Here is a 542,998-nt window from a genome sequence, read left to right as displayed (position 1 = left end):
GTGTGTGCCTGGGATGAGCCCAACTCCCTTGTGAGAGAGAAGGGTGACATCAGCTGATAATGCCCCTGGGTGCTAGTCTGGGGAAGGGAGATGAATCAGGCCAGGCACCTGCTGGGGCCTTGGGGCTTGGTCTCCCCTGTGCTGGGAGGCTGGTGCATTGGGCTGGCTCTGTCTGCTGCCTCCCTTGTGTGAGTTGCCCAGTGTTCACAGGCCAAATGTCGGAAAAGCCTTTTCTGAAAAAGCTACTCAAGTTGGCTAAGTCTACACTGGCATGATTTTCTGGAAATGTTTTTAATGGAAAATTTTTCCATTAAAAGCATTTTCGGAAAAGCGCATCTAGATTGGCAGGATGCTTTTCTGCAAAAGCACTTTTTGCGGAAAAGCATCTGTGGGCAATCTAGACGCGCTTTTCTGCAAAAAAGCCCCGATCGCCGTTTTTGCGATTGGGGCTTTTTTGCGGAAAACAAATCTGAGCTGCCTACACTGGCCCTTTTGTGCAAAAGTTTTTTGGAAAAAGACTTTTGCCCGAATGGGAGCAGCATAGTATTTCGCAAAAACACTGACAATCTTACATGAAATCATCAGTGCTTTTGCGGAAATTCAAGCGGCCATTGTAGCCAGCTGGTAAGTTTTTTCCGGAAAAGCGGCTGCTTTTCTGGAAAAAGTGGCCAGTCTAGACACAGCCATTGAGTTTCAAAATTTGTGTAGCTTTTTCCCGAAGAGCAGTGCAGTGTAGACACAGCCTGAGTGTTGCTCAGCAAGAGTAGAAGACAGGGAGGGACAAAATGGTCTAACGGCACCTGCAGCCTTTCAGAACAATCCCTAGCCACTCCGGCCATCCTCACTGGGGTCTGCTGGGAAGTGTCTGGACTCAAGTCCACCCCAGTGTCAGCCTAAGGATTGCCTGGTCTGTAAGAGCTGCAGCCTGGAAATGAGAAAGCCGCTAAAGTGACTTTGGTGAAACAAACCCACAACCTCTGAATGTCAAGCTGGGCTCACACTAGCCACGGCAGCTTAGAAATCCAACCGGCTTTCCATTGTGCCTGATGTACTGCTGAACTTGATATCTCCACTCTCTGCTTTGCAGCATGGCAATTGCTGGGGGAAAAGAAAGGGGAGCCAGGTCTGTCTCTTTTGGGAGAGCAGGTAGGAAGAGGGAAGGGACCACTGACAGTAAAAGTAAGGGATGAGAACTGAGCTGCAGTTGGAGAATGTGGGCATTGATCCCACTGCCTCTTGCATGCTAAGCAAGCACTCTACCACTTGAGCTAATTCCCCTGCATGTGAATGCCTCACCTACCTTGTTCCAGAGCCCACAACGTCCCTGTGGCTGCCCAAGGCGCTGTTCTAAAAGGGCCACTTGTGAGACTGACACCCGTGGGCCGGCTAGCTCGGAGGTTTAGGACGTGGTGCTCGTATCACACAGACGCGTCTTAAGAGCAAGCCCCTTGTTTCAAGCCGTAACGTGCTTGCTATTCTGACATCCCTGCAAACCTCATGGCATGAGGAGTGAGGGGCGTTTTGGAATTGTGATTTATTTTGAAAAAAGTGCTGTGTAGGCAGCACCAAATTACAAAATTAGCCCTCTTACGCAGGAACTCGTCCACAAGGAGGCAGTGTGGACAGGCAACAGGGGTTTCTTGCCCAAGAAATCCCTATGGCTAAAATGGTCATCAGAGGTTTCTTGACAGGAGAGCGTCCACACTGCCATGAGCACTCTTGCAGAAAAGCACTTTTCTTGTGCAAAAGCACATGGCGGTGTGGACACACTGTTGTGCAAGACCTGCGCGCAAGAACTGTTGCACAAAACAGTTCTTGTGCAAGAAGCCTGCAGGGTAGATGTAGCCTGGGGGTGTTTGGGTTTGTTTGCAAAAGATCTGGGGGCCACATAGTCGCTCCCTTCAGTGGGGGGCCCTTTTAGTCTGTAGCTGTGACAGATTAAAAACCAACAAATGGTCCTAGAACCAGAGAACCCTGCCTTATGTCTGGCACAGACCACCTTGGTGCTGCTCAGAGACTTGGAGTCCTGTGGCATCTTATAGACTAACTGAAGTGTAGGAGCATAAGCTTTTGTGGGCAAAGACCCACTTCATCACATGCATCTGACGAAGTGGGTCTTTGCCCACAAAAGCTTATGCTCCAACACCAGTCTATAAGGTGCCACAGGACTCCTCGCTGCTTTTGCAGATTCAGACTAACATGGCTACCCCTCTGATACTCAGAGACTTGTTGCTCCAGGGAGCAGCCCTGTGTCTTTTCCCTTGTCCTGGGCCCCTTTGGCCACTTTCAAGGGGTGGCCTGTTCTGTAAAAGCTGCCCTGCCAATTACAAAGCAGTTCAAGGATTTGAACCCACAAGCTTTCAACAACTGGGCTGGCTCACACAGAGCACCACAGTTTAGACGTGCAACCGACTTCCCACTGCACAATAGAGCCCTGGGGGTAGCCCCCTCCCACATCTCCTCTCTCCGCTTTGCAGCGTGGCCACTGCTGGGGTAGAAGGGAGGGCAGAGCTGGGCCAGCGCCTGGGTTGGCTGGGCCAAGTCAAAGAGGGTTTTGTTTTGTTTTTCCACTTGTCCCCTGATTTCCACCCAGCTGAGAAAAGGTTCCCACCCCAGAGCTGGACCCCAGGGCTGCAGGGAAGCCAGGAGCGCAGAGTGTCAGCCGCAAGCCCAGAGTCCCGGGTGCCCTGAGAGCAGCCTCCCTGCAGGTCCCATGGTGCGTGCTCTGTGGCAGCATCACAAGCTGCCAGACAACCAGGGCCAATCCCCCGGTGGGGTCTCTGCCCATCGGCACACGAGTGCTCCTTTGGGGGGTGAGGCAGCACAATCTACCCCCTGGGGAGCCGAGGCTGGCGTGAGAGGGTTGCGATAAAACAGCATCTGTAAGAAAGCTACGTGTGGGGGCGCAGGATGGGAGGCTAAGGGCAGTGTGTGGGGCTGACAGAGGAGGGCCGGGGACGCAGAACTGGGGGGTGGTGTGTGGATACGTGTCTGTTTTGGGCAGGTTCCTCACTCCCACGTCCCAGACACATAATGTGGCACAAAGACCAGCAACGGTCCCTGCACAAAGTGTGTCCCAGGGATAAGTGTTAGCCCCGGGAACAAGCATCGCCCTGCAGAGGAGACACCCTTGGTGTGGAGCCAACAAGCCCAGGAGCCGCCCAGCTCTGGATCCCCAAGGGCACTGACACAGACTCCCTGGCACAGGAGAATCCCAAGCCTCAGTTCTGCCGGCCAGCAGTTTCCCCTCTTCCGCTTCTTGTCAGCTCCCTGCAAAACACCCCACAAGGGTGAGTGGGGATAAACCCAGCTGTGCTGTAGAGCGGCTGTTAGATGGGGAAAGAGAGGTGCCCCCTTGGCCTCCCTGAGCAACTCACACATGTATGAAAACTTCACTTGAAGGTCTCAACATGGGTGTCAGGATGGCCGAGTGGTCTAAGGCACCAGATGCAAGGTCCTACCTTTCCCTCAGTTGGGTGTTTGGGTTTCTGAATGGAGATGTGGGTTCAAATCCAACTCCTGACATGTCCCATTTTTGATAGCTAGAGAAGTGACCTCATTTCCCTGTCTCCCCTGCCATTGTAGAAGCACTTGCTCAGCATTTCTCTTAGGCTGCATCTACACAGCAGTGTTCCTTGGGCATAACGGCCATTACACTGCAATAACAATGGGAGCGTCTACACAGCGATTCCATTATTCCGACTTCTGTAACGCTCCATCCAGACCAGTGGTCTGAGGAGCCAGGAGGTTTCCAGGCTGCAGACAGACAAGCCCACAGGCATAAATGAAGTGAAATCCCAGCCACTTCCTGCTCAGCCCAGCGGGGTCTCTGTGTGGCCCCCAGACCTTTTGTTTGCCGTTACCCAGGTGCAGAGGCCCAGATTCTGTAACACTCACAGGCCCCACAGGAGGGGGCTGGTTTGATGCTTCACCCCACGGCCCAGCAACGAGCCCCCAAACTCCCCCTGTGTTCTGAGAGCCCCGTTTTCTGTGTGAATTCTGTGGGGCAGGTTATGTCAGGCCTGGGCACAAGCAGGGTTCAGAACCAACCCACAAGTAAGTCCCTGCTGAAGGGGATTGAGCAATGTCCTTTGCCAGCAATGCAAGTCCAGCCATGTAAGTGTCCCATTCACATGCCCAAACTATCTCCATACCCCACTCACAGTTGCTGCCCTTGCTCAGGACAGATAAGAGCTCACAGGTCGTTTTCAGAGGTCACCTCCCACTCTTGGGGGGGTGGGGATAGGAGGCATCTCACCCACTCCGTTGGCCACTTGCCACTGCTCCTACCAGCCGCCCACCAGCCACTCCCTCCAGCCACCCCATCCATGCCGCTGTGGGTGCCAGTGTCTCACCACACGGTAAAATCAGACCAGAGACAGACACTGTCAGTAAAAGCTTCTCTTGGAAACGCTCCTCTGGATGCTGGGCCTCCCTCCCCAGCCCACCAGAGCCGTGTGCTGCTGTCATACGCCTGCTCCATGGACATCTTCCCATTCCAGAGAGTGCTCCGAGCCAGACTGTGACTAGCCAGCCCCTCTCTGGGCACCCAGGGGCTATGTCTACACTGCAGGCTTCTTACACAAAACTTGAGGAGCATCTATAATGCGTGCGCATTCTTGTTGCAAGTAAATTTATGGCAAAATGTAGGAAAAGAGGGCTTCTTGCGCAAGAGTTATTCCTCTTCCCATGAGGAATAAGCCCTCTTGTGCAAGAGCTGTTGCACAAGAAGTCAATATGGATGGGCAACAGGAGTTTCTTGCAAGAGAGAGCGTTTACACTGCCATGGACGTTCTTGCGCAAAAGCACATGGCAGTGTGGATGCACTGTTGCACCTAACAGTTCTTGCGCAAAAAGCCTGCAGGGTAGATGTAGACAGGGGGTGTTTGGGTTTGTTACCAGCACTGAGCATTGTACAACAGCACAGGGAACACTGTGAAAAGCCAAAACCTTCCAGCCCTGGGTATCCCTGGCCAGCCAGAAAGAAAGGGAATTTTGGTTTCTCTATCATCACTCACGTGCCCCAGTGGCCTAATGGACAAGGCATTGGCTTCCGAAGCCAGGGATTGTGGGTTCAAGTCCCATCTGGGGTGACACTTGTCATGTTTCCTAGTGGAGTCTCTTTGGTTTCCTCTTTACCATGTTAGCTGTGCGGGTCCCCCTGGAATTGCCATTTTCCCCCAGACAGGACCCCTCAGGAGCAGACAGTGACACTGGTGTTAGGTGCAGACAGGAGGAGAGTGTTTGTTAAAAGCTGAGCTGTGCATAGTGAGGTCTCTTGCAGAGATGCAGGCGCTGGCGTCTCTGTATGCGCCTTGGCACCTGTTACCCATCGGTACCTGCCACCTCTCACCCCCCTGCCAGCACCCAGACAGAAGGCCAGTGCACATGGAGCCAGCGACCGTAGCGAGGGAGGTGGCTGCAGCACAATTCCAGGCTTGGGGCACATTGAACAACTCTTTGAAATATTAAAACAAAAAAATATGAAAAACTTTAGGCTCCATCTGCACTGCAGGCTTCTTGCCCAAGAACTGTTTTGGGCAAGAGTTCGTCCACACGGCCATGTGCTTTGGCACAACAGGGAGGGAGAGCTGAGTGGTTTGAGTATTAACTTGCTAAACCCAGGATTCTGAATTCAATCCTTGAGGGGGCCATTTAGAGATCTGGGGCAAATCTGTCAGGGAGGGTTCCTGTGCTTGCTATGACGGTAGGGGGCTGGACTATCTGACCTCTCAAAGTCCCTTCCAGCTCTATGAGGTGGTTTATCTCCTCCTAAGGAGCATCTACAGCAGCATAGATGCTCTCTTGTGCAAGAAAGCTCTAATGGCTATTTTAGCCTTAGGGGTTTCTGGTGCAAGAAATCCCTCTTGCCTGTGCACACTGCCTTCTTGTGCAAGAGGGCTTATTCGTTATGGGGAGAGGAATAACTCTTGCACAAGAAGCCCTCTTTCTTAACGGTTTACTGTACATTTTCTTGCACAAGAATGCACATGCAGGGTAGACATTGTGCTAGTTTTTGCACAAGAACTGCCATTCTTGTGCAAGAAGCCTGCAGCATAGCCAGGCAGTGTGAAAAACCTCACAACAATAAGCCCCAGCCCAGGAAGTCCTACTAAGATTTGAACTCAGATTGCAAGATTCAAAGTCCTGCCCCTTACACCATGGGACCAAAGGTGTGTCTAGACTACATGCCTCCGTCGACGGAGGCATGTAGATTAGCCAGATCAGAAGAGGGAAATGAAGCCGCGATTAAAATAATCGTGGCTTTATTTAAATTTAAATGGCTGCCCCGATCTGCCGATCAGCTGTTTGTCGGCAGATCGGGGCAGTCTGGACGCGATGCGCGGACAAAGAAGCCTTTCTTGATCGACACAGGTATGCCTCGTGAAACCAGTAGAGGGCTCTGAAGACACGGACCCAAGGCAACCACCATGGTTATCTTCTGTTAAGGCCAGGCCGGAGGGAAAACAATCGCTCCTTCGAGCCGGAGTTGAACCAGCAACCTAAGGATCACTTGCCAAGCACACACTACAGTCCTCCGCTCTGCCAGCTGAGCTATCGAAGGGAGCCTGATTGATGCTGGCTTGTCTAGGTTGTCATTTCTACAAGTCTCGGGGCACGTGCTCCCCCAAGTAGGTGGCATTGTTGATGAGGGGCAGAGGAGCACAGGGGCTGTCACAGGTACTTCACATGCAGACAGACCCCCTGAGTGAAACCTGAGCTAGATCCATCCATGTCACAGGAAAAGGAAGAAAGTTGGGTTCTTCTCATGTGTCTTCTTTGTTCCAGAGTCTCTAGGGCTGCGGTCGGGGCAGGTCCACAAAAAAACAAACCACTTCTCACGTGTCTCCTCACGTGTCTTCAGCAGGGGAGGCGGGAGCAGAAAGTGGGAAGGGCGGGCAGGGGAAGCGTGTGTGTGGGTGGTGGGGGAGGCACAGAGGGGAAATACAGAAGGCCCTTGTGGGGGCACCCAGGGGAGAGTCTCACAGGTGTCCTTGTCTGGAACTCTCCCTCAGGGCCTCTCAGATGCACAAGCCCCCGGAAGGGCCTGCTGGATGGCAGCCGTGTGCTGCTGCTGAAGGGCCTTTTGCGGAAAAGGGATGCAGATTAGACACAGCGCAATTGCAAATGAAGCGGGGATTTAAATCTCCCCCGCTTCCTTTGCATGAACATGGCTGCTGCTTTTTTCCGGCTCGGGGCTTTGCCAGGAAAAAGCACCAGTCTAGACGGGATCCTTTGGAAAATAAAACATTGTCCAAAAGATCCCTTATTCCTAGCAATGTGGCCCCCTGAGCAGCCCCTGATGTTCCCTGTGTGAGCCCCAGAACCAGCCCTGAGTGACGGGGGCAGAGAGAGCAGATCACACATGCCAAGGGGCTGGCCAAGGACAGGACATGAGCCTGCAAGGCAGCAGTGACATCACAAGGAACTTTTGCAGAACCTCAGCTCATTGGCTGGGAGGCAGTGACCTCACAGAGGGGCCATGGCAACAGCCAGGTGGGACAGGCTGCAGGGCTGGGGCATCTCAGAGACCCCCATGGCCTGGCTGCCTGGAATCTCCTTTGTGAGGTTTCCCCTTGAGGGCAGAAGGGATTGAGGGTCCCATATCGGGGTGTGTCGGTGGAGATTTCCCCTGGCTGCAGTGGGAGGGGGGTGGGGCAGGCAGGGCTGCCACTGAACCTCTGGGAGAGGCAAGAGAGAAGTCTACTAACACCCGATGAGGATGGGATTTCAAAGTAGGAATAAGAGCCTCCGGAAAAGGGCACTTTTTCCGGAGGATCGGGGCCAGTCTAGACGCTCTTTTCCGGCTTTTTTAAAAGCCGGAAAAAAGCGGCGGACATTTTTATTTAAATGCCGCGGGGGATATTTCCCTACGACGACTAGTGAAATTTACATGCCCCTTCCGGAAAAGGGGCCAGTGTAGACGTAGCCCCAGGGCGGGAAGGTTTTGGCTTTTCACAATGTTCCCTGGGCTGTTGTACAAAGCTCAGTGCTGGTAACAAACCCAAACACCCCCTGGCTACATCTGCCCTGCAGACTTCTTGCTCAAGAACTGTTTTGTGCAAAATGTCTTGCCCAACAGTGTGTCCACACTGCCATGTGCTGTTGCACAAGAGAAGTGCTTTTCTGCAAGCGCGCCTATGGCAGTGTGGACGCTCTCCTGCTCAGGAAAGCTCTGATGGCCATTTTAGATACATGGCTTTCTTGAGCAAGAAACCCCTGTTGCCCATCCACACTGCCACCTTGTTGACGAGTTCTTGCACAAGAGGACTTATAAGTGGGGAGAGCAATAACTTCTGTGCAAGAAGCCCTGTTGTCTGATGCTGCACTATAAATTTACTTACACAAGAACGTGCCTGCACTGTAGACGCTCTGCAAGCTTTTACACAAGAGCAGTTGCTCTTGTGCAAAAAGCCTGCAGTGTAGACGTAGCCCTGCAGTGTAGACACACCCTGAGAGAGACAAGGAAAGGAAGTGGCCAGAGCCTCCCCCCAGCAAGCTGCCCCTCAACAGGACGGGCACGTCTATACAGCACCCTCACCTCGAAGTGAGCTGTGCAGTGTGAGCGGCTGCCCGGGACCCCAGGGGAAGGTCTGTGGGGAGTTTCCAAGGCAACAACAACTACAAAGTTTCATAATCTACACTCATGTGACTGATTTATTCCTCCACTAGTTTGGGGCTGGCTACACAGCACTTATTCCAAATAAATCGCTATTGCGAAACATCCCTCCCTCCTCCTGCCATGCAGGGACATCAGAACAGCGAGCCCGTTATAGCTTGAAATAAGGGGCTTGCTCTTAAAACGCGTCAGTGTGATATGAGCACCACGTCCCCTAAACCTCCGAGCTAGCCGGCCCACAGGTGTCAGTCTCACAAGTGGCCCTTTCAGAAAGGAGCTTTGGGCAGCCGCAGGGACGTTGTGGGCTCTGGAACAAGGTGGGTGAGGCAGCAGCTCTTTTTGCTGGCAGGGGAATTAGCTCAAGTGGTAGAGCGGTTGCTTAGCATGTGAGAGGCAGTGGGATCAATATCTCCATCTGCAGCTCAGCTCTTATCCTTTAATTTCAGTGGCTGCCTCCCTCTTCCTACCTCCTCTCCCAAAAGCGACAGACCCCCAGCAATTGCCATGCTGCAAAGCAGAGAGTAGAGATATCAAAGTCAGTAGTCGATCAGGCTCTGTGGTGCAATGGAAAGCATGTTGGACTTCTAAGCTGTAGTGGTTAATGTGAGCCCAGCTAGACATTCAAAGGCTGTGGGTTCAAGTCCCACCAGAGTCACTTTAGCTGCTTCCTCATTTCCAGGATGTGGCTTTTACAGACCAGTCAATCCTTAGGCTGACACTGGGGTATGCTGGCATCCGGGCAATTCCCAGCAGACCCCAGTGAGGGTGGAGAAAAGGGCTGGTCCTTGGGGCTGGGGCTGGCAGTTGTTCTGAAAGGCTGCAGGTGCTTTTAGACTGTTTTGTCCCTCCCTGTCTCCTACGAGTGCTGAGCAACACTCAGGCTGTGTCTACACTGCAATGTCCTTCTGGAAAAACCTACGCAAATTTCGAAACCCAATGGCTGTGTCTACATTGGCACTCTTTTCCGGAAAAGGGATGCTAATGAGACAATTCGGAGTTGCAAATACCATGGGGATTTAAATTTTCCCCGCGGCATTTGCATGAATATGGATGCCGCTTTTTTCCAGCTTGGGGCTTTGCCCGAAAAAAGCGCCAGTGTAGACAGGGATCTTTCAGAAAATAAACCTTTTCCGGAAGATCCCTTATTCCTCTTAACATCAGGACCTTATTGCTGCTCCCCTGGGTGCCCAGGTATGTGCAGGTGCTGCTGACCAGCCTGTACCTGGGATGAGCCCAACTCCCATGTGACAAAGGGAGTGTGACATCAGCTGATAATGCCCCTGGGTGCCAGCCTGGGGAAGCCATGACTTGGAGCCAGGTACAGATACCCATGGAAAGCTGATTTTCAGAGGGGTATGATCAGCCCTTTCTGTGTATCTGGCTTCTTCAAAGGGGCTTCATTAGGAGCTAAAAGCCAAGGAAGGGACATTTAGAAGGGTGAATCCCTGGCCCTATTTTCTGTGTTCCCCACTGGCCTAATGGACAAGGTATTAGTCTTTTAAGCCAGGGATTGTGGGTTCAAGTCCCACCTGGGGTGACAGTTTCCTCTCATTAACAAATTATTTGCCTTCCTTGGCTCTCTGAGACAGTTGGCAAGGATGATCCATGGTGGCTGTCTCTCTCTCTATAAAAACTGTTCAGACCCCTCCCTAGCAAATACAGGTGTATTTCCTAAAAGCCCATGTATTCACAGGCAGAACAAAGGGGCATTTTTTGCACTTGAAGGCCCATGAGTGACAGCGAGAGAGAGGTGCCTGTAGCAGAGCAGGGTCTGTCTGGAGACAAAGCGGTGCCTGAGGATGAGAAGGCCAATGAGAGGCAGAGACTCCAGAGCAGTGGGGGTGGCTAGTGATCTGGTCTGGCAAAGTGACAGAAAATCCCCAGGCCCTGAGCATGGTGCGGGCGAGGCCCATGGGGCAGTTTGCCTGGCGAAGTTCGGGGCGTGGAGAAGCTCTGTGAGTGGATAAAGTCCCTGGATGAGCTGCGCCACCTGCCGTGTGTGCGACTCAAACTGTCTTACGTCCCCTTTTGTGTGTCTGTTGCGCTTCCAGCTTCTTTCCTCAGGCATGTTCATCCGGCAAAGACCCCCCCCCCCCCAGGGATCTTGTATCTTCCTTTGTGCAGCTCAGCCACAGACACAGCAGAAGGGTTTTCCTGCAGCCACCGGCCCCAGCCCCTCTCTCCAAGGAACTGCAGCCCCTCAGGCCAGGCAGCTGCTCCCAGCATTCAGGAGGCACCAGGCCAAGAAGAAACCGTCTGACACGGTGCTGCCAGGGAGGGGCCTCACTGCTAGTCGCTGTTCCTGTTCCAGGAGCGGAACGAGTTTTTCCCTGGGCACCGATATTGAGGGCGTGTGCACCTGTTTGTGTGTGAGCCCCCATGGCACCCATTGGCTCTTTCTGGGGGGTGGAGGGTCCTCTGGCTCCATAGCTCCTCCTGGAGACGGGTGGAGGGACCCCGTCCAGTATTTCCTGCTGTGGAAAAGTAGAGGTAGCCTATTCCCTATAGCTCCTGCTGGGGGGGACCCTGGCCCCTTATCTCCTGATACAGTTTCAGTTTTTCCCTGGCGGATGCTCCAGACATGAGGGATGCCAGCGCACTGCCCCAGGCCGGGCCGGCAGTGATGGTTTTTACACATGCAGGGAAATTCCCTGGCTTCTCCCCCTCACAGAGCTACCTCCTCTCCGGGAGGCAGATGAACTGCGGGTGCGGGACAGCTCCCTGCCAGCAGGGACAGCAGCCAAGGCACCAAATATCTCTGGGTCTGCAGCCAGTGTTGGGAACTGGGCAGGGAACAGGAGGCTTTTGTGTCACACACGTCTCAGGTAGGACGGACCCTCACTGACCCCAGATTGTGACTGGTCCTAACATGGAGTTTGTCCAGAAAGCATCAGAACTGGGGCAGGACAGAGGTTCTGTCCACACAGAAAAGTTATTTTGAAACAATGGCCGTTATTCCAAAATAACAAGGCAAGAGTCTAGACAGCAATTCTGTTGTTTTGAAGTAATTCTGAAATAACGGACGGCTAATTCCAACTTCTGTAGACCTCACTGTACGCAGAAAAATGCCTATTCTGAAATAGCTATTTCAAAATGAGGCGCGTGTACATGCTCCACTTCTGCTATTTCAAAATATCCCCTTCCCAGGGCCATTCTAAGTTATTCCTCCTGGGGCTCTAAATCAAGGTAACACGTCTACATTAGGGAAGCCTCCTCAGACTCATTTTGAGGTTTCCCTGCAGTGTAGACGTGCTATTTTCAAATAAACTGTTCCAGAATAGCTTATTCCAAAATAAAAGTGCCGTGCAGACATAGCCAGAGAGTCCTGAGAGATGAAGCAGCCGGAGGGAAGCCAGGAGAGCAGAGGCCAGTCTGAGAGGTGAGTGTCCCAGGTGTCTACCCCAGGCCTTCTGTCTAGGTCCCAGGTGTAAGGGGCAGCACTAATGACTCTGAATCCTCCAATCTGAGTTTAAATCTCAGTGGGACGGGCTGGGGTGGTTGCTGGGAGGTCCTTGTGCTCCAGGCTTTTTGGCTTCCTTGCCTTGAGGTTCACTAAGGGGGGTTTTGCTTGTCTGAGGCCCATTAGAGCTTCGTGAGCAGACTTGTGCTCAGGTGCCTGATGCCATCACAGCGTCAGGGCAGGTCGCCCATCTGACCCCTGAGCTCAGCCCATGCTGGAGGCAGCCAGAGAGTGTGAGCAGAACGGGGGTGGGGGAGTTGTATACTTTGGGAAGGTTTCTGGCTCCCAGCCACATGCCTTGTCCATGACCATCGGTCCCTGCACAAAGTGCATTGTGGGAATGAGAGTTGGGGCAGCAGGAAAGGGGCCAACCCCTGAGCACCAGCGAGCAGGTGGGAGAAGATGGGAGTGAATCCTGCTACCTCTCACGTGCAAAGGGAGCACTAACCCACGTGCAACTCATCTCTAGTGCTCTGGCCTCCAGCAGCTTTGTGCCCCACTAGGGTGGGTTATTTCAGAGACCAGGGAGGAAGAGGGAGGGGTCTCTGGATGTGCGGAGCCCCCCTGGCTCTGCCTGTGAAAAGAAAGAACAAGGGCTCAGCAGAAACTTCAATTCCACGTTGTACGTCTTCATTTTTTCAATCTAAGGACTTTGAAGAAACACTTCAAATATCTGCTCCAGTGGCGCAATGGGTCAGTGCACAGTACTTATAAGGCAGTACTTGTAGGAGACATGCTGAGGTTGTGAGTTCAAACCTCACCTGGAGCACTCCTTTTGAGTCCCTGCTGGGTTGTCCCCTTGCAGTAGTTCCAAAACTTTTCAGCATCACGCCCCCCCTTTTTGATTTTTGAAAAACCCTCATGTCCCCCCCCAAAATAGAAGTAAAACTTGTTTTAGCAAAAAAGAAAAAAAATTTATGGGGGGAGGACTGGGTCACCTCTTCCCCCTCCCCTGGAATTTCTTCACACCCCCTCTCCCTCCCGCCCCGGGCTGGCCCCAGAGCTCAGGCCCTGGGAGTCTGATCAGCAAGTGAGACTCGCCCGTCAGTCCAAGCTTCTTTCTTCCCGGCCACGTAGGAAGGGGCCACTGCAGGTGTACAACCCCCTGGCCTGCTGTGTCTGTGGAAAGGGGGGAGAGGACACACACTTGTCACTGGGGAACAGGGCGCATGGATCCCACTCGTTCCTGCAGAAAATGAAACAGGCTGAGCATTTTGCAGAGAACAGGCCAGAGCCCTTCTTCTGTCCCTGGAGAGATGGAAATGGGGCCGTTCCTCGTGGGGAAAGAAGTGGGTGTGTTGGGAGTGGGGTTAGAGTTCAAACCTCTCCACAGACCAGAACCCCACATTAGGGGCAAGAAAGAGTCTTAAGTCAGGCAGTGGAGAACACTTGGCTCCTGTTATGCTGTGATGGGATATTAGGACACTTTTCGCACACAGACTGGCTAACTCAGTTGGAAGAACATGAGACTCTTAATCTCAGGGTCATGGGTTCAAGCCCCATGCTGGGCGATGCTCTTCTCTAACTCACATTCTCAGTCTGCAAGCAATTGGCTCAGCTTTCATTAGGGCTTTGGAAAGACAAAGTCTAGTCCTGGGGTCCAGCTTTAGTAGAACCAGAAAGAGAACCAACTGCAATTTCCATCTTCTGAGGAGAAGGGAAGAGGATTTTCTTCTCCTCAGTTCTAGCCACATCAGCCCAGGGAGGAGAAAAAATAACCCTCCGCCTGCTGATTGTCCCCTGTCAGCTTCTGTAGCTTCACCTCCTTCCACAGCAGCTCCAGCTTTGAGCTACAAATCTCAAGGGGCTGGTGAGGAAATGAGGAGCTGGCAGCTGGGGTTAGTGGCTTCCATGAGAACAAGAGGTGGAGTGTTCACAAGGTGCATCCCCTCCCCTGCAGAGCAGGGTGTTGGAAAGAGCTAGAGCTAGGAACAGAACAGTCAGACAAGTGCCATTCTCTGAAGAACAGTTGTGTGTTGTGTGTTTTTGTGGTGTAGTGCTTATCACATTTGCCTGACGTGCGAAAGGTTCCTGGTTCAAAACCAGGCACAAACACAGGGTCTTCTCTTATTGCTGCTCTCCTGGGTGCCCGGGTAAGTGCAGCTCCTCCTGCCTGGGATAAGCCCAACTCACATGCGACGGGGGGGGGGGGGGGGGTGACATCAGCTGAGAATGCCCCTTGGTGCCAGCCTGGGGAAGCCAGAGGGGTCAGGCCAGGCACCTGATGGACACTTGTGTCTCAGCCTCCCCTGCCCTCGGAAGCAGGTGTATGGGGCCAGCTCCTCCTGCTGCTTCCCTTGTGTGACTTGCCCAAGGAGAAGTGAGGCAGGAATGGGGCAGAGGAGGGAGGCCAAGCTGAGTGGGGCAGGACAAAAGCTCAACATCTCAGTGGGACTCAGTAGGGTGAGCAGAGCCTCCCCCCCCTTGTTCTGCCAAAGCCTGTGGGGTGGGGCTGGCTGTGGGGAGGCAGAGCCCTGTGCCTGTCTCAGGGCATCCCAGTGAGGCTCCTTTCAGCCCAGGAGAAGAAGGGGGCTCTGGGTGGAAGGAAAACAAGCAAAGCTGGTCCCAGTGGGCCTAGGCCAGGGCTCCAGTTTGGCCCAGCTGAGTCACAGGTGCCTTGTGTAGGTCCCATGGTCTAAGAGGCAGCACTAAGGACTCTGAGTCAACCCTCTATCTATGCTGCACCTACACTTGAAATAAGATGTTACATCAGGGCTCAGTCTACACTACAGAGACAACGGTTTAGTCCAGAGAACACATCTGCCGAATTTTTTTCAGAAGAGCAGACCATGCGTTTTTGGTGCCTCTGTGAACCTCATTTTATGAAGAAGAAGAAATGTTACAAAAAAAAAAAGTTTTTTTCCCCACATTTGGCCCAGTGTAAACAGGCCAAATGTTGGAAAACCTTCTTCCAGAAAAAGCTATGCAAACTAGGCTTCACGATTTACCTAGCTTCTTCAGAAGAACAGTGTAGTGTAGACATAGCTTGAGTGATGCACAGCACTGGTAGGTGACATGGAGGGACAAAAGGGTCTGTGGCCACCTGCAGCCTTTCAGAGCAGCCCTTGCCTCCCCACTCGCTGGGGTCTCCTGGGAACTCTCTGGACTAAAGCCCATCCTGGTGTCAGCCTAAAGATTGCCTATTCTGTAAAAGCTGCTCTGGAAATGAGGAAGCAGCTAAAGTGACTCTGGCAGGATTTGAACCCACAACCTTTGAATGACCCACCTAGGTCACAGTGAGCACCACAACTTAGAAGTCCAACACGCTTTCCATTGCACCACAGAGCCTTATGAATTGAGACCTTTGCTGTCTCTTGTAACCCTTCTTCCGGGTAGGCCTGGCAGTAACCAGGGCTGGGATCAATATCTTGGGGCCATCACACATAGAACCAGCTCGAGCCCCACCCAGTAATCTGGGAAATTCATGCACCCCTGGGCGCCTCTGAGAGGCAATGCTTCCCCACTCGCAAGCACCGAGTCTGAGGTAGGAAAGAAACATTTAATGAAACAGAAAGGCTGTGTCTACACTGGGCCACTTATTCCGGAAAATCAGCCGCTTTTCCAGAATAAGCTGCGAGCTGTCTACACTGGCCCTTGAATTTCCGGAAAAGCAAAGACGTTGAACTGTACAAAATCAGCCGCTATTCCAGAAAAACTATTCTGCTCCCACTCGGGCATAAGTCCTTATTCCGGAACACTGTTTCGGAAAAGGGCGAGTGTAGACAGCCCAGTAGTCTTTTCCAGAAAAAAGCCCCGATTGCGGAACTGACGATCGGGGCTCTTTTCCGGAAAAGCACGTCTACATTGGCCACGGACGCTTTTCCGGAAAAAGGGCTTTGTGTAAGAAGTTCTTGTGTAAGAAGCCTGCAGGGTAGATGTAGCCAAGGGGTGTTTGTGTTTGTTACAAGCACTGAGCTTTGTACAACAGCCCAGGGGACATTGTGAAAAGCCCAAACCTTCCAGCCCTGGGTGTCCTTGGCCAACCAGGAAGTGGCACAAAGGTTCCTGGCAGTGCTGGGTTTGGGTAGTTTGAAACAAACTTTGCAGGCCAAATGAGGTGGCTGCGTGATTAAGGCGATGGACTACTAATCCATTGTGCTGTGCATGCAGGGGTTCAAATCCCATCCTTGTTGGGTGTTTGCAGCCCTTCCTCTTGCTTCTCCCAGATCTCTCTTCAGTTCAGTGCCAGCCCCTCTCACTGCAGCCTGGGGAAAGGGGAAATCTCCACAGAGACACTCCCAGATGGGACCCTCAATCCCTTCTGCCCTCAAGGGGAAACCTCACAAAGGAGATTCCAGGCAGCCAGGCCATGGGGGTCTCTGAGATGCCCCAGCCCTGCAGCCTGTCCCACCTGGCTGTTGCCATGGTCCCTCTGTGAGGTCACTGCCTCCCAGCCAATGAGCTGAGGTGCTGAAAAAGTTCCTTGTGATGTCACTGCTGCCTGGCAGGCTCATGTCCAGCCCCTTGGCATGTGTGAGCTGCTCTCCCTCTGCCCCCGTCACTCAGGGCTGGTTCTGGGGCTCACACAGGGAACATCAGCTGCTGCTCAGGGGGCCACATGCCCCCAAGGTCACCTATTAAATGTCAGGGCAAGCCAGGAACTATCCTGTCCCTTCCGCAAGACCCCACCCCTTTGCTGAGCCCCTGCCCTCCCCAAACCTTTCCAGGGACTCTTGGTTACTAATGGACACTCGCCACTAATGACATAATCACACCCCAGCCATTTTGCTAGGGCTGCAGCTGGGGAGAAAAGTTTAATTTAAATCATTAAACGATTAAGCGTTTGAACTGTCTCATGTTAGTTGATCAAACTTCATTTTAAATAAAGGAAAAACATTACGGCCAGCACAATAGGTTTCGGTGCCGCACCCCTAGAGACTCTGGAACAAAGAAGACACATGCGAAGAACCCAACTTCCTTCCTTTTGCTGAGACATGGGTGGATCTAGCTCAGGTTTCACTCAGGGGGTCTGTCTGCATGTGAAGTACCTGTGACAGCCCCTGTGCTCCTCTGCCCCTCATCAGCAATGCCATATATTTGGGGAAGCAGTTGCCCTGAGACTTTTAGAAGGGACAACCTGGACAAATTAATGCTGCTCAGGCTCCTTCGATAGCTCAGCTGGCAGAGCAGAGGACTGTAGTGTGTGTTTGGCAAGTGATCCTTAGGTTGCTGGTTTAACTCTGGCTCGAAGGAGCCATTCTTTTCCCGTCAGCGTGGCCTTAGTAGAAAGCAAGCAAGGTGTTTACCTTGGGTCCATGTCTTCAGAACCCTGCACTTCAATTGACAAAAGGATTGTGGGGAGGAGCTGCCAATCACATTTCTTGGGCTGCGCAGGTTCTGTCCACACACAAAAGTTCTTTTGGAACTATGGCCGTTATTCCACAACAACAATGCAAGAGTCTGCACCGGAACCAGCAGTTTCCCACCACGTCTCACTTGAGAAGATGCAACTTGTTCCCCTTCCTCTCACCTCACGTCTCCCTTGTCTCCATTCCCTTCAAAGGTCTCTGCTGCTCAGGACCCGCCTCCTCAGGGCGCTGCCCCTCTGCCACTGGGCTGGGAGTGGGGGACTCCACAGTGTCTGCACTTGGGCTGAGAAGTCTCACTGGGACTCGTCTGTTGATGGGTTAGTCAGCCCGATGGCCAGCCGGATCCATTCCGTAGCGCTGCCCGAGAGGGAACTTTCCCAATCTCCATTGGTATTTCCTGGGCCTTTGTGTAGGGGATTGGGCTTGGCCATCTTCTATTTTGGAAATGCCTCTTCCTTGGAAAGCAGCTCCCAGGAGCTCATGGAACTTCTTCTTCTCAGCGTGGGAAGGGGCAAGCAAGGGGCGACGGGACAGGGGTTTATGTGATGATGACAGGGGTGCAGAAAGCAAATAAGAAATTATTTTTTCGCCTACTTAAGAACCAGGGTGACAGAATGAAACTGGTAAGTAACCGAGTTAAAAAGGAAGCATTTTTGCGCCCAGTGGAACTCCTTGCCAGAGGATGTTGCAAAGGGAAAATCTACAAGGTGTAAGATCCACGCCCCCAAACCTCACCAGGCAAACTGCCCCATGGGCTTTGCCCGCACCATGCTCAGGGCCTGGGGATTTTCTGTCACTTTGCCAGACCAAATAACTAGCCCCCCGTGCTCTGGAGTCTCTGCCTGTCATGGGTCTTCTCATCTTCAGGCTCCGCTTTGTCTCCAGACAGACCCTGCTCTGCTACAGCCACCTCCCTCTGTCTGTCACTCCTGGGCCTTCTGGAGGAAAATGTGCCCCTTCACTCTTACTTTGGATACCTGGGCTTTTAGCACCCAGATCTGCACCTAACACCAGCATTGGCAAATGAGGGGGTCTGAACAGGTTCTGTGGAGTAAGAGAGAGACCCACTTGGGAGCATCCTTGCCAACTGTCGCAGAAAGGAGAGGAAGGTAAGCTCTTTGGCAGTGAAAGGAAACTGTCACCCCAGGTGGGACTTGAACCCACAACACCTGGTTTAGGAGGCCAGTGCCTTATCCATTAGGCCACTGGGGCACACAGAAAACAATGCTAGAGATATTCACCCTCCTAAATGGCCCTTTTCCATTTTTCACTCCTGATTAAGCCCCTTTGAAGAAGCCAGATACACAGGAAGGGCTGATCACACCCCTCTGAAAATCAGCTTTCCATGGGTATCGGTAGCTGGTTCCGAGTCATGGGCCCTGACGTCTTGTCTCCCTCCCAAAGCCAGGGAAGTGTCTCATCAGGGAGCCGCGCTGGTGCTCACACTGCTCCTGGGGAAGGGAGCGGGTCCCACGGTGGCTGGGGCTGGTTGGGGAATGGCTGGTTGTTACTGAAGGGGAAGGATAAAATGCAGCCACATTACCGAGGGCGCAGGAGGCCGGCCTGGTGACACCCTGGGATGGCCCTGGGGGAGCTCTGCAATGTGACCCTGGCTCGCAAGTGAAGACTCCCCCTTGATAAGCGCGAGAGGCTCCGAGCGGCCTGGTCTGAATCGGGATGGACGGCCCCACTGCTGGAGTGTCAGAGCCAGACACTAGAGTTACTGGCACGTCTCTCACACCCACAGAAGTCCTGTCACAAGCTCCCTGTCACTCCCATCATGAGCTAAAAGTGACTGGGGTGGGATTTGTAACCACAACCTTCGAATGATTAGCCTGGCTCACACCAAACACCACTGCTTAGACAGCCAACATGGCTACAGTTGTAGTACAGTGCACAAAATCTCAGCTAGCTCCTCATCCTCTCCTTCTGCTTTGCAACAGGGCAATTGCTGGGGTAGAAGAAAGGGAAAAGCTGAGCCAGAGGAACACACGCTCCCTCTCCCACACTCAGACCCCCCATACCCAGCCCCCTGCCCAGAGCCTCAGCTGTGGCTTAAACCTGGTTCCAGAGAGAAGAGGCCAATTCAAACAGCCCCCTCTCAGCGAGGGAGTCAGTACGTCGGTGGGTGGGGCAGGGAGCTGGGGGCAGATCTTGGCTCTAACTCACTGAGTGACCTTGGCCTGTTCAGTGAATCTCTCCCTGGCTCTAAGGCCCTGTCTGTACAGCAGGGACAGCAACACTCACAGCCCCACAGGAGGGCCCCTGGCCTAACAACGTGGCCCCCTGAGCAGCCTCTGATGTTCCCTGCTTGAGCCCCAGAACCAGCCCTGAGTGACGGGGGCAGGGAGAGCAGCTCACACATGCCAAGGGGCTGGCCAGGGACAGGACATGAGCCTGCCAGGCAGCAGTGGGTGGGTGGAACAGGGAGGGAGCTGGGGACAGAGGTGGGCTCTAGCTCACTAGGGGTGTGTCCCATAGCTCAGAATAAGTTATACCATTGTGTAGCTTATTTCGAGTCAATTTTGAAATAGCTTATTTTGTAATTTGGTGCTGGCTACACAGCACTTAGTTCCAAATAAATCGCTGTTCCGAAATGCCCCTCACTCCTCGCGCCATGAGGTTTGCAGGGACATCGGAATAGTGAGCCCGTTATGGTTTGAAACAAGGGGCTTGCTCTTAAGATGAGTCTGTGTGATATGAGCATCACGTCCTAAACCTCCGAGCTAGCCGACCCAGGGGTGCCAGTCTCACAAGTGGCCCTTTTAGAACGGAGCCCTGGGAAGCCGCAGGGACGTTGTGGGCTCTGGAACAAGGTGGGTGGGGCAGGAGAGACTTTTATCAGTAGGGGAATTAGCTCAAGTGGTAGAGCCCTTGCTTTGCATGCAAGAGGCAGTGGGATCAATGCCCACATTCTCTATCTACTGCTCTGCTCTTATTCCTTATTTCCACTGTTAGGGGCTCCATGGCCCTCTTCCTACCTGCTGTCCCAAAAGAGGTGGACCTGGCTCCCCTTACTTTTCCCCCAGGCATTGACATGCTGCAAAGCAGAGAGTGGAGATATCAAGCTCTGTAGCCCATCAGGCTCTGTGGTGCAATGGAAAGCATGTTGGACTTCTAAGCTACAATGGTTAGTGTAAGCCCCACTAGACATTTAAAGGCTGTGGGTTCAAGTCCCACCAGAGTCACTTTAGCTGGTTCCTCATTTCCTGGACACCTTTTACAGACCAGGCAATTCTTAGGCTGACAGTGGGGTGGGCTTGAGTCCAGACAGTTCCCAGCAGACCCCAGTGAGGATGGAGGGAAGGGCTGGTTCTTGGGGTTGGAGCTGGGGGTTGTTCTGAAAGGCTGCAGGTGCCATTAGATCGTTTTGTCCCTCCCTGTCTCCTACCAGTGCTGAGCAACACTCAGGCTGTGTCTACACTGCTCTTCTGGAAAAAGCTACGCAAATTTCAAAACCCAATTTGTGTAGCTTTTTCTTCTGCTTTTTTTGGAAGAGGCTTTTCCAACATTTGGCCTGTTACACTGGGCAAGTCACACAAGGGAGGCAGCAGGCAGAGCCGGCCCAATGCACCAGCCTCCCAGGGCAGGGGAGGGCAAGCCACAAGCCTCCAGCAGCAGCTGCCTGGCCTGTTTCATCTCCCTTCTCCAGGCTGGCACCCAGGGGCATTATCAGGTGAGGTCACCCCCCTCTATCACATGGTAGTTGGGCTCATCCAGGGCACAGGCTGGTTAGCAGCAGCTGCACTTACCTAGGCACCCAGGGGAGCAGCAATAAGAGATGGGGCTCTGTTTTCACCTGGCTTTGAACCACAGCCCTTTAATTTGTTACACAACTTTGATAACCACCACACCACAGAAACACACTTTGGCAGAGACGGCACTTGGTTCGCTGTTCTGTTCCCAGCTCTTTCTAACACCCTGCTCTGCGGGGGAGGCAAATGCACCTTGTGAACACTCCACCTCTTGTTCTCATGGAAGCGACTAACCCGAGCTGCCAGCTCCTCATTTCCTCACCAGCCCCTTGAGATTTGTAGCTCAAAGCTGGAGCTGCTGTGGCAGGAGGTGAAGTTACAGAAGCTGACGGGGGACAATCAGCGGGCGGAGGGTTATTTTTTCTCCTCCCTGGGCTGATGTGGCTAGAACTGAGGAGAAGAAAATCCTCTTCCCTTCTCCTCAGAAGATGGAAATTGCAGTTGGTTCTCTCTCTGGTTCTACTAAAGCTGGACCTCAGGACTAGACTTTTTCTTTCTAAAACCCTGGTGAAAGCTGAGAGCAAATTACTTGTAAGCTGAGAATGTGAGTTAAAGAAGGGCACCGCCCAGCATGGGGCTTGAACCCTGAGATTAAGGGGTGTGTCTAGACTACTGAGTTTTGTCGACAAAAGTGGACTTTTGTCAACAAAACTATACCAGTGTCTACACTACCGCTGAATTCTGTCAACATAATGTCGACAGAACTCAGCAGTTTTGTCGTCGCTGGTATACCTCATTTTACGAGGCATAACACCTTCTGTCGACAGAGTTCTGTTGACAGAAGGTGTTATTGCCTGTAGGGTTGCGTCTAGACTACAGGGTTCTGTCGACAAAGCAGTTTGCTTTGTCGACAGAACTCTATATGTCTGGATGCTCTTTGTCAACAGAAGTTTTGTCGACAGAAACTTCTGTCGACAAAACCCGGTAGTCTAGACGTACTCTAAGAGTCTCCTGCTCTAGCAACTGAGCTAACCAGGCTGTGTGCAAAAAGTTTCCTAATATCCCAACACAGGATAACAGGAGCCAAGTGTTCTCCACTGCCTGACTCAAGGCTCTTTCTTGCTCCTAATGTGGGGTTCTGGTCTGTGGGGAGGTTTGAACTCGAACCCCACTCCCCACACACCCACTTCTTTCCCCACAAGGAACGGACCCATTTCCATCTCTCCAGGGACAGGAGAAGGGCTCTGGCCTGTTCTCTGCAAAATGCTCAGCCTGTTTCATTTTCTGCAGGAACGAGTGGGATCCATGCGCCCTGTTCCCCAGTGACAAGTGTGTGTCCTCTCCCCCCTTTCCACAGACACAGCAGGCCAGGAGGCTATGAGCCTCCAGAGGCCTCTTCCTACTTGGCCTCCCACAAAGCTGGGGTGAAAAGCTGCTAGATCCCAGTCCTCCTGGGCCAAGCCATGGCAGAGGTAGCAGGATTCACTCCCATCTTCTCCTGCCTGTGGCCTGGTGTTGAGGGGCCGGCCCCTTTCCTGCTGCCCCAACTCTTATTCCCACAATGCACTTTGTGCCAGGGCCATTGGTCTTTCTGCCAAGGTGCGTGTCTGGGAGCGAAGACTCAGGGCCCTTCCCCAAATACACAAATCCCCCCTCTTACCTGCTCACACTGTCTGGCTGCCTCTAGCACCAGCTGAGCTAAGGGGCCAGGTTGGCTACTGAGCCCCCAACAGTGAAAATAAGGGATAAGAACTGAGCTGCAGTTGGAGCATCCATTGTGCTCTGCATGCATGGGTTCAAATCCCATCCTCATTGGGTGTTTGCAGCCTCTCTCTTCAGTTCAGTGCCAGCCCCTCCTGTAACCCTGCCTGCCCCAGCCCCTCTCACTGCAGCCTGGGGAAAGGGGAAATCTCCACAGAGACACTCCCAGCTGGGACCCTCCATCCCTTCTGCCCTCAAGGGGAAACCTCACAAAGGAGATTCCAGGCAGCCAGGCCATGGGGGTCTCTGAGATGCCCCGACCCTGCAGCCTGTCCCACCTGGCTGTTGCCATGGGTCCTCTGTGAGGTCACTGCCTCCCAGCCAATGAGCTGAGGTGCTACACAAGGCCCTTGTGATGTCACTGCTGCCTGGCAGGCTCATGTCCTGCCCCTGGCAGCCCCTTGTTGTGTTTGAGTGAGCTGCTCTCCCACTCTTGGGCTCTCAGTGCGGCTTCTTGCTATGTCCATTGTCACAGAAAAATGAGTCGTCCTGTAGCACCTTAGGGACTAACAAGTAGGTGTATTGGGAGCTTTCGTGGGCCCAACTCACTTCGTCTGATGAGCAGGGCGATGGAGTTTATTTCCCTCTGCTCAACTGATAGGAGGCTTCAGCAGTTTCATTTTGTCACTTTGTGACAGATCTCCACCCCTTTAATTTAAGTTTCATGAAATTGATTTATGGGTACACATATGCAGAACTCGAAGATGCTTTGGGCAAATTACCTCATGTGACCGATCAAACTGAATGGCACAATCTGCTGGATCTTTCTCTTTTTGGTGCACGTATCGCTCGTGTGTGTCAAGTTAGAAATATGGGGCAGGGAATGCTTTATGATTTTAAAAGTACAAATGAAAGACAAATGAGGGCGTTTCCCTCAGGCTACGTTTACACTGCAGGCTTTTTGCACAGGAACTGTTTTGCGCAAGAGTTCTTGTGCAAAAGGTCTTCCACAAGAGAGTGTCCACACTGCCATGTGCTTTTGTGCAAGAGATGTGCTTTCGCACAAGAGTGTCCATGGCAGTCTGGATGCTCTTGCACAAGAAAGCTGATAGACATTTTAGCCATAGTGCTTTCTTGGGCAAGAAACCCTTGTTGCCTGTTTACACTGCCTTCTTGCTGAAGAGCTCTTGTGCAAGAGGACTTATTCCTTGTGGAGAGAGGAATAACTGTTGTGCAAGAAGCCCTGTTGTCTGATGCTTTACTGTAAATTTACTTGCGCAAGAACACACATGCAGTGTAGATACCCTGCAAGCTTTTGCTCAAGAACAGCTGTTCTTGCGCAGAAAGCCTGCAGTGTAGACGTAGCCTCAGTGTCTGGGTGATCACTTGTAAACAGCCTCTTTTGTCCATTATGTCTTAGCACCGTGGTCACCAACCAGTAGATCGTGAGCTACCGGTAGATCTCAGGGGCTCTAAGAGTAGCTCTTGAGCCCTCTCTGAACTGTGCACCTGCGCAGTACATTTACATTAGATTTCCTCATTTGAGGAGCAGCTGCTCACCGAGCAACAACACAGGTGAGTAGTTGCGAGGAATGGTGGGAGCTGGGAGGTCGGGAGGGCTGAAACTCCCCACCCAGCTGACTGTGGCTTTCACAGCTGGAGCTAGGCGCAGCCTCCCTGGGCTGAGCGCAGGGCAGCCAGGCTGGAGGGAGAGAAGCAGCTGCCCAGCCAGCTGGCCATGGTGCTCAGCCAGGGAGCACCACGCTCCACGTGGGCTGGCATAGAGGAGAAGCTGCCTGGCCTGCTGGCTGTGGCGTTCAGCCCAGAGGAGGCTGAACTGCGCTCCAGCTGATTGGGCGGCTTCCCCTCTGCGCCTGCCCACGTGGAGCGTGGTGCTCCCTGGCTGAGCGCCATGGCCAGCTGGCCCGGCAGCCGCTTTTCTTCGCTCCAGCCCGGCTGCCCTGCGGTCAGTCCGGAGGGAGCACAGGTCGGAGGCTTCCCTCCGTGGCTGGTGTAGGGAACTCCCTGCCCCCCACCTTGTTTCCTCTCCTCTGCCCCAAACTTGTCCCCCGCCCTCCTGACCCCCTGTTCCTTCTCCCTTGCCCCCCCGACGCCGCTCCAGAAACCTTCCCCCCCTGCAGAAACCAGTTCCTTCTGGCACCCTGTCTCCTACTACAGAAACCTGTCCCCCTGCTCCCCTCTGCAGAAACCTGGCCCCCCCAGCACCCTGTCCCCTGCTGCAGAAACCTGTCCTGGCACCCTGCCCCCTCTCCCCTGCCCTCACTGGCACCCTGTTCCCTGCTCCAGAACCCACTAGCACCCCTCCCCAGTACTATGTCCCCTGCTCCCAAATGACTTTTCTATGGGTCAGTGACACCTGACTCAAGGCAGGTTCCCTGCCATTCTCATAAATAAAGACAATGCAGAAACGTTTTGTGTTTAACATAGTATTCTATTTAAAAATGAAGCCTGGCCAACAAACCCACAATTGGGGCCAAGCCCCCATCTGGCCACAGCCACTCCTGCCCTCCCCCTTCCCCAGACCCTAGATCTGAGCCTATCAAACACTGGAACCCCCTGCCCTGAGCCCCTCCCATACCCCAACCCAAATTCCTGCACTCTCACATCCGCAAGCCTGTGGCTTGCTTAGAATCCCAACACTGCCCAGCCTGGAGCCCCCTCCCCGAGCCAGTGTCCCCTTCTCCACCTCCTCCTGCATCCAGATTTCCTCCCGGAGCTTGCACCTCTCACCCCTTCCCACACCCAAATCCCTCATTCCCACCCCAGAGACTATACAGCCTGTCTCAATACAGGGGAGGGGAGGGGAGGGGAGGGGAAGGGAAGGGAAGGCGTTAGCCAAAAAGGGCACCATGGCTTAGCTGGCTAAAGTGCCTGTCTTGTAAGCAGGAGATGCTGGGTTCAAATCCCAGTGGTGCCTTGTTGTAGCCTTTGCTCATGTTTTCCTGTGTGCTTCTGAGACAGAGAAGAGGCCTCCCCTGGCCACCCATGGAACTGCTGGTTCAGGAAAAGGCTGATTGGGGAGGAGTGTTGGGAAGAAGGAAACCACAAGCCTGGAGCAGGTGCAGAGGCTGCTGTGACTGGCACTGGCAAGGCAGGGCTCTTGCTGCAATTGCTGGGACAGGAAAGCCAGCACAACATGCCCTTGTGATTCCCTTGGGGTATCACTGCCCAGAGAGCCTGTGAGGGATGCAAATGTAGACACTCAACATTGGAAATGAAGCTGGGATTTAAATATCCTGCACTTCATTTGCATATTCACAGACTGGTGCTATTTGAAAATACTTTATTTTGAAATACAAAACGCTGTTGAGATTCGCTTATTGCGGGAGAAAACCCTTCATCAGAACTAACCCTTAAACCTCATTTCACAAGGAGTAAGGGGGATTTTGAAAGAAGGGTTTTCTTTCCAAAGAGCTGTGTCTAGACAGCGCCTGGTAGTTCAAAATAGCAGATTTCGAAATAGCAGCCAGACATGATTATGCAAATCTCCACTTCATTTGCAATGTCACTCAGCTGAATTTGCATTTCTCTCTGGAAAGAGGAATGACGTGTAGACAAACCCTCACATAGGGGAGATGCAGAGATCAGAATTTCCCCGCCTCCCTCAGCTTGTCTGGCTCCTTTGCCCCATTTCCTGCCTCCCTCCCTGAGCTGACCCAATGGCCGAAAGGGACAGCAGCTGCTAACTGGTAAGGGCTGGGGGGAGAAGAGCAGTAACAAGACCCTGGAAGCAAGAAGGACCTTCCCTGGCCACCCACCATTCAGTCTGACAAGTCTGAAGGGGGAATTTGACTGACAGTCTCCTCTGGGCTAGAATTCCAGCTCCCACAGCGATCACTGGAAAGGGGCAGCCCAGTAGGGACTGAAAACCACTGCTCCAGGTGAGGTTTGAATTCACACCCTCAGCATGTCTCCTATGCACACTGCTTTATCAATACTGCGCACTGACCCATGGCACCACTGGAGCAGACATTTCAGAGTTTTCTCCAAAGTCCTTACATTGAGAAAGTGAAGAAGCACAAAGTAGAATTGAGCCAGAGGGCCAAGAAGATCAATTCTCAAGGACTTACACAAACCAACATTTCCCCAGCACATCCCCATCAGCCCACAGCCCTGTTCCATATCTAGGGCCAGCACTGGGTGGGCAGTCGTCAAAGAGGCAGCGAGTAACAGGAAGAAGTCGGGGGCGGGGCTAATGAGATGATCTTGATTTGTCAATACCAAGCTGTGACCAAAAACAGCAAGGTAAGGATTGAACACCAGGGAAGTTCCTGCCACATGCCAGCACCTGCCAAAGCCTGGGATTGAATCAGGGACCTTTAGATCTTCAGTTAAATGCTCTCCCCACTGAGCTACTTTGGCTGTTGATGATAGATCTCTCGAGCCTGTAATTCTCTGTCTGGGATGTTTGGCAGCCGGGATGCACAAAGTGCACGTCGTCATGCCCAGCCCAGGAAGGGGAGACTGGCCTGTCCACAGCGCCCCTCCCCCACAGCCCAGAGCCAAGGTTCCCTCTCAGCCAGGCCTGGGCAATACAGGCCAGCGGGCTGGATCCAGCCCATGAAGCCACCCAACATGGCAGCAAGAAGCCTCAGGCAGATTCCCTGCTCGCCCTGCCCCCACGCACAGCTGAGAGAAGGGGCTGCTGGGCCCTTTGTGTCTCTCAGCTGCAGAGGAAAAGGCTTCATGCCTGGGCCCTGCTCCCAGCTTGTGTGTGGCCAATGGGAGCTGCCTGCTTGAAGCCCTGGCCAGTCCCCACAAGCTCTTATTCACCCAGGGGTATGACCTGTGCCCCCTGCGCAGGGAAGTAGCTTCCTCAGAAATGTGCTTGGCTGCTGGGAGTGTCTCCCAGCCACCGCCTGCCTCTGGCACCCCAGCGCCTCCCTTCCCTCAACCTGCTGGGCCTCCCTGTGATGGAAAAGGGCAGAGACTTGGCAGATTTCATTAATACAGATGAGGTTGGCTTCCCTGACTGGGAATCGAACCCAGGCCACAGCAGTGAAAGTGCTGGATCCTAGCCACTAGACCACCAGGGAGATGCCTCTGAGCCCCTCAAAGGGAGGTTCCTCTGTCTCCTCACCTGGCTGGACCTTGGCGAGTCGAACGTCCCCCAAGTGTCCCCCAGAATAGTTGTGAGCACAAGGCGGAGACGATCCTGCCAGGATGAGGGCCAGAGGCTGAGCAGCTCACAAGGGTCATTCAGCAGCAGCACACGGCTGCCATCCCCCAGCCCATCGTGGGCTTGTGCGTCTCCCCCTCCCACCGCCCTGCTGGGAACACAAACAGGACTTTTCCCTGGGGAAAGAACAAACTCTCTGGTTTCTCTGTGGGGAATGTAGAACTGGGGAGGGGCTGAGGGAAGAGCCTGGGAGGGGGGAGGAGGTGGGCGAAAAGGGGAGGAAGGAGGAGGGGGGGGTCGGGGATGGGGCTGGGACTGGCGCCTGCCTCGGATGATCCCACTGCCGCATGCGCAGGGACCTCGGCAGCCGTGGGGTGCGTCAGGGAGAGAAGCTGGAGGAGCAGGAGCAAGTTTGGGTTCAGGGGGTGGCTGCTGGGCCTCTGAAGCAGGCGACTAGCAGTTGGCAGCAGCTCTCTGTGCTGGGCACGTGCTCCAGGCCTCCTGGAGATATTGAGCCTCCCTCTGTGGCTGGGCTGGGGAGCCAGGCCCCTGCAGGCAGTCTGGGGGCAGCGGGAATTTGGGCATCAGGTCACCCCATTAGGATGAACAAACATTTTGTTACTAACTCTTTGGCCAACTCAGCTTGCTGCGGGGGAAGGAATTCTCTCTTGTTAACTCTGTGCCCTCAGGAAGGGACCAAACCAAATAGGGGCCAGGCTCCACCTGGGGACTCCAACCTCAATCCTGAGACCAAGGGGTTTACAAGCCAAATAATCAAAGTTTGCTTCACTTCTCCTTCCCACAACGCTGCAGAACCTCAAAGGCCACAGACCCAGCGACTGGGGGAGCCGTGCACTCCTCTCCAATCAGCCTTTTCCTGAACCAGCAGTTCCATGGGTGGCCAGGGGAGGCCTCTTCTGTGTCCCAGAAGGACCTACGAAAATGTGAGCAAAGGCAGCAATAAGGCACCACTGGGAGTTGAACCCAGGATCTCCTGTTTACTAGACAGGTGCTTTAGCCAGCTAAACCATGGTGCCCTCAGGATGCTGTTTGGTAAAACTGTTCTATTCTATGGTCCCAGACAACACCTTTGACTCCCAAAGTGCAGCCATTCCCCATTTCCCTCCCGCCCTGGCACTGTCTGGCACGCTGGGCACAGAAACCTACAGCTCAGTGGGCAGAGGCTCTAACGTGCACATCTCCCCCAGCTGCTGGGACTCTAGAGTTGGCCTTGAGGTTTGGCACAGTTGGGAGAGGGAGAAGTGCAGCAAACATTGATCATCTGGCTTGTAAACCCCTGTGTCTCAGGGTTTGGGTTGGAGTTGTGGAAACCATTTCATATTTAGCTAGAAGCCATCTTGTATAACAGAAACCATTTCAGCTTCTTGCTTCTGCACATAGACCAGAGTGAACTTTCTGTCACCCGGTGTGAGAGGCCTACAGGATGGGCTACTGGAATGTGTTAATTGAGCTGGTTGAGAGAGACGCTTCACTCCCTCGCACCTGCCCTCTATCTTGCTGAGAACGGTTTCACTTTTCTAAGTTTCATTGATGATTTCTGTAATTGGATGCCCTGACGCCAGACTGTTTGGTTAAGGGTATTAAGATACTAGGGTTGATTGTATTAGCAGCCTTACTGGGCCCGGCTCTGCTGGGAACACGTTTGGCACTTTGTGCCTTATTGAGCAATAAAGCTGTTTATTAGCCGCCAAACCAGAGAGAAGCTTTTGCTTTAACAGAGACCCCGGGGAGGCCGGCCTCCTTTGGTTTGGTCCCGTCCAGAGGGCACAGAATGAACAAGAGAGAATTCCTTAACCCCACAGCAATCTGAGCTGGCCAAAGGGTTAGTAACAGAATAGTTTCCCAAGTTTAATCTCAGGCAAAAAAAAACCCTCTGTGGTATTGTGGTTTTTGTGTTTTCTTAACACGCAGCAAGTCCTTAGTTCAAAGGCAGGTAGAAACACGGGCTCTTGAGCTATCGTTTCTGATGGGACAGGCATGTTCTACTCTGAGCTGGGGGTCTTAGGGCTTGGGTAGCTTTCCTTCTTCTTGCTGGTCTCCTTCTTGGACCCCAGTTTATATAGTGAAAATTGAGTCCTGCTAAGCAATATCTTAATCAATTATTTTAGCATAATTTTACGAACCAGTCATAAGATACTATTGTGATTTACCGAACCAATCGTACTCCACCACCTTAGTTGATTTACATCCAGCAAAATTAATTATACAGCAGACAGAAACAGATCCAAACCAGACAGCGACCGCACAGACAAACAATAGGAAAGGGAGGACAAGAATCATAGAATGCCCATTGCACAACCACAACTATTGATAAGCAGTTTCTTGCCAGTCAAAACGGTGTTTAACTAAGTTTTCTCTACCCATCTTGAGGTCTGTTTCTTATCTGGTACCAGTGGGTGCCATTAGGACAGGATCCCCTTCTCACAGCCTAGTGTGACACTATTTCAGTGTCATTTAGCTGGAATATGAGCATGTGACTCCAGGCTTTACAGCTAATTGCTGCTGCTCTTCAGTCTGGCTGCAGAAGAAGGCTTTAGTTTACACCTGCTGAATAGCGACAGGCCTTCCAATAGGGTTACAGCAGAACCATATTGTTACAGAAGACCTTTCCAGGCCAAAGATAGAAGGAAACCCTCAAAGGTGTTTCTAGACCAAGGTTCATTCAAGTGATTTGTTTTTTTGTGGACCTGCCCCGACCGCACCCCTAGAGACTCTGGAACAAAGAAGACACACGAGAAGAACCCAACTTTCTTCCTTTTGCTGTGACATGGATGGATCTAGCTCAGGTTTCACTCAGGGGGTCCGTCTGCATGTGAAATACCTGTGACAGCCCCTGTGCTCCTCTGCCCCTCATCAGCAATGCCACCTGCTTGGGGGAGCAGTTGCCTTGAGACTTGCAGAAGGGACAACCTGGACAAAGGAGTATTCTTCAGGTACCCTTCAATAGCTCAGCTGGCAGAGCGGAGGCCTGTAGTGTGTGCTTGGCAAGTGATCCTTAGGTTGCTGGTTCAATTGTGGCTTGAAGGAGTGATTCTTTTTCCTCCAGCCTGGCCTTAGCAGAAAGCAACCAAGGTGGTTGCCTTGGGTCTATGTCTTCAGAACCCTACACTGCAATTGACAAAACAATGGTGGGGATGAGCTACCAATCACATTTCTTGGGCTGTGCAGGTTCTGTCCACACACAAAAGTTCTTTTGGAACAATGGCCGTTATTCCACAATAACAATGCAAGAGTCTACACAGCAATTCCGTTATTTTGAAATAATTCTGAAGTAACAGACAGCTTATTCTGACTTCTGCAAACCTCATTCTACGAAGAATAACACCTGTTCCAAATTAGCTATTTCAAAATAAGGTCTGCGTAGCTGCGCCACTGCTGCTAGTTTGAACTAGCCTCTTCCTGGGGACATTCTAACTTATTCTTCTGAGACAGCTCGTCTACACGAGTGACAGATGGCAGAACAAGGAGCAATGGTCTCAAGTTGTGGTGGGAGAGGTCCAGGTTGGATATTAGGAAAAACTATTTCACTAGGAGGGTGGTGAAGCACTGGAATGGGTTACCTAGGGAAGTAGTGGAGTCTCCATCCCTAGAAGTGTTTTAGTCTCGGCTTGACAAAGCCCTGGCCGGGTTGATTTAGATGGGATTGGTCCTGCCTGGAGCGAGGGGCTGGACTTGATGACCTTCTAAGGTCTCTTCCAGTTCTATGATTCTATGATAAGGGGATGGGTTGATGAGATGATATGATCTTGGTAACTAATTGACCATTCATTATCAGTGGGAAATAGGTCAATGGAGGGCTGATAGGAGTTACTACAGAGAATTTCTGGGTGTCTGGCTGGTGAGTCTTGCCCACATGCTCAGGGTTTAGCTGAGCGCCATATTTGGGGTCGGGAAGGAATTTTCCTCCAGGGTAGATTTGCAGAGACCCTGGAGGTTTTTCGCCTTCCTCTGTAGCATGGGGCGCAGATCACAGCTGGAGGATTCTCTGCATTTTGAGGCCTTAAAAGTATTTGAAGGCTTCAATATCTGAGATATAGGTGAGAGGATTATTCTGGGAGGGGTGGGTGAGATTCTGTGGCCTGCACTGTGCAGGGGGTCAGACTAGATGATCATAATGGTCCCTTCTGACCTGAAAGTCTATGAGTCAATGAGTACACTGGGGAGCCTGCCTCGGACTATTCTGAGGTTTCCCTGTAGTGTAGACATGCTAGTTCGAAATAAGCTATTTTGGAATCACTATTCGATACCAGCTTATTCCAAAATAAATGTGCCGTGTAGTCGTAGCCAGAGGGGTGAAGCAGCAGGATGGAAGCCAGAAGTGCAGCGGCCAGATGGAAAACTGAGTATCCCAAGTACCCACACACACTGTACCATAGTGGTCCCATGGTGTAAGGGGCAGCACTCAGGACTTTGAATCCTGCAGTCTGAGTTCAAATCTCAGTGGGACCTGCTGGTTTGAGCTTGTTAATGTGATGTTTTTCACACTGCTATGTCTATGCTGCAGGCTTTTTGCACAAGAACAGGAGATCAGTCTCCCAAAGTAGTGATGGCCAATTGGTTAAGGAGTTTGATTAGAAACCCCTTGTAACCTCACTCCTGTAACAAGTCTGTCTCTTGTGTCCCTCTCCACCTCAGTCCCAGTGTGTGCGTGATTTCATATCTGAAGAAAGTCCTCCTCCCTTTTCCCCTGCCAATCCTTCCCTAGCAAGCTGTACCCTTCTGTGCCAATATTCTAGTTGTGTATTATCCCACTAAGTCCCTGTGATACCAACTTTTTCCTGCTTATTACCCATAGTCCTGTGTGTCTGTACCAGCATCTAAGACACAGATTAGATTTTGCTTCCCAGTGTTCCCGCGTCCCTCCTTTATCTCTGCTGTTACAGCCCCTGCTCTCTCCCATTTCTGGCCTATCTCCCAGGTGTCCATGTGATTCACTTACCTGTGGGCTTTGCCCCCATCAGACCTACTCTAAAGTGTCCCCACTAGGTTAGCCAGTCTGCATCCAAATACTCTTCCCTTCCTCCACAGGTGAACCCCACCCCTGCTGAGCAGCCCTTCCTGCGACAGCATCCCATGGGCAAGGAAGCCAAAGTCCCCTGCCCACGGAGCTGTAGCTTTCTGTGCCCAGGGGGCCAGACGCTGCCAGGGCGGGAAGGCTGAAGGGAAATGACTGCAAATTGATGGGCTCCTTTGGCCTCCCAGAGCAACTCACACATGTAAGAAAACTGCAGTTGAAGGTGTTTGCATGGGAGCCAGGATGGCTGAGCTGTCTAAGGTACCCGACTCAAGGTTCTGTTTTTCCCTCAGTGGTGTGTTCTGGTCTCTGAATGGAGATGTGGGTTCAAATCCCACTCCTGACACATCCTCCATTTTGTATCTAGAGAAGTGACCTCATTTCTCTCTCTCCCCTGCTATTGTAGGATCCCTTGCTCAGCATTTCTCTTAGGCTGCATCTACACAGCAGCGTTCCTTGGGCATAACGGCCATTAAACTGCAATAACAATGGGAGCGTCTACACAGCAATTCCATTATTTCGACGTCTGTAACGCTCCATCCAGACCAGTGGTCTGAGGAGCCAGGAGGTTTCCAGGCTGCAGACAGACAAGCCCACAGGCAAAGACAAAGCAAAGTCCCAGCCACTTCCTGCTCAGCCCAGCGGGGTCTCTGTGTGGCCCCCAGACCTTTTATTTGCTGTTGCCAAGTCACAGGGGCCCAGATTCTGCAACACTCACAGGCCCCATAGGAGGGGGCTGGTTTAATGCTTCACCCCACGGCCCAGCAACAAGCCCCCAAACTCCCTCTGTGCTCTGAGAACCCAGTTTGATGAGAGTCCTGCTGCCTGAAACTCTGTTTGGTTGAGACCCCAGAGCCCTCCCTTGGGCTGCCTGGCATGTGGGGACTCAGGTCTAGTGGTGGATTTGCAGAGTCCCACAACAGCTGCTGCCAGCGTGCGGATGTGCACGTCTGTCTGGGGTTACTGGGCACCAGCCTGATTGGGTGAGTCCCGGATTCTGTTCCTGCCAGGATGGACAAAGCAGCAGGGAGAGAGGAGCTTCACTAGCTCAGCAAGGGCAGGTGTTCTGAGGGGGCTGGCTTGATGCTGCTCTAAGGAGATCTCCTTTTTCTGTCTCCAGTAGAGGAGAGGCAGGACTTGCTGGCTCCAAGGTGGAGCAGCAGGGCAGACAAGGCCCTTCTACGATGCACACCTGGGCTCTTCACAGAGGAGCCAAAGAAGGGACAAGACTCAAGAACAAAGGCTTTTGCCAAAGCCTGGGGTTGAACCAGGGACCTTTAGATCTTCAGTCAAACGCTCTCCCCACTGAGCTACTTTGGCACCTCAGCTAGCTCCCTTCCCGCCCACCTGTCAGCTCACCTGCCCCCCCCGGTATGTCTCCACTGCAAATTTTGCTTGCACAAAAAACTCCCCCCGTGCGTGTGGCTGGCAGTGGTTGCTAGATGGATCCATTTACATGTAGCTTTACTGAAACCCCCCTCGTTTCTGCCTTCAGCCTCCCCCAGCCCAAGGGATGGTGCCCAATGGAACAGGCCCTGTAAGAAATGTGTCACTTTCACCCCTGGGAGCAGCTCAGCCATGCGAAGGGGCTGCCTGGGGCAGGACATTAGCCCTGGAGGGCAGGGGTGGGTGTGGCAGTGACATCACAAGGGCCCTTTGCAGCCTCTCAGCTTATTGGCTAATGGAGGTTGGGAGGTGGTGACCTCACAGAGAGTCCATGACAATGGCTAGGCGGGACAGGCTGCAGGGCAGGGGCCATCTCAGAGACACGCCCCCCCCCCCCCATGGCTTTGCTGCAGGGAGTCTCCTTGAGATCTGCTCCTGAGGCCAGAGAGAGAATGGTTGTCACAAGAATGAGTGTGAGGAAGAGGCTTGTTGGAACCCTCTCCTCCCCCATCAACTAACTGACCTAGAAGACAGACGTCCCTGTGGAGAAGGGAAGAGTCACTAAAATGTCTAAAAGCTTGACAGTAGGGGCATTAGCTCAAGTAGTGGAAAGCTTGCTTAGTATGTGAGAGATAGTGGGCTTGATACCCCCAGTGATTAGCAGGTTCCTTTTTGTTTTTGCAAGCAGAGGGCCAAATGGATGCAATGACCCCTCCCTCTTCCTACTCACTCACCCCAAAAGCCACCACGGCTTAGCTCCGAATCTGTAAACCTCATTGCCTGAGGGATAACGCCTCTTCCGAAATAGCTATTTTGCTATAGCCGGAGTGTGGCTGCTCCACTGCTGCTATTTCAAAATAGCTCCTCCCCAGGGCCATTCAAAGTCATTACTCTCTAGGGCCTCTTGGGGCTCTAAGTTGAGGCTTCCCTGCAGTGTGGACGTGCTACTTTTGAAACAAGCTATTGAAAAACAAGCACACTGTGTAGACGAACCCTGAGAGCTGAGTGAAGCTGTTAGTGTCCCTGCTCCTAGCACAATCCCATTGGCTGGTTTCTGGCCATGTGAAGCACCATTCCCCCTCCATTCAGGCTCTTATTCACCGACCCACATAGCCCCTGAAGCCTGTGTGGGAGCAGGGCAGGCTGCCTGAGAAATGTGCTGGGCTGCTGGCGAGGAGTCAGCCAGGTAAGTCTCCCAGCCAAAGCCTGCCTCTGGCACCCCATCCCCTCCCTTCCCTCAACCCTGTGGTACCCCACATAAACCAAACCCTCTGCCCCCCTCCTGAACCCACACCCCTCCCAGATCCTGCAGCCCAGTCCTCTGCCCCAGGTCACAACCCAACCCTCTGCAACCATTCCTGCAGCCCAGTACTCTGCCCCAAACTCCTGTCTGCAGCCAGCCTCCATCCCAGACCCACACCTCCTCTGTTAATAGCATGGAAAAGTGCAGCCCTGGGAGTGGTTCCCAATTCTTGCCCACCCCTGCTCTAAGCTGTGCAGCAGCCCAGCCCTACAACTGCTTAATGAGCCCTGCCCAGCCAGGGGCTCAGGACTCTGCCCACGGAGCTGCCATGTCATCTCCACACACCAGGGAGACCTGAGTCAAGATAGTGCCCAGCAGAGCCCAAGGGAAGGGCTGGTATTTGGGGGTGGGACTCACAGCTGTTCTGAAAGGCTGCAGGCGCCGTTAGACCCTTTTTCCTTCCCTGTCTCACCCCAGCGCTGAGCAACACTCAGCGTCGGTCTGAGCATCCGTCCTGCTCTGGGACGTGTCTCTGTGGCAGGAACCTGCCCAGGCGGCTCTCGCAGTGAGGCCCCTCCCTGGCAGCACCGAGCAGTGAGAGCTGAGTGAAGGGGGAGGCAGAACCAGGGGGAGAAGGCTCCATGACTGTGTCAGAGGGAGGCTCTGTCCTGGCCAGTGGGGAATTGTTGCCTCTTCAAGGGGCCCAGACCTGATGGGTCATTTCCCCAGGTTACCAGTTCTGTGTTTTCTCCTTCAACAACAAAACTCAGCAAGTCACCAAACCAAACAACCCATGGCCAGCACGGGGCTTGAACCGACTAGCTTGGCATTATAAGCACCATGCTCTAATCAACTGAGCTAGCCTACCCATGCAAATGCACTTCACCCATGGCCCTTTCAGCAGCTAAAGTGTATGTTTGGCAGGGGTGGAAGTAGTCATCCCAGCAAACGTTTCTGTGGCTAACATGAGGCTTAAACTCATGACCTTGGCGTTATTAGCACCATGCGCTAACCAACTGAGCTAGCCGGCCTATGCAAGTGCAGTTCACCAGTGGCCCTTTCAAGAAAGGTGCCTCAGACCACTGCAGCAATGTCTCTGCAGCTGCCAATGGCTCTTCTCTGACAGGGCCACTAGCGACTCTCTGTGATGTTGGCTGACTAGTCCAGCTGGTTTGAGGTTTGGTCAAGGTGGCTGGCGGCCGGCATGGCACATGGAGACCCAGGACAAAGAGGCAGCCGGAATCTCTTGCTGCCAGCACCTTGCCTCCCAGCTTCTTCCCTGCCAGCAGCAGCCACAGCCCCTTTTGACCCCTGGATCAGATGCACTTTTCCAGTTGAGCTAATTCTGCTCCACCTCCAACCTGTCTCCAGTCAGTGCTCCTGCCATGGCCAGGCACAGGAGGGCTGGGGCCTAACAGCTTTTCACCCCAGTTTTGTTGGAGGCCATGTAGGAAGGGGCCACTGCAGGTGCACAACCCCCTGGCCTGCTGTGTCTGTGGAAATGGGGAAGAGGACACACACTTGTCACTGGGGAACAGGGCGCATGGATCCCACTCGTTCCTGCAGAAAATGAAACAGGCTGAGCATTTTGCAGAGAACAGGCCAGAATGCTGCTGGGACAGGCTCCATCATGCACAGACTCTGCGCAGGGCCAGACTGCTGGGAGGAGGCTCTGGCCATGGACTTTCCTTCCCTCTCTGTTACCTCCTGCACCTGGGGCTGAAAGGGACGTGGGCTGCAGGCTGGTCCTGCCCAGCTGCCTTCCCCAGTTGGAGGATAAAATGCTCATGGAAGGGCTCACAGGTTGTTCCCAATGCACTGGCCCGAGGGCCTGAATTCTTGCTGCCCCTGGGTGCACCCAAACGCCCCTTCTGGGGGGCAGGCTCCCCAGATCACACCCCTCTTGTCACATTTGGTGCCATGATAACAAAGCCTGCAAAGGAGTTTGAATTCCCTCCATCTCCCCTTGCTGCTTCACTAAAGAAATCGTGATATCGGCCCCTTCTCCTGTCCCTGGAGAGATGGAAATGGGGCTGTTCCTTGTGGGGAAAGAAGTGGGTGTGTCAGGAGGGGGATTTGAGCTCAACTCTCCCAACAGACCTGAACCCCTCATTAGGGGCAAGAAAGAGCCTTGAGTCAGGAACTTGAGAACACTTGGCTTGTTCTATGCTGTGATGGGGTGTGAACAGACTTATTGCACAGAGTCTGGCTCAGTTGGTAGAGCATGAGACTCTTTGGCTGTGTCTACACTGGCCACTTATTCCGGAAAATCAGCTGCTTTTCCGGAATAACTTGCCAGCTGTCTACACTGGCCCCTTGAATTTATGGAAAAGCACTAGACAATCTACTGTAAGAAATCAGCCGCTTTTCCGGAAATACTATGCTGCTCCCGTTCGGGCAAAAGTCCTTTTTCCGGAAAACTGTTCCGGAAAAGGGCCAGTGTAGACAGCACAGTAGTGTTTTCTGCAAAAAAGCCCTGATCGTGAAAATTGGCCACGGACGCTTTTCCGGAAAAAGTGTTTTTCCGGAAAAGCATCCTGCCAATGTAGACGCACTTTTTCCGGAAATACTTATAACAGAAAACTGTTCCGTTTTAAGCATTTCCGGAAAAGGGTGCCAGTTTAGATGTAGCTTTAATCTCAAGATCATGGGTTCAAGCCCTATGCTGGCCTGTACCCTTCCTTAACCTACATTCTCAGTCTACTAGCAAATTCCCTCTCAGCTTTCATGAGGGTTTTAGGGGGAAAAAAGTCTTATCCTGGGTTCCAGCTTTAGGAGAACCAACTGCAATTTCCATCTTCTGAGGAGAAGGGAAGAGGATTTTCTTCTCCTCAGTTCTAGCCACATCAGCCCTGGGAGGAGAAAAAATAACGCTCCGTCCGCTGATTGTCCCCTGTCAGCTTCTGTAGCTTCACCTCCTTCCACAGCAGCTCAGGCTTTGAGCTACAAATCTCAAGGTGTGGGGGCCTGAAAGTTTATTCTTTTGATATTTGTATTTTAGGTTTAGTAATGTAGCCATTTAGGTATCTATCTCCTCTATTTCCTTGTTTAAAAGTGTAGTGATGAAAATAGTAGAGTTTTGCTATTGCGTCTGTGTTAATGAGACTAGAGCAGGGGTGTCCAAACTTTTTTCAAAGAGGGCCAGATTTTGATGAAGTGAACATGTGTGAGGGCCAACCATTTTGCTTGACATTCTTTGAACCATTAAAATTAAATGCAAATTAACTATTTTATGCAAAGTTTATTGCAAACGGCATACTTTTCATTTCGTCACATGGATGACAAATCTAAACAGGTGTTAAATCACTCTGCCTTTCATATCTGAAGGCCAGATGAAAAAAAAAATCCAGGAAGCTGAAATATATGTCAGGAACATTGTAAAGTACATTACATATTATTGGTAATAAAGGTTGTCTGTCAACTTTTAAGTTCAAAAAATATGAACAGGAACATAACACCAAGTATACATGTTGTGTCCAAATATATTTATAACTGATTTAGACCAACTGACATTAACTGAGATTTTACAATGTGTTCATCTCAATACATATGGATTCGTTGGGGGCCATAAAAGATAGATATTGCCAAATTACCTGGGGGGCCGTATTAAACCGGAACACGGGCCGCAATTGGCCAGCGGGCCGGACTTTGGACATGCCTGGACTAAAGGAATAGCAGGTTATTTCAATATTTCGTTCTGTATAGACACCAAAGCATTTTCGAAATAAGCTCAAAATGACAACTTCTGTAGCTCAAATTGTGTATCATATTGCAACCCTCTGTCTACGCTGCACCCTAATCTTGAAAAAAGATGCCACATCAGGGCTCTCTCTACACTACAGAGACAAGATTTTACTCCAGAGAACACAGCTTCTCTTCCGACGTGCTTTTTGGGCATCCTTTTGTAGCTCATTTTATGAGGAAGAAGGGATGTTCCAAAAAAGGGTTTTTCCCCCCAACATTTGGCTCAGTGTAGACAGGCCAAATGTTGGAAAAGCCTCTTCTGAAAAAAGAAGCAGAAAAAGACACGCAAATTGGGGTTCACAATTTGAGTAGCTTTTTCCAGAAGAACAGTGTAGTGTAGACATAGCCTGAGTGTTGCATAATATTGGTACAAGACAGGGAGGAACAAAAGGGTGCCAATGGTACCTGCAGCCTTTCAGAGCAACCCCCACCCTCATCAGGGTCTGCAGGGAACAGTCTGGACTCAGGCCCACCCCAGTGTTAGCCTAAGGAGTCCTTGTTCTGTAAAAGCTGCCCTGGAAATCAGTGAGCAGCTGAAGTGACTGCAGGGGGATTTGAACCCACAATTTTTAAACAACTGGCTTGGCTCATGCAGAGCACCCAAGCTTAGATAGCCAACACACTGGCTATTATACAATAGAGCAGGATGGGCTGCTAGTTTGGCTATCTCTGGTCTCTTCTTTGCAGCATGGCAATTGCTGGGGGGAAAGAAAGGGGAAACTGGTATGTCTTTTTCAGGAGAGCAGGTAGGAAGAGGAAGGAGCCACTGAGCCCCCTCACAGTGAAAATGACTCATCTGCAGTTGGAGAATGTGGGCATTGATCCCACTGCCTCTCGCATGCTAAGCGAGCGCTCTACCACTTGAGCTAATTCCCCTGCCTGTGAGGACTTCTCCTGCCTCACCTCCCTCAGCCCAGAGCCCACAATGTCCCCACTGCAGCCGCCCAAGGCTCCTTTGTGAAAAGGGCCACTCTGAGGGCTAGACTGAGGGCTAGCTCTGAGGCTTGGAACGTGGTGCTCGTATCACACAGACGCGTCTTAAGAGCAAGCCTCTTGTGTCAAACCATAACGGGCTCACTAAGCCATGGTCCCCTCCTCACCAGTGGGCTGTAAAACTGTTCTACTCTATGGTCCCAGAAAACACCTTTGACTCCCAAAGAGCGACCATTCCCCATTTCCCTCCAGCCCTGGCAGTGTCTGGCTCCCTGGGCACAGAAGGCTACAGCTCAGCGGGCAGAGGCTCTACCAGCACATCTCCACCAGCCACTGGGATTGTGAAGTTGGCCTTGAGGTTTGGTACAGTTGAGTGGAGGGAAAAGTGCAGCAAACATTGATCATCTGGATTGTCAACCCCCTTGGTCTCAGGGTTTGAGTTGGAGTCCCCAGGTGGGGGCCCGGCCTCCTCGGATTTGGTCCCTTCCTGAGGGCACAGAATTAACAAGAGAGAATTCCTTAACCCCACAGCAATCGGAGTTGGCCAAGGCGTTAGTAACAGAATTTTTCTCCACATTTACATACAGGAGACAAGCTTCTCAAAGCTGTGGTGGCCGAGCGGTTAAGGCGTTGGGTTTCCCTGAGCAGATTCAAATCCTGATCACAGCAATGTCTGTATCTTAGTCACCCTCCTTCCTAGGGCAAAAAGCTACCCAAGTCCTGAGACACTCTCCCCTTCTGCTCCTGTCAGAGAGAGGCCTGGGATGGTCCCTCATGCTGGATTCCTGAGGTCTCAGGTAAACTCTTGGCTCCTGCCACCCTACTCCTGGGGGCTGCTCTGCTCTGGAGTGTGAGAGGTGGGGGAGTCTGGGTCTGTCCCCAAAAGTCCATCCCTGCAGGGGGGCAATGCTGGGGATGTGACATGGGTCACCCCTCCTGCATCACAAAGCCTCTGCCACCTTCCCAGTATTGGGAGCAAAGGTCTAGAGAAGTAGCGGGGGGAGACGGGTGTCTTATTCCCTGCTCTTGCTCGGCCTTTTCCCCCGAAGCATTGGCCAAGAGTTAGTAGCAGAATATTTGTCCAAGTTTAAGTCCAGCAGAATTTAAGTTCTTTGCAGGTGTTTCTGTGGTGTAGTGATTATCACATTTGTCTAACGCACAAAAGGTCCCTGGTTCAAAGCCAGACAGAAACACTGGCTCTCCTCTTATTGCACCTCCCCTTGGTGCCCAGGTAAGCGGAGCTCCTTCTGCCAGACCTGTGCCTGAGATGAGCCCAACTCCCACGTGACAGAGGGGGGTGACATCAGCTGAGAATGCCCCTGGGTGCCAGCCTGGGGAAGCCAGATGAGTCAGGCCAGGCACCTGTTGGAGGCTTTTCAGGACTCAGGCCAGAGATCTGGTAGGAGGAGGCTCCAGCTTGCACAGACCCAGTGGCTAAAAGGGTCTTGTCCTGGCCTTCCTCCCCTGACCTGTTGGCAGCAGCTCAGGGGCAAGTGTCTTAGATTAAACAGCTGAAAATCCCTGGTTCTATCCAGGCTGTGGCATGTCTGGAAGAGCAGCAGGGCCTCTCTATACCTCTTGATGTGCTAGTGTCTGTGACGTCCCCTCGTCCATTTCTGCCCAGCCTTGGACACTCATGTTCATCTGATTAGCCCCCAACCCTTCCTCAGAGTCACTGCTGCCTTGGCTAAAGGCCCTGTGGCTGCTAGATGGATCTAGTCACATGTAGATTTACTGAACACACACACCCCCTTGGTTGCTTGGAACCAGATCAGTCCATGTCACTGGCTCAGGGGTTTCTCTCCACAGTGCACTGCAGAGAAATCCCTTGTTTGATAACAGGCCTCAGGGAGCCCAGAGCAGAGGGAGCTGGGATTCTAGTCCCATTGATCCTGAATCCTGACTTCTGTATTCTGAGCCCTACCTCACCCATATGCCCCCCAAATCCCTTCCCTGAGCCTCCCACTCTGCTCTGTAATTTCTTACAGGCACTGTCCTATCACAACCCCTCCTGCCACTTCCTGCCTTGAGCCTCCCTATGCCCAAGGAGTGGTGCCCAATAGAACAGTCCCTGTAAGAAATGTGTCACTTTCACCCCTGGGAGCAGCTCAGCCATGCAAAGGGGCTGCCTGGGGCAGGACATTAGCCCTGGAGGGCAGGGGTGGGTGTGGCAGTGACATCACAAGGGCCTTTTGCAGCCCCTCAGCTTATTGGCTAAAGGAGGTTGGGAGGTGGTGACCTCACAGAGGGTCCATGACAATGGCCAGATGGGACAGGCTGCAGGGCAGGGGCCATCTCAGAGCCCCCCCCCCCCCCATGGCTTTGCTGCAGGGAGTCTCCTTGAGATCTGCTCCTGAGGCCAGAGAGAGAATGAGGGTCACAAGCACGAGTGTGAGGAGGAGCCTCATTGGAGCCTTCTCCTTTCCCACAACTAACTGACCTAGAAGACAGACGTCCCTGTGGAGAAGGGAAGAGTCACCAAAAGACTTAGCCCTGAGCAAGTGGAAGAATTAGCTTGAGTGGTAGAGCACTTGCTTAACATGCGAGAAGCAGTTGGATCAATAGCTGCATTCTCCATTGATGGGGGGGTACCTGTTTTTCTTTTCCCAGGCAGAGCCACCCAGAGAGCCAAGTGACTCCAGTGGCCCCTCCCTCTTCCTACTTGCTCCCCTCAAAAGCCAGTCACGGCTTAGTTCCAAATCTGTAAACCTCATTGCAGGAAGAATAACGCCTCTTCCAAAATAGCTATTTCAAAACACCCGGAGTGTGGATGCTCCACTATTTTGAAATAGCTCCTGCCCAGGGCCATTCAAAGTAATTACTCCCTGGTGCTTCCTGAGGCTCTAAATCAAGGTAGCGCATCCACCTTAGGGGAACATTCCTTGGACTAATTTTGAGGCTTCCCCCTAGTGTGCATATGCTGTTTCGAAACAAGCTATTTAATTTTTTTTCAAAATAGCGGTTTTTGAAATAAACGTGCTTTGCAGATGTACCCAGAGGCTACGTCTGGACTGCAGGCTTCTTTCGGAAGAAGCTTTTTTTGGAAGGGATCTTCAAAAAAAAACTTCTTCCAGAAGAGAGCGTCCACACTGCAAAAGTGCATTAAAAAAGTGATCTGCTTTTCCGAAAGAGAGAGTCCAGACTGAATGGACGCTCTCTCGCATGTAAGCTGGGATTGCTATGGACGGAATGGCCACCAGGGCACCTGGGCTTTTCTCCCTTTCCTCTTCTTCCGAAAGAACTTTCTTCTCCAACCACACATGCGTTTTTCCAAAAGAGCTCTTCTGCAAAAAGGCTTCTTCCCTGTAGAATGAGGATCACCAATGCCAGAGAAACCCCTCTGTTCTTTCCATTTTCTTGCAGAAGAAGGGAAAACTCTGTCATGTCGACATACCCGGAGAGCTTAGAGAAGGGGAGGGAGGCAGGAGCAGGGGGAGAAGGCTCCATGACTGTGTCAGAGGGAGGCTCGGCCATGGCCAGTGGGGAATCGTTGCCTCTGTCAGGGACTCTAGCCCAGACGGCTCGGTTCATTGTCTGTCTGCAGAGACAGGCAACACCAGCAAAGTCCAGTCACAAGCTCTTTACTGAAGAGTGCGCACAGCAATAGAGAGCGGCCCGTCTCCAAAGAGAACAGAGCTGCAGGGAAGCCAGGAGCGCAGAGTGTCGGCCGCCAGCCCAGAGTCCCAGGTGCCCTGAGAGCAGCCTCCCTGCAGGTCCCATGGTGAGTGCTCTGTGGCAGCATCACAAGCTGCCTGACAACCAGGGCCAATCCCCCGGTGGGGTCTCTGCGCATGGCCACACAAGGGCTCTTTTGGGGGTGGGGCAGCACAATCTACCCCCTGCGGGTCCAAGGCTGGCGTGAGAGGGCTGCGATAAAACAGCTTCTGTAAGAAAGCTACGTGTGGGGGTGCAGGCTGGGAGGCTCAGGGCAGTGTGTGGGGCTGACAGAGGAGGGCCGGAGTCCGGGGACGCAGAACCGGGGGGTGCTGTGTGGATACGTGTCTGTTTTGGGCAGGTTCCTCACTCCCACGTCCCAGACACGTACTGTGGCACAAAGACCAGCAACGGTCCCTGCACAAAGTGTGTCCCAGGGATAAGCATTAGCCCCAGGAACAAGCATCGCCCTGCAGAGGAGACACCCCTGGTATGGAGCCAACAAGCCCAGGAGCCACCCAGCTCAGGATCCCCAGGCACTGACACAGACTCCCTGGCACAGGAGAATCCCAAGTCTCTGTTCTGCTGGCCAGCGGTTTCCCCTCTTCCGCTTCTTGTCAGCTCCTTGCAAAACACCCCACAAGGGTAAGTGAGGGTGAGTGGAGATAAACCCAGCTGTGCTGTAGAGCGGCTGTTAGGTGGGGAAAGAGAGGGGCCCCCTCGGCCTCCCCAAGCAACTCAAACATGTACGAAAACTGCACTTGAAAATACTAACACAAGTGTCAGGATGGCCGAGTGGTCTAAGATGCCAGAGTCAAGGTCCTGCCTTTCTCTCAGTGGGGTGTTCTGGTCTCTGAATGGAGATGTGGGTTCAAATCCCACTCCTGACATGTCTTCTTTTTGATAGCTAGAGAAGTGACCTCATTTCCCTGTCTCTCCTGACATTGCAGGAGCACTTGCTCAGCATTTCTCTTAGGCTGCATCGACACTGCAGCGTTCCTTGGGAATAACAGACCTTACACTGCAATAACAATGGGAGCATCTACACAGCAATTCCATTATTCCGACTTCTGTAACGCTCCATCCAGACCAGTGGCCTGAGGAGCCAGGAGGTTTCCAGGCTGAAGACAGACAAGCCCACAGGCACAAACGAAGTGAAATCCCAGCCACTTTCTCCTCAGCCCAGCGGGGTCTCCATGTGGCCCCCAGACCTTTTGTTTGCCAATGCCCAGGTGCAGAGGCCCAGAGTCAGCAACACTCACAGGCCCCACAGGAGGGGGCTGGTTTGATGATTCACCCCATGGCCCAGCAACGAGCCCCCAAACTCCCCCTGTGCTCTGAGAGCCCCATTTGCTGTGTGAATTCTGTGGGGCAGGTTATGTCAGGCCTGGGCACAAGCAGGGTTCAGAACCAACCCACAAGTAAGTCCCCGCTCAAGAGGATTGAGCAGTGTCCTTTGCCAGCAATGCAAGTCCAGCCATGTAAGTGTCCCATTCACATGCCCAAACTTTCTCCATACCCCAGTTGATGCCCTTGCTCAGGACAGATAAGAGCTCACAGGTGGTTTTCAGAGCTCACCTCCCACTCTTGGGGGTGGGTTGGGGATAGGAGGCATCTCACCCACTTTGTTGGCCACTTGCCACTGCTCCTACCAGCCGCCCGCCAGCCACTCCCTCCAGCCACCCCATCCATGCCGCTGTGGGTGCCAGTGTCTCACCACACGGTAAAATCAGACCAGAGACAGACACTGTCAGTAAAAGCTTCTCTTGGAAACGCTCCTCTGGATGCTGGGCCTCCCTCCCCAGCCCACCAGAGCCGTGTGCTGCTGTCATACGCCTGCTCCATGGACATCTTCCCATTGCAGAGCCCGCACCGAGCCAGACTGTGACTAGACAGCCCCTCTCTGGGCACCCAGGGGCTATGTCTACACTGCAGGCTTCTTATACAAAACTTGAGGAGCATCTATAATGCACGCGCATTCTTGCTCAAGTAAATTTATGGCAAAACGTAGGAAAAGAGGGCTTCTTGCACAAGAGTTATTCCTCTCCCCATGAGGAATAAGCTCTTTTGTGCAAGAGCTCTTGCACAAGAAGGCAATATGGATGGGCAACAGGGGTTTCTTGCACAAGAGAGCGTTCACACTGCCATGGACGTTCTTGCACAAAAGCACATGGCAGTGTGGACGCGCTGTTGCACCTAACAGTTCTTGTGTAAGAAGCCTGCAGGGCAGATGTAGCCAGGGGGTGTTTGGGTTTGTTACCAGCACTGAGCTTTCTACAACAGCCCAGGGAACATTGTGAAAAGCCAAAACTTTTCCGCCCTGGGTGTCCCTGGCCAGCCAGAAAGAAAGGGAATTTCGGTTTCTGTGTCATCACTCATGTGCCCCAGTGGCCTAATGGACAAGGCATTGGCTTCTGAAGCCAGGGATTGTGGGTTCAAGTCCCCTCTGGGGTGACACTTGTGATGATTCCTAGTGGAGTCTCTTTCTCTTTACCATGTTAGCTGTGCGGGTCCCCTGGAATTGCCATTTTCCCCCAGACAGGACCCCTCCGGAGCAGACACTGACACTGGTGTTAGGCGCAGAGAGGAGGAGAGTGTTTGTTAAAACCTGAGGTGTGCACAGTGAGGTCAGATGCAGGCGCTGGCTTCTCTGTATGCACCTTGGCACCTGTTACCCATCAGTACCTGCCACCTCTCACCCCCCTGCCAGCACCCAGACAGAAGGCCAGTGCACATGGAGCCAGAGACCGTAGCGAGGGAGGCGGCTGCAGCACAATTCCAGGCTTGGGGCACATTGAACAACTTTTTGAAATATTTTTAAAACAAAAAATATGAAAAACTTTAGGCTCCATCTACACTGCAGGCTTCTTGCCCAAGAACTGTTTTGTGCAAGAGTTCTTGTGCAAGAGCAAGTCCACACGGCCATGTGTTTTGGCACAACAGGGAGGGAGAGCTGAGTGGTTTGAGTATTAACTTGCTAAACCCAGGATTCTGAATTCAATCCTTGAGGGGGCCATTTAGAGATCTGGGGCAAATCTGTCAGGGAGGGTTCTTGTGCTTGCTATGAGTGTAGGGGGCTGGACTATCTGACCTCTCAAAGTCCCTTCCAGCTCTATGAGGTGGTTTATCTCCTCCTAAGGAGCATCTACAGCAGCATAGATGCTCTCTTGTGCAAGAAAGCTCTAATGGCTATTTTAGCCATAGGGGTTTCTGGTGCAAGAAATCCCTCTTGCCTGTGCACACTGCCTTCTTGTGCAAGAGGGCTTATCCGTTATGGGGAGAGGACTAACTCTTGCACAAGAAGCCCTCTTTTCCAATGGTTTACTGTTTTTCTTGCACATGAATGCACATGCAGGGTAGACACTGTGCTAGTTTTTGCACAAGAACTGCCATTCTTGTGCAAGAAGCCTGCAGCATAGCCAGGCAGTGTGAAAAACCTCACAACAATAAGCCCCAACCCAGGAGGTCCTACTAAGATTTGAACTCAGATTGCAAGATTCAAAGTCCTGCCCCTTACACCATGGGACCAAGACAGGTGACTGTGTGTAGCCATATGACTGTGTGTAGCCATACTGAGCTTTCAGACTGGCCTCTGGACTCCGGGCTTTCCTCCTGCTGCTTCACCCCTCTGGCTACGACTACACGGCACATTTATTTAGGAATAAGCTGGTCTGGAATAGTGATTCCAAAATAGCTTATTTCGAACTAGCACATCTACACTGCAGGGAAACCTCAGAATAGTCCGAGGCAGGCTCCCCAGTGTAGACGAGCTACCTCGATTTAGAGCCCCAGGAAGAATAACTTAGAATGGCCCTGGGGAGGGGCTAGTTCAAACTAGCTACAGACACATTATTTTGAAATAGCTAATTTGGATTACGTGTTATTCTTCGTAGAATGAGGTTTGCAGAAGTCGGAATAAGCCACCTGTTACTTCAGAATTATTTCAAAATAATGGAATTGCTGTGTAGACTCTTGCATTGTTATTTTGGAATAACGGCCATTGTTCTGAAAGAACTTTTGTGTTTGTGGATATAACCTGCGCAGCCCAAGAAATGTGATTGGCAGCTCCTCCCCACAATCTTTCTGTCAATTGCAGTAGAGGGCTCTGAAGACACGGACCCAAGGCAACCACCTTGGTTACCTTCTGCTAAGGCCAGGCTGGAGGGAACAACAATCGCTCCTTCGAGCTGGAGTTGAACCAGCAACCTAAGGATCACTTGCCAAGCACACGCTACAGTCCTCTGCTCTGCCAGCTGAGCTATCAAAGGGTGCCTGATTGATGCTGGCTTGTCTAGGTTGTCATTTCTATAAGTCTCGGGGCACGTGCTCCCCCAAGCAGGTGGCATTGCTGATGAGGGGCAGAGAAGCACAGGGGCTGTCACAGGTACTTCACATGCAGACGGACCCCTTGAGTGAAACCTGAGCTAGATCCATCCATGTCACAGCAAAAGGAAGAAAGTTGGGTTCTTCTCATGTGTCTTCTTTGTTCCAGAGTCTCTAGGGCTGCGGTCGGGGCAGGTCCACAAAAAAACAAACCACTTCTCACGTGTCTCCTCACGTGTCTTCAGCAGGGGAAGCAGGAGCAGAAAGTGGGAAGGGCGGGCAGGGGAAGGGTGTGTGTGGGTGGTGGGGGAGGCACAGAGGGGAAATACAGAAGGCCCTTGTGGAGGCACCCAGGGGAGAGTCTCACAGGTGTCCTTGTCTGGAACTCTCCCTCAGGGCCTCTCAGATGCACAAGCCCCCGGAAGGGCCTGCTGGATGGCAGCCGTGTGCTGCTGCTGAAGGGCCTTTTGCGGAAAAGGGATGCAGATTAGACACAGCGCAATTGCAAATGAAGCGGGGATTTAAATCTCCCCCGCTTCCTTTGCATGAACATGGCTGCTGCTTTTTTCCGGCTCGGGGCTTTGCCAGGAAAAAGCGCCAGTCTAGACGGGATCTTTTGAAAAATAAAACCTTGTCCAAAAGATCCCTTATTCCTAGCAATGTGGCCCCCTGAGCAGCCTCTGATGTTCCCTGCTTGAGCCCCAGAACCAGCCCTGAGTGACGGGGAAGAGGGGAAGCAGCTCACACATGCCAAGGGGCTGGCCAGGGGCAGGACATGAGCCTGCCAGGCAGCAGTGACATCACAAGAAACTTTTTCAGCACCTCAGCTCATTGGCTGGGAGGCAGTGACCTCACAGAGCATCCATGGCAACAGCCAGGTGGGACAGGCTGCAGGGCTGGGGCATCTCAGAGACCCCCATGGCCTGGCTGCCTGGAATCTCCTTTGTGAGGTTTCCCCCTGAGGAGATTTCCCCTGGCTGCAGTGGGAGGGGTGTGGGGCAGGCAGGGCTGCCACTAAACCTCTGGGAGAGGCAAGAGAGAAGTCTACTAACACCCAATGAGGATGGGATTTGAACCCATGCGTGCAGAGCACACTGGATTAGCAGTCCATCGCCTTAACCATTCGGCCACCTCATCTGAGCTGTTACAATTTGCTTCAAATCACCTGAAGTCAGCACTTCAGGGAACCTTTCTGCGACTTGCTGACTGGCCAAGGACACCCAGGGTGGGAAGGTTTTGGCTTTTCACAATGTTCCCTGGGCTGTTGTACAAAGCTCAGTGCTGGTAACAAACCCAAACACCCCCTGGCTACATCTACCCTGCATACTTCTTGCGCAAAATCTGTTTTGTGCAAAATGTCTTGCGCAACAGTGTGTCCACACTGCCATGTGCTGTTGCACAAGAGAAGTGCTTTTCTGCAAGCGCGCCTATGGCAGTGTGGACGCTCTCCTGCTCAGGAAAGCTCTGATGGCCATTTTAGATACATGGCTTTCTTGAGCAAGAAACCCCTGTTGCCCATCCACACTGCCACCTTGTTGACGAGTTCTTGCACAAGAGGGCTTATTCCTTGTGGGGAGAGCAATAACTTCTGTGCAAGAAGCCCTGTTGTCTGATGCTGCACTATAAATTTACTTGCGCAAGAACGTCCCTGCAGTGTAGACTCTCTGCAAGTTTTTACCCAAGAGCAGTTGCTCTTACACAAAAAGCCTGCAGTGTAGACGTAGCCCTGCTGTGTAGACACAGCCTGAGAGAGACAAGTAAAGGAAGTGGCCAGAGCCTCCCCCCAGCAGCCTGGCCCTCAACAGGACGGGCACGTCTACACAGCACCCTCACCTCGAAGTGAGCTGTGCAGTGTGAGTGGGCTGCCCGGGACCCCAGGGGAAGGTCTGTGGGGAGTTTCCAAGGCAACAACACCTATAAAGTTTCATAATCTACACTCATGTGACTCTGATTTATTCCTCCACTAACAAGTGTCTCTGAAGGGATGAGAAATGCAGGGCCCAGGTGCAGGGAGCCGGGTCACATTCTGCTGCCTGAGTCTCAGTCCTGGCTGAAGCCTGGCGACAGAGAGAAGAGGCCAATGCAAACAGCCCCATGGCAGTGAGGGAGTCAGTACGTGGGTGGGTGGAGCAGGGAGCGGGGGGCAGAGTTCAGCTCTAACTCACTAGGGGTGCATCCCATAGTTCAAAATAATCAATGCGCCTATTTTGAAATAGCGTATTTTGTAATTTAGGGCTGTCTACACAGCCCTTATTTCCAAATAAATCGCTATTCCGAAACATCCCTCCCTCCTCCTGCCATGAAGGGACATCAGAATAGCGAGCCCGTTATAGCTTGAAATAAGGGGCTTGCTCTTAAAACACGTCAGTGTGATATGAGCACCACGTCCCCTAAACCTCCGAGCTAGCCGGCCCACGGGTGTCAGTCTCACAAGTGGCCCTTTCAGAAAGGAGCTTTGGGCAGCCGCAGGGATGTTGTGGGCTCTGGAACAAGGTGGGTGAGGCAGCAGGCTTTGTTGCAGGAAGAGGAATTAGTTCAAGTGGTAGAGCGCTTGCTTAGCATACAAGAGGTAGTGGGATCAATCTCTCCGTGCTCAGCTCTTATCCTTTAATTTCAGTGGCTGCCTCACTCTTCCTACCTCCTCTCCCAAAAGCGACAGACCCCCAGCAATTGCCATGCTGAAAAGCAGAGAGTGGAGATATCAAACTCAGTAGTCGATCAGGCTCTGTCATGCAATGGAAAGCACGTTGGACTTCTAAGCTGTAATGGTTAATGTGAGCACAGCTAGACATTCATGCAGCTTTTACAGACCAGTCAATCCTTAGGCTGACACTGGGGTGGGCTGGCATCCAGGCAATTCCCAGCAGACCCCAGTGAGGGTGGAGGGAAGGGCTGGTCCTAGGGGTTGGGGCTGGGGGTTGTTCTGAAAGGCTGCAGGTGCTGTTAGACTGTTTTGTCCCTCCCAGTCTCCTACCAGTGCTGAGCAACACTCAGGCTGTGTCTACACTGCACTGTCCTTCTGGAAAAACCTACGCAAATTTCGAAACCCAATGTCTGTGTCTACATTGGCACCCTTTTCCAGAAAAGGGATGCTAATGAGACACTTTGGAATTGCAAATGCCGTGGGGATTTAAATTTTCCCCATGGCATTTGCATGAACATGGCCTCCGCTTTTTTCCGGCTTGGGGCTTTGCCGGAAAAAAGCGCCAGTCTAGACAGGGATCTTTCAGAAAATAAACCTTTTCCGGAAGATCCCTTATTCCTTATTCCTCTTAAAATCAGGACCTTATTGCTGCTCCCCTGGGTGCCCAGGTACGTGCAGGTGCTGCTGCTGACCAGCCTGTACCTGGGATGAGCCCAACTCCCACGTGACAAAGCTGATAATGCCCCTCGGTGCCAGCCTGGGGAAGCCATGACTTGGAGCCGGCTACTGATACCCATGGAAAGCTGATTTCAGAGGGGTGTGATCAGCCCTTCCTGTGTATCTGGCTTCTTCAAAGGGGCTTAATAAGGAGCTAAAAGCCAAGGAAGGGACATTTAGAAGGGTGAATTTCTGTCCCTGGCACTGTTTTCTGTGTACCCCAGTGGCCTAATGGACAAGGTACTGGCCTTCTAAGCCAGGGATTGTGGGTTCAAATCCCACTTGGGGTGACAGTTTCCTCTCATTTACAAATAATTGGCTTTCTTTGGCTCTCTGAGACAGTTATCAAGGCTGATCCATGGTGGCTGGTGTGCTCTCTCTCTGCAAAAACTGTTCAGACCCCTCCCTAGAAAATGCAGGTGTGTTTGCTAAAAGCCTGTGTATTCAAAGTCACAATGAAGAGGCACATTTTGCTCTAGAAGGCCCAGGAGTGACAGCCAGATGGGAGGTGACTGTAGCAGAGCAGGGTCTGTCTGGAGACAAAACAGAGCCTGAGGATGAGAAGGCCCATGAGAGGCAAAGACTCCAGAGCGGTGGTGGTGGTGGGGGGCTAGTTATTTGGTCTGGCAAAGGGACAGAAAATCCCCAGGCCCTGAGCATGGTGCAGGCGAAGGCCATGGGGCAGTTTGCCTGGTGGGGTTTGGGGGGTGGAGAAGCTGTGAAGCTCTTTGAGTGGATAAGGTCCCTGGCTGAGCTGCGCCACCTGCCGTGTGTGTGACTCAAACTGTCTCTCGTCCCCTTTTGTGTGTCTGTTGCGCTTCCGGCGTCTTTCCTCAGGCACGTTCATCCGGCAAAGACCCCCCGCATGGAACTTCTATCTTCCGAGAAGAAACCGTCTGACACGGTGCTGCCAGGGAGGGGCCTCACTGCTAGTCACTGTTCCTGTTCCAGGAGTGGAGTGAGTTTTGTCCTGGGCACCAATATTGAGGGCTCCAGACATGAGGGATGCCAGCGCACTGGCCCAGGCCGGGCCGGCAGTGATGGTTTTTACACATGCAGGGAAATTCCCCGGCTTCTCCCCCTCACAGAGCTGCTGCCTCTCCGGGAGGCGGATGAACTGCAGGTGCGGGACAGCTCCCTGCCAGCAGGGACAGCAGCCAAGGCACCAAATATCACTGGGTCTGCAGCCAGTGCTGGGAACTGGGCAGGGAACAGGAGGCTTTTGTGTCACACACGTCTCAGGTAGGACGGACCCTCACTGAGCCCAGACTGTGACTGGTCCTAGCCAGGAATGTGTCTGGGGCTGGTTTGTGACACTCTCAGGCCCTGTCTACACTGGGCGTAAGAGCGACGCTGCCGCGGTCGATGTTCCGGGCTCTAGGGAAGACCGGCTGATTGGAACTGAGCTGTGCAGAGTCTTGTAAAGGGAACCGCAACTTCTCTGGAGATTTGCCGAGTTTTACATGAGGGTTTATCAGAAAGGATGTTGTGGGCTCTGGAACAAGAGGGGTGGGGCAGGAAAACTCTTCACAGGGAAGGGTATTAGCTCGAGTGGTAGAGCGCTCGCTTTGCATGTGAAAGACAGTGCCATCAATACCCATTTTCTCCAGTGATAGATGTTTGCTGCTTCCTCTTTTCCACAGGCAGAGCCAGCCAGGAGCTAAGTGCTTCCTCAGGCCTCCTTCCCTCTTCCATAAGGCAACGGGCTGGTTTCCGCAGTGCTGGGGGTGTCCCTTTTGCCTCACAGGGAGCAGTTTAGAGTTTACTTCCCTGTGGTCCCGCATCCCTCCTTTAGCTCTGCTGTTACAGCCCCTGCTCTCTCCCATTTCTATCCCGGGTGTCCATGTTGTTCACTTACCTGGGGGCTTTGGGCACCTGACCCCCTCACACCTACTTGAAAGCCTCCTCACCAGCCTGCATCCAAATACTCTTCCCTTCCTCGACAGGTGAACCCCGTCCCTGCTGAACAGCCCTTCCTGCAACAGCATCAAGGAGGCCAAAGGCCCCTGCCCACGGAGCTGTAGCTTTCTGTGCCCAGGGGGCCAGACCCCACCAGGGCGGGAAGGCAGGAGAGAATTGGGGAATGGCTGCACTTTGGGAGTCAAAGGTATTGTCTGGAAATATAAAGAACCGTTGTAAATAGGTTTTGGAGGAAGGTACCATGGCTTAGTTGGCTAAAGCCTTATAATAGAAGATCCTGGGTTCAACTCCCAGTGGTGCTTTATTGCAGCCTGTGCTGGCATTTTCCTATGTCCTTCTGGGGCACAGAAGAGGCCTCCCCTGGCCACCCATGGAACTGCTGGTTCAGGAAAAGGCTCATTGGGGAGGAGTGTTGGGAAGAAGGAAACCACAAGCCTGGAGTGGGTGCAGAGGCTGCTGTGAGTGGCACTGGCAAGTCAGGGCTCTGACTGCAATTGCTGGAACAGAAGAGCCAGCACCACACGCCCTTGTGATTCCCTGGGGGTGTCAGTGCCTAGAGAGTCTGAAGGTGCAACCTCTTCAGCTCCTGCAGCCATGGAGAGTCAGGGTCTGTGGGCATCAGGTGCTTCTCACTTGTGGTTTCCTTCTTCCAAACACTCCTCTCCAATCAGCCTTTTCCTGAACCAGCAGTTCCATGGGTGGCCAGGGGAGGCCTCTTCTGTGTTCCAGAAGCACATAGGAAAATGTGAGCAAAGACTACAACAAAGCATCCAGGGGAGTTGAATCCGGGATTTCCCATATACGAGGAAGGTGTTTTAGCCAGTTGAGCCATGGTACCCTACTTAGCTGGGTTTATATTACTGAGTTTTTCCAGGGTACCTCTCGTGTCCTTGAAAAACTCTGCCGCATCCAGGAGATCGGTCCCCTTTTTCAGGTCACTTTCCAAAAAAAATGGGCATTTTTTTGGAAGGCCTGTATTCCTCATTTTATTAGGAATAAGGCTCTTCCCAAAGATAAGTTTTTCCCCACATTTGGGCCCGTGTAGATGGGCCAAATGTCAGAAAAGCCTCTTCTGAAAAAAGAAAAGTGTCTCTAAAACTGTTCGAATTTATGGTTGCAGATAACATCTTTAAATTCCAAAGTGCAGCCATTCCCCATTTCCCTCCAGCCTTCCAGGGTCTCAAGGCCTGTGCAGCCCAAGAAACGTGATTGGCAACTGGTACCCACAATCTTATTGTCAATTGAGCGCAGGGCTCTGAAAACATGGACTCAAGGGAACCAGCTTGTGCTAAGGGTGGGCTCTAGAGAAAAGGCTCTTCTTCAAACCAGAGTCAAAGCAGCAGCCTAACAATGACTTACCAAGCACACACTACAGCCTTCCACACTACCAGCTAAGCTATCAGAAGGGGGCTGAGAAATGTTGTTTGTCCAGACCGGTCCTTCTACAAGTGTCAGGGGACCTGCTACCCCAAGTGGGCGGCATCGTAGATGAGGGTCAGAGTAACCCAGCAGTACAGAGGCTGTCACAGGTACTTCTCATGCAGAAAGAACCCAGAGTGAAATCTGAGCTAGATCACAAGGAAAGAAAGTTGAATTCTTCTCATGTGTCTTTTTTGTTCCAGAGTCTCTAGGGGAGCAGATGGGGCAGAGCCATGAAAAACAAACCACTTGAGTGAACCTTGGTCTAGCCTCTCACTTGTGCTGCTCGCTCTCCCAGACAGTTCCTACGCCCAAGGCAATAGATCCACAACCAAGGTGTGTTGAGTCGATTTCCCTCAGCCTAGAGCCAGCGCAGGGAGTAGAACAGGTTTCTTCACCTTTCTCAGAAGCAAGGGAAAAGGCCCACATTCTCTGAGGCCCAGGCTTGAGACTCCCTCCCTTTAGCGCCAGGGAGCACTAGGCAGAGTCTGGCAGCTGCTGGGAACAGACATGAGAACATCAGCGAGAAACACAAACTCAGCCCCCTGCATCTCTAGTCTGGCTAGTGGGTTTCATGGCTTCAGCTCTTGTGAGCCAGCCAGATGAGAGACCGAGCGCCAGTGGGCACCAGACACCCAGCAGAAGGCACAAAAATCTCTTCTCACCAGCCTAAGAACAAAAAATCTAAAGCAGGAGGGTTTTGCAACAACCAGCCCAGGAAAATCCCACTGACAGTACAACTCAAGTTGCAAAGTTCAGAGCCCTGAGCGCTGCCCCTTGCACCATGGGACAAACAGCTGATGTCATTGGTGGGCACCTGGGACTCTCTGCTTTCAGGCTACCTGTGCTCTCTGGGCTCCCTCCAGCTGCCCCATCCCAGCTGCTTGTTTATTTTTTGTTTTTATTTAAATACCAGCTCTAGTAGAAGCCGTGTGACACTCTCCCCTCCCCCATCACGGCATGGACAGGTCGCCGCCCCCAACCAGACTCTGAAATGGCCCCCTGCATTTCCCTGGCCCCATGGGGCTGGCAGGAAAGAGGCCCAGGGCCAGGCTAGAGAAGCAGGAGGCAGGGAGATCCCCAGTCTACACAGCTCCTTTTTGTGCAAAAGCCTCTTGTGTAAAAACGGACCCCAATTAATTATGCAAATGAGCATGGCAATATGCCAATCTGTGCTACATTTGCATGAGCTTTTGCGGAGGAGAGGTGCAGTATGGAGATAGCCTAGGAGGTAGAGAGTCGTGAAGTAAAAAATCCCTGGGCTGCAATCCTTAGTTACACACAATAAGAATAATTCACCAGCTCAGACGTGATTTCTAAACCCCCAAACAAGGAAAATAATAAAACCTGATGGACTAGGGCAATGGTCCCCAACGCGATGCCCACGGGCGCCATGGCGCCCCCTGGGCCATTTATGTGTGCCTGCGGAGCAATCTGCGCTGGCCCCGCCCCCGGGCTCATGGGCGGCCCCTGCCCCGGGGTCACAGCACATGCCGGTGCCGGCCCCAGGCTCACGGCGCCTGGAAAGCCCCTGCCTGGGGTTGCGGCACAGTCCGGTGCCGGCCCCGGGCGCGTGGTGCATGCTTGGCCCCGCCCCCAGGCATATGGCCCATGAGCGACCCCACCCCTGGATGTGTGGTGCATGAGCGGCCCCGCCCCCAGGCGTCCGGCAGCCTCAAAACGTTGGGGACCACTGGACTAGGCAGACTTTTCCATAACCACACATTGCAAGAAGTCCAATCATTAGCAAGTCAAGACTGTGTGGCCTAATGGATAAGGCGTCTGACTTCGGATCAGAAAATTGAGGGTTCGAGTCCCTTCACAGTTGCATTTACCTTCCTTTGTCTGTGCTCATGGATCCTGATGTTGTTTCCCTGTAAAGGTCCAATATGACAATGTGGTTTTTCTATAACCCCATTGGAAGGCCTGTAGCTGTTCAGTAGGTCTAAACTATGGGGCTGTGTCTACACTGGCATGAACTTCTGGAAATGCTTAAAATGGAATACTATTCCGTTTTCAGTTATTCTGGAAAAGGAGCGTCTACATTGGCAGGCTGCTTTTCCGGAAAAGCATCTGTGGCCAATGTAGATGCGCTTTTCCGGAAAAGAGCCCTGATCGTCATTTTCGCGATCGGGGCTTTTTTCCAGAAAAGACTACTGGGCTGTCTACACTGGCCCTTTTCCAGAACAGTGTTCCGGAATAAGGACTTATGCCAGAGCGGGAGCAGAATAGTTTTTCCGGAATAGTGGCTGATTTTGTACAGTAGAGCGTCGTTGCTTTTCCGGAAATTCAAGGGCCAGTGTAGACAGCTCGCAGCTTATTCCGGAAAAGCGGCTGATTTTCTGGAATAAGTGGCCCAGTGTAGACACAGCCTGGGGGTATTGCAGGGAAGGGGGGTTACTGGCTGGTGAAAGCAGGTCTGGTGGTGCCAGGAGAGAAGTGGCAGCCTGGCCTGGTGGGGGGAGAGAATCAGCCAGCAGGGCAGGGGACTGATCAAGGTGCACACAGATCCTGAATGCAAATGTAAAAGCCTTTAAAATATCCCCGCTGCTGCCAGTGCCAGTGAGGTTTAAGGCACTGCCATGTGTCGGAATGGAGAGAGCCTGGTGCATTCACCATCCAGAATGAGAATATGGAGAAAAAACTCCAAAGATGGTGTCGGCTTTCTGAAAATATACCAGCCCCTTTCCAGCACACGATGTGGTGGTGCAGGGTTTATTGGATTACTCTGGTGCTGCTGGTGGAAGCAGGGCTGGCTGGCCAGGAAAGATGGATGCAATTGTGTAGCTTATTTCAAGTCAATTTTGAAATAGCTTATTTTGTAAAAACCTCCAAGCTAGCCGGCCCCCGAGTGTCAGTCCCACAAGTGGCTCTTTCAGAAAGGAGCCTCAGGCCGCCACAGAGACCTTGTGGGGTCTAGAACAAGGTGGGTGGAGCAGGGGTGGTGTTCACATGTGGGGGAGTTAGCTCAAATGAGAAACCCCTTGCTTTGTATGCAAAAAGTAGTGGGATTGATGTCCATGTTCTCCAACTGCAGCTTTGTCCTGGTTCCTAGTTTTCACTGTTGGGGGCTCAGTGGCTCCTCCCTCTTCCTACCTCCTCTCCCAAAAGAGACAGACCTGGCTTCCCTTTCGTTTCCCCCAGCAATTGCCATGCTGCAAAGCAGAGAGTGGAGATATCAAACTTAATCCAAGCAGTCCATCTGGCTCTGTGGTGCAATGGAAAGCATGTTGGACTTCTAAGCTGTAATGGTTAATGTGAGCCCAGCTAGACATTCAAAGGTTGTGGGTTCAAGTCCCACAAGAATCACTTTAGCTGCTTCCTCATTTCCAGGATGCAGCTTTTACAGACCAGTCAGTCCTTAGGCTGACACTGGGGTGGGCTGGCATCCAGGCAATTCCCAGCAGACCCCAGTGAGGGTGGAGGGAAGGGATAGGACTTGGGGGTCGGGACGGGGGTTGTTCTGAGAGGCTGCAGGTGCCAATAGACCCTCCATGTCTCCTACCAGTGCTGTGCAACACGCAGGCTCGAAGCTTTTCTGGAAAAAAGCACCAGTCTAGACGCGGATCTTTCAGAAAATAAAACCTTTTCCAAAAGATCCCTTATTCCTTATTTTAAGGGTTTATTTTCGGAAAGATCCGGCAAAGCTCCGAGCCGGAAAAAAGCGGAAGCCATTTTTATGCAAATGAAGTGGGGGGGATTTAAATCCCCGCATCATTAGCAATTGCGATGTGTCTAATTTGCATCCCTTTTATGGAAAAGGGATGCAGTCTAGACACAGCCTTAGTGTAGATGTAGCCTCTGTGAGTTACCAGCAGTGGGGCTGTTAGTGTCGGCATCTAACTAATTGCACCATTAGGCCATGTCTTCACTCAGGTGCAATCCATCTTCCAGAGCTTGATTTAGCAAGTCTAGATAAGCCTCACTAAATCAAACATCTAAGGTACCTCCTGCTCTTTGCTCCTATCCTAATCCCACTGTGAGGGCACCACCAAGCTCAACTGAAGGTAAAACCAACTCCAGATACATGTTGAAGAATGGTGGGAAGAAAAGACCCATTGACCTGGCAACAAGGCACCACAGGGAGTTGAACCCAGGCTCTCCTGCTTACTAGGCAGGTGTTTTAGCCAACTAAGCCACAATGCCCTGCCTGGAAGCAGCCCTAAAACTGTTCTACTTTATGGTGCCAGACACCCCCTTCCCATTCCAAAGTGCAGCCGTTCCCCATTCCCCTCCAGCTCCAGCCATGACTCAAGGTCTGCGCAGCCCAAGACATTAGATTGGCAGCTGGAACCCAAAACCTTTTTGTCAATTGTAGCACCAGGCCCCAAAAGGCACAGACCCAAGGCAGCCGCCTGGTCCTAAGGCCGGGCCTGCAGCCAGGGGGAGGGAGAAGAATCTCTCCTTTCAGCTGGAGTCAAATCAGCCACCTAAGGGCCCTTGCCGATCCCCAGCCACAGTCCTCCGCTCTGCCAGCTGAGTTATGGAAGGTGCCTGGGGCTTTTGATGAGTATCAGGGCAAGAGCCCCCCGAAGGGGCCGGCCTCCCAGGGGAGGGGCAGAGGAACCCAGCAGCACAGGGGTGTCACTGGCGCTTCACCCGCAGAAGGACCCTTGAGTGATCCAGGCAGAAACGCCGCGTCTCGCTCCCTGCAGCTCCCCTTGCTGCCCTGGCAGGCGCTGCCCCTTCTCCCACCGGCCTGGGCCTGGCCTCCCTCCCCGCCCGGCACCACAGAAAGCCCCTTGGTGTCAGCCTGGGCAAGCCAGAGGCCTCAGGCCTGTCCCCTCTGAGGGGCTTGTGCCTCGGCCTCCTCTGCCCTTGGTGCCGGCTCTCCCGGCTGCCCCTGAGCGCTGCTGGACAAAGGAGGCAGCAAGGCAGGAGAGGGGGGAGGAGCAAGTCCCGCTGAGGCCGACAGCTCGGGCTCAAGCCTCCAGCCCCAGCACAAAACCTTCAGCCGGGCCCGTGTGGCTCCCTCCTGCCCCCGCACACGCTCACAGGGGGAAACGTGCCCCATGTTCCATCCCCGCGCCAGGCCTGGGCGACAGGCTCAGCCCTCGAGCAGCCCACAGGGCCTGTGAGGGACAGACTGAGAGCAGGGCCCCACGGACACCCCCCGTCCTGCCCCACTGGCCTGCGTGCGGCGCTGGCACGGGACAGGCAGGAACGGCAGCCGGGGGGAAAGCAGCTTGGACTGACGGGCGAGTCTCACTTGCTGACCAGACTCCCAGGCCCTGGGCTCTGGGGCCAGCCCCCCTGTGGGTCAGAGCCCCCCGGCCACAATGCTACTCCAGGGGGCCTGGTTCCAGGGCCTCCTAATCCCAGGGACTGGAGTCTCAGGGCTCCCCCTGTGTCGGCTGCCGCTGGCCTGAATGGTGCTGGATGCTCCTGCTCCCCTCCCAGCAGGCTGGCCCTGCGCAGGCTCTGTGCTCGCTGGAGCCTCCTCCTGCCAGGTCCCCGGCCTGCTCCCTGCAAAGCCTCAGCCTGGCTCCTTTCCTGCCCTCTGCTTGCAGGGCCCCTGGAAATGGCTCTGGGTGGATCCCTGAGCCCCAGCATTAGGTGCAGCACTGCTGGGCCCCCGGAGCCCGGGCTGCAGCCAGGAGGGGGAATCTCCCGCAGGGCGGGTGGGATGTAGAACGCTGCTCCCTGGGAACCTTTCCCACGGCAGCACCCCCAGCCTGGCCAGCCCCTGCCCGGCCCAGCCCCCGCCCCAGGATGGGCAGCGCTTAGGGGGGCAGGTAAGAGAGACCCCCCTCCCCTTCCCAGAGAGCAGCCCCCCCCAGGGCTGCAGTGGGAGGATCTGGCCCAGGGCTGCTCTCAGCAGAGGGGGCTGTGATCCCAGCCTGGGGCCAGGGAAGCTGCTACCAGCTCGTGCGGGGCAGGGGGAGCCATCCCAGAGAGGGTGGAGAGGGGGATCAAGAGGGGTGGGGCAGATAAGATGGTTGAAGGGGAACAGGGACGTGTGAGGTGGGTTAGGAAGGGGAGGCAGGAGGTGCTGAAGGGAGGTTGGGGGGATCATGCCAGACGTGGGGTGGCTGGGAGTAGGGGTGCAATGGAGGGAAACTTGGAGGGGTCACAGGAAGGGAAAGGGGGCAGGGGAGGTTGGGAGGAGACTGGGGGAGCAAGAGCAGCCTGGCTGGGGAAGGGGGAGACACAGGGCAGGGCTTGTACAGAAGGAAGGGGGGAGATACCATGGCAGCTCCCCCACCCCCATCGGGCAGGAGGGGGGGCAGAGGTGCCTGGTGGTGGCACTTGGGGGCACCAACTCCTCTGCTCCTGACAAAATTTCTGAAGTTTATAACCAGGGCGTCCCAAATGCCCCCTGCCTCTGTGGGTGCCTCTCCCTGCGCCCCTCCCTCTGCAGGCACCAGTCCCCCCGGGGGAGGAGCTGCCCCCTCCAGCAGCCTGAGGGGAATTTCTTCTGTGAATTTTTTTAAGTGTAGATACCTGCAAACACTGATCTGTAGGGACCGGCAACAGTTTATTTCCTTTTGCAGATTTGTTATTTGCATAATGGATATGCAGATATGTAAATATAATGTTACCGGTCGTTCAAAAATTTGTGAATGGGTTTGGCCATCCATGGTATAAAAAAAAAGATTTGGAAACACTGGCCTGATCCATGGGGGTGGCCAAATGCAAGGCAGGGAAAACACTAGGGCTCTGTCTACACTCTCAGATTCTTGCATGAGAAAAATGCAAATGAGGCTAAGCGTCGAATATCGCCGAGCCTCATTTGCATACCTAATGAGCGACCTTTTTTGCAGAAGATGCTCTTGCTCCAGAGGGAGCTGTCTACACTGCCCCTTCTTGCCCAAGAAAAACCCTCTCGTGCAATGCCGCTATGACGATTATTTTCAGGAATAGCGGCATTGCAAACGAGGGGATTTCTTGCACAAGAATGGGCAGTGTAGACAGCTCTCTCTGGTGCAAGAACCTCTTCTACAAAAACGGCAGCTCATTAGGTATGCAAATGAGGCTCCATTATATTCTAAACTTAGGCTCATTTGCATGGGAGTGTAGACATAGCCTAGGTGAAGGTGGGGGGGTATTTTCCCCACCAGGCCTTTGTCCCTCGGAATCCCTGGGGACGTTGGGTTTTCTCTTGTTTGGTTTCCCTTTTCCCTGCTTCCCTCCTCACTGGGGGGGAGGGGACGGCTCTTTCACCCTTTCGGTGGGAAGCCCTGGCACAGAGATGGGGCGGGAAGATGCTCTGAGAGTGAGCCCCTGGGGTATTTGGGGAGAGAACTAGCACACGTCTAGCCTTTCTTTTATCACCAGGATGGCCGAGTGGTTAAGGTGTTGGACTTAAGATCCAATAGATGTTTGTCTGCGTGGGTTCAAACCCCACTCCTCGTAGCTCCCTGTTTTGGACAGACATCCATCTGGACGGTGATTTGCCCTGCTATGGACTGGACTTCATCTCTGAAGGTCCCTTTGGCTATGTCTGGTGGCATGTGTGAGATGTGCTTTTGTGCAAGAGGATCTATACTCTCCTGTGCAAGAAAGCTCTGATGGCCATTTTAGCTATAGGGCTTTCTTGCACAAGAAACCCTTGTCCCGCATCCACACTGCCCTCTTGCACAAGAGGACTTACACCTGTTAGAAAAGAGCGTAGCTCTTGCGCAAGAAGCCCTCTCTTACCACACTTTACTGTAAAACTTCTTGCACAAGAGCGAGTGGGCAGTGTGGATGCTCTGCGGAAGAACGGCCCTTCTTGAACAATAACCCGCCAGTGTAGACACAGCCCATCAGTGTGGACACAGCCTTCCAGTTCTAGTCTGTTCTGATTGGCTGAGCTGGGAGGAAGTCACAGGGAGGTGACTCAGGACTTCCTTGTTCTCCTTAATTCCCAGCAAATGAGCCAGAACCAATCGTCTGCTCGGGGAATTGTTCTGCTTCTCGACAGTGCTTGTCTCTGAGCAGCTCCTGAGTCTCTCTGTGTCCCGGTGCTTCTAACCCACTGGCTGAGCCATCCCTAGGCCGGGCTGTGGGGCTGTATCTCACTGGAGGTCACGTTATTCTGATCAGTCAGGGTGGGAAACTCCAAACTGAGGGGGACTTTCAGCATCTAGGTCCTGTGCCCAGCGCTGCCCCAGACTGGCTGTGTGAGGTCAGACAAGGCCCTTTGCCTTTCTCAGCCTTTGTCCCTCCCTCTGTCAGTTGGGGGGAACAATCCCCTCCTGCCTGCCCCATGGCGGAGGAGTGTGTGAGGGTGTTGCTAGCAGCAGTGAGTAGTAGGAGGTGTCCTGTCACCTGGGCTCCATGTAGGGTTGCCAGATGGTTTCTACAAAAATACCAGAGACACTTGACATGACATCACAATCGACATTATTGTTATTTAGAAAATACCGATCATTTCTATTTCTATTTTCTCAGTTTGTTTCCTGATCACGAAGCTCAAATACTGGACTGTCTGGTTCAAAACCAGACACCTGGCAACCCAGCTCCATGTCAGCAGGGAAACGCAGTCGAACACCTCCCCCCATATGCTGGCCCAGCCTTCTGCCTGCTGGTGGGGCTGCCCCCCCCACATCAGTGGGGCTTCCTGCCCCTGTGCTGCTGCAGCAACTGCCAGTCTGCCCGCACCCAGGCCTGGCAGCCATGTCGTCTGGGGGCAAGAGCAGGGAGAATGGCACCATCCTAGCCCAGCCCGGCCCCCCCATCCCATCGCTGAGGGAACTTTCCCCCAATGCCAGCCTGTCACGTTGCTGAATTGGAGGGAAGCAGCCAGATCGCTGCTGCACCCCTGGGTGGGGGTGTTGGCCCCAGAAATTGGTATGGGGGGATTGAATGGGGATTGAATTGTTTGCTGATCTTATGTACGCTATTTATGTGAATGTATAATGTCTATGTGTGTAGGTAGGAATCTGTAATCTGTGTGGAAGCTGAATATTTCTGTGAATGTGGTTAAGCATTGCTATGGACAGGCTGGGTAGCAAAGCCCTGTGGAACAATGGCCCTTGATGGCCCAAAGACACACCTAAAGAGGAGGGCGGAGACCCAAGAGCTGCCAGCAGAGAGAGGCTGAGGACCAGGTGACCAGCTGAGACCAGAAGAGGCCAGGAAGGAGTATAAAGAGGCCATGTGGTCGAGGCCATTTTGTTCTCAGCTCAGCACTTCATCCCGGAGGCAGCACTGCAGGGATTGAAGAGCCAGGAAGACCTGGGAACCCATCCTGACCTTAGGATGTGCAATAAGGACGCTTAACCAGCAGCTGTAACATCTCTGCTAGAGCCTGCATCGAGGACTGGGAGATTCGGTGCATGTAACGTACTGTACTTTAGTAACCTTACTCTCAGGCTTTTCTTTCTTGTAATAATAAACCTTTAGATATAGATTCTAAAGGATTGGCCCAGCGTGATTTGTGGTAAGGTCCAGAGGGTAAATTGACCAGGGATCTGTGGCTGGTTTCTTGGAACCGGACAGAACTTGTTCGGGGTAGGTGGGATTGGGTGCTAGGACCCCCCACCTGTGTATGAGGCCCGGGGCCATCTGGGGCACGGATATTGCTGGGGTGTCGGAGGGGTTTTGCTCGGGAGGCTTCAGGCAGGCTGCTGAAGCGCTCTGTGAGACTGGTTTGTGGCCTGTTTGGAGAGGTCGCCAGTCAGGGGGACTGTAAAGAGCCCCGGATTTGAGCAATTTGCCCTGAGCGGACGCCCTAAGCTGTGCCCAGACATGGCCTGGTCTGTCACAGTGGCGTAGTCGGCAGGATCCACAGATCTTGGTTAATTGGGCTTTGGGATCAAGACCCCACGCTGTCTAAATTTGATTTTTAGTACTGAGAGTGCGGTTGGTTAAAGGGCAGCCGAAATGAGTCAGCAGCGCCCATATGAGAGCCTGAGCAGAGAGGCTCTGAAGGATTTGTGCTCACAGAGGGGCATTGGCTTCCTACAGAAGACTACTAAGCAGCAGCTGACAATTTTGCTGCTGCAGGACGACCTGCGGGCCAAGGGGCAGCCCCCACCCGAGGCTACAGATGCGGTTACGGAGGAAATCAAGAGGCAGCAGGCAGCGAGAGAAAGGGAGCTAGAACACGAGAGGGCCCTGGCAGAGATACGTGCCCAGGACCACGCACGGCGCATGGAGGAGAGGGCGGCGGAGGAGAGTTCCCAGCGGCGCCAACTCCAGATACTGGAGGCACAACAAAGGGTCCAGCAACCTGCGAGCCCAGCCCCACTTGCCAACAAGAGCTGGGAGAGGATCTGTCCCGTCTACAGCGATAATGACGATATCGAGGAGTTTTTGGCCACCTTCGAGCGCATCTGCAACGTGAACCGGATCCCAGACGAGCAGCGCATGCCTGTCCTGATGACCAAACTGACTGGCAAGGCCAGGGAGGTATTCAATGACATGGGGGAGGAGGAAGCATTGGACTACGGGCGGTTTAAAGACTATGCACTGAGGCGGTTCAGGGTTACCCCTGAATCCCACCGGGTTAAGTTCAGGAGTTTTAGGATGTCCAATGATTGTTCTTATGTGGAATGTGCCCATAAGCTGATGGGCTTTGTTAAAAGGTGGGTGATGGGGGCAAAAGTAAACGGGGATTATGAGAAACTGCTGGATTTGGTCACCCTGGAGCAGTTTCTGAATGTGGTGCCTGACGAGGTCAGGGCGGCTGTGTGTGATCGAGAGCCCGAATCGGTCCTACGGGCTGCAGAGATTGCAGATGCCCACACCCAGAACAGGGCGCGGGATGAGCACAGACCCGGGGGGAAGACTCGGCTCCTATCCCCCCAGTCTAAACGGAGGGAGGGGTTCAGGAGCAGACCCGGCCCAGAATCCATCGAGGGGATGCGGAGGAGCCCCGAGAGCAGGGGTGCCCCCCTCAGGGATAGGCAAGCCAAGTGCTATCACTGTGGCCGATCTGGCCATATAAGGCCTGACTGTCCAGACCTAAGGAGCGGCCCCAGGCCGGGGGCTCCCAGCCGTTCTATAAGCACCAATTCAATTCCAGTGTGCACGCAGGCTGGGCTCTTGGACCCCAGCGAGGCCCCTGACACCGCCCTGAGTCCAGATGTGAGTGATGCAGTAGCTAATGTTAACAATGTAATCTACGGAGGAGTGAGGGGGGGCAGTGAGCTCACCCGGTATGGCAGGACGGAGGCGTGGAAGGGCAGTGAGAAGTTTATGGGGGAGGCGAAGGTCAATGGAGTTAGATGCAGTGGCTGGCGAGACACTGGCTCGGACATCACAATAGTCAAGGGGCACCTGGTGAGACCGGAGGACATGGTGCCCGGGGACAGTATAACCATAGTGGCCTTGTCGGAGTACTCGGTGAGCCTGCCTGTAGCTAGAGTCCATCTTGAGTGGGGGGACTTCAGGGGGCAGGTGTTGGTGGCTGTCCGGGACTTGATTCCCGCGGATGTCTTGGTGGGGAACGACCTAGCGGATATGCCCAGCCAGGTTAACATGGTGACCAGGTCACAGAAGGAATATGGGGGTGAAGCCGATGCCCCGGCAGGTAGCAGCGGGGCGGAGGGAGATCAGGCCCAGAGTGTGCCCCAGGCGGGGGAGGTTGAGAGGGCGCCCGAGGGGGCGGATGCTGCTCCAGCGCTGAGGGGCACACAGCAGGAGTTCCAGGAGGCCCAGCAGAGCGATGAGTCCCTGGAGAGAGCCAGGGAGGAGGCCCAGAACCAGACCCCGGCTACGGAGGAGAGGGGCAGATTTCTCATACAAGAGGGGCTGCTATACAGGGAGCCCCCCCTGGGGAAGAAGGGTTCCCAGGCAGCGACGCGCAGGCAGCTGATGGTGCCGGAGGCGTACAGGGAGGAATTATTGAGGGTGGCCCATGACGGTCCGTTCGCAGGGCATCTGGGAGTGGGCAAGACTTGTGACAGGCTGGAGCAGAACTTCTACTGGCCGCGCATGTTCGGGTCGGTGAGGGAATATTGCCGAAGCTGCGAGTTGTGCCAGAAGCGGAAGGGATCCAGGGGGCCCCGCAAGGCGCCCCTGCAGCCTCTGCCCATTATTGGGGAAGCCTTTGCCCGAGTGTCAATGGATATTGTGGGCCCGCTTCCGAGGCCCTCCAGGAATGGGAAGAAGTACATTCTGGTAGTGGTAGACTTTGCTACGAGGTACCCAGAGGCCGTGGCTCTGTCCAACGTGGAGGCAGAGACGGTGGCAACAGCCTTGTTCACTGTGTTCAGCAGGGTGGGTTTCCCCAGGGAGGTCCTGTCTGACCGCGGGTCGAACTTCATGTCTGTGGTGTTCAGGCAGTTGTGGGAATTGTGTGGGGTCAAGCACCTGAAGGCTGCCCCCTATCATCCACAGACGAATGGGCTAGTAGAGAGGTTCAATGGGACTCTGAAGTCCATGCTGAAAATGTATGTGGACAGGCGCCAGAACGACTGGGATGTGCTGCTGCCTTACCTGTTATATGCCTACAGGAGTGTGGCCCAGGACTCCACGGGGTTTGCTCCCTTCGAGCTGCTCTATGGGAGGCAGGTCCGGGGGCCCCTGGACTTGATCCGGGATGCCTGGGAGGGCAATGTAGAAGTGGCAGAGCAGCCGGTGACTGAGTATGTGACACAGTTCAAGGACAGGCTGAAGGAAATGATGGAGTTGGTTCGGGAGAATTTGAGTGACAGCCAAGGGGCCCAGAAGGCCTGGTATGACAGAGATGCCGTGGAGAGGGCATTCGAAATAGGGGACTTGGTGTTGGTGCTGGACCCGGTGAGGAGGAATAAGATGCAGGATGTTTGGGGCGGGCCCTATGAGGTAGTAGAGAGGGTGAACGAAGTGACCTATGACGTGAGGAAGGCCAGTGGCCGGGGTGGGGTGCAAACAGTGCACGTGAACCGGATGAAGGCGTACATGGAGAGGGGGGTGAATGTGAACATGATCTGTTGTGCTGAGGAGGAAGCCATGTCCATCCCTTTGGTGGATATGGTGGCGGAGAGTCAGGAAGAGACGCCCCTCGAGAGCATAGAGATGGGGGAGGGTTTGACCTCCCTGCAGAGGGGGGAGTTGCTGGCGCTACTGAAGCACCACCGGCGAACGTTCTCCAACAGGCCGGGGCTCACAGACAGGATATCACATTCTATCCACACGACAGGGCCCCGGCCAGCACCCAGCAGAGCTTACAGGGCCAAGGGGGAGATGCAGAGGCAGATTCAGGAGGAGGTGGAGAGCATGCTGGCCATGGGCATAATCACCAGGTCCCGGAGCCCCTGGGCATCCCCTATTGTGATGGTACCTAAAAAGGACAGGACCATGAGGTTTTGCGTAGACTACAGGAAGTTAAATGCTATCACGCAGCCTGACCCCTTCCCCACCCCCAGGATAGAGGATCTGTTAGATACACTGGGGGGGGCAAGGTTTATAAGTACTCTGGACCTGACTAGGGGGTACTGGCAGATCCCCCTGGATGCGGATGCGCAGGAGAAATCTGCATTCATAGTGGAGTCTGGCCTGTATGAGTTCAAGGTGCTGCCCTTCGGCATGCGGAATTCCGGGGCCACCTTTATGAGGCTGATCAACGAGATCCTGCAAGGGCTGGGGGGTTTCGCCATGGCCTATATTGACGACCTGGCCATTTTCAGTGACTCCTGGCGGGACCACCTCAATCACGTGGGGGCAGTGCTGCGGCGACTCGGGGAGGCCAACCTGACTGTCAAGGTGTCCAAATGCAGGATGGGGGCTGCCGAAGTGACCTATCTGGGGCACAGGGTCGGCAGTGGGGCGGTGCGCCCCGAGCCCCTGAAGGTGGAGGCCATTAAGAATTGGCCGGTTCCCCAAACAAAGAAGCAGGTCCAGGCGTTTGTGGGCCTGGCCAACTACTACAGGAGGTTTGTGAAGGGGTTCAGTGAGGTTGTAGCCCCGATCACGGACCTCACCAAGAAGGAGAGGCCGGACCGGGTGGTGTGGTCAGCGGCCTGTGAGGAGGGGTTCCAGAGCATAAAGAATGCCTTGGCCCAGGAACCCGTGCTGGCCAGCCCGGATTTCAACAAGCCCTTTTGGTTGTGCACCGACGCCTCTAACATTGGGTTGGGGGCAGTGCTGATGCAGGACGGGGCGGGGGACAGGAGACACCCTGTGGCGTACCTCAGCAAAAAGCTGTCCCCCGCGGAGCAGAATTACGCTACAATTGAGAAGGAGTGTTATGCCATCGTGTGGGCTGTCAAGCAGCTCAAACCCTATCTGTACAACAGGAGGTTCACTGTGCTGAGTGACCATGCCCCTCTGGTCTGGTTGCACAAGGCCAAGGGGACCAACTCCAGGTTGCTGCGCTGGAGCCTGGCCCTGCAGGAATACGACATGGACATAGTCCACATAAGGGGGAAGGAGAACATTGTGGCAGACGCCTTGTCCAGGGCGGGGGAACCCATGTGATGCCCTCAGTGCTGTTACTGGCACCACTTCCTGCATCAATTTTGCGTTGGGGGTGTCACGTTGCTGAATTGGAGGGAAGCAGCCAGATCGCTGCTGCACCCCTGGGTGGGGGTGTTGGCCCCAGAAATTGGTATGGGGGGATTGAATGGGGATTGAATTGTTTGCTGATCTTATGTACGCTATTTATGTGAGTGTATAATGTCTATGTGTGTAGGTAGGAATCTGTAATCTGTGTGGAAGCTGAATATTTCTGTGAATGTGGTTAAGCATGGCTATGGACAGGCTGGGTAGCAAAGCCCTGTGGAACAATGGCCCTTGATGGCCCAAAGACACACCTAAAGAGGAGGGCGGAGACCCAAGAGCTGCCAGCAGAGAGAGGCTGAGGACCAGGTGACCAGCTGAGACCAGAAGAGGCCAGGAAGGAGTATAAAGAGGCCATGTGGTCGAGGCCATTTTGGTTCTCAGCTCAGCACTTCATCCCGGAGGCAGCACTGCAGGGATTGAAGAGCCCGGAAGACCTGGGAACCCATCCTGACCTTAGGATGTGCAATAAGGACGCTTAACCAGCAGCTGTAACATCTCTGCTAGAGCCTGCATCGAGGACTGGGAGATTCGGTGCATGTAACGTACTGTACTTTAGTAACCTTACTCTCAGGCTTTTCTTTCCTGTAATAATAAACCTTTAGATATAGATTCTAAAGGATTGGCCCAGCGTGATTTGTGGTAAGGTCCAGAGGGTAAATTGACCAGGGATCTGTGGCTGGTTTCTTGGAACCGGACAGGACTTGTTCGGGGTAGGTGGGATTGGGTGCTAGGACCCCCCACCTGTGTATGAGGCCCGGGGCCATCTGGGGCACGGATATTGCTGGGGTGTCGGAGGGGTTTTGCTCGGGAGGCTTCAGGCAGGCTGCTGAAGCGCTCTGAGACTGGTTTGTGGCCTGTTTGGAGAGGTCGCCAGTCAGGGGGACTGTAAAGAGCCCCGGATTTGAGCAATTCGCCCTGAGCGGACGCCCTAAGCTGTGCCCAGACACGGCCTGGTCTGTCACACAGCCCCATGCTCAAGGGCTTTGGAAAAGGGCCAGGCCAAAGTAGCTCCCCCCTGGCTCCTACTGAGCCTCTGCCAGAGCTGCCCCCCCCCTCAGGCTCTGCCTTGTCACCAGACAGACCCTGCTCTGCTCCAGCCCCCTAGTTCTGAGTCACTCCTGGAGCTGGTGGGACTAGACAGCTGCTATCCTATGGGATGTGGCATTTCTTGGGAAACCATCTCTCAGTTCCCATGGGGGAAAAACAAGCCTGTACTTCCCAATCAACACTCAGAAGGTCACAGTTTTATACCCCAGGTGGGACTTGAATCCACAACCCCTGGCTCTAGGGGCCAGTGCCTTGTCCATTAGGCCACTGGGGCCAGACAAGAAGCAAGGAGAAGGGACAGAAATTCTCTGTCCCAAAGGCTCACCCCTCACATTGGCTGGGCAGACACGTCCCTCCCCTCTAACCCAGCAGACACGTCTGCAGCCCCTGGCAGGGAGGCACCTGGGCAGGTCGCTGCAGAGCTGAGCCCGGGCTGGCAGCAGTGCAGGCTGGTCGGCCACAGCCCTGGGAGAGCAGCTGGGGGGCTCAGCTGGGGGGCGTTGGGCCCGTGTGCTCTGCTGCTCACTGACGAGCTGGCTGCCCAAGTGCCCACACAGACGCTTCTTCAATCCCCACCGCCCTCAGCCGCCCACCCCCAGCCTCTTCCAGCACAGCCTGCCCCACCTCCCCCCACAGGGCTTCTACAGGGGCCTCTGTCCCAGGGGGAATGGGGAGCCCCTGCCCCCGGCAGCCACCCACCCTGCTGCTGCTCCCCCCAGAGCAGAGGATTCACCCGACACAAGTAAGTGCCTCTGTCCCCCCTGGCCCCGGCTGCTGGGTTCCCTCCTGCTTAGCTGCCTGGCCCCAGGTAAGGTCACATGAGACTGCTCATATCACCCCCTCAGCACGGAGCCCTGGGCAGCCGCCCTGCTCGCTCAGGTCTCAGGCTGGCAGGGCCTGCAGGGATACTGGGTTTGAATGACAAGGTGTTGGAGCAGCTATTAAAAGGCTTCTTCCTTGGCAGGGGCTTTGTGCTTGTGGTTTGGCTGTTTCTTGGATGACTGGTGCTTGCACATGCAGCTGGGCTTTAGCAAATCAGAATGATGCGAGTCGTGAGTAACCCAGCACCTCTGGAAATGGGAGTTTAGTAAAAAGTACAATATTGTCTAAAAAAAATAAAATAACTTGAATAAAAATCAAAGTGTGACAAAAATAAATGACTTGAGTAAAGTACAAATACCCAAAAAAGGTCTTGAGCAGTGTGATCAAGTATTTCTACTTTAGTACTTTCCACCTCTGCCCGGCAGGCAGGGGTTCTTGGCCCCTTGCTGGTCTGTGGTCTGGCAGCTTGTTACCACTGACTTAGAGGAGCCCCAGGAACTGCAGTTTCAGGAAGAAACAGCAGGGCTGTGTTTACTCTGTCACCCTTTTCCGGAAAAGAGATGCAGATTAGCCAGGTCAGAATTGCAAATGCAGCGGGGATTTAAATTTTCCTGATTTTAAGAGGAATAAGGGATCTTCTGGAAAAGGCTTTATTTTCCGAAAGATCCCGTCTAGACTGGCGCTTTTTTCCGGCAAAGCCCCGAGCCAGAAAAAAGCAGCAGCCATGTTCATGCAAATGCAGCGGGGAAAATTTAAATCCCCGCTGCATTTGCAATTCTGACTTGGCTCATCTGCATCCCTTTTCCGGAAAAGGGTGCCAGTGTAGATGTAGCCCAGGAGATTTTGATTGGCTGCCAGGTGCTCCACATGCTAATCAGGAGGCGTGTTTCTGTAAACAGGGACATGGAGCATATTCTAATATGCAGATTTCTAAACCTGGTGGAGTGTGTTTGAATGGGACAAGCACTTTGCTGAGATTATTTCTGTTTTTTAGTTTTCTAAGTGTTGTGAGAAAACATTACTCATGAGGAGAAAGTGAATGCACACAAGTGTGGGTGTGTAGGGACATGGGTGCTAGTAGGACTGTACTTTCAGGGATCATTTCTATAGTTGGTAACTAGAGAAATGCAGCTGAAAGTGGTTGGTCTCGCTAGCCATGAGGATGAAGCAAGCAGACAGTGTTGCTTTAATGTAATTGCTGTCTGTTGTTGATGATTGTTCTTTCTTTCCTGTTGGGAAGCTGGAGGAAGAGAGCACAGGCTGAGTGGTTAGCTACTATCAAAAAATTTAAAATTAGTTTTGCATTTGAGAGGAATGGGGATTTCACTTTATTCTTTTGTCTTGGTTTTTGTTTAATTCCTGGATTTACTTGTAGGCTACATCTACACTGGTATGACTTTGTACAAATACTTTTAATGCAAGAGTTTTTGCATTAAAGCATTTGTACAGGAGAGCACCTACACTGGCATGTGCTTTTGTGCAAAAGCATTCGTGCCAGTGTAGATGCTCTCTTGTTTAAGAAAGCTCCGATGGTTCAATGGCCATTTTAGCCATTGGGCTTTGTTGAGCAAGAAATTAACGTTGCTGTCTACACTGGCCCTCTTGCGCAAGAATACTTGACAAGAGGGCTTATCCATGAGTGGGCGCGTCAGAGTATTTGCGCAAGAACCACTGATATTGTACGTTACAAACTCAGTGTTCTTGCGCAAATACTCACGGCCAGTGTAGACAGGCGGCAAGATTTTGCGCAAAATCTTGCCAATGTAGACATAGCCGAACTGCTCTGGTCCTGATCCTGATGTTTTCATGCTTTTCTCTCACCTGCTGCTGGGTCTTTTTCATGTGCTTCTCACACTGGATTTAGCCAGCCCCTTGGATCTGCCTCATGCCTTGTCCCCCATCTGTTCCCTAGTGGCCCTGCGGGAGCCAGAGACTAGCCGCAGCCCAGTGTTAATTATCCCTTGGGTTAGTGTCTTTCTCCCATAACGTGTAGCTAAGATATTTGTTAGTAACTGGCAGGTGCCGCGGGGGCTCACCCCCGAACAGAGACACACGACCTCAATATTGGTGCACAAGACAAAACTCACCTGCTCCTGGAACAGGAACACTGACGAGCAGTGAGACCCCTCCCTGGCAGCACCGAGCAGTGAGAGCTGAGTGAACAGGGAGGCAGGGCCAGGGGGAGAAGGCTCCATGACTGCGTGAGAGGGAGGCTCTGCCCTGGCCAGTGGGGAATCGTTGCCTCTCCGAGGGGCCCAGGCCTGGTGGGTCATTTCCCCAGGTTACTGAGTGGGGGCTGGAGCCAGTTCTGGGTTGTCTCCTTCAACAACCAAACTGAACCAATGGATCTTGTGCCGACCTGACACTGCGCTGGGCTAGTGCTGTGTGTGCCACAGAGCTTCCTGCAGGGCTGCCCACACAGCAGAGGGGAGGGGCAGTTTGAGTGACCCAGCTCTGCCCCTTCTGAAAATGGCAACTGTTGTCTTAGCAGTGCCAGGGAGGTGGGAAGGAGCCTGATGTAACCTCTTGGGTCACAGCTGCTGTCTCATAGGTGAGAAAAGAGACTAGGCAGCTGTCACATGACACTGCAGGCTGGTTTCCCTGACTGGGAATCGAACCCAGGCCACAGCAGTGAGAGTGCTGGATCCTAACCACTAGACCATCAGGGACACATGAAACATGACTTTTTGCTCACCTACACTAGCCTTTCACAGGCCATTTTCTGTCCACTTCAGGATGGGGGGCAGGTCCATTTTCCCTTGCCCAGAGGCGACAAGAACAGAAACCAAACAGAACATCAAAACATACAGACTGAGTCATGTGAGTTGTCCAACTAGCCCAGGATCCTGTCTCATGACAGCAGCCAATTTCATTGCCCAGTGGGAATCCTCAGGACAGACAGTTATTAAGTGATCCCTCCTGTCGCCCATTCCCAGCTTCTAGAATACACCAGCTAGGGACACCTGTCCTGTCCATCCTGGTTAAATGCCAGTGATTGACCTTTCCTGCATTAAATATTCCAGTTCTGTTTTGGACCTTCTTGTAGATTTCACCTTCACAACATCCTCTGGCAAGGAGTTCCAGTGGGTGCAAAAATGTTTCCTTTTAGTTTATTTTTAACTTGGTTTCTGGGCTCCCTGAGGCCCTTTCACACACAAGGGCTTTCTCTGCAGCATGCTGGGGGGAGAAACCCCTGAGCCAGTGACACGGACTGACCTGGGCGCAGGCCAACAAGGGGGGTTTCAGTGAAGCTACATGTAAATGGATCCATCTAGTAACCACTGCCAGCCACCCCGGGATACGGTCCAGTTCCTCACAGTATGCACAGTGCTGCGGTGCTTCCCCAGAGCGGGACCTGCCCTCACAGGCCCTCACATACCCCTCTGTGGAAGAAAACAAGCCTTCACTCTCCGTTGTGTTTAAGCAACAAGTTGCCAGAGGCAGTTTATTCGAGCAATATTGCAAGGGAAGATATCCATAAGCGGATCTTCAAATACAAAACAATTAAAAGCCAATATATCTACCTTTCTATTACATATAAAATTAAACAATTACTTCCCTGCCCACTCAGTTCCCATAGGACACTGTCTTATCTCAAGGCTCTCACTGAGGTAAGCATTCCACTCTTATCAATATGGGAGAGACAGAAAAGCGAACACAGCGCGTTAGCAGGAGTCAGAGTGACCCAGACTCTTGCTCTGCTACTGACAAACCCTGAATGGTCACCCAAATCCCCTTTCCCTTAGTCCTGCTTCCACACCTCCCACAATTCATTGACCTTGGGTCTGACTTGGTCTAGGATGCAGGAGGGGGGAGGTGGCCTTTCTCTGCAAGGCCATCAGCCATTGGGCCATATGTTAGATAATTTCATGGAGGTTAGGTCCATAAAAGGCTAGTAGCCAGGGGATAAAATGGTGTCCCTGGCCTCTGTTTGTCAGAGGCTGCAGACTGATGGCAGGAGACAAATCACTTGATCATTGTCTTCGGTCCACCCCCTCCGGGGCACCTGGTGCTGGCCACTGTCGGCAGACAGGACACTGGGCTAGACGGACCTTAGATCTGACCCAGTACGGCCGTTCTTATGTTTTTATGTTCATAAATGTTGCATTCGTCCACCTGGACTGCCGGGCCTGCAGAGACTCCCCCTCGGATCACAGCTCCAAGAGGGTCTTTATCTCTGGCCCAGACACTGACAGTGCCCAGTGTTTCTGCCCCTTGCTTGGTCCTGTGATGTGTCCCTGAAGGGGTCTCTGGGGGTTGTGCCTGTGACATGGCTCTCCGGAAGGCAGACGTGCTCGATCTTAGGCAAAGGACCCAGAAACAACACTTTACAGCAACAAACACACGGACGGCTCTTGATCCGCATCCCCAGGCCACACAGAGTATCCAGAAGTCACTTCCCCACCTCTCCCTTGGCTGCTCTAGAGCTTAGCCCAAAGTCTGATAAACTCTACTCTCCCACCCAACAACCTCTGGGACTCCTCTCCTGCCCGGCTCCTCACACCACGGAGAGCGCAGGGCAGCCACTGCCCCAGCGTCACCACTTCTGGTCTTTGCCTAATAGCCAAGAAGTTCTGCTTTACCCAAACCACACAGGCACCCTCTCGCCTCTAGCCTCTGGCTAGCCTCATGGCAGATGTGGAATTTCCTCATTAATTTTCCCAGCAGCTTTGCAAGCAGGCTTTGGTGGTATAGTGGTGAGCATAGCTGCCTTCCAAGCAGTTGACCTGGGTTGAATTCCCAGCCAATGCAATGTAAAGAGGGGGCATCAAAAAGGAATAACTCTTGCACAAGAAGCCCTGTTGTCTGATGCTGAACTATAAATTTACTTGAGCAAAAACGTGCCTGCAGTGTAGACACACTGCAACATTTTGGGCAAGAACAACTGCTCTTGCACAAAAAGCCTGCAGTGTAGACGTAGCCTTGCAGTGTAGACGCAGTCTGAGAGAGACACGGAAAGGAAGAGGCCAGAGCCTCCCCCCAGCAGGCTGGTCCTCAACAGGCTGGGTGTGTCTACACAGCACCCTCACCTCGAAGTGAGCTGTGCAATGTGAGCGGGCTGCCAGGGCCCCCAGGGGAAAGTCTGTGGGGAGTTTCCAAGGCAACAACAACAACAACATTTCATAATCTGAGAGTCATCTGTCTCTGAAGGGATGAGAAATGCAGGGCCCAGTCTTGGCTGAAGCCTGGTTACAGAGAGAAGAGGCCAATGCAAACAGCCCCATGGCAGCGAGGGAGTCAGTACGTGGGTGGGTGGAGCAGGGAGCTGGGGGCAGAGCTGGGCTCTAACTCACTACGGTTGCGTCCCATAGCTCAGAATAAGCAATGCAATTGTGAAGCTTATTTCGAGTCAATTTTGAAATAGCTTATTTTGTAATTTGGCGCTGGCTGCACAGCACTTAGTTCCAAATAAATTGCTCTTCTGAAATGCCCCTCATTCCTCACGCCATGAGGTTTGCAGGGACGTCGGAATAGCAAGCCCGTTATGGCTTGAAACAAGGGGCTTTCTCTTAAGATGCATCTGTGTGATACGAGCACCACGTTCTAAACCTCCCAGCTAGCCAGCCCACGGGTGTCAGTCCCACAAGTGGCCCTTTCAGAAAGGAGCCTCGGGCAGCTCTGGAACAAGGTAGGTGAGGCAGATAGATCTTTCACAGGCAGGGGAATTAGCTCAGCAGGTAGAGTGCTTGCTTGGCATGCAAGATGCAGTGGGATCAATACGCACATTCTCCAGGTGCAGGTCAGTTCTTCTCTCTTATTTTCTCTGGTGGGGGCTCAGTGGCCCCCTCCCTCTGTCTACCTGCTCTCCTAAAAGAGACAGACCTGCTTCCCCTTTCTTTTCCCCAGCAATTTACATGCTACAAAGCAGAGTGGAGATATCAATCCCAGTAGCCCACCAAGCTCTGTAGTGCTACAGAAAGCATGTTGGACTTTGAAACTGCAGCGAGCTGGTGTAAGCATACCTAGGTACTCAAAGGTTGTGGGTTCAAGTCCCATCAGAGTCACTTTAACTGCTTCCTCATTTCCAAGGCAGCTTTTATAGACCAGCAATCCTTAGGCTGACACTGGGGTGGGCTGGAATCCAGACAGTTCCCAGCAGCAGGCCTGGCCTGTGTGGGGCCTGCGTCTGTGGGGGGAGAGCATTGCTGGCCTGCACCACAGGGATGCTGGTAAGAAGGTGCTGTGGGAGCTGGGCACACGATGCCTGATGGCAGCTGTAAGGGATGCATCTGCCATCAGGCACCCCACATTGATTGGCACCCTAGGCAGCTACCGGGCTCGCCCATGCCTGCATCTGGACCTGTCCAGCAGATCCCAGTGAGGGTGGAGGGAAGGGCTGGTTCTTGGGGTTGGGGCTGGGGGTTGTTCTGAAAGTCTGCAGGTGCCCTCCCTGTCTCCTACTAGTGCTGAGCAACACTCAGGCTGTGTCTACACTCGCCTGAGGGACTGAATTCTTGCTGCCGCTGGGTGCAACTACACGCACCTTCTGCAGGGCAGGCTCCCCAGCTCACACCCCTCCTGTCACACAAAGCTTGCAAATGGGGTTGATTTTCCTGCATCTCCTCTTACTTGCTGCTGCGCTAAAAGAAATCCTGAAACCAGCCCCAACTACTGTCACTGGAGAGATGGCCCTGTGCTGGGATATGAGAGAGGATCCCAGTGATGCTCGTCGCAGCCCAGGAGAAGAAGGGGGCTCTGGGTGGAAGGAAACCAAGTAAAACAGGTCCCAGTGGGCATGAACTGGAGCACCAATTTGGCCCAGTTGAGTGAGGGGTGGTTGGTGTTAAGAGCAGCGCTCAGGACTCAGAACCCTGCAATCTGAGGCTCAATTCCTGCCTCCCTTCCCGGGCTGACCCAGGGGCCGAAAGGGGCTGCAGCTGCTGCTGGCAGGGAAGAAGCTGGGAGGCAAGATGCTGGCAGCAAGAGATTCCGGCTGCCTCTTTGCCCTGGGTCTGCCGGCCGCCAGCCACCTTGGCCAACCCTCAAACCAGCTGGACTAGCCAGCCCATGTCACAGCGAGTCACTAGTGACCCTGTCAGAGAAGAGCCATTGGCAGCTGCAGAGAAGGCCCAGCAGCGGTCTCAGGTGCCTTTCTTGAAAGTGCTACTGGTGAGCTGCATTTCTGTAGGCCGGCTAGCTCAGTTGGTTAGAGTGTGGTGCTAATAACACCAAGGTCATGGGTTCAAGCCCCATGCTGGCCACAGGGGTGTTTGGTTTGGTGACTTCCCTTCCTTTAGCTGCCTGCTATGGACAGGGAAGCAGAAACAAGCAAAAGACTGAAAGCTTTGCAGGAAGCAGGGCAGAGATTGGGTACGGCCCAGCCTTAGCCACTGCACAGCCCCAGTGGCTGAAAGGGCCTGAGCCTGGCTTCCTGTCCCCAAAAGCAGGGGAACTGATGCCCAAATTCCTGCTGCTGCAGTGGCTGCCTCAAGGCACCAGCTAGGGGGCAGGCTCTGGAGCCCAAGCCACACAGGGAGACTCAATATGACTGGGAGGCCTGGAGCGTGTGAGCCCTGCACAGAGGCTGCTGCTGGGGGCCTGCTTCAGTGGCCCAGCAGCTCAACTTCCTCTGAACCAGCTTCTCCCCCTGGAGCCACCCCCCAGCGCTGCTGAGGCCCCTGACATGAGGCAGTGGGACCACCAGAGGAAGGTGGCAGCCTTAGCCCTTACTTATTCCTACTTGAAAGTAGTAATAAGGGATCTTCCGGAAAAGGGTTTATTTTCCACAAGATCCCGTCTAGACTGGCGCTTTTCTCTGGCTAAACCCCGAGCCGGAAAAAAGCAGCAGCCATGTTCATGTAAATGCCGCGGGGGATATTTAAATCCCCCGCGGTATTTGCAATTCCGAAGTGTCTCATTAGCATCCCTTTTACGGAAAAGGGTGCCAATGTAGACACAGCCAGAGAGTTTGTTCTTTCAACAGGGCAAAGTCCTGTTTGAGTTACCAGCAGGGGAACGGAGAGAAGAAAGTGGGAAGGGAGTGTGTTGGGTGTGTTCGGGGGGGGGGGGGGGGGGAGGCACAGAGGGCAAAAAATGAGGAGTAATGTTAGTTCAAACCAAGGGGCTGGTTTTGAACTACTGCAGAAAAAAGGACTCTGCCCCTGGAGCTGCCCTGTTCTCTCCGGAGCCCTTAGGCTGGCACCGAGGAGGCCTGAGTCCACACAGTGCCCAGCCGAGGAGGAGGGAAGGGCTGGTACTTGGGGGTAGGGGTGGGGGGGTTCTTCTGAAAGGCTGCTGGTGCCATTAGACCCATTTTTAGCAGTGAGGGAGAGGTGGCAAAGGGGCCCTGAGTTAACCTCTTGGGTCTCAGGTGCTGTAATGTGGCAAGAAAATTGACTAGGGACGTGTTTTGCAAAAGTTGCAGCTGGTTTCCTTGACTGGGAATTGAAACCAGGCCACAGCAGTGACAGTGCTAGAGTCTAACCACTAGACCCTCAGGGACACATAATGCAAAGCTCTTTGCTCACCTACACTAGCCTTTCACAGGCCCTTTTCTGTCCACTTCAGGATGGCGGGTGGGGGGGGGGGGGAAGGGTCCATTCTCCCTTGCCCAGAGGGGGACACTAACAGCCAAATAGAACATCAAAGCAGCCAGACTAGGCCATGCCAGTTGTCCAACTAGCCCAGGATCCTGTCTCACAACAGCAGCCAATTTCACTGTCCCGAGGGAATCCTCAGGACAGACAGTTATTGAGTGATCCCTCCATTCCCAGATTCTGCACCCCTGTCATCATCACATAAACCCCTGTCCCGTCACCCCTTGCTTGTCCCTTTCCCAAGCTGAGAAGAAGAAGTTCCATGAACTCCTGGGAGCTGCTTTCCCAAGAAGAGGCATTTCCAGCAGAGAAGATGACAAGCCCAATCCCCCTACACAAAGCCCCAGGAAATACCAATGGAGATTGGGAAAGCTCCCTCTCGGGCAGCGCTACGGAATGGATCCGGCTGGCCATCGGGCTGACTAACGCCATTAACTTCTCAGCCCAAGTGCAGAGACTGTGGAGTCTCCCGCTCCCAGCCCAGTGGCAGAGGGGCAGCGCCCTGAGGAGGCGGGTCCTGAGGCAGTGGAGACCTTTGAAGGGAACAGAGACAAGGGAGACGTGAGGTGAGAAGAAGGGGAACAAGTCGCCTCTTCTCAAGCGAGACGTGGTGGGAAACTGCCGGTTCCGGTGCAAGCCGAGCTCCAAGGGCTGGCTCCTGCCCCGGTGGCTCCTTGCAGGGCCTGGCTTGAGATGCACCAAGAAGTGCCATGTGTGACCAGGAGAGAGGGTGGGGAGAACGGAAGGTGTTGGAGCAAGCTGGGGCTGCTGGGTCTGCTGGGGGATTTGAGCATCAGGGGGAACCTTACCTGGTTTTGTGTCCTCTTGCAGCAAAGGCTACAGACGTCCCAGAGGCTGGAGGTGCTGCCATTGGCCTTGTCATATGTGGTTGCAATGCCCTGGTCCCTGCCAAGGCACCACTGAGGAGCCTCAACCCCAGCGGTGCCTCCTCCCATCTCAGCCTAACCTGCCTAGTGCTATGTCTACACTCGCGGCTTCTTGTGCGAGTAATATGCAAATGAGGCTAAGCGTGGAATATCGCTGAGCCTCATTTGCATACCTAATGAGCCACCATTTTTTTCAGAAGAGTCTCTTGTGCCAGAAGGAGCATCTACACGGCCCCTTCTGGCACAAGAAAAACCCTCTTGTTCAATGCCGTTCTTCCTGAAAAGTAATAGATGTAACGGCATTGCACAAAAGCGTTTTTCTTGCGCAAGAAGGGGCAACGTAGACAGCTCCTTCTTGCGCAAGAGCCTCTTCTGCAATTTCTGCTGAGATGTGTTTTAGTAGTTAAATTCCTGGATTGCCCTTGCTCATTAAAACTGCTGTCATATGGTTGGAAATGGGGAAAATATTGCATTTTATTAACATCAGCAGAACTGACTTACATAGGGCCTGTGTGTTGTGTAGTCTTGCCTTAATCTTTGTATTCATGCCCATTAGTGTGAAAGAAGATATTTGCATATATATTTGCATATACAGACAACTATGGATAATTCCCTGTAATATTATCACTCTCATATAACTTTGTATTAACATCTCCTTTTAGATATATCTCTAAGGCTATGTCTACACTCGTGGCTTCTTGTGCAAGTACATCTTGCGCAAGGGTTCTTGTGCAACAAAGTCGTGCGCAAGAAAACATCCACACTTCCACGTGCGCACTGTGCTTGTGCGCAAAAGCTCTCATGGTAGTGTGGACGCTCTCTTGTGCAAGACAGGGTGAGGATGTGGAAGGTAGAGAAGTCAGGGCACAGGATTCGGGATTGGGGGAGTCTTGGGGCTGGGACTGTGTTTGTGTGTCGAGGGGATCCCTCTGCTCTGGGCTCCCCGACGCCCTTTAACACTCAAGGGCTTTCTCTGCAGCGCACTTAGTGCCATGAGAACAAAGCTTGGAAAGAGGGTCGATTTTCCTCCATCTCCCCTTGCTGCTGCGCTAAAAGAAATCCTGAAACGGGCCTCTTTACCTGTCACTGGAGAGATGGTCCTGTGATGGGGGAACACTGCATCATAAAGTCTGACTAGCTCTGTTGGCCGAACGTGCGACTTTTAATCTCAGGTTCATGTGTTCAAGCCCCATTCTTTAACTCACATTCTAAGTCTACAAGCAATTCACTCTCAGCTTTCATCAGGGTTTTAGAAAGAAAAAGTCTAGTCCTGGGGTCCAGCTTTAGTAGAACCAGTGAGGGGGAAGAAGCTGCATTTTCTATCTTCTGAGGAGAAGGGAAGAGGATTTTCTTCTCTTCAGTTCTTGCCACATCAGCCCAGGGAGGAGAAAAAATAACCCTCCGCCCGCTGATTGTCCCCCGTCAGCTTCTGCAGCTCCACCTCCTTCCACAGCAGCTCCAGCTTTGAGCAACAAATCTGTGTGTGTAGCCATATGGAATACTGAGTTTTCAGGCTGGCCTCTGGACTCCTGGCTTCCCTCCTGCTGCTTCATCACTCTGGCTACGACTACACGGCACATTTATTTTGGAATAAACTGGTCTCGAATAGTGATTCCAAAATAGTTTATTTCAAACTAGCAGGTCTACACTGCAGGGAAACCTCAGAATAGTCCGAGGCAGGCTCCCCAGTGTAGATGAGCTACCTCGATTTACAGCCCCAGGAAGAATAACTCAGAATGCCATGGGGAGGGGCTAGTTCAAACTAGCAGCGGTGGTGCAGCTACACAGGCCTTTTTTTAAAATAGCTAATTTGGAACAGGAGTTATTCTTCATAGAATGAGGTTTGCAGAAGTTGGAATAAGCCGTCTGTTTCTTTAGAATTATTTCATAATAACGGAATTGCTGTGTAGACTCTTGCATTGTTGTTGTGGAATAACGGCCATTGTTCCAAAAGAACTTTTGTGTGTGGACAGAACCTGCGCAGCCCAAGAAATGTGATTGGCAGCTCATACCCACAAGCTTTCTGTCAATTGCAGTGGAGAGCTCTGAAGACATAGACCCAAGGTGACCACCTTGATTGCCTTCTGCTAAGGCCAGGCTGGAGGGAAAACAATCACTCCTTTGAGCCGGAGTTGAACCAGCAACCTAAGGATCACTTGCCAAGCACACACTACAGTCCTCCGCTCTGCCAGCTGAGCTATCAAAGGGAGCCTGACTAAGGGTGGCTAGTCCAGGTTGTCCCTTCTATAAGTCTCGGGGCACGTGCTCCCCCAAGTATATGGCATTGCTGATGAGGGGCAGAGGCGCACAGGTGCTGTCACAGGTGTTGTACCAATAAAAGCAAGCAGGATCTTATGAGGGGGATAAGGCAAAAAGCCACATTTATTGTAAAGATAATAATAAAGAATAAAGAAAAGATAGAAGCAAACAACGTTGTTTAACTACTTATTCCTATCACTACTTAACCCTTATATATATATATATATATATATAAACATTCATTCAATCATTCATCCAGGTTCTGTGTAGTTGTTATAGTTACCAGCCTGGAAGTTGCTTGTGACAGAATACTGGCCAGGTATTCTGTACACAAGTGAGGGTAGTGGGGAGCGAAGTCCTGATCAGATGCACATCTGAAGCTCCTGGTGGGCTGGCAGCAGAACGTTGGACTCTGACTCCATAGTCTTTTAGTCCAGTTCTTATAGGAATTTCTTCCTATGCCAGTCTATGGGAATTGCTGCATCACGTTCAGGGTGGCTGTCAGGTGCTCATCAGTGATCTCATATGGTGGGCCTCCAGTACTTGGTTTTCTCCACTTGACACCTTTTGGTTGCCCTGGCACCTGACGCCTTCTTCAGCCCTTTGTTGCTGCATTCTCAGGCTGGCACCTCTCAAAACCATTCATTCATCGTCCAAGCAATCTCTCTCTCTCTTACATACATTCCCTAATTAATGTTTCCCATACAGTATTTTGTATAATAATAACTTTACATATACAAGAGTTGTAGTTACAAAAAGTCACAGGTTTCTGGGTGGCATTTCTTAAAACATTCTCTCTCTGAGTGCTGAGTTAGTTACTGTTATAGTTACAATGTTTCACTTTGCGATTAGGGTTAATTGCTTCACAATGCTTTGAAGAGAATGGGCGTCAATTGTGTAACAATAAGTTTGAGTGTGCCCTGGGACACAGAGAGAAGAGCTGTTTCTGGCTACATGGTATTATATTTTTAACAGTTTTAAGTTACATGACCTAATATTACATTCCTAACAAATTATATTCTAGAGGGGCAATAATTATAAATCTAAACATTTAACAATCTTAACAAATAATAATAATAATAATAAATCTAAACACTTTAAGTTGTGGGGAACAAATTATGGGGCGTCACTTCCACTTGGGGGAATCATTTTTAATACATTTATATGTTATCCCTACACAGGTACTTCACATGCAGGCGGACCCCTTGAGTGAAACCTGAGCTAGATCCATCCATGTCACAGCAAAAGGAAGAAAGTTGGGTTCTTCTCATGTGTCTTCTTTGTTCCAGAGTCTCTAGGGGTGCGGTCGGGGCAGGTCCACAAAAAAAAAAAAACCACTTGAATGAACCTCGGTCTACAAACACACAGAAACACCCATGAGGGTTTCCTTGCCTCTACTTAAATGTTGACAAACAATTTGTTGCTAACTCCTTGGCCAACTCTGATTGCTGTGGGGTTAAGAAATCTTCTCTTGTTAATTCTGTGCCCTCAGAAAGGGAGCAACTTGAAGAAGGCCAGGCCTCCTCCTTGGGGCTCTAACCCAAACCCTAGGACCAAGGGATTTATAAGCCAGCTGATTAATGTTTGTTGTACTTTTCCCTCCCCACATCTGGGCCAAACCGCAAAGGCCACTCTACAGCCCCAGCGGCTGGGGGAGAGGAGCATGTTAGAGCCTCTGCCGACTGAGCTGTAGCTTTCTGTGCCTAGGGAGCCAGACACCCCCAGGGCTGGAGGGAAATGGGGATTGGCTGCACTTTGGGAGTCAAAAGGTGTTGTCTGGGACCATGGAATAGAACAGTTTCACCAGACTTCCTGAGGAGGGCACCATGGCTTAGTTGGCTAAAACACCTGTCTAGTAAACAGGAGATCCTGGGTTCAACTCCCCCTGGTGCCTTTTGACACCCTTTAATCACATTTTCCTATGTGTTTCTGGGACACAGAAGAGGCCTTCCCTGGCCACCCATGGAACTGCTGATTCAGAAAAAGGCTGATTGGAGAGGAGTTTTAGAAAGAAGGAAACCACAAGTGAGAAGCACCTGCTGCCCACAGACCCTCACTCTCCATGGCCGCAGGAGCTGCAGAGGTTGCACCCTCAGGCTCTCTAGGTCCTGACCCCCCTCAGGGAATCACAAGGGCATGTGGTGCTGGCTCTTCTGTTCCAGCAATTGCAGCAAGAGCCCTGCCTTGTCAGTGCCAGTCACAACAGCCTCTGCACCCACTCCAGGCTTGTGGTTTCCTTCTTCCCAATGTTCCTCCCCAATCAGCCTTTTCCTGAACCAGCAGCTCCATGGGTGGCCAGGGAAGGCCTCTTCTGTGTCCCAGGAGGACCTAGGAAAATGTGAGCTGTCACCTGGGATACGTTCCTGGCTTTAGGCAACGTGTCCTGTCTAGGGCTTCATCAGCCCGGGAGCAAAGGGCAGGCAGCATCCCCCATGATGCAGAGGGGCAGGTCCACATCTCCGGACCTGAGGGTGCAGCCAGGGGAGAAGTGCTGGGGAGCATCTATGCTGGCATCACGCACCTTCTCCGAGAACAGACCCACGTCCTGAAAGGGAGAGAAAGTGACCTGGGATGACTAGTGTAGCTGAGCCAACACTGCAGGTTTGTGTCTGTCAAGTGGCTAGGATTGAGCACTTCCACTGCTGCGGCCGGGGTTGGGCTCCCAGTCAGGGGAAATAGCCTCCTCTATATTCAGGAATTCTGCCAAGTCTTTGCTCTTTCAGCATGGGAAGGGAGGGGCTGGGGTGCCAGAGGCAGGCTCTGGCTGGGAGACTCACCTGGCTGAGCCCTGGCCAACACCCCAGCACATTTCCCAGGTAGCTGCTTTTCTGCACAGGCTGCAGATGTCAGGTGCCTGGGGAAATAAGAGCCTGAGTGGAGGAGGGGGGAGGGCTTCATGCAGGCAGCTGCCATTGGCATTGGAAACAGTCCAGAAAAGCATGACAAAAATTATGAAAGTTTGAATCAGCTGCCATAGTTAGTATAAACAATTAGTAACACACATACTAAATGAAAGCGAATATGCTACAACAAGTCACAGCTGGAGACATCTCTGAAAACATCCACTCCATGTGCAGCCACAAATGGGATGTTAGAAATTATTTTAAAAGGCCTTGACAAGAAGACAGTGACTATCATATTACATCTCTATAAATCCAGGCGGTGCCCACAACTTGAGCACTGACTGGAAATGTGGTTGCCTTATCCCCTGCCCCCCAAAAAACCATACCTTGGCATTGGAAACTTCAGAAAAGCACAAGAAAAATGATGAAAGGTTTGGATCAGCTGCCACATGAGGAGAGACTGGGACTTTTCACCTTAGAAAAGTGGAGACAAGGGGAGATAAGATAGAGGTCTATACATCATGGCTGTTGTTGAGACTGTAAATAAGGAAAGGTATTTTTCTTGTTCCCATAATAGAAGAACTAAGGGTGCGCCATGATATTAGCAGGTTGAAAACAAACAAAAGGAAGAATTTCTTCACACAAGCGCAGTCAACCTGTGGAACTCCTTGCCAGCGGATGTTGTGAAGACCAGGACTATAAGGGCATGTCTATACTTGGAAACTATTTTGAAATTGCTTAAATCAACTTAATAACTTACAGTCTAAGAAAACAGAAATAGTGTGTCCTCCGTATCTGGAAGCCTCAGAATTAGTCCTAGGCAGGCTCTGTTACTGTTCCTTTCTGGGGGCATGGAATTAAAAACAGAGTTGCAAGGCTGGGAGCAGCTGAAACCAAGAGCTCTGTTCTCCTGTGTCAACAACCTCTGAGGTGTCATGAAATCCCCTTTCTAGTTTCTATCCCTGAAATACGATCATCTTTATGATGTAATTCCTGCCTCTTGGTTCAGCTTTGAACTCTGACTGCAGATGTTTGCTTACCAGAGATGGAGAGATGCCAAAACAGACTATGCCATATTGGCAAAGGTTTCTACCAAAGCCCGGGATTGAACCAGGGACCTTTAGATCTTCAGTCTAATGCTCTCCCAACTGAGCTACTTTGGCAACTGCCTCAAAGGATCTGAGCAAATATCCATAATAGCAGCAAAACTTGAGGAACAAAAGAAAAAAAACAGCTGGGTCACCTCATTCCCCCCCCTGAAATTTCTTCATGCCTACTCGGGGGAGCATCCCCCGCCCCAGTTTGGGAACCCAGGCCTTGCAGTGAACACTGGGGGAGCTGGGATTCCACCCCAGAGGATGGGATAAGTGAAAATTCCCACTGCACATATTATGGCTTCATCAGAGTGAATGCTGGGTGGCCAGGGTCTTGTTGCACATCTTCCCCACCCCGTCAGCAGCCGCAGCCCCTTTCAGCCACTGGGTCAGCCCAGGAAAAGAAGTGGGAAATGGGACAAAGTAGCTTGTCTCTGTTCATGAGCTTCTCCAATGGCTGAAGGCAAGAGGAGAAAATGGGCAACAAAGACCCTCCACTGAACTGGAATCACAGCATTCACTGGAAGGGGCCAGAGCAGCAGGGAGTAGAAACCATTACTCCAGGGGAGGTTTGAACTCACAACCTCAGCACTTCTCCCACAAGTACTGCCTGATAAGTACTGTGCCCAGGCCTTTTGCCCCACTGGAGCAGCTACTATAGCTGTAGGAGCTTTGCACTTGCAGGATCTCTGGGTGCTGGCCCCCACCCACCCAAGGGAATCACAAGGGCAGGTGCTGCTGGCTTTTCTGTCCCAGCAATTGCAGCAAGAGCCCTGCCTTGCCAGTACCAGTCACAGTAGCCTCTGTACCCGCTCCAGGCTTTGGGTTTCCTTCTTCCCAATGTTCCTCCCCAATCAGCCTTTTCCTGAACCAGCAGTTCCATGGGTGGCCAGGGGAGGACTCCTCTGTGTCCCAGGAAGACATAAGAAAATGTGAGCAAAGGCTACACCAAGGTACCACTGGGAGTTGAACCAAAGAACTCCTGTTTACTAGACAAACACTTGTCTCCCATGCTAGACAATGTCCTCCCTTTAGTTACATGGCATTCAGTCTTAGCTTTCTCCAGCTCTCAGGTAGGAAAAGTCTCTGATTTCTCTAGTAGGAGGGAGGACACTAACTGACATCTCCAGCCTCATAGGAGAACAGAAGCAAATTTCCCCCAACAAAGAAAGGGGAGGGAAAAAAATACTTCAGTATCTGATTAGTCCCCTTCAGCACTCTGTAGCTTCCTGTCCTTCAGCATCAGCTCTGTGATGGGACAATAAGAGCATGTCTACACTGGAGTGTTATTTGGAAATAAAGTGCCTGTCTACACAGCAAGCTGCTATTTCAAATTAAGTACAAATTGGCAGACTTCCTACTCTGACTCCAGTAACCCCCATTTCATGAAGAGTAGGGAAAGGTCTCTTCCTGCCAAAAGCCAAGTTAAGCTACTTCAGCTACACAAATAAGTAGCTGAAGTTGTGTATTTCAGTTTGACTTTTGCCCTGCTGTGTAAACATGCCCTAAATGTGCTACTAGTTAAGAAGCTGGCAAAGGATCCCTTCCCATGGTATTATAGTGCCAGGGAAGGGTACACACCTGGGCAGAAAGCAAAGCAGCTGGGGCGGAGAGAGAGAGACAGGAGTGGGCCTGAGGGAGCAGAGAAGGAATTGAATGGAGAAAGAGGGGGGCTCTTTCCGCCTGGGTTTGACACAGACCTTTTGCATGGAGACAAATGGGATAACACCACGGAGCAGAAACAACAGAACAGAGGAAATTTTTAAATGAAAGCTTCAACCCCCCCACTTGCAGAAACAGTTTACATCCATCGACATTTACAAAATGCTTCCCCACAAACATCTCTCCAGCCTGTGTGTCTCTGGGAAAGATTTCTGCCAAGCCTGGTCCCAGTCCTGTGGTCAGAGCTCCCTGAGAAACAGGACACCCTCACTCCCAGCCATGTCCCCTCCCAGGTGAGAAAGAGGAAATGAGCCACAGGCTGCTGTCCCCTGGGTCAACAGATGAGTGGGTTGACTGTTCTCAGGGACACCACAGCAATATCCCTGCTTCCCCCTCGGAGAGGGTTTCCTCAGGGCCAGAACAAGCCATTCCGGTGCCCTGGGCAGACAGCTTAATTGCACCCTGGGTTGGGGAAAGGCACATGCATGGCCCAGCCCCCACCTGGAACGTGGGAGAAGGCGCATGGAGCTGGCAGCAAGGCACATGCCTCCTGCTGCCCGGCCACCGCCACTGGTGCTCAGCCTGGTGCCGCCGGGAGCAGGCCAAGCAGGGTCCCGCAGCCGCAAGGGGAAGGGTGCTTCTGGCCAGCGCTGCGGGGGTTAACGCAGCCCCTGCCTTGGGTGGTCACTGCAGGGTGGCTGGTGGGAGCTGCTGCAGCTTGCGATACAGACACGTGGTGCCTGATGGCAGTTATCAGCTGTAAGGGGCACACAGCACCCCTTATATCAGGCGCCCCGGGCAGCTGCCCGGCTAGCCCATGCCTTAATGCAGCCCTGGGTTTCCTGCATAGAACGACCGAAGCCCCACAGATCAGGAGAAGGGTTCCCAGCTGGGGATCTCCGGCATCAGCCATGAGAAGGGTTCCCAGCTGGTGGGAGCCAGTTATTGCAGGACAAAGGACACCAGGGCTATGTCTACATTCGCGGATTCTTAGCAAGTACAGCTGTTCTTGGCAAGAATCCATAGAGCGCCCACACTGGCCACCAGCTCTTGCTCAAGGAAATTTACAGTATGGCGTGGTAAGAGAGGGCTTCTTGCACAAGAGCTACGCTCTTTTTTAACAGGTGTAAGCCCTCTTGCGCAGGAGCTCTTACGCAAGAGGGCAGTGTGGATGCTCGGCAGGGATTTCTTGCGCAAGAAAGCCCTATGGCTAAAATGGCCATCAGAGCTTTCTTGCGCAAGAGAGCGCCTACGCTGCCATGGGCGCTCTTGCACAAAAGCACAGAGCGCACATGGCAGTGTGGACGTTTTCTTGCGCAAGACTTCTTGCACAAGAACCCTTGAGCAAGAAGGCATGAGTGTAGACATAGCTCACGAGTGGGACAAACTAACCACCTGCTTTATGGGCAAAGGAGAAACAAAGACAAACCCCATCCCGCTCTGCCTGGCACTTTGCACCCCCAGCCAGGGCTAGATTAAGGCATGGGTGCCAACCTATGGAAGCACCTGATTGAAGTGGTAAGGGATGCTGCATCAGGTGCCCCCATAGGTTGCTTTCTTGGGGCAGAGGCGTGCATGCAACATGCGCCCGCTGCCCAGGGTGCAAGAATGGCTCGGGCCGGCCCTGCCCCCAGCCCAACTCTTCCAAGCACCCCTAGAAAGCAGCACTCACACATGGGGGGCTGGAAAGTGGAGAGACTACCACTCAAAAGGAATCACTCTGGGTAGGTCTGCACTGAGATAGCAGCCCGGTGGCCAGGCTGTAGCTGGTCCAGCTCAGCTGTACCTGGCCTGGAGGGCTTTGGTTGGGAGTTTAGAAACCCGCAGTCAGGGGCATCTCTGGAGGGCGGGGGAGGATGTCACAGTGTCAGGGCAAGTGTCATGCCCCCCCATCTTCCTTTGCTCCAGCCCCACTGCTGAGAGATACTGACCATTGTCATTGCTTAAACTGCACACAGAACTTGTGGAAAAGGCTAGCATATGGTTAAAATACAATGAACATTCTGGTAAATTATCAGAGGGGTGGCCATGTTAGTCTGAATCTGCAAAAGCGGCGACGAGTCCTGTGGCACCTAATAGACTAACTGAAGTGCATCTGACCAAGTGGGTCTTTGCCCACGAAAGCTTATTCTCCAACACTTCAGTTAGCCTATAAGGTGCCACAGGACTCCTTGCCGCTTTTATTCTGGTAAGTTCTCATTTGTGTTGTGCTGTCTGCACATCTAACTCACCAGAGATCAAAGTGCATGACCCGAAGGCCTTCACAGAGAGAGAAAACCCACAACACAGGGTAGGTTATTCAACACGTTCACATTTATAAGAGTGAAACATAAGGAAATCTTTTAAGCTTCAGAATATAGGAAATAAATAAACTTACTCGTTTTCTTCTGCAGTGGCTAAACCTGCTTTATTTCTTGCCTCATTACATGTCTGTGTTATAGAACTTTTTAACTATGTCATTGTACTAAAACAAAAACACAAGTTCACCTGAACAAATGATCTGGAGTAGTCCAGAAAAGCCCAGCAAGAACTATACCCAGAGACGGAACCAGTGCTCTGAGATGGGACCAGTCACGCTCTGCCAGGAGGTTCATCGGGATTTTCCTGTCCACACCAGGTCTTTCTCCTGCAGCCCTCAGAAGCCGGACTTAGGACCACAGAAACCACACTGGGATTCCTGAGTATGGGGAGCCCAGGCCACTGGTCAGTGACCCTTGGGGTGCATCTACACAGCAGCCTTATTTCGGAATTACAGTGCATGTCTACACCGCAAGCCGTTATTTGGAAATAACATCCACCTGGAGGACTTGGTCTTTTGGCTAGGCTGCATCTGAAGGAAGGAGCCAAAGACCCCAGGGTCGGGGAGAGCCCTGGTTTGGAGGGGCAGCTGGAAAAGAGGTTTTAGGGGGAGTTTGTAAAAGTTTGTACTGAAGTTTCAGTGGAGCATTAACAAAGCATTTTTTGTTACCTTTGAGTTTGTAATCTGCTTTGCTCTGCCTGTTCTCACTTATCACCACTTACATCCTACAGCTTGTACTTAATAAAACCACTTTTACTTACTATCAAGCCCAGTGTAAACAATTACTATCTATGGGGCTTACTACTACAATTACTACCAATTACTACCTTTCATTGCTAAATGGGGCTTACCCCATTCTTTGGGGTTTGATCCCATTTGGGGAGTGCTATCCCAGGAAGCTGGGCCCTAAACTGCTCTCTCCTCAGATCTGAAGAGGTTCAGCATCTGTACCACTGCTCAGAGGCGGGGGTGGGGGCGGGAATCTCAGCTCGGGGCCTTGGTCAGGGGAGACTAAGGAGCTGCCCCAGCAGGACTGGATAGTGAGAAGCCCCAGAGAGCAGAAGGGTGAGTGGCAGTGGCCAGGTCAGTACCCCAGGAGGCCCTCCCCAAGGGGTCTTCTGGGACTACAGCCACCTGGCCAGGCAGCTTTAACAAAGTCTGACCTGTGTTTGAAGCCTTTTCTGCAATCAGAGCTTTTATAAGGTGACTCTTCTATGTATTCTTACGGCTAGTAATGCAGGAGCACTGACTGAAGCTTTTCCCGCAGTCAGAGCAATTGTAAGGTTTCTCTCCTGTGTGGATCCTGCTATGGGTAACAAGGTTTGAGTTTGTTTTGAAGCTTTTCCCGCAGTCAGAGCAATAGAAAGGTTTCTCTCCTGTGTGGGTCCTCTTATGGTTAAGAAGGTGTGAGCTTCTACAGAAGCTTTTCCCACAGTCAGAGCAGCTGAAGGGTTTCTCCCCTGTGTGGGTCATCCTATGTCTAACAAGGTTTGTGCTGAAACTGAAGCTTTGTCCACAGTCAGAGCAATTGAAAGGTTTCTCTCCTGTGTGGCTCCTCCTATGGGTAATAAGTTCTGCGTTGCTACTGAAGCTTTTTCTGCAGTCAGAGCAGTAGAAGGGCTTTTCCCCTGTGTGGGTCCTCCTATGTCTAACAAGGTTTGACTTCTGACTGAAGTTTTTCTCGCAGTCAGAGCAATTGAAAGGTTTCTCTCCTGTGTGGCTCCTCCAATGGGTAATAAGGTCTGTGTTGCTTCTGAAGCTTTTTCCGCAGTCAGAGCAGTAGAAGGGCTTTTCCCCTGTGTGGGTCCTCCTATGTCTAACAAGGTGTGAAATCTGACTGAAGCTTTTCTCACAGTCAGAGCAACTGAAAGGTTTCTCCCCTGTGTGGCTCCTCTTATGGGTAAGAAGGTATGAGCTACTACTGAAGTTTTTCCCGCAGTCAGAGCAATCGAAAGGTTTCTCTCCTGTGTGGGTCCTCCTATGGTTAAAAAGGTGTGAGCTTCTACTGAAGCTTTTCCCGCAGTCAGAGCAATTGAAGGGTTTCTCTCCTGTGTGGCTCTTCCAATGGGTAACAAGGTTTGACTTCTGACTGAACCTTTTCCCACACGCAGAGCAATTGAAAGGCTTCTCTCCTGTGTGAGCCATCCTATGGATAACAAAGTGTGAGTTTGCACTGAAGTTTTTCCCACAGTCAGAGCAGTTATGGGGTGCGTCTCTTGTATGTATTTTCTGATGGTTTGTAAAGTGTGAGTGCTCACTGAAGCTTTTCCCAGAGTCAGAGCACTTGAAGGGCTTCTCTCCCGTATGGACCCTTTGATGTTCAGGAAGAGTTTCACAGTCACTAGACGTGCAGGGTGACTGTTGATGGGGGATTTCCTGTTGAACGGTTTCTGTGTTTCTTTTCTCCCCTGTGCTCCTACTACTGGAGTTCCCTTGTCCCTCTCCTAGATGGTTTCCCTGCTGCTTTTTAGAGCTATGCTGACTCTCACAGCTCTCTCCTTGCTCACGTATCTGGAAAACATGTCCTTCAGTTTGTCTCAATAATAGTCCACATGGAGACACTTGCTCCAGTCCTTCATGCTGAAGACTCTTTTCATGGTTCTCAGTCAGTGTCCCGTCACCTGTTGGAATAGAGGAATGATCCAGACAGGAGTTATTCTCCACGATGAACTGCAAGGAAACTCTAAAAGAGGAATAGAAAAGGGGACACACGCTCAAATAATGGTCAAATTATCATGAGCTGAGTTGGTTGTCCTCCTTCACAACCCTTCCACAGAGAAGAGAAACCACCACATTCTGACTAGAGTTGAAGACAAGCTGAACAGTCAGTCAGACTTCATGAAAACACACAAGTTACATCTGCTATAAGGAGACAGACACTGGTTTCTGAGTCAGTTTAACTGATTGCTCACCTGTCTGGGTGTTGCTGATGATCTCCCCTTCCTCACAGCTCAGAGGATCTGGGACCCGCAACTCCTCCTCTCGCTCCACCCAGGAGATCACATCAGTTTCAGAGACTGGAAACCCTGTTTGGAGAGCAATGAACCAAGTGCTAATCTTGTTCATTAAGGTCTTTGCCATTATTGCTTCCAGAGCCAGGATCCGAGTCACCCACCCACAGAGGCTCCTTTCCCCACCTTGCAGAGACTGGGCTCTGGCTGGTACAAGATCCCAGGACACACTCCCCTGCAGTAAAGATGCATCACTCCCCCACGTTGGGAATGCCTCAGCTCATTCCCCAGAGCAGCTAAGTGCTCTGCTGCACTCTCTAGGGTACAACTCAGCCCCCCTCACAGCCCGGACTCCCACAGCTGGACAGGAACACACTGCTCAGAAGGGGAGCTCTAGTGAGCGCATGAAGGTGTGACACCAAGGTCCCCAGGTAGGGCTCAGACAGCAGCTGCCACATGGCAGGTCACTAGGACTTGGAGATGAAGGACCCAGCAGATCTCTAGCTTCCCACACCTGTCCACAAAACCTCTGGCTGGTGGGCTGGGCTTGCCCTGCTCTTTGGCTCAGATGTTCTACTTGGGCCAGGAGGAGGCAGAGGAAGTTGCCTGAGCATCTAAGTGAATGCTTGGTTGGTTGCTTCACGTCCTGCCTATGTGCCACACTCCTGATCCCAACTGCCTGTCTCTGGGTGGGCCCTGCCAGCTGCCCACAATAGTTGCCATTCCCATGGCTGCCCAGGGTGGCGCTGGGCTTCTGTTGGAGCAAGCCAGGGCGGAGCCGGGCAGTGCTGCTTCTCTCGTGCTTGAGGCAGTTGCACAGCTCCCCCTTTGCAGCCTCCGTTCTACTCTGCCAGTTGCAGCCTTTGTGTGGTTTCCCAGTCCAGTTCTGGTAGCCAGCGTGGCCTTTGATTTGGTGCCCCTCCAGGGCTGCACAGAATCTATCACCTTTCCACCTTGTGAGCGTGTTTCCCTCAGCTTTGGCCCCACCCCTTCTTGGAACTGCATTTTCTGTTCAGAAGATCCACCTGTGACATGACCATGGAGATCACTGTGCTACTGCTGTTAAATAAAATAATCATAGTCATCACATCAGAACATTCCCATTGACGTGGCACCCAGCACACTTCGCAAAAGGTTTATTGCAGCTGTGTATGTCCATTCTTTTTGAACTAGAACAGGCTGGGCTTTGGCAGAATGGTGGAGCACTGGTACCAACTAACCAGGAAAGCACATTCCTGAGCAGGAAGAGGCCAATCAACACACATCTCCGCAGTAGCTGCAAACACGGTCCTAAGAGATGGCTCAGAAAGACACTGGCCCTTGTACACAAGAGTGGGATGAGGGGATAATAGATACGGATGTTTTGTTCAAAATAAACAGGCAGGAGGCTAAGGGGGTAGAACACATGGAACATGCATCTTGTTTGTGTCAACATATGAGAGAAGCCACAGGAGGGGCATGTTGATGCTGGCTGAGGGGCAGCATTCTCACTGCTGACTGACTGGTACCGTTATTGGGTTGGAACAAGTCTCACTATACCTGTGCCTAAGGAGCTGGGACACTAGCACCGTGCTCCTTTTCACAATAAATTTGGCCGAGTGCCTTAGCCTCCAAATGTAGCCTGGATCTTTCTTAGCAGCAACCCTGAGCTGTGCTGCATGGATAAACCGCAGGCTCTGACAGTGCTGCTGGCATCAGAGCTCTAGAAAGAGCTACCCTGAAAAGCCATAACACCACTCTGTGGCCCTAGCAGCAATTCTAATGGCACTGCAGTCGCTGTGGGAAGCAAAATTATCAATCACAGCAGCACCTGGGAACTCTGGTATAAATCAGGACCCCACCATGCTATTGGGGTGCACATATGGAGCTAAGCATTATCCCTCTTTAATGTAGGTATCTTTCCCAGCCCTGAGAAACAGGGACACTCTATAATAGCAATTGAAGAGAGAGGTGACTGCACACAGAGGCTGCGTCTAGACTGGCATGATTTTCCGCAAATGCTTTTAACGGAAAAGTTTTTCCGTTAAAAGCATTTGCGGAAAAGAGCGTCTAGATTGCGCAAAGCATCTGTGTCAAAAGCATCCGTGCCAATCTAGACGCGGTTTGGTGCAAGAAAGCTCCGGTGGCCATTTTTGCCATCAGGGCTTTTTTGCGCAAAACAGTTTTTACCTATCTACACTGGCCCTCTGGCGCAAAAGCATTTGTGCAAGAGGGCTTTTTCCCGAGCAGGAGCGTCGGTATATTTGCGCAAGAACGCTGAAAATCATACATTAGATAGTCAGTGTTCTTGTACAAATTCAAGCGGCCAGTGTAGACAGCAGGCAAGTTTTTGTACAAAAGCAGTTGCTTTTGTGCAAAATCTTGCCAGTCTAGACACAGCCAGAGAGTCTTAGGTCACACAGGAAGATTGTGATGGGCAGAGAACTGAACACAGGTCTCCTGAGCACGAAGCCAGACATTCACACAGGAAGAAAGAGTCCCTACTCGAAGATATTTCACTTTAAAAACACAACACAGATGATGTGACTTATCTCCACTGCACACAGAGGCAAGTGAGCCCCAGAGAGAATGAAGCTGAACTTTTGAAAGGAAACCCAGCCTGTGCCTGAAATGCAAGGAGAGCTCTGCTCACGTTTCTCTACTACAAAGCTACCTCGGACAAAATACTCACAGAGCGTGAACTGCCTCATCCATCCTCCCTCAGCCCCAGCATCCAGCCCCTCTCACTGGCAAGAACAGCATGTCACAGAGATTAGCTACAGGCAGGAAAGACTTCGGGAACTGCACCCACCTTCCACTGGCTCAGCCCACTGCCACAAGGGGAACCTGCAGGCACAAAGATCAGACAGACAAAGAGCCAGACCTCTAGTACCTGCTGTTCCTGCCTGAGCCCTTCTACTCACACCTCCAGTCAAGGCACAAGATGGACAAGATGGGGGGAAGGGCACTAAGACCTTAGCTGTGGGAAGAGCAGCTTCACTGTTAAGTCCCTCAACCTGCTTTCCCTGGGAAGGGACACGGAGGGGACAGTCTTTCACAGAAGAGCCAGGATTATTGGGGCAGATACTTGTGACATTGAGGGCAAAGACAATGAATGATATTGAACCAAACCCAACCCAGCTGCTCCAGAGCCCACCTAGGGGAGCTTTTATTACCCAAGGTGACAAGAATCTTCAGCCAGTTCACAGCCTCATAATTCTCCTGCATCACATCCCTGTAGAGGGCTCTCTGGCCCGGGTCCAGCAGAGCACATTCCTCCTCGGAGAAATGCACAGCCACCTCCTCGAAGCTCACCGGCACCGCCATGGCCATTTCCTGTCCCTGTCCCTGGCTCTGAGGGCTGGGGGCTGAGCTAGAGACAGACATCGGTGTTCTGCAGCCTGGCAGGGGGAGAAGGTGAAGTGGAGACATTTCAGAAGGGGCTTTAAGATCTTAAGATTCCTGGGATCAGAAGATATCCTCAGGCATGCAGTCTGACCCCCTCAGTGGCACAAGCCATTACACTTAGTCCGGTTACCCAGGCACAAAGCTCTGTTTCCCCAACGGTGTATTTTCTAGAAAGTCCCCCAGTGATTTGAAGACATCAAGAGATGGGAGAATCCACCAGTTCTTTGTTCGTTTCAGCAGCTAATCCTCTTCCCTATCAAACATTTGTGCCTCTTTTCTTGTCTGAAATAGTCTGGCTTCAGCTTTCAATTACTGGCTCTCATTGGCCGTGTCCAGACTCAGGGGTTTTTTCGGGAAAAGTAGCCTTTTCCCGAAAAAAACTTCCCCTGCGTCCAGACTCAAGCCGCGTTCTTTCGAAATTATTTCGAAAGAACGCGGCTTTTCTTTCGATGGCGGTAAACCTCGTTTCACGAGGAAGAACGCCTTCTTTCGAAAGTTCCTCATTCGAAAGAAGGCGTTCTTCAATGTAAAGAGGCCGTCTTCGAAAGAGAGCATCCAGACTCGCTGGGTGCTCTCTTTCGAAAAAGCGGATTTCTCTTTCGAAAGATCCGCCTGTAGTCTAGACGCGATCTTTCGAAAGAGCCTCTTTCGAAAGAAGCCTGCAGTCTAGACATAGCCATTGAGCCGTATCCACTCGACAGGGTGGGTAATTCTTTTTCATGGGGGGGGGGGGGCAAATGGAAAGTGGCTGAGAGCTGCACTCTTCCATGACATAAATACAGGAAATGGAGGATCCGGGACGGGCATTGGGAAGAGGAGTATGTTTGGGGTAACGGTTTGGGATACAGGACAGATAGAGGGTTCTAGGAGGGAATTTGGGTGAAGGAGCCTTTCAGCCTATTTATTGTTTGAAACCAGCCCCATATTGAAAGTGACTGAGCAGTGAAATCTGAGCCTGAATGTGCCGTCCGTTTTGTGCTTTAACTTCACCCCTTTAGCATCACAAACCTCTAGACCAGTGTTTCTCCAAATGTCCACAGGTCCCCATGCAGCACCCCTGGGACTCCTCACTGATCACTGGGTGATTTAGGGCTCTGTGCACCATGGTCGCTGGGTTTGGTTAGTAACTTCAATGACAATCCCATGAAGATGTTTTCACAGGAATTCTCACATGACTTAAAGAATTTCCACCAGCAAACTCACCTTGTCTGAAAGCTCCAAGGGATTTTCCTCTTGCTCTCTCCAGTGCAGAGGGCAGAGTGTCTGGTGGGGGAAGGGATAAGAGAGGAGAGATTCCAGGCTCTCCTATTCACAACAATGTCCCACCCTGAACTCTGCATTTCAATTCTATCAGACACACACTCAGGTATTTAGTATGAAAGAGTCTGAAACTTGCATTTCCTCTCTCACACGGGCACCTCCCAGCAATGGAGCCAATATCTCTGCAGCCTCACACCTGTCCCAGGAGAGACACGCCGTAAATGAGATTTACTCTTCCCTCCTCATCCCCTTCCACTTGGGTTTCTCACTCACTTACTGCCTCTTATCATAACCTGGACATATGGTGGTGGAACACGTGGCCATCACAATAACGTTAGCCATTTTGATCTCTGAACGAGAGGTTCAGAGTTTGCAAACCCCTGGCTCTATCTGCAAGCAGGTGGGTCTGTTCACTCAGTGTCTCTAAGGAGAGCAGACTGATGGGGCCGTCATTCTCCACATGGGAATTGAGGCAGGGGAAGGTTGGCTTCTGAGGCCAGATTCAATAGTCTCAGATAATTGAACCACTTTCCCCTCATCCATCCCTTCCAGGTACCTTTGAACTTCCTCAGAGTCTCCGACAGAGCAATCGTTTTCTGGGAGAACCCTCTGACTTGTTCTTCCAGTTCAGGGGAAATCTCTTCCAGCAGCTGGAATTGCCCCATCTCACACCTGGACAGAAACAATTCAATGTGATTGTATGTCGTTTACTGCTGATAAGTTCTGGCTAGTAAGTCTCAGCTCTAACAGGCCTGGAGTTAGAATTCCTCCAATTCTCCCAGCCTGAGAGCAGGGACAACACATCTCATGGCCATGCAACCTTCCCCACAAAGATCCCATTTCAGTTCTTCACTTCTGGCCTGGGGAGACTGGCTGGGGGAGCAAAGGAGAATAGAGTCTCCATGGTCAACTCACTCCTTGGCCTCCAGATGCTGAGGGACAGGAGGTTCCCATAAGAAGGGCTGAAGGAATCTGTCCAATAGGGATTAGACTGAGACACCAGCTCCCCTCAACCCAGCTCCTTCCACACAGGTCTCCAAACAACCCTCGAGTGGGACAGACTCTTGATCCCTGCTGTCCTGGGCTGAATGAGCACAGTGCCCAGCAGTGACAGCCCATGTTCCACCCCACAGTCTTGCGGCAACCAATCCCCAAGGAGGTGACAGCTCTAAGCTCCAGGAAACACTTGAGGTCAGACTGTGCCCTGAATGGGGAAATCCAGAGTCTCAAGTGCGAGGATGAGACCCTCAGAATTAAATGCATCAGAGATATTCATGTCTAACATCTGGCTGTAGAGCTCTGGGGAGATGTGGTGCTAACATCTGCTCCAAGCCTTTTCCCTGCTCTGTGCAGTGTGAGGGGAGTGAGAGCCACGTACCTACTCAGGGTGCTTCTGACGTCCTAGAAAAAAAGACACAGAAAAGAATCTCAGCCCCATTGGACACACACAGGGGACCTCTGAGAAGGGATTTTGCAAACCTGGGAAGAGAGGCCCTGCCCTGGCCCCAGGAACATGGATCCCCTGAGTTAATGGGGCTTTGCCATCTCTAATAGATCTGTGCCTGTAACTCTACAAAGCACAAGAGTCATTCACATGGCAGCAATGCACAAGGTGTTACACTGAGATCTGACAACGGGGACCAAGCACTTGTGATTCAGGAGCCCCCCTTCGCTGTGTGAGGAGCTGGGATGTTTGTCCCTCATTCTCACCTGCAGGAATTCACTCACTGGCTTCTGACAGGTCTCCTCCAGCTCCCCGATCCCCTCGCTGATACGGGAAATCTGCACGGAGAGGTTCCTGACAGTGTCAATCTGGAACCTCCCAATCTCCTCATCTAATTTCTCCAGCTGGGCTAGGAGTCGCTGCTTTTGTTCCTCCAGAAACTGCAGCAGCTGCTGAAACTCAGCCACAATCATCTGCCTCTTGGCTTGGGTCCATTTCTGTGTGAAAACAGGGAAAGGGCTGGTCAGGGGCATGGATGGAGCCCACAGCCCTTTCACGGGGAGCAGAGTGCGCAGTAGGGAGAATTTCTTGGAAAACTCTAAAGTTTGCCTCTTTGTGATTACTAGGCAGATGCTTCTCTCCCAGCATCTCCTTTGCCCCGTGTCCCTCTGAATGGGATGTTCCCATGTCTGTCATGGGCAGCATCTTTTGTTATTCATGGGCTCTGGGAATTCATATCCAGAGCACCAGGAGGCAGGACTCAGCACCAGCCTGACAGATACCCAGGGAGGAAAAAGAAGCAAACATATAAATGCACCAAGTGAGCAGACAGTCCTTCAGGGACACATGCAGCTCACTTGGGGAGGATGTCTGGGAAAACCACAAAGGCTGGACATTAACTCATGCACTGACACGGATGCTCAAGGCCTTTCCACACATGGATCTCAGCCAGCAATTCATGATCCAGGGGAAACACAAACAAGCCCAACCTCACCAAGGCCACACAGGAGTCTGCCTCCTAACACAGCCCTCCCACTGCCAGTCCCTGCTGGTCCATAGCCACAAGCACTTACCAGATACTCCTGGCTTTTCCCTTCTGCTGTTGCTTTCCTTCTCAGCAGCTTTTCTCTCTCCTCCCTCAGAGTCTTCAAATGAGTCTCCAATTTTTCCTGAAGAAACAGATATAAGCACGAGGGCAAATCACATTAGATGTTGGGAGCCCATTTATCTGCCTTTAAGAGAGTCCCAGTTTTGTGGAACTCTGCCCTTGTCCAGCAGGGACTCAGCCCTGGACATGGCTTTGTCCATAGAAAAATACACAGGAGGAGACTGCAGACGCAGTAGGACACCTACGAGCATGGGGGACAGATCGGTGGTGGCACCTTCATAAAGAATGATGCAGGTAGTTAATAATACTAATCACGTAACAGATTATAATTTTATCAGTGACAGTATTTTTTAACCTGCTGACCGGCAGGGTTGGTAGCGGAAATGGGCTCTCCTGGGACCAGGGATCTCTTGCGAGGTCTGCCAGGGTGGCCACAAGAACTGCTGGCCAATGGGAATGCCCAGCAGCTGCAGACTGACTTTAGCTGCCAGAGGCAAGTGAGCACTTCAGAGGCAGTGGGGAGTTTAACCGGTAATTGGCACTGATAAACATTAGCTCATCAGTTAACCAGTTTGAACTCTTGCTACAAAGCAGTTGAATCCCAGTTCTGTCGGGCATGGACCAGTTCTTCCTGAAACCCTGCTATGGGTGGAGTGAAGGCGCTCGGGGCCCCACACAGCATCCAGCCCAGCAACCTTATCTAGTGCCAGCTGCTGCATCAGAGTTCAACCCCTCATGGAGCAGCCCAGAACTTCAGCATCCCAGTGGGAAACCTCTTCTCCCTGCCGAGCCTAGGGCTTTATCAAGGCATCTTTCTCTCCTAAGAGCCACACTTCAGCACTGTTCAGTGATGCTGAGGGACAGGGAGCAGCGTAGTCTAACAATTGGACCAGGGTTCAGGACCGAACTCTATCCCTGATGTGTCTGGCGACTATGAGCAACTTGCTGCCCCACCTTCCCTTCCCACAGTTTGTCTAACTGGACTGTGACCTGCTCAGAGCAGGGACGTTCCCGTGCTGGGTATTGTGCAGGTCACTGCAGATCTATAAGGCAAATGACAGCTATTATTCCAGTTCATCCAATCAGTAACAGCTTGTAACCTCCTCTTCTCTAGTCCCAAGGCAGCTCACTGACAGAGTGGCCTGTAGCTCCTGTAATCTAAACCTTTCTGATTATTAACACCTTCCCTTGTGCAAACACCCCTCCTCCCACCAGTGAGGGCTGGGTTTCAGGATTTAGAGCCTCAGAGAAACATTTCCCACATCAGGTATCTGTAAAGACTTGACATAAGTTGCCACAAAGCCAGAACATTTACTTTTTACTGCATCTCTTGGATCATGAAGGCTTTACAGAAGTGGTCACCAACCAATAGATCGGGATCTACAGGTAGATCTTGGAGCCTCTGACAGGTGATCTTGACTGGTTTGGCTAAGAGGCTATCAAGTGCAGCACTTCAGCTAACCCCTCTCCCTGCTGCTGCACATCTCCTGCCCTTTGCCTTGGAGCTGTTTCCTTCTCCCACCCTGCATTCTATCTCCACAAACAGAGGGAGTCTGTAGGCTGCTTTTGAGAGTGGTGCAGGTGTGAGCCTTCCTTAGCCCCACTGCACCACCAAGAGGAGCCACCTGTGGTGAGCAGTGTGCAGCTGGAGCCTGTATCCCTGTCCTAGTCATATACTTCTCCCGTACCCCAAGTCCCTTCTCTAACTCTGAGCCCCCTGAACTCAAACTCCCGTAGGGTGCGTCTACACTACAGCGCTAGTTCGAACTAACTTAGTTCGAATTAGTTAATTCGAACTAAGCTAGTTCGAACTAACGCATCTAGAACTAAAAACTAGTTCGAACTAGCGTTTTGCTAGTTCGAACTAGCAAGTCCACATTGAGTGGACTCTGAACAGGGCTTAAGGATGGCCGGAAGCAGTGCCGGCAGGGCATAAAAGGAGGACTTAGAGCGTGGAGATGCTGTCTCAGGCTAGCCGAGGGCTGCGCTTAAAGGGTCCCGACCCCCACCCCGGACACACAGTTCTAAGGGGTGCCCCGCTTGCAAAGAAGTTCTGGCTTGGAGTGCCCTGAGTGCCCACACTGAGCACATCACACCACTCGGCCATCAGCCCGGCTGCACTTGCCACAGGCTGCCATCTGGGGAGAGGGAGTAATTGGGGGGCTGCAGGAGAGCTTCCACACCCAGAAGCCCGCAGAGCCAGCCCAGTCGTCCCCATCGGGGGCTCGTACCCCATTCCTCCCTCACCTCCTTCCACTTACCCTTCCCTAGCCCCCCTTCTTATTGATGTACAAAATAAAGATAACGTTTCTTCCAACATTGACTCTGTCTTTATTGAAAAAAACTGGGGGAGACTGGGAAAAAGAGGTGGGAGAGGGGAAGAGAAAGGCTGGGAGAAGGGAGGACAACTAACATGATCAGGGGTTGGGAACAGGTCCCAGATGAAGAAAGGCTAAAGAGACCGGGACTGTTCAGCTTAGAAAAAGAGGAGACGGAGGGGGGACAGGATAGAGGTCTCTAAAAGCAGGGGTTGGGTGGAGAGGGTGCATTCAGAAAAGTTCTTCCTGAGTTCCCCTAAAGAAGGACTAGAGGACACCAAAGGAAAGGAATGGGTAGCAGGCTTGAAACTAGTAAGAGAAAGTTGTTGTTCTTGACAAAGCAAATAGTTAACCTGCGGAACTCCTTGCTGCAGGAGGCTGTGAAGGCTACAACTAGAACACAGTTTAAAGGGAAGTGAGATCAAGTCATGGAGGTTGGGTCCATGGAGTGCTATTAGCCAGGGGGTAGGAGTGGTGTCCCTGCCCAAAGTTTGTGGAAGGCTGGAGAGGGATGGCACGAGACAAATGGCTTGGTCACTGTCTTCGGTCCATCCCCTCCAGGGTTCCTAGGGTTGGCCGCTGGGTATTTGGGTTTGAGGTAGATCCTGGATTGCACTTAAATTCAAAGAGTGATACTTTCAAAGGCTGGAGACCACTGCTTTACACTGGTTGGTTCACATCTGTGGCCGGTAACAGTCAGTGAAATTAGCCTGTAATTAAAACCCTATGTTATTTCCCATCATACTGGACAGCCGCTCTGTACCTTGTACTCCTGGGCAGCTTCCTGTTTGGGCACCACCATGTGAGCCTGGGATCTGTCAGACACCACACAGATGGGAGTTTGATCCTCTTCACAGAACAGCGTCAGAGCCTCCTGGTGCTCCCCACACACCCCGTCCCATCTTGCTCTCTCTGCTGCCTGGAAACTCAGCGGCTTGGCTAGTTCCACCACGTTTGCCAGCTGCCGGTTGGGCCGGAGGGGTCCCTGCTGCTCAGTGTCTCTGCCCTGAGGGCTGAGGGGGGCCTGGCAGGAATTGTGCCCACACTCCAGAGTGACAGGGGCTGTGAAATCCTCCAGGCAGACGGGACGCGGCGCTTCCTCCCGGACACTTTCCACGGGGCTCTCTGCAGCCATGGCTGCCGCTGGGCTGGGGGACTGGGGCCGTGTCACTGTCCTGAGCTCAGCAGTGGGGGGGCAGGTCCGGGGGGGGGAGGGACAGGTCCGGGGGGGGGGGAGGGGTAGGTCGGGGGGGGGAGCAGGTCCGGGGGGGGGGCGGGGTTGAGGCACCAGCACTGAGGACAAAAAACCCATCAAAATTAAAAACCAAACCAGCCCCAAAAGCTTCGCTCCCCCTGCAGGGTCCATTGGGCCTCCCCCGCTAACTGCCCCGGCCAGAACCGCCCCCCATCGCTGCGCCCCTCAGGCCAGGGCCCCTCCCCACAGCTCTGGTTCCTGCCCCCCACTCTGCAGCCCCCTCACAGCCCCGCTCTGCCCCCGCCCCCGCCAGGCCAGCGCGAGCATCAGGGGCGACCGCAGCAGCGGGGGGGCGGCCCGATACCCAGCGCCGGACCCACCAGCAGCGAGTAACGGCCCCAACGGCCCCTCACAACGGCTCCCGGCTCAGGGAGCGCGGCGCATGCGCAGTAACCGCGGCGCAGTCTGGTCCCTTTCCCTGCCCGCGCGCGGAGCGATGGGCGGGACCCGCCGAAAACCCGACCGCGGCGGAGTAGAACGGGGCGGCCCGTCAGACCGCGCATGCGCAGCAGCTCCGTGACTCCCAGCAGACTCCAGCGCCAGGGCTTAGCTCAGACCGGGCGCTGCTTGGCCCCGCCCCCCCGGCCAGAGGCTACTTTCGCTTCTCGGAGCCCGGGCCGGCTCGCAGGTGGGGCGGGGCTTTTGCAGCGCGTGGAGCGACCCGGGGGATTCCCTCCCTGCCGGGCTGGGAGCGGGGGCGTGTCCCGAGGTGGGCGGGGCCGGCGCGCGCTGCTGGGGTTGAAGGGTTCGCTCTGGTCCCCACGTGGCTGCGCTGGCGCGCGGGCGGGGGGAGGGGGGGGGAAGGCTGCGGCGGGTGCGTGCGCAGGGCGCTGGGACCGGCCCTTTGTTGCGGGGGCGGGGCCGAGAGATGCCCACGTGGGCCAGTCCCGGCTTCTGCCCAGCGCGTCTGGTTGGTCGGTCCCGGGGCGGCGCGCGGAGGGGGGCGGGGGATGCTCACCTGAGAGGCGGTGCTGCTGCGGGCTCCTTCCCGGGCACTGCGCATGCGCAGCGGCTCTGGCGAAGCCTTTGGCCGTCTCTGCCCGCGCGCTGTGAGTGTCCCGTGGACTGGGCGGGGGGCGGGGCGGATGCAGGGGGCGGGGCCTGGCCAGACTCAGGTCTGGTGGGGGGCGGGGCGCCAGGTAAACTGCAGGTAAACCCCGAGAGCAAATCCCCAGCGCGCGGGGGGGGGGGGGGTTAAAGCAGCTTCCCCAGGGGATGAGGCGCGAGTCAGAGAGTGGCCCTGGCCAGGGGCCTGTTTATTTGCTTCAACATTTATTTTAATCCCTTATTCACCTGGGAGGCGCCGGGCAGGCTCAGGAGGCTGCAGCCCCCCCCCCCCCCCCGCACTGCGCCCGGCCCACTCGAGTGTGTGTTTGTGCAGCTGCATCTGAAAGGTGTTTGCAATGTAACAAGGGAGCTAACGACAGGACGGAGTCTCCTCGCTTTTCTCTTGTCTCATTCCCGGGACTCGCAGAATTGCTCTCCTGTCTCTGCAGCCCATTTTCATTGGTTTCTGCTGTGCAAATGCAATGCCTTGTACTGTCACTGCTCTGTGCAATGCAACTCACAGTCCTGCTACTTTGAAACAAATGTCAGTAAAAATCAAAGTCATCTTCTGTAAAACTACTTCAGTGAAAGTACAAAAGTATCCTAAAAGTGAAAGTATGCAAAAGTAAAAATTAGTGTTCCTATGGAACCCTATGCTTAATCACCCGAGTTCTTGCAGGTCACCACTAACACACACACAATCACATGTCCTATATAAACACTTATAATATAATTCTATATTATATGTACACCTATACTATACATTTTTCAATGATGGAATTTAACAGTAGTCACTGCCTTCATTTATAGAGATGAAGAGGGAAAAATTAAATACAAGTCAGATTACAGAAATGTATTTATTTTGTCCACATTCACGGTGTTTTTTTTTTTCCATTGTAATGATTAATTTCCAAAATGTTTGTTCAGCCATAGGAGCATTTTTTTTTTCAGAATTACCTATCCTTGCTCTTCTATGAAAATATATGAGTCCATCACACAAAAGAATCTCTCACAGGCAGCTGATGGAGATAGAGGTCTGTTTGCCCTGGCACACAGCTCCTTAATTCTAGAAAAAGAATGCAGAATCTCCATGGTCTCTCCTGAAGACGCCAAATACCCATCAAGCTTCTTTGTAGTTTCATTTGTCTAAAATGACAGTCTTACCTTTTCTAATCCCAGTTTCATGCGTGTTCCAAGTGCTCCTTATATTTGGCATCAAGATGTCAGTTGCTATTAGCTCCAGGTCCTCAATTATTTCACCAAAACATTTCTGAATGGTGCACTGAAGCCCATCTACCAGTGGCCTCAAGAGGGCATCTTGTTCCTTTGCAGTTTTGAAACCATCAAGTATAATTTAAACTTAAAAAACAACAAATGGCCTGGTAGCATTTTATAGACGACAAAACATGGATGGTATCATGAGTTTTCGTGGGCACAGCCCACTGCTTCAGATGACCGGAGTTTTGAGTTTAGGCTGTACAGACGTATTTATTTTGGCTCTGCACAGCCTAAACTCAAAACTCCAGTCATCTGAAGAAGTGGGCTGTGCCCACGAAAGCTCGTGATACCACATATGTTTTGTTAATCTATAAAGTGCTACCGGACTGTTAGTCTGTACAGGATAAACTGAAAAAAAAAATCTCTGCTACCCCCTGAATCTGGTATAATTTACGCAGCTGCACTCCTTTCCATTAGTGTACTTATCTGTGCTTGGATAATATTTAGTGCTTTCACCAATGGGCCCATAACCATGGCATATTCTGCCAATAAAACCAGCTCTGCTCGATTCAGCCTTTTGACCAGCCAATACGTAATGTTAATAAAAATACAGAATGATCATCGGTGGGGGGGGGGGGGGGGGGGAGAGTTTTTTAACAAAAAGAAATGCATAAAGCGAAGAATTGCTTCTTGCATACTAATTTGGAGACCTGGGAACACATTTCTCATGGACCTTTCTTGTTCATTCAGTATGCATCGAATTCTCTCCACAGCCGTGAACACAGAGTTCCATCCTTTCTGGCATGGCCGAATGAACTGTGGCTTGTATTCTGCTTCCACCATTTTTGCTCCAATTGCTGTGTTCAATTTTAACGTATAGTGCTTAGCATCTGGCAAAAGTGGGCCTGGCCATCTTTTGTTAGGGGTCATTTGATTCTTCTTGTACCACATCTATAAATGAAACTAGATTCTGCAAGTGGCAGGCTTAATGTTGGTGTTTTGGTTCAATTTATTCACGATTGTTATCGCTGTCAGGGACATCTTCAGTTTTGTGAAATTCAGCTTATCAACATGAAACCCTGTTGTTGAAAACACAGTTGAAAGACACCTCCTTCTCCCCCCCCCCCAAAAAAAACCCAAGCCATATTAATATGTCCCGCAATTGATATACCATGCTGGTAACAATACATTGAGGGGACCCTGGGAGAAGCTGTGTCTCCACCCCCAAGCCAGACATCCTCTGGTCCATCCCTCTCTCCTGCCCCCTGCACTCCAGGTCCCCCATCCAGCCCCCATCTGTTCTCCACAACTGAGGATTCCCCTGCTCTTGGCCCGATGACTGCACCATGCCAAGCAGCAGGGCTGGCAGTGGGGCAGCCGTTCCAGCCAGGCACTGGAGGAACTGGGTACCAGGGGGGGCAGAAGGGAAGGGGCTTGGGTTAAAGTTAGGGAGCCTGGTCAGTGGCCAGCCCTGTTCACCGTGCTGCCCAAGAGTGGTTCTTGCTCTGCCCTGGCCCAGCTGATCTCCCCCCCCCGCCCCACCCCAGTTGCTCCAATGCTAAGAGCCGGATATGCTGACTCAGGGACTTCCCCACGGGCTGCACAGGGCTGGTAGGGAGCCTTCCCTGTGTGTGTCCAGTGCAAAATGCCTTCCCTGTGTATGTCCAGTGCAGCTGAGATTCTTTTCTGTCTCTTTTCTCTAGGACGTAAGAAACACCTTGAGCAGGTAGGTGGCTTGCACTTCTATCATACTGCACAGTGCAGGGAAAGAGCTTAGAGCTGATGTTGGCACCACATCTCCCCAGAGCCCTACAGCCAGATGTTGGATAGAAATGTCTCTGACTCACTTAATTCTGAGGGTCTCACCCTTGCACAGCAGACTCTGGAATTCCCCATTCAGGGGCACAGTCTGACTTCAGATATTTCCTAGAACTGTCACCTCCCTGGGGACTGGCTGCCTCAGGACTGTGGGGCTGGAATATGGGTTTGTCACTGCTGGGCACTAGGCACATTTAGACCAGGGCAGCAGGGACCCAGAGTCTGTCCCACCTGAGGGCTGTTTGGAGACCTGTGTGGAAGGAGCAGGGGAGGGAGGAGCTGGTGTCTCAGTCTGGTTCCTAGTGGGCAGATTCCTGCAGCCCTTCACCTGGGAACATCCTGTCCCTCATCACCTGGAGGCCAAAGAGTGAATTGGCCATTGAAACTCAATTCCACTTTTGTCCCCAGCTGGTCTCTCTTGGCCAGAGGTGAGGAACAGCAGTGGGACCTTTCAGGGGAAGGTTGCATGGCCATGGACTGTGTTGCCCCTGTTCTCAGGCTGGGGGAATTCAAGGAATTCTAACTCCAGGCCTGTTAGAGCTGAGACTCACTAGCTAAATCTTATTATCTGTAAATGAAATAGAATCACATGGAATTGTTTCTGTCCAGGTGTGAGACGGGGCAGTTCCAGCTGCCAGAGGAGATTTCCCCTGAACTGGAAGAACAAGTCAATGCTTTCTCCCAGAAAACGATTGCGCTGTCAGAGACTCTGAGGGAATTCAAAGGTACTTAGAAGGGATGGAGGAGGGGAAAGTTGTTTAACTATTAGAAGCTATTGAATCTGGCCTCTGAAGCCACCTTCCCCTGTCTCAGTTCCCACATGGAGAGTGACGGCCCCATTATGCTGCTCTCCTTAGAGGCACTGAGCAAACAGTCAACTGCTTGCAAATAGAGCCAGGGGTTTGCAATCTCTGAGCCTCCTGTTTCTGTCAAGGTATCAAAATAGGTAAAGTTAATGTCATGGCAACGTCTTCGCACCAGCACAGCTCTAGGTTATGACAAGAGGTGGTTAGTGACTGAGAGAAACCAGGTGAGAGGGGATGAGGAGGGAAAAGTAAATTTCACTTTCAGTTTGTGTCTCCTGGGGCAGGGATGAGGCTGCAGAGATGTTGGCTCCATTGTTGGGAGGTGCCCAAGCGAGATAGGACACAGAAGGTTTCAGACCTTTTCATACTAAACACTTGAGTGTGTGTCTGTCTGGTCTCTGATACAAGTGAAATGTAGTGTTCAGCATGGGGACATTATTGTAAATAAAAGAGCCTGGAATCTCACCTCTCTTATCCCTTCCCCACCAGACACTCTGCCCTCTGCACTGGAACGAACAAGAGGAAAATCTCTGGGAGCTTTCAGACAAGGTGAGTTTGCTGGTGGAAATTCTTTAAATGATGAGAAAATTTCTGTGAAAACATCTTCATGTGATTGTCATTGAAGTTACCAACCAGACCCAGCGACCACGGTGCACACTGTCCTAAATCTCACCCACCGATCAGTGAGGAGCCCCAGGGGCACTGCATGAGTACCTGCAGACACTTTGAGAATCACTGATCTACAGGGTGTGATGCTATAGGGGTGAAGTTAAGCACACAACGGACGGCACCTTCAGGCTCAGATTTCACTGCTCAGTCAGTTTCAATATGGGGTTTGTTTCAAACAATAAATTGGCTGAAAGGCTGAGAGCTGACTGGCTTCCACGGTATCAGTTTGTTTATGGCGAGAATCTTCTGGATACGCAAGGCCTCTTCAGTGTAGTGCAGGCCTGGGCAAAATACAGCCCATGGGTCAGATCTAGCTCGCCAGGCTATCGGATGCGGCCCACTGATGCTTGGCGAGCCAGGGACTAGTTCCATGCTTGCAACTTCCCACCTGCAAGCCACTCAGAAAGCGAAGGTGAGCCTGGAGGTGAAGGGGAAAGGCTTCAGGCACTGCTTCCACCCCCAGGACAATCTCATTGGCTGGTTTCTGGCCAGAAAGGAAGCACTGTGCCCCCTCCGCTCCGGCTCATAGTTATTCACACACCCACATGGCTCCGTAGCCGGTGTGAGGGTTGAGCAGGCTCCCTGCCTGCCTCAGAGAGGTGCTTGGCTGCTGATCGGGAGTCACTCAGGTAAGTCTCCTGGCCAAAGCTTGCCTCTGGCACCCCAACCTCTTTCTTCCCCATCTAGTTCTCTGCCTCCCACTCCACATACCCTAACTCTCTGTTCTTTTCCTGCATCCAAGTAACCCTCATCCCCTTATTTGTCCACTTAGCTGCTTCTCTAAATTAACTTTATTTTAAATATCTCATGAGTAGTTGGCTAATCCAGTGCCCCAGATCACACCTGCCTCCTTCACTCAGACTCCTTCCCAGAACCCTCTTTCACTCCTGCATTCCAACCCCTCACCCAAAGCTCCCTTCTTCTCCCAATGTCCATCCCATACACTGTATTTCCTACTTAATGTCTTGGAAGAGTGCAGCTCTCAACCACTTTCCAAAATCTTGGAGTCTCTCTCCCTCCTCCCCAAACAAAATGAATTGCCCACCCCTGGTCTAGTGGATACAGTTCAGTGAGAGTCAATAACTGAAAGCTGCAGTCAGAGAATTTCAGGCTAGAGAAGAGGCACAAATATTTGATGGGTAAGAGGATTAGCTGCTGAAACAAATGAGCGAAGAACTGATGGGTTCTCCATCTCTTGATGTCTTCATATCAACACTGGGCGACTTTCTACAAAATATGCTATGAGGAAACAGAGCTTTGTGCATGGGTAGCTGGGGTACGTGTAATGGCTTGTGCCATAGAGGGGACAGACTGCATGACTAAGGATATCTTCTGATGCCATGAATCCATGAATTTTAAGGTCTTATCCTGTAAACATTCAGCACACGTGTTTAATAATATGTATCTGAATGCTCATATTAACTTCACTTCCTCTCTGTTGTGGAGAGAGTTTATAAAGTCTGTGTCAGATGAGAGAACCAGGGCTGCAAATCAATGTAGGAAGATGAAGGATTATAAATACTGCAGCCCAAATTAAATTAAATCTATGTCCATGTCCAGGCAGATGAATATGTGGCTTGTTTAGTAGAAACACTGGGTGCTGAGAACTGAATCCCATTGTTGCAGGCAAAGTAATGTAACTCAAGCCAGGTATTGAGAGAAATAAATACGGCTTTCGGATCTCACTTGTGTGTGGTGTATATGGAATATCTAGACTCATCGTAGAGTCCAGCATGTTTTCCACCAGGGACAGAGTCTGGGCAGAATTGAGGTATGGAAAGTATTAAAACCCTTTTTGAAATGTCTTCAGTTCCCCTTCTTCCCCTGACAGGCTGCTGAACACCCATGTCTGACTCCAGCTCAGCCCCTGGTCTGCGGAACCAGAGACAGGAAATGGCCGTGGTGGAGCCAGTGAGCTTCGAGGAGGTGGCTGTGTATTTCTCTGAGGAGGAATGGACTCTGGTAGACCCGGGCCAGAGAGCCCTCTACAGGGATGTGATGCAGGAGAATTACGAAGCTGTGAGCTGGCTGGGTGAGGATTCCTGTCCCCTCGTGTAACAAAAGGTGGGTGGGATCTGGAGCAGCTGGGTTGGGTTTGGTTCAGAGTCCTTTATTGCCCGAACCCCCAATATAAGCAGTATATGCCCCAGTAATCCTGGCTTCTGCGTGAGAGGTGGCTCAGAGACATAATAGTGGTGCTGCTCTTCCCACAGCCAAGGTCTCATTGTGGTTCCAACCATCTTGCCCATGTTGTGCCTTGGCCGGAGGTGTTAGTGGAAGGGCCCAGGCAGGTACCAGAGTTGTGGGGCTGGGTTCAGCTGCTCTTAGCATCTGCAGGGTCCCCTTGTGCTATTGTGCTGAGCCCCTGGAAGGAAGGTACCAACTCAGAGTCCTTCCCTGCCTCTGGTAGGTTCTGTGCAAGCCAGAGAGGCACCAAACGGCACGCTCAACTGGCCACAAGAAGAGGGCTGCTGCTGCTGGCAGAGTAGAGCCAAGGCTGCAGAAGGGGAGCTGAGCTGCAGGAGCATCTACAAGCAGCAGAGAAGCAGCCCATCCTGTCTCCACCTTGGCTGGCCACAGGAACAGGCGGGCACTGCCCTGGCTGCCTGCAGGACTGACACTCCTGATCCTGTCTGACTGTGCCATGGTGGGCCCTATCAGCGTTCTGGGCCGCTGATAGGGCCCACCATGGCACAGTCAGACAGGATCAGGAGTGTGGGCCATAGGCAGGGCTTGAAGTGGCCAGCCAAGGATTCATTTTCCTGATCAGACAATTCCCCTGCCTCCTTCTGGCTCAAGTAGAGCACCCGTGCCCAAGAGCAGGGCAATTCCATCCCCCAGCCAAGAGCTTTGTGAGCAGAGCCCATAGGGCTCTAGAGCTCTGCTAGATCCTCTCCCTCCCAGCCCTAGAGACCTGACGTGTCAGCTGAAATACGAGTCCTGGCTAGTGGCGTCTGTCAGTCCTGAAAGTCCTAGAGCTCTCCCCTTATAAGCAGTGTGTTCCTGTCCTGCCCAAGTATGGAACAGGCCCTAAAGGAGATTGAGTTGTATCCTGTAAGAGTGCAGCAGAGCGCTCAGTTCCCCATAGGAGTCAGCTGGGCTATTCCCAACATGGTAATTGTACAGGGGGAGTATGGAATTAGTGTGTCCTGGGATCTTGTTCGAGCTAGAGACCAGTCTCTGGAAGATGGGGAAGGAGCCTCTCTGGGTAGGAGACTCAGATCCTGGCTTTGGAAGCAGGAATGGCACAGACCTTAGTGAACAAGGTCAGCACTTGGTTAATTGCTCCCTGAATAGGATTTCCAGTCTCCAAAGCTCATGTGCTCTCCTGGGTGGAGCGAGGGGAAGAGCTGCCGATCCCGGCTCTCCAAGGCTGTGAGGAAGGGGAGATCATCAGTGACACCCACACAGGTGAGAAATCAGCTAAACTGACTCAAACCAATTTCTGTGTTCTCATAGCAGATGTTGGTTGTGTGTTTTCATCAAGTCTGACTGGCCCTTCAGCCTGTCTTCAACTCCAGTCTGAGAGTGCCTGATGGGGAAAGAGTTATGGGTTGTCCCCCATTTTCTGTTCACCATTCAGAATTTTTTCTTTCAGCTCAGCAGAGAGAATGACTTTTGTGTGGTTTCTCTCTCTATCCCAGCAGGTGATGGGATGCTGAATGAGAACAGTGAAAGGAGTCTTCAGGAGGAAGGACCTGACCAAATGTCTACATGTGGGGTGTTAGTGGAAAGATCTGAAGGGCATGTTTCTCGGAGTCCTAAGCAAGGGGAGACTCGTGAGAGTCAGCGTAGTCTACAAAGGAAGCAGGGAAACCGTCCAGGAGCGGGACAGGATAAATCCAGTCACAGGAGCAGAAGGTTGAAAACAAACACAGAAACTGCTCAAAAGAAAATCCCCCCTCACCATTCACCTTGTGCTTCCAGTGACTGTACAACTCCTATTAAACATGAAAGAGCCCAAACAGGAGAAAAACCCTTCAGCTGCTCTGACTGTGGGAAAAGCTTCAGAAAGACCTCAACCCTTGTTATCCATAGGAGAGCTCACACAGGGGAGAAACCCTTCAGCTGCTCTGACTGTGGGAAAAGCTTCAGTCACAGGTCAAACCTTTTTAGACATAGGAGAGCCCACACGGGAGAGAAACCCTTCAGCTGCTCTGACTGTGGGAAAAGCTACAGTCAGAAGTCACGCCTTGTTAACCATAGGAGAGCCCACACAGGAGAGAAACCCTTCAGCTGCTCTGACTGTGGGAAAAGCTTCAGTTACAGGTCATACCTTGTTACCATAGGAGAGCCCACACAGGGGAGAAACCCTTCAGCTGCTCTGACTGTGGGAAAAGCTTCAGTCACAGGTCAAACCTTGTTAGGCATAGGAGAGCCCACATAGGAGAGAAACCCTTCAGCTGCTCTGAATGTGGGAAAAGCTACAGTCAGAAGTCACACCTTGTTAACCATAGGAGAGCCCACACAGGAGAGAAACCCTTCAGTTGCTCTGACTGTGGGAAAAGCTTCAGTTACAGGTCCTACCTTGTTAACCATAGGAGAGCCCACACAGGGGAGAAACCCTTCAGCTGCTCTGACTGTGGGAAAAGCTTCAGTCACAGGACAACCCTTGTTAGGCATAGGAGAGCCCACACAGGAGAGAAACCCTTCAGCTGCTCTGAATGTGGGAAAAGCTTCAGTGACACCTCAACCCTTTTTATCCATAGGAGAGCCCACACAGGGGAGAAACCTTTCAGCTGCTCTGACTGTGGGAAAAGCTTCAGCCAGAGGTCACACCTTGTTATCCATAGGAGAGTTCACACGGCAGAGAAACCCTTCAGCTGCTCTGACTGTGGGAAAAGCTTCAGTCGGCGGTCATACCTTGTTACCCATAGGAGAGCCCACACAGGAGAGAAACCCTTTAGCTGCTCTGACTGTGGGAAAAGATTCAATGACCGGTCACAGCTTGTTATCCATAGGAGATTTCACACGGGAGAGAAACCCTTCAGCTGCTCTGAATGTGGGAAAAGCTTCAGTCACAGTTCACACCTTGTTATCCATAGGAGAGTTCACACGGGAGAGAAACCCTTCAGCTGCTCTGACTGTGGGAAAAGCTTCAGTCACAGTTCACCCCTTGTTAGACATAGGAGAGTCCACACAGGAGAGAAACCCTTCAGCTGCTCTGACTGTGGGAAAAGCTTTAGTCACAGTTCACACCTTGTTAGACATAGGAGAGTTCACACGGGAGAGAAACCCTTCAGCTGCTCTGACTGTGGGAAAAGCTTCAGTCAGACCAAAACCCTTGTTAGACATAGGAAAACCCATATGGAACAAGCTATTCAGCTACTCTCACTGTAGGAAATGCTGCAGTCAGAGGTCACACCTTGTTATCCATGAGAACTCTCATAGGAGTGAAATCCTTTAACTGCTCTGACTTTGGGAAATGCTATAGCGAGAGTTCAAGCCTTGTTGTATATAGTTGAACCCACATAGGTGAGAAACCCTATAGTAGTGGTGAGCAAAATGTTCTCAGTTGGCAGAATCCAGCCTTCCTAAAACTTTGATCCTATCCACAAGGCAGTGCCAGGCCCCACCTCCAAATGAGCATGTGCTTAGGGGGAAGGAGCTTAGCCCCACCCCTCTTCGTGCTTTGTAGGCATGAGAGAGGAGGCAGCGCTTGGCTGAGTCTTTGCCAAACAACCTGAGGCCAGCACTAGAGGCACTGCTGCCACTGCACTGCTGGCCTCCAGGGCCACATGGCCATGTCTGGGCTGCCTTTGGGGCTGGTCCTGGGCTGCATGGCTGCAGCAGTAACACCTCCAGCCCTGGACTGAATGGGAGCAGTAGTGGTGCCTCTGATGTCTGGGGCTGGTCCTAGTCTGTGTGGCTGCTGCTGCAGCAGTAGAGCCTCCCTCCGGGGTGACCAGGACAGTGTGACTGGAGATGTTGCTTCAGGGGGGCCCAAAGCCAGGTAATATTTGCTGTCCTTCACAGACACTCCCTCCCAATCTCCTCAATTCCCTTTCCCCCCAGCAGCCTTTCACTGACACACTCCTTTTTTCTTGCACCATCTCTCCTGGCCACACATTGCTTCTTCCCCCAGGGCAGACACCTGCCTGCTTCTGCATCCTAGATCCTTCTTCAAGACCCCAACCCTATCTTGAGGCCCCTGTCACATTATTGGATTTTAAGGTGAGCATACAGATAACTGCTGTGATGATGGGAACTGTTTGCCCCAAATTTGGTACAAAGTGGGCCGTGTGAGGTGTCAAACAAAAGCTGATATTGTGCTGACTCTATGTATGGTACTTATGTACTTGTTTCGAGTTTGTATGTGGAGTTATGACTATGGGCTCTGCTGATGCTGTGTATGGACTGCCTGTCATGAGGACGGAATGTCTTATGAGTGACTATGCTAATCAGTATAGCTCTAAGGACAATGGTTCTCAGAGTGGCCAATACACACCTGAAGAATGCGTGTGGAAAGCTGCAAAGCAGCCAGAGCACAATGTCTGCTGGCATATGAAACAGGTCACTTGACCATGTAACTAGCTCCAGCTTGGGAGACACCAGAAATGAATATCAAATGCCATGAGGGGGGCTCCATCTTGTCTTCAGTCTTGTTACTTATCCCAGATGCAGCGTTGCTAAGGACAGGGACACGGGAAGGACTGCTGACCCATACTGACATACGATGTACCCCAAAGGCTTTTATGCTAGCAGTTTGTGACATCTCCGCTAAGATCCTGCATCAAGAACTTGCTGATTGATGTATATAATGTATTCTCCTTAACTGCCTTACTCTCAACCTTTTCTTTCTTTTATTAATAAACATTGAGATTCTAAAGGATTGGTCCAATGTGATTTTGTGGGTAAGATCTAAAGCAGTGGTCCCTTTTCAGGTTGGCGGGCGCCAGGGGGTGTGGCCGTTCACCCACTGGGCGCCAGGGGGCGGAGACACTTTCCTGCCCGGGGGCGGCCCCCTCCAGCCGCATGCCCGGGGGCGGGGCCACCCCATAGCCACGCGCCCGGGGCCGGGGCCCCCCCCATAGCCACGTGCCCGGGAAAGGCGCCCCCCGGCAAGCGCCGCATGCCTGGGGCCGGTGCTCCCCCCGTAAGAGCCACAGGGCCAAGGCCGGGGCCGTGGCCAGGGCATGCGCGGCACCCCCGGTGCCGGAGCCGGCAAGGGCATGCGCAGCGCCCCCGGGGACGGGGCCAAGGCCGGCGCCGGAGCCGGCAAGGGTACGTGCGGCGCTGTTACCAGATTTGCCCAATACTCTGGGGTATGCTCATTTATCAGGGTTACCCTTATGGGACTGGGGGAAGGTTGACAGTTCTATCAGTGTGCTGTTGGTGCTTACTTGGGCTCTCATATGGAGCTGAATTCTCCCTGCTGCCAATTCCCCCTCCCACTGGAGCTCTCCTGCAGGAACTAGGTTCCTCAGGATGGGGTTCTTCCCACCTTAGCAACACACACAGACACTCACACACACTAGTCAGAGCACGTCTGAGAGGACTGGGTACTCAGCACTCACAAGCTGACCCCCTCATATGTCCCTGGACTCAGCTGGCTGGGTTTCACAGCAATGCCACACTGCACCCTCATGTGCCTTTGGACTCCGTGGGCTGGATTAAACAGCACTTTAAGCTGCCATCCTCATAAGCCCCCAGGTTCAGCACCCCTTATCCCCACTTTCACACCACAGTCATTCACAGGTAAACCACACGATGAGCAAACCCCACAGGATTTTGGGCACTACAGGGATCTTTTGCTTGGGTACAAGAAGCGTTGTTGCAGAGCGAATGGGGAAGCCAAAACAACACCCCTTAAGGAAGAGTGAGCAAAAGAGAAAGAAAGAGAGAGAAGCAACCAGTTTAACAATGAAAGTGATTTATTTCTGAGTAGTGAATAGATATCAAACAGTTACAATATTAAATCTAACAATTACAATATTAAATCTAAATTGAAGCTGCTTACAAATGTTAGGTAACCATATAACAGTTTACACAGGGCAGGGTCAGGAGGCTATGCTTAGAGAGATAGTTGAGAGAGAGAAAGAAAGAGAGAGAGAGAGAGAGAGAGAGAGACCTCACCACTCCACGGAGCTTGCACTGATCGGGGTTCCCAGATGATGATGGTAGCCGGGGGTCCAGAGGGCAGGAGAAAAGCAGGACAGAGCCCCCAGCACGATCAGACAGGAGATGAAGAAGTCTCAATGGAACTGATGCAGTTTAAGTCCAGGTATCAGAACAGTTTTCTTGGGGCAAGGATAGGAGTTTTATAGAGATAGTTCAAAGAGAAAGAGGAGAGACAATAGAGACTGATCACCCCTGGTTATGGGTGATGTTCCTTGAACGAGCTCACAATGCAACTTGGCAGTTTCAGTATTTTAGATGTCAATAGGATCGTTACTAGAATTGGTCTGATAATGACTAATTTGGGTGTGAGCAGGACTAGGTTCATTAGCATCTGGAGCAGGGATTTCCCATCAGGCAGTGCTTCTCTGCTTTCGGTGTCCCATAGTTCAGTGCAGTTCCTGCCTTGGAAGAGCTGCTCTCCATTCTGTATGCTAATGAGATGTCCCTCTGTTCCATCTTTAATGTAAATGAGGTTGGGGTGTTTCCTTAATTGTATCACCCTTGTCTGAAGCAGCTAGGTGTGTCTTCCCCGGCCTTTTCATTGCTTTGTCTTTGATTCTAGCAGAGGCCTGAGGGAAGGGAATGGTTTTCCATGAATGTCACTCCCTGACTCCCCAAGAGCACAAGGCTGACAGGTGACCATGTTCTGGTTCCCCAATAATCACAGAGCTGGTGGGTAACAAGTCCCCCCGTTGATGGGGTGCTTGCGCTGAGCAAGTATCCCCATCACATCCTTAGTCCATGGTAGTGAGTCTGGTCTTCAATCCATTGTAGTTGTCGCATCAGTCGTTGGATCCAATGTCCATTAATTAATACAATAGTACAATACTTACAAATGTAATTAGTACAATCTTGTTTTTACACGCACACATGCTTTAACAATAGAACCCATCTTTCTAGATAACTTCAAAGGAACAGTGAGATTTTATTTCCCAGTTGTGGGAAGAAACAATCATGTTCCTCCAATGCTTGGTCTCCACAATCCCGTTTGGGGGACCTTGCTGAATCAGGTCATGCCCCGCTACAGTCCAGTTCAGTGGTTCCCAGTTTACAAGGGACCGTGTGATATTCTTGCTAGTGGGTGTGATTAGAGACAACTGCAGCTCTGCTGCGGGTAATGGAGGTGTCTGGGTGCCAGTTACCATGATGACATGCAAGGGCATGGCTGGTACCCAAACTTCTGAAGAAACCAGGATTATTCAGTACCTTTCACCACCTGGAAGGCTGTCATTAGTGGCATCAGATGGCAGGTGTCTCTTTCGAGACCACAACGGCTTACAGAATAAGGGGATGGAGTCTGGCGTGGTCTTATTTTCATAGCAAAACTTGAGTGACTCTCCGGTGGCAACCTGTGTACAATTGGCCACTTTCCCAGGAGTACTCTGAGGAGTTGCCAATAGCATGGAATTGATAGTGACACTGCAGGGCCAGGGGGTTGCTCCCATTTCAGCAGGCAGGCACCTTCATAGGTTCAGGGGGATCACAGGTCCAGCATAGAGCTTGTGTAGCATCAGACTCCAGATACTTAGGGCCAGGAGAGTGCTGGGGCAACAGTGGGCTGTCATGGCTTTTGTTCAGGATCTGTGAAAGGGCAGAAAAGAGAAAACAAACTCCACACTCCCCCCGTATATACGGGGAGAATCAGGAATTATTATTACAGAGTGAACATGAAATAGTGGCCTATATAAGAATGGCCATAATAAGTCCAGTACTTCTTTGGCCTGTTCCTGCTTCAGCATCAGGGTAGGCACTGACAAGCCTAGCTGACATGTATTTTTTTTTTTTTAACAGCCCCAAGCTGTTCCTTCTTGCTAGTCAAGAAGGGTGGCTGGCAGGATGGAGAAGTCAGTTATGCTATTCCTTGCAGGTCAGGTGGTTTATCTTTCCACTCTTTGATTTGTGAAGAATGAAACCATTTCTGCCAGAGTTTCCCATTTTTCCTATTCAGGATTTCTACCTGGTCAACACTGGGACTAGCCCAATTCACAATCATGCAGAGGGTGTGTGTCAGAGAATGCTGTTTTGCTGAAAACTTTCTGTACATTACTGGTTGGCCTAATTCCCATACTACCAGAGGTTTTCCCCAGTGCACTTTTTTGTCTTGTTTCCCTTTATGTCCCTGATCAAGCACAAATTGAATCAGGTCCCCCTGTATCTGGTTGGGGACTATCCAGTGCCTTTCACTGCCTGCACCCTCTGCCCACCAGACATCTTCAACCTGCTCCATCCTGGATTTTCCTGTGTGATCTTTCCTTTTCCTGGCTAAGGACTGAATTTCTGTATCCCCATCTTGAAAAGTACCTAACTCTAAGGCATCTATTCCGTGGCCTAAAGGTTTTCCCTGAGTAGTTACGGCCTCTGTTTGTTCCACCTGGTCTGTGTCTTTGGTATGGTCACTGATAGCAGCAGCTTTGGCTAAGGCATCAGCTCTGTTGTTCCAGTGTGCTTCCTCTGAGGGATTTTTCTGCTGCCCCTTGGTGTGAATCACCCAAGTGTCTCCAGTTCTTTCCATGTCATTTCCCTCCTGAGCACAGCATTCTACTTGTCCCTGTAGTCTGTCTACTAGCAAGGGACCATCCTGCTAAACAGGTGCTTCCTGGATTTCTCCCCCACACCCACTGAGCTGAGCCTGTTTAGTGGTGGGTCTCCCTCCCGAGATCCACCGAGGACTCAGAATGTTTACTGAGGCTCCTGTGTCCACTAGCAGCTGGGCTAACGTCCCTGGATTCCCCACTGTAGCCCTTACAGTTGGTCTCCCCCACCTGTCACAATGAAGTCTTGCAATCAGCTGGGGAGGCCCACGGGGAACAGGGCACCCCTATTGATCAGCTGACTCCCTTGAAAGCCTGCACTCAGAAGAGGAGGCAGGATTCTGGTTTTGACCGGGAGTGAGTGTTGGGGACTCACTCCTCACTGGAGCAGTGGGCCGAGGTGGGGCTCCCTCCATCAACTCTGTTCTTCTTGTAACCTGAGACAAAGCATTAATTAGAGTGCTGAGGGGCTGGCGATCATATTTCCTCATGTCTTCCCCTAACTTTACTAGCTCCATCCAGATCACATTCCTAAGGGTCTCCTTGGGTCGGCGCTGCCCAATACGGTGGGAAGTAGGGGGACTACCACTGGGAGTGCGACTGGCAGAATGGGGACCATTATTTGCAAAAGTAATAGCCTGTACAGGCTCACAGTTAGTCTTTTTGCTGATCTGTTTTTTTAAAACACCAGTCTCTCTTAACAAATCTCCCACCTGTTTAATTTTTGCCACTAGCTCATTCCATGTAAGGTGTTCCAAATCCACAGCCCCCATGGTCATTTTTGTCTGGGAATTCAGACCTGCATATGTGCTCTGTACCAATTCATGTCCCTGATACTGATAAGTGATAATTTCGTTCTCTTCTGTCTGGGGCAATGAATCAGAGAGAGCTGCCAGCATCTTTTTGCGAATTAGGTAAGCTTCAGGGGCCTCTCCATGTTTCTGCTCTTCCAGAATATAGAGTTTTTTAAGGGAAGAAGCCGGCAGTAATATTTTGAGAGCACTTATCATCCATTCCCGGGGCCCAGGGGCAGTCCGCTCCCACGAACCTATGCCTATGTCCAGAGCATCTGCATCACCAGGAGAAGCACATAACTGAGCCAACTGGGTAAGGTCCATGCCATCAGCAGAGGGGTACATTTGCCAAATGCGAGCCAACCATGCCACAGCTGTGTCACGGTTCAGTGGTCCCAGCCTCTCAGCAATAGCCTTGGCCTGGCTAGGAGACCACCTTGTTACATCGGTGACCAGCTCTGTTGTGGGAAGGTCAGCTCCTGCAACTATGTGTTTAACTTCCCTTGTGGAAACAGGGGCAACATTGTGCCTGTGAGACCACTGGGGGTTAAATGGGGCTTGGGGTTCAGTATCAGGGAGTATTTCTATTTTTGTAGGGGGTTCCCAATCACAGTCCTCTCTTAACCTTACAGCTGCTACCACCCCCTTATGGGCACTAAGTTGGGCATGCAGTTTACTGATCTCTGCCTCACACTTCTGATGGCTGGCTGCTGCCTTAGCTGCCTTGTTTTCATCTGCTAGAAAGCGAGTTGCTGCTCGTGCTTCCTCTAACAACATTTTAGTGTGAGACAACTCTTTTTTGTACTGTTCTGCAGCCATATTGGCCTTGTCCCTTTCCTCTTGCATATTTCTAAGTAAAGTCACCTTTTAAGCTTTTCTGCTATAAATTCACATCCATCCATCTCACATTTGTCCAAACACTGTTGTAACTGCTTTTTCTCCAGCTCCAATTCCTGCCTTCCCTTTACCATTTCAGCCATGTCCAGACATGCATAAAACAATGCCCATGCAGCAGCTGCATCTTTTGCACTACCTCGTGGTTTAATGGTTGTGCAGTATTGTTCAAAGCTCAAACTTGCTTCAAGCAGGGGATCCTCACCCTTAAAGCACCCTCTTTCCCAGGGACATTTCCCCTTCTTCATTACCCATCTCTCTAACCTATTGGTTTTCTCCTGTCTCAAGCGAGCAGCCAAAGGGGTTCTCTCAGACATCTCTACTTTCCTTATTTCACTAGTTACCTTTTACCTGCAGTCAATATAACTCTAAAACATTTACTTTCAAGCCCAATATTTAACTTACCCACAATAATTCCAAGAACAATTCAGAACTTTACCACATTAATGCCTATTCGCACAGTTCTACAAAAATTCCAAGCACAATTCAGAACTGTTACCACATTAATTCCTAGTTCCAGTTCTACAATAATTCCTAAATGCACAGTACTACAATAATTCCAAGCATAGTTCAGCTACAATAATTCCAAGCACAATTCAGAAACTTTACCACATTAAGTCCTATTTGCACAACTCTGCAATAATTCTACAATAATTCCAAGCACAATTCTGACTAGTTACCACATTAATTCCAAGCACAGTTCAGCTACAATAATTCCAAGCATAGTTCAGAACTTTTTCAAGTATTCTATGTGAATAATAGAAGGAGCTCAATAAAAGGCTTAAAAAAAAACCTGACTCAGGCCGCTGCCTCAGTTTCCCCACTCTGGAGCAACTACTCAGAACTTTACCAAGTAGTCTATAGAAATGATAGAAGCAGCTCACTAAAAGACAACAACAACAACAAAAAGGAAAGAGAAAAGAGGAAACAAAAAAAAACCTGTGCCTCAGTTTCCCCACTCTGCAGCAACTACTCAACAAGTACCCCGTGATCAGGATCACGTGCTGCCCACGTTCCTCCACCAATTTGTTACCAGATTTGCCCAATACTCTGGGGTATGCTCATTTATCAGGGTTACCCTTATGGGACTGGGGGAAGGTTGACAGTTATATCAGTGTGCTGTTGGTGCTTACTTGGGCTCTCATATGGAGCTGAATTCTCCCTGCTGCCAATTCCCCCTCCCACTGGAGCTCTCCTGCAGGAACTAGGTTCCTCAGGATGGGGTTCTTCCCACCTTAGCAACACACACAGACACTCACACACACTAGTCAGAGCACGTCTGAGAGGACTGGGTACTCAGCACTCACAAGCTGACCCCCTCATATGTCCCTGGACTCAGCTGGCTGGGTTTCACAGCAATGCCACACTGCACCCTCATGTGCCTTTGGACTCCGTGGGCTGGATTAAACAGCACTTTAAGCTGCCATCCTCATAAGCCCCCAGGTTCAGCACCCCTTATCCCCACTTTCACACCACAGTCATTCACAGGTAAACCACACGATGAGCAAACCCCACAGGATTTTGGGCACTACAGGGATCTTTTGCTTGGGTACAAGAAGCGTTGTTGCAGAGCGAATGGGGAAGCCAAAACAACACCCCTTAAGGAAGAGTGAGCAAAAGAGAAAGAAAGAGAGAGAAGCAACCAGTTTAACAATGAAAGTGATTTATTTCTGAGTAGTGAATAGATATCAAACAGTTACAATATTAAATCTAACAATTACAATATTAAATCTAAATTGAAGCTGCTTACAAATGTTAGGTAACCATATAACAGTTTACACAGGGCAGGGTCAGGAGGCTATGCTTAGAGAGATAGTTGAGAGAGAGAAAGAAAGAGAGAGAGAGAGAGAGAGAGAGAGACCTCACCACTCCACGGAGCTTGCACTGATCGGGGTTCCCAGATGATGATGGTAGCCGGGGGTCCAGAGGGCAGGAGAAAAGCAGGACAGAGCCCCCAGCACGATCAGACAGGAGATGAAGAAGTCTCAATGGAACTGATGCAGTTTAAGTCCAGGTATCAGAACAGTTTTCTTGGGGCAAGGATAGGAGTTTTATAGAGATAGTTCAAAGAGAAAGAGGAGAGACAATAGAGACTGATCACCCCTGGTTATGGGTGATGTTCCTTGAACGAGCTCACAATGCAACTTGGCAGTTTCAGTATTTTAGATGTCAATAGGATCGTTACTAGAATTGGTCTGATAATGACTAATTTGGGTGTGAGCAGGACTAGGTTCATTAGCATCTGGAGCAGGGATTTCCCATCAGGCAGTGCTTCTCTGCTTTCGGTGTCCCATAGTTCAGTGCAGTTCCTGCCTTGGAAGAGCTGCTCTCCATTCTGTATGCTAATGAGATGTCCCTCTGTTCCATCTTTAATGTAAATGAGGTTGGGGTGTTTCCTTAATTGTATCACCCTTGTCTGAAGCAGCTAGGTGTGTCTTCCCCGGCCTTTTCATTGCTTTGTCTTTGATTCTAGCAGAGGCCTGAGGGAAGGGAATGGTTTTCCATGAATGTCACTCCCTGACTCCCCAAGAGCACAAGGCTGACAGGTGACCATGTTCTGGTTCCCCAATAATCACAGAGCTGGTGGGTAACAGCGCCCCCGGGGCCGGGACCGGCCATGCGCCCGAGGCTGGCACCTGCCAGCCCAGATTGCTCCACGGGCGCATGTAAAGAGCCCAGCGGGCGCCATGGCGCCCGTGGGCACCGGGTTGGGGACCACGGATCTAAAGTATAAATTGACCAGGGATTCATGGCTGGTTGTTTGGAACTGGGTGCGTCTGCTCAGGGTTGGAGAGATTGGAGCCTCATCTGTGTGTAAGCCCAGGGCTGATTGTGGCATAGAAAAACTAAAATTGCAGCAACCCTCCCCCTCCCCACTGTGGGGACCCTTTGTGAATTTACAAATGGATTTTGTACAAATGCCTACATCTTGTGGATATGAGTACATTCTTGTAATCATTAATATGTTTTCGGGATGGGTAGAAGCTTATCCTTATAAACATGCTGATACCTTATAAACATATGGTTGCCAAGAAACTCCTCAGAGAATTAATTCCCCCGGTTCGGAGTGCCTCTTTCTTTAGACAGTAACTGGGCAACTCGTTTCACAAGACAAGTAGTTCAACTGGACTGTGGATGGTACACACAGTGTAAATGCTGTTGTCTTGTTAAATGAGTTACCCAGTTGTAAATTCACAAAGGGTCCCCACAGTGTGGGGTGGAGGGTGCTGCAATTTTAGTTTTTACCCTTTGTCCAATGTTATGAGCTAAACAGATAGAGCAAGTACTGTGCTGCCACAGCAGGAAAATGTGGGGCGAACCAAACCTGTTGCACCACTGCAATCATCCCCCCTGTGCTCGTGTGGGCCACCGATTGGGGCATCATGAGCAAGGGTAGAGCAGGAGGGCTTGAGGCACAACCAGGCAGCCGGAGCGAGTTGGGGTGTGATTTCTGTCGCCAAGGTGAGCCTGACCCATCACTACCCAGGCATCATCTCACGATTTCTGTCGCCGAGGTAATCCTGACCTCCCCCCCCCTTCCCCCCCCGCCGGTAACAGGATGTAGCTAGAGACAGGGATGGGTAAATGGGTTAGTCACCACTGAGACCTCATACCATCCGAGACTTTAACTGCTAGAGCTGGTTGCTCATTCGCAGCGGGCAGCCAGGGTGGCTGACGGATGCCCCAGGAGTCTCTCCCAGGGAGGTGACAAGACTCAATCCTCCCTCACATCCTTAATCCTGTGCCCTGACTTGTCTACCCTTCCACATCCTTACCCCTGCCCTGATCCCCCCACCACACTCACATGCTCCCCAAATCCCTGAGCCTCCAACACTCCAATCCACATTTTCTTACAGGTACTGTCCTATTACAACCCCTCCCCCAACTTCTTGCCTTGAGCCTTCCCCCACCTGAAGGGTGGTGCTCAATAGAACAGTCCCTGTAAGAAATGTGTCACTTTCACCCCTGGGAGCAGCTCAGCCATGCAAAGGGGCTGCCTGGGGCAGGACATTAGCCCTGGAGGGCAGGGGTGGGTGTGGCAGTGACATCACAAGGGTCTTTTGCATCACCTCAGCTTATTGGCTAAAGGAGGTTGGGAGATGATGACCTCACAGAGAGTCCATGACAATGGCCAGGTGGGACAGGCTGCAGAGCAGGGGCCATCTCAGAGACCCCCATGGCTTTGCTGCAGGGAGTCTCCTTGAGAGTTGCCCTTGTGGCCTTTTCGGAGCCTTCCCCTTTCCCACAACTAACTAACCTAGAAGGCAGATGTCCCTGTGGAGAAGGAAAGAGTCTCCAAGAAGGCCCCTACTAATGCAGCAGGGGTATTAGCTCAAATGGTAGTGTGCTCTGTTAGCATGTAAGAGGTAGTGGGATCAATGCTAGGGGAAATCCTTGTGTGTCTTTCTCTGGCAGAGCCAGCCAGGGGGCTAAGTGGGTCCAGTAGCCCCACTTCCTACTTGCTGTCCCCAAAAGCCAGCCACGCTGGGGCAGAGAGCTGCTGGACACCAGCCCTCCTGGGCCAGGCAGTGGCAGGAGCACTGGAGACAGGTTGCAGGTGGGGCAGAATTAGCTGCATTGGAAAAGTGCTGCCTTTGCAAGTGAGAGGTAGCAGGATTCACTCCCATCTTCTCCCACTGACTTGCTGGTGCTGAGGGGTTGGCTCTTTTCCTGCTGCCCCAACTCTTATTCCCACAATGCGCTTTGTGCAGGGGCCATTGGTCTTTGTGCCAAGACGCGTGGCTGGGAGCCAGGACTCAGGATCCTTCCCCAAATATACAACCCCCCTTCCAGCCCAAACCCTCTGTTCCACTCACACTGTCTGGCTGTCGCCCACATGGGCTGAGCTCAGGGGCCAGGTGGGTGACCTGCCTTGCAGCTGTGACGGCATCAGACCCCTCCCACCCACCTGCTCAGTCTGGAGACCAAGCTCCAGTGGCCTCAGACACCCAGCAGGAGGAACAAAATTGTCTCCATTGTCCCTAAAGCAAGGAAACCAAAGCACATAAAACGCGAGGACCTTGTAGTAACCAGCCCAGCCAGTCCCACTGAGACTTGAATTCATCTTGGAGGATTCAGAGTCCCGAGTGCTGCCCCTTGCACCATGGCACCTACAGCTGACAGCCCACGGGGGCACCTGGGCCTCTCAACTCTCAGGCTGGCCTCTTCTCCTGGCTTCCCTCCAGCCCCTTCATCTCTCAGAAGTCTCTGTCCTGCCCCAGCTGTGCTGCTTTCAGGGCAAATCCCTTGTTAGCACCAGTCACAATCCTGGGTCAGTGAGGGTCCCTCCCACCTGAGAGGTGTGTTGCAAAAAAGCCTCTTGTTCCCTACCCAATTCCCAACACTGGCTGCAGCTCTCTACTTTTGCAAGGGTGTAGCTCAGTGGTAGAGTGTTTGATGGCAGATCAAGTAGTCTTTGGTCCAACTCCAAGTACCCCCTTGGAAAAAGTTCCTTCTACTAGCAATATTTTCCTTTCCAGTTCCATCACACTCTGGCTTTACATTGCTTGAGGTTCTTGACATTAATAAGAACCCTTAATGCAGAGCTGCTCAACTTTGGAAGCCCGAGGGGCCACAATGAATGGCATTTCACCAGGATGGACAGGGCAGGTGTCCCTAGCTGGTGTATTCCAGGAGCTGGGAATGGGTGACAGGAGGGATCATTTAATAACTGTCTGTCCTGAGGATTCCCTCGGGACAATGAACTTGGCTGCTGTCCTGAGACAGGATCCTGGGCTAGTTGGGTAACTGGCATGGCCCAGTCTGGCTGCTTTGATGTTCTATGTGGTTGTTCTTGTCCCCACTGGGCAAGGGAGAATGGACGCCCCTCCCCCCACCACCCATCCTGAAGTGGACAGAAAATGGCCTGTGAAAGGCTAGTGGAGGTGAGCAAAGAAGCACACTTCATGTGTCCCTGGTGGTTTAGTGGTTAGGATACAGCACTCTCACTGCTGTGGCCTGGGTTAGGAAACCAGCCTCAACTTCCACGTGACAACTACCTAGTCATTTTTCTTGCCTCACTGCCACGTTACAGCAGCTGTGACCCAAGAGGTTACTTCAGACTCCTTCCCACCCCTCCCTCACTGCTAAGACAACACTTGCCATTTTCAGAAGGGGCAGATCTGGGTGACTCAAACTGCCCCTCCCCTCTCCCATGCAGACAGCCCTGCAGGAAGCTCTGTGGCACACACAGCACTAGCCCAGCGCAGAGTCAGCTCAGCACAAGATCCATTGGTTCGCTTTGGTTGTTGAAGGAGACAACCCAGAACTGGCTCCAGCCCCCACTCAGTAACCTGGGGAAATGACCCACCAGGCCTGGGCCCCTCAGAGAGGCAACGATTCCCCACTGGCCAGGGCAGAGCCTCCCTCTGACACAGTCATGGAGCCTTCTCCCCCTGGGCCTGCCTTCCCCTTCACTCAGCTCTCACTGCTCGGTGCTGCCAGGGAGGGGCCTCACTGCGAGAGCCGCCTGGGCAGGTTCCTGCCACAGAGACACGTCTCAGAGCAGGACGGATGCTCAGACTGACACTGAATGTTGCTCAGCGCTGGGGTGAGACAGGGAAGGACAAAAGGGTCTAACGGCGCCTGCAGCCTTTTAGAATGGCCCCCGGCCCCACCCCCATGTCCCAGCTCTTCCTTCTGCCTCTGCTGGGTACTACCTGGACTCAGGCCTCCCTGGTGCCAGCCTAAGGGCTCTGGGGAGACATGGCCGCTGTGGGGCTGGGCTGCTGCACAGTTTAGAGCAGGGCTGGGCAATGACTTTTGATGGGGAAGCGCTCCCAGGGCTGCACTTTTCCATGCTATTAATGGAGGAAGTGAGGGTCTGGGATGCAGGTTGGTGCAGACAAGAGCTTGGGGCAGAGGACTGGGCTGCATGAATGGTTGCAGGGGGTTGGGTTGTGACCTGGGGCAGGAGGTTGGGGTGCAGGATCTGGGAGGGGTGTGGGTTCAAGAGAAGGGCAGAGGGTTTGGTTTATGTGGGGTACCAGTGGGCTGAGGGAAGGGAGGGGCTGGGGTGCCAGAGACAGGCTCTGGGTGGGAGACTCACCTGGCTCACTCCCGGCCAGCAGCCCAGCACATTTCTCAGGCAGCCTGCCCTGCCCCCACACAGGCGGCAGGGGCCATGTGGGTCGGTGAATAGGAGCCTGAGTGGAGGGGGGATGGTGCTTCCCATAGCCAGAAACCAGCCAATGGGATTGTGCAGGGAGCAGGGACACTAATTTCCCAGCAGCCCCTTTTCTCAGCAAACACATCAGCTCCTTGTGGTCTAGTGTTTAGGATTCAACACTTTCACTGCTGTGGCCTGGGTTCAATTCCCAGTCACGGAAACCACCCTCATCTCTACTCATGAAATCTTCCTGGTCTTTGCACTCTTACATCACAGGGAGGGCCAGTGGGCTGAGGGAAGGGAGGGGCTGGGGTGCCAGAGGCAGGCTCTGAGTGGGAGACACTCCCAGCAGCCAAGCACATTTCTCAGGCAGCCACTTCCCTGCACAGGGGGTACAGGTCACACGTCTGGGTGAATAAGAGCTTGTGGGGACTGGCCAGGGCTTCAAGCAGGCAGTTCCCATTGGCCACAAACAAGCCTGGAGCAGGGCCCAGGCATGAAGCCTTTTCCTCTACAGCTGAGAGACACAAAGGGCCCAGCAGCCCCTTCTCTCAGCTGTGCGTGGGGGCAGGGCGAGCAGGGAATCTGCCTGAGGCTTCTTGCTGCCATGTTGGGTGGCTTCATGGGCTGGATCCAGCCCGCTGGCCTGTATTGCCCAGGCCTGGCTTAGAGGGAACCTTGGCTCTGGGTTGTGGGGGAGGGGCGCTGTGGAAAGGCCAGTCTGGCCTTCCTGGGCAGGGCATGACGACATGCGGCCAAACATCCTGGACAGAGAATTACAGGCCAGACAGGCCTTTTACCACAGCCAAAGTAACTCAATTGGGAGAGCGTTTGACTGAAGATCTAAAGGTCCCTGGTTCAATCCCAGGCTTTAGCATGTGTTAGTAGGGGCTAATAATTTCAAGTTAATGGGTTTGTTTAGAGCTGCCCTCACAAACTGCCTGGTAGAATGAAAGCTGAGCTACAGCCTGGGGCTCTATTCTTCCAGGGGGCAGGTACAAGGGCTGCACTTGCAGGAAATCAGGTGACACCACAAGAAACACTCTGTGTGGGCCTGGCTGGAATGTGGCATCACATGAGCATGTTGTTAGCACCAATGTGCCCTCCTGGGGGCTGAGGAGCACTAGAGCTGTTGGGCAGCTCTGCTCTCCCAGCCTGGGGCTGTCTGTCTGGGCCATACACACACTGGTCCGTACCTCTCTTTCTAGGACAGGGCTCCTGCTGTTCCTTGGTTTACTCAGCCTGGGAGTTGGGCTTATCCCAAGCAGCAGGAGCTGTGTTTACCTGGGTTTACCTGGGGAGACACAAATCAGACCAGAACCTCCCTGTCCCCCATTTCTGCTTGGCTTTGAACTAGGAGCCTTTTGGACATTAAGCAAACATGATAATCACTACCCCACAGAAAAATGCTTAAGTTAGTTTTTGTCTGTACATAAACTTGGACAAATATTCTGTTACTAATTCTTTGGCCAAGGCAGAGAAAGAGCAGAGAACAAGACCCCCCCCCCCCAATACTTCTCTAGACCCTTTGCTCCCAACACAGGGCGGGGGGGGGGGGCTGTGTGCCTCGGGAGGAGTGACCCACATCATATCCCCAACATTTCTGCCCTTCATGGATGGACCTTTGGGGGCAGGCCCAGATGTTTCATCCTCTCACTCAACTCCTATCACACTCTAGAGCAGGGCAGCCCCCGGGGTAGGACTGAGCCATGGGGTGCTGAGCAAGGGGCAGAGGCTGCAGGAGCTGAGAGTTTCCCTAGAGCTCAGGAACCCATAATGAGGCACATGGCCCCTGTCTCTCTTGGAAGGCGCAGAAAGGGATTGACTGGGGACAGGGAGAGTGGCTCAGGGGTTGTGCAGCTTGTTGCCCTGGGTAGGAGTGTGGCCAAAACGCAGGCCTCGCTGTGAGCAGGATTTGAACCTGCACAGGGAAACCCTATTGGATTTCTAGTCCAACGCCTTAACCACTCGGCCACCACAGCTGTGAGCTTAGCAATGCCCCCAAGGCCAGAGAAACTGGTAACTAATCCCAGTGCCTAGGCCTCACCTCACCTGCCCCACAGAATTCACACAGCAAACCTGGCTCCCAGAACACAGGGGGAGCCTGGGGGCTCCTTGCTGGGCCATGGGGTGAAGCATCAAACCAGCCTCCTCCTGTGGGCCTGTGAGTGTTGCTGTCCCTGCTGTACAGACAGGGCCATAGAGCCAGGGAGATATTCACTGAATGGGCCAAGGGCACCCAGTGAGTTAGAGCCTAGCTCTGCCCCCCAGCTCCCTGCCCCACCCACCGACGTGCTGACTCCCTCGCTGCCAGGGGGCTGTTTGCATTGGCCTCTTTTGCTGTCTTTTCTGCTGTGAGACACTGGGACAGTTGGCCAGGGCGTCCCGCAGTTGCCATCTCCCTCTGTGCAGGTGCTGGGCAGAGCCCCGACTAGCAAACGCTGACACTGCTGTTAGGTCCAGACCAGAGGGGAGTGTTTAAGGGTTATTTCGGAAGAAGGGTTTTCTCCCAAAATAACTGCATCTAAACGTTGTTTTTTATTTCATAATAAAGTATTTCGAAATAGCGCCCAGATACGATTATGCAAATATAGCGCGGGATATTTAAATCCTGGTTCCATTTAGAATTTCGAATGTCTCCATTTGCATCCCTCTCTGGAAAGAGGATGCAAGTGTTGACATGTCCTGTGTGTTGCAACCTCCCAGCACTCACCTGATGTTCCCTCCCCGCTGCCTGAAGACGTTTGGGAGTCCTCCTGCGTCTCCTGGAGTGGCAGCCCATCAGCGTTGTCATCCTGAAGCTGCAGCTGCTGCTGCCCAGGTATCTCCATCCCAGACTCCACAACTCTCCCTGGAGACAGGGGCTCCCACACTGGATTCGGTCCAGTTCCTCACAGTATGCACAGCGCTGCGGTGCTTCCCCAGAGCGGGACCTGCCCTCACAGGCCCTCACATACCCCTCCTGCAATTCATTGACCTTGGCTCTGACTTGGTCTAGGATGCAGGAGGGGGGAGGTGGCCTTTCTCTGCAAGGCCATCAGCCATTGGGCCATATGTTAGATAATTTCATGGAGGTTAGGTCCATAAAAGGCTATTAGCCAGGGGATAGAAATGGTGTCCCTGGCTTCTGTCTGTCAGAGGCTGCAGACGGATGGCAGGAGACAGATCGCTTGATCATTGTCTTCAGTCCACCCCCTCCGGGGCACCTGGTGCTGGCCACTGTCGGCAGACAGGACACTGGGCTAGACGGACCTTTGATCTGACCCAGTATGACCGTTCTTATGTTTTTATGTTTATAAATGTCTGCATTCGTCCTCCTGGACTGCCGGGCCTGCAGAGACTCCCCCTCGGATCACAGCTCCAAGAGGGTCTTTATCTCTGGCCCAGACACTGACAGTGCCCAGTGTTTCTGCCCCTTGCTTGGTCCTGTGATGTGTCCCTGAAGGGGTCTCTGGGGGCATGTGCCTGTGACATGGCTCTCCAAAAGGCAGACATGCTCGATCTTAGGCAAAGGACCCAGAAACAACACTTTACGGCAAAAAACACAAGGACGGCTCTTGGTCCGCATCCCCAGGCCACACAGAGTATCCAGAAGTCACTTCCCCACCTCTCCCTTGGCTGCTCTAGAGCTTAGCCCAAAGTCTGATAAACTCTACTCTCCCACCCAACAACCTCTGGGACTCCTCTCCCACCCGGCTCCTCACACCACGGAGAGTGCAGGGCAGCCACTAGCCCAGCATCACCACTTCTGGTCTTTGCCTAATGGCCCCTTTCAGGCCCTGGGTCAGCCCAGCAGTTCCATGGGTGGCCAGGGGAGGCCTCTTCTGTGTCCCAGAAGGACTTGGGAAAATGTGAGCAAAGGAAGCAACAAGGCACCACTGGGAGTTGAACCCAGGCTCTTCTGTTTAGAAGGAGCAAGCTAAGCCATGGTGCCCCCCTCAAGCTGTTGGGTGAAACTGCTCTGTGGTCCCAGACAACACCTTTGACTCCCAAAGTGCAGCAATTTCCTTCCAGCCCTGGCTGTGTCTGCGGCTGAGTTGCACAAAGGAAGATACAAGATCGCTGGGGGGGTCTTTGCCGGATGAACGTGCCTGAGGAAAGACGCTGGAAGCGCAACAGACACATAAAAGGGGATGAGGGACAGTTTGAGTCACACACACGGCAGGTGGCGCAGCTCAGCGCAGCCAGGGACCTTATCCACTCACAGAGCTTCACAGCTTCTCCACACGCCAAACCCCACCAGGCAAACTGCCCCATGGGCCTTGCCCGCACCATGCTCAGGGCCTGGGGATTTTCTGTCAGTTTGCCAGACCAAATAACTACCCCATGCTCCTCTGGAGTCTCTGCCTTTCATGGGCCTTCTCATCCTCAGGCTCCGCTTTGTCTCCAGGCAGACCCTGCTCTGCTACAGCCACCTCTTGCTGTCTGTCACTCCTGGGCCTTCTAGAGTAAAATGTGCCCCTTCATTCTGACTTTGAATACCTGGGGTTTTAGCAACCAGATCTGCACCTAACACAAGCTAGTGAGGAGTCTGGACAGCTTCTGCCGCGAGGGAGACAGTAACTGCAGGGCATCCTTGCCAACTATTCAGAGAGCAAAGGAATGCAAACTATTTGTCAGTGAACAACAAGGAAAATGTCACCCCAGGTGGGACTTGAACCCACAATCCCTAGCTTAGGAGCTCAGTGCCTTGTCCATTAAGCCACTGGGGCACACAGAAAAGCCTCCCAGGGAAAGAGATTCAGCTTTCTAAATGGCCCTTCTTCAACTTTTAGCTCCTAATGAATCCCCTTTGAAGAAGCCAGATACACAGGAAGGGCTGATCACACCCCTCTGAAAATCAGCTTTCCATGGGTATCTGTAGCTGGCTCCAAGTCATGGGCCTTGACATCTCCTCTCCCTCCCGAATCCAGGGAAGTGTCTCCTGCCCCTGCAGTTTCCTGATGCTCTATGGCCCTGTCTGTACAGCAGGGGGAGCAACACTCACAGCCCCACAGGAGGGCCCCTGGCAGCCTCTGATGTTCCGTGTGTGAGCCCCAGAACCAGCCCTGAGTGAGGGGGGCAGGGGGAGCAGCTCACACATGCCAAGGGGCTGGCCAGGGGCACGACATGAGCCTGCCAGGCAGCAGTGACATCACAAGGAACTTTTACAGCACCTCAGCTTATTGGCTGGGAGACAGTGACCCAAAGTAGGAATAAGAGGGCTTTTTTCCGGAGGATCGGGGCCAGTGTAGACGCTCTTTTCCGGCTTTTCTAAAAGCCGGAAAAAAGCGGTGGACATTTTTATTTAAATCCCCCGCGGATTTCCCTATTACGACCTGTGAAATTAACATGCCCCTTTCGGAAAAGGGGCCAGTGTAGACGTAGCCCTGCAGAAGGCAACAGAGGCTAGAAAAGCAGAAGAGAACATGGATTGCAGGGTCCTGCCTAACAATAGGAAAACCAGTCTGGCTTTGAGCATAGCCACCTCCCCATGGACACAGCCAGGGGACCAAGCAGCTCCAGTGGCCCCTCCCTCTCTCCACTTGCTCTCCCCAAAAGCCAGCCCTGGTTGGGGATAAAGATGCTGGGCCCAGCGGCCTCCCTTCACCTGGCAGAGGCGGAAGTGATGGAGACAGGCCCAGGGGTGTGTGGGCTACAAAAGCCTCTTGTTCCCTTCTCAACTCCGAACAGTGCAAACATCAGGGAGAGTAGCTCAGTGATAGACTACAAATTATATGAGCGTTACTTCAAATCCAACTGACCATTCAATGGAAACATTTATTTCTCCAATTCCATTGCATTCTAGGTTTCTATTTTTTGGATTCTATAAATGAATACGAACCCTTACTGCTGCCCTGTGCCAATGCACATAAACCAGGCAAACCCGTCCCTCGGCTGGAGCCAGCTCAAACCCGCTGTGTGTCTGGTTTCTGTTTCCATCCATTTAACAAGGGTGAGATTTGGAAGCCCAATGGCAGGTCCCTGGTCTCCACGGACTGTGCTGTGCAGAAGAACAAGAACCACACCCAGCTGGGGAGGAATGGCCTAGTGTGTATTGCAATTGGTGGAGGAGGTGCCCAAATCTACCGGAGATGGGCAGGAGCCTGTTACAAACACACACTAAACACCATTATCAGACTGCCTGGCGCACATTCCTACCTTCCCTTGTGCACACAACATACCTGGGGCTCTGATTACTGGCCACCTGCCTTTCACACAGATCCTTGTGACTTTCAGGTATATTCATATGGCAGGTGTTTAAACATAATGGCTGTGTCTACACTGGCCACTTATTCCGGAAAATCGGCCGCTTTTCCAGAATAACTTGCCAGCTGTCTACACTGGCCCCTTGAATTTCCGGAAAAGCACTGAGGATCTACTGTAAGAAATCAGCCACTTTTCCGGAAATACTATGCTGCTCTTGTTCGGGCAAAAGTCCTTTTTCCGGAAAACTGTAGACGCGCTTTTCCACAAAAAAGCCCCGATCGTCATTTTCACGATCGGGGCTTTTTTGCAGAAAAGACTACTGGGATGTCTACACAGGCCCTTTTCCAGAACAGTTTTTCCGGAAAAGGACTTTTGCCCGAATGGGAGCAGCATAGTTTTTCCGGAAAAACACTAACGATTTTCCATTAGATCGTCATTGCTTTTCCGGAAAAGCAAGTGGCCAGTGTAGACAGCTGGCAAGTTATTATGGAAAAGTGGCCGCTTTTCCGGAATAAGTGGCCAGTGTAGACACAGCCTGGGGCTGTGTCTAGACTCGCCAGTTTTTCCAGAAAATCAGCCAGCTGTTTACACTGGCCGCTTGAAATTCCGCAAAAGCACTGACGATCTCATGTAAGATTGTCAGTGTTTTTGCGGAAATACTATGCTGCTCCCTTTCGGGCAAAACTCTTTTTCCTAAAAACTTTTGCGCAAAAGAGCCAGTGTAGACAGCAGAGATTTGTTTTCCGCAAAAAAGCCCCGATCGCGAAAATGGCGATCGGGGCTTTTTTGCGGAAAAGCGCGTCTAGATTGGCCACAGACGCTTTTCCGCAAAAAGGGCTTTTGCGGAAAAGCGTCCTGCCAATCTAGACACGCTTTTCTGAAAATGCTTTTAACAGAAAACTTTTCCGTTAAAAGCATTTCCAGAAAATCATGCCTGTCTAGACGTAGCCTGGGGCTGTGTCTACACTGGCCACTTATTCTGGAAAATCAGCCGCTTTTCTGGAATTACTTGCCAGCTGTCTACACTGGCCCCTTGAATTTCCGGAAAAGAAACTGACGATCTACTGTAAAATCATCAGTGCTTTTCCGGAAAAACTATGCTGCTCCCGTTTGGGCAAAAGTCCTTTTCCGGAAAATTATTCCAGAAAAGGGCCAGTGTAGACAGCATAGATTTCTTTTCTGCAAAAAAGCCCCGATCGCAAAAATGATGATCGGGGCTTTTTTGCAGAAAATTGCGTCTACATTGGCATGGACGCTTTTTTGGAAAAGTGCTTTTCCAGAAAAGCATCCTGCCAATGTAGACACGCTTTTTCCAGAAATACTTATAACGGAAAACTGTTCCGTTTTAAGCATTTCCGGAAAAGGGTGCCAATGTAGACGTAGCCCCAGTAATCTGTTTCCCGGCAGCTGTTGAGTTGGGGCCTAAGCCGGAGGATGTTGCGAAGGCCGAGATACTGAGGCAGTGTGATGAAATGCATCCCTCCCCCCCCCCCCCGTACTCAAGGAGCTGACTGGGGTGATATCTGAGACATGGAGGATTATTTCAGAAAATTCACGGCAGGCGGGAGAGATTCCTGAAGAGGGGGAAGGGGCAACCTATCAAAAGGGTATATCTGCTGTCTTCAGGAAAGCTGTGGGTACCGTCTCACGTGACTTGCGCACGAACGCGCTCGCTAGCCAAACGCAAACTAGACGGAGCTACCGTCAGGGGGCTGCTAAAGGGTCAGAGATACCGTTCCCGGGGAATAGTTATCGCCGTAGTGCCCAGCCTCGCTGGAAGAGTGTAATGAGCGGGGGTCCGGCAGGGATTCCTTGTGGGCCCGGTTCCCTTCCTCGGCCATTTGGATGGGCGGCGTAGAGAGTACGCTTATCAAGACTGCGGAGGACCCCGAGCTGGGAGGGGTTGCAGGTGCTGTGGAGGACGGGTTCCTCACAATTCGGAATGATCTGGACAAAGCAGAGAAATGGTTTGGAGAGACTACGATGAAGTTCAATAAGGCCAAATGCAAAGTACTCCGCTTACGAACGATCGATCCGTTGCTTGCGCCCACGTGCGCGATGGCAGAGAGAGAGAGACAGAGAGAGAGAGAGAGAGAGAATGGGAAATGGCTGTCTAGGAAGGAATACTGTGGACAAGAATCTGCGCAGCAGGGGAGAGGGCCAGAGAGAGGCTGGCTGTCACAGCGGACCACGAGATAAACGGGAGTCGAGAGCGGTAAACGGGTTGCCAGAGCAGCGAACATGGTTCTGGGGCGCGTTAGCGGAAGCAGCAGCGTCGTGCGCAAGACAGGAAAAGTAATTCTTCCACTCTCCACGGTGAGGATTAGGCCTAGCTGGAGCATTGTACCCTGTGGGCGGGAAGGGAGGCAGACTCATACAAATCGGAGACAGGGAATGCAGAAAAGTGCAAGAGAAACTGACTGTGCGGGGCGTAGAAGATTGGAAGGGAGTCTGCTAGAGGGGAGCTGCTAAGAGTTTTCAGGGCCATAAAAGACTGCTAGGCAGAGAAGAGAGAACTTCTGGTTCTTCTGAAGCTCGGGGAGGAGGGGGGGAAGGAGGCCAGGACGAGAAGCAAGGGGCTGGGGCTGCAGCAAGGGCCAGCAGGCCATTAGGGGAAACTTCCTGTAAGGCAAGCAGGGTGGCTGAAGAGGGGCATCAATGGCCTAGGAAAGCAATGTGCTTTCCAGGAGATGGCAGAAGAAGCAGAAAAAAGAGCCCCCCCCAGGGACCAGCCAAGCCTTAGCACAGAACAGGGACCGAGCAGAGAAAAATGCAAAAAACTAGCAATGAGAGAAAAAAGAGCGAGAACAGAAGCAGCAACATTTCTTCTCCGTTTGCCTTGGTCATCTGTCAGTCTATTGTTCACAGCGAGCGCCAGGGGAAAGCGCGAACACAGTCCCCCACTACCACAAATTATGCAGTCGAGTTTCCCACATTTGGGGAAATCGCAGGGGTCAGCCCACCCGCAGTGCAATGGATGAGCCTCACCCTGGGAAAACCACCTTCATGATCATGGTATCTCCCCTTCCAGGTAAGTATGAGTTCCACCCGCACAACCACCACCTGCCCCCCACCGCCCAAACCCTCTCACATCACAGGGGACGCCGCCTCGCGCACCCACACTGCTGCGCCCCAAACGCTCCCCTACTGCCCGCACCCGCCCCCAAGCCGCCCCCGACACCCACACCGAGCCCCGCTTGCCCAAGGCGGGTCCCACTCGCCAGCCCGCTCCCGCTCCCACAAATCTCCGCTCGCGCCCACATCTGCATACGTACTCACGCCGCTCCACCTCTCCGCCCGGGACACGCCCCTGCCTGCCTGTCTTCCCTGGGCCCGGAGCTCTCTCTCCTCTCCGGCCTGAGCCCCACTTTGGCGGCACTGCTGCACCCCGACTCCCGACCCCACCGGCACTCTCCCCGGCTGCGGCCCGCACACCCAGCAGGAGCTGGCTCGGACAGGAGCCGCCACTCAGGAGGCACCGGGTCCGTGCGGCTTCCGCTCTCGCCCCGATACCCCCGGTCCAGCTGGGCCCGTCGCCCTCCGTAGCTGGGCGCATCCGGGCTGTGTCTACACTGGCCACTTATTCCGGAAAATCAGCCGCTTTTCCGGAATAACTTGCCAGCTGTCTACACTGGCCCCTTGAATTTCCGGAAAAGCACTGACGATCTACTATAAGAAATCAGCCGCTTTACGGGAAATACTATGCTGCTCCCGTTCGGGCAAAAGTCCTTTTTCCAGAAAACTGTTCCGGAAAAGGGCCAGTGTAGACAGCACAGTAGTGTTTTCTGCAAAAAAGCCCCGATCGCGAAAATGACGATCGGGGCTTTTTTGCGGAAAAGCGCATCTACATTGGCACGGACGCTTTTCCGGAAAAAGTGCTTTTTCGGGAAAAGCATCCTGCCAATGTAGACGCGCTTTTTCCGGAAATACTTATAATGGAAAACTGTTCCGTTTTAAGCATTTCTGGAAAATCATGCCAGTGTAGACGTAGCCCCAGAGCACACTAGGGGGGCAAGAAGGAAGCGGGTGTGGGGTGGGGGGGAGAATGCAGGAGCCTTCCGGGGAGGCACAGGAATCTTTCCCCCTCCCACTAGGAGCAGCATCCACCCTTTCTGCTCCCCCTCCCCTCCCCCTCCCGCACACACACACGCCCCACTCCTCCAGCCCTCCTGGCTAACCCCGGGCACGTCACCCCGGCTCTTCTGGGCCTCTCTTCTCCCTTTGGCAAAACGGGGCTGATCAGGTTCCCTCCCTGGCAGCAGGGGCGGATGAGAGTTTTGCGGGGCCCAGGGCAGCACGATATCGCGGGGCCCCCTCTTGGGAGAAAAATAGAAAAAAGGGGTCGTCCCACCCCCGTGGCCACTCCTCCAGTAGCCCCACACTGATCATGTGAGCTACCCCTCCTCATCCCCTCTCCTAACACCTCCCTCTACACACCTGCCCTGCCTCTCTCCTCTGGTGCTGGTCCCTCCCCTGCAGAGCTGTGTCTAGACTGGCCAGTTTTTCTGGAAAATCAGTCGCTTTTTTGGAAAAACTTGCCAGCTGTCTATACTGACCGCTTGAAATTACGCAAAAGCACTGACTTCCTATTGTAAGAAATCAGTGCTTTTGCAGGTATGCAGGTAATCAAGTCGTTGAGACAATGCCATTTCTGGTTGAAAAACACTGTTTTTCTTTGTGATACTTTCTGATATCCCTTTTGTGTGCATTGATTCTTTGGCGAAGCATCTGAGACATTTGTCCAGTTATATACATTATCTTACCCATTGCAAAGATAGCTTCCCCAATTATCACCTCTAATATCATTAGCTCTCAGACATTTACTTCCCCCTTCCCATCTCTCCTCTGTTCTGAAATTTGATTTGTCTTTTTTATAGGTGTTCACTTTTTTTGATTGTATCCCTTGGCTACGTCTAGACTGGCATGATTTTCCACAAATGCTTTTAATGGAAGGCTGTGACTAGACTGGCCAGTTTTTCTGGAAAATCAGCCACTTTTCCAGAAAAACTTGCCAGCTGTCTACACTGGCAGCTTAAATTTAGGCAAAAGCACTGACGATCTCGCATAAGATTGTCAGTGTTCTGGCGGAGATACTATGCTGCGCCGGTTCGGGCAAAAGTCCTTTTGCGCAAAACTTTTGAGCAAAAGGGCCAGTGTAGACAGCTCAGATTTGTTTTCCCCAAAAAGCCCCAATCGCGAAAATGGCGATCAGGGCTTTTTTGCAGAAAAGCGCGTCTAGATTGGCATGAACGATTTTCCACCAAAAGTTCTTTTCCACCAAAAGCATTCTGGAAAATCATGCCAGTCTAGACATAGCCCCTCTTGTTAGCACTGCATAGTTCTATTTTTTGTTTTAGCTGGACTAGACTAACACAACAACTACTATTATAAAAGGTAGCACACCATAAGGTACAACAACATTTTCAAATAAACACAGGCACCTACAGGCCTCACTACAAAAACTAATAGTTCAGTTCTGTTTTTTTACACCATTGGGTAGCTTCACTGGAGTGAAGCCTCAAAAAATTGAGTACAAACTCATAAATGTTCCACTCCACAGAAATCTTTAGTAAAAGGCGAAAGATTTATACAATCTGAAGAGAAACCAGAGTGTACTGCAGTTGCTGCAGAGGCGCTGCCAGAAAAACGGCGTCTGTTTCTCAACTCACGGTGGCTACACCGGACTGTCTGCAAATCCCCACCCCTTCTGCAGCCTGTTGCTCTGCCCGCTGATACCCCGAGTTTTGTGTGGGAGCCAAGGGCTTTAGGAGCAAACTCTGCCCCATGGACGTGGGTGGCGAATCACTGTGCACAATGCATCGTGGGTATGTAAATGAGCACCCCTGGGTACACCCGAGTGCAAGGAGGAGCCCAGATCTCCGAGCTGCCACTGCATCCCCTAGCTCACTGCCGCGGGCTGGGCTGGGCAGCTGCTGCCGGTCCCACCGCTGTTCCGGGCGCAGGCCGTGTGCTGGTTCCCCGCGGGCCCTCGGGCTGGTAGCTTGGGGGTGCCGGGCTCCGCGCTTCCCTCGGGAGGGGCAGGCGGGCTTGGGGCTCTGGTTGCTGCCGCGTGTAAGGGCCGGGGCACGAGCCGCTGAACTGCCCCGGGGGAGGGTGGGTCAGCCACGGAGCCTTCAGAGGATCCAGCCCACCCCGCGACAGCAAAGTCGGTGGCTTGTCCCCAGCCTCCAACGCTGCAGCTTGCACCTGCGGCCCTTCTCGGTAGCCCACCCGCTGTGATCGAGCCAGACCCCGGGACACCCGAGTGCGATTCTCCCGTCTGGGCTGGCTGGTGCTGCTCCCGGTTTGCTCGCGCTGTTTAAACACCTCAGTCTCCGCCCCTAGGAGCTTCCGCTCCCTAAAGGAGCCGGGTTGGTTCCAACCTTCTCAGGAACGTTCACAGCGCGGAACAGAACAGGAACAGCCATGCAGGTGACGAAACCCTGGCACGGGGTCTAGCGCGGGGTTTGTAACCCCCTCGTCTGGGAGCGTCACTGGAACAATTCTCTGACACGCTGTGCTTCTATTGCATTATCTACACAACGAGTTTTCTCAGCAAAAAAAGGTGCTAATTAGGGTCTCATTTGCATGAGTCATGATCTTATTTGCATATTTTCTGGCAAACTGATTTTGCGCTGGGGTTGTTGTGCAAAAACAAGCAGTATGGAAGTTTTCTTTTTGCACAAAACCCCCTTTTTCTGAAAGATCAATATACCTCTTTTGGGGGGGCATAAGAATCTTTTGGGAAAAGGGGGTTTTGTGCCAAAAAAGTGTTCACACTGCTTGTTTTTGCACAAAAATCCCATTGGCAGAAAATATGCAAATGAGATGGTGACTCATGCAATTGAGTCCCTCATTAACATATTTTTTAAGGAGAAAACTTTAAGTGTAGATGTCGCCTCTGTGGCTACGTCTAGACTGGCATGATTTTCCACAAGTGATTTTAAGGAAAAGTTTTTCCGTTAAAAGCATTTGCGGAAAAGAGCATCTAGATTGGCACGGACGCTTTTGTGCAAAGGCACCTTTTGCAGAAAGGCGTCCGTGCCAATCTAGATGCGGTTTTCCACAAGAAAGACCCGATCGCCATTTTCGCCATCGGGGCTCTTTTGCACAAAACAGTCCTGAGCTGTCTACACTGGCCCTCTTGTGCAAATACATTTGTGCAAGAGGGCTTTTTCCCCAACGGAAACAGCATAGTATTTGCGCAAGAACACTGACAATCTTACATTAGATCGTCAGTGTTCTTGCGGAAATTCAAGTGGCCAGTGTAGACAGCTGGCAAGTTTTTCCGCAAAACTGGCCGCTTTTGCGGAAAAACTTGCCAGTCTAGACATAGCCAGTGAGTTACCAGCAGTGGGGCTATTAGTGTTGGCATCTAACTAATTGCACCATTAGGCCATGTCTTCACTCTGGTGGAGATCGCTGCTGCAATCCATCTTCCAGAGCTTGATTTAGCAAGTCTAGCTAAGCCTCACTAAATCAAACCCCTAGGCCACCTCCTGCTCTTTGCTATTATCCTACTCCCACTGTGAGGGCACCACCAAGCTCAGCTGAAGGTAAAACCAACTCCAGATACATGTTGAAGAATGGTGGGAAGAAAAGACCCATTGACCTGGCAACAAGGCACCACTGGGAGTTGAACCCAGGATCTCCTACTTACTAGGCAGGTGCTTTAGCCAATTAAGCCATGGTGCCCTCTTTGAAGCAACCTTAAAACTGTTCTACTTTATGGTGCCAGACACCCCCTTCCCATTCCAAAGTGCAGCCGTTCCCCATTCCCCTCCAGCTCTTGCCATGACTCAAGGCCTGCGCAGCCCAAGACATTTCATCATCAGCTGGAACCCAAAACCTTTTTGTCAATTGTAGCACCAGGCCCCAAAGGGACAGACCCAAGGCAGCCGCCTGCTCCTAAGGCCGGGCCTGCAGCCAGGGGGAGGGAGAAGAATCTCTCCTTTCAGCTGGAGTTGAATCAGCAACCTAAGGGCACTTGCCCAGCACCCGCTACAGGCCTCCGCTCTGCCAGCTGAGCTATGGAAGGTGCCTGGGGCAGGCTGCTTTGCCCAGGTGGCCCTTGGACGAGTGCCAGGGCAAGAGCCCCCCCCCCCCCCGAAGGGGCCGGCCTCCCAGGGGAGGGGCAGAGGAACCCAGCAGCACAGGGGTGTCACAGGCGCTTCACCCGCAGAAGGACCCTTGAGTGATCCCGGCAGAAACGCCGCGTCTCGCTCCCTGCAGCTCCCCTTGCTGCCCTGGCAGGCGCTGCCCCTTCTCCCACCGGCCTGGGCCTGGCCTCCCTCCCCCGCCCGGCACCACAGAAACCCCCTTGGCATGAGCCTGGGCAAGCCAGAGGCCTCAGGCCTGTCCCCTCTGAGGGGCTTGTGCCTCGGCCTCCTCTGCCCTTGGTGCCGGCTCTCCCAGCTGCCCCTGAGCGCTGCTGGCCAAAGGAGGCAGAAAGGCAGGAGAGGGGGGAGGAGCAAGTCCCGCTGAGGCCGACAGCTCGGGCTCAAGCCTCCAGCCCCAGCACAAAACCTTCAGCCGGGCCCATGTGGCTCCCTCCTGCCCCCGCACACGCTCACAGGGGGAAACGTGCCCCATGTTCCATCCCCACGCCAGGCCTGGGCGACGGGCTCAGCCCTCGAGCAGCCCACAGGGCCTGTGAGGGACGGACTGAGAGCAGGGCCCCACTGACACCCCCCGTCCTGCCCCACTGGCCTGCGTGCGGCGCTGGCACGGGACAGGTAGGAACGGCAGCCGGGGAGAAAGCAGCTTGGACTGACGGGCGAGTCTCACTTGCTGACCAGACTCCCAGGCCCTGGGCTCTGGGGCAAGCCCGGAGGAGGTGGGAGAGGGGGTGTGAAGAAATTCCAGGGGAGGGGGAAGAGGTGACCCGCCCTCCCCTCGTCAATCTGCAGGGCTCGGCACTTAGGGCAATCTACCTGGCCATGGTGAGTAGACTTTAGCCCGGTGCGGTGCTCAGTGCAGTCTGCGCATGCGCAGTGTGCGATTCTGCGCGGCTGGCGAGCGGGGTTCGCAGCCCCTTGGCAAGCCCTGCAGACATGGAACTGTAATGCTACTGGTCTGGCAAAAGTTTGTGAATGGGTTTGGCTGTCCATGCTGTAAAAACAAAGGCTGGAAATATTGGCTTGATCCATGTGGGGCTGGCCCAATGCAAGGTGGGGAAAATACTGGGTGAAGGTCTGTGTGTGGGGGGGGGGGGGATTTTTCCCACCAGGACTTTGTCCCTCGGAATCCCCGCAGAGGTTGGGTTTTGTCTTGTTTGGTTTCCCTTTTCCCTGCTTCCCTCCTCACTGGCACGGAGGGGGCGGCTCTCTCAGCCTCTCAGTGGGAAGCCCTGGCACAGAGATGGGATGGGCAGATGCTCTGAGAGGCAGTCCTGGGCTGTTTGGAGAGAGAACTTTCCCCCTTCTGGATTACTTCATTCCACTAGGATGGCCGAGTGGTTAAGGTGTTGGACTTAAAATCCAATAGATGTTTGTCTGGGTGGGTTCAAACCCTGCTCCTGGTAGATACTTGATTTGGAGAAACAGTAATGTGGGTGGGGTTTTGTCCTGCTGTTAGGAGGGGGACTGGATTTCAGCTCCAAAGGTCCCTTTGGCTATGTCTGCAGGGGCAGCTTCTTGTGCAAGAAACATCCATGCTGCCATGTGTGAGCTGTGCTTCTGAGCAAGAGCATCCATGGCAGTGCTGATACTCTCTTGTGCAAGAAACCCCTGTCCTGTGTCCACACTGCGTCCATACTGCCTTGGGGCACAGCTGCTGTAACAATAAGGTAACATGAATTAATAGACACACGTCAGGTGAAAGCCAAGGTGTCCGTGACTGGGAATTGAACCCAAGTCTCAGCAGTGAAAGTGCTGAATTATAGCCACTAGACCATCAGGAACACATGAATAAGCCTTCAAAGTAGGAATAAGAGATTAGGGCTTTATTCCGGAGGATCGCACCAGTCTAGACGCTTTTTTCCAGCTTTTCCCCAAGCCGGAAAAAAGCGGCGGCCATGTTTATTTAAATCCCGCGGGGGATATTTAAATCCCCCACGGATTTCCCTATTCTGAAGTTGAAAATTAGCATGCCCCTTTCGGAAAAGGGGCCAGTGTAGACGTAGCCAAGGTGTTGGAGCAGCTATTAAAAGGCTTCTTCCTTGGCAGGGGCATTGTGCTTGTGGATTGGCTGTTTTTTGGATGACTGGTGCTTGCACATGCAGCTGGGCTTTAGTAAATCAGAAGGATGCAAATCGTGAGCAACCCAGCGCCTCTGGAAATGGGAGTGGAGTAAAAAGTACAATATTGTCTAAAAAACCCAACTTGATTAAAAGTCAAAGTGTGACAAAAATAAATAACTTGAGTAAAGTACAAATACCCAAAAAAGGTCTTGAGTAGCGTAATCAAGTATTTCTACTTAGTCACTTTCCACCTCAGCCCGGCAGGCAAAGCTTCCTGGACCCAGCTGGTCCACAGACTTACCCCTGACTTAAAGGAGCCCCAGGAACTGCAGTTTCAGGAAGAAACAGCAAGAGATTTTGATTGGGTGCCAGGTGCTCCACATGCTAATCAAGAGGCATATTTCTGTAAAATGGGACACGGAGCATATTCTAACATGCAGATTTCTAAATCTGGTGGAGCGTGTTTGAATGGGACAAGCACTTTGCTGAGATTATTTCTGTTTTTTAGTTTTCTAAGTGTTGTGTGAAAACATTCCCCATGAGGAGAAAGTGAATGCACATGAGGGTGGGTGTGTAGCGAACAGGGCTCGCCTAAGACTATACTTTCAGGGATCGTTTCTATAGTCGGTAACTAGAAAAATGCAGCTGAAAGTGGTTGGTCTCGCTAACCATGAGGATGAGTGATAGTGTTTTCTTCTGAACATGAAACAAGCAGACAGTGTTGCTTTAATGTTATTGCTGTCTGCTATTGATGATTGCTCCTTTTTTCCTGTTGGAAAGCTGGAGGAAGAGAGCACAGGCTGAGTGGTTGGCTGGTTACTGTCAAAAAGTTCAAAATTAGTTTTGAAGTAGAGAGAAGGAGGGATTTCCCTTTATCATCCTGTCCTGGCTTTTCTTGAGTTCCTGGTTTTACTTCTACTACTCTGGTCCTGATCCTGGGCTATGTGGACATTGGCACGATCTTGCACAAAAGTGGCCGCTTTTTTTGTGCAAAAGTGCATCTAGAGTGGCACGGACACTTTTCCGCAAATGCTTTTAACGGAAAACTTTTCTGTTAAAAGCATTTGCGGAAAATCATGCCAGTCTAGACGAGGCCTAGGGGTGCGTCCTGCAGCTCAAAATAAGTGATGCAAATTATGTAGCTTATTTTGAGTCAATTTTGAAATAACTTATTTTGTAATTCGGTGCTGACTACACAGCGCTTATTTCAAAATAAATCGCAATTCCAAAACGCCCCTCCCTCCTTGGGCCATGAGGTTTACAGGGATGTCGGAATAGCGAGCCCGTTATGGTTTGAAATAAGGGGCTTGCTCTTAAGACGCATCTGTGTGATATGAGCACCACGTCCTAAATCTCCGAGCTAGCCGGCCCACGGGTGTCAGTCTCACAAGTGGCCCTTTCAGAAAGGAGCCTTGGGCAGCCACAGGGATGTTGTGGGCTCTGGAACAAAGTAGGTGGCAGGAGAAGCTTTTGCAAGCAGAGGAATTAGCTCAAGTGGTAGAGCGCTTTCTTAGCATGCGAGAGGTAGTGGGATCAATGCCCACATTCTCCAACTGCAGCTTCGTTCTCACCCCTTGCTTTCAGTGGCCCTGTTCTCCTGAAAAAGAAAGACTTGGGTCTCCTTTCTTTCCACCCAGCAATTGCCATGCTGCAGAGATAGCAAGACTACCACTCTGTGGTGCAATGGAAAGCCTGTTGGACTTTTAAGCTACAGTGATTAATATAAACCAAGCTGATCATTCAAAAGTTATAGGTTCAAATCCCACCAGAGTCATTTTAGGTGCTCACTGATTCCCAGGGTTCAGCTTTTACAGAACAGGCAATCCTTAGGCTCACACCAGAGTGGGCTTGAGTCCAGACAGTTCCCAGTAGATCCCAACGGGGGTGGAGGGAAGGGCTTGTACTTGGGGTTGGGCTGGGGGTTGTTCTGAAAGGCTGCAGGTGCCTTTAGATACTTTTGTCCCTCCCTGTCTCCTACGAGCACTGACCAACACTCAGGCTATGTCTACACCTCACTGTTCTTCTGAAAAAAAACTACCCCAATTTGCGTAGCTTTTTCTGCTTCTTTTTTCAGAAGAGGCTTTTCCAACATTTGGCCTGTCTACACTGGGCCAAATGTCAGAAAAAAACCAACCTTTTTTTTTTGGAACATCTCTTCATAAAATTCAGAAGAGCAGATGTGTTCTCTGGACTAAAGGGTTGTGTTTCCGGAAAAGGGTGCCAGTGTAGACGAAGCCCAGGAGATTTTGATTGGCTGCCAGGTGCTCCACATGCTAATCAGGAGGCGTGTTTCTGTAAACAGGGACATGGAGCATATTCTAATATGCAGATTTCTAAACCTGGTGGAGCGTGTTTGAATGGGACAAGCACTTTGCTGAGATTATTTCTGTTCTTTAGTTTTCTAAGTGTTGTGTGAAAACATTCCTCATGAGGAGAAAGTGAATGCACACAAGTGTGGGTGTGTGGGGCAGCAGGTGTTAATAAGACTGTACTTTCAGGGATCATTTTTATAGTTGGTAACTAGAGAAATGTAGCTGAAAGTGGTTGGTTTCGCTATCCATGAGGATGAGTGACAGTGTTCTCTTCTGAGCATGAGACAAGCAGACAGTGTTGCTTTAGTGTAATTGCTGTCTGCTGTTGATGATTGTTCTTTCTTTCCTGTTGGGAAGCTGGAGGAAGAGAGCACAGGCTGAGTGGTTAGCTACTGTCAAAAAGTTCAAAATTAGTTTTGCAGTAGAGAGGAATGGGGATTTCACTTTCTTTTGTCTTGCTTTTTGTTTAATTCCTGGATTTATTTGTAGGCTACATCTACACTGGTATGACTTTGTGCAAATATTTTTAATGCAAGAATTTTTGCGTTAAAGCATTTGTACAGGAGAGCACCTCTACTGGCATATGCTTTTGTGCAAAATCATTTGTGCCAATGCAGATGCTCTCTTGTTTAAGAAAGCTCTGATGGTTCGATGGCCATTTTAGCCATTGGGCTTTGCTGCGCAAGAAATTCACGTTGCTGTCTACACTGGCCCTCTTGCGCAAGAATACTTGACAAGAGGGCTTATCCGTGAGTGGGCGCGTCAGAGTGTTTGCGCAAGAACCACTGATATTGTACGTTACAAACTCAGTGTTCTTGCGTAAATACTCGCAGCCAGTGTAGACAGGCGGCAAGATTTTGCGCAAAATCTTGCCAATGTAGACATAGCCGAACTGCTCTGGTCGTGATCCTGATGTTTTCATGCTTTTCTCTCACCTGCTGCTGGGTCTTTTTCATGTGCTTCTCACACTGGATTTAGCCAGCCCCTTGGATCTGCCTCATGCCTTGTCCCCCATCTGTTCCCTAGTGGCCCAGCGGGAGGCAGAGACTAGCCGCAGCCCAGTGTTAATTATCCCTTGGGTTAGTGTCTTTCTCCCATAACGTGTAGCTAAGATATTTGTTAGTAACTGGCAGGCGCCGCGGGGGGCTCACCCCCGAACAGAGACACACGACCTCAATATTGGTGCACAAGACAAAACTCACCTGCTCCTGGAACAGGAACACTGATTAGCAGTGAGGCCCCTCCCTGGCAGCACCGAGCAGTGAGAGCTGAGTGAAGGGGGAGGCAGGACCAGGGGTTAGAAGGCTCCATGACTGCATCAGAGGGAAGCTCTGCCCTGGCCAGTGGGGAATCGTTGCCTCTCTGAGGGGCCCAGGCCTGGTGGGTCATTTCCCCAGGTTACTGAGTGGGGGCTGGAGCCAGTTCTGGGTTGTCTCCTCCAACAACCAAACTGAACCAATGGATCTTGTGCCGACCTGACTGCGCTGGGCTAGTGCTGTGTGTGCCACAGAGCTTCCTGCAGGGCTGCCCACATGGGAGAGGGGAGGGGCAGTTTGAGTCACCCAGCTCCACCCCTTCTGAAAATGGCAACTGTTGTCTTAGCAGTGCCAGGGAGGTGGTGGGAAGGAGCCTGAAGTAACTTCTTGGGTCACAGCTGCTGTCACATAGGTGAGAAAAGAGACAAGGCAGTTGTCACATGAAACTATAGGCTGGTTTTCCTGAATGGGAATCGAACCCAGGCCACAGTAGTGAGAGTGCTGGATCCTAACCACTAGACCATCAGGGACACATGAAACCTGCCTTTTTGCTCACCTACACTAGCCTTTCACAGGCCATTTTCTGTCCACTTCAGGATGGGGGGGCAGGTCCATTCTCCCTTGCCCAGAGGCGACAAGAACAGAAACCAAACAGAACATCAAAACATACAGACTGAGTCATGTGAGTTGTCCAACTAGCCCAGGATCCTGTCTCATGACAGCAGCCGATTTCATTGTCCCGAGGGAATCCTCAGGACAGACAGTTATTAAGTGATCCCTCCTGGTGCCCATTTCCAGCTTCTAGAATACACCAGCTAGGGACACCTGCCCTGTCCACCCTGGTTCAATGCCATTGATTGACCTTTCCTGCATTAAATTATCCAGTTCTGTTTTGGACCTTCTTGTAGATTTCACCTCCACAACATCCTCTGGCAAGGAGTTCCACTGGGTGCAAAAATGTTTCCTTTTGGTTCATTTTTAACTTCGTTTCTGGGCTCTCTGAGGCCCTTTCACACACAAGGGCTTTCTCTGCAGCATGCTGGGGGGAGAAATCCCTGAGCCAGTGACATGGACTGACCTAGGCGCAGGCCAACAAGGGGGGTTTCAGTGAAGCTACATGTAAATGGATCCATCTAGTAACCACTGCCAGCCACACGCACAAGGGAGGGGACTTTAGCCAAGAAAGCAAGGACTCTGAGGAAGGGTTGGAAGTGAAGGGGGTTAATCAGATGGACGGGAGTTTCCAATGCTGGGCTGTGGCTAAGATGGATGCAGGGATGTCACAGGGCACTAGCACAGCAAGGGGACCAGAGAGGGCCCTGCTGCACCGAGAGACATGGCAAAGCCTGGGATTGAACCAGGGACCCTTTAATATTTCATCTTAGGCTCCCCACACTGAGCTACCCATAAACCCCTCTAGCTGGTTATTAACTGTCCGGGATGTCTGGCAGCCGTGTCACTAACATGATGCCGTCGTGCATAGAAGCAGCTGGAATCTCTTGCTGCCAGCACCTTGCCTCCCAGCTTCTTCCCTGTCGGCAGCAGCCGCAGCCCCTTTCAGCCACTGGGAAGAGAGGCAGGAATGGGGCCAAGTAGCGAGTCAGGCTGAGGGGGGCAGGCAAAGCTCATCTTGTATCGCAGGGCCACTGGCAACAGCTTCTCTCTTGTGCGCTGCTGCCGAGGAGAAAAGCACCCTGAGAGGGACCAGAAAGACCAATTTAAAAGATTGTTTGGGGGGGCACCTGCTAGCGCCAGGGGGGCAAGAGTCAGAGCCTGGCAGCTCCTGGGGACCACAAAAGAGACCACAAGGGTAAGCAGCAAGCTCCAGGCAGGTTACGTTTTAGGGCCCAGCCCATCTCAGCCAGGCAGACCATAGCATCAGACTGAGCTCCAGGGGGCATCACACACCCAGCAGGAGGCACAGAACTCTTTTTCTGGGGAGCCTGCAGATGAGGAGCCCAAAGCTCATAAAGTTGGAGGGTTTTGCAGCAACCAGCCCAACCCCAGCAAGTCCCACAGAGATTTGAACTCGGATCACATGATTCAGAGTTCTGAGTGCTGCCTCTTACACCATGGCTACATCTAGACTGGCATATTTTTCCGGAAATGCTTTTAACAGAAAAGTTTTCCATTAAAAGCATTTTCAGAAAAGAGCATCTAGATTGGCAGGACACTTTTCCGCAAAAGCACTTTTTGTGGAAAAGTGTCCATGGCCAATCTAGATGCGCTTTTCTGCAAAAAAGCCCCGATCGCCATTTTCTCAACGCTCATGTGACGGAGGGGGGGGGGGTAACTTCAGCTGATAATGCCCCTGGGTGCCAACCTGGGGAAGCCAGTTCAATTAGGCCAGGCAGCTGCTTGTGCCTTGGCCTCCCCTGCCCTGGGAGGCTGGTGCATTGGGCTGGCTCTGCCTGCTGCCTCCCTTGTGTGACTTGCCCAGTGTAACAGGCCAAATATCGGAAAAGCCTCTTCCCCCCCCCCAAAAAAAAGCAGAAGGAAAAAGCTGCACAAATTGGGTTTTGAAATTTGCGTAGCTTTTCCCAGAAGAGCAGTGTAGGGCAGACATAGCCTGAGTGTTGCTCAGCACTGGTAGGAGACAGGGAGGGATAAAACGATCTAATGGCACCTGAAGCCTTTCAGAACAACGCCCAGCCCCAACCGCAAGAACCAGCCCTTCCCTCCATCCTCACTGGGGTCAGCTGGGAACTGTCTGGACTCAAGCCCACCCCAGTTTCACCCTAAGGGTTGCCTGTTCTGTAAAAGCTGCGCCCTGGAAATGAGAAAGCAGCTAAAGTGACACTCGTGGGACTTCAACCCACAAACTTTGAATGTCTAGCTGGGCTTACGTGAATCACTGCAGCTTAAAATAGTGATAGAAAAGTAGCCATGTTAGTCTAGGGTAGCTGAAACAAAATACAGAAAAAAACCAGTTTCTTGCCATTTTAACTCAGAAAGGACATTATCTCAATGACTTAATTACCTGCATCCTGCTTCAAAAGCCTTTTAAAACTGCACTTTCAAGGGAATCCTCTGAACTGTTATTCATGCTAAAATTCGACACTTTACGGCGGGGTCCTAACAAAGACTCTAGTTATCTTACCCATTACAAAGATTACCCATTACCCCCGCATCCCCGTTCTGTTCTGAAATGTGATTTGTCCTTTTCATATATGTTTGGTTTTTTTAATTGTATCTGTTGATATATATGGTTGTGACAATTTTCTTCCACTATTTGATCTGAGGCAGTGGGTCTGGCCCACGAAAGCTCATCATCTAATAAACCATCGTGTTAGTCTTTAAAGTGCTACACAGTCCTGTATTTTGTTGCAGCTTAAAAGTCCAACATGCTTTCCATTGCACCACAGAGCCTGATATCTCCACTCTCTGCTTTGCAGCATGGCAATTGCTGGTGGCAAAGAAAGGGGAGCAGGTCTGTCTCTTTTGGGAGAGCAGGTAGGAAGTGGGAGGGGGCCACTGAGCCCCTGACAGTGAAAATAAGGGATAAGAGCTGAGCCACAGTTGGAGAATGTGCCTCTCGCATGCTAAGCGAGCACTCTACCACTTGAGCTAATTCCCCTGCTGCATTTACAGAGGCCTTCTTGGAGGCACTTCCCTTCTCCACGGCGACGTCTGTCATCTAGGTCAGTTAGTCGTGGGAAAGGAGAAGGCTCCGAAAAGGCCTCAAGGGCAACTCTCAAGGAGACTCCCTGCAGCAAAGCCATGGGGGGGGGGGGGGGGCTCTGAGATGGCCCCTGCCCTGCAGCCTGTCCCACCTGGCCACTGTCATGGACTCTCTGTGAGGTCACCACCTCCCAACCTCCTTTAGCCAATAAGCTGAGGGGCTGCAAAAGGCCCTTGTGATGTCACTGCCACACCCACCCCTGCCCTCCAGGGCTAATGTCCTGCCCCAGGCAGCCCCTTTGCATGGCTGAGCTGCTCCCAGGGGTGAAAGTGACACATTTCTTACAGGGAGTCCTGGGAGATGAAGCAGCTGGAGGGAAGCCAGGAGAGCAGAGGCCAGCCTGAGAGCTGAGAGTCAGAGGTGCCCACTGCACTTTGTCAGCACAGGTCCTATGGTGTAAGGGACAGCGCTCCGGACTCTGAATCCTGCAATTTGAGTTCAAATCTCAGTGGGACCTACTAAGACTCAGGTGGTTGTTACAAGGTTCAGGCGCTTCAGCTTCCATGGCCTGAGGTTCAACGGAGAGAGTTTTTGTTCCTCTTGCTGGGTGTCTGAGGCCACTGGAGCTCCATCTCCAGACTGAGCAGGCCAGCGGGAAGGGCCTGATGCCATCACAGGTGCAGGGCAGGTCACCCACCTGACCCCTGAGCTCAGCCCATGCTGGAGGCAGCCAGACAGTGTGAGCGGGTCAGAGGGGGGATTGGGGGAAGGGTCCTGAGTCCTGGCTGCCAGCCACGCACCTTGGCACAAAGACTAATGGCCCCTGAACAAAGTGCATTGTGGGAATAAGAGTTGGGGCAGCAGGAAAGGGGCCGGCCCCTCAGCACCAGGGCACAGGCAGGAGAAGATGGGAGTGAATCCTGCTACCTCTGCCATGGCTATAACGTCCCTGCAGCTGCCTAAGGCTTCTTTCTGAAAGGGCCACTTGTGAGACTGATACCTGTGGGCCGGCAAGGTCGGAGGTTTAGGACATAGTGCTCATATCACACAGACACATCTTAAGAGCAAGGCCCTTATTTCAAACCATAACGGGCTCGCTGTTCCGACATCCCTGCAAACCTCATGTTGCGAGGAGTGAGGAGTGAGGGATCGGAATTGTGATTTATTTGGAACTAAGTGCTGTGTAGCCAGCGCCAAAATACAAAATAAGCTATTTCAAAATTGACTTGCAATAAGCTACCCAATTGCATCGCTTATTCTGAGCTATGGGATGCACCCTAGTGAGTTAGAGCCCAGCTCTGCCCACCCACAATGAGCTGAGGTGCTGCAAAAGTTCCTTGTAAGGGGGATTTTTCCCATCAGTGGAGAGTGTGGGTATTGATCCCACTGCCTCTCACATGCTAAGCAAGCACTCTACCACTTGAGCTAATTCCCCCACGGTAGCAACAAAGCCCCTCTTGGAGGCTCTTCCCTTCTCCACAGGGACGTCTGTCTTCTAGGTCAGTTAGTCAAGGGAAAGGGGAAAACTCCAAGGAGGCTCCTCCTCACACTCGTGCTTGTGACCTTCGTTCTCTCTCTGGCCTCAAGGGCAGATCTCCAGAAGGAGACTCCCTGCAGCAAAGCCATGGGGGGCTCTGAGACTCATTGCAGCAAAGTCTCTGAGGTTTCCTCTGCCCTGCAGCCTGTCCCACCTGGCCATTGTCATGGACTCTCTGTGAGGTCATCACCTCCCAACCTCCTTTAGCCAATAAGCTGAGGGGCTGCAAAAGGCCCTTGTGATGTCACTGCCACACCCACCCCTGCCCTCCAGGGCTAATGTCCTGCCCCAGGCAGCCCCTTTGCCTGGCTGAGCTGCTCCCAGGGGTGAAAGTGACACATTTCTTACAGGGACTGTTCTATTGGGCACCACCCCTTGGGCAGGGGTGAGGGTTAAGGCAGGAAGTCTGAGGAGGGGTTGTGATAGGACAGTACCTGTCAGAAATTAAAGTGTGGAGTGGAGTGTGAGAGGCTCAAGGCAGGGATCTGGGGATTGTGTGTTGGGGGTGGGGCTCAGGACAGGGGTGAGGATGTGGAAGGGTAGAGAAGTCAGGGCACAGAATGAGGGATGTGGGGGAGGCTTGGGGCTGGGACTGTGTGTGTGTGTTGAGGGGATCGATGGGACTAGATTCCCAGCTCCCTCTGCTCTGGGATCCCTGAGGCCGTTTAACACACAAGGGCTTTCTCTGCAGCGCACTGAGGAGAGGAACCCCTGAGCCAGTGATGCCGCTTTGCCCAGGTTGGCAGGGACAGAAGGCAGGCCAGGTGCCCAGTAACCCCAGACAGATGTGCACATCTGCATATGAGCAGCAGCTGTTGTGGGACTCTAGAAATCTCCCCCTAGATCTAATTCCCCACGTGCCAGGCACCAGTCAAAGCCAGGGCTCCGGGGTCTCAAGCAGAACACTGCGGGGGGCAGATACGTGTCTATTTGAGGAAGGTTCCTCACTCCCACATCCCAGACACGTACTGTGGCACAAAGACCAACGGTCCCTGCACAAAGTGTGTCCCAGAGATAAGCGTTAGCCCCGGGAACAAGCATCGCCCTGCAGAAGAGACATCCCTGGTCTAGAGCCAACAAACCCAGGAGACACTCAGCTCAGGATCCCCAGGCGCATTGACACAGACTCTCTGGAACAGGAGAATCCCAAACCTCAGTTCTGCCGGCCAGAGTTTTCTCCTCTTCTCTTTCTTGTCAGCTCCCTGCAAAACACCTCGCAACGGTAGATGAGGGTGAGTGGGGATAAACCCAGCTGGGCTGTAGAGCAGCTGATAGGTGGGGAAAGAGAGGTGCTCCTGCTGCCTCCCCGAGCAACTCACACATATAAGAAAACTGCCATTGGAGGTGGCTGCATAGATGTCAGGATGGCCAAGTGGTCTAAGGTGCCAGACTCAAGGACTTGTCTTTCCCTTAGCTGGGTGTTCTGGTCTCCAAATGGAGATGTGGGTTCAAATCCCACTCCTGACACATCCTCTTTTCTTAAATCATCTCTTTTATGTCTAGAGAGGTGACCTCATTTCCCCATTTCTCCTGACATTGTAGGAGCCCTTGCTCCTCCCACATGCTCATGAAAGCATTTCTCTTAGGCTGCATCTACACAGCAGCGTTCCTTGGGCATAACGGCCATTATACTGCAATAACAATGGGAGCGTCTACACAGCAATTCCATTATTCCGACGTCTGTAACGCTCCATCCAGACCAGTGGTCTGAGGAGCCAGGAGGTTTCCAGGCTGCAGACAGACAAGCCCACAGGCAAAGACAAAGCAAAGTGCCAGCCACTTCCTGGGAGCGGGAGACTCCAACCTAAACCCTGAGACCAAGGGGTTTACAAGCCAGATAATCAAAGTTTGCTCCATTTCTCCCTCCCACAACCCTGCAGAACCTCAAAGGCAACTCCACAGTCCCAGCATGAGGGTGTGTGGTGTTTGCTCTCCTGTCCCAGCAATTGCAGCACTTCCTGCTCAGCCCAGCGGGGTCTCTGTGTGGCCCCCAGACCTTTTGTTTGCCTTTGCCCGGGTGCAGGGGCCCAGATTCAGCAACACTCACAGGCCCCACAGAAGGAGGCTGGTTTGCTGCTTCACCCCACGGCCCAGCAACGAGCCCCCAGACTCCCCCTGTGCTCTGGAAGCCAGGTTTGCCGTGTGAATTGTGTGGGGGCAGGTAACATCAGGCCTGGGCACTGGGATTATTTACCAGTTTCCCTGGGGGCCCTGCTGTTTTCACAGCACAAATATCTTTCCCATCACCCCTTAGTCGTCCCTTTCCCAAGCTGAGAAGAAGAAGTTCCATGAACTCCTGGGAGCTGCTGTTCCAAAGAAGAGGCATTTCCTGTGGAAAAGATGGCCAAGCCCAATCCCCTACACAGAGCCCTAGAAAATACCAATGGACACTGGGCACTTGTAAAGCTCCCTCTCGGGCAGCGCTACAGAATGGATCCGGCTGGCCATTGGGGTGACTAACCCATCAACAGACGAGTCCCAGTGAGACTTCTCAGCCCAAGTGCAGAGACTGTGGAGTCTCCCGCTCCCAGCCCAGTGGCAGACGGGCAGCACCCTGAGGAGGCAGGTCCCGAGGCAGCAGAGACCTTTGAAGGGAACAGAGACGTAAGGTAAGAAGGAAGGGGAACAAGTCACCTCTTCCCAGGTGAGATGTGGTGGGAAACTACCAGATCCGGTGCAAGCTGAGCTCCAAGGGCTGGTTCCTGCCCTGGTGGCTCCTTGCAGGGCCTGCCTTGAGAAGCGCCAAGGAGCCGTGTGTGGCCAGGAGAAAGGGTGCAGAAGGACCATGGATGAAGGAACAGGTTGGGGGAGCAGGAAGAAGGGAGGGTGTCAAAGGAAGCTGGGGGTGCTGGGTGAGCTGGGGGGGAAGAAAGCAAGGGGAACAGGGTGGCTGGGGTCTGGGCATGAGACAGGACATTATGTGGCTTTGTGTCCACTTGCACCAAAGGCCTCAGCCACACTGCCCTGAAAGTGCACAGTAGTGGCACTTCCAGGGTGGGCCCTGGACTGAGTGGCTGCAATGACCTGGTCCCAGGTAAAGCACTGCTAAGAAGTCTCAGCCCCAGCCCTGCATCCTCCTATCTCAGCCTAACCTGCTGAGCTGTCTCCCACATGCTCCTGAAAGCCAGCACACAGGCCACCCATCCCTGCACCAGGAGGCAGGCCCTGCCACTGCCTTGTGGGCACCCAGGGGAAGTGCAATAAGAGCAGACCCTGTGTTTCTGCCTGGCTTTGAACCAGGGACCTTTTGCGTGTTAGGCAAATGTGATAACCACTACACCACAGAAACACACTTAATAGTATTTTCTGCTGCATTTAAACTTGGGAAAATATTCGGTTGCTAACCCTTTGGCCAACAGAGATTGCTGTGGGGCAAATGAATTCTCTGATGTCAATTTTGTGCCCTCAGGAAGGGACCAAACTGAAGGAGGCCGGGCCCCCACCTGGGGACTCCAACCTAAACCCTGAGGCCAAGGGGTTTACAAGCCAGAGAATCAAAGTTTGCTCCATTTCTCCCTCCCCCAGCCCTGTAGAACCTCAAAGGCAACTCCACAGTCCCAGTGGCTGGGGGAGATGTGCATGTCAGAGCCTCTGCCCACTGAGCTGTCGCCTTCTGTGCCCAGGGAGCCAGGGAACTGCTCCCTGTGAGGCAAACATGACACCCCCTGCCCTGCGGAAACCAGCCCCTTGCCTTATGGAAGAGGGAAAGAGCCCCTGGAAGCACTTAGCCGCTGGCTGGCTCTGCCTGTGGAAAAGAGGAAGCAGCAAACATCTGTCACTGAAGAATGTGGGTATCGATCCCACTGCCTCTCACATGCAAAGCGAGCGCTCTACCACTTGAGCTAATTCCCCTGTCTGTAAGTAGCTTTTCCTGCCCCACCCACCTTATTCCAGAGCTCACAACGTCCCTTCTGATAAACCCTCATCTAAAACTCAGCAAATATCCAGAGAAGTTGCGGTTCCCTTTGCAAGACTCTGCACAGCTCAGTTCCAATCAGCCGGTCTTCCCTAGAGCCCGGAACATCGACCACGGCAGCGTCGCTCTTACGCCCAGTGTAGACACGGCCTCATGAGAGTGTCACAAACCAGCCCCGGACACATTCCTGGCTAGGACCAGTCACAGTCTGGGCTCAGTGAGGGTCCGTCCTACCTGAGACATGTGTGACACAAAAGCCTCCTGTTCCCTGCCCAGTTCCCAACACTGGCTGCAGACCCAGCGATATTTGGTGCCTTGGCTGCTGTCCCTGCTGGCAGGGAGCTGTCCCGCACCTGCAGTTCATCCGCCTCCCGGAGAGGCAGCAGCTCTGTGAGGGGGAGAAGCCGGGGCATTTCGCTGCATGTGTAAAAACCATCACTGCCGGCCCAGGCTGGACCAGTGTGCTGGCATCCCTCATGTCTGGAGCATCCCGCCAGGGAAACCTGAAACCACATCAGGAGATAAGGGGTCAGGGTCCCCCCCAGCAGAAGCTATAGGAAATGGGCTACCTCTACTTCTCCATAGCAGGAAATACTGGACAAGGGGTCCCTCCACGCCTCCCCAGGAGGAGCTATGGCACCAGGGGACCCTCCACCCCCCTGCAGGAGCCAATGGGGGCTTACACACAAACAGGTGCACACGCCCTCAATAACGGTGCCCAGGACAAAACTCGCTCCGCTCCTAGAACAGGAACAGTGACTAGCAGTGAGGCCCCTCCCTGGCAGCACCATGTCAGATGGTTTCTTCTCGGCCTGGTGCCTCCTGAATGCTGGGAGGAGCTGTCTGGCCCGAGGGGCTGCAGTTCCCTGGAGAGAGGGGCTGGCTGCACCTACCCTGCAGACTTCTTGCTCAAGAACTGTTTTGTGCAAAAGGTCTTACACAACAGTGTGTCCACACTCCCATGTGCTGTTGCACAGGAGAAGTGCTTTTCTGTAAGAGCGCCCATGGCAGTGTGGACGTTCTCCTGTGCAGGAAAGCTCTGATGGCCATTTTAGCCATCGGGCTTTCTTGAGCAAGAAACCCCTCTTGGCTCTTCACACTGCCTCCTTGTGGATGAGTTATTGGGCAAGAGGGCTTATTCCTCGTGGGGAGAGGAATAACTCTTGTGCAAGAAGCCCTGTTGTCTGATGCTGTACTATACATTTACATGTGCAAGAACGTACGTGCAGTGTAGACGCTGTGCAAGTTTTTGCTCAAGAACATCTGCTCCTGCACAAAAAGCCTGCAGTGTAGACGTAGCCCTGAACTGTAGACATAGTCTGAGAGAGACGAGGAAAGGAAGTGGCCAGAGCCTCCCCCCAGCAGGCTGGTCCTCAACAGGACGGGCACGTCTACACAGCACCCTCACCTCGAAGTGAGCTGTGCGGTGTGAGCGGCTGCCTGGGCCCCCAGGGGAAGGTCTGTGGGGTGTTTCAAAGGCAACAACTACAAAGTTTCATAATCTACACTCATGTGACTGTGATTTATTCCTCCACTAACAAGTGTCTCTGAAGGGATGAGAAATGCAGGGCCCAGGTGCAGGGAGCCGGGTCACAGTCTCCTGCCTGAGTCTCAGTCCTGGCTGAAGCCTGGCTACAGAGAGAAGAGGCCAATGCAAACAGCCCCATGGCAGTGAGGGGCAGAGCTGGGCTCTTACTCACTAGGGGTGTGTCCCATAGCTCAAGATAAGTGATGCAACTGGGTAGCTTATTTCAAGTCAATTTTGAAATAGCTTATTTTGTAATTTGGTGCTGGCTACACAGCACTTAGTTCCAAATAAATCGCTGTTCCAAAATGCCCCTCACTCCTCGCGCCATGAGGTTTGCAGGGACGTCGGAATAGCGAGCCCGTTATGGTTTGAAATAAGGGGCTTGCTCTTAAGACGCGTCAGTGTGATTTGAGCACCACGTCCCCTAAACCTCCGAGCTAGCCGGCCCACGGGTGTCAGTCCCACAAGTGGCCCTTTCAGAAAGGAGCCTCAGGCTGCCACAGAGAAATTGTGGGGTCTAGAAGAAGATGGGTGGAGCAGGGGATGTGTTCCCATGCAGGGGAGTTAGCTCAAATGGGAAACCCCTTACTTTGTGTGCAAAAAGTAGTGGGGTTGATGCCCATGTTCTTCAAGTGCAGCTTTGTCTTGGTTCCTAGTTTTCACTGCTGGGGGCTCAGTGGCCCTCCTACCTGCTCTCCCAAAAGACACAGACCTGGCTCCCCTTTCTTTTCCCCCAGCAATTGCCATGCTGAAAAGCAGAGAGTGGAGATATCAACAGTAACAGTCCATCTGGCTCTGTGGTGCAATGGAAAGCATGTTGGACTTCTAAGCTGCACTGGTTAATGTGAGCCCAGCTAGACATTCAAAGGCTGTGGGTTCAAGTCCCACCAGAGTCACTTTAGCTGCTTCCTCATTTCCAGGATGCAACTTTTACAGACCAGTCAGTCCTTAGGCTGACACTGGGGTGGGCTGGCATCCGGGCAATTCCCAGCAGACCCCATTAAGGGTGGAGGGAAGGGCTAGGACTTGGGGGTCGGGATGGGGGTTGTTCTGAGAGGCTACAGGTACCAATAGACCCTCCATGTCTCCTACCAGTGCTGTGCAACACGCAGGCTCGGCGCTTTGCTGGAAAAAAGCACCAGTCTAGACGTGGATCTTTTGGAAAATAAAACCTTTTCCAAAAGATCCCTTATTCCTTATTTTAAGGGTTTATTTTCTGAAAGATCCGGCAAAGCTCCAAGCTGGAAAAAAGCGGAAGCCATTTTTATGCAAATGAAGCAGGGGGGGGGATTTAAATCCCTGCATCATTAGCAATTGGAAAAGGGATGCAGTCTAGACACAGCCTTAGTGTAGATGTAGCCTCTGTGACTTACCAGCAGTGGGGCTGTTAGTGTCAGCATCTAACTAATTGCACCATTAGGCCATGTCTTCACTCAGGTGGAGATCACTGCTGCAATCCATTTTCCAGAGCTTGATTTAGCAAGTCTAGCTAAGCCTCACTAAATCAAACCCCTAGGGCACCGCCTGCTCTTTGCTCCTATCCTACTCCCACTGTGAGGGCACCACCAAGCTCAACTGAAGGTAAAACCAACTCCAGATACATGTTGAAGAATGGTGGGAAGAAAAGACCCATTGAGCTGGCAACAAAGCACCACTGGGAGTTGAAACCAAGATCCCCTGCTTACAAGGCAAGCGCTTTAGCCAACTAAGCCATGGTGCCCTCCTTGTAAGCAGCCTTAAAACTGTTCTACTTTATGGTTCCAGACACCCCCTTCCCATTCCAAAGTGCAGCCGTTCCCCATTCCCCTCCAGCTCTCGCCATGACTCAAGGCCTGCGCAGCCCAAGACATTAGATTGGCAGCTGGAACCCAAAACCTTTCTGTCAATTGTAGCAGCAGGCCCCAAAGGGACAGACCCAAGGCAGCCGCCTGGTCCTAAGGCCAGGCCTGCAGCCAGGGGGAGGGAGAAGAATCTCTCCTTTCAGCTGGAGTTGAATCAGCCACCTAAGGGCACTTGCCCAGCACCCGCTACAGGCCTCTGCTCTGCCAGCTGAGCTATGGAAGGTGCCTGGGGCAGGCTGCTTTGCCCAGGTGGCCCTTGGCCGAGTGTCAGGGCAAGAGCCCCCCGAAGGGGACGGCCTCCCAGGGGAGGGGCAGAGGAACCCAGCAGCACAGGAGTGTCACAGGCGCTTCACCCGCAGAAGGACCCTTGAGTGATCCCGGCAGAAACGCCGCGTCTCGCTCCCTGAAGCTCCCCTTGCTGCCCTGGCAGGCGCTGCCCCTTCTCCCACCGGCCTGGGCCTGGCCTCCCTCCCCCGCCCGGCACCACAGAAACCCCCTTGGTGTCATCCTGGCCAAGCCAGAGGCCTCAGGCCTGTCCCCTCTGAGGGGCTTGTGCCTCGGCCTCCTCTGCCCTTGGTGCCGGCTCTCCCGGCTGCCCCTGAGCGCTGCTGGCCAAAGGAGGCAGCAAGGCAGGAGGGAGGGGGTGGAGGAGCAAGTCCCTCTGAGGCCGACAGCTCGGGCTCAAGCCTCCAGCCCCAGCACAAAAACTTCAGCCGGGCCCATGTGACTCCCTCCTGCCCCCGCACACGCTCACAGGGGGAAACGTGCCCCATGTTCCATCCCCGCGCCAGGCCTGGGCGATGGGCTCAGCCCTCGAGCAGCCCACAGGGCCTGTGAGGGACGGACTGAGAGCAGGGCCCCACGGACACCCCCCGTCCTGCCTCACTGGCCTGCGTGTGGCGCTGGCACGGGACAGGCAGGAACGGCAGCCGGGGAGAAAGCAGCTTGGACTGACGGGCGAGTCTCACTTGCTGACCAGACTCCCAGGCCCTGGGCTCTGGGGCCAGCCCCGGGGGGCAGGAGAGGGGGTGTGAAGAAATTCCAGGGGAGGGGGAAGAGGTGACCCGCCCTCCCCTCGTCAATTTTTTTTCTTTTTTGCTCAACAAGTTTTGCTGCTATTTGGGGGGGGGGGGGGGGGCATGAGGGTTTTTCATAAATCAAAAGGGGGGCGGAGTGATGCTGAAAAGTTTGGGAACCACTGCAAGGGGACGACCCAGCAGGGACTAAAAGTGAGTGCTCTAGGTGAGGTTTGAACTCACAACCTCAGCATGTCTTCTACAAGTACTGCTTTATAAGTACTGTGCGCTGACCCATTGTGCCACTGGAGCAGATATTTAAAGCATTTCTTCAAAATCCTTAGATTGAAAAAGTGAAGAAGCACAAAGTGGAATTGAAGTTTCTGCTTGTGCTCTTGTTCTTTCTTTTCACAGGCAGTGCCAGGGGGCTCCGTGCATCCAGAGACCCCTCCCTCTTCCTCCCTGGTCTCTGAAATAACCCTCCCTAGTGGGGCACAAAGCTGCTGGGAGTGGTGGAGGCCAGAGCACTAGAGATGAGTTGCACGTGGGTTAGTGCTCCCTTTGCACATGAGAGGTAGCAGGATTCACTCCCATCTTCTCCCACCTGCTCGCTGGTGCTGAGGGGCCGGCCCCTTTCCTACTGCCCCATCTCTTATTCCCACAATGCACTTTGTGCAGGGACCATTGGTCTTTGTTCCAAGGCATGTGGCTGGGAGCCAGGACCCTTCCCAAAGTATACAACTCCCCCACCCCCGTTCTGCTCACACTCTCTGCCCTGCAGCTGTGATGGAATCAGTCACCTGACCACAAGTCTGCTCACGAATCTCTACTGGGCCTCAGACAAGCAAACCCCCCCTTAGTGAACCTCAAGACAAGGAAGCCAAAAAGCCTGGAGCACAAGGACCTCCCAGCAACCACCCAGCCCGTCCCACTGAGATTTAAACTCAGATTGGAGGATTCAGTCATTAGTGCTGCCCCTTACACCTGGGACCTAGACAGAAGGCCTGGGGTAGACACCTGGGACACTCAGCTCTCAGACTGGCCCCTGCTCTCCTGGCTTCCCTCCAGCTGCTTCATCTCTCAGGACTGTCTGGCTACGTCTACACGGCACGTTTATTTTGGAATAAGCTATTCTGGAACAGTTTATTTGAAAATAGCACGTCTACACTGCAGGGAAACCTCAAAATGAGTCCGAGGAGGCTTCCCTAATGTAGACGTGTTACCTTGATTTAGAGCCCCAGGTTGAATAACTTAGAATGGCCCTGGGGAGGGGGTATTTTGAAACAGCAGAAAGGAGCATGTACACGCACCTCATTTTGAAATAGCTATTTCAGAATAGGCATTTTTCTGCATACAGTGAGGTCTACAGAAGTTGGAATCAGCCTTCCGTTATTTCAGAGTTATTTCAAACTAACGGAATTGCTGTGTAGACTCTTGCATTGTTATTTTGGAATAACGGCCATTGTTCCAAAAGAACTTTTCCATGTGGAAAGAACCTCTGTCCTGCCCCAGTTCTGCTGCTTTCAGGAAAACTCCTTGTTAGGACCAGTCACAATCTAGGGTCAGTGAGGGACCATCCCAGCTGAGATGTGTGTTACACAAAAGTCTCTTGTTCACTACCCACTTCTCAATACTGGCTGTAGACACTGCTCTCACATGGGGGTATAGATCAGTGGCAGAGTGTTTGACTGCAGATCGAGTGGTCCTTGGTTCAAATCCAAGTGCCCCCTGGGAGAGTGTTGATTCAATGAAGACATTCACCTTTCTTAGATTTCCATTGTATGTGAACTGTTTAAATCTGTGGTCACCAACAGGTTGAGGTTGATGGCAAGGCTGTGAGCAGTGGCTTGCAAAGTGTCCTGTCTGCTCTGTCCCCTTTCCCTCCCTCTCACCCCCAAGAAGCTCCACTACTTCCCTGCAGTGACAATGGAGGCAGTGTGGGCTTCCTGGGGATGGACAGAAGTCCTACAACTCAGTGCCACTTTGGGAGATTCCAGAAGTGCACTAGCTGCTCTGCTGGGTGTACTGCAGGAGGGATGGAGCATGGGCTCCCTGCACTGCACAGGAGGGGTGAGTCAACCCTGCAGGAGGCAGGCAGGAGGCTTCCCTGCACTGGGGGGTTGGCCCCAGGGCAGGCAGGCACTGGTTTCCCTGTGGGGGAGAATCCTTGGAGAAAGGAGACGTAGGGGACTCTCTGCCTCTGCCTCCACTTGCTCCCCAGCTGCAGAGCTCTGTAACTCTGTTCCCCCCCCCAAAATGTATATGTAGTATATGTATATATAAATGCTTCATTATAGATTTAAATAGCATGAATCATGCATAGAAAACAGAAAACAGACAGACCATTGACAGACCATTTATCCATTTATGTCAGAACTATAAACACGTGATTTTATGTATCGCATAGTTTAAAAATAAACTGTTCACCAGAGGGTGTAAGTAAGGGCTGGGCAGGAGGAGAACAGAGGGGGCGGGGCTCCAAGGCAGGGGCGGGGCCTGTTGGGAGATTTAAAAAGCGACCTTGGGTGTGATAAGGTGGGGACCCTGCTCCAGTAGCACCTGAACCCTAAGAGAACATGTGATGGGATCTGAACGTGCGTGGGCAGAGCCCCTTCGCCAGAGACCGGAGTGAGAGTCCGGATCCAGGAATAAAAGAGAGAGACGCTACATCTACACAAAGGCTTATGCAAATGAAGCTGTGCTTCATTTGCATAATTAATTAGGGGCCATTTGGCACAAGAGGTTTTCCCTGCAAGCTGAGGCCGAGCCGCTCCCGCACAGGAGGGGCCCAGCCAGAGGCCGAGGCTCTTCCCAAGGGCCGGGGGCGGGTTTCTGGGGGGCCCGTGGCCTCACACGCAGCAGCTCCTAGGCCAAGTGCAGCCTGGAACCCCCGCGGGGGGACTCGCCTGCCCGGGGGGGCGGGGACAGACCCGCACTGGGGAGCCTGGCACAGCTGGGGGGGGGGGGGGGGGGTCCAGAGGGAAGAACTCACCAGTTGCCCCGCCCCCACCTTGTCAGTTTTATCCGGCCTCGGTGTCACGTGATCTCTACCCGCCCCAAGCTCCCCACGTTGCCCCGCAGCGATGTATCTGCCCCGCCCCCATCTGACACGTCACCTGCTCCGCCCGCCTCCACCCGCCCACTTCACCTCAGCGCCTCCGAGTCCTCCTGCCCCTCCCCCCGCGCGGCGCTGACCGGAAGCCGAACCAGGCGCGCGGCGAGTAACGGCCCCAACGGCTCCTTCAGAATTCGCGCCACAGAGTCAGACGCCCAGGCGGGCGGGGCAGGGAGCGGCTGGCGGGACGCTCTGAAAACCCGGCCGGCGCGCGGCAGAGGAAGGGGGGGGAGGGGTCGGACCGCGCGTGCGCAGCGGGTCAGTGACTCCGGTCTGGGATCCGCGCCCGGGCATAGCTCTGACCCGGAGCTGCCTGGCCCCGCCCCCGCCTCGCGCGATTGGGCGCCCGGGCCGGGCGGCAGCGGCGAATGCAGGGGGCGGGGCCGGCACCGCGTGTCACGACGCGGGGGGTTCCGCACGTGCCGCGGAGCCCCGACGGGGCCTTTCTCTGGGTCCTGCCCTGGGGTGGGGGGGCCCTTGTCACCCCCATTCTCCTCCCCACCTGGGGCAGTAGAACACCCTGTGGGGGGGGGCCACCCCGACTTAGCCGCTGGGGGACACTGGCCCCCAAATGGGCCCTGGCTCTGCTGATGGTTAATGAGGGGGCGAGTCACGCGCCTCAGCAGCCCCCCAGTATGATTGGGGGCAAAGGGGAACAGAATTTGATTGTGAAACATGAGGGGTAAATGGGGGGGATTAATCCCACTGCCCCTTCAGGGTCCCTCCCCAGGCCCCGCTCGCTGTAGGGGACACAGTCCTTCAGCTCCTGCCTACGCCTGTAAATGGGAGCAGCGCCGGCTTCTGGGTGCCCTAAGAAACCCCAGGCCCTGTAGCATCAGAGAGACTAGCAAAAAATCTGGAGAGTGTCATGAGCTTCCGTGGCACAGCCCACTGCCTCAGACGGCAAACCCAGAGCAGTGGGCGGTGCCCATGAAAACTTGTTGGTTTTTAAGCTTCTTTTAGTTACAGACTAACACGGCTCCCCCTGAGACTTTTAAACAAGCAAGGTTCTGTGTGTCTGTAACTGCCTGGGAGTTTTCTTGGGTAGCTTGGTGCATTTCTGGGGTCTGACTTCTGTGGTGTTTTCTTCTTTCTTCATTTCTGTCCAGCAAGTGTGATTGGCTCCCAGTTGTGCATCTTGCTTAGAGGGAAAAAAAAACCAAACAGCTGGAACAGGCTACGCTGCTTCCTCCATTTGATCGGGAAACAAAACCAACCCGTAGGGCGGGGTTGCAGAGAGGCCATGGCTGCCGGGGACCTGGCCAGGAGCTTCCAGGATGAGGCGACGTGTCCCATCTGCCTGGAATTTTTCACAGATCCGGTGTCTATTGAGTGTGGGCACAACTACTGCAGGGCCTGCCTCAGCCAGTGCTGGGGGGAGTCGGAGCCCAAGTTCTCCTGCCCCCAGTGCAGAGAGACCATCCTGCAGAGACACCTGCGGCCCAACTACCAGTTGGGGAACCTGGTGGAGCTGGTGAAACGCCTGCAGCTCCCGGCAGGGCCAGTGCCCAAGGGGCAGCCAGGGTGCAAGAGACACCAGGAGTCCCTGAACCTCTTCTGCCAGGAGGATCAAGCCCCCATCTGTGTGGTGTGTGACCGGTCCCGGGAGCACCGCGCACACACGGTGGTGCCTATCGAGGAGGCTGCCCAGGAGTACAAGGTAGGGACCAGGCTCTGCAGGGCAGGTCCTGGGGCTTGGTTCACACTGTGGCGTTAGAGCGACATAGGCAGCTCACGTCAACCTAATTATGTCAAGTGCTGATGCTACAGCCAGGGCTGTCCCCAAGGGGGTATAGGATCTAGGGCAAGCCCCCCCTCCCCTCCTGGATGGGATCTAGGGCAACCTCCCCTACCCGCCAGCTGCACCCTACCTCTGCTTCACCCCTCCCCCCCATCCCAATTCCTGCTCCACCCCATTGTACCCTGACATGAACCAGGTGTCACTGGGTAGCCTGATGTGGGGCAACAGTAGGGGTTGGCCCCCATTCCCGCACTTGGTATGGTGGTGGGATCTGAAGTGGCCCAGCAGCCTGCTGTGCCCCGCCGCCCTTTTCCATGGTACGGGGAAGTGAAGTAACCTGGACCCAGGTCGCTCCGCTACCGCAGCAAAGCTGGGCACCACCATCTGGAAGACGATGGTGCAGTAGAGTTGGAGCATGGACTTCCTCGGCATCTTGGCTGGAGCAGCCTCTGTTCCCGGCGGGCCCAGGAGCGCAGGGGCTGGAGCCAGCAGTGAAGTCCCGTGTAGTCCAGTTAACTGGCGAAGCGTTAGGTTAACTGGATGTTTGACGGGTTAGCAGGGATTTTGCAGCCCTCACTCGGCATGGTGCTGCGCTGGGTGAATGAATCAGAGGCTGCTCAAGGGGGCGAGAACACCAGGTTACCTCTGCCCAGGAGCAGTTACAATTACAGGTCTCTGCTCCCCCAGACCCAGGGCTCCCTTGTCCCTCGCCGGTCTCCAGCCACATCACAGCCTACTGCACGGGTAATGAGGCTGCACTGGTGAGAGGCTTTTGCTGTGAGGGAGGCCCCCTGGGAGCCTGGGCACACACAGGAGAGCAGAGTGGGGAGCTGGGGCTGGGTTCCGGGGCACGGTGCAGTAAGGTTCCTGCCCCAGCTCCTCTCACCCTCTAGCTGAAGGGATCATTCAGAGGCTCCCCAGCCATTTCCCTTCTGGCCCATGCGTAGGGATGTGACACCTGCGCTAACATACCAGGGCGGAGTTGCCCTGAGTGGCTGCAGTAGGCAGAGCCCCTGCTCGGAGCCGGGCATCTCTGCTCCCAGGGTGCCTTTGGGGCTAGCAGAGCTGAGTGGCTGCCTCCTTCCAGGCCAGGTCCCTCGTGTGTGTACGGCCAGTGTGTATGGTGCTCGCCGCCTGCCAGACAAGCAGATAACGGCTGTTTGTCGCCCCGGATGCCCTACAGGAGAAACTCCAGGGAGCCCTGGGCCTGCTCAGGGAGCAGCTGGAAGAAGCCCTGGTGCTGAGAAGTGAAGAGGAGGAAAAAACCGCAGCGTGGCAGGTGGGTGTCTGGGTTAATCTCTCTGGCTATCCTTCAGGCTTCTTTTAGAAGAACCTTTTTTCGAAAGAGACCTTCCAAGAAATCATCTTCTGAAAGAGATCGCCTGCAAACAAAAGCACATCGAAAAAGCGATCTGCTTTTTCAAAAGAGAATGTCCAGACTGAATGGATGTTCTCTCATGTGTCAGCTGTGATTGCTATGGACGGAGTGGCCACCAGGGCTTTTTCCTCTTTCCTCTTCTTCTGAAAGAACGCCCTCTTCCCCGTCCACACATGCCTTTTTCTGAAAGCTCTTTTGCAAAAAGGCTTCTTCCTCATAGAATGAGGATTACCAGTGCTGGGAAAAACCCCTCCATTCATTCAATTTAATTTAGAAAGACTGCGATTGCAGCGTGGATGTAACTGGAGTTTTTTTTTCGGAAAAATGGCTGTTTTAAAAAAAAAAATCTCTCTGCAGCATAGACATAATCTCTGAGCCCTTTCCCCGGCAGCGCTCCCAGGCATGAAGTAGCTGAAAGCTCCAGGATGAGGCTATAAACCTGCTCTGGTAAATCAAAACTAGCTGGGGTATGTCTGCACGTGGTGCACTTGGCACCACACTGCAGCGGGGACACCCCCTGAGTGAGCAGAGCTGGGGGCAGGTCAGAGTAAACCCAGGCAGAGCTCGGCCACTTCACAGCCTCTGCTGCCACATGGCCATCTCATCCCGGTCACCTTCTGCTGCTCCTGTTACTGTCCCAATGAGACATACAGAGGCAATAAGACAGAGAATGCCTTATGGCCTTTGTATAAAACCATGGGACACCCACAGCTTGAATTCTGCATGCAGATGTGGTCGCCTTATCTCAAAGAAGATCTCTTGGCACTGGAAGAGGTTCAGAAAAGGGGCAACAAAAACAATGAGGGGTTTGAAACAGGTCCTGTATCGAGTGATGAAAAAGACGGATTTTTGAGCTTAGAAAAGAGGAGACTAAGGTGGGATATGATAGAGGTCTATAAGATCATGAGTGATGTGGAGAAAGTGAGTAAGGAATAGTTATTTACTTGTTCCCATAACGTAGGAACTTGGTGTCACCAAATAAATGAATAGGTAGCAGGTTTAAAACAAACAAAAGGAAATTTTTCTTCATGCAGCACACAGTTAACCTGTGGAACTCCTTGCCAGAGGATGCTGTGAAGAGCACGACTTTAATAGAGTATAAAAAAGAACTAGATCAATTCATGGAGGTTAGGTCCATCAATGGCTGTTAGTCAGGATGGGTAGGAATGGTGTGTCTAGCCTCTGTCATAGCTGGGAATGGGTGACGAGAGGGATCACTGTTCTGTTGACTCCCTCTGGGGCACTTGGCATTGGCCCCTGTCAGCAGAGAGGACCCTGGGCTAGTTGGAATTTAGGTCTGGCCCAGCCTGGTTGTTCTTATGTCCTGGGCTTGTCTGTAGCTGGGAGATGAACCCAGGGGACAACACGTCCGTTCTGGTTCCCCTTCCTGTTACAGTGAGCTCCTCGCTGAGAGTGTAGGGTGTAGGCACATGGGCATGGGGCGCATGGTCAGGCTGGGTGAGGCCAAAGCCAGCCCTGGCAATGCTGCGAGGGCCCAACGCCCATGTGAGCCCCAGGATGGCACCCACGGGGCTGTTGGCACCAGCCCTCAATGCTGAACATGCAGCCCTGGGAGCAGGTTGTCAAGAATGAGCATCGCCCACACCCTGCTGTGACAGGTCCCCGGGGGGCAGAGGGGAGAGTGTCCAGCCCTGTGCGCCCCCCCCTCCCCTGGTACATCTCTCCTTTCCCTCGATTTCTTCCCTCCCCCCTGTGCCCATCCCATGTCGCCTGCTATAACAGTCTGCAGCTTTACCTAGCACCCTGGGCAACCTCCCCACAGGACTGGCCCTGTTCACTCTGAGCTAAAACCAGCCCTTTCTGGTACATTTCCCAGACTTTACACTAACCTCACAGTCCCTGCTTCACGGGCAGAGGCCCCGTCTGTAACTCGGCGCTGGCCTGTGGGTTCCTCTCTCCTTTCCTTTCTCCAGAGGAAAGTGCAGGCAAGGCGAGAGATGATTGCGGGTGAATTTAACAAGCTGCACACGCTGCTGAGGGAGGAGGAGCAGCTGCTTCTGCAGAGGCTGGCGGAGGAGGAGGGGGAGACTCTGCAGAGGCTCCAGGAAAATGTCACCAAACTCTCCCAGCAAAGCGCCTCCCTGCAGCAGCTGATCGCAGAGATGGAGGGGAAGTGTCAGCAGCTGGTTGCTGAGCTGCTAAAGGTGAGACAGCGTCAAAACTCTGCCTCCAGCCAGAATTACAGCTCGGATCCATGGGCCTGGAACCCAAGAGTTAGAGCAGGGGTGGGCAAAAGGGCCTCTGCGAGCTGGATTCAGCCTGCCAAATGGGTTGATCTGGCCCGCGGAGACTCTGCCGCTCCCCCAACCCCAGGCCATTTAGAGCCATGGGGTAAGGGGAGTGTGCAAAGTTTCCTCCGCCCTGCGACAAGCACATGGCACTTCAAAGTGCCGTATGCTCGCACAGGGTGGGGGCAGGATGAAGGAAGCTTTGCGCAGCTCCCCCGCCCCCTGGCCCTGACTGGCCTGGGGGCAGGGACGCATGCGAAGCCTCCTCCTGCCCTGCAAGGAGCATGTGGCACTTTGTAGTGCCGTGTGCTCCTTGCAGGGCAGGGGTGGAGCAGGAGGAGGCTTCACATGCTCCCTTCGCCCCCATGCCAATCAGGGCCTGGGGGTGGGGGCGTGTGTGAAGCCTCTTCTCGCCCTGGCATGGGTGCCTAGTGGGAAGGGGAGGCAAAGGGTCTCACCCACCCCCAGACCAATTATGATCTGTGGGTGGGAAGCCCAGAAGCATCATCTCCTGGCCCTGCCCTTCCAGTTTAGGCCCCGTCCCTTCTGGGGCAGCCTGGGGACACTTCAAATATTTTTGAAGTGGGCCCCGGCCAAAAATTATTACCCACCCCGGACTTAGAGTAAACTTGTTCTGCGGGCTCCTGACCAACCGTGTCGGACCAAGGGCTCCTTCAGTTCCAGATGGTGCTGTTTGGGTGGGAGGGGAATTGTGGAGGTCCAGGGGCGCCCTGCGAGATTAAATGTTTGATGCAAAAATGATACTGGGCTAAGCCCATCCCTGCTGTGACTCCAGAGCATTGGCCTCAACCAGTCGCTAAACACGGATATGGGGGCGGGGTCCCTAGGAGGAAGAAACATTTAACTAAATTCCCGTCCAACCTACAAACAATGAATCGAGTGTAAATGCAAAACGACGCAGGAGGTTTTGCCGCAGAACAGTGAAGCCTGGGAGGGTGAATCCATTCTCTAGATGAAAGGCTGCTGCCCGGCTGGGGTATTGCTTCAGCTTATGCCCCCGGTGTTCACACAGAGCATCGATTCTCTTTCTCCTTTCAGGACGTGAAAAGCACGTTGAGCAGGTGCGTGTCCCGTTTTCACTGCCCTCGTATTCCTGGTGGGGGCTCTGTGGTGATGCCAGTTCAGGGCAGCTGCTGATGCTGGGAAGTTTGCTTCCTAGGAGTGAAAACATGAAACTCCAGGAACCCGAAGCCGTTTGCACCGACCTGCAGTGCAGGTATAAAATTTGTCTTGATATGAGGGAAGCTCTGAACAGATTTGCAGGTGAGTGGAGCCCCTGGGACATCGAGCTGTTTAGTGCGGGGGACTCTGGGCAGAGCCTAGGGCCCCAGGACACACGTGGACCCAGCTGGGAGCTGTGCAGTAGCTGGAGGCTGATGGGCTCAGTGCTGGGGAGTTTGCCTGCTGCTCCCACCCACCTGCTGGCACTTGCCAGAGATCTGACCTGGCCCCATCACCCTGACCCTCCCTGACCGGGTCAATGGGGCCACTGAGCAGGTGTTGGGAGGCCTGGCCTGGGCCCATGTGCTGGGGGCTGCCCAGACGGGTCATGGGGGCATGTCTGTGTCTCTCTCCAGGCGCATGGGAGGCTCTGCCCGGATGTGTAGCCGAACCTGCCGTGTCTGCAGAGCCTGGTGTGAGGGTCTCCAGGTTGTCTGCTCCAGGTCTGGGTGGAGGGAGCCAGGGGGAGGCTGGAGCATTCGCTAGCTGGGGACAGCTGCTCCCCTGGGGCTCTGGGAGGGTCTGTGTGGCCAGGTCCCGCGCTGGGAGACGCCGGGGCAGCAGCAGAGGGTCTGTGCCACTCGCAGGGCCCAGGGGACACGTCGCTCTGGGCAGAGAGTTCAGGCTGGAGCCGAGTCTCCACTGGCAGCCGGGTCTGTGGGCTGAGATCAGGGCTGGGGGGATTTTCCTGGCCAGGGCACATTTCACAGCCGCTCTGGAGTGTCCAGCTGGTGCCCTGAGCCCGGCCTGCCCGTCACCCGCTGGGGCTGGGGACAGTCCCTCCCTGCCGGTCACTGGGGCCTGGGCACCTCAGCTGCTCAGGCAGGTTTGCAGAGGGGCTGGGCAATCGGGTGCTAATAGTTTATTGGCAGAACAATTCGATTTGGGGTCCAGTGAAACTGCTCCCGGCCCCAGGCTGAGTTTGCTGGTGAGTGTCCATGGACAGAGCCAGGTGCCGCCGCTTCCCCCGCAGCCTGTAGCCCAGGGGCTAGGACCCAGCTGGGAGCCCCAGGTCCCATCCCTGTGTGGGGCAGGGCAGGGATGGGAATGTGGGTCCCCCCCTCAGGTGGGGGCTGGAACTGCTGGGCTCTGGGGGTCTGACGTGGGGTCCCTCAGTCTCTGCTGCTGCAGATGCTCCCCGGGTCTAAACACGGCCCTGGGCAGAGCGTGGGGGTGAGACTGGCTCTGCAGCACAGTGGGGCAGCCCCACCTGGGAGCCCAGAGTCCAGCCCCAGTGACCTGCAGTTACTGACCCATAACTCAGTGAGGGGAGGGGCACGGCCCCGGCACAGCAGTGTCTGAGGCCGTGGGAGCCGGGTTCCCTAGTGCAGCCACCTGGGTGTGAACTGGGACTGGCCCCTGTGCAGATTCTCCCAGGTGGAGGGGGCAGGAAGTGGGGAATTGCCCCTCCCCCTCCCCACTGCCCTCATTGGCAACAGCCCATTGGCTTGCAATTGCACCCCCCTCCCATCCTCCACTGCCCTGCCCCTCCTAGCAGCCCTGGGGGAGGGGCTGGGCCGGAGAAGTGGAGACCTGTCCTTCCCCTACCCTTCCCTTCCTATGTCTCTCCTTACGCTCCATCCCTTGATCGCCCTGACACCTGCCCTTCCCCTTCCCCTCCCCACATCCTCCTGGTGCCTCCCCCATCCCTCACTGGCCTCCCAACGCCTGACCCCCCACCTCCTTCTCTGCACCCACCCCCTCACCGCCCTCTGCCCCGGTTCTCCTCATGCCCCTCTGCACCCTCACATGTGACTTGCATCATGTCCCCCCCTTTTCACCCGGTCTGACCCGGCACCCACCCCTCCCTCGCCTCCCCCTCCCTTTTGTCTGCCCCTCCCTTCCCCCTCTGTCCCCTGGCACCTCCCCCCCCCCGCCCTCTGCTGCCGTCCCTTCCCTTGTCCCCTTCAACCTCCAGTAGCTGCTTCACACCTGGCCCCTTGTTGGCCCTGGTGCCTGTCCCACTCCAGGCTGCACCCCTGTGCCCTGGCACCTGCCCCTCCTCCTGCCCCTTGTGCCCGCTAGTCCCTGGCATCTGCCCCACCTAGGCCTCATCATGAGCCCTTCCCTCACCACCACCACCACCCCGCCTGCCCCTTGCCTCACACTCCCTCCCCCTTCCACCTTCCCCTTAGTTCTGCCCCTCCCCTCCCCTCTGCCTCCCGACACCTGCACCCCTCCTCCGCAAACCACTGGTGCCAGCCCCTTTGTGCTCCCCGCCCCTGGGCCCACCTCTCCCCGCTGCTTGCCCCGTGTAAGTCCCTGCCCTTGGCCCCTTTTGAGCCCCCTGATGTTTGCCCCTTCCCCTCCCTCCTCCTCTAGCCCATTGGCGCCCTACACTCCCCTCTGGATCCTGCCCCTTCCCTCCCCTTCTCCTAACCTCTGGGTCCTGCCCCTCCACTCACCTTTCCTCTGCCCCCCTTGAGCTCTCTCTTCTCCACACACAACTCTCTGCCCCCCTGTGCTCCCTTGTTCACTTGTCCCCACTCTGCCTCCTGGTGCCTGCCCCTCTGCTCTCTGCCCTGCTTGCCTCTGACCCTCTGCTCAGCCCTTCCCCCGGGACTGCTCCTTCCCTTGCCCATCTCAGTTCTCCTGGCACCCGCCCTGCATGCCCCTCCCCCCTTGATAACCTCCTCTCCTTGCTGCCCTTTTGCCCTCTGGGGTCTGCCTCCCATCCCCCTCACCTCTCTCTTTCCCCTTGTCACCTGCACCATCGCCCACCCCCTCCTTGCCCCTGGGGCCACATGAGGCCTGGAGAATGTGGGCAGGTGTGGAGAACGTGAGTCAGGAAGTGTCATTTCCCCTTCACCGCACACAGGAGCCAGGGGCACCCAGTGACGTGACCAGGCAGCGAGACTGACCCACACAAAGGCAGCGTTTCCTCAGGCAGCGCAGTCGGCCGGTGGGACTCTGCTGGGGGTGGCTCAGAAAGGGCATGATCCGTTCACGGAGGGTTGCTCCGTCACTGGCTCTGAGCCAGGATGGGCAGGGATGCGCCAGCCTGCTCTGTGTGCTGGACACTGGGAGTGGGCAACAGGGCAGGGATCACTAGACGATTCCCCCTCTGCTCATTCCCTCTGGCTGCTCCAGGCGCTGCAGTGGCAGGAGGCAGGACACTGGGCAGAGGGACCAGGGGTCTGACCCAATATGGCTGATTTTGCATAAATATTAATTATAATAATAACAACACAGTCAACACAGAAACTCCCCCAGCTACTGGCCTGTCGCACTAGCGATGTCGTGACACAATGACCTTGGCAATTAATGGATTTGAAAAGTGTTGACCTCCTAGGAAACATATTTTTCTACCAGGTTCCCAGGCACAAAGCAGGCGCTAGAGTGAAGTCACTGAAATAGTCCCACAGACCCATGTTCTGGCTGCTGCTGTTTCTGCGCCACCGTTCCTCTACTGCTCCGTCCCCAGTGGCCCGGCCCCGGCACCTTCTGCTGCTCCCCTCCCCGTGCCCTCGGCCCATCCCTCCAGGTCCCACCAGCTCTGAGCGATGGCAGCTCTGAGTGGGCAACCTTGCAGCTAGAGCAGGCTGGGCTGCGCTCCCCGCCCAGCCCCGCACACTGTCCCCAGCAGGGCTTAGCCGTCACTGAACCAAGCCAAAGGCTCCGTCTGGCCCAGGCAGCTCTGTCTGCACGGGAGAGAGGGTCCCCCCTGGGCCACCCACCCTCTCCTCACCAGCACCTGGCAGCCCCAGCCCTGCTCCCCAGTGCAGGGCATGTGGGGTGGCCAGAGCTTAACGTGTCACTGGAGAGGGGCCGGGCACCAGCATTTTTGTTATTTTCCCAACTGATGGGCTGAGCTGAGAGGTGCCAGAGGGGGGCCAATTGATTCTGTATCTTAAAAAAACCCTCAAAAAGCGACGAGTGGTCCTATAGCACCTGAGCAACCAACAACAAATCTAGTCATCTCTCTGTTAGTCTGGAGGGCGCTGCAGGAATTTGTGAGCCCAGAGGTGCCAGGGGTGGGAACGGACGATCCCAGCGGGGCCGGAGCTGAGCCCTGGGCAAGCCCTAGCACAGATTCGGTGCTGAGGGTCCCTCCCCCAGGCAGGCCCAGTCCAGCTCTGCTGCTGCCCGTCACTCAGACACTCAAAGGGTCCCAACATTTCCTGACCCCACATGGCACCTCAGTGGTTTGTGCCCAGCCCCAGGCAGAACGGATCCCGGGCAGCCCAGCTCTGTGGGCCAGGCCCCCAGGCAGGGCAGGCGTGTCCCTGGCAATACAGGCTGGGCCTGGCATCATCCCAACCTGGCTCCTCACGAGCTGTTAGGTGGGGGGGACCTCCCTCAGACTCTGTTTACACACTAGTGGGTTGGCCAGGGCAGCTGGACCAGCCCCACCGGCACAGACAGCTGCCAGGAGCGTTCGTCCGGGCCCTGCTGTCACACCCGCCCTGAGCTCTCAGGGGAGAGTCAGGAGCTGCGCAGCGGATTAGCAGAGCCCACAGCCTGTGTGTCCTGGGTGCACCTCAGTGCACGTTATAAAATGTATTCCGCACACGGCTAGGAACAGTTGGAGGGAGCACTGGTGCACACCCCCTCTGGGGGTCCTAGGGAAATCCTGGCTGGAAGCTGCCCCTCCCTTCACCCCCCTCTGTCCTCATGGTGCCTGTTCCTATTGCCCCCATTGCCCCCCTTCTGCCCCTCTCATCTGCCCCTCCCCTTCCCTCTCATGGCATCAACCTGTCCCCTCCCCCCAGCCCCACTGACACCTTCCCACCCCTCCCCCACTCCTCCTGCGCTTTCCCTTCACTGTCTTCCCCCTTGACCCCTGTTAGCCCTGGTGCCTGCCCCTACCCCATTGCTGCCTGCTCCTCCTCTGCCCCCTGCCTTTAACCCCTCCCCTGGTACCTCTCTAGCCCCCTGGCACCCACCCTTCCCACCCACTGAGAATAAAACCTTCCTTCCCCCCCATCTGCCCTGGTGCCTTCCCCATCCCTGTCCCCCGGCATTTGTCTCTCCCCCACCCTGCCCCTTCTTGCTTCCCCTTTCTCCTCCTGCCCTGCCCCCTCCCCTCAGCACAAGCTCCTTTCCTGTCCCCCACCCCACCCAGCTACCTGCCCCCTCCTCTCACATTTCCAACACCTTCCCCTTAGTTCTCCTTGCCCCTCTCCCTCTGCCCCCCCGACCCTGCATCCCTCATCCCCCTCTAGCCCCTGGTACTAGCCCCTCTGCTCCTTTGCCTTCCTGAGACCCCTCTCTGCCTTCACCTCCTTCCAACCCATTGGGGATCAAACCTTCCCTCTCCCCCCACCATCTGCCCTGGTGCCTTCCCCATCCCTGTCCTCTGGCATCTGTCTCTCCCCCACTCTGCCCCTTGGTGTCTTTCCCTTTCTCCTCCTGCCCTGCCCCCTCCCCTCAGCACAAGCCCCTTTCCTTTCCCCACCCCACCCTGTACCTGCCCCCTCCCCTCTCACCCCTCCCACCTTCCCCTTAGTTCTCCCCTACCCCTGCCCTCTGCCCCCCATAACCTGGGCCCCTCATTCCCCTGTAACCCCTGGTGCCAGCTCCTCTGGTCACTGCTCCTCTGCCTCCCTGAGGCCCCTCTATGCCTCTGTCAAAATCACAGAACTGGCAGGGACCTCTAGAGTCAGCAAGTCCAGTCCCCTGACCTCCCGGCAGGACCAAGCACCTTCCAGACCATCCCTGCCAGGTGTGTGTCCAACCTGCTCTTCAATATCTCCAGGGATGGAGACTCCACAACCCCCTCAGGCAACTTATTCCAGTGTCTCACCACCCGGACAGGCAGAAAGTTTTTCCTGATGTCCAACATCAACCTCCCTTGCTGCAGTTTAAGCCCCATTGCTCCTTGTCCTGTCCTCAGAGGACAAGGAGAACAATTTCCCCCTCCTCCTCGTGATACCCTTATAGGTTCTTGAGAACTGCTGCCAAGTCCCCTCTCGGTCTTCTCCTTTCCAAACTAAACAAGCCCAATTCCTTCAGCCTCCCCTCCTAGCTCATGGTCTCTAGGCCTTTCATCGTTCTTGTTGCTCTTCTCTGGACCCTCCAATTTCTCCACCTCTCTCCTGAAATGTGGGGCCCAGAACTGGACACAGGACTCCAGCTGAGGCCTGATCAGCGCAGAGCTGGGGATGACTCCTCATGTCTTGCTCACAGCGCTCCTGGGAATCTGCCTCCCTGGTGCCTGCTCTTCTCTTTGCCCGTCGGCCTGCCTGGTGTCTCTTCCCTGGGCCCCCCTTTGGGTCCTGTGGTGTAGGCCCCACCCCATCTCTGCCGCACTGGTGCCCACATCTCCTCCCCCCTCTGCCTCTCTAGGGCCTGCCCTTCCCACACCCCTCTGTCTGCCTCTGTGCCCCTCTGCTCCCTTCCTCCCCCTCTACCCCCCCGTGTCCCCCTTCCCTCTCTGCCCTTTTTGTATCTGCCCCTCCCCCCAGCCCTCCTGGGGACTGCCCCTTCCCTCACCCCTCTGTCCCCTTGTGCCTGCTCCTCTTGCCCCACATTGGCCCTATGGTGGCTCCCTCCCCCTCTCTCCCATCATCTGCCCCTCCCCTTTCCTCTCCCAGCATTACCCTGCCCCTCCCCCCACTGACAGCTTGCCACCCCTGGCCCGCTCCTCCTGCCCTTTTCCCGCTCTGTGTCTCCTCACCGGCAGAGGGGCCCTGACTCCCTTCAGACAATAACGCCTCCTCCCCGCACAGCAATTAACGGGGGCACAGCTTAATTTCCCGTTGACCCCAGGGACCCACCCCCGGCCCTGACTCTGTGACTCTCTCCCCAGTGGACGTGACGCTGGATCCAGACACGGCAAATCCCTACCTCGTCCTGTCTGAGGGGCGGAAACGTGCGAGACACGGAAACAGGCGCCAGGCTCTGCCCAACAACCCCGAGAGATTTGATAAAGGCCCCAATGTGCTGGGCGCCGAGGGGTTCGCGGGTGGGCGGTGTTACTGGGAGGTGGAGGTGGGAGACAAGACAGGCTGGGACCTGGGGGTCTGCAGGGAATCTGTGAGCAGGAAGGGGACAGTCGCACTCACAACCAAACAAGGATACTGGGCTATGAGTCTGAGGAATGGGGATAAATACACAGTCTCCACCTCCCCCTCGACTCCCCTCCCCATGAGCACCAGGCCCAGCCGGGTGGGGGTTTTCCTGGACTACGAGGCGCGCGAGGTCTCGTTTTACAATGTGACTGACAGGTCCCATCTCTTCACCTTCACCTGCACCTTCTCCGGGATGCTCCGCCCTTTCTTCAGTCCCTGTGTCAACACTGGGGGTGCCAACGCGGGTCCCCTGACCATCTGCCCAGTGTCGGCCCAGTCCGGAGAGAATCTCAGTCCCTGACAGTGACCCCCCGGCACCGACTAGCCCCTCCCAGCGCTGCGGCTCTTCCTCCAGGGGCAGGGCTGGTCACTGCAGGTACCTGGACGTTTAGTACCAACCGGTCACTGCCCCTTTCCCTTTGCAACTGGAGCCTCCAGTGGGAAACCGGACACCTGGCAGCCCAGCCCAGGCCAGGTGAATGGGACCTTCTGGCTGGAAAGAACCCAGGCTGCCTTTTCCCTCTGCCCCGGGTTTGCTCCATCCCAGCACAGGGTGAAACTGGTACAAAACACGGCCAGACAGCGGGTGGGGTTTTCTCCCCTCACCTTGCCCCATCCCCTGCCCCAGATGAGGGGGGAGGGGACTTTCACTCCTGGCAGAGTTTTCTACTTCTGTGAAATCTCAGTGTCAAATATGAAAGAAAAAGTGTCTTCTAATTTAGAAACTTGTTATTGTAACAAGGTGTCAGCACAAGAACCTTTTCTTTTACAGTTCACCAGCTTTTTATTAAAAATCTATTTTTAGAAATGCAATTTTTGACCTTTTTCTTCCCTTACATCTATATTGATGTTTGACTTATTTACAGGGCATTGTGTGTATGTCAGCTGCAGCACTTCAAGCAATCCAAAACATATCTGCGAATGCAATTCATTATGGCATTGTCAGACTGTTCAGTGACAATGTCCATGTGTCATAACCAGTGCAGCCACACACGTGCAGCTGCTCCCTCACTCTCTTGCCCTGACCAGCTCTCTCTAGAAAGCAGGGCTCATACACCCCATACTGCGCTGCACTTTCGAACATTCATAGGTGAAAAAAAACATAGAATGAATTAACCAATCTCATTAGATTCATGTGATTTTATAATATTCTTTGAATTTCTGGCTGCATTATCTCCTGCGATTTTCAACTGTCTAGCTACACGATCTCTGGTAATCAAGATATGGCCCCTCCCTGCCTGCTCTTGCATCAATTAACACCGCTCTGTCCTCAACCTGACATCCTGCCTTCCTCTCCATAGAAATCTCTGCTGCAACGTCGTCTTTAGTTTATTTTTCTATAGAAATATTCGCAGCCAGTGTGCATTGATTTCAGTGCAGTGTTGGGCTTTTCATGTCCTTGGTTATAAAGACACAACAAATGCAGTTTGGTAAAGAAATAGAGAAGGGATTCTTTTACCGAGTCACAACAAATTAACTTAATTGTATTAAAGATGCTGGCACATAATGACTCCTAACATGGAGGGTGGTGAAGTTTGCTTTCTTCCCAGCCACAAATCAATGGAAAAGATCATAGTTTTGTTTGTCATACATTTAGGGGATGTCTGCACAGCAGCGTTATTTCAGAATAACTGACTTTATTTCGAAATAACATGCGCATTGCAACAGCGAGCCGTTACTTCGAAGGAATGTCAAGCGGGGGGGCCGTGTCTCTTGTGGCGGTGGTTTGCTAGGCCAGTGTGGACACCCCGGGCGTTAAAGGGGTGGGATCCTATAATCTGTGCAATCACGGGCCAGGGTAGATGTGGCAGAGCTGGTATTGCAAAGGCCACAAAGAGATTTACGTGTCCTCGGAACACGTGTCCTGCACTCGAAGGGATTCTCTACCCTGGCTGAGGGACAGCGCTGAAAAGTGCCGGGCAGCGTTCCCTCTAAGGTGTGCACCTGCACAGCCGCGCACAAAAAATTCTCCACCCTTCTCCTTCCCTCCTCCACAGAGGTGAGTGGCGCATGCTCTCGCGGGCGGGGGCTGCTGTGGCCCTCATGGTGGGGGGTACGGGGAAATGGGGGGGCCTGGTCCAGAGACTGAGGCCTACATTGAGGTCACATGGTGGCAACCTGCTCCGGCCATGTGGTGAAGGGGCCAGGGCCTGCTCTGGCAGCTGGGGCTTGCTGGGGGGCTAGTGCCTGCTGCGTGGTGGGGAGGTTTGCTCTGGTGGGGAGCCAGGGACTGCTGCATGGAGGTGTGGGGGGGGTGCTGCTCCAGTGAGGAGCCAAGGGCTGCCGCATGGCGGGGGGCTGGGGCCTGCTCTGATGGGGGCCCAGGGCATACCACATGGTGGGGGTGGGAGGTGTTTCTCAGGCAGGGAGCCAGGACATGCTGCATGGTGAGTGGGCTACTCGGGTGGGGCTGGGGAAACCAGGGTCTGCCACAGGGCGGGGGAGCTACTCAGGTGGGGAGCCAGGGCCTGCTGTATGGTGAGGGCTACTCTAGGGGGCGGGGGAGCCAGGGCCTGCTGTGGCCACATAGTGAGGGGAAGGGGGGGGGAGCCAGGGCCCACTCTGGCAGCCAGGGCCCTGGTCCAGTGGCTGGAGGCCTGTGCTGAGGCCACAGGTTTGGGGGCACAGGGCCGGCTTTAGGAAGTGCGGGGCCCAATTCGAATAGTTTTGGCAGGGCCCCACCACCCAGAATTTTTTGTAGAGCAAAAAAAAAGGACACAACCACACCCAAATATCACATCAGAAATAGATGTGATCAAAATGTATATCAATATAGTTGAACATTTAAAAAAAAATGCCATCCTTTATGATGCAAAATTTTACACAAAATTAAATCAGTTGCCTTAAGTGTAGGTCAAATATTTTCAATTGCAAACTCTCCAATCTTTTCAATAAAGTTTAAAGTTTGATTTTTAAAAAGTTACCAGAGAGCGTTGCAGTTTTCTGTTACATTGATTTACCTTTTAAATAGCAAAAATGGATTCTGTTAAGAAAGTGTCAGTTCTGTGGTCAAATTCCAGACCTCAGTGATTTCAGCACCAATGATTTCACTAGGTAATATGGTTCCTCACCACCATTGCCTCCTTTGCACTGCCCTTTAACACATATTGCCTGCATGTTGAGACCAAGGTCAGTCTACACAAGATTTTATCAATGATTTTTGCTCAAGCGATCACTGAGACAAGACAAGGACTCTCAATTGATTCTAGTCAGCTCTGCCTTTAAACAAGGTGGCTGCGTCTAGACTGGCATGATTTTGCGGAAATGCTTTTAACGGAAAAGTTTTTCCTTTAAAAGTATTTCCGCAAAAGAGCATCTAGATTGGCATGGGTGCCTTTGTGCAAAAAGTGGCCAGTCTAGACGCGATTTTGCGCAAGAAAGCCCCGATTGCCATTTTGCGAATTGGGGCTTTCTTACACAAAAAATTCCTTCCCTGTCTACACTGGCCCTCTTGCACAAGTATTCTTGCGCAAGAGGGCTTATTCTTGAACGGGAGCATCATCGTATTTGCGCAAGAAGCACTGATTTTGTACAGTACAAAGTCAGTGCTCTTGCGCAAATTCAAGCGGCCAGTATAGACAGCTGGCAAGTTTTTGCACAAAAGCACCTGCTTTTGCACAAAATCTTGCCAGTCTAGATGCACCCTGGATGTAAAGTGTCAGATATAATTGAGGACTCCCAAATAGACTCTTCACCACCAGAAATAAAACCTGTTTCTGTCTTCTGTGACTTTCAGTTAGATGTGACTCATTGTCCTCTGCTTAGTGTTTAAGTTATGGTAGACCCTAAGCGAGGTCATGCTGGCTACGTCTAGACTGGCATGATTTTCCGCAAATGCTTTTAACGGAAAAGTTTTCCATTAAAAGCATTTGCGGAAAAGAGCATCTAGATTGGCACAGACGCTTTTCATGCCAATCTAGACGTGCTTTTCCGCAAAAAATCCCCGATCGCCATTTTCGCGATCGGGGCTTTTTTTGCACAAAATAAATCTGAGCTGTCTACACTGGCCCTTTTGCGCAAAAGCTTTGCACAAAAGGACTTTTGCCCAAACGGGAGCAGCATAGTATTTCCGCAAGAAGCACTGACAATCTTACATGATATCGTCAGCGCTTTTGCAGAAATTCAAGCGGCCAGTGTAGACAGCTGGCAAGTTTTTCTGGAAAAGTGGCTGATTTTCCAGAAAAACTTGCCACTCTAGACACAGCCGTGGTGTAAGAGGCAGCACTTAGGACTCTGAGTTCAAATCTCAGTGGGACCTGCTGCGGCTGGGCTGGTTGTTACAAGTCCCTCAAAATTCACCTTTTTTGGCTTCCTTTGCTGCAGGCTCCCTAGAGAGGGATTTGTGCCCTCTGCTGCGAGTCTGAAAACACCTTCCCCCTGGCAGCTCTGTCTCTTGTCTGGCAGTCTGGGAGGGGCTGGGGCTCAGGAGATTCAGGGTCAGGCCTACGCGTGGCTGTAGACAGCAACAGAGACTCCCAAGAGCAGAAGTCTGAAAATTCAGCATCAAACCTGCCCCCTGCTGTGGTCCTGTAAAGCGACCTTGACCCTGCAGTGCTATGTCGGGGTACTAAGGCATCTGTAATATCTATCCTGCATCTTAACAGTGCCCCCTTATTTTGAAATACAATGGGCTCCCTAGTCCAATGTCCCTGTAAACCTCATTCCATGAGGAGGAAGGGATATTTCAGAATAGCAGGTTATGTTGAAATGTGGTGCTGTGTAAATACCAAAGCGTTTTTGAAATAAGCTCAAAATGACAACTTCTGTAGCTCAAATTGTGTATCATATGTCAATCCTCTATCTACACTGCACCCTAAACTTGAAATAAGATACTACATTAAGGCTCTGTCTACACTACAGAGACAACGCTTTAGTCCAGAGAACACATCTGCTCTTCCGAATTTTTTTCGGAAGAGCAGACATGCCTTTTTGGTGTCTCTGTGAACCTCATTTTATGAAGAAGGGATGTTACAAAAAAAGTTTTTTCCCACATTTGGTCCAGTGTAAATAGGCCACAGCTTCTTCCAAAAAAAGAAGCAGAAAAAGCTATGCAAATTGGGGTTCACAATTTGCCTAGCTTTTTCAGAAGAACAGTGTAGTGTAGACATAGCTTGAGTTTTGCACTGCACTGGTAGAAGACATGGAGGGACAAAACAGTCTGGGGGTACCTGCAGCTTTTCAGAACAGCCCTTGCTGGGGGTTGCTGGGAACTGTCTGCACTAAAGCCCATCCTTGTGTCAGCCTAAGGATTACCCATTCTGTAAAAGCTGCCCTGGAAATGAGGAGTAGCTAAGGTGACTCTGGTGAGATTTGAACCCATAACCTTTGAATAACTGACCTGGCTCACACTGAGCACCACAGCTTAGAAGGCCAACACACCTTTCATCATGCCACAAACCCTCATGTTTTACTGGCTTTCCTGTCTCCAATATCTGCTTTTCAGCATGGCACTTGCTGGGGGAGAAAAAAAGGCTGTTCTCAGTAGTGACGGATGGCAGAACAAGGAGCAATGGTCTCAAGTTGTGGTGGAAGAGGTCCAGGTTGGATATTAGGAAAAACTATTTCACTAGGAGGGTAGTGAAGCATTGGAATGGGTTACCTAGGAAAGCAGTGGAGTCTCCATCCCTAGAGGTGTTTAAGTCTCGGCTTGACAAGCCCCTGGCCGGGTTGATTTAGTTGGGATTGGTCCTGCCTAGAGCAGGGGGGTAGACCTGCTGAGGTCTCTTCCAGCTGTATGATTCTATGAGCCAGATCTGTCTTTTTTGGGAGAGCAAGTAGGAAGAGGGAGGGGCCACTGAGCTCCCTGACAGTGAAAACAATTGGGCTATGTCTACACTGGTGGGTTCTTGTGCCAGAAATATGCAAATGAAGCTAAGTGTAGCAGCATTGCGCAAGAGGGTTTTTCTTGCACAAGAAGAGGCTGTGTAGATGCTCTTTCTGGAGGTACGTCTAGACTACATGCCTCTGTCGCCAGAGACATGTAGATTAGGCTACCCGACATAGGAAAATGAAGCGGCGATTTAAATACTCGCAGCTTCATTTAAATTTAAATGGCTGCCGCACTGTGCCAATCAGATGTTTGTCAACACAGCGCGGTAGTCTGGATGCGCGGGGGTTGACAGCAAAGGCATTTGTCGACCTCCCAGGTAAACCTCATCCCAGGAGGCATATTTAAATTATTTAAATCGCTGCTTCATTTTCCTATGTCAGGTAGTCTAATCTACATGCCTCTGATGACAGAGGCATGTAGTCTAGACGTACCCTAGCACAAGAGCCTCTTCCACAACAATGGTGGCTCATTAAATATGCAAATGAGGCCCACTTGCCACTGCTCCTACCGGCCGCCTGCCAGCCACTCCCTCCAGCCACCCCATCCATGCTACTGTGGGTGCCAGTGTCTCACCACATTGTGAAATCAGAACGGAGACGGACACTGTCAATAAACACTTGTATCGGAAACGCTCCTCTGGATGCTGGGCCCACCAGAGCCGTGTGCCGCTGCCATCTGCCTGCTCCGTGGACGTCTTCCCATTGCAGAGTGCGCGCCGAGCCAGACTGTGACTAGACAGCCTGTCTCTGGGCACCCAGGGGCTACATCCACACTGCAGGCTTCCTGCTCAAGAATGGACGTTCTTGCGCAAAGACTTTAGGAGCATCTACACTGCACGTGCGTTCTTGTGCAAGTAAATTTACGGCAAAACGTAGGAAGAGAGGGCTTCTTGCACAAGAGTTATTCCTCTCCCCATGAGGAATAAACCCTCTTGTGCAAGAACTCTTGCACAAGAAGGTAGTATGAACGGGCAACAGGCTTTTTTTGTGCAAGAAACCCCTATGGCTAAAATGGCCATCAGAGTTTTCTTGCCCAAGACAGTGTGCACACTGCCAGGGACATTCTTGTGCAAAAGCACATGGCAATGTGGATGTGATCTTGCACAAGACATTTTGTGCAAGAACTCCTGCACAAAACAGATCTTCTGTAATAGCCTGCAGGGTAGATGTAGCCAAGGGCTGTTTGGGTTTGTTACCAGCACTGAGCTTTGTACAGCAGCCCAGGGAACATTGTGAAAAGGGAAAACCTTCCAGCCCTGGGTGTCCCTGGCCAGCCAGCGAGTGGCACAAAGGTTCCCTGCAGTGTTGGCTTTGGGTAGTTTGAAACAAACTCAAGCAGCTCAGATGAGGTGGCCGAGTGGTTAAGGCGATGGACTGTTAATCCATTGTGCTCTGCATGCATGGGTTCAAATCCCATCTGCGTTTGTAGTCCTTCCTCTTGCTTTTCCCAGAAGTTCAGTGCCAGCCCCTCCTGTAACCCTGCCTGCCCCAACCCCTCCCACTGCAGCCTGGGGAAAGGGGAAATCTCCACAGAGACACTCCCAGCTGGGACCCTCAATCCCTTCTGCCCTCAAGGGGAAACCTCACAAAGGAGATTCCAGGCAGCCAGGCCATGGGGGTCTCTGAGATGCCCCAGCCCTGCAGCCTGTCCCACAGGCTTCTTCTTGGGAAGAAGGAAACCACAAGTGAGAAGCACCTGATGCCCACAGACCCTCACTCTCCATGGCTGCAGAACCTGCAGAGGTTGCACTCACAGGATCTCTGAGCACGGACACCCCCAGGGAATCACAAGGGCATGTGGCGCTGGCTCTCCTGTCCCAGCAATTGCAGCAAGAGCCCTGCCTTGCCAGTGCCAGTCACAGCAGCCTCTGCACCTGCTCCAGGCTTGTGGTTTCCTTCTTCCCAACACTCCTCCCCAATCAGCCTTTTCCTGAACCAGCAGTTCCATGGGTGGCCAGGGGAGGCCTCTCCTGTGTCCCAGAAGCTGCCAGGCTCTGACTCTTGCCCCCTTGGTGCCCCCCTCTAAATTCTCTTTTAAATTGGTCTTTATGGTCCTGCTCAGGGCGTTTTTCTCCTCAGCAGCGCACAAGAGAGACCACCAGCCACCTTGACCAAACCTCAAACCAGCTGGACTAGCCAGCCCACATCACAGTGAGTCGCTAGTGGCCCTGTCAGAGAAGAGCCATTGGCAGCTGCAGAGACGTCCCTTCAGCTGCCGGACGCACCTTTCTGAAAGGGCTATTTGTGAGCTATGTTTTCCTTGCCTGGCTAGCTCAGTTGGTTAGTGCGTGGAGCTAGTAATACCAAGGTCATGGGTTCAAGCCTTGTGCTGGCCACAGATATGTTTGCTGTGGTGACTGCTCTACCCCTGCCCCCCTCCTTTAGCTGCCTGCTATGGGCCTGTTGGCTCAGCTATTTAGAGCTTCATGCTAATAATGCCCAGGTCTCTGCAGTCCATGCGGAGGAATGTGGACATTTTTGGCCAAATGGCCAATGGTCTTGCAAAGAAAGGCCACCTCCCTCCTACCCCCGCATCCTAGACCAAGTCAGAGACAAGGTCAAGGAATTGCGGCAGGGGTATGTGAGGGAATCCCTGCATGACTGTGCATGCTCTCGGAGAGGATGAAAAGCCGTGAGAGGCAGCTGCAGGACCCATTTGTGCCTGTTTTTGCAGGGTTCAAATAAGGGCTCAGCAAGAAGCTTTCATGCTCCTTCTTTACACTGCATTGGCTGCGAATCAAACCCAGGTGAACTGCTTCAAAGGCAGTTTTGTTCACTGCTATACCACCAATGCCTGCCTGGAAAGCTTTTAGGAAAATTAGTGAGGGAAGCCCACGTCTGCCATGAGGCTGGCCAGAGGCGAGAGGGTGCCTGTGTGGTTTGGGGAAAGCAGAACTTCTTGGCCATTAGGCAAAGACCAGAAGTGGTGACGCTGGGCTAGTGGCTGCCCTGCGCTCTCCGTGGTGTGAGGAGCCGGGTGGGAGAGGAGTCCCAGAGGTTGTTGGGTGGGAGAGTAGAGTTTATCGGCCTTTGGGCTAAGCTCTAGAGCAGCCAAGGGAGAGGTGGGGAAGTGACTTCTGGATACTCTTTGTAGCCCAGGGATGCGGACCAAGAGCGTCCTTGTGTTTTTTGCCGTAAAGTGTTGTTTCTGGGTCCTTTGCCTAAGATCGAGCACGTCTGCCTCCCGGAGAGCCATGTCACAGGCACAACCCCCAGAGACCCCTTCAGGGACACATCACAGGACCAAGCAAGGGGCAGAAACACTGGGCACTGTCAGTGTCTGGGCCAGAGATAAAGACCCTCTTGGAGCTGTGATCCGAGGGGGAGTCTCTGCAGGCCCGGCAGTCCAGGAGGACGAATGCAGACATTTATAAACATAAAAACATAAGAACGGCCGTACTGGGTCAGACCAAAGGTCCGTCTAGCCCAGTGTCCTGTCTGCCGACAGTGGCCAGCACCAGGTGCCCCGGAGGGGGTGGACTGAAGGCAACGATCAAGCGATTTGTCTCCTGCCATCAGTCTGCAGCCTCTGACAAACAGAGGCCAGGGACACCATTTTATCCCCTGGCTAATAGCTTTTATGGACCTAACCTCCATGAAATTATCTAACATGTGGCCCAATGGCTGATGGCCTTGCAGAGAAAGGCCACCTCCCCCCTCCTGCATCCTAGACCAAGTCAGACCCAAGGTCAACGAATTGCGGGAGGGGTATGTGAGGGCCCGGGAGGGCAGGTCCCGCTCTGGGGAAGCACCGCAGCACTGTGCATACTGTGAGGATTTGGACCGAATCCCGGGGTGTGGGGAGCCTCTGTCTCCAGGGAGAGTTGTGGAGTCTGGGATGGAGACACCTGGGAAGCAGCGGCCGCAGCTTCAGGATGACAACGCTGATGACCTGCAGCTCCAGGGGATGCAGGAGGACTCCCAAACGTCTTCAGGCAGCGGGGAGGGAACATCAGGTGAGTGCTGGGAGGTTGCAACACCCAGGACATGTCGACACTTGCAGTCTCCTTCAGGAGAGGGATGCAAATGGAGACATTCGAAATTGTAAATGAAACCGGGATTTAAATATCCCGCGCTCTATTTGCATAATCGTATCTGGGCGCTATTTCGAAATACTTTATTATGAAATAAAAAACACCGTTTAGATGTAGTTATTTTGGGAGAAAACCCTTCTTCCGAAATAACCCTTAAACACTCCCCTCTGGTCTGGACCTAACAGCAGTGTCAGCGTTTGCTAGTCGGGGCTCTGGACAGCCCCTGCACAGAGGGAGATGGCAACTGCGGGACGCCCTGGCCAACTGTCCCAATGTCTCCCAGCAGAAAAGAAAACAAAAGAGGCCAATGCAAACATCCCCCTGGCAGCGAGGGAGTCAGCACGTCGGTGGGTGGGGCAGGGAGCTGGGGGCAGAGCTGGGCTCTAACTCGCTGGGTGACCTTGGCCCATTCAGTGAACCTCTCCCTGTCTCCATGGCCCTGTCTGCACAGCAGGGACAGCAACACTCACAGGCCCCACAGGAGGGGGCTGGTTTAATGCTTCACCCCATGGCCCAGCAATGAGGCCCCAAGCTTGCCCTGTTCTGGAGCCATTTTTGCTGTGTGAATTCTTTGGGGTGGGTGAGGTCAGGCCTGGGCACTGGGATTATTTACCACTGTCCCTGATCTTGGAGCACTGCTGACTTCACAGCTGTGGTGGCCGAGTGGTTAAGGTGTTGGACTAGAAATCCAATAGGGTTTCCCTGCGCAGGTTCAAATCCTGCTCACAGCGAGGCCTGTGTTCTGGCCACACCCTAACCAGGGCAACAAGCTGCACAACCCTTGGGCCACTCTCCCTGTCCCCAGTCAATCCCTTTCTGCGCCTTCCGAGAGAGACATAGAGCATGGTGCCTCCTTATGGGTCCCTGGTCTCTAGGGAAACGCTCAGCTCCTGCAGCCTCTGTCCCTTGCCCAGCACCCCATAGCTCAGCCCTACCCCTGGGGGCTGCCCTGCTCCAGTGTGTGATAGGAGTTGAGTGAGAGGATGGAGCGTCTGGGCCTGCCCCCAAAGGTCCATCCATGAAGGGCAGAAATGTTGGGGATATGATGTGGGTCACTCCTCCTGAGGCACATAGCCCTCCCCCCCCCTGTGTTGGGAGCAAAGGGTCTAGAGAAGTATTGGGGGGGGGGGGGGGGGGTCTTGTTCCCTGCTCTTGCTCTGCCTTGGGCAAAGAATTAGTAACAGAATATTTGTCCAAGTTTATGTACAGAAAAAAACTGACAAGCATCTTTCTGTGGGGTGGTGGTTATCGTGTTTGCTTAATGTGCAAAAGGCTCCTGGTTCAAAGCCAAGCAAAAAGTGGGAACAGGGGGTTCTGCTCCTATTTGTGGCTCCCCAGGTAAACACAGCCCCTGCTGCTTGGGATAAGCCCAACTCCCAGGTTGAGTAAAGCAAGGAACAGCAGGAGCCCTGCCCTAGAAAGGGAGGGGCCAGTGTGTGTGAGTGCATGGCCCAGACAGACAACTCCAGGGTGCAAGGACAGAGCTGCTGGACGTCTCTAGTGGTCCTAAGGGGGGGAGACATGGGTGCTAGCAACATTCTCATGTGGTGCCATGTTCCAGCACTGCCAACAGGGAGTGTCTTTTGTGGTGTCACCTGCTTCCCCCCAAATTTAGCCCTTGTATTTGCCCTGTGGCAGGATAGAGACCCAGGGCCAAGAGAAAGCAGGAAGAGCCCCAAGATGCAGCTCATCTCCCCTTTTCTCCTGCAGTGCAGGTTGTGATAACAGCTCTAAGCAAAACCATCAACTTGAAGTAATTAGCCCCTATTGGAGCATGCCAAAGCCTGGAACTGAACCAGGGACCTTTAGATCTTCAGTCTAATACTCTCCCCACTGAGCTACTTTGGCTGTGAAAAGAGTCCTGTGTGGCCTGTAATTCTGTGTCCAGGATGTTTGGCCGCATGTCGTCATGCCCTGCCCAGGAAGGCCAGACTGGCCTTTCCACAGCGCCCCTCCCCCACAGCCAGAGCCAAGGGTCCCTCTAAGCCAGGCCTAGGCAATACAGGCCAGCGGGCTGGATCCAGCCCATGAAGCCACCCAACATGGCAGCAAGAAGCCTCAGGCAGATTCCCTGCTCGCCCTGCCCCCACGCACAGCTGAGAGAAGGGGCTGCTGGGCCCTTTGTGTCTCTCAGCTGGAGAGGAAAAGGCTTCATGCCAAACTAGCCCAGGATCCTGTCTCATGACAGCAGCCAATTTCATTGCCCAGTGAGAAGCACCTGATGCCCACAGACCCTGACTCTCTATGGCTGCAGGAGCTGCAGAGGTTGCTCTCTCTAGGCCCTGACCTGACCCCCTGAGGGAATCACAAGGGTGTGTGGTGCTGGCTGTCTTGTCCCAGCAATTGCAGTCAGAGCCCTGCCTTGCCAGTGCCAGCAGCCTCTGCAGGGGCTCCATGCTTGTGGTTTCCTTCTTCCCAATACCCCTCCCCAATCAGCCTTTTCCTGAACCAGCAGTTCCATGGGTGGCCAGGAGAGGCCTCTTCTGTGTCCCAGAAGGGCATAAGTAAATGTGAGCAAAGGTTACAACAAGGTACCACTGGGACTTGAACCCACGATCTCCTGTTTATGAGGCAAGTGCTTTAGTCAGCTAAGCCATGGTGCCCTCCTCCAAAGTGTCTTTAAAATGGCTCAATGTTTCCAGACAACACTTTTGACTCCCAAAATGCAGCCGTTCCCCACTTCCCTCCAGCCATCGAGCCCAGGCGGTTTCTGGCCCCCTGGGCACAGAGAGCTACAGCTCAGTGGGCAGGGGACTTTGGCTTCCTTGCCCATGGGATGCTGTTGCAGGAAGGGCTGCTCAGCAGCACTGGGGTTCACCTGTCGAGGAAGGGAAGAGTATTTGGGTGCAGACTGGCTAACCTAGTGAGGAGGCTTTAAACTAGGTTTGATGGGGCAGGTGCCCAAAGCCCAGAGGTAAGTGAACAACATGGACACCTGGGGGATACCAGGGCACAGGCAGGAGAAGATGGGAGTGAATGCTGCTACCTCTGCCATGGCCTGCCCCAGGAGGGCTGGGTCTAGCAGCTTTTCACCCCAGCTTTGTGGGAGGCCAAGTAGGAAGGGGCCTCTGGAGGCTCATAGCCCCCTGGCTGCTGTGTCTGTGGAAAGGGGGGAAGAGGACACACACCTCTCACTGGGGAACAGGGCGCATGGATCCCACTCGTTCCTGCAGAAAATGAAACAGGCTGAGCATTTTGCAGAGAACGGACCAGTCCCTGGAGAGATGGAAATGGGGCCGTTCCTTGTGGGGAAAGAAGTGGGTGTGTCGGGAGTGGGATTCGAGTTCAAACCTCTCCACAGACCAGAACCCCACATTAGGGGCAAGAAAGAGCCTTGAGTCAGGCAGTGGAGAACACTTGGCTCCTGTTACCCTGAGATGGGATATTAGGAACTTTTTTGCAGGCAGCCTGGCTAGCTCAGTTGGTAGAGCATGAGACTCTTAATCTCAGGGTCATGGGTTCAAGCCCCATGCTGGGCGGTGCCCTTCCTTGACTCACATTCTCAGCCTGTGAGCAATTGGCTCTTAGTTTTCAACAGGGTTTTAGAAAGAAAAAGTCTAGTCCTGGGGTCCAGCTTTAGTAGAACCAACTGCAATTTCCATCTTCTGAGGAGAAGGGAAGAGGATTTTCTTCTCCTCAGTTCTAGCCACATCAGCCCAAGGGGGAGAAAAAATAACCCTCCGCCCGCTGATTGTCCCCCGTCAGCTTCTGTAGCTTCACCTCCTGCCACAGCAGCTCCAGCTTTGAGCTACAAATCTCAAGGGGCTGGTGAGGAAATTAGGTGCTTCGCTGAGAACAAGAGGTGGAGTGTTCACAAGGAGCATCCCCCTCCCCTCCAGACCAGGGTGTTAGAAAGAGCTAGAAACAGAACAGTCAGACAAGTTCCATCTCTTGAAATGTGTTTCTGGGGTGTAGTGGTTATCATGTTTGCCTAACACGCAAAAGGTTCCTGGTTCAAAGCCAGGCAGGAACACAGGGTCCTCTCTTATTGCGGTGCCCAGGTAACTGCAGCTGCTGCTGACCATCCTGTTGATGAGCCCAACGCTCATGTGACAGAGGGGGGGGGTAACGTCAGCTGATAATGCCCCTGGGTGCCAACCTGGGGAAGCCAGATAAATTAGGCCAAGCAGCTGCTTGTGCCTTGGCCTCCCCGCCCTGGGAGGCTGGTACATTGGGCTGGCTCTGCCTGCTGCCTCCCTTGTGTGACTTGCCCAGTGTAACAGGCCAAATGTCCGAAAAGCCTCTTCCAAAAAAAAAAGCAGAAGAAAAAGCTGCACAAATTGGGTTTTGAAATTTGCGTAGCTTTTCCCAGAAGAGCAGACATAGCCTGAGTGTTGCTCAGCACTGGTAGGAGACAGGGAGGGACAAAATGATCTAACGGCACCTGAAGCCTTTCAGAACAACTCCCAGCCCCAACCGCAAGAACCAGCCCTTCCCTCCATCCTCACTGGGGTCTGCTGGGAACTGTCTGAACTCAAGCCCACCCCAGTTTCACCCTAAGGATTGCGTGTTCTGTAAAAGCTGCGCTCTGGAAATGAGAAAGCAGCTAAAGTGACACTCGTGGGACTTGAACCCACAAACTTTGAAAGTCTAGCTGGGCTCACATGAATCACTGCAGCTTAAAATAGTGATAGAAAAGTAGCCATGTTAGTCTAGGGTAGCTGAAACAAAATACAGAAAAAAACCAGTTTCTTGCCATTTCAACCAGAAAGGACATTATCTCAATGGCTTAATTACCTGCATCCTGCTTCAAAAGCCTTTTAAAACTACACTTTCAAGGGAATCCTCTGAACTGTTATTCATGCTAAAATTCGACTCTTTACGGCAGGGTCCTAACAAAGACTCTAGTTATCTTACCCATTACAAAGATAGCTTCCCCAATTATCACCTCTAATATCATTAGCTCACAGACATTTACCTTCCCCCCCGCATCCACATTCTGTTCTGAAATTTGATTTGTCCTTTTCTTATGTGTTCGGTTTTTTTAATCGTATCCTTTGCTATATATGGTGGTGACAATTTTCTTCCACTATTTGATCTGAGGAAGTGGGTCCAGCCCATGAAAGCTCATCATCTAATAAACCATCTTGTGAGTCTTTAAAGTGCTACATAGTCCTGTATTTTGTTGCAGCTTAAAAGTCCAACATGCTTTTCATTGCACCACAGAGCCTGATATCTCCACTCTCTGCTTTGCAGCACGGCAATTGCTGGTGGTAAAGAAAGGGGAGCCAGGTCTGTCTCTTTTGGGAGAGCAGGTAGGAAGAGGGAGGGGGCCACTGAGCTCCTGACAGTGAAAATAAGGGATAAGAGATGAGCTGTAGTTGGAGAATGTGGGCATCGATCCCACTGCCTCTCGCATGCTAAGCAAGCACTCTACCACTTGAGCTAATTCCCCTGCTGCATTTACAGAAGCCTTCTTGGAGGCTCTTCCCTTCTCCACAGCGACGTCTGTCATCTAGGTCAGTTAGTCGTGGGAAAGGAGAAGGCTCCGAAAAGGCCTCAAGGGCAACTCTCAAGGAGACTCCCTGCAGCAAAGCCATAGAGGGGCTCTGAGATGTCCCCTGCCCTGCAGCCTGTCCCACCTGGCCACTGTCATGGACTCTCTGTGAGGTCACCACCTCCCAACCTCCTTTAGCCAATAAGCTGAGGGGCTGCAAAAGGCCCTTGTGATGTCACTGCCACACCCACCCCTGCCCCAGGCAGCCCCTTTGCATGGCTGAGCTGCTCCCAGGGGTGAAAGTGACACATTTCTCACAGGGAGTCCTGGGAGATGAAGCAGCTGGAGGGAGCCAGGAGAGCAGAGGCCAGCCTGAGAGCTGAGAGTCGAAGTGCCCACTGCACTTTCACACCGCAGGTCCCATGGTGTAAGGGGCAGCACTCAGGGCTCTGAATCCTGCAAACTGCAATTTCCATCTTCTGAGGAGAAGGGAAGAGGATTTTCTTCTCCTCAGTTCTAGCCACATCAGCCCAGGGAGGAGAAAAAATAACCCTCCGCCTGCTGATTGTCCCCTGCACCTTCTGGCCAAGAGCCTCTTCCACAACAATGGTGGCTCATTAGAAATGCAAATGAGGCTCACCCTCTCCGTTGGCCACTTGCCACTGCTCCTACCGGCCGCCCGCCAGCCACTCCCTCCAGCCACCCCATCCATGCTGCTGTGGGTGCCAGTGTCTCACCACACTGTGAAATCAGACCAGAGACGGACACTGTCAGTAAACACTCATATCGGAAACGCTCCTCTGGATGCTGGGCCCACCAGAGCCGTGTGCCGCTGCCATCTGCCTGCTCCGTGGACGTCTTCCCATTGCAGAGCGCGCGCTGCGCCAGACTGTGACTAGACAGCCCCTCTCTGGGCACCCAGGGGCTACGTCTACACTGCAGGCTTCTTGCTCAAGAATGGCTCTTTTGTCGCAAAAGTGGACTTTTGTCGACAAAACTATACCTGCGTCTACACTACCGCTGAGTTCTGTCTACATAACGTCGACAGAACTCAGCAGTTTTGTCGACGCTGGTAAACCTTATTTTATGAGGCATAACACCTTTTGTCGACAGAATTCTGTCGACAGAAGGTGTTATTGCATGTAGGGTTGTGTCTAGACTACAGGGTTTTGTCGACAAAGCAACTTGCTTTGTCGACAGAACTGAATGTGTCTAGACGTTCTTTGTCGACAGAAGCTTTGTTGACAGTATCTGTCGACAAAACTTCTGTCGACAAAACCCTGGCGTCTAGACGTACCCTTAGAAGGGTGAATTTCTGTCTCTGGCAGCATTCCCTGTGTTCCCCAGTGGGCTAATGGACCAGGCATTGGCCTTCTAAGCCAGAGATTGTGGGTTTGAGTTCCACCTGGGGTGAGAGTTTCCTGACTCTTTCAGTAAGGGCTCAGGTTCTGTTTGTGAGTGAGAAAAAGAGGCTTCATAGTCATCATCTCCTGCTCTCCAGACCCCTTCTTAGCAAATTCTGAGGCTGATGTTAGGTGCAGATGGTAAGGGGGGGGGGAGAGGGTTTGCTTAAAACCTCAGGTACCCTAAGTGAGAGGCAAGGGGCCTACTCTCCTATCAGGCCCAGGAATCAGACAGAGCAGGGCCTGAGGATGGGAGGCTCCAGAGAGGGGAGGGGCTAATTATTTGCTCTGGCAAACTGACAGAAAATCCCCAGGCTGTGAAGACATGGCGCTGCCAGGGAGGGGCCTTGCTGCTAGTTCCTGTTCCAGGAGCAGAGCGAGTTTTGTCCTGAGCACCAATATAGAAGGCGGGTGCACCTGTGTGTGTGGGGGGGCACCCGTGGGCTCTTGCTGAGGGGGTGGAGGGTCTCCTGACCCCATAGCTCCTGCTGAGGAGGGGTGGAGGGACCCCTGGTCCAGTATTTCCTACAGGGGCGAAGTAGAGGTAGCCCATTCCCTATAGCTTCTGCCGGGGGGGACCCTGACCCCTTATCTCCTGACGCAGTTTCAGTTTTTCCCAGGTGGGATGCTCCAGGCAGGAGGGATGTCGATGCCGACACACTGTCCCAGTCCGGGCCGGCAGTGATGGTTTTTATGCATGCAGGGAAATGCCCCAGCTTGTCCCCATCACAGAGCTGCTGCCACTTCACTCTTTCCAACTCTCCTCTCCAATCAGCCTTTTTCTGAACCAGCGGTTCCATGGGAGGCCTCTTCTGTGTCCCAGAAGTACACAGGAAAATATGATCAAAGGCTCCCAAAAGGCACCACTGGGAGTCTAACCCAGGATCGCCTGTTTAACTTAGGCAGGGGCTTTAACCAGCTAAGCAACAGTGTCCTCCTCAGGCAGCTTTGTGAAACTGTTCATGAATATTTTCCCAAGTTTAAATTCAGGAAAGAAAAGCCTCTGTGGTGTAGCCATCACTGTGTTTATTTAACATACAGCAGCTCCTTAGTTCAAAGCCCTATAGAAATACAGGCTCTTGAAGTGTCCTCTCTGATGGGACAGGCATGTTCTACTCTGAGCTGGGGGTCTCAGGGGTTGGGTACCTTGTTGTGAAGAGGTGTCCTGGAAGCTCTGGTCGAAGGCTCTTTCACAGGCGAGTTCTTCTTGCTGGTTCTTCTTGGACCCCAGTTTATATAGTGAAAATTGAGTCCTGATTAGCAATATCTTAACCAATTATTTTAAGCATAATTTTACTAACCAGTCATAAGATACTATTGTGATTTACCGAACCAATCATACTCCACCACCTTAGTTGATTTACATCCAGCAAAATTAATTATACAGCAGACAGAAACAGATCCAAACCAGACAGCAACCGCACAGACAAACAATGGGAAAGGGAGGACAAGAATCATAGAATGCCCATTGCACAACCACAACTATTGATAAGCAGTTTCTTGCCAGACAAAACGGTGTTTAACTAAGTTTTCTCTACCCATCTTGAGATCTGTTTCTTATCTGGTACCAGTGGGTGCCATTAGGACAGGATCCCCTTCTCACAGCCTAGTCTGACACTATTTCAGTGTCATTTAGCTGGAATGTGAGTATGTGACTCCAGGCTTTACAGCTAATTGCTGCTGCTCTTGAGTCTGGCTGCAGAAGAAGGCTTTAGTTTAGACCTGCTGAATAGCGACAGGCCTTCCAATAGGGTTACAGAGAAACCACATTGTTACAGATGACCTTTCCAGGCCAAAGATAGAAGGTTTCTAGACCAAGGTTCATTCAATTGATTTGTTTTTTTGTGGACCTGACCCTTCCACACCCCTAGAGACTCTGGAACAAAGAACACACATGAGAAGAACCCAACTTTCTTCCTTTTGCTGTGACATGGATGGATCTAGCTCAGGTTTCACTCAGGGGGTCTGTCTGCATGTGAAGTACCTGTGATAGCACCTGTGCTCCTCTGCCCCTCATCAGCAATGCCATCTACTTCGGGGAGCCCTTGCCCTGAGACTTGCAGTAGGAATAACCTGGACAAACCAGCATTTATCAAGCACCCTTCGATAGCTCAGCTGGCAGAGCGGAGGACTGTAGTGTGTGCTTGCCAAGTGATCCTTAGGTCGCTGGTTCAACTCCAGCTGGAAGGAGTGAGTCTTTTCCCTCCAGCCTGGCCTTAGCAGAAGGCAACCAAGGTGGTTGCCTTGGGTCCATGTCTTCAGAACCTTGCACTGCAATTGACAAAACAATGGTGGGGAGGAGCTGCCAATCACATTTCTTGGGCTGTGCAGGTTCTGTCCACACACAAAAGTTCTTTTGGAACAATGGCCGTTATTCCACAATAACAATGCAAGAGTCTACACAGCAATTCCGTCATTTTGAAATAATTCTGAAGTAACAGACGGCTTATTCCGACTTCTGCAAACCTCATTCTACAAAGAATAATGCCTGTTCCAAATTAGCTATTTCAAAATAAGGCCTGTGTAGCTGTGCCACTGCTGCTAGTTTGAACTAGCCCCTTCTTGTGGACATACTAACTTATTCTTCTGAGACAGCTCGTCTATGCTGGGGAGCCTGCCTCGGACTATTCTGAGGTTTCCCTGCAGTGTAGACATGCTTGTTCGAAATAAACTATTTTGGAATCACTATTCGAGACCAGCTTATTCCAAAAGAAATGTGCCGTTTAGTTGAAGCCAGAGGGATGAAGCAGCAGGAGGAAAGCCAGGAGTGCAGAGGCCAGCCTGAAAACTGAGTGTCCCCAATGCCCATGAAGAGGTCACTGGGTAGGTCCCATGGTGTAAGGGGCAGCACTCAGGACTTTGAATCCTGCAATCTGAGTTCAAGTCTCAGTGGGACCTGCTGGTTTGAGCTTGTTGTTGTGAGATCTTTTTCACACTGCACAGCTCTGTCTATGCTGCAGGCTTTTTGCACAAGAATGGCTGTACTTATGCAAAAACTAGCGGAGTGTTTACCCTGCATGTGCATTCATGTGCAAGAAAATGTGCAGTAAACCATTGGAAAAGAGGGCTTCTTGCACAAGAAGGCAGTGTGCACAGGCAAGAGGGATTTCTTGTACCTAAAACAGCCATTAGAGCTTTCTTGCACAAGAGAGTGTTCACAGATGCTCTTTATAAGGAGATACACCATTTCATAGAGCTGAAAGGAACTTCAAGAGGTCATCTAGTCCAGTCCCCACGCTCATGGCAGGGCTAAGAGCCATCCCTGACAGATTTGTCTCAGATGTCTCTAAATGGCCCTTTCAAAGATTAAACTCATAACCCTGGGTTTAACAGGCCAAGGCTCAAACCACTGAACTATTTCACTCTCTTGGACCAAACTGCATGGCAGCGTGGATGTGCTCTTGAGCAAGAACTCGTGCCGAGAACAGTGCTCCCTGTGCACTGGCCTTTTATCTGGGTGCTGGCAGGGGGGTGAGAGGTGGCAGGTACCGATGGGTAACAGGTGCCAAGGTGCATACAGAGAAGCCAGCGACTGCATCTCTGCAAGTGACCTCACTTTACATACCTCAGCTTTTCAGAAACACTCTCCTCCTATCTGCGCCTAACACCAGTGTTAGCTACTGAGGGGTCCTGTCTGGGGGGAAATGGCAGTTCCAGGGGACACTTGTCTACTGTTCAAAAATCTCACAGATAACATGGCAAGAAGGAAGCCAAAGAGACTTGCACCTACTAGGAAACATCACAACTACCACCTCAGATGGGACTTGAACCCACAATCCTGTCATTAGGACACCAATGCATTGTCCATTAGGCCACAGTACTGGCACTAAAATGACAGAAATTCCCTCTTCCAAATACACATTCCTCGACTTTTAGATGGCAGATTCGAGCTGTTGGAAGGATCCAGAAACACAGGAAGGGCTGAGAATCAGCTCTCAGGAGGCACCTCCAGCTGCCCCCAGAGTGTGGGTCACCCCACACTAGCCATGGGCGAAACTCAATACCTTGACATCTCGTCTCCCACCCAAAGCCAGGGGCTTGTCTCCCACAGCCGCAGCCTCAGCAGGGAGCCGCACTGGTGCTCACGTTGCTCCTGGGGAAAGGAGCGGGTCCCACAGGGGCTGGGACTGGCGGGGAATGGGCAGTTGTCACTGAAGGGGAAGTATAAAATGCAGCCACATTGCTGAGGGCAGGGAGAGCAGCTGGTGCTGGCTGGTGGCACCGAGGGACATCCCTGGGGGAGCTCTGCAATGTGACCCTGGCTCCCAAAGCAGCAAGTGCAGAATTCCCCTCGATGAGCGCGAGAGACTCCGACCAGTCTGGTCTGAATCTGGCTGAAGGATTCAAGTGCCCCAGTGCTGGAGTGTCACAGGCCAGAAAGACATAGGAAAAAGTAAACAGAGTCCACCACAAGGCACCACTGGGAGCTGAACCCAGGATCTCCTGTTTACTAGGCAGGTGCTTTAGCCAGCTAAGCCATGGTGCCCTCCTCAGGAAGTCTGCTGAAACTGTTCTACTCTATGGTCCCAGACAACACCTTTGCCTCCCAAAGTGCAGCCATTCCCCATTTTCCTCCAGCCCTGGTGGTCTCTGGCTCCCTGGGCACAGAAGGCTACAGCTCAGCGGGCAGAGGCTCTAACATGCACATCTCCCCCAGCTGCTTGGCCTGGGGAGTTGGCCTTGAGCTTTAGCATCACTAAGGGGAGGGAGAAGTGCAGCAAACATTGATTGTCTGGATTGTAAACCCCTGGCTCTCAGGGTTTGGGTTGGAGACCCAGGTGGGGGCCTGGCCTCCTGCAGGTTGGTCCTTTCCTGAGGGCACAGAGTTAAGAGAGAATTCGGGTACGTCTAGACTACCGCGTTTTGTTGACGGAAGTTTTGTCGACAGATACTGTCGACAAAACTTCCGTCGACAATTTGTGTCCAGACACATGGAGTGCTGTCGACAAAGCAAGCCGCTTTGTCGACAGAACTCCGTAGTCTGGACGCAACGTTACAGGCAATAACACCTTCTGTCGACAGAACTCTGTCGACAGAAGGTGTTTTGCCTCGTAAAATGAGGTATACCAGCGTCGACAAAACCGCGGAGTTCTGTCAACGTTATGTCGACAGAACTCCGCGGTAGTGTAGACGCTGGTATTGTTTTGTCGACAAAAGTCCACTTTTGTCGACAAAACTAGGTAGTCTAGACACACCCTTCCTTTGCCCTGCACAAACTGAGTTGGCCAAAGAGTAAGTAACAAAATTTTTGTTCACATACAAGTACAGGAGATCGGTCTCCCACAGTAGTGATGGCCAATTGGTTAAGGAGTTTGATTAGAAACCCCTTGCAACTTCACTCAGAGGCTCCTGACAAGACTGTCTCCTGTGTCCTTCTCCACCTCAGTCCCAGTGTGTGCATGATTTCATAGCTGAGGAAACTCCTTTTTCCCTGCCAATCCTTCCCGAGCAAGCTGTACCCTTCTGTGCCAATATTCCAGTCATGTATTATCCCACCGAGTCCCTGTGATACCAACTTCTTCCTGCTTATTACCCATCATTCCTGTGTGTCTAAACCAGCATCTAAGACACAGATTAGAGTTTTCTTCCCAGTGGTCCCGCGTCGCTCCTTTATCTCTGCAGTTACAGCCTGTGATCTCTCCCATTTCTGGCCCATCTCACCTGTGGGCTTTGGTCACCTGCCCCCATCAAACCTAGTTTAAAGCCTCCTCACTAGGTTAGCCAGTCTGCACCCAAATACTCTTCCCTTCCTCCACAGGTGAACCCCATCCCTGCTGAGCAGCCCTTCCTGCAACGGCATCCCATGGGCAAGGATGCCAAAGCTCCCTGCCCACGGAGCTGTAGCTTTCTGTGCCCAGGGAGCCAGACACCACCAGGGCAGGAAGGCTGGAGGGAAATGGCTGCATGTTGGGAGTCAAAGGTGTTGTCTGGAACCTTAAAGTAGAACAATTTTACACCTGTATGTGAGGGGGGCACCGTGGCTTAGCTGGCTCCAGAGTCTCAAGCAGAACACTGGGGGGGGGGGGGGCACATGTCTCCTTGAGGCAGGTTCCTCACTCCCACATCCCAGACACGTACTGTGGCACAAAGAGGAAGGGTCCCTGCAGAAAGTGGCTACGTCTACACTGGCATGATTTTCCGAAAATGCTTTTAACAGAAAACTTTTCCGTTAAAAGCATTTTCGGAAAAGCATGTCTAGATTGGCAGGATGCTTTTCTGCAAAACAACTTTTTGCAGAAAAGCGTCCATGGCCAATCTAGACGTGGTTTTCTGCAAAAAAGCCCCTATCGCCATTTTCGCAATCGGGGCTTTTTTGTGCTGTGCTGTCTACACTGGCCCTTTTGCGCAAAACTCTTTCGGAAAAAGACTTTTGCCTGAACAGGAGCAGCATAGTATTTCCGGAAAAGCACTGACGATCTTACATGAGATCGTCAGTGCTTTTCCGGAAATTCAAACAGCCAGTGTAGACAGCTGGCAAGTTTTTCCGCAAAATCAGATGATTTTGCGGAAAAACTTGCCAGTCTAGACACAGCCGGTGTGTCACAGGGATAAGCGTTAGCCCCAGGAACAAGCACAGCCCTGCAGAAGAGACACCCCTGGTCTGGAGCCAACAAACCCAGGAGCCGCACAACTCAGGATCCCCAAGGGCACTGACACAGACTCAGACTCCCTGGCACAGGAGAATCCCAAGCCTCAGTTCTGCCGGCCAGCGGTTTCCCCTCTTCCGCTTCTTGTCAGCTCCCTGCAAAACACCCCACAACGGTAGGTGAGGCTGAGTGTGGATAAACCCAGCTGTGCTGTAGAGCGGCTGTTAGGTGTGGAAATTGATGGGCTCCTTTGGCCTCCCTGAGCAACTCACACATGTATGAAAACTGCAGTTGAAATTGTTTGCATGGGAGTCAGGATGGCTGAGTGGTCTAAGGTGCCAGATTCAAGGTTCTGTTCTTCCCTCAGTTGGGTGTTCTGGTCTCTGAATGAAGACGTGGGTTCAAATCCCACTCCTGACACATCCTCCATTTTGTATCTAGAGAAGTGACCTCATTTCCCTCTCTACCATGACATTGCAGGAGCCCTCGCTCAGCATTTCTCTGAGGCTGCATCTACCCAGCAGTGTTCCGTGGGAATAACGGCCATTACACTGCAATAACAATGGGAGCGTCTACACAGGAATTCTGTTATTCTGACCAGTGGTCTGAGGAGCCAGGAGGTTTCCAGGCTGCAGACAGACAAGCCCACAGGCAAAGACACAGCGCAATCCCAGCCACTTCCTGCTCAGCCCAGCGGGGTCTCTGTGTGGCCCCCAGACCTTTTGTTTGCCATTGTCCAGACACAAGGGCCCAGATTCAGCAACACTAACAGGCCCCACAGCAGGGGGCTGGTTTGCTGCTTCACCCCACGGCCCAGCAACGAGCCCCCAAACTCCCTTTGTGCTCTGAGAGCCCGGTTTGCTGAGACCCTCCACCCCTGCCTCAGACTCTGTTCTGCTTGAGACCCCAGAGCCCTCCCTTGGGCTGCCGGGCATGTGGGGACTCAGGTCTAGTGGTGGATTTGCAGAGTCCCACAACAGCTGCTGCCAGCGTGCGGATGTGCACGTCTGTCTGGGGTTACTGGGCACCGGCCTGATTGGGTGAGTCCAGGATTCTGTTCCTGCCATGATGGACATCCATCTGATTAACTCCCTTCACTTCCAGCCCTTCTTGAGAGTTGCTGCTTCCTTGACTAAAGTCCCTCCCCCTGTGTGTGTGGCTGGCAGGGGTTGCTAGATGGATCCATTCACATGTAGCTTTACTGAACCCCCCTTGTTTCTGCCTTGAACCTCCCCCGGCCCAAGGGGTGGTGCCCAATAGAACAGTCCCTGTGAGAAATGTGTCACTTTCACCCCTGGGAGCAGCTCAGCCATGCAAAGGGGCTGCCTGGGGCAGGACATTAGCCCTGGAGGGCAGGGGTGGGTGTGGCAGTGACATCACAAGGGCCTTTTGCAGCCCCTCAGCTTATTGGCTAATGGAGGTTGGGAGGCGATGACCTCACAGAGAGTCCATGACAATGGCCAGGTGGGACAGGCTGCAGGGCAGGGGTCAGATCAGAGACTCCCCCGCCCCCCATGGCTTTGCTGCAGGGAGTCTCCTTGAGATCTGCCCTTGAGGCCTTTTTTGAGCCTTCTCCTTTCCCACGACTGACTGACCTAGAGGTCAGACATCCCTGTGGAGAAGGGAAGAGCCTCCAAGAAGAGCATTTCTAATGTGGAAGGGGAATTAGCTCAAGTGGTAGAGCGCTTGCTTTGCATGCGAGAGGTGGTGGGATTGATACCTGTATTCTCCAGTGATGGGTGCAAGTCTCATTCTGCTTTTTACTGGCAGAGCCACCCAGGGGGCTAAGAGGGTCCAGACCCTCCCCTCCCTCCCCAAATTCCTACTTGCTCTTCCCAAAAGCCAGCCATGTTGGGGCAGAGAGCTGCTGGACACCAGCCCTCCTGGGCCAGGCAGTGGCAGGAGCACTGGAGGCAGGTTGCAGGTGGGTCAGAATTAGCTCCACTGGAAAAGTGCTGCCCCTGTGCATGAGAGGAAGCAGGATTCACTCCCATCTTCTCCCACCTGCTCGCGGGGCCGGCCCCTTTCCTGCTGCCCCTGGCTGGGAGCCAGGACTCAGGACCCTTTCCCAAAATATACGAATTCCGCCCCCCGCCTGCAATCCTCTGTTCTGCTCAAACAGAAGCCACAATGATACTCACAGCACATGCCACAACTTAAGTGTGGTTGTATTATGCTTTAAAAAAGCACCAGGATCTTTTTCAAGGGGATAAGGCAACATGCCACATTTATTGACCATACATAGATTAATCAATATTTATCATATGACACATCACACTCATGCACTCACACACACACACACACACAAGCACACTCTGTCTTGTTGTTACCAAAAGCTTCTCCCCCTTACTGCACTGGCCAAGTGAGTTAGATGGGGGGGGGAGGGTGAGAGAGGTAGAACCGATTCTGCCCAACAGAATCAATGTTCCCATATTGACAAGACGAAAACTCAGGGTCCCTCTGCAAGACTCCTCATAAGAACATAAGAACAGCCGTACTGGGTCAGACCAAAGGTCCTTCTAGCCCAGCAGCCTGTCTGCCGACAGTGGCCAGCACCGGTGCCCCAGAGAGGGTGGACCGAAGACAACGATCAAGCAATTAGTCTCCTGCCATCCCTCTCCAGCCTCTGACAAACAGAGGCCAGGGACACCATTTTATCCCCTGGCTAATAGCCTTTTATGAACCTAACCTCCATGAAATTATCTAGCTTCTCTTTAAACTCTATTATAGTCCTAGCCTTCACAGCCTCCTCTGGCAAGGAGTTCCACAGGTTGACTACACGCTGTGTGAAGAAGAACTTTCTTTTATTAGTTTTAAACCTGCTACCCATTAATTTCATTTGGTATCCTCTAGTTCTGCTATTTAGGGAACTAATAAATAACTTTTCTTTGTCTGCCCTCTCCACACCACTCATGATTTTATAGACCTCTATCATATCCCCCCTCAGTCTCCTCTTTTCTAAACTGAAAAGTCCCAGTCGCTTTAACCTCTCCTCATATGGGACCTGTTCCAAACCCCTAATCATTTTAGTTGCCCTTTTCTGAACCCTTTCCAAGGCCAAAATATCTTTTTTGAGGTGAAGAGACCACATCTGTACACAGTATTCAAGATGTGGGTGTACCATAGTTTTATACAGGGGCAGTAAGATATTCTGGGTCTTATTTTCTATCCCGTTCCTAATAATTCCTAGCATCCTATTTGCCTTTTTGACCACCGCTGCACACTGCGTGGAAGTTTTCAGAGAACTGTCCACGATAACTCCAAGATCTTTCCTGATTTGTTGTAGCCAAATGAGCCCCCATCATACTGTACGTATAGTTGGGGTTATTTTTCCCGATGTGCATTACTTTACACTTATCCACTTGAAATTTCATTTGCCATTTTGTTGCCCAATCACTCAGTTTGGTGAGATCTTCTTGGAATCCCTCACAGTCTGCTTCTGTCTTGACCATCCTAAACAGTTTGGTATCATCTGCAAACTTTACCACCTCACTGCTTACCCCTTTCTCCAGATCATTTATGAATAAGTTGAAAAGGATTGGTCCCAGGACTGACCCTTGGGCGACACCACTAGTTACCCCTCTCCAATCTGAAAATTTACCATTTATTCCTACCCTTTGTTTCCTGTCTTTTAACCAGTTCTCAATCCAAGAAAGGATCTTCCCTCTTATCCCTCCTATTTATCCCTCTCATGCAGCCAAGTAGTCATCACCTCGCCTTTCCTAATGCTGCTTCAGAGAGAGTTCTTCCAAGGGCAGGCCCTTGCTGCTTGACTCCCAAGGAGTCTGTATGTCCAGTCTTCTTAATGAGCTCACTGCACAGGTATTGTCTTGGGTCTGGCTTCCAGACCTTTGCCACCCTTGCAACTGCTGCTGGAGGTGCCCCCCTTTCATTCTCCATTCACACCTCATTCATTTCAACAGGGCAATAAAGGAAAGGGGAGAGCTCAAAAGACATTTTTTTCTTAAAAAGGAAAGTTTCTCTTAATACAAAGTTATAGGAGAAATGTTACAGAGATTCTATAAGAACACTTAGAGATATATCTAAAAGGAGACGATCTTAATACAAAGTTATATGAGAGTAATAATATTACAGGGAATTATCCACAGTTGTCTATATATGCAAATATCTTCTTTCACACTGATGGGCATGAATACAAAGATTAAGGCAAGATTACACAACACACAGGCCCTATGTAAGTCAGTTCTGATGATGTTAATAAAATGCAATATTTTCCCCATTTCCAACCATATGACAGCACTTTTAATGAGCAAGGGCAGTCCAGGAATTTAACTACTAAAACACATCTCAGCAGAAATTGGCTTCACAATGTTAACAAATCAAACAAAACTGCCCATACGATATTTACTGAAATACAAGTAAACAACATGGAGTTAAAGGCACCTGGGGGGAGAGGTGGCCTGGCTAGAAAAGAAACCCAGGAATCCTGCTTCCCAGAATCCCTTCCTTTCCCCGCCCGCCCCACCAAACACCAACTCCCACAATCCTCACAGGGCAGAGACTGGAAGCCCCAAAACTGACCAATACACCCACGGCCCACCCACAGGGAAGGAAAGATGTCAGAAGTTTGAACACCCAGTTCCTGGCTCTAACCCTCCCCTGGAGCCAGGCACCCCCCAGACCCCTGATCTAGCCTTTCCCTCCCACAGAACGAGGGGAATAAATCTAGCAGGGTGGAGGGTAAAGTCCTGAATCTCACTGGAGCCATGGGTGTGTCCCTCCAGGCGCTGGGGCCTGTGCACAGAGCGGCTGTGAACGGTCCCAGCGCAGGGCTCCAAACGTTCCATTGAAGGCACCTGAACTCTTTAGACTCTTTACTCCTTAGAAACCTCATGTTTTGAGGAGTAAGGGTTATTTTGAGGGAAGGATTTTCCCTCGGAATACCCCCATTTTTTCTCTTGCAATAGCGCTATTTCGCAATAGCGCCGGTCTGCGATTATGCAAATGAAACACGGGATATTTAAATCCCCACTTCATTTGCAACTTTGGATGTCTACATTTGCATTCCTCTCTCCAAGGCCTAATCAAGTGCAGACAGACCCTCAGTAACAGAATATTTATCTACATTGAAGTACAGGAGAAGGTGCACTTATGGCTGTTTCTGTGGTGTCGTGGCTTTCACGTTTGCTTAATGGGCAGAAAGTCACTGACTCAAAGCCAGGCAGAAACAAAAAATCTTCTCCTATTGCCACTCCCTTTGGTACCCACAAGGCTGTTCCAGGGCCTGCCCCCAGTGCAGGGTGGTATGTGTGTGCTGATTGTCAGGAGCACAGAGGAGACAGCTGGGCAGGTTAGGCTGAGATGGGAGGAGGCGGCGTTGGGGTTGAGGCTCCTCAGTGGTACTTGGCAGAGATGAGGGCATTGCAGCCACATAGCCCAAGGCCAATGGCAGCACCTCCAGCCTCTGGGACATCTGTAGCCTCTGCTGCAAGGGGACACAAAACCAGGTAAGGTTCCCCCTGATGCCCAGATCCCCCAAGACCCGGCAGCCCCAGCTTGCTCCAACACCTTCCGTTCTCCCCACCCTCTCTCCTGGCCACACATGGCATTTCTTGGTGCATCTCAAGCCAGGCCCTGCAAGGAGCCACCGGGGCAGGAACCAGCCCTTGGAGCTCGGCTTGCACCGGAACCGGCAGTTTCCCACCACGTCTCCCTTGAGAAGAGGCGACTTGTTCCCCTTCCTCTCACCTCATGTCTCCCTTGTCTCTGTTCCCTTCAAAGGTCTCCTCCACCTCAGGACCCGCCTCCTCAGGGCGCTGCCCCTCTGCCACTGGGCTGGGAGTGGGAGACCCCATAGTCTCTGCTCTTGGGCTGAGAAGTCTCACGGGGACTCGTCTGTTGATGGGTTAGTCAGCCCGATGGCCAGCCGGATCCATTCCGTAGCGCTGCCCAAGAGGGAGCTTTCCCAATCTCCATTGGTATTTCCTGGGGCTTTGTGTAGGGGATTGGGCTTGGCCATCTTCTCTGCTGGAAATGCCTCTTCTTTGGAAAGCATCTCCCAGGAGTTCATGGAACTTCTTCTTCTCAGCTTGGGACAAGGACAAGCAAGGGGAGACAGGACAGGGGTTTATGTAATGATGACAGGGGTGAAGAAAGCAAATAAGAAATTATTGTTTCGCCTACTTAAGAACCAGGGTGACAGAATGAAACTGGTAAGTAACCGAGTTAAAGAGGAAGCATTTTTGCACCCAGTGGAACTCCTTGCCAGAGGATGTTGTGAAGGTGAAATCTACAAGAAGGTCCAAAAAAGAACTGGATAATTTAATGGAGGAAAGGTCAATCAATGGCATTTAACCAGGATGGACAGGGCAAGTGTCCTGAGCTGGTGTATACCTGAAGCTGAGAATGGAGGGATCACTTAATAACTGTCTGTCCTGAGGATTCCCTCCGGACAATGAAATTGGCTGCTGTTGTGAGACAGGATCCTGGGCTAGTTGGACAACTGGCATGGCCCAGTCTGGCTGCTTTGCTGTTCTATTTGGCTGTTCTTGTCCCCTCTGGGCAAGGGAGAATGGACCCCCCCCATCCTGAAGTGGACAGAAAATGGCCTGCAAAAGGCTAGTGTAGGTGACTTGTTTCATGTGTCCCTGGTGGTCTAGTGGTTAGGATCCAGCACTCTCACTGCTGTGGCCTGGGTTCAATTCCCAGTCAGGGAAACCAGCTGCAACTTTCCCAAAACATGTCCCTAGTCAATCTTCTTGCCACATGTTACAGCAGCTGAGACCTAGCATGGGGCTAACCCTAACCCCTCCCGCTTGGCTGGGCACTGCAAGGACTCAGGCCTCCCCAGTGCCAGCCTAAGGGCTCTGGAGAGGACAGGGCAGCTCCAGGGGCAGAGTCCTTTTTTCTGCAGTAGTGCAAACCCAGCCCCTTGGTTCCAACTAACTAACATTACTCCTCATTTTTTGCCCTCTGTGCCTCCCTCCCAACCTCAACATACCCCAACACATCCTCTTCCCTCTCCCTCTCCCCCTCCTCCTGCTGGTAACACAAACAGGACTTTTCCCTGTTGAAAGAACAAACTCTCTGGTTTTTATGTGGGGAATGTAGAACTGGGGAGGGGCTGGGGAAAGGCCCTGGGAGGGGGGAGGAGGCTGGGACGAAGGGCTAAGGCTGGCACCTTCCTCTGGTGGTCCCACTGCCTCACATCAGGGGCCTCAGCAGCGCTGGGGGGGGGGGGGGTGGCTCCAGGGGGAGAAGCTGGTTCAGGGGAACATGAGCTGCTGGGCCACTGAAGCAGGCCCCCAGCAGCAGCCTCTGTGCAGGGCTCACACGCTCCAGGCCTCCCGGTCATATTGAGTCTCCCTGTGTGGCTTGGGCTCCAGAGCCTGCCCCCCAGCTGGTGCCTTGAGGTAGCCACTGCAGCAGCAGGAATTTGGGCATCAGTTCCCCTGCTTTTGGGGACAGGAAGCCAGGCCCAGGCCCTTTTAGCCACTGGGGCTGTGCAGGGTGGAGCCTCCCCCTACCAGATCTCTGCCCTGCTTCCTGCAAAGCTCTCAGCCTTTTGCTTGTTTCTGCTTCCCTGTCCATAGCAGGCAACTAAAGGAAGGGAAGTCACCAAACCAAACACCCCTGTAGCCAGCATGGGGCTTGAACCCATGACCTTGGCGTTATTAGCACCACGCTCTAACCAACTGAGCTAGCCGGCCTAGGACAATGCAGCTCACCAGTGGCCCTTTCAAGAAAGGCGCCTCAGGCAGCAGCAGGGACGTCTCTGCAGCTGCCAATGGCTCTTCTCTGACAGGGCCACTAGCGACTCACTGTGACATGGGCTGGCTAGTCCAGCTGGTTTGAGGGTTGGTCAAGGTGGCTGGTGGCCGGCAGACCCAGGGCAAAGAGGCAGCCAGAATCTCTTGCTGCCAGCACCTTGCCTCCCAGCTTCTTCCCTGCCAGCAGCAGCAGAGTCCTGAGCGCTGCCCTTGACACCATGGGACCAACCTCCCCTCACTCAACTGGACCAAGCTGGTGCCCAGTTCATGCCCATTGGGACCTGTTTTACTTGGGTTCCTTCCACCCAGAGCCCCCTTCTTCTCCTGGGCTGCAACGAGCATCACTGGGATACTCTCTCATATCCCAGCACAGGGCCATCTCTCCAGTGACAGGAGACGGGGCTGGTTTCAGGATTTCTTTTAGCGCAGCAGCAAGCAAGGGGAGATGGAGGAAAATCAACCCCATTTGCAAGCTTTGTGTGACAGGAGGGGTGTGAGCTGGGGAGCCTGCCCCCCCAGAAGGGGCATTTGGGTGAACCCAGGAGCAGCAAGAATTCAGGCCCCCCAGGTGAATGCATTGGGGACAATGTGTGAGCCCTTCCATGAGCATTTTCTGCTCCCACTGGGAAAGGCAGCTGGGCAGGACCAGCCTGCAGCCCACGTCCCTTTCAGCCCCAGGTGTAGGAGGTAACAGAGAGGGGAGGAAAGTCCATGGCCAGAGCCTCCTCCCAGCAGTCTGGCCTGGCACAAAATATACATGATGGAGCCTCTCCAAGCAGGGCTCTGGCCTGTTCTCTGCAAAGTGCTCAGCTGGTTCATTTTTCTGCAGGCCCATTGTATGTGTCCCTGGTGGCTTCATTTACAGTTTTCAATCTTTACATTTGCATCCCTTCTTGGAAAGAGGGTGCAAGTGTAAACATACCCTAAGTAGGTAGAGTTGGCCTCTGTCAGTTGAGCCTGGCTATGTCCCTACTTCAGGAACCCAAAGGGAGCAAAGAGCAGAAGTACTGGAAGCTGGTGGGGTACCCTCTGAATTTGATTTAGTGAGTCTTAGTTGGACTTGCTAAATCAAACTCCGGAAGATTGAAAGTTAGTGGCCATTCCTCCCCCACTGGGTGTGATTCTTGTTCTTCTGCACAGCATAGCCCAGGTAGACCAAGGACTTTCAGATCACACCCTTGCTGAATTGATGGGAATAGAAACCAGACACAGCAGATTTTAACTTGTTTCAATTGAGATGGGTTTGCCTGGTTTATGCGCATTGACACAGGAACACATTAGGGCTACGTCTACACTGGCACCCTTTTCCAGAAATGTTTAAAATGGAACAGTTTTCCGTTATAAGTATTTCCGGAAAAAGCGCGTCTACATTGGCAGGATGCTTTTCCAGAAAAGCACTTTTTCCGGAACAGCGTCCGTGGCCAATGTAGACGCGCTTTTCCGGAAAAGAGCCCCGATCGTCATTTTTGCGATCGGGGCTTTTTTGCGGAAAAGACTACTGGGCTGTCTACACTGGCCCTTTCCCAGAACAGTTTTTCTGGAAAACGACTTTTGCCCGAACAGGAGCAGCATAGTTTTTCTGGAAAAACACTGACAGTTTTACAGTAGATCGTCATTGCTTTTCTGGAAAAGCAAGCGGCCAATGTAGACAGCTGGCAAGTTATTCTGGAAAAGCGGCTGCTTTTCCAGAATAAGTGACCCAGCGTAGACACAGCCCAGAGGTTTGTAGTAATGTCTGAACATCAGAAATGCAGAGTGAGATGCAACTGGAGATGCAAAGGTTTCAAAGAAGTTGATCAACCTTTCAGGGGGCACTTGGAGTGGAAACAGGGACCCTTTCGCCTATAGTCAAACACTTTACCACTGAGCTACACCCCCATTACACTTGCTTGTTTGCATCCAGTGTTAGGAAATTAGCCGCTGGCAGCACTGTCTGCAGGAGCAGGTGGTGCCTTGCACACATGGCGGGGGGAGGACGGCCCTCTATGGGGTCACACATGTGTGGTGTCCCCCCACCTACAATCAGCACGACACGTCACAATAGCGCATCATCCCCTGTGCTCCCGCCTGCCCTGTGTGTGTTGCAACCTCACAACACTCACCTGATGTTCCCTCCCCGGTGCCCGAGGACATTTGGGAGGCCTCCTCCATCTGGGGGACCGGTTCCAGGGTGAGGGTCACGACGTTCCTGGAATCCTCCTTCTCCTCATCCTGGAGCTGCTGGTCATCTGGGATGTCATCCTGAAGCTGCGGCCACTGCTGCCCAGGTGTCTCCATCCCAGACTCCACAACTGTCCCTGGAGACAGGGTTCCCCAACCCCCAGGACTTGGTCCAATTCCTCACAGTATGCACAGTGCTGCGATGCTTCCCCAGTGCGGGAACTGCGCTCACAGGTCCTCACATACCCCTCCCGCAATTCCTTGACCTTGGCTCTGACTTGGTCTGGGGTGGGGGGAGGTGACTTTTCTTTGCAAGGCCGTCAACCATTCAGCAATAAATATCTGCATTCCTCCGCCTGGACTGCAGGGCCTGCAGAGACTCCTCCTTGGACCACAGCTTTATCTCTGGCCCAGATCATGACAGTGCCCAGCACTTGCTGCCACTTGCTTGCTCCTGCGATGTATCCCTGGAAGGGCCAGAGGGGTCTCTGGGGGCTTGTGCCTGTGACATGGCTCTCCAAGAGGCTGGAAGCGCTCGATCTTAGCCGACTGGATAGTGAAATTATACTAAAATAATTGGTTAAGGTAGAACTAAGCGGTACTTGAATTTCTCTTTATAAACTGGGATCCAAGAAGGACACCAGCAAGAAGAAGGAAAAGGGGAGAAGAGAAGAGGAAGGAAGGGGGAAAGGAAGACCAAGAAGGAGGAGGGAAGACCTTGAAGCAGAACTCACCTCCAAGGCAGCCTAAGAGCAGAACGGCCGGGACTCCTCTGCACAGCTGTTGCAATGGTTTGCTGTGTGAACTCTGTGGCAGGTGATATTAGGGCTGTGCACTGGGATTATTTACCAGTTTCCCTGGATCCTTTTTTTCCCAGAGCTGTGATGGCCGAGTGGTTAAGGCGTTGGACTTGAAATCCAATAGGGTTTCCCTGCGCAGGTTCAAATCCTGCTCACAGCGAGGTCTGTGTTTTGCCCACACCTCTTCCTGGGGCAGCAAGGGCCTCTGTGAGTTACCAGCAGTGGGGCTGTGACTGTTGGCATCAGGACTGGGTTAAGGGTTGAGCTAGTGGGGCAGCTGCCATCAGGCCCTGGCTCCTGGCAGGCTGCAGCAGTTCCCTGGGGCTGCATTAACCTCCACAGCACCTGTCAGCAGGGCCCTTCCCCATGCAGCTGTGGGGCTCTGCATGGCCTGCCCCAGGGGACCCAGGGTTGCACGCCAGCGGTGGTGGCAGGGCCAGGCTGGGCAGCACAAGAGCATCCTGCTACCACAAGCTCCACGCATGGAGCGGGAGGGGCTGTATATGCACTGTGCACCCAGGGTGGAGCCGCACATGCACCGTGAGCCCGGGGGCAGTGCCACATGCCCTGGGTACTAGAATGGCTCAGACTGGCTGTGGTCAGTATCTAACTAATTGCACCATTAGGCCATGTCTTCACTCAGGTGGAGAGTTCTGCTGCAATCCATCTCCCAGAGTTTGATTTAGCAAGTCTAGATAAGACTCTCTAAATCAAACCCAGAGGGCACCTGCACCAATACACACTGCGCCTGCTCTTTGCTGCCATCCTCCTTCCACTGTTAGGACACCAGCAAACAGTAAAACCTACTCCAGATATGTGTTGGGATATGGTGGAAAGAAGACACACATTGGCCTCACCACAAGGCACCACTGGGAGTTGAACCCAGGATCTTCTATTTACAAGGCAGCTGCTTTAGCCAACTAAGCCATGGTGCCCTCCTTGAAAGCATCCCTCAAACTGTTCTACTTTATGGTTCCAGAGAACATGTTCCCATTCCAAAGTGCAGCCGCTCACCGTTCCCCTCCAGCTCTTGCCATGACTCAAGGCCTGTGCAGCCCAAGACACTTGATTGGCAGTCAGTACCCAAAACCGTTTTGTCAATTGTAGCACCAGGCCCCAAAGGGACAGACCCAAGGCAGCCACCTGGTCCTTTGAGCTGGAGTTGAATCAGTTGAATCAGCAACCTAAGGACACTTGCCAAGCACCGGCTACAGGCCTCTGCTCTGCCAGCTGAGCTATGGAAGGTGCCTGGAGCAGGCTGCTTTGCCTATGTTGGAAGAGCAGGGAGAACAGCCCCTTCCTAGCCCAGCCTCCTCCCCCCAATGCCAGCCCCGTGCTCAAGGACTTTGGAAAGGGGCCTCGCTAAAGTAGCTCCCCCCTTGCTCCCACTGAGCCTCTGCCAGAACTGCCCCTCCTCAGGCTCTGCCTTGTCACCAGACAGACCCTGCTCTGTTCCAGCCCCCTCTCTCCATCTGAGTCACTTCTGGAGCCCGTGGGACTAGACAGTTGCTGTCCTATGGGATGTGCCACTTCTTGGGGAAACATCACCCAGTTCCCATGGGCTTCCCAATCAACCCTCTGAAGGTCATAGTTCCATACTCCAGGTGGGACTTGAACCCACAACCCCTGGCTCCAGAAGCCAGCGCCTTGTCCATTAGGCCGCTGAGGCCAAACAAGAAATGAAGAGAAGGGACAAAAATTCTCTGTCCCAAAGGCGCACCCCTCACATTGGCTGGGCAGACACGTCCCTCCCCTCTACTCCAGCAGACACGTCTGCAGCCCCTGGCAGGGAGGCGGCTGGGCAGGTCGCTGGCAGAGCTGAGCCCGGGCTGGCAGCAGTGCAGCCTGGTCGGCCACAGCCCTGGGAGAGCAGCTGGGGGGCTCGGCTGTGGGGTGACGGGCCCGTGTGCTCTGCTGCTCACTGACGAGCTGGCTGCCCAAGTGCCCACACAGACGCTTCTTCAATCCCCACCCCCCTCAGCCACCCACCCCCAGCCTCTTCCAGCACAGCCTGCCCCACCTCCCCCCACAGGGCTTCCACAGGGGCCTCTGTCCCAGGGGGAATGGGGAGCCCCTGCACCCGGCACCCACCCACCCTGCTGCTGCTCCCACCAGAGCAGAGGATTCACCCGACACAAGTAAGTGCCTCTGTCCCCCCTGACTCCGGCTGCTGGGTTCCCTCCTGTTTAGCTGCCTGGCCCTACGTAAGGTCACATGAGACTGCTCATATCACCCCCTCAGCACGGAGCCCTGGGCAGCCGCCCTGCTCGCTCAGGTCTCAGGCTGGCAGGGCCTGCAGGGATACTGGGTTTGAATGACAAGGTGTTGGAGCAGCTATTAAAAGGCTTCTTCCTTGGCAGGGGCATTGTGCTTGTGGATTGGCTGTTTTTTGGATGCCTGGTGCTTGCACATGCAGCTGGGCTTTAGCAAATCAGAATGATGCGAGTCCTGAGTAACCCAGCGCCTCTGGAAATGGGAGTGGAGTAAAAAGTACAATATTGTCTAAAAAAAATAAAATAATTTGAATAAAAATCAAAGTGTGACCAAAATAAATTACTTGAGTAAAGTACAAATACCCCAAAAAAGTCTTGAGTAGTGTAATCAAGTATTTCTACTTTAGTACTTTCCACCTCTGCCCAGCAGGCAGGGGTTCTTGGCCTCTTGCTGGTCTGCGGACTGGCCGTTTGTTACCACTGACTTAGAGGAGCCCCAGGAACTGCAGTTTCAGGAAGAAACAGCAGGGCTGTGTCTACTCTGGCACCCTTTTCCGGAAAAGGGATGCAGATGAGCCAAGTCAGAATTGCAAATGCAGCGGGAATTTAAATTTTCCAGATTTTAAGAGGAATAAGGGATCTTCTGGAAAAGGCTTTATTTTCCGAAAGATCCCGTCTAGACTGGCGCTTTTTTCCGGCAAAGCCCCGAGCCAGAAAAAAACAGCAGCCATGTTCATGCAAATGCAGCGGGGAAAATTTAAATCCCCGCTGCATTTGCAATTCTGACTTGGCTCATCTGCATCCCTTTTCCGGAAAAGGGTGCCAGGGTAGACGTAGCCCAGGAGATTTTGATTGGCTGCCAGGTGCTCCACATGCTAATCAGGAGGCGTGTTTCTGTAATCAGGGACATGGAGCATATTCTAATATGCAGATTTCTAAACCTGGTGGAGTGTGTTTGAATGGGATTTGCTGAGATTATTTCTGTTTTTTAGTTTTCTAAGTGTTGTGAGAAAACATTCCTCATGAGCAGAAAGTGAATGCACACAAGTGTGGGTGTGTAGGGACGTGGGTGTTAATAAGACTGTACTTTCAGAGATCATTTCTGTAGTTGGTAACTAGAGAAATGCAGCTGAAACTGGTTGGTTTTGCTATCCATCACGATGAGTGACAGTGTTCTCTTCTGAGCATGAAGCAAGGAGATGGTGTTGCTTTAATGTAATTGCTGTCTGCTGTTGATTGTTCTTTCTTTCCTGTTGGGAAGCTGGAGGAAGAGAGCACAGGCTGAGTGGTTAGCTACTGTCAAAAAGTTCAAAATTAGTTTTGCAGTAGAGAGCAATGGGGATTTCACTTTATTGTTTTGTCTTGGTTTTTGTTTAATTTGTGGATTTACTTGTAGGCTACATCTATACTGGTATGACTTTGTACAAACACTTTTAACGCAAGAGTTTTTGCATTAAAGCATTTGTACAGGAGAGCACCTACACTGGCATGTGCTTTTGCGCAAAAGCATTCGTGCCAATGTAGATGCTCTCTTGTTTAAGAAAGCTCCGATGGTTCGATGGCCATTTTAGCCATTGGGCTTTGTTGCGCAAGAAATTAACGTTGCTGTCTACACTGGCCCTCTTGCGCAAGAATACTTGACAAGAGGGCTTATCCGTGAGTGGGCGCGTCAGAGTGTTTGCGCAAGAACCACTGATATTGTACGTTACAAACTCACTGTTCTTGCGCAAATACTCGTGGCCAGTGTAGACAGGCGGCAAGATTTTGCGCAAAATCTTGCCAATGTAGACATAGCCGAACTGCTCTGGTCCTGATCCTGATGTTTTCATGCTGTTCTCTCACCTGCTGCTGGGTCTTTTTCATGTGCTTCTCACACTGGATTTAGCCAGCCCCTTGGATCTGCCTCATGCCTTGTCCCCCATCTGTTCCCTAGTGGCCCTGCGGGAGGCAGAGACTAGCCGCAGCCCAGTGTTAATTATCCCTTGGGTTAGTGTCTTTCTCCCATAACGTGTAGCTAAGATATTTGTTAGTAACTGGCAGGTGCCGCGGGGGCTCACCCCCGAACAGAGACACACGACCTCAATATTGGTGCACAAGACAAAACGCACCCTGCTCCTGGAACAGGAACACTGACGAGCAGTGAGGCCCCTCCCTGGCAGCACCGAGCAGTGAGAGCTGAGTGAAGGGGGAGGCAGGACCAGGGGGAGAAGGCTCCATGACTGTGTCAGAGGGAGGCTCTGCCCTGGCCAGTGGGGAATCGTTGCCTCTCCGAGGGGCCCAGGCCTGGTGGGTCATTTCCCCAGGTTACTGAGTGGGGGCTGGAGCCAGTTCTGGGTTGTCTCCTCCAACAACCAAACAGAACCAATGGATCTTGTGCCGACTGGCCTGTGCGCTGGGCTAGTGCTGTGTGTGCCACAGAGCTTCCTGCAGCGCTGCCCACATGGGAGAGGGGAGGGGCAGTTTGAGTCACCCAGATCTGCCTCTTCTGAAAATGGGCAAGTGTTGTCTTAGCAGTGAGGGAGAGGGGGGAAGCAGCCTGATGTAACCTCTTGGGTCACAGCTGCTGTCACATAGGTGAGAAAAGAAACTAGGCAGTTGTCACATGAAACTGCAGGCTGGTTTCCCTGACTGGGAATTGAACCCAGGTCACAGCAGTGAGAGTGCTGGATCCTAACCACTAGACCATCAGGGACACATGAAATTTGCCTTTTTGCTCACCTACACCAGCCTTTCACAGGCCATTTTCTGTCCACTTCAGGATGGGGGTGTCAGGTCCATTCTCCCTTGCCCAGAGGCGACAAGAACAGAAACCAAACAGAACATCAAAGCAGACAGACTGGGCCATGCCAGTTGTCCAACTAGCCCAGGATCCTGTCTCACAACAGCAGCCAATTCCATTGTCCCGAGGGAATCCTCAGAACAGACAATTGTCAAGTGATCCCTCCTGTTGCCCATTTCCAGCTTCTGGTATACACCAGCTAGGGACACCTGCCCTGTCCATCCTGGTTAAATGCCATTGATTGACCTTTCCTGCATTAAATATTCCAGTTCTGTTTTGGACCTTCTTGTAGATTTCACCTTCACAACATCCTCTGGCGAGGAGTGCCACTGGGTGCAAAAATGTTTCCTTTTGGTTCATTTTTAACTTGGTTTCTGGGCTCTCTGAGGCCCTTTCACACACAAGGGCTTTCTCTGCAGCGCGCTGGGGGGAGAAATCCCTGAGCCAGTGACATGGACTGACCTAGGCGCAGGCCAACAAGGGGGGTTTCAGTGAAGCTACATGTAAATGGATCCATCTAGTAACCACTGCCAGCCACACACACAAGGGAGGGGACTTTAGCCAAGAAAGCAAGGACTCTGAGGGAGGGTTGGAAGTGAAGGGGGTTAATCAGATGGACGGGAGTTTCCAGTGCTGGGCTGTGGCTAAGATAGACGAGGGGATGTCACAGGGCACTAGCACAGCAAGGAGACCCGAGAGGGCCCTGCTGCACCGAGAGACATGGCAAAGCCTGGGATTGAAAAATATTTCATCTTAGGCTCCCCACACTGAGCTACCAATAAACCCCTCTAGCTGGTTATTAACTGTCCGGGATGTCTGGCAGCCGTGTCACTAACATGATGCCGTCGTGCCCGGCCCAGGAAGGCGAGACTGGTGTTTTCTGCCACCTGCAGTTTGACTTGCTCCTCCCCCCATTCCTGCCTTAGCTCCCGGGCTGACCTGGCAGCTGAAGTGGTTGGGGACCCAGCAGCCTGGGCAGGGAATGGACTCCCCAAGGGGTGCACGTGAGAGACAGGGGGCTGGCGGCTCAGGGAGGGGCGGTCCCAGGGGGCAGAGGGCACCTGTGACTCTCGGCTGGCAGCTGACACTCTGCTCCTCGCTTCCCTCCCGCTGCTTCACCTCCCAGGGCTTCTTTCTCCTTCCCTGTCCATAGCAGGCAGCTACACAAAGGCAAGTCACCAAACCAGACACCCCTGTGGCCAGCATGGGGCTTGCACCCACGACCTGGGTGTTATCAGCATCAAGCTCTAAACAGCTGAGCCAGCAGCCCACGAGGGGCCCTTTGGGAAAGACCCCACAGGCAGTGCAGGGACGTCTCTGCCGCTGCCACGAGCTCGTCTCTGATGGGGCCACGGGCGACTCACTGAGATGTGGGCTGGCTAGTGCAGAAGTCAGAGGAGCAGGAGCCTGGGTGGGTTCAGGGGGGCCTTGAGCAGGAGCAGGTTTTGGAGGAGGGGCTGCTGGGCCACTGAAGCAGGTGACCAGGTGGTTGGCAGCAGCGCTGTGTGCTGGGCACATGGTCCCATCACCTGGACATATGGAGCCTCCCTCTGTGGCTTGGGCCTGAGGAGCCTTGGGCCAGCCACTGCAGCAGCAGGAATTTGGGATCAGGTCACCCCACTGGGGACAATGGAGGGAAGAGAAGAGTTTTCCCTGCCATTAGGGGAAAGCTGGCCAGACCCTTTTAGCCACTGGGTCTTTGCAGACTGGATCCTCCTCCTACCAGTTCTCTGGCCTCAGTCCTGCAAAGCTAAAGTGTGTGTGTCTGGGGGGGGGGGGGGGGGGGGGCAGAGAAAGAGTAGTCACTGCGGTCAACAACCATGTGGCCAACATGGGGTTTGAACCCATGCCCTTGGCGTTATTAGCACCACGCTCTAACCAACTGAGCTAGCTGGCCTTCAGGAGCTGAGCTCACAAATGGCCCTTTCAGAAAGGCGCCTCTTCTCTGACAGGGCCACTAGCAACTCACTGTGACGTGGGCTCACTAGTCCAGATGCTTTGAGGTTTGGTCAAGGTGGCTTGCGGCCGGCAGAGCCAGGGCAAAGAGGCAGCCGGAATCTCTTGCTGCCAGCACCTTGCCTCCCAGCTTCTTCCCTGTCGGCAGCAGCCGCAGCCCCTTTCGGCCACTGGGAAGAGAGGCAGGAATGGGGCCAAGTAACGAGTCAGGCTGAGGGGGGCAGGCAAAGCTCATCTTCTCTTGCAGGGCCACTGGCAACAGCTTCTCTCTTGTGCGCTGCTGCCGAGGAGAAAAACACCCTGAGAGGGACCAGAAAGACCAATTTAAAAGATTGTTTGGGGGGGGGGCACCTGCTAGCGCCAGGGGGGCAAGAGTCAGAACCTGGCAGCTCCTGGGGACCACAAAAGAGACCACAAGGGTAAGCAGCCAGCTCCAGGCAGGTTAAGTTTTAGGACCCAGCCCATCTCAGCCAGGCTGACTATAGCATCAGACTGAGCTCCAGGGGGCATCAGACATCCAGCAGGAGGCACAGAACTCTCTCTCTGGGGAGCCTGCAGATAAGGAGCCCAAAGGTCATAAAGTTGGAGGGTTTTGCAGCAACCAGCCCAACCCCAGCAAGTCCCACAGAGATTTGAACTCGGATCACATGATTCAGAGTCTGAGTGCTGCCTCTTACACCATGGCTACATCTAGACTACCGCGTTTTGTCGACAAAGAGCGTCCAGACACATTGAGTTCTGTCGACAAAGCAAGCTGCTTTGTCGACAGAACCCCGTAGTCTGGACGCAATGTTACAGGCAATAACACCTTCTGTCGACAGAGTTCTGTCGACAGAAGGTGTTATGCCTCGTAAAATGAGGTTTACCAGCGTCGACAAAACTGATGAGTTCTGTCGACGTTATGTCGACAGAACTCAGCGATAGTGTAGACGCTGGTATAGTTTTGTCGACAAAAGTCCTCTTTTGTCAACAAAACTAGGTAGTCTAGACACACCCCTAGACTGCCATGTTTTTCCAGCAATGCTTTTAACGGAAAAGTTTTCCGTTAAAAGCATTTTCAGAAAAGAGCGTCTAGATTGGCAGGACACTTTTCTGCAAAAGCACTAGATGCGCTTTTCTGCAAAAAAGCCCCGATCATCATTTTCTCGATCAGGGCATTTTTGCAGAAAAGAAATCTCTGCTGTTTACACTGGCCCTTTTGCGCAAAAGTCTTTTGGAAAAAGCCTGGACTCAGAAGCTGGGAATGGGTGATGGGAGGGATCACTTAATAACTGTCTGTCCTGAGGATTCCCTCAGGACAATGAAATTGGCTGCTGTTGTGAGACAGGATCCCGGGCTAGCTAGACAACTGGCATGACCCAGTCTGGCTGCTTTGATGTTCTGTTTGGTTTCTGTTCTTGTCACCTCTGGGCAAGGGAGAATGGACCTGCCACCCCATCCTGAAGTGGACAGAAAATGGCCTGTGAAAGGCTAGTGTAGGTGAGCAAAAAGGCAAGTTTTGTGTGTCTCTGGTGGTCTAGTGGTTAGGATCCAGCACTCTCACTGTTGTGGCCTGGGTTCAATTCCCAGTCAGGGAAATCAGCCTGCAGTTTCATGTGACAGCTGCCTAGTCTCTGTTCTCACCTATGTGACAGCAGCTGTGACCCAAGAGGTTACATGAGGCTCCTTCCCACCTCCCTGGCACTGCTAAGACAGCACTTGCCATTTTCAGAAGGGGCAGAGCTGGGTCACTCAAACTGCCCCTCCCCTCTCCCATGTGGGCAGCACTGGAGGAAGCTCTGTGGCACACACAGCACTAGCCCAGCAGTTGGCTTTAGTTGTAGAAGGAGACAACACAGAACTGGCTCCAGCCCCCACTTAGTAACCTGGGGAGACATAGAGCTAGAAGAGACCTTAGAAGGTCATCAGGTCCAGTCCCCTGATCCAGGCAGGACAGATCCCAACTAAATCAACCCTGCCAGGGCCTTGTCAAAGGGAGACTTAAACACCTCTAGGGGTGGAGACTCCACTACTTCCCTAGGGAACCCATCCCATCCAACCTGGACCTCTCCCACCACAAGTTGAGCCCATTGCTCCTTGTTCTGCATCCGTCACTACTGAGAACAGCCTCTCTTCATCCTCTTTGGAACCTCCCTTCAGGAAGTTGAAGGCTGCTCTCAAATCCCACCAGGCCTGGGCCCCTCAGAGAGGCAACGATTCCCCACTGGCCAGGGCAGAGCCTCCCTCTGACACAGTCATGGAGCCTTCTCCCCCTGGTCCTGCCTCCCCTTCACTCAGCTCTCACTGCTCGGTGCTGCCAGGGAGGGGCCTCACTGCGAGAGCCGAGAGCCGCCTGGGCAGGTTCCTGCCACAGAGACACGTCCCAGAGCAGGACGGATGCTCAGACCGACACTGAGTGTTGCTCAGCGCTGGGGTGAGACAGGGAAGGACAAAAGGGTCTAACGGCGCCTGCAGCCTTTCAGAACAGCCCCCGGCCCCACCCCAAGTACCAGCCCTTCCCTCCACCCTTGCTGGGATCCACTGGGCACTGCCTGGACTCAGGTCTCAATCTAAGGGCTCTGGAGAAGATACATCTTAAGCAAACATGGTAACCACTACCCCACAGAAACATGCATAAACTTGCACAAATATTCTTGTTACCAATTCTTTGGCCAAGGCCTTGGGGGAAGAGGCAGAGCAAGAGCAGGGAACAAGGCCCCCCCCCCCCCCGCCCCGTACTTCTCTAGACCTTTGCTCCCAACAGTGGGATAGCAGGACGGGGGGGGGGGGGGAGGCGGGGGCTGTGTGCCTGAGGAGGAGTGACCCACATCATATCCCCAACATTTTATGGATGGACCTTTGGTCCTTTGGATCAACTCCTATCCCACTCTAGAGCAGGGCAGCCTTCGGTGGTAGGGCTGAGCCATGGGGCCCTCGGCAAGGGGCAGAGGCTGCAGGAGCTGAGAGTTTCCCTAGAGCTCAGAGATCCATAATGAGGCACCATGGCCCTGTCTCTCTCGGAAAGGTGCAGAAAGTGTTTGACTGGGGGCAGGGAGAGTGTCTCAGGCCTTATGTAGCTTGTGGCCTTGGTTGGGGTGTGGCCAAAACTCAGCCCTCGCTGTGGGCAGGATTTGAACTTGCACAGGGAAACCCTATTGGATTTCTAATCCAACGCCTTAACCACTCGGCCATCACAGCTGTAAGTGCAAGAGTGCTCTAGGGCCATGGAAATGGTAAATAATCCTAGTGCCCAGGCCTGACGTCACCTGCCCCACAGAATTCACACAGCAAACCTGGCTCCCAGAGCACAGAGGGAGCTTGGGGGCTCCTTGATGGGCCGTGGGATGAAGCATCAAACCAGCCCCCTCCTGTGGGGCTGTGAGTGTTGCTGTCCCTGCTGTACAGACAGGGCCATGGGGGCAGGGAGAGGTTCACTGAATGGGCCAAGGTCACCCAGTGAGTTAGAGCCCAGCTCTGCCCCCAGCTTCCTGCCCCACCCACCGATGTGCTGACTCCCTCGCTGCCAGGGGGCTGTTTGCATTGGCCTCTTTTGTTTTCTTTTCTGCTGGGAGACATTGGGACAGTTGGCCAGGGCGTCCCGCAGTTGCCATCTCCCTCCTTGCAGGTGCTGTCCAGAGCCCCGACTAGCAAACGCTGACACTGCTGTTAGGTCCAGACCAGAGGGGAGTGTTTAAGGGTTATTTCGGAAGAAGGGTTTTCTCCCCAAATAACTGCATCTAAACAATGTCTTTTATTTCAAAATAAAGTATTTCGAAATAGCGCCCGGACGTAATTATGCAAATGTTACACGGGATATTTAAATCCCAATTTCATTTACAATTTCGAATGTCTCCATTTGCATCCCTCTCCTGAAGGAGACTGCAAGTGTCGACATGTCCTGGGTGTTGCAACCTCCCAGCACTCACCTGATGTTCCCTCCCCGCTGCCTGAAGCCGTTTGGGAGTCCTCCTGCATCCCCTGGAGCTGCAGGTCATCAGCGTTGTCATCCTGAAGCTGCCGCCGCTGCTGCCCAGGTGTCTCCATCCCAGACTCCACAACTATCCCTGGAGACAGGGGCTCCCCACACCCCGGGATTCGGTCCAGTTCCTCACAGTATGCACAGTGCTGCGGTGCTTCCCCAGAGCGGGACCTGCCCTCACAGGCCCTCACATACCCCTCCCGCAATTCGTTGACCTTGGGTCTGACTTGGTCTAGGATGCAGGAAGGGGGAGGTGGCCTTTCTCTGCAAGGCCATCAGCCATTGGGCCATATGTTAGATAATTTCATGGAGGTTAGGTCCATAAAAGGCTAGTAGCCAGGGGATAAAATGGTGTCCCTGGCCTGTGTTTGTCAGAGGCTGGAGACGGATGGCAGGAGACAAATCGCTTGATCATTGTCTTCAGTCCACCCCCTCCGGGGCACCTGGTGCTGGCCACTGTCGGCAGACAGGACACTGGGCTAGATGGACCTTTGGTCTGACCCAGTACGGCCGTTCTGATGTTCATATGTTCACAAATGTCCACATTCCTCCCCCTGGACTGCCGGGCCTGCAGAGACTCCCCCTTGGATCACAGCTCCAAGAGGGTCTTTATCTCTGGCCCAGACACTGACAGTGCCCAGTGTTTCTGCCCCTTGCTTGGTCCTGTGACCAGGGCTGGATTAAGGCCTGGGCTAGCCGGGCAGCCGCCCTTTATAGCTGCCATCAGGCGCCGCGTGCCTGGCTCTTGGATTGTGGGCTGCAGAAGCTCCCAGCAGCCACCCTGCAGCGGCTGCCCGGGGCGGGGGGCCACGTGAACCCCTGCAGCGCCGGCCAGCAGCGCCCTCCCCCCATGGCTGCGGGGCCCTGCATGGCCAAGCTCAGCCTGCCCCAGGTGCCCTAAGGCTGCCCACCAGCAGCGGTAGCCGGGCTGGTCCAGGCACGTGCATCCTGCCACCACCAGCTACATGCATGCGCCCTCCCCCAACCCGGGGCGCAATTGAACTGTCAGCCCGGGGCACCGGAATGGCTCGGTCCGGCCCTGCCTGTGATGTGTCCCTGGAGGGGTCTCTGGGGCTTGTGCCTGTGACATGGCTCTCCAGAAGGCAGACGTGCTCGATCTTAGGCAAAGGACCCAGAAACAACACTTTACAGCAACAAACACGAGAACAGCTTTTGGTCCACATCCCTGAGCCACACAGAGTATCCAGAAGTCACTTCCCCACCTCTCCCTTGGCTGCTCTAGAGCTTAGCCCAAAGTCTGATAAACTCTACTCTCCCACCCAACAACCTCTGGGACTCCTCTCCCACCCAGCTCCTCATGCCACGGAGAGCGCAGGGCAGCCACTACCCCAGCGTCACCACTTCTGGTCTCTGCCAAATGACCAAGAAGTTCTGCTTTACCCAAGCCACACAGGCACCCTCTGGCCTCTGGCCAGCCTCATGGCAGACATGGGCTTCCCTCACTAATTTTCCCAGCACCTTTACAGGTAGGCATTGGTGGCATAGTGGTGCGCATAGCTGCCTTCCAAGCAGTTGACCTGAGTTCGATTCCCAGCCATTGCAATGTAAAGAGAGAGCATCAAAACTCCTTGCTGGGGTTTTACTTGAAGCCTGAAACAACAGGCACAAATGGGTCCTGCAGCTGTGGGCTTCCTCTCACAGCTCTTTATCCTCTCCAAGAGCATGCACAGTAATGTGGTTCCTCCCTCACATACCTCTGCTGTAATTCCTTGACCTTGGCTCTAGGATGCTCAGGGAGGTGGCCTTTCTTTGCTAGACAATTGGCCATTCTGCCATAAATGTCCACATTCCTCCTCATGGACTGCAGGGCCTGCAGAGACTCCTCCTCGGACCACAGCTCCAAGACGGTCTGTATCTCTGGCCCAGACCATGACAGTGCCTGGCGTTTGCTGCCCCTGGCTTGATTTGATTCCCAGCCAATGCAAGGTGGGAAGGGAACAGGCAACCTCCTGGGGGAGATCTTATTTAACCCTGAACCACAGGCACAAGTGGGTCCCACAGCCAAGGGCTCCCTCTCACCGCTTTTCGTGGGGAGCAGCTCAAACAAAACTAATTTGGCTGTTGTGGGGTCTGCATGGGGCTTGTACCCGTGACATGGGCATTATTAGCATCAAGCTCTAAACAGCTGAGCCAGCAGGCCCATGAGTGGCCCTACAATAGAGGGAAGAGAAGAGTTTTCCCTGCTATTGGGGAAAGCCGGCCAGGTCAAAGGCCTTTCAGCCACTCAGTCTGGAGCCTCCTCCTACCAATTTTCTGGACTGTTTCCTGCAAAGCTCTCAGCCTTTTGCCTGTTTCTGCTTCCCTGTGCATAGCAGGCAGCTAAATTAGAGGGGCAGGGGTAGAACAGTCACCCCAGCAAATATATCTGTGGCCAGCACAAGAATTGAACCCATGACCTTGCTAGTACCATGCACTAACCAACTGAGCTAGCCAGCCAACCAAAACATAGGTTCCAAATAGCCCTTTCAGAAAGGCACGTCCAGCAGCTGAAGGGCTGTCTCTGCAGCTGCCAATGACTCTTCTCTGACAGGGCCACTGTGATGTGGGCTGGCTCATCCAGATGCTTTGAGGTTTGATCAAGGTGGCTGGTGGCCGGTATGACGCACTGAGACCCAGGGCAAACAGGCAGCCGGAATCTCTTGCTGCCAGCACCTTGCCTCCCAGCTTCTTCCCTGTCGGCCGCAGCCCCTTTCGGCCACTGGGTCAGCCCAGGAAGGGAGGCAGGAATGGGGCCAAGTAAGGAGTCAGGCTGAGGGGGGCAGGCAAAACTCATCTTGCCTTGCAGGGCCAGTGGCAACAGCTTCTCTCTTGTGCGCTGCTGAGGAGAAAAACACCCTGAGCAGGACCATAAAGACCAATTTAAAAGAGAATTTAGAGGGGGGCACAAAGGGGGCAAGAGTCAGAGCCTGGCAGCTTCTGGGACACAGAAGAGGCCTCCCCTGGCCACCCATGGAACTGCTGGTTCAGGAAAAGGCTGATTGGGGAGGAGTGTTGGGAAGAAGGAAACCACAAGCCTGGGGCGGGTGCAGAGGCTGCCATGACTGGCACTGGCAAGGCAGGGCTCTGACTGCAATTGCATTGACAGGAGAGCCAGCACCATGTGCCCTTGTGCTTCTCTGGGAGTGTCTGTGCTCAGAGAGCCTGAGGGTGCAACCTCTGCAGCTCCTGCAGCCATGGAGAGTGAGGGTCTGTGGGCATCAGGTGCTTCTCACTTGTGGTTTCCTTCTTCCCAACACTCCTCCCCAATCAGCCTTTTCCTGAACCAGCAGTTCCATGGGTGGCCAGGGGAGGCCTCTCCTGTGTCCCAGAAACACATAGGAAAATCTGAAGCAAAATGCAGGACAATGTAGCACTTTAAAGACTAACAAGATGGTTTATTAGATGATGAGCTTTCGTGGGCCAGACCCACTTCCACAGATCAAATAGTGGAAGAAAATAGTCACAACCATATATACCAAAGGATACAATTAAAAAAAATGAACACATATGAAAAGGACAATTAACATATGTGTTCATTTTTTTAATTGTATCCTTTGGTATATATGGTTGTGACTATTTTCTTCCACTATTTGATCTGAGGAAGTGGGTCTGGCCCATGAAAGCTCATCATCTAATAAACCATCTTGTTAGTCTTTAAAGTGCTACATTGTCCTGCATTTTGCTTCAGCTACCCCAGACTAACACGGCTACATTTCTATCACTATTCTACATAGGAAAATGTGAGTGAAGGTGGTGTCCTGTCACCTGGGCTCTGTGTAGGTTGCCAGATGGTTTCTACAAAAATACCAGACACACTTGACATAACACCACAATCGACATTATTGTTATTATTTAGAAAATACCGGTCATTTCTATTTCTATTTTCTCAGTTTGTTTCCTGAACAGAAAGCTCAAATGCTGCACTATCTGGTTCAAAACTGAACACCTGGCAACCCTGAACACCTCCCAGTACTCACTGCTGCTAGCAACACCCTCACACAGCTTCCCCCACCATGGGGCAGGCAGGAGGGGGACAGAAGGAGGGACAAAGAGGGAGGGACAAAGGCTGAAAAAGGCAAAGGGCCTTGTCTGACCTCACACAGCCAGTCTGGGGAAGTGCTGGGAACAGGACCCCTATGCCCTGACTCTGAAACTCTCCCTTAGTCTGGAGTTTCACACCCTGACAGATCAGAATAAAGTGTCTCAAAGGAGCTACAGCCCCACAGCCCAGCCTAGGGATGGCTCAGAAGCACCAGGACACAGAGAGACTCAGGAGCTGCTCAGAGACAGCCACTGGCAAGAAGCAAAACAATTTCCTGAGCAGCTGATTGGTTCTGGCTCATTTGCTGGGACTGAAGGAGAACAACAGAGTCCTGAGTCTCCTCCCTATGACTGGCCCCTGCTCAGCCAATCAGAACTGAGACTCTAATCGCAGAGCACTAAAAGTTGAAGGGACCTTCAGAGATGAATTCCAGTCCCCTACCCTCATCGCAGGGCAAAACACCATCCAGATCAACATCTTTCCAAAGCAGGGAACTACCAGGAGTGGGATTTGAACCCACATAGCCAAACATCTATTGGATCTTAAGTCCAACACCGTAACCACTGAGCCATCCTGATAGTGCTGTACAGAGCGGAAGGGTGAAAGGTCTCTCGCCAAACAGCCCAGGGACTCGTTCTCAGAGCATCTACCCATCCCATCTCTGTGCCAGGGCGAGAGCTGCCCCCTCCCCACCGCACAGGAGGGAATCAGGGAAAAGGGAAACCAGACGAGACAAAACCCAACGTCCCCAGGGATTCTGAAGGACAAAGGCCTGGTGGGGAAAATATCCCTCCCATTCACCCAATGTTTTCCCTGCCTTGCATTTGGCCAGCCCCCATGGACCAGGCCAGTGTTTCCAGCCTTTGTGTTTATACCATGGACAGGCAAACCATTCACAAACTTGTGCCAGACCAGTAACATTATATTTACATATCTGCATATACATTATGCAAATAACAAATATGCAAATGTGGAAATAAACTGTTGCCAGTCCCTAATAGATCAGAAGAAATTCCCCTCAGGCTGCTGGAGGGGGCAGCTCCTCCCCCGGGGGGACTGGAGCCTGCAGAGGGAGGGGCGCAGGGAGAGGCACCCACAGAGGCAGGGGGCATTTGGGACACCCTGGTTATAACCTTTAGAAATTCTGTCAGGGGCAGAGGAGTTGGTGCCCCCAAGTGCCACCACCAGGCACCTCTGCCCCCCCTCCTGCCCCATGGGGTGGGGGAGCTGCCATTGTATCTCCCCCCTCTCCTTCTGTACAAGCCCTGCCCTGTGTCTCCCCTTCCCCAGACAGGCTGCTGGGGCTGGAGGCTTAAGCCCGAGCTTTCGGCCTCAGCAGGACTTGTTCCTTCCCCCCTCTCCTGCCTTGCAGCCCCCTTTGGCCAGCAGCGCTCAGGGGCAGCCGGGAGAGCCGGCACCAAGGGCAGAGGAGGCCGAGGCACAAGCCGCTCAGAGGGGACAGGCCTGAGGCCTCTGGCTTGCCCAGGCTCACGCCAAGGGGCTGTGGAAGAAAACATTGTCCTCACTCTGCGTTTGTGAGCAACAAGTAGCCAGAGGCAGTTTTATTACGAGCTGCAGCAAGGGAAAAACTGGTTCGGACGGGGGGGAGTCCCCCCCCTCACCGAGGCAGATCTTCGAATACAAGCAATTATGAAGCAGTTTATATACTGTCTATTAAATATAATAACAATAACAATTAGTCTCCTTCCCATTCCAAACACCAATGGCTAACAGTTATTTAGTTCCACCCAGATGCTCCTTCTCTCAAGGTCCCTGCCAGAGTCAGCATTCTATCCTTATCTCCGTATGGAGGCGAGAGGCGAAGGCAGCTTCTAATTACAGATCTCGCGTTGTCAGGCCACAGACTTAGCCTGACTCCTGCTCTCTTGTTAACAAGACCAAGATGGCTGCACACAAATTCCCTTATTCCCTTTTCCTGCCTCCACGGGGCTTTCTGTGGTGCCGGGCGGGGGAGGGAGGCCAGGCCCAGGCCGGTGGGAGAAGGGGCAGCGCCTGCCAGGGCAGCAAGGGGAGCTGCAGGGAGCGAGACGCGGCGTTTCTGCCTGGTGTCACTCAAGGGTCCTTCTGCGGGTGAAGCGCCTGTGACACCCCTGTGCTGCTGGGTTCCTCTGCCCCTCCCCTGGGAAGCCGTCCCCATGGGGGGGGCTCTTGCCCTGGCACTCGTCCAAGGGCCAAACTGGGCAAAGCAGCCTGCCCCAGGCACCTTCCATAGCTCAGCTGGCAGAGCAGAGGCCTGTAGCGGGTGCTCGGCAAGTGCCCTTAGGTGGCTGATTCAACTCCAGCTGAAAGGAGAGATTCTTCTCCCTCCCCCTGGCTGCAGGCCCGGCCTTAGGACCAGGCAGCTGCCTTGGGTCTGTCCCTTTGGGGCCTGGTGCTACAATTGACAGAAAGGTTTTGGGTTCCAGCTGCCAATCAAGTGTCTCAGGCTGCGCAGGCCTTGAGTCATGGCAAGAGCTGGAGGGGAATGGGGAACAGCTGCACTTTGGAATGGGAAGGGGTGTCTGGAATGATAAAGCAGAACATTTTTAGGGTTGTTCCCCAGGAGGGTACTGTGGCTTGCTTGGTTAAAGTGCCTGCCTAGTAAGTAGGGGATCCTACGTTCAACTCCCAGTGGTGCCTTTTTGCCAGGTCAATGGGTTTTTCCTTCAACATGTATCTGGAGTTGGTTTTACCTTCAGTTGAACTTGGTGGTTCCCTCACAGTGGGAATAGAATAGTAACAAAGAGCGGGAGGTGCCATGAGAACAAAGCTTGCAAAGGGGTTTTTTTTTTCCTCCATCTCCGCTTGCTGCTGCGCTAAAAGAAATCCTGAACCCAGACCCTTCTCCTGCCACTGGAGAGATGGAAATGGGGCCGTTCCTTGTGGGGAAAGAAGTGGGTGTGTCAGGAGGGGGATTTGAGCTCAAACCTCCCCATAGACCAGAACCCTTCATTAGGGTCAAGAAAGAGCCTTGAGTCAGGCAATGGAGAACACTTGGCTTCTGCTATGCTATGAGGGGGTGTCAGAAAAGCTATTGGGTGCAGCCTGGCTAGCTCAGTTGGTAGCTGTAAGACTTTTAATTTTAGGCTCATGGGTTCAAGCCCCATGCTGGGTGATGCCCTTCTTTAACTCACCTTCTCAGCCTACATTCAATTCACTCTCAGCTTTCACCAGGGTTTTAAAAAGCAAAAGTCTAGTCCTGAGGTCCAGCTTTAGTAGAACCAGAGAGAGAATCAACTGCAATTTCCATCTTCTGAGGAGAAGGGAAGAGGATTTTCTTCTCCTCAGTTCTAGCCACATCAGCCCAGGGAGGAGAAAAAATAACCCTCCGCCCGCTGATTGTCCCCTGTCAGCTTCTGTAGCTTCACCTCCTGCCACAGCAGCTCCAGCTTTGAGCTACAAATCTCAAGGGGCTGGTGAGGAAATGAGGAGCTGGCAGCTCGGGTTAGTGGCTTCCCTGAGAACCAGAGGTGGAGTGTTCACAAGGTACATTCCCCTCCCCTGCAGAGCAGGGTGTTAGAAAGAGCTAGGAACAGAACAGTCAGCCAAAATCCACCAGAGCCAACGTGTGTTTCTGTGGTGTAGTGGTTATCATGTTTGCCTAACATGCAACATCTGCTCTTACTGCTGCTCTACTGGGTGCCCTGTTAAGCATAGCTGCTGATGATGTGTGTGTGCCTGGGATGAGCCCAACTCCCTTGTGAGAGAGAAGGGTGACATCAGCTGATAATGCCCCTGGGTGCTAGTCTGGGGAAGGGAGATGAATCAGGCCAGGCACCTGCTGGGGCCTTGGGGCTTGGTCTCCCCTGTGCTGGGAGGCTGGTGCATTGGGCTGGCTCTGTCTGCTGCCTCCCTTGTGTGAGTTGCCCAGTGTTCACAGGCCAAATGTCGGAAAAGCCTTTTCTGAAAAAGCTACTCAAGTTGGCTAAGTCTACACTGGCATGATTTTCTGGAAATGTTTTTAATGGAAAATTTTTCCATTAAAAGCATTTTCGGAAAAGCGCATCTAGATTGGCAGGATGCTTTTCTGCAAAAGCACTTTTTGCGGAAAAGCATCTGTGGGCAATCTAGACGCGCTTTTCTGCAAAAAAGCCCCGATCGCCGTTTTTGCGATTGGGGCTTTTTTGCGGAAAACAAATCTGAGCTGCCTACACTGGCCCTTTTGTGCAAAAGTTTTTTGGAAAAAGACTTTTGCCCGAATGGGAGCAGCATAGTATTTCGCAAAAACACTGACAATCTTACATGAAATCATCAGTGCTTTTGCGGAAATTCAAGCGGCCATTGTAGCCAGCTGGTAAGTTTTTTCCGGAAAAGCGGCTGCTTTTCTGGAAAAAGTGGCCAGTCTAGACACAGCCATTGAGTTTCAAAATTTGTGTAGCTTTTTCCCGAAGAGCAGTGCAGTGTAGACACAGCCTGAGTGTTGCTCAGCAAGAGTAGAAGACAGGGAGGGACAAAATGGTCTAACGGCACCTGCAGCCTTTCAGAACAATCCCTAGCCACTCCGGCCATCCTCACTGGGGTCTGCTGGGAAGTGTCTGGACTCAAGTCCACCCCAGTGTCAGCCTAAGGATTGCCTGGTCTGTAAGAGCTGCAGCCTGGAAATGAGAAAGCCGCTAAAGTGACTTTGGTGAAACAAACCCACAACCTCTGAATGTCAAGCTGGGCTCACACTAGCCACGGCAGCTTAGAAATCCAACCGGCTTTCCATTGTGCCTGATGTACTGCTGAACTTGATATCTCCACTCTCTGCTTTGCAGCATGGCAATTGCTGGGGGAAAAGAAAGGGGAGCCAGGTCTGTCTCTTTTGGGAGAGCAGGTAGGAAGAGGGAAGGGACCACTGACAGTAAAAGTAAGGGATGAGAACTGAGCTGCAGTTGGAGAATGTGGGCATTGATCCCACTGCCTCTCGCATGCTAAGCAAGCACTCTACCACTTGAGCTAATTCCCCTGCATGTGAATGCCTCACCTACCTTGTTCCAGAGCCCACAACGTCCCTGTGGCTGCCCAAGGCGCTGTTCTAAAAGGGCCACTTGTGAGACTGACACCCGTGGGCCGGCTAGCTCGGAGGTTTAGGACGTGGTGCTCGTATCACACAGACGCGTCTTAAGAGCAAGCCCCTTGTTTCAAGCCGTAACGTGCTTGCTATTCTGACATCCCTGCAAACCTCATGGCATGAGGAGTGAGGGGCGTTTTGGAATTGTGATTTATTTTGAAAAAAGTGCTGTGTAGGCAGCACCAAATTACAAAATTAGCCCTCTTACGCAGGAACTCGTCCACAAGGAGGCAGTGTGGACAGGCAACAGGGGTTTCTTGCCCAAGAAATCCCTATGGCTAAAATGGTCATCAGAGGTTTCTTGACAGGAGAGCGTCCACACTGCCATGAGCACTCTTGCAGAAAAGCACTTTTCTTGTGCAAAAGCACATGGCGGTGTGGACACACTGTTGTGCAAGACCTGCGCGCAAGAACTGTTGCACAAAACAGTTCTTGTGCAAGAAGCCTGCAGGGTAGATGTAGCCTGGGGGTGTTTGGGTTTGTTTGCAAAAGATCTGGGGGCCACATAGTCGCTCCCTTCAGTGGGGGGCCCTTTTAGTCTGTAGCTGTGACAGATTAAAAACCAACAAATGGTCCTAGAACCAGAGAACCCTGCCTTATGTCTGGCACAGACCACCTTGGTGCTGCTCAGAGACTTGGAGTCCTGTGGCATCTTATAGACTAACTGAAGTGTAGGAGCATAAGCTTTTGTGGGCAAAGACCCACTTCATCACATGCATCTGACGAAGTGGGTCTTTGCCCACGAAAGCTTATGCTCCAACCATTCAGTTAGTCTATAAGGTGCCACAGGACTCCTCGCTGCTTTTGCAGATTCAGACTAACATGGCTACCCCTCTGATACTCAGAGACTTGTTGCTCCAGGGAGCAGCCCTGTGTCTTTTCCCTTGTCCTGGGCCCCTTTGGCCACTTTCAAGGGGTGGCCTGTTCTGTAAAAGCTGCCCTGCCAATTACAAAGCAGTTCAAGGATTTGAACCCACAAGCTTTCAACAACTGGGCTGGCTCACACAGAGCACCACAGTTTAGACGTGCAACCGACTTCCCACTGCACAATAGAGCCCTGGGGGTAGCCCCCTCCCACATCTCCTCTCTCCGCTTTGCAGCGTGGCCACTGCTGGGGTAGAAGGGAGGGCAGAGCTGGGCCAGCGCCTGGGTTGGCTGGGCCAAGTCAAAGAAGGTTTTGTTTTGTTTTTCCACTTGTCCCCTGATTTCCACCCAGCTGAGAAAAGGTTCCCACCCCAGAGCTGGACCCCAGGGCTGCAGGGAAGCCAGGAGCGCAGAGTGTCAGCCGCAAGCCCAGAGTCCCGGGTGCCCTGAGAGCAGCCTCCCTGCAGGTCCCATGGTGCGTGCTCTGTGGCAGCATCACAAGCTGCCAGACAACCAGGGCCAATCCCCCGGTGGGGTCTCTGCCCATCGGCACACGAGTGCTCCTTTGGGGGGTGAGGCAGCACAATCTACCCCCTGGGGAGCCGAGGCTGGCGTGAGAGGGTTGCGATAAAACAGCATCTGTAAGAAAGCTACGTGTGGGGGCGCAGGATGGGAGGCTAAGGGCAGTGTGTGGGGCTGACAGAGGAGGGCTGGGGACGCAGAACTGGGGGGTGGTGTGTGGATACGTGTCTGTTTTGGGCAGGTTCCTCACTCCCACGTCCCAGACACATAATGTGGCACAAAGACCAGCAACGGTCCCTGCACAAAGTGTGTCCCAGGGATAAGTGTTAGCCCCGGGAACAAGCATCGCCCTGCAGAGGAGACACCCTTGGTGTGGAGCCAACAAGCCCAGGAGCCGCCCAGCTCTGGATCCCCAAGGGCACTGACACAGACTCCCTGGCACAGGAGAATCCCAAGCCTCAGTTCTGCCGGCCAGCAGTTTCCCCTCTTCCGCTTCTTGTCAGCTCCCTGCAAAACACCCCACAAGGGTGAGTGGGGATAAACCCAGCTGTGCTGTAGAGCGGCTGTTAGATGGGGAAAGAGAGGTGCCCCCTTGGCCTCCCTGAGCAACTCACACATGTATGAAAACTTCACTTGAAGGTCTCAACATGGGTGTCAGGATGGCCGAGTGGTCTAAGGCACCAGATGCAAGGTCCTACCTTTCCCTCAGTTGGGTGTTTGGGTTTCTGAATGGAGATGTGGGTTCAAATCCAACTCCTGACATGTCCCATTTTTGATAGCTAGAGAAGTGACCTCATTTCCCTGTCTCCCCTGCCATTGTAGAAGCACTTGCTCAGCATTTCTCTTAGGCTGCATCTACACAGCAGCGTTCCTTGGGCATAACGGCCATTACACTGCAATAACAATGGGAGCGTCTACACAGCGATTCCATTATTCCGACTTCTGTAACGCTCCATCCAGACCAGTGGTCTGAGGAGCCAGGAGGTTTCCAGGCTGCAGACAGACAAGCCCACAGGCATAAATGAAGTGAAATCCCAGCCACTTCCTGCTCAGCCCAGCGGGGTCTCTGTGTGGCCCCCAGACCTTTTGTTTGCCGTTACCCAGGTGCAGAGGCCCAGATTCTGTAACACTCACAGGCCCCACAGGAGGGGGCTGGTTTGATGCTTCACCCCACGGCCCAGCAACGAGCCCCCAAACTCCCCCTGTGTTCTGAGAGCCCCGTTTTCTGTGTGAATTCTGTGGGGCAGGTTATGTCAGGCCTGGGCACAAGCAGGGTTCAGAACCAACCCACAAGTAAGTCCCTGCTAAAGGGGATTGAGCAATGTCCTTTGCCAGCAATGCAAGTCCAGCCATGTAAGTGTCCCATTCACATGCCCAAACTATCTCCATACCCCACTCACAGTTGCTGCCCTTGCTCAGGACAGATAAGAGCTCACAGGTCGTTTTCAGAGGTCACCTCCCACTCTTGGGGGGGTGGGGATAGGAGGCATCTCACCCACTCCGTTGGCCACTTGCCACTGCTCCTACCAGCCGCCCACCAGCCACTCCCTCCAGCCACCCCATCCATGCCGCTGTGGGTGCCAGTGTCTCACCACACGGTAAAATCAGACCAGAGACAGACACTGTCAGTAAAAGCTTCTCTTGGAAACGCTCCTCTGGATGCTGGGCCTCCCTCCCCAGCCCACCAGAGCCGTGTGCTGCTGTCATACGCCTGCTCCATGGACATCTTCCCATTCCAGAGAGTGCTCCGAGCCAGACTGTGACTAGCCAGCCCCTCTCTGGGCACCCAGGGGCTATGTCTACACTGCAGGCTTCTTACACAAAACTTGAGGAGCATCTATAATGCGTGCGCATTCTTGTTGCAAGTAAATTTATGGCAAAATGTAGGAAAAGAGGGCTTCTTGCGCAAGAGTTATTCCTCTTCCCATGAGGAATAAGCCCTCTTGTGCAAGAGCTGTTGCACAAGAAGTCAATATGGATGGGCAACAGGAGTTTCTTGCAAGAGAGAGCGTTTACACTGCCATGGACGTTCTTGCGCAAAAGCACATGGCAGTGTGGATGCACTGTTGCACCTAACAGTTCTTGCGCAAAAAGCCTGCAGGGTAGATGTAGACAGGGGGTGTTTGGGTTTGTTACCAGCACTGAGCATTGTACAACAGCACAGGGAACACTGTGAAAAGCCAAAACCTTCCAGCCCTGGGTATCCCTGGCCAGCCAGAAAGAAAGGGAATTTTGGTTTCTCTATCATCACTCACGTGCCCCAGTGGCCTAATGGACAAGGCATTGGCTTCCGAAGCCAGGGATTGTGGGTTCAAGTCCCATCTGGGGTGACACTTGTCATGTTTCCTAGTGGAGTCTCTTTGGTTTCCTCTTTACCATGTTAGCTGTGCGGGTCCCCCTGGAATTGCCATTTTCCCCCAGACAGGACCCCTCAGGAGCAGACAGTGACACTGGTGTTAGGTGCAGACAGGAGGAGAGTGTTTGTTAAAAGCTGAGCTGTGCACAGTGAGGTCACTTGCAGAGATGCAGGCGCTGGCTTCTCTGTATGCGCCTTGGCACCTGTTACCCATCGGTACCCACCACCTCTCACTCCCCTGCCAGCACCCAGACAGAAGGCCAGTGCACATGGAGCCAGCGACCGTAGCGAGGGAGGTGGCTGCAGCACAATTCCAGGCTTGGGGCACATTGAACAACTCTTTGAAATATTAAAACAAAAAAATATGAAAAACTTTAGGCTCCATCTGCACTGCAGGCTTCTTGCCCAAGAACTGTTTTGGGCAAGAGTTCGTCCACACGGCCATGTGCTTTGGCACAACAGGGAGGGAGAGCTGAGTGGTTTGAGTATTAACTTGCTAAACCCAGGATTCTGAATTCAATCCTTGAGGGGGCCATTTAGAGATCTGGGGCAAATCTGTCAGGGAGGGTTCCTGTGCTTGCTATGACGGTAGGGGGCTGGACTATCTGACCTCTCAAAGTCCCTTCCAGCTCTATGAGGTGGTTTATCTCCTCCTAAGGAGCATCTACAGCAGCATAGATGCTCTCTTGTGCAAGAAAGCTCTAATGGCTATTTTAGCCTTAGGGGTTTCTGGTGCAAGAAATCCCTCTTGCCTGTGCACACTGCCTTCTTGTGCAAGAGGGCTTATTCGTTATGGGGAGAGGAATAACTCTTGCACAAGAAGCCCTCTTTCTTAACGGTTTACTGTACATTTTCTTGCACAAGAATGCACATGCAGGGTAGACATTGTGCTAGTTTTTGCACAAGAACTGCCATTCTTGTGCAAGAAGCCTGCAGCATAGCCAGGCAGTGTGAAAAACCTCACAACAATAAGCCCCAACCCAGGAGGTCCTACTAAGATTTGAACTCAGATTGCAAGATTCAAAGTCCTGCCCCTTACACCATGGGACCAAAGGTGTGTCTAGACTACATGCCTCCGTCGACGGAGGCATGTAGATTAGCCAGATCAGAAGAGGGAAATGAAGCCGCGATTAAAATAATCGTGGCTTTATTTAAATTTAAATGGCTGCCCCGATCTGCCGATCAGCTGATTGTCGGCAGATCGGGGCAGTCTGGACGCGATGCGCGGACAAAGAAGCCTTTCTTGATCGACACAGGTATGCCTCGTGAAACCAGTAGAGGGCTCTGAAGACACGGACCCAAGGCAACCACCATGGTTATCTTCTGTTAAGGCCAGGCCGGAGGGAAAACAATCGCTCCTTCGAGCCGGAGTTGAACCAGCAACCTAAGGATCACTTGCCAAGCACACGCTACAGTCCTCCGCTCTGCCAGCTGAGCTATCGAAGGGAGCCTGATTGATGCTGGCTTGTCTAGGTTGTCATTTCTACAAGTCTCGGGGCACGTGCTCCCCCAAGTAGGTGGCATTGTTGATGAGGGGCAGAGGAGCACAGGGGCTGTCACAGGTACTTCACATGCAGACAGACCCCCTGAGTGAAACCTGAGCTAGATCCATCCATGTCACAGGAAAAGGAAGAAAGTTGGGTTCTTCTCATGTGTCTTCTTTGTTCCAGAGTCTCTAGGGCTGCGGTCGGGGCAGGTCCACAAAAAAACAAACCACTTCTCACGTGTCTCCTCACGTGTCTCCTCACGTGTCTTCAGCAGGGGAGGCGGGAGCAGAAAGTGGGAAGGGCGGGCAGGGGAAGCGTGTGTGTGGGTGGTGGGGGAGGCACAGAGGGGAAATACAGAAGGCCCTTGTGGGGGCACCCAGGGGAGAGTCTCACAGGTGTCCTTGTCTGGAACTCTCCCTCAGGGCCTCTCAGATGCACAAGCCCCCGGAAGGGCCTGCTGGATGGCAGCCGTGTGCTGCTGCTGAAGGGCCTTTTGCGGAAAAGGGATGCAGATTAGACACAGCGCAATTGCAAATGAAGCGGGGATTTAAATCTCCCCCGCTTCCTTTGCATGAACATGGCTGCTGCTTTTTTCCGGCTCGGGGCTTTGCCAGGAAAAAGCGCCAGTCTAGACGGGATCCTTTGGAAAATAAAACATTGTCCAAAAGATCCCTTATTCCTAGCAATGTGGCCCCCTGAGCAGCCCCTGATGTTCCCTGTGTGAGCCCCAGAACCAGCCCTGAGTGAGGGGGGCAGAGAGAGCAGCTCACACATGCCAAGGGGCTGGCCAAGGACAGGACATGAGCCTGCAAGGCAGCAGTGACATCACAAGGAACTTTTGCAGAACCTCAGCTCATTGGTTGGGAGGCAGTGACCTCACAGAGCATCCATGGCAACAGCCAGGTGGGACAGGCTGCAGGGCTGGGGCATCTCAGAGACCCCCATGGCCTGGCTGCCTGGAATCTCCTTTGTGAGGTTTCCCCCTGAGGGCAGAAGGGATTGAGGGTCCCAGCTGGGAGTGTCTCTGTGGAGATTTCCCCTGGCTGCAGTGGGAGGGGGGTGGGGCAGGCAGGGCTGCCACTGAACCTCTGGGAGAGGCAAGAGAGAAGTCTACTAACACCCGATGAGGATGGGATTTCAAAGTAGGAATAAGAGCCTCCGGAAAAGGGCACTTTTTCCGGAGGATCGGGGCCAGTCTAGACGCTCTTTTCCGGCTTTTTTAAAAGCCGGAAAAAAGCGGCGGACATTTTTATTTAAATGCCGCGGGGGATATTTCCCTACGACGACTAGTGAAATTTACATGCCCCTTCCGGAAAAGGGGCCAGTGTAGACGTAGCCCCAGGGCGGGAAGGTTTTGGCTTTTCACAATGTTCCCTGGGCTGTTGTACAAAGCTCAGTGCTGGTAACAAACCCAAACACCTCCTGGCTACATCTGCCCTGCAGACTTCTTGCTCAATATCTGTTTTGTGCAAAATGTCTTGCCCAACAGTGTGTCCACACTGCCATGTGCTGTTGCACAAGAGAAGTGCTTTTCTGCAAGCGCGCCTATGGCAGTGTGGACGCTCTCCTGCTCAGGAAAGCTCTGATGGCCATTTTAGATACATGGCTTTCTTGAGCAAGAAACCCCTGTTGCCCATCCACACTGCCACCTTGTTGACGAGTTCTTGCACAAGAGGACTTATAAGTGGGGAGAGCAATAACTTCTGTGCAAGAAGCCCTGTTGTCTGATGCTGCACTATAAATTTACTTACACAAGAATGTGCCTGCACTGTAGACGCTCTACAAGCTTTTACACAAGAGCAGTTGCTCTTGTGCAAAAAGCCTGCAGTGTAGACGTAGCCCTGCAGTGTAGACACACCCTGAGAGAGACAAGGAAAGGAAGTGGCCAGAGCCTCCCCCCAGCAAGCTGCCCCTCAACAGGACGGGCACGTCTATACAGCACCCTCACCTCGAAGTGAGCTGTGCGGTGTGAGCGGCTGCCCGGGACCCCAGGGGAAGGTCTGTGGGGAGTTTCCAAGGCAACAACAACTACAAAGTTTCATAATCTACACTCATGTGACTGATTTATTCCTCCACTAGTTTGGGGCTGGCTACACAGCACTTATTCCAAATAAATCGCTATTGCGAAACATCCCTCCCTCCTCCTGCCATGCAGGGACATCAGAACAGCGAGCCCGTTATAGCTTGAAATAAGGGGCTTGCTCTTAAAACGCGTCAGTGTGATATGAGCACCACGTCCCCTAAACCTCCAAGCTAGCCGGCCCACGGGTGTCAGTCTCACAAGTGGCCCTTTCAGAAAGGAGCTTTGGGCAGCCGCAGGGACGTTGTGGGCTCTGGAACAAGGTGGGTGAGGCAGCAGCTCTTTTTGCCAGCAGGGGAATTAGCTCAAGTGGTAGAGCGGTTGCTTAGCATGTGAGAGGCAGTGGGATCAATGTCTCCATGCTCAGCTCTTATCCTTTAATTTCAGTGGCTGCCTCCCTCTTCCTACCTCCTCTCCCAAAAGCGACAGACCCCCAGCAATTGCCATGCTGCAAAGCAGAGAGTAGAGATATCAAAGTCAGTAGTCGATCAGGCTCTGTGGTGCAATGGAAAGCATGTTGGACTTCTAAGCTGTAGTGGTTAATCTGAGCCCAGCTAGACATTCAAAGGCTGTGGGTTCAAGTCCCACCAGAGTCACTTTAGCTGCTTCCTCATTTCCAGGATGTGGCTTTTACAGACCAGTCAGTCCTTAGGCTGACACTGGGGTATGCTGGCATCCGGGCAATTCCCAGCAGACCCCAGTGAGGGTGGAGAAAAGGGCTGGTCCTTGGGGCTGGGGCTGGCAGTTGTTCTGAAAGGCTGCAGGTGCTTTTAGACTGTTTTGTCCCTCCCTGTCTCCTACGAGTGCTGAGCAACACTCAGGCTGTGTCTACACTGCAATGTCCTTCTGGAAAAACCTACGCAAATTTCGAAACCCAATGGCTGTGTCTACATTGGCACTCTTTTCCGGAAAAGGGATGCTAATGAGACAGTTCGGAGTTGCAAATACCATGGGGATTTAAATTTTCCCGCGGCATTTGCATGAATATGGATGCCGCTTTTTTCCAGCTTGGGGCTTTGCCCGAAAAAAGCGCCAGTGTAGACAGGGATCTTTCAGAAAATAAACCTTTTCCGGAAGATCCCTTATTTCTCTTAACATCAGGACCTTATTGCTGCTCCCCTGGGTGCCCAGGTATGTGCAGGTGCTGCTGACCAGCCTGTACCTGGGATGAGCCCAACTCCCATGTGACAAAGGGAGTGTGACATCAGCTGATAATGCCCCTGGGTGCCAGCCTGGGGAAGCCATGACTTGGAGCCAGGTACAGATACCCATGGAAAGCTGATTTTCAGAGGGGTATGATCAGCCCTTTCTGTGTATCTGGCTTCTTCAAAGGGGCTTCATTAGGAGCTAAAAGCCAAGGAAGGGACATTTAGAAGGGTGAATCCCTGGCCCTATTTTCTGTGTTCCCCACTGGCCTAATGGACAAGGTATTAGTCTTTTAAGCCAGGGATTGTGGGTTCAAGTCCCACCTGGGGTGACAGTTTCCTCTCATTAACAAATTATTTGCCTTCCTTGGCTCTCTGAGACAGTTGGCAAGGATGATCCATGGTGGCTGTCTCTCTCTCTATAAAAACTGTTCAGACCCCTCCCTAGCAAATACAGGTGTATTTCCTAAAAGCCCATGTATTCACAGGCAGAACAAAGGGGCATTTTTTGCACTTGAAGGCCCATGAGTGACAGCGAGAGAGAGGTGCCTGTAGCAGAGCAGGGTCTGTCTGGAGACAAAGCGGTGCCTGAGGATGAGAAGGCCAATGAGAGGCAGAGACTCCAGAGCAGTGGGGGTGGCTAGTGATCTGGTCTGGCAAAGTGACAGAAAATCCCCAGGCCCTGAGCATGGTGCGGGCGAGGCCCATGGGGCAGTTTGCCTGGCGAAGTTCGGGGCGTGGAGAAGCTCTGTGAGTGGATAAAGTCCCTGGATGAGCTGCGCCACCTGCCGTGTGTGCGACTCAAACTGTCTTACGTCCCCTTTTGTGTGTCTGTTGCGCTTCCAGCTTCTTTCCTCAGGCATGTTCATCCGGCAAAGACCCCCCCCCCCCCCAGGGATCTTGTATCTTCCTTTGTGCAGCTCAGCCACAGACACAGCAGAAGGGTTTTCCTGCAGCCACCGGCCCCAGCCCCTCTCTCCAAGGAACTGCAGCCCCTCGGGCCAGGCAGCTGCTCCCAGCATTCAGGAGGCACCAGGCCAAGAAGAAACCGTCTGACACGGTGCTGCCAGGGAGGGGCCTCACTGCTAGTCGCTGTTCCTGTTCCAGGAGCCGAGCGAGTTTTTCCCTGGGCACCGATATTGAGGGCGTGTGCACCTGTTTGTGTGTGAGCCCCCATGGCACCCATTGGCTCTTTCTGGGGGGTGGAGGGTCCTCTGGCTCCATAGCTCCTCCTGGAGACGGGTGGAGGGACCCCGTCCAGTATTTCCTGCTGTGGAAAAGTAGAGGTAGCCTATTCCCTATAGCTCCTGCTGGGGGGGACCCTGGCCCCTTATCTCCTGATACAGTTTCAGTTTTTCCCTGGCGGATGCTCCAGACATGAGGGATGCCAGTGCACTGCCCCAGGCCGGGCCGGCAGTGATGGTTTTTACACATGCAGGGAAATTCCCCGGCTTCTCCCCCTCACAGAGCTACCTCCTCTCCGGGAGGCAGATGAACTGCAGGTGCGGGACAGCTCCCTGCCAGCAGGGACAGCAGCCAAGGCACCAAATATCTCTGGGTCTGCAGCCAGTGTTGGGAACTGGGCAGGGAACAGGAGGCTTTTGTGTCACACACGTCTCAGGTAGGACGGACCCTCACTGACCCCAGATTGTGACTGGTCCTAACAAGGAGTTTGTCCAGAAAGCATCAGAACTGGGGCAGGACAGAGGTTCTGTCCACACAGAAAAGTTATTTTGAAACAATGGCCGTTATTCCAAAATAACAAGGCAAGAGTCTAGACAGCAATTCTGTTGTTTTGAAGTAATTCTGAAATAACGGACGGCTAATTCCAACTTCTGTAGACCTCACTGTACGCAGAAAAATGCCTATTCTGAAATAGCTATTTCAAAATGAGGCGTGTGTACATGCTCCACTTCTGCTATTTCAAAATATCCCCTTCCCAGGGCCATTCTAAGTTATTCCTCCTGGGGCTCTAAATCAAGGTAACACGTCTACATTAGGGAAGCCTCCTCAGACTCATTTTGAGGTTTCCCTGCAGTGTAGACGTGCTATTTTCAAATAAACTGTTCCAGAAGAGCTTATTCCAAAATAAAAGTGCCGTGCAGACATAGCCAGAGAGTCCTGAGAGATGAAGCAGCTGGAGGGAAGCCAGGAGAGCAGAGGCCAGTCTGAGAGGTGAGTGTCCCAGGTGTCTACCCCAGGCCTTCTGTCTAGGTCCCAGGTGTAAGGGGCAGCACTAATGACTCTGAATCCTCCAATCTGAGTTCAATTCTCAGTGGGACGGGCTGGGGTGGTTGCTGGGAGGTCCTTGTGCTCCAGGCTTTTTGGCTTCCTTGCCTTGAGGTTCACTAAGGGGGGTTTTGCTTGTCTGAGGCCCATTAGAGCTTCGTGAGCAGACTTGTGCTCAGGTGCCTGATGCCATCACAGCGTCAGGGCAGGTCGCCCATCTGACCCCTGAGCTCAGCCCATGCTGGAGGCAGCCAGAGAGTGTGAGCAGAACGGGGGTGGGGGAGTTGTATACTTTGGGAAGGTTTCTGGCTCCCAGCCACATGCCTTGTCCATGACCATCGGTCCCTGCACAAAGTGCATTGTGGGAATGAGAGTTGGGGCAGCAGGAAAGGGGCCAACCCCTGAGCACCAGCGAGCAGGTGGGAGAAGATGGGAGTGAATCCTGCTACCTCTCACGTGCAAAGGGAGCACTAACCCACGTGCAACTCATCTCTAGTGCTCTGGCCTCCAGCAGCTTTGTGCCCCACTAGGGTGGGTTATTTCAGAGACCAGGGAGGAAGAGGGAGGGGTCTCTGGATGTGCGGAGCCCCCCTGGCTCTGCCTGTGAAAAGAAAGAACAAGGGCTCAGCAGAAACTTCAATTCCACGTTGTACGTCTTCATTTTTTCAATCTAAGGACTTTGAAGAAACACTTCAAATATCTGCTCCAGTGGCGCAATGGGTCAGCGCACAGTACTTATAAGGCAGTACTTGTAGGAGACATGCTGAGGTTGTGAGTTCAAACCTCACCTGGAGCACTCCTTTTGAGTCCCTGCTGGGTTGTCCCCTTGCAGTAGTTCCAAAACTTTTCAGCATCACGCCCCCCCTTTTTGATTTTTGAAAAACCCTCATGTCCCCCCCCAAAATAGAAGCAAAACTTGTTTTAGCAAAAAAGAAAAAAAATTGATGGGGGGAGGACTGGGTCACCTCTTCCCCCTCCCCTGGAATTTCTTCACACCCCCTCTCCCTCCCGCCCCGGGCTGGCCCCAGAGCTCAGGCCCTGGGAGTCTGATCAGCAAGTGAGACTCGCCCGTCAGTCCAAGCTTCTTTCTTCCCGGCCACGTAGGAAGGGGCCACTGCAGGTGCACAACCCCCTGGCCTGCTGTGTCTGTGGAAAGGGGGGAGAGGACACACACTTGTCACTGGGGAACAGGGCGCATGGATCCCACTCGTTCCTGCAGAAAATGAAACAGGCTGAGCATTTTGCAGAGAACAGGCCAGAGCCCTTCTCCTGTCCCCGGAGAGATGGAAATGGGGCCGTTCCTCGTGGGGAAAGAAGTGGGTGTGTTGGGAGTGGGGTTAGAGTTCAAACCTCTCCACAGACCAGAACCCCACATTAGGGGCAAGAAAGAGTCTTAAGTCAGGCAGTGGAGAACACTTGGCTCCTGTTATGCTGTGATGGGATATTAGGACACTTTTCGCACACAGACTGGCTAACTCAGTTGGAAGAACATGAGACTCTTAATCTCAGGGTCATGGGTTCAAGCCCCATGCTGGGCGATGCTCTTCTCTAACTCACATTCTCAGTCTGCAAGCAATTGGCTCAGCTTTCATTAGGGCTTTGGAAAGACAAAGTCTAGTCCTGGGGTCCAGCTTTAGTAGAACCAGAAAGAGAACCAACTGCAATTTCCATCTTCTGAGGAGAAGGGAAGAGGATTTTCTTCTCCTCAGTTCTAGCCACATCAGCCCAGGGAGGAGAAAAAATAACCCTCTGCCTGCTGATTGTCCCCTGTCAGCTTCTGTAGCTTCACCTCCTTCCACAGCAGCTCCAGCTTTGAGCTACAAATCTCAAGGGGCTGGTGAGGAAATGAGGAGCTGGCAGCTGGGGTTAGTGGCTTCCATGAGAACAAGAGGTGGAGTGTTCACAAGGTGCATCCCCTCCCCTGCAGAGCAGGGTGTTGGAAAGAGCTAGAGCTAGGAACAGAACAGTCAGACAAGTGCCATTCTCTGAAGAACAGTTGTGTGTTGTGTGTTTTTGTGGTGTAGTGCTTATCACATTTGCCTGACATGCAAAAGGTTCCTGGTTCAAAACCAGGCACAAACACAGGGTCTTCTCTTATTGCTGCTCCCCTGGGTACTCGGGTAAGTGCAGCTCCTCCTGCCTGGGATAAGCCCAACTCACATGCGACGGGGGGGTGTGATGGTGACATCAGCTGAGAATGCCCCTTTGTGCCAGCCTGGGGAAGCCAGATGGGTCAGGCCAGGCACCTGATGGACACTTGTGTCTCAGTCTCCCCTGCCCTCGGAAGCAGGTGTATGGGGCCAGCTCCTCCTGCTGCTTCCCTTGTGTGACTTGCCCAAGGAGAAGTGAGGCAGGAATGGGACAGAGGAGCGAGGCCAAGCTGAGGGGGGCAGGACAAAAGCTCAACATCTCAGTGGGACTCAGTAGGGTGAGCAGAGCCTCCCCCCCCTTGTTCTGCCAAAGCCTGTGGGGTGGGGCTGGCTGTGGGGAGGCAGAGCCCTGTGCCTGTCTCAGGGCATCCCCCAGGAGCCTCCTTGCAGCCCAGGAGAAGAAGGGGGCTCTGGGTGGAAGGAAAACAAGCAAAGCTGGTCCCAGTGGGCCTGGGCCAGGGCTCCAGTTTGGCCCAGCTGAGTCACAGGTGCCTTGTGTAGGTCCCATGGTCTAAGAGGCAGCACTAAGGACTCTGAGTCAACCCTCTGTCTACGCTGCACCTAAACTTGAAATAAGATGTTACATCAGGGCTCTGTCTACACTACAGAGACAACGGTTTAGTCCAGAGAACACAGCTGCTGAATTTTTTTCAGAAGAGCAGACCATGCGCTTTTGGTGCCTCTGTGAACCTCATTTTATGAAGAAGAAGAAATGTTACAAAAAAAAAAGTTTTTTTCCCCACATTTGGCCCAGTGTAAACAGGCCAAATGTTGGAAAACCTTCTTCCAGAAAAAGCTATGCAAACTAGGCTTCACGATTTACCTAGCTTCTTCAGAAGAACAGTGTAGTATAGACATAGCTTGAGTGATGCACAGCACTGGTAGGTGACATGGAGGGACAAAAGGGTCTGTGGCCACCTGCAGCCTTTCAGAGCAGCCCTTGCCTCCCCACTCGCTGGGGTCTCCTGGGAACTCTCTGGACTAAAGCCCATCCTGGTGTCAGCCTAAAGATTGCCTATTCTGTAAAAGCTGCTCTGGAAATGAGGAAGCAGCTAAAGTGACTCTGGCAGGATTTGAACCCACAACCTTTGAATGACCCACCTAGGTCACAGTGAGCGCCACAACTTAGAAGTCCAACACGCTTTCCATTGCACCACAGAGCCTTATGAATTGAGACCTTTGCTGTCTCTTGTAACCCTTCTTCCGGGTAGGCCTGGCAGTAACCAGGGCTGGGATCAATATCTTGGGGCCATCACACATAGAACCAGCTCGAGCCCCACCCAGTAATCTGGGAAATTCATGCACCCCTGGGCGCCTCTGAGAGGCAATGCTTCCCCACTCGCAAGCACCGAGTCTGAGGTAGGAAAGAAACATTTAATGAAACAGAAAGGCTGTGTCTACACTGGGCCACTTATTCCGGAAAATCAGCCGCTTTTCCGGAATAAGCTGCGAGCTGTCTACACTGGCCCTTGAATTTCCGGAAAAGCAAAGACGTTGAACTGTACAAAATCAGCCGCTATTCCAGAAAAACTATTCTGCTCCCACTCGGGCATAAGTCCTTATTCCGGAACACTGTTTCGGAAAAGGGCGAGTGTAGACAGCCCAGTAGTCTTTTCCGGAAAAAAGCCCCGATTGCGGAACTGACGATCGGGGCTCTTTTCCGGAAAAGCACGTCTACATTGGCCACGGACGCTTTTCCGGAAAAAGGGCTTTTCCGGAAAAGCATCTTGCCAATGTAGACGCTCTTTTTCCGGAAATACTTATAATGAAAACTATTCTGTTTTAAGCATTTCCGGAAATTCATGCCAGTGTAGACACAGCCAAAGAGAAGTCATACGGCATTAACATGAGCCAAGCCCCCACGCCAGCCAAGAATCGCCCGAAGTCCAAAAAGTCTGACACCCCAAAGGTCTCTGTCCTTGGTCCGTGCCACCGAGAGTCCCAAAGTTCACCCACAGGGTTTCACCTCCCAACCTGGGTATAAATGGGGGTGGGAGGGGATAGATAGGAGGCACCTTATACGAAACTCCACCACGCTCCACCAGCTGTCTCGTTCCACGCCTCTGGACGCTCCACTGGGCACCAGCCACCGCTCCACGCCATGCAGCTGATAGCCGCTCTTCATCTGCCGCCACTCCTCGCTATGCCTCTGGTCGCCGCTCCTCACCTGCTGCCGCTCCACGCCACGCCGCTGGTGGCTGCTCCTCACCTGCCACTGCACCGCTCCACGCTGCTGGTGGCCGCTCTTCGCCTGCCGCCGCTCCACGCCACACCACTGGCTGCCACTACTTCACTGCGGCAACAGGTCTGGCACTCAGCCAAACCAGTGATTTCAGCTCTCAGTGATTTCAACTCTTTAGCCACCAGCTGGACTAGCAAATGAATCCAGCTTTCACTGGACTAGCAACAGAAACGACTCTTCAGGGAGTCTGGTTTAAGTCTATCCTTAAAACAAAGGGAGAAAGGCACAGATTGGGCCAGTCTTATAGCTCACAGATGGCAGGTGTAAAACACGCTGACTCAAATCTTTTAACCATTTCCCCCAGCTCTAGCCACTCAATTCTGGAAGGGGGGAGGCTTGTTCTTCCGAGACCTCTTACCATGATGGTGGTGTCTCTCCTGCGAGCACTGGTGGCATGTTTTACAGTTCCCACATTTAGGGGTAGCATGATTAGTGACCCCCACAACAGTCCTAAATTATATACAATTCTCCACATTCCATTCCAACACAGACCCTCCATCAGCCCTGGCTGAATGGGATTTCCATAGCCACACCTCAAATTCCCTTCTGAGCAGTATTTACATGTCAACAGTTAACAGTTAATTACCTTGCAGAGCTAAACAACTGTAGTGGGCACACCCACCCCTCCTTTTAGCTGGCTGACAGCAAGCAGCAGTTCAGCCCCTGCTTACACTCTGATATCTGCTTTGCAGCATGGCAATTGCTGGGGGAAAAGAAAGGGGAGCCAGGTCTGTCTCTTTTGGGAGAGCAGGTAGGAAGAGGGAGGGGCCACTGAGCCCCCTGACAGTGAAAACAATTGGGCTATGTCTACGCTGGCAGGTTCTTGCACCAGAAATATGCAAATGAGGCTAAGCGTAGCGGCATTGCACAAGAGGGTTTTTCTTGCACAAGAAGGGGCTGTGTAGATGCTCCTTCTGGCACAAGAGCCTCTTCCACAACAATGGTGGCTCATTAGAAATGCAAATGAGGCTCACCCACTCCCTTGGCCACTTGCCACTGCTCCTACCAGCCGCCCGCCAGCCACTCCCTCCAGCCGCCCCATCCATGCTGCTGTGGGTGCCAGTGTCTCACCACACTGTGAAATCAGACCAGAGACGGACACTGTCAGTAAACACTCATATCAGAAACGCTCCTCTGGATGCTGGGCCCACCAGAGCCGTGTGCCGCTGCCATCTGCCTGCTCCGTGGACGTCTTCCCATTGCAGAGCGCGTGCCGAGCCAGACTGTGACTAGACAGCCCCTCTCTGGGCACCCAGGGGCTACGTCTACACTGCAGGCTTCTTGATCAAGAATGGCTGTTCTTGCGCAAAATCTTGAGAAGCATCTACACTGCACGCGCGTTCTTGAGCAACTAAATTTACGGCAAAACGTAGGAAGAGAGGGCTTCTTGGGCTAGAGTTATTCCTCTCCCCATGAGGAATAAACCCTCTTGTGCAAGAGCTCTTGCACAAGAAGGTACAGGAAGTCCCCGGGTTACGTACAAGATAGGGACTGTAGGTTTGTTCTTAAGTTGAATTTGTATGTAAGTCGGAACTGGTACATATTGTAGGGGAAACTCTAGCCAAACATTTCTCCAGAGCTCAGTTTTATTCTCCCACACCTCACTTCCCTCAGTCCTTTATTCTCAAGCTGAGGTGTCTGCTGAGAAAAGCCATTCCGCGTCTCCCTGGTCTGCTGGGGGGGAGGAGACAAGGGAGATGCGGAGCGGCTTTTCTCACTGCGGAGGACGCGGGCGGCGAGACCACAGCACGTCTTGGCAGTCTGCTGGGGTGGGGGACGCAGCTAGTGCGGTGTTGCCTCACCCAGTTTGTAAGTAGGGATCCGATGTAAGTCGGATCCATGTAAGCCGGGGACTGCCTGTAGTATGAATGGGCAACAGGGTTTTTTCGTGCAAGAAATCCCTATGGCTAACATGGCCATCAGAGATTTCTTGCACAAGAGAGTGTGCACACTGCCACCGACATTCTTGCACAAAAGCACATTGCAGTTTGGACATGCTCTTGCACAAGACATTTTGCACAAGCACTCTTGCACAAAACAGTTCTTGTGTAAGAAGCCTGCAGGGTAGATGTAGCCAAGGGGTGTTTGGGTTTGTTACAAGCACTGAGCTTTGTACAACAGCCCAGGGGACATTGTGAAAAGCCCAAACCTTCCTGCCCTGGGTGTCCTTGGCCAACCAGGAAGTGGCACAAAGGTTCCTGGCAGTGCTGGGTTTGGGTAGTTTGAAACAAACTTTGCAGGCCCAATGAGGTGGCTGCGTGATTAAGGCGATGGACTACTAATCCATTGTGCTGTGCATGCAGGGGTTCAAATCCCATCCTTGTTGGGTGTTTGCAGCCCTTCCTCTTGCTTCTCCCAGATCTCTCTTCAGTTCAGTGCCAGCCCCTCTCACTGCAGCCTGGGGAAAGGGGAAATCTCCACAGAGACACTCCCAGATGGGATCCTCCATCCCTTCTGCCCTCAAGGGGAAACCTCACAAAGGAGATTCCAGGCAGCCAGGCCATGGGGGTCTCTGAGATGCCCCAGCCCTGCAGCCTGTCCCACCTGGCTGTTGCCATGGTCCCTCTGTGAGGTCACTGCCTCCCAGCCAATGAGCTGAGGTGCTAAAAAAGTTCCTTGTGATGTCACTGCTGCCTTGCAGGCTCATGTCCAGCCCCTGGCCAGCCCCTTGGCATGTGTGAGCTGCTCTCCCTGCCCCCGTCACTCAGGGCTGGTTCTGGGGCTCACACAGGGAACATCAGCTGCTGCTCAGGGGGCCACATGCCCCCAAGGTCACCTATTAAATGTCAGGGCAAGCCAGGATCTATCCTGTCCCTTCCCCAAGACCCCACCCCTTTGCTGAGCCCCTGCCCTCCCCAAACCTTTCCAGGGACTCTTGGTTACTAATGGACACTCGCCACTAATGACATAATCACACCCCAGCCATTTTGCTAGGGCTGCAGCTGGGGAGAAAAGTTTAATTTAAATCATTAAACGATTAAGCGTTTGAACTGTCTCATGTTAGTTGATCAAACTTCATTTTAAATAAAGGAAAAACATTACGGCCAGCACAATAGGTTTCGGTGCCGCACCCCTAGAGACTCTGGAACAAAGAAGACACATGAGAAGAACCCAACTTTCTTCCTTTTGCTGAGACATGGGTGGATCTAGCTCAGGTTTCACTCAGCGGGTCTGTCTGCATGTGAAGTACCTGTGACAGCCCCTGTGCTCCTCTGCCCCTCATCAGCAATGCCATATATTTGGGGAAGCAGTTGCCCTGAGACTTTTAGAAGGGACAACCTGGACAAATTAATGCTGCTCAGGCTCCTTCGATAGCTCAGCTGGCAGAGCAGAGGACTGTAGTGTGTGTTTGTTAAGTGATCCTTAGGTTGCTGGTTTAACTCTGGCTCGAAGGAGCCATTCTTTTCCCGTCAGCGTGGCCTTAGTAGAAAGCAAGCAAGGTGTTTACCTTGGGTCCATGTCTTCAGAACCCTGCACTTCAATTGACAAAAGGATTGTGGGGAGGAGCTGCCAATCACATTTCTTGGGCTGCGCAGGTTCTGTCCACACACAAAAGTTCTTTTGGAACTATGGCCGTTATTCCACAATAACAATGCAAGAGTCTGCACCGGAACCAGCAGTTTCCCACCACGTCTCACTTGAGAAGATGCAACTTGTTCCCCTTCCTCTCACCTCACGTCTCCCTTGTCTCTGTTCCCTTCAAAGGTCTCCTCCGCCTCAGGACCCGCCTCCTCAGGGCGCTGCCCCTCTGCCACTGGGCTGGGAGTGGGGGACTCCACAGTCTCTGCACTTGGGCTGAGAAGTCTCATGGGGACTCGTCTGTTGATGGGTTAGTCAGCCCGATGGCCAGCCGGATCCATTCTGTAGCGCTGCCCGAGAGGGAACTTTCCCAATGTCCACTGGTATTTCCTGGGCCTTTGTGTAGGGGATTGGCCTTGGCCATCTTCTATTTTGGAAATGCCTCTTCCTTGGAAAGCAGCTCCCAGGAGTTCATGGAACTTCTTCTTCTCAGCGTGGAAAGGGACAAGCAAGGGGTGACGGGACAGGGGTTTATGTGATGATGACAGGGGTGCAGAAAGCAAATAAGAAATTATTTTTTCGCCTACTTAAGAACCAGGATGACAGAATGAAACTGGTAAGTAACCGAGTTAAAAAGGAAGCATTTTTGCGCCCAGTGGAACTCCTTGCCAGAGGATGTTGCAAAGGGAAAATCTACAAGGTGTAAGATCCACGCCCCCAAACCTCACCAGGCAAACTACCCCATGGGCTTTGCCCGCACCATGCTCAGGGCCTGGGGATTTTCTGTCACTTTGCCAGACCAAATAACTAGCCCCCCGTGCTCTGGAGTCTCTGCCTGTCATGGGTCTTCTCATCTTCAGGCTCCGCTTTGTCTCCAGACAGACCCTGCTCTGCTACAGCCACCTCCCTCTGTCTGTCACTCCTGGGCCTTCTGGAGGAAAATGTGCCCCTTCACTCTTACTTTGGATACCTGGGCTTTTAGCACCCAGATCTGCACCTAACACCAGCATTGGCAAATGAGGGGGTCTGAACAGGTTCTGTGGAGTAAGAGAGAGACCCACTTGGGAGCATCCTTGCCAACTGTCGCAGAAAGGAGAGGAAGGTAAGCTCTTTGGCAGTGAAAGGAAACTGTCACCCCAGGTGGGACTTGAACCCACAACACCTGGTTTAGGAGGCCAGTGCCTTATCCATTAGGCCACTGGGGCACACAGAAAACAATGCTAGAGATATTCACCCTCCGAAATGGCCCTTTTCCATTTTTCACTCCTGATTAAGCCCCTTTGAAGAAGCCAGATACACAGGAAGGGCTGATCACACCCCTCTGAAAATCAGCTTTCCATGGGTATCGGTAGCTGGTTCCGAGTCATGGGCCCTGACGTCTTGTCTCCCTCCCAAAGCCAGGGAAGTGTCTCATCAGGGAGCCGCGCTGGTGCTCACACTGCTCCTGGGGAAGGGAGCGGGTCCCACGGTGGCTGGGGCTGGTTGGGGAATGGCTGGTTGTTACTGAAGGGGAAGGATAAAATGCAGCCACATTACCGAGGGCGCAGGAGGCCGGCCTGGTGACACCCTGGGATGGCCCTGGGGGAGCTCTGCAATGTGACCCTGGCTCGCAAGTGAAGACTCCCCCTTGATAAGCGCGAGAGGCTCCGAGCGGCCTGGTCTGAATCGGGATGGACGGCCCCACTGCTGGAGTGTCAGAGCCAGACACTAGAGTTACTGGCACGTCTCTCACACCCACAGAAGTCCTGTCACAAGCTCCCTGTCACTCCCATCATGAGCTAAAAGTGACTGGGGTGGGATTTGTAACCACAACCTTCGAATGATTAGCCTGGCTCACACCAAACACCACTGCTTAGACAGCCAACATGGCTACAGTTGCAGTACAGTGCACAAAATCTCAGCTAGCTCCTCATCCTCTCCTTCTGCTTTGCAACAGGGCAATTGCTGGGGTAGAAGAAAGGGAAAAGCTGAGCCAGAGGAACACACGCTCCCTCTCCCACACTCAGACCCCCCATACCCAGCCCCCTGCCCAGAGCCTCAGCTGTGGCTTAAACCTGGTTCCAGAGAGAAGAGGCCAATTCAAACAGCCCCCTCTCAGCGAGGGAGTCAGTACGTCGGTGGGTGGGGCAGGGAGCTGGGGGCAGATCTTGGCTCTAACTCACTGAGTGACCTTGGCCTGTTCAGTGAATCTCTCCCTGGCTCTAAGGCCCTGTCTGTACAGCAGGGACAGCAACACTCACAGCCCCACAGGAGGGCCCCTGGCCTAACAACGTGGCCCCCTGAGCAGCCTCTGATGTTCCCTGCTTGAGCCCCAGAACCAGCCCTGAGTGACGGGGGCAGGGAGAGCAGCTCACACATGCCAAGGGGCTGGCCAGGGACAGGACATGAGCCTGCCAGGCAGCAGTGGGTGGGTGGAACAGGGAGGGAGCTGGGGACAGAGGTGGGCTCTAGCTCACTAGGGGTGTGTCCCATAGCTCAGAATAAGTTATACCATTGTGTAGCTTATTTCGAGTCAATTTTGAAATAGCTTATTTTGTAATTTGGTGCTGGCTACACAGCACTTAGTTCCAAATAAATCGCTGTTCCGAAATGCCCCTCACTCCTCGCGCCATGAGGTTTGCAGGGACATCGGAATAGCGAGCCCGTTATGGTTTGAAACAAGGGGCTTGCTCTTAAGATGAGTCTGTGTGATACGAGCACCACGTCCTAAACCTCCGAGCTAGCCGACCCAGGGGTGCCAGTCTCACAAGTGGCCCTTTCAGAACGGAGCCCTGGGAAGCCGCAGGGACGTTGTGGGCTCTGGAACAAGGTGGGTGGGGCAGGAGAGACTTTTATCAGTAGGGGAATTAGCTCAAGTGGTAGAGCCCTTGCTTTGCATGCAAGAGGCAGTGGGATCAATGCCCACATTCTCTATCTACTGCTCTGCTCTTATTCCTTATTTCCACTGTTAGGGGCTCCATGGCCCTCTTCCTACCTGCTGTCCCAAAAGAGGTGGACCTGGCTCCCCTTACTTTTCCCCCAGGCATTGACATGCTGCAAAGCAGAGAGTGGAGATATCAAGCTCTGTAGCCCATCAGGCTCTGTGGTGCAATGGAAAGCATGTTGGACTTCTAAGCTACAATGGTTAGTGTAAGCCCCACTAGACATTTAAAGGCTGTGGGTTCAAGTCCCACCAGAGTCACTTTAGCTGGTTCCTCATTTCCTGGACACCTTTTACAGACCAGGCAATTCTTAGGCTGACAGTGGGGTGGGCTTGAGTCCAGACAGTTCCCAGCAGACCCCAGTGAGGATGGAGGGAAGGGCTGGTTCTTGGGGTTGGAGCTGGGGGTTGTTCTGAAAGGCTGCAGGTGCCATTAGATCGTTTTGTCCCTCCCTGTCTCCTACCAGTGCTGAGCAACACTCAGGCTGTGTCTACACTGCTCTTCTGGAAAAAGCTACGCAAATTTCAAAACCCAATTTGTGTAGCTTTTTCTTCTGCTTTTTTTGGAAGAGGCTTTTCCAACATTTGGCCTGTTACACTGGGCAAGTCACACAAGGGAGGCAGCAGGCAGAGCCGGCCCAATGCACCAGCCTCCCAGGGCAGGGGAGGGCAAGCCACAAGCCTCCAGCAGCAGCTGCCTGGCCTGTTTCATCTCCCTTCTCCAGGCTGGCACCCAGGGGCATTATCAGGTGAGGTCACCCCCCTCTATCACATGGTAGTTGGGCTCATCCAGGGCACAGGCTGGTTAGCAGCAGCTGCACTTACCTAGGCACCCAGGGGAGCAGCAATAAGAGATGGGGCTCTGTTTTCACCTGGCTTTGAACCACAGCCCTTTAATTTGTTACACAACTTTGATAACCACCACACCACAGAAACACACTTTGGCAGAGACGGCACTTGGTTCGCTGTTCTGTTCCCAGCTCTTTCTAACACCCTGCTCTGCGGGGGAGGCAAATGCACCTTGTGAACACTCCACCTCTTGTTCTCATGGAAGCGACTAACCCGAGCTGCCAGCTCCTCATTTCCTCACCAGCCCCTTGAGATTTGTAGCTCAAAGCTGGAGCTGCTGTGGCAGGAGGTGAAGTTACAGAAGCTGACGGGGGACAATCAGCGGGCGGAGGGTTATTTTTTCTCCTCCCTGGGCTGATGTGGCTAGAACTGAGGAGAAGAAAATCCTCTTCCCTTCTCCTCAGAAGATGGAAATTGCAGTTGGTTCTCTCTCTGGTTCTACTAAAGCTGGACCTCAGGACTAGACTTTTTCTTTCTAAAACCCTGGTGAAAGCTGAGAGCAAATTACTTGTAAGCTGAGAATGTGAGTTAAAGAAGGGCACCGCCCAGCATGGGGCTTGAACCCTGAGATTAAGGGGTGTGTCTAGACTACTGAGTTTTGTCGACAAAAGTGGACTTTTGTCAACAAAACTATACCAGTGTCTACACTACCGCTGAATTCTGTCAACATAATGTCGACAGAACTCAGCAGTTTTGTCGTCGCTGGTATACCTCATTTTACGAGGCATAACACCTTCTGTCGACAGAGTTCTGTTGACAGAAGGTGTTATTGCCTGTAGGGTTGCGTCTAGACTACAGGGTTCTGTCGACAAAGCAGTTTGCTTTGTCGACAGAACTCTATATGTCTGGATGCTCTTTGTCAACAGAAGTTTTGTCGACAGAAACTTCTGTCGACAAAACCCGGTAGTCTAGACGTACTCTAAGAGTCTCCTGCTCTAGCAACTGAGCTAACCAGGCTGTGTGCAAAAAGTTTCCTAATATCCCAACACAGGATAACAGGAGCCAAGTGTTCTCCACTGCCTGACTCAAGGCTCTTTCTTGCTCCTAATGTGGGGTTCTGGTCTGTGGGGAGGTTTGAACTCGAACCCCACTCCCCACACACCCACTTCTTTCCCCACAAGGAACGGACCCATTTCCATCTCTCCAGGGACAGGAGAAGGGCTCTGGCCTGTTCTCTGCAAAATGCTCAGCCTGTTTCATTTTCTGCAGGAACGAGTGGGATCCATGCGCCCTGTTCCCCAGTGACAAGTGTGTGTCCTCTTCCCCCCTTTCCACAGACACAGCAGGCCAGGGGGCTATGAGCCTCCAGAGGCCTCTTCCTACTTGGCCTCCCACAAAGCTGGGGTGAAAAGCTGCTAGATCCCAGTCCTCCTGGGCCAAGCCATGGCAGAGGTAGCAGGATTCACTCCCATCTTCTCCTGCCTGTGCCCTGGTGTTGAGGGGCCGGCCCCTTTCCTGCTGCCCCAACTCTTATTCCCACAATGCACTTTGTGCCAGGGCCATTGGTCTTTCTGCCAAGGTGCGTGTCTGGGAGCGAAGACTCAGGGCCCTTCCCCAAATACACAAATCCCCCCTCTAACCTGCTCACACTGTCTGGCTGCCTCTAGCACCAGCTGAGCTTAGGGGCCAGGTTGGCTACTGAGCCCCCAACAGTGAAAATAAGGGATAAGAACTGAGCTGCAGTTGGAGCATCCATTGTGCTCTGCATGCATGGGTTCAAATCCCATCCTCATCAGTTGTTTGCAGCCTCTCTCTTCAGTTCAGTGCCAGCCCCTCCTGTAACCCTGCCTGCCTCAGCCCCTCCCACTGCAGCCTGGGGAAAGGGGAAATCTCCACAGAGACACTCCCAGCTGGGACCCTCAATCCCTTCTGCCCTCAGGGGGAAACCTCATAAAGGAGATTCCAGGCAGCCAGGCCATGGGGGTCTCTGAGATGCCCCAGCCCTGCAGCCTGTCCCACCTGGCTGTTGCCATGGGTCCTCTGTGAGGTCACTGCCTCCCAGCCAATGAGCTGAGGTGCTACACAAGGCCCTTGTGATGTCACTGCTGCCTGGCAGGCTCATGTCCTGCCCCTGGCAGCCCCTTGTTGTGTTTGAGTGAGCTGCTCTCCCACTCTTGGGCTCTCAGTGCGGGTTCTTGCTATGTCCATTGTCACAGAAAAATGAGTCGTCCTGTAGCACCTTAGGGACTAACAAGTAGGTGTATTGGGAGCTTTCGTGGGCCCAACTCACTTCGTCTGATGAGCAGGGCGATGGAGTTTATTTCCCTCTGCTCAACTGATAGGAGGCTTCAGCAGTTTCATTTTGTCACTTTGTGACAGATCTCCACCCCTTTAATTTAAGTTTCATGAAATTGATTTATGGGTACACATATGCAGAACTCGAAGATGCTTTGGGCAAATTACCTCATGTGACCGATCAAACTGAATGGCACAATCTGCTGGATCTTTCTCTTTTTGGTGCACGTATCGCTCGTGTGTGTCAAGTTAGAAATATGGGGCAGGGAATGCTTTATGATTTTAAAAGTACAAATGAAAGACAAATGAGGGCGTTTCCCTCAGGCTACGTTTACACTGCAGGCTTTTTGCACAGGAACTGTTTTGCGCAAGAGTTCTTGTGCAAAAGGTCTTCCACAAGAGAGTGTCCACACTGCCATGTGCTTTTGTGCAAGAGATGTGCTTTCGCACAAGAGTGTCCATGGCAGTCTGGATGCTCTTGCACAAGAAAGCTGATAGACATTTTAGCCATAGTGCTTTCTTGGGCAAGAAACCCTTGTTGCCTGTTTACACTGCCTTCTTGCTGAAGAGCTCTTGTGCAAGAGGACTTATTCCTTGTGGAGAGAGGAATAACTGTTGTGCAAGAAGCCCTGTTGTCTGATGCTTTACTGTAAATTTACTTGCGCAAGAACACACATGCAGTGTAGATACCCTGCAAGCTTTTGCTCAAGAACAGCTGTTCTTGCGCAGAAAGCCTGCAGTGTAGACGTAGCCTCAGTGTCTGGGTGATCACTTGTAAACAGCCTCTTTTGTCCATTATGTCTTAGCACCGTGGTCACCAACCAGTAGATCGTGAGCTACCGGTAGATCTCAGGGGCTCTAAGAGTAGCTCTTGAGCCCTCTCTGAACTGTGCACCTGCGCAGTACATTTACATTAGATTTCCTCATTTGAGGAGCAGCTGCTCACCGAGCAACAACACAGGTGAGTAGTTGCGAGGAATGGTGGGAGCTGGGAGGTCGGGAGGGCTGAAACTCCCCACCCAGCTGACTGTGGCTTTCACAGCTGGAGCTAGGCGCAGCCTCCCTGGGCTGAGCGCAGGGCAGCCAGGCTGGAGGGAGAGAAGCAGCTGCCCAGCCAGCTGGCCATGGTGCTCAGCCAGGGAGCACCACGCTCCACGTGGGCTGGCACAGAGGAGAAGCTGCCTGGCCTGCTGGCTGTGGCGTTCAGCCCAGAGGAGGCTGAACTGCGCTCCAGCTGATTGGGCGGCTTCCCCTCTGCGCCTGCCCACGTGGAGTGTGGTGCTCCCTGGCTGAGCGCCATGGCCAGCTGGCCCGGCAGCCGCTTTTCTTCGCTCCAGCCCGGCTGCCCTGCGGTCAGTCCGGAGGGAGCACAGGTCGGAGGCTTCCCTCCGTGGCTGGTGTAGGGAACTCCCTGCCCCCAACCTTGTTTCCTCTCCTCTGCCCCAAACTTGTCCCCCGCCCTCCTGACCCCCTGTTCCTTCTCCCTTGCCCCCCCGACGCCGCTCCAGAAACCTTCCCCCCCTGCAGAAACCAGTTCCTTCTGGCACCCTGTCTCCTACTACAGAAACCTGTCCCCCTGCTCCCCTCTGCAGAAACCTGGCCCCCCCAGCACCCTGTCCCCTGCTGCAGAAACCTGTCCTGGCACCCTGCCCCCTCTCCCCTGCCCTCACTGGCACCCTGTTCCCTGCTCCAGAACCCACTAGCACCCCTCCCCAGTACTGTGTCCCCTGCTCCCAAATGACTTTTCTATGGGTCAGTGACACCTGACTCAAGGCAGGTTCCCTGCCATTCTCATAAATAAAGACAATGCAGAAACGTTTTGTGTTTAACATAGTATTCTATTTAAAAATGGAGCCTGGCCAACAAACCCACAATTGGGGCCAAGCCCCCATCTGGCCACAACCACTCCTGCCCTCCCCCTTCCCCAGACCCTAGATCTGAGCCTATCAAACACTGGAACCCCCTGCCCTGAGCCCCTCCCATACCCCAACCCAAATTCCTGCACTCTCACATCCGCAAGCCTGTGGCTTGCTTAGAATCCCAACACTGCCCAGCCTGGAGCCCCCTCCCCGAGCCAGTGTCCCCTTCTCCACCTCCTCCTCCATCCAGATTTCCTCCCGGAGCTTGCACCTCTCACCCCTTCCCACACCCAAATCCCTCATTCCCACCCCAGAGACTATACAGCCTGTCTCAATACAGGGGAGGGGAGGGGAGGGGAAGGGAAGGAGTTAGCCAAAAAGGGCACCATGGCTTAGCTGGCTAAAGTGCCTGCCTTGTAAGCAGGAGATGCTGGGTTCAAATCCCAGTGGTGCCTTGTTGTAGCCTTTGCTCATGTTATCCTGTGTGCTTCTGAGACAGAGAAGAGGCCTCCCCTGGCCACCCATGGAACTGCTGGTTCAGGAAAAGGCTGATTGGGGAGGAGTGTTGGGAAGAAGGAAACCACAAGCCTGGAGCAGGTGCAGAGGCTGCTGTGACTGGCACTGGCAAGGCAGGGCTCTGACTGCAATTGCTGGGACAGGAAAGCCAGCACCACATGCCCTTGTCATTCCCTTGGGGTATCACTGCCCAGAGAGCCTGTGAGGGATGCAAATGTAGACACTCAACATTGGAAATGAAGCTGGGATTTAAATATCCTGCACTTCATTTGCATATTCACAGACTGGTGCTATTTGAAAATACTTTATTTTGCAATACAAAACGCTGTTGAGATTCGCTTATTGCGGGAGAAAACCCTTCGTCAGAACTAACCCTTAAACCTCATTTCATAAGGAGTAAGGGGGATTTTGAAAGAAGGGTTTTCTTTCCAAAGAGCTGTGTCTAGACAGCGCCTGGTAGTTCAAAATAGCAGATTTCGAAATAGCAGCCAGACATGATTATGCAAATCTCCTCTTCATTTGCAATGTCACTCAGCTGAATTTGCATTTCTCTCTGGAAAGAGGAATGACGTGTAGACAAACCCTCACATAGGGGAGATGCAGAGATCAGAATTTCCCCGCCTCCCTCAGCTTGTCTGGCTCCTTTGCCCCATTTCCTGCCTCCCTCCCTGAGCTGACCCAATGGCCGAAAGGGACAGCAGCTGCTGCTGGGTAAGGAGTGGGGGGGAGAAGAGCAGTAACAAGACCCTGGAAGCAAGAAGGACCTTCCCTGGCCACCCACCATTCAGTCTGACAAGTCTGAAGGGGGAATTTGACTGACAGTCTCCTCTGGGCTAGAATTCCAGCTCCCACAGCGATCACTGGAAAGGGGCAGCCCAGTAGGGACTGAAAACCACTGCTCCAGGTGAGGTTTGAATTCACACCCTCAGCATGTCTCCTATGCACACTGCTTTATCAATACTGCGCACTGACCCATGGCACCACTGGAGCAGACATTTCAGAGTTTTCTCCAAAGTCCTTACATTGAGAAAGTGAAGCAGCACAAAGTAGAATTGAGCCAGAGGGGCAAGAAGATCAATTCTCAAGGACTTACACAAACCAACATTTCCCCAGCACATCCCCATCAGCCCACAGCCCTGTTCCATATCTAGGGCCAGCACTGGGTGGGCAGTCGTCAAAGAGGCAGCGACTCACAGGAAGAAGTCGGGGGCGGGGCTAATGAGATGATCTTGATTTGTCAATACCAAGCTGTGACCAAAAACAGCAAGGTAAGGATTGAACACCAGGGAAGTTACTGCCACATGCCAGCACCTGCCAAAGCCTGGGATTGAACCAGGGACCTTTAGTCTAATGCTCTCCCCACTGAGCTACTTTGGCTGCTGTATATGGCTTTTTCTAGCCTGTAATTCTCTGTCTGAGATGTTTGGCAGCCGTGCTGCACAAAGTGCACGTCGTCATGCCCTGCCCAGGAAGGCGAGACTGGCCTTTCCACAGCCCCCTCCCCCACAGCCCAGAGCCAAGGTTCCCTCTAAGCCAGGCCTGGGCAATACAGGCCAGCGGGCTGGATCCAGCCCATGAAGCCACCCAACATGGCAGCAAGAAGCCTCAGGCAGATTCCCTTCTCGCCCTGCCCCCACGCACAGCTAAGAAGGGGCTGCTGGGCCCTTTGTGTCTCTCAGCTGCAGAGGAAAAGGCTTCATGCCTGATTCCTGCTCCCAGCTTGTGTGTGGCCAATGGGAGCTGCCTGCTTGAAGCCCTGGCCAGTCCCCACAAGCTCTTATTCACCCAGGCGTGTGACCTGTGCCCCCTGCGCAGGGATGGGGCTGCCTGAGAAATGTGCTTGGCTGCTGGGAGTGTCTCCCAGTCAGAGCCTGCCTCTGGCACCCCAGCCCCTCCCTTTCTTCAGCCCACTGGCCCTCCTGTGATGGAAAAGGGAAAAGACTTGGCAGATTTCATGAGTAGAGATGAGGCTGGTTTCCCTGACTAGGAATTGAACCCAGGCCTCAGCAGTGAAAGTGTTGAATCCTAACCACTAGACCATCAGTGACACACGAACATGGGTTGCTCACAGGCCACTTTCTGTCCCCTTCAGGACATGGGTCCATTTTCCATTGTCCAGAGGGGACAAGAACAGAAACCAAACAGAACATCAAAGCAGCCAGACGGGGCCATGCCAGTTGCCCAACTAGCCCAGGATCCTGTCTCACAACAGCAGCCAATTTCATTGTCCCGAGGGAATCCTCAGGACAGACAGTTATGAAATGATCCCTCCCGTCGCCCATTCCCAGCTTCTGGAATACACCAGCCAGGGAAACCTGCCCTGTCCATCCTGGTTAAATGCCATTGATTATGGCTGCCAGGGATCCCAAAGTTGAGTAGCTCTGCATTAAGGGTTCTTATTAATGTCAAGAACCTCAAGCAATGTAAAGCCAGAGTGTGATGGAACTGGAAAGGAAAATGTTTACACTAGAAGGAATTTTTTCCAAGGGGGCACTTGGAGTTGAGATAAGGACCAGTTGATCTGCAGTCAAAGACTCTATCACTGAGCTACACCCCCATGGAAGTTAGCATTAGCAGCCAATGTTGGGAACTGGGCAGGGAACAAGAGGCTTTTGTGTAACACACAACCCAGGTGCTACCCTTGGGCTTGGTCTGCACACTGAGCAGACGGGTGGGAGGGATCTGATGCTGTCACATATGCAAGGCAAGTCACTCACCTGGCCCCCAGGGAAGGCGGGGGATTTCTATATTTTAGGAAGGGTCCTGAGTCCTGGCTCCCAACCACACACCTTGGCAGAAGGACCAATGGCCCCTGCACAAAATGCATTGTGGGAATAAGAGTTGGGGCAGCAGGAAAGGGGCTGGCCCCTCAGTACCAGGGCACAGGCAGGAGAAGATGGGAGTGAATCCTGCTACCTCTGCCATGGCTTGGCCCAGGAGGGCTGGGGTCTAGCAGCTTTTCACCCCAGCTTTGTGGGAGGCCAAGTAGGAAGGGGCCTCTGGAGGCTCATAGCCCCCTGGCCTGCTGTGTCTGTGGAAAGGGGCCAGAGGACACATACCTCTCACTGGGGAACAGGGCGCATGGATCCCACTCGTTCCTGCAGAAAATGAAACAGGCTGAGCATTTTGCAGAGAACGGGCCAGAGCCCTTCTCCTGTCCCTGGAGAGATGGAAATGGGTCCGTTCCTTGTGGGGAAAGAAGTGGGTGTGTCGGGAGTGGGGTTCGAGTTCAAACCTCTCCACAGACCAGAACCCCACATTAGGGGCAAGAAAGAGCCTTGAGTCAGGCAGTGGAGAACACTTGGCTCCTGAGATGGGATAGTAGGAACCTTTTTGCACACAGCCTGGCTAGCTCAGTTGGTAGAGCATGAGACTCTTAATCTCAGGGTCATGGGTTCAAGCCCCATGCTGGGCGGTGCCCTGCGAGCAATTGGCTCTCACTTTTCATCAGGGTTTTAGAAAGAAAAAGTCTAGTCCTGGGGTCCAGCTTTAGTAGAACCAAAGAGAGAATAAAGAGTCTACACAGCAATTCCGTTAGTTTGAAATAATTCTGAAGTAACAGACGGCTTATTCCGACTTCTGCAAACCTCATTCTACGAAGAATAACACCTGTTCCAAATTAGCTATTTCAAAATAAGGCCTGTGTAGATGCGCCACTGCTGCTAGTTTGAACTAGCCTCTCCCCGGGGCCAGTCTGAGTTATTCTTCCCAGGGCTCTAAATCGAGGTAGCTCGTGTACACTGAGGAGCCTGCCACAGACTATTCTAAGGTTTCCCTGCAGTGTAGATGTGCTAGTTTGAAATAAGCTATTTTGGAATCACTATTCGAGACCAGCTTACTCCAAAATCAATGTGCCGTGTAGTCATAGCCAGAGGGAGGAAGCAGCAGGAGGGAAGCCAGGAGTGCAGAGGCCAGCTGGAAAACTGAATATCCCAGGTCCCCACACCCACTGAGCCATATTGGTCCCATGGTGTAAGGGGCAGCACTCAGGACTTTGAATCCTGCAAGCTATGTTCAAATCTCCATGGGACCTCCTGGGGTGGACTTGCTGTTGTGAGGTTTTTCACACTGCACACCTATGGTCTCTGCTGTGGGCTTTTTGCACAAGACTGGACGTTCTTGTGCAAAAACTAGCGGAGTGTTTACCCTGCATGTGCATTCTTGCACAAGAAAATGTGCAGTAAACCACTGGAAAAGAGGGCTTCTTGTGCAAGAATTATTCCTCTCCCCATAACGAATAAGCTCTCTTGCACAAGAAGGCAGTGTGCACAGGCAAGAGGGATTTTTTGCGCCAGAAACCCCTATGGCTAAAATAGCCATTAGAGCATTCTTGCACAAGAGAGTGTCTATGCATGCTCTTTATAAGGAGATAAACCACCTCATAGAGCTGGAAGGAGCCTTGAGAAGTCAGCTAGTCCTGTCTTTGTGCTCATGGAAGCTCCAAGAGCCATCCCTGACAGATTTGCCCCAGATCCCTAAATGGTTACCTCAAGGATTGAGCTCATAACCCTGGGTTTAGCAAACTAACATTCAAACAACTGAGCTACCCTGCCCTCTTGTACCAAAGCACACAGCACTGTGGATGTGCTCTTGCACAAGAACTTTTGCCCAAAACAGTTCTCGGGCAAGAAGCCTGCAGTGCAGATGGAGCCTAAAGTTTTTCATATTTTTTGTTTTAAAAATATTTCAAACAATTGTTCAATGGGCCCCAGGCCTGGAATTGTGCTGCAACCGCCTCCCTCGCTACGGTCACTGGCTCCATGTGCACTGGCCTTCTGTCTGGGTGCTGGCAGGGAGGTGGGAGGTGAGAGGTGGCGGGTACCGATGGGTAACAGGTGCCAAGGCGCATACAGAGACGCCAGCGTCTGCATCTCTGCAAGTGACCTCACTGTGCACAGCTCAGCTTTTAGGAAACACTCTCCTCCTGTCTGCGCCTAACACCAGAGTCACTGTCTGCTCCTGAGGGGTCCTGTCTGGGGGAAATGGCAGTTCCAGGGGACACTTGCCCAGTGTTGAAATATCTCACAGGTAACATGGCAAAGAGGAAGCCAAAGAGACTCTACACCTACCAGGAAACATCACAACTGTCAACCCAGGTGGGACTTGAATCCACAATCCCTGGTTTAAGAAGCCATTGCTTTGTCCATTAAGCTGCTGGGGCACACTAACGATAACAGAGACAGAAATTCCCTCTTCCAAATGCACATTCCTCAATTTTTAGGTGCCAGATTCAAGCCGTTGGAAGGAGCCAGAAACACGGGGGAGGGGAGGGGCTGATCACACCCCTCTGAAAACCAGCTCTCAGAAGGCACCTCCAGCTGCCCCAAAGGGTGAAACTCAGCACCTTGACATCTCATCTCCCTCCCAAAGCCAGGGGCTTGTTCCCACAGCCGCAGCCTCAGCAGGGAGCCGTGCTGGCACTCACTGCTCGTGGGGAAGGGAGTGGGTCCCACAGGTCTGGGGCTGGTGGGGAATGGGCAGTTGTCACTGAAGGGGAAGGATAAGACGCAGCCACATTCTGAGGGCAGGGACAGCGGCTGGGGCTGGGCTGGTGGTGCCGTGGGATGTCCCTGGGGGAGCTCTGCAATGTGACCCTGGCTCCCAAGGCAGCAAGTGCAGAATCCCCCTTGGCGAGTGCAGGAGGCTCTGACAGGCCTGGTTTAAATCCGTCTGACGGGCTGGACGACCCCGATGCTGGAGTGTCAGAGCCCCTGTCAACCGGCCTGTGTTTGTCCCCTCCCTCTCCAGGCAGGGCAGGGCCCACACTCCCAGCAGGGAGTTACAGGCACGTCTCTCGCACCCAGAGCACTGGGACGACCATGGAGAAGGACTCACTGGCCCATGTGTGGTACCCAGGGACTTACAGTGGGAGTCAGAGCCCTGCCTGGCCAGTGCTAGTCATCTCTGCACCTGCTCCAGGTTTCTGGTTTCCTTCTCCCTAACGAGCCTCCCCTGAACCAGCAGTTCCATGGGTGGCCAGGGGAGGCCTCTTCTATGTCCCAGAAGGACATAGGAAAATGTGAGCAAAGGCCACAGCAAGGCACCACTGGGAGTTGAACCCAGGATCTCCTGTTTACAAGACAGGTGCTTTAGCCAGCTAAGCCATGGTGCCCTCTGTAGGCCAGTACCTAAAACTGTTCTATTCTATGGTCCCAAACAACACCTTTGACTCCCAAAGTGCAGCCAATCCCCATTTCCCTCCAGCCCTGGCGGTGTCTGGCTCCCTGGGCACAGAAGGCTACAGCTCAGTGGGCAGAGGCTCTAACATGCACATCTCCCCCAGCCACTGGGACTGTGGAGTTGGCCTTGAGATTTAGCATTGCTGGGGGGAGGGATAAGTGCAGCAAACACTGATCATCTGGATTGTAAGCCCTTGGGTCTCACAGTTTGGGTTGGAGACCCCAGGTGGGGGCCTGGCCTCCTTGGGTCGGTCCCTTCCTGAGGGCACAGAATTAAGGGAGAATTCCTTTGTCCTGTAGCAATCCGAATTGGCCAACGAGCAAGTCACAAATTTTTTGTTCACATATAAGTGCAGGAGAATGGTCTCTTACAGTAATGATGGCCAAGTGGTTAAGGAGTTGGCTTAAAAATCCAAAAGTTTTCCCCTGTGCAGGGTTGAATCTTTCTCACAATAAGGCCTGTGTTTTGGTCATACCCCTAACAAGGGTAACAAGCTTGACTGCCAGCTGTTTGCACATCTGGTCCCAGAAATATCCTGAGCCTTGGTTCTGTTAGCCAGTTTCTTTTCAGCTCACTGCAAACTGCCTCCCAGCTGTAGGTGAGGCTGAGTGTGCATGAAACCAGCGGTGCCTGACCAATGTGCCTGCTTTTCCTACCATCCCTCCATCTGTACCTGGAGTCGGCTTCCTTCAGTTGAACTTTGCCTTGTCCCCACAGCAGGAAGCCAAAGGGAGCAAAGAGCAGAAGTGCTGGATGCTGGTGGGGTGCCCTCTGGGTTTGATTTAGTGAGTCTTAGTTTGACTCGTTGAATCAAGTTCCAGAAGATTGATCACAGCAATTCCTCTCCAGCTGGACGTGGTTCTTGTTCTTCTGTACAGAACAGCCAATGGGCATTCAGATCTCAGCCTTGCTCAGTTGATGGGAATAGAAACCAGACACCCAGCAGGTTTGAACTGGTTTCAGTTGAGGGACCCATCTGCCTGGTTTACATGCATTGGCACAAGAACACACGAGGGGTTTGCTGACATTTTAAGAATCTCTGTACAATAGGAATCCATGATTGACACACCTGGGTGCAAATGTTTCACTTAGGATAATCAACTTTTTAAAGGGGCATTTGACATTGAACCTGACACACCTGGAAAAGACCCTGGGAGGGGGAGGAGGCTGGGAGGAAGGGCTAAGGCTGGCACCTTCCTCTGGTGGTCCCACTGCCTCATGTCAGGGGCCTCAGCAGCGCTGGGGGGTGGCTAAAGGGAGAGAAGCTGGTTCAGGGAACTTGAGCTGCTGGGCCACTGAAGCAGGCCCCCAGCAGCCTCTGTGCAGGGCTCACACACTCCAGGCCTCCCAGTCATATTGAGTCTCCCCGTGTGGCTTGGGCTCCAGAGCCTGCCCCCCACCTGGTGCCTTGACGTAGCCACTGCAGCAGCAGGAATTTGGGTATCAGTTCCCCTGCTTTTGGGGACAGGAAGCCAGGCCCAGGCCCTTTTAGCCACTGGGGCTGTGCAGGCTGGAGCCTCCCCCTACCAGATCTCTGCCCTGCTTCCTGCAAAGCTCACATTTTTGCTTGTTTCTGCTTCCTTGACCCTAGCAGGCAGCCAAAGAAAGGGAAGTCACCAAACCAAAGACCCCTGTGGCCAGCACAGGGCTTGAACCCATGACCTTGGTGTTATTAGCACCACGCTCTAACCAACTGAGCTAGCCGGCCTACAACAGTGCAGCTCACCAGTGGCCCTTTCAAGAAAGGTGCCTCAGGCAGCTGATGGGATGTCTCTGCAGCTGCCAATGGCTCTTCTCTGACAGGGCCACTAGCGACTCACTGTGACATGGGCTGGTTAGTCCAGCTGGTTTGAGGGTTGGTCAAGGTGGCTGGTGGCCGGCAGACCCAGGGCAAAGAGAAGCTGGAATCTCTTGCTGCCAGCACCTTGCCTCCCAGCTTCTTCCCTGCCAGCAGCAGCAGAGTCCTGAGCGCTGCCCTTGACACCATGGGACCAACCTCCCCTCACTCAACTGGACCAAGCTGGTGCCCAGCTCATGCCCTCTGGGACCTGTTTTACTTGGGTTCCTTCCACCCAGAGCCCCCTTCTTCTCCTGGGATGCGAGGAGCATCACTGGGATACTCTCATATCCCAGCACAGGGCCATCTCTCCAGTGACAGGAGACGGGGCTGGTTTCAGGATTTCTTTTAGTCCAGCAGCAAGCAAGGGGAGAAGCAGGAAAATCAACCCCGTTTGCAAGCTTTGTGTGACAGGAGGGGTGTGAGCTGGGGAGCCTGCCCCCCCAGAAGGGGCATTTGGTTGCACCCAGGGACAGCAACAATTCAGGCCCTCAGGCGAGTGCATTGGGGACAATGTGTGAACTCTTCCATGAGCATTTTCTCCTCCCACTGGGAAAGGCAGCTGGGCAGGACCAGCCTGCAGCCCACGTCCCTTTCAGCCCCAGGTGAAGGAGGTAACAGAGAGGGGAGGAAAGTCCATGGCCAGAGCCTCCTCCCAGCAGGCTGGCCCTGCGCAGAGTCTGTGCATGATGGAGCCTCTCCCAGCAGGGCTCTGGCCTGTTCTCTGCAAAGTGCTCAGCCTGTTTCATTTTCTGCAGGAACGAGTGGGTTCCATGGGCCCTGTTCCCCAGTGACAAGTGTGTGTCCTCTCCCCCCTTTCCACACACACAGCAGGCCAGAGGGCTAAGCACCTCCAGTGGCCCCTTCCTATTTGACCTCCTATGAAGTCGTGATGAAAAGCTACTGGGCCCCAGCCCTCCTGGGCCAGGCTGTGGCAGAAGCACTGACTGGAGACAGGCTGCAGGTGGAGCAGAATTAGCTCAACTGGAAAAGTGCAGCTGACCCAGTGGCTGAAAGGGGCTGCGGCTGCTGTTGACAGGGAAGAAGCTGGGAGGTGAGGTGCTGGCAGCAAGAGATTCCGGTTGCCTCTTTGCCCTGGGTCTCAGTGCGCCATGCCGGCCGCCAGCCACCTTGACCTCTGTCCTGCCCCACCTCTGAGACAGAAAATGTATTTTGTTAAAAGGAACAACGTGAAGTGTGAATGCAACTGACTGAACGTGACCTTGCGTTGTGTGTGAGAGATAGTGAACCTACTAAAACCAGCCTGATCTAGCTTTTCTGCTGCAAGGATGAGACTAGCACCCATGTAACTAAGTTTATCTCAGCATATTGAGATAAAAGTAGCTTTGAGCTTTAAGCCAATTGTAACGCTGTCACTAGCTTATGTAATGTCTATTCTATTTTGTGTGCAACCATGAATGTATATACGGTTACCACGGACATTTGATTTTGGAAGCCCAAGAATCCCTGCAGGGGGCAGGTTCCTCCAGCCAAGCCACAGAGGGAGGCTCCATATGTCCAAGAGGCCTAGAGCATGTGCCCGGCCCACAGAGCTGCTGCCAACCACCTGGTCACCTGCGTCAGCGGCCCTGTGTGGCCGTGTTCTTGAGCAAGAAGCCACCAGTGCAGACAGAGCCTTCATGTGCAGAGCCGTTCCGCTGCTTATTGTCACGGGGGTTTCTTGTGCATGAAGGAGCAGTGTGATAGTCCACGCTTAGCCTCATTGGCATATTGCTTGCTCAAGAACCCGTCAGTGTAAACATGGCCCCTCTGCTTTCTGTCTAAGCTTAAAAAATTTTGTGTGAAGCAGGGAGATTCTAGAACCTTCCTCAGCAAGTGAGTCTGAATCCTGCACCACGACCTCAGTGGGACCCGCTGGGGAGATGTTGGTTTGCTGCAAATCCTTGGTAATGCCAGTGTTTGGCTTCCTTGGCTGTGACTACGCTGCGCATTGCTGAGCAATAAGATATGCAAATGAATATTGCTGCACATCATTTGCATACCTAATGAGCCATCATTTTTGCAGCACAGGCTTTTGCACAAGAAGGAGCTGTCTACACTGCTCCTTCTTGCACAAAAAAACCCTCTTGTGCAGAGCCGTTCTGCTGCTTATTGTGAGGAACCCTCGTGCCACTTGGCAGGAAAATCCAGTTCTGACCAGTCTCTGAGCAGCCAGTGCCTGAGCTGATCCAACATGGATCCCTAGGTCACGGGTCACAGGCACCATTTAGTGGCCCCAGTTACTGACCTAAACACCATCATAACATGACTGCTACGTCTACACTGCAACCTTCTTGTGCAAGAACTGTTTGCGCAAGAGTTCTTTTGCAAAAGATCTTCCACAAGAGCATGTCCACACTGCCAAGTGCTTTGCACAAGAGATGTGCTTGTGTGCAAGAGCGTCCATGGCAGTGTGGTTGCTCTCTTGTGCAAGAAAACTCTGATGGGCATTTTAGCCATACCGGTTTATTGCACAAGAAATTCATGTTGCCTGTCTGCACTGCCCTCTTGTGGAAGAGGGCTTATTCCTTCTGGGGGGAGGAATATCTCTTCTGGAAGAAGCCCTGTTTTCCAATGCTGTAGTGCAAATTTACTTATGCAAGAACACTCGTGCTGTGCTCTTCACATTTTTGTGCAAGAACATTGAGCAAAGACCCTGCTACGTAGCCTACAGGTTTGTGTTGATTCAAAGAGTTCACATACAATGGAAATGTGTTTATTAAATAGACACTCTTGCAGGGGACACTTGGATTTGAACCAAGAACCATGTGATCTGCAGTCAAACCCTCAACCACTGAACTACACCCCCATACAAAACCCCCTCTCTGCAGCCAGTATTGAGAAGTAGGTGGGGAACAGGAGGCTTTTGTAGAACACGCATCTCAGGTGGGACGGACCCTCACTGACCCCAGATTGTGACTGGTCCTAACATGGAGTTTGTCTAGAAAGCATCAGAACTGGGACAGGATAGAGGTTCTGTCCACACAGAAAAGTTATTTTGAAACAATGGCCGTTATTCCAAAATAACAATGCAAGAGTCTACACAGCAATTCCGTTATTTTGAAGTAACTCTGAAATAACGGATGGCTAATTCCAACTTCTGTAGACCTCACTGTACGCAGAAAAATGCCTATTCTGAAATAGCTATTTCAAAATGAGGCGTGTGTACATGCTCCACTTCTGCTATTTCAAAATATCCCCTTCCCAGGGCCATTCTAAGTTATTCAACCTGGGGCTCTAAATCAAGGTAACACGTCTACATTAGGGAAGCCTCCTCAGACTCATTTTGAGGTTTCCCTGCAGTGTAGACGTGTTATTTTGAAATAACTGTTCCAGAAGAGCTTATTCCAAAATAAACGTGTCGTGTAGAGAGTCCTGAGAGATGAAGCAGCTGGAGGGAAGCCAGGAGAGCAGAGGCCAGAATGAGAACTGAGTGTCCCAGGTGTCTACCCCAGGCCTTCTGTCTAGGTCCCAGGTGTAAGGGGCAGCACTAATGACTCTGAATCCTCCAATCTGAGTTTAAATCTCAGTGGGACGGGCTGGGATGGTTGCTGGGAGGTCCTCGTGCTCCAGGCTTTTTGGCTTCCTTGCCCTGAGGTTCACTAAGGGGGGTTTTGCTTGTCTGAGGCCCATTAGAGCTTTGTGAGCAGACTTGTGCTCAGGTGCCTGATGCCATCACAGCGTCAGGGCAGGTCGCCCATCTGACCCCTGAGCTCAGCCCATGCTGGAAGCAGCCAGAGAGTGTGAGCAGAACGGGGGGCGGGGGAGTTGTATACTTTGGGAAGGGTCCTGGCTCCCAGCCACATGCCTTGACCATGACCATCGGTCCCTGCACAAAGTGCATTGTGGGAATGAGAATTGGGGCAGCAGGAAAGGGGCCAACCCCTCAGCACCAGCGAGCAGGCGGGAGAAGATGGGAGTGAATCCTGCTACCTCTCACGCGCAAAGGGAGCACTAACCCACGTGCAACTCATCTCTAGTGCTCTGGCCTCCAGCAGCTTTGTGCCCCACTAGGGTGGGTTATTTCAGAGACCAGAGAGGAAGAGGGAGGGGTCTCTGGATGTGCGGAGTCCCCCGGCTCTGCCTGTGAAAAGAAAGAACAAGGGCACAGGCAGAAACTTCAATTCCTCTTTGTGCGTCTTGACTTTTTCAATCTAAGGACTTTGAAGCAGTACTGCAAATATCTGCTCCAGTGGTGCAATGGGTCAGCGCACAGTACTTATAAGGCAGTACTTGTCAGAGATGTGCTGAGGTTGTGAGTGCAAACCTCACCTGGAGCACTCACTTTTAGTCCCTGCTGGGTTGTCCCCTTGCAGTGGTTCCCAAACTTGCCCCCTGGCAGAACAGAGCCCCAGGTTGCAGCTCAGCTTTTCTCCTACAGGGCAGCTTGTGATGACAGCTCTAAGCAAACCCCTGAACTTGAAGTTATTAGCCACTATTAGCACCCACCAAAGTCTGGGATTAAACCAAGAACCCTCAGATCTTCAGTCAAACACTCTCCCAAATGAGCTACTTTGGCTGTGATAAGTGGCTTGTCTGGCCTGTAATTCTCTGTCCAGGATGTTTGGCAGTGGGGCTGCATGTCGTTAAAGCACTTCCGGAAAATCATGCCAATCTAGACGCAGCCTGAGTGAAGGGTGGGGAGATTTTCCCCACCAGGTCTTTGTCCCTCGGAATCCCTGGGGACGCTGGGTTTTGTCTTGTTTGGTTTCCCTTTTTCCCTCCTCACTGGGGGGAGCGGGCGACTCTCTCGCCCTCGCAGCAGGAAGTCCTGGCACAGAGATGGGACGGGCAGATGCTCTGAGAGTGAGTCCCTGGGCTGTCTGGGGAGAGAACTTTTACCCTTCCAGCTTCTCAATTATCACCAGGATGGCCGAGTGGTTAAGGTGTTGGACTTAAGCTGTAATAGATGTTTGTCTGTGTAGGTTCAAACCCCGCTCCTGGTAGTTTCCTGTTTTGGAGAGACATCCATCTGGATGGTGCTTTGTCCTGCTGTGAGGCAGGGGGCTGGACTTCATCTCTGAAGGTCCCTTTGGCTATGTCTGCACTGGCGGTATCTTGCGCAAGGGTTCTTATGCAAGAACACATCCACCCTGCCATGTGTGAGATGTGCTTTTGAGCAAGAACATCCATGGCAGTGTGGACGCTCACTTGTGCAAGAAAGCTCTGATGGCCATTTTAGCCATAGGGCTTTCTTGCACAGGAAACACCTGTCCCATGTCCACACTGCCCTCTTATGCAAGAAGCCCTCTCTTACCACGCTTTACTGTAAAACTTCTTGGCTATGTCTAGACTACATCCCTTTTTCAGAAAAGGGATGTAAATGAGATGTATCGCAATTGCTAATGAAGCGGGGATTTAAATCTCCTGTGCTTCATTAGCATAAAAATGGCTGCCACTTTTTTTGTCGGAGAAAAGCGCCAGTCTAGACGCTGACCTTTTGAAAAATAAAGCCTTTCCCAAAAGATCCCTTATCCCTCTTGAAATGAGGCACTTCCAGGGTGGGCCCTGGACTGTGAGGCTGCAATGACCTGATGCCAGGCAAGGTACCACTGAGAAGTCTCAGCCCCAGCCCTGCCTCCTCCAGTCTCATCCTAACCTATTTAGCTGTCTCTTTCTGCCCCAGAGAGCAGGGCATAGAAACTGCTTTGGGGAGTATCAAAGGGAACTGCAATAAGAGAAGACCCACTGTTTCTGAACCAGAGACCTTTCACAGGTTGGGCAAATGTGATAACCACTACACCACAGAAACGCACATCACAGTGTCTTCTGCTGCTGCACTTAAACTTGGGCAAATATTCGGTTGCTAACCCTTTGGCCAACAGAGATTGCTGCAGGACAAAGGAATTCCCTGTTGTCAGTTTTGTGCCCTCAGGAAGGGACCAAACTGAAGGAGGCCGGGCCCCCACCTGGGGACTCCAACCTAACCCCTGAGGGGCTGCTGTGCCTGGCACTGGCAAGGCAGGGCTCTGACTGCAATTGCTGGGACAGGGGAGCCAGCGCCAAGTGCCCTTGTGATTCCCTGGGGGTGTCAGTGCCCAGAGACCCTGCGAGTGCCACCTCTGCAGCTCCTGCAACCGTGGAGAGTGACTCTCGTCCCCCCTCCCTTGCAATGGCAACAGGTGGAGGAGCTGGGAGAGAAGTCCCAGAGAGCAGCCCCATGACTAAGCTGGCCAAGCAGCTGCTGGGTGTGGGGGAGGCAAAGGAGGCAGCCCCCAGTGGTGCCTGGCCAACGTGTCTGCTCTCCCTGCCATCCCTCCCTACGTAGCTGGAGTTGGCCATGTCCCCACAGCAGGAAGCCGAAAGGGGGCAAAGAGCAGAAGTGCTGGAAGCTGGTGGGGGTGGCCTCTGGGTTTGATTCAGTGAGTCTTAGTTGGACTTGCTAAATCAAACACTGTAAGATCGATTGTGGCCATTCATCCCCAGCTGGACATGGTCCTTGTTTTTCTGCAGGACAGGGCCAAAGGAGAGTAAGGACGAGCCAATGGGCATCCAGATCAGATCACACCCTTGTTGAATGGATGGAAACAGAAACCAGACACACACACAGAGCCAGTTTGAATTGGTTCCAGCTGAGGGACGGGTTTGTCTGGTTTATGTGCATTGGCACTAGAGCATGTTAGGGGTTTGTGGCCATTTGAAGAATCCCTGGTCAATAGAAATCCAAAGTGTGACACAGCTGGAGATGTAAAAGTTTCATTTCAATTGATGAGCTTTTTAAGGGGGCACTTGTTACACCCCCAGAGCAGCCATGTGTTTGCATCCAGCATTGGGAACGGAGCAGGAAACGAGGCTTTTGTGTGACTCACAGCTCAGGTGGGAGGGGCCCTCACTGACCCCAGAGTGTGACTGGTCCTAACAAGGGATTTGCCCTGAAAGCAGCAGAGCTGGGGCAGGACAGAGAGTCCTGGGAGATGAAGCAGCTGGAGGGAGCCAGGAGAGCAGAGGCCAGCCTGAGAGCTGAGAGTCAGAGGTGCCCACTGCACTTTCACCCCACAGGTCCCATGGTGTAAGGGGCAGCACTCAGGACTCTGAATCCTGCAATCTGAGTTCAAATCTCAGTGGGACCTACTAAGACTCAGCTGGTTTTTACAAGTTCAGGTGCTTCAGCTTCCATGCACTGAGGTTCAACAAAGAGAGTTTTGTTCCTCTCGCTGGGTGTCTGAGGCCACTGGAGCTCCATCTCCAGACTGAGCAGGTGGGTGGGAAGGGCCTGATGCCATCACAGCTGCAGGGCAGGTCACCCGCCTGGCCCCTGAGCTCAGCCTGTGCTGGAGGCAGCCAGAAAGTGTGAGTGGATTAGATGGGGGGAAGGGTCCTGAGTCCTGGCTCCCAGCCACGCACCTTGGCACAAAGACCAATGGCCCCTGCACAAAGTGCATTGTGGGAATAAGAGATGGGACAGAAAGAAAGGGGCCGGCCCCTCAGTACCAGGGCACAGGCAAGAGAAGATGGGAGTGAATCCTGCTACCTCTGCCATGGCTTAGCCCGGGAGGGCTGGGGTCTAGCAATTTTTCACCCCAGCTTTGTGGGAAGCCAAGTAGGAAGGGGCCACTGCAGGTGCACAGCCCCCTGGCCTGCTGTGTCGGTGGGAAGGGTTCAAGCCCCTTGCTAGGTGAAGCCCTTCTTTAACTCACATTCTCAATTTGCAAACAATTCACCTTCAGCTTTCACCAGGGTTTTAAAAAGAAAAGACTAGTCCTGGGGTCCAGCTTTAGTAGAAGCAGAGAGAGAACCAACTGCAATTTCCATCTTCTGAGGAGAAGGGAAGAGGATTTTCTTCTCCTCAGTTCTAGCCACATCAGCCCAGGGAGGAGAAAAAATAACCCTCCGCCCGCTGATTGTCCCTGTCAGCTTCTGTAGCTTCATCTCCTGCCACAGCAGCTCCAGCTTTGAGCTACAAATCTCAAGGGGCTGGTGAGGAAATGAGGAGCTGGCAGCTCGGGTGAGTCGCTTCCATGAGAACAAGAGGTGGAGTGTTCACAAGGTGCAGGGCAGGGTGCTAGAAAGTTTTGAAATTTGCGTAGCTTTTTGCAGAAGAACAGTGCAGCGTAGACATAGCCTGAGTGTTGCTCAGCACTAGTAGGAGACAGGGAGGAACAAAACGATCTAACTGCATCTGCAGCCTTTCAGAACGACCCCCAAACCCAACCCCAAGAACCAGCCCTTCCCTCCACCCTCAGTGGGGTCTGCTGGGAACTGTCTGGACTCAAACCTACCCCAGTTTCATGCTAAGAATTCCCTGGTCTGTAAAAGCTGTGTCCTGGAAATGAGAAAGCAGCTGAAGTGACACTCATGGGACTTGAACCCACAAACTTTGAATGGTTAGCTGGGCTCACATGAATTGCTGCAGCTTAAAAGTCCAACATGCTTTCCAGTGCACCACAGAGCCAAGTATCACCACTCTCTGCTTTGCAGCATGGCAATTGCTGGGGAAAAAGAAAGGGGAGCCAGGTCTGCCTCTTTTGGGAGAGCAGGTAGGAAGGGGGCCACTGAGCCCCTGACAGTGAAAGTAAGAGATGAGAACAAAGGTACAGTTGGAGAATGGGGGCATTGATCCCACTGCCTCTCACATGCTAAGCGAGCGCTCTACCACTTGAGCTAATTCTGCTGCCCATGAAAGATTCTGCTACCTCACCTACCTTGTTCCAGAGCCCGTAACGTCCCTGCAGCAAAAAAACTTCAGGACCAGACTTCAAAGAGAAACTGCTGAGCTACACTTCATCTTCAAGTTTGACACAATCAACTCTGGATTAAACAAAGACTGTGAATGGCTCGCTAACTAGAAAAGCAGCTTCTCCTCTCTTGGAATTCACACCTCCAGATCAGCTGCTAGAAGAGGCCTCATCCTCCCTGATTGGATCCACCTCGTCATCTCCAGCCTGATTCTGGCCTGCATATTTATACCTGCCTCTGGATATTTCCACTACATGCATCGGACGAAGTGGGTCTTTGCCCACGAAAGTTTATGCTCCTACACTTCAGTTAGTCTACAAGGTGCCACAGGACTCCTCCCCGCTATAACGTCCCTGCAGCTGCCTAAGGCTTCTTTCTGAAAGGGCCACTTGTGAGACTGACACCTGTGGGCCGGCAAGGTCGGAGGTTTAGGACGTGGTGCTCATATCACACAGACACATCTTAAGAGCAAGGCCCTTATTTCAAACCATAACGGGCTCGCTGTTCCGACATCCCTGCAAACCTCATGTTGCGAGGAGTGAGGAGTGAGGGATCGGAATTGTGATTTATTTGGAACTAAGTGCTGTGTAGCCAGTGCCAAAATACAAAATAAGCTATTTCAAAATTGACTTGAAATAAGCTACCCAATTGCATCGCTTATTCTGAGCTATGGGATGCACCCTAGTGAGTTAGAGCCCAGCTCTGCCCCCAGCTTCCTGCCCACCCACAATGAGCTGAGGTGCTGCAAAAATTCCTTGTAAGGGGGATTTTTCCCATCAGTGGAGAATGTGGGTATCGATCCCACTGCCGCTCACATGCTAAGCAAGTGCTCTGCCACTTGAGCTAATTCCCCTGCTGTAGCAACAGGGCCCCTCTTGGAGGCTCTTCCCTTCTCCACGGGGACGTCTGTCTTCTAGGTCAGTTAGTCAAGGGAAAGGAGAAAACTCCAAGGAGGCTCCTCCTCACACTCGTGCTTGTGACCTTCGTTCTCTCTCTGGCCTCAAGGGCAGATCTCCAGAAGGAGACTCCCTGCAGCAAAGCCATGGGGGGCTCTGAGTCTCCCTGCAGCAAAGTCTCCCCTGCAGCCTGTCCCACCTGGCCATTGTCATGGACTCTCTGTGAGGTCATCACCTCCCAACCTCCATTAGCCAATAAGCTGAGGGGCTGCAAAAGGCCCTTGTGATGTCACTGCCACACCCACCCCTGCCCTCCAGGGCTAATGTCCTGCCCTAGGCAGCCCCTTTGCATGGCTGAGCTGCTCCCAGGGGTGAAAGTGACTCATTTCTTACAGGGACTGTTCTATTGGGCACCACCCGTTGGACTGGGGGAGGCTCAAGGCAGGAAGTTGGGGGAGTGGTTGTGATAGGACAGAAAGTACCTTATAGTACCTGTAAGAAATGACAGTGTGGGAGGCTCAAGGCAGGAATTTGGGGATTGTGTGTTGGGGATGGGGCTCAGGACAGGGGTGAGGATGTGGAAGGGTAGAGAAGTCAGGGCACAGAATGAGGGATGTGGGGGAGGCTTGGGGCTGGGACTGTGTGTGTGTGTTGAGGGGATCAATGGGACTAGATTCCCAGCTCCCTCTGCTCTGGGCTCCCTGAGGCCCTTTAACACACAAGGGCTTTCTCTGCAGTGCACTGAGGAGAGGAACCCCTGAGCCAGTGATGCCACTTTGCCCAGGTTGGCAGGGACAGGAAGCAGGCTGGGTGCCCAGTAACCCCAGACAGATGTGCACATCTGCATGTAAGCAGCAGCTGTTGTGGGACTCTAGAAATCTCCCCCTAGATCTAATTCCACACGTGCCAGGCACCAGTCAAAGCCAGGGCTCCGGAGCCTCAAGCAGAGCACTGCGGGGGGTGAATACGTGTCTATTTGAGGCAGGTTCCTCACTCCCACGTCCCAGACACGTAATGTGGCACAAAGACCAATGGTCCCTGCACAAAGTGTGTCCCAGGGATAAGCGTTAGCCCCGGGAACAAGCCTCACCCTGCAGAAGAGACACCCCTGGTCTGGAGCCAACAAGCCCAGGAGCCGCCCAGCTCAGGATCCCTAAGGGCACTGACGCAGACTCCCTGGCACAGGAGAATCCCAAGCCTCAGTTCTGCCAGCCGGCAGTTTCCCCTCTTCCGCTTCTTGTCAGCTCCCTGCAAAACACCTCGTGAGGGTGACTGTGGATAAACCCAGCTGTGCTGTACAGCGGCTGTTTAGTGGGGAAAGAGAGGTGCTCCCTCGGCCTCCCCGAGCAACTCACACATGTAAGAAAACTGCATTTGAGGTGTTTGCATGAGTGTCAGGATGGCCGAGTGGTCTAAAGTGCCAAACTCAAGGTTCTATCTTTCCCTTAGTTGGGTGTTCTGGTCTCCAAATGGAGCTGTGGGTTCCAATCCCACTCCTGACACATCATCTGTTTTATATCTAGCGAGGTGACCTCATTTCCCCATCTCCCCTGCCATTGTAGGAGCCCTTGCTCAGCATTTCTCTTAGGCTGCATCTACACAGCAGCGTTCCTTGGCAATAACCGTCATTATTCTGAAATAACAATGGGAGCGTCTACACAGCAATTCCATTATTCCGACGTCTGTAACGCTCCATCCCGACCAGTGGTCTGAGGAGCCAGGAGGTTTCCAGGCTGCAGACAGCCAAGCCCACAGGCAAAGACAAAGCAAAGTCCCAGCCACTTCCTGCTCAGCCCAGCGGGGTCTCTGTGTGGCCCCCAGACCTTTTGTTTGCCATTGCCCAGGCGCAGGGGCCCAGATTCAGCAACACTCACAGGCCCCACAGCAGGGGGCTGGTTTGATGCTTCACCCCACAGCCCAGCAACTAGCCCCCCAACTCCCCTTGTGCTCTGAGAGCCCCCCCCCCCCCGCCTCAGACTCTGTTTGCTTGAGACCCCAGAGCCCTCCCTTGGGCTGCCTGGCATGTGGGGACTCAGGTCTAGTGGTGGATTTGCAGAGTCCCACAACAGCTGCTGCCAGCGTGCGGATGTGCACGTCTGTCTGGGGTTACTGGGCACCGGCCTGATTGGGTGAGTCCCTGATTCTGTTCCTGCCAGGATGGACAAAGCAGCAGGGAGAGAGGAGCTTCAATAGCTGAGCTGGCAGAGCCAGGGGAGTGGGGACAGAGTTCTGTGGCTGGGGAGTGGGGGTTGGGGAGTGGGATGCCAGTGGAGGCAGAGAGTCCCTTGCATCTCCCTCCTCCCAGGATTCTCCCCCCCCCCCCGCCAGGGAAACCAGTGTGTGCCTGCCCTGGGGCTGACGCCCTCCCTGCGCAAGGAAACCCCATGCGCACATGCCTGCCCCAGGGCCAACCCCCCCCCCCCATGCAGGGAAGCCCTGCGTGCACACCTGCCCCGGGACCAACCACCCTATGCACTCTGGGACCGCCCTGCGTGCCTCCCGCGGGGCTGACTCACCCCTCCTGTGCGGTGCAGGGAGCCGATGCTCCCTCCCGCAGTAAACCCGGCAGAGCAGCTAGCGCTACTTCTGGAATCACCGGAAGTGGCACTAAGCTGCAGGACTTCTGTCCATCCCCAGGAAGCCCACACTACCTCCATTTTCACTTGAGGTAAGTAGTGGGGAGCTTCTCGGGGGTGGGAGGGAAATGGGGGTGGGGCAGACAGGACGCCTCACGAGCGACTGGTCGAGGCCTTGCGAGCGACCAGTAGATCGCGATCGACCTGTTGGTGACCACAGAACTAGATGGAGTGTGCTTGTGTGTGTGAGAGTGCATGAATGTGATGTGTCATATGCATATGATAAACATTGATTAATCTATGTATGTTCAATATGTTCAATAAATGTGGTGTGTTGCCTTATCCCTCTGAAAAAGATCAAGATCCCGAGAGCTTTTTTTAAGCATAACACAACCACAGTTAAGTTGCAGCCCTTGGCATGTGGGCATGTGCTGTGGGAATCATTCATACTCATAGACTTTAAGGTCAGAAGGGACCATTATGATCATCTAGTCTGACCCCCTGCACAGCGCAGGCCACAGAATCTCACCCACCCCATCACTGTGCCTCCTGTGAGAGCAGAACAGAGGATTGGGGGTGAGGGGATTCGTATATTTTGGGAAAGGGTTCTGAGTCCTGGCTCCCAGCCAGGCGCCTTGGCCCCTGGCCCCTGCACAAAGTGCATGGTGGGAATACGAGTTGGGGCAGCAGGAAAGGGGCCAGCCCAGCAAGCAGGTGGGAGAAAATCCTGCTTCCTCTATGCACAGGGGCAGCGCCTTTCCAGTGGAGCTAATTCTGCCCCACCTGCAGCCTGTCTCCAGTAGCTCTCTGCCCCAGCATGGCTGGCTTTTGGGGAGAGTAAGTAGGAAGTGGGGCTGGCTCTGCCAGTGAAGAGTGGCCTGTCCCCACCACTGGAAAATGTGAGCATCAATCCCACTACCTCTCGCATGCAAAGCAAGCACTCTACCAACTGAGCTAATTCCCCTGCTGTATAAAGTGAAGCCTTCTTGGAGACTCTTCCCTTCTCCACAGCGACGTCTGTCTTCTAGGTCAGTTAGTCATGGGAAAGGAGAAGGCTCCAAAAATGCCTCAAGGGCAACTCTCAAGGAGACTCCCTGCAGCAAAGCCATGGGGGGTCTCTGAGATGGCCCCTGCCCTGCAGCCTGTCCCACCTGGCCATTGTCATGGACTCTCTGTGAGGTCATCACCTCCCAACCTCCATTAGCCAATAAGCTGAGGGGCTGCAAAAGGCCCTTGTGATGTCACTGCCACACCCACCCCTGCCCTCCAGGGCTAATGTCCTGCCCCAGGCAACCCCTTTGCATGGCTGAGCTGCTCCCAGGGGTGAAAGTGACACATTTCTTACAGGGCCTGTTCTATTGGGCACCACCCCTTGGGCCAGGGAGGAGGTTCAAGGCAGGAAGTTGGGGGGAGGGGTTGTGATAGGACAGTACCTGTAAGAAATTAAAATGTGGGCAACTCAAGGTGGGGATTTGGGGAGTGTGTAATAGTGGTGGGGGGCTCAGGGCAGGGGTGAGGACGTGGAAGGGTGGAGAAGTCAGGGCACAGGATTAGGGATGGGGGAGGGTTGGGGCTGGGACTGTGTGTGTGTGTTGACGGGATCAATGAGACTAGAATCCCAGCTCCCTCTGCTCTGGGCTCCCTGAGGCCCTTTAACACACAAGGGCTTTCTCTGCAGTGCGCTGGGGAGAGAAACCCCTGAGCCAGGGACCTTTAAATATTTCATCTTAGGCTCCCCACACTGAGCTACTGACAAACCCATCTGGCTCATTTTTAACTGTCCGGGATGTCTGGCAGCCGTGTCACTAACATGATGCCGTCGTGCCCGGCCCAGGAAGGCGCGACTGGTGTTTCCTGCCACCTGCAGTTTGACTGGCTCCTTCCCCCCATTCCTGCCTTAGCTCCCGGGCTGACCTGGCAGATGAAGTGGTCGGGGGCCCAGCAGCCTGGGCAGGGAGTCGGGTGGCCAGACCCTGGTGGCAAGAGTCTTGGTGCTACTTGTTTCCCTGCCCCCTCTGGTGCCCTCACTCCCCACCCGCAGCCCCTGCTGCCTGCCTGGGTCCCTGTGCTGTGTCAGACGCTCAATGAACCCTCCTGTTTCACACGGGCTGGGAGTGGCTCTGGGCGAGGGCACAGGGCTGTGGCATTCCCTGTGGGAGCGGGAGGCCCCCGGAGCCCAGAGCGAGTGGACTCCCCAAGGGGCCCACGGTGAGACACAGGGGGTTGGCGGCTCAGGGAGGGGCGGTCCCAGGAGGCAGAGGGCACCTGTGACTGTCGGCTGGCAGCTGACACTCTGCTCCTCGCTTCCCTCCCGCTGCTTCACCTCCCAGGGCTTCTTTCTCCTTCCCTGTCCATAGCAGGCAGCTACACAAAGGCAAGTCACCAAACCAGACACCCCTGTGGCCAGCATGGCCTCTCAGGGTGCCCCCGCCTGCCCCATGCTGAGAGCCAGGCCCAAGGAGGAAAGAGGTGGGTGGGCCCTCTTGACACCAGGGTCTCACCACCCATCTTCTTCCTGCCATCAGCAGCCACAGTCCCTGTCAGCCACTGGGTCAGCACAGGAAGGGGGGCAAGAAATGGCCAAGTAGCGAGTTAGGGTGTGAGGGGCAGGCAAAGCTCATCTTGCCTTGCAGGGCCACCAGCAACAGCATCTCTGTTGTGCACGGCTGTGGAGTAAAGCATCCCTGAGGGAGAAGTGGGGATGTGAGAGCAGCCCCTGAAGTAGCTTAGTGGGGGGTGCATTAATGTGAAGCGTTAAGGGCCCCCTTGTTCAATCCCAGTCCTTGGTGGAAATCTTAGCTCCTGTGGCTGAGCCCTTGTGTGGGTGCGTCTACACTGGGGTCTTATTTCTAGCAAAGTAGACACTCCAGAGTTGCACATGAAGCAGGGATTTAAATAGCAAGTGCTTCATTTGCATACGCTCACCCATGTGCTGTTTTGAAAGTGAAAGTGCACTCTGGGGCTGCTGCATTAGTTCAAACCAAGCCCCTTGGTTCTAACCCGGGGCCCTACACGGCCCTGCGTGCACACCAGTTGCGACGGCTGGGCCGTACTGGGCCGAGCTTGAGCTGTGCACCCTAGGGGCAGGCCCTCGGTTGCACTCCAGCAGCCGTGGCTGGGCCATGCATGCACCGTGCACCCCAGGGACGGGTCTCAGGCTACACGCCAGCAGCTGTAACCGGGCTGCGCATGAGCTGTGCACCCTGGGGGCAGGCCTGTGCACCGTAGGGATGCAGGCCCTCTCCCCATGGGTGGGCCCATGCATGCGCCATGTGCCCGGGAGCAGCGCCACGTACCCGTGCCCAGGGCAACAGAATACCTGAAGCCGGCCCTGGCTCTAACTAACATTGCTCCTCATTTTGTTTCCTCTGTGCCTTCACCCCCCCAACACACACGAATCCCCCCAACACATACCAACACCCCCCCTTCCCACTTTCCTCTCCCCCTTCCCCTGCTGGTAACACAAACAGGACTTTTCCCTGTTGAAAGAACAAACTCTCTGGTTGGGGAATGTAGAACTGGGGAGGGCCTGGGGAAAGGACCTGGGAGGGGGAGGAGGCTGGGAGGAAGGCCTCAGGCTGGCACCTTCCTCTGGTGGTCCCACTGTCTCATGTTAGGGGGCCTCAGCCACTCTGGAGTGCAGGGCCAGCCCTTTTGGCACCCTGGGCCCGGGCACGTGGCACATGAGCGGGCCTGCCCCCTCAGGGAGCATGGGCTCACCCCCAGGGTGCACAGCACGTGTGGGCCAGCCGTGGCCGCTGGCGTGCAGCCTGGGGCCCGCCCCCGGGGCACACAGTGCATACGCTGTGCAGCCCGGCCTGGCCAGCACTGATGGCCCGCATGCTGGGCCATGCAGGGCCCCACAGCCATGGGGGTAACGGCACTTACAGCTGCCATCAGGTGCCTCCCATTGGTTGGCGCCCTGGGCAGCTGCCTGGCTCGCCAATGCCTCCGTCTGGCCCTGCTGGGGTGGTTCCATGGGGAGAAGCTGGTTCAGGGGAACTTGAGCTGCTGGGCCACTGAAGCAGGCCCCCAGCAGCAGCCTCTGTGCACGGCTCACACGCTCCAGGCCTCCCGGTCATATTGAGTCTCCCTGTGTGGCTTGGGCTCCAGAGCCTGCCCCCAGCTGGTGCCTTGATGCCGCCACTGCAGCAGCAGGAATTTGGGCATCAGTTCCCCTGCTTTTGGGGACAGGAAGCCAGGCTCAGGCCCTTTCAGCCACTGGGGCTGTGCAGACTGGAGCCTCCCCCTACCAGATCTCTGCCCTGCTTCCTGCAAAGCTCTCAGCCTTTTGCTTGTTTCTGCTTCCCTGTCCATAGCAGGCAACTAAAGAAAGGGAAGTCACCAAACCAAACAGCCCTATGGCCAGCATGGGGTTTGAACCCATGACCTTAGTGTTATTAGCACCATGCTCTAACCAACTGAGCTAGCCGGCCTACAGAAGTACAGCTCACCAGTGGCCCTTTCAAGAGAGGCGCCTCAGGCAGCTGCAGCAACATCTCTGAAGCTGCCAAGGGCTCTTCTCTGACAGGGCCACTAGTGACTCACTGTGACGTGGGCTGGCTAGTCCAGCTGGTTTGAGGGTTGGTCAAGGTGGCTGGCGGCCGGCAGACCCAGGGCAAAGAGGCACTTGATCTTAGAGCCAATCTGCTTGTGTCTTTCAGTGCTAACCCCACCTTGGAGTCTCCTCGCCGTTGTGAAGCATGTCTCCAGTGGAGGCCACGTTCAAAGGATCCCACCCATGGGCTGCCTGTTGAGTCCTGTGGAAACCCAAACTGCATGCAGCCCACATGTTGAGTAGCCCTGATCTAAATCATGTCTCTCCATGACAGCAGGAACCAGGGGCAGGGTTTGAACCCAAACAGACAAACTTAAGCCCAACACTTTAGCCAGCAGCAAAAGGGCAGAAGCATGAAAGGTCTCGCCCCAGTTGTCCCAGGGACTTGCTCTCAGGGCATCTGACCATCCCACCTCTGTAACAGGGCTTCCCACCACGAGGGTAAGAAAGCCGCCCCCTCCCCACAAGTGAGGAGGGAAACAGGGGAAAGGAAAATCAGAAAAGAAAAACCCAACGTTCCCAGAGATTGCAAGGGACAAAGCTCTAAGTGTGTGTGTGTGGGGGGGAATCCCCCCCTTAACCTAGTGTTTCCCCTGGCTTATATTTAGCCAGATCCAGCTGGATTAGGCCAGTGTTCCCCAGCCTTTTGAACACCGTGGACCAGCAAACCCATTCACAAACTTTTGGCAGATCAGTAACATTTTATTTGCATATTTGCACCTGCACCCCCACTCTATCCCACACATTCCGCAACCCGCTCTCCTGAGTGTCCCCCTTATCCAACCTTTTTCCCTCCCTCCCCCCCCCATCTGGGCAGGAACAGCAACCCATGAGCTCCTTACCTGCATGAGCAGGGCACCAACAGTGGACTTCCCACCCCAAATTGGTTGGTCACTGAGCAGTAGCTGTCTGGGGTGGCCAGCTTCCAGAGGGTGATTGTAATCCACTTCTGCAGGGGGATGGTGGACCCCTGGTGGGTGTTGTGTCTCTGGAGGGTCGGTGCGAGACAGGCACAGAACTCTATGAAGGTGATCTTGCACATTCAAATGTTCTGCAGCCACTACTGGTCATCCCACCACTCCATGACCAGCCAGTCCCACAAGTCCAAGCTAGTATCCAGCCTCCAGAACCTTCTGGCTACAGCTACATTGTGCTTTCTTGCACAAGAACGTATGCAAATAAGGCATGGGAATATTCATCACCACGCCTCTAGGGTTAACAGATGGGTTTCAAAACAAAAACGGACACACATGATCTCAGAACAGGAGGAGGGGGGACCGGTCAGGAGGGGAGCAGGGCTGGCTGGAAGAGGGTTGGAGAAGAACTAAGGGTGCTCCATGATATTAGCAGGTTGAAAACAAACAAAAGGAAGTATTTCTTCACACAACGCACAGTCAACCTGTGGAACTCCTTGCCAGAGGATGTTGTGAAGACCAGGACTATAAGGGCATGTCTATACTTGGAAACTATTTTGAAATTGCTTCAATCAACTTAATAACTTACAGTCTAAGAAAATAGAAATTGTGTCCTCAGTATAGGGAAGCCTCAGAATTAATCCGAGGCAGGCTCTGTTAATGTTCCTTCCTGGGGGCATGGAATTAAAAATAGAGATGCAAGGCTGGGAGCAGCTGAAGCCAAGAGCTCTGTTCTCCTGTGTCAACAACCTCTGAGGTGGCATGAAATCCCCTCTCCTGTTTCTAACCCTGAAATATCATCATCTTTATGATGTAATTCCAGGCCTCTTGGTTCAGCTTTTGAACTCTGACTGCTGACATTTGCTTACCAGAGATGGAGAGATGCCAAAACAGACTAAGCCATATTGACAAAGGCTTTTGCCAAAGCCAGGGACCAAACCAGGGACCTTTAGATCTTCAGTCTAATGCTCTCCCAAATGAGCTACTTCAGCAATTTCCCAATAGAGCAGAGCTTTCTTGCAGACGAGAGTGCCTACACTGCCATGGGCGCTCTTGCACAAAAGCACAGCATGCACATGGCAGTGTGGACGTTTTCTTGCGCAAGACTTTTTGCACAAGAACCCTTGCGCAAGATGTTCTTGCGCAAGAAGCCTCAAGTGTAGACATAGCTCAGGAGTGGGAGAAACTAACCATCTGCTTTATTTGCAAAGGAGAAACAAATACAAACTTTTGTCCCCATCCCCACCCCACTTAGCCTGGCACTTGCACCTCCAGCCAGGGCCAGATTAATGCATGGGCACCAACCTATGGAGGCACCTGATTGAAGGGGTAAGGGACGCGGCATCAGGTGCCCCCCATAGGTTGCCACCCTGGGGCAGAGGCGTGCATGCAACACGTGCCCGCTGCTCAGGGTGCAAGAATGACTCAGGTTGGCCCTGCCCCCAGCCCAACTCTCCCAGGCACCCCCAGAGAGCAGCACTCACACATGGGGAGCTGGAAAGTGGAGAGACTCCCTGAGACACCAACTCAAAAGGAATCGCTCTGGGTAGGTCTGCACTGAGATAGCAGCCCAGTGGCCAGGCTGTAGCTGGCCCAGCTCAGCTGTACCTGGCCTGGAGGGTTTTTGTTGGGAGTTTAGAAACCTGAAGACAGGGGCATCTCTGGGGGGTAGGGGGGTGGATGTCACAGTGTCAGGGCAGCTGTCATGCCCCCCCCCCCCCAATCTTCCTTTGCTCCAGCCCCACTGCTGAGAGATACTGACCACTGTCATTGCTTAAACTGCACACAGAGCTTGTGGCAAAGGCTAGCATATGGTTAAAATACAATGAACATTCTGGTAAGTTATCAGAGGGGTAGCCGTGTTAGTCTGAATCTGCAAAAGCGGCGAGGAGTCCTGTGGCACCTTATAGACTAACTGAAGTGTTGGAGCATAAGCTTTCGTGGGCAAAGACCCACTTCCTCAGATGCATTTGTTACCTTTGAGTTTGTAATCTGCTTTGCTCTGCCTGTTCTCACTTATCACCACTTACATCCTACAGCTTGTACTTAATAAAACCACTTTTACTTACTATCAAGCCCAGTGTAAACAATTACTACCTATGGGAGCAATCGGTGTGCACATTCCCCTTTCACTGCTAAATGGGGCTTACCCCATTCTTTGGGGTTTGATCCCATTTGGGGAGTGCTATCCCAGGAAGCTGGGCCCTAAACTGCTCTCTCCTCAGACCTGAAGAGGTTCAGCGTCTGTACCAGTGCTCAGAGGCAGGGGTGGGGGCGGAAATCTCAGCTCGGGGCCTTGGCCAGGGGAGACTGAGGAGCTGCCCCAGCAGGACCGGGTGGTGAGAAGCCCCAGAGAGCAGAAAGGTGAGTGGCAGTGGACAGATCAGTACCCCAGGAGGCCCTCCCCAAGGGGTCTTCTGGGACCACAGCCACCTGGCCGGGCAGCTTAAAGGGAACTCAGGTTATACTTTTTCCCCTCTGTGGGTCCTACAAAGGCTAAGATGATTTGAGCTCTGACTGAAGCTTTCCCCACAGTAAAAATAACTCAATGACTTTCTCCCCTCTTAACAAAGTCTGACCTACGTTTGAAGCCTTTTCTGCAATCAGAGCTTCTATAAGGCAACACTCTTGTATGTATTCTGATGACTAGTAATGCAGGAGCACTGACTGAAGCTTTTCCCACAGTCAGAACAACTGAAAAGTTTCTTTCCTGTGTGGGTCCTCTTATGGTTTAAAAGGCTTGTGCGGTGACTGAAGCTTTTCCTACAGTCAGAGCAATTGAAAGGTTTCTCTCCTGTGTGGATCCTCCTATGGGTAAGAAGGTATGAGCCCCTAGTGAAGCTTTTCCCACAGTCAGAGCAATAGAAGGGTTTCTCTCCTGTGTGGATCCTCCTATGGGTAACAAGGTGTGAGCCTCTAGTGAAGCTTTTCCCACAGTCAGAGCAATAGAAGGGTTTCTCTCCTGTGTGGGTCATCCTATGTCTAACAAGGTGTGAAATCTGAGTGAAGCTTTTCTCGCAGTCAGAGCAATTGAAAGGTTTCTCCCCTGTGTGGCTCCTCCTATGGGTAACAAGGTATGAGCTACTACTGAAGTTTTTCCCGCAGTCAGAGCAATTGAAGGGTTTCTCTCCTGTGTGGGTCCTCCTATGGATAACAAGGTTTGACTTCTGACTGAAGCTTTTCCCACACGCAGAGCAATTAAAAGGCTTCTCCCCTGTGTGAGCCATCCTATGGATAACAAATTGTGAGTTTTTAATGAAATTTTTCCCACAGTCAGAGCAGTTATGGGGTGTGTCTCTTGTATGTATTTTCGGATGGTTTGTAAAGTGTGAGTGCTCACTGAAGCTTTTCCCAGAGTCAGAGCACTTGAAGGGCTTCTCTCCCATATGGACCCTTTGATGTTCAGTAAGAGTTTCACAGTCACTACACGTGCAGGGTGACTGTTGATGGGGGATTTCCTGTTGAACGGTTTCTGTGTTTCTTTTCTCCCCTGTGCTCCTGCTACTGGAGTTACCCTGTCCCTCTCCTAGATGATTTCCCTGCTGCTTTTTTGGGCTATGCTGACTCTCACAGCTCGCTCCTTGCTCACGTATCTGGAAAACATGTCCTTCAGATAGTCTCAATAATAGTCCACATGGAGACACTTGCTCCAGTCCTTCCTGCTGAAGACTCTTTTCATGGTTCTCAGTCAGTGTCCCGTCACCTGTTGGAACAGAGGAATGATCCAGACAGGAGTTATTCTCCACGATTAACTGCAAGGAAACTCTAAAAAAGGAATAGAAAAGGGGATACACGCTCAAATAATGGTCAAATTATCATTAGCTGAGTTCGTTGTCCTCCTTCACAACCCTTCCACAGAGAAGAGAACTCAGCCTTTCCTCGCCCACCACACTCTGACTGGAGTTGAAGACAAGCTGAACAGTCAGTCAGACTTCATGAAAACACACAAGTTACATCTGCTATAAGGAGACAGAAATTGGTTTCTGAGTCAGTTTAACTGATTGCCCATCTGTCTGGGTGTTGCTGACCTCCTCTTCCTCACAGCTCAGAGGATCTGGGACCCACAACTCCTCCTCTCTCTCCACCCAGGAGATCACATGAGTTTCGAAGACTGGAAATTGTGTTTGGAGAGCAAAAAACAAAGTGCTGATCTTGTTCATTAAGGTCTTTCCCATTACTGCTTCCAGAGCTGGGATCTGAATCACCCACCCAGAGAGGCTCCTTTCCCCACCTAGCAGAGACTGGGCTCTGGCTGGTACAAGACTCCAGGACACACTCACCTGCAGTAAAGATGCATCACTCCCCCACCTTGGGAATGGCCCAGCTCATTCCCCAGGGCAGCTAAGCGCTCTGTTGCACTCTAGATATTCCATTAACAGCGTACGGGAGTTAGATCCCAAATCCATATTCATTTCTCTCCGTACCTGGCTTGAGTTACAAGATTACTGTGTCTGCAACAATGGGATCCAGTTCTCTGCACCCAGTGTTTCTGATAACAAGCCACATATTCACCTGCCTGAACATGGACATAGGTTAAATGCAGGCTGCTGTATTTAAAATCCTTAGTCTTCATTCACAGATTTGCAGCACAAACTGTTCTCATCTCACAGATGTTATAAACCCATTCCACAACTGAGAGTCAGTGACTTTAAGCATCTGAATGGTGGTGTTATTATTAAATACGTGTGCTTATTATTAAACACTTGTGCTGAGTGTTTGCAGGATGACATCTTAAGATTCATGGGATCAGAATATATCCTCAGTCATGCAGTCTGACCCCCTCAGTGGCACAAGCCATTACATTTAGTCCGGTTACCCAGGCACAAAGCTGTTTCCCCCACAGTATATTTTCTACAAAGTCCCCCAGTGATTTGAAGACATCAAGAGATGGGAGAATCCACCAGTTCTTTGTTCATTTGTTTCAGCAGCTAATCCGCTTCCCTATCAAACATTTGTGCCTCTTCTCTAGCCTGAAATAGTCTGGCATCAGCTTTCAATTATTGGCTCTCACTGAGCCGTATCCATTCGAAGAGGAGGGCCAAATTTTCATGGGGGGGCCAAATAGAAAGTGGCTGAGAGCTGCACTTCTCCATGACATAAATGCAGGAAATGGAGGAACCGGGATGGGCACTGGGAGAAGGAGGATGCTTGAGGTAACGGTTTGGGATACAGGACAGATAGAGGGGTCTAGGAGGGAGTTTGGGTAAAGGAGCCTTTCAGCCTATTTATTGTTTGAAACCAACCCCATATTGAAACTGACTGAGCAGTGAAATCTGAGCCTGAAGGTGCTGTCCATTTTGTGCTTCAACTTCACCCCTTTAGCATCACAAACCTATCGAACAGTGTTTCTCCAAATGTCCACAGGTCCCCATGCAGCATCCCTGGGGCTCCTCACTGATCACTGGGAGATTTAGGGCTGTGTGCACCGTGGTCGCTGGGTTTGGTTAGTAACTTCAATGACAATCCCATGAAGATGTTTTCACAGGAATTCTCACATCATTTAAAGAATTTCCACCAGCAAACTCACCTTGTCTGAAAGCTCCAAGGGACTTTCCTCTTGCTCTCTCCAGTGCAGAGGGCAGAGTGTCTAGTGGGGGAAGGGATAAGAGAGGTGAGATTCCAGGCTCTCCTATTTATAATAATGTCCTCATGATGAACTCTGCGTTTCAATTCTATTAGAGACCAGACAGACTCACACTCAGGTATTTAGTATGAAAGAGTCTGAAACTTTCATTTCCTCTCTCACTCGGGCACCTCCCAGCAATGCAGCCAATATCCCTGCAGCCTCACACCTGTCCCAAGAGAGACAAGCTGTAAATAAGATTTACTCTTCCCTCCTCACCTCCTCCCACTTGTTTTCTCATTCACTTACTGCCTCTTATCATAACCTGGAGCTGTGGTGGTGGGACACATTGCCATGACAATAACTTTAGCCATTTTGATCTCTGAATGGGAGGTGTCACGCTACTGGATTTTGAGGGGAGCAGCGAGATCACTGCTGCACCCATGGGAGGATGTTGGCCCCAGAGGTGGCACAAAGGGGGGGAGGGGGGCATGTGAGGTGTCAAATAGAAGCCTACTTTCTTCTGATTTCATATATGCTCTTCATGTGATTGTATAATGTTGGGAACTGAGGCAGGGGAAGGTTGGCTTCAGAGGCCAGATTCAATAGTCTCAGATACTTGAACTGCTTTCCCCTCATCCATCCCTTCCAGGTACCTTTGAACTCCATCAGAGTCTCCGACAGAGCAATCGTTTTCTGGGAGAAACCTCTGACTTGTTCTTCTAGTTCAGGGGAAATCTCTTCCGGCAGCTGGAATTGCCCCGTCTCACACCTGGACAGACACAATTCCATGTGATTGTATGTCGTTTACTGCTGATATGTTCTGGCTAGTAAGTCTCAGCTCTAACAGGCCTGGAGTTAGAATTCCTCCAATTTTCCCAGCCTGAGAGCAGGGGCAACACATCCCATGGCCATGCAACCTTCCCCTCAAAGATCCCATTTCAGTTCTTCACTTCTGGCCTGGGGATACTGGCTGGGGGAGTAAATGGGAATAGAGTCTCCATGGCCAACTCACTCCTTGGCCTCCAGATGCTGAGGGACAGGAGGTTCCCATGTGAAGGGCTGAAGGAATCTGTCCACTAGGGATTAGACTGTGATACCAGCTCCTCTCAACCCAGCTCCTTCCACACAGGTCTCCAAACAGCCCTCCAGTGGGACAGACTCTTGATCCCTGCTGTCCTGGGCTGAATGTGCTCAGTGCCCAGCAGTGACAGGCCCATGTTCCACCCCACAGTCCTGCGGCAACCAATCCCCAAGGAGGAGACAGCTCTAAGCAACACTTGGTCAGATTGTGCCCTGAATGGGGAATTCCAGAGTCTCAAGTGCGAGGATGAGACCCTCAGAATTAAATGCATCAGAGATATTCATGTCTAACATCTGGCTGTAGAGCTCTAGGGAGATGTGGTGCTAACTTCTGCTCCAAGCCTTTTCCCTGGTCTGTGCACTGTGAGGGGAGTGAGAGCCACGTACCTACTCAGGGTGCTTCTGACGTCCTAGAAAAAAAGACACAAAAAAGAATCTCAGCCCCACTGGACACACACAGGGGACCTCTGAGAAGGGATTTTGCAAACCTGGGAAGAGAGGCCCTGCTTTGGCCCCAGGAACATGGATCCCCTGAGTGAATGGGGCTTTGCCATCTCTAATAGATCTGTGCCTGTAACGCTACAAAGCACAAGAGTCATTCACATGGCAGCAATGCACAAAGTGTTACACTGAGATCTGACAACTGGGACCGAGCACTTCTGATTCAGGAGCCTCTCTTCGCTGTGTGAGGAGCTGGCATGTTTGTCCCTCAGTCTCACCTGCAGGAATTCACTTCCTGGCTTCTGACATGTCCCCTCCAGTTCCCCAATCCTCTCGCTGATATGGGAAATCTGCACAGAGAGGTTCCTGACAGTGTCAATCTGGAACCTCCCAATTTCCTCATCTAATTTCTCCAGCTGGGCTAGGAGTTGCTGCGTTTGTTCCTCCAGAAACTGCTGCAGCTGCTGAAACTCAGCCACAATCATCTGCCTCTTGGCTTGGGTCCATTTCTGTGTGAAAACAGGGAAAGGGCTGGTCAGGGGCATGGATGGCGCCCACGGCCCTTTCACAGGGAGCTGAGTGCGCAGTAGGGCGAATTTCTTGGAAAACTCTAAAGTTTGCCTCTTTGTGATTACTAGGCAGATGTGTCTCTCCCAGCATCTCCTTTGCCCCATGTCCCTCTGAAAGGGATGTTCCCATGTCTGTCATGGGCAGCATCTTTTGTTATTCATGGGCACTGGGAATTCATATCCAGAGCACCAGGAGGCAGGACTCAGCACCAGCCTGACAGAGATACCCAGGGAGGGAAAAGAAGCAAACATATAAATGCACCAAGTGAGCAGACAGTCCTACAGGGGCACATTCAGCTCACCTGGGGAGGATGTCTGGGAAAGCCACAAAGGATGGACATTAACTCATGCACAGAAACGGATGCTCAAGGCCTTTCTACACATGGATCTCAGCCAGCAATTCATGATCCAGGAGAAACACAAACAAGCCCAACCTCACCAAGGCCACACAGGAGTCTGCCTCCTAACACAGCCCTCCCACTGCCAGTCCCTGCTGGTCCATAGCCACAAGCACTTACCAGATACTCCTGGCTTTTCCCTTCTGCTGTTGTTTTCCTTCTCAGCAGCTTTTCTCTTTCCTCCCTCAGAGTCTTCAAATGAGTCTCCAATTTTTCCTGAAGAAACAGATATAAGCACGAGGGCAAATCACATTAGATGTTGGGAGCCCATTTATCTGCCTTTAAGAGTATCCCAGTTTTGAGGAACTCTGCCCTTCTCCAGCAGGGACTCAGCCCTGGACATGGCTTTGTCCATAGCAAAATACACAGGAATGCAGCAGGACACCTACGAGCCTAGGGACAGATCGGTGGTGGCACCTTCATAAAGAATGATGCAGGTGGTTAATAATACTAATCACGTAACCAATTACAATTTTATCAGTGACAGTATTTTTTAACCTGCTGACAGGCAGGGTTGGTAGCGGAAATGGGCTCTCTTGGAGCTAGGGAGCTCTTGAGAGGTCTGCCAGGGTGGCCACAAGAACTGCTGGCCAATGGGAACGCCCAGCAGCTGCAGACTGACGTTAGCTGCCAGAGGCAAGTGGGCACGTCAGGGGCAGTGGGGAGTTTAAGTGGTAATTGGCACCAATAAACGTTAGCTCATCAGTTAACCAGTTTGAACTCTTGCTACAATCTAGTTGAATCCCAGTTCTTCCTGGCATAGACCTGTGCTTCCTGAAACCCTGCTATGGGTGGAGTGAAGGTGATTGGGGCCCCATACAGCATCCAGCCCAGCAACCTCATCTAGTGCCAGCTGCTGCATCAGAGTTTAACCGCTCACGGAGCAGCCCAGAACTTCAGCATCCCAGTGGGAAACCTCTTCTCCCTGCTGAGCCCAGGACTTTACAAGGCATCTTTCTCTCCTAACAGCCACACTTCAGCACTGTTCAGTGATGCTGAGGGACAGGGAGCAGTGTAGTCTAACAACTGGACCAGGGTTCAGGACCGAACTCTATCCCTGATGTGTTTGGCGACTATGAGCAACTTGCTGCCCCACCTTCCCTTTCCACAGTTTGTCTAACTGGACTGTGACCTGCTCAGAGCAGGGACTTTCCCGTGCTGGGTATTGTGCAGGGTCACTGTGCACATAAGGCAAATGACAGCTTATTATTCCTGTTCATTCTATCAGTAACAGCTTGTAACCTCCTCTTCTCTAGTCCCAAGGCAGCTCACTGACAGAGTGGCCTGTAGCTCCTGTAATCTAAACCTCTCTGATTATTCACACCTTCCATTGTGCAAACACCCCTCCTGCCACCAGTGAGGGCTGCGTTTCAGGATTTAGAGCCTCAGAGAAACATTTCCCACATCAAGTATCTGTAAAGACTTGACATAAGTTGCCACGAAGCCAGAACATTTACTTTTTACAGCATCTCTTCAATCATGAAGGCTTTACAGAAGTGGTCACCAACCAGTAGATCGGGATCTATAGGTAGATCTTGGAGCCTCTGACAGGTGATCTTGACTGGTTTGGCTAAGAGGCTATCAAGTGCAGCACTTCAGTTGCCCCTCTCCCTGCTGCTGCACATCTCCTGCCCTTTGCCCTGGAGCTGTTTCCTTCTCCCACCCTGCATTCTATCTCCACAAACAGAGCGAGTCTGTAGGCTGCTTTTGAGAGTGGAGCAGGTGTGAGCCTTCCTCAGCCCCACTGCACCACCACAGAGGAGCCACCTGTGGTGAGCAGTGTTCAGCTGGAGCCTGTATCCTGAATCCCTGTTCTAGTCATGTACCTCTCCTGCACCCCAAGCCTCTTCTCTAACCCTGAGCCCCCTGAACTCAAACTCCCTTACAGAGCGTGAACCCCCTCCTGCACCCCAACCCTCTGCCCCTGCCTGATGAAAGGGACAAAGGATCGGGGAGGGAGAAGGGATGCAGTGAGCAGAGGCGGGGCCTCGGAAAAGGGTCACAAAGGAGGTGGGGCAAGGGTATTTGGGTTTGAGGTAGATCCTGGGTTGCACTTAAATTCAAAAAGTGATACTTTCAAAGGCTGGAGACCACTGCTTTACACTGGTTGGTTCACATCTGTGGCTGGTAACAGTCAGTGAAATTAGCCTGTAATTAAAACCCAATGTTATTTCCCATCACACTGGACAGCCACTCTGTACCTTGTACTCCTGGGCAGCTTCCTGTAAGGGCACCACCATGTGAGCCTGGGATCTGTCACACACCACACAGATGGGAGTTTGATCCTCTTCACAGAACAGCGTCAGAGCCTCCTGGTGCTCCCCACACACCCCGTCCCATCTTGCTCTCTTTGCTGCCTGGAAACTCAGCGGCTTGGCTAGTTCCATCACATTTGCCAGCTGCCGGTTGGGCCGGAGGGGTCCCTGCTGCTCAGTGTCTCTGCCCTGAGGGCTGAGGGGGGCCTGGCAGGAATTGTGCCCACACTGCAGAGCGACAGGGGCTGTGAAATCCTCCAGGCAGACGGGACGCGGCGCTTCCTCCCGGACACTTTCCACGGGGCTCTCTGCAGCCATGGCTGCCGCTGGGCTGGGGACCGGGGCCGGGTCACTGTCCTGAGCTCAGCAGTGGGGGGGCAGGTCCGGGGGGGGGGCAGGTCCGGGGGGGGGGAGGGGCAGGTCGGGGGGGGGGCAGGTCCGGGGGGGGGGGGGCAGGTCCGGGGGGGGGGGGCGGGGTTGAGGCACCAGCACTGAGGACAAAAAAACCATCAAAATTAAAAACCGAAAAAGCCCCAAAAGCTTCGCTCCCCCTGCAGGGTCCATTGGGCCTCCCCCGCTAACCGCCCCGGCCAGAACCGCCCCCCATCGCTGCGCCCCTCAGGCCAGGGCCCCTCCCCACAGCTCTGGTTCCTGCCCCCCACTCTGCAGCCCCCTCACAGCCCCGCTCTGCCCCGCCCCCGCCAGGCCAGCGCGAGCATCAGGGGCGACCGCAGCAGCGGGGGGGCGGCCCGATACCCAGCGCCGGACCCACCAGCAGCGAGTAACGGCCCCAACGGCCCCTCACAACGGCTCCCGGCTCAGGGAGCGCGGCGCATGCGCAGTAACCGCGGCGCAGTCTGGTCCCTTTCCCTGCCCGCGCGCGGAGCGATGGGCGGGACCCGCCGAAAACCCGACCGCGGCGGAGTAGAACGGGGCGGCCCGTCAGACCGCGCATGCGCAGCAGCTCCGTGACTCCCAGCAGACTCCAGCGCCAGGGCTTAGCTCAGACCGGGCGCTGCTCGGCCCCGCCCCCCCGGCCAGAGGCTACTTCCGCTTCTCGGAGCCCGGGCCGGCTCGCAGGTGGGGCGGGGCTTTTGCAGCGCGTGGAGCGACCCGGGGGATTCCCTCCCTGCCGGGCTGGGAGTGGGGCCGGCGCGCGCTGCTGGGACCGGCCCTTTCTTGCGGGGGCGGGGCCGAGAGATGCCCACGTGGGCCAGTCCCGGCTTCTGCCCAGCGCGTCTGGTGGGTCCCGGGGCGGCGCGCGGAGGGGGGCGGGGGATCCTCACCTGAGAGGCGGTGCCACTGCGGGCTCCTGCCCGGGCACTGCGCATGCGCAGCGGTTCTGGCGCCGCCCTGGCCTGTCTCTGCCCGCGCGCTGCGAGTGTCCCGAGGGGACGCGGCTCCACGTGGACTCAGGTCTGGTGGGGGGAGGGGCGAGCGGGGACTCGGGGAGGGGCACTGGAAGGGGGAAGGGGCAGAGGGAGGGGCTTGTGCTGAGGGGACGGGGAGGGGGAGGGGGAGGTGCTGGAAGGAGGGCGGGCGTGAGGCGGGCGGGGATGGAGCCACGTGTGTGAGGGCAGAGGGGCATGAGGGGGGGGGGGGCATCAGGGAAAAGAGGGCAAAGGGGGCGGGGCAGTGAGGGAAGGGGGAGGCACCGGGAGGGGGCAGGGCTAAGGGAAGGTGCAGGTGCCAGGGGATTCTGGGGGTGACGCAGAAGGGGAGGGACCAGCACCAGGAGGAGAGAGGCAGGGCAGGTTTGTAGAGGGAGGTGTTAGCTCCCCCCTCCTCATCCCCTCTCCTAACATGATCAGCGTGGGGCTACTGGAGGAGTGGGCACAGGGGGACACACCCCTTTTTCTGGTTTTTCTCCAAATGGGGGAGGGGGGAGAGGCCACAATATTGTGCTGCCCTGAGCCCTGCAAAACTCTCATCCGCTCCTGGTGGTTAAAGCAGTTTCCCCAGTGGCCCTGGCAAGGGGCCTTTTTATTTGCTTAAACATTTATTGTAATCCTATATGCAACTCAGAGGGGCTGAGCAGGCTAAGGAGGGCTGCAGAGACCCCCTGCACTTGGCCCTGCCTACTCTAGCTGTATGTTTGTTCTCACTGCATTTTAAAGGTGTTTAAAATGTAAAAAGAACACTATAGACAAGACAGAGTCTCATAACTTTTCTCTTATCTTATTCCTGGGACTCTCAGAATTGCTTTCCCAAAACATTTCTGAATGGTGCACTGAAGTCCATCTACCAGGGGCGTCAAGAGGGCATCTTGTTCCTTGGCAGTTTTGAAACCATCAAGTATAATTTAAACTTAAAAAACAACAAATGGTCTGGTAGCACTTGATAGACAACAAAATATACGGATGGTATCATGAGTTTTCGTGGGCACAGCCCACTACTTCAGGTGACTGGAGTTTTGAGTTTAGGCTGTACAGATGTATTTATTTTGGCTCTGCACAGCCTAAACTCAAAACTCCAGTCATCTGAAGAAGTGGGCTGTGCCCACGAAAGCTCGTGATACCACATATATGTTTTGTTAATCTATAAAGTGCTACCAGACTGCTAGTCTGTACAGGATAAACTGAAAAAAAATTCTCTGCTACCCCCTGAAGCTGGTATAATTTATGCAGCTGCACTCCATTCCATTAGTGTACTTATCTGTGCTTGGATAATATTTAGTGCTTTCACCAATGGGCCCATAACCATGGCATATTCTGCCAATAAAACCAGCTCTGCTCGATTCAGCCTTTTGACCAGCCAATACATAATGTTAATAAAAATACAGACTGATCAGCGGGGGGGGGGGTTGACAAAAAGAAAAGCATAACACAAAGAACTGCTTCTTGCATACTGAATGTGGAGTCCTGGGAACCCATTTCTCACGGATCTTTCTTGTTCATTCCGTATGCACCGAATTCTCTCCACAGCCATGAACACAGAGTTCCGTCCTTTCTGGCATGGCCGAATGAACTGTGGCTTGCGTTCTGCTTCCACCAGTTTTGCTCCAATTGCTGAGTGTTCAATTTTAATGTATAGTGCTTAGCATCTGGCAAAAGTGGGCCTGGCCATCTTTTTTTAGAGGTCATTTGATTCTTCTTGTACCACATCTATAAATGAAACTAGATTCTGCAAGTGGCAGGCTCAATGTTGGTGTTTTAGAACAATTTATTCACGGTTGTTATCGCTGTCAGGGACGTCTTCAGTTTTCTGAAATTCAGCTTATCAACATGGAACCCTATTGTTGAAAACACAGTTGAAAGACATCTTTCCCCCCCCCCCAAAAAAACCCCCAAGCCACATTAATATGTCCCCCAATTGATATACCATGCTGGGAACAATACATTGAGGAGATCCTAGGGGAAGCTGTGACTCCATCCCCGAGCCAGACATCCTCTGGTCCATCCCTCTCTCCTGCCCCCTGCACTCCAGGCCCCCCATCCAGACCCCAGCTGCTCTCCACACCTGAGGATTCCCCTGCTCTTGGCACCATGACTGCACCATGCCAAGCAGCAGGGCTGGCAGTGGGGCAGCCGTTCCAGCCAGGCACTGGAGGAACTGGGTGCGAGGGGGGGGGGGCAGAAGGGAAGGGGCTTGGATTAAAGTTAGGGAGCCTGGTCAGTGGCCAACCCTGTTCACCGTGCTGCCCAAGAGTGGTTCTTGTTCTGCCCTGGCCCAGCTGATCCCCCCCCCTCTCCCCCCAGTTGCTCCAATGCTAAGAGCTGGATATGCCGACTCAGGGACTTCCCCGTGGGCTGCACAGGGGCTGGTAGGGAGCTTGTGGAACCGCAAACTAGGTGTTCGACAGCCTGGGCCAGTGGCTTTTCCTGGCATCTCCAGGAGCCTGTTGGGCCAGGGGCTTTCAGTCCCAAACTGGACACCTGTCTCCCTCAACCCTCCCCCTCTCGCCCTGTCCCCATCCCCTCACAGCTCCCCTCTCCCACCCCTCATAATTTCTGCTCCTCAGCTAGGGAGACCCACTATGCAGGCATAAGTGCTGGGGTCCAGACATCCGATCTGGGTGTAACTCGGCGTGTGCATTGCTGCCATGTGAGTGACTGTTGTACTTTGCAGTCACAGGCACAGAGCTATTCGAGATGGCACAGCCCCATTAGCTCACGGAATCTATGGCCCTGGGGCCAGGTCACGGCATCTCTTCCCCATATTTGCAAATTGCCTTCCCCGTGTGGGCTGTTTGGAGACCTGTGTGGAAGGAGCAGGGGAGGGAGGAGCTGGTGTCTCAGTCTGGTTCCTTGTGGGCAGATTCCTGCAGCCCTTCATCTGGGAACATCCTGTCCCTCTGTGCTTGGAGGCCAAAGAGAGAATTAGCCATTGAGACTCAATTCCACTTTTGTCCCCAGTTGGTCTCTCCGGGCCAGAGGTGAAGAACAGCAGTGGGACCTTTCATGGGAAGGTTGCATATCCATGGACTGTGTTGCCCTTGCTCTCAGGCTGGGGGAATTCAAGGAAATCTAACTCCAGGCCTGTTAGAGCTGAGACTCACTAGCCAAATCTTATCATCTGTAAATGAAATAGAATCACATTGAATTGTTTCTGTCCAGGTGTGAGACAGGGTAGTTCCAGCTGCCTGAAGAGATTTCCCCTGAACTGGAAGAACAAGTCAATGCTTTCTCCCAGAAAACGATTGCGCTGTCGGAGACTCTGAGGGAATTCAAAGGTACCTAGAAGGGATGGAGTAGGGGAAAGTTGTTTAACTATTAGAAACTGTTGAATCTGGCCTCTGAAGCCAACCATACCTGCCTCAGTTCCCACATGGAGAATGACGGCCCCATCATGCTGCTCTCCTTAGAGGCACTGAGCAAACAGAGTCAACTGCTTGCAAATAGAGCCAGGGGTTTGCAAACTCTGAGCCGCCCGTTGGTGTCAAGGGATCCAAATAGGTAAAGTTAATGTCATGGCAACGTCTTCCCCCAGCGCAGCTCTAGGTTATGACAAGCGGTGGTCTCTGATACAAGTGAAATGCAGAGTTCAGCGTGGGGACATTATAATAAAGAGGAGAGCCTGGAATCTCACCTCTCTTATCCTTTCCCCCACCAGACACTCTGCCCTCTGCACTGGAGAAAGCAAGAGGAAAATCCCTGGGAGCTTTCAGACAAGGTGAATTTGCTGGTGGAAATTCTTTAAATGATGAGAAAATTCTTGTGAAAACATCTTCATGGGATTGTCATTGAAGTTACCAACCAAACCCAGTGACCACGGTGCACACAGCCCTAAATCACCCAGGGTATGTCTACACTACAGAGTTAGTTCGAACTAACGGACGTTAGTTCGAACTAACTTTCATAGGCACTACACTAGCACTGCGCTAGTTTCAACTTAATTCGAACTAGCGGAGCGCTTAGTTCGAACTAGGAAAACCTCATTTTACGAGGATTAAGCCTAGTTCGAACTAGCTAGTTCGAATTAAGGGGTGTGTAGCCCCTTAATTCGAACTAGTGGGAGGCTAGCCCTCCCCAGCTTTCCCTGGTGGCCACTCTGGCCAACACCAGGGAAACTCTATTGCCCCCCTCCCGGCCCCGGACCCCTTAAAGGGGCACGGGCTGGCTACGGTGCCCGTGCCAGGTGCAAGCCTGCCAGCACCCAGCCAGCAGACCCTGCACCTGGCACGGCGCGAGCCAGCCACCCGATGCCCCCCAGCCCTCCCTCTCTTCCAGGGACCAGGCTGGCGGCTCCCGGGAGCTTGCCCGGGATCGCAAGAGGTGGGCACCCGCCTCGGCTAGTGCGGACATCGTGGACCTCGTCCACGATCTCCGCACTAGGCACAGGAAAGTGGCCGTCTAGGGCAGGAGAGCTGCCAGCCTGGCCACCCAGGAGCAGGTGTGCATGAAAATCAAGGGGGTCCACTGAGACCCCTGACTCTGAGCTTACAATGGCCGTCCTGGGTCAGACCAAAGGCCCATCTAGCCCAGTAGCCTGTCTGCCGACAGCGGCCAACCCTAGGGACCTTGGAGGGGATGGACCGAAGACAGTGACCAAGCCATTTGTCTCGTGCCATCCCTCTCCAGCCTTCCACAAACCTTGGGCAGGGACACCACTCCTACCCCCTGGCTAATAGCACTCCATGGACCCAACCTCCATGACTTGATCTCACGTCCCTTTAAACTCTGTTCCAGTTCTAGCCTTCACAGCCTCCTGCAGCAAGGAGTTCCACAGGTTGACTCTTTGCTTTGTGAAGAAGAACTTTCTGTTACTAGTTTGAAGCCTGCTACCCATTCCTTTCCTTTGGTGTCCTCTAGTCCTTCTTTATGGGAACTAATGAAGAACTTTTCTGTATGCACCCTCTCCACCCAACTCTTGCTTTTAGAGACCTCTATCCTGTCCCCCCTCCGTCTCCTCTTTTCTAAGCTGAAAAGTGCCAGTCTCTTTAGCCTCTCTTCATATGGGACCTGTTCCCAACCCCTGATCATTGTAGTTGCCCTCCCCTCTCCCACCCTCTCTCTTCCCCTCTCCCACCTCCTTTTCCCAGTCTCCCCCAGTTTTGTTCAATAAAGACAGATTCCATTTTTGAACACAATTGTCCTTTATTTTGTACATCAAGAAAAGAGGCTAGGGAAGGGTAAATGGAAGGAGGTGAGGGAGGAATGGGGTACGAGCCCTCGATGGGGAGGACTGGGCTGGTTCTGCAGGCTTCTGGGGGTGGAAGCTCTCCTGCAGCCCCCCAATTGCCCCCTCTCCCCAGATGGCAGCCTGCGGCAAGTGCACCCGGTCTGATGGCCAAGTGCTGTGTTGTGCCCAGTGTGGGCACTCCGGGCACTCCAAGCCAGGACTGGTTTGCAAGCAGGGCACCCCTGAGAACTGTCTGTCCAGGGTGGGGGTCGGGTCCCTTTAAGCGCAGCCCTCGGCTAGCCTGAGACAGCATCTCCACACTCTAAGTCTTCCTCTGATGCCCTGCCGGCACTGCTTCCGGCCATCCTTAAGCCCGGTTCAGGGTCCACTTAATGTGGACATGCTAGTTCGAATTAGCAAAACGCTAATTCGAACTAGTTTTTAGTTCTAGACGCGTTAGTTCGAATTAGCTTAGTGTAGTGAGGACGTACCCCCAGTGATCAGTGAGGAGCCCCAGGGGCACTGCATGGGGACCTGCAGACACTTTGAGAAACACTGATCTACAAGGTGTGATGCTAAAGGGGTGAAGTTAAAGCACACAACGGACGGCACCTTCAGGCTCAGATTTCACTGCTCAGTCAGTTTCAATATGGGGTTGGTTTCAAACAATAAATAGGCTGAGAGCTGACTGGCTTCCACGGTATCAGTTTGTTTATGGCGAGAAACTTCTGGATACACAAGGGCTCTTCGGTCTAGTGCAGGCCTGGGCAAAATACAGCCTATCTAGCTCGCCAGGCCATCAGATGCAGCCCACTGATGCTTAGCGAGCTATGGGCTAGTTCCATGCTTGCCACTTCCCACCTGCAAGCCACTCAAAGCGAAGGTGAGCCCAGAGGTGAAGAGGGAAGGCTACAGGCACTGCTTCCATCCCCAGGACAATCTCATTGGCTGGTTTCTGGCCAGAAAGGAAGCACTGTGCCCCCTCCGCTCCAGCTCATAGTTATTCACACACCCACATGGCCCCGCAGCCGGTGTGAGGGTTGAGCAGGCTCCCTGCCTGCCTCAGAGAGGTGCTTGGCTGCTGGTCAGGAGTCACTCAGGTAAGTCTCCTGGCCAAAGCTTGCCTCTGGCACCCCAACCTCTTTCTTCCCCATCTAGTTCTCTGCCCCCCCCCCCACTCCTGCCTCCTACTTCACATACCCAAACTCTTTGTTCTTTTCCTGCATCCAAGTAACCCTCATCCCCTTATTTGTCCACTTAGCTGCTTCTCTAAATTAACTTTATTTTAAATATCTCATGAGTAGTTGGCTAATCCAGCGCCCCAGATCACACCTGCCTCCTTCACTCAAACTCCTTCCCGGAACCCTCTTTCACTCCTGCATCCCAACCCCTTACCCAAAGCTCCCTTCTTCTCCCAATGTCCATCCCATACACTGTATTTCCTACTTAATGTCTTGGAAGAGTGCAGCTCTCAACCACTTTCCAAAATCTTGGAGTCTCTCTCCCTCCTCCCCAAACAAAATGAATTGCCCACCCCTGGTCTAGTGGATACAGTTCAGTGAGAGTCAATAACTGAAAGCTGCAGTCAGAGAATTTCAGGCTAGAGAAGAGGCACAAATATTTGATGGGTAAGAGGATTAGCTGCTGAAAGAAATGAGCAAAGAACTGATGGGCTCTCCATCTCTTGATGTCTTCATATCAACACTGGGCGACTTTCTACAAAATATGCTGTGAGGAAACAGAGCTTTGTGCATGGGAAGCTGGGCTAGGTGTAATGGCATGTGCCGCAGAGTGGACAGACTGCATGGCTAAGGATATCTTCTGATGCCATTAATCCATGAATTTTAAGGTCTTAAATTTTAAGGTCCTGTAAACATTCAGCACACGTGTTTAATAATATGTATACGAATACTCATATTAACTTCACTTCCTCTCTGTTGTGGAGAGAGTTTATAAAGTCTGTGTCAGATGAGAGAACCAAAGTTTGGACTGCAAATCAATGTAGGAAGATGAAGGATTATAAATACTGCAGCCCAAATTAAATTAAATCTATGTCCATGTCCAGGCAGATGAATATGTGGCTTGTTTAGCAGAAACACTGGGTGCTGAGAACTGAATCCCATTGTTGCAGGCAAAGTAATGTAACTCAAGCCAGGTATTGTGAGAAATAAATACGGCTTTCGGATCTAACTTGTGTGTGGTGTTTATGGAATATCTAGACTCAGCATAGAGTCCAGCATGTTTTCCACCAGGGACAGAGTCTGGGCAGAATTGGGTGTGGAAAGAAATAAAACCCTTTTTTAAATGTCTTCAATTCCCCTTCTCCCCCTGACAGGCTGCAGAACACCCATATCTGACTCTAGCTCAGTCCCTGGCCTGCAGAGCCAGGGACAGGAAATGGCCGTGGTGGAGCCAGTGAGCTTCGAGGAGGTGGCTGTGTATTTCTCTGAGGAGGAATGGGCTCTGCTGGACACGGGCCAGAGAGCCTTCTACAGGGATGTGATGCAGGAGAATTACGAGGCTGTGAGCTGGCTGGGTGAGGATTCCTGTTCACTTGTGTAACAAAAGCTAGGTGGGCTCTGGAGTAGCTGGGTTGGGTTTGGTTCAGGGTCCTTTATTGCCCAAACCCCCAATGTCTGCAGTATCTGCCCCAGTAATTCTGGCTCCTGCGTGAGAAGTGACTCAGTGACATAATAGTGGTGCTGCTCTTCCCACAGCCAAGGTCTCATTGTGGTTCCAACCATCTTGCCCATGTTGTGCCTTGGCCGGAGGTGTTAGTGGAAGGGCCCAGGCAGGTACCAGAGTTGTGGGGGTGGGTGCAGCTGCTCTTAGCGTCTGCAGGGTCCCCTTGTGCTATTGTGCTGAGCCCCTGGAAGGAAGGCGCCAACTCAGTCCTTCCCTGCCTCTGGTAGATTCTGTGTAAGCCAGAGGGGCAGCAAATGGCAGGCTCGACTGGCCGCAAGAGGAGGGCTGCTGCTTCTGGCAGAGTCGAACCAAGGCTGCAGAAGGGGAGCTGAGCTGCAGGAGCATCTACGAGTGGCAGAGAAGGAGCCCAGCCTGTCTGCACCTTGGCTGGCCACAGGAACAGGCCGGCACTGTCCTGGCTGTCTGCAGGACTGACTGCTGTTGTGGGCAGCTGACAGGGCCCACCATGGCACAATCAGTCAGGATCAGGAGTGTGGACCATAGGCAGGGCTTGAAGTGGCCAGCCAAGGATTCATTTTCCTGATCAGACAATTCCCCTGCCTCCTTCTGGCTCAAGTAGAGCATCTGAGCCCAAGAGCAGGGCAATTCCATCCCCCAGCCAAGAGCTTTGTGGGCAGAGCCCACAGGGCTCTAGAGCTCTGCTGGATCCTTTCCCTCCCAGCCCTAGAAACCTGACATGTGTCAGCTCAAATATGAGTCCTGGCTAGGGGCGTCTGTCAGTCCTGAAAGTCCTAGAGCTCTACCCTTATGAGCAGTGTATTCCTGTCCTGCCCCAGTATGGAACAGGCCCTAAAGGAGATTGAGTTCTATCCTGTAAGAGTGCAGCAAAGCGCTCAGTTCCCCATGGGAGTCAGCTGGGCTATTCCCAACATGGTAGTTGTACAGGGGGAGTATGGAATTAGTGTATCCTGGGATCTTGTACCAGCCAGAGACCAGTCTCTAGAAGGTGGGGAAGGAGCCTGTCTGGGTAGGAGACTCAGATCCTGGCTTTGGAAGCAGGAATGGCACAGACCTTAATGAACAAGATCAGCACTTGGTTAATTGCTCCCCGAATAGGATTTCCTATTTCCAAAGCTCATGTGCTCTCCTGGGTGGAGCAAGGGGAAGAGCTGCAGATCCCTGATCTCCAAGGCTGTGAGGAAGGGGAGATCATCAGTGACACCCACACAGGTGAGAAATCAGCTAAACTGCCTCTAACCAATGTCTGTGTTCTCATAGCAGATGTTGGTTGTGTGTTTTCATCAAGTCTGAATGGCCCTTCAGCCTGTCTTCAACTCCAGTCTGAGAGTTCTGGGTGGGGAAAGAGTTATGCAGGGTGAACTCAGCTCATGATTATTGTATCTTTCCAGCCATCCTTTGGGTTTCTCCTGCATTTTCTATTCACCATTCAGAATTTTTATTTCAGCTCAACACAGGGAATGACTCCTGTGTGGTTTCTCTCTCTATCCCAGCAGGTGATGGGATGCTGAATGAGAAGAGTGAGAGGAGTTTTCAGGAGGAAGGACGTGAGCGAATGGCTCCATGTGGGGTGTTAGTGGAAAGATGTGAAGGGCATGTTTCTCAGAGTCCTGAGCAAGGAGAGACTCATGAGAGTCAGCGTAGTCTACAAAGGCAGCAGGGAAACCATCCAGAAGCAGGACAGGATAAATCCAGTCAGAGGAGCAGAAGGTTGAAAACAAAGAAAGAAACTGTTCAAAAGAAAATCCCCCATCAACATTCACCTTGTGCTTGCAGTGACTGTGTAACTCCTATTAAACATGAAAGAGCCCAAACAGGAGAGAAACCCTTCAGCTGCTCTGACTGTGGGAAAAGCTTCTGTCAGAGGTCACACCTTGTTATCCATAGGAGAGTTCACACGGGAGAGAAACCCTTCAGCTGCTCTGACTGTGGGAAAAGTTTCAGTCAGAGGTCAAACCTTGTTATCCATAGGAGAGCCCACACAGGGGAGAAACCTTTCAGCTGCTCTGACTGTGGGAAAAGCTTCAGTCGGAGGTCACACCTTGTTGTCCATAGGAGAGCCCACACAGGAGAGAAACCCTTCAGCTGCTCTGACTGTGGGAAAAGCTTCTGTCAGAGGTCACACGTTGTTATCCATAGGAGAGTTCACACAGGAGAGAAACCCTTCAGCTGCTCTGACTGTGGGAAAAGCTTCAGTCACGGGTCATACCTTGTTAGACATAGGAGAGTCCACACAGAAGAGAAACCTTTCATCTGCTCTGACTGTGGGAAAAGCTTCAGTGATAGGTCATATCTTATTAGCCATAGGAGAGCCCACACAGGAGAGAAACCCTTCAACTGCTCTGATTGTGGGAAAAGTTTCAGTCAGAGGTCACACCTTGTTGTCCATAGGAGAGCCCACACAGGGGAGAAACCTTTCAGCTGTTCAGACTGTGGGAAAAGCTTCAGTCGGAGGTCACACCTTGTTATCCATAGGAGAGCCCACACGGGGGAGAAACCTTTCAGCTGCTCTGACTGTGGGAAAAGCTTCAGTCAGAGGTCATGCCTTGTTATCCATAGGAGAGTTCACACAGGAGAGAAACCCTTCAGCTGCTCTGACTGTAGGAAAAGATTCAATGACCGGTCACAGCTTGTTGTCCATAGGAGAGCCCACACAGGAGAGAAACCCTTCAGCTGCTCTGACTGTGGGAAAAGCTTCTGTCAGAGGTCACACCTTGTTATCCATAGGAGAGTTCACACGTGAGAGAAACCCTTCAGCTGCTCTGATTGTGGGAAAAGCTTCCGTCAGACCTCAACCCTTGTAAGACATAGGAAAACCCATACGGAAGAAGTTATTCACCTGCTTTCACTGTAGGAAATGTTTCAGTCAGAGGTCACACTTTGTTATCCATGAGAACTCTCACAGGAGAGAAATCCTTTAACTGCTTTGTCTTTGGGATATGCTATAGCGAGAGTTCAAGGCTTGTTGCATATATTTGATCCCACACAGGTGAGAAACCCTGTAGTGGGGGTGAGCAAAATTTTCTCAGTTGGCAGGATCCAGCCTTCCTAAGACTTTGATCCTGTCCACAAGGCAGTGCCAGGCCCCACCTCAAAATGAGCATGTGCTGAGGGTGAAGGAGCTTAGCCCTATCCCCTCTTCGTGCTTTGTAACCACTAGAGAGGAGGCAGCACTAGGCTGAGTCTTTGCCACACAACCTGAGCCCGGCACTAGAGGCACTGCTGCCACTGCACTGCTGGCCTCCAGGACCACATGGCCATGTCAGGGGTACCTCTGGGGCTGTTCCTGAGCTGCATGGCTGCAGCAGCAACACCTCCAGCCCTGGACAGAATGGGTGCAGTAGTGGTCCCTCTGGTTTCTGGGGCTGGTCCTACTCTGTGTGGCTGCTGCTGCAGCAGTGGAGCCTCCCTCTGGGGTGACCAAGACAGTGTGACTGGAGATGTTGCTGCAAGGGGGCCCAAAGCCAGGTAATATTTGCTGTCCTTCCCAGACACTCCCTCCCAATCACCTCAATTCCCTTCCCCCCAGCAGCCAGCACCCCCAGCTTGTACTGACACCCTCCTTTTTTCTTGCACCCTCTCTCCTGGCCACACATTGCATCTTCCCCCTGCCCAGACACCTGCCTGCTTCTGCATCCTAGATCCTTCCTCAAGACCCCAACCCTTTCTTGAGGCCCCGTCACGTTATTGGATTTTAAGGTGAGCATACAGATAACTGCTGTGATCATGGGGAACTGTTTGCCCCAAATTTGGTACAAAGTGGGCCGTGTGAGGTGTCAAACAAAAGCTGATACTGTGCTGATTCTGTGTATGGTATTTGTGTACTTTTTTGGAGTTTGTATGGGGAGTTCTGACTATGGGCTCTGCTGATGCTGTGTATGGACTGCCTGTCATGAGGACGGAATGTCTTATGAGTGACTATGCTAGTCAGTATATCTCCAAGGACAATAGTTCTCAAGGTGGCCAATACACACCTGAAGAATGCGTGTGGAAAGCTGCAAAGCAGCCAGAGCACAATGGCTGCTGGCATATGAAACAGGTCACTTGACCATGTAACTAGCTCTAGCTTGGGAGGCACCAGAAATGAATATCAAATGCCATGAGGGGGGCTCCATCTTGTCTTCAGTCTTGCTACTTATCCCAGATGCAGCCTTGCTAAGGACAGACATGGGAAGGATTGCTGACCCATCCTGACACGATGTACCCCAAAGACTTATGCTAGCAGTTTGTAACATCTCCACTAAGATCCTGCATTAAGAACTTGCTGATTGATGTATATAATGTATTCTCCTAACAGCCTTAGTCTCAACCTTTTGTCTTTTATTAATAAATGTTTAGATTCTAAAGGCTTGGTCCACTGTGATCTGGTGGGTAAGATCTAAAGTATAAACTGTCCAGGGATTCATGGCTTTTTCTTTTGAACTGGGTGGATCAGTTTTGGGTTTGAGAGATTGGGCTATATAACCCCTCACCTGTGTGTAAGCCCAGGGCTGATTGTGGCATAGAAAGAGCTGGGGGTATCTGAGGGGTTTTGCTCATGAGGCTTCCTGCAGGCTGTATTGGCAGCTGAAGTGCTCAGTGTGACTGGTTTGTGGCCTATTTTGGAAAGGTCTCCAGTCAAGGGCTGTCAGCAGTCCTGGTTTTGAGCAATTTGCCTTGAGCGGATTCTCTCGGCAGTGTTCAGGCCCGGCCCGGCCAATCACAGCCCTGCCCTCTCCAAACCTGTAGATTACTGTTGCTAATGGAAACGCACTGTTAATTACATAATTAGTCAAGCCATTTTGCTAGGGATGCATCTGGGCAGTTGCATTTGAATTATTACAGAGATTAAACCTTTTAACTTTCTCATGTTAGTTGATCAAACTTTATTTTAAATTAAGTAAAATATTTATGTCCAGTACATACTGTGGAGGTAGGCCTCACTAGCCTGGCCAAAGACTGAACTGTACACAGTGTATCCTGCGTCAGAAGTGAGCTTCCTAAGCAAGTTGAGCAAGAAACCACAATGCTGTTAAACAAACAAACAAAAAATCGCACTGCTTGCTGTTTTATCGCGTCAAGCAGATGTTACCATCTAAGAGTAAAGTGCCTTACTTCCTCTTTTCTCTGTAAATTTCCACTGTGACTTTGTAAGAAGGTATAAATATCTCAGACGTTTGAGTGTGAGGAGAGGCTTGTATCGGTAAGGGGTAACTCCCTTCCATCTGCAACACCACCCCCCCCAGCTGGGTTATTAAAATGGTTTTGTCTGACTTGAACCCTAAACCTAGTGTGTGTTTATTCCACGACAATTCTGGTGCCGTGACTCAGATCCACACATCCTGCTTTTCGTTCGGGAAAAACCATGGGCCACTCCCTACCTAACTCCAGGCACCACAAGCAAGGTGAGGAGCCTTTTAAATCCCTACTTTCAGAATCAGTAGAGGGCTTCCGGTTGGCTTCAGGTGGTTGGTGGAATTGCTGGATCTGAACCTTTAAACTCAGGTCAGTTCAAAACCAGTGTGCCTGCTTAAAAAAACCCCACAGTTCTGTCAGGAATTTGGAAATAAGAACATTCTGGAGGGAGAGTCTGGTATATAAGTCCGGTTGTTAAATCATGCGTTTGTTGAGTGTGTGAATGTATCTGACTGAATGCATGATTCCTGAGAAATGAGCATTGAGTCTTGTCACCTCCCTAGGATAGACTCCTGGGGCATCCGTCAGCCACCCTGGCTGCCCGCTGCAAAGGAGCAACCAGCTCTAGCAGTTAAAGTCTCGGATGGTATGAGGTCTCAGTGGTGACTAACCCCATTTACCCCTCTCTGTCTCTACTACATCCTGTTACCGGGGGGTCAGGATCACCTCGGTGACAGAAATCGTGAGATGATGCCTGGGTAGTGATGGGTCAGGATCACCTCGGAGACAGAAATCGCGGGATGATGCCTGGACAGTGCAAACTTCCCCACTAGTGTACCTGTGTTTCCCTGTGTAAATGAGGTAATAGGTACTGGACAGTCAAAGGAGATTCCCGTTCCCCCTTAAGCGGACTCCAGCATACTATATGTATGTGCATTGCTCTCCTAAAACTTGCAAGTTTCTGGATCAGTGGGATGAGTACACATAAAATGATTCATCTAGACAGTTTCTGGTGAAAGGTACTTTTAATATAGGTAAAATAGTGCACTTGAAGGGTGCCTTGGAATCCAGAAGATCTAAGATACCCCAGGTTCAATGGGATGCCTTTTTCAATTAGTATGAGGTGGTGTCTAAAAGGAAAACTGAATTTCAAATTAGGAGTCTAAAAGACTTGCAAAAAAACAAAAATAAAAAAAATCTTAAATTACATTTAAAACAAATCAAGAAAAATTGGCTATTCCTTGAAATCCGATCTGCAGTGGTATAAGAAAACGTCCAAGCGCTTAAATAAATCCCGGGTAAGGAGTCTAAAGGACTCCCCCAAAAAATTATAAAGTCAATTGAAATCTTTTAAAACAATCAAATAAACATTTGGCTACAGACACTTTGTTAAATCTACTAAAAAAAAGAGATAAATTCTATTAACTGGTTAACTGCATAAAAGAATGGAATGTATACATTGTAAATTTATTGTAAAAGCTGCACCCTTAAAGGTTAAATTTGCTCTCTAAGAAAACAAATCATACACTGTTGGCTTGCTTTCAGATCCAAGGTTGTATGTGTCAGTCCCCGTAATACACGAGGTTCGAAGGGATGCCGGAAAGGATGAGATCACAACTGGGGGTTTCAAAAAGTACAAACTGATTTTATTTTGATGACGCCAGACAATCATCAGAACAAAAATTAAACAGATTGCCAGACAACACAAAACAATTCCCTGAGGCTTTTCTAAATCACAATAATTCCCAATAACTGCCCAGGGCTTAGGAACAGTTGAATTAACACTGGTATTGTCCATAGGGCTAATTATTTACACAACTTTATACAAGGAAACAGTAAAAAACCTAAACCACAACTATTTATAAACTAACTTAGTAACTTTTTAGCCACTGTCACTTGACAAGCAATAAGGACAACTAAAAAATCAATTAGGATAGGGATGATGGCGGGGGGGGGGGGGGGGGGGGTTATACCAGTTCTGGAGACAGCAGGAACACAAGTACCGGTCGCATGCTCATAAACTGTCTCCACTCGGGTCGACCAACTCGGAGTACGCTCAGTAAGACTCGAGAGCGGGGGGTGCAAGGCGTCTGGGTGATCAGGCCAGGCGTTCACTCGATGTGAATCCCCAGTGAGAGAGGGGCTGCCTGCCTGTTTTATTGCCTGTGAACTTATCACCCCATAGGTTGGTTTTTGCTGCAGTGGGTGGAGTAGCAGGCCTGAGCACAAGTCAGCCCATTGGCTGATCTTTTACTGCAATGGGTGGAGCGAGCAGGGGAAGATTATTAATTTACATGCCCTTATATGGAAAACACTCCACCTTACAGACAGAGCCCCCTATACCAGCCTCAGAGGTATTACAGGCTATGGCTCCCTGTGACGGGCAGCCATTTCTGATGTTCTGTTTCGGACATGCCCCCGTGGCTGTCCGGAGCAAGTGGTAAGGGAGTTGCCTAAGGTGAGAGCGCACGTAAGGGTAATTAGCAAGAAGCCAATTGGGTAAATTGAGGTTCTGGTGAGCTGCTGTCTTCAGAAAGGGGGGAAAAGGAAGAATAAGTAACAGTAACAGGGAATGCGGAAACAACTCTGTGGATAAGAGCTTTTGCAACAGCAATGCTCACTAAAAAGGCTAGTAACACAAGAGCACATACAATCAACCACTGCTTAATGGTGGATGCCCAAGTACTCAGTCCCCAAGAGGAAAGTTTTGTTTGCCACCAGTCCCATTCTTCCCGCTGTTCACGAATCCGAACTGCAAGTGAGGTCAGCTGTTGGGTGACGGTTGAAACGTTGTTCTACCCGGGCTTGAAACGCAAACAGTATTGGTCCTTAAACCTGGGGTCAAGGTCCTCGAGTGCCATACAAAAGTCCTTCTGCAATATAACCTGTATCATTAGACGATTCTGTTAGGCATAATGAGCTAGTACAGTGAGAGCCAAATCGACTTGTTGAAACCCTTCAGCGGTCAAATTAGTGAGGGCTTCGAGACTGCGGGACATTTGGTCAATCTGACCTAAAATAAGGGCATAAGAAAGAGGGTTAAATTGAACATATCCCCAAACTAACGATTCAGTGGCAGACTTAAATTTTTTTCCATCTTGATGGTTCTCGTCGGCTCCTGAAGTTAAACAGCCGGTGGGGATGGTGGTATATTCCACTACCTTGTAGAGATTGTTCAGCCAGTGATGGGCTCGACTGGGTTGGTACCTGAAAAACAAAAAGGGGAAAAACAACGCCCTCAAGGCGGGCTAATTAAGATCGAAGAGAAAGCCAATTGTGATGGACTAACGTAGGTTGTTTGTTGTTTTCGATTTGGACATGATAGGTGTTAGGAAACTGACCGGAATTAAGAATGGCACCTGGGACTGGGTTACGAGATCCTTTGGCATTGGGAATGGTTACCCAGACAAGTTGAGAGTTTGCAAACTGCGGCTTCCATGGTGGCCGGGGCTTAGCTTTAACTTCCGGCCATCTAGAATACGCCTCGTTCAAGGAAATGAGGACTTGGGATAGGACTCTACTCCATCCTTTAAAGTCAGGAGTTCCCAATGCAGCCCGTAGCTGGTTTTTTAACATGCCGATACGTCGTTCCACAACCCCATTGCTTTGTGGATGATATGGGAGATGGACATGAAGATATATCCCCCACTGAGACATAGCTTGGGCTAGATGTTGGCTGGTAAAAGGTGGTCCTCCATCGGACTGAATTTCCGTGGGTGGACCCCAGGCGGCTATGGCTTGCATGAGTGCTGTGATAACCGCAGGGGCAGTAGTTTTACGTAGGGGGTAGCACAAAAGCTGCCGAGTTCCTAGGTCCACTATTACAAGACCTTTTGGGAACTGTTTGGCTCCTGGGAGGGGACCAATAAGATCGACTTGCCATACTTCCCCTGGAGAGAAATACTGAGGATCATATGTCCCCGTAGTTATTTTATTTCGATTAAGGGCTCGCGCTTGTTGGCAATTGAAGCATTGGCGAACTGCTTCAGTGCATTGCTGTCGGGTAACCTCGGCTTTCTGATTGGACTGCATTGACACCACGGAATGTAAGGCGCGACCAGGTAAGTGACCCCACTGTTCATGTAACCACTGAGTAAAGGGATCAACATCACTAGGTTCTGCATAAAAAACATCACAATGGTCCTTACCTGAACCCTCAAAACTATGGCTTCTAAGTAAAGTATCCAGGTGGGAATGGAGGGGATTACTATCTACACGATGGGAGGGGCAATGAACTACGAACCATGGCTGTTTGGTTTGGGTAGCTAACTCAAATACCTTTTCCCAGATCTCTTCATGGGCTATAGGAGTCCCTTCTCCAGTTAAAATTGAGATGCAGTAACTGGAGTCTAGGCCCAAAACTACTTGACGAGTCAGGTGGATGACTGCGAGATGGGTGGCAGTTAGCAAAACTCCTTGAGCCTCGGCCTTCTGGGCGGAATCATTCAGGGGTAGAGACTCGGGATAAAAGTAGTCACATACAGAGCATAACATTCCAGCTCGTGGGGTAGGGGAGCTTCCCCCATCGGCCACAATCCATGGCTGATAGCCAGCTACTTCAGCTAAAGCTTCGCTACCAGTTCTTTCAGATCCCTGAGTTTGAAATCGCCAAAGACCTAGGCTTTGTTGGACACCGTACACAAGGCGTTGCCAGGTACTGGCGTTGCCTTGAAAATCAGGAGCTGGAGTAAGTGTAAGCCATGGGATTAACTCTGCATGGGGGCCTTTGAGTAGGCTAGGCTGAGCCATTTCACCCCAGGGTAAAGCTAACTGAGCTGCTAGCAAAGCTTTACCCACTGCACCATATCGCTGCTCTGGTCCAGACAGCTTCTTTGCTTGGTGATATACAGGCCGTTCATTTTGGGACACAGAAATGGCTACATGTGTGGCCGTAACTGCAAAAGTTATTACGACTGGAATTGAAGGATTCCATCGATATAGGGTGGGGGCTAATGTCCAACGGGATAATGTAGCTACTGCCTCATCTGCCTCTGTAGTCCATGGCCTGCGAGTGTTTTTCGCATAAGCCTGAACTATAGCCAGAGAGCCTAGAAGGTCTGTGGGGAGAAATTGGCGATGGTAATTTACAACCCCTAATAGCTGCTGTACCTTCTTTTTAATGGGAACAGATCCTACTTCTGTTGGACTAGTTAGTGGATGATACACGAGATGTTGGAGACAACCACTTTCAATTTTAAATCCTAAAAACCGAAATGTTTGAGAGGGTGTGGTAGAACTTTTCTGGTGATTAATGTCCCATCCATCAAAGCTAAGGGCTTCTAAGACACTGTTTGTGACCCGTTGGACATCAAGGGGATGTGACCCACATATCAAAACATCATCAACATAATGAACTGTACGAACTTTAGGGAGAGTTAAAATGGTCTCTAAAGTTTTTGCTAGGGCCGTTGTAGCACATGCTGGGGAGTTACGGTACCCTTGTGGGCAAACGTTCCACTGGTACAGGCCTCCTTCAAAAGCAAAATTTAAAATTCCCTCTGGGTCATGCAGGGGAATTTGAAAGAACATGTCTTTCAAATCTAAAGTGCAGCCCCATTGGTAGTTGTTATTTACCAAAATCTGCTCTATAGAGGGGATGTCCCACTGAGCCGCAAAGGCTAAAGGCTGGATGTGACGATTGGCGGCCCAATAATCAATGACCATTCGATACTCATTGGGATTATGAGGTTTTGGGACTCCCCATGCAGGTGACAAATATTTACTGATAGGGATTTGCTGGACTTTGCCCTGGCTTAAAAGGTGGTTCAATAATGTCCTAATACTCGATTGACCTCTTTCAGGTGTGGGGATGGGAGAGAATCGCCATGGGGTAGCATTTAGCAGCACAAGTTGGTGGGGTCGATTGCCTTCTGCAATCACAACAGGCAACGCCTCGACCACCCGCTGTGCCAGTCAGAAGCGGCGTATCTCCCCCACTCCCAAAAGGGGGGTGTTTCCCAGGAGACCAGTAAAGGTAACAGCCTTCCCGTTAAGATGGGCCCGGACTTTAACTTCCGGACGAGCTTCAACGCTATTTAATCCCTGTACAAAGACTATCTTTCCAGTGGGGGTGTGGGGCATATCGGGGGGGATGATGGATACCTGTGCCCCTGTGTCTAACAAAAAGGGGATAATTGTCTCGTTTTCGGTAGTCAGGTTTTGATAGGGTCGAGGGTCATTTAAATCGGGCCGAGTGACCGCTAGGCACTCGGCCTCTCCCCGTTTTTTGGCTGTGGGGGAATAGGGCGATCTTCCCACCCCAGTTTCACAGCCAAGTCTTTCTGTTGATCACTATTCATTTTCCTAATAGCTTCCTTGGCGAGTCCCTTACCCAATAAAAATCCAAAAATCTTACGCTCGATGAACGAACGCTCAGGGTATTTGGGTTTGGGCGCCATTTTGGACCCTTTCACCAGAGTAGAGGGGGTTGCAAGTAGGGCGGCCTTTAGTGTTGCCCACTTCACCCTCTCTACAGCGTCGTATAGTCGGCCAATAGGTTGTCCTGTGTATCCCCTTAGCCACAGAAGAGCCCCTGTGTCTAGATTAGGGCTGTTGTCCACGGCTAGGGTAACAGCCGCATCTTCTATGGGAATCTGAGTGGGATCATCAACAAAACGAAATGGGTTTTGTGCTACCGTCTGAACGTTAGTTAAGTTGAGGGGATGTGCGGTGGGATCCCAGAGCAGAATAGAACTCCCAGCGATCGCATACATAAGGGTAGTGGAGTTATTCACACAATCAGGTGGCATCTGTACTGCGCGAAATCCCCCTTGTATTTGGAGGTGCGCGGCAGCTGCGGCCATTACAGGCCAATGATTATTCGCTGCCAATACTCCCCCCATAAGGCCCCGCGACCAACTCCCGGTACGGGTTAACGTTAAGACTTCCTCCCAGTCAACCCAGTCACTCCCCTGTTCCAAGGCTAATCTCCCTACCCAGATTATAGGAGGCTCATCCGGACGTCGGGCAGTATCCATGATGAACTCCTTCATTTCCGCCTTGGTTCAGGGGCGGGTCTCAGTTACCTGAGAGGTATTCCCCTGACCATCCATTTTTAATCGGGTTACGGTCACAGGAAGGGCCTCCGGTACAATCAGGTCGGGAGCTGTGGGTATGGTTGAACTCAGGGTAGTCAAGCCAGGGTAAATGTTTGGTGGGTCATGAGAGCCTTGGTATGGGGGAGGAAGTTGTGTCTCTAAAGGAGGTGTCTTTGGCGCCTGAGGGGAAAACTCCGGTTCTCCCTCCGACTGCGAGTGCGCCACCCCACGGGCGCAATTTGTAACGGCCCCATGGTAGACGGTAACTTTATCAAGGGCCGCTGCTAGGGTATTGCAGATGGCAGCCAGAACATCCTCTGATTTATAAGAATCAGGGCGTAGTTTTTTAACCTTTTTTATCCCATCTAACCTTTGGACCAATCCTATTAACAGGTGGTGTGTAGATGATCCATGTGGGGCTCTTGGTTCGGGGGCCAAGATGGAGGGGGCTACCCCACAGAGTTTAATTACCCTGTTCACCTCTTTCCAGAGGCTAAGAGGGTTTGAATTAGGGGCTGTCTCACCCACTTGAGTGAGACACGGTTGAAGGCTATTATTGGCCGGGGTGGCCCTGAAGGTGGGATGGCAAGTTAGCAAGCAGCCCACATCGCTCAACCCCAAGGGAATGGTGTAGGTCCTACAATCGTGGCTGTGTCCTATGATACAGACCCAGTCAAAGGTGTTAGGGACCCCTTCGCGCTGTCGAGTACAGAGGAGGTGGTATTGCAAATGATTAAACTGATCCTCCTCAGAACCTGGGGTCTCAGTTTTAGCCTAGGGGCAACTGTCAGAGTTGTCATGGTCTCCGGGGTTCCGGCATCTTGTTCGTGACGCCATGTCAGTCCCCGTAATACACGAGGTTCGAAGGGATGCCGGAAAGGATGAGACCACAACTGGGGGTTTCAAAAAGCACAAACTGATTTTATTTTGATGACGCCAGACAATCATCAGAACAAAAATTAAACAGATTGCCAGACAACACAAAGCAATTCCCTGAGGCTTTTCTAAATCACAATAATTCCCAATAACTGCCCAGGGGTTAGGAACAGTTTAATTAACACTGGTATTGTCCATAGGGCTGATTATTTACACAACTTTATACAAGGAAACAGTAAAAAACCTAAACCACAACTATTTATGAACTAACTTAGTAACTTTTTAGCCACTGTCACTTGACAAGCAATAAGGACAACTAAAAAATCAATTAGGATAGGGATGATGGCGGGGGGGGGGGGGGGGTTATACCAGTTTTGGAGACAGCAGGAACACAAGTAGCGGTCGCATGCTCATAAACTGTCTCCACTCGGGTCGACCAACTCGGAGTACGCTCAGTAAGACTCGAGAGCGGGGGGTGCAAGGCGTCTGGGTGATCAGGCCAGGCGTTCACTCAATGCAAATCCCCAGGGAGAGAGGGGCTGCCTGCCTGTTTTATTGCCTGTGAACTTATCACCCCATAGGTTGGTTTTTGCTGCAGTGGGTGGAGTAGCAGGCCTGAGCACCCATTGGCTGATCTGTTACTGCAATGGGTGGAGTGAGCAGGGGAAGATTATTAATTTACATGCCCTTATTTGGAAAACACTCCACCTCACAGACAGAGCCCCCTATACCAGCCTCAGAGGTATTACAGGCTATGGCTCCCTGCGACGGGCAGCCATTTCTGATGTTCTGTCTCGGACAGTGCTGTGTAGTCATAGCCAGAGGGATGAAGCAGCAGGAGGAAAGCCAGGAGTGCAGAGGCCAGCCAGAAAACTGAGTGTCCCCAATGCCCATGAAGAGGTCAGGGGGTAGGTCCCATGGTGTAAGGGGCAGCACTCAGGACTTTGAATCCTGCAATCTGAGTTCAAGTCTCAGTGGGACCTGCTGGTTTGAGCTTGTTATTGTGAGGTTTTTTTCACACTGCACAGCTATGTCTATGCTGCAGGCTTTTTGTGCAAGAATGGCCATTCTTGTGCAAAAACTAGCGGAGTGTTTACCCTGCATGTGCATTCTTGTGCAAGAAAATGTACAGCAAACCATTGGAAAAGAGGGCTTCTTGCACAAGAAGGCAGTGTGCACAGGCAAGAGGGATTTCTTGTGCCTAAAACAGCCATTAGAACTTTCTTGCACAAGAGAGTGTCCACAGATGCTCTTTATAAGGAGATACACCATTTCATAGAGCTGGAGAGAACTTTGAGAGGTCATCTAGTCCACTCCCCATGCTCATGGTAGGGCCAATAGCCATCCCTGACAGATTTGCCTCAGACGTCTCTAAATGGCTCCTTCAAGAATTAAACTCATAACCCTGGAATGGCAGTTCCAGGGGACACTCCTCCAGTGTTCAAACATCTAACAGATAATATGGCAAAGAGGAAGCCAAAGAGAATTGCACTTACTAGGAAACATCACAAACTATCACCTCAGATGGGACTTGAACCCACAATTCCAAGATTAGGAGACCAATGCTTTGTCCACTAGGCCACACTAGTGACACTAAAAAGACAGAAATTCCCTCTTCCCAATACACATTCCTCAACTTTTAGATGATAGAATCGAGCTGTTGGAAGGAACCAGAAACACAGGAAGGGCTGAAAATCAGCTCTCAGGAGGCACCTCCAGCTGCCCCCCAAGTGTGGGTCACCCCACACTAGACATGGGCGAAACTTAACACCTTGACATCATGTCTCCCTTCCAAAGCCAAGGGCTAGTCTCCCACAGCCGCAGCCTCAGCAGGGCACTGCACTGGTGCTCACGCTGCTCCTGGGGAAAGGAATGGGTGCTACAGGGGCTGGGGCTGGCGGGGAATGGGCAGTTGTCACTGAAGGGGAAGGATAAAATGCAGCCACATTGCTGAGGGCAGAGAGAGCAGCTGGTGCTGGGCTGGTGGCACCGTGGGACATCCCTGGGGGAGCTCTGCAATGTGACCCTGGCTCCCAAAGCAGCAAGTCCAGAATCCCCCTCGATGAGCACGAGAGACTCTGACCGGTCTGGTCTGAATCTGGCCGAAGGGCTCAAGTGCCCCAGTGCTGGAGTGTCAGAGGCCAGAAAGACATAGGAAAAAGTAAACAAAGCCCACCACAAGGCACCACTGGGAGTTGAACCCAGGATCTCCTGTTTACTAGACAGGTGCTTTAGCCAACTAAGCCATGGTGCCTTCCTGCACGATCCTGGTGAAACTGTTCTACTCTATGGTACCAGATAACACCTTTGCCTCCCAAAGTGCAGCCATTCCCCATTTCCCTCCAGCCCTGGCAGTGTCTGGCTCCCTGGGCACAGAAGGCTACAGCTCAGTGGGCAGAGGCTCTGACATGCACATCTCCACCAGCTGCTTGGCCTGGGGAGTTGGCCTTGAGCTTTAGCATCACTGAGGGGAGGGAGAAGTGCAGCAAACATTGATTGTCTGGATTGTAAACACCCTCTCTCCTGGCCACACACGGCACTTCTTGGTGTGTCTCAAGCCAGGCCCTGCAAGGAGCCACCGGGGCAGGAACCAGCCCTTGGAGCTCGGCTTGCACCGGAACCGGCAGTTTCCCACCACCTCTCACTTGAGAAGAGGTGACTTGTTCCCCTTCCTCTCACCTCACGTCTCCCTTGTCTCTGTTCCCTTCAAAGGTCTCCGCTGCCTCAGGACCTGCCTCCTCAGGGCACTGCCCCTCTGCCACTGGGCTGGGAGCGGGAGACTCCACAGTCTCTGCACTTGGGCTGAGAAGCCTCACGGGGACTCGTCTGTTGATGGGTTAGTCAGCCCGATGGCCAGCCAGATCCATTCCGTAGAGCTGCCCAAGAGGGAGCTTTCCCAGTCTCCACTGGTATTTCCTGGGGCTTTGTGTAGGGGATTGGGCTTGGCATCTTCTCTGCTGGAAATGCCTCTTCTTTGGAAAGCAGCTCCCAGGAGTTCATGGAACTTCTTCTTCTCAGCTTGGGACAAGCTTGGGGCAAGGACAAGCAAGGGGCGACGGGACAGGGGTTTATGTGATGATGACAGGGGTGCAGAAAGCAAATAAGAAATTATTTTTTCGCCTACTTAAGAACCAGGGTGTCAGAATGAAACTGGTAAGTAACCAAGTTAAAAAAGAACCATTTTTGCACCCAGGGGAACTCCTTGCCAGAGGATGTTGTGAAGGTGAAATCTACAAGAAGGTCCAAAAAAGAACTGGATAATTTAATGCAGGAAAGGTCAATCAATAGCATTTAACCAGGATGGACAGGGCAGGTGTCCCTAGCTGGTGTATTCTAGAAGCTGGGAATGGAGGGATCACTAAATAACTGTCTGTGCTGAGGATTCCCTCCGGACAATGAAATTGGCTGCTGTTGTGAGACAGTATCCTGGGCTAGTTGGACAACTGGCATGGCCCAGTCTGGCTGCTTTGATGTTCTGTTTGGCTGATCTTGTCCTCTCTGCCCCCCCCCCCCCCCATCCTGAAGTGGACAGAAAATGGCCTGCGAAAGGCTAGTGTAGGTGACTTGATTTATGTGTCCCTGGTGGTCTAGTGGTTAGGATCCAGCACTCTCACTGCTGTGGCCTCGGTTCAATTCCCAGTCAGGGAAACCAGCTGTAACTTTCCTAAAACATGTCCCTAGTCAATCTTCTTCCCACAGGTTACAGCAGCTGAGACCTAGCATGGGGCTAACCCTAACCCCTCCCCCTTGGCTGGGCACTGCCTGGACTCAGGCCTCCCCAGTACCAGCGTAAGGGCTCTGGAGAGGACAGGGCAGCTCCAGGGGCAGAGTCCTTTCTTTGCAGTAGTTCAAACCCAGCCCCTTGGTTTCAACTAACTAACATTACTCCTCATTTTTTGCCCTCTGTGCCTCCCTCCCAACCTCAACATACCCCAGCACATCCCCTTCCCCCTCCCCCTCCCCCTGCTGGTAACACAATCAGGACTTTTCCCTGTTGAAAGAACAAACTCTCTGGTTTTTATGTGGGGAATGTAGAACTGGGGAGGGGCTGGGGAAAGAGCCTGGGAGGGGGAGGAGGCTGGGAGGAAGGGCTAAGCCTGGCACCTTCCTCTGATGGTCCCACTGCCTCATGTCAGGGGCCTCAGCAGCGCTGGGGTGTGGCTCCAGGGGGAGAAGCTGGTTCAGGGGAACTTGAGCTGCTGGGCCACTGAAGCAGGCCACCAGCAGCAGCCTCTGTGCAGGGCTCACACACTCCAGGCCTCCCAGTCATATTGAGTCTCCCCGTGTGGCTTGGGCTCAGAGCCTGCCCCCCAGCTGGTGCCTTGAGGTAGCCACTGCAGCAGCACGAATTTGGGCATCAGGTCCCCTGCTTTTGGGGACAGGAAGCCAGGCCAAGGCCCTTTCAGCCACTGGGGCTGTGCAGGCTGGAGCCTCCCCCTACCAGATCTCTGCCCTACTTCCTGCAAAGCTCTCAGCCTTTTGCTTGTTTCTGCTTCCCTGTCCATAGCAGGCAGCTAAAGGAAGGGAAGTCACTGAACCAAACACCCCTGTGGCCAGCATGGGGCTTGAACCCATGACCTTGGTGTTATTAGCACCATGCTCTAACCAGCTGAGCTAGCCGGGCTACAAAAATGCAGCTCACCAGTGGCCCTTTCAAGAAAGGCGCCTCAGGCAGCTGCAGGGACGTCTCTGCAGCTGCCAATGGCTCTTCTCTGACAGGGCCACTAGTGACTCTCTGTGACGTGGGCTGGCTAGTCCAGCTGGTTTGAGGGTTGGTCAAGGTGGCTGGTGGCCGGCAGACCCAGGGCAAAGAGAAGCCGGAATCTCTTGCTGCCAGCACCTTGCCTCCCAGCTTCTTCCCTGCCAGCAGCAGCAGAGTCCTGAGCACTGCCCTTGACACCATGGGAGCAACCTCCCCTCACTCAACTGGGCCAAGCTGGTGCCCAGTTCATGCCCACTGGGACCTGTTTTACTTGGGTTCCTTCCACCCAGAGCCCCCTTCTTCTCCTGGGCTGTGAGGAGCATCACTGGGATCCTTTCTCACATCCCAGCACAGGGCCATCTCTCCAGTGACAGGAGACGGGGCTGGTTTCAGGATTTCTTTTAGCACAGCAGCAAGCAAGGGGAGATGGAGGAAAATCAACCCTGTTTGCAAGCTTTGTGTGACAGGAGGGGTGTGAGCTGGGGAGCCTGCCCCCCCAGAAGGGCATTTGGGTGCAGCCAGGGGCAGCAAGAATTCAGGCCCCCGGGCGAATGCATTGGGGACAACCTGTGAGCCCTTTCATGAGCATTTTCTGCTCCCACTGGGGAAGGCAGCTGGGCAGGACCAGCCTGCAGCCCACGTCCCTTTCAGCACCAGGTGCAGGAGGTAACAGAGAGGGGAGGAAAGTCCATGGCCAGAGCCTCCTCCCAGCAGTCTGGCCCTGCACAGAGTCTGTGCATGATGGAGCCTCTCCCAGCAGGGCGATGGCCTGTTCTCTGCAAAGTGCTCAGCTGGTTCATTTTTTTGCAGGCCCATTGTGTGTGTCCCTGGTGGCTTCATTTACAGTTTTCACTCTTTACATTTGCATCCCTTTTTGGAAAGAGGGTGCAAGTGTAAACATACCCTACATAGCGAGAGTTGGCCTCCTTCAGTTGAGCCTGGCTGTGTCTCTACTTCAGGAACCCAAAGGGAGCAAAGAGCAGAAGTCCTAGAAACTGGTGGGGTACCCTCTGAATTTGATTTAGTGAGTCTTAGTTTGACTTGCTAAATCAAACTCCAGAAGATTGATTGTGGCCATTCCTCCCCCACTGGGTGTGATTCTTGTTCTTCTGCACAGCACAGCCCAACCCACCCCACCCAGACCAAGGACCTTCAGATCACACCCTTGCTGAACTGATGGGAACAGAAACAGAAACCAGACACACAGCAGGTTTGAACTTGTTTCAGTTGAGATGGGTTTGCCTGGTTTATGTGCATTGACACAGGAACACATTACAGGTTTGTAGTAATTTTAGGAATCTCTGCACAGCAGAAATCCAGACTGTGATACAACTGGAGACACAGGAGTTGCAAAGAAGTCAATCAACCATTCAGGGGGCACTTGGAGTTGAACCAGAGCCTGCTTTGCCTGTAGTCAAACACTCTACCACTGAGCTACACCCCCATTACACTTGCTTGCTTGCATCCAATGTTAGGAAATTAGCCGCTGGCAGCACATTCTGCAGGAGCAGGTGGTGCCTTGCACACATGGTGGGGGGGAACGGCCCTCTATGGGGTCAGGCATGTGTGGTGTCCCCCAACCTACGATCAGCATGACGCATCATCATAACACATCATCCCCTGTGCTCCCGCCTGCCCTGTGTGTGTTGCAGCCTCACAGCACTCACCTGATGTTCCCTCCCCGGTGCCCGAAGACATTTGGGAGGCCTCCTGTATCTGGGGGACCGGTTCCAGGGGGAGGGTCACAACATTCCTGGAATCCTCCTCCTTATCCTGGAGCTGCTGGTCAGCAGGGTTGTCGTCCTGAAGCTGCGGCTGCTGCTGCCCAGGTGTCTTCATCCCAGACACAACTGTCCCTGGAGACAGGGTTCCCCAACCCTCAGGACTTGGTCCAGTTCCTCACAGTATGCACAGTGCTATGGTGCTTCCCCAGAGTGGGAGCTGTGCTCACGGGTCCTCATGTACCCCTCCTGCAATTCCTTGACCATGGCTCTGACTTGGTCTGGGGAGGTGGGAGGTGGCCTTTCTTTGCAAGGCCATCAGCCATTTGGCCTTAAATATCTGCATTCCTCCGCCTGGACTGCCAGGCCTGCAGAGACTCCTCCTTGAACCACAGCTTTATCTCTGGCCTGGACCATGACAGTGCCCAGCACTTGCTGCCACTTGCTTGGTCCTGCGATGTGTCCATGGAAGGGCCAGAGGGATCTCTGGGGGCTTGTGCCTGTGACATGGCTCTCCAAGAGGCAGGAAGCGCTCGATCTTTATGACAAAAAACAGGAGGACAGCTCTTGGTCTGTACCTCTAGGCCATGCAGAGTGTCCGGCAGCCACTTCCCTGCCTCTCCCTTTGCTGCTCTTGAACTTAGCCCATGAGCCGAGAAGCTGTACTCGCCCACCCAGAAACCTCTGCTACTCCTATGCCACCCAATCCCTCACACCACAGAGAGCCACAAGGCTGTTACTGCCCAACATCACCCCCCCCCCACCCCGATTTTAGCCAATCGGGCAAGAGGTTATGCTTTACCCCAGACCACAGGGGCACCCTCTTCCCTCAAGTGTGCTTCATGGCAGCGGTGGACTTCCCTCACTAATTTTTACAAGCAGGCTTAATACAGGCATTGGTGGTATAGTGGTGAGCATAGCTGCCTTCCAAGCAGTTGACCTGGGTTCAATTCCCAGCCAATGCAATGTGGGGAGGTAGCTGCACCATTCTTTGCAGAGCTTCTACTTTAAACCTGAAACAACAGGCACAAGTGGGTCCTGCTGCCTCTTGCCACTTTTATTCCTCTCTGAGAGGCAGGAAGTGCTCAATCTTAGCCAAACGGCCAAGAAGCAACGCCTTTTAGGTAATTCTGTTACAGTAAGTTATGACTGGATAATGAAATTATACTAAAATAATTGGTTAAAGTACGACTAAGCGGTACTTGAATTTCTCTTTATACACTGGAGTCCAAGAAGGAGACCAGCAAGAAGAAGAAAAGGGGAGAACTGAAGAGGAAGGAAAAGGGAAAGGAAGACCAAGAAGGAGGAGAGAAGACCTTGAAGCAGAGCTCACCTCCAAGGCAGCCTAAGACGAGAACAGCCAGGACTCCTCTGCACAGCTGTTGCAATGGTTTGCTGTGTGAATTCTATGGCAGGTGACGTTAGGCCTACGCACTGGGATTATTTACCAGTTTCCCTGACTGCACTTTGCTTGGAGTTGTGATGGCCGAGTGGTTAAGGCGTTAAACTAAAAAGCCAATATGGTTTCACTGCGCAGGTTCAAATCCTGCTCACAGCGAGGTCTGTATTTTGCCCTCTTCCTCGGGCAGCAAGAGCCTCTATGAGTTACCAGCAGTAGGGCTGTTACTGTTGGCATCAGGACTGGACTGAGGGGCAGATGCCATCAGGCACTGCCTGCCTGATTTCTGGCAGGCTGCAGCAGCTCCCAGCAGCTGCTCCAGGGCTGGGGCTGCATTAACCTCCACAGCACCTGTCAGCAGGGCCTTTCCCCAAGCAAGAAACAAAGAGAAAGGACAGAAATTCTCTGTCCCGAAGGCGCACCCCTCACATTGGCTGGGCAGACACGTCCCTCCTCTCTACCCCAGCAGACACGTCTGCAGCCCCTGGCAGGGAGGGGACTGGGCAGGTCACTGGCAGAGCTGAGCCCGGGCTGGCAGCAGTGCAGGCTGGTCGGCCACAGCCCTGGGAGAGCAGCTGGGGGACTCGGCTGTGGGGCGACAGGCCTGTGTGCTCTGCTGCTCACTGACGAGCTGGCTGCCCAAGTGCCCACACAGACGCCTCTTAAATCCCCACCCCCCTCAGCCGCCCACCCCCAGCCTCTTCCAGCACAGCCTGCCCCCTCCCACAGGGCTTCCACAGGGGCCTCTGTCCCAGGGGGAATGGGGAGCCCCTGCCCCCGGCACCCACCCACCCTGCTGCTGCTCCCCCCAGAGCAGAGGATTCACCCGGCACAAGTAAGTGCCTCTGTCCCCCCTGACCCCGGCTGCTGGGTTCCCTCCTGTTTAGCTGCCTGGCCCCAGGTAAGGTCACATGAGACTGCTCATATCACCCCTCAGCATGGAGCCCTGGGCAGCCGCCCTGCTTGCTCAGGTCTCAGGCTGGCAGGGCCTGCAGGGATACTGGGTTTGAATGACAAGGTGTTGGAGCAGCTATTAAAAGGCTTCTTCCTTGGCAGGGGCATTGTGCTTGTGGATTGGCTGTTTTTTGGATGACTGGTGCTTGAACATGCAGCTGGGCTTTAGCAAATCAGAACGATGCGAGTCCTGAGTAACCCAGCGCCTCTGGAAATGGGAGTGGAGTAAAAAGTACAATATTGTCTAAAAAAATAAAATAACTTGAATAAAAATCAAAGTGCGACAAAAATAAATTACTTGAGTAAAGTACAAACCCCCCCAAAAGGGTCTTGAGCAGTGTGATCAAGTATTTCTACTTAGTTATTTTCCACCTCTGCCCAGCACGCAGGGGTTCCTGGCCCCTTGCTGGTCTGCAGACTGGCAGTTTGTTACTACTGACTTAATGGGCTAGTGCTGTGTGCACCACAGAGCTTCCTGTAGCGCTGCCCATGCACCAGAGAGGAGGGCAGTTTGAGTCACCCAGCTCTGCCCCTTCTGAAAAGAGCAGGTGTTGTCTTAGCAGTGAGGGAGAGGTGGGAAGGATCCTGAAGTAACCTCTTGGGTCACAGCTGCTGTAACATGTGATAGTGAGAAAACTGGCTAGGCAGTTGTCATGTGAAGACTGAGGCTACATTCCCTGACTGGGAATTGAACCCAGGCCACAGCAGTGAGAGTGCTGGATCCTAACCACTAGACCACCAGGGACACATGAAACATACCACTTTCTCACCTACACTAGCCTTTCCCAGGCCATTTTCTGTCCACTTCAGGCCGGGGGGACCATTGTCCCTTGTCCAGAAGGACAAGAACAGCCAAACAGAACATCAAAGCAGCCAGACTGGACCAGGCCAGTTGTCCAACTAGCCCAGGATCCTGTCTCAGGACAGCAGCCAATTTCAATCCTCAGGACAGAGTTACTAAGTGATTCTTCCCATCTCCCATTCCCAGCTTCTGGAATACACCAGCTAGGGACACCTGCCCTGTCCATCCTGGTTAAATGCCATTGATTGACTTTCCCTGAATTAAATTATCCAGTTTTGTTTTGGGCCTTCTTGCAGATTTCACTTTTGCAACATCCTCTGGCAAGGAGTTCCACTGGGTGCAAAAATGCTTCCTTTTGGTCTATTTTTAACTTGATTACTTATCAGTTTCATTCTGTCAGCCTGGTTCTTTAGTAGGAGAAAAAATAATTTCTGCACCCCTGTCATCATCACATAAACCCCTGTCCCGTCACCCCTTGCTTGTCCCTTTCCCAAGCTGAGAAGAAGAAGTTCCATGAGCTCCTGGGAGCTGCTGTTCCAAAGAAGAGGCATTTCCAGCAGAGGAGATGCCAAGCCCAATCCCCTACACAGCGCCCCAGGAAATACCAGTGGAGGTTGGGAAAGCTCCCTCTCGGGCACAAAGGCAGCACTTTTCCAATGGAGCTAATTCTGCCCCACCTGCCCCCTGCCTCCAGTGTTCCTGGCACTGCCTGGCCCAGGAGGGCTGGTGTCCAGCAACTCTCTGCCTCAGTGTGGCTGGCTTTTGGGGAGAGCAACTAGGAAGTAGGGGGGGGCTATAGCCCCTGGCTGGCTCTGCCAGTAAAAAGATGATGATAATCTCCCTGAACACTGGAGAATATGGGCATTGATCCCACTGCCTCTTGCATGCAAAGCGAGCGCTCTACCACTTGAGCTAACTCCCCTACTGTGTTAAGTTTGGCCTTCTTGGAGGCTCTTCCCTTCTCCACGGGGACGTCTGTCTTCTAGGTCAGTTAGTCCTGGAAAAGGAGAAGGCTCCAAAAAGGCCACAAGGGCAACTCTCAGCAAGGAGACTCCCTGCAGCAAAGCCATGGGAGAGAGAGGGGGGGGGCGGAAGAGTGTGGTCTCTTTGATGACCCCTGCCCTGCAGCCTGTCCCACCTGGACATTGTTATGGACTCTCTGTGAGGTCAGCACCTCCCCATTTCCTTTAGCCAATAAGCTGAGGGGCTGCAAAAGACCCTTGTGATGTCACTGCCACACCCACCCCTGCCCTCCAGGGCTAATGTCCTGCCCCAGGCAGCCCCTTTGCCTGGCTGAGCTGCTCCCAGGGGTGAAAGTGACACATTTCTTACAGGGACTGTTCTATTGGGCACCACCCCTTGGGCGGGGGGAGGCTCAAGGCAGGAAGTTGGGGGAGGGGTTGTGATAGGACAGTACCTGTAAGAAATTAAAATGTGGAGTGTGGGAGGCTCAGGGCAGGGATTTGGGGAGTGTGTGAGAGTGGGGGAGGGGCTCAGAGCAGGGGTGAGGATGTGGAAGGGTAGAGAAGTCAGGGCACATGCAGCCTTTGTTACTCACCTGGGTCGGCTGGCAGCTGACACTTTGTTCCTCCTTTCCCTTCTGCTGCTTCATCCCTTAGGGTGCCTCCACCTGCCCCATGCTGAGAGCCAGGCCCAAGCAGGAAAAAGGCGGGTGGGCCCTCTTGGCGTCAGGGTCTCACCCCCCATCTTCTTCCCACCATCGGGTGGCCCCTTTCAGCCACTGGGTCAGCCCCGGAAGGGGGCAGGAAATGGCCAAGTTGCGAGTCAGGCTGTGAGGGGCAGGCAAAGCTCATCTTGCCCTGCAGGGCCACCAGCAACAGCATCTCTCTTGTGCGCTGCTGTTGAGTAAAGCATCCCTGATGGAGAGCCAGTGCCATCAATGTACTCACTGCAGCTGCTGAAGTAGTTTAGGGAGGAGTGCATTAGTGAGAAGAGTTAAGAGTCCCTGGCTCAATCCCCGTCCTTGGTGGAAATCTTTGCTCCTATGGCTGAGTCCTTGTGTGGGTCTATCTATACTAGTAGTGCCTGTGGGTGCCATGGCGCCTGCTGAGCCATTTATGTGTGCCTGCCGAGTGACTGAGGCTGGCCCTGCCCCCAGGTGCATAGAGCAAGTGCTGAGCTGGCCTTGGGCACATGGTGTATGGGTGTGGTGCTGGCCCTGGGTGCATGGCACAGGGGTGGTGCCAGCCCTGGGGGTGTGGTGCATGGGTGGCACTGGCCCTGGGCACATGGGCTGTGTCTACACTGGCCTCTTGAATTTCCGGAAAAGCACTGACGATCTAATGTAAAATCATCAGTGCTAGTCCGGAAAAACTATGCTGCTCCCGTTCGGGCAAAAGTCCTTTTCCGGAAAACTGTTCCGGAAAAGGGCCAGTGTAGACAGCACAGATTTCTTTTCCGCAAAAAAGCCCCGATCGTGAAAATGACAATCGGGGCTTTTTTGCAGAAAAGCGCGTCTACATTGGCACGGACGCTTTTCCACAAAATGTGCTTTTCCTGAAAAGCATCCTGCCAATGTAGATGCGCTTTTTCCGAGAATACTTTTAACGGAAAACTTTTCTGTTAAAAGCATTTCCGGAAAATCATCCCAGTGTAGACTTAGCTCTGCCCCTGGGTGTGGGCGTGGCCCTGCCCTGGGTGCATGTGTGGCCCTGCCCCAGGGCGCTGGGTTGCTCCAAAAGGTTGGGGACCACTGGTCTATACTGCGTTGTTATTTCTAGCTAAGAATGCAAAGTAGAGAAAGTAGAGACACCAGAGTTGCAAATGAAGCAGGGATTTAAATAGCATGTGCTTCATTTGCATATTCTTACCCATGTGCTGTTTTGAAAGTGAAAGGGCGTCTGGGGCTGCTAGTTCAAGCCCCTTGGTTTGAACTAACGTGATTCTTCATTTTTTGCCCTCTGTGCCTCCCCCCCAACATACCCCAATCCCCCCCCCACCTGTCCCCAACACAACCCTTCCCCACTTTCCTCTCCCCCTTCCCCTACTGGTAACACAAACAGGACTTTTCCCTGTTGAAAGAACAAAATCTCTGCGGAATGTGGGGAATGTAGAACTGGGGAGGAGCTGGGGAAAGAACCTGGGAGCAGGGTGGAGGCTGGGGGGGAAGGGGAGGTGGGGCTCAGGGCTAAGGCTAGGACTGACACCTTCCTCTGGTGGTCCCACTGCCTCATGTCAGGGGCCTCAGCAGCGCTGGGGGGTGGCTCCAGGGGGAGAAGCTGGTTCAGGGGAACTTGAGCTGCTGGGCCACTGAAGCAGGCCCCCAGCAGCAGCCTCTGTGCAGGGCTCACACGCTCCAGGCCTCCCGGTCATATTGAGTCTTCCTGTGTGGCTTGGGCTCAGAGCCTGCCTCCCACCTGGTGCCTTGAGGTAGCCACTGCAGCAGCAGGAATTTGGGCATCAGGTCCCCTGCTTTTCAGGAAAGGAAGACAGGTGACAAGGCCCTTTTAGCCACTGGATCTGTGCAGGCTGGAGCCTCCCCCTACCAGATCTCTGCCCTGCTTCCTGCAAAGCTCCCATTTTTGCTTATTTCTGCTTCCCTGTCCATAGCAGGCAGCTAAAGGAAGGGAAGTCACCAAACCAAACACCCCAGTGGCCAGCATGGGGCTTGAACCCATGACCTTGGCGTTATTAGCACCACACTCTAAACCAACTGAGCTAGCTGGCCTCAGATAGATTCAAGGATGTTTCTGCAGCTGCCAATGGCTCTTCTCTGACAGAGCCACTAGTGACTCACTGTGATATGGGCTGGCTAGTCCAGATGCTTTGAGGTTTGGTCAAGGTGGCTGGCAGCCGGCATGGTGCACTGAGACCCAGGGCAAAGAGGCAGCCGGAATCTCTTGCTGCCAGCACCTTGCCTCCCAGCTTCTTCCCTGTCAGCCGCAGCCCCTTTCGGCCACTGGGTCAGCCTGGGAAGGGAGGCAGGAATGGGGCCTCAGCTTGCAGGATTCAGAGTCCTGAGCGCTGCCCTTGATGCAATGGGACCTGAACCAACCACCCCTCACTCAACTGGGCCAAACTGGTGCCCCAGTTCATGCCCACGGGGACCTGCTTTACTTGTTTTCCTTCCGACTTCTTCTCCTGGGCTGCAAGGAGCCTCCCTGAGATGCCCTGAGACAAGCAAAGGACTCTGCCTCCCCACAGTCGGCCCCACCCCACAGGCTTTGGCAGAACAGAGGGGCTCTGCTCACCCCCCTAAATCCCACAGAGGTGCTGAGCTCATGCCCTGCCCCCCTCAGCTTGGTTTCCTTCCTCTGCCCCATTCCCTCCTTGGGCCAGTCACACAAGGGAGGCAGCAGGAGGAGCCAGCCCCATATGCCAGCCTCCCAGGGCAGGGGAGGCCAAGCCACAAGCTCCCAACCTGACCCATCTGGCTTCCCCAGGCTGGCAACAAGGGGCATTCTCAGCTGATGTCACTCCCCTCTGTCACATGTCACATGGGATTTGGGATCCTCCCAGACACAGGCCTGGCAGCAAGAGCTTCACTTACCTGGCCACCACGGGGAGTTGCAATAAGAGAAGACTCTGTGTTTCTACCTCACTTTAAACTAGAGACCTTTTGCATGTTACACAACCATGATAACCACTACACCACAGAAACACACATGGGGGGGGCGTGGAGCTTGTCTGACTGTTCTGTTCCTGGCTCTTTCTAACACCCTGCTCTGTGGGGGAGGGGATGCACCTTGTGAACACTCCACCTCTTGTTCTCAGGGAAGCCACTAACCCGAGCTGCCAGCTCCTCATTTCCTCACCAGCCGCTTGAGATTTGTCGCTCAAAGCTGGAGCTGCTGTGGAAGGAGGTGAAGCTACAGAAGCTGACAGGGGACAATCAGCGGGCGGAGGGTTATTTTTTCTCCTCCCTGGGCTGATGTGGCTAGAACTGAGGAGAAGAAAATCCTCTTCCCTTCTCCTCAGAAGATGGAAATTGCAGTTGGTTCTCTCTTTGGTTCTACTAAAGCTGGACCCCAGGACTAGACCTTTTCTTTCTAAAACCCTGGTGAAAGCTGAGAGTGAATTGCTTGCAAACTGAGAATGTGAGTTAAAGAAGGGCTTCACCCAGCATGGGGCTTGAACCTATGACCCTGAGATTAAGAGTCTCATGCTCTACCAAACAAGCTAGCCAGGCTAGGTGCCAAAAAGCCTTTTCACACCCCTTTACAGGGTATCAGGAGCCAAGTGTTCGCCACTGCCTGACAAGTCTTTTTTTTGCCCTCAGTTACCAAGAGACTTGGTGCCAGCCTGGGGAAGAGAGATGAGTGAGGCCAGGAACCTATTGGAGTATTGGAGAATCTTGTGGAATATTTGTCCAAGTTGAAGTCCATCAGAAAATGGATTTATAGGTGTTTCTGTGGCGTAGTGGTTCTCACATTTGCCTAACACACAAAGGCTAGGTTTACACTGGAGGGCTCTTGCTCAAGAATGGCTGTTCTTGTACAAGAATCCTCAGAGCGTCCATACCGCCCACCTACTCTTGCGCAAGGAGATTAACAGTACGGCGTCAGAAGACAGGGCTTCTTGTGCAACAGCTACGCTCTTTTCTGACAAGTGTAAGCCCTTCTAGTTCCTGTGCTTTGACTTCCTTTTCCACAGGCTCCCCAGAGAGAATTTTGTGCCTCCTGATGGGTGTCTGACACACCTGGAGCTCAGTCTCTGGTTCGGAGGGGCCCTGGAACTTACATCTGGCTGGAGCTTACTGCTTCCCCTGATGTTCTCGTGTGGTTCCAGCAGCTGCAAGACTCCAACTCTTGCCCCCATGGCGCTAACAGGTGCCCACCTCTAAGTGCTCATCTAAATTGGTCTTTATGGTCCCTTTCAGTGCATTTTTCTCCTCAGCAGCACGCATGAGAGAAGCTGTTGCCAGCAGCCCTGCAAAGCAAGACGAGCTTTTCCTGCCTTCCTCAGACTGACTCGCTACTTGGCCCCATTCCTGCCTCCCTTCCCGTCCTGACCCAGTGGCCGAAAGGGGCTGCAGCTGCTGCTGACAGGGAAGAAGCTGGGAGGCAAGGTGCTGGCAGCAAGAGATTCCAGCTGCCTCTTTGCCCTGGGTCTCAGTTTGCCATGCCGGCCGCCAGCCACCTTGACCAAACCTCAAAGCATCTGGACTAGCCAGCCCACATCACAGTGAGTCACTAGTGGCCCTGCCAGGGAAGAGCCCTTAGCAGCTGCAGAGACGTCCCTGCAGCTGCCTGAGATGCCCCCCTGAAAGGGCCACTTACGAGGTAGGTTTCTGTAGGCTGGTGAGCGCAGTTGGTTAGAGCATGGTGCTAATAACACCAAAGTTGTGGTTTCAAGCCCCATACTAGCCACAGGGCTGTTTGGTTTGGTGACTTGCCCTTGTTTAGCTGCCTGCTATGGACAGGGAAGCAGAAACAAGAGAAGGCTGAGAGCTTTGCAGGTAGGCCAGGGAACTGGTGGGGGGATGCTCCAGCCTGCACCGACCCAGTGGCTAAAAGGGCCTTGGCCTGGCCTGCTTTCTCCAATAGCAGGGAAACTCTTCTCTTCCCTCCATTGTTCCCAATGGGGTGACTTGATGTCCAAATTCCTGCTGCCACAGTGGCTATCCCAAGGCACCCTGCAGGGAGGAGGCACCCAAGCCACAAAGTTTAAATATTTCCAGGTGGCCTGGATCATGTGCTCGGCACATAGTGCTGCTGCCAACTGCTTGGTTGTCTGCTTCAGTGGCCTGGCAGCTGGCCCTCCCCAACCCAAACTCACTCCCGCTCCAGTTCCCTCTGAGCCTGCAGCTGCCCCTGCTCCTCTGGCTTCTTCCCCTGGAGCCATTCCATGGCTGCTGAGGCCCCCACCTATGAAGCAGTGGGGCCACCAGAGGCAGGCGCCAGTTCCAGCCCCATCTTTGAGCCCCACCTCTCCCTTCCTCACCTCTCCACCAGCCTCCCACTCCAACCCAGGTTCTTTACCCAGCCCCTCCCCACGTCTACATTCCCCACCTGAAAACCACAGTTCGTTCTTTCAGCAGGGAACAGTCAAGTTTGTTTTACCGGCAGGGGCAGGGGGAGAGGAAAGTGGGAAGGGAGAGCAGGGGAAAGGTTGGGGGGGAGGCACAGAGGGGAATGTAGAGGCCCCTTGCGGGGATGCCCAGGGGAGAGTCTCACAGGTGTCCTTGTCTGAAACTCTCCTCCAGAGCCTCTTGGAGGTACAAGCCCCCAATGGGCTCCTGGTGGCATCACGGGCACCGAGCTCTTCAGTGGCCCCAGCCCAGGTAGGGCAGCTGCTGCATAGAAGAAAGTGGCCCAGAGTAGGAATACTTGAATGAGCCTGTGGGGGTTGGTGAGTTTTGGCTCGTTCGCACCAACCCAGGCAGTGGACTGTTTCCCTGCACTTAGGGCTCTGAATTCGGACCCAGTGGAGGAAGAGGGCCTGGGTCCCGCTACCTCCAACCCAGGGGCTGTCCCCTTTGCTAGCCCACGCTAAGAGTTCCCTGTCATTGGTCTTGAGCTGAGAAGGCTGTGCACTGGTGAACTAGAGACACTTACCTGTGGACTTGAGCCGAGAAGGCTGTGCACTTGCTAAGTAAAGACATTTCTTGCAGGACCTTAGCCTGGAAGGCTGTGTTTCTGTTGATCCAAACCCCTCACTGGGGAGCCCCAGCTTGGAGAAGGCGAGGCTTGTGTTAATCTAGGACTCTACTCATAGACCTCAGCCAAGTTGGTGATGCTTCTGTTAATTAAGGGGCTGGGTTTCATTAATAAAAGGGCCTCTGCTGGACAATTGGAAACAGGATATTAGGATTTGTTTTTCGGGGATTCCAGGACACAGCATGGGCTCAGCCCGACTGCGTGACAGGGTACCCACAGGGAGGGAATGTGTGACACACAGTCTCTGTATTGGTACAAAAAAGTTAGCTCATGTGGCCGGAGTGAGGCCCAGGGGATTTGGATTGTGGGAAGGGACTTAGGGTTGGGGCAAAGAGTTGGAGAACAAAGGTGTGAGGTCTGGCTCTGGGGTGGGGCTGGGGATGAGCGCCTCAGGGATGAGGTTTCCCGTGTGGAGGGTTGAGGGCAGGGTTCCCTCGGGCTGAGGCCCACCCACCTCCAAAGCAGAGCCACGCAGTAACTACTCAACTGCTCCAGGGTGGGCTGTGTGGCAGACAGTGCTTATTCTAGCAGTCCTGGACAGTGGCAGGGCCAGAGCCACAATGGGGGCCTGCTCCAGCCGTAGCTGTGTTGTGGGTACTACATGCTTTGACAGACTTGGCCAGGGTCTGAGCCGCAGCGGCATCACAGGCAGTGAGGGCTTCAGCAGCCCTGGCCCAGAGCCATGTGGGGAGGGGGCTCACTCCAGCAGCCAAGGCCAAAGCCAAGGACCCAGAGTGGTGAGGGACTGGCTGCTCTAGAGACCGGGGCCATGTGGTAGAGGTCTGGTTCCAATTCCACTTAATTAAAGATCGCCACCTTGGGATCTCAAAAGGTGGATCTGCAGGTTATCTGAAGGATAAAATAAATGGCAAATGACTAGAGAAATGTTCTGCGCCCTGTTCATATTTAACAGCCTAAATCATGTCAAGGAGAACAATTCTCTCTGACCCTCAATATTCTTGTCATTTGTGAAGGCATCAATCACATCAATAGTGTTGATTGTGCCAATGATTATTTTTGTGCCCGTGGAAGTTATTTCTCTCACTCTCACACACGTGCACTGTGTAGAGGCAACTAAAACTTTAATGCTGTTGATTATCTTCTATTGATGCTAAATCAATATGCAATTGATGACATATTAAAGGGACTTTTCTATGATTGACAGGTGTCTAAACCATGCAGATACTATACAAAATATAATCTATAATTAGATTATGTCCTATATACAGTGAAGTAATGTGGTCTGAAGAAAAAGAGCTGGATAGTTTTCTGGTGATATCCCTAAATTCATCTTCTGAATGTCATTAACTTGCAGCTGCAGAATGAGCTTTAGAATCAAGGAGTAGGGATGGGGCATTCATTTTTTATCCTTTACAAATTACTACACTATGGCTACGTGTAGACCAGCATGCTTTTCCGGAAATGCTTTTAATGGAAAAGTTTTCCGTTAAAAGCATTTTCGGAACAGAGTGTCTAGATTGGCACGAATGATTTTCCGCAAAAGCACTTTTTGTGGAAAAGCTTCCGTGGTCAATCTAGACGCGCTTTTCCGCAAAAAAGCCCCAATTGCCATTTTCGCGATTGGGACTTTTTTGCGGAAAACAAATCTCAGCTGTCTACACTGGCCCTTTTGCGCAAAAGGGACTTTTGCCCGAACGAGAACAGCATAGTATTTCCGCAAAGAGCACTGATTTCTTACAGTAGGAAGTCAGTGCTTTTGCAGAAATTCAAGCAGCCAGTGTAGATAGCTGGCAAGTTTTTCTGGAAAAGCGGCTGATTTTCCGGAAAAACTGGCCAGTCTAGACATAGCCTATGACTAGATTAGACTGGGAGAAAAGTTCAGAGGTTGGGATGAAGGGGACACTGCAGAAGTTAGGGGCACAATGCAGGGTTGGTGGCAAAGGGTGCACAGGATGGGGGTGCAGGAGATGGGGAGCTCATGGATGCAGGAACAGTAGAGCAAGGCAGGGTGGGAATGAGACTGGAAGCCAAGCTGGTACATTTTCAGGGTCCATGTGTGCAGGGTCATGCACCTTGCTAATTATCCTTTGGTTTAGTATATTTCTTCCATAATTTAAATTGCATGTGTGTGTGTGTAAAACTCTCAATAACTCATGGGTGCCATGTAGGCACACATCTGAACAAGCGCACAGAATGTCACTGTTTGTGCACAAGAAAAAACTCACTCCACTCATGGATGGAAAATCTTAGGACTACTGGTTGAAGGCTCTAGCTGGGGCTGTGATCTTAAAGATGGAGGGGACTGACATATAGGCCACTGAAGCTTTCCCCACAGTCAGAGCAGCTGAATAGTTCTCTCTCATCTGTAGATTGTCTTATGTTTAACACACACGAGGACAAGGGGGATCCAGTAGATACAGTGTACTTAGATTTCCAAAAAAGCCTTTAACAAGGTCCATCACAAAAGGCTCTTGTGTAAATTAAGTTATCATGGGATAACCAGGAAGATCCTTCCATGGATTGAGAAATGGTTAAGACAGGAAACAAAGGGTAGGAATAAACGGTAAATTTTCAGAATGGAGAGGTGTAACCAGTGGTGTTCCCCCAGAGTCAGTCCTAGGACCAATCCTATTCAACTTAATAAATGATTTAGAGAAATGGGTGAGCAGTGAGGTAGCCAAGTTTGCGGACGTTACTAAACTGTTCAAGATAGTCAAAACCAAAGCAGGCTATGAAGAACTTCAAAAAAAGATCTCACCAAACTGAGTGACTGGACAACAAAATGGCAAATGAAATTTAATGTGGATAAGTGTAAAATTATGCACATTGGAAAAAATAAACCTAAGTATACATACAATATGATGGGGGCTAATTTAGCTACAACTAATCAGGAAAGAGATCTTGGAGTTATCGTGGATAGTTCTCTGAAAATGTCCACAGTGTGCAGCGGCAGTCAAAAAACCAAATAGGATGTTAGGAATTATTAAAAAGGGGACAGAAAATAAGATGAAGAATATCTTACTGCCCGTATATAAATCTACAGCACACTCACATCCTGAATACTGTGTACAGATGTGGTCTCCTCACCTCAAAAAAGATATTTTGGCATTAAAATAGTTCAGAGAAGAGCAACTAAAATGATTAGGGGTTTGGAATGGGTCCCATATGAGGAGAGGCTAAAGAGACTGAGACTTTTCAGTTCAGAAAGAAGGGACTGAGGGGGATACGACAGAGGTATATAAAATCATGAGTGGTGGGGAGAGGGTGAATAAAGAAAAACTATTTACTTGTTCCTATAATAAGAACTAGAGGACACCAAATGAAATTAATGGGTTTAAAACTAATAATAGAAAGTTCTTCACACATCACACAGTCAACTTGTGGTACTCCTTGCCAGAGATGGCTGTGAAGGCTAGGACTATAACAGGGGTTAAAAAGAGCTACATAAAATCATGGAGATTAGGTCTATAAAACGGTATTAGTGAGGGGGTAAGGAATGGTGCCCCTCGCCTCTGTTTGTCAAAGGCTGGAGAAGGATGGCAGGAGACAAATTGCTTGATCATCGTCTTCGGTCCACTGCCTCAGGGGCATCTGGTACTGGCCACTGTTGGAAGACAGGATACTACGCTAGATGGACCTTTGGTCTGACCCAGTATGGCCATTCTTATGTTAAAGTCTGACCTGTGTTTGAAGCCTTGTCTGCAATCAAAGTTGTTATGAGGAGACTCTCTTGTATGTTTTATCTGATGGTTAGTAAGGCAGGAGCACCGGCTATAGCTTTCCCTGCAGTCAGAGCAGGTAAGGGTAGCTCTCACGTGTGGTTTCTCCTATGTCTAATAAGGTGTGAACGTCTACTGAAGCTTTTCCCACAGTCAGAGCAATTGAAAGGTTTCTCCCCTGTGTGGATCCTCCTATGTGTAACAAGGTTTGACCTCTTCTTGAAGCTTTTCCCACAGTCAGAGCAATTGAAAGGTTTCTCACCTGTGTGGGTCCTCCTATGGATAACAAGCTCTGAACTTGTACTGAAACTTTTCTCGCAGTCAGAGCAATGGAAAGGTTTCTCTCCTGTGTGTCTCCTCCTATGTATAACAAGGTTTGACCTCTTCTTGAAGCTTTTCCCACAGTCAGAGCAATTGAAAGGTTTCTCACCTGTGTGGGTCCTCCTATGGATAACAAGCTCTGAACTTGTACTGAAACTTTTCTCGCAGTCAGAGCAATGGAAAGGTTTCTCTCCTGTGTGTCTCCTCCTATGTATAACAAGGTTGGACCTCTTCTTGAAGCTTTTCCCACAGTCAGAGCAATTGAAAGGTTTCTCACCTGTGTGGGTCCTCCTATGGATAACAAGCTCTGAACTTGTACTGAAACTTTTCTCGCAGTCAGAGCAATTGAAAGGTTTCTCTCCTGTGTGGGTTCTCCTATGTCTAACAAGGTGTGACTTCTCATTGAAGCTTTTCCCGCAGTCAAAGCAAGTGAAAGGTTTCTCTCTTGTGTGGGTTCTCCTATGTCTAACAAGGTGTGACTTCTTATTGAAGCGTTTCCTGCAGTCAAAGCAAGTGAAAGGTTTGTCTCCTGAGTGGGTCTTCCTATGGTTAACAAGGTGTGAATTCTGACGGAAGCTTTTCCCACAGTCAGAGCAGTTGAAGGGTTTCTCCCCTGTATGGGCTCTCCTATGTGAAACAAGGTGTGAGCTCCTCAGAAAGCTTTTCCCACAGTCAGAGCAATTGAAAGGTTTGTCTCCTGTGTGGGTTCTCCTATGTCTAACAAGGTGTGACTTCTCATTGAAGCTTTTCCCGCAGTCAAAGCAATTGAAAGGTTTGTCTCCTGTGTGGGTCCTCCTATGTCTTACAAGGTGATCGCTTCTACTGAAGCTTTTCCCACAGTCAGAACAGTTATGGGGTGTCTCTCTTATATGTAGTATCTGATGGTTTGTAAAGTGCAAGTGCTGACTGAAGCTTTTCCCAGAGTCGGAGCACTTGAAGGGCTTCTCTCCTGAGTGGGCTCTTTGATGTTCAATAGGAGTTTCACAGTCACTACAATTGCAGGGTGACTTTTGATGGGGGATTTTCTGTTGAATGGTTTCTGTGTTTCTTTTCTCCCCTTGGCTCCTGTGACTGGATTTATCCTGTCCCCCTCCTGGATGATTTCCATGCTGCCTTTCTGGGCTATGCTGACTCTCGCAAGTCTCTCTCTGCTCACGTATCTGGGAAACATGCCCTTCAGGTCTTTCCAGTAACATCCCACATGGAGACACTTGCTCCGATCCCTCCTGCTGCACAAGATCATAGTTCTCGGTCAGCATTCCATCACCTGTTGGGATAGAGAAATAATCCAGACAGGAGTTATTGTCTATGATGAGCTGAAAGAAAACTCTAAAAGAGGAATAGAAAAGGGGACACACGCTCAAATAATGATTGAATGAGATGAGTTCACCCTCCTTCTTCACAACTCTTCCACAGAAGAGAAAACCCAGCCTTTCCTCATCCACCATGCTCTGGCTCAAGTTGAAGACAGGCTAAAGAATCAGACAGACTTCATGAAAACACACAACTAACACCTACTATAAGCTGGTTTCTGAGGCAATTTAACTGATTGCTCACCTGTGTGGATGCCACTGATGATCTCCCCTTCCTCACAGCTCTGGTGATCTGGGACCTGCAACTCCTCCTCTCTCTCCACCCAGGAGATCACATGAACTTCAGAGAGTGGAAATCCTGTTTGCAGAGTAATTAATCAAGTGCTGATCTTGTTCATTAAGGTCTCTGCCATTCCTGCTTCCAGAGTCAGGATCTGAGTCACCCATCCAGAGAGGCTTCTTTCCAAGAGCCCAGGACACACACACACACCTGCAGTAAAGGCGCATCCCCTCCCCCCACCTTGAGAATGGCCCAGCTCTTTCCCCAGGGGAGCTGAGCACTCTGCTGCACTCTCTAGGGTACAACTCAGTCCCCCTCAAAGCCCATTCCATCCCCCCCCATCCCCAGTATCTCAGGGCAGGACAGGGACATACTGCTCAGAAGGGGAGTTCTAGGAAGGGCTGGCAGGTCTGACACCAAGGCCCCCAGACAGGGCTCAGACTGTAGCGGCCACATGCCAGGTCACTAGGACTTGGAGAGGAAGGACTAGCTCTAGCTCCCCAAGGCTCTGTCCACAAAGCTCCTGGCTGGTGGGCTGGGCTCCCCCTGCTCTTTGGCTCAGATGTTCTACTTGAGCCAGAAGGAGGCAGAGCAAGTTGTCTGAGCAGCTAAGTGAATCTTTGGCAGGCTGCTTCAGGCCATGCCTATGCTCCTGACTCCTGATCCCAACTACCTGTGTCTGGGTGGGCCTTGCTAGCTGCCTACAACAGTTGCCTTTCCCGCACCTGCTCAGGGTGGCGCTAGGCTTCTCCAGCGACCAGCCAGGGTGGAGCTGGACCATGCTGCTTCTCTGATGCTTGTGGCTGTTACTCAGCTCCCTGTCTGTAGCCTCAGTTCTATTCTGCCAGCAGCAGCCTTTGTGTCGTTTCCCAGTCTGCCTCTTCTAGTGAGCCTGGCCTTTGATCTGGGGCCGCTCCAGGGAGGCACAGAATCTACCACATTTGCACCTTGTGAGCGCCTTCCCCTCAGCTTTGCCTCCACCCCTTCTCGGACCTGCATTTAGTGTTCAGAAGAGCCACAATAGAGATCATTGTGCTACCACTGTCACACAATCGCAAGATAGCTTGTGCGAAGTGTGCTGTGTGACGAGTCAATGGGAAAATTCTGATCTGATGACTAGGATTATCTTGTTTATGTCCATTATTTTTGAACTAAAACAAGCCAGGCTTTGGCAGAATGGTGGAGCACTGGTACCAACTAACCAAGAAATCACATTCCTGAGCAGGAGGAAGGCAATCAACACACCGCTCTCTGCAGTAACTGCAAACACACAGTCCTAACAGATAGCTCACTGACCCTTGTGCACAAGAGCGGGATGAAGGGATAATGGATATGGATGTTTTGTTCAAACAAACAGGCAGAAGGCCAAGTTGGGTGGCAACACATGGAACTCAACATGCATTTTATTTTGGTCAATATGAGAGGAGAAGTCACAGGAAGGGCATGTTGATGCTGGCTGAGGGGCAGTGTTCTAGCTGCTGACTGAGCTGGTACCATTATTGGGTTGGGACAAGTCTCATTATACCTGTGCCTGATGAGCTGGGACACTAGCACCCTGCTCCTTTCACAATAAACCTGGCCGAGTGCCTTAGCCTCCGAATGGAGCATGGGTCTTTCTTAGCGGCAACCCTGTGGTGTGCTGCATGGATAAGCTGCACGCTCCACCAGTGCCGCTGGCATCAAGGCTCCAGAAAGATCCGCCCTGAACAGCTGTATCAACGCTCTGTGGTGCTAGCAGCAATTCTAATGGTACTGCAGTCACTGCGGGAAACAAAATTATCAATCACAGCAGCACCTGGGAACTTTGGTGTAAATCAGGACCACACTGTGCTATCGGGATGCTCATATGGAGCTAAGTATCACCCCTCTTTAGTGTTGGTATCCTTCCCAGCCCTGAGAAACAGGGACACTCTATAAAAACTAGTAAAGAGAGAGGTGACTGCACACAGAGAGTCTAAAGGGACTTGATCAAGGTCACACAGGAGGACTGTGATAGGCAGAGAACTGAACACAGGTCTCCTGAGCATGAAGCCAGACATTCACACAGGAAGAAAAAGTTCGTACCCGAACTTATAAAAATACAAGACAGATGACATGATTTATCTCCACTGAACAGAGAGGCAAGTGAGCCCGAGAGAGAATGAAGCTGAACTTTTGAAAGGAGACCCAGCCTGTGCCTGAAATGCAAGGGGAGCTCTGCTCACGTTTCTCTACTACAGAGCTACCTCGGACAAAATACTCGCAGAGCGTGAACTGCCTCAACCACCCTCCCTCAGCCCCAGCATCCAGCCCCTCCCACTGACAAGTACCAGCATGTCACAGAGATTAGCTACAGGCAGGGAAGGACTCTGGGAACCGCGCCCTCCTTTCAGTGCCTGAGCACACTGCCACATGGGGATCCTGCAGCCACTAACAGCAGCCAGACCCAGACCTCTGGTACCTGCTGTTCCTGCCTGAGCCCTTCCACTCACACCTCTGGTCAAAGCACAAGATGTGCAAGATAGGGGGGAAATGGAACGGGACCTGAACCTGCCTTCCCTGGGAGGGGTCACGGAGGGGACAGTCTTTCACACAAGAGCCAGGATTATTGGGGCAGATATTCCTGACATTGGGGGCAGAGGCAATGAATAACCCTAAACCAAACCCAACCCAGATGCTCCAGAGCCCACCCAGCTGCTGTTACCCAAAGGGACAGGAATCCTTACTCAGCCAGTTCACAGCCTCATAATTCTCCTGCATCACATCCCTGCAGAGGGCTCTCTGGCCTGGGTCCAGCAGAGCCCATTCCTCCTCAGAGAAATACACAGCCACCTCCTCAAAGCTCACCGGCTCCACCACGGCCATTTCCTGTCCCTGGCTCTGCAGGCCAGGGGCTGAGCTGGAGACAAACATGAGTGTTCTGCAGCCTGGTAGGGGGAGAAGAGGGAGACATTTCAGAAGGGGCTTTAATCCTTTCCACATCCCCATTCTGCACAGACTCTGTCCATGGTGACACACATGCTAGATTCTGCCATTGTGGGCAAAAGTTTTAGTCTAGATATTCCATAAACAGCACACAGGAGTTAGATCCCAAATACACATTCATTTCTGTCTGTACCTGGCATAAGTTACAACATTACTGCCTCTGCCACAATGGAATTTAGTTCGCAGCACCCAGTGTTTCTGATAACAAGCCACATATTCATCTGCCTGAATATGGACATAGGTTAAACGCAGGCTGCTGTATTTAAAACCCCTACTCTTCATTCACAGATCTGCAGCACAAACTTTGCTCTCTCATCTGACAGAGACGTTATAAACCCTTTCCACAACAGAGAGTCAGTGAAGTTAACACCACCATTCAGATGCTTATTATTAAACACGTGTGCTGAGTGTTTCCAGGGTGAGATCTTAACATTCATGAATTAATGGGATCAGAAGATATCCTCACTTATGCAGTCTGACCCCCTCAGTGGCACAAGCCATTTACACTTATTCCAGTTACCCAGGCACAAAGCTCTGTTTCCCCACAGTGTATTTTCTAGAAAGTCCCCCAGTGACTTGAAGACATCAAGAGATGGGAGAATCCACCAGTTCTTTGCTCATTTGTTTCAGCAGCAAATCCTCTTCCCTATCAACCATTTATGCCCCTTCTAGCCTGAAATAGTCTGGCTTCAGCTTTCACTTATTGGCTCTCGCTGAGCCTTATCCAGTCAATGGTGTGGGCAATACATGTTGAGGGGGGGGCCAAATGGAAAGTGGCTGAGAGCTGCACGCTTCCATGACATTAATGCAGGAAATGCAGGGTCTGGGATGGACATTGGGAGAAGGAAGCAATCTTGGGATAATGGTGTGGGATGCAGGACAGGTAGAGGGGTCTAAGAGAGAGTTTGAGTGAAGGAGGCAGGCTGTGATCTAGGAAGCTGGATTAGCCAACTACGCATTAGATATTAAAAGCAACTTTAATTTAGATAAGTGGCTGAGTGGACAAGGGACTGTGGGTTTCTGACCACTGAGAGCTCTTGCATATATAGCTGCAGGAGGAGGACAGAGTTTGGGTATGCAAAGCAGAGGGCAGGAGTGGGGAGCAGAGATTAGGAGGGGAAGGGAGAGGTTGGGGTGGCAGAGGCAAGCTCTGGACAGGAGACTTATCTGAGTGACTCCTGGCCAGAGGCCAACCACCTCAGGAAGGCAGGGAGCCTGCCCGACCCTCTCACAGGCTGCAGGGCCATGTGGGTGTGTGAATGACTATGACCCAGAGGGAAGGGGGCACAGTGCTTTGTTTCTGGCCAGAAACTGGCCAGTGATATTGTCCTGGGGGTGGAAGCAGCACCTGAAGCCTTCCCTCCTCCCCTCCAGACTCACAGTAGCTTTCTGATAGAAATGTAGCCGTGTTAGTCTGGTGTAGCTCAAACAAAATACAGGACTAGGTAGCACTTTAAAGACTAACAAGATGGTTTATTAGATGATGCGCTTTCGTGGGCCAGACCCACTTCCTCAGATCAAATAAACTATTTTCTTCCACTATTTGATCTGAGGAAGTGGGTCTGGCCCACGAAAGCTCAGTAGCTTTCTGAGTGACTTGAGATGGGGAGTGGCATATGTGGGCTGAATCCAATGGCTTGGTGGGGTGGATCCAACCCATGGGCTGTATTTTACCCAGGCCTGCACTAGATGTAACAGCCCTTTGGGATCCAGCAGTTTCTTGCCTTGAATGAACTGATATAGTGGAAGCCAGGCAGCTCTCAGCCTATTTATTGCTTGAAAGCAACCCCATATTGAAACTGACTAAGCAGTGAAATCTCAACTTGAATGTGCTGTCCCCTGTGCGCTTTAACTTCACCCCTTTAGCAGCACAAACCCATAGACCAGTGTTTCTCCAAGTGTCCACAGGTCCCCATGCAGCACCTCTGGGGCTCCTCACTGATCACTGGGTGAGATTTAGGGCTGTGCTCGCCATGGTCACTGGGTCTGGTTGGTAACTTCTATGACAATCCCATGAAAATGTTTTCACTGGAATTTTCTCATCATTTAAAGACTCTCCACCTGCAAACTCACCCTGTCTGAAAGCTCCCAGGGATTTTCCTCTTGCTCTCTCCAGTGCAGAGGGCAGAGTGTCTGGTGGAAGAAGAGATAAGAGAGGTGAGACTCCAGGCTCTCCTATTTATAACAATGTCCCCTCTCTGAATTCTGCGTTTCACTTGTATCAGAGACCAGACAGAGACACACTCAGGAACTGAGTATGAAACAGTCTGAAACTTTCATTCCTTCTCTCACTCAGGCACCTCCCAGCAATGGAACCAACATCCCCGCAACCTGTCCCAGGAGAGAAGCTGTAAGTGAGATTTACTTTTCCCTCCTCACCCCCTCCCACTTGGCTTCTCATTCACTTACTGCCTCTTATCATAACCTGGAGCTGTGGTGGTGGAACACGTGGTCATCACAGTAACTTTAGCCATTTTGATCTCTGAATGGAGTTTGCAAACCCCTGGCTCTATCTACAAGCAGTTGGGTCTGTTCGCTCAGTGTCTCTAAGGAGAGCAGTGTAATGGGACCGTCATTCTCCATGTGGGAATTGAGGCAGGGGAAGGTTGGCTTCATAGGCCAGATTCAATGGTCTCAGATACTTGAACCACTTTCCCCTAATCCATCCCTTCTAGGTACCTTTGAACTCCCTTAGAGTCTCCGACAGAGCAATCGTTTTCTGGGAGAAACCTCTGACTTGTTCTTCTAGTTCAGGAGAAATCTCTTCCGGCAGCTGGAACTGCCCCGTCTCACACCTGGACAGAAACAATTCCATGTGATTGTATTTCATTTGCTGCTAAGTTCTGGCTAGTGAGTCTCAGCCCTAATAGGCCTGGAGTCAGAATTCCTCCAATTTTCCCAGCAACACAGTCCATGGCCATGCAACCTTCCCCTGAAAGGTCCCATTGCTGTTCTTCACTTCTGTCCTGGGGAGACTAGCTGGGGGACAAAAGGGGAATTGAGTCTTCATGGTCAACTCACTCCTTGGACTCTAGGCGTTGAGGGACAGGAGGTTCCCAGGTGAAGGGCTGAAGGAATCTGTCCAGTAGGGACTAGACTGAGACACCAGCTCCTCCATCCCCAGCTCCTTCCACACAGGTCTCCAAACAGCCCTCAGGTGGGACAGACTCTTGGTCCTTGCTGCCCTGGGCTGAATGTGCCCAGTGCACAGCAGTGACAGGCCCATGTTCCACCCCACAGTCCCCAGGGAGGTGACAGCTCCAGGAAACACTTGAAGTCAGACTGTGCCCTGAATGGGGAATTCCAGAGTCTGCTGTGTGAGGGTGAGACCCTCAGAATTAAATGAGTCAGAGATATTCGTGTCTAACATTTGGCTCTTAGAGCCCTGTGGAGATGTGATGCTAACATCAGCTCCAAGCTCTTTCCCTGGTCTGTGCAGTGTGAGGGGAGTGAGAGCCACGTACCTACTCAGGGTGCTCCTGATGTCCTAGAAAAAAGACACAGAAAAGACTCTCAGCCCCATTGCACACACACAGGGGACCTCAGGGAAGGGATTTTGCAAACAGAGGAAGAGAGGCCCTGCCCTGACCCCAGGAACATGGATCCCCTGAGTGAATGGGGCTTTACGATCTCTAGTAGCTCTGTGCCTGTAATTTTACAAAGCACGGCAGTTACTCACATGGCAGCAATGCACATGGAGTTACACCCAGATCTGACAGCTGGACCTCAGCACTTGTGATTCAGGAGCCTCCCTCCCCTGTGTGGGGAGCTGGGACGTTTCTCCCTCAGTCTCACCTGCACGAATTCACTCGCTGGCTTCTGACACGTCCCCTCCAGCTCACTGATCCCCTTGCTGATATGGGAAATCTGTGCAGAGAGTTTCCCGACAGTGTCAGTCTGGAGCCTCCCAATCTCCTCATCCAGCTTCTCCAGCTGGGCCAGCAGAAGTCGTTCTTGTTCCTCCAGGAACTGCCAGAGCTGCTGAAACTCGGCCACAATCTTCTGCCTCTCTGCTTGGGTCCATTTCTGTATGAAAACAGGGAAAGGGCTGGTCAAGGGCATGAAAGGAGCCCAGGGTCCTTCCATGGAGAGCTGAGTGCGCAGCAGGGAGAATTTCTTGGAAAACCCTAAAATGTGTGACATTTGACTCTACTTTGTGGTTAGTAGGCAGAGGTGGCTCTCCCAGCATCTCCTTTGGGCCCTGTGTCCCTCTGAAAGGGCTGTTCCCATGTCTGTCATGGGCAGCATCTTTTGTTATTCATGGGCTCTGGAAATTCAGACCCTGAGCCAGCACGAGGCAGGACTTAGCACCACTCTGACAGAGATACCCAGGAAGGAAAAAGGAGGAAACATGTTAATACACCAAGTGAGCAGACAACCCTTTAGGGGGACACTCAGCTCCCTTGGGGAGGATTTCTGGGAAAGCTACAAAGGCTGGACATTAACTCATGTGCTGACATGGATGCTCAGGGCCTGTCTACACATGGATCTCACCCTGCAATCCACAATCCAGAAGAAACACAAACAAGCCCAACCTCAGCAAGGCCACACAGGACTCTGCCTCCTAACAACCCTCCCACTGCCAGTCCCTGCTGTTTCAAACCACAGGCACCTACCAGATACTCCTGGTGTTTCCCTTCTGCTGTTCTCCTTCCCAGCACCTTTTCTCTCTCTTCCCTCAGAGTCTTCAAATGGACTTCCAATTTTTCCTGAAGAAACAGAGATAAGCATGAGGGCAAACCCCATCAGATGTCAGGAGCCCATTTGTCTGCCTTTAAGAGAGTCCCAGTTTTATGATATAATGCAGATTGCCTATCTCCTAGAACTGGAAGGGACCTTGGAAGGTCATTGAGTCCAGTCTGCTGCCTTCACAGTACGACCAAGTACCACAACTGACAAATTTTTGTCCCAAACGGCCTCTGAAAGAAGTGAACTAACAACCCTGGGTTTAGCAGGCCAATGCTCAAACCACTGAACTATCCCTCCCCCCATGGGGAGATCTGCCCCTGCCTAGAAGGGACTCAGCCCTGGACGTGGGTTTGTCCATAGAAAAATAAAAACTCACAAACATCCCACTCTCCCCACCTCTAATATCGTCAATTCACAGACACTTACCTTCCTTCCTCCCCCCCCTTGCATCTCCCTCCTGTTCTGAAATGTGATTTGTCCTTTTCATATGTGTTCATTTTTTTTTAATTGTATCCTTTGGTATATATGGTTGTGACTATTTTCTTCCACTATTTGATCTCAGGAAGTGGGTCTGGCCCACGAAAGCTCATCATCTAATAAACCATCTTGTGAGTCTTTAAAGTGCTACATTGTCCTGCATTTTGCTCCATAGAAAAAGACACAGGAGGAGACTGTGGATGCAGCAGGACACTTGTGAAGGCAGGGGAAGGATCAGTGGTGGCACCTTTATAAAGAATGATGCAGGTGGGGATTAGGGAGGTAAAAGTGGTCAACAATACTAATCACGTAACCGATTACAATTTTATCAGTGACAGGAGTTTTTTAACCTGCTGACTGGCAGGGCTGGTAGCGGAAATGGGCTCTCCTGGGCCAGGGATCTCTCTTAAGGTCTGCCGGGGTTGGCCACAAGGACTGCTGGGAACTCCCAGCAGCTGCAGACTGACGTTAGCGGCCAGAGGAAAGCAGGCTCTACTGGGGCAGTGGGGAGTTTAACCAGTAACTGGCACCGATAAGCATTAGCTCTTCAGTTAACCAGTTTGAACTCTTGCTACAATCCAGTTGAATCCTAGTTGTGTCTGGCATGGACCTGCACTTCCTGAAGTCCTGCTATGGGTTGAGTGAAGGTGCTCGGGGCCCCACACAGCATCCAGCCCAGCAACCTCATCTAGTGCCAGTGGCTGCACTGGAGTTTAACCCCTCATGGAGCACCTGCTTTGATGTTCTGTTTGGTTTCTGTTCTTGTCGCCTCTGGGCAAGGGAGAATGGACCTGCCCCCCATCCTGAAGTGGACAGAAAATGGCCTGTGAAAGGTTGTGTAGGTGAGCAAAAAGGCAAGTTTCATGTGTCCCTGATGGTCTAGTGGTTAGGATCCAGCACTCTCACTGCTGTGGCCTGGGTTCAATTCCCAGTCAGGGAAACCAGCCTGCAGTTTCATGTGACATCTGCTTAGTCTCTTTTCTCACCTATGTGACAGCAGCTGTGACCCAAGAGGTTACATGAGGCTCCTTCCCACCACCTCCCTGGCACTGCTAAGACAACACCTCCCATTTTCAGAAGGGGCAGAGCTGGGTGACTCAAACTGCCCCTCCCCTCTCCCATGTGGGCAGCAGTGGAGGAAGCCCACATGGGAAGCATTAGCCCAGCAGTTGGCTTTAGTTGTTGAAGGAGACAACCCAGAACTGGCTCCAGCCCCCACTCAGTAACCTGGGGAAATGACCCACCAGCCCTGGGCCCCTCGGAGAGGCAACGATTCCCCACTGGCCAGGGCAGAGCCTCCCTCTCACACAGTCATGGAGCCTTCTCCCCCTGGTCCTGCCTCCCCTTTCACTCAGCTCTCACTGCTCGGTGCTGCCAGGGAGGGGCCTCACTGCTAATCAGTGTTCCTGTTCCAGAAGCAGGTGAGTTTTGTCTTGTGCACCAATATTGAGGTCGTGTGTCTCTGTTCGGGGGTGAGCCCCCGCGGCGCCTGCCAGTTACTAACAAATATCTTAGCTACACGTTATGGGAGAAAGACACTAACCCAAGGGATAATTAACACGGGGCTGCGGCTAGTCTCTGCCTCCCACAGGGCCACTAGGGAACAGATAAGGGACAAGGCACAAAGCAGATCCAAGGGGCTGGCTATATCCAGTATGAGAAGCACATGGTAAAAGACCCAGCAGCAGGTGAGAGAACAGCATGAAAACATCAGGATCAGGACCAGAGCAGTTCGGCTATGTCTACATTGGCAAGATTTTGCGCAAAATCTTGCCGCCTGTCTACACTGGCCGTGAGTATTTGCACAAGAACACTGAGTTTGTAATGTACAAAATCAGTGGTTCTTTCACAAATACTCTGACGCACCCACTCACGGATAAGCCCTCTTGTCAAGTATTCTTGCGCAAGAGGGCCAGTGTAGACAGCAACGTTAGTTTCTTGCGCAACAAAGCCCGATGGTTAAATGGCCATCAGAGCTTTCTTAAACAAGAGAGCATCTACCTTGGCACAAATGCTTTTGCGCAAAAGCACATGCCAGTGTTGGTGCTCTCCTGTACAAATGCTTTAATGCAAAAATTCTTGCATTAAAAGTATTTGCACAAAGTCATACCAGTGTAGATGTAGCCTACAAGTAAATCCAGGAATTAAACAAAAACCAAGACAAAACAATAAAGTGAAATCCCCATTCCTCTCTACTGCAAAACTCGTTTTGAACTTCTTGACAGTAGCTAACCACTCAGCCTGTGCTCTCTTCCTCCAGCTTCCCAACAGGAAAGAAAGAACAATCATCAACAGCAGACAGCAATTACATTAAAGCAACACCGTCTGCTTGCTTCATGCTCAGAAGAGAACACTGTCACTCATCCTCATGGCTAGCGAGACCAACCACTTTCAGCTGCATTTCTCTAGTTACCAACTATAGAAATGATCCCTGAAAGTACAGTCTTATTAGCACCCACTTCCTTACACACCTACACTCATGTGCATTCACTTTCTCCTCATGAGGAATGTTTTCACACAACACTTAGAAAACTAAAGAACAGAAATAATCTCAGGAAATCCCATTCAAACACACTCCACCAGGTTTAGAAATCTGTACATTAGAATATGTGTCGAGTGAATCCTCTGCTCTGGGGGGAGCAGCAGCGGGGGGGGGGGTGCCGGGGGCAGGGGCTCCCCATTCCCCCTGGGACAGAGGCCCCTGTAGAAGCCCTGTAGGGGGAGGTGGGGCAGGCTGTGCTGGAAGAGGCTGGGGGTGGGCGGCTGAGGGGGGCGGGGATTGAAGAAGCATCTGTGTGGGCACTTGGGCAGCCAGCTCGTCAGTGAGCAGCAGAGCACACGGGCCTGTCGCCCCCCAGCCGAGCTCCCCAGCTGCTCTCCCAGGGCTGTGGCCGACCAGCCTGCACTGCTGCCAGCCAGGGCTCAGCTCTGCAGAGACCTGCCCAGCCACCTCCCTGACAGGGGCTGCAGACATGTCTGCTGGGGTAGAGCGGAGGGACGTGTCTGCCCAGCCAATGTGAGGGGTGCGCCTTTGGCACAGAGAATTTCTGTCCTTTCTTTTTTTTTTTCCTAGTGGCCTTATGGCCAAGGCACTGGCCTTTGGAATTAGAGGTTGTGGGTTCAAGTCCCACCTGGGGTATAGAACTGTGACCTTCTGAGCTTTGATTGGGCAGCGCTGGCTTGCTTTTCCCCATGGGAAATGAGAGATGGTTTTCCCAAGAAGTGCCACATCCCATAGGACAGCAGGTGTATAGTCCCACCAGCTCCAGGAGTGACTCAGACAGAGCGAGGAGGCTGGAGCAAGGCAGAGCCTGAGGAGGGGCAGCTCTGGCAGAGGCTCAGTAGGAGCAAGGGAGGAGTTACCTTGGCCTGGCCCTTTTACAAAGCCCTGGAGCATGGGGCTGGCATTGGGGGAAAGATCCCTCAGCGATGGGATGGGGAGAAGGCTGGGCTAGGAAGGCGCCGTTCTCCCTGCTCTGCCAACCTGGGCAAAGCAGCCTGCCCCAGGCACCTTCCATAGCTCAGCTGGCAGAGCGGAGGCCTGTAGCGGGTGCTCGGCAAGTGTTCTTAGGCTGCTGATTCAACTCCAGCTCAAAGGAGAGATTCTTCTCCCTCCCCCTGGCTGCAGGCCCGGCCTTAGGACCAAGCAGCTGCCTTGGGTCTGTGCCCTCAGAGCTCGATGCTACAATTGACAAAAGAGTTTTGGGTACCAGCTGCCAATCAAATGTCTTGGGCTGCGCAGGCCTTGAGTCATGGCAAGAGCTGGAGGGGAACGGTGAGCGGCTGCACTTTGGAATGGGAACATGTTCTCTGGCACCATAAAGTAGAACAGTTTGAGGGCTGCTTTCAAGGAGGGCACCATGGCTCAGCTGGTTAAAGCACCTGCCTTGTAAGCAGAAGATCCTGGGTTCAACACCTTGTGGTGAGGCCAATGTGTATCTTCTTTCTGCCATATCCCAACACATAGCTCGAGTTGGTTTTACCTTTTGTTGAGTTTGCTGGTGTCTTCACAGTGGAAGTAGGATGGTAGCAAAGAGCAGGCGCAGTGTGTATTGGTGCAGGTGCCCTCTGGGTTTGATTTAGAGAGTCTTATCTAGACTTGCTAAATCAAACTCTGGGAGATGGATTGCAGCAGAAATCTCCACCTGAGTGAAGACATGGCCTAATGGTGCAATTAGTTAGATGCTGACCACTGCTGGCCTGAGCTGAGCCATTCTAGCGCCCTGGGCATGTGGCACTGCCCCCGGGCTCACAGTGCATGTGCGGCTCCACCCTGGATGCACATACAGCCCCTCCCCCTCCATACATGGAGCTTGTGGTAGCAGGATGCTCTTGTGCTGCCCGGCCTGGCCCTGCCGCGCAACCCAGGGTCCCCTGGGGCAGGCCATGCAGAGCCCCACAGCTGCATGGGGAAGGGCACTGCTGACAGGTGCTGTGGAGTTTAATGCAGCCCCAGCCCTGGAGCAGCTGCAGCCTGTCAGGAGCCAGGCATGAGCCAGGCATGCAGTGTTTGATGGCAGCTTCCCCACTAGCTCACCCATTAGTTCAGTCCTGATGCCAACAGTGCCACTGCTGGTAACTCACAGAGGTCCTTGCTGCCCGAGGAAGAGGTGAGCAAGATTTGAACCTGCACAGGGAAACCCTACTGGATTTCAAGTCCAAGGCCTTAACCACTCAGCCATCACAGCTCCATGCAAAGGAGAGCCAGGGAAACTGGTAAAAAATTGCAGCGTGCAGGCCTAATGTCACCCACCATAGAATTCACACAGCAAACCATTTCAACAGCTGTGCAGAGGAGTCCCGGCCATTCTGCTCTTAGGCTGCCTTGGAGGTGAGTTCTGTTTCAAGGTCTTCTCTCCTCCTTCTTGGTCTTCCTTTCCCTTTTCCTTCCTCTTCTCTTCTCCCCTTTTCCTTCTTCTTGCTGGTCTCCTTCTTGGACCCCAGTTTATAAAGAGAAATTCAAGTACCGCTTAGTTCTACCTTAACCAATTATTTAGTATAATTTCACTATCCAGTCATAACACACTGTAAGGCTGTGTCTACACTGGGCCACTTATTCCGGAAAAGCAGCCGCTTTTCTGGAATAACTTGCCAGCTGTCTACACTGGCCCCTTGAATTTCCGGAAAAGCACTGACGATCTACTGTAAGAAATCAGCTGCGTTTCCAGAAATACTATGCTGCTCCCATTCGGGCAAAAGTCCTTTTTCCGGAAAACTGTTCCAGAAAAGGGCCAGTGTAGGCAGCTCAGTAGTCTTTTCCGCAAAAAAGCCCAATCGCAAAAGTGCTTTTCCGGAAAAGCATCCTGCCAATGTAGACGCTCTTTTTCCGGAAATACTTATAACGGAAAACTGTTCCGTTTTAAGCATTTCCGGAAATTCATGCCAGTGTAGACGTAGCCTAACAGAATTACCTAAGGCTGTGAGAAGGGGATTGTATCCTAATGTCACCCACTGTTACCAGATAAAAAACAGATCTCAAGTTGAGTAGAGAAAACTTAAACACTATTTTGACTGGCAAGAAACTGCTTACCAATAGTTGTGGTTGTGCAATTGGCATTCTATGATTTATTGTCCTCCCTTTCCCATTGTTTGTCTGTGTGATGGCTGTCTGGTTTGTAGCTGTTTCTGTCTGCTGAATAATTAATTTTGCTAGATGTAAACCAACTAAGGTGGAGGAGTATGATTTGTTAGGTAAATCATAATAGTGTCTTATGACTGGTTAGGAATATTATGCTAAAATAATTGGTTAAAATATTGCTAAGCAGGACTCAATTTTCACTGTATAAACTGGGATCCAAGAAGGAGACCAGCAAGAAGGAAAAGGGGAGAAGAGAAGAGGAACTCCCCTCCAACCAGAACTCCTCTGTACAACTCTGAGTATGGAAATAAGCTACCCACGCCCCCCGGCTCAGTGTAGAACATGCCTGTCCTATCAGAAAGGACACCTCAAGAGCCTGTGTTTCTACCTGCCCTTGTACTAAGGACTTGCTGCATGTTAAGAAAACACAATGACCACAATACCACAGAAGATTTCTTGCCTGAGTTTAAACTTGGGAAACTATTCTGTTACTAACCCTTTGGCCAGCTCAGATTGCTGTGGGGTTAAGGAATTCTCTCTTGTTCATTCTGTGCCCTCTGGACGGGACCAAACCAAAGGAGGCCGGCCCCCTGCGGTCTCTGTTGAAGCAAAAGCTTCTCTCTGGTTTGGCGGCTAATAAACAGCTTTATTGCTCAATAAGGCACAAAGTGCCAAACGTGTTCCCAGCAGAGCCGGGCCCAGTAAGGCTGCTAATACAATCAATCCTAGTATCTTTATACCCTTAACCAAACAGTCTGACGTCAGGGCATCCAATTACAGAAATCATCAATGAAACTTAGAAAAGTGAACCCGTTCTCAGCAAGATAGAGGGCAGGTGCGAGGGAGTGAAGCGTCTCTCTCAACCAGCTCAATTAACACATTCCAGTAGCCCAGCCTGTAGGCCTCTCACACCAGGTGACAGAAAGTTCACTCTGGTCTACGTGCAGAAGCAAGAAGCTGAAATGGTTTCTGTTATACAAGATGGCTTCTAGCTAAATATGAAATGGTTTCCACAACTCCAACCCAAACCCTGAGACACAGGGGTTTACAAGCCAGATGATCAATGTTTGCTGCACTTCTCCCTCTCCCAACTGTGCCAAACCTCAAGGCCAACTCTAGAGTCCCAGCAGCTGGGGGAGATGTGCACGTTAGAGCCTCTGCCCACTGAGCTGTAGCTTTCTGTGCCCAGCGTGCCAGACAGTGCCAGGGCAAGAGGGAAATGGGGATTGGCTGCACTTTGGGAGGCAAAGGTGTTGTCTGGGACCATAGAATAGAACAGTTTTACCAAACTGCATCCAGAGGGCACCATGGCTTAGCTGGCTAAAGCACCTGTCTAGTAAACAGGAGATCCTGGGTTCAACTCCCAGTGGTGCCTTATTGCTGCCTTTGCTCACATTTTCGTAGGTCCTTCTGGGACACAGAAGAGGCCTCCCCTGGCCACCCATGGAGCTGCTGGTTCAGGAAAAGGCTGATTGGAGAGGAGTGCACGGCTCCCCCAGTCGCTGGGTCTGTGGCCTTTGAGGTTCTGCAGCGTTGTGGGAAGGAGAAGTGAAGCAAACTTTGATTATTTGGCTTGTAAACCCCTTGGTCTCAGGATTGAGGTTGGAGTCCCCAGGTGGAGCCTGGCCCCTATTTGGTTTGGTCCCTTCCTGAGGGCACAGAGTTAACAAGAGAGAATTCCTTCCCCCGCAGCAAGCTGAGTTGGCCAAAGAGTTAGTAACAAAATGTTTGTTCATCCTAATGGGGTGACCTGATGCCCAAATTCCCGCTGCCCCCAGACTGCCTGCAGGGGCCTGGCTCCCCAGCCCAGCCACAGAGGGAGGCTCAATATCTCCAGGAGGCCTGGAGCACGTGCCCGGCACAGAGAGCTGCTGCCAACTGCTCGTCGCCTGCTTCAGAGGCCCAGCAGCCACCCCCTGAACCCAAACTTGCTCCTGCTCCTCCAGCTTCTCTCCCTGACGCACCCCACGGCTGCCGAGGTCCCTGCGCATGAGGCAGTGGGATCATCCGAGGCAGGCGCCAGTCCCAGCCCCATCCCCGACCCCCCCCTCCTCCTTCCTCCCCTTTTCGCCCACCTCCTCCCCCTCCCAGGCTCTTCCCCTCCCCAGTTCTACATTCCCCACAGAGAAACCAGAGAGTTTGTTCTTTCCCCAGGGAAAAGTCCTGTTTGTGTTCCCAGCAGGGCGGTGGGAGGGGGAGACGCACAAGCCCACGATGGGCTGGGGGATGGCAGCCGTGTGCTGCTGCTGAATGACCCTTGTGAGCTGCTCAGCCTCTGGCCCCCACCCTGGCAGGATCGTCTCCGCCTTGTGCTCACAACTATTCTGGGGGACACTTGGGGGACGTTCGACTCGCCAAGGTCCAGCTAGGGGAGGAGACAGAGGAACCTCCCTTTGAGGGGCCCAGAGGCATCTCCCTGGTGGTCTAGTGGTTAGGATTCAGCACTTTCACTGCTGTGGCCTGGGTTCGATTCCCAGTCAGGGAAGCCAACCTTATCTCTCTTAACGAACTCTGCCAAGTCTTTTCCATCACAGGGAGGGCCAGTGGCTGAGGGAAGGGAGGGGCTGGGGTGCCAGAGGCAGGCTCTGACTGGGAGACACTCCCAGCAGCCAAGCACATTTCTCAGGCAGCCCCTTCCCTGCGCAGGGGGCACAGGTCACAGGCCTGGGTGAATAAGAGCTTGTGGGGACTGGCCAGGGCTTCAAGCAGGCAGCTCCCATTGGCCACACACAAGCTGGGAGCAGGGCCCAGGCATGAAGCATTTTCCTCTACAGCTGAGAGACACAAAGGGCCCAGCAGCCCCTTCTCTCAGCTGTGCGTGGGGGCAGGGCGAGCAGGGAATCTGCCTGAGGCTTCTTGCTGCCATGTTGGGTGGCTTCATGGGCTGGATCCAGCCCGCTGGCCTGTATTGCCCAGGCCTGGCGTAGAGGGAACCTTGGCTCCGGGCTGTGGGGGAGGGGCGCTGTGGAAAGGCCAGTCTCACCTTCCTGGGCTGGGCATGACGATGTCCACTGTGTGCAGCCCGGCTGCCAAACATCCCAGACAGAGAATTACAGGCTAGAGAGATCCATGTCCCACAGCCAAAGTAGCTCAGTGGGGAGAGCATTAGACTAAAGGTCCCTGGTTCAATCCCAGGCTTTGGCAGGTGCTGGCATGTGGCAGTAACTTCCCTGGTGTTCAATCCTTACCTTGCTGTTTTTGATCACAGCTTGGTATTGACAAATCAAGATCATCTCATTAGCCCCGCCCCCGACTTCTTCCTGTGAGTCGCTGCCTCTTTGACGACTGCCCACCCAGTGCTGGCCCTAGATATGGAACAGGGCTGTGGGCTGATGGGGATGTGCTGGGGAAATGTTGGTTTGTGTAAATCCTTGAGAATTGATCTTCTTGCCCCTCTGGCTCAATTCTACTTTGTGCTGCTTCACTTTCTCAATGTAAGGACTTTGGAGAAAACTCTGAAATGTCTGCTCCAGTGGTGCCATGGGTCAGTGCGCAGTATTGATAAAGCAGTGTGCATAGGAGACATGCTGAGGGTGTGAATTCAAACCTCACCTGGAGCAGTGGTTTTCAGTCCCTACTGGGCTGCCCCTTTCCAGTGATCGCTGTGGGAGCTGGAATTCTAGCCCAGAGGAGACTGTCAGTCAAATTCCCCCTTCAGACTTGTCAGACTGAATGGTGGGTGGCCAGGGAAGGTCCTTCTTGCTTCCAGGGTCTTGTTACTGCTCTTCTCCCCCCCACTCCTTACCCAGCAGCAGCTGCTGTCCCTTTCGGCCATTGGGTCAGCTCAGGGAGGGAGGCAGGAAATGGGGCAAAGGAGCCAGACAAGCTGAGGGAGGCGGGGAAATTCTGATCTCTGCATCTCCCCTATGTGAGGGTTTGTCTACACGTCATTCCTCTTTCCAGAGAGAAATGCAAATTCAGCTGAGTGACATTGCAAATGAAGTGGAGATTTGCATAATCATGTCTGGCTGCTATGTTGAAATCTGCTATTTTGAACTACCAGGCGCTGTCTAGACACAGCTCTTTGGAAAGAAAACCCTTCTTTCAAAATCCCCCTTACTCCTTGTGAAATGAGGTTTAAGGGTTAGTTCTGATGAAGGGTTTTCTCCCGCAATAAGCGTATCTCAACAGCGTTTTGTATTGCAAAATAAAGTATTTTGAAATAGCACCGGTCTGTGAATATGCAAATGAAGTGCAGGATATTTAAATCCCAGCTTCATTTCCAACATTGAGTATCTATATTTGCATCCCTTGCAGAGTCTCTGGGCAGTGATACCCCAAGGGAACAACAAGGGCATGTGGTGCTGGCTCTCCTGTCTCAGCAATTGGAGTCAGAGCCCTGCCTTGCCAGTGCCAGTCACAGCAGCTTCTGCACCTGCTCCAGGATTGTGGTTTCCTTCTTCCCAATGCTCCTCCCCAATCAGCCTTTTCCTGTACCAGCAGTTCCAGGGGTGGCCAAGGGAGACCTCTTCTGTGTCTCAGAAGCACACAGGAAAAGATGAGCAAAGGCTACAACAAGGCACCACTGGGAGTTGAACTGAGGATCTCCTGCTTACAAGGTAGGTGCTTTAGCCAACTAAACCACGGTGCCCTACTTGCCTACAGCCCTGCTAGAGAGCTTTTCCAGGATAGCTTTTGTATTTGTGAAAAACTCTGCTGGGTTCATGGAATGGGTTGACTCTTTTAGATCAGTTTCCAAGAAAGTGGGCCTGTATTCCTCATTGTATTAGGAATAAGGCTCTTCCCAAAAAGGAGGTTTTCCCCACATTTGCGCCCGTGTAGATGGGTCAAATGTCAGAAAAGCCTCTTCAGAAAAAAGAAAAGTGTCTCCAAAACTGTTCAAATTTATGGTCCTGGACAACACCTCTGAATTCCAAGTTGCAACTGTGGAGGCAGGAAAAGGGAATAAGGGAATTTGTGTGCAGCCATCTTGGTCTTGTTAACAAGAGAGCAGGAGTCAGGCTAAGTCTGTGGCCTGACAACGCGAGATCTGTAATTAGACGCTGCCTTCGCCTCTCGCCTCCATACGGAGATAAGGATAGAATGCTGACTCTGTTAGGGACCTTGAGAGAAGGAGCATCTGGGTGGAACTAAATAACTGTTAGCCATTGGTGTTTGTAATGGGAAGGAGACTAATTGTTATTGTTATTATATTTAATAGACAGTATATAAACTGCTTCATAATTGCTTGTATTCGAAGATCTGCCTCGGTGGGGGGGGGACTTCCCCCCTGTCCGAACCAGTTTTTCCCTTGCTGCAGCTCGTAATAAAACTGCCTCTGGCTACTTGTTGCTCACAAACTCAGAGTGAGGACAATGTTTTCTTCCACACAACCATTCCCCATTTCCCTCCAGCCTTGGAGGGGTCTCAAGGCCTGTGCAGCCAAGAAGTGTGATTGACAGCTCATACCCACAAACTTTTTGTCAATTGCAGAGCAACCTAAGGATTCCTTGCCAAGGACGCACTACAGGCCCAAGGTCAGGCTGGAACCAGGGGAAGCAGGAGGCAGGAAGAGCCCCAGTCTACTCAGCTCCTCTTTATGCAGAAGCCGCTTGTGCAAAAACGGACCCCAATTAATTATGCAAGGAAAATCCCTGGGCTGCAATGCTTAGTTACACACAATAAGAATAATCCACCAGCTCAGACGTGATTTCTAAACCGCCAAACAAGGAAAATAATAAAATCTGATGCACTAGGTAGTCCCCATGGGCTTTGCCCGCACCATGCTCAGGGATTGTCTGTCAGTTTGCCAAACCAAATAACTAGCCCCCCACTGCTCTGGAGTCTCTGCCTCGCATGGGCCTTCTCATCCTCAGGCTCCGCTTTGTCTCCAGACAGACCCTGCTCTGCTACAGCCACCTCCCTCTGGCTGTCACTTCTAGAGCAAAATGCATCCCCTTCATTCTGACTCTGACTTTGTACACCAGGGCTTTTAGCACTCAGAGCTGCACCTAACACCAACATTTGGTAGGGAGGGGTCTGAACAGCTTCTGGAGAGAGAGAGAACCACTGTGGAGCATCCTTGCCAACTGTCTCAGGAAGCAGAGGAATGTAAATTCTTTATCAGTGAGAGGAAACTGTCACCCCAGGTGGGACAGTGCCAGAGACAGAAATTCACCTTCTAAATGTTCCTTCTTCAACTTTTAACTGCTGATTAAGCCCCTTTGAAGAAGCCAGATACACAGGAAGGGCTGATCACACCCCTCTGAAAATCAGCTTTCCATGGGTATCAGTAGCTGGCTCCAAGTCATGGGCCTTAACATCTCTTCTCCTTCCCGAAACCAGGGAAGTGTCTCCCACCACTGCAGCCTCCTGAGGCTCTACAGCCCTGTCTGTACTGCAGGGACAGCAACACTCACAGCCCCACAGGAGGGTCCCTGGCCTAGCAATGTGGCCCCCTGAGCAGCCTCTGATGTTCCCTGTGTGAGCCCCAGAACCAGCCCTGAGCCCCAGAACCAGCCCTGAGTGAGGGGGGAAGAGGAAGAGGGGGAGCAGCTCACACATGCCAAGGGGCTGGACATGAGCCCTGGGAGGCAGCAGTGACATGGCAAGGGCCTTGGGCAGCATCTCAGCTCATTGGCTGGGAGGCAGTGACTTCACAGAGGGTCCATGGCAACAGCCAGGTGGGACAGGCTGCAGGGTTGGAGCATCTCAGGGACCCCCATGGCCTGGAATCGCCTTTGAGGGCAGAAGGGTCCCAGCTGGGAGTGTCTCTGGGGAGATTTCCCCAGGTTGCAGTGGCTGGCACTGAACCTCTGGGAGAGGAAAGGGAGAAGGCTGCAAACACCCAGCAAGGATGGGATTTGAACCCCTGCATGCAGAGCACAATGGATTAACAGTCCATCGTCTTAACCACTCGGCCACCTCATCTGAGTTGTTTGGGTTTGTTTCAAATCACCTGAAGTCAGCACTTCAGGGAACCTTTGTGCCACTTGCTGACTGGCCAGGGACACCCAGGGTATGAAGGTTTTGGCTTTTCACAATGTTCCCTGGGCTGTTGTACAAAGCTCAGTGCTGGTAACAAACCCAAAAGCCCCCTGGCTACACCTACCCTGCAGGCTTCTTGCGCAGGCTTGTTTTGTGCAAGAGTTCTTGTGCAAAAGGTCTTGCGCAACAATGTGTTCACACTGCCATGTGCTGTTGCACAAGAGAAGTGCTTTTCTGCAAGCGCGCCCATGGCAATGTGGACGCTCTCCTGTGCAGGAAAGCTCTGACGGGCATTTTAGATATCGGGCTTTCTTGAGCAAGAAACCCCTGTTGCCCGTCCACACTGCCTCCTTGTGGAAGACTTCTTGCACAAGAGGGCTTATTCCTCGTGGGGAGAGCAATAACTTCTGTGCAAGAAGCCCTGTTGTCTGGGTTACTTGCGCAAGAACGTGCCTGCAGTGTAGACGCTCTGCAAGTTTTTACACAAGAGCAGTTGCTCTTGTGCAAAAAGCCTGCAGTGTAGATGTAGCCCTGAAAGACACGAGGAAATGAAGTGGCCAGAGCCTCCCCCCAGCAGGCTGCCCCTCAACAGGATGGGCCCCCAGGGGAAGGTCTGTGGGGAGTTTCCAAGGCAACAACAACTATAAAGTTTCATAATCTACACTCATGTGACTGTGATTTATTCCTCCACTAGCAAGTGTCTCTGAAGGGATGAGAAATGCAGGGCCCAGGTGCAGGGAGCCGGGTCACATTCTCCTGCCTGAGTCTCAGTCCTGGCTGAAGCCTGGCGACAGAGAGAAGAGGCCAATGCAAACAGCCCCATGGCAGCGAGGGAGTCAGTACGTGGGTGGGTGAAGCAGGGAGCTGGGGGCAGAGTTCACCTGTAACTCACTAGGGGTGCATCCCATAGTTCAAAATAATCAATGTGCCTATTTTGAAATAGCTTATTTTGTAATTTGGTGCTGGCTACACAGCACTTACTTCGAAATAAATCGCTATTCCAAAACGTCCCTCCCTCCTCCTGCCATGCAGGGACGTCGGAATAGCGAGCCCATTATGATTTGAAATAAGGGGCTTGCTCTTAAGACACGTCTGTGTGATATGAGCACCACGTCCTAAACCTCCGAGCTAGCCGGCCCACGGGTGTCAGTCCCACAAGTGGCCCTTTCAGAAAGGAGCTTTGGGCATCCGCACGCACGTTGTGGGCTCTGGAACAAGGTGGGTGAGGCAGCAAGTTTTTTTGCAGGCAGGGGAATTACCTCAAGCAGTAGCGCGCTTGCTTAGCATGGGAGAGGCAGTGGGATCGATGCCCACATTCTCCACCTCTACCTCACTTCTTATCCTTTAATTTCAGTGGCCCCCTCCCTCTTCCTACCTCCTCTCCCAAAAGAGACAGACCCCCAGCAATTGTCATGCTGCAAAGCAGAGAGTGGAGATATCAAACTCAGCAGCCTTCATGCTCTGTGGTGCAATGGAAAGCACGTTGGATTTCTAAGCTGTAATGGTTAATGTGAGCCCAGCGAGATGTTAAAAGATTGTGGGTTCAAGTCCCACCAGAGTCACTTTAGCTGCTTCCTCATTTCCAGGATGCAGCTTTTACAGACCAGTCAGTCCTTAGGCTGACACTGGGGTGGGCTGGCATCCGGGCAATTCCCAGCAGACCCCAGTGAGGGTGGAGGGAAGGGCTGGTCCTTGGGGTTGGGGCTGGGGGTTGTTCTTCAGGTGCCCTCCCTTGTCTCCTACCAGTGCTGAGCAACACTCAGGCTATGTCTACACTGCACTGCTTTCTGGAAATACCTATGTGTAAGCGGGGGAATGGTCCCGCTATTGTGGGGAACTTTCCTGGCTTCTATACACCCCGGTGAAATGAACCAGTGAAAGGATCTGAGTCCCCGCTCCCACTTCCTTCACCCCACGGCTTCCCTGATCCTGAGGGCTCCCCCTCCACTCTCCTGAGTAGCAGAGCCCTCGAAACCCCAACAAGGCTGGGCCCAGGTTTCCTGGGGCTTAATCCCCGACCTTGTAGTCACTAGGGGCAGGAGTTAGGGTGTCCCCACTCCGAGGTGCTCTCTTCACACTGCAGGCTTTCTTGGCCCAGTGATCATTTTATAAGGTTGAAAGCAAATACAATTTATTAAACATCAACTCATTAAAGAGAAAAGAATAAGAAAAAAATGAGAATGGTTAAATGAGAACACACAGCCCTGCTCTGTAGCACGGGGACATCAAAACAGCCGTCTGCAGAGTGTAAGGACAGTTCACAATCTCTTCCTTAGAGGCCCCTTGAAGGCCCTGGATGTGCTGCAGGGGGGCTGCAGGCTGGACACGATTGCTCTGGCAGTGACCACACAGCCTCAAGCTCTAAGTGGCCAGACCCCTCTCCCAGTCTGGCCTGCTGGGCCTCTTGGCTGGTGATATCTCCCTGCCCAGAGCCTCTCCCTGCACTTTGCTGGTCCCAGCTGCTCACCACACCCAGCTGCAGGCTGTGCTGCCTTGTCAGTCTCCAGCCCCTTGCGTTGCTTCTCTGTCCCTTTTGGCTTCTCTGAGCACTGCCAGTCTGCTGCTCACCAAAGGGTCTGTGCTTCTTGAGCTGTGTGTGCCTGGCTCTGTTGCTGCAAAACTGACTCTCCACACAGCTTGCACTCCTTGGGCTGTCTGTGTCTGGCTCTGTTGCTGCAGGACTTCTTCTCCACACAGCTTGCACTGCTCTCTCCTTGCTCAGAGAGACCCAGAACAACCCCAGCTCACAGGGAGGACGGGCCTGGCCTCTCACTTTCCTCACTGGCCTGTCCAAACTGTCAATCAGGCTGAGCTGGAGTGTTGGCTGCTTTCCATTGTCTCTTGGGTCTGTCAGTCTCATAGACCCTTCCCCTTTTGATACTGCGAGCTGGCAAACCAAAAACTCCCACAGAGTTTTAGTAAGAGGTAACAGTCCCCTTACACAAGTCCCAGGACAACTTCTCCCCCAAGTAGATGGCATTGCTGATGAGGGGCAGAGGAGCACAGGGGCTATCACAGGTACTTCACATGCAGACAGACCCCCTGAGTGAAACCTGAGCTAGATCCATCCATGTCACAGCAAAAGGAAGAAAGTTGGGTTCTTCTCATGTGTCTTCTTTGTTCCAGAGTCCCTAGGGGTGCGGCACCGAAACCTATTGTGCTGGCCATAATGTTTTCCTTTATTTAAAAGGAAGTTTGATCAACTAACATGAGACAGTTCAAACACTTAATCATTTAATGATTTAAATTAAACTGTTCTCCCCAGCTGCAGCCCTAGCGAAATGGCTGGGGTGTGATTATGTCATTAGTGGCGAGTGTCCATTAGTAACCAAGAGTCCATGGAAAGGTTTGAGGAGGGCCGGGGCTCAGCAAAGGGGTGGGGTCTTGGGGAAGGGACGGGATAGATCCTGGCTTGCCTTGACATTTAAAAGGTGACCCTGGGGGCATGTGGCACCCTGAGCAGTCTCTGATGTTCCCTGTGTGAGCCCCAGAACCAGCCCTGAGTGACGGGGGCAGAGGGGGAGCAGCTCACACATGCCAAGGGGCTGGCCAGGGACAGGACATGAGCCTGCAAGGCAGCAGTGACATCACAAGGAACTTTTGCAGCACCTCAGCTCATTGGCTGGGAGGCAGTGACCTCACAGAGGGTCCACAGCAACAGCCAGGTGGGACAGGCTGCAGGGCTGGGGCATCTCAGAGACCCCCATGGCCTGGCTGCCTGGAATCTCCTTTGTGAGGTTTCCCCTTGAGGGCAGAAGGGATGGAGGGTCCCAGCTGGGAGTGTCTCTGTGGAGATTTCCCCTTTCCCCAGGCTGCAGTGGGAGGGGCTGGGGCAGGCAGGGTTACAGGAGGGGCTGGCACTGAACTGAAGAGACATCTGGGAGAAGCAAGAGGAAGGGCTGCAAACACCAGCTGAGAATGGGCTGTTGTACAAAGCTCAGTGCTCGTAACAAACCCAGACACTCCCTGGCTACATCTACCCTGCAGGCTTCTTACACAAGAACTGTTTTGTGCAAGAGTTCTTGTGCAAAATGTCTTGTGCAAGAGCACATGCACACTGCCATGTGCTTTTGCGCAAGAATGTCTGTGGCAGTGTGCATGTTCTCTTGTGCAAGAAAGCTCTGATGGCCATTTTAGCCAGAGGGATTTCTTGCACAAAAAAACCCTGTTACCCATTCATACTACCTTCTTGTGCTAGAGCTCTTGCACAAGAGGGTTTATTCCTCATGGGGAGAGGAATAACTCTTGCCCAAGAAGGCCTCTTGAGTCGTAAATTTAGTTGCTCCAGAATGCGCGTGCAGTGTAGATGCTGCTCAAGTTTTTCCGCAAGAACGGCAATTCTTGAGCAAGAAGCCTGCAGTGTAGATGTAGCCCCTGGGTGCCCAGAGACGGGCTGTCTAGTCACAGTCTGGCTCGGCGCACTCTGCAATGGGAAGACGTCCACGGAGCAGGCAGATGGCAGCAGCACAGGGCTCTGGTGGGCCCAGCATCCAGAGGAGCGTTTCCGATACGAGTGTTTACTGACAGTGTCCGTCTCTGGTCTGATTTCACAGTGTGGTGAGACACTGGCACCCACAGCAGCATGGATGGGCTGGCTGGAGGGTGGCGGGTAGGAGCAGTGGCAAGGGCAGTGGGTGAGCCTCATTTGCATATCTAATGAGCCACCATTGTTGTGGAAGAGGCTCTTGGCCAGAAGGTGCAGGGGACAATCAGCAGGCGGAGGGTTATTTTTTCTCCTCCCTGGGCTGATGTGGCTAGAACTGAGGAGAAGAAAATCTTCTTCCCTTCTCCTCAGAAGATGGAAATTGCAGTTGGTTCTCTCTCTGGTTCTACTAAAGCTGGACCCCAGGACTAGACTTTTTCTTTCTAAAACCCTGGGGAAAACTGAGAGCCAATTGCTCACAGGCTGAGAATGTGAGTTAAAGAAGGGCACCACCCAGCATGGGGCTTGAACCCATGACACTGAGATTAAGAGTCTCACGCTCTACCAACTGAGCTAGCCAGGCTGTGTAAGAAAATTTTCCTAATACAGGCAGTCCCCGACTTACGTGGCTCCGACTTACGTCGGATCCCTAGATACGAACGGGGTGAGGCAGCTCCCGCACATGCGCAGCAGCATTCCCGGGGCTCGCTCACCTGGGTCCTAGGATCCTCCTCCTCCTCGGGCCGGCTCCGACTGGGGTCCCGCAGAGCTGCCGGGCAGAGGAAAAGTGCCTCCCCACGCCCGCTGCCCCCCCACCCCCCTGCCAGCAACAGGCTGCCCCCTCCCCTGAGCAACAGGCTGCCGAACAGCAGACAAAAGCAGCCTCTCTGCCCCTCCTCCCCTCTATACATGCTGGGCTCCCGGAGCGCAGCAGCGTCCCTGGGGCTCGCTCACCTGGGTCCTAGAATCCACCCCCTCCTCCTCTTCGGCCGGCTCCAACTGGCCTCTGCCTGCAGCAGCTGGCCACAGGGACAGGGATCCCGCAGAGCTGCCGGGCAGAGGAAAAGTGCCTCCCCACGCCCGCTGCCCCCCCCCCCCCCGCGGCCTCGCATCCTGCACGCCTCCCCCCTCCCCCCCTGCCAGCAACAGGCTGCCCCCTCCCCTGAGCAACAGGCTGCCGAACAGCAGACAAAAGCAGCCTCTCCGCCCCTCCTCCCCCTATACATGCTGGGCTCCCTGGGCAAACAAAGACTCCACCAAAACAAACAAAGTGCTGGCCTCATTGTGTTAGCAAAAAAAGGACCCTCCTCCTAGAACCCTGGGTGGTGTGTGGAAATAAAGCTATTAGCTCAAAGCATGGTGCAGAGCTGTTTGGTATTTGATGAATTACTCCTTTAGTCCTGAGTTTGTCACAGGGACAGAAATAGATGTGAAATCTTCTGAACAGGGGAACAGACAGCAAAACAAACATTAGAGGGGAGTTAACCTTTCCCTATGCTATCCAAAACTAAAAAAAATGTTTGGCTAGAGTTTCCCCTACAATATGTACCAGTTCCGACTTACATACAAATTCAACTTAAGAACAAACCTACAGTCCCTATCTTGTACGTAACCCGGGGACTGCCTGTATACCAGCGTCTACACTACCGCTGAGTTCTGTCGACATAACGTCGACAGAACTCAGCAATTTTGGCGACGCTGGTATACCTCATTTTACGAGGCATAACACCGTCTGTCAACAGAACTCTGTCGACAGAAGGCGTTATTACCTGTGACATCGCGTCCAGACTACGGAGTTTTGTCGACAAAGCAGCTTGCTTTGTCGACAGAACTCAATGTGTCTGGACGCTCTTTGTCGACGGAAGTTTTGTCGACAGTATCTGTCGACAAAACTTCCGTCGACAAAATGCAGTAGTCTAGACGTACCCAGAGAGAGAACCAACTGCAATTTCCATCTTCTGAGGAGAAGGGAAGAGGATTTTCTTCTCCTCAGTTCTAGCCACATCAGCCCAGGGAGGAGAAAAAATAAGCTTTGGCCTGCTGATTTTCCCCTGTCAGCTTCTGTAGCTTCAGCTCCTTCCACAGCAGCTCCAGCTTTGAGCTACAAATCTCAAGGGGCTGGTGAGGAAATGAGGAGCTGGCAGCTCGGGTTAGTGGCTTCCATGAGAACAAGAGGTGGAGTGTTCACAAGGTGCATTCCCCCCCCTACAGAGCAGGGTATTGGAAAGAGCTAGGAACAGAACAGTCAGACAAGTGCCAGTCTCTGAAGAACAGTTGTGTGTTGGGTGTTTTTGTGGTGTAGTGCTTATCACATTTGCCTGACGTGCAAAAGGTTCCTGGTTCAAAACCAGGCACAAACACAGGGTCTTCTCTTATTGCTGCTCCCCTGGGTACTCGGGTAAGTGCAGCTCCTCCTGCCTGGGATAAGCCCAACTCACATGCGACGGGGGGGGTGACATCAGCTGAGAATGCCCCTTTGTGCCAGCCTGGGGAAGCCAGATGGGTCAGGCCAGGCACCTGATGGACACTTGTGTCTCAGCCTCCCCTGCCCTCGGAAGCAGGCGTATGGGGCCAGCTCCTCCTGCTGCTTCCCTTGTGTGACTTGCCCAAGGAGGAAGTGAGGCAGGAATGGGGCAGAGGAGGGAGGCCAAGCTGAGTGGGGCAGGACAAAAGCTCAACGTCTCAGTGGGACTCAGTAGGGTGAGCAGAGCCTCCCCCCCCTTGTTCTGCCAAAGCCTGTGGGGTGGGGCTGGCTGTGGGGAGGCAGAGTCCTGTGCCTGTCTCAGGGCATCCCAGGGAGGCTCCTTGCAGCCCAGGAGAAGAAGGGGGCTCTGGGTGGAAGGAAAACAAGCAAAGCTGGTCCCAGTGGGCCTGGGCCAGGGCTCCAGTTTGGCCCAGCTGAGTCACAGGTGCCTTGTGTAGGTCCCATGGTCTAAGAGGCAGCACTAAGGACTCTGAGTCAACCCTCTATCTATGCTGCACCTACACTTGAAATAAGATGTTACATCAGGGCTCTGTCTACACTACAGAGACAACGGTTTAGTCCAGGGAACACAGCTGCCGAATTATTTTCAGAAGAGCAGACGTGCGTTTTTGGTGCCTTTGTGAGCCTCGTTTTATGAAGAAGAAGGGATGTTACAAAAAAAGGTTTTTTTCCCACTTTTGGCCCAGTGTAAACAGGCCAAAAATTGGAAAAGCTTCTTCCAGAAAAATCTATGCAAACTAGGGGTCACAATTTACCTAGCTTTTTTAGAAGAACAGTGTAGTGTAGACATAGCTTGAGTGATGCACAGCACAGATAGGAGACATGGAGGGACAAAAGGGTCTGTGGGCACCTGCAGCCTTTCAGAGCAGCCCTTGCCTCCACCCTCGCTGGGGTCTCCTGGGAACTGTCTGGACTAAAGCCCATCCTGGTGTCAGCCTAAGGATTTCCAGTTCTGTAAAAGCTGCTCTGGAAATGAGGAAGAAGCTAAAGTGACTCTGGAGGGATTTGAACCCACAACCTTTGAATGACTGACCCAAGTTATAGAGCACACCAAAGCTTAGAAGTCCAACACGCTTTCCATTGCGCCACAGAGCCTCATGGAATGTTGGCTTTGCTGTCTCTAATATCTGCTTTGCAGCATGGCAGTTGCTGGGGGAAAAGAAAGGGGAGCCAGGTCTGTCTCTTTTGGGAGAGCAAGTAGGAAGAGGGAGGGGCCACTGAACCCCCTGACAGTGAAAACAATTGGGCTATGTCTACGCTGGCAGGTTCTTGCACCAGAAATATGCAAATGAGGCTAAGCGTAGCAGCATTGCACAAGAGGGTTTTTCTTGCACAAGAAGGGGCTGTGTAGATGCTCCTTCTGGCACAAGAGCCTCTTCCACAACAATGGTGGCTCATTAGATATGCAAATGAGGCTCACCCACTCCCTTGGCCACTTGCCGCTGCTCCTACCAGCCGCCCGCCAGCCACTCCCTCCAGCCGCCCCATCCATGCTGCTGTGGGTGCCAGTGTCTCACCACACTGTGAAATCAGACCAGAGACGGACACTGTCAGTAAACACTCATATCAGAAACGCTCCTCTGGATGCTGGGCCCACCAGAGCCGTGTGCCGCTGCCATCTGCCTGCTCCGTGGACGTCTTCCCATTGCAGAGCGCGCCGAGCCAGACTGTGACTAGACAGCCCGTCTCTGGGCACCCAGGGGCTACGTCGACACTGCAGGCTTCTTGCTCAAGAATGGCCGTTCTTGTGCATAAACTTGAGGAGCATCTACACTGCACGCGCGTTCTTGAGCAACTAAATTTACAGCAAAACGTAGGAAAAGAGGGCTTCTTGGGCAAGAGTTATTCCTCTCCCCATGAGGAATAAACCCTCTTGTGCAAGAGCTCTTGCACAAAAAGGTAGTATGAATGGGCAACAGGATTTTTTTGTGCAAGAAACCCCTATGGCTAAAATGGCCATCAGAGCTTTCTTGCACAAGAGAGTGTGCACACTGCCATGAACATTCTTGCGCAAAAGCACATGGCAGTGTGGACGTGCTCTTGCACAAGACATTTTGCACAAGAACTCCTGCACAAAACAGTTCTTGTGTAAGAAGCCTGCAGGGAAGGTGTAGCCAGGGGGTGTTTGTGTTTGTTACCAGCACTGAGCTTTGTACAACAGCCCAGGGAACATTGTGAAAAGCCAAAACCTTCCTGCCCTGGGTGTCCCTGGCCAGCCAGCAAGTGGCACAAAGGTTCCTGGCAGTGACGGCTTTGGGTAATTGGTAACAAATCCTTACAGCTCAGATGAGGTGGCTGAGTGGTTAAGGTGATGGGCTGCTAATCCGTTGTGCTCTGCATGCATGGGTTCGAATCCCATCCTCATTGGATGTTTGCAGCCCTTCCTCTTGCTTCTCCCAGATCTCTCTTCAGTTCAGTGCCAGCCCCTCTCACTGCAGCCTGGGGAAAGGGGAAATCTCCACAGAGACACTCCCAGCTGGGACCCTCAATCCCTTCTGCCCTCAAGGGGAAACCTCACAAAGGAGATTCCAGGCAGCCAGGCCAGGGGGGTCTCTGAGATGCCCCAGCCCTGCAGCCTGTCCCACCTGGCTGTTGCTGTGGACCCTCTGTGAGGTCACTGCCTCCCAGCCAATGAGCTGAGGTGCTAAAAAAGTTCCTTGTGATGTCACTGCTGCCTGGCAGGCTCATGTCCAGCCCTTGGTCCGTGTGAGCTGCTCCCCCTCTGCCCCCGTCACTCAGGGCTGGTTCTGGGGCTCACGCAGGGAACATCAGAGGCTGCTCAGGGGGCCACATGCCCCCAAGGTCACCTTTTCAATGTCAGGGCAAGCCAGGATCTATCCCGTCCCTTCCGCAAGACCCCACCCCTTTGCTGAGCCCCTGCCCTCCCCAAACCTTTCCATGGACTCTTGGTTACTAATGGACACTCGCTACTAATGACAAAATTACACCCCAGCCATTTCTCTAGGGCTGCAGCTGGGGAGAACAGTTTAATTGAAATCATTAAACGATTAAGTGTTTGAACTGTCTCATGTTAGTTGATCAAACTTTATTTGAAATAAAACAAAACATTACGGCCAGCACAAAAGGTTTTGGTGCCACACCCCTAGAGACTCTGGAACAAAGACGACACATGAGAAGAACCCAACTTCCTTCCTTTTGCTGTGACATGGATGGATCTAGCTCAGGTTTCACTCAGGGGGTCTGTCTGCATGTGAAGTACCTGTGACAGCCCCTGCGCTCCTCTGCCCCTCATCAGCAATGCCATCTACTTGGGAGAGCAGTTGCCCTGAGACTTGCAGAAGGGACAGCCTGGACAAACTAATGTTATTCAGGTACCTTCAATAGCTCAGCTGGCAGAGTGGCGGACTGTAGTGTGTGTTTGGCAAGTAATCATTAGGTCGCTGGTTCAACTTCAGCTCAAAGGAGCCTGTCTTTTTCCCTCCAGCGTGGCCTTAGCAGAAAGCAACCAAGGTTGTTACCTTGGGTCCATGTCTTCAGAGCCCTGCACTTCAATTGACAAAAGGATTGTGGGGAGGAGCTGCCAATCATATTTCTTAGGCTGTGCAGGTTTTGTCCACACACAAAAGTTCTTTTGGAACAATGGCCGTTATTCCACAACAACAATGCAAGAGTCTGCACCGGAACCAGCAGTTTCCCACCACGTCTCCCTTGAGAAGAGGCGACTTGTTCTCCTTCCTCTCACCTCACGTCTCCCTTGTCTCTGTTCCCTCCAAAGGTCTCTGCTGCTCAGGACCTGCCTCCTCAGGGCGCTGCCCCTCTGCCACTGGGCTGGGAGTGGGGGACTCCACAGTCTCTGCACTTGGGCTGAGAAGTCTCATGGCGACTCGTCTGTTGATGGGTTAGTCAGCCCGATGGCCAGCCGGATCCATTCCGTAGCGCTGCCCGAGAGGGAGCTTTCCCAACCTCCATTGGTATTTCCAGGGGCTTTGTGTAGGGGATTGGGCTTGGCCATCTTCTCTGCTGGAAATGCCTCTTCTTGGGAAAGCAGCTCCCAGGAGCTCATGGAACTTCTTCTTCTCAGCTTGGGAAAGGGACAAGCAAGGGGCGACGGGACAGGGGTTTATGTGATGATGACAGGGGTGCAGAAAGCAAATAAGAAATTATTTTTTCACCTACTTAAGAACCAGGGTGACAGAATGAAACTGGTAAGTAACCGAGTTAAAGAGGAAGCATTTTTGCACCCAGTGGAACTCCTTGCCAGAGGATGTTGCAAAGGTGAAATCTACAAGAAGGTCCAAAAAAAAGAATTGGATAATTTAATGCAGGAAAGGTCAATCAATGGCATTTAACCAGGATGGACAGGGCAGGTGTCCCTAGCTGGTGTATTCCAGAAGCTGGGAATGGAGGAATCACTTAATAACTGTCTGTCCTGAGGATTCCCTCGGGACTATGCAATTGGCTGCTGTCATGAGACAGGATCCTGGACTAGTTTGACAACTGGCATGACCCAGTATGGCTGCTTTGATGTTCTTTTTGGCTGTTCCAATCCTGAAGTGGACAGAAAATGGCCTGTGAATGGCTAGTATAAGAGAGCAACATAGCCTGTTCTGGATGGTTTAGTGGTTAGGCTCCAATACACTCACTGCTGTGGCCTGAGTTCAATTCCCAGTCAGGGAAACTGTCATCGACTTTTATATAACTGCTCCCTAGTCATTTTTCTCACCACATGTTACAGCAGCTGTGACCCAAGAGGTTCACTCAGGGCCTCTTTCCCACCTCTCCCTCACTGCTAAGACAACACTTGCCATTTTCAGAAGGGGCTGAGCTGGGTGACTCAAACTGCCCCTCCCCTCTCCCATGTGGGCAGCCCTGCAGGAAGCTCTGTGGCACACACAGCACTAGCCCAGCGCAGTGTCAGGTCGGCACAAGATTCATTGGTTCAGTTTGATTGTTGAAGGAGACAACCCAGAACTGGCCCCAGCCCCCACTCAGTAACCTGGGGAAATGACCCACCAGGCCTGCGGCCCCTCGGAGAGGCAACGATTCCCCCCTGGCCAGGGCAGAGCCTCCCTCTGACACAGTCATGGAGCCTTCTCCCCCTGGTCCTGCCTCCCCCTTCACTCAGCTCTCACTGCTCGGTGCTGCCAGGGAGGGGCCTCACTGCGAGAGCCGCCTGGGCAGGTTCCTGCCACAGAGACACGTCCCAGAGCAGGACAGATGCTCAGACCGACACTGAGTGTTGCTCAGCAGGACGGATGCTCAGACCGACACTGAGTGTTGCTCAGCGCTGGGGTGAGACAGGGAAGAAGAAAAGGGTCTAACGGCGCCTGCAGCCTTTCAGAACAGCCCCCGGCCCCACCCCAAGTACCAGCCCTTCCCTCCCCCTTCACTGGGCACTGTCTTGACTCAGGCCTCCCCAGTGCCAGCCTAAGGGCTCTGGAGAGGACAGGGAAGATCCAGGGGCAGAGTCCTTTTTTCTGCAGTGGTTTAAACCCAGCCCCTGTGTTCGAACGAACTTTACCCCTCATTTTTTGCCTTCTGTGCCTCCCCCGCCCCCAAACACACCCCAACACACCCTCTTCCCCTGCTTCCCCCCCCGAACACACCCCAACACCCCCCCTTCCCACTTTCCTTTCCCCCTCCCCCTGCTGGTAACACAATCAGGACTTTTCCCTGTTGAAGGAACAAACTCTCTGGTTTTTATGTGGGGAATGTAGAACTGGGGAGGGGCTAAGAAAAGACCCTAGGAGGGGGGTGGAGGCTGGGAGGAAGGGCTAAGCCTGGCACCTTCCTCTGATGGTCCCACTGCCTCATGTCAGGGGCCTCAGCAGCGCTGGGGGGTGGCTCCAGGGGGAGAAGCTGGTTCAGGGGAACTTGAGCTGCTGGGCCACTGAAGCAGGCCCCCAGCAGCAGCCTCTGTGCAGGGCTCACACGCTCCAGGCCTCCCGGTCATATTGAGTCTCCCTGTGTGGCTTGGGCTCCAGAACCTGCCCCCCAGCTGGTGCCTTGAGGTAGCCACTGCAGCAGCAGGAATTTGGGTATCAGTTCCCCTGTGTTGGGGACAGGAAGCCAGGCCCAGGCCCTTTTAGCCCCTTGGGCTGTGCAGGGTGGAGCCTCCCCCTACCAGATCTCTGCCCTGCTTCCTGCAAAGCTCTCAGCCTTTTGCTTGTTTCTGCTTCCCTGTCCATAGCAGGCAACTAAAGGAAGGGAAGTTACTGAATGGAACATCCCTTTGGCCAGCCTGGGGCTTGAACCCATGACCTTGGCATTATTAGCACCATGCTCTAACCAGCTGAGCTAGCCGGCCTACAAAAGTGCAGCTCACCAGCGGCCCTTTCAAGAGAGGCGCCTCAGGCAGCTGATGGGATGTCTCTGCAGCTGCCAATGGCTCTTCTCTGACAGGGCCACTAGCGACTCACTGTGACATGGGCTGGCTAGTCCAGCTGGTTTGAGGGTTGGTCGAGGTGGCTGGTGGCCGGCAGACCCAGGGCAAAGAGAAGCCGGAATCTCTTGCTGCCAGCACCTTGCCTCCCAGCTTCTTCCCTGCCAGCAGCAGCAGAGTCCTGAGCTCTGCCCTTGACACCATGGGACCAACCTCCCCTCACTCAACTGGGCCAAGCTGGTGCCCAGTTCATGCCCACTGGGACCTGTTTTACTTGGGTTCCTTCCACCCAGAGCCCCCTTCTTCTCCTGGGCTGCGAGGAGCATCACTGGGATACTCTCATATCCCAGCACAGGGCCATCTCTCCAGTGACAGGAGACGGGGCTGGTTTCAGGATTTCTTTTAGCGCAGCAGCAAGCAAGAGGAGATGGAGGAAAATCAACCCTGTTTGCAAGCTTTGTGTGACAGGAGGGGTGTGAGCTGGTGAACCTGCCCCCCAGGAGGGCATTAGGGTGCAGCCAGGGGCAGCAAGAATTCAGGCCCTCAGGCGAGTGCATTGGGGACAATGTGTGAGCCCTTCCATTAGCATTTTCTGCTCCCACTGGGAAAGGCAGCTGGGCAGGACCAGCCTGCAGCCCACGTCCCTTTCAGTCCCAGGTGCAGGAGGTAACAGAGAGGGAGGAAAGTCCATGGCCAGAGCCTCCTCCCAGCAGTCTGGCCCTGCACAGAGTCTGTGCACGATGGAGCCTCTCCCAGCAGGGCGATGGCCTGTTCTCTGCAAAGTGCTCAGCTGGTTCATTTTTTTGCAGGCCCATTGTATGTGTCCCTGGTGGCTTCATTTACAGTTTTCACTCTTTACATTTGCATCCCTTTTTGGAAAGAGGGTGCAAGTGTAAACATACCCTACATAGCGAGAGTTGGCCTCCGTCAGTTGAGCCTGGCTATGTCCCTACTTCAGGAACCCAAAGGGAGCAAAGAGCAGAAGTACTGGAAACTGGTGGGGTACCTAATCCAAACTATCTAGTCCGTGCCGCGTGTAGCCGCGCGGCACGGGGTTTGCACTAGCCGGCTTTTAAAAATGGCGGTGCTGGCTTTATGCTAATGAAGCCCGGGAAATTCAAATCCCGGCCTTCATTAGCAAGTTCGGTATGCATACATTACCCCCCTAGTTCGAACTAGGGGGGTAGTGTAGACATACCCTCTTTGAGCATCTCCGCCATTTCCAAGTTCCCTGTTACTGCTTCTCCCTCCTCACTAAGCAGTGGGCCTACCCTGTCCTTGGTCTTCCTCTTCCTTTTAATGTATTTATAAAAGGTCTTCTTGTTTCCCTTTATGCCTGTAGCTAGTTTGATCTCATTTTGTGCCTTTGCCTTTCTAATCTTGCCCCTGCATTCCCGTGTTGATTGCCTATATTCATCATTTGTTAGTTGTCCTAGTTTCCATTTTTTATATGACTCCTTTTTTATTTTGAGATCATGCAAGATCTCCTTGTTCAGCCAAGCTGGTCTTTTGCCATATTTTCTATCTTTCCTACACAGCGGAATTGTTTGCTTTTGGGCCCTTAACAACGTCCCTTTGAAATACTTCCAACTCTCCTCAGTTGTTTTTCCTTTCAGTCTTGCTTCCCATGGGACCTTACCTACAAGTTCTCTGAGCTTATCAAAATCTGCCTTCCTGAAATCCATTACCTCAATTGTGCTGGTCTCCCTTCTACCTTTCCTTAAGATCATGAACTCTATTATTTCGTGATCACTGTCCCCTATACTGTCTTCCACTTTCAAGTTCTCAACTAGCTCCTCCCTATTTGTTAAAACCAAATCCAGAACAGCTTCTCCTCTGGTAGCTTTTTCAACCTTCTGAAACAGAAAGTTGTCTCCAATGCAGTCCAGAAACTTATTGGATAGCCTGTGCCTCGCTGTGTTAGTTTCCCAACTAACTGGTACATGGGGTACCAGTGGGTGGGGGAAGGGAGGGGCTGGGGTGCCAGAGGCAGGCTCTGGGTGGGAGACTTACCTGGCTCACTCCCGGCCAGCAGCCCAGCACATTTCTCAGGCAGCTACTTTCCTGCCCCCACACAGGCTCTCAACCTCCGTTAGCCAATAAGCTGAGGGGCTGCAAAAGGCCCTTGTGATGTCACTGCCACACCCACCCCTGCCATCCAGGGCTAATGTCCTGCCCCAGGCAGCCCCTTTGCCTGGCTGAGCTGCTCCCAGGGATGAAAGTGACACATTTCTTACTGGGACTGTTCTATTGGGCACCACCCCTTGGGCAGGGGAACGCTCAAGGCAGGAAGTTGGGGGAGGGGTTGTGATAGGACAGTACCTGTAAGAAATTAAAGTGTGGAGTGGAGTGTGGGAGACTCAAGGTAGGTACTTGGGGAGTGTGTCAGTGACACACAAGGGCTTTCTCTGCAGTGCACTGAGGAGAGGAACCCCTGAGCCAGTGATGCCGCTTTGCCCAGGTTGGCAGGGACAGGAAGCAGGCCAGGAGCCCAGTAACCCCAGACAGATGTGCACATCTGCATGTGAGCAGCAGCTGTTGTGGGGCTCTAGAAACCCTAGATCTAATTCCCCACGTGCCAGGCACCAGTCAAAGCCAGGGCTCCGGGGTCTCAAGCAGAACACTGCTGGGGGCGGGTACGTGTCTATTTGAGGCAGGTTCCTCACTCCCACGTCCCAGACACGTGCTGTGGCACAAAGACCAACGGTCCCTGCACAAAGTGTGTCCCAGAGATAAGCGTTAGCCCCGGGAACAAGCATCGCCCTGCAGAAGAGACACCCCTGGTCTGGAGCCAACAAGCCCAGGAGCCACCCAGCTCTGGATCCCCAGGCGCATTGACACAGACTCCCTGGCACAGGAGAATCCAAAGCCTCAGTTCTGCCGGCCAGAGTTTTCTCCTCTTTTCTTTCTTGTCAGCTCCCTGCAAAACACCTCGCAACGGTAGATGAGGGTGAGTGGGGATAAACCCACCTGGGCTGTAGAGCAGCTGTTAGATGGGGAAAGAGAGGTGCTCCTGCTGCCTCCCCGAGCAACTCACACATGTAAGAAAACTGCCATTGGAGGTGTCTGCATGGGTGTCAGAATGGCTGAGTGGTCTAAGGCGCCAGACTCAAGGACCTGTCTTTCCCTTAGCTGGGTGTTCTGGTCTCCAAATGGAGGTGTGGGTTCAAATCCCACTCCTGACACATCCTCTTTTCTTATATCATCTCTTTTATGTCTAGAGAGGTGACCTCATTTCCTCATTTCTCCTGACATTGTAGGAGCCCTTGCTCCTCCCACATGCTCATGAAAGCATTTCTCTGAGGCTGCATCTACACAGCAGCGTTCCTTGGGCATAACGGCCATTACACTGCAATAACAATGGGAGCGTCTACACAGCAATTCCATTATTCCGACGTCTGTAACGCACCATCCAGACCAGTGGTCTGAGGAGCCAGGAGGTTTCCAGGCTGCAGACAGACAAGCCCACAGGCAAAGACAAAGCAAAGTCCCAGACACTTCCTGCTCAGCCCAGCGGGGTCTCTGTGTGGCCCCCAGACCTTTTGTTTGCCATTGCCCAGGTGCAGGGGCCCAGATTCAGCAACACTCACAGGCCCCACAGGAAGAGGCTGGTTTCCCGCTTCACCCCACGGCCCAGCAATGAGCCCACAGACTCCCCCTGTACTCTGGGAGCCAGGTTTGCCGTGTGAATTGTGTGGGGGCAGGTAACATCACGCCTGGGCACTGGGATTATTTACCAGTTTCCCTGGGGGTCCTGCTGTTTTCACAGCACAAATATCTTTCCCATCACCCCTTAGTCGTCCCTTTCCCAAGCTGAGAAGAAGTTCCATGAATTCCCAGTGGTGCCTTGCTGTGCCCTTTAGTCATATTTTCCTATGTGCTTCTGAGACACAGAAGAGGCCTCCCCTGGCCACCCATAAAACTGCTGGTTCAGGAAAAGGCTGATTGGGGAGGCTTGTTAGGGAGAAGGAAACCACAAGCCTGGAGTGGGTGCAGAGGTGACTGGCACTGGCTGGGCAGGGCTCTGACTCCCACTGTAAGTCCCTGGGTACCACACACTGGCCAGTGAGTCCTGCTCCATGGTCGTCCCAGTGCTCTGGGTGCGAGAGACGTGCCTGTAACTCCCTGCTGGGAGTGTGGGCCCTGCCCTGCCTGGTGGGGGAGGGGACAAACACAGGCCGGTTGACAGGGGCTCTGACACTCCAGCATCGGGGTCGTCCAGCCTGTCAGATGGATTCAGACCAGGCCGGTCGGAGCCTCTCGCGCTCCCCAAGGGGGATTCTGCACTTGCTGCCTTGGGAGCCAGGGTCACATTGCAGAGCTCCCCCAGGGACGTCCCACAGGGCCGCCAGGCCAGCCACAGCCGCTCTCCCTGCCCTCGGCAATGTGGCTGCGTTTTATCCTTCCCCTTCAGTGACAACCGGCCATTCCCCACCAGCCCCAGATCCTGTGGGACCCGCTCCCTTCCCTATGAGCAGTGAGCGCCAGTGCGGCTCCCTGCTGAGGCTGCAACTGTGGGAACAAGCCCCTGGCTTTGGGAGGGAGATGAAATGTCCAGGTGTTGAGTTTCACCCATGGCTAGTGTGGGGTGACCCACACTTTGGGGGCAGCTGGAGGTGCCTCCTGAGAGCTGGTTTTCAGAGGGGTGTGATCAGCCCTTCCTGTGTTTCTGGCTCCTTCCAAGGGCTTGAATCTGGCACCTAAAATTGAGGAATGTGCATTCGGAAGAGGGAATTTCTGTCTCTTTGTTATCCTTAGCGTGCCCCAGGAGCCAGCGACGGTAGTGAGGGAGGTGGCTGCAGCACAATTCCAGGCTTGGGGCACATTGAACAATTGTTTGAAATATTTTTGTGACGTAGTGGGGGTACCTGGCTGGTTTCTATGCTGCTGGCTCTGGGGGAACCCCCACTGGCTGCCGTGGGTACCACGACCCAGCAAAACAGGATGAGTCACTATGCAAACCAGTGGCCAGACACCCCCCATGGAGAGGAACAAAGGAAGGTGGAATGCTGGCTTGGCTGGGGGGCAGGGCTGGAAGTTAGTGAGTGAGTTGCTACTGTGGGGGAGCATGGAGGAGACAGCCTAGGGAGAGGAGCTGGAGTTTAGGGGCCCAGTCTCCCCCAACTCAAGGGGGCCTGAGGCATCCTAGCCCAGCTCTGGGACCAGACTACATCTGTGCTATGCTGTATCCTGGAGAGGCAATAAACTTCCTCTATTCCACTGGCTGGTGCAGTCTGTTTGTGCCATCTCGGGGTGCAGGAGACGGGGAACCCCCAACACGCCGTCACACTGGTGTCAGGAGTGGGATGCACTGCACCCCGTGGATGAAGCTCCCAGCGGCAAGCGACAAGGCGCAGTAGAAGCAAGAGCCCTGGAGCCAGGCGTGCTGGAGACAGAGCGAAGCGGTTCCTGGGAATCGTGGGGCGCTGCAGCACTAGACTGGTGAGTCTGCACCGAGGGGCCCAGCGGGCAGATGGCCTACGCCCGACTCTTGAAGGCAGAGCTGGTGGGGCTGTGCAGAGAGAGGGGCTTGCCTGTGCGGAAAGCAACCAAGGCCCAGCTGATTACCCAGCTGGAAGAGAATGACCAGCCACGGGGCCAGGATCTTGTCCCCAGGGGAAGCAGCCAGACCCCCCCTGAGAGTGTGTCAGGCTCAGAGAGGGGGAGGAGCGCTGGAACCCACCGGAGAGATGAGACAGCGTCTCCCGGGAGGCCTGCAAGCCGTAGCCCATCTAGGGCAGGGGCCAGCCCAGCGGAGCTGCGGCGGCTGGAGATCCAGCTGCGGATCAGGGAATTGGAAGTAGAGGACCGAGAGAAGGAACGCCAGGACCGAGAGAAGGAGCGCCAGGACCGAGAGAGGCAGCGACAGCATGAGCTGGCCATGGCAGAGCGGAGAACCGGCGGGGCACCGGCTGCGCCAAGTGCGGATGAGCCCCAAGGTCCCAGGACTGCCAGACGCTTGGAGAGGCTCGTGGTGGCCCAATTGAAGGACATGGGTGACATAGACGGGTTCCTCAGCTCCTTTGAGAGGGCCTGTGGACTGCAACGGGTCCCCCCAGCTGACTGGCTGCAGGAGCTCATCCCCGCACTGAACCAGGAGGCGGCCGGAGCGCTCAGCCAGCTGGAGGACCTACAGCCAGGGGATTACAACCGAGTCAAGGAGGCCCTGCTGCACAAGTTCGGGCTGACCCCCGAGATGTACAGGAAGAAGTTCCGGGGGGTACAGAAAGGGCCACGGGAGACCTATGTGGACCTGGCCTCCCGCCTGGCGCAATACTGCCGCAAGTGGGTGTCTGGAGTCGGAGCCCAGACCGCAGAGGAGCTGCTCAAGCTGGTCATGATGGAGCAGTTCTATGAAGTGTGCCCACCCAAACTGAGGCTGTGGCTCAAGGACCGGAGACCAGAGAACCCCCAGGAGGCCGGGAGACTGGCGGATGAGTTCACGGAGAGCCGGTCCGGGTGTGAACGGGAGTCCCGGAGAGAGAGGGAACCGCGCAGAGACCGGATCTCGGCTGAGCGACGGAGGGAGTCAACTACGGGGCGAGACCAAGGAACAGGTCGTCTGCGCCCCAGAGAACCAGCCAGGGCCTGGACAGAGACAGCCCAAAGCCTAACTTGCCAGCGCTGTGGGCAAAAAGGCCACAAGAGGGCTCAGTGCACCAGGTCCCAGGACCGGGGACTTTCCAGGGTTAACTGGCTGGGGCGGGAGGAAGGGCAGGCTGCCCCAGAGGCAGGGGCTAGCAGGCAAACCTCAGCTCAGAGAGAGGGGAAGGATGCTCAGTGCACCTCCCCTGGGAGGTCTGATTCTCAGGAGGCGGATTTCTCCGTGTACCGGGTGGGGGCAGGACGGCCCCTGCGGAGCGAGTGCCTCATACCCCTGGAGGTGGATGGTAGGAAGGTGACGGGCTTCTGGGACACGGGGGCGGAGGTGACTCTGGCCCGATCCGACATAGTGGCCCCGGAGCGGATACTACCCCACGCGCAGCTGACCCTGAAGGGCATAGACGGGTCCCCGTTTAAGGTGCCTGTAGCCAGGGTGCATCTGAAATGGGGGGCCAAGGAGGGCCTCAAGGAAGTGGGGGTGCACCCGCACTTGCCCACCGAGGTGCTGATGGGGAATGACCTAGAGGAGTGGCCCCATGAATCCCAGCGGGCTCTAGTCACTACCCGGAGCCAGAGCCAGCGGGGGGCTGACAACGTGGGTCCAGGGAAGGACTCCTGGCAGCGTCCTCAGGGTCCCATCCCAGTGGACACGGGGTCCAGCCAGGCTGGGACTCCGGACCTAGGCAGAGGTGGGGGACAGGTCCCGATCCCTGCCTCAGCAGCTGAATTCCAGGCTGAGGTGCAGGCAGACCCCTCCTTGCAGAGGCTGAGGGACCAGGCTGGCCTCCATGCAGCTCAGCCCCGGGGGAGAGGTGGCCAGGAGAGATTCCTGCGGGAGCGTGGGCTCCTGTTCCGTGAGTGGCTCCCCCCCAGGAAGGCGAGGGAATGGGGGCTCCAGCGGCAGCTGGTCGTCCCCCGAAAGTATCGCCTCAAGCTGCTGTATTTGGCCCACGATGTCCCCGTTGGGGGCCACCGGGGGATCCGGAGCACCCGGCTGAAGCTGCTCCAGCACTTCTATTGGCCGGGAATCTTTACAGCCGTGCAGCGGTACTGCCGGTCCTGTGACTCCTGCCAGAGGGGCGGGAAGGCCCAAGACAGGAGGAAAGCGGCTTGGGGGGCTCTACCCCAGATAGACCCTCTGGGCTTGCTGAGAGAGCTATGGGAGGGGAAGTCCTCCCTGGATGGAGCATCGGGGGTGGAAGCCGCCCTGGCTGTCCAGAGAAGGCTCGCTGGGCTCATGGCCCCGGCCCGAGAGACCCTGGCCAGAGATCAAGGCCAGTGGAAGGGTGGGAGTGACCCCCGAGGACAGGCCTGTGCCAGTCGCCCTGGAGCGGGGCGGCGAGTGGACAGAGGGAAGCCAATTCATGTGGGGCCTTGCCACGGCCGGCCCGAGTCAAGGGGAGCACCCATGTCCCCAGGGCGGGTTCCCACGCAGAGGACCCGAACTTCCCTAGGTCACGAGCGGAGTGACCCTGCTCAGTTCGCTCTCGGAGGGGGGAGAACTGTGACGTAGTGGGGGTACCTGGCTGGTTTCTATGCTGCTGGCTCTGGGGGAACCCCCACTGGCTGCCGTGGGTACCACGACCCAGCAAAACAGGATGAGTCACTATGCAAACCAGTGGCCAGACACCCCCCATGGAGAGGAACAAAGGAAGGTGGAATGCTGGCTTGGCTGGGGGGCAGGGCTGGAAGTTAGTGAGTGAGTTGCTACTGTGGGGGAGCATGGAGGAGACAGCCTAGGGAGAGGAGCTGGAGTTTAGGGGCCCAGTCTCCCCCAACTCAAGGGGGCCTGAGGCATCCTAGCCCAGCTCTGGGACCAGACTACATCTGTGCTATGCTGTATCCTGGAGAGGCAATAAACTTCCTCTATTCCACTGGCTGGTGCAGTCTGTTTGTGCCATCTCGGGGTGCAGGAGACGGGGAACCCCCAACACGCCGTCACAATTTTTAAAACAAAAAATATGAAAAACTTTAGGCTCCATCTGCACTGCAGGCTTCTTGCCCAAGAACTGTTTTGGGGAAGAGTTCTTGTGCAAGAGCACATCCACACGGCCATTGGCTTTGGCCCAGGAGAGCAGAATAGCTCAGTGGTTTGAGCATTAGTTTGCTAAACCCAGAGTTATGAGTTCAATCATTGAGGTAACCATTTAGCAATCCGAGGCAAAGCTGTAAAGGATGGTTCTTGGAGTTTCCATGAGCACAGAGACAGAACTAGCTGACCTCTCAAGGCTCTTCCCAGCTCTATGAGGTGCTATATATCCTTACAAAGAACATGCATAGACACTCTCTTGTGCAAGAAAGCTCTTATGGCTACTTTAGCCATAGGGGTTTCTGGCACAAGAAATCCCTCTTGCCTGTGCACACTGCCTTCTTGTGCAAGAGGGCTTATTCGTTATGGGGAGAGGAATAACTCTTGCACAAGAAGCCATCTTTTCCAATGGTTTACTGCACATTTTCTTGTGCAAGAATGCACATGCAGGGTAAACACTCCGCTAGTTTTTGCACAAGAACGGCTATTCTTGTGCAAAAAGCTTGCAGTTTAGACATAGACGTGCAGTGTGAAAAACCTCACAACAACAAGCTCACCCCAGCAGCTCCCACTGAGATTTGAACTCAGCTTGTAGGATTCAAAGTCCTGACCTACATGGTACTGTGTGTGTGGGTACCTGGGATACTCAGTTTTCCAGCTGGCCTCTGCACTGCTGGCTTCCCTCCTGCTGCTTCATCCCTCTGGCTACGACTACACGGCACATTTATTTTGGAATAAGCTGGTCTTGAATAGTTATTCCAAAATAGCTTATTTCGAAATAGCGCGTCTACACTGCAGGGAAACCTCAGAATAGTCCAAGGCAGGCTCCCCAGTGTAGACGAGCTACCTCGATTTAGAGCCCTTTCAGGCTGGAGCCAGGGGAAGCAGGAGGCAGGAAGAGCCCCAGTCTGCACAGCTCCTCTTTGCGCAAAAGCCTCTTGGGCAAAAACGGACCCCAATTAATTATGCAAGGAAAATCCCTGGGCTGCAATGCTTAGTTACACACAATAAGAATAATCCACCAGCTCAGACGTGATTTCTAAACCCCCAAACAAGGAAAATAATAAAATCTGATGGACTAGGTAGTCCCCATGGGCTTTACCCGCACCATGCTCAGGGCCTGGTGATTTTCTGTCCGTTTGCCAGACCAAATCACTAGCCCCACTGCTCTGGAGTCTCTGCCTCTCCTGGGCCTTCTCATCCTCAGGCTCTGCTTTGTCTACAGACAGACCCTGCTCTGCTACAGCAAAATGCATCCCTTCATTCTGACTTTGCACACCTGGGCTTTTAGCACTCAGATCTGCACCTAACACCAGCATTGGCTAGTGAGGGGTCTGAACAGCTTCTGGAGAGAGAGGGGGAGAGAGAGAGAGAGAGAGAGAGAGAGAGAGAGAGAGAGAACCACTGTGGAGCATCCTTGCCAACTGTCTCAGAAAGCAGAGGAATGTAAATTCTTTGTCAGGTGGGACAGTGCCAGAGACAGAAATTCACCTTCTAACTGTCCCTTCTTCAACTTTTAACTCCTGATTTAGTCCCTTTGAAGTAGCCAGATACACAGGAAGGGCTGATCACACCCCTCTGAAAATCAGCTTTCCATGGGTATCGGTAGCTGGCTCCGAGTCATGGGCCTTGACAGCTCGTCTCCCTCCCGAATCCAGGGAAGTGTCTCCCACCGCTACAGCCTCCTGAGGCTCTATGGCCGTGTCTGTACAGCAGGGACAGCAACACTCACAGCCCCACAGGAGGGCCCCTGGCCTAGCAATGTGGCCCCCCCTGAGCAGCCTTTGATGTTCCCTGCTTGAGCCCCAGAACCAGCCCTGAGTGAGGGGGGCAGGGAGAGGAGCTCACACATGCCAAGGGGCTGGCCAGGGGCAGGACATGAGCCTGCAAGGCAGCAGTGACATCACAATGGCCTTGTGCAGCACCTCAGCTCATTGGCTGGGAGGCAGTGACCTCACAGAGGGACCATAGCAACAGCCAGGTGGGACAGGCTGCAGGGCTGGGGCATCTCAGAGACCCCCATGGCCTGGCTGCCTGGAATCTCCTTTGGGAGGTTTCCCCTTGAGGGCAGAAGGGATTGAGGGTCCCAGCTGGGAGTGTCTCTGTGGAGATTTCCCCTTTCCCCAGGCTGCAGTGGGAGGGGCTGGGGCAGGCAGGGATACAGGAGGGGCTGGCACTGAACTTCTGGGAGAAGCAAGAGAGAAGTCTACTAACACCCGATGAGGATGGGATTTGAACCCATGCGTGCAGAGCACAATGGATGAGCAGTCCATCGCCTTAACCACTCGGCCACCTCATCTGAGCAGTTAGGGTTTGTTTCAAATCACCTGAAGTCAGCTCTTCAGGGAACCTTTCTGCCACTTGCTGGCTGGCCAAGGACACCCAGGGTGGGAAGGTTTTGGCTTTTCACAATGTTCCCTGGTTTGTTGTACGAAGCTCAGTGCTGGTAACAAACCCAAACACCCCTTGGCTACATCTACTCTGCAGACTTCTTGCTCAAGAACTGTTTTGTGCAAGAGTTCTTGTGCAAAAGGTCTTGCGCAACAGTGTCTCTGCACTGCCATGTGCTGTTGCACAAGAGAAGTGCTTTTCTGCAAGAGCGCACATGGTAGTATGGACGCTCTCCTGCACAGGAAAGCTCTGACGGGCATTTTAGATATCGGGCTTTCTTGAGCAAGAAACCCCTGTTGCCCATCCACACTGCCTCCTTGTGGACGAGTTCTTGCACAAGAGGGCTTATTCCTCACATGGAGAGGAATAATTCTTGCGCAAGAAGCCCTGTTGTCTGATGCTGCACTATAAATTTACTTGCGCAAGAACCTGCCTGCAGTGTAGACGCTCTGCAAGTTTTTACACAAGAGCAGTTGCTCTTACACAAAAAGCCTGCAGTGTAGATGTAGCCCTGCAGTGTAGACACACCCTGAGAGAGACAAGGAAAGGAAGTGGCCAGAGCCTCCCCCCAGCAAGCTGCCCCTCAACAGGACGGGCATGTCTACACTGCACCCTCACCTCGAAGTGAGCTGTGCGGTGTGAGCGGCTGCCGGGGCCCCCAGGGGAAGGTCTGTGGGGAGTTTCCAAGGCAACAACAACTACAAAGTTTCATAATCTACACTCATGTGACTGTGATTTATTCCTCCACTAACAAGTGTCTCTGAAGGGATGAGAAATGCAGGGCCCAGGTGCAGGGAGCCAGGTCACATTCTCCTGCCTAAGTCTCAGTCCTGGCTGAAGCCTGGCTAAAGAGAGAAGAGGCCAATGCAAACCGCCCATGGCAGCGAGGGAGTCAGTACGTGGGTGGGTGGAGCAGGGAGCTGGGGGCAGAGTTCAGCTCTAACTCACTAGGGGTGCGTCCCATAGTTCAAAATAATCAATGCGCCTATTTTGAAATAGCTTATTTTGTAATTTGGGGCTGGCTACACAGCACTTACTTTGAAATAAATCGCTGTTCCAAAACATCCCTCCCTCCTCCTGCCATGCAGGGACGTCGGAATAGCGAGCCCGTTATGGTTTGAAACAAGGGGCTTGCTCTTGAGACGCGTCAGTGTGATATGAGCACCACGTCCTAAACCTCCGAGCTAGCCGGCCCACGGGTGTCAGTCTCACAAGTGGCCCTTTCAGAACGGAGCCTTGGGCAGCGGCAGCGATGTTGAGGGCTCCAGAACAAGGTAGGGGAGGTAGCAAAATCTTTTGTAGGCGGGGGAATTAGCTGAAGAGGTAGAGCGCTTGCTTAGCATGCGAGAGGCAGTGGGATCCATGGCCACTTTCTCCAACTGTAGCTCAGTTCTTATCCTTATTTTCACTGTTGGGTGCTCAGTGGCCCCCTCCCTCTTGGTACCTGCTCTCCCAAAAGAGACAGACCTGGCTCCCCTTTCTTTTCCCCCAGCAATTGCCGTGCTGCAAAGCAGAGAGTGGAGATAACAAACTCAGCAGTCCCTCAAGCTTTGTGGTACAATGGAAAGCATGTTGGGCATTTATGCTGTAGTGGCTAGTGTGAGCCCAACTAGACAGGCAAAGGCCAAGGGTTCAAGTCCCACCAGTGTTACTTTAGCTGCTTTCTCATTTCCAGGCAATCCTTAATGCTGAAATTGGGGTGGGCTTCAGTCCAGGTAGTTCCCAGCAGACTCCAGTGAGGGTGGAGGGAAGGGCTGGTTCTTGGGTTGTTGGCTGAGGGTTGATCTGAAAGGCTGCAGGTACCATGCCCTGCCCAGGAAGGCAAGACTGGCCTTTCCACAGCGCCCCTCCCCCAGAGCCAAGGTTCCCTCTAAGCCAGGCCTGGGCAATACAGGCCAGCGGGCTGTATCTAGCCCATCAAGACACTCCCTGCTTGCCCCACCCCCGCAAGCTGCTGAGAACAGGGACTGCTGGGCAGTTAGTGTCCCTGTTCCCAGCACAATCCCATTGGCTGGTTTCTGGCCATATGAAGCGTCATCCCCCCTCCACTCAGGGTCTTATTCATCGACCCAGATGGCCCCTGCAGCTTGTGTGGGGACAAGGCAGACAGGCTGCCTGAGAAATGTGCTGGGCTGCTGGCCGGGAGTGAGCCAGGTAAGTCTCCCAGCCAGAGCCTGACTGACACCCCAGCCCCTCCCTTCCCTCAACCCCCGGGTACCGCACCTAAACCAAACCCTCTCCCCCCACCTGAACCCACACCCCTCCCAGATCCTGCACCCCAATCCTCTGCCCCAAGTCACAACCCAACACCCTGCAACCATTCCTGCACCCCAGTCCTCTGCCCCAGGCTCCTGTCTGCTCCCAGCCTCCATCCCAGACCCCCACCTCCTCCGATAATAGCATGGAAAAGTGCAGGCTTGGGAGTGGTTCCCCATCAAAAGTCATTGCCCACCCCTGCCTAAACTGTGCAGCAGCCCAGCCTCAAAGCTGCTTCCTGATCCCTTCCCAGCCAGGGGCTCTGGACTCCGCCCCTGGAGCTGCCCTGTCTTCTCCAGAGCCCTTAGGCTGGCACCGGGGAGGCCTGAGTCCAGGCAGTGTCCAGTGGAGCCCATCAGAGGCAGAGGGAAGGGCTGGTACTTGGGGTGGGGCCGGGGGCTGTTCTGAAAGGCTGCAGGCACCGTTAGACCCTTTTGTCCTTCCCTGTCTCACCCCAGCGCTGAGCAACACTCAGTGTCGGTCTGAGCATCCGTCCTGCTCTGGGACGTGTCTCTGTGGCAGGAACCTGCCCAGGCGGCTCTCGCAGGGAGGCCCCTCCCTGGCAGCACCGAGCAGTGAGAGCTGAGTGAAGGGGGAGGCAGGACCAGGGGGAGAAGGCTCCATGACTGAGTCAGAGGGAGGCTCTGCCCTGGCCAGTGGGGAATCGTTGCCTCTCCGAGGGGCCCAGGCCTGGTGGGTCATTTCCCCAGGTTACTGAGTGGGGGCTGAAGCCAGTTCTGGGTTGTCTCTTTCAACAACCAAACTGAACCAATGAATTTTACACCCACCTGACACTGCGCTGGGCTAGTGCTGTGTGTGCCACGGAGCTTCCTGCAGTGCTGCCCATGCAGAAGAGGGGAGGGGCAGTTTGAGTCACCCAGCTCTGCCCCATTTGAAAAAGGCAAGTGTTGTCTTAGCAGTAAGGGAAAGATGTGAATGAGCCAACCTCTTGGGTCACAGCTGCTGTAACACATGACAATTATGACTAGGCAGGTGTTATGTGAAAGTAGCAGCTGGTTTCTCTGACTGGGAATACAACCAAGGCCAGAGCAGTAAGAGTGCTGAATCTTAACCACTAGACCACCAGGGACACATAAAAGCTGCTCCTTTGCTCACCTACACTAGCCTTTCGCAGGCCATTTTCCATCCGCTTCAGGATGGAGGGTCCATTCTCCCTTGCCCAGAGGGGACAAGACGGCCAAACAGAACATCAAAGCAACCAGACTGGGCCATGCCAGTTGTCCAATTGCCCCAGGATCCTGTCTCACGACAGTTGTCCCGAGGGAATCCTTAGCACAGACAATTGTTAAGTGATCCCTCCCATCACCCATTCTCAGCTCCTGGAATACACTAACTAGGGACACCTTTCCTGTCCATCCTGGTTAAATGCCATTTCATTGTGGCCCCCGGGGCTTCCAAAGTTGAGTAGCTCTGTATTAAAGGTTCTTATTAATATGAAGAACCTCAAGCAATGTAAAGCCAGAGTGTGATGGAACTGGAAAGGAAAATATTTCCACTGGAAGGAAATTTTCCAAGGGGGCACTTGGAGTTGAACCAAGGACCACTTGATCTGCAGTCAAACACTCTACCACTGAGCTACACCCCCATGAAAGCTAGCTCCTGCAGCCAATGCTGGGAACTGAGCAGGGAACAAGAGGCTTTTGTGTAACACACATCCCAGGTACTTGGTCTCCACACGGAGCAGGCGGGTGGCAGGGGTCTGATGCTGTCTCATATGCAAGGCAAGTCACCTTCCAGGAAAGGGGCCGGCCCCTCAGCACCAGCGAGTAGGTGGGAGAAGATGGGAGTGAATCCTGCTTCCTCTCGTGGGCAAAGGCAGCAGTTTTCCAATGAAGCTAATTCTGCCCCATCTGCAACCTGTCTCCAGTGCTCCTGCCACTGTCTGGCCCAGAAGGGCTGGCGTCCAGCAATTCTCTACCCCAGCGTGGCTGGCTTTTGGGGAGAGCAAGTAGAAAGCAGGAGGGGAGGGGCTACTGGAGCCACTTAGCCCCCTGGCTGGTAAAAAGAAAAACTGGCAACTCTCCTCCTCTGTGGAGATCAACCCCACTACTTCTCACATGCAAAGCAAGCGCTCTGCCACTTGAGCTAATTCCCCGACTGCATTTGCACAGGCCTTTTTGGAGGCTCTTCCCTTCTCCACAGGGACGTCTGTCATCTAGGTCAGTTAGTTGTGGGAAAGGAAAAGGCTCCGAAAAGGCCTCAAGGGCAACTCTCAAGGAGACTCCCTGCAGCAAAGCCATGGGGGGGGGGGGTCTCTGAGATGGCCCCTGCCCTGCAGCCTGTCCCACCTGGCCACTGTCATGGACTCTCTGTGAGGTCATCACCTCCCAACCTCCTTTAGCCAATAAGCTGAGGGGCTGCAAAAGGCCCTTGTGATGTCACTGCCACACCCACCCCTGCCCTCCAGGGCTAATGTCCTGCCCCAGGCAGCCCCTTTGCATGGCTGAGCTGCTCCCAGGGGTGAAAGTGACACATTTCTCACAGGGACTGTTCTATTGGGCACCACCCCTTGGGTGGGGGGAGGCTCAAGGCAGGAAGTTGGGGGAGGGGTTGTGATAGGACAGTACCTGTAAGAAATTAAAATGTGGAGTGTGGGCAACTCAGGGCAGGGATTTGAGGAGAGTGTGCGGTGGGGGGGGGGGGGGGGGGGCTCAGGCCAGGGGTGAGGATGTGGGAGGGTAGAGAAGTCAGGGCACAGGACTAGGGATATGGGGAAGGCTTGGGGCTGGGACTGTGTATGTTGAGGGGATCCCTCTGCTCTGGGCTCCCTGAGGCCCGTTACACACAGGGGCTTTCTCTGCAGCACATTGGGGAGAGAAACCCACAATGCTGGGCTGTGGTGAAGTTGGATGAGGGGATGTCACAGGATGTCACAGGGCACTAGCACAGCAAGGGGACCAGAGAGGGCCCTGCTGCACCGAGACATGGCAAAGCCTGGGATTGAACCAGGGACCTTTAAATATTTCCTCTTAGGCTCCCCACACTGAGCTCCCCATAAACCCCTCTAGCTGGTTATTAACTGTCCAGGATGTCTGGCAGCCGTGTCACTAACATGATGCCGTCGTGCCTGGCCCAGGAAGGCGAGACTGGTGTTTCCTGCCACCTGCAGTTTGACTGGCTCCTTCCCCCCATTCCTGCCTTAGCTCCCGGGCTGACCTGGCAGCTGAAGTGGTCGGGGGCCCAGCAGCCTGGGCAGGGAGTTGGGTGGCCAGACCCTGCTGCCAAGAGTCTTGGTGCTACTTGTTTCTCTGCCCCCTCTGGTGCCCTCACTCCCCACCCGCAGCCCCTGCTGCCTGCCTGGGTCCCTGTGCTGTGTCAGATGCTCAATGAACCCTCCTGTTTCACACGGGCTGGGAGTGGCTCTGGGCTAGGGCACAGGGCTGTGTCATTCCCTGTGGGAGCGGGAGGCCCCCGGAGCCCAGAGCAAGTGGACTCCCCAAGGGGCGCACGGTGAGAGACAGGGGGCTGGCGGCTCAGGGAGGGGCGGTCCCAGGAGGCAGAGGGCACCTGTGACTCTCGGCTGGCAGCTGACACTCTGCTCCTCGCTTCCCTCCCGCTGCTTCACCTCCCAGGGCTTCTTTCTCCTTCCCTGTCCATAGCAGGCAGCTACACAAAGGCAAGTCACCAAACCAGACACCCCTGTGGCCAGCATGGGGCTTGAACCCATGACCTTGGCGTTATTAGCACCATGCTCTAACCAACTGAGCTAGCCGGCCTATAAGAAGCACTTTTACAACCGGCCCTTTCAGAAAGATGCCTCCGGCTCTGTGATGTGACTGCAGCTTCCAAGGCAGCAAGTGGGGAATCCCCCTCGGTGAGCACGAGAGGCTCCGACTGGCCTGGTTTGAATCCAGTGGAAGGGCTGGACTGTCCCACTGTGTTTGTTCCCTCCCCCACCAGGCAGCGCAGGGCCCACATCCCAGCAGGCAGTTACAGGCACATCGCTTGCTCCCAGAGCGCTGGGACAACCATGGAGCAGGATTCAGTTGCCAGTTTGTGGTACCCAGGGGCTCAGAGTGGAAGTCAGAGCCCTGCCCAGCCAGTATCAGTCACAGCAACCTCTGTACCCGCTCCAGCCTTGTGGTTTCCTTCTTCCCAACGTTCCTCTCTAATCAGCCTTTTCCTGAACCAGCAGTTCCATGGGTGGCCAGGGAGGCCTCTTCTGTGTCCCAGCAGGGCATAGGAAAATGTGAGCAAAGGCTACAACAAGGGAACAATGGGAGTTGAACATAGGATTTCCTATGTATGAGGTAGGTGTTTTAGCCAGCTGAACCATGGCGCCCTACGGGGCTATGTCTCTACTGCTAAGTTTTTCCAGGATAACTCTCGTGTCCTGGAAAAACTGTGCCACATCCAAGGAACCGGTCCACTTTTCCCCACCACTTTCCAAAAAAGTGGGCATGTTTTTGCGGAAGGCCTGTATTCCTCACTTTATTAGGAATAAGGACTCTTCTAAAAGAGGAGGTTATCCCCACATTTGGATCCCTGTAGATGGGCCAAATGTCGGAAAAGCCTCTTCTGAAAAAAGAAAAGTGTCTCTAAAACTAATTTATGGTTGCAGCTAACAAAGTGCAGCCATTCCCCATTTCCCTCCAGCCTTCCAGGGTCTCAAGGCCTGTGCAGCACAAGAAACGTGATTGGCAACTGGTACGCAGAATCTTATTGTCAATTGAGTGCAGGGCTCTGAAAACATGGACTCCAGGCAAGCAGCTTGTGCAAAAGGTGAACTCTAGGGAAAAGGCTCTTCTTCAAGCCAGCAACCTAAGGATGACTTACCAAGGTTCAAATCCTGCTCACAGCGAGGCCTGTGTTTTGGCCACACGTCTTCCTAGGGCAGAAAGGTACCTAACCCCTGAGAAGAACATGCCTATGAGTTTTCTTGGCAAAAAAATGTGCTAACGAGGGTCTTATTTGCATGAGTCATGGTCTTATTTGCATATTTTCTGCCAAACTGATTTTGCGCTGGTGTTGTTGTGCAAAAACAAGCAGTATGGAAGTTTTCTTTCTGTGCAAAACCCCCTTTTTCTGCAAAATCAGGATACCTCTTTTGGAGGACATAAGAATCTTGTGGGGAAAGAGGGTTTTGTGCAAAAAAAACGTTCACACTGCTTGTTTTTGCAGAAAAATCCCATTGGCAGAAAATATGCAAATGAGATTGTGACTCATGCAATCGAGTCCCTCATTAACATATTTTTTTAAGGAGAAAACTTCTAGTTTAGATGTAGCCTCTGTGGCTACGTCTACACTGGCATGATTTTCCGGAAATGCTTAAAACAGAAAAGTTTTCCATTCTAAGTATTTCTGGAACAAGCGCGCCTACATTAGCAGGATGCTTTTCCGGAAAAGGACTTTTTCCGGAAAAGCGTCTGTGCCAATGTAGATGTGCTTTTCCGCAAAAAAGCCCCGATCGTCATTTTCGTGATCGGGGCTTTTTTGCGGAAAAGAAATCTGTGCTGTCTACACTGGCCCTTTTGCGGAACAGTTTTCCAGGAAAGGACTTTTGCCTGAATGGGAGCAGCATAGTTTTTCTGGAAAAGCACTGATGATTATACAGTAGATCATCAGTGCTTTTCCGGAAATTCAAGGGGCCAGTGTAGACACAGCAGGAGAGTTACCAGCAGTGGGGCTGTTAGTGTGGGCACATAACTAATTGCACCATTAGGCCATCTCTTCACTCAGGTGGAGATGGCTGCTGCAATCCATCTTCCAGAGCTTGATTTAACAAGTCTAGCTAAGCCTCACTAAATCAAACCCCTAGAGAACCTCCTGCTCTTTGCTACTAATCTACTCCCACTGTGAGGGCACCACCAAGCTCAACTGAAGGTAAAACCAACTCCAGATACATGTTGAAGAATGGTGGGAAGAAAAGACCCATTGACCTGGCAACAAGGCACCACTGGGAGTTGAACCCAGGATCCCCTGCTTACTAGAGAAGCACTTTAGCCAACTAAGCCATGGTGCCCTCCTTGGGAGCAAACCTTAAAACTGTTCTACTTTATGGTTCCAGTCACCCCCTTCCCATTCCAAAGTGCAGCCGTTCCCCATTCCCCTCCAGCTCTTGCCATGACTCAAGGCCTGCGCAGTCTAAGACACTTGATTGGCAGCTGGTACCCAAAACCTTTTTGTCAATTGTAGCACCAGGCCCCAAAGGGACAGACCCAAGGCAGCCGCCTGGTCCTAAGGCCGGGCCTGCAGCCAAAGGGAGGGAGAAGAATCTCTCCTTTCAGCTGGAGTTGAATCAGCCACCTAAGGGCACTTGCCCAGCACCTGCTACAGGCCTCTGCTCTGCCAGCTGAGCTATGGAAGTTGCCTGAGGTAGGCTGCTTTGCTTATGTTGGCCAGGGCAAGAGGCCCTGCCCAAACAGGAGGGGCAGGAGAGCCCCTTCTGGCAGAAGTACAGGGGTGTCACCGGTGCATCACCCGCAAAGGGAACCTTGAGTGATCCAGGCAGAAACGCCGCGTCTCGCTCCCTGCAGCTCCCCTTGCTGCCCTGGCAGGCGCTGCCCCTTCTCCCACCGGCCTGGGCCTGGCCTCCCTCCCCCGCCCGGCACCACAGAAAGCCCCTTGGCGTGAGCCTGGGCAAGCCAGAGGCCTCAGGCCTGTCCCCTCTGAGGGGCTTGTGCCTCGGCCTCCTCTGCCCTTGGTGCCGGCTCTCCCGGCTGCCCCTGAGCGCTGCTGGCCAAAGGAGGCAGCAAGGCAGGAGAGGGGGGAGGAGCAAGTCCCGCTGAGGCCGACAGCTCGGGCTCAAGCCTCCAGCCCCAGCACAAAACCCTCAGCCGGGCCCGTGTGGCTCCCTCCTGCCCCCGCACACGCTCACAGGGGGAAACGTGCCCCATGTTCCATCCCCGCGCCAGGCCTGGGCGACGGGCTCAGCCCTCCAGCAGCCCACAGGGCCTGTGAGGGACGGACTGAGAGCAGGGCCCCACTGACACCCCCCGTCCTGCCTCACTGGCCTGCGTGTGGCGCTCTAATGGGCCTCAGACAAGCAAAACCCCCTTAGTGAACCTCAGGGCAAGGAAGCCAAAAAGCCTGGAGCACGAGGACCTCCCAGCAACTGCCCCAGCCCGTCCCACTGAGATTTAAACTCAGAGTGGAGGATTCAGAGTCATTAGTGCTGCCCCTTACACCTGGGACCTAGACAGAAGGCCTGGGGGTAGACACCTGGGACACTCAGCTCTCAGTCTGGCCTCTGCTCTCCTGGCTTCCCTCCGGCTGCTTCATCTCTCAGGACTCTCTGGCTACGTCTACACGGCACATTTATTTGGGAATAAGCTCTTCAGGAATAGTTATTACAAGATAGCACGTCTACACTGCAGGGAAACCTCAAAATGGGTCCAAGGAGGCTTCCCTAATGTAGACGTGCTACCTTGATTTAGAGCCCCAGGCCCTGGGGGAGGAGGGGGGATATTTTGAAATAGCAGAAGTGCAGCATCTACACACGCCTCATTTTGAAATAGCTGTTTCAGAATAGGCATTTTTCTGTGTACAGTGAGGTCTACAGAAGTTGGAATTAGCCGTCCGTTATTTCAGAGTTATTTCAAACTAACGGAATTGCTGTCTAGACTCGTGCCTTGTTATTTTGGAATAACGGCCATTGTTTCAAAATAACTTTTCCGTGTGGACAGAATCTCTGTTCTGCCCCAGTTCTGATGCTTTCTGGACAAACTCCTTGTTAGGACCAGTCACAATCTAGTGTCAGTGAGGGTCCGTCCCACCTGAGATGTGTGACACACAAAAGTCTCTTGTTCACTACCCACTTCTCAATACTGGCTGCAAACCCAACTCTCACAGGGGGTGTAGCTCAGTGGCAGAGTATTTGACTGCAGATCAAGTGGTCCTTGGTTCAAATCCAAGTGCCCCCTGAGAGAGTGTTGATTTAATGCAGACATTCACCTTCTTGGATTTCCATTATATGTGAACTGTTTAAATGCATGCAAACCCTAAGGCGACATCTACACTGCAGGCTTTCTGTGCAAGAACTGTTCTTGCACAAAAATGTGCAGAGCATCTACACTGCACGAGCATTCTTGCACAAGTAAATTTGCATTACAGCGTTGGAAAACAGGGCTTCTTCCAGAAGAGTTATTCCTCTACCCATGAGGAATAATCGAGGAATAATCCCTCCTGCACAAGAGCTCTTCCACAAGAGGGCAGTGTAGACAGGCAACATGAATTTCCTGTGCAAGAAACCCGTATGGCTAAAATGCCCATCAGAGTTTTCTTGTGCAAGAGAGCAACCACACTGCCATGGACGCTCTTGCACAAAAGCACATCTCTTGGGCAAAGTACTTGGCAGTGTGGACCTGCTCTTGTGGAAGACCTTTTGCACAAGAATGCTTGCGCAAAACAGTTCTTGGACAAGAAGGCTGCAGTGTAGATGTAGCCATTGGGTTATGTGACCCGTGACCTAGGGATCCATGTTGGATCCCCTCAGGCACTGGCCACTCAGAGACTGGTCAGAACTGGATTTTCCTCCCAAGTGGCACGAGGGTTCCTGACAATAAGCAGCAGAACGGCTCTGCACAAGAGGATTTTTTTTGTGCAAGAAGTAGCAGTGTAGACAGCTCCTTCTTGCACAAATCCTGTGCTGCAAAAATGATGGCTCATTACACATGCAAATGAGGTGTGGAAATATTCATCCCCACATTTCATTTGCATATCTTATTGCTCAGCAATGCGCAGCATAGACACAGCCAAGAAAGCCAAATAGTGGCGTTACTAAGGATTTGCAGCAAACCAACATCTCCCCAGCGGGTCCCACTGAGGTCATGGTGCAGGATTCAGACTCACTTGATGAGGAAGGTTCTAGAATCTCCCTGCTTCACACAACATTTTTTTAGCTTAGCCAGAAAGCAGAGGGGCCATGTTTACACTGACGGGTTCTTGTGCAAGCAATATGCAAATGAGGGGTTTGGTTTGAACTAATGCAGCAGCCCCAGACGCCCTTTCACTTTCAAAACACTGCATGGGTGAGCGTATGCAAATGAAGTGTGCACTATTTAAATCCCTGCTTCATGTGCAACTCTGGAGTGTCTGCTTTGCTAGAAATAAGACCCCAGTGTAGACACACCCACACAAGGGCTCAGCCACAAGAGCAAAGATTTCCACCAAGGACTGGGATTGAACCAGGGGGCCCTTAACGCTTCACATTAATGCACCCCCCACTAAGCTACTTCAGCGGCTACAGGGGCTGCTCTGACATCCCCACTTCTCCCTCAGGGATGCTTTACTCCACAGCTGTGCACAAGAGCTGCTGTGGCTGGTGGCCCTGCAGGGCAAGATGAGCTTTGCCTGCCCCTCACAGCCTGACTTGCTACTTGACCATGTCCGGCCCCCCTTCCTGGGCTGACCCAGTGGCTGACAGGGGCTGTGGCTGCTGACGGCGGGAAGAAGATGGGTGGTGAGACCCTGGTGTCAAGAGGGCCCACCCACCTCTTTCCTCCTTGGGCCTGGCTCTCAGCACGGGGCAGGCGGGGGCACCCTGAGAGGCCATGCTGGCCACAGGGGTGTCTGGTTTGGTGACTTGCCTTTGTGTAGCTGCCTGCTATGGACAGGGAAGGAGAAAGAAGCCCTGGGAGGTGAAGCAGCGGGAGGGAAGCAAGGATCAGAGTGTCAGCTGCCAGCCGAGAGTCACAGGTGCCCTCTGCCTCCTGGGACCGCCCCTCCCTGAGCCCCCAGCCCCCTGTCTCTCACCGTGCGCCCCTTGGGGAGTCCACTCGCTCTGGGCTCCGGGGGCCTCCCGCTCCCACAGGGAATGACACAGCCCTGTGCCCTCGCCCAGAGCCACTCCCAGCCCGTGTGAAACAGGAGGGTTCATTGAGCGTCTGACACAGCACAGGGACCCAGGCAGGCAGCAGGGGCTGCGGGTGAGGAGTGAGGGCACCAGAGGGGGCAGGGAAACAAGTAGCACCAAGACTCTTGCCAGCAGGGTCTGGCCACCCGACTCCCTGCCCAGGCTGCTGGGCCCCCGACCACTTCATCTGCCAGGTCAGCCCGGGAGCTAAGGCAGGAATGGGGGGAAGGAGCCAGTCAAACTGCAGGTGGCAGGAAACACCAGTCGCGCCTTCCTGGGCCGGGCACGACGGCATCATGTTAGTGACACGGCTGCCAGACGTCCCGGACAGTTAATAACCAGCTGGAGGGGTTTATGGGGAGCTCAGTGTGGGGAGCCTAAGCTGAAATATTTAAAGGTCCCTGGTTCAATCCCAGGCTTTGCCATGTCTCGGTGCAGCAGGGCCTCTCTGGTCCCCTTGCTGTGCTAGTGCCCTGTGACATCCCCTCATCCATCTTAGCCACAGCCCAGCATTGGAAACTCCCGTCAATCTGATTAATCCCCTTCGCTTCCAACCCTCCCTCAGAGTCCTTGCTTTCTTGGCTAAAGTCCCCTCCCTTGTGCGTGTGGCTGGCAGGGGTTACTAGATGGATCCATTTACATGTAGCTTCACTGAAACCCCCCTTGTTGGCCTGCGCCCAGGTCAGTCCGTGTCACTGGCTCAGGGGTTTCTCCCCCCAGCGCGCTGCAGAGAAAGCCCTTGTGTGTGAAAGGGCCTCAGGGAGCCCAGAAACCAAGTTAAAAATAAACCAAAAGGAAACATTTTTGCGCCCAGTGGAACTCCTTGCCAGAGGATGTTGTGAAGGTGAAATCTACAAGAAGGTCCAAAACAGAACTGGATAATTTAATGCAGGAAAGGTCAATCACTGGCATTTAACCTGGATGGACAGGGCAGGTGTCCCTAGCTGGTGTATTCTAGAAGCTGGGAATGGGCGACAGGAGGGATCACTTAATAACTGTCTGTCCTGAGGATTCCCTCGGGACAATGAAATCGGCTGCTGTCGTGAGACAGGATCCTGGGCTAGTTGGACAACTCACATGACTCAGTCTGGCTGCTTTGATGTTCTGTTTGGTTTCTGTTCTTGTCGCCTCTGGGCAATGGAGAATGGACCCCCCGCCCCATCCTGAAGTGGACAGAAAATGGCCTGTGAAAGGCTAGTGTAGGAGAGCAAAGAGGTATGTTTCTTGTGTCCCTGATGGTCTAGTGGTTAGGATCCAGCACTCTCACTGCTGTGGCCTGGGTTCAATTCCCAGTCAGGGAAACCAGCCTGCAGTTTCATGTGACAGCTGTCTAGTCTCTTTTCTCACCTATGTGACAGCAGCTGTGACCCAAGAGGTTACATCAGGCTCCTTCCCACCTCCCTGGCACTGCTAAGACAGCACTTGCCATTTTCATTTCCAGAAGGGGCAGATCTGGGTGACTCAAACTGCCCCTCCCCTCTCCCACGTGGGCAGCCCTGCAGGAAGCTCTGTGGCACACACAGCACTAGCCCAGCGCACAGGCCAGTCAGCACAAGATCCATTGGTTCTGTTTGGTTGTTGGAGGAGACAACACAGAACTGGCTCCAGCCCCCACTCAGTAACCTGGGGAAATGACCCACCAGGCCTGGGCCCCTCGGAGAGGCAACGATTCCCCACTGGCCAGGGCAGAGCCTCCCTCTGACACAGTCATGGAGCCTTCTCCCCCTGGTCCTGCCTCCCCCTTCACTCAGCTCTCACTGCTCGGTGCTGCCAGGGAGGGGCCTCACTGCTCGTCAGTGTTCCTGTTCCAGGAGCAGGTGAATTTTGTCTTGTGCACCAATATTGAGGTCGTGTGTCTCTGTTCGGGGGTGAGCCCCCGCGGCGCCTGCCAGTTACTAACAAATATCTTAGCTACACGTTATGGGAGAAAGACACTAACCCAAGGGATAATTAACACTGGGCTGCGGCTAGTCTCTGGCTCCCGCAGGGCCACTAGGGAACAGATGGGAGACAAGGCATGAGGCAGATCCAAGGGGCTGGCTAAATCCAGTGTGAGAAGCAAATGGAAAAAGACCCAGCAGCAGGTGAGAGAAAAGCATGAAAACATCAGGATCAGGACCAGAGCAGTTCGGCTATGTCTACATTGGCAAGATTTTGCGAAAGATCTTGCCGCCTGTCTACACTGGCCACGAGTATTTGCGCAAGAACACTGAGTTTGTAACGTAGAAAATCAGTGGTTCTTTCATAAATACTCTGACGCACCCACTCACGGATAAGCCCTCTTGTCAAGTATTCTTGCGCAAGAGGGCCAGTGTAGACAGCAACGTTAATTTCTTGCGCAACAAAGTCCAATGGCTAAAATGGCCATCGAACCATCGGAGCTTTATTAAACAAGAGAGCATCTACATTGGCACAAATGATTTTGCGCAAAAGCACATGTCAGTGTAGATGCTCTCCTGTACAAATGCTTTAAATGCAAAAATTCTTGCGTTAAAAGTATTTGCACAAAGTCATATCAGTATAGATGTAACCTACAAGTAAATCCAGGAATTAAACAAAAACCAAGACAAAACAATAAAGTGAAATCCCCATTCATCTCTACTGCAAAACTAATTTTGAACTTTTTGACAAGAGCTAACCACTCAGCCTGCGCTCTCTTCCTCCAGCTTCCCAACAGGAAAGAAAGAACAATCATCAACAGCAGACAGCAATTACATTAAAGCAACACTGTCTGCTTGTTTCATGCTCAGAAGAAAACACTATCACTCATCCTCATGGCTAGCAAGACCAAACACTTTCAACTGCATTTCTCTAGTTACCAACTATAGAAATGATCCCTGAAAGTACAGTCTTATTAACACCTGCTGCCCTCCACACCCACACTTGTGTGCATTCACTTTCTCCTCATGAGGAATGTTTTCACACAACACTTAGAAAACTAAAGAACAGAAATAATCTCAGCAAAGTGCTTGTCCCATTCAAACACGCTCCACCAGGTTTAGAAACTTGAATGTTAGACTATGCTCCATTTCCCTGTTTACAGAAACACGCCTCCTGATTAGCATGCGGAGCACCTGGCAGCCAATCAAAATCTCCTGGGCTACATCTACACTGGCACCCTTTTCCGGAAAAGGGATGCAGATAAGCCAAGTCAGAATTGCAAATGCAGCTGGGATTTAAATTTTCCCCGCTGCATTTGCATGAACATGGCTGCTGCTTTTTTCCGGCTCGGAGCTTTGCCGGAAAAAAGCGCCAGTCTAGATGGGATCTTTCGGAAAATAACGCCTTTTCCAGAAGATCCCTTATTCCTCTTAAAATCAGGAAAATTTAAATCCCCGCTGCATTTGCAATTCTGACTTGGCCAATCTGCATCCCTTTTCCGGAAAAGGGTGACAGAATAAACACAGCCCTGCTGTTTCTTCCTAAAACTGCAGTTCCTGGGGCTCCTCTAAGTCAGTGGTAACAAGCTGCCAGACCACAGACCAGCAAGGGGCCAAGAACCCCTGCCTGCCGGGCAGAGGTGGAAAGTACTAAAGTAGAAATACTTGATCACACTACTCAAGACCTGTTTTGGGTATTTGTACTTTTCTCAAGTCATTTATTTTAGTCACACTTTGATTTTTATTCAAGTTATTTTATTTTTTTTAGACAATATTGTACTTTTTACTCCACTCCCATTTCCAGAGGCGCTGGGTTACTCACGACTCGCATCGTTCTGATTTGCTAAAGCCCAGCTGCATCCAAGAAATAGCCAATCCAAAAGCACAAAGCCCCTGCCAAGGAAGAAGCCTTTTAATAGCTGCTCCAACACCTTGTCATTCAAACCCAGTATCCCTGCAGGCCCTGCCAGCCTGAGACCTGAGCGAGCAGGGCGGCTGCCCAGGGCTCCGTGCTGAGGGGTGATATGAGCAGTCTCATGTGACCTTACCTGGGGCCAGGCAGCTAAACAGGAGGGGACCCAGCAGCCGGGGCCAGGGGGGACAGAGGCACTTACTTGTGTCGGGTGAATCCTCTGCTCTGGGGGGAGCAGCAGCAGGGTGGGTGGGTGCCAGGGGCAGGGGCTCCCCATTCCCACTGGGACAGAGGCCCCTGTGGAAGCCCTGTGGGGGGGGGGGGGACAGGCTGTGCTGGAAGAGGCTGGGGGTGGGCGGCTGAGGGGGGTGGGGATTGAAGAAGCGTCTGTGTGGGCACTTGGGCAGCCAGCTCGTCAGTGAGCAGCAGAGCACACGGGCCCGTCAACCCCCAGCCGAGTCCCCCAGCTGCTCTCCCAGGGCTGTGGCCGACCAGCCTGCACTGCTGCCAGCCCGGGCTCAGCTCTGCAGCGACCTGCCCAGCCGCCTCCCTGCCAGGGGCTGCAGACGTGTCTGCTGGGGTAGAGAGGAGGGACGTGTCTGCCCAGCCAATGTGAGGGGTGAGCCTTTGGGACAGAGAATTTCTGTCCCTTCTCCTTGCTTCTTGTCTGGCCCTAGTGACCTAATGGACAAGGCACTGGCTTCTGGAGGTTGTAGGTTCAAGTCACAGCTGGGGTATAGAATTGGGACCTTCTGAAGGTTGATTGGGAAGTTTGATTGGGGCTTGATTTTCCCCCATGGGAACTGAGAGATGGTTTCCTGAGAAGTGTCACATCCCATAGCACAGCAGCTGTCTAGTCCCACCAGCTCCAGCAGTGACTCAGACTGGGCGAGGGGGCTGGAGCAGAGCAGGGTCTGTCTGGTGACAAGGCAGAGCCTGAGGGGGGGCAGCTCTGGCAGAGGCTCAGTAGGAGCAAGGGGGGAGCTACTTTGGCCTGGCCCTTTTCCAAAGCCCTTGAGCATGGGGCTGGCATTGGGGGAAAGTTCCCTCAGCGATGGGATGGGGAGGAGGCTGGACTAGGAAGGCGCCGTTCTCCCTGCTCTTGCCCCCAGACGACATGGCTGCCAGGCCTGGGTGCGGGCAGACTGGCAGTTGCTGCACCAACACGGGCAGGAGGCCCCACTGATGTGGGGGGAGGCAGCCCCACCAGCAGGCACAAGGCTGGGCCAGCATATGGGGGGAGGTGTTGGACTGTGTTTCCCTGCTGACATGGAGCTGGGTTGCCAGGTGTCCGGTTTTGAACCAGACAATCCAGTATTAGAGCTTTCTGATCAGGAAACAAACTGAGAAAATAGAAATAGAAATGTCCCTTAGTTTCTAAATAATAATAATGTCAATTGTGGTGTCATGTCACCATCTGGCAGCCCTACATGTAGCCCAGGTGACAGGACAACTCCCAGTACTCACTGCTGCTAGCGACACCCTCTCACCACTCCTCACAGCTCCCCCCACCATGGGGCAGGCAGGAGGGGATTGTTCCCCCCAACTGACAGAGGGAGGGAACATGGGGCACGTTTCCCCCTGTGAGCGTGTGCGGGGGCAGGAGGGAGTCACATGGGCCCGGCTGAAGGTTTTGTGCTGAGGCTGGAGGCTTGAGCCCGAGCTGTCGGCCTCAGCGGGACTTGCTCCTCCCCCCTCTCCTGCCTTGCTGCCTCCTTTGCCCAGCAGCGCTCAGGGGCAGCCAGGAGAGCCAGGACCAAGGGCAGAGGAGGCCGAGGCACAAGCCCCTCAGAGGGGACAGGCCTGAGGCCTCTGGCTTCTGCCAAGGGGCTTTCTGTGGTGCCGAGAAGGGGAGGGAGGCCAGGCCCAGGCAGGAGAAGGGGCAGCAAGACACTGGGTTTCTGCCTGGTGTCACTCAAGGGTCCTTCTGCAGGTGAAGCGCCCATTAGAGCCCCCTGTGTTGCTGGGTTCTCCTGCCCCAACGCTCACCCAAGGGCCACCTGGGCAAAGCAGCCTGCCCCAGGCCCCCTTCCAAAGCTCAGCTGGCAGAGCCGAAGCCTGTGGCTAGGGATCAGCGAAGGCCCATATGATGGAGATTGCCTATCTCCTAGAACTGGAAGGAACCTTGAAAGGTCATCAAGTCCAGTCCCCTGACTTCTCAGCAGGACCAAGTACCATCCCCTAAAGAATTTTTGCCCCAAATGGCCTCTGCAAGGATTGAACTCACAACCCTGGGTTTAGCAGGTCAATGCTCAAACCACTGAGCTATCCCTCCCCAAAAATCTTAGAGTGACCATGGGTCTTGAACCCATGACCTTAGCATTATTAGCACCAGGCTCTAACCAACTGAGCTAGCTGGTCTGCTGATTTGATTCCATCTGAAAGGAGAGATTATTCTTCCTCCCACTGGCTGCAGGCCAGGCCTTAGGACCAGGCGGCTGCCTTGGGTCTGTCCTTTTGGGGCCTGGGGCTACAACTGACAAAAAGGTTTTGGGTTCCAGCTGCCAATCTAATGTCTTACGCTGTGCAGACCTCAAGACACGGCAGGAGCTAGAGGGGAACGGTGAACGGCTGCACTTTGGAATGGGAACATGTTCTCTGGAACCATAAAGTAGAACAGTTTGAGGGTTGTTTTGAAGGAGGGCACCATGGCTTAGTTGGCTAAAGCAGCTGCCTTGTAAGCAGAAGATCCTGGGTTCAACTCCCAGTGGTGCCTTGTGGTGAGGCCAATGTGTCTCTTCTTTCCACCATATCCCAACACATATCTGGAGTTGGTTTTACTGTTTGCTGGTGTCCTAACAGTGGAAGTAGGATGGCAGCAAAGAGCTGGTGCAGGTGCCCTCTGGGTTTGATTTAGAGAGTCTTATCTAGACTTGCTAAATCAAACTCTGGGAGATGGATTGCAGCAGAAATCTCCACCTGAGTGAAGACATGGCCTAATGGTGCAATTAGTTAGATGCTGACCACAGCCAGTCTGAGCCATTCTAGTGCTCCGGGCATGTGGCACTGCCCCCGGCTCATGGTGCATGTGCGGCTCCACCCTGGGTGCACAGTGCATATACAGCCCATCCCCCTCCATGCATGGAGCTTGTGGTGGCAGGATGCTCTTGTGCTGCCCAGCCTGGCCCTGCCACCACCGCTGGCGTGCAACCCAGGGTCCCCTGGGGCAGGCCATGCAGAGCCCCACAGCTGCATGGGGAAGGGCACTGCTGACAGGTGCTGTGGAGGTTAATGCAGCCCCAGGGAACTGCTGCAGCCTGCCAGAAGCCAGGGCCTGATGGCAGCTGCCCCACTAGCTCAACCCTTAATCCAGTCCTGCGGCCAACAGTAACAGCCCCACTGCTGGTAACTCACAGAGGCCCTTGCTGCCCGAGGAAGAGGTGTGGGCAAAACACAGACCACGCTGTGAGCAGGATTTGAACCTGCACAGGGAAACCCTATTGGATTTCAAGTCCAACGCCTTAACCACTCGGCCATCACAGCTCTGAGCAAAGTGGAACCAGGGAAACTGGTAAATAATCCCAGTGCACAGCCCTAATGTCACCTGCCACAGAGTTCACACAGCAAACCATTGCAACAGCTGTGCAGAGGAGTTCCGGATGTTCTGCTCTTAGGCTGCCTTGGAGGTGAGTTCTGCTTCAAGGTCTTCCCTCCTCCTTCTTGGTCTTCCTTTCCCTTTTCCTTCCTCTTCTCTTCTCCCCTTTTCCTTCTTCTTGCTGGTGTCCTTCTTGGACCCCAGTTTATAAAGAGAAATTCAAGTACCGCTTAGTTCTACCTTAACCAATTATTTTAGTATAATTTCACTATCCAGTCGGCTAAGATCGAGCACTTCCAGCCTCTTGGAGAGCCATGTCACAGGCACAAGCCCCCAGAGACCCCTCTGGCCCTTCCAGGGATACATCGCAGGAGCAAGCAAGTGGCAGCAAGTGCCGGGCATTCTCATGGTAGGGGCCAGAGATAAAGCTGTGGTCCAAGGAGGAGTCTCTGCAGGCCCTGCAGTCCAGGCGGAGGAATGCAGATATCTATGGCTGAATGGTTGACAGCCTTGCAAAGAAAAGTCACCTCCCCCCACCCCAGACCAAGTCAGAGCCAAGGTCAAGGAATTGCGGGAGGGGTATGTGAGGACCTGTGAGTGCAGTTCCCACACTGGGGAAGCATCGCAGCACTGTGCATACTGTGAGGAACTGGACCAAGTCCTGGGGGTTGGGGAACCCTGTCTCCAGGGCCAGTTGTGGAGTCTGGGATGGAGACACCTGGGCAGCAGTGGCCGCAGCTTCAGGATGACATCCCAGATGACCAGCAGCTCCAGGATGAGGAGAAGGAGGATTCCAGGAACGTCGTGACCCTCACCCTGGAACCGGTCCCCCAGATGCAGGAGGCCTCCCGAATGTCCTGGGGCGCCGGGGAGGGAACATCAGGTGAGTGCTGTGAGGTTGCAACACACACAGGGCAGGCGGGAGCACAGGGGATGATGCGCTATCGTGACGTGTCATGCTGATTGTAGGTGGGGGGATACCACACATGTGTGACCCCATAGAGGGCCGTCCTCCCCCCGCCATGTGTGCAAGGCACCACCTGCTCCTGCAGACAGTGCTGCCAGCGGCTAATTTCCTAACACTGGAGGCAAAGAAGCCAGTGTAATGGGAGTGTAGCTCAGTGGTAAAGTGTTTGACTATAGGCAAAAGGGTCCCTGTTTCAACTCCAAGTGCCCCCTGAAAGGATGATCAACTTCTTTGAAACCTTTGCATCTCCAGTTGCATCTCACTCTGCATTTCTGATGTGCAGAGATTACTACAAACCCCTGGGCTGTGCCTACCCTGGGTCACTTATTCTGGAAAAGCACCCGCTTTTCCAGAATAACTTGCCAGCTGTCTACATTGGCCACTTGCTTTTCCAGATAAGCAATGACGATCTACTGTAAAATTGTCAGTGTTTTTCCAGAAAAATTATGCTGCTCCTGTTCGGGCAAAAGTCGTTTTCTGGAAAAACTGTTCTGGAAAAGGGCCAGTGTAGACAGCCCAGTAGTCTTTTCCGCAAAAAAGCCCCGATCGCAAAAATGACAATCGGGGCTTTTTTCCGGAAAAGCGAGTCTACATTGGCCACGGACGCTGCTCCGGAAAAAGTGCTTTTCTGGAGAAGCATCCTGCCAACGTAGACGCGTTTTTTTCCAGAAATCCTTATAACGGGAAACCTTCCTTCCTCCCTCCCCCCCCCGCATCTCCCTCCTGTTCTGAAATGTGATTTGTCCTTTTCATATGTGTTCATTTTTTTTAATTGTATCCTTTGGTATATATGGTTGTGACTATTTTCTTCCACTATTTGATCTGAGGAAGTGGGTCTGGCCCACGAAAGCTCATCATCTAATAAACCATCTTGTTAGTCTTTAAAGTGCTACATAGTCCTGTATTTTGCTTCAGCTATCCCAGACTAACACGGCTACATTTCTATCACTGTTCCATTTTAAGCATTTCTGGAAAAGGGTGCCAGTGTAGACGTAGCCCTAATGTGTTTCTGTGTCAATGCGCATAAACCAGGCAAACCCATCTCAGCTCAAACAAGTTCAAATCTGCTGTGTCTGGTTTCTATTCCCATCAATTCAGCAAGGGTGTGATCTGAAAGTCCTTGGTCTACCTGGGCTGTGCTGTGCAGAAGAACAAGAATCACACCCAGTGGAGGAGGAATGGCCACTAACTTTCAATCTTCCGGAGTTTGATTTAGCAAGTCCAACTAAGACTCACTAAATCAAATTCAGAGGGTACCCACCAGTTTCCAGTACTTCTGCTCTTTGCTCCCTTTGGGTTCCTGAAGTAGAGACACAGCCAGGCTCAACTGAAGGAGGCCAACTCTCGCTATGTAGGGTATGTTTACACTTGCACCCTCTTTCCAAAAAGGGATGCAAATGTAAAGAGTGAAAACTGTAAATGAAGCCACCAGGGACACATACAATGGGCCTGCAAAAAAATGAACCAGCTGAGCACTTTGCAGAGAACAGGCCATCGCCCTGCTGGGAGAGGCTCCATCATGCACAGACTCTGTGCAGGGCCAGACTGCTGGGAGGAGGCTCTGGCCATGGACTTTCCTCCCCTCTCTGTTACCTCCTGCACCTGGGACTGAAAGGGACGTGGGCTGCAGGCTGGTCCTGCCCAGCTGCCTTCCCCAGTGGGAGCAGAAAATGCTCATGGAAGGGCTCACACATTGTCCCCAATGCATTCACCTGGGGGGCCTGAATTCTTGCTGCTCCTGGGTTCACCCAAATGCCCTTCTGGGGGGCAGGCTCCCCAGCTCACACCCCTCCTGTCACACAAAGCTTGCAAATGGGGTTGATTTTCCTCCATCTCCCCTTGCTGCTGCGCTAAAAGAAATCCTGAAACCAGCCCCGTCTCCTGTCACTGGAGAGATGGCCCTGTGCTGGGATATGAGAGTGTCCCAGTGATGCTCGTTGCAGCCCAGGAGAAGAAGGGGGCTCTGGGTGGAAGGAACCCAAGTAAAACAGGTCCCAGTGGGCATGAACTGGGCACCAGCTTGGCCCAGTTGAGTGAGGGGAGGTTGGTCCCATGGTGTCAAGGGCAGCGCTCAGGACTCTGCTGCTGCTGGCAGGGAAGAAGCTGGGAGGCAAGGTGCTGGCAGCAAGAGATTCCGGCTTCTCTTTGCCCTGGGTCTGCCGGCCACCAGCCACCTTGACCAATCCTCAAACCAGCTGGACTAGCCAGCCCATGTCACAGTGAGTCGCCAGTGGCCCTGTCAGAGAAGAGCCATTGGCAGCTGCAGAGACGTCCCTGCTGCTGCCTGAGGCACCTTTCTTGAAAGGGCCACTGGTGAGCTGCTTTTTCGTAGGCCGGTTAGCTCAGTTGGTTAGAGCATGGTGCTAATAACGCCAAGGTCATGGGTTCAAGCCCCATGCTGGCCACAGGGGTGTTTGGTTCCGTGACTTCCCTTCCTTTGGCTGCCTGCTAGGGACAAGGAAGCAGAAACAAGCAAAAATGTGAACTTTGCAGGAAGCAGGGCAGAGATCTGGTAGGGGGAGGCTCCAGCCTGCACAGCTGCAGTGGCTAAAAGGTCCTGGGCCTGGCTTCCTGTCCCCAAAAGCAGGGGACCTGATGCCCAAATTCCTGCTGCTGCAGTGGCTACCTCAAGGCACCAGCTGGGGGGCAGGCTCTGGAGCCCAAGCCACACAGGGAGACTCAGTATGACTGGGAGGCCTGGAGCGTGTGAGCCCTGCACAGAGGCTGCTGGTGGCCTGCTTCAGTGGCCCAGCAGCTCAAGTTCTCCTGAACCAGCTTCTCCCCCTGGAGCCACCCCCCAGCGCTGCTGAGGCCCCTGACATGAGGCAAGTGGGACCAGGGCTTTGTCCAAGGCTTTGTCCAAGGATGGTTGTGGAGTTTGTGAGGGAGACACCTGGGCAGCTGCAGCTTCAGGATGACAACGCTGATGACCTGTAGCTCCACGACGAAGAGGAGGATTCTAGCAGTGTCGTAACCCTGCCTTGGAGCCAGTCCCTGGTCTTCCCGCTTCAGGATGACAATCTGCTCCTGCAGGCAGTGCTGCCAGGTGCTAAGTTCCCAACACTGGGCTGAAAAGTACAACCACTGCTGGGTGTAACTCAGTGGTAGTGTTTGAGTGCCGATTGTAGAGGTCCTTGGTTCAATCTCAAGTGCCCCCTTAAAAAGTTGATTATCCTAAGTGAAACATTTGCACCTCCAGGTGTGTCACTCATGGATTCCTATTGTACAGGGATTCTTAAAATGTCAGCAAACCCCTCGTGTGTTCTTGTGCCAATGCATGTAAACCAGGCAGACGGGTCCCTCAGCTGAAACCAGTTCAAACCTGCTGGGTGTCTGGTTTCTATTCCCATCAACTGAGCAAGGCTGAGATCTGAACGCCCATTGGCTGTTCTGTACAGAAGAACAAGAACCACGTCCAGCTGGAGAGGAATTGCCGTGATCAATCTTCTGGAACTTGATTCAACGAGTCAAACTAAGACTCACTAAATCAAACCCAGGGGGCACCCACCAGCATCCCGCACTTCTGCTCTTTGCTCCCTTTGGCTTCCTGCTGTGGGGACAAGGCAAAGTTCAACTGAAGGAAGCCGACTCCAGGTACAGATGGAGGGATGGTAGGAAAAGCAGACACATTGGTCAGGCACCGCTGGTTTCATGCACACTCAGCCTCACCTACAGCTGGGAGGCAGTTTGCAGTGAGCTGAAAAGAAACTGGCCAGCAGAACCAAGGCTCAGGATATTTCTGGGTCCAGATGTGCAAACAGCTGGCAGTCAACCTTGTTGCCCTTGTTAGCGGTATGACCAAAACACAGGCCTCAGTGTGAGCAAGATTCAACCCTGCACAGGGAAAAACTTTTGGATTTTTAAGCCAACTCCTTAACCACTTGGCCATCATTACTGTAAGAGACCATTCTCCTGTACTTGTATGTGAACAAAAAATTTGTGACTTGCTCGTTGGCCAATTCGAATTGCTATAGGAAAAAGGAATTCTCTCTTAATTCTGTGCCCTCAGGAAGGGACCGACCCAAGGAGGCCAGGCCCCCACCTGGGGTCTCCAACCCAAATTGTGAGACCCAAGGGTTTACAATCCAGATGATCAGTGTTTGCTGCACTTATCCCTTCCCGCAGGAACACTAAATATCAAGGCCAACTCTACAGTCCCAGCGGCTGGGGGAGATGTGCATTTTAGAGCCTCTGCCCACTGAGCTGTAGCCTTCTGTGCCCAGGGAGCCAGACACTGCCAGGGCTGGAGGGAAATGGGGATTGGCTGCAATTTGGGAGTCAAAGGTGTTGTCTGAGACCATAGAATAGAACAGTTTTAGGTACCGTCCTGCAGAGGGCACCATGGCTTAGCTGGCTAAAGCACCTGTCTTGTAAAAAGGAGATCCTGGGTTCAACTCCCAGTGGTGCCTTGCTGTGGCCTTTGCTCACATTTTCCTATGTCCTTCTGGGACATAGAAAAGGCCTCCCCTGGCCACCCATGGAACTGCTGTTTCAGGAAAGGCTGATTGGGGAGGCTCGTTAGGGAGAAGGAAACCAGAAACCTGGAGCAGGTGCAGAGATGACTAGTACTGGCCAGGCAGGGCTCTGACTCCCACTGTAAGTCCCTGGGTACCACACACTGGCCAGTGAGTCCTGCTCCATGGTCATCCCAGTGCTCTGTGTGCGAGAGACGTGCCTGTAACTCCCTGCTGGGAGCCTGGTGTATCTCTTTATAAAGAGAATTGTGGACACTCTCTTCTGCATGAAAGCTCTAGCCATAGGGGTTTCTGGCGCAAGAAATCCCTCTTGCCTGTGCACACTGCCTTCTTGTGCAAGAGGGCTTATTCGTTATGGGGAGAGGAATAACTCTTGTGCAAGAAGCCATCTTTTCCAATGGTTTACTGTATATTTTCTTATGCAAGAATGCACATGCAGGGTAAACACTCCGCTAGTTTTTACACAAGAACGGCCATTTTTGTGCAAAAAGCTTGCAGTGTGAAAAACTTCACACCAACAAGCCCACCCCACATTGGAGTGACCCTGAACTCACATTGCAGGTTTCTAAGTCCTGAATGGTGATTCCAAAATAGTTTATTTCGAACTAGCACATCTACACTGCAGGGAAACCTCAGAATAGTCCGAGGCAGGCTCCCCAGTGTGCACGAACTACCTCGATTTAGAGCCCTGGGAAGAATAACTCAGAATGGCCCCGGGGAGGGGCTAGTTCAAACTAGCAGCAGTGGCGCAGCTACACAGACCTTATTTTGAAATAGCTAATTTGGAATAGGAGTTAGTCTTTGTAGAATGAGGTTTGCAGAAGTCAGAATAAGCCGCCTGTTACTTCAGAATTATTTCAAAATAACGGAATTGCTGTGTAGACTCTTGCATTGTTATTGTGGAATAACGGCCATTGTTCCAAAAGAACTTTTGTGTGTGGACAGAACCTGCACAGCCCAAGAAATGTGATTGGCAGCTCATCCCCACAATCCTTTTGTCAATTGAAGTGCAGGGCTCTGAAGACATGGACCAAAGGTAACCAGCTTGGTTGCTTTCTGCTAAGGCCACGCTGGTGGGAAAAGAATGGTTCCTTCAAGCCAGAGTTGAACCAGCGACTAAGGATCATTTGCCAAACACACACGACAGTCCTCTACTCTGCCAGCTGAGCAATCAACGTGTCCCTGAGCAACATTAGTTTGCCCAGGTTGTCCCTTCTGCAAGTCTCAGGGCACCTGCTCCCCCAAGTAGATGGCATTGCTGATGAGGGGCAGAGGAGCACAGGGGCTGTCACAGGTACTTCACATGCAGACAGATCCCTTGAGTGAAACCTGGGCTAGATCCATCCATGTCACAGCAAAAGGAAGAAAGTTGGGTTCTTCTCATGTGTCTTCTTTGTTCCAGAGTCTCTAGGGGTGCGGCACCGAAACCTTTTGTGCTGGCCGTAATGTTTTTCCTTTATTTAAAATGAAGTTTGATCAACTAACATGAGACAGTTCAAACGCTTAATCGTTTAATGATTTAAATTAAACTTTTCTCCCCAGCTGCAGCCCTAGCAAAATGGCTGGGGTGTGATTATGTCATTAGTGGCGAGTGTCCACTAGTAACCAAGAGTCCATGGAAAGGTTTGGGGAGGGCAGGGGCTCAGCAAAGGGGTGGGGTCTTGGGGAAGGGACGGGATAGATCCTGGCTTGCCCTGACATTTAAAAGGTTCCCTTGGGGCCATGTGGCCCCCTGAGCAGCCTCTGATGTTCCCTGTGCGAGCCCCAGAACCAGCCCTGAGTGACAGAGGCAGGGAGAGCAGCTCACACATGCCAAGGGGCTGGCCAGGGGCAGGACATGAGCCTGCAAGGCAGCAGTGACATCACAAGGAACTTTTACATGACCTCAGCTCATTGGCTGGGAGGCAGTGACCTCACAGAGGGACCATGGCAACAGCCAGGTGGGACAGGCTGCAGGGCTGGGGCATCTCAGAGACCCCCATGGCCTGGCTGCCTGGAATCTCCTTTGTGAGGTTTCCCCTTGAGGGCAGAAGGGATTGAGGGTCCCATCTGGGAGTGTCTCTGTGGAGATTTCCCCTTTCCCCAGGCTGCAGTGAGAGGGGCTGGCACTGAACTGAAGAGAGAGCTGGGAGAAGCAAGAGGAAGGGCTGCAAACATCCGATGAGGATGGGATTCGAACCCATGCGTGCAGAGCACAACGGATTAGCAGTTCATCGCCTTAACCACTCGGCCACCTCATCTGAGCTGTTGGGCTTTGTTACCAATTACCCAAAGCCGTCACTGCCAGGAACCTTTGTGCCACTCGCAGGCTGGCCAGGGACACCCACGGTAGGAAGGTTTTGGCTTTTCACAATGTTCCCTGGGCTGTTGTACAAAGCTCAGTGCTCATAACAAACCCAAACAACCCTTGACTACATCTACGCTGCAGGCTTCTTACACAAGAACTGTTTTGTGCAAGAGTTCCTGCGCAAAATGTCTTGTGCAAGAGCACGTCCACACTGCCATGTGCTTTTGGGCAAGAATGTCCCTGGCAGTGTGCACGCTCTCTTGTGCTGCAAAGCTCTGATGGCCATTTTAGCCATAGGGATTTCTTGCACAAAAAAACCCTGTTGCCCATTCATACTACCTTCTTGTGCAAGAGCTCTTGCACAAGAGTGTTTATTCCTCATGGGGAGAGGGAGAGGAATAACTCTTGCCCAAGAAGCCCTTGTCCTTCATTTTTCTGTAAATTTACTTGCACAAGAACGCACGCGCAGTGTAGATGCTCCTCAAGTTTATGCACAAGAACAACCATTCTTGAGCAAGAAGCCTGCAGTGTCGACGTAGCCCCTGGGTGCCCAGAGACGGGCTGTCTAGTCACAGTCTGGCTCAGCGTGCTCTGCAATGGGAAGACGTCCACGGAGCAGGCAGATGGCAGCGGCACACGGCTCTGGGGGGCCCAGCATCCAGAGGAGCGTTTCCGATATGAGTGTTTACTGACAGTGTCCGTCTCTGGTCTGATTTCACAGTGTGGTGAGACACTGGCACCCACAGCAGCATGGATGGGGTGGCTGGAGGGAGTGGCTGGCGGGCGGCCGGTAGGAGCAGTGGCAAGTGGCCAATGCAGTGGGTGAGCCTCATTTGCATATCTAATGAGCCACCATTGTTGTGGAAGAGGCTCTTGGCCAGAAGGTGCAGGGGACAATCAGCGGGCGGAGGGTTATTTTTTCTCCTCCCTGGGCTGATGTGGCTAGAACTGAGGAGAAGAAAATCCTCTTCCCTTCTCCTCAGAAGATGGAAATTGCAGTTGGTTCTCTCTCTGGTTCTACTAAAGCTGGACCCCAGGACTAGACTTTTTCTTTCTAAAACCTTGATGAGAGCCAATCGCTCACAGGCTGAAAATGTGAGTTAAGGAAGGGCACTGCCCAGCATAGGGCTTGAACCCATGACCCTGAGATTAAGAGTCTCATGCTCTACCAACTGAGCTAGCCAGGACGTGTGTCAAAAGTTTCCTAATATCCCCTCTCAGGGTAACAGGAGCCAAGTGTTCTCCACTGCCTGACTCAAGGCTCTTTCTTGCCCCTAATATGCGGTTCTGGTCTGTGGAGAGGTTTGAACTCGAACCCCACTCCCGACACACCCACTTCTTTCCCCACAAGGAACAGACCCATTTCCATCTCTGGATGGACAGGAGAAGGGCTCTGGCCCGTTCTCCGCAAAATGCTCAGCCTGTTTCATTTTCTGCAGGAACGAGTGGGATTCATGCGCCCTGTTCCCCAGTGAGAGGTATGTGTCCTCTTCCCCCCTTTCCACAGACACAGAAGGGTAGGGGGCTATGAGCCTCCAGAGGCCCCTTCCTACTTGCCCTCCCACAAAGCTGGGGTGAAAAGCTGCTAGACCCCAGCCCTCCTGGGCCAAGCCATGGCAGAGGTAGCAGGATTCACTCCCATCTTCTCCTGCCTATACCATAGTACTGAGGGGCCGGCCCCTTTCCTGCTGCCCCAACTCTTATTCCCACAATGCACTTTGTGCAGGGGCCGTTGCTCTTTGTGCGAAGGTGCGTGGCTGGGAGCCAGGACTCAGGACCCTTCCCCCAATTCCCCCTCTGACGCGCTCACACTGTCTGGCTGCCTCCAGCACGGGCTGAGCTCAGGGGCCAGGTGGGTGACCTGCCCTGCAGCTGTGATGGCATCAGGCCCTTCCCACCGGCCTGTTCACTCTGGAGATGGAACTCCAGTGGACTCAGACACCCAGCAAGAGGAACAAAAGTTTGTTGAACCTCAGGGAACGGAAGCCAAAGCACCTGAACTTTGTAACAACCAGCTGAGTCTTAGTAGGTCCCACTGAGATTTGAACTCAGATTGCAGGATTCAGAGTCCTGAGTGCTGCCTCTTACACCATAGGACCTGTGGTGGGAAAGTGCAGAGGGCACCTCTGACTCTCAGCTCTCAGGCTGGCCTCTGCTCTCCTGGCTCCCTCCAGCTGCTTCATCTCCCAGGACTCCCTGTAAGAAATGTGTCACTTTCACCCCTGGGAGCAGCTCAGCCATGCAAAGGGGCTGCCTGGGGCAGGACATTAGCCCTGGAGAGCAGGGGTAGGTGTGGCAGTGACATCACAAGGGCCTTTTGCAGCCCCTCAGCTTATTGGCTAAAGGAGGTTGGGAGGTGATGACCTCACAGAGAGTCCATGACAGTGGCCAGGTGGGACAGGCTGCAGGGCAGGGGCCATCTCAGAGCCTCCTCCCCCCATGGCTTTGCTGCAGGGAGTCTCCTTGAGAGTTGCCCTTGAGGCCTTTTCGGAGCCTTTTCCTTTCCCATGACTAACTGACCTAGATGACAGACGTCACCGTGGAGAAGGGAAGAGCCTCCAAGAAGGCTTCTGTAAATGCAGCAGGGGAATTAGCTCAAGTGGTAGAGCGCTTGCTTAGCATGCGAGAGGCAGTGGGATCGATACCCATATTCTCCAACTACAGCTCATCTCTTATCCCTTATTTTCACTGTCAGGAGCTCAGTGGCCCCCTCCCTCTTCCTACCTGCTCTCCCAAAAGAGACAGACCTGGCTCCCCTTTCTTTGCCACCAGCAATTGCCATGCTGCAAAGCAGAGAGTGGAGATATCAGGCTCTGTGGTGCAATGAAAAGCATGTTGGACTTTTAAGCTGCAACAAAATACAGGACTATGTAGCACTTTAAAGACTAACAAGATGGTTTATTAGATGATGAGCTTTCGTGGGCCAGACCCACTTCCTCAGATCAAATAGTGGAAGAAAATTGTCACAACCATATATATCAAAGGATACAATTAAAAAACCGAACACATATGAAAAGGACAAGTCAAATTTCAGAACAGAATGGGGATACCGGGTGAATCCTCTGCTCTGGTGGGAGCAGCAGCAGGGTGGGTGTGTGCCGGGGGTAGGGGCTCCCCATTCTCCCTGGGACAGAGGCCCCTGTGGAGCCCCTGTGGGGGGAGGGGGAGGCAGGCTGTGCTGGAAGAGGCTGGGAGTGGGTGGCTGAGTGGGGTGAGGATTGAAGAACAGGCCCCAGAAGCCTGATGCTGAAACTCCCCCTTAGTCTGGAGTTTCACACCCTGACAGATCAGAATAAAGTGTCTCAAAGGAGCTACAGCCCCACAGCCCAGCCTAAGGATGGCTCAGCCAGTGGGTTAGAAGCACCGGGACACAGAGAGACTCAGGAGCTGCTCAGAGACAAGCACTGGCGAGAAGCAGAACAATTCCCCGAGCAGTCGATTGGTTCTGGCTCATTTGCTGGGATTTAAGGAGAACAACAAAGTCCTGAGTCTCCTCCCTGGGACTGGCCCCTGCTCAGCCAATCAGAACTGGGACTAGAACTGGAACACTGTGTCTACACTGGTAGGTTATTGTGCAAGAAGGGCCACACTGCCCACTCGCTCTTGTGCAAGTAGTTTTATAGTAAAGTGTAGAAGAAAGGGCTTCTTGCCCAAGAGCTCTTCTCTTTTCTAGCAGGTGTAAGTCTTCTTGCACAAGAGCTCAGGACAGGGGTTTCTTGCACAAGAGAGTGTCCACACTGCCATGGATGCTCTTGCACAAAAACACAGCTCACACACAGCAGCATGGATGTGTTCTTGCACAAGAACCCACCAGTGCAGATATAGCCCACAGGACCTTCAGAGACAAAGTCCAGGGCCCTGTCTCACAGCAGGACTAAACACCACCCCAATCAATGTCTCGCCAAAGAAGAGAAGTTACCAGGAGTGGGGTTTGAACCCACACAGATAAACATCCATTGGAGCTTTAAGTGCAACATCTTAATCATTCGGCCATCCTGGTGGTGCTGGGGAAAGCAGACATGAGAAAGTTCTCTCCCCAAACAGCCCAGGGACTCCCTCTCAGAGCATCTGCCCATCCCATCCCTGTACCAGGGCTTCCCACCGCGAGGGCGAGAGCCGCCCCCTCCTCACAGCGAGGAGGGAAGCAGGGAAAAGGGAAACCAAACGAGACAAAACCCAACGTCCCCAGGGATTCCGAGGGACAAAGGCCTGGTGGGGAAAATATCCCCCCCCCTTCACCCAGTGTTTTCCCTGCCTTGCTTTCGGCCAGCCCCCAGGGATCAGGCCAGTGTTTCCAGCCTTTGTGTTTATACCATGGACAGACAAACCCATTCACAAACTTTTGCCAGACCAGTAACATTTTATTTACATATCACTGTGCATGCGCAGACTGCACTGAGCGCCGCACCGGGCTAAAATCTACTCACCACGGGCGGGCAGATTGCCCTAAGTGCCGAGCCCTGCATATCTGCATACGCATTATGCAAATAAGTGTAAATATCTGCAAATACTGATCTGTTCGCTCCCCCAACCTCGCACGTGCTGGGAGCAGTTTCCCTGGATCCAGGCTGGGATCAAACCCCCTCTGCTGGGAGCAGCCCTGGGCCAGATCTGCCCCCTATAACCCAGGGGGCTGCTCTCTGGGGAAGGGGAGGGGGTATCTCTTATCTACCCCCGCAAGGGGCAGGGACTGGGCTGGGGACACTGCCCTGGGAGAGGTTCCTATATCGCACCGGCCCTGCGGGAGATTCCCCCTCCTGGCAGGTGGCACTGGGGGAGCTCTGAGGCTCCAGGGCAAAGGCCTCCAGCCCCCCAGTCCCTGGGATTAGGAGGCCCTGGAACCAGGCCCCCTGGAGTAGCACTGTGGCCAGGGGGCTCTGACCTGCAGGGGGCTGGCCCCAGAGCCCAGGGCCTAAGCTTGCCCAGGCTCACGCCAAGGGGCTTTCTGTGGTGCCGGGCGGGGAGGGAGGCCAGGCCCAGGCCGGTGGGAGAAGGGGCAGCGCCTGCCAGGGCAGCAAGGGGAGCTGCAGGGAGCGAGACGCGGCGTTTCTGCCTGGATCACTCAAGGGTCCTTCTGCGGGTGAAGCGCCAGTGACACCCCTGTGCTGCTGGGTTCCTCTGCCCCTCCCATTCGGGGGGCTCTTGCCCTGGCACTCATGAGAGGGCCAACATAGGCAAAGCAGCCTGCCCCAGGCACCTTCCATAGCTCAGCTGGCAGAGCAGAGGCCTGTAGCGGGTGCTGGGCAAGTGCCCTTAGGTGGCTGATTCAACTCCAGCTGAAAGGAGAGATTCTTCTCCCTCCCCCTGGCTGCAGGCCCGGCCTTAGGACCAGGCGGCTGCCTTGGGTCTGTCCCTTTGGGGCCTGGTGCTACAATTGACAAAAAGGTTTTGGGTTCCAGCTGCCAATCAAATGTCTTGGGCTGCGCAGGCCTTGAGTCATGGCAAGAGCAAGAGCTGGAGGGGAATGGGGAACGGCTGCACTTTGGAATGGGAAGGGGGTGTCTGGCACCACAAAGTAGAACAGTTTTAGGGCTGCTTTTAAGGAGGGCACCATGGCTTAGTTGGCTAAAGCGCCTGCCTTGTAAGCAGGAGATCCTGGGTTCAACTCCCAGTGGTGCCTTGTTGCCAGGTCAATGGGTCTTTTCTTCCCACCATTCTTCAACATGTATCTGGAGTTGGTTTTACCTTCAGCTGACCTTGGTGGTACCCTCACAGTGGGAGTAGGATAATAGCAAAGAGCAGGAGGTACCCTAGGGGTTTGATTTTGTGAGGCTTAGCTAGACTGGCTAAATCAAGCTGTGGAGGATGGATTGCAGCAGCCATCTCCACCTGAGTGAAGACATGGCCTAATGGTGCAATTAGTTAGATGCCGACACTAACAGCCCCACTGCTGGTGACTCACAGAGGCTACATCTACACTAGAAGTTTTCTCCTTAAAAAATATGTTAATGAGGGACTCGATTGCACGAGTCACGATCTCATTTGTAGATTTTCTGCCAATGGGGATTGTTGTGCAAAACCAAGCAGTGTGAACATTTTTTTTGAACAAAGCCCCCATTTTTCACAAGATTCTTATCCCCCCAAAAGAGGTATCCTGATCTTGCAGAAAAAGGGGATTTTGCACAAAAAGAAAACTTCCATACTGCTTGTTTTTGCACAACAACCCCAGCGCGAAATCAGTTTGCCAGAAAATATGCAAATAAGATCATGACTCATGCAAATGAGCCTCTCATTAGCACCTTTTTTGCTGAGAAAATTCGTAGGGTAGACATAGCCGGAGATTCTGGTGCTGATCATGCAATAGAAGCACATTATGTTTAAACAGCTGCCGTGTGAATGTACCGGAAAGTCACAAGGATCAATGATCTGTGTGAAAGGCAGGTGGCCAGTAATTAGAGCCCCAGGTGTGTTGTGTGCACAAGGGAAGGTAGGAATGTGCACCAGGCAGTGTGATAACGGTGTTTAGTGTGTGTTTGTAACAGGCTCCTGCAATAAACACTAGGCCGTTCCTCCCCAGCTGGGTGTGGTTCTTGTTCTTCTGCACAGCACAGTCCATGGAGACCAGGGACCTGCCATTGGGCTTCCACATCCCACCCTTGTTGAACGGATGGAAACAGAAACCAGACACACAGCGGGTTTGAGCTGGCTCCAGCCGAGGGACGGGTTTGCCTGGTTTATGTGCGTTGGCACAGGAGAGCAGTAAGGGGTAGTATTCATTCATTTAAAGAATCCAAAAAATAGAAACCTAGAATGCAATGGAATTGGAGAAATAAATGTTTCCATTGAATGGTCAGTTGGATTTGAAGTAACGCTCATATAATTTGTAGTCAAACACTCTACCACTGAGCTACACTCCCTGATGTTTGCACTGTTAGGAGCTGAGAAGGGAACAAGAGGCTTTTGTAGCCCACACACCTCAGGTAGGACAGATCCTCACTGTTCGCCAGATTGTGACTGGTCCTAACAAGGGATTTGCCCTGAAAGCAGCAGAGCTGGGGCAGGACAGAGAGTCCTGAGATGAAGCTGATGGAGGGACGGCAGGAGAGCAAGACACCAGCTGTAGGTCTCTTACGGTGAAATATGCTGCTGCCACTTTGCCACCTCTGCCTCTCACTGACATTCACGGGTGTTCTTTTGTGCTGCCCAGTCTCTGTTCCCCACATGAACTCGGCCCCCTGGGCCTGTCTCCATCACTTCTGCCAGGTGAAGGGAGGCTGCTGGGCCCAGCATCTTTCTACCCAATCAGGGCTGGCTTTTGGGGAGGGCAAGTGGCCACTGGAGCTGCTTGGCCCCCTGGCAGTGTCCATGGGGAGGTGGCTCTGCTGAAAGCCAGACTGGTTTTTCTGTTGTTAGGCAAGACCCTGCAACCCATGTTCTCTCCTGCTTTTGTAGCCTCTGTTGCCTTCTGCAGGTGTCCCTTCTGACGGGACAGGCATGTTCTTCTCAGGGTTTGGGTACCATGTTGCCCTAGGAAGGGGTGTGACCAAAACACAGACCTCACTGTGAGCAGGATTTGAACCTGCACAGGGAAACCCTATTGGATTTCTAGTCCAACACCTTAACCACTCAACCACCACAGTTATGAGAGAAAACAAGCCCGGGAAACTGGTAAATAATCTCAGTGCCCAGGCCTGACATCACCTGACCCACAGAATTCACACGGCAAACCCTTTCAACAGTCATGCAGAGAGTCTTAGAAACTCTGGTCTGAGGCTGGCTTGGAGGTGAGTTCTGCTTCCAGGTCTTTCTTCCTTCCTTTCCCTTTTCCTCCTTCTTCCTCTTCTCTTTTCCTCTTTTCCTTCTTCTCCCTGGTCTCCTTCTTGGACCCCAGTTTATAGAGTGAAAATTGAGTCCTGCTTAACCAATTCTTTTAATATGATTTTACTAACCAAAGCTAACATACTATTATGATTTACCTAACCAATCATACTCCACCACCTTTGATTTTCCCCCACCAAAATTAATTATACAGCAGACAGAAACAGTTACAATCCAGAAAGCGATCACATAGACAAACAATAGGAAAGTGAGGACAATAATCATAGAATGCCGATTGCACAAACACAACTATCGATAAGCAGTTTTTTGCCAGACAAAATGCTGTTAACTAAGTTTTCTCTACCCATCCTGAGATCTGTTTCTTACTTGGTGACAGTGGGTGTCATTAGGATCGGACCCCCTCCTCACGGTCTAGTGTGATGCTATTTAAATATCATTTAGATTGAATGTGACTCTATAGTTTACAGCTCATTGCTGCCGCTCTTCAGTCTGGCTACAGAAGAAGGTTTAGTTTAGTTTAGGCTCACCAAATAGTTACAAGCCTTGCAAGAGGACTATAGAAAAACCATATTGTTACAGGCACAAGGTAGCAGGATCCCAAGCACACAAAATACGACCCCCTCAATCTTCTGATCCAAAGTCAAATGCCTTATCCATTAGGCCACGCAGTACTAGAAATAGATATCTTGATGTGCAAGTAGGGAGTAGTCTAGAGAGTCCATCCGGTTTTATTATTTTCCTTGTGTGAGGGCTTAGAAATCACGTCTGAACTGGTGTATTATTTTTAATTGGCGCAAGTAAGGATTGCAGCCCAGGGATTTGTCCTGAGTCTATGTCACTCCATGGCTCTCTACCACCTAGGTCCTAGGCTATCTCTATACTGCACCTCTCTTCCACAAAAGCGTATGGAAATGAAGCGCTGATTAGCATATTGCCATGCTTTAGTTGCATAATTAATTAGGGTCCATTTTTGCACAAAAAGTAGCTGTGTAGACGGGGCTCTTCCTGCCTCCTGCTTCCCCTAACTCCAGTTTGCCCCTGGGCTTCTCCACATTAGGGGCTTGCTGTTGGTCCCATGGTGTAGGGGCAGCATTCAGAACTCTGAATCCTGCAATCTGAGTTCAAATTTCATTGGGACCTTTGTTGGCTGGTTGCTGCAAAACCCTCCCATTCCATGTGCTTTAGCTTCCTTGTCCTCAGGATGGTGAAAAGAGAATTTCGTGCCTCCTGGTGGGTGTCTAATGCCCAGTGGTGCTTGGTGTCTTGCCTGGCCAGCTCAGTAGGAGGCTGGGATGTGCTGCGGCCATGGAACCTACCAGCCTAGCTAGAGATGCAGGGGGCTGAGTTTGTGTTTCTTGCTGATGTTTTCACGTCTGTTCCCAGCAGCTGCCAGGCTCTGCCTAGTGCTCCCTGGCGCTAAAGGGAGGGAGTCTCAGGACTGGGCCTCAGAGAATGTGTGTTCCCTGCTTCTGAGAAAGGTGAAGAAACCTGTTCTACTCCCTGCGCTGGCTCTAGGCTGAGGGAAATTGACTCAACACACCTTGACTAGCTCAGCTGGTCGTGTGGAAAGGTGTAGTGTGTGCTTGGTAAGTCATTGTTAGGTTGCTGCTTTGACTCTGGCTTGAAGAAGAGCCTTTTCCCTAGAGCCCACCCTTAGCACAAGCTGCTTGCCTTGAGTCCATGTTTTCAGAGCCCTGCACTCAATTGACAATAAGATTCTGGGTACCAGTTTCCAATCATGTTTCTTGGGCTGCACAGGCCTTGAGACCCTGGAAGGCTGGAGGGAAATGGGGAATGGCTGCACTTTGGAATTTAAAGATGTTATCTGCAACCATAAATTTGAACAGTTTTAGAGACACTTTTCTTTTTTCAGAAGAGGCTTTTCCGACATTTGGCCCATCTACACGGGCCCAAAGGTGGGGAAAACCTCCTCTTTCGGAAGAGCCCTTATTCCTAATAAAATGAGGAATACAGGCCTTCTGAAAAAACATGCCCATTTTTTTGGAAAGTGATCCGAAAAATGGGACCGATTCCCTGGATGTGGATATAAAGCTAGCTAAGTAGGGCACCATGGCTCATCTGGCTAAAACACCTTCCTCATATATGGGAAATCCTGGATTCAACTCCCCTTGATGCCTTGTTGTAGTCTTTGCTCACATTTTCCTATGTCCTTCTGGGACACAGAAGAGGCCTCCCCTGATCACCCACGAAACTGCTGGTTAGGAAAAGGCTGATTAGAGAGGAACGTTGGGAAGAAGGAAACCACAAGGCTGGAACTGGTGAAAAGGTTGCTGTGACAGGCACTAGCAAGACAGGGCTCTGACTCCCACTCTGAACCCCTGGGTACCGCAAACTGGCCACTGAGTCCTGCTCTATGGTCGTCCCAGTGCTCTGGGAGCAAGCGATGTGCCTGTAACTCCCTGCCTCCCCCCACCCAAGGGGTGGTGCCCAATAGAACAGTCCCTGTAAGAAATGTGTCACTTTCACCCCTGGGAGCAGCTCAGCCATGCAAAGGGGCTGCCTGGGGCAGGACATTAGCCCTGGAGGGCAGGGGTGGGTGTGGCAGTGACATCACAAGGGCCTTTTGCATCCCCATAGCTTATTGGCTAACAGAGGTTGGGAGGCGATGACCTCACAGAGAGTCCATGACAATGGCCAGGTGGGACAGGCTGCAGGGCAGGGGCCATCTCAGAGCCCCCCCATGGCTTTGCTGCAGGGAGTCTCCTTGAGAGTTGCCCTTGAGGCATTTTTGGAGCCTTCTCCTTTCCCATGACTAACTGACCTAGAAGACAGACGTCCCTGTGGAGAAGGGAAGAGCCTCCAAGAAGGCCCCTTCTGGTATAGCAGAGGAATCAGCTCAAGTGGTAGAGCGCTTTCTATGCATGTGAGTGGTAATGGGATTGGTGTCTGCATTCTCCAATTAAGGAAGAAATCCCAATTCTACACTGAGCACGTCCCCATTAGATCGCTGGCAGAGGGGCCACTGACAATCAAGAGAACTGAGGGGTTTTCTGATGGCGGCAAACCTCTTTCTCTGAGGAAGAAGCCATTTTTCTAAAGAAGCGTTTTCGGGGAAAGGCAAATGTGGACACAGAAGGGGGAGTTCTTTGCAAAGAAGAGGCCTTTGGGAAATAGCACAGGTGCCCTGGTGGCCACTCCAGCCACAGTAATCACAACTGAAATTCAAGACAGCGCCCATCAATGTGGACATTATCATTCCAAAAAGCAGCTCAGTTTTTCAATGCACATTTGCTGTGTAGACGTTCTCTTTCAAAATAAGCATTTCCAGAAGATCTCCTCCAGAGGCCGTATGTTTGCTCCACCCCCATTTTCACTGGCTTGCTTATCTGTGAGCACACAGCCCCCTCACACAGAGACTCATGGGCCCTGGTGACCAGCCCTCTGTGTCTTTCCTTGTTCCCAGACTCAAGGGGTGGCCTGTTCTGTGGGAGCAGATGCTAAAGTGACTCTCGTGCAATTTGAACCTACAACCTTTACTAGACTAGCCTGGCACCCACTGAGCACTGCAGCGTAGAAATCCAACGGGCTTTTCCTTCTGCCAAAGAACCCCACCTGCTAGGTGAGCCCACATCTCCTTTCTGTGACTGACGGGGAAGGGGTTACAAGTCCCTTAGCCTCCTGGCTGGCTCTGCCTGTGAAAAAAGGAAGATGCCCTGAAGAATGAGGATACCGATCCCACATGCAAAGTGAGCACTGCCCTGCAATTAGACGTTCATTATAGGCCACCCATCTCCCTCCAGAGTCCACAGCATCCCTGCAGCTGCCTCTGGCTCTCCTCTGAAAGGGCCACTAGCGACTCCCTTTGCTGTGGGCTGGTTCCTTCAGCCACTTAGCGTTTGGTGCTAATAGCATTAAGTTGTTGGGCTCAATCCCCTTGGTGAGTTGGTGTTTCTAAGTCTTAAGTGGTCTGATCTTCAGTCTAATGCTCTCCCAAATGAGCTGCTTTGGCTGCAACAAGCAGGCCTCTCTGGAAGAGATGGAGGGGGAGGGGGCTAATCAGATTAAGATGATTTGTCAGTGCCAAGCTGTGGCTGAAAACCCTGACATGACGATCAACCACAAGAATAACTGGAGGTTAGCAAAGAGATCTCTGCTACATGTTCCAAAGACAGGGATTGAACCAGGCATTTTCAGACCTTCAGTCTAATGCTCTCCTAACCGAGCTACTTTGACAGCAGCCAGCAGACCTCAGTGGCCTGTGATTCTCTGTCTGGGATGTTTGGCAGCCAGGCTGCATGTCATCATACACTGCCCAGGAAGGCAAGACAAGCATGGGACAGGCATATTCTTCTCAGGGTTTGGGTACCATGTTGCCCTAGAAAGGCTTGTAGCCAAAACACACACCTCACTGTGAGCAGGATTTGAACCTGCACAGGGAAACCCTATTGGATTTCAAATCCAGCACCTTAACCACTCGGCCATCACAGCTCTGAGTAACAGTAAACTGGGAAACTGGTAAATAATCTCAGTGCCAAGGCCTGACGTCACCTGCCCCACAGAATTCACACAGCAAACCATTTCAATGGTCATGCAGAGGAGTCCTGGGTGCTCTGGTCTGAGGCTGCCTTAGAGGTGAGTTCAAGGGGAAACCTCACAAAGGAGATTCCAGGCAGCCAGGCCATGGGGGTCTCTGAAATTGCCCCTGTCCCGCCTGGCTGTTGCCATGGTCCCTCTATGAGGTCACTGCCTCCCAGCCAATGAGCTGAGGTCATGTAAAAGTTCCTTGTGATGTCACTGCTGCCTGGAAGGCTTATGACCTGCCCCTGGCCAGCCTCTTGTCATGTGTGAGCTGCTCCCCCTCTGCCCCCTCACTCAGGGCTGGTTCTGGGGCTCATGCAGGGAACATCAGAGGCTGCTCAGGGGGCCACATTGCTAGGCCAGGGGCCCCCCTGTGGGGCTGTGAGTGTTGCTGTCCCTGCTGTACAGACATGGCCATAGAGCCTCAGGAGGCTGCAGCGGTGGGAGACACTTCCCTGGTTTCTGGAGGGAGACGAGCTGTCAAGGCCCATGACTTGGAGCCAGCTGCCAAGTCAAAAGCTGATTTTCAGAGGGGTGTGATCAGCTCTTCCTGTGTATCTGGCTTCTTCAAAGGGGCTTCATTAGGAGCTAAAAGTTGAAGAAGGGCCATTTAGAAGGGTGAATTTCTTTCCCTGGAAGTCTTTGCTGTGTGCCACAGTGACCTAATGGACAAGGCACTGGCCTCCTAAATCAGGGATTGTGGGTTCGAGTCCCACTTGGGGTGATAGTTTCCTTTCATTAACAAGGATTTTGCGTTTCTCTGAAATAGTTGGCAAAGATGCTCTGCAGTTACTGTCTCCTTCTCTGCAGAAGCTGTCCAGACCCCTCACTAGCTAATGCTGGTGTTAGCTGCGGATCTGGTTGCTGAAACCCCAGGTATTCAAAGTCAGAATGAAGGGGCACATTTTACTCTAGAAGGCCCAGGAGTGACAGCCAGAGGGAGGTGGCTATAGCAGAGCAGGGTCTGTCTGGAGACAAAGAGGAGTCTGAGGATGAGAAGGCCCATGAGAGGTAGAGACTCCAGAGCAGTGGGGTGGGTAGGGGGCTAGTTATTTGGTCTGGCAAAAGGACAGAAAATCCCCAGGCCCTGAGCATGGTGCGGGCAAGGCCCATGGGGCAGTTTGCCTGGTAGGGTTCGGGGCCTAGAGAAGCTGTGAAGCTCTGTGAGTGGATAAGGTCCCTGGCTGAGCTGCACCACCAACCTTGTGTGCGACTCAAACTGTCCCTTGTCCCCTTTTGTGTGTCTGTTGCGCTTCCAGCTTCTTTCCTCAGGCACGTTCATCCGGCAAAGACCCCAGCAGGGATCTTGTATCTTCCTTTGTGCAGCTCAGCCGCAGACACAGCCAGGGCTGGAAGGAAATTGCTGCACTTTGGGAGTCAAAGGTGTTGTCTGGGACCACAGAGCAGTTTCACCCAACAGCTTGAGGGGGGCACCATGATTTAGCTTGCTCCGTCTAAACAGAAGAGCCTGGGTTCAACTCCCAGTGGTGCCTTGTTGCTTCCTTTGCTCACATTTTCCCAGGTCCTTCTGGGACACAGAAGAGGCCTCCCCTGGCCACTCATGGAACTGCTGGGCTGTCTCAGAGCCTGAAAGGGGCTGTGGCTGCTGCTGACAGGGAAGAAGCTGGGAGGTAAGATGCTGATAGCAAAAGATTCCAGCTGCCTCTTTGCCCTGGGTCTCAGTGCACCATGCCAGCCAGCAGCCATCTTGACCAAATGTCAAACCAGCTGGACTAGCCAGCCCACGTCACAGTGAGTCGCTAGTGGCCCTGTCAGAGAAGAGCCATTGGCAGCTGCAGAGACATCCCTTCAGCTGCCGGACACGCCTTTCTAAAAGGGCTATTTGTGAGCTGTGTTTGGGTTGGCTGGCTAGTAAAGTTGGTTAGTGCATAAAGTTAGTAATACCAAGGTCTTGGGTTCAAGCCCTGTGCTGGCCACAGATACGTTTGTTGTGGTGACTGTTCTCTCCCTCCTTTAGCTGCCTGCTATGGACAGGGAAACAGAAATAGGCACAAGATTGTGAGCTTTTCAGGAAATAGGCCAGAAAACTGGTAAGAGGAGGCTCCAGCCTGCACAGACCCAGGGGCTAAAAGGGCCTTGGCCTGGCCTCCTTTCCCTAATAGCAGGGAAACTCTTCTCTTCCCTCTGTTGTGGGGCCACCTTTGGGCCTGCTGGCTCAGCTGTTTAGAGCTTGATGTTAATAATGCCCAGGTTACGGGTACAAGCCCCATGCAGACCCCACAACAGCCAAATTAGTTTTGTTTGAGCTGCTCCCCATGAAAAGCCGTGAAAGGGAGCCTTTGGCTGTGGGACCCACTTGTGCCTGTTGCTCAGGGTTAAATAAGATCTCCCCCAGGAGGCTGCCTGTTCCCTTCCCACCTTGCATTGGCTGGGAATCAAATCAAGCCAGGGGCAGCAAACGCCAGGCACTGTCATTGTCTGGGCCACAGATACAGGCGCTCTTGGAGCTGTGGTCCCAGGAGGAGTCTCTGCAGGCCCTGCAGTCCATGCGGAGGAATGCCGACATTTTTGGCCAAATGGCCAATGGTCTAGCAAAGAAAGGCCACCTCCCTCCTACCCCCACATCCTACCAAGTCAGAGCCAAGGTCAAGGAATTGCCGCAGGGGTATGTGAGGGAGGAACCGCATTACTGTGCATGCTCTCGGAGAGGATGAAGAGGGGTGAGAGGCAGCCCGCAGCTGCAGGACCCATTTGTGCCTGTTTTTTCAGGGTTCAAATAAAAGCTCAACAAGGAGCTTTGATGCTCCCTCTTTACATTGCATTGGCTGGGAATCGAACCCAGGTCAACTGCTTGGAAGGCAGCTATGCTCACCACTATACCACCAATGCCTGCCTGCAAAGTTTCTGGGAAAATCCTACATCTGCCATGAGGCTAGCCAGAGGCGAGAGGGTGCCTGTGTTGTTTGGGTAAAGCAGAACTTCTTGGCTATTAGGCAAAGACCAGAAGTGGATGCCTCGTTATGGGTCCCTGGGCTCTAGGGAAACTCTCAGCTCCTGCAGCCTCTGCCCCTTGCCCAGCACCCCATGGCTCAGCCCTACCGTTGGGGGCTGCCCTGCTCCAGTGTGTGATAGGAGTTGAGTGAGAGGATGGAGCGTCTGGGCCTCCCCCAAAGGTCCATCCATGAAGGGCAGAAATGCTGGGGATATGATGTGGGTCACTCCTCCAGAGGCGCACAGGCCCCCCACCCTGTGTTGGGAGCAAAGGGTCTAGAGAAGTATTGGGGGGAGTTCCTGGTCTTCCCGCTTCAGGATGACAATCTGCTCCTGCAGGCACCAGTGCTGCCAGGTGCTAAGTTCCCAACACTGGGCTGAAAAGTACAACCACTGTCAGGTGTAACTCAGTGGTAGTGTTTGAGTGCCGATTGTAGAGGTCTTGGTTCAATCTCAAGTGCCCCCTGAAAAAGTTGATTATCCTAAGTGAAACATTTGCACCTCCAGGTGTGTCAGTCATGGATTCCTATTGTACAGGGATTCTTAAAATGTCAGCAAACCCCTCGTGTGTTCTTGTGCCAATGCATGTAAACCAGGCAGACGGGTCCCTCAGCTGAAACCAGTTCAAACCTGCTGGGTGTCTGGTTTCTATTCCCATCAACTGAGCAAGGCTGAGATCTGAACGCCCATTGGCTGTTCTGTACAGAAGAACAAGAACCACGTCCAGCTGGAGAGGAATTGCCGTGATCAATCTTCTGGAACTTGATTCAACGAGTCAAACTAAGACTCACTAAATCAAACCCAGAGGGCACCCCACCAGCATCCCGCACTTCTGCTCTTTGCTCCCTTTGGCTTCCTGCTGTGGGGACAAGGCAAAGTTCAACTGAAGGAAGCCGACTCCAGGTACAGATGGAGGGATGGTAGGAAAAGCAGACACATTGGTCAGGCACCGCTGGTTTCATGTACACTCAGCCTCACCTACAGCTGGGAGGCAGTTTGCAGTGAGCTGAAAAGAAACTGGCCGACAGAACCAAGGCTCAGGATATTTCTGGGTCCAGATGTGCAAACAGCTGGCAGTCAAGCTTTTTGCCCTTGTTAGGAGTGTGACCAAAACACAGGCCTCAGTGTGAGCAAGATTCAACCCTGCACAGGGAAGAGCTTTTGGATTTTTAAGCCAACTCCTTAACTACTTGGCCATCATTACTGTAAGAGACCATTCTCCTGTACTTATATGTGAACAAAAAAATTGTGACTTGCTCGTTGGCCAATTCGGATTGCTATAGGACAAAGGAATTCTCCCTTAATTCTGTGCCCTCAGGAAGGGACTGACCCAAGGAGGCCAGGCCCCCACCTGGGGTCTCCAACCCAAACTGTGAGACCCAAGGGCTTACAGTCCAGACGATTAGTGTTTGCTGCACTTTTCCCTTCCCCCAGCAATTCTAAATCTCAAGGCCAACTCCACAGTCCCAGTGGCTGGGGGAGATGTGCATGTTAGAGCCTCTGCCCACTGAGCTGTAGCCTTCTGTGCCCAGGGAGCCAGACACCGCCAGGGCTGGAGGGAAATGGGGATTGGCTGCACTTTGGGAGTCAAAGGTGTTGTTTGGGACCATAGAATAGAACAGTTTTAGGTGCCGGCCTGCAAAGGGCACCATGGCTTAGCTGGCTAAAGCACCTGTCTTGTAAACAGGAGATCCTGGGTTCAACTCCCAGTGGTCCCTTGCTGTGGCCTTTGCTCACATTTTCCTATGTCCTTCTGGGACACAGAAGAGGCCTCCCCTGGCCACCCATGGAACTGCTGGTTCAGGGGAGGCTCATTAGGGAGAAGGAAACCAGAAACCTGGAGCAGGTGCAGAGATGACTAGCACCGGCCAGGCAGGGCTCTGACTCCCACTGTAAGTCCCTGGGTACCACACATGGGCCAGTGAGTCCTTCTCCATGGTCGTCCCAGTGCTCTGGGTGCGAGAGACGTGCCTGTAACTCCCTGCTGGGAGCGTGGGCCCTGCCCTGCCTGGTGGGGGAGGGGACAAACACAGGCTGGTTGACAGGGGCTCTGACACTCCAGCATCGGGGTCATCCAGCCCGTCAGACGGATTTAAACCAGGCCGGTCGGAGCCTCCTGCACTCGCCAAGGGGGATTCTACACTTGCTGCCTTGGGAGCCAGGGTCACATTGCAGAGCTCCCCCAGGGACGTCCCACGGCACCACCAGCCCAGCCCCAACCGCTGTCCCTGCCCTCAGCAACGTGGCTGCGTTTTATCCTTCCCCTTCAGTGACAACTGCCCATTCCCCACCAGCCCCAGATCTTGTGGGACCTACTCCCTTCCCCACGAGCAGTGAGCGCCAGTGTAGCTCCCTGCTGAGGCTGTGGCTGTGGGAACAAGCCCCTGGCTTTGGGAGGGAGATGAGATGTCAAGGTGCTGAGTTTCACCCTTTGGGGCAGCTGGAGGTGCCTTCTGAGAGCTGGTTTTCAGAGGGGTGTGATCAGCCCCTCCCCTCCCCCGTGTTTCTGGCTCCTTCCAACGGCTTGAATCTGGCACCTAAAAATTGAGGAATGTGCATTTGGAAGAGGGAATTTCTGTCTCTGTTATCGTTAGTGTGCCCCAGCAGCTTAATGGACAAAGCAATGGCTTCTTAAACCAGGGATTGTGGATTCAAGTCCCACCTGGGTTGACAGTTGTGATGTTTCCTGGCAGATGTAGAGTCTCTTTGGCTTCCTCTTTGCCATGTTATCTGTGAGATATTTCAACACTGGGCAAGTGTCCCCTGGAACTGCCATTTCCCCCAGACAGGACCCCTCAGGAGCAGACAGTGACACTGGTGTTAGGGGCAGACAGGAGGAGAGTGTTTCCTAAAAGCTGAGGTGTGCACAGTGAGGTCACTTGCAGAGGTGCAGACGCTGGCTTCTCTGTATGCGCCTTGGCACCTGTTACCCATCGGTACCCGCCATCTCTCACCCCCCTGCCAGCACCCAGACAGAAGGCCAGTGCACATGGAGCCAGCGACCGTAGCGAAGGAGGCGGCTGCAGCACAATTCCAGGCCTGGGGCACATTGAACAATTGTTTGAAATATTTTGAAAACAAAAAAATATGAAAAACTTTAGGCTCCATCTACACTGCAGGATTCTTGCCCAAGAACGGTTTTGGGGAAGAGTTCTTGTGCAAGAGCAAGTCCACACTGCTGTATGCTTTGGCCCTAAAAGCAAGGCAGGATAGCTCAGTTATTTGAATGTTAGTTTGCTAAGCCCAGAGTTATGAAGTCAATCCTTGAGATAACCATTTAGGTATCTGGGGCATATCTGTCAAGGATGGTTCTTGGAGCTTCCATTAGCGCAAGGACAGAACTACCTGACCTCTCAAGGCTCCTTCCAGCTCTATGAGATGGTGTATCTCCTTATAAAGAGAATTGTGGACACTCTCTTGTGTAAGAAAGCTCTAGCCATAGGGGTTTCTGGAGCAAGAAATCCCTCTTGCCTGTGCACACTGCCTTCTTGTGCAAGAGGGCTTATTCGTTATGGGGAGAGGAATAATCCTGTGCAAGAAGCCATCTTTTCCAATGGTTTACTGTATATTTTCTTGTGCAAGAATGCACATGCAGGGTAAACACTCCACTAGTTTTTGCACAAGAACGGTCATTTTTGTGCAAAAAGCTTGCAGTATGAAAAACCTCACACCAACAAGCCCACCCCAGGAGGTCCCATTGAGATTTGAACTCACATTGCAGGTTTCAAAGTCCTGAATAGTGATTCCAAAATAGCTTATTTCAAACTAGCACGTCTACACTGCAGGAAAACCTCACAATAGTCCGAGTTAGCTCGTCCACACTGGGGAACCTGAATCGATTTAGAGCCCTGGGAAGAATGACGTAGAATGGCCCCGGGGAGGGGCTAGTTCAAACTAGCAGCAGTGGCGCAGGTACACAGGCCTTATTTTGAAACAGCTATTTTGGAACAGGTGTTATTCTTCGTAGAATGAGGTTTGCAGAAGTCGGAATAAGCCGTCTGTTACTTCAGAATTATTTCAAACTAACGGAATTGCTGTGTAGACTCTTGCATTGTTACTGTGGAATAACGGCCATTGTTCCAAAAGAACTTTTGTGTGTGGACAGAACCTGTGCAGCCGAAGAAATGTGATTGGCAGCTCCTCCTTTTGTCAATTGAAGTGCAGGTCTCTGAAGACAGGGACCCAAGGTAACCACCTTGACTGCTTTCTGCTAAGGCCATGTTGGAGGGAAAAGAATGTCTCCTTCAAGCCAGAGTTGAACCAGCCACCTAAGGATCACTGGCCAAACACACACTACAGTTCTCCGCTTTGCCAGCAGAGCTATTGAAGGGTGCATGAACAATGCTAATTTATCCAGGTTGTTCCTTTTGCAAGTCTCAGGGCAACTTCTCCCCCAAGTAGATGGCATTGCTGATGAGGGGCAGAGGAGCACAGGGGCTGTCACAGGTACTTCACATGCAGACAGACCCCCTGAGTGAAACCTGAGCTAGATCCATCCATGTCTCAGCAAAAGGAAGAAAGCTGGGTTCTTCTCATGTGTCTTCTTTGTTCTAGAGTCTCTAGGGGTGTGGCACGGAAACCTTTTGTTCCGGCCGTAATGTTTTCCTTTATTTAAAATGAAGTTTGATCAACTAACATGAGACAGTTCAAACGCTTAATCATTTAATGATTTAAATTAAACTGTTCTCCCCAGCTGCAGCCCTAGCAAAATGGCTGGGGTGTGATTATGTCATTACTGGCGAGTGTCCATTAGTAACCAAGAGTCCATGGAAAGGTTTGGGGAGGGCAGGGGCTCAGCAAAGGGGTGGGGTCTTGGGGAAGGGACAGGATAGACCCTGGCTTGCCCTGACATTTAAAAGGTGACCTTGGGGGCATGTGGCCCCCTGAGCAGGCTCTGATGTTCCCTGTGTGAGCCCCAGAACCAGCCCTGAGTGAGGGGGGCAGGAGGAGCAGCTCACACATGCCAAGGGGCTGGCCAGGGGCAGGACATGAGCCTGCAAGGCAGCAGTGACATCACAAGGAACTTTTACAGCACCTCAGCTCATTGGCTGGGAGGCAGTGACCTCACAGAGCAACCATGGCAACAGCCAGGTGGGACAGACTCATTGGTTGGAGGCAGTGACCTCACAGAGCAACCTTGGCAACAGCCAGGTGGGACAGGGGCAATCTCAGAGACCCCCCATGGCCTGGCTGCATGGAATCTCCTTTGTGAGGTTTTCCCTTGAACTCACCTTCAAGGCAGCCTCAGACCAGAGCGCCCAGGACCCCTCTGCATGACTGCTGAAAGGGTTTGCCGTGTGAATTCTGTGGGTCAGGTGACGTCAGGCCTGGGCACTGAGATTATTTACCAGTTTCCCTGGCCTGCTGTTACTTAGAGCTGTCATGGCCGAGTGGTTAAGGTGTTGGACTTAAGATCTAATAGGGTTTCCCGCCACAGGTTCAAAACCTGCTCACAGCGAGGTCTGTGTTTTGGCCACAAGCCTTTCTAGGGCAACATGGTACCCAAACCCTGAGAAGAACGTGGCCTGTCCCGTCAGAAGGGACACCTGCAGAAGGCAACAGAGGCTAGAAAAGCAGGAGAGAACATGGGTTGCAGGGTCCTGCCTAACAACAGGAAAACCAGTCTGGCTTTCAGCAGAGCCACCTCCCCATGGACACAGCCAGGGGACCAAGTGCCTCCAGTGGCCCCTCCCTCTCCCCAAAAGCCAGCCCTGGTTGGGTAAAAAGATGCTGGGCCCAGAGGCCTCCCTTCACCTGGCAGAGGCAGAAGTGATGGAGACAGGCCCAGGGGTGTGTGGACTACAAAAGCCTCTTGTTCCCTTCTCAACTCCTAACAGTGCAAACATCAGGGAGAGTAGCTCCGTGATAGACTACAAATTATATGAGCGTTACTTCAAATCCAAGGGTACGTCTAGACAACATGCCTCTGTCTCTGTCCAGCTGGCCGGCCGTTAGGGGAAACTTCCTGTAAGACAAGCAGGGTGGCTGAAGAGGGGCATCAATGGCCTAGGAAAACGATGTGCTTCCCGGGAGATGGCAGAAGAAGCAAAAAAAAGACCCCCCCCCCCCCCCCCCATGCAGCAGGCCAGGCCAAGCCAAGCCTGAACATGGAATAGAGACCCAGCAGAGAAAAATGCAGAAAACTAGCAATGCTCGCCACAGAGAAAAAAAGGAGTGAGAACAGGAGCAGCAACATTCCTTCTCCGTTTGCCTTGGTCATCCATCAGTCTATTTTTCACAGCAAGCACCAGGAAAAAACATGAACACAGTCACCCACTGCCACAAATTAGGCAGTTGAGTTTCCCACATTTGGGGAAATCGCAGGGGTCAGCACACCCACAATGCAATGGATGATCCTCACCCTGTGAAAACCACCTTTGTGATCATGGTATCTCCTCTACCAGGTAAGTATAAGCTCCACCCGCACAACCACCGCCTGCCCCCCACCGTCCAAACCCTTTCACATCATGGGGGACACCGCCTCACGCACTCACACCGCCGTTCCCCAAACGCTCCCCTACTGCCCGCACCCGCCCCCAAGCCGCCCCTGACACCCACACCGAGCCCCGCTTGCCCAAAGCGGGCCCCACTCACCAGCCCGCTCCCGCTCCCACAAGCCTCTGCTCGTGCCGACATCTGCATACTGCTCACGCTGCTCCGCCCCTCCGCCCGGGACACGCCCCCACCTGACTGTCTGCCTGGGCCCGGCACTCTGTCCCCTCTCCGGCCTGAGCCCCACTTCGGCGGCGAGGAGCCCGGTGGCGCTGCTGCACCCCGACTCTCAACACCGCTGGCGCTCTCCCCGGCTGCGGCCTGCACACCCAGCAGGGGCTGGCTCGGGCAGGAGCCGCCACTCGGGAGGCACCGGGTCCGTGCGGCTTCCGCTCTCGCCCCGACACCCCTGGCCCAGCCGGGCCTGTCGCCCTCCGGAGCCGGGTGCATCCGGACTGTGTCTACACTGGCCACTTATTCAGGAAAATCAGCCACTTTTCTGGAATAACTTGCCAGCTGTCTACACTGGCCCCTGGAATTTCCAGAAAAACACTGACGATCTACTGTAAGAAATCCTTTTTCCGGAAAACTGTTCCGGAAAAGGGCCAGTGTAGACAGCACAGTACTGTTTTCTGCAAAAAAGCCCCGATCGCGAAAATGGCAATCGGGGCTTTTTTGTGGAAAACCGCGTCTAGATTGGCACGGACGCTTTTCTGCAAAAAGTGCTTTTGCGGAAAAGCATCCTGCCAATCTAGATGAGCTTTTCCGAAAACGCTTTTAAGGGAAAACTTTTCCGTTAAAAGCATTTTCGGAAAATCATGCCAGTGTAGACGTAGCCAAGCAGTATGCAGGTAATCAAGTCGTTGAGACAATGCCATTTCTGGTTGAAATGGCAAGACACTGTTTTTCTTTGTGATACTGTCTGATATCCCTTTTGTGTGCATTGATTCTTTGGCGAAGCATCTGAGACGTTTGTCCAGTTATATACATTATCTTTCCCATTGCAAAGATAGCTTCCCCAATTATCACCTCTAATATCATTAGCTCACAGACATTTACCTCCCCCCTCCCATCTCTCCTCTGTTCTGAAATTTGATTTGTCTTTTTTATAGGTGTTCACTTTTTTTGATTGTATCCCTTGGCTACATCTATACTGGCATGATTTTCCACAAATGCTTTTAATGGAAGGCTGTGTCTAGACTGGCCAGTTTTTCCGGAAAATCAGCCGCTTTTCCAGAAAAACTTGCCAGCTGTCTACACTGGCAGCTTAAATTTAGGCAAAAGCACTGACGATCTCGCGTAAGATTGTCAGTGTTCTTGCCCAAATACTATGCTGCTCCGGTTCGGGAAAAAGTCCTTTTGCGCAAAACTTTTGAGCAAAAGGGCCATTGTAGACAGCCCAGATTTGTTTTCCCCAAAAAGCCCCGATCGCGAAAATGGCAATCAGGGCTTTTTTGCAGAAAAGCGCGTCTAGATTGGCACGGACGCTTTTCCGCAAAAAGTTCTTTTGGGGAAAAGTGTCCGGGCCAATCTAGATGCTCTGTTCCAAAAATGCTTTTAACGGAAAACTTTTCCATTAAAAGCATTCTGGAAAATCATGTCAGTCTAGACGTAACCCCTCTTATTAACACTACATAGCTCTATTTTTTGTTTTAGCTAGACTAGACTAACACAACTACTACTATTAAAAAGGTAGCACAACATAAGGTACAACAACATTTTCAAATAGACACAGGCATCTACAGGCCTCATTATAAAAACTAATAGTTCAGTTCTGTTTTTTCACACCATTAGGTAGTTTCATCAAAGAGAAGCCTCAAAAAATTGAGTACAAACTCATAAATGTTCCTCTCCACAGAAATCTTTAGTAAAAGGCAAAAGATTTATACAATCTGAAGAGAAACCAGAGTATACTGCAGTTGCTGCAGAGGCGCTGCCAGAAAAATGTTTCTCAACTCACGGTGGCTACACCGGACCGTCTGCAAATCCCCAGCCCTTCTGCAGCCTGTTGCTCTGCCACGCTGATAGCCCGAGTTTTGCATGGGAGCCAGGGGCTTTAGGAGCAAACTCTGCCCCATGGCGAATCACTGTGCGCAATGCATTGTGGGTATGTAAATGAGCACCCCGAGGTACGCCCGAGTGCGCGGAGGAGCCCAGATCTCCGAGCTGCGGCTGCAGCCCCTAGCTCACTGCCGCGGGCCAGGCTGGGCAGCTGCTGCGGGTCCCACCGCTGTTCCAGGCGCAGGCCACATGCTGGTTCCCCGTGGCCCCTTGGGCCGGTAGCTTGGGGGTGCCAGGCTCTGCGCTTCCCTCGGGAGGGGCAGGTGGGCTTGGGGCTCTGGTCGCTGCCGCGTGTAAGGGCCAGGGCACGAGCGACTGAACTGCCCCGGGGGAGGGTGGGTCAGCCACGGAGCCTACAGAGGATCCAGCCCGCCCCGCGGCAGCAAAGTTGGCGGCTTGTCCCCAGCCTCCAACGCTGCAGCCTGCACCTGTGGCCCTTCTCGGTAGCCCGCCCGCTGTTATCGAGCCAGACCCCGGGACACCCGAGTGCGATTCTCCCCCGCCTGGGCCGGCTGGTGCTGCCCCCGGTTTGCTCGCGCTGTTTAAACACCTCAGTCTCCACCCGTAGGAGCTTCCGCTCCCTAAAGGAGCCGGGTTGGTTCCAACCTTCTCAGGAACGTTCACAGCATGGAACAGAACAGGAACAGCCGCGCTGGTGACAGAAACCCTGGCACGGGGTCTAGCGCGGGGTTTGTAACCCCCTCGTCTGGGAGCGTCACTGGAACAATTCTCTGACACGCTGTGCTTCTATTGCATTATCTACACGACGAGTTTTCTCAGCAAAGAAAGGTGCTAATTAGGGTCTCATTTGCATGAGTCATGATCTTATTTGCATATTTTCTGGCAAACTGATTTTGCACTGGGGTTGTTGTGCAAAAACAAGCAGTATGGAAGTTTTCTTTTTGTGCAAAACCTCCTTTTTCTGCAATATCAGGATACCTCTTTTGGGGGGATAAGAATCTTGTGAAAAAAGGGGGTTTTGTGCAAAAAAAAATGTTCACATGGCTTGTTTTTGCACAACAATCCCATTGGCAGAAAATATGCAAATGAGATGGTGACTCATGCAATTGAGTCCCTCATTAACATATTTTTTTAAGGAGAAAACTTCTAGTGTAGATGTAGCCTCTGTGAGTTACCAGCAGTGGGGCTGTTTGCATCTAACTAATTGCATCATTAGGCCATGTCTTCACTTGGGTAGAGTTCGCTGTTGCAATCCATCTTCCAGAGCTTGATTTAGCAAGTCTAGCTAAGCCTCACTAAATCAACCCCCTAGGGCACCTCCTGCTCTTTGCTACTGTCCTACTCCCACTGTGAGAGCACCAACAAGCTCAACTGAAGGTAAAACCAACTCCAGATACATGTTGAAGAAAAGACCCATTGACCTGGCAACAAGACACCACTGGGAGTTGAACCCAGGATCTCGTACATACTAGGTAGGCACTTTAGCCAACTAAGCCATGGTGCTCTCCTTAAAAGCACCCCTAAAACTGTTCTACTTTATGGTGCCAGACCCCCCCTTCCCATTCCAAAGTGCAGCCGTTCCCCATTCCCCTCCAGCTCTTGCCATGACTCAAGGCCTGCGCAGCCTGAGACACTTGATTGGCAGCTGGTACCCAAAACCTTTTTGTCAATTGTAGCACCAGGCCCCAAAGGGACAGACCCAAGGCAGCCGCCTGGTCCTAAGGCCGGGCCTGCAGCCAGGGGGAGGGAGAAGAATCTCTCCTTTCAGCTGGAGTTGAATCAGCCACCTAAGGGCACTTGCCGAGCACCCGCTACAGGCCTCTGCTCTGCCAGCTGAGCTATGGAAGGTGCCTGGGGCAGGCTGCTTTGCCCAGGTGGCCCTTGGACGAGTGCCAGGGCAAGAGCCCCCCGAAGGGGAGGGGCAGGAGAATCCAGCAGCACAGGGGTGTCACTGGCGCTTCATACGCAGAAGGACCCTTGAGTCAAACCAGGCAGTAACCTGGCAGGCGCTGCCCCTTCTCCCACTGGCCTGGGCCTGGCCTCCCTCCCCCGCCTGGCACCACAGAAAGCCCCTTGACATGAGCCTGGGCAAGCCAGAGGCCTCAGGCCTGTCCCCTCTGAGGGGCTTGTGCCTCGGCCTCCTCTGCCCTTGGTGCCGGCTCTCCCGGCTGCCCCTGAGCGCTGCTGGCCAAAGGAGGCAGCAAGGCAGGAGAGGGGGGAGGAGCAAGTCCCGCTGAGGCTGACAGCTCGGGCTTAAGCTCGGGAAGGGGGGACACAGGGCAGGGCTTGTACAGAAGGAGAGGAGGGAGATACAGCGGCAGCTCCCTCACCCCATCAGGTGGGGAGGGGGGGTGGGAAGGGCAGAGATGACGGGTCGTGGCACTTGGGGGCACCAACTCCTCCACCCCCAACAGAATTTCTAAAGTTTATAACCAGGGTGTCCCAAATGCCCCCTGCCCCTGTGGGTGCCTCTCCCTGCGCCCCTCCCTCTGCAGGCTCCAGTCCCCCCGGGGGGAAGAACTGCCCCCTCCAGCAGCCTGAGGGGAATATTTCTGTGAATTTTTAAGTGTAGATACCTGCAAACACTGATCTGTTAGAGACTGGCAACAGTTTATTTCCATATTTGCATATTTGTTATTTGCATAATGTATATGCAGACATGTAAATAGAATATTACTGGTCTGGCACAAGTTTGTGAATGGGTTTGCCTGTCCATGATAGATAAACACAAAGGCTGGAAACACTGGCCTGATCCCTGGGGGCTGGCCGAATGCAAGGCAGGGAAAACACTGGGTGAAGGGGGGGCGGTATTTTCCCCACCAGGCCTCTGTCCCTCGGAATCCCTGGGGACGTTGGGTTTTGTCTCGTTTGGTTTCCCTTTTCCCTGCTTCCCTCCTGGCTGTGGGGAGGGGGCGGCTCTCTCACCTTCACGGCAGGAAGCCCTGGCACAGAGATGGGATGGGCAGATGCCCTGAGAGCGAGTCCCTGGGCTGTTTGGAGAGAGATCTTTCACCCTTTCTCCCACCTTGGCACCACCAGGATGGCCGAGTGTTTAATGAGTTGGACTTAAGTTCTAATAGATATTTTTCAGTGTGGGTTCAAACCTCACTTCTGGTAGTTTCCCTGCTTTGGAGAGACATTGATCTGGATGGTGCTTTGCCTTGGTATGAGGGCAGGAGACTGGAATTCACCTCTGAAGGTCCTTGCCAGTTCTAGTGCTCTGTGACTAGACTCTTGGTTCTGATTAACCGAGCAGGTGCCAGTCACAGGGAGGAGACTCAGGACTTTGTTGTTCTCCTTAAGTCCCAGCAAATGAGCCAGAACCAATCGACTGCTGGGGGAATTGTTCTGCTTCTTGCCAGTGGTTGTCTCTGAGCAGTTCCTGAGTCTCTCTGTGTCCCGGTGCTTCTAACCCACTGGCTGAGCTGTCCCTATGTGAGGCTTTGAGACACTTTATTCTGGTCAGTCAGGGTGTGAAACTCCAGACTGAGGCAAAAACCAGGACTATGTAGCACTTTAAAGACTAACAAGATGGTTTATTAGATGATGAGCTTTCGTGGGCCAGACCCACTTCCTCAGATCAAATAGTGGAAGAAAATTGTCACAACCATATATACCAAAGGATACAATTAAAAAAACTGAACACATATGAAAAGGACAAATCAAATTTCAGAACAGAAGAGGGATGGGGGCAGAGGTTAATGTCTGTGAGCTAATGATATTAGAGGTTATAATTGGGGAAGCTATCTTTGTAATGGGTAAGATAATTAATGTCTTTGTTTAAGCTTAGGTGTAGTATCGAATTTAAGCCTAGGTGGTAACATAGATTCAGGAAAAATCCCTGGGCTGCAATCCTTAGTTGCACACAATAAGAATAATTCATCAGCTCAGACATGATTTCTAAACCCCCAAACAAGGAAAATGAAACCTGATGGACTAGGGAGACTACTCCCTACTTACACATTTCAGGAAGTCCAATCGTAGCCAACACAAGAGTGTGTGTCCTAAAGAATAAGGTGTCTGATTTTGGATCAAAAGTTTAAGGGTGTGAATCCCTTCGCAGTTGTATTTACCTCCATTTGTCTGTGCTTGTGGATCCTGCTATCTTTGGCCTGGAAAGGTCCTATGTAGCAATGTGGTTTTTCTGTAACCCTATTGGAAGGCCTGTAGGTATTCAGTAGGTCTAAACTGAAGCCTTCTTCTGCAGCCAGATGGAAGAGCAGCAGCAATTAGTTGTAAAGCCTGGGGTCACATGCTCATACTCCAGCTATATGTCATTTAAATAGTGCTACACAAGGCTGGAGGGGGGGGGGGTCACTTATCCTAGTGGCACCCACTGTCACCAGGCAGGAAACAGATCTCACAGTGAGTAGAGAAAACTTAACAGCATTTTGTCTGGCAAAAGACTGCTTACCAATAGTTGTGGTTGTGCAATGGGCATTCTATGATTCTTGTCCTCACTTTCCTGTTGTTTGTCTGTGTGATCACTGTCTGGTTTGGATCTGTTTCTGTCTGCTGTATAATTGATTTTGCTAGGTGTAAATCAGCTAAGGCGGTGGGGTTTGATTGGTTAGGTAATTCTGTTACAGTATGTTATGTTTGGTTAGTGAAATTATACTAAAATAATTGGTTAAGGAAGAACTAAGCAGTATTGAGTTTCTCTATATAAACTGGGGTCCAAGAAGGAGACCAGCAAGAAGGAAAAGGGGAGAAGAGAAGACCTTGAAGCAGAACTCACCTCCAAGGCAGCCTAAGACGAGAACAGCCAGGACTCCTCTGCACAGCTGTTGAAATGGTTTGCTGTGTGAATTCTACAGCAGGTGATGTTAGGACTGTGCACTGGAATTATTTACCAGTTTCCCTGGTCCCCCCAGTACATGCAGCTGTGATGGCTGAGTGGTTAAGGTGTTGGACTTAAAATCCAATAGGATTTCCCTGCGCAGGTTCAAATCCTGCTCACAGCGAGGCCTGTGTGTTGGCCATACCCCTTTCAATGTGTGTGGCCGTGCTGGTTATGACACATGGACATTGTCACTGAACAGTCTGACAATGCCATAATGAATTGAGGTTGGAGAAATGTTTTGGATTGCTTGAAGTGCTGCAGCAGAAATACACACGATGTATACAAATGTAAACACGTCAAACGTCGATATCGACGTGAGGGAAGAATAAAGGTCAATCATTCCATTTCTAACAATAGTTTAATAAAAAGCTGGTGAACTGTAAAGGGAAAGGTTCCTGCACAGACACCTTGTTACAACAGTTTCTAATTAGCATCCATTTTTTTCCATCATATTTGACAGTGAGATGTCACAGCGTTAAAAAATTCTGACAGGAGTGAAAATCCCCTTCTCCCTCCCCCACCATCTGCTCCCCCTGGGGCAGGGGAGGGGGCCAGGTGGGGCAGCAAACCCCACCCACTGTCTGGCCGCATTTCGTACCAGTTTCACCCTGTGCTGGGGTGGAGCAAACCTGGGGAAGGGGGGAAAGGCAGCCTGGGTTCTTTCCAGCCAGGGGGTCCCATTCACCCGGCCTGGGCTGGGCTGCCAGTTGTCCAGTTTTCCACTGGAGGCTCCAGTTACAAAGGGAAAGGGGCAGCGACCGGTTGGCACAAAATGTTCAGGTACCTGCAGTATGCAGCTCCCATCACTGGGGAAAGGAACAGCAGCGCTGGGAGGGGCCTGTCGGTGCCGCAGGGTCACTGTCAGGGGCAGGGATTCCCTCCGGCCTGGGCCGGCACCGGGCAGATGGTCAGGGGAGTCACGTTGGTGCCCCCAGTGTAGAAATAGGGGCGCAGCGTCCCAGAAAAGGTGCCGGTGAAGGTGAAGAGATGGGACCTGTCAGTCACATTGTAAAACGAGACCTCGCCCGCCTCGTAGTCCAGAAAAACCCCCACCCGGCTGGGCCTGGCGCTCACGGGGAGGACGGTGCTGGGGGAGGTGCCGGCCTTGTATGCCCCGTTCCTCAGCCACATGAGCCAGTATCCATTCTTAGGTGAGAATGGGAACTTCCCCTTCCTGCTCACAGATTCCCTGCAGACCCCCACAGTCCACTCAGTCTTGTCTCCCACCTCCCAGTAACGCCTCCCGCCCACGAACCCCTCGGCGCCCAGCACTTCAGGGTAACTATCAAATCTCTCGGGGGTGTCGGGCAGATCCTGGCGCGTGTCTTCGTGTCTCACACTTTTCCGATCCTCAGACAGGACGAGTTTGGAATGAGCCGTGTCTGGATCCAGCGTCACGTCCACTGGGGAGAGAGTCACAGAGCCAGGGCCCTCGATGACTCTCGAGGTCCCTGCCAGTTCTGTGATTCTGATAGAGGTGAAGGCAGAGAGGGGCCTCAGGGAGGCAGAGGAGCAGTGACCAGAGGGGCTGGTCCCAAGGGCTAGAGGGATGCAGGGCCAGGGGGCGGAAGGTGGAGGGAGTGTGAGGGGAGGGGTCAGGCAGGAGGGGTGAGGGTGAGGGGAGGGAGGTGGGGCAGGAGGAGAAAGGGGAAGCACCAAGGGGCAGCGTGTGGGGGGGGGGGGGGGGGAGAAAAATGCCAGAGGACAGGGATGGGGAAGGCACCAGGGCAAATGGGGGTGGTGTTGGTGACAGGTTTGATTCTCGGTGGGAAGGGAAGGGTGGGTGCCAGGGGCCTAGAGAGGTACCAGGGGAGGGGTGAAAAATGAGAGGCTGAGGAGGAGCAGATGGGCTGGCAGCAATGGGGCAGGTGGAAAGGTGTCAGTGGGGGTGGGGGAAGATTAGAGGAGCAGAAGGGAGGCCATGGGGGCAAGAGGAACAGGCACTATGAAAACCGAGGAGCTGAAGGGAGGGGCAGGTTCTAGCCGGGATTTCGCTAGGACCCCGGGGGGTGTACACCAGTGCTCCCTCCAGCTGGTCCTAGCCATGTGCGGAATACATTTTATCACGTGCACTGAGGCACACCCAGGAAACACAGGTTGTGGCCATGTGAACGTTCTGCTAATCTGCTGGGTGGCTCCTGAATTTCCCCTGAGCGCGCAGGGTGGGTGTGACAGCAGGGCCCAGCCGAGCTCTCCCAGCTGCTGTCTGTGCCGGTGTCAATGGGGCTGCTCCGGCCAACCCACTAGTGCAGTGGTCTCCGACCTTTTTACACCCAAGATCACTTTTTAAGTCTCAGAACAGGCGAAGATCTACTGCCCCGCCCCTTCCTTGAAGCCCTGCCTACATTACATGAGGAAATCTAATGTAAATGTACTGTGCAGGTGCGCAGTTGAGAGGGCTCAAGAGCTACTCTTAGAGCCCCTGAGATCTACCGGTAGCTCGCGACCTACTGGTTGGTGACCACGGCACTAGTGTGTCATCAGGGCCTGAGTGAGCCCTTCCACCAGCTTGGGAGGAACCAGGTGGGGGAGGCGGCAGCTCCAACCTACATTGCCAGGGACACACCTGCCCTGCCTGGGGCCTGGCCCACAGAGCTGGGCTGCCCGGGGATCCGTTCTGCCTGGGGCTGGGCACAAACCACTGAGGTGCCATGTGAGGTCAGGAAATGTCGGGACCCTTTTAGTGTCTGAGTGACGGGCAGCAGCAGGGCTGGGCTGGGCCTGCCTGGGGGAGGGACCCTCAGCACCGAATCTGTGCTAGGCCCCTCTGTGCTCATCAGTTCCCAGCCCCAGCGGGCTTACAAAGTCCTGCAGTGCCCACAGACTAACAGGTTCTCAAACTTGTGATACTGCGACCCCCCCCCCCCCCCCCCCAAGTTGCTCGTGACTCCCCAGGGCCTCGGGACCCACAGTTTGAGAAATGCTGGACTAACAAATAGATTTGTTGTGGGTTTCTCAGCTGCTACAGGACCACTCATGGGTTTTTTAGAATAGACTAACTTGGTCCCCTCTGAGACCTCAGGGCCTGGCGGTTCCCAGCCCCGGCCCTTGTGTTCTTGCTGCATCAGCTGGGAAAGTAACAAAAATGCTGGAGCCCGGCACCTCTCCGGTGACACGTTAAGCACTGACCCGTCCCAGTCGCCCTGCGCTGGGGAGGAGGGGTTTGCTGGGTGCTGGTGAACAGAGGGCGGGTGGCCCAGGGGTTTGCTGGCCCCACAGGCCCGGTTTGCCTGCCCCTCTCTCCCATGCAGAGACAGAGCTGCCCAGGCCAGACTGAGCCTTTGGCTTGGGTCAGTGACAGCTGGAGCTGCAGTCACTGTCCCCAGCAGGGCTCAGCCCTGGACGCTCCGTATGTGGGGAGGAGGCAGCCTGGCCTGCCTTAGCCGCAAGGTTCCCCACTCAGAGCTGCCATCGCCCAGAGCTGGTGGAACCTCAAGGGACAGGACAAGGTCATTGGGGGGAGGGGCGGGGGGCAGGAGAAGGTGCCAGGGCCGGGCCATTGGGGATGGAGCAGTAGAGGGAACGGTGGCACAGAAACAGCAGCAGCCAGAACATGGCTCTGTGGGACTGTCAGTGACTTCGCTCCAGCACCCTGCTTTGTGCCTAGGAACCTGGTAGAAAAACACATTTCCTAGGAGGCCAAGACTTTGAAAATTCACTATTTGCCAGGGGCATTGCGTTAACATCATCGCTAGCTCAACAGGCCAGTGTCTGGGGGAGTTTCTCTTCAACTTTTTATTTTTATAATGAATTTTTATGCAAAACAGCCATATCGGGCCAGACCTCGGTCCCTCTGCCCAGTGTCCTGCCTCCTGCCACTGCAGTGCCTGGAGCAGCCAGAGGGAATCGTCTAGCGATCCCTGCCCTGTCATAGAATTATAGAGCTGGAAGACACCACAGGAGCCATCAAGTGGAAGCATGAAATATTGCTGCACCTCGTTTGCATAATTAATGAGCGGCCGCTTTTTGTACAAGAGACTTTTGTGCAAAAAGGAGCGGTGTAGACGGTGCCTTTTTGCACAAAAACCTCTGGTGCAAAAATGGAGCCTAATTAATTATGCAAATGAGGCATGGAAATATTCCATGCTTTGCCTCATTTGCATATTTCTTGCACAAAACAATGCAGTATTGACATAGCCATTGTGTTTAAACAGGAGTTGGGGCCCAAAGCCAGACCCTGGATTTGCCCTGGGCCCAGCCCCACTGGCTGGACACGCCTGGAGTTTTCTCCCCAGGCTGCAGCGTGCTGAGAGGACCCTGCCAGGAAGTGGTTTCCTGCCCCAGGCTGTGAGGGGGGGGGGGGGGGGGGGATGAGCAGGGTTAAGGTGGGAAGCGTCTCCTGGCCTTAGATCTGGAGCCACAACCCGGCTCCATAACACCCCCCAGCTGCTCCCCGGGCTCCAGCTTTGCCAGCAGGGTGTGTGAGGCCCCCTGGCTCCCAGCCCCTGCCTCTGGGGTCTCTGCACAGGGGTGGGCCCGAGGATCTGGGGTTACTGCTCCCCCAAGGGCCGGGATCATCTCCCAGGCCTAGGGCACAGGCATGGTGCTGGAGGGGGAAAGGGTGGGTGAGCCAGTCTCTCCCCAGGGCAGGAGCTGGAGTCACTGACACCAGTGCAAGGCCAGTTACCTGCGAATCCTCGGGCTCGCCTGAGTCCTGGAACAAGCAGAGAGAGAGAGAGAGAGAGAGGTGAGAATTCCCACCGCAGAGCCCCCGGAGCAAGAGCAGGGATGTCCCAACTCCTCCCGCCGCCCCCAGCTCTGCCCTGGCTCCACAGAGCAGGGTCCCACAGCCTCTGTCTCCCCTCGGCTGCTCTGTCCCACGCTCCTTGCCTGTGCCCCCCGCACCGCGCCGATCCTCGCGCGCCCGCCCAGCCCAGGGGTTGCTCCGGGCGGGGGAACAGGCTCCCAGCAGCTGCCGTGCCCGGTCCTAGGGCAGCACCCGGGATCCTCACCTCTCTCCACAGCCAGCACCCCTGGAGGGGAAGAGAAAACCCATCAGTGGGGGGGGGGGCAGTGCCCAGGGCTCACGGCCCAGCTCTGCCCCGCGCTGCCAGAGGGGCCCTGGGGAGCAAGGCCCCGGAACCAGCTTCTCTCAGATGTTTCCACCCCCAGCCACGCAGCCCCTGGGATTTCACACGCACAAGAACAGGGGAGGTGCCCAACTCCTATGGGCACCAGTGGGAGTTACGGGCCCAGCTGCTCTGGGGCTGCTGAAACTCCCGCCAGGCCCGTGTGACTTGCCAGGCACCTGCCCAGCTCTGAGCGTCTGGCCCAAGGGGTTCAGACACCGGGCCCAGGCACGTCTGGTGTCAGCCAGGGAGGCTCCACAAACGTCCAGGGAGCTGGGACTCGGGCCCCGAGTCTGTGACAACGTCTCCCACGGCAACTAGCTCCCAGCGTCCCCAGAAACCTCCCCCTGCCCCTCGGCCCGCGCAGGCTGGGCTGGGGGACCCTTTGCTTGGCAGCAGGAGAGGGCGGCCGCAGGGACTGGGGCAAAGGGGGAGGCACCTTCACCGCCTGCCCCTGTTCTCCACCATCCACATCCCTCTGGGATCCTGCCGTTCTGCTCAGAGCAGCCTCCAGGCTCAGGAACCCGCCAGCCCCCCAGGAGCAGACCCTGGGGCCTCAGGGACCCAGCTGGGCCTTTCCACGCCCCTCCCCACACCCGCATAGAGAAAGAGGAGCCCCCAGCAGCGCCGCCCCGTACCCAGGAATCCTGTCACGGCCCCCTGGAGACTGTTCTCTCCTGGGAAGTCCCGGATTCTCCGCTCCAGCTCCGGGCACTTGGGCGCAGGATGCGGCGACGTCGCCTCCTCGCCTCTGCAGAGACACGAGGGTGTTATTGGTCTCCCACCTCAGCCCCCCCCCCCCCCCCCAAGCCAGACAGGGGAGCGGGTGGGGGCTGGGCCACAGGCAGAGCTCACAGGGCCCTGACCTCAGCTGCCCAGGGAGTTTTTCCTGCCGTGCCTGGCCTGGGCCCTCTCTCCAGCCAGAGGGAAAACAGCCCAGGCAACACCAGGCCCAGCTCCTGCACACCCGGCCCAGCCCATGTGCCCCAAACAGGCCTGGCTGGGCCGCTCCCATGGCTGAGAGAGGGGCCCGTTCTCCAGCTGCTCCTCAGCTTCTCCGCTCAGCCCCCAGGGGCCGGGTCACTCCCCATGGAGTGGGGGCTCTGGGATGGGGACACTCCCCCCAAGGCCTAGCCTGGGACATTCAGCTCTTTCCCCACAGCTCCCCCTTCCCCCCACGAGCTATGCCAAAGCTGGGGGCAGGTCCCAGCTGGGCCCTTGGGGTGACCAGCCTCAGCTCTATTAATATTCCCCTGAGCCAGCGCAGCCCCCAGGGAGGGTTCCCCAGCCCAGAACTCTGGGGGCAGTACCCTCCCAGGGTGCCTCACACTCGCACAGTGGCAGTGGCACCCCGGGCGGTGGGTACAGAGGGGGCAGGGTTCAGAGGGTGAGACAGGCCCATGGTGGGGGGCTGTGGCTGGATTCACAGCCTGTGCTCTGAGCCTGCTCCCAGCATGACGGGGGTGAGGGGCAGATGGAGCCCGGACGTACCTGCTCACGGCGCTTCTCACACCCTAGAGGGGAAGGAGACAGAGCAGAGAGTCAGTGCCCATGGCCCAGCCTGGCTCCCTGCCCCAGAGGGGTCACGCTGCTCCCCCACTCTGCAGGCTGCTCCCCCAGGTGGGAGACCCACTGAAGGGCTGTGCTAGGGGGAGCCGAGCCCCTTTTACATCAGCTGCTTTGCAGGGGGGCCAGGTCCACTTTTTCACCAGCCTTCCTAATGGGCCAAACTCCTGCATCTCTGCAGCCCTGGCCCTGCAGCTGCCCCGGGCCCTGCTCCCTACCCTGAGTTACCCTGTGAGCCCCCAGTGACTGGGCTCCGAGCAGGTCTGACCCCGTCTCACCTGCAGCAATTCCAGCGCCGGCTGCCGACACTTCTCCTCCAGCTCCGAGATCAGGGTGCTGAGCCGGGAAATGTCCTCGCCCAGGCGGGCGGCGTGTTCCTCCCTCCTCCTCCCAATCTCCTTGTCCAGCTCTCCCAGCCGGGCCAGCAGGAGGCGCTCTCGCTCTGCCAGGAACTTCCGCAGCCGCTCGCACTCCCAGCCCACCAGCTGCCGCTCCACGTCCATCTGCCTCTGGGGGCGCACAGCAGGCGGGGCCGGGACGCGGGTGAGCGGGGCTGTGCGAAGTGGCAGGGCCTTGTCCGGGCTGCGCAGAGCGTTTCACTCCGTGTCTTTGCCAGGTTGGCTGGGTCTCGCCCAGGGCTTGTCCCAGGGCAAAAGTGTCACCAAAAATCACCCCAACCCCCATCACTGCACCAACAGACTGAGGTGCAGCCCGGGCCTTGGGAAATGGGGCCCAAACCAGCCGCTGGCATCCCTGGGGTGTCTGACACTCACACCTGGGGGTCAGCACAGATCTCCCCTCAGCCTGACCCTGCCACAGCTGGGCACATGCAGCAGTTTGACAGGCCTCACCGCTGCCCCTCACGGGAGAGAAGCAGAGCCAGAGGCTGCTTGCAGGCAGCCTGGGGTGAACTCACTGACCTCAGTTGGAACTAACACCAGCGTCCCCCAAGAGTCTGACCCGAACCCCACCGACTCCAGTGGGAACTAGCACCAGGGTAACAGAGGAGCCTGACCTGAACCCCAGTGGGGTCACTCTTGATTTATACCAGGTAGCTGTGAGCGGAGGCCGCCCCACACTGAAGTGACCCTGAGCTGTGTCCCTGCATTAACCCTGGAAACCCTTTAACCTTCTGAAGGACCCAGACACCAGCCAGCACAGAGACCCGCCTGATGCTGTCACTGCTCCTCCCCCACCATGCAAAGCTGCTGGGCAGGACCGGGCACCTACCAGGAGCCTCTCGCTCTCCTCGGCCCAGTCGGATTCCAGGCCCCGGAGCGCGTCTCTCTTCTCCCGCAGACGCTGCAGGCAGCTCAGGATTTGCTCCTGCAAACACAGACAGCGGCTCTGGGGGCTGCTTGGAGCCATTGGCTCGTGCCCAGCGAGAACAGCGCCACAGAGCAGTGAGGCTGGGGGAGCAGGTCCCCCCCTCTCCAGCCCTTGGTAACTGCCCAGCAGCGCTGCTGGGCCTGGCCCAGCTCCATGTGGCTGGGTTGTGTTCCCAGGCAGGCCCCTGGCTCTACCCAGGGCAGGGCAGACACATGCAGGGGGCTCTGGCACTGCAGAGAAATTGCCCCTGTAAGTCTGGTCCCTACCTTGCACTCTTGGGCAGCCTCCTCGATGGGCACCACCGTGTGCGCGTGGTGAGCCCGGGACCTGTCGCACACCACACAGATGGGGGCTTGATCCTCTTGGCAGAAGAGCTTCAGGGCCTCCTGGTGCCTCTTGCACTCTGGTTGCCCCTCGGGCACTGGCCCCGCTTCACCAGTTCCATGAGGTTCCCCAGCTGGTAGTTTGGCCGCAGGTGTCTGTGTGGGATGGTCTCTCTGCACTGGGGGCAGAAGTTGGGCTCCGACTCCCCCCAGCACCGACTGAGGCAGGCCCGGCAGAAGTTGTGCCCACACTCAATAGACACCAGGTCTGTGAAATACTCCAGGCAGACGGGACATGTCACCTCACCCTGGAAGCTCCTGGCCAGGTTCCCGGAAGCCATGGCCTCTCTGCAACCCCGCCCTGCGGGTTGGTTTTGTTTCCCGATCAGAGGAAGCAGCGTAGCCTGTTCAAGCTGTTTTATTTTTTTCTAAGCAGGTTGTACAACTCGGAGCCAATCACACTTGCTGGATGGAAATGCAGAAATTAAAAAACCGCCACAGAAGTCAGACCCCCAGAAATACCCCAAATAAGCACCACGCTATGTAAGAAAACTCCCAGGCAGTTTCAGACACACAGAACCTTGCCTGGTGAAAAGTCTCAGGGGGAGCCGTGTTAGTCTGTAACTAAAAGAAGCTTAAAAACCAACAAGTTTTCATGGGCACCGCCCACTGCTCCATGTTTGCCGTCTGAGGCAGTGGGCTGTGCCACGGAAGCTCATGACACTCTCCAGATTTTTTGCTAGTCTCTCTGATGCTACAGGGCCAGGGGTTTCTTAGGGCACCCAGAAGCCGGCGCTGCTCCCGTTTACAGGCGTAGGCAGGAGCTGAAGGACTGTGTCCCCTACAGCGAGCGGGGCCTGGGGAGGGACCCTGAAGGGGCAGTGGGATTAATCCCCCCCTATAACCCCTCATGTTTCACAATCAAATTCTGTTCCCCTTTGCCCCCAATCATACTGGGGGGCTGCTGAGGCGCGTGACTCGCCCCCTCATTAACCATCAGCAGAGCCAGGGCCCATTTGGGGGCCAGTGTCCCCCAGCGGCTAAGTCGGGGTGGCCCCCCCACAGGGTGTTCTACTGCCCCAGGTGGGGAGGAGAATGGGGGTGACAAGGGCCCCCCACCCCAGGGCAGGACCCAGAGCGGCCACAGACCCTGCTCCAGGCCCTCGTGTTCCCCTCCCCTCGGGCCCCACAAGCTCAGGCCCATGGGCCCCAGGGGGCTGCCCCCCTTGCTCAGACAGAGCCCCCCAGGTACCAGACTCGCTCTGTGCCCCCCAGCTGCCCCCTTCTGACACGGGCTGTGACCCGCTTTGGGCCCCGCCCCGCTCTCACCCCGGGGAAAGGCCCCGTGGGGCCGAACTCGCAGCAGCGCCCCCGCTCCGGCTCCGCGGCACGTGCGGAACCCCCCGCGTCGTGACACGCGGTGCCGGCCCCGCCCCCTGCATTCGCCGCTGCCGCCCGGCCCGGGCGCCCAATCGCGCGAGGCGGGGGCGGGGCCAGGCAGCTCCGGGTCAGAGCTAAGCCCGGGCGCGGATCCCAGATCGGAGTCACTGACCCGCTGCGCACGCGCGGTCCGACCCCTCCCCCCCCTTCTTCTGCCGCGCGCCGGCCGGGTTTTCAGAGCGTCCCGCCAGCCGCTCCCTGCCCCGCCCGCCTGGGCGTCTGACTCTGTGGCGCGAATTCTGAAGGAGCCGTTGGGGCCGTTACTCGCCGCGCGCCTGGTTCGGCTTCCGGTCAGCGCCGCGCGGGGGGAGGGGCAGGAGGACTCGGAGGCGCTGAGGTGAAGTGGGCGGGTGGAGGCGCGTGGAGGCGGTGACGTGTCAGATGGGGGCGGGGCAGATACATCGCTGCGGGGCAACGTGGGGAGGTTTTGCCGCCTCCCCACCCCGAACAGGCGAAGATCCACCGCCCCACCCCCTCCTCAAAGCCCCGCCCCCTCTATGCTCCTCCTGTCCGTCACTTCCTGTCCCCAGCCCCACTGACACACTCTGACAGTTTATTTTTAAATTCTGCCAAACATGCCACTAAAATCACGTGTTCCTAGCTATGAATAAATGGTCCGGTTTATTCCTGCTATTTCATCTACAGTGATACATGTGGGGGGGGGGGGGGGGGCAGAGCTCTGCTGCTGGGGAGCCAGCGAGTCCCTGCCTCTCCCAGGATTCTCCCCCCAGGGAAACCAGCGCCTGCCTGCCTGGGGCCAACCCCCCAGTGCCCCCCCTGCAGGGCTGACTCCCCGTCCTGTGCCCGTGCTCCCCCCTGCACTACACCCAGGGCACTTCTGGAATCTCCCCCAGTGGCACTGAGCTGCAGGACTTCTGCCCATCCCCAGGAAGCCCACACTGCCTCCACTGTCACTGCAGGGAAGTAGTGGAGCTTCTTGGGGGTGAGAGGGAGGGAAAGGGGACAGAGCAGACAGGACACTTTGCAAGCCACTGCTCAAGGCCTTGCCATCAACCTGTTGGTGACCACAGATTTAAACAGTTCACATACAATGGAAATCCAAGACAGGTGAATGTCTTCATTGAATCAACACTCTCACAGGGGGCACTTGGATTTGAACCAAGGACCACTCGATCTGCAGTCAAACACTCTGCCACTGATCTATACCCCCATGTGAGAGCAGTGTCTACAGCCAGTATTGAGAAGTGGGTAGTGAACAAGAGACTTTTGTGTGTCACACATCTCAGGTAGGACGGACCCTCACTGACCCTAGATTGTGACTGGTCCTAACAAGGAGTTTTCCTGAAAGCAGCAGAGCTGGGGCAGGACAGAGGTTCTGTCCACACGGAAAAGTTCTTTTGGAACAATGGCCGTTATTCCAAAATAACAATGCAAGAGTCTACACAGCAATTCCGTTAGTTTGAAATAACTCTGAAATAACGGAAGGCTGATTCCAACTTCTGTAGACCTCACTGTACACAGAAAAATGCCTATTCTGAGATAGCTATTTCAAAATGAGGCACGTGTACATGCTCCACATCTGCTATTTCAAAATATCCCCTCCCCAGGGCCATTCTAAGTTATTCAACCTGGGGTTCTAAATCAAGGTAACACGTCTACATTAGGGAAGCCTCCTTGGACTCATTTTGAGGTTTCCCTGCAGTGTAGACGTGCTATTTTCAAATAAACTGTTCCAGAATAGCTTATTCCAAAATAAATGTGCCGTGTAGACGTAGCCAGACAGTCCTGAGAGATGAAGCAGCCGGAGGGAAGCCAGGAGAGCAGAGGCCAGTCTGAGAGGTGAGTGTCCCAGGTGTCTACCCCAGGCCTTCTGTCTAGGTCCCAGGTGTAAGGGGCAGCACTAATGACTCTGAATCCTCCAATCTGAGTTCAAATCTCAGTGGGACGGGCTGGGATGGTTGCTGGGAGGTCCTTGTGCTCCAGGCTTTTTGGCATCCTTGCCCTGAGGTTCACTAAGGGGGGTTTTGCTTGTCTGAGGCCCATTAGAGCTTCGTGAGCAGACTTGTGGTCAGGTGCCTGATGCCATCACAGCGTCAGGGCAGGTCGCCCATCTGACCCCTGAGCTCAGCCCATGCTGGAGGCAGCCAGAGAGTGTGAGCAGAACGGGGGTAGGGGAGTTGTATACTTTGGGAAGGGTCCTGGCTCCCAGCCACACACCTTGGAACAAAGACCAACAGGCCCTGCACAAAGTGCATTGTGGGAATGAGAGTTGGGGCAGCAGGAAAGGGGCCAACCCCTGAGCCCCATCGAGCAGGCGGGAGAAGATGGGAGTGAATCCTGCTACCTCTCACGTGCAAAGGAAGCACTAACCCACGTGCAACTCATCTCTAGTGCTCTTGCCTCCAGCAGCTTTGTGCCCCACTAGGGTGGGTTATTTCAGAGACCAGGGAGGAAGAGGGAGGGGTCTCTGGATGTGCGGAGCCCCCCTGGCTCTGCCTGTGAAAAGAAAGAACAAGGGCACAGGCAGAAACTTCAATTCCACTTTGTGCGTCTTGACTTTTTCAATCTAAGGACTTTGAAGAAACACTTCAAATCTCTGCTCCAGTGGCGCAATGGGTCAGCGCACAGTACTTATAAGGCAGTATGTGTAGGAGACATGCTGAGGTTGTGAGTTCAAACCTCACCTGGAGCACTCTTTTTGAGACCCTGCTGGGTCATCCCCTTGCAGTGGTTCCAAAACTTTTCAGCATCACGCCCCCCCTTTTTGATTTTTGAAAACCCTCACGCCCCGCCCCCCCAAAAAAATAGAAGCAAAACTTGTTTTAGCAAAAAAGAAAAAAAATTGATGGGGGGAGGGCTAGGTCACCTCTTCCCCCTCCCCTGGAATTTCTTCACACCCCCTCTCCCTCCTGCTCCGGGCTGGCCCCAGAGCTCAGGCCCTGGGAGTCTGATCAGCAAGTGAGACTCGCCCGTCAGTCCAAGCTGCTTTCTTCCCGGCAACATAGGAAGGGGCCACTGCAGGTGCACAACTCCCTGGACTGCTGTGTCTGTGAAAAGGGGGAAGAGGACACATACCTCTCACTGGGGACAGGGCGCATGGATCCCACTTGTTCCTGCAGAAAAAGAAACAGGCTGAGCATTTTGCAGAGAACAGGCCAGAGCCCTTCTCCTGTCCCCGGAGAGATGGAAATGGGGCCGTTCCTTGTGGGGAAAGAAGTGGGTGTGTCGGGAGTGGGGTTTGAGCTCAAACCTCCCCACAGACCAGAACCCCACATTAGGGGCAAGAAAGAGCCTTAAGTCAGGCAGTGGAGAACACTTGGCTCTTGTTATGCTGTGATGGGATATTAGGAAACTTTTTGCACATAGCCTGGCTAGCTCAGTTGGTATAGCATGAGACTCTTAATCTCAGGGTCATGGGTTCAAGCCCCATGCTGGGTGGTGCCCTTCTTTAACTCACATTCTCAGTCTGCAAGCAATTGGCTTAGCTTTCATTAGGGCTTTAGAAAGAAAAAGTCTAGTCCTGGTGTCCAGCTTTAGTAGAACCAGAGAAAGAACCAACTGCAATTTCCATCTTCTGAGGAGAAGGGAAGAGGATTTTCTTCTCCTCAGTTCTAGCCACATCAGCCCAGGGAGGAGAAAAAATAACCCTCCGCCTGCTGATTGTCCCCTGTCAGCTTCTGTAGCTTCACCTCCTTCCACAGCAGCTCCAGCTTTGAGCGACAAATCTCAAGGGGCTGGTGAGGAAATGAGGAGCTGGCAGCTCGGCTTAGTGGCTTCCATGAGAACAAGAGGTGGAGTGTTCACAAGGTGCATTCCCCTCCCCGGCAGAGCAGGGTGTTAGAAAGAGCCAGGAACAGAACAGTCAGACAAGTGCCATTCTCTGAAGAACAGTTGTGTGTTGTGTGTTTTTGTGGTGTAGTGCTTATCACATTTGCCTGACATGCAAAAGGTTCCTGGTTCAAAACCAGGCACAAACACAGGGTCTTCTCTTATTGCTGCTCCCCTGGGTACTCGGGTAAGTGCAGCTCCTCCTGCCTGGGATAAGCCCAACTCACATGCGACGGGGGGTGGGGGGGGTGACATCAGCTGAGAATGCCCCTTGGTGCCAGCCTGGGGAAGCCAGAGGGGTCAGGCCAGGCACCTGATGGACACTTGTGTCTCAGCCTCCCCTGCCCTCGGAAGCAGGTGTATGGGGCCGGCTCCTCCTGCTGCTTCCCTTGTGTGACTTGCCCAAGGAGGAAGTGAGGCAGGAATGGGGCAGAGGAGGGAAGCCAAGCTGAGGGGGGCAGGACAAAAGCTCAACATCTCAGTGGGACTCAGTAGGGTGAGCAGAGACCCCCCCCTTGTTCTGCCAAAGCCTGTGGGGTGGGGCTGGCTGTGGGGAGGCAGAGGCCTGTGCCTGTCTCAGGGCATCCCCCAGGAGCCTCCTTGCAGCCCAGGAGAAGAAGGGGACTCTGGGTGGAAGGAAAACAAGCAAAGCTGGTCCCAGTGGGCCTAGGCCAGGGCTCCAGTTTGGCCCAGCTGAGTCACAGGTGCCTTGTGTAGGTCTCATGGTCTAAGAGGCAGCACTAAGGACTCTGAGTCAACCCTCTATCTATGCTGCACCTACACTTGAAATAAGATGTTACATCAGGGCTCTATCTACACTACACAGACAACGCTTTAGTCCAGAGAACACAGCTGCTGAATTTTTTTCAGAAGAGCAGACCATGCGCTTTTGGTGCCTCTGTGAACCTCGTTTTATGAAGAAGAAGGGATGTTACAAAAAAAGTTTTTTTTTCCCACATTTGGCCCAGTGTAAACAGGCCAAATGTTGGAAAACCTTCTTCCAGAAAAATCTATGCAAACTAGGCTTCACAATGTACCTAGCTTCTTCAGAAGAACAGTGTAGTATAGACATAGCTTGAGTGATGCACAGCACTGGTAGGAGACATGGAGGGATAAAGGGTCTGGTGGCACCTGCAGCCTTTCAGAGCAGCCCTTGCCTCCCCCCTTGCTGGGGTCTCCTGGGAACTGTCTGGACTAAAGCCCATCCTGGTGTCAGCCTAAGGATTGCCTGTTCTGTAAAAGCTGCTCTGGAAATGAGGAAGCAGCTAAAGTGACTCTGGAGGGATTTGAACCCACAACCTTTGAATGACCCACCTAGGTCACAGTGAGCACCACAACTTAGAAGTCCAACACACTTTCCATTGCACCACAGAGCCTTATGGATTGAGACCTTTGCTGTCTCTTGTAACCCTTCTGCCGGGTAGGCCTGGCAGTAACCAGGGCTGGGATCAATATCTTGGGGCCCTCACACATAGAACCGGCTCGAGCCCCACCCAGTAATCTGGGAAATTCATGCACCCCTGGGCGCCTCTGAGAGGCAATGCTTCCCCACTCGCAAGCACCGAGTCTGAGGTAGGAAAGAAACATTTAATGAAACAAAAAGGCTGTGTCTACACTGGGCCACTTATTCCGGAAAATCAGCCGCTTTTCCGGAATAAGCTGCGAGCTGTCTACACTGGCCCTTGAATTTCCAGAAAAGCAACGATGTTGAACTGTACAAAATCAGCCGCTATTCCAGAAAAACTATTCTGCTGCCGCTCGGGCATAAGTCCTTATTCTGGAACACTGTTCCGGAAAAGGGCCAGTGTAGACAGCCCAGTAGTCTTTTCCGGAAAAAAGCCCCGATCGCGGAAATGACGATCGGGGCTCTTTTCCGGAAAAGCACGTCTACATTGGCCACGGACGCTTTTCCGGAAAAAGGGCTTTTCCGGAAAAGCATCTTGCCAATGTAGACGCTCTTTTTCTGGAAATACTTATAATGAAAACTATTCTGTTTTAAGCATTTCCGGAAATTCATGCCAGTGTAGACACAGCCAAAGAGAAGTCATACGGCATTAACATGAGCCAAGCCCCCACCCCAGCCAAGAATCGCCCGAAGTCCAAAAAGTCTGACACGCCAAAGGTCTCTGTCCTTGGTCCGTGCCACCGAGAGTCCCAAAGTTCACCCACAGGGTTTCACCTCCCAACCTGGGTATAAATGGGGGTGGGAGGGGATAGATAGGAGGCACCTTATACGAAACTCCACCACGCTCCACCAGCTGTCTCGTTCCACGCCTCTGGACGCTCCACTGGGCACCAGCCACCGCTCCACGCCATGCAGCTGATGGCCGCTCTTCATCTGCCGCCACTCCTCGCTATGCCTCTGGTCGCCGCTCCTCACCTGCTGCCGCTCCACGCCACGCCACTGGTGGCTGCTCCTCACCTGCCACTGCACCGCTCCACGCTGCTGGTGGCCGCTCTTCGCCTGCCGCCGCTCCACGCCACACCACTGGCTGCCACTACTTCACTGCGGCAACAGGTCTGGCACTCAGCCAAACCAGTGATTTCAGCTCTCAGTGATTTCAACTCTTTAGCCACCAGCTGGACTAGCAAATGAATCCAGCTTTCACTGGACTAGCAACAGAAACGACTCTTCAGGGAGTCTGGTTTAAGTCTATCTTTAAAACAAAAGGAAAAAGGCACAGATTGGGCCAGTCTTATAGCTCACAGATGGCAGGTGTAAAACACGCTGACTCAAATCTTTTAACCATTTCCCCCAGCTCTAGCCACTCAATTCTGGAAGGGGGGAGGCTTGTTCTTCCGAGACCCCTTACCATGATGGTGGTGTCTCTCCTGCGAGCACTGGTGGCATGTTTTACAGTTCCCACATTTAGGGGTAGCATGATTAGTGACCCCCACAACAGTCCCAAATTATATACAATTCTCCACATTCCATTCCAACACTGACCCTCCATCAGCCCTGGCTGAATGGGATTTCCATAGCCACACCTCAGATTCCCTTCTGAGCAGTATTTACATGTCAACAGTTAACAGTTAATTACCTTGCAGAGCTAAACAACTGTAGTGGGCACACCCACCCCTCCTTTTAGCTGGCTGACAGCAAGCAGCAGTTCAGCCCCTGCTTACACTCTGATATCTGCTTTGCAGCATGGCAATTGCTGGGGGAAAAGAAAGGGGAGCCAGGTCTGTCTCTTTTGGGAGAGCAGGTAGGAAGAGGGAGGGGCCACTGAGCCCCCTGACAGTGAAAACAATTGGGCTATGTCTACGCTGGCAGGTTCTTGCACCAGAAATATGCAAATGAGGCTAAGCGTAGCGGCATTGCACAAGAGGGTTTTTCTTGCACAAGAAGGGGCTGTGTACATGCTTCTTCTGGTGCAAGAGCCTCTTCCACAACAATGGTGGCTCATTAGAAATGCAAATGAGGCTCACCCACTCCCTTGGCCACTTGCCGCTGCTCCTACCAGCCGCCCGCCAGCCACTCCCTCCAGCCGCCCCATCCATGCTGCTGTGGGTGCCAGTGTCTCACCACACTGTGAAATCAGACCAGAGACGGACACTGTCAGTAAACACTCATATCGGAAACGCTCCTCTGGATGCTGGGCCCACCAGAGCCGTGTGCCGCTGCCATCTGCCTGCTCCGTGGACGTCTTCCCATTGCAGAGCGCGCGCCGAGCCAGACTGTGACTAGACAGCCCCTCTCTGGGCACCCAGGGGCTACGTCGACACTGCAGGCTTCTTGCTCAAGAATGGCCGTTCTTACGCAAAAACTTGAGGAGCATCTACACTGCGCATGCGTTCTTGCGCAACTAAATTTACGGCAAAACGTAGGAAGAGAAGGCTTCTTGGGCAAGAGTTAGTCCTCTCCCCATGAGGAATAAACCCTCTTGTGCAAGAGCTCTTGTACAAGAAGGTACAGGAAGTCCCCGGGTTACGTACAAGATAGGGACTGTAGGTTTGTTCTTAAGTTGAATTTGTACGTAAGTTGGAACTGGTACATATTGTAGGGGAAACTCTAGCCAAACATTTCTCCAGAGCTCAGTTTTATTCTCCCACACCTCACTTCCCTCAGTCCTTTATTCTCAAGCTGAGGTGTCTGCTGAGAAAAGCCGTTCCGCGTCTCCCTGGTCTGCTGGGGGGGGAGCAGACAAGGGAGATGCGGAGCGGCTTTTCTCGCCGCGGAGGACACGGGCGGCGAGACCGCGGCGCGTCTCGGTGGTCTGCTGGGGTGGGGGACGCAGCTAGTGCAGTGTTGCCTCACCCCATTTGTAAGTAGGGATCCAATGTAAGTCGGATCCATGTAAGCCGGGGACTGCCTGTAGTATGAATGGGCAACAGGGTTTTTTCGTGCAAGAAATCCCTATGGCTAAAATGGCCATCAGAGATTTCTTGCACAAGAGAGTGTGTACACTGCCACTGACATTCTTGCACAAAAGCACATGGCAGTTTGGATGTGCTCTTGAACAAGACATTTTGCACAAGCACTCTTGCATAAAACAGTTCTTGTGTAAGAAGCCTGCAGGGTAGATGTAGCCAAGGGGTGTTTGGGTTTGTTACCGGCACTGAGCTTTGTACAACAGCCCAGGGGACATTGTGAAAAGCCAAAACCTTCCAGCCCTGGATGTCCTTGGCCAGCCAGCGAGTGGCACAAAGGTTCCTGGCAGTGCTGGCTTTGGGTAGTTTGAAACAAACCCTGCAAGTCAAACGAGGTGGCTGAGTGGCGGAGTGGTTAAGGCAATGGACTACTAATCCGTTGTGCTGTGCATGCAGGGGTTCAAATCCCATCCTTGTTGGGTGTTTGCAGCCCTTCCTCTTGCTTCTCCCAGATCTCTCTTCAGTTCAGTGCCAGCCCCTCCTGTAACCCTGCCTGCCCCAGCCCCTCCCACTGCAGCCTGGGGAAAGGGGAAATCTCCACAGAGACACTCCCAGCTGGGACCCTCCATCCCTTCTGCCCTCAAGGGGAAACCTCACAAAGGAGATTCCAGGCAGCCAGGCCAGGGGGGTCTCTGAGATGCCCCAGCCCTGCAGCCTGTCCCACCTGGCTGTTGCCATGGGTCCTCTGTGAGGTCACTGCCTCCCAGCCAATGAGCTGAGGTGCTACACAAGGCCCTTGTGATGTCACTGCTGCCTGGCAGGCTCATGTCCTGCCCCTGGCAGCCCCTTGTTGTGTTTGAGTGAGCTGCTCTCCCACTCTTGGGCTCTCAGTGCGGGTTCTTGCTATGTCCATTGTCACAGAAAAATGAGTCATCCTGTAGCACCTTAGGGACTAACAAGTAGGTATATTGGGAGCTTTCGTGGGCCCAACTCACTTCGTCTGATGAGCAGGGCGATGGAGTTTATTTCCCTCTGCTCAACTGATAGGAGGCTTCAGCAGTTTCATTTTGTCACTTTGTGACAGATCTCCACCCCTTTAATTTAAGTTTCATGAAATTGATTTATGGGTACACATATGCAGAACTCGAAGATGCTTTGGGCAAATTACCTCATGTGACCGATCAAACTGAATGGCACAATCTGCTGGATCTTTCTCTTTTTGGTGCACGTATCGCTCGTGTGTGTCAAGTTAGAAATATGGGGCAGGGAATGCTTTATGATTTTAAAAGTACAAATGAAAGACAAATGAGGGCGTTTCCCTCAGGCTACGTTTACACTGCAGGCTTTTTGCACAGGAACTGTTTTGCGCAAGAGTTCTTGTGCAAAAGGTCTTCCACAAGAGAGTGTCCACACTGCCATGTGCTTTTGTGCAAGAGATGTGCTTTCGCACAAGAGTGTCCATGGCAGTCTGGATGCTCTTGCACAAGAAAGCTGATAGACATTTTAGCCATAGTGCTTTCTTGGGCAAGAAACCCTTGTTGCCTGTTTACACTGCCTTCTTGCTGAAGAGCTCTTGTGCAAGAGGACTTATTCCTTGTGGAGAGAGGAATAACTGTTGTGCAAGAAGCCCTGTTGTCTGATGCTTTACTGTAAATTTACTTGCGCAAGAACACACATGCAGTGTAGATACCCTGCAAGCTTTTGCTCAAGAACAGCTGTTCTTGCGCAGAAAGCCTGCAGTGTAGACGTAGCCTCAGTGTCTGGGTGATCACTTGTAAACAGCCTCTTTTGTCCATTATGTCTTAGCACCGTGGTCACCAACCAGTAGATCGTGAGCTATCGGTAGATCTCAGGGGCTCTAAGAGTAGCTCTTGAGCCCTCTCTGAACTGTGCACCTGCGCAGTACATTTACATTAGATTTCCTCATTTGAGGAGCAGCTGCTCACCGAGCAACAACACAGGTGAGTAGTTGCGAGGTATGGTGGGAGCTGGGAGGTCGGGAGGGCTGAAACACCCCAGCCAGCTGACTGTGGCTTTCACAGCTGGAGCTAGGCGCAGCCTCCCTGGGCTGAGCGCAGGGCAGCCGGGCTGGAGGGAGAGAAGCAGCTGCCCAGCCAGCTGGCCATGGTGCTCAGCCAGGGAGCACCACGCTCCACGTGGGCTGGCACAGAGGAGAAGCTGCCTGGCCTGCTGGCTGTGGCGTTCAGCCAAGAGGCTAAACTGCGCTCCAGCTGATTGGGCGGCTTCCCCTCTGCGCCTGCCCATGTGGAGTGTGGTGCTCCCTGGCTGAGCGCCATGGCCAGCTGGCCAGGCAGCCGCTTTTCTTCGCTCCAGCCCGGCTGCCCTGCGGTCAGTCCGGAGGGAGTGCGGGTCAGAGGCTTCCCTCCGTGGCTGGTGTAGGGAACTCCCTGCCCCCCACCTTGTTTCCTATCCTCTGCCCCAAACTTGTCCCCCGCCTTCCTGGCCCCCTGTTCCCTCTCCCTTGCCCCCCCCCCCGACGCCGCTCCAGAAACCTTCCCCCCCTGCAGAAACCAGTTCCTTCTGGCACCCTGTCTCCTACTACAGAAACCTGTCCCCCTGCTCTCCTCTGCAGAAACCTGGCCCCCCCAGCACCCTGTCCCCTGCTGCAGAAACCTGTCCTGGCACCCTGCCCCCTCTCCCCTGCCCTCACTGGCACCCTGTTCCCTGCTCCAGAACCCACTAGCACCCCTCCCCAGTACTGTGTCCCCTGCTCCCAAATGACTTTTCTATGGGTCAGTGACACCTGACTCAAGGCAGGTTCCCTGCCATTCTCATAAATAAAGACAATGCAGAAACGTTTTGTGTTTAACATAGTATTCTATTTAAAAATGAAGCCTGGCCAACAAACCCACAATTGGGGCCAAGCCCCCATCTGGCCACAACCACTCCTGCCCTCCCCCTTCCCCAGACCCTAGATCTGAGCCTATCAAACACTGGAACCCCCTGCCCTCAGCCCCTCCCATACCCCAACCCAAATTCCTGCACTCTCACATCCGCAAGCCTGTGGCTTGCTTAGAATCCCAACACTGCCCAGCCTGGAGCCCCCTCCCCGAGCCAGTGTCCCCTTCTCCACCTCCTCCTCCATCCAGATTTCCTCCCAGAGCTTGCACCTCTCACCCCTTCCCACACCCAAATCCCTCATTCCCACCCCAGAGACTATACAGCCTGTCTCAACACAGGGGAGGGGAGGAGAAGGAGAAGGAGAAAATAGCCAAAAAGGGCACCATGGCTTAGCTGGCTAAAGTGCCTGTCTTGTAAGCAGGAGATCCTGGGTTCAAATCCCAGTGGTGCCTTGTTACCTTTGCTCATGTTTTCCTGTGTGCTTCTGAGACAGAGAAGAGGCCTCCCATGGAGCTGCTGGTTCAGGAAAAGGCTGATTGGGGAGGTGCATTGGGAAGAAGGAAACCACAAGCCTGGAGCAGGTGCAGAGGCTGCTGTGACTGGCACTGGCAAGGCAGGGCTCTGACTCCAATTGCTGGGACAGGAAAGCCAGCACCACATGCCCTTGTCATTCCCTTGGGGTATCACTGCCCAGAGAGCCTGTGAGGGATGCAAATGTAGACACTCAACATTGGAAATGAAGCTGGGATTTAAATATCCTGCACTTCATTTGCATATTCACAGACTGGTGCTATTTGAAAATACTTTATTTTGCAATACAAAACGCTGTTGAGATTCGCTTATTGCGGGAGAAAACCCTTCGTCAGAACTAACCCTTAAACCTCATTTCATAAGGAGTAAGGGGGATTTTGAAAGAAGGGTTTTCTTTCCAAAGAGCTGTGTCTAGACAGCGCCTGGTAGTTCAAAATAGGGTATTTCAAAATAGCAGCCAGACATGATTATGCAAATCTCCACTTCATTTGCAATGTCACTCAGCTGAATTTGCATTTCTCTCTGGAAAGAGGAATGACGTGTAGACAAACCCTCACATAGGGGAGATGCAGAGATCAGAATTTCCCCGCCTCCCTCAGCTTGTCTGGCTCCTTTGCCCCATTTCCTGCCTCCCTCCCTGAGCTGACCCAATGGCCGAAAGGGACAGCAGCTGCTGCTGGGTAAGGAGTGGGGGGGAGAAGAGCAGTAACAAGACCCTGGAAGCAAGAAGGACCTTCCCTGGCCACCCACCATTCAGTCTGACAAGTCTGAAGGGGGAATTTGACTGACAGTCTCCTCTGGGCTAGAATTCCAGCTCCCACAGCGATCACTGGAAAGGGGCAGCCCAGTAGGGACTGAAAACCACTGCTCCAGGTGAGGTTTGAATTCACACCCTCAGCATGTCTCCTATGCACACTGCTTTATCAATACTGCGCACTGACCCATGGCGCCACTGGAGCAGACATTTCAGAGTTTTCTCCAAAGTCCTTACATTGAGAAAGTGAAGCAGCACAAAGTAGAATTGAGCCAGAGGGGCAAGAAGATCAATTCTCAAGGATTTACACAAACCAACATTTCCCCAGCACATCCCCATCAGCCCACAGCCCTGTTCCATATCTAGGGCCAGCACTGGGTGGGCTGTAGTCAAAGAGGCAGCGACTCACAGGAAGAAGTCGGGGGCGGGGCTAATGAGATGATCTTGATTTGTCAATACCAAGCTGTGATCAAAAACAGCAAGGTAAGGATTGAACACCAGGGAAGTTACTGCCACATGCCAGCACCTGCCAAAGCCTGGGATTGAACCAGGGACCTTTAGTCTAATGCTCTCCCCACTGAGCTACTTTGGCTGTGGGACATGGATCTCTCTAGCCTGTAATTCTCTGTCTGGGATGTTTGGCAGCCGGGCTGCACACAGTGGACATCGTCATGCCCAGCCCAGGAAGGCCAGACTGGCCTTTCCACAGCGCCCCTCCCCCACAGCCCGGAGCCAAGGTTCCCTCTAAGCCAGGCCTGGGCAATACAGGCCAGCGGGCTGGATCCAGCCCAACATGGCAGCAAGAAGCCTCAGGCAGATTCCCTGCTCGCCCTGCCCCCACGCACAGCTGAGAGAAGGGGCTGCTGGGCCCTTTGTGTCTCTCAGCTGCAGAGGAAAATGCTTCATGCCTGGGCCCTGCTCCAGGCTTGTGTGTGGCCAATGGGAGCTGCCTGCTTGAAGCCCTGGCCAGTCCCCACAAGCTCTTATTCACCCAGACGTATGACCTGTACCCTCTGCGCAGGGAAGTAGCTTCCTCAGAAATGTGCTTGGCTGCTGGGAGTGTCTCCCAGCCACCGCCTGCCTCTGGCACCCCAGCGCCTCCCTTCCCTCAACCTGCTGGGCCTCCCTGTGATGGAAAAGGGCAGAGACTTGGCAGATTTCATTAACACAGATAAGGTTGGCTTCCCTGACTGGGAATCGAACCCAGGCCACAGCAGTGAAAGTGCTGGATCCTAACCACTAGACCACCAGGGAGATGCCTCTGGGCCCCTCAAAGGGAGGTTCCTCTGTTTCCTCCCCTAGCTGGACCTTGGCAAGTCGAACGTCCCCCAAGTGTCCCCCAGAATAGTTGTGAGCACAAGGCGGAGACGATCCTGCCAGGATGAGGGCCAGAGGCTGAGCAGCTCACAAGGGTCATTCAGCAGCAGCACACGGCTGCCATCCCCCAGCCCATCGTGGGCTTGTGCGTCTCCCCCTCCCACCGCCCTGCTGGGAACACAAACAGGACTTTTCCCTGGGGAAAGAACAAACTCTCTGGTTTCTCTGTGGGGAATGTAGAACTGGGGAGGGGCTGAGGGGAGGAGGAGGTGGGCGAAAAGGGGAGGAAGGAGGAGGGGGGGATGGGGCTGGGACTGGCGCCTGCCTCGGATGATCCCACTGCCGCATGCTCAGGGACCTCGGCAGCCGTGCGGTGCCTCTGGAAGGAGGAAGCTGGAGGAGCAGGAGCAAGTTTGGGTTCAGGGGGTGGCTGCTGGGCCTCTGAAGCAGGCGACTAGCAGTTGGCAGCAGCTCTCTGTGCCGGGCACGTGCTCCCGGCCTCCTGGAGATATTGAGCCTCCCTCTGTGGCTGGGCTGGGGAGCCAGGCCCCTGCAGGCAGTCCGGGGGCAGCGGGAATTTGGGCATCAGGTCACCCCATTAGGGTGAACAAACATTTTGTTACTAACTCTTTGGCCAACTCAGCTTGCTGCGGGGGAAGGAATTCTCTCTTGTTAACTCTGTGCCCTCAGGAAGGGACCAAACCAAATAGGGGCCAGGCCCCACCTGGGGACTCCAACCTCAATCCTGAGACCAAGGGGTTTACAAGCCAAATAATCAAAGTTTGCTTCACTTCTCCTTCCCACAACCCTGCAGAACCTCAAAGGCCACAGACCCAGCGGCTGGGGGAGCCGTGCACTCCTCTCCCATCAGCCTTTTCCTGAACCAGCAGCTCCATGGGTGGCCAGGGGAGGCCTCTTCTGTGTCCCAGAAGGAGCTAGGAAAATGTGAGCAAAGGCAGCAATAAGGCACCACTGGGAGTTGAACCCAGGATCTCCTGTTTACTAGACAGGTGCTTTAGCCAGCTAAGCCATGGTGCCCTCTGGATGCTCTTTGGTAAAACTGTTCTATTCTATGGTCCCAGACAACACCTTTGACTCCCAAAGTGCAGCCATTCCCCATTTCCCTCCAGCCCTGGCACTGTCTGGCACGCTGGGCACAGAAAGCTACAGCTCAGTGGGCAGAGGCTCTAACGTGCACATCTCCCCCAGCTGCTGGGACTCTAGAGTTGGCCTTGAAGTTTGGCACAGTTGGGAGAGGGAGAAGTGCAGCAAACATTGATCATCTGGCTTGTAAACCCCTGTGTCTCAGGGTCTGGGTTGGAGTTGTGGAAACCATTTCATATTTAGCTAGAAGCCATCTTGTATAACAGAAACCATTTCAGCTTCTTGCTTCTGCACATAGACCAGAGTGAACTTTCTGTCACCCGGTGTGAGAGGCCTACAGGATGGGCTACTGGAATGTGTTAATTGAGCTGGTTGAGAGAGACGCTTCACTCCCTCGCACCTGCCCTCTATCTTGCTGAGAACGGGTTCACTTTTCTAAGTTTCATTGATGATTTCTGTAATTGGATGCCTTGACGTCAGACTGTTTGGTTAAGGGTATAAAGATACTAGGGTTGATTGTATTAGCAGCCTTACTGGGCCCGGCTCTGCTGGGAACACGTTTGGCACTTTGTGCCTTATTGAGCAATAAAGCTGTTTATTAGCCGCCAAACCAGAGAGAAGCTTTTGCTTCAACAGAGACCGCAGGGGGCCGGCCTCCTTTGGTTTGGTCCCGTCCAGAGGGCACAGAATGAACAAGAGAGAATTCCTTAACCCCACAGCAATCTGAGCTGGCCAAAGGGTTAGTAACAGAATAGTTTCCCAAGTTTAATGTCAGGCAAAAAAACCCCTCTGTGGTATTGTGGTTTTTGTGTTTTTTTAACACGCAGCAAGTCCTTAGTTCAAAGGCAGGTAGAAACACGGGCTCTTGAGGTGTCGTTTCTGATGGGACAGGCATGTTCTACTCTGAGCTGGGGGTCTTAGGGCTTGGGTAGCTTTCCTTCTTCTTGCTGGTCTCCTTCTTGGACCCCAGTTTATATAGTGAAAATTGAGTCCTGCTAAGCAATATCTTAATCAATTATTTTAGCATAATTTTACTAACCAGTCATAAGATACTATTGTGATTTACCGAACCAATCATACTCCACCACCTTAGTTGGTTTACATGTAGCAAAATTAATTATACAGCAGACAGAAACAGATCCAAACCAGACAGCGACCACACAGACAAACAATGGGAAAGGGAGGACAAGAATCATAGAATGCCCATTGCACAACCACAACTATTAGTAAGCAGTCTTTTGCCAGTCAAAACGGTGTTTAACTAAGTTTTCTCTACCCATCTTGAGATCTGTTTCTTATCTGGTACCAGTGGGTGCCATTAGGACAGGATCCCCTTCTCACAGTCTAGTCTGACATTATTTCAGTGTCATTTAGCTGGAATATGAGCATGTGACTCCAGGCTTTACAGCTAATTGCTGCTGCTCTTCAGTCTGGCTGCAGAAGAAGGCTTTAGTTTAGACCTACTGAATAGCGACAGGCCTTCCAATAGGGTTACAGCAGAACCATATTGTTACAGATGACCTTTCCAGGCCAAAGATAGAAGGAAACCCTCAGGGGTGTTTCTAGACCAAGGTTCATTCAATTGGTTTGTTTTTTTGTGGATCTGCCCTGACCGCACCCCTAGAGACTCTGGAACAAAGAAGACACACGAGAAGAACCCAACTTTCTTCCTTTTGCTGTGACATGGATGGATCTAGTTCAGGTTTCACTCAGGGGGTCCGTCTGCATGTGAAATACCTGTGACAGCCCCTGTGCTCCTCTGCCCCTCATCAGCAATGCCACCTGCTTGAGGGAGCAGTTGCCCTGAGACTTGCAGAAGGGACAACCTGGACAAAGGAAGGGGCAGCACTCAGGACTTTGAATCTTGCAATCTGAGTTCAAATCTCAGTGGGACCTACTGTGGTGGGCTTGTTATTGTGAGGTTTTTCCCACTGCACAGCTATGTCTATGCTGTAGGCTTTTTGCACAAGACTGGACGTTCTTGTGCAAAAACTAGCGGAGTGCTTATCCTGCATGTGCATTCTTGCACAAGAAAATGTACAGTAAACCATTGGAAAAGAGGGCTTCTTGCACAAGAAGGCAGTGTGCACAGGCAAGAGGGATTTCTTGTGCCTAAAACAGCCATTAGAGCTTTCTTGCACAAGAGAGTGTCCACAGATGCTCTTTATAAGTAGATAAACCATTTCATAGATCTGGAAGGAACTTTGAGCAGTTATCTAGTCCACTCCCCATGCTCATGGCAGGGCCAAGAGCCATCCGTGATAGATTTGCCTAAGATGTTTCTAAATGGCCTTTTCAAGGATTAAGTTCATAACTCTGAGTTTAGCAGGCCAAGGCTCAAACCACTGAATTATTCCTTCCTGTTGGACCAAACCGCATGGCAGTGTGGATGTGCTCTTGAGCAAGAACTCGTGCTGAGAACAGTGCTCCCTGTGCACTGGCCTTCTGTCTGGGTGCTGGCAGAGGGGTGAGAAGTGGCGGGTACCAATGGGTAAGAGGTGCCAAGGTGCATGCAGAGAAGCCAGCATCTACTTCTCTGCAAGTGATCTCACTGTGCACACCTCAGCTTTTCAGAAACACTCTCTTCTTGTCTGCGCCTAACACCAGTGTTAGTGTTTGCTCCTGGGGGGTCCTGTCTGGGGGGAAATGGCAGTTCCAGGGGACACTTGTCCAGTGTTCAAACATCTCACAGATAACATGGCGAAAAGGAAGCCAAAGAGACTTGCACTTACTGGGAAACATCAAAAATGCCACCTCAAATGGGACTTGACCCTCCAATCACTAGATTAGGAAACCAATGCTTTGTCCCTTAGGCCACAGTAGTGACACTGAAAACACAAAAATTCCCTCTTCCAAATACACATTCTTCAACTTTTAGATGATGATTCGAGCTGTTGGAAGGAGCCAGAAACACAGGAAGGGCTGAAAATCAGCTCTCAGGAGGCACCTCTCTCTCAAAGCCAGGGGCTTGTCTCCCACAGCCGCAGCCTCAGCAAGGAGCCGCACTGGTGTTCACGCTGCTCCTGGGGAAAGGAACGGGTCCCACAGGATCTGGGGCTGGCAGGGAATGGGCAGTTGTCACTGAACGGGAAGGATAAAATGCAGCCACATTGCTGAGGGCAGGGAGAGCAGCTGATGCTGGCTGGTGGTGCCGTGGGACGTCCCTGTCCCTGGGGGAGCTCTGCAATGTGACCCTGGCTCCCGAGGCAGCAAGTGCAGAATCCCCCTCGGTGAGCACAAGAGGCTCCGACCGGCCTGGTCTGAATCCGGCTGAAGGGCCCAAATTCCCCAGTGCTGGAGTGTCAGAGCCCCTGTCAACCAGCCCCATGTTTGTCCCCTCTCCCACCAGGCAGGGCAGGGCCCACGCTTCTACTAGGAGTCCCAGGAGGGAGTTACAGGCCCGTTGCTTGCACCCAGAGCACTGGGACGACCATGGAGCAGGAATCACTGGCCAGTGTGTGGTACCCAGGGGCTCACAGTGGGAGTCAGAGCCCTGCCTGGCCTGTGCCAGTCACCTCTGCACCACCTCCAGGCTTGTGGTTTCCTTCTTCCCAATGCTCCTCCCCAATCAGCCTTTTCCCGAACCAGCAGTTCCATGGGGGGATAGGGGAGGCCAGAAAGACATAAGAAAATGTAAACAAAATCCACAGCAAGGCACCACTGGGAGTTGAACCCAGGATCTCCTGTTTCATCTTACCTCATTGTTACAGCAGCTGTGACCCAAGAGATTAACTCAGGGCCCTTCTCCCACCTCTCTGCCTTCTAGGTCTGTTAGTTGACGGGGAAGGAGAAGGCTCCTCCTCACACTCATTCTTGTGACTCCCAGTCTCTCTCTGACCTCAAGAACAGATCTCCAGGAGACTCCCTGCAGCAAAGCCATGGGGTGTGTGTCTCTGAGATGGCCCCTGGCCATTGTCATGGACTCTCTGTGAGGTCACCGCCTCCCAACCTCCTTTAGCCAATAAGCTGAGGGGCTGCAAAAGGCCCTTGTGATGTCACTGCCACACCCGCCCCTGCCCTCCAGGGCTAATGTCCTGCCCCAGGCAGCCCCTTTGCATGGCTGAGCTGCTCCCAGGGGTGAAAGTGACACATTTCTTACAGGGACTGTTCTATTGGGCAACACACATTGGGCGGGGGGAGGTTCAAGGCAGAAACGAGGGGGGTTTCAGTAAAGCTACATGTGAATGGATCCATCTAGCAACCACTGTGTGACGTAGTGTTGGGACCTTGCTGGTTTCTATGCTGGGGCTGTGGGTGACCCCCACTAGCTGCTGTCTGTAGCACGGCCCAGCAGGGCAGGGGATGATTCACTAGGCAAGGGTCTCTCAACCTGTCCGACCAGCTACCCCCCAGGGAGAGAAACAAAGGAAGGTGGAATGCTGCCCCTGGCTGTGGGGCAGGGCTGGAAGAGAGTTGGTCTCTGTATGGGAAGCAGGGCAGAAGGAGCTGGGGAGGGGGCTGGGATTGTAGGGCCCAGCCACCCCCCATCTCAAGGGGGGGCACTGAGGCCTCTTAGCCCCAGTTCCTGTAACCAGATGACATCTGTGCTGTGCTGTATCCTGGAGAAGCAATAAACTCCCTCCATTCTACTGGCTGGTGGAGTCTGTTCATGCCATTTCGGGTGGCAGGAGTCGGGGGAACCCCAACGTGCCGTCACACACACAGGGGGAGGTTTTTGTGCAAGCACAACATGCAGTAGAGACATATGGGGGGGCTGGGGAGCGTGCGGGTGAGCTAGCGAACTGACAGGTGGGTGGGAAAACAATTATATTAGGTGCCAAAGTAGCTCAGTGGGAAGAGCGTTAGACTGAAGATCTAAAGGTCCCTGGTTCAATCCCAGGCTTTGGCAAAAGCCTTTGTTCTTGAGGCTTGTCTCTTCTTTGGCTCCTCTGTGAGGACCCCAGCTGTGCCTCCTGGAAGGGCCTTGCCTGTCCTGTTACTCCATCTAGGACCCAGCAAGTCCTGCCCCTCCTCTGCCAGGGAAGGATAAAGGAGCTCTCCTTAGAGCAGCATCAAGCCAGCCCCCTAGGAACACCTGCTGAACACCAATACAGCCCTGGCTCTGCCAGCTGAGCTATCCAAGCTCCTCTCTCCCTGCTGCTTTGTCCATCCTGGCAGGAACAGAATCCGGGACTCACCCAATCAGGCCGGTCCCCAGTAACCCCAGACAGACGTGCACATCTGCACGGTGGCAGCAGCTGCTGTGGAACTCTGCAAATCCACCACTAGACCTAATTCCCCACATACCAGGCAGCCCAAGGGAGGGCTCTGGGGTCTCAAGCAAACAGAGTCTCCGGGGGGGGGGACGACTCTCAGCAAACTGAGCTCTCAGAGCACAGGCGGAGTTTGGGGGCTCATTGCTGGGCCGTGGGGTGAAGCATTAAACCATCCCCTTCACACAGCAAACCAGGCTCCCCGAGCACAGAGGGAGTTTGGGGGCTCGTTGCTGGGCTGTGGGGTGAAGCAGCAAACCAGCCCCAGCCTGTGAGTGTTGCTGAATCTGGGCCCCTGAACCTGGAGAATGGCAAACAAAAGGTCTGGGGGCCACACAGAGACCCTGCTGGGCTGAGCAGGAAGTGGCTGAGATTTTGCTTTGTCTTTGTGCTTGTCTGTCTGCAGCCTGGAAACCTCCTGGCTCCTCAGACCACTGGTCTGGATGGAGCGTTACAGAAGTCGGAATAATGGAATTGCTGTCGATGCTCCCATTGTTATTGTTATTGCAGTATAATGGCTGTTATTCCTAAGGAACGCTGCTGTGTAAATGCAGCCTTAGAGAAATGCTGAGCAAGTGCTTCTACAATGTCACAGGAGAGAGGGAAATGAGGTCACTTCTCTAGATACAAAATGGAGGATGTGTTAGGAGTGGGATTTGAACCCATGTCTCCATTCAGAGACCAGAACACCCCACTGAAGGAAAGATAGAACTTTAAGTCAAGTGCCTTTGACCACTCAGCCATCCTGACTCCCATACAAATACTTTCAACTGCAGTTTTCTTACATGTGTGAGTTGCTCAGGGAGGCCAAAGGAGCCCATCAATTGCCACACCTAACAGCCGCTCTACAGCACAGCTGGGTTTATCCACACTCCCCCTCACTGACTGTTGTGAGGTGATTTGCAGGAAGCTGACAAGAAGTGGAAGAGGCTACAATAAGGCACCACTGAGAGCTGAACTCAGGATCTTCTGTTTACAAGGCAAGTCCTTTAGCCAGCTATGCCGTAGCATCCCCCTTGCACACTGCTGTAAAATTGTTCTACTTTAAGATTCCAGACAACACCTTTGACTCCCAACATGCAGCCATTTCCCTCCAGCCTTCCCGCCCTGGCAGTGTCTGGCCCCCTGGGCACAGAAAGCTACAGCTCAGTGGGCAGGGGGCTTTGGCTTCCATGCCCATGGGATGCTGTTGCAGGAAGGGCTACTCAGCAGGGGTGGGGTTCACCTGTGGAGGAAGGGAAAGAATATTTGGATGCAGACTGGTTAACCTAGTGAGGAGTCTTTAAACTAGGTTTGATGGGGGCAGGTGCCCAAAGCCCAGAGGTAAGTGAATCACATGGACACTTGGGAGATGGGCCAGAAATGGGAGAGAGCAGGGGCTGTAACCGCAGAGATAAAGGAGGGACGTGGGACCACTGGGAAGCAAAATCTAATCTGTGTCTTAGATGCTGGTATAGACACACAGGACTATGGGTAACAAGCAGGAAGAAGTTGGTATCACAGTGACTTGGTGGGATAATACACGACTGGAATATTGGCACAGAAGGGTAGAGCTTGCTCGGGAAGGATTGGCAGGGAAAAAGAGTTTCCTCAGATATGAAATCATGCACACACTGGGACTGAGGTGGAGAGGGACACAGGAGACAGACTTGTTGGGGGTGTCTGGGGGAGGTTACAAAGGGTTTCTAATCAAACTCCTTAACCACTTGGCCACCACTACGGTGGTAGGCTGATCTCCTGTACTTGTATGTGAACAAAAATTTTGTTACTTACTCTTTGGCCAACTCAGGAGACTACAGGGCAAAGGAATTCTCTCTTAATTCTGGGCCCTCAGGAAGGGGCCAACCGAAAGGAGGCTGGGCCCCCACCCCAAACCCTGAGAGCCAAGGGCTTACATACAGATGATCAATGTTTGCTACACTTTTCCCTCCCCCCAGCAATGCTAAATCTCAAGGTAAATTCTACAGCCCCAGTGGCTGGGGGAGATGTGCATGTTAGAGCCTCTGCCCACTGAGCTGTAGCCTTCTGTGCCCAGGGAGCCAGACACTGCCAGGGCTGGAGGGAAATGGGGACTGGCTGCACTTTGGGAGTCAAAGGTGTTGTCTGGGACCATAGAGTAGAACAGTTTCACCAAATTCCCTGTAGAGGGCACCATGGCTTAGCTGGCTAAAGCCTGTTTTGTAAACAGGAGATCCTGGGTTCAACTCTCAGTGGTCCCTTGCTGTGGATTTTGTTTACATTTTCTTATGTCTTTCTGGCCTCCCCTGTCCCCCCATGGAACTGCTGGTTCGGGAAAAGGCTGATTGGGGAGGAGCATTGGGAAGAAGGAAACCACAAGCCTGGAGCGGGTGCAGAGGTGACTGGCACAGGCCAGGCAGGGCTCTGACTCCCACTGTGAGCCCCTGGGTACCACACACTGGCCAGTGATTCCTGCTCCATGGTCGTCCCAGTGCTCTGGGTGCAAGCAACGGGCCTGTAACTCCCTGCTGGGACTCCTAGTAGAAGCGTGGGCCCTGCCCTGCCTGGTGGGGGAGGGGACAAACATGGGGCCGGTTGACAGGGGCTCTGACACTCCAGCACTGGGGAATTTGGGCCCTTCAGCTGGATTCAGACCAGGCCGGTCGGAGCCTCTTGTGCTCACCGAGGGGGATTCTGCACTTGCTGCCTCGGGAGGCAGGGTCACATTGCAGAGCTCCCCCAGGGACAGGGACGTCCCACGGCACCACCAGCCAGCACCAGCTGCTCTCAGCAATATGCAGGACAATGTAGCACTTTAAAGACTAACAAGATGGTTTATTAGATGATGAGCTTTCGTGGGCCAGACCCACTTCCTCAGATCAAATAGTGGAAGAAAGTAGTCACAACCATATATACCAAAGGATACAATTTAAAAAAAATGAACAAATATGAAAAGGACAAATCACATTGCAGAACAGAAGGGGGATGCGGGGGGGTGGGAAGGGGGAGGAAGGAAGGTAAGTGTCTGTGAATTGCTGATATTAAAGGTAGGGAGAGTGGGATGTTTGTGAGTTAATGGTATTACAGGTGATAATTGGGGAAACTGTCTTGGTAATGGGTGAGAAAGTTCAAAGACTTGTTAAGTCCTTGTTGGTAAGTGTCGAATTTTAACATGAATGACAGTTCAGAGGATTCCCTTTCAAGTGCAGATGTAAAAGGTCTTTGTAGCAGAATGCAGGTGGCTAAGTCATTTAGAGAGTGTCCTTTCTGGTTAAAGTGGCAAGAAACTGTTTTCTCTTTGTGATCTTGTCTGATATCTGTTTTGTGGGCATTAATCCTTTGGCGAAGTGTCTGAGATGTTTGTCCAATGTACATAGCAGACGGACACTTTCGGCACATGATAGCATAGATTATATTTCTGGATGCGCAGGAATATGTGTTCTTGATCTTATAACTCACTTGGTTAGGTCCAATAATGGTATCAGCAGAATGAATATGTGGACAAAGCTGGCAACGGGGTTTGTTGCAAGGGAAGGTACCAGGGTTGGTATTAGTGTGGTATGTCCTGTGGTGGTTGGTAAGAATCATCTTGAGGTTAGGTGGTTGTCTATAGGAGACTATGGGTCTGTCTCCCAGAGCCTCTTTGAGTATGGTATCCTGTTCCAATATAGGCTGTAGTTTATTGATAATGTGTTGGACAGGTTTAAGTTGGGGGTTGTAGGTGATGACAAGTGGTGTTCTATTGTTGGTTTTCTTGGGTCTGTCTTGAAGTAGATGGTTTCTAGGTATTCGTCTGGCTCTTTCAATTTGCTTTTTTGTTTCTCTGGGTGGGTAGTTGAGATTTATAAATGCTTGGTAGAGATCCTGAAGCTTCTGGTCTCTGTCAGTGGGGTTAGAGCAGATGCGGTTGTATCGAAGGGCTTGGCTATAGACGATGGATCGTGTGGTGTGTTCTGGATGGGAGCTGGATGCATGTAGGTAACTGTATGAGTCAGTGGGTTTTCTGTAGAGAGTGGTGTCTAATTTTCCATTGTTGATTTGTACGGTGGTGTCCAGGAAGTGGATCTCTCGTGTAGAATGGTCCAGGCTGAGGTTGATGGTGGGGTGTAGGTTGTTGAAATCTCTGTGGAATATCTCCAGTGTTTCTTGGCCATGTGTCCAGATCATAAAGATGTCATCGATGTACCGTAGGTAGAGGCCATTCTTGTGCAAAAAGCCTGCAGCATAGACATAACCGTGCAGTGTGAAAAACCTCACAATAACAAGCCCACCACAGTAGGTCCCACTGAGATTTCAACTCAGATTGCAGGATTCAAAGTCCTGAGTGCTGCCCCTTACACCATGGGACCAACATAGTACAACACATCTGGGTACCTGGGATACTCAGTTTTCCGTCTGGCCGCTGCACTTCTGGCTTCCATCCTGCTGCTTCACCCCTCTGGCTACGACTACACGGCACATTTATTTTGGAATAAGCTGGTATCGAATAGTGATTCCAAAATAACTTATTTTGAACTAGCACGTCTACACTGCAGGGAAACCTCAGAATAGTCCGAGGCAGGATCCCCAGTGTACTCATAGACTCATAGACTTTAAGGTCAGAAGGGATCATTATGATCATCTAGTCTGACCCCCTGCACATTTCAGGCCACAGAATCTCACCCACCCCTCTTAGAATAATCCTCTCACCTATATCTCAGATATTGAAGCCTTCAAATACTTTAAAGGCCTCAAAACGCAGAGAATCCTCCAGCTGTGATCTGCACCCCATGCTACAGAGGAAGGCAAAAAACCTCCAGGGTCTCTGCAAATCTACCCTGGAGGAAAATTCCTTCCCGACCCCAAATATGGAGATCAGCTAAATCCTGAGCATGTGGGCAAGACTCACCAGCCAAACACCCAGAAATTCTCTATAGTAACTCCTATCATCCCTCCATTGACCTATTTCCCACTGAAAATGAATGGTCAATTAGTTACCGAGATCATATTATCTCATCAACCCATCCCCTTACGATAGAATCATAAAACTGGAAGAGACCTCAGAAAGTCATCAAGTCCAGCCCCCTGCTCTAGGCAGGACCAATTCCATCTAAATCAACCTGGCCAGGGCTTTGTCAAGCCAAGACTTAAACACCTCTAGGGATGGAGACTCCACTACTTCCCTAGGTAACCCATTCCAGTGCTTAACTACCCTTCTAGTGAAATAGTTTTTTCTAATATCCAACCTGGACCTCTCCCACCACAACTTGAGACCATTGCTCCTTGTTCTGCCATCTGTCACTCGTGTAGACGAGCGGTCTCAGAAGAATAAGTTAGAATGTCCCCAGGAAGAGGCTAGTTCAAACTAGCAGCAGTGGCGCAGCTACGCAGACCTTATTTTGAAATAGCTAATTTGGAACAGGTGTTATTCTTCGTAGAATGAGGTTTGCAGAAGTCGGAATAAGCTATCTGTTACTTCAGAATTATTTCAAAATAACGGAATTGCTGTGTAGACTCTTGCATTGTTGTTGTGGAATAACGGCCATTGTTCCAAAAGAACTTTTGTGTGTGGACAGAACCTGCACAGCCCAAGAAATGTGATTGGTAGCTCATCCCCACCATTGTTTTGTCAATTGCAGTGTAGGGTTCTGAAGACATGGACCCAAGGCAACCACCTTGGTTGCTTTCTGCTAAGGCCAGGCTGGAGGGAAAAGAATTACTCCTTCAAACAGGAGTTGAACCAGTGACCTAAGGATTGCTTGCTAAGCACATGCTATAGTCCTACACTCTCCCAGCTGAGCTATCAAAGGGTGCCTGAATAGTACTTCTTTGTCCAGGTTGTCCCTTCTGCAAGTCTCAGGGCAACTGCTCCCCCAAATAGATGACATTGCTGATGAGGGGCAGAGGAGCACAGGGGCTGTCACAGGTACTTCACATTCAGACAGACCCCCTGAGTGAAACCTGAGCTAGATCCATCCATGTCACAGCAAAAGGAAGAAAGTTGGGTTCTTCTCGTGTGTCTTCTTTGTTCCAGAGTCTCTAGGGGTGCAGTCGGGGCAGGTCCACAAAACAAACCACTTGAATGAACCTTGGTCTAGAAACACCCCTGAGGGTTTCCTTCTATCTTTGGCCTGGAAAGGTCATCTGTAACAATATGGTTCTGCTGTAACCCTATTGGAAGGCCTGTCGCTATTCAGCAGGTCTAAACTAAAGCCTTCTTCTGCAGCCAGACTGAAGAGCAGCAGCAATTAGCTGTAAAGCCTAGAGTCACATGCTCATATTCCAGTTAAATGACACTGAAATAGTGTCAGACTAGTCTGTGAGAAGGGGATCCTGTCCTAATGGCACCCACTGTTACCAGATAAGAAACAGATCTCAAGATGGGTAGAGAAAACTTAATTAAACACCATTTTGACTGGCAAGAAACTGCTTATCAATAGTTGTGGTTGTGCAATGGGCATTCTATGATTCTTGTCCTCCCTTTCCTATTGTTTGTCTGTGCGGTCGCTGTCTGGTTTGGATCTGTTTCTGTCTGCTGTATAATTAATTTTGCTAGATGTAAATCAACTAAGGTGGTGGAGTACGATAGGTTCGGTAAATCACAATAGTATCTTATGACTGGTTAGTAAAATTATGCTAAAATAATTGATTAAGATATTGCTAAGCAGGACTCAATTTTCACTATATAAACTGGGGTCCAAGAAGGAGACCAGCAAGAAGAAGGAAAGCTACCCAAGCCCTAAGAGCCCCAGCTCAAAGTAGAACATGCCTGTCCCATCAGAAACGACACCTCAAGAGCCCGTGTTTCTATCTGCCTTTGAACTAAGGACTTGCTGTGTGTTAAGAAAACACAATGACCACAACACCACAGAGAGTGGCAGAGCTGGACCCAGTAAGGCTGCTAATACAATCAATCCTAGTATCTTTATACCCTTAACCAAACAGTCTGACGTCAGGGCATCCAATTACAGAAATCATCAATGAAACTTAAAAAAGTGAAACCGTTCTCAGCAAGATAGAGGGCAGGTGCAAGGGAGTGAAGCGTCTCTCTCAACCAGCTCAATTAACACATTCCAGTAGCCCATCCTGTAGGCCTCTCACACCGCGTGACAGAAAGTTCACTCTGGTCTACGTGCAGAAGCCAGAAGCTGAAATGGTTTCTGTTATACAAGACGGCTTCTAGCTAAATATGAAATGATTTCCACAACTCCAACGATCAGTGTTTGCTGCATTTCTCCTTCCCCCAGCAACACTAAATCTCAAGGCCAACTCTACAGTCCCAATGGCTGGGGGAGATGTGCATGTTAGAGCCTCTGCCCACTGAGCTGTAGCCTTCTGTGCCCAGGGAGCCAGCCATTGCCAGGGCGGGAGGGAAATGGGGATTGGCTGCACTTTGGGAGTCAAAGGTGTTGTCTGGGACCATAGAATAGAACAGTTTTACCAAGTAGTCTCCAGAGGGCACCATGGCTTAGCTGGCTAAAGCACCTGTTAAGTAAACAGGAGATCCTGGGTTCAACTCCCAGTGGTGCCTTATTGCTGCCTTTGCTCACATTTTCCTTGCTCCTTCTGGGACACAGAAGAGGCCTCCCCTGGCCACCCATGGGGCTGCTGGCTCAGGAAAAGGCTGATGGGAGAGGAGTGCACGGCTCCCCCAGCCGCTGGGTCTGTGGCCTTTGAGGTTCTGCAGGGTTGTGGGAAGGAGAAGTGAAGCAAACTTTGATTATTTGGCTTGTAAACCCCTTGGTCTCAGGATTGAGGTTGGAGTCCCCAGGTGGGGCCTGGCCCCTATTTGGTTTGGTCCCTTCCTGAGGGCACAGAGTTAACAAGAGAGAATTCCTTCCCCCGCAGCAAGCTGAGTTGGCCAAAGAGTTAGTAACAAAATGTTTGTTCACCCTAATGGGGTGACCTGATGCCCAAATTCCCGCTGCCCCCGGACTGCCTGCAGGGGCCTGGCTCCCCAGCCCAGCCACAGAGGGAGGCTCAATATCTCCAGGAGGCCGGGAGCACGTGCCCAGCACAGAGAGCTGCTGCCAACTGCTCGTTGCCTGCTTCAGAGGCCCAGCAGCCACCCCCTGAACCCAAACTTGCTCCTGCTCCTCCAGCTCCTCCAGCTTCTCTCCCTGACGCACCCCACGGCTGCCAAGGTCCCTGCGCCTGAGGCAGTGGGATCATCCGAGGCAGGCGCCAGTCCCAGCCCCATCCCCGAGCCCCCCCACCCCCTTCCTCCCCTTTTCACCCACCTCCTCCCCCTCCCAGGCTCTTCCCTCAGCCCCTCCCCAGTTCTACATTCCCCACAGAGAAACCAGAGAGTTTGTTCTTTCCACAGGGAAAAGTCCTGTTTGTGTTCCCAGCAGGGCGGTGGGCCCCCACCCTGGCAGGATCATCTCCGCCTTCTGCTCACAACTATTGTGGGGGACACTTGGGGGACGTTCGACTCGCCAAGGTCCAGCCAGGGGAGGAGACAGAGGAACCTCCCTTTGAGAAGCCTGAAGGTATCTCTCTAGTGGCTAGGATTCAGCAATTTCACTGCTGTGGCCTGGGTTTGATTCCCAGTCAGGGAAACCAACCTTGTCTGTATTAATGAACTCTGCCAAGTCTCTGCCCTTTTCCATCACAGGGAGGGCCAGTGGGCTGAGGGAAGGGAGGGGCTGGGGTGCCAGAGGCAGGCTCTGACTGGGAGACACTCCCAGCAGCCAAGCACATTTCTCAGGCAGCCCCTTCCCTGCGCAGGGGGTACAGGTCACATGCCTGGGTGAATAAGAGCTTGTGGGGACTGGCCAGGGCTTCAAGCAGGCAGCTCCCATTGGCCACACACAAGCTGGGAGCAGGGACCAGGCCTGAAGCCTTTTCCTCTGCAGCTGAGAGACACAAAGGGCCCAGCAGCCCCTTCTCTCAGCTGTGCGTGGGGGCAGGGCGAGCAGGGAATCTGCCTGAGGCTTCTTGCTGCCATGTTGGGTGGCTTCATGGGCTGGATCCAGCCCGCTGGCCTGTATTGCCCAGGCCTGGCTTAGAGGGAACCTTGGCTCTGGGCTGTGGGGGAGGGGCGCTGTGGACAGGCCAGTCTGGCCTTCCTGGGCTGGGCATGACGACGTCCACTGTGTGCAGCCCGGCTGCCAAACATCCCAGACAGAGAATTACAGGCTAGAAAGAGCCATATACAGCAGCCAAAGTAGCTCAGTGGGGAGAGCATTAGACTGAAGATCTAAAGGTCCCTGGTTCAATCCCAGGCTTTGGCAGGTGCTGGCATGTGGCAGTAACTTCCCTGGTGTTCAATCCTTACCTTGCTGTTTTTGGTCACAGCTTGGTATTGACAAATCAAGATCATCTCATTAGCCCCGCCCCCGACTTCTTCCTGTGAGTCGCTGCCTCTTTGACGACTGCCCACCCAGTGCTGGCCCTAGATATGGAACAGGGCTGTGGGCTGATGGGGATGTGCTGGGGAAATGTTGGTTTGTGTAAGTCCTTGAGAATTGATCTTCTTGCCCCTCTGGCTCAATTCTACTTTGTGCTTCTTCACTTTCTCAATGTAAGGACTTTGGAGAAAACTCTGAAATGTCTGCTCCAGTGGTGCCATGGGTCAGTGCGCAGTATTGATAAAGCAGTGTGCATAGGAGACATGCTGAGGGTGTGAATTCAAACCTCACCTGGAGCAGTGGTTTTCAGTCCCTACTGGGCTGCCCCTTTCCAGTGATCGCTGTGGGAGCTGGGATTCTAGCCCAGAGGAGACTGTCAGTCAAATTCCCCCTTCAGACTTGTCAGACTGAATGGTGGGTGGCCAGGGAAGGTCCTTCTTGCTTCCAGGGTCTTGTTACTGGTCTTCTCCCCCCCACTCCTTACCCAGCAGCAGCTGCTGTCCCTTTCGGCCATTGGGTCAGCTCAGGGAGGGAGGCAGAAAATGGGGCAAAGGAGCCAGACAAGCTGAGGGAGGCGGGGAAATTCTGATCTCTGCATCTCCCCTATGTGAGGGTTTGTCTACACGTCATTCCTCTTTCCAGAGAGCAATGCAAATTCAGCTGAGTGACATTGCAAATGAAGTGGAGATTTGCATAATCATGTCTGGCTGCTATTTCGAAATCTGCTATTTTGAACTACCAGGCGCTGTCTAGACACAGCTCTTTGGAAAGAAAACCCTTCTTTCAAAATCCCCCTTACTCCTTATGAAATGAGGTTTAAGGGTTAGTTCTGACGAAGGGTTTTCTCCCGCAATAAGCGAATCTCAACAGCGTTTTGTATTGCAAAATAAAGTATTTTCAAATAGCACCAGTCTGTGAATATGCAAATGAAGTGCAGGATATTTAAATCCCAGCTTCATTTCCAATGTTGAGTGTCTACATTTGCATCCCTCACAGGCTCTCTGGGCAGTGATACCCCAAGGGAATGACAAGGGCATGTGGTGCTGGCTTTCCTGTCCCAGCAATTGCAGTCAGAGCCCTGCCTTGCCAGTGCCAGTCACAGCAGCCTCTGCACCTGCTCCAGGCTTGTGGTTTCCTTCTTCCCAATGCACCTCCCCAATCAGCCTTTTCCTGAACCAGCAGCTCCATGGGAGGCCTCTTCTCTGTCTCAGAAGCACACAGGAAAACATGAGCAAAGGCAACAAGGCACCACTGGGATTTGAACCCAGGATCTCCTGCTTACAAGACAGGCACTTTAGCCAGCTAAGCCATGGTGCCCTTTTTGGCTAGCGTCCCCTCCCCTCCCCCGTGTTGAGACAGGCTGTATAGTCTCTGGGGTGGGAATGAGGGATTTGGGTGTGGGAAGGGGTGAGAGGTGCAAGCTCTGGGAGGAAATCTGGATGCAGGAGGAGGTGGAGAAGGGGAGGGGGCTCCAGGCTGGGCAGTGTTGGGATTCTAAGCAAGCCACAGGCTTGCGGATGTGAGAGTGCAGGAATTTGGGTTGGGGTATGGGAGGGGCTGAGGGCAGGGGGTTCCAGTGTTTGATAGGCTCAGATCTAGGGTCTGGGGAAGGGGGAGGGCAGGAGTGGTTGTGGCCAGATGGGGGCTTGGCCCCAATTGTGGGTTTGTTGGCCAGGCTTCATTTTTAAATAGAATACTATGTTAAACACAAAACGTTTCTGCATTGTCTTTATTTATGAGAATGGCAGGGAACCTGCCTTGAGTCAGGTGTCACTGACCCATAGAAAAGTCATTTGGGAGCAGGGGACACAGTACTGGGGAGGGGTGCTAGTGGGTTCTGGAGCAGGGAACAGGGTGCCAGTGAGGGCAGGGGAGAGGGGGCAGGGTGCCAGGACAGGTTTCTGCAGCAGGGGACAGGGTGCTGGGGGGGGCCAGGTTTCTGCAGAGGGGAGCAGGGGGACAGGTTTCTGTAGTAGGAGACAGGGTGCCAGAAGGAACTGGTTTCTGCAGGGGGGGAAGGTTTCTGGAGCGGCGTCGGGGGGGCAGGGGAGAAGGAACAGGGGGCCAGGAGGGCGGGGGACAAGTTTGGGGCAGAGGAGAGGAAACAAGGTGGCGCTCCCTCCGGACTGACCGCAGGGCAGCCGGGCTGGAGCGAAGAAAAGCGGCTGCCCAGCCAGCTGGCCATGGCGCTCAGCCAGGGTGCACCACGCTCCACGTGGGCAGGCGCAGAGGGGAAGCCGCCCAATCAGCTGGAGCGCAGTTCAGCCTCCTCTGGGCTGAACGCCACAGCCAGGAGGCCAGGCAGCTTCTCCTCTGTGCCAGCCCACGTGGAGCGTGGTGCACCCTGGCTGAGCACCATGGCCAGCTTACCTTCTTCTGCTTTCTGAGACAGTTGGCAAGGATGCTCCCAAGTGGGTCTCTCTCTTACTCCACAGAAGCTGTTCAGACCCCTCATTTGCCAATGCTGGTGTTAGGTGCAGATCTGGGTGCTAAAAGCCCAGGTATCCAAAGTAAGAGTGAAGGGGCACATTTTCCTCCAGAAGGCCCAGGAGTGACAGACAGAGGGAGGTGGCTGTAGCAGAGCAGGGTCTGTCTGGAGACAAAGCGGAGCCTGAAGATGAGAAGACCCATGACAGGCAGAGACTCCAGAGCACGGGGGGCTAGTTATTTGGTCTGGCAAAGTGACAGAAAATCCCCAGGCCCTGAGCATGGTGCGGGCAAAGCCCATGGGGTAGTTTGCCTGGTGAGGTTTGGGGGCGTGGATCTTACACCTTGTAGATTTTCCCTTTGCAACATCCTCTGGCAAGGAGTTCCACTGGGCGCAAAAATGCTTCCTTTTTAACTCGGTTACTTACCAGTTTCATTCTGTCATCCTGGTTCTTAAGTAGGCGAAAAAATAATTTCTTATTTGCTTTCTGCACCCCTGTCATCATCACATAAACCCCTGTCCCGTCGCCCCTTGCTTGTCCCTTCCCACGCTGAGAAAAAGAAGTTCCATGAACTCCTGGGAGCTGCTTTCCAAGGAAGAGGCATTTCCAAAATAGAAGATGGCCAAGCCCAATCCCCTACACAAAGGCCCAGGAAATACCAGTGGAGATTGGGAAAGCTCCCTCTCGGGCAGCGCTACGGAATGGATCCGGCTGCCCATCGGGCTGACTAACCCATCAACAGACGAGTCCCCGTGAGACTTCTCAGCCCAAGTGCAGAGACTGTGGAGTCCCCCACTCCCAGCCCAGGGGCAGAGGGGCAGCGCCCTGAGGAGGCGGGTCCTGAGCAGCAGAGACCTTTGGAGGGAACAGAGACAAGGGAGACGTGAGGTGAGAGGAAGGGGAACAAGTCGCCTCTTCTCAAGTGAGACGTGGTGGGAAACTGCTGGTTCCGGTGCAGACTCTTGCATTGTTGTTGTGGAATAACGGCCATTGTTCCAAAAGAACTTTTGTGTGTGGACAGAACCTGCACAGCCTAAGAAATATGATTGGCAGCTCCTCCCCACAATCCTTTTGTCAATTGAAGTGCAGGGCTCTGAAGACAGGGACCCAAGGTAAACACCTTGCTTGCTTTCTACTAAGGCCACGCTGAAGGGAAAAGAATGGCTCCTTCGAGCCAGAGTTAAACCAGCAACCTAAGGAACACTTAACAAACACACACTACAGTCCTCCGCTCTGCCAGCTGAGCTATCGAAGGAGCCTGAGCAGCATTAATTTGTCCAGGTTGTCCCTTCTAAAAGTTTCAGGGCAACTTCTCCCCCAAGTAGATGGCATTGCTGATGAGGGGCAGAGGAGCACAGGGGCTGTCACAGGTACTTCAAATGCAGACAGACCCCCTGAATGAAACCTGAGCTAGATCCATCCATGTCTCAGCAAAAGGAAGAAAGTTGGGTTCTTCTCATGTGTCTTCTTTGTTCTAGAGTCTCTAGGGGTGTGGCACCGAAATCTTTTGTTCCGGCCGTAATGTTTTCCTTTATTTAAAATGAAGTTTGATCAACTAACATGAGACAGTTCAAACGCTTAATCGTTTAATGATTTAAATGAAACTTTTCTCCCCAGCTGCAGCCCTAGCAAAATGGCTGGGGTGTGATTATGTCATTAGTGGTGAGTGTCCATTAGTAACCAAGAGTCCATGGAAAGGTTTGGGGCAGGCAGGGGCTCAGCAAAGGGGTGGGGTCTTGCTGAAGGGACGGGATCGATCCTGGCTTGCCCTGACATTTAAAAGGTGCCCTTGGGGGCATGTGGCACCCTGAGCAGCCTCTGATGTTCCCTGCGTGAGCCCCAGAACCAGCCCTGAGTAAGGGGGGCAGGGAGAGCAGCTCACACATGCCAAGGGGCTGGCCAGGGGCAGGACATGAGCCTGCAAGGCAGCAGTGACATCACAAGGAACTTTTGCAGCACCTCAGCTCATTGGCTGGGAGGCAGTGACCTCACAGAGGATCCATGGCAACAGCCAGGTGGGACAGGCTGCAGGGCTGGGCCATCTCAGAGACCCCCATGGCCTGGCTGCCTGGAGCCTCCTTTGTGAGGTTTCCCCTTGAGGGCAGAAGGGATTGAGGGTCCCAGCTGGGAGTGTCTCTGTGGAGATTTCCCCTTTCCCCAGGCTGCAGTGGGAGGAGCTGGGGCAGGCAGGGGTACAGGAGGAGGGGCTGGCACTGAACTGAAGAGAGATCTGGGAGAGGCAAGGGAGAAGGCTGCTAACACCCAATGAGAATGGGATTTGAACCCATGCATGCACAGCACAATGGATTAGCAGTCCAACACCTTAACCACTCGGCCACCTCATCTGAGCGGATGAGGTTTGTTTCAAACTACCCAAAGCCAACACTGCAGGGAACCTTTGTGCCACTCGCAGGCTGGCCGGGGACACCCAGGGCTGGAAGGTTTTGGCTTTTCACAATGTTCCCTGGGCTGTTGTACAAAGCTCAGTGCTGGTAACAAACCCAAACACCCCCTGGCTACACCTTCCCTGCAGGCTTCTTACACAAGAACTGTTTTGTGCAGGAGTTCTTGCGCAAAACATCTTGTGCAAGAGCATGTCCAAACTGCCATGTGCTTTTGGGCAAGAATGTCCGTGGCAGTGTGCACGTTCTCTTGTGCAAGAAAGCTCTGATGGCCATTTTAGCCATAGGGGTTTCTTGCATGAAAAAAACCCTGTTGCCCATTCATACTACCTTCTTGCACAAGAGGGTCTATTCCTCATGGGGAGAGGGTGAGATGCCTCCTATGCCCACTCCCTCCAAGAGTGGGAGGTGAGCTCTGAAAATCACGCCTGAGCTCTTATCTGCCCTGAGCAAGGGCAGCGACTGGGAGTGAGGTACAGAGAAAGTTTGGGCATGTGAATGGGACACGTACATTGCTGGACTTACATTGCTGGCAAAGGACATTGCTCAAGCCACTTGAGCCGAGACTTATTTGTGGGTTGGTTCTGAACCCTGCTTGTGGTATTTTCCCAGGCGAATGCCACGTTACTTCTCACCCTCTTTCATTAAGAGTTTCTTTTCTACATTCAGACTCTGTGCTGGCGAGTGGGGAAGCATCGCCTCCCTGAGGTACTCGGACGGGGGGGTGGATTTCCCAGGCTGCTGGGTGGGGGCTCAAGCCAGTTTTGTGTGAGATGAATGAAGAGAAACCCCTAGACATCGAACCCAGCCCTGGCTGCTGCCAGCACTACCTGGCAGAAGAGTTACACTAGCAGGGGGTGTGACCAAAGCACAGGCCTCGCTATGAGCAGGCTTAGAACTTTTTCAGGGAAACCCTATTGGATTTCTAGTCCAACACCTTGACCACTCGGGCATCACAGATGTGAAGACAGCAAAGCCCCAGGGCCAGGGGAACCTGCAGATAATCCCAATGCCCAGGCCTGATGTCACCAGCCACACAAAATTCACACAGCAAACTGGGCTCTTAGAGCAGGCGAAGTCTGGGGTCTCGTTGCTGGGCCGTGGGGTGAAGCATCAAACCAGCCCCCTCCTGTGTGGCCTGTGAGTGTTGCTGAATGTGTGCCCCTGGAAACGGGAAACAAAAGGTCTGGGAGCCACACAGAGACCCTGCTGGGCTGAAGTCCCAACGACTCCACTTTGTCTTTGCCTGTGGGCTTGTCTGTCTGCAGCCTGGAAACCTCCTGGCTCCTCAGGCCACTGGTCTGGATGGAGCGTTACAGATGTCGGAATAATGGAATTGCTGTGTAGACGCTCCCATTGTTATTGCAGTGTAATGGCCGTTATGCCCAAGGAACGCTGCTGGATAGATGCAGCCTAACAGAAAAGCTGAGCAAGGGCTCCTGCAATGTCAGGGGAGTCATTGAAATGAGGTCACTTCTCTAGATATAGAAAGGAAGAGATGTCAGGAGTGGGATTTGAACCCACATCTCCATTCAGCAATCAGAACATCCAATTGAGAGAAAGACAGAACTTTGAATCTGGCGCCTTAGACCACTCAGCCATCCTGACAACGGTGCAACTGTATTCAACCGCAGTTTTCTTATATGTGTGAGTTGCTCGGGGAGGCGGCGGCGGGAGCACCTCTCTTTCCCCACCTAACAGCTGCTCTACAGCACAGCTGGGTTTATCCCCACTCACCCTCATCTACCGTTGTGAGGTGTTTCACAGGGAGCTGACAGGAAACAGAAGAGGGGAAACCGCTGGCTGGCAGAACCGAGGCCTGGGATTGTCCTGTGCCAGGGAGTCTGTGTCAGTGCCCTTGGGGATCCTGAGCATCCTGAGCAGGGTTGGTACTTGGGGGTGGGGCCAGGAGCTGCTCTGAAAGGCTGCAGGCGCCGTTAGACCCTTTTCTCCTTGCCTGTCTCACCCCAGCGCTGAGCAACACTCAGTGTCGGTCTGAGCATCCGTCCTGCTCTGGGACGTGTCTCTGTGGCAGGAAACTTGTAGTGAGGCCCCTCCCTGGCAGCACCGAGCAGTGAGAGCTGAGTGAAGGGGGAGGCAGGCCCAGGGGGAGAAGGCTCCATGACTGTGTCAGAGGGAGGCTCTGCCCTGGCCAGTGGGGAATCGTTGCCTCTCTGAAGGGGCCCAGGCCTGGTGGGTCATTTCCCCAGGTTACTGAGTGGGGGCTGGAGCCAGTTCTGGGTTGTCTCCTTCAACAACCAAACTGAACCAATGGATCTTGTGCCGACCTGACACTGCGCTGGGCTAGTGCTGTGTGTGCCACAGAGCTTCCTGCAGGGCTGCCCCCATGGGAGAGGGGAGGGGCAGTTTGAGTAACCCAGCTCTGCCCCTTCTGAAGAGCTTGTGAAAATGGCAGGTGCTGTCTTGGCAGTGAGGGAGAGGTGGGAAAGGGGCCCTGAGTGAACCTCTTGGGTCACAGCTGCTGTAACAATGAGATAAGATGAATGACTTGGCAGATGTCAGGTGAAAAGTGAGGCTGGTTTCCCTGACTGGGAATTGAACCCAGGCCTCAGCAGTGAAAGTGCTGAATCCTAACCACTAGACCATCAGGGACATGTGAACAAGGCTCTTTCCTTACCTAAACTAGCCTTTCACAGGCCACTTTCTGTCCCCTTCAGGACATGGGTCCATTTTCCATTGTCCAGAGGGGACAAGAACAGAAACCAAACAGAACATCAGAACAGCCAGACTGGGCCATGCCAGTTGCCCAACTAGCCCAGGATCCTGTCTCACAACAGCAGCCAATTTCATTGCCCAGTGGGAATCCTCAGGACAGACAATTGTCAAGTGATCCCTCCTGTTGCCCATTCTCAGCTTCTAGAATACACCAGCTCAGGACACCTGCCCTGTCCATCCTGGTTAAATGCCATTGATTGACCTTTCCTGCATTACATTATCCAGTTCTGTTTTGGACCTTCTTGTATATTTCACCTTCATAACATCCTGTGGCAAGGAGTTCCACTGGGCACAAAAATGCTTCTTTTTAATTTATTTTTAATTTTGCGACTTACCAGTTTCATTCTGTCACCCGGGATCTTGAGATGGAGAAAAAAATTCTTATTGCTTTCTGCACCCCTGTCATCATTACATAAAACCCTGTCCCATCACCCCTGAGTCTAGACTACATCTAGACTGTGCTCTCCCCATCCCCTCCCGCAGAACAAATGCAAATCTGCTGATCCTTTTTGAGGAAGAGATTTTTCCGATATTTGGCCCCGTGTAGCCCACCCGTGGTGGGTGGGGCAGGAAACTGCTCACAGCCAGGGGAATTAGCTCCGGGGGCAGAGCCCTCACTTAGCACGTGAGAGGCAGTGGGACCAATAGCCACATTCCTCAGTGTCTGTGGTGTTCTTCTTCCTTCTTCTCACAGGCAGAGTCAGGGGGCTCTGAGCATCCCGAGACCCCTCCCTCTTCCTCCCTGGTCTCCGAAAAAACCCGCCTAGTGGGGCACAGAGCTGCTGGGCCTGGTGGAGTGATGGGAGAGGGGCTAGTGCTCCCTTTGCACACGAGAGGTAGGAGGATTCACTCCCATCTTCTCCTGCCTGCTCGCTGGTGCTGAGGGGCCGGCCCCTTTCCTGCTGCCCCAACTCTTATTCCCACAATGCATGTTGTGCAGGGGCCCTTGGTCTTTGTGCCAAGGCGCGTGGCTGGGAGCAAGGACACAGGACCATTCCCCAAATATACAACTTCCCTCCCCACCCAAACCCTCTGTTCAGCTCACACTATCTGGCTGCCTCCAGCATGGGCTGAGCAGATGACCTGCCCTACAGCTGGGAGAGCATCAGGCAGCTCAACACAAGTCTGATCAGTCTGGGGACCAAGCTCCATTGGGGCCTCAGACACCCAGCACAGGAGTAAAACTGCCCCTGGGGAACCTCAGGACAAGGAATGTAAAACCCACAGAGCACGAGGAGCTCACAGCAACCAGCCCAGATCCAGCAGGTCCTACTGAGACTTGAACTCAGATTGCAGGATTCAGAGTCCTGCCCCTTACACCACAGGACCTACACATACAGCATGTGGTGGGGACCTGGGACACTCAGGTCTCAGACTGGCCTCTGCTCTCCTGGCTTCCCATCAACAGCTTCATCTCTCAGGACTCTCTGGCTACGTCTACACGGCACATTGATTTTGGAATAAGCTGGTCCTGAATAGTGATTTCAAAATAGCTTATTTCGAACTAGCACGTCTACACTGCAGGGAAACCTCAGAATAGTCCGAGTCAGGCTCCCCTAATGCAGACGAGCTACCTCGATTTAGAGCCCTGGGAGAAATAACTTAGAATGGGCCTAGGGAGGGCCCATTTTGAAATAGCGGAAGTGGCGCATCTCCACAAGCATTATTCTGAAATAGCTAATTGGGAACAGGCGTTATTCCTCATAGAGTGAGGTTTGCAGAAGTTGGAATAAGCCGCCTGTTATTTTAGATTATTTCACATTAACGGAATTGCTGCACAGACTTTGGCATTGTTATTCTAAACGGCCATTATTCCAAAATAACTTTTCTGTGTAGACAGAACCTGCGTCCTGTCCCAGCTCTGCTGCGTTCAGGACAAATTCCTTGTTATGGTCCATCACAACCTGGGGTCAGTGAGAGTCCGTCCCACCTGAGATGTGTCACACAAAAGCCTCTTGTTCCCTGCCCAGTGCCTATCAGGGGCTGCAGGCATCTGTTTTGCATGAGGCTGTAGCTCTGTTTGACTGCAGATCAAGTGGTCCTTGGTTCAAACCCGAGTGACCCCTTGGGAAATCTTCTTTCAATAGAAACATTTACCTCTCCAGTTCTATTGCATCCTGGATTTCCATTGTATGTGGACTCTTTAAATGAATACAAACCGTTAATGTTTTCTGGCACCAATACACATAAACCAGGCAAACCCATCCACAGCTGGAACCAGCTCAAACCCGCTGTGTGTCTGGTTTCTGTTTCCATCCATTCAACAAGGGTGTGATCTAGATGCCCACTGGCAGGTCCTTGGTCTCCGTGGGCTGGGCTGGGCTGTGCAGAAGAACAAGAACCACACCCAGCTGGGGAGGACGGGCTGCGGTCAACCTTCTGGAGTTCGATTTAGTGAGTCCAACTAAGACCAGAGAGCACCTGACTAGTGGCCAGAAGTCTGCTCTTTGCTGCCTTTGGTCTTGCTGTGAGGACATGGCCCAGCTCAACTGCAGGAAGCCGACTCCAGCTACGTAAGGAGGGATGGTGGGAAGAGCAGACACATTGGCCAGGCACCACTGGGGGCTGCCTCCCTCACCTCCCCCGGACCTGGCAGGTGCCTGGGCCAGCTTAGCCATGGGGCCGCTCTCTGGGACAGCAAACATGGACTCAAGGCAGGATTCTCTCATTCTAGGGCCATTCATTGGTTTTTCACCTGTCACAGCTACAGACTAACAGCCCCTCCCCCCCGAAGGGAGAGACTATGTGGCCCCCAGACCTTTTGTTTGCTGTTGCCCAGATACAGGGGACCCAGATTTTGCATCACTCACTGGCCCCGCAGGAGGGGGCTGGTTTGATGCTTCACCCCACAGCCTAGCAATGAGCCTCCAGACTCCCCCTGTGCTCTGGGAGGCAGGTTTACCGTGTGAATTATGTGGGGCAGGTACTGTCAGGCCCGGGCACCAGCTCAGACGTGATTTCTAACCCCCAAACAAGGAAAATAATAAAACCTGATGGAATAGGGAGACTACTCCCCACTTACAGATTTCAAGAAGACCAAGTCTAGACTACATCAGAGTGAGTGGCTTAAAGGATAAGGTGTCTGACTTTAGATTAAGAAGTTAAGGGTTCAAATTGTTTCACAGTTGTACTTACCTTCATTTGTGTGTGTCTGTATATCCTGCTATCGTTGACCTGGAAAGGTCCTATGTAGCACTGTGGTTTTTCTGTAAACCTATTGGAAGGCCTGTAGGTATTCAGTAGGTTTAAACTGAAGCCTTCTTCTGCAGCCAGATGGAAGAGCAGCAGCAATTAGCTGTAAAGCCTGGAGTCACGTGCTCACATTCCAGCTATATGACATTTAAATAATGTTACACGAGTGGGGGGGAGTGTCTTATCCTAGTGGCTCCCACTGTCACCAGGCAGGAAACAGATCTCAAGGTGAGTAGAGAAAACTTAATTACCAGCATGTTGTCTGGTCAAAGACTGCTTACCAATAGTTGTGGTTGAGCAATTGGTATTCTATGATTCTTGTCCTCACTTTCCTATTGTTTGTCTGTGTGATAGTCTGGTTTGGAACTGTTTCTGTCTGCTGTCTAATTGATTTTGCTAGGTGTAAATCAACTAAGGCAGTGGGGTATGATTGGTTAGGTCATTCTGTTACAGTATGTTATGTTTGGTTAGTGAAATTATACTAAAATAATTGGTTAAGGAAGAACTAAGCAGTATTGAGTTTCTCTATATAAACTGGGGTCCAAGAAGGGGACCAGCAAGAAGAAGGAAAAGGGGAGAAGAGAAGAGGAAGGAAAAGGGAAAGGAAGACCAAGAAGGAGGAGAGAAGACCTGGAAGCAGAACTCACCTCCAAAGTAGCCTAAGACCAGAACAGCCAGAACTCCTCTGCACAGCTGTTGAAATAGTTTGCTGTGTGAATTCTATGGCAGGTGACGTTAGGCCTACGCACTGGGATTATTTACCAGTTTCCTTGACCTGCTGTTAATTAGAGCTGTGATGGCTGAGTGGTTAAGGCGTTGGACTTGAAATCCAATAGGGTATCCCTACGTAGGTTCAAATCCTGCTCACAGTGAGGCCTATATTTTGGCCACACCCCTGCCTAGGGCAACAAGGGCCTCTGTGAGTTACCAGCAGTGGGACTGTTAGGCAATGTGTACGCTCGCGGCTTCTTGTGCAAGAAAACGTCCACACTGCCATGTGCGAGCTGTGCTTTTGCGGAGGAGCGCCCATGGCAGTGTGGACTCTTTCTTGTGCAAGAAAGCTCTGGTGGCCATTTTAGCCATAGGGCTTTCTTGCGCAAGAAATCCCTGCTGAGCATTCACACTGCCCTCTTGCGCAAGAGGGCTTACACTTGTCAAAAAAGAGCGTAGCTCTTGCGCAAGGAGCCCTCTCTTACCACGCTGTACTGTAAATTTATTTGCGCAAGAGCGGGCAGGCAGTGTGGATGCTCTGCAGATTCCTGCGCAAGAACGGCTGTACTTGCGCAAGAAGCCGCGAGTGTAGACAGAGCCTTAGTGTCACCGTCTAACTAATTACACCATTAGGCCCTGTCTTCACTCAGGTGGAGATTTCTGCTGCAATCCCTCTCGGGGATTACGTCTACACTGCAGGCGTTTTGCTCACTTCGAGGTGAGGGTGCTGTGTAGACATGCCCGTCCTGTTGAGGGCCAGCCTGCTAGGGGGAGGCTCTGGCCACTTCTATTTCTCGTGTGTCTCAGACTGCGTCTACACTGCAGGGCTACGTCTATACTGCAGGCTTTTTGTGCAAGACCCTCAATCCCTTCTGCCCTCAAGGGGAAACCTCACAAAGGAGATTCCAGGCAGCCAGGCCAGGGGGTCTCTGAGATTCCTGCAGCCCTGTCCCACCTGGCCGTTGCCATGGCCCCTCTGTGAGGTCACTGCTTCCCAGCCAATGAGCTGAGGTGCTGTAAAAGTTCCTTGTGATGTCACTGCTGCCTTGCAGGCTCATGTCCTGCCCCTGGCCAGCCCCTTGGCATGTGTGAGCTGCTCCCCCTCTGCCCCCCTCACTCAGGGCTGGTTCTGGGGCTCACACAGGGAACATCAGAGGCTGCTCAGGGTGCCACATGCCCCCAAGGTCACCTTTTAAATGTCAGGGCAAGCCAGGATCTATCCCGTCCCTTCCGCAAAACCCCACCCCTTTGCTGAGCCCCTGCCCTCCCCAAACCTTTCCATGGACTCTTGGTTACTAATGGACACTCGCCACTAATGACATAATCACACCCCAGCCATGTTGCTAGGGCTGCAGCTAGGGAGAAAAGTTTAATTTAAATCATTAAATGATTAAGCGTTTGAACTGTCTCATGTTAGTTGATCAAACTTCATTTTAAATAAAGGAAAAACATTACGGCCGGAACAAAAGGTTTCAGTGCCACACCCCTAGAGACTCTGGAACAAAGAAGACACATGCGAAGAACCCAACTTTCTTCCTTTTGCTGAGACATGGGTGGATCTAGCTCAGGTTTCACTCAGGGGGTCTGTCTGCATGTGAAGTACCTGTGACAACCCCTGTGCTCCTCTGCCCCTCACCAATGTCATCTACTTGGGGGAGAAGTTGCCCTGAGACTTGCAAAAGGAACAACCTGGATAAATTAACCTTGTTTGTGTACCCTTCAATAGTTCAGCAGGCAAAGCGGAGGACTGTAGCGTGTGTTTGGCCAGTGATCCTTAGGTCGCTGGTTCAACTCCAGCTTGAACAAGCCATTCTTTTCCCTCCAACGTGGCCTTAGCAGAAAGCAACCAAGGTGGTTACCTTGGGTCCATGTCTTCAGAGTGCTGCACTTCAATTGACAAAAGGATTGTGGGGGTGAGCTGCCAATCACATTTCTTGTGCTGTGCGGGTTCTGTACACACACAAAAGTTCTTTTGGAACAATGGCCGTTATTCCACAATAAGAATGCAAGAGTCTACACAGCAATTCCGTTATTTTGAAATAATTCTGAAGTAACAGACGGCTTATTCCGACTTCTGCAAACCTCATTCTATGAAGAATAACACCTGTTCCAAATTAGCTATTTCAAAATAAGGCCTGTGTAGCTGCGCCACTGCTGCTAGTTTGAACTAGCCCCTCCCCGGGGCCATTCTGATTTATTCTTCCCAGGGCTCTAAATCGAGACAGCTCGTCCACACTGGGGAGCCTGCCTCAGACTATTGTGAGGTTTTCCTGCAGTGTAGACGTGCTAGTTCGAAATAAGCTATTTTGGAATCACTTTGAAACCTGCAATGTGAGTTCAAATCTCAATGGGACCTCCTGGGGTGGGCTTGTTGGTGTGAGGTTTTTCACACTGCAAGCTTTTTGCACAAAAATGGCCGTTCTTGTGCAAAAACTAGCGGAGTGTTTACCCTGCATGTGGATTCTTGCACAAGAAAATATACAGTAAACCATTAGAAAAGATGGCTTCTTGCACAAGAGTTATTCCTCTCCCCATAACCAATAAGCCCTCTTGCACAAGAAGGCAGTGTGCACAGGCAAGAGGGATTTCTTGCTCCAGAAACCCCTATGGCTAGAGCTTTCTTACACAAGAGAGTGTCCACAATTCTCTTTATAAGGAGATACACCATCTCATAGAGCTGGAAGGAGCCTTGAGAGGTCAGGTAGTTCTGTCCTTGCGCTAATGGAAGCTCCAAGAACCATCCTTGACAGATATGCCCCAGATACCTAAATGGTTATCTCAAGGATTGACTTCATAACTCTGGGTTTAGCAAAGTAACATTCAAATAACTGAGCTATCCTGCCTTGCTTTTAGGGCTAAAGCACACAGCTGTGTGGATATGCTCTTGCACAAGAACTCTGGCCCAAAACCGTTCTTGGTCAAGAAGCCTAAAGTTTTTCATATTTTTTTGTTTAAAAAATAGTTCAAACAATTGTTCAATGGGCCCCAGGCCTGGAATTGTGCTGCAGCTGCCTCCCTTGCTATGGTCACTGGCTCCATGTGCACTGGCCTTCTGTCTGGGTGCTGGCAGGGAGGTGGGAGGTGAGACGTGGCAGGTACCGATGGGTAACAGGTGCCAAGGCGCATACAGAGACGCCAGCGTCTGCACCTCTGCAAGTGACCTCACTGTGCACACCTCAGCTTTTAGGAAACACTCTCCTCCTGTCTGCGCCTAACACCAGTGTCACTGTCTGCTCCTGAGGGGTCCTGCCTGGGGGAAATGGCAGTTCCAGGGGACACTTGCCCAGTGTTGAAACATCTCACAGGTAACATGGCAAAGAGGAAGCCAAAGAGACTCTACACCTACCAGGAAACATCACAACTATCAACCCAGATGGGACTTGAATCCATAATCCCTGGTTTAAGAAGCCATTGCTTTGTCCATTAAGCTGCTGGGGCACACTAAAGATAACAGAGACAGAAATTCCCTCTTCCAAATGCACATTCCTCAATTTTTAGGTGCCAGATTCAAGCCGTTGGAAGGAGCCAGAAACATGGGGGGGGGGGAGGTCACACCCCTCTGAAAACCAGCTCTCAGAAGACACCTCCAGCTGCCCCAAAGGGTGAAACTCAACACTTTGACATCTCATCTCCCTCCCAAAGCCAGGGGCTTGTTCCCACAGCCGCAGCCTCATCAGGGAGCCGTGCTGGCACTCACTGCTCGTGGGGAAGGGAGCGGGTCCCACAAGATCTGGGGCTGGCGGGGAATGGGCAGTTGTCACTGAAGGGGAAGGATAAAATGCAGCCACATTGCTGAGGGCAAGGAGAGTGGCTGGGGCTGGGCTGGCGGCACCATGGGACGTCCCTGGGGGAGTTCTGCAATGTGACCCTGGCTCCCAAGGCAGCAAGTGCAGAATCCCCCTTGGCGAGCGCAGGAGGCTCCGACTGGCCTGGTTTAAATCCGTCTGACGGGCTGGACGACCCCGATGCTGGAGTGTCAGAGCCCCTGTCAACCGGCCTGTGTTTGTCCCCTCCCCCACCAGGCAGGGAAGGGCCCACGCTCCCAGCAGGGAGTTACAGGCTCGTCTCTCGCACTCAGAGCACTGGAACGACCATGGAGAAGGACTCACTGGCCCATGTGTGGTACCCAGGGACTTACAATGGGAGTCAGAGCCCTGCCTGGCCGGTGCTAGTCATCTCTGCACCTGCTCCAGGTTTCTGGTTTCCTTCTCCCTAATGAGCCTCCCCAATCAGCATTTCCTGAACCAGCAGTTCCATGGGTGGCCAGGGGGAGGCCTCTTCTGTGTCCCAGAAGGACATAGGAAAATGTGAACAAAGGCCACAGCAAGGGACCACTGGGAGTTGAACCCAGGATCTCCTGTTTACGAGACAGGTGCTTTAGCCAGCTAAGCCATGGTGCCCTCTGTAGGCCAGCACCTAAAACTGTTCTATTCTATGGTCCCAGACAACACCTTTGACTCCCAAAGTGCAGCCAATCCCCATTTCCCTCCAGCCCTGGCGGTGTCTGGCTCCCTGGGCACAGAAGGCTACAGCTCAGTGGGCAGAGGCTCTAACATGCACATCTCCCCCAGCCACTGGGACTGTGGAGTTGGCCTTGAGATTTAGTGTTGCTGGGGGAAGGGAAAAGTGCAGCAAACACTGATCATCTGGATTGTAAGCCCTTGGGTCTCACAGTTTGGGTTGGAGACCCCAGGTGGGGGCCTGGCCTCCTTGGGTCTGTCCCTTCCTGAGGACACAGAATTAAGAGAGAATTCCTTTGTCCTGTAGCAATCCGAATTGGCCAACGAGCAAGTCACAAATTTTTTGTTCACATATAAGTACAGGAGAATGGTCTCTTACAGTAATGATGGCCAAGTGGTTAAGGAGTTGGCTTAAAAATCCAAAAGTTTTTCCCTGTGCAGGGTTGAATCTTGCTCACACTGAGGCCTGTGTTTTGGTCATACCCCTAACAAGGGCAACAAGCTTGACTGCCAGCTGTTTGCACATCTGGACCCAGAAATATCCTGAGCCTTGGTTCTGTCGGCCAGTTTCTTTTCAGCTCACTGCAAACTGCCTCCCAGCTGTAGGTGAGGCTGAGTGTGCATGAAACCAGCGGTAACTGACGCCTGACCAATGTGTCTGCTTTTCCTACCATCCCTCCATCTGTACCTGGAGTCGGCTTCCTTCAGTTGAACTTTGCCTTGTCCCCACAGCAGGAAGCCAAAGGGAGCAAAGAGCAGAAGTGCAGGATGCTGGTGGGTGCCCTCTGGGTTTGATTTAGTGAGTCTTAGTTTGACTGGCTGAATCAAGTTCCAGAAGATTGATCACGGCAATTCCTCTCCAGCTGGACGTGGTTCTTGTTCTTCTGTACAGAACAGCCAATGGGCATTCAGATCTCAGCCTTGCTCAGTTGATGGGAATAGAAACCAGACACCCAGCAGGTTTGAACTGGTTTCAGTTGAGGGACCCGTCTGCCTGGTTTACATGCATTGGCACAAGAACACACGAGGGGTTTGCTGACATTTTAAGAATCTCTGTACAATAGGAATCCATGACTGACACACCTGGAGGTGCAAATGTTTCACTTAGGATAATCAACTTTTTAAAGGGGCATTTGACATTGAACCTGACACACCTGGAAAAGACCCTGGGAGGGGGAGGAGGCTGGGAGGAAGGGCTAAGGCTGGCACCTTCCTCTGGTGGTCCCACTGCCTCATGTCAGGGGCCTCAGCAGCGCTGGGGGGTGGCTCGAGGGAGAGAAGCTGGTTCAGGTAACTTGAGCTGCTGGGCCACTGAAGCAGGCCCCCAGCAGCCTCTGTGCAGGGCACACACACTCCAGGCCTCCCTGCCATATTGACTCTCCCCATGTGGCTTGGGCTCCAGAGCCTGCCCCCCACCTGGTGCCTTGACGTAGCTACTGCAGCAGCAAGAATTTGGGCGTCAGTTCCCCTGCTTTTGGGGACAGGAAGCCAGGCCCAGGCCCTTTTAGCCACTGGGGCTGTGCAGGCTGGAGCCTCCCCCTACCAGATCTCTGCTCTGCTTCCTGCAAAGCTCTCAGCCTTTTTCCTTGTTTCTGCTTCCCTGTTCATAGCAGGCAGCTAAAGGAAGGGAAGTCACCAAACTGAAGACCCCGGTGGCCAGCATGGGGCTTGAACCCATGACCTTGGTGTTATTAGCACAACGCTCTAACCAACTGAGCTAGCCAACCTACAAAAATACAGCTCACCAGTGGCCCTTTCAAGAAAGGCGCCTCAGGCAGCAGCAGGGACGTCTCTGCAGCTGCCAAGGGCTCTTCTCTGACAGGGCCACTAGCGACTCACTGTGACGTGGGCTGGTTAGTCCAGGTGGTTTGAGGGTTGGCCAAGGTGGCTGGTGGCCGGCAGACCCAGGGCAAATAGGCAGCCAGAATCTCTTGCTGCCAGCACCTTGCCTCCCAGCTTCTTCCCTGCCAGCAGCAGCAGAGTCCTGAGCGCTGCCCTTGACACCATGGGACCAACCTCCCCTCACTCAACTGGACCAAGCTGGTGCCCAGCTCATGCCCTCTGGGACCTGCTTTACTTGGGTTCCTTCCACCCAGAGCCCCCTTCTTCTTCTGGGCTGCGAGGAGCATCACTGGGATCCTTTCTTATATCCCAGGACAGGGCCATCTCTCCAGTGACAGGAGACGGGGCTGGTTTCAGGATTTCTTTTAGCCCAGCAGCAAGCAAGGGGAGATGGAGGAAAATCAACCCCATTTACAAGCTCTGTGTGACAGGAGGGGTGTGAGCTGGGGAACCTGCCCCCCCCCACCCAGAAGGGCATTTGGGTGCACCCAGGGGCAGCAAGAATTCAGTCCCTCAGGTGAGTGCATTGGGGACAATGTGTGAGCCCTTCCATGAGCATTTTCTGCTCCCACTGGGGAAGGCAGCTGGGCAGGACCAGCCTGCAGACCACGTCCCTTTCAGCCCCAGGTGCAGGAGGTAACAGAGAGGGGAGGAAAGTCCATGGCCAGAGCCTCCTCCCAGCAGTCTGGCCCTGCGCAGAGTCTGTGCACGATGGAGCCTCTCCCAGCAGGGCTACGGCCTGTTCTCTGCAAAGTGCTCAGCTGGTTCATTTTTTTGCAGGCCCATTGTATGTGTCCCTGGTGGCTTCATTTACAGTTTTCACTCTTTACATTTGCATCCCTTTTTGGAAAGAGGGTGCAAGTGTAAACATACCCTACGTAGCGAGAGTTGGCCTCCGTCAGTTGAGCCTGGCTGTGTCTCTACTTCAGGAACCCAAAGGGAGCAAAGAGCAGAAGTACTGGAAGCTGGTGGGGTACCCTCTGAATTTGATTTCGTGAGTCTTAGTTGGACTTGCTAAATCAAACTCCGGAAGATTGAAAGATAGTGGCCATTCCTCCCCCACTGGGTGTGATTCTTGTTCTTATGCACTGCATAAGCCCAGGTAGACCAAGGACTTTCAGATCACACCCTTGCTGAATTGATGGGAATAGAAACCAGACACAGCAGATTTTAACTTGTTTCAGTTGAGATGAGTTTGCCTGGTTTATGCGCATTGACACAGAAACACATTAGGGCTACGTCTACACTGGCACCCTTTTCCAGAAATGCTTAAAATGGAACAGTGATAGAAATGTAGCCGTGTTAGTCTGGGGTAGCTGAAGCAAAATGCAGGACAATGTAGCACTTTAAAGACTAGCAAGATGGTTTATTAGATGATGAGCTTTCGTGGGCCAGACCCACTTCCTCAGATCAAATAGTGGAAGAAAATAGTCACAACCATATATAACAAATGATACAATTAAAAAAAATGAACACATATGAAAAGGACAAATCACATTTCAGAACAGGAGGGGGATGCAAGGTGGGGGGAGGAAGGAAGGTTTCCCGTTATAAGGATTTCCGGAAAAAGCGCGTCTACATTGGCAGGATGTTTTTCCAGAAAAGCACTTTTTCCGGAACAGCGTCCATGGCCAATGTACACGCGCTTTTCCAGAAAAAAGCCCCGATCGTCATTTTTCTGTAGAGACAGCCCAGGGGTTTGTAGTAATCTCTGCACATCAGAAATGCAAAGTGAGATGCAACTGGAGATGCAAAGGTTTCAAAGAAGTTGATCAACCTTTCAAGGGGCACTTGGAGTTGAAACAGGGACCCTTTTAGCCTATAGTTAAACACTCTACCACTGAGCTACACCCCCGTTACACTTGCTTGTTTGCATCCAGTGTTAGGAAATTAGCCGCTGGCAGCACTGTCTGCAGGAGCAGGTGGTGCCTTGCACACATGGTGGGGGAGGACGGCCCTCTATGGGGTCACACATGTGTGGTGTCCCCCCACCTACAATCAGCATGACACGTCACGATAGCGCATCATCCCCTGTGCTCCCGCCTGCCCTGTGTGTGTTGCAACCTCACAACACTCACCTGATGTTCCCTCCCCGGTGCCCGAGGACATTTGGGAGGCCTCCTGCATCTGGGGGACCGGTTCCAGGGTGAGGGTCACGACGTTCCTGGAATCCTCCTTCTCCTCATCCTGGAGCTGCTGGTCATCTGGGATGTCATCCTGAAGCTGCGGCCGCTGCTGCCCAGGTGTCTCCATCCCAGACTCTGCAACTGTCCCTGGAGACAGGGTTCCCCAACCCCCAGGACTTGGTCCAGTTCCTCACAGTATGCACAGTGCTGCGATGCTTCCCCAGTGCGGGAACTGCGCTCACAGGTCCTCACATACCCCTCCCGCAATTCCTTCACCTTGGCTCTGACTTGGTCTGGGGGGGGAGGTGGCCTTTCTTTGCAAGGCCGTCAACCATTCAGCCATAAATATTTGCATTCCTCCGCCTGGACTGCAGGGCCTGCAGAGACTCCTCCTTGGACCACAGCTTTATCTCTGGCCCCTACCATGAGAGTGCCCAGCACTTGCTGCCACTTCCTTGCTCCTGCGATGTATCCCTGGAAGGGCCAGAGGGGTCTCTGGGGGCTTGTGCCTGTGACATGGCTCTCCAAGAGGCTGGAAGCGCTCGATCTTAGCCGACTGGATAGTGAAATTATACTAAAATAATTGGTTAAGGTAGAACTAAGCGGTACTTGAATTTCTCTTTATAAACTGGGATCCAAGAAGGGGACCAGCAAGAAGAAGGAAAAGAGGGGAAGAGAAGAGGAAGGAAAAGGGAAAGGAAGACCAAGAAGGAGGAGGGAAGACCTTGAAGCAGAACTCACCTCCAAGGCAGCCTAAGAGCAGAACGGCCGGGACTCCTCTGCACAGCTGTTGCAATGGTTTGCTGTGTGAACTCTGTGGCAGGTGACATTAGGGCTGTGCACTGGGATTATTTACCAGTTTCCCTGGTTCCACTTTGCCCAGGGCTGTGATGGCCGAGTGGTTAAGGTGTTGGACTAGAAATCCAATAGGGTTTCCCTGCGCAGGTTCAAATCCTGCTCACAGCGAGGACTGTGTTTTGCCCACACCTCTTCTTTGGGCAGCAAGGGCCTCTGTGAGTTACCAGCAGTGGGGCTGTTACTGTTGGCATCAGGACTGGATTAAGGGTTGAGCTAGTGGGGCAGCTGCCATCAGGCACTTCCTGGCTGGCTCTTGGCAGGCTGCAGCAGTTCCCTGGGTTGCATTAACCTCCACAGCACCTGTCAGCAGTGCCCTTCCCCATGCAGCTGTGGGGCTCTGCATGGCCTGCCCCAGGGGACCCTGGGTTGCACACCAGCGGTGGTGGCAGGGCCAGGCTGTGCCGCACAAGAGCATCCTGCCACCACAAGCTCCATGGAGGGGGAGGGGCTGTATATGCACTGTGCACCCAGGGTGGAGCCGCACATGCACCATGAGCCGGGGGCAGTGCCACATGCCTAGAGCACTAGAATGGCTCAGACTGGCTGTGGTCAGCATCTAACTAATTGCACCATGAGGCCATGTCTTCATTCAGGTGGAGATTTCTGCTGCAATCCATCTCCCAGAGTTTGATTTAGCAAGTCTAGATAAGACTCGCTAAATCAAACCCAGAGGGCACCTGCACCAGCTCTTTGCTGCCATCCTACTTCCACTGTTAGGACACCAGCAAACAGTAAAACCAACTCCAGATATGTGTTGGGATATGGTGGAAAGAAGAGACACATTGGCCTCACCACAAGGCACCACTGGGAGTTGAACCCAGGATCTTCTGCTTACAAGGAAGCTGCTTTAGCCAACTAAGCCATGGTGCCCTCCTTCAAAACAATCCTCAAACTGTTCTACTTTATGGTTCCAGAGAACATGTTCCCATTCCAAAGTGCAGCCGTTCACCGTTCCCCTCTAGCTCCTGCCGTGTCTTGAGGTCTACGCGGCCTAAGACGTTAGATTGGCAGCTGGAACCCAAAACCTTTTTGTCAATTGTAGCCCCAGGCCCCAAAGGGACAGACCCAAGGCAGCCGCCTGGTCCTAAGGTCTGGCCTGCAGCCAGGAGGAGGAAGAAGAATCTCTCCTTTCAGCTGGAGTTCACTCAACAGCCCAGCTAGCTCAGTTGGTTAGAGCCTGGTGCTAATAATGCCAAGGTCATGGGTTCAAGTCCCATGCTGACTACAGAAATGTTTGGGGAGGGATAGCTCAGTGTTTTGAGCATTGGCCTGCTAAACCCAGGGGTGTGAGTTCAATCCTTGCAGAGGCCGTTTGGGGCAAAAATTCATCAGGGATGGTACTTGGTCCTACTGAGAAGTCAGGGGACTGGACTTGATGACCTTTCAAGGTTCCTTCCAGTTCTAGGAGATAGGCAATCTCCATTATTTATTTAAAAAAAAAAGCAACCTAAGGGCCTTTGCTGATCCCCAGCCACAGGCCTCTGCTCTGCCAGCTGAGCTTTGGAAGGGGGCCTGGGGCAGGCTGCTTTGCCCAGGTGGCCCTTGGGTGAGCGTTGGGGCAGGAGAACCCAGCAACACAGGGGGCTCTAATGGGCGCTTCACCTGCAGAAGGACCCTTGAGTGACACCAGGCAGAAACGCAGTGTCGTGCTGCCCCTTCTCCTGCCTGGGCCTGGCCTCCCTCCCCTGCTGGGCACCACAGAAAGCCCCTTGGCAGAGGCCTCAGGCCTGTCCCCTCTGAGGGGCTTGTGCCTCGGCCTCCTCTGCCCTTGGTCCTGGCTCTCCCGGCTGCCCCTGAGCGCTGCTGGCCAAAGGAGGCAGCAAGGCAGGAGAGGGGGGAGGAGCAAGTCCCGCTGAGGCCGACAGCTCGGGCTCAAGCCTCCAGCCCCAGCACAAAACCTTCAGCCGGGCCCGTGTGGCTCCCTCCTGCCCCCTCCTGCCCCCGCACACGCTCACAGGGGGAAACGTGCCCCATGTTCCATCCCCGCGCCAGGCCTGGGCGACGGGCTCAGCCCTCCAGCAGCCCACAGGGCCTGTGAGGGACGGACTGAGAGCAGGGCCCCACTGACACCCCCCGTCCTGCCCCACTGGCCTGCGTGCGGCGCTGGCACGGGACAGGCAGGAACGGCAGCCGGGGAGAAAGCAGCTTGGACTGACGGGCGAGTCTCACTTGCTGACCAGACTCCCAGGCCCTGGGCTCTGGGGCCAGCCCCCCTGTGGGTCAGAGCCCCCCAGCCACAATGCTACTCCAGGGGGCCTGGTTCCAGGGCCTCCTAATCCCAGGGACTGGAGTCTCAGGGCTCCCCCTGTGTCGGCTGCCACTGGCCTGAATGGTGCTGGATGCTCCTGCTCCCCTCCCAGCAGGCTGGCCCTGCGCAGGCTCTGTGCTCGCTGGAGCCTCCTCCTGCCAGGTCCCCAGCCTGCTCCCTGCAAAGCCTCAGCCTGGCTCCTTTCCTGCCCTCTGCTTGCAGGGCCCCTGGAAATGGCTCTGGGCGGATCCCCGAGCCCCAGCATTAGGTGCAGCACTGCTGGGCCCCCGGAGCCCGGGCTGCAGCCAGGAGGGGGAATCTCCCGCAGGGCGGGTGGGATGTAGAAAGCTGCTCCCTGGGAACCTTTCCCACGGCAGCGCCCCCAGCCTGGACAGCCCCTGCCCGGCCCGGCCCCCAGCCCAGCCCCCTCCCCAGGGTGGGCAGCATTTGTGGAGGCAGGTAGGAGAGGGCCCGCTCCCCTTCCCAGAAGAGCAGACCCCCCAGGGCTGCAGTGGGGGAATCTGGCCCCAGGCTGCTCTCAGCAGAGGGGGCTGTGATCCCAGCCTGGGGCCAGGGAAGCTGCTACCAACTTGTGTGGGGCGGGGAGAGCCACCCCAGAGAGGGTGGGGAGGGGGATCTAGTGGGGTGGGGGCAGATAAGATGGTTGATGGGGAACAGAGATGTGTGAGGTGGGGGCAGGAAGGGGAGGCAGGAGGAGCTGAAGGGAGGTTGGGGGGATCATGCCAGTCAGGGGGTGGCTGGGAGCAGGGGTGCAATGGAGGGAAACTTGGGGGGGTCACAGGAAGGGAAAGGGGGCAGGGGAGGTTGGGAGGAGACTGGGGGAGCAAGAGCAGCCTGGCTGGGGAAGCGGAGACACAGGGCAGGGCTTGTACAGAAGGAAGAGGGGAGATACAACGGCAGCTCCCCCACCCCCAAGGGGCAGGAGGGGAGGGCAGAGGTGACTGGTGGTGGCACTTGGGGGCACCAACTTCTCTGCCCCCACAACATTTCTGAAGTTTATAACCAGGGTGTCGCAAATGCCCCCTGCCTCTGTGGGTGCCTCTCCCTGCGCCCCTCCCTCTGCAGGCTCCAGTCCCCCCGGGGGAAGAGCTGCCCCCCCCCCAGGAGTCTGAGGGGAATTTCTTCTGTGAATTTTTAAGTGTAGATAACTGCAAACACTGATCTGTTAGGGACTGGTAATGGTTTATTTCCATATTTGCATATTTGTTATTTGCATAATGTATATGCAGCTATGTAAATATGTTACCAGTCTGGCAAAAGTTTGTGAATGGGTTTGGCTGTCCATGGTATTAAAAAAGGTTAGTAATCACTGGCCTGATCCATGGGGGGTGGCCAAATGCAAGGCAGGGAAAACACTAGGGCTGTGTCTACACTCACGGATTCTTGCATGAGAAATATGCAAATGAGGCTAAGCGTCAAATATCGCCGAGCCTCATTTCCGTACCTAATGAGCCACCATTTTTGCAGCAGAGCCTCTTGAGCCAGAGGGAGCGTCTACACTGCCCCTTCTTGCACAACAAAAACTCTCTTGTGCAATTCCTCTACGACGATTATTTTCAGGAATAGCGGCATTGCACAAGAGGGATTTTCTTGCACAAGAAGGGGCAGTGTAGACAGCTTCTTCTGGAGCAAGAGCGTCTTCTGCAAACATGGCAGCTTATTAGGTATGCAAATGAGGCTCCATGATATTCCACGCTTAGCCTCATTTGCATATTTCTTGTGCAGAACCCTGTAGTCTAGACGCAACCCTACAGGCAATAACACCTTCTGTTGACAGAACTCTGTCGACAGAAGGTGTTATGCCTCGTAAAATGAGGTATACCAGCGTCGACAAAACTGCTGAGTTCTGTTGACCTTATGTCGACAGAACTCAGCGGTAGTGTAGATGCTGGTATAGTTTTGTCGACAAAACTCAGTAGTCTAGACACACCCTTGGACCACTCGGCCATCCTGACAACTGTGCAAAGCTATTCAACCGCAGTTTTCTTACATGTGTGAGTTGCTCGGGGAGGCGGAAGGAGCACCTCTCTTTCCTCACCTAACAGCAGCTCTACAGCACAGCTGGGTTTATCCCCACTCACCCTCACCTACCATTGTGAGGTGTTTTGCAGGGAGCTGACAGGAAACAGAAGAGGGGAAACCGCTGGCTGGCAGAACCGAGGCCTGGGATTGTCCTGTTCCAGGGAGTCTGAGTCTGTGTCAGTGCCCTTGGGGATCCTGAGCAGGGTTGGTACTTGGGGTGGGACCGGGGGCTGTTCTGAAAGGCTGCAGGCGCCGTTAGACCCTTTTGTCCTTCCCTGTCTCACCCCAGCGCTGAGCAACACTCAGTGTCGGTCTGAGCATCCGTCCTGCTCTGGGACGTGTCTCTGTGGCAGGAACCTGCCCAGGCGGCTCTCGCAGGGAGGCCCCTCCCTGGCAGCACCGAGCAGTGAGAGCTGAGTGAAGGGGGAGGCAGGACCAGGGGGAGAAGGCTCCATGACTGTGTGAGAGGGAGGCTCTGCCCTGGCCAGTGGGGAATCGTTGCCTCTCCGAGGGGCCCAGGCCTGGTGGGTCATTTCCCCAGGTTACTGAGTGGGGGCTGGAGCCAGTTCTGGGTTGTCTCCTTCAACAACCAAACTGAACCAATGGATCTTGTGCCGACCTGACACTGCGCTGGGCTAGTGCTGTGTGTGCCACAGAGCTTCCTGCAGGGCTGCCCACATGGGAGAGGGGAGGGGCAGTTTGAGTCACCAGCTCTGCCCCTTCTGAAGAGCTTGTGAAAATGGCAGGTGCTGGTGTGGCAGTGAGGGAGAGGTGGGAAAGGGGCCCTGAGTGAACCTCTTGGGTCACAGCTGCTGTAACAATGAGGTAAGATGAATGACTTGGCAGATGTCAGGTGAAAACTGAGGCTGGTTTCCCTGACTGGGAATTGAACCCAGGCCTCAGCACTAAAAGTGCTGAGTCCTAACCACTAGGCCATCAGGGACATGTGAGCAAGGTTCTTTCCTTACCTGCACTAGCCTTTCACAGGCCACTTTCTGTCTCCTTCAGGACATGGGTCCATTTTCCATTGCCCAGAGGAGACGAGAACAGAAACCAAACAGAACATCAAAGCAGCCGGACAGGGCCATGCCGGTTGCCCAACTAGCCCAGGATCCTGTCTCACAACAGCAGCCAATTTCATTGCCCAGTGGGAATCCTCAGGACAGACAATTGTCAAGTGATCCCTCCTGTCACCCATTCTCAGCTTCTAGAATACACCAGCTAGGGACACCTGCCCTGTCCATCCTGGTTAAGTGCCATTCATTGTGGCCCCTCGGGCTTCCAAAGTTGAGTAGCTCTGCATTAAGGGTTCTTATTAATGTCAAGAACCTCAAGCAATGTAAAGCCAGAGTATGATGGAACTGGAAAGGAAAATATTTCCACTGGAAGGAAATTTTCTAAGGGGACACTTGGATTTAAACCAAGGACCACTTGATCTGCAGTCAAACACTCGACCACTGAGCTACACCCCCACAAAAATTGTCATCTGGAGCCAATGTTGGGAACTGGACAAGGAGCAAGAGACAAGAGGCTTTTGTGTAACTCACATCCCAGGTGCCACCCTTGGGCTTGGTCTCCACACTGAGCAGGCGGGTGGCAGGGGTCTGATGCTGTCACAGCTGCAAGGCAAGTCACCCACCTGGCCCCTGAGCTCCATGTGGGCAGCAGCCAGACAGTGTGAGTGGAACAGAGGGTCGTGGGGGGCGGGGATTTGTATATTTTAGGAAGGGTCCTGAGTCCTGGCTCCCAGCCACGCACCTTGGCAGAAAGACCAGCGGCCCCTGCACAAAGCGCATTGTGGGAATAAGAGTTAGGGCAGCAGGAAAGGGGCCGGCCCCTCAGCACCAGCGAGCAGGTGGGAGAAGATGGGAGTGAATCCTGCTACCTCTCATGCGCAAAGGCAGCACTTTTCCAATGGAGCTAATTCTGCCCCACCTGCAACCTGTCTCCAGTGCTTTTGCCACTGTCCGGCCCAGGAGGGCTGGTGTCCAGCAGCTCTCTGCCCCAACGTGGCTGGTTTTGGGGAAAGCAAGTAGGAAGTGGGGGCCGGGGCGGGGGGGCTACTGGAGCCACTTAGCCCCCTGGCTGGCTCTGCTGGTAAAAAGAAAAATTGGAAATTTTTCCCTTCAGTGGAGAATGTGGGTATCGATCCCACTACCTCTCACATGCAAAGCGAGCGCTCTACCACTTGAGCTAATTCCCCTGCTGCATATACAATAGTCTTCTTGGAAGCTCTTCCCTTCTCCACAGGGACGTCGGCCTTCTAGGTCAGTTAGTCGTGGGAAAGGAGAAGGCTCCAAAAAGGCCTCAAGGGCAGATCTCAAGGAGACTCCCTGCAGCAAAGCCATCGGGGGAGGGGGGGCGGGGCTCTGAGATGGCCCCTGCCCTGCAGCTTGTCCCACCTGGCCATTGTCATGGACTCTTTGTGAGGTCATCACCTCCCAACCTCCTTTAGCCAATAAGCTGAGGGGCTGCAAAAGGCCCTTGTGATGTCACTGCCACACCCACCCCTGCCCTCCAGGGCTAATGTCCTGCCCCAGGCAGCCCCTTTGCCTGGCTGAGCTGCTCCCAAGGGTGAAAGTGACACATTTCTCACAGGGACTGTTCTATTGGGCACCACCCCTTGGGCCGGACAGGAGGGAGGGGGAGGCTCAAGGCAGGAAGTGGGGGGAGGGGTTGTGATAGGACAGTACCTGTAAGAAATTAAAATGTGGAGTGTGGGAGGCTCAAGGCAGGGATTTGGGGAGTGTGTGAGAGTGGGGGGGGCTCAGGGCAGGGGTGAGGATGTGGGAGGGTAGAGAAGTCAGGGCACAGGATCTGGGATATGGGGGAGGCTTGGGGCTGGGACTGTGTGTGTGTGTCGAGGGGATCCCTCTGCTCTGTGTTCCCTGAGGCCCTTTAACACACATGGACTGACCTGGGCGCAGGCCAATGAGGGGGGTTTCAGTGAAGCTACACGTAAATGGATCCCTCTAGCAATCCCTGCCAGCCACACGCACAGGGGGAGGGACTTTAGCCAAGGAAGCAGAAGCAGCCACTCTGAGGGAGGTTTAGAAGCAAAGATGGGCTGCTGCAAGGATGGATGAGGGGATGTCACAGGGCATGAGCATGATAAGGGGAGCAGAGAGGGCCCTGCTGCACCGAGAGACATGCCAAAGCCTGGGATTGAGCCAGGGACCTTTAAATGTTTCATCTAAGGCTCCGCACACTGAGCTACTGACAAACCCATCTGGCTCATTATTAACTGTCCAGGGTGTTTGGCAGCCGTGTCACAGCCTGAGTGTTGCTCAGCACTAGTAGGAGACAGGGAGGGACAAAATGGTCCTTTCAGAGCAACCCCCAGCCCTAACCCCAAGGACCAGCCCTTCCCTCCACCCTTACTGGGAATTGCCTGGATGCCAGCTCACCCCAGTGTCAGTCTAAGGACTGACTGGTCTGTAAAAGCTGCATCCTGGAAATTAGGAAGCAGCTAAAGTGACTCTGGTGGGACTTGAACCCACAATCTTTGAACGTCTAGCTGGGCTCACATTAACCACTACAGCTTAGAAGTCCAACATGCTTTCCATTGCACCCCAGAGCCTCATGGGCTGGTGAGTTTGATATCTCCACTCTCTGCTTTGCAGCATGGCAATTGCTGGGGGGTCTGTCGCTTTTGGGAGAGGAGGTAGGAAGAGGGAGGGGGCCACTGAAATTAAAGGATAGAGCTGTAATTGGAGAATGTGGGCATCGATCCCACTGCCTTTCACATGCTAAGCGAGCGCTCTACCACTTGAGCTAATCCCCCTGCCTGCAAAAGGCTTTGCTGCCTCACCCACCTTATCCCTGCGAGTGCTACTTGTGAGACTCACACCTGTGGGCCAGCTAGCTCGGAGGTTTAGGACGTGGTGCTCATATCACACTGACGCGTCTTAAGAGCAAGCCCCTTATTTCAAGCTATAACAGGCTCGCTATTCCGACGTCCCTGCATGGGGATTTATTTCCAAGTGCTGTGTAGCCAGCGCCAAATTACAAAATAAGCTATTTCAAAATAGGCGCATGGATTATTTTGAACTATGGGACGCACCCCTAGTGAGTTAGAGCTGAACTCTGCCCCCAGCTCCCTGCTCAACCCACCCACGTACTGACTCCCTCGCTGCCATGGGGCTGTTTGCATTGGCCTCTTCTCTCTGTCGCCAGGCTTCAGCCAGGACTGTGACCCGGCTCCCTGCACCTGGGCCCTGCATTTCTCATCCCTTCAGAGACACTTGCCAGTGGAGGAATAAATCACAGTCACATGAGTGTAGATTATGAAACTTCGTAGCTGTTGTTGCCTTGGAAACTCCCCACAGACCTTCCCCTGGGGTCCCGGGCAGCCCACTCACACTGCACAGCTCACTTCGAGGTGAGGGTGCTGTGTAGACGTGCCCGTCCTATTGAGGGCCAGCCTGCTGGGGGGAGGCTCTGGCCACTTCATTTCCTTGTCTCTCTCAGGCTGTGTCTACACAGCAGGGCTACGTCTACACTGCAGGCTTTTTGTGCTAGAGCAACTGCTCTTGTGTAAAAACTTGCAGAGCGTCTACAGTGCAGGCACGTTCTTGTGTAAGTAAATTTATAGTTTAGCATCAGACAACAGGGCTTCTTGCACAGAAGTTATTGCTCTCCCCACGAGGAATATTGCTCTCCCCTCTTGTGCAAGAACTCGCCCACAAGGAGGCAGTATGGACGGGCAACAGGGGTTTCTTGCTCAAGAAAGCCGCATATCTAAAATGCCCGTCAGAGTTTTCCTGTGCAGGAGAGTGTCCACACTGCCATGGCTGCTTTTACAGAAAAGCACTTCTCTTGTGCAACAGCACATGGCAGTGTGGACACACTGTTGGGCAAGACCTTTTGCATAAAACAGTTCTTGAGCAAGAAGTATGTAGGGTAGCTGTAGCCGTGGGGTGTTTGGGTTTGTTACCAGCACTGAGCTTTGTACAACAGCCCAGGGAACATTGTGAAAAGCCAAAACCTTCCCGCCCTGGGTGTCCTTGGCCAGTCAGCAAGTGGCAGAAAGATTCCCTGAAGTGCTGACTTCAGGTGATTTGAAGAAAATTGTAACAGCTCAGATGAGGTGGCCGAGTGGTTAAGGCGATGGACTGCTAATCCATTGTGCTCTGCCCGCATGGGTTCAAATCCCATCCTCATCGGGTGTTTGCAGCCCTTCCTCTTGCCTCTCCCAGAGGTTCAGTGCCAACCCCTCCTGCAACCCTGCCTGCCCCACAGGGGAAATCTCCACAGAGACACTCCCAGCTTGGAACCTCAATCCCTTCTGCCCTCAAGGGGAAACCTCAACCTAAGGGCTCTGGAGAGGACAGGGCAGCTCCAAGGGCAGAGTCCTTTTTTCTGCAGTAGTGCAAACCCAGCCCCTTGGTTCCAACTAACTTTACTCCTCATTTTTACTCCTCATTTTTTGCCCTCTGTGTCTCCCCCCCTCCCCTCCGCCGGTAACACAATCAGGACTACCTCCCAACCTCAACATACCCCAACACCCCCCCTTCCCTCTCCCTCTCCCCCTCCCCTTGCTGGTAACACAAACAGGACTTTTCCCTGTTGAAAGAACAAACTCTCTGGTTTTTATGTGGGGAATGTAGAACTGGGGAGGGGCTGGGGAAAGACCCTGGGAGGGGGAGGAGGCTGGGAGGAAGGGCTAAGGCTGGCACCTTCCTCTGGTGGCCCCACTGCCTCATGTCAGGGGCCTCAGCAGCGCTGGGGGGTGGCTCCAGGGGGAGAAGCTGGTTCAGGGGAACATGAGCTGCTGGGCCACTGAAGCAGGCCACCAGCAGCCTCTGTGCAGGGCACACACACTCCAGGCCTCCCAGTCATATTGAGTCTCCCCCTGTGGCTTGGGCTCCAGAGCCTGCCCCCCAGCTGGTGCCTTGAGGTAGCCACTGCAGCAGCAGGAATTGGGCATCAGTTCCCCCTGCTTTTGGGGACAGGAAGCCAGGCCAAGGCCCTTTTAGTCACTGGGGCTGTGCAGGGTGGAGCCTCCCCCTACCAGATCTCTGCCCTGCTTCCTGCAAAGCTCACATTTTTGCTTCGTTTTGCTTTCTTGTCCATAGCAGGCAGCTAAAGGAAGGGAAGTCACCAAACCAAACACCACTCTAGCCAGCATAGGGCTCGAACCCATCACCTTGGCGTTATTAGCACCACACTCTAACCAACTGAGCTAGCCGGCCTACGACAGTGCAGTTTCACAGTTCACCAGTGGCCCTTTCAAGAAAAGCGCCTCAGGCAGCAGCAGGGACGTCTCTGCAGCTGCCAAGGGCTCTTCTCTGACAGGGCCACTAGCGACTCGCTGTGACGTGGGCTGGCTAGTCCAGCTGGTTTGAGGGTTGGTCAAGGTGGCTGGCGGCCGGCAGACCCAGGGCAAAGAGAAGCTGGAATCTCTTGCTGCCAGCACCTTGCCTCCCAGCTTCTTCCCTGCCAGCAGCAGCCGCAGCCCCTTTCGGCCTCTGGGTCAGCCCGGAAAGGGAGGCAGGAAAGGGGCCTCAGTTTGCAGGTTTCCGAGTCCTGAGCACTGCCCATGACACCAATCACCCCTCAATCAACTGGGCCAAACTGGTGCCCAGTTCATGCCCACTGGGACCTGCTTTACTTGGTTTCTTTCCACCCAGAGCCCCCTTCTTCTCCTGGGCTGTGAGGAACATCCCTGGGATACTCTCATATCCCAGCACAGGGCCATCTGTCCAGTGACAGGAGACGGGGCTGGGCTTCTGACCTGCTCCACCGACACCTCCCGTCAGTCAGCTCCATCACTCAGGGCATGCCAGGGAGCTGAGCGATTGTGCCATTGAGTGGCATTCTCAGCCAGCCAATCAGCTTTGTGAGGAGTTCATGGAGGCAGGGCAAAGAGCTCTCCTGTTAGGCCAGCAAGGAAGCAGCAAGCAGCCAAGGCCCCATCCCCAGGGAGCTTGCTGGAGACCATGTGGAGGGAGCTGCTGCCTCTCCCCTGTGTAGCCGGCACTTTCCCAGGGGGGCAACTCTGCCCCCTGTGGCCTGTCTCCATCGCTTCTGTCACTGCCAGGCAATGGGAGTGTGAGTGGACTCCCCAAGGGGCGCACGGTGAGAGACAGGGGGCTGGCGGCTTAGGGAGGGGCGGTCCCAGGAGGCAGAGGGCATCTGTGACTCTCGGCTGGCAGCTGACACTCTGCTCCTTGCTTCCCTCCCGCTGCTTCACCTCCCAGGGCTTCTTTCTCCTTCCCTGTCCATAGCAGGCAACTACACAAAGGCAAGTCACCAAACCAGACACCCCTGTGGCCAGCATGGGGCTTGAACCCACGACCTGGGCGTTATCAGCATCAAGCTCTAAACAGCTGAGCCAGCAGCCCACGAGGGGCCCTTTGGGAAAGACCCCACAGGCAGCTGCAGGGACGTCTCTGCCGCTGCCACGAGCTCGTCTCTGATGGGGCCACGGGCGACTCACTGAGATGTGGGCTGGCTAGTGCAGAGGTCAGAGGAGCAGGAGCCTGGGTGGGTTCAGGGGGGCCTTGAGCAGGTTCGGGGGAGGGGCTGCTGGGCCACTGACGCAGGTGACCAGTGGTTGGCAGCAGCTCTGTGGGCTGGGCACATGGTCCCAGTCTCCTGGACATATGGAGCCTCTGGAGCCTCGGGCTGGAGGAGCCTGCCCCCTGCAGGGAGCCTTGGGCCAGCCACTGCAGCAGCAGGAATTTGGGCATCAGGTCACCCCACTGGGGACAATGGAGGGAAGAGGAGAGTTTTGCCTACTCTTGGAGAAAGCAGGCCAGGCCAAGGCCCTTTTAGCCACTGGGTCTGTGCAGGCTGGAGCCTCCTCCTGCCAGTTCTCTGGCCTGAGTCCTGCAAAGCTCTCAGCCTTTTGCCTGTTTCTGCTTCTCTATCCATAGCAGGCAGCTAAAGTGCGTGGTTGGCAGGGACAGAAGTAGTCACCACAGCAAACAACTGTGCGGCCAACATGGGGCTTGAACCCATGACCTTGGTGTTATTAGCACCATGCTCTAGCCAACTGAGCTAGCCAGCCTGCAGGAGCTGAGTTTACAAATGGCCCTTTCAGAAAGGCACCTCCGGCAGCTGCAGGGCTGTCTCTGAAGCTGCCAATGGCTCTTCTCTGACAGGGTCACTAGTGACTCACTGTGACGTGGGCTCACTAGTCCAGCTGGTTTGAGGTTTGGTCAAGGTGGCTGGCAGCCGGCATGGTGCACTGAGACCCAGGACAAAGAGGTCGTCAGAATCTCTTGCTGCCAGCACCTTGCCTCCCAGCTTCTTCCCTGTCAGCAGCAGCCGCAGCCCCTTTCAGCCAGTGGGTCAGCCTGTGAAGAGAGGCAGGAATGGGGCCAAGTAGCGAGTCAGGCTGAGGGGGGCAGGCAAAGCTCATCTTGCCTTGCAGGGCCACTGGCAACAGCTTCTCTCTTGTGCGCTGCTGCTGAGGAGAAAAATACTGTGAGAGGGACCAGAAAGACCAATTTAAAAGATTGTTTGGGGGGGTACCTGCTAGCGCCAGGGGGGCAAGAGTCAGAGCCTGGCAGCTCCTGGGGACCACACCAGAGACCACAAGGGTAAGCAGCCAGCTCCAGGCAGGTTAAGTTTTAGGGCCCAGCCCATCTCAGCCAGGCAGACCATAGCATCAGACTGAGCTCCAGGGGGCATCGGACACAAAACTCTCTCTCTAGGGACTCTGTAGACAAGGAGCCCAAAGCTCATAAAGTGGGAGGGTTTTGCAGCAACCAGCCCAGCCCCAGCAAGTTGCACTGACATTTGAACTCAGCTCACAGGATTCAGACCCTGAGTGCTGCCCCTTACACCATGGGACCTACATGAGCCTGCAGTGACTCAATTAGGCTGAACTGGAGCCTCAGCTCATGCCCACTGGGACCAGCTTTGCTTGTTTTCCTTCCACCCAGAGCCCCCTTCTCCTCCTGGGCTGCAAGGAGCCTCCCTGAGATGCCCTGAGACAGACACAGGACTCTGCCTCCCCACAGCCAGCCCCACCCCACCCCACCCAACCAGCTTTGGAAGAACAAAGCAGGGGAGGGGGCTAGCTAGAGTGCTCCCTTCTTACACACTTCAAAATGTCCATCCCTAAATAGGCCAAGGCTGTGTGGCCTAAAAGATAAGAGCCCCCAAATTCCCCCTGTGCTCGGGGAGCCAGGTTTGCTGTGTGAATTCTGTGGGGCAGGTGACATCAGGCCTGGGCACTGGGATTATTTACCACTTCCCCTGGCCTTAGGAATGCTGCATTTTTTTACAGCTGTGATGGCTGAGTGGTTAAGGTGTTATACTACAAATGCCATAGGGTTTTCCGCTGCAGGTTCAAATCCTGCTGACAGCAAGGACTGTGTTTTGATCACTCCCCTGGCTAGTGTAACCCTTCTGCCAGGTAGTGCCGGCAGTAGCCAGGGTTGGGTTCAATATCCAGGGGTTCCTTTTTGTCCATCTCACACAAAACTGGCTTGAGCTCCCACCAAGTAGCCAGGGAAATCCACACACCCTCCCAGGCACCTCGGGGAGGCGATGCTTCCCCACTTGCCATCACAGAGTCTGAATGTAGAAAAGAAACTTTTAATGAAAGAGAGCGAGAAATAACGTGGCATTCGCCTGGGAAAATACCACAAGCAGGGTTCAGAACCAACCCCCAAGTAAGTCCCCGCTCAAGTGGCTTGAGCAATGTCCTTTGCCAGCAATGTAAGTCCAGCCATGTACGTGTCCCACTCGCATGCCCAAACTTTCTCCATGCCCCACTCACAGTTGCTGCCCTTGCTCGGGGCAGATAAAAGCTTAGAAGTGATTTTCAGAGCTCATCTCCCACTCTTGGGGGGGCTGGGCATAAGAGGCCTCTCACTCACTCTACTGGCCACTCACCGCTGCTCCTACTGGCCACTTGCTGGCCACTCCCACTAGCCACCCTGCTGGCCACCTGCCACTGTTCCTACAGGCCCTCCACCAGCTACCTGCTGTTACCCCTACTGGCTGCCCTGCTGGCTGCTTGCTCCTGCCAGCTGCTGCTTCTATGATGGGGATAGGTCTGGCTCTGCGCCAAACCCAGTGATTTCTGCTCTTTGTCAGTTTCCTTGGTGATTTCAGCTCTTGGCCCCCCACCTAGGCTGGACAAAAGATTCCAGCCCCCACTGGAATAATATTTCAAAATAACAAAGAGATTCCTTAAGGAGTCTGTTTTAGGTCAATCCTTAGACTGGGTAGTGGGGGAGGGAGAGACAGAATGAACCCGTCTCATAGCTCATGGCTGGAGGACATGTGGCCTGCTGGTTCACGCTCCTTCCCCCACACCCAGAGTCCACTCCACTTGAGTCTGGAAGGGGAAGGCTCGTCCATCCCAGACTTTTTTCAATGACAGTGTCTGTCCTGCAAGCACTGGTGTCATATTTTACAATTCCCACAGTTAGAGATAAAATGCTTTGTGACCCCACCACAGCCAAATTAGTTACAATACTCCACATTCCATTCTCACAACCGATCCTCCATCAGGCCTATAGCACTGGCAGAACTGGATTTACATAGCCACAGCCCGGATTCCTTTCCCAGCCCAGCATGAGCTGTATTTCCATATCAACAGTTGAGTATCTTGCAGGGCTAAACAACTGAAGGAGTCTCCACACCTAGGACTGCTCTCCCCTTTCAGCTGGCTGTATTGGACGCAGTGGTTGAGACCCTGTTTACTTCTGCAGTGCAGACGTACCCTGAGTGAGTGGGGGTGATACAGGGGGAGCAGCTCAAACAGGCCAAATGGCTGGCCAGGAGCAGGACATGAGCCCTGCAAGGCAGCAGTGACATCATAAACGCCTTGTGCAGCACCTCAGCTCATTGGTTGGGAGGCAGTGACCTCACAGAGGGTCCAAGACAACAGCCCGGTGGGACAGGGGCAATCTGAGAATACACAGTACAGGGTGTTTGAGCTGCTCCCCACGAAAATCTGTGAGGGAGCCCTTGGCTGTGGGACTGTTGCTCAGGGTTAAATAAGATCTCCCCCCCGGAGGCTGCCTGTTCCCTTCCCACCTTGCATTGGCTGGGAATCAAATAAGCAAGGGGCAGCAAACACCAGGCACCGTCATGGTCTGGGCCACAGATAAAGACCCTCTTGGAGCTGTGGTCCAAGGAGGAGTCTCTGCAGGCCCTGCAGTCCATGCAGAGGAATGTGGACATTTATGGCCGAATGGCCAATGGTCTTACAAAGAAAGGTCACCTCCCTCCTACCCCCACATCCTAGACCAAGTCAGAGCCAAGGTCAAGGAATTGCGGCAGAGGTATGTGAAATCAGACCAGAGACGGACACTGTCAGTAAACACTCATATCGGAAACGCTCCTCTGGATGCTGGGCCCACCAGAGCCGTGTGCCGCTGCCATCTGCCTGCTCTGTGGACATCTTCCCATTGCAGAGAGCGCACCGAGCCAGACTGTGACTAGAGAGCTCGTCTCTGGGCACCCAGGGGCTACGTCGACACTGCAGGCTTCTTGCTCAAGAATGGCCGTTCTTGTGCATAAACATGAGGAGCATCTACACTGCACACAAGTTCTTAAGCAACTAAATTTACGGCAAAACGTAGGAAAAGAGGGCTTCTTGGGCAAGAGTTATTCCTCTCCCCATGAGGAATAAACCCTCTTGTGCAAGAGCTCTTGCACAAGAAGGTAGTATGAACGGGCAACAGGCTTTTTTTGTGCAAGAAACCCCTATGGCTAAAATGGCCATCAGAGCTTTCTTGCACAAGAGAGCGTGCACACTGCCACTGACATTCTTGCCCAAAAGCACATGGCAGTGTGGACGTGCTCTTGCACAAGACGTTTTGCGCAAGAATTCTTGCAAAAAACAGTTCTTGTGTAAGAAGCCTGAGGGGTAGATGTAGCCAGGGGGTGTCTGGGTTTGTTACGAGCACTGAGCTTTGTACAACACCCCAGGGGACATTGTGAAAAGACAAAACCTTCCCCCCCTGGGTGTCCCTGGCCAGCCAGTGAGTGGTACAAAGGTTCCTGGCAGTGCGGGCTTTGGGTAATTAGTAAAAAATGCCAGCAGTTCAGATGAGGTGGCCGAGTGGTTAAGGTGATGGACTACTAATTCATTGTGCTTATTCCGACTTATGCAAACCTCATTCTACGAAGAATAACACCTGTTCCAAATTAGCTATTTCAAAATAAGGCCTGTGTAGCTGCGCCACTGCTGCTAGTTTGAACTAGTCCCTCCCCGGGGCCATTCTAAGTTATTCTTCCTGGGGCTCTAAATCGAGGTAGCTCGTCTACACTGGGGAGCCTGCCTCGGACTAGTCTGAGGTTTCCCTGCAGTGTAGACGTGCTAGTTGGAAAAAGCTATTTTGGAATCACTATTCAAGACCAGCTTATTCCAAAATAAACGTGACGTGTATTCGTAGCCAGAGGGATAAAGCAGCAGGAGGGAAGCCAGAAATGCAGAGGCCAGCTGGAAAACTGAGTATCCCAGGTACCCACACAAACTGAGCCACATTGGTCCCATGGTGTAATGGGACGCACTCAGGACTTTGAATCTTGCAATCTGAGTTCAAATTTCAGTGGCACCTGCTGGGGTGGGCTTGTTTTTATGAGATTTTTCACACTGCATGTTTATGGTCACTGCTGTGGCCTTTTTGCACAAAAATGGCCGTTCTTGTGCAAAAACTAGCGGAGTGTTTACCCTGCATGTACATTCTTGCACAAGAAAATATACAGTAAACCATTGGACAAGAGGGCTTCTTGTGCAAGAGTTATTCCTCTCCCCATAACGAATAAACCTGCTTGCACAAGAGGGCAGTGTGCACAGGCAAGAGGGATTTCTTGTGCCAGAAACCCCTATGACTAAAATAGCCATTAGAGCTTTCTTACATGAGAGACTTACATCTTACATGGATACTTTTTATACGGAGATAAACGGTTTCATAGAGCTGGAAGGAGCCTTGAGAGATTAGCTAGTCCTGATGCTGTGCTCATAAAAGGGCTAAGAACCATGCAAGACAGATTTACATCACATCCCTAAATAGTTGCCTCAAGGATTAAACTCACAACCACGGATTTAACAGTAAAACGCTCAAACCACTGAGCTATCCTACCCTCTTAAACCAAAGCACACAGCCGTGTGGATGTGCTCTTGCACAAGAACTCTGGCCCAAAACAGTTCTCGGGCAAGAATCCTGCAGTGCAGATGGAGCCTAAAGTTTTTCATATTTTTTGTTTTAAAAATATTTCAAACAATTGTTCAATGGGCCCCAGGCCTGGAATTGTGCTGCAACCGCCTCCCTCGCTACGGTCGCTGGCTCCATGTGCACTGGCCTTCTGTCTGGGTGCTGGCAGGGGGGTGAGACGTGGCAGGTACCGATGGGTAACAGGTGCCAAGGCGCATACAGAGACACCAGCAACTGCATCTCTGCAAGTGACCTCACTGTGCACAGCTCAGCTTTTAGGAAACACTCTCCTCCTGTCTGCGCCTAACACCAGTGTCACTGTCTGCTCCTGAGGGGTCCTGCCTGGGGGAAATGGCAGTTCCAGGGGACACTTGCCCAGTGTTGAAACATCTCACAGGTAACATGGCAAAGAGGAAGCCAAAGAGACTCTACACCTACCAGGAAACATCACAACTATCAACCCACGTGGGACTTGAATCCACAATCCCTGGTTTAAGAAGCCATTGCTTTGTCCATTAAGCTGCTGGGGCACACTAAAGATAACAGAGACAGAAATTCCCTCTTCCAAATGCACATTCCTCAATTTTTAGGTGCCAGATTCAAGCCGTTGGAAGGAGCCAGAAACATGGGGGGGGGGGGCGGGGGGGGGGGGCTGATCACACCCCTCTGAAAACCACCTCTCAGGAGGCACCTCCAGCTGCCCCCAGAGTGTGAAACTCAGCACCTTGACATCTCATCTCCCTCCCAAAGCCAGGGGCTTGTTCCCACAGCCGCAGCCTCATCAGAGAGCCGTGCTGGCACTCACTGCTCGTGGGGAAGGGAGTAGGTCCCACAGGTCTGGGGCTGGTGGGGAATGGGCAGTTGTCACTGAAGGGGAAGGATAAAATGCAGCCACATTCTGAGGGCAGGGACAGCGGCCTGGGGCTGGGCTGGTGGTGCCGTGGGATGTCCCTGGGGGAGCTCTGCAATGTGACCCTGGCTCCCAAGGCAGCAAGTGCAGAATCCCCCTTGGCGAGCGCAGGAGGCTTTGACCAGCCTGGTTTAAATCCGTCTGACGGGCTGGACGACCCCGATGCTGGAGTGTCAGAGCCCCTGTCAACCGGCCTGTGTTTGTCCCCTCCCCCACCAGGGAGTTACAGGCACGCCTCTCGCACCCAGAGCACTGGGATGAGCATGGAGCAGGACTCACTGGCCAGTGTGTGGTACCCAGGGACTTACAGTGGGAGTCAGAGCCCTGCCTGGCCAGTACTAGTCATCTCTGCACCTGCTCCAGGTTTCTGGTTTCCTTCTCCCTAACGAGCCTCCCCAATCAGCATTTCCTGAACCAGCAGTTCCATGGGTGGCCAGGGGAGGCCTCTTCTGTGTCCCAGAAGGACATAGGAAAATGTGAGCAAAGGCCACAACAAGGCACCACTGGGAGTTGAACCCAGGATCTCCTGTTTACAAGACAGGTGCTTTAGCCAGCTAAGCCATGGTGCCCTCTGCAGGGCAGCATCTAAAACTGTTCTATTCTATGGTCCCAGACAACACCTTTGACTCCCAAAGTGCAGCCAATCCCCATTTCCCTCCCGCCCTGGCGGTGTCTGGCTCCCTGGGCACAGAAGGCTACAGCTCAGTGGGCAGAGGCTCTAACATGCACATCTCCCCCAGCCACTGGGACTGTGGAGTTGGCCTTGAGATTTAGTGTTGCTGGGGGAAGGGAAAAGTGCAGCAAACACTAATCGTCTGGATTGTAAGCCCTTGGGTCTCACAGTTTGGGTTGGAGACCCCAGGTGGGGGCCTGGCCTCCTTGGGTCTGTCCCTTCCTGAGGACACAGAATTAAGGGAGAATTCCTTTGTCCTGTAGCAATCCGAATTGGCCAACGAGCAAGTCACAAATTTTTTGTTCACATATAAGTACAGGAGAATGGTCTCTTACAGTAATGATGGCCAAGTGGTTAAGGAGTTGGCTTAAAAATCCAAAAGTTTTTCCCTGTGCAGGGTTGAATCTTGCTCACACTGAGGCCTGTGTTTTGATCACACTCCTAACAAGGGCAAAAAGCTTGACTGCCAGCTGTTTGCACATCTGGACCCAGAAATATCCTGAGCCTTGGTTCTGTTAGCCAGTTTCTTTTCAGCTCACTGCAAACTGCCTCCCAGCTGTAGGTGAGGCTGAGTGTGCATGAAACCAGCGGTGCCTGACCAATGTGTCTGCTTTTCCTACCATCCCTCCATCTGTACCTGGAGTCGGCTTCCTTCAGTTGAACTTTGCCTTGTCCCCACAGCAGGAAGCCAAAGGGAGCAAAGAGCAGAAGTGCAGGATGCTGGTGGGTGCCCTCTGGGTTTGATTTAGTGAGTCTTAGTTTGACTGGCTGAATCAAGTTCCAGAAGATTGATCACGGCAATTCCTCTCCAGCTGGACGTGGTTCTTGTTCTTCTGTACAGAACAGCCAATGGGCGTTCAGATCTCAGCCTTGCTCAGTTGATGGGAATAGAAACCAGACACCCAGCAGGTTTGAACTGGTTTCAGCTGAGGGACCCGTCTGCCTGGTTTACATGCATTGGCACAAGAACACACGAGGGGTTTGCTGACATTTTAAGAATCCCTGTACAATAGGAATCCATGACTGACACACCTGGAGGTGCAAATGTTTCACTTAGGATAATCAACTTTTTAAGGGGGCACTTGAGATTGAACCAAGGACGTCTACAATCGGCACTCAAACACTACCACTGAGTTACACCCGACAGTGGTTGTACTTTTCAGCCCAGTGTTGGGAACTTAGCACCTGGCAGCACTGCCTGCAGGAGCAGATTGTCATCCTGAAGCAGGAAGACCAGGAACTGGCTCCAAGGCAGGGTTACGACACTGCTAGAATCCTCCTCTTCGTCGTGGAGCTACAGGTCATCAGCGTTGTCATCCTGAAGCTGCAGCTGCCCAGGTGTCTCCCTCACAAACTCCACAACCATCCTTGGACAAAGCCCTGGTCCCACAGACTCATGTCAGGGGCCTCAGCAGCGCTGGGGGGTGGCTCCAGGGGGAGAAGCTGGTTCAGGGGAACTTGAGCTGCTGGGCCACTGAAGCAGGCCACCAGCAGCAGCCTCTGTGCAGGGCTCACACGCTCCAGGCCTATTGAGTCTCCCCATGTGGCTTGGCTTGGGCTCCAGAGCCTGCCCCCCAGCTGGTACCTTGAGGTAGCCACTGCAGCAGCAGGAATTTGGGCGTCAGTTCCCCTGCTTTTGGGGACAGGAAGCCAGGCCAAGGCCCTTTTAGCCACTGGGTCTGTGCAGGCTGGAGCCTCCCCCTACCAGATCTCTGCCCTGCTTCCTGCAAAGCTCTCAGCCTTTTTCCTTGTTTCTGCTTCCCTGTCCATAGCAGGCAGCTAAAGGAAGGGAAGTCACCAAACCAAACACCCCTGTAGCCAGCATGGGGCTTGAACCCATGACCTTGGCATTATTAGCACCACGCTCTAACCAACTGAGCTAGCCGGCCTACAAAAAAGCAGCTCACCAGTGGCCCTTTCAAGAAAGGTGTCTCAGGCAGCAGCAGGGACGTCTCTGCAGCTGCCAATGGCTCTTCTCTGACAGGGCCACTAGTGACTCACTGTGACATGGGCTGGCTAGTCCAGCTGGTTTGAGGGTTGGTCAAGGTGGCTGGCGGCCGGCAGACCCAGGGCAAAGAGAAGCCGGAATCTCTTGCTGCCAGCACCTTGCCTCCCAGCTTCTTCCCTGCCAGCAGCAGCAGAGTCCTGAGCGCTGCCCTTGACACCATGGGACCAATCTCCCCTCACTCAACTGGACCAAGCTGGTGCCCAGTTCATGCCCACTGGGACCTGTTTTACTTGGGTTCCTTCCACCCAGAGCCCCCTTCTTCTCCTGGGCTGCAACGAGCATCACTGGGATACTCTCATATCCCAGCACAGGGCCATCTCTCCAGTGACAGGAGACGGGGCTGGTTTCAGGATTTCTTTTAGCGCAGCAGCAAGCAAGGGGAGATGGAGGAAAATCAACCCCATTGGCAAGCTTTGTGTGACAGGAGGGGTGTGAGCTGGGGAGCCTGCCCCCCCCAGAAGGGGCATTAGGGTGAACCCAGGAGCAGCAAGAATTCAGGCCCCCCAGGTGAATGCATTGGGGACAATGTGTGAGCCCTTCCATGAGCATTTTCTGCTCCCACTGGGAAAGGCAGCTGGGCAGGACCAGCCTGCAGCCCACGTCCCTTTCAGCCCCAGGTGTAGGAGGTAACAGAGAGGGGAGGAAAGTCCATGGCCAGAGCCTCCTCCCAGCAGTCTGGCCTGGCACAAAATATGCATGATGGAGCCTCTCCCAGCAGGGCGATGGCCTGTTCTCTGCAAAGTGCTCAGCTGGTTCATTTTTCTGCAGGCCCATTGTATGTGTCCCTGGTGGCTTCATTTACAGTTTTCAATCTTTACATTTGCATCCCTTCTTGGAAAGAGGGTGCAAGTGTAAGCATACCTTACATCGCGAGAGTTGGCCTCCTTCAGTTGATCCTGGCTGTGTCCTTACTGTAGAAACCCAAAGGGAGCAAAGAGCAGAAGTACTGGAAACTGGTGGGTACCCTCTGAATTTGATTTCGTGAGTCTTAGTTGGACTTGCTAAATCAAACTCTGGAAGATTGAAAGATAGTGGCCATTCCTCCCCCACTGGGTGTGATTCTTGTTCTTATGCACTGCATAAGCCCAGGTAGACCAAGGACTTTCAGATCACACCCTTGCTGAATTGATGGGAATAGAAACCAGACACAGCAGATTTGAACTTGTTTCAGTTGAGATGGGTTTGCCTGGTTTATGCGCATTGACACAGAAACACATTAGGGCTATGTCTACACTGGCACCCTTTTCCAGAAATGCTTAAAATGGAACAGTTTCCCGTTATAAGGATTTCCGGAAAAAGCACGTCTACATTGGCAGGATGCTTTTCCAGAAAAGCACTTTTTCCGGAGCAGCGTCCGTGGCCAATGTAGACGCGCTTTTCCGAAAAAAAGCCCCGATCGTCATTTTCGCGATCGGGGCTTTTTTGCAGAAAAGAATACTGTGCTGTCTACACTGGCCCTTTTCCGGAACAGTTTTTCCGGAAAAGGACTTTTGCCTGAACGGGAGCAGCATAGTTTTTCTGGAAAAACACTGACAATTTTACAGTAGATCGTCAGTGCTTTTCCAGAAATTCAAGGGGCCAGTGTAGACAGCTGGCAAGTTATTCCAGAAAAGTAGCTGCTTTTCTGGAATAAATGGCCCAGTGTAGACACAGCCTAGGGGTTTGCAGTAATTTAGGAATCTCTGCACAGCAGAAATTCAGAATGGGATGCAATTGGAGATGCAAAGGTTTCAATGAAGTTGACCAACCTTTCAGCAGGCACTTGGAGTTGAACAAGGAACCACTTTTCCTGTAGTCAAACACTCTACCACTGAGCAAAACCCCCATTACACTTGCTTGCTTGCTTCCATCCAGTGTTAGGAAATTAGCCATTGGCAGCATATTCTGCAGGAGCAGGTGGTGCCTTGCACACATGGCGGGGGGAGGACGGCCCTCTATGGGGTCACACATGTGTGGTGTCCCCCAACCTACGATCAGCATGACACGTCATGATAGCGCATCACCCCCTGTGCTCCCGCCTGCCCTGTGTGTGTTGCAACCTGACAGCACTCACCTGATGTTCCCTCCCTGGTGCCCGAAGACATTTGGGAGGCCTCCTGTATCTGGGGGACCAGTTCCAGGTGGAGGGTCACAACTTTCCTGGAATCCTCCTTCTCTTTATCCTGGAGCTGCTGGTCAGCAGGTTTGTTGTCCTGAAGCTGCGGCCGCTGCTGCCCAGGTGTCTCCATCCCAGACTCCACAACTGTCCCTGGAGACAGGAGTTCCCCAATTCTCAGGACTTGGTCCAGTTCCTCACAGTATGCACAGTGCTAAGGTGCTTCCCCAGTGCAGGAACTACGCTCACAGGTCCTCACATACCCCTGCCGCAATTCCTTGACCTTGGCTCTGACTTGGTCTGGGGTGGATGGAGGTGGCCTTTCTTTGTTCATAAATATTTGCATTCCTCCGCCTGGACTGCAGGGCCTGCAGAGACTCCTCCTTGGACCACAGCTTTATCTCTGGCCCCTACCATGGGAGTGCCCAGCACTTGCTGCCACTTGCTTGCTCCTGCGATGTATCCCTGGAAGGGCCAGAGGGGTCTCTGGGGGCTTGTGCCTGTGATATGGCTCTCCAAGAGGCTGGAAGGGCTCGATCTTAGCCGACTGGATAGTGAAATTATACTAAAATAATTGGTTAAGGTAGAACTAAGCGGTACTTGAATTTCTCTTTATAAACTGGGATCCAAGAAGGACACCAGCAAGAAGAAGGAAAGGGGGAGAAGAGAAGAGGAAGGAAAAGGGAAAGGAAGACCAAGAAGGAGGAGAGAAGACCTTGAAGCAGAACTCACCTCCAAGGCAGCCTAAGAGCAGAACGGCCGGGACTCCTCTGCACAGCTGTTGCAATGGTTTGCTGTGTGAACTCTGTGGCAGGTGACATTAGGGCTGTGCACTGGGATTATTTACCAGTTTCCCTGGATCCTTTTTTTCCCCAGTGCTGTGATGGCCGAGTGGTTAAGGCGTTGGACTTGAAATCCAATAGGGTTTCCCTGCGCAGGTTCAAATCCTGCTCACAGCGAGGACTGTGTTTTGCCCACACCTCTTCCTCGGGCAGCAAGGGCCTCTGTGAGTTACCAGCAGTGGGGCTGTTACTGTTGGCATCAGGACTGGATTAAGGGTTGAGCTAGTGGGGCAGCTGCCATCAGGCACTTCCTGGCTGGCTCCTGGCAGGCTGCAGTTCCCTGGGGCTGCATTAATCTCCACAGCACCTGTCAGCAGGGCCCTTCCCCATGCAGCTGTGGGGCTCTGCATGGCCTGCCCCAGGGGACCCTGGGTTGCACGCCAGCGGTGGTGGCAGGGCCAGGCTGTGCAGCACAAGAGCATCCTGCCACCACAAGCTCCACGCATGGAGGGGGAGGGGCTGTATATGCACTGTGCACCCAGGGTGGAGCCGCACATGCACCGTGAGCCCGGGGGCAGTGCCACATGCCTAGAGCACTAGAATGGCTCAGACTGGCTGTGATCAGCATCTAACTAATTGCACCATTAGGCCATGTCTTCACTCAGGTGGAGATTTCTGCTGCAATCCATCTCCCAGAGTTTGATTTAGCAAGTCTAGATAAGACTCGCTAAATCAAACCCAGAGGGCACCTGCACCAATACACACTGCGCCTGCTCTTTGCTGCCATCCTCCTTCCACTGTGAGGACACCAGCAAACGGTAAAACCAACTCCAGATATGTGTTGGGATATGGTGGAAAGAAGAGACACATTGGCCTCACCACAAGGCACCCCCAGGAGTTGAAACCAGGATCTTCTATTTACATTTACAAGGCAGGTGCTTTAGCCAACTAAGCCATGGTGCCCTCCTTGAAGCAACCTTAAAGCAACCTTAAAACTGTTCTACTTTATGGTCCCAGACATCCCCTTCCCATTCCAAAGTGCAGCCGTTCCCCATTCCCCTCCAGCTCTTGCCATGACTCAAGGCCTGCGCAGCCCAAGACACTTGATTAGCAGGCAGAACCCAAAACCATTTTGTCAATTGTAGCATCGGGCTTTGAAGGGACAGACCCAAGGCAGCTGCCTGGTCCTGGTCCTTTGAGCTGGAGTTGAATCAGCAACCTAAGGACACTTGCAGAGCACCCGCCTCTGCTCCACCAGCTGAGCTATAGAAGGTGCCTGTGGCAGGCTGCTTTGCCCAGGTTGGAAGAGCAGGGAGAACAGCCCCTTCCTAGCCCAGCCTCCTCCTATCCCTGAGGGAACTTTCCCCCAATGCCAGCCCCATGCTCAAGGGCTTTGGAAAGGGGCCCAGCCAAACTAGCTCCCCCCTTGCTCCTACTGAGCCTCTGCCAGAGCTGCTCCTCCTCAGGCTCTGCCTTGTCACCAGACAGACCCTGCTCTGTTCCAGCCCTCTGATCCAGCCCCCTCACCCTGAGTCATTCCTGGAGCTGGTGGGACTAGACAGCTGCTGTCCTATGGGATGTGACACTTCTTGGGGAGCCATCTCCCATGGGTTTCCCAATCAACCCTCAGAAGGTCACAGTTCCATACCCCAGGTGGGACTTGAACCCACAACCCCTGGCTCCAGAGGCCAGTGCCTTGTCCATTAGGCCACTGAGGCCAGACAAGAAATGAAGAGAAGGGACAAAAATTCTCTGTCCCAAAGGCTCACCCCTCACATTGGCTGGGCAGACACGTCCCTCCTCTCTACCCCAGCAGACACGTCTGCAGCCCCTGGCAGGGAGGTGGCTGGGCAAGTCGCTGGCAGAGCTGAGCCCGGGCTTCCAGCAGTGCAGGCTAGTCGGCCACAGCCCTGGGAGAGCAGCTGGGGGGCTCGGCTGGGGGGGCGCGACGGGCCCGTGTGCTCTGCTGCTCACTGACGAGCTGGCTGCCCAAGTGCCCACACAGACGCTTCTTCAATCCCCACCCCCCTCAGCCGCCCACCCCCAGCCTCTTCCAGCACAGCCTGCCCCACTTCCCCCCACAGGGCTTCCACAGGGGCCTCTGTCCCAGGGAGAATGGGGAGCCCCTGCCCCTGGCACCCACCCACCCTGCTGCTGCTCCCCCCAGAGCAGAGGATTCACCCGACACAAGTAAGTGCCTCTGTCCCCCCTGACCCCGGCTCCTGGGTTCCCTCCTGTTTAGCTGCCTGGCCCCAGGTAAGGTCACATGAGACTGCTCATATCACCCCCTCAGCACGGAGCCCTGGGCAGCCGCCCTGCTCGCTCAGGTCTCAGGCTGGCAGGGCCTGCAGGGATACTGGGTTTGAATGACAAGGTGTTGGAGCAGCTATTAAAAGGCTTCTTCCTTGGCAGGGGCTTTGTGCTTGTGGATTGGCTGTTTTTTGGATGCCTGGTGCTTGCACATGCAGCTGGGCTTTAGCAAATCAGAATGATGCGAGTCGTGAGTAACCCAGCGCCTCTGGACATGGGAGTGGAGTAAAAAGTACAATATTGTCTAAAAAAAATAAAATAACTTGAATAAAAATCAAAGTGTGACTAAAATAAATTACTTGAGTAAAGTACAAATACCCAAAAAAGGTCTTGAGTAGTGTGATCAAGTATTTCTACTTTATTACTTTCCACCTCTGCCCAGCAGGCAGGGGTTCTTGGCCCCTTGCTGGTCTGCAGACTGGCCGTTTGTTACCACTGACTTAGAGGAGCCCCAGGAACTGCAGTTTCAGGAAGAAACAGCAGGGCTGTGTCTACTCTGGCACCCTTTTCCGGAAAAGGGATGCAGATTAGCGAAGTCAGAATTGCAAATGCAGCGGGGATTTAAATTTTCCTGATTTTAAGAGAAATAAGGGATCTTCTGGAAAAGGCGTTATTTTCCGAAAGATCCCGTCTAGACTGGCGCTTTTTTCTGGCAAAGCCCCGAGCTGGAAAAAAGCAGCAGCCATGTTCATGCAAATGCAGCGGGGAAAATTTAAATCCCTGCTGCATTTGCAATTCTGACTTGGCTCATCTGCATCCCTTTTCCGGAAAAGGGTGCCTGGGTAGACGTAGCCCAGGAGATTTTGATTGGCTGCCAGGTGCTCCACATGCTAATCAGGAGGCGTGTTTCTGTAAACAGGGACATGGAGCATATTCTAAAATACAGATTTCTAAACCTGGTGGAGTGTGTTTGAATGGGATTTCCTGAGATTATTTCTGTTCTTTAGTTTTCTAAGTGTTGTGTGAAAACATTCCTCATGAGGAGAAAGTGAATGCACACAAGTGTGGGTGTGTGGGGAAGTGGGTACTAATAAGACTGTACTTTCAGGGATCATTTCTATAGTTGGTAACTAGAGAAATGCAGCTGAAAGTGGTTGGTTTCACTGTCCATGAGGATGAATGACAATGTTCTCTTCTGAGCATGAAGCAAGCAGACAGTGTTGCTTTAATGTAATTGCTGTCTGCTGTTGGTGATTGTTCTTTTTTTCCTGTTGGGAAGCAGGAGGAAGAGAGCACAGGCTGAGTGGTTAGCTGCTGTCAAAAAGTTCAAAATTAGTTTTGCATTTGAGAGGAATGGGGATTTCACTTTATTGTTTTGTCTTGGTTTTTGTTAAATTCCTGGATTTACTTGTAGGCTACGTCTACACTGGTATGACTTTATGCAAATAGTTTTAACGCAAGAATTTTTGCATTAAAGCATTTGTACAGGAGAGCATCTATACTGGCATATGCTTTTGCGTAAAAGCGTTTGTGCCAGTGTAGATGCTGTCGTGTTTAAGAAAGCTCCGATGGTTCGATGGCCATTTTAGCCATTGGGCTTTGTTGCGCAAGAAATTAACGTTGCTGTCTACACTGGCCCTCTTGCGCAAGAATACTTGACAAGAGGGCTTATCCGTGAGTGGGCGCATCACAGTGTTTGCGCAAGAACCACTGATATTGTACATTACAAACTCAGTGTTCTTGCGCAAATACTCATGGCCAGTGTAGACGGGCGGCAAGATTTTGCGCAAAATCTTGCCAATGTAGACATAGCTGAACTGCTCTGGTCCTGATCCTGATGTTTTCATGCTTTTCTCTCACCTGCTGCTGGGTCTTTTCCATTTGCTTCTCACACTGGATTTAGCCAGCCCCTTGGATCTGCCTCATGCCTTGTCCCCCATCTGTTCCCTAGTGGCCCTGCGGGAGCCAGAGACTAGCCGCAGCCCCGTGTTAATTATCCCTTGGGTTAGTGTCTTTCTCCCATAACGTGTAGCTAAGATATTTGTTAGTAACTGGCAGGCGCCGCGGGGGCTCACCCCCGAACAGAGACACACGACCTCAATATTGGTGCACAAGACAAAACTCACCTGCTCCTGGAACAGGAACACTGATTAGCAGTGAGGCCCCTCCCTGGCAGCACCGAGCAGTGAGAGCTGAGTGAAGGGGGAGGCAGGCCCAGGGGGAGAAGGCTCCATGACTGTGTCAGAGGGAGGCTCTGCCCTGGCCAGTGGGGAATCGTTGCCTCTCCGAGGGGCCCAGGCCTGGTGGGTCATTTCCCCAGGTTACTGAGTGGGGGCTGGAGCCAGTTCTGGGTTGTCTCCTTCAACAACCAAACAGAACCAATGGATCTTGTGCCGACCTGACACTGCGCTGGGCTAGTGCTGTGTGTGCCACAGAGCTTCCTGCAGGGCTGCCCACATGGGAGAGGGGAGGGGCAGTTTGAGCGACCCAGCTCTGCCCCTTCTGAAAATGGCAAGTGTTGTCTTAGCAGTACCAGGGAGGTGGGGGGAAGCAGCCTGATGTAACCTCTTGGGTCACAGCTGCTGTCACATAGGTGAGAAAAAAGACAAGGTAGCTGTCACATGAAACTGCAGGCTGGTTTCCCTGACTGGGAATCGAACCCAGGCCACAGTAGTGAGCGTGTTGGATCCTAACCACTAGACCATCAGGGACACATGAAACTTACCTTTTTGCTCACGTACACTAGCCTTTCACAGGCCATTTTCTGTCCACTTCAGGATGGGGGCGGGGGGTCCATTCTCCCTTGCCCAGAGGCGACAAGAACAGAAACCAAACAGAACATCAAAGCAGCCAGACTGAGTCATGTGAGTTGCCCAACGAGCCCAGGATCCTGTCTCATGACAGCAGCCGATTTCATTGTCCCGAGGGAATCCTCAGGACAGACAGTTATTAAGTGATCCCTCCTGGTGCCCATTTCCAGCTTCTAGAATACACCAGCTCGGGACACCTGCCCTGTCCATCCTGGTTAAATGCCATTGATTGACCTTTCCTGCATTAAATATTCCAGTTCTGTTTTGGACCTTCTTGTAGATTTCACCTTCACAACATCCTCTGGCGAGGAGTTCCACTGGGCGCAAAAATGTTTCCTTTTAGTTTATTTTTAACTTGGTTTCTGGGCTCCCTGAGGCCCTTTCACACACAAGGGCTTTCTCTGCAGCATGCTGGGGGGAGAAACCCCTGAGCCAGTGACATGGACTGACCTGGGCGCAGGCCAACAAGGGGGGTTTCAGTGAAGCTACATGTAAATGGATCCATCTAGTAACCACTGCCAGCCACACGCACAAGGGAGGGGACTTTAGCCAAGAAAGCAAGGACTCTGAGGGAGGGTTGGAAGTGAAGGGGGTTAATCAGATGGACGGGAGTTTCCAATGCTGGGCTGTGGCTAAGATGGATGAGGGGATGTCACAGGGCACTAGCACAGCAAGGGGACCAGAGAGGCCCTGCTGCACCGAGAGACATGGCAAAGCCTGGGATTGAACCAGGGACCTTTAAATATTTCACCTTAGGCTCCCCACACTGAGCTCCCCATAAACCCCTCCAGCTGGTTATTAACTGTCCGGGATGTCTGGCAGCCGTGTCACTAACATGATGCCGTCGTGCCCGGCCCAGGAAGGCGCGACTGGTGTTTCCTGCCACCTGCAGTTTGACTGGCTCCTTCCCCCCATTCCTGCCTTAGCTCCCGGGCTGACCTGGCAGATGAAGTGGTCGGGGGCCCAGCAGCCTGGGCAGGGAGTCGGGTGGCCAGACCCTGGTGGCAAGAGTCTTGGTGCTACTTGTTTCCCTGCCCCCTCTGGTGCCCTCACTCCCCACCCGCAGCCCCTGCTGCCTGCCTGGGTCCCTGTGCTGTGTCAGACGCTCAATGAACCCTCCTGTTTCACACGGGCTGGGAGTGGCTCTGGGCGAGGGCACAGGGCTGTGTCATTCCCTGTGGGAGCGGGAGGCCCCCGGAGCCCAGAGCGAGTGGACTCCCCAAGGGGCCCACGGTGAGAGACAGGGGGCTGGGGGCTCAGGGAGGGGCGGTCCCAGGAGGCAGAGGGCACCTGTGACTCTCGGCTGGCAGCTGACACTCTGCTCCTTGCTTCCCTCCCGCTGCTTCACCTCCCAGGGCTTCTTTCTCCTTCCCTGTCCATAGCAGGCAGCTACACAAAGGCAAGTCACCAAACCAGACACCCCTGTGGCCAGCATGGCCTCTCAGGGTGCCCCCGCCTGCCCCGTGCTGAGAGCCAGGCCCAAGCAGGAACGAGGCGGGTGGGCCCTCTTGACACCAGGGTCTCACCACCCATCTTCTTCCCGCCGTCAGCAGCCACAGCCCCTGTCAGCCACTGGGTCAGCCCAGGAAGGGGGGCCGGACATGGTCAAGTAGCAAGTCAGGCTGTGAGGGGCAGGCAAAGCTCATCTTGCCCTGCAGGGCCACCAGCCACAGCAGCTCTTGTGCACGGCTGTGGAGTAAAGCATCCCTGAGGGAGGGGTGGTGATGTCAGAGCAGCCCCTGTAGCCGCTGAAGTAGCTTAGTGGGGGGTGCATTAATGTGAAGCGTTAAGGGCCCCCTGGTTCAATCCCAGTCCTTGGTGGAAATCTTTGCTCCTGTGGCTGAGCCCTTGTGTGGGTGCGTCTACACTGGGGTCTTATTTCTAGCAAAGTAGACACTCCAGAGTTGCACATGAAGCAGGGATTTAAATAGTGCACACTTCATTTGCATACGCTCACCCATGCAGTGTTTTGAAGGTGAAAGGGCGTCAGGGGCTGCTGCATTAGTTCAAACCAAACCCCTCATTTGCATATTGCTTGCACAAGAACCCGTCAGTGTAAACATGGCCCCTCTGCTTTCTGGCTAAGCTAAAAAAATGTTGTGTGAAGCAGTGAGATTCTAGAACATTCCTCATCAAGTGAGTCTGAATCCTGCACCATGACCTCAGTGGGACCCGCTGGGGAGATGTTGGTTTGCTGCAAATCCTTAGTAACGCCAGTATTTGGTTTTCTTGGCTGTGTCTATGCTGCGCATTGCTGAGCAATAAGATATGCAAATGAAATGTGGGGATGAATATTTCCACACCTCATTTGCATGCCTAATGAGCCATCATTTTTGCAGCACAGGATTTGTGCAAGAAGGAGCTGTCTACACTGCTCCTTCTTGCACAAAAAAATTCTCTAGTGCTGCTGCTTATTGTCAGCTGTTCTGCTGCTTATTGTCAGGAACCCTCGTGCCACTTGGGAGGAAAATCCAGTTCTGACCAGTCTCTGAGTGGCCAGTGCCTGAGGGGGTCCAACATGGATCCCTAGGTCACAGGTCACATAACCCAATGGCTACATCTACACTGCAGCCTTCTTGTCCAAGAACTGTTTTGCGCAAGCATTCTTGTGCAAAAGGTCTTCCACAAGAGCAGGTCCACACTGCCAAGTGCTTTGCACAAGAGATGTGCTTTTGTGCAAGAGCGTCCATGGCAGTGTGGTTGCTCTCTTGCACAAGAAAACTCTGATGGGCATTTTAGCCATACGGGTTTCTTGCACAGGAAATTCATGTTGCCTGTCTACACTGCCCTCTTGTGGAAGAGCTCTTGTGCAGGAGGGATTATTCCTCGATTATTCCTCATGGGTAGAGGAATAACTCTTCTGGAAGAAGCCCTGTTTTCCAACGCTGTAATGCAAATTTACTTGTGCAAGAATGCTCGTGCAGTGTAGATGCTCTGCACATTTTTGTGCAAGAACAGTTGTTCTTGCACAGAAAGCCTGCAGTGTAGATGTCGCCTTAGGGTTTGCATGCATTTAAACAGTTCACATATAATGGAAATCCAAGAAGGTGAATGTCTGCATTAAATCAACACTCTCTCAGGGGGCACTTGGATTTGAACCAAGGACCACTTGATCTGCAGTTAAATACTCTGCCACTGAGCTACACCCCCCTGTGAGAGTTGGGTTTGCAGCCAGTATTGAGAAGTGGGTAGGGAACAAGAGACTTTTGTGTGTCACACATCTCAGGTGGGACGGACCCTCACTGACACTAGATTGTGACTGGTCCTAACAAGGAGTTTGTCCAGAAAGCATCAGAACTGGGGCAGAACAGAGATTCTGTCCACACGGAAAAGTTATTTTGAAACAATGGCCGTTATTCCAAAATAACAAGGCACGAGTCTAGACAGCAATTCCGTTAGTTTGAAATAACTCTGAAATAACGGACGGCTAATTCCAACTTCTGTAGACCTCACTGTACACAGAAAAATGCCTGCTCTGAAATAGCTATTTCAAAATGAGACGTGTGTAGATGCTGCACTTCTGCTATTTCAAAATATCCCCCCCTCCTCCCCCAGGGCCTGGGGCTCTAAATCAAGGTAGCACGTCTACATTAGGGAAGCCTCCTTGGACCCATTTTGAGGTTTCCCTGCAGTGTAGACGTGCTATCTTGTAATAACTATTCCTGAAGAGCTTATTCCCAAATAAACGTGCCGTGTAGACGTAGCCAGAGAGTCCTGAGAGATGAAGCAGCTGGAGGGAAGCCAGGAGAGCAGAGGCCAGTCTGAGAGGTGAGTGTCCCAGGTGTCTACCCCAGGCCTTCTGTCTAGGTCCCAGGTGTAAGGGGCAGCACTAATGACTCTGAATCCTCCACTCTGAGTTTAAATCTCAGTGGGACGGGCTGGGGTGGTTGCTGGGAGGTCCTCGTGCTCCAGGCTTTTTGGCTTCCTTGCCCTGAGGTTCACTAAGGGGGTTTTGCTTGTCTGAGGCCCATTAGAGCTTCGTGAGCAGACTTGTGCTCAGGTGCCTGATGCCATCACAGCGTCAGGGCAGGTCGCCCATCTCACCCCTGAGCTCAGCCCATGCTGGAGGCAGCCAGAGAGTGTGAGCAGAATGGGGGTGGGGGAGTTGTATACTTTGGGAAGGGTCCTGGCTCCCAGCCACACACCTTGGAACAAAGACCAACGGTCCCTGCACAAAGTGCATTGTGGGAATGAGAATTGGGGCAGCAGGAAAGGGGCCGGCCCCTCAGCACCAGCGAGCAGGTGGGAGAAGATGGGAGTGAATCCTGCTACCTCTCACGTGCAAAGGGAGCACTAACCCACGTGCAACTCATCTCTAGTGCTCTGGCCTCCAGCAGCTTTGTGCCCCACTAGGGTGGGTTATTTCAGAGACCAGAGAGGAAGAGGGAGGGGTCTCTGGATGTGCGGAGCCCCCCGGCTCTGCCTGTGAAAAGAAAGAACAAGGGCACAGGCAGAAACTTCAATTCCTCTTTGTGCGTCTTGACTTTTTCAATCTAAGGACTTTGAAGAAATGCTTTAAATATCTGCTCCAGTGGCGCAATGGGTCAGTGCACAGTACTTATAAGGCAGTACTTGTAGGAGGTTGTGAGTTCAAATCTCCCCTGGAGCACTCACCTTTAGTCCCTGCTGGGTCATCCCCTTGCAGTGGTTCCCAAACTTTTCAGCATCACTCCGCCCCCTTTTTGATTTGTGAAAAACCCTCATGCCCCCCCCCCCCAAATAGCAGCAAAACTTGTTGAGCAAAAAAGAAAAAAAATGATGAGGGGAGGGCTGGGTTACCTCTTCTCCCTCCCCTGGAATTTCTTCACACCCCCTCTTCCACCCCCTCCGGGCTTGCCCCAGAGCTCAGGGCCTGGAAGTCTGGTCAGCAAGTGAGACTCGCCCGTCAGTCCAAGCTGCTTTCTCCCCGGCTGCTGTTCCAGCCTGTCCCGTGCCAGCGCCGCACGCAGGCCAGTGGGGCAGGACGGGGAGTGTCAGTGGGGCCCTGCTCTCAGTCCGTCCCTCACAGGCCCTGTGGGCTGCTCGAGGGCTGAGCCCATCGCGGGGATGGAACATGGGGCACGTTTCCCCCTGTGAGGGTGTGAGGGGGCAGGAGGGAGCCACACGGGCCCGGCTGAAGGTTTTGTGCTGGGGCTGGAGGCTTGAGCCCGAGCTGTCGGCCTCAGCGGGACTTGCTCCTCCCCTCTCCTGCCTTGCTGCCTCCTTTGGCCAGCAGCGCTCAGGGGCAGCCGGGAGAGCCAGCACCAAGGGCAGAGGATGCCGAGGCACAAGCCCCTCAGAGGGGACAGGCCTGAGGCCTCTGGCTTGCCCAGGCTCACGCCAAGGGGCTTTCTGTGGTGCCGGGCGGGGGAGGGAGGCCAGGCCCAGGCCGGTGGGAGAAGGGGCAGCGCCTGCCAGGGCAGCAAGGGGAGCTGCAGGGAGCGAGACGCGGCGTTTCTGCCTGGATCACTCAAGGTTCCCTTTGCGGGTGATGCACCGGTGACACCCCTGTACTTCTGCCAGAAGGGGCTCTCCTGCCCCTCCTGTTTGGGCAGGGCCTCTTGCCCTGGCCAACATAAGCAAAGCAGCCTACCTCAGGCAACTTCCAAAGCTCAGCTGGCAGAGCAGAGGCCTGTAGCGGGTGCTGGGCAAGTGTCCTTAGGTGGCTGATTCAACTCCAGCTGAAAGGAGAGATTCTTCTCCCTCCCCCTGGCTGCAGGCCCGGCCTTAGGACCAGGCGGCTGCCTTGGGTCTGTCCCTTTGGGGCCTGGTGCTACAATTGACAAAAAGGTTTTGGGTTCCAGCTGCCAATCAAGTGTCTTGGGCTGCGCAGGCCTTGAGTCATGGCAAGAGCTGGAGGGGAATGGGGAACGGCTGCACTTTGGAATGGGAAGGGGGTGACTGGAACCATAAAGTAGAACAGTTTTAAGGTTTGCTCCCAAGGAGGGCACCATGGCTTAGTTGGCTAAAGTGCTTCTCTAGTAAGCAGGGGATCCTGGGTTCAACTCCCAGTGGTGCCTTGTTGCCAGGTCAATGGGTCTTTTCTTCCCACCATTCTTCAACATGTATCTGGAGTTGGTTTTACCTTCAGTTGAGCTTGGTGGTGCCCTCACAGTGGGAGTAGATTAGTAGCAAAGAGCAGGAGGTTCTCTAGGGGTTTGGTTTAGTGAGGCTTAGCTAGACTTGCTAAATCAAGCTCTGGAAGATGGATTGCAGCAGCCATCTCCACCTGAGTGAAGAGATGGCCTAATGGTGCAATTAGTTATGTGCCCACACTAACAGCCCCACTGCTGGTAACTCTCCTGCTGTGTCTACACTGGCCCCTTGAATTTCCGGAAAAGCACTGATGATCTACTGTATAATCATCAGTGCTTTTCCAGAAAAACTATGCTGCTCCCGTTCAGGCAAAAGTCCTTTCCTGGAAAACTGTTCCGCAAAAGGGCCAGTGTAGACAGCACAGATTTCTTTTCCGCAAAAAAGCCCCGATCACGAAAATGACGATCGGGGCTTTTTTGCGGAAAAGCACATCTACATTGGCACAGACGCTTTTCCGGAAAAAGTCCTTTTCCGGAAAAGCATCCTGCTAATGTAGGCGCGCTTGTTCCAGAAATACTTAGAATGGAAAACTTTTCTGTTTTAAGCATTTCCGGAAAATCATGCCAGTGTAGACGTAGCCACAGAGGCTACATCTAAACTAGAAGTTTTCTCCTTAAAAAAATATGTTAATGAGGGACTCGATTGCATGAGTCACAATCTCATTTGCATATTTTCTGCCAATGGGATTTTTCTGCAAAAACAAGCAGTGTGAACGTTTTTTTTGCACAAAACCCTCTTTCCCCACAAGATTCTTATGTCCTCCAAAAGAGGTATCCTGATTTTGCAGAAAAAGGGGGTTTTGCACAGAAAGAAAACTTCCATACTGCTTGTTTTTGCACAACAACACCAGCGCAAAATCAGTTTGGCAGAAAATATGCAAATAAGACCATGACTCATGCAAATAAGACCCTCGTTAGCACATTTTTTTGCCAAGAAAACTCATAGGCATGTTCTTCTCAGGGGTTAGGTACCTTTCTGCCCTAGGAAGACGTGTGGCCAAAACACAGGCCTCGCTGTGAGCAGGATTTGAACCTTGGTAAGTCATCCTTAGGTTGCTGGCTTGAAGAAGAGCCTTTTCCCTAGAGTTCACCTTTTGCACAAGCTGCTTGCCTGGAATCCATGTTTTCAGAGCCCTGCACTCAATTGACAATAAGATTCTGCGTACCAGTTGCCAATCACGTTTCTTGGGCTGCACAGGCCTTGAGACCCTGGAAGGCTGGAGGGAAATGGGGAATGGCTGCACTTCGTTAGCTGCAACCATAAATTAGTTTTAGAGACACTTTTCTTTTTTCAGAAGAGGCTTTTCCGACATTTGGCCCATCTACAGGGATCCAAATGTGGGGATAACCTCCTCTTTTAGAAGAGTCCTTATTCCTAATAAAGTGAGGAATACAGGCCTTCCGCAAAAACATGCCCACTTTTTTGGAAAGTGGTGGGGAAAAGTGGACCGGTTCCTTGGATGTGGCACAGTTTTTCCAGGACACGAGAGTTATCCTGGAAAAACTTAGCAGTAGAGACATAGCCCCGTAGGGCGCCATGGTTCAGCTGGCTAAAACACCTACCTCATACATAGGAAATCCTATGTTCAACTCCCATTGTTCCCTTGTTGTAGCCTTTGCTCACATTTTCCTATGCCCTGCTGGGACACAGAAGAGGCCTCCCTGGCCACCCATGGAACTGCTGGTTCAGGAAAAGGCTGATTAGAGAGGAACGTTGGGAAGAAGGAAACCACAAGGCTGGAGCGGGTACAGAGGTTGCTGTGACTGATACTGGCTGGGCAGGGCTCTGACTTCCACTCTGAGCCCCTGGGTACCACAAACTGGCAACTGAATCCTGCTCCATGGTTGTCCCAGCGCTCTGGGAGCAAGCGATGTGCCTGTAACTGCCTGCTGGGATGTGGGCCCTGCGCTGCCTGGTGGGGGAGGGAACAAACACAGTGGGACCGTCCAGCCCTTCCACTGGATTCAAACCAGGCCAGTCGGAGCCTCTCGTGCTCACCGAGGGGGATTCCCCACTTGCTGCCTTGGAAGCTGCAGTCACATCACAGAGCCGGAGGCATCTTTCTGAAAGGGCCGGTTGTAAAAGTACCTCTTATGGGCCGGCTAGCTCAGTGGGTTAGAGCATGGTGCTAATAACGCCAAGGTCATGGGTTCAAGCCCCATGCTGGCCACAGGGGTGCTTGCTGTGGCAACAGCCCCCCTTTAGCTGCCTGCTATGGACAGGGAAGTAGAAACAAATGCAAGGAAAAGGCTGAAAACTTGGAAGCAGGCCAGAGAGCTGGTAGGAGAAGGCTCCAGCCTGCACAGACCTAGTGGCTAAAAGGGCCTTGGCCTGGCCTGCTTCCCCCAATAGCAGGAAAACTCTTCTCTTCCCTCCATTGTCCCCAATGGGGTGACCTGATCCCAAATTCCTGCTGCTGCGCTGGCTGGCCCAAGGCTCCCTGCAGGCAGCAGGTTCCTCCAGCCCAAGCCACAAAGGGAGGCTCCATATGTCCAGGAGGCCTGGAGCAGGTGCCCAGCACATAGAGCTGCTGCTGGTCACCTGCTTTAGCAGCCCTTCCCCTGATCCCCTGAACCCACAAAGACTCCTGCTCTTCTGACTTCAGAACGAGCCAGAACTAGCCAGCCCACATCTCAGTGAGTCGCCTGTGGCCCCATCAGAGACGAGCTCGTGGCAGCGGCAGAGACGTCCCTGCTCTGCCTGTGGGGTCTTTCCCAAAGGGCCCCACGTGGGCTGCTGGCTCAGCTGTTTAGAGCCTGATGCTGATAACGCCCAGGTCGTGGGTGCAAGCCCCATGCTGGCCACAGGGCTGTCTGGTTTGGTGACTTGCCTTTGTGTAGCTGCCTGCTATGGACAGGGAAGGAGAAAGAAGCCCTGGGAGGTGAAGCAGCGGGAGGGAAGCGAGGAGCAGAGTGTCAGCTGCCAGCCGAGAGTCACAGGTGCCCTCTGCCTCCTGGGACCGCCCCTCCCTGAGCCTTTTCCTTTCCCACAACTAACTGACCTAGATGACAGACGTCCCTGTGGAGAAGGGAAGAGCCTCCAAAAAGGCCTGTGCAAATGCAGTCGGGGAATTAGCTCAAGTGGTAGAGCGCTTGCTTTGCATGTGAGAAGTAGTGGGGTTGATCTCCACAGAGGAGGAGAGTTGCCAGTTTTTCTTTTTACCAGCCAGGGGGCTAAGTGGCTCCAGTAGCCCCTCCCCTCCTGCTTCCTACTTGCTCTCCCCAAAAGCCAGCCACGCTGGGGTAGAGAATTGCTGGACGCCAGCCCTTCTGGGCCAGACAGTGGCAGGAGCACTGGAGACAGGTTGCAGATGGGGCAGAATTAGCTTCATTGGAAAACTGCTGCCTTTGCCCACGAGAGGAAGCAGGATTCACTCCCATCTTCTCCCACCTACTCGCTGGTGCTGAGGGGCCGGCCCCTTTCCTGGAAGGTGACTTGCCTTGCATATGAGACAGCATCAGACCCCTGCCACCCGCCTGCTCCGTGTGGAGACCAAGTACCTGGGATGTGTGTTACACAAAAGCCTCTTGTTCCCTGCTCAGTTCCCAGCATTGGCTGCAGGAGCTAGCTTTCATGGGGGTGTAGCTCAGTGGTAGAGTGTTTGACTGCAGATCAAGTGGTCCTTGGTTCAACTCCAAGTGCCCCCTTGGAAAATTTCCTTCCAGTGGAAATATTTTCCTTTCCAGTTCCATCACACTCTGGCTTTACATTGCTTGAGGTTCTTCATATTAATAAGAACCTTTAATACAGAGCTACTCAACTTTGGAAGCCCCGGGGGCCACAATGAAATGGCATTTCACCAGAGTGGACAGGAAAGGTGTCCCTAGTTAGTGTATTCCAGGAGCTGAGAATGGGTGATGGGAGGGATCACTTAACAATTGTCTGTGCTAAGGATTCCCTCGGGACAACTGTCGTGAGACAGGATCCTGGGGCAATTGGACAACTGGCATGGCCCAGTCTGGTTGCTTTGATGTTCTGTTTGGCCGTCTTGTCCCCTCTGGGCAAGGGAGAATGGACCCTCCATCCTGAAGCGGATGGAAAATGGCCTGCGAAAGGCTAGTGTAGGTGAGCAAAGGAGCAGCTTTTATGTGTCCCTGGTGGTCTAGTGGTTAAGATTCAGCACTCTTACTGCTCTGGCCTTGGTTGTATTCCCAGTCAGAGAAACCAGCTGCTACTTTCACATAACACCTGCCTAGTCATAATTGTCATGTGTTACAGCAGCTGTGACCCAAGAGGTTGGCTCATTCACATCTTTCCCTTACTGCTAAGACAACACTTGCCTTTTTCAAATGGGGCTGAGCTGGGTGACTCAAACTGCCCCTCCCCTCTTCTGCATGGGCAGCACTACAGGAAGCTCCGTGGCACACACAGCACTAGCCCAGCGCAGTGTCAGGTGGGTGTAAAATTCATTGGTTCAGTTTGGTTGTTGAAAGAGACAACCCAGAACTGGCTTCAGCCCCCACTCAGTAACCTGGGGAAATGACCCACCAGGCCTGGGCCCCTCGGAGAGGCAACGATTCCTCAATGGCCAGGGCAGAGCCTCCCTCTGACACAGTCATGGAGCCTTCTCCCCCTGGTCCTGCCTCCCCTTCACTCAGCTCTCACTGCTCGGTGCTGCCAGGGAGGGGCCTCCCTGCGAGAGCCGCCTGGGCAGGTTCCTGCCACAGAGACACGTCTCAGAGCAGGACGGATGCTCAGACCGACACTGAGTGTTGCTCAGCGCTGGGGTGAGACAGGGAAGGACAAAAGGGTCTAACGGCGCCTGCAGCCTTTCAGAACAGCCCCCGGCCTCACCCCCACGTCCCAGCTCTTCCCTCCACCCTCACTGGGTTCTGCTGGGCACTGTCTGGACTCAGGCCTCCCTGGTGCCAGCCTAAAGGCACTGGAGAGGACAGGGGAGCTCCGTGGGCAGAGTCCTAAGCCCCTAACTGGGCAGGGCTCATTAAGCAGCTGTGGGGCTGGGCGGGGAAAGTGCTGTGGACTGGCCGCAGGTGGAGTCGTGGTTCACATGGCAGCTGGCCAGGGAGTTAGGCTGGGTTTGTGGATGTTCTTTACTGCTCCCCTGTCTCTGTTCTCTGACTCGCCCCTTTCCCGTCCCCTGGCCCTGCCCGGCTCTGACTCCTGCCTGGCTGCCTCCCGCATGGGCTGAGCTCAGGGGCCGGGCTGGTGACCTGCTCCACCGACACCTCCCGTCAGTCTGCTCTGTCAGCCAGCCAATCAGCTTTGTGAGGAGGTTCATGGAGGCGGGGCAAAGAGCTCTCTTGTTAGGTCAGCAGAGAAGCAGCCAAAGCCCCACCCCCATGGGAGAGGGGAGGGGCAGTTTGAGTAACCCAGCTCTGCCCCTTCTGAAGGGCTTGTGAAAATGGCAGGTGCTGTCTTGACAGTGAGGGAAAGGTGGGAAAAGTCTTGAAGCCTAGCCACTAGACCCTCAGGGACACATGAATAAGCCTCTTTCCTCACGTACATGAATAAGCCTCTTTCCTTTCACAGGCCACTTTCTGTCCCCTTCAGGACATGGGTCCATTTTCCATTGTCAAGAGGGGACAAGAACAGAAACCAAACAGAACATCAGAACAGCCAGACGGGGCCATGCCAGTTGTCCAACTAGCCCAGGATACTGTCTCACAACAGCAGCCAATTCCATTGCCCAGTGGGAATCCTCAGGACAGACAGTTGTTAAGTGATCCCTCCTGTCGCCCATTCCCAGCTTCTAGAATACACCAGCTAGGGACACCTGCCCTGTCCATCCTGGTTAAATGCCATTGATTGACCTTTCCTGCATTAAATTATCCAGTTCTTTTTCAGACCTTCTTGTAGATTTCACCTTCACAACATCCTCTGGCAAGGAGTTCCAGTGGGTGCAAAAATGCTTCCTTCTGCTTTATTTTTAATTTGGTTACTTACCAGTTTTGTTCTGTCACCTGGGATCTTGAGTAGGAGAAAAAAATTCTTATTGTTTTCTGCACCCCTGTCATCATTACATAAAACTCTGTCCCATCGCCCCTGAGTCGTCCCTTTCCCAAGCTGAGACGAAGAATTTCC

General features: G+C 53.0%; 6 protein-coding genes, 141 non-coding genes and 2 pseudogenes across 153 annotated transcripts; 74 read left to right on the top strand and 75 right to left on the bottom strand.

Annotated features, from left to right (window-relative positions):
- Positions 1-1,205: 1,205 nt before the first annotated feature.
- TRNAA-AGC (transfer RNA alanine (anticodon AGC)) lies at positions 1,206-1,278 on the bottom strand. The gene has a single exon. It is a non-coding gene; the product is annotated as a tRNA-Ala (tRNA).
- Positions 1,279-5,020: 3,742 nt separating this feature from the next.
- On the top strand, positions 5,021-5,093 carry TRNAR-CCG (transfer RNA arginine (anticodon CCG)). The gene has a single exon. It is a non-coding gene; the product is annotated as a tRNA-Arg (tRNA).
- Positions 5,094-6,475: 1,382 nt separating this feature from the next.
- On the bottom strand, positions 6,476-6,565 carry TRNAY-GUA (transfer RNA tyrosine (anticodon GUA)). The gene is given in 2 exon segments: positions 6,476-6,511; positions 6,529-6,565. It is a non-coding gene; the product is annotated as a tRNA-Tyr (tRNA).
- A 2,605-nt stretch (positions 6,566-9,170) lies between these two features.
- Positions 9,171-9,275, top strand: TRNAR-UCU (transfer RNA arginine (anticodon UCU)). Its single transcript has 2 exons — positions 9,171-9,207; positions 9,240-9,275. It is a non-coding gene; the product is annotated as a tRNA-Arg (tRNA).
- A 3,480-nt stretch (positions 9,276-12,755) lies between these two features.
- Positions 12,756-12,849, top strand: TRNAI-UAU (transfer RNA isoleucine (anticodon UAU)). Its single transcript has 2 exons — positions 12,756-12,793; positions 12,814-12,849. It is a non-coding gene; the product is annotated as a tRNA-Ile (tRNA).
- Positions 12,850-18,528: 5,679 nt separating this feature from the next.
- TRNAR-CCU (transfer RNA arginine (anticodon CCU)) lies at positions 18,529-18,601 on the bottom strand. Its single transcript has one exon. It is a non-coding gene; the product is annotated as a tRNA-Arg (tRNA).
- Positions 18,602-20,472: 1,871 nt separating this feature from the next.
- TRNAR-UCU (transfer RNA arginine (anticodon UCU)) lies at positions 20,473-20,577 on the top strand. The gene is made up of 2 exons: positions 20,473-20,509; positions 20,542-20,577. It is a non-coding gene; the product is annotated as a tRNA-Arg (tRNA).
- Positions 20,578-25,649: 5,072 nt separating this feature from the next.
- TRNAT-UGU (transfer RNA threonine (anticodon UGU)) lies at positions 25,650-25,723 on the top strand. The gene has a single exon. It is a non-coding gene; the product is annotated as a tRNA-Thr (tRNA).
- Positions 25,724-27,095: 1,372 nt separating this feature from the next.
- On the bottom strand, positions 27,096-27,168 carry TRNAF-GAA (transfer RNA phenylalanine (anticodon GAA)). The gene has a single exon. It is a non-coding gene; the product is annotated as a tRNA-Phe (tRNA).
- Positions 27,169-27,770: 602 nt separating this feature from the next.
- On the bottom strand, positions 27,771-27,842 carry TRNAE-UUC (transfer RNA glutamic acid (anticodon UUC)). The gene has a single exon. It is a non-coding gene; the product is annotated as a tRNA-Glu (tRNA).
- Positions 27,843-28,888: 1,046 nt separating this feature from the next.
- Positions 28,889-28,962, bottom strand: TRNAT-AGU (transfer RNA threonine (anticodon AGU)). Its single transcript has one exon. It is a non-coding gene; the product is annotated as a tRNA-Thr (tRNA).
- Positions 28,963-32,323: 3,361 nt separating this feature from the next.
- On the top strand, positions 32,324-32,395 carry TRNAQ-UUG (transfer RNA glutamine (anticodon UUG)). Its single transcript has one exon. It is a non-coding gene; the product is annotated as a tRNA-Gln (tRNA).
- A 1,812-nt stretch (positions 32,396-34,207) lies between these two features.
- On the bottom strand, positions 34,208-34,280 carry TRNAF-GAA (transfer RNA phenylalanine (anticodon GAA)). The gene has a single exon. It is a non-coding gene; the product is annotated as a tRNA-Phe (tRNA).
- Positions 34,281-40,136: 5,856 nt separating this feature from the next.
- Positions 40,137-40,209, bottom strand: TRNAA-AGC (transfer RNA alanine (anticodon AGC)). Its single transcript has one exon. It is a non-coding gene; the product is annotated as a tRNA-Ala (tRNA).
- Positions 40,210-41,386: 1,177 nt separating this feature from the next.
- Positions 41,387-41,459, top strand: TRNAV-AAC (transfer RNA valine (anticodon AAC)). Its single transcript has one exon. It is a non-coding gene; the product is annotated as a tRNA-Val (tRNA).
- Positions 41,460-46,301: 4,842 nt separating this feature from the next.
- Positions 46,302-46,374, top strand: TRNAQ-CUG (transfer RNA glutamine (anticodon CUG)). Its single transcript has one exon. It is a non-coding gene; the product is annotated as a tRNA-Gln (tRNA).
- A 1,724-nt stretch (positions 46,375-48,098) lies between these two features.
- Positions 48,099-48,188, bottom strand: TRNAY-GUA (transfer RNA tyrosine (anticodon GUA)). The gene is given in 2 exon segments: positions 48,099-48,134; positions 48,152-48,188. It is a non-coding gene; the product is annotated as a tRNA-Tyr (tRNA).
- A 1,110-nt stretch (positions 48,189-49,298) lies between these two features.
- Positions 49,299-49,380, bottom strand: TRNAS-GCU (transfer RNA serine (anticodon GCU)). Its single transcript has one exon. It is a non-coding gene; the product is annotated as a tRNA-Ser (tRNA).
- A 2,441-nt stretch (positions 49,381-51,821) lies between these two features.
- TRNAR-UCU (transfer RNA arginine (anticodon UCU)) lies at positions 51,822-51,894 on the top strand. The gene has a single exon. It is a non-coding gene; the product is annotated as a tRNA-Arg (tRNA).
- A 4,804-nt stretch (positions 51,895-56,698) lies between these two features.
- TRNAR-UCG (transfer RNA arginine (anticodon UCG)) lies at positions 56,699-56,771 on the top strand. Its single transcript has one exon. It is a non-coding gene; the product is annotated as a tRNA-Arg (tRNA).
- Positions 56,772-62,216: 5,445 nt separating this feature from the next.
- On the top strand, positions 62,217-62,299 carry TRNAL-UAA (transfer RNA leucine (anticodon UAA)). The gene has a single exon. It is a non-coding gene; the product is annotated as a tRNA-Leu (tRNA).
- Positions 62,300-72,306: 10,007 nt separating this feature from the next.
- Positions 72,307-72,496, top strand: LOC142824519 (small nucleolar RNA U3; annotated as a pseudogene).
- A 1,328-nt stretch (positions 72,497-73,824) lies between these two features.
- On the bottom strand, positions 73,825-73,896 carry TRNAE-CUC (transfer RNA glutamic acid (anticodon CUC)). The gene has a single exon. It is a non-coding gene; the product is annotated as a tRNA-Glu (tRNA).
- A 2,011-nt stretch (positions 73,897-75,907) lies between these two features.
- On the top strand, positions 75,908-75,979 carry TRNAG-UCC (transfer RNA glycine (anticodon UCC)). The gene has a single exon. It is a non-coding gene; the product is annotated as a tRNA-Gly (tRNA).
- A 2,376-nt stretch (positions 75,980-78,355) lies between these two features.
- Positions 78,356-78,429, top strand: TRNAI-AAU (transfer RNA isoleucine (anticodon AAU)). The gene has a single exon. It is a non-coding gene; the product is annotated as a tRNA-Ile (tRNA).
- A 4,339-nt stretch (positions 78,430-82,768) lies between these two features.
- Positions 82,769-82,858, bottom strand: TRNAY-GUA (transfer RNA tyrosine (anticodon GUA)). Its single transcript is given in 2 exon segments — positions 82,769-82,804; positions 82,822-82,858. It is a non-coding gene; the product is annotated as a tRNA-Tyr (tRNA).
- Positions 82,859-86,843: 3,985 nt separating this feature from the next.
- Positions 86,844-86,916, bottom strand: TRNAF-GAA (transfer RNA phenylalanine (anticodon GAA)). Its single transcript has one exon. It is a non-coding gene; the product is annotated as a tRNA-Phe (tRNA).
- A 3,973-nt stretch (positions 86,917-90,889) lies between these two features.
- LOC142824459 (uncharacterized) lies at positions 90,890-104,487 on the bottom strand. Of its 4 annotated transcripts, none has more exons than XM_075916447.1 (9): positions 104,040-104,487; positions 100,924-101,019; positions 100,117-100,347; positions 99,785-99,807; positions 98,963-99,078; positions 98,350-98,409; positions 96,915-97,139; positions 93,721-93,834; positions 90,890-93,429 (listed from the first exon to the last, which is right to left on the bottom strand). In XM_075916447.1, exons 1-9 carry the CDS (start codon positions 104,409-104,411, stop codon positions 92,021-92,023), a joined length of 2,646 nt encoding a protein of 881 aa, XP_075772562.1. In that variant the 5' UTR covers positions 104,412-104,487; the 3' UTR covers positions 90,890-92,020. The 4 variants fall into 4 exon arrangements, with proteins under 4 accessions (XP_075772562.1, XP_075772564.1, XP_075772565.1 ...); XM_075916449.1 differs by having other exon boundaries at positions 100,117-100,188; XM_075916450.1 differs by lacking the exon at positions 96,915-97,139.
- Positions 104,488-105,081: 594 nt separating this feature from the next.
- LOC142824464 (uncharacterized) lies at positions 105,082-116,911 on the top strand. Its single transcript, XM_075916462.1, is given in 7 exon segments — positions 105,082-105,159; positions 108,500-108,522; positions 109,910-109,969; positions 111,921-112,121; positions 113,387-113,500; positions 113,734-114,369; positions 114,372-116,911. Coding segments are annotated over 4 exon segments (1,995 nt in total). The 5' UTR covers positions 105,082-105,159; positions 108,500-108,522; positions 109,910-109,969; positions 111,921-111,934; the 3' UTR covers positions 115,430-116,911.
- A 13,430-nt stretch (positions 116,912-130,341) lies between these two features.
- Positions 130,342-130,414, top strand: TRNAF-GAA (transfer RNA phenylalanine (anticodon GAA)). The gene has a single exon. It is a non-coding gene; the product is annotated as a tRNA-Phe (tRNA).
- A 1,023-nt stretch (positions 130,415-131,437) lies between these two features.
- TRNAS-AGA (transfer RNA serine (anticodon AGA)) lies at positions 131,438-131,519 on the bottom strand. The gene has a single exon. It is a non-coding gene; the product is annotated as a tRNA-Ser (tRNA).
- Positions 131,520-138,601: 7,082 nt separating this feature from the next.
- Positions 138,602-138,765, bottom strand: LOC142824529 (U1 spliceosomal RNA). Its single transcript, XR_012899387.1, has one exon. It is a non-coding gene; the product is annotated as a U1 spliceosomal RNA (small nuclear RNA).
- A 2,459-nt stretch (positions 138,766-141,224) lies between these two features.
- Positions 141,225-141,340, bottom strand: LOC142824525 (U5 spliceosomal RNA). Its single transcript, XR_012899383.1, has one exon. It is a non-coding gene; the product is annotated as a U5 spliceosomal RNA (small nuclear RNA).
- Positions 141,341-143,347: 2,007 nt separating this feature from the next.
- On the bottom strand, positions 143,348-143,421 carry TRNAT-AGU (transfer RNA threonine (anticodon AGU)). The gene has a single exon. It is a non-coding gene; the product is annotated as a tRNA-Thr (tRNA).
- Positions 143,422-145,166: 1,745 nt separating this feature from the next.
- Positions 145,167-145,249, top strand: TRNAL-UAA (transfer RNA leucine (anticodon UAA)). The gene has a single exon. It is a non-coding gene; the product is annotated as a tRNA-Leu (tRNA).
- A 1,250-nt stretch (positions 145,250-146,499) lies between these two features.
- On the top strand, positions 146,500-146,715 carry LOC142824511 (small nucleolar RNA U3). Its single transcript, XR_012899370.1, has one exon. It is a non-coding gene; the product is annotated as a small nucleolar RNA U3 (small nucleolar RNA).
- Positions 146,716-148,388: 1,673 nt separating this feature from the next.
- Positions 148,389-148,604, top strand: LOC142824510 (small nucleolar RNA U3). Its single transcript, XR_012899369.1, has one exon. It is a non-coding gene; the product is annotated as a small nucleolar RNA U3 (small nucleolar RNA).
- Positions 148,605-155,991: 7,387 nt separating this feature from the next.
- TRNAL-CAA (transfer RNA leucine (anticodon CAA)) lies at positions 155,992-156,100 on the top strand. Its single transcript has 2 exons — positions 155,992-156,029; positions 156,055-156,100. It is a non-coding gene; the product is annotated as a tRNA-Leu (tRNA).
- A 1,749-nt stretch (positions 156,101-157,849) lies between these two features.
- TRNAV-AAC (transfer RNA valine (anticodon AAC)) lies at positions 157,850-157,922 on the bottom strand. Its single transcript has one exon. It is a non-coding gene; the product is annotated as a tRNA-Val (tRNA).
- A 490-nt stretch (positions 157,923-158,412) lies between these two features.
- On the bottom strand, positions 158,413-158,485 carry TRNAA-UGC (transfer RNA alanine (anticodon UGC)). Its single transcript has one exon. It is a non-coding gene; the product is annotated as a tRNA-Ala (tRNA).
- Positions 158,486-160,868: 2,383 nt separating this feature from the next.
- On the top strand, positions 160,869-160,973 carry TRNAR-UCU (transfer RNA arginine (anticodon UCU)). The gene is made up of 2 exons: positions 160,869-160,905; positions 160,938-160,973. It is a non-coding gene; the product is annotated as a tRNA-Arg (tRNA).
- A 3,619-nt stretch (positions 160,974-164,592) lies between these two features.
- TRNAC-GCA (transfer RNA cysteine (anticodon GCA)) lies at positions 164,593-164,664 on the top strand. Its single transcript has one exon. It is a non-coding gene; the product is annotated as a tRNA-Cys (tRNA).
- A 1,083-nt stretch (positions 164,665-165,747) lies between these two features.
- LOC102444447 (E3 ubiquitin-protein ligase TRIM11-like) lies at positions 165,748-180,498 on the top strand. Of its 2 annotated transcripts, XM_075916475.1 has the most exons (7): positions 165,748-166,307; positions 167,159-167,709; positions 168,974-169,069; positions 171,103-171,333; positions 172,477-172,499; positions 172,598-172,701; positions 179,411-180,498. In XM_075916475.1, exons 2-7 carry the CDS (start codon positions 167,293-167,295, stop codon positions 179,971-179,973), a joined length of 1,434 nt encoding a protein of 477 aa, XP_075772590.1. In that variant the 5' UTR covers positions 165,748-166,307; positions 167,159-167,292; the 3' UTR covers positions 179,974-180,498. The 2 variants fall into 2 exon arrangements, with proteins under 2 accessions (XP_075772590.1, XP_075772591.1); XM_075916476.1 differs by lacking the exon at positions 168,974-169,069 and having other exon boundaries at positions 165,749-167,709; positions 179,411-180,497.
- A 9,686-nt stretch (positions 180,499-190,184) lies between these two features.
- TRNAS-AGA (transfer RNA serine (anticodon AGA)) lies at positions 190,185-190,266 on the top strand. Its single transcript has one exon. It is a non-coding gene; the product is annotated as a tRNA-Ser (tRNA).
- A 1,044-nt stretch (positions 190,267-191,310) lies between these two features.
- On the bottom strand, positions 191,311-191,383 carry TRNAF-GAA (transfer RNA phenylalanine (anticodon GAA)). Its single transcript has one exon. It is a non-coding gene; the product is annotated as a tRNA-Phe (tRNA).
- Positions 191,384-192,941: 1,558 nt separating this feature from the next.
- TRNAK-CUU (transfer RNA lysine (anticodon CUU)) lies at positions 192,942-193,014 on the top strand. Its single transcript has one exon. It is a non-coding gene; the product is annotated as a tRNA-Lys (tRNA).
- A 421-nt stretch (positions 193,015-193,435) lies between these two features.
- TRNAV-AAC (transfer RNA valine (anticodon AAC)) lies at positions 193,436-193,508 on the top strand. The gene has a single exon. It is a non-coding gene; the product is annotated as a tRNA-Val (tRNA).
- A 4,967-nt stretch (positions 193,509-198,475) lies between these two features.
- TRNAY-GUA (transfer RNA tyrosine (anticodon GUA)) lies at positions 198,476-198,565 on the top strand. Its single transcript is given in 2 exon segments — positions 198,476-198,512; positions 198,530-198,565. It is a non-coding gene; the product is annotated as a tRNA-Tyr (tRNA).
- A 636-nt stretch (positions 198,566-199,201) lies between these two features.
- Positions 199,202-199,273, top strand: TRNAQ-UUG (transfer RNA glutamine (anticodon UUG)). The gene has a single exon. It is a non-coding gene; the product is annotated as a tRNA-Gln (tRNA).
- Positions 199,274-200,787: 1,514 nt separating this feature from the next.
- TRNAT-AGU (transfer RNA threonine (anticodon AGU)) lies at positions 200,788-200,861 on the bottom strand. The gene has a single exon. It is a non-coding gene; the product is annotated as a tRNA-Thr (tRNA).
- Positions 200,862-203,273: 2,412 nt separating this feature from the next.
- Positions 203,274-203,382, top strand: TRNAL-CAA (transfer RNA leucine (anticodon CAA)). Its single transcript has 2 exons — positions 203,274-203,311; positions 203,337-203,382. It is a non-coding gene; the product is annotated as a tRNA-Leu (tRNA).
- Positions 203,383-209,567: 6,185 nt separating this feature from the next.
- On the top strand, positions 209,568-209,639 carry TRNAE-CUC (transfer RNA glutamic acid (anticodon CUC)). Its single transcript has one exon. It is a non-coding gene; the product is annotated as a tRNA-Glu (tRNA).
- A 919-nt stretch (positions 209,640-210,558) lies between these two features.
- TRNAI-AAU (transfer RNA isoleucine (anticodon AAU)) lies at positions 210,559-210,632 on the bottom strand. Its single transcript has one exon. It is a non-coding gene; the product is annotated as a tRNA-Ile (tRNA).
- Positions 210,633-213,730: 3,098 nt separating this feature from the next.
- Positions 213,731-213,812, top strand: TRNAS-UGA (transfer RNA serine (anticodon UGA)). Its single transcript has one exon. It is a non-coding gene; the product is annotated as a tRNA-Ser (tRNA).
- A 701-nt stretch (positions 213,813-214,513) lies between these two features.
- Positions 214,514-214,587, bottom strand: TRNAT-UGU (transfer RNA threonine (anticodon UGU)). The gene has a single exon. It is a non-coding gene; the product is annotated as a tRNA-Thr (tRNA).
- Positions 214,588-215,248: 661 nt separating this feature from the next.
- TRNAQ-CUG (transfer RNA glutamine (anticodon CUG)) lies at positions 215,249-215,321 on the bottom strand. Its single transcript has one exon. It is a non-coding gene; the product is annotated as a tRNA-Gln (tRNA).
- A 1,621-nt stretch (positions 215,322-216,942) lies between these two features.
- LOC142824515 (small nucleolar RNA U3) lies at positions 216,943-217,155 on the top strand. Its single transcript, XR_012899374.1, has one exon. It is a non-coding gene; the product is annotated as a small nucleolar RNA U3 (small nucleolar RNA).
- Positions 217,156-218,485: 1,330 nt separating this feature from the next.
- Positions 218,486-218,557, bottom strand: TRNAE-CUC (transfer RNA glutamic acid (anticodon CUC)). Its single transcript has one exon. It is a non-coding gene; the product is annotated as a tRNA-Glu (tRNA).
- Positions 218,558-220,467: 1,910 nt separating this feature from the next.
- TRNAI-AAU (transfer RNA isoleucine (anticodon AAU)) lies at positions 220,468-220,541 on the bottom strand. Its single transcript has one exon. It is a non-coding gene; the product is annotated as a tRNA-Ile (tRNA).
- A 1,564-nt stretch (positions 220,542-222,105) lies between these two features.
- On the top strand, positions 222,106-222,177 carry TRNAE-CUC (transfer RNA glutamic acid (anticodon CUC)). The gene has a single exon. It is a non-coding gene; the product is annotated as a tRNA-Glu (tRNA).
- A 1,518-nt stretch (positions 222,178-223,695) lies between these two features.
- TRNAS-AGA (transfer RNA serine (anticodon AGA)) lies at positions 223,696-223,777 on the bottom strand. Its single transcript has one exon. It is a non-coding gene; the product is annotated as a tRNA-Ser (tRNA).
- A 13,519-nt stretch (positions 223,778-237,296) lies between these two features.
- On the top strand, positions 237,297-237,369 carry TRNAR-CCG (transfer RNA arginine (anticodon CCG)). Its single transcript has one exon. It is a non-coding gene; the product is annotated as a tRNA-Arg (tRNA).
- A 1,382-nt stretch (positions 237,370-238,751) lies between these two features.
- On the bottom strand, positions 238,752-238,841 carry TRNAY-GUA (transfer RNA tyrosine (anticodon GUA)). The gene is given in 2 exon segments: positions 238,752-238,787; positions 238,805-238,841. It is a non-coding gene; the product is annotated as a tRNA-Tyr (tRNA).
- A 2,612-nt stretch (positions 238,842-241,453) lies between these two features.
- TRNAR-UCU (transfer RNA arginine (anticodon UCU)) lies at positions 241,454-241,558 on the top strand. Its single transcript has 2 exons — positions 241,454-241,490; positions 241,523-241,558. It is a non-coding gene; the product is annotated as a tRNA-Arg (tRNA).
- Positions 241,559-245,038: 3,480 nt separating this feature from the next.
- On the top strand, positions 245,039-245,132 carry TRNAI-UAU (transfer RNA isoleucine (anticodon UAU)). Its single transcript has 2 exons — positions 245,039-245,076; positions 245,097-245,132. It is a non-coding gene; the product is annotated as a tRNA-Ile (tRNA).
- A 1,213-nt stretch (positions 245,133-246,345) lies between these two features.
- TRNAV-GAC (transfer RNA valine (anticodon GAC)) lies at positions 246,346-246,418 on the top strand. Its single transcript has one exon. It is a non-coding gene; the product is annotated as a tRNA-Val (tRNA).
- Positions 246,419-253,379: 6,961 nt separating this feature from the next.
- Positions 253,380-253,452, bottom strand: TRNAR-CCU (transfer RNA arginine (anticodon CCU)). The gene has a single exon. It is a non-coding gene; the product is annotated as a tRNA-Arg (tRNA).
- A 1,871-nt stretch (positions 253,453-255,323) lies between these two features.
- TRNAR-UCU (transfer RNA arginine (anticodon UCU)) lies at positions 255,324-255,428 on the top strand. Its single transcript has 2 exons — positions 255,324-255,360; positions 255,393-255,428. It is a non-coding gene; the product is annotated as a tRNA-Arg (tRNA).
- Positions 255,429-260,491: 5,063 nt separating this feature from the next.
- TRNAT-UGU (transfer RNA threonine (anticodon UGU)) lies at positions 260,492-260,565 on the top strand. Its single transcript has one exon. It is a non-coding gene; the product is annotated as a tRNA-Thr (tRNA).
- A 3,403-nt stretch (positions 260,566-263,968) lies between these two features.
- Positions 263,969-264,041, top strand: TRNAK-CUU (transfer RNA lysine (anticodon CUU)). The gene has a single exon. It is a non-coding gene; the product is annotated as a tRNA-Lys (tRNA).
- Positions 264,042-266,664: 2,623 nt separating this feature from the next.
- TRNAT-UGU (transfer RNA threonine (anticodon UGU)) lies at positions 266,665-266,738 on the bottom strand. Its single transcript has one exon. It is a non-coding gene; the product is annotated as a tRNA-Thr (tRNA).
- A 1,702-nt stretch (positions 266,739-268,440) lies between these two features.
- TRNAI-AAU (transfer RNA isoleucine (anticodon AAU)) lies at positions 268,441-268,514 on the bottom strand. Its single transcript has one exon. It is a non-coding gene; the product is annotated as a tRNA-Ile (tRNA).
- A 7,127-nt stretch (positions 268,515-275,641) lies between these two features.
- Positions 275,642-275,713, top strand: TRNAQ-CUG (transfer RNA glutamine (anticodon CUG)). The gene has a single exon. It is a non-coding gene; the product is annotated as a tRNA-Gln (tRNA).
- A 9,440-nt stretch (positions 275,714-285,153) lies between these two features.
- TRNAI-AAU (transfer RNA isoleucine (anticodon AAU)) lies at positions 285,154-285,227 on the bottom strand. Its single transcript has one exon. It is a non-coding gene; the product is annotated as a tRNA-Ile (tRNA).
- Positions 285,228-287,334: 2,107 nt separating this feature from the next.
- On the bottom strand, positions 287,335-296,987 carry LOC142824466 (zinc finger protein RFP-like). Of its 3 annotated transcripts, XR_012899336.1 has the most exons (8): positions 296,519-296,987; positions 294,438-294,533; positions 293,629-293,859; positions 293,297-293,319; positions 292,483-292,598; positions 291,791-291,850; positions 290,688-290,779; positions 289,838-289,966 (listed from the first exon to the last, which is right to left on the bottom strand). XR_012899336.1 is itself a non-coding variant. In XM_075916465.1 (7 exons), exons 1-7 carry the CDS (start codon positions 296,888-296,890, stop codon positions 288,876-288,878), a joined length of 1,989 nt encoding a protein of 662 aa, XP_075772580.1. In that variant the 5' UTR covers positions 296,891-296,987; the 3' UTR covers positions 287,335-288,875. The 3 variants fall into 3 exon arrangements, 2 of the variants coding, with proteins under 2 accessions (XP_075772580.1, XP_075772581.1); XM_075916465.1 differs by lacking the exon at positions 290,688-290,779 and having other exon boundaries at positions 287,335-289,966; XM_075916466.1 differs by lacking the exon at positions 290,688-290,779 and having other exon boundaries at positions 289,876-290,028.
- A 399-nt stretch (positions 296,988-297,386) lies between these two features.
- Positions 297,387-311,182, top strand: LOC142818218 (uncharacterized). Its single transcript, XM_075916474.1, has 6 exons — positions 297,387-297,988; positions 301,129-301,244; positions 301,625-301,684; positions 305,469-305,669; positions 306,896-307,009; positions 307,291-311,182. The coding sequence occupies exons 4-6, from the start codon at positions 305,531-305,533 to the stop codon at positions 308,538-308,540; spliced, it is 1,503 nt and encodes a 500-aa protein (XP_075772589.1). The 5' UTR covers positions 297,387-297,988; positions 301,129-301,244; positions 301,625-301,684; positions 305,469-305,530; the 3' UTR covers positions 308,541-311,182.
- An 8,554-nt stretch (positions 311,183-319,736) lies between these two features.
- Positions 319,737-319,808, top strand: TRNAQ-UUG (transfer RNA glutamine (anticodon UUG)). The gene has a single exon. It is a non-coding gene; the product is annotated as a tRNA-Gln (tRNA).
- Positions 319,809-321,005: 1,197 nt separating this feature from the next.
- TRNAT-AGU (transfer RNA threonine (anticodon AGU)) lies at positions 321,006-321,079 on the bottom strand. Its single transcript has one exon. It is a non-coding gene; the product is annotated as a tRNA-Thr (tRNA).
- A 1,322-nt stretch (positions 321,080-322,401) lies between these two features.
- Positions 322,402-322,473, top strand: TRNAE-CUC (transfer RNA glutamic acid (anticodon CUC)). The gene has a single exon. It is a non-coding gene; the product is annotated as a tRNA-Glu (tRNA).
- Positions 322,474-323,375: 902 nt separating this feature from the next.
- On the bottom strand, positions 323,376-323,449 carry TRNAI-AAU (transfer RNA isoleucine (anticodon AAU)). The gene has a single exon. It is a non-coding gene; the product is annotated as a tRNA-Ile (tRNA).
- A 2,692-nt stretch (positions 323,450-326,141) lies between these two features.
- Positions 326,142-326,213, top strand: TRNAG-UCC (transfer RNA glycine (anticodon UCC)). Its single transcript has one exon. It is a non-coding gene; the product is annotated as a tRNA-Gly (tRNA).
- Positions 326,214-328,274: 2,061 nt separating this feature from the next.
- Positions 328,275-328,346, bottom strand: TRNAE-CUC (transfer RNA glutamic acid (anticodon CUC)). Its single transcript has one exon. It is a non-coding gene; the product is annotated as a tRNA-Glu (tRNA).
- Positions 328,347-332,016: 3,670 nt separating this feature from the next.
- Positions 332,017-332,091, bottom strand: TRNAI-AAU (transfer RNA isoleucine (anticodon AAU)). Its single transcript has one exon. It is a non-coding gene; the product is annotated as a tRNA-Ile (tRNA).
- Positions 332,092-339,360: 7,269 nt separating this feature from the next.
- LOC142824463 (uncharacterized) lies at positions 339,361-347,983 on the bottom strand. The gene is made up of 5 exons (XM_075916461.1): positions 347,260-347,983; positions 346,654-346,713; positions 344,322-344,522; positions 341,581-341,694; positions 339,361-341,290 (listed from the first exon to the last, which is right to left on the bottom strand). Exons 1-5 carry the CDS (start codon positions 347,408-347,410, stop codon positions 339,795-339,797), a joined length of 2,022 nt encoding a protein of 673 aa, XP_075772576.1. The 5' UTR covers positions 347,411-347,983; the 3' UTR covers positions 339,361-339,794.
- A 2,631-nt stretch (positions 347,984-350,614) lies between these two features.
- On the top strand, positions 350,615-350,686 carry TRNAE-CUC (transfer RNA glutamic acid (anticodon CUC)). Its single transcript has one exon. It is a non-coding gene; the product is annotated as a tRNA-Glu (tRNA).
- Positions 350,687-351,977: 1,291 nt separating this feature from the next.
- On the bottom strand, positions 351,978-352,193 carry LOC142824504 (small nucleolar RNA U3). Its single transcript, XR_012899363.1, has one exon. It is a non-coding gene; the product is annotated as a small nucleolar RNA U3 (small nucleolar RNA).
- A 2,159-nt stretch (positions 352,194-354,352) lies between these two features.
- On the bottom strand, positions 354,353-354,436 carry TRNAS-UGA (transfer RNA serine (anticodon UGA)). Its single transcript has one exon. It is a non-coding gene; the product is annotated as a tRNA-Ser (tRNA).
- Positions 354,437-356,625: 2,189 nt separating this feature from the next.
- TRNAT-AGU (transfer RNA threonine (anticodon AGU)) lies at positions 356,626-356,699 on the top strand. Its single transcript has one exon. It is a non-coding gene; the product is annotated as a tRNA-Thr (tRNA).
- Positions 356,700-357,737: 1,038 nt separating this feature from the next.
- On the top strand, positions 357,738-357,809 carry TRNAE-UUC (transfer RNA glutamic acid (anticodon UUC)). The gene has a single exon. It is a non-coding gene; the product is annotated as a tRNA-Glu (tRNA).
- Positions 357,810-367,184: 9,375 nt separating this feature from the next.
- On the bottom strand, positions 367,185-367,257 carry TRNAK-CUU (transfer RNA lysine (anticodon CUU)). Its single transcript has one exon. It is a non-coding gene; the product is annotated as a tRNA-Lys (tRNA).
- A 1,704-nt stretch (positions 367,258-368,961) lies between these two features.
- TRNAV-GAC (transfer RNA valine (anticodon GAC)) lies at positions 368,962-369,034 on the top strand. The gene has a single exon. It is a non-coding gene; the product is annotated as a tRNA-Val (tRNA).
- A 1,115-nt stretch (positions 369,035-370,149) lies between these two features.
- On the bottom strand, positions 370,150-370,254 carry TRNAR-UCU (transfer RNA arginine (anticodon UCU)). Its single transcript has 2 exons — positions 370,218-370,254; positions 370,150-370,185 (listed from the first exon to the last, which is right to left on the bottom strand). It is a non-coding gene; the product is annotated as a tRNA-Arg (tRNA).
- A 1,190-nt stretch (positions 370,255-371,444) lies between these two features.
- Positions 371,445-371,526, top strand: TRNAS-GCU (transfer RNA serine (anticodon GCU)). Its single transcript has one exon. It is a non-coding gene; the product is annotated as a tRNA-Ser (tRNA).
- Positions 371,527-375,353: 3,827 nt separating this feature from the next.
- On the bottom strand, positions 375,354-375,427 carry TRNAI-AAU (transfer RNA isoleucine (anticodon AAU)). The gene has a single exon. It is a non-coding gene; the product is annotated as a tRNA-Ile (tRNA).
- A 3,151-nt stretch (positions 375,428-378,578) lies between these two features.
- On the top strand, positions 378,579-378,687 carry TRNAL-CAA (transfer RNA leucine (anticodon CAA)). The gene is made up of 2 exons: positions 378,579-378,616; positions 378,642-378,687. It is a non-coding gene; the product is annotated as a tRNA-Leu (tRNA).
- A 7,664-nt stretch (positions 378,688-386,351) lies between these two features.
- TRNAS-GCU (transfer RNA serine (anticodon GCU)) lies at positions 386,352-386,433 on the bottom strand. Its single transcript has one exon. It is a non-coding gene; the product is annotated as a tRNA-Ser (tRNA).
- Positions 386,434-390,315: 3,882 nt separating this feature from the next.
- Positions 390,316-390,387, bottom strand: TRNAC-GCA (transfer RNA cysteine (anticodon GCA)). The gene has a single exon. It is a non-coding gene; the product is annotated as a tRNA-Cys (tRNA).
- Positions 390,388-392,444: 2,057 nt separating this feature from the next.
- Positions 392,445-392,518, bottom strand: TRNAI-AAU (transfer RNA isoleucine (anticodon AAU)). The gene has a single exon. It is a non-coding gene; the product is annotated as a tRNA-Ile (tRNA).
- A 4,074-nt stretch (positions 392,519-396,592) lies between these two features.
- Positions 396,593-396,664, top strand: TRNAC-GCA (transfer RNA cysteine (anticodon GCA)). Its single transcript has one exon. It is a non-coding gene; the product is annotated as a tRNA-Cys (tRNA).
- Positions 396,665-399,824: 3,160 nt separating this feature from the next.
- Positions 399,825-399,896, top strand: TRNAE-CUC (transfer RNA glutamic acid (anticodon CUC)). The gene has a single exon. It is a non-coding gene; the product is annotated as a tRNA-Glu (tRNA).
- Positions 399,897-401,232: 1,336 nt separating this feature from the next.
- Positions 401,233-401,448, bottom strand: LOC142824508 (small nucleolar RNA U3). The gene has a single exon (XR_012899367.1). It is a non-coding gene; the product is annotated as a small nucleolar RNA U3 (small nucleolar RNA).
- Positions 401,449-405,029: 3,581 nt separating this feature from the next.
- Positions 405,030-405,103, top strand: TRNAT-UGU (transfer RNA threonine (anticodon UGU)). Its single transcript has one exon. It is a non-coding gene; the product is annotated as a tRNA-Thr (tRNA).
- A 685-nt stretch (positions 405,104-405,788) lies between these two features.
- On the bottom strand, positions 405,789-405,870 carry TRNAS-UGA (transfer RNA serine (anticodon UGA)). Its single transcript has one exon. It is a non-coding gene; the product is annotated as a tRNA-Ser (tRNA).
- A 3,350-nt stretch (positions 405,871-409,220) lies between these two features.
- Positions 409,221-409,294, top strand: TRNAI-AAU (transfer RNA isoleucine (anticodon AAU)). Its single transcript has one exon. It is a non-coding gene; the product is annotated as a tRNA-Ile (tRNA).
- Positions 409,295-411,224: 1,930 nt separating this feature from the next.
- On the top strand, positions 411,225-411,298 carry TRNAT-UGU (transfer RNA threonine (anticodon UGU)). Its single transcript has one exon. It is a non-coding gene; the product is annotated as a tRNA-Thr (tRNA).
- A 2,224-nt stretch (positions 411,299-413,522) lies between these two features.
- Positions 413,523-413,604, bottom strand: TRNAS-GCU (transfer RNA serine (anticodon GCU)). The gene has a single exon. It is a non-coding gene; the product is annotated as a tRNA-Ser (tRNA).
- A 1,161-nt stretch (positions 413,605-414,765) lies between these two features.
- Positions 414,766-414,838, bottom strand: TRNAK-CUU (transfer RNA lysine (anticodon CUU)). The gene has a single exon. It is a non-coding gene; the product is annotated as a tRNA-Lys (tRNA).
- Positions 414,839-419,197: 4,359 nt separating this feature from the next.
- TRNAT-UGU (transfer RNA threonine (anticodon UGU)) lies at positions 419,198-419,271 on the top strand. Its single transcript has one exon. It is a non-coding gene; the product is annotated as a tRNA-Thr (tRNA).
- A 1,878-nt stretch (positions 419,272-421,149) lies between these two features.
- On the bottom strand, positions 421,150-421,231 carry TRNAS-AGA (transfer RNA serine (anticodon AGA)). The gene has a single exon. It is a non-coding gene; the product is annotated as a tRNA-Ser (tRNA).
- Positions 421,232-425,797: 4,566 nt separating this feature from the next.
- On the bottom strand, positions 425,798-425,879 carry TRNAS-UGA (transfer RNA serine (anticodon UGA)). The gene has a single exon. It is a non-coding gene; the product is annotated as a tRNA-Ser (tRNA).
- Positions 425,880-428,747: 2,868 nt separating this feature from the next.
- TRNAG-UCC (transfer RNA glycine (anticodon UCC)) lies at positions 428,748-428,819 on the bottom strand. The gene has a single exon. It is a non-coding gene; the product is annotated as a tRNA-Gly (tRNA).
- Positions 428,820-430,565: 1,746 nt separating this feature from the next.
- Positions 430,566-430,639, top strand: TRNAT-UGU (transfer RNA threonine (anticodon UGU)). The gene has a single exon. It is a non-coding gene; the product is annotated as a tRNA-Thr (tRNA).
- Positions 430,640-434,297: 3,658 nt separating this feature from the next.
- Positions 434,298-434,379, top strand: TRNAL-UAA (transfer RNA leucine (anticodon UAA)). Its single transcript has one exon. It is a non-coding gene; the product is annotated as a tRNA-Leu (tRNA).
- Positions 434,380-435,169: 790 nt separating this feature from the next.
- LOC142824530 (U1 spliceosomal RNA) lies at positions 435,170-435,333 on the bottom strand. Its single transcript, XR_012899388.1, has one exon. It is a non-coding gene; the product is annotated as a U1 spliceosomal RNA (small nuclear RNA).
- Positions 435,334-437,209: 1,876 nt separating this feature from the next.
- On the bottom strand, positions 437,210-437,325 carry LOC142824526 (U5 spliceosomal RNA). The gene has a single exon (XR_012899384.1). It is a non-coding gene; the product is annotated as a U5 spliceosomal RNA (small nuclear RNA).
- Positions 437,326-442,317: 4,992 nt separating this feature from the next.
- TRNAL-UAA (transfer RNA leucine (anticodon UAA)) lies at positions 442,318-442,399 on the top strand. The gene has a single exon. It is a non-coding gene; the product is annotated as a tRNA-Leu (tRNA).
- Positions 442,400-443,538: 1,139 nt separating this feature from the next.
- Positions 443,539-452,097, bottom strand: LOC142824468 (zinc finger protein RFP-like; annotated as a pseudogene).
- Positions 452,098-453,104: 1,007 nt separating this feature from the next.
- Positions 453,105-453,176, bottom strand: TRNAC-GCA (transfer RNA cysteine (anticodon GCA)). The gene has a single exon. It is a non-coding gene; the product is annotated as a tRNA-Cys (tRNA).
- Positions 453,177-454,564: 1,388 nt separating this feature from the next.
- Positions 454,565-454,658, top strand: TRNAI-UAU (transfer RNA isoleucine (anticodon UAU)). The gene is made up of 2 exons: positions 454,565-454,602; positions 454,623-454,658. It is a non-coding gene; the product is annotated as a tRNA-Ile (tRNA).
- A 673-nt stretch (positions 454,659-455,331) lies between these two features.
- Positions 455,332-455,404, top strand: TRNAK-CUU (transfer RNA lysine (anticodon CUU)). Its single transcript has one exon. It is a non-coding gene; the product is annotated as a tRNA-Lys (tRNA).
- A 466-nt stretch (positions 455,405-455,870) lies between these two features.
- On the top strand, positions 455,871-455,943 carry TRNAV-GAC (transfer RNA valine (anticodon GAC)). The gene has a single exon. It is a non-coding gene; the product is annotated as a tRNA-Val (tRNA).
- Positions 455,944-463,345: 7,402 nt separating this feature from the next.
- Positions 463,346-463,419, top strand: TRNAT-UGU (transfer RNA threonine (anticodon UGU)). Its single transcript has one exon. It is a non-coding gene; the product is annotated as a tRNA-Thr (tRNA).
- Positions 463,420-465,434: 2,015 nt separating this feature from the next.
- On the bottom strand, positions 465,435-465,506 carry TRNAE-UUC (transfer RNA glutamic acid (anticodon UUC)). The gene has a single exon. It is a non-coding gene; the product is annotated as a tRNA-Glu (tRNA).
- Positions 465,507-466,533: 1,027 nt separating this feature from the next.
- On the bottom strand, positions 466,534-466,607 carry TRNAT-AGU (transfer RNA threonine (anticodon AGU)). The gene has a single exon. It is a non-coding gene; the product is annotated as a tRNA-Thr (tRNA).
- Positions 466,608-471,449: 4,842 nt separating this feature from the next.
- On the top strand, positions 471,450-471,522 carry TRNAF-GAA (transfer RNA phenylalanine (anticodon GAA)). Its single transcript has one exon. It is a non-coding gene; the product is annotated as a tRNA-Phe (tRNA).
- Positions 471,523-479,280: 7,758 nt separating this feature from the next.
- On the top strand, positions 479,281-479,354 carry TRNAT-AGU (transfer RNA threonine (anticodon AGU)). Its single transcript has one exon. It is a non-coding gene; the product is annotated as a tRNA-Thr (tRNA).
- A 1,632-nt stretch (positions 479,355-480,986) lies between these two features.
- On the top strand, positions 480,987-481,059 carry TRNAF-GAA (transfer RNA phenylalanine (anticodon GAA)). Its single transcript has one exon. It is a non-coding gene; the product is annotated as a tRNA-Phe (tRNA).
- A 1,360-nt stretch (positions 481,060-482,419) lies between these two features.
- Positions 482,420-482,493, bottom strand: TRNAT-UGU (transfer RNA threonine (anticodon UGU)). Its single transcript has one exon. It is a non-coding gene; the product is annotated as a tRNA-Thr (tRNA).
- Positions 482,494-485,868: 3,375 nt separating this feature from the next.
- TRNAS-GCU (transfer RNA serine (anticodon GCU)) lies at positions 485,869-485,950 on the bottom strand. Its single transcript has one exon. It is a non-coding gene; the product is annotated as a tRNA-Ser (tRNA).
- Positions 485,951-488,548: 2,598 nt separating this feature from the next.
- On the bottom strand, positions 488,549-488,620 carry TRNAE-UUC (transfer RNA glutamic acid (anticodon UUC)). The gene has a single exon. It is a non-coding gene; the product is annotated as a tRNA-Glu (tRNA).
- Positions 488,621-492,725: 4,105 nt separating this feature from the next.
- Positions 492,726-492,807, top strand: TRNAS-UGA (transfer RNA serine (anticodon UGA)). The gene has a single exon. It is a non-coding gene; the product is annotated as a tRNA-Ser (tRNA).
- Positions 492,808-496,972: 4,165 nt separating this feature from the next.
- Positions 496,973-497,046, bottom strand: TRNAT-CGU (transfer RNA threonine (anticodon CGU)). The gene has a single exon. It is a non-coding gene; the product is annotated as a tRNA-Thr (tRNA).
- Positions 497,047-498,759: 1,713 nt separating this feature from the next.
- Positions 498,760-498,833, bottom strand: TRNAI-AAU (transfer RNA isoleucine (anticodon AAU)). Its single transcript has one exon. It is a non-coding gene; the product is annotated as a tRNA-Ile (tRNA).
- A 3,125-nt stretch (positions 498,834-501,958) lies between these two features.
- TRNAS-AGA (transfer RNA serine (anticodon AGA)) lies at positions 501,959-502,040 on the top strand. The gene has a single exon. It is a non-coding gene; the product is annotated as a tRNA-Ser (tRNA).
- Positions 502,041-502,728: 688 nt separating this feature from the next.
- TRNAT-UGU (transfer RNA threonine (anticodon UGU)) lies at positions 502,729-502,802 on the bottom strand. The gene has a single exon. It is a non-coding gene; the product is annotated as a tRNA-Thr (tRNA).
- Positions 502,803-507,094: 4,292 nt separating this feature from the next.
- TRNAK-UUU (transfer RNA lysine (anticodon UUU)) lies at positions 507,095-507,166 on the bottom strand. Its single transcript has one exon. It is a non-coding gene; the product is annotated as a tRNA-Lys (tRNA).
- Positions 507,167-507,623: 457 nt separating this feature from the next.
- TRNAC-GCA (transfer RNA cysteine (anticodon GCA)) lies at positions 507,624-507,695 on the bottom strand. Its single transcript has one exon. It is a non-coding gene; the product is annotated as a tRNA-Cys (tRNA).
- Positions 507,696-508,353: 658 nt separating this feature from the next.
- TRNAA-UGC (transfer RNA alanine (anticodon UGC)) lies at positions 508,354-508,426 on the bottom strand. Its single transcript has one exon. It is a non-coding gene; the product is annotated as a tRNA-Ala (tRNA).
- A 2,880-nt stretch (positions 508,427-511,306) lies between these two features.
- On the top strand, positions 511,307-511,388 carry TRNAS-GCU (transfer RNA serine (anticodon GCU)). The gene has a single exon. It is a non-coding gene; the product is annotated as a tRNA-Ser (tRNA).
- Positions 511,389-512,343: 955 nt separating this feature from the next.
- On the bottom strand, positions 512,344-512,417 carry TRNAI-AAU (transfer RNA isoleucine (anticodon AAU)). Its single transcript has one exon. It is a non-coding gene; the product is annotated as a tRNA-Ile (tRNA).
- Positions 512,418-514,163: 1,746 nt separating this feature from the next.
- On the bottom strand, positions 514,164-514,237 carry TRNAI-AAU (transfer RNA isoleucine (anticodon AAU)). Its single transcript has one exon. It is a non-coding gene; the product is annotated as a tRNA-Ile (tRNA).
- Positions 514,238-520,758: 6,521 nt separating this feature from the next.
- Positions 520,759-520,832, bottom strand: TRNAT-UGU (transfer RNA threonine (anticodon UGU)). The gene has a single exon. It is a non-coding gene; the product is annotated as a tRNA-Thr (tRNA).
- A 1,919-nt stretch (positions 520,833-522,751) lies between these two features.
- Positions 522,752-522,825, bottom strand: TRNAI-AAU (transfer RNA isoleucine (anticodon AAU)). Its single transcript has one exon. It is a non-coding gene; the product is annotated as a tRNA-Ile (tRNA).
- A 3,091-nt stretch (positions 522,826-525,916) lies between these two features.
- TRNAS-UGA (transfer RNA serine (anticodon UGA)) lies at positions 525,917-525,998 on the top strand. The gene has a single exon. It is a non-coding gene; the product is annotated as a tRNA-Ser (tRNA).
- A 1,468-nt stretch (positions 525,999-527,466) lies between these two features.
- TRNAQ-CUG (transfer RNA glutamine (anticodon CUG)) lies at positions 527,467-527,539 on the bottom strand. Its single transcript has one exon. It is a non-coding gene; the product is annotated as a tRNA-Gln (tRNA).
- A 1,624-nt stretch (positions 527,540-529,163) lies between these two features.
- Positions 529,164-529,379, top strand: LOC142824514 (small nucleolar RNA U3). The gene has a single exon (XR_012899373.1). It is a non-coding gene; the product is annotated as a small nucleolar RNA U3 (small nucleolar RNA).
- Positions 529,380-533,959: 4,580 nt separating this feature from the next.
- TRNAC-GCA (transfer RNA cysteine (anticodon GCA)) lies at positions 533,960-534,031 on the bottom strand. The gene has a single exon. It is a non-coding gene; the product is annotated as a tRNA-Cys (tRNA).
- A 5,021-nt stretch (positions 534,032-539,052) lies between these two features.
- Positions 539,053-539,126, top strand: TRNAI-AAU (transfer RNA isoleucine (anticodon AAU)). Its single transcript has one exon. It is a non-coding gene; the product is annotated as a tRNA-Ile (tRNA).
- Positions 539,127-540,531: 1,405 nt separating this feature from the next.
- On the top strand, positions 540,532-540,603 carry TRNAC-GCA (transfer RNA cysteine (anticodon GCA)). Its single transcript has one exon. It is a non-coding gene; the product is annotated as a tRNA-Cys (tRNA).
- The last annotated feature ends 2,395 nt before the right edge of the window (positions 540,604-542,998 follow it).

Source organism: Pelodiscus sinensis, unplaced genomic scaffold (assembly GCF_049634645.1).
Source record: "Pelodiscus sinensis isolate JC-2024 unplaced genomic scaffold, ASM4963464v1 ctg35, whole genome shotgun sequence".
Taxonomy (NCBI): domain Eukaryota; kingdom Metazoa; phylum Chordata; order Testudines; family Trionychidae; genus Pelodiscus; species Pelodiscus sinensis.
Note: the sequence above shows the minus strand (reverse complement) of the source record. Positions and strands in the feature narration are given on the sequence as shown.

Bases quoted from the DNA above. Each gene is read 5' to 3' on its own strand.
- LOC142824459 (XM_075916447.1), bottom strand. From the start codon at position 104,411: ATGGCTGCAGAGAGCCCCGTGGAAAGTGTCCGGGAGGAAGCGCCGCGT. The intron at 99,079-99,784 runs GTACGTGGCTCT...GTTTCTGTCCAG, and splicing joins GTCAGAAGCACCCTGAGTAG to GTGTGAGATGGGGCAATTCC. The intron at 97,140-98,349 runs GTGAGTTTGCTG...TCCCCCTGCCAG, and splicing joins CCTTGGAGCTTTCAGACAAG to GCTGCAGAACACCGATGTCT.
- LOC102444447 (XM_075916475.1), top strand. From the start codon at position 167,293: ATGGCTGCCGGGGACCTGGCCAGGAGCTTCCAGGATGAGGCGACGTGT. The intron at 172,500-172,597 runs GTGCGTGTCCCG...TTTGCTTCCTAG, and splicing joins GTGAAAAGCACGTTGAGCAG to GAGTGAAAACATGAAACTCC. The intron at 172,702-179,410 runs GTGAGTGGAGCC...CTCTCTCCCCAG, and splicing joins AGCTCTGAACAGATTTGCAG to TGGACGTGACGCTGGATCCA.
- LOC142824466 (XM_075916465.1), bottom strand. From the start codon at position 296,890: ATGGCTGCAGAGAGCCCCGTGGAAAGTGTCCGGGAGGAAGCGCCGCGT. The intron at 294,534-296,518 runs GTACAGAGTGGC...CTGTTTCTTCAG, and splicing joins AAGCTGCCCAGGAGTACAAG to GAAAAATTGGAGACTCATTT. The intron at 293,320-293,628 runs GTGAGACTGAGG...CTTTTTTTCTAG, and splicing joins CAGGAAGTGAATTCCTGCAG to GACGTCAGAAGCACCCTGAG.
- LOC142818218 (XM_075916474.1), top strand. From the start codon at position 305,531: ATGGCCGTGGTGGAGCCAGTGAGCTTCGAGGAGGTGGCTGTGTATTTC. The intron at 305,670-306,895 runs GTGAGGATTCCT...CTCCCCGAATAG, and splicing joins CGAGGCTGTGAGCTGGCTGG to GATTTCCTATTTCCAAAGCT. The intron at 307,010-307,290 runs GTGAGAAATCAG...TCTCTATCCCAG, and splicing joins CATCAGTGACACCCACACAG to CAGGTGATGGGATGCTGAAT.
- LOC142824463 (XM_075916461.1), bottom strand. From the start codon at position 347,410: ATGAAATACAATCACATGGAATTGTTTCTGTCCAGGTGTGAGACGGGG. The intron at 346,714-347,259 runs GTACCTAGAAGG...TTCTTCCACCAG, and splicing joins GACTCTAAGGGAGTTCAAAG to ACACTCTGCCCTCTGCACTG. The intron at 344,523-346,653 runs GTGAGTTTGCAG...TCCCCCTACCAG, and splicing joins CCTGGGAGCTTTCAGACAGG to GCTGCAGAACACTCATGTTT.